Source organism: Rhinopithecus roxellana, chromosome 1, assembly GCF_007565055.1.
Source record: "Rhinopithecus roxellana isolate Shanxi Qingling chromosome 1, ASM756505v1, whole genome shotgun sequence".
NCBI classification, from domain to species: domain Eukaryota; kingdom Metazoa; phylum Chordata; class Mammalia; order Primates; family Cercopithecidae; genus Rhinopithecus; species Rhinopithecus roxellana.
Window position 1 is genome coordinate 73,257,429 of NC_044549.1, and position 523,987 is coordinate 73,781,415.

General features: G+C 42.0%; 2 protein-coding genes, 1 non-coding gene and 2 pseudogenes across 8 annotated transcripts; 2 read left to right on the forward strand and 3 right to left on the reverse strand.

Moving 5' to 3' along the window:
- The first annotated feature begins 174,941 nt into the window (after window positions 1-174,941).
- Window positions 174,942-340,237, forward strand: SLC25A26 (solute carrier family 25 member 26). 5 transcript variants are annotated; one of them, XM_030924503.1, is made up of 11 exons: window positions 174,997-175,338; window positions 190,893-191,049; window positions 197,570-197,679; window positions 217,199-217,303; window positions 218,500-218,547; window positions 303,824-303,868; window positions 323,026-323,095; window positions 329,694-329,758; window positions 330,750-330,823; window positions 331,422-331,629; window positions 337,950-340,237. In XM_030924503.1, the coding sequence occupies exons 1-10, from the start codon at window positions 175,306-175,308 to the stop codon at window positions 331,591-331,593; spliced, it is 879 nt and encodes a 292-aa protein (XP_030780363.1). In that variant the 5' UTR covers window positions 174,997-175,305; the 3' UTR covers window positions 331,594-331,629; window positions 337,950-340,237. The 5 variants fall into 5 exon arrangements, with proteins under 5 accessions (XP_030780571.1, XP_030780363.1, XP_010359139.1 ...); XM_030924711.1 differs by lacking the exon at window positions 331,422-331,629 and having other exon boundaries at window positions 174,942-175,069; window positions 337,950-339,184; XM_010360837.2 differs by lacking the exon at window positions 331,422-331,629 and having other exon boundaries at window positions 337,950-339,184.
- LOC104660504 lies at window positions 237,886-275,291 on the reverse strand (annotated as a pseudogene).
- Window positions 245,610-245,716, reverse strand: LOC115900823. Its single transcript, XR_004060473.1, has one exon. It is a non-coding gene; the product is annotated as a U6 spliceosomal RNA (small nuclear RNA).
- On the forward strand, window positions 282,466-283,927 carry LOC104660499 (annotated as a pseudogene).
- Window positions 339,050-464,786, reverse strand: LRIG1 (leucine rich repeats and immunoglobulin like domains 1). Of its 2 annotated transcripts, XM_010360827.2 has the most exons (19): window positions 463,937-464,786; window positions 427,384-427,455; window positions 417,724-417,801; window positions 382,227-382,364; window positions 379,988-380,131; window positions 377,808-377,951; window positions 375,105-375,248; window positions 372,359-372,502; window positions 370,202-370,282; window positions 363,950-364,021; window positions 363,087-363,158; window positions 359,074-359,237; window positions 346,704-347,024; window positions 344,390-344,671; window positions 343,454-343,873; window positions 342,782-342,907; window positions 341,693-341,839; window positions 340,803-341,078; window positions 339,050-340,704 (listed from the first exon to the last, which is right to left on the reverse strand). In XM_010360827.2, exons 1-19 carry the CDS (start codon window positions 464,152-464,154, stop codon window positions 340,478-340,480), a joined length of 3,270 nt encoding a protein of 1,089 aa, XP_010359129.1. In that variant the 5' UTR covers window positions 464,155-464,786; the 3' UTR covers window positions 339,050-340,477. The 2 variants fall into 2 exon arrangements, with proteins under 2 accessions (XP_010359129.1, XP_030780298.1); XM_030924438.1 differs by lacking the exon at window positions 427,384-427,455.
- Between the last annotated feature and the right edge of the window lie 59,201 nt (window positions 464,787-523,987).

The window sequence follows — 523,987 nt, forward strand, 5'->3', positions numbered from 1 at the left end:
CTCATTTTCTCAAGAACAGATGTGTGGCCGGGCGCGGTGGCTCAAGCCTGTAATCCCAGCACTTTGGGAGGCCGAGACGGGCGGATCACGAGGTCAGGAGATCGAGACCATCCTGGCTAACACTGTGAAACCTCGTCTCTACTAAAAAATACAAAAAACTAGCCGGGCGAGGTGGCGGGCGCCTGTAGTCCCAGCTACGGGAGGCTGAGGCAGGAGAATGGCGTAAACCCGGGAGGCGGAGCTTGCAGTGAGCTGAGATCCGGCCACTGCACTCCAGCCCCGGCGACGGAGCAAGACTCCGTCTCAAAAAAAAAAAAAAAAAAAAAAAAAAGAACAGATGTGTACCTCTTTTATATTGTCTCCCATCAACTCTGTCAAAATATGGTAATTAGAACATGGCTTACTCTATAATATTTCTTTTCTTCCTTTTTTTTTTTTTTTTTTTTTTTTTTGAGGCAGGATCTCATTCTGTTGCCCAGGCTGGAATGCAAGATCACAGCTCACTACAGCCTCCACCTCCCAGGCTCAAGTGATCCTCCCATCTCAGCCTCCTGAGTAGCTGGGACTACAAGTGTAAGCCACTGCACCCAACCTTCCTCTTCTTTATTGTGTATCTTTAGCAATTTGCTGTACCAAAATAGAACTGACAGGGAGAAAAAGGAAAATATATGTTGAAACTAAGGGTAAAATGCCCATATTTTTAAAAATACTATACTAATATAAATTTTTGCAAGAAATTTTAAAAACAGATAAGTAAATAGGCACATTAAGTTAAATCATCTGTAATCCTACCACCAATAATTAACCAGTTTGTATATTTGGGTGAATCTTGTACTGGACCTACATAAACCTGCATTTATTACTTTCAATAATTGAATAATATTTTATTCTCTGAATGTTTCCAAATTTATTTAATGAATAGTCCATTGACAATCATTCAGGATTCTGAAGAAAGCTAAAATAACAATTTGTATTAGAATGTTTTTGATTGTCAGGGACAGAAACCCAGTTTACCTTAAGCAAAACATGAAATATATTACTCCATGTAATTGGCAAGACCAGGGGTGAAACTAGTTTTCAATGTCGGGATGAACAGGTTCAACTGACATCCTCAGCTTTCTCTCTCTCTGTATGTGTCTTGATTCTCCTTTGCTGTCTGTTGCCCTCATCCTCTCCCACTATATACAGATGGGTCTTCTCCAGCCAGCCAGGAAAGATAGTTAGCTACAAGCAGCCTACATGATCCAGGTTTAGCAATCCCAGCCAAAAAGAGATTTTCACTAACAGGAGGGAAACGGAATAGAGAAACTTCGGTCTCTAATAAAGCAGTTTCAGTTGTTGAGGGTAGAGGTAGAGTCTGCCTACTTTGCAGTGGCTTTCACAATAACACAAGTGATTCAAACACCTCATCAGCTGCCTAATCAAGCCTGGCAGAGTGTGTGTAGACTCAGGGCTGCTTAGGGCAACTTCATCGCGGTGGGTTCCTCTGCAGACTCTTATCATGGTCTCCTTTTCTGCAGTTACCTAAAGGTTCCAAGAATTCAAGTATTGTGGGAGTTTGATTTCAATCAAAGCTGCAGTGGTTGGCCCATATTTTTATAGATGTTTTGAAGATATTCTAAAGCTGGCAACACTGCAGGATTGAACCCCTTACAATGGAAGCCAGTCAAGTATTTTACTTGTTGAATACAGATGGATCGTTAAGCTACATAACATTGATTTCAAATGTTCCAAAATGAGTCTTGAGTTTCTCTGAGGCTAAGCTGAAAATAACAATTAAACATCCCATGATGGCACATGACAGTTGGTAGATTGTTTTTATTCATTCATTCATTTAGCAATTTTTTTTTTCTTGAGACAGAGTCTGGCTCTGTCTGTCATCCAGACTGGAGTGCAGTGGCGCAATCTCAGCTCACTGCAACCTCCGCCTCTTAGGCTCAAACCGTCCTCCCACCTCAGCCTCCCTAGTAGCTGAGACTACAAGTACACACCACCACGCCTGGCTAGTTTTCATATTTTTTATAGAGACAGGGTTTTGCCATGTTGCCCAGTCTTGAATGGTCTTGAATTCCTGGGCTCCAGCAATCTGCCCATCTCCACCTCCCAAAGTCCTGGGATTACAGGCATGATCCACCGTGCCCAGCCCAGCAATTTTTGTTTGTTTTGAGATAGTGTCTCACTCTGTCACCCAGACCGGAGTGCAGTGACACAATCGTGGCTCACTACAGCCTCCAACTCCTGGGCTCAAACGATCCTCCTGCCTCAGCCTCCCACATAGCTCAACCACAGGCACTACCCAACCTGTCTAATTTTTTTATTTTTTGCAGAGACTGAGTCTTACTATGTTGTCCAGGCTGTTCTTGAACTCCTGGCTTCAAGCCATTCCCCCTGCCTCATCCTCCCAAAGTACTGAGATTACAGGTATGAGCCACCATATCTGGCTTTTTTTTTTTCTCCAAGCAATTCTCCTGCCTCCTGAGTAGCTGGGATTACAGGCGCCTGCCACCATGTCCAGCTAATTTTTTATATTTTTAGTAGGGACGGGGTTTCACCACGTTGGCCAGGCTGGTCTCGAATTCCTGACCTCAAGTGATCCACCCACTTCAGCCTCCCAAAGTACTGAGATTACAGGCGTGAGCCACCATGCCCGGCCACGGCTGGCTTTTTTATTGATTAAACACTTATTTTGTCAATTCCTTGTAGGGACTGATGGCGCACACTAAAAGACACTCCCCCCACCCCCCCTGCTGGAGGAAGCCTACCTTCTAATTTGATACTGAAACAAGAAAAAAGATCAGTATTTGGTAAGGTCAATGACAGGGAAACCCAGGTTACTGTGGAGGACATCTCATTAGGGAGGATGTTAATTTATAAACTTGGCATTAGAAATTAAAAGTGTCATTGTTAGAAGAATTTCTTGCCTCCTCCCCTCTAATTTATTTTAAAGGTATTTTGAGAAGTGAAAGACAAAGTCCAGCTTTATGATTACATTATGATACTCCAAGATATGTTTTATGGAGGCATTCACAGAGTTCTCAGGTGGTTCAAGTTGCCCACGGTGTGAATATATGATTCCATAAAGGACAATGCTATCTTGCCACAAAGCTGATCCAACAAACACTAGGTGGGGTTTTGAAAAATGACTCAGGATAATGAAGCAATCTGGAGTCTGAGCAACCTTGCTCCTTGAACTGTGCCATCTTTAGAAAATTGGCCCCCACTAAACTGTATAGCCAGATGAATGAGGACTCAAAAAGATAATGTATTACTCACTTTCCAGATTTAGCACGTTCCTAGAATTTTAAACTCATTTTTATGGACTGTTGCCTAACTGAGGGGAGGCTTAGACAAACCCAGAGTGGTTATGAGCAACATCCCCGAGGGAGTCAGTGCCCAAATTTGGAGTCCTTGTGTCCTGAACATTCCTGACACTGCTGGCTTGGAAATTCAGCCTGCCCGAGTTGGAGTACCCCAAGGATTTTAGATGCAGCTGAGAACTGCTGAATTAAGCCAAGTGTTGGAAGATCCTGCAATTTTAATTATTAAGTTAGCCCTCTGCTTTATTGAATGCATAAGCTGGCATATGCTTGGGAATGCTTCTGCTTCCAAACTCACAGCATCTACATTTTTCAGATGTTTGACCTTGATCTTGTGACCTTGCCTCTAGAACTCTGAGAGTGCTGGGAATACTCACAGCTGAGTGATGGGAGCAAAAACTAGACAGATAACAATCTTTTTTTTTTTCTTTTTTTCTTTTTTTCTTTTTTAACTCACTTAAAATACAGAGTCACCTGGATTGAGACTAGACTCTTTTAGAGTAGACTCACCTTCCTTAAGTTATTAATTTTATCATATAATCTCAGTATGACTTCACTTTTTGAATTGATACCACTAAAGCCTGAAACTATTAAAGCTATGCAATCTGCTTGCTAAGACAAGCTGGCATTTCCTGATACTACTATTCAGATAGCTGAGAACCTTCTCTAGTCATGTTTTTCAAACTTTTCTGATTGCTGTTTGCAATAGGAGATGTATTTTTATCAGTAGCACACACACACATACACATATACACATATGGTTGAAACAAACGTTTCATGAAACCATAATTATCCTTTCTGGGCCGGGCACGGTGGCTCACCTGTAATCCCAGCACTTTGGAAGGCTGAAGCAGGTGGATCACTTGAGGCCAAGAGTTGGAGATCAGCCTGGCTAACATGGTGAAACCCCATCTCTACTAAAAATATAAAAATTAGCCAGGCATGGTGGTGCATATCTGTAATCCCGTCTACTCAGGAGGCTGAGGCAGGAGAATCACTTGAACCCGGGAGGCAGAGGTTGTAGTGAACCTAGATAGTGCCACTGCACTCCAGCCTGGGCAACAGAGTGAGACTCTGTCTCAAAAAAAAAAAAAAAATTATCCTTTCTGCCTACAATGCCCTATGCCAAGGGTTACAACCCACAGTCAATCCATTCCTTAACCTATACCTGTCTGACTCATGAGCTAAGAAAGGCTTTACATTTTTAAATTGATGAAAAACAAATCAAAAGAAGAATAACTGGTATAGAGACACATTTACAACATAGCATGCACTGCTACAAATCTTTGCATTTACTGTCACATTAAATCTTTACAATAGTTTGTCTTTGTCTTAATAAAAATCATGACCACAATAGCAACAATGGCTAATGTTTTTTGAGGGAGTGGTCATAGTGCTGAGCATTTTGGTAAATGCATTATGTGATACATGTATTTAATCCTTTCCACCCTACAAGGCAGGGAGTATTAGCGTTCCCATTTTACAAGTGAGGAAACAGAGGCCTGATAAGACTATGTAACTTGCAGAGCAACACACACCTAGGAAATGGCAGTTGGGGTTTGAGTCTAGGTTTTTCTGCTTCCGGGTCAATGATTTCGACTACTATTTACCTCTGTAGCTCCTTGCCAACTTGACCCACAACACGGACTCGATGTATATTTGAAGAATGAATGTAGGCGTGAATGAATGAAGGACCTTAAGACAGAATGATGGTCTTCCATGGATCCTCACCAACTATGAGAACACAAACAAATGAGATGATTATTCTGTGCTTTCAAATGTAGGCTGAGCATGGTGGCTCATACCTGTAATCCCAGCACTTTGGGAGGCCGAGGCAGGAAGATCGCTTGAGCCCGGGAGGTTGAGGCTGCAGTGAGCCATGTTTGTGCCACTGCACTCCAGCCTGGGCAACAGAGCAAGTCTGTCTCAAAAATAAAATGAAATAAATGCAAGCAAACAAAGTAAACATCTCATTTATTGAGTGTTTACAATGTGCCCAACATTGCATGTAAGTGCTTTCTTTTTGTTTGTTTGTTTTTGGTTTTGTTTTTGTTTTTGAGATGGAGTCTTGCTCGTCACCCAGGCTGGAGTGCAGTGGCGTGATCTCGGCTCACTGCAAGCTCCGCCTTCCGGGTTCACGCCATTCTCCTGTCTCAGCCTCCCGAGTAGCTGGGACTACAGGCGCCTGCCAATGCGCCCGGCTAATTTTTTGTATTTTTAGCAGAGACGGGGGTTTCACCATCTTAGCCAGGATGGTCTCGATCTCCTGACCTTGTGATCCACCCGCCTCGGCCTCTCAAAGTGCTGAGATTACAGGCGTGAGCCACCGCGCCCGGCCAAAGTGCTTTCAATGCATTTTCTCACTTGATCCTTGTGACACTATACGGTAGATGCTATCCCTGTTTTGAAAATTTAGACTGAGGTTCAGAGAGATTAAGTACCTTGCCAAAGATGACATAACCAGTATTCAGATGTGGTGTCCCTGAGACTAGGACCAAGACCATGTTCTTAACCACTGTGCTATATACTTCCATTTATTAATTTCTAACATCCCTATAATATCTACCCTATGGTTTTAAAGACAAAATAAGCAATGTGCTAGAGCCTTCATTAGTAACTATAGTGTGAACCAGGTACAGTGGCTCATGCCTGTAATCCCAGCTACTCAGCAAGCCGAGGTGGGAGGATCCCTTGAGGCCAGGAGTTTGAGACCAGCCTGGGCAACAAAAGGAAACTCTGTCTCCACAAAAATAAAAATTAACCAAGCATGGTGGCATGTGCCTGTAGTACTAGTTACTCAAGAGGCTGCAGTTGGAAGATCCCTAGAGCCCAGGAGTTGAAGAATGCAGTGAGCTATGATCACACCACTGCATTCCAGCCTAGGTGACAGAGTAAGACACCATCTCTAAATAAATAAATAACTATAGTGTGCTCCAATGACATATTTCTCTATCAAAAAATTTAAAGCCTAAGACAGAAGAAGTGGAGGAAGCATAGAGATACCTTCCAGTACTTTTCATATGAGGATTGTGTTACTAACATACTGTTATATAATCTTTGCAGATTTTCCATAAATCTAAAGCTTTTCTAAAATTAAAATTTATCTTAAAACACTCTGAAGCCCATGAAAAATATGTTCAACATCATTAGTCACTATAGATATGCAAATCAAAACCACAAGGAGATACCACTATACATCCACTAGGATGAGTATTTTTTTTTTAAATGAGAATAACAAATGTTGGTGAGAATGCAAAGAAATTGAAACTCTCATACATTGCTGGGGAGACTGTAGAATGGTGTAGTTGCTGTGGAAAACAGTGGAGAGTTCCTCAATAAGTCAAACAGGATTACTGTATGACCTAGCCATTCCACTCCTAGGTATATATATACCCAACAGAACTGAAAACAGGTGTGTGAACAAACCACTTGTACACAAATGTTCATAGAAGTAACATTCACAACAGCCAAATTCAGAAACACCCAAATGTCCCTCAATGGATTAACGGATAAACACATGTGGTATAGCCATGCAATGGAATATTATTCAACCATAAAAAGAAAGAAAGTACTGATGCATGCTCAAACATAAAACAACCTTGGAAACATTGGTGAGTGGAAGAAGGAAAACACAAAAGACCACATACTGTATGATGTGAAATGTCCAGAATAGGCAAATCCATAGAAACAGGAAATACATTAGTAGTTGTCAAGAGCTGAGGACAGGAGGAGTGAGGACGGTGCTGCTTAAGGGTTATGGGATTTATTTTGGGAGGGGATGAAAAGGTTCTGGAACTAGACGGTGGTGATGATTGCACAACATTATGAATTTACTAAATGCTACTGAGTCATATACTTTACAATGGTTAAAACGGGGAACTTTATTTTATGTGAATTTTACCTAAATTTTTAAAAAAATGGCCAGTCACAGTGGCTCATGTCTGCAATCCCAGCACTTTGGGAGGCTGAGGCAGGAGGATTGCTTGAGTCCGGAAGTTCAAGACCAGCCTGGGCAATATAGTGAGACCTGTTTTTTTTAAAAATATATATATTATATATTTTTTATTATATAATATATATATATATATATATTTTTTTGAGATGGAGTCTTCCTCTGTTGCCCAGGCTGGAGTATAGTGGCACAATCTTGGTTCGCTGCTACCTCCGTATCCCAGATTCAAGTGATTCTCCTGCCTCAGCCTCCCAAGAAGCTGGGATTAAAGTTGCCCACCACCACGCCTGGCTAATTTTTGTAGTTTTTAGTAGAGACAGGGTTTCACCATGTTGGCCAGGCTGGTATCAAACTCCTGACCTCGAGTGATCCACCTGCTTCGGCCTCTCAAAGTGCTAGCCAAGAGAGCTAGATCTCAGAGAATCTATTGAACCTGGAAGGCAGAGGTTGCAGTGAGCCGAGATCACACCATTGCACTCTAGCCTGGGCAACAGAGCGAAACTATGTCTCAAAAAAAAAAAAAAAAAAAAAAAAAAAAAAAGACTTGCCTGAGGATGTCTAGACATTGTGTGAAAGCACAGGGCTTTGATTCTGCCAGTTATAAAAGCCAGGCACAGTGGCTCACGCCTGTAATCCCAGCACTTTGGGAGGCCAAGGCAGGTGGATCACCTGAGGTCAGGAGTTTAAGACCAGCCTGGCCAACGCGGTGAAAGTCTGTCTCTACTAAAAATACAAAAATAGCCAGGCATGGTGGCGGGCACCTGTAATCCCAGCTTCGTGGGAGGCTGAGGCAGGAGAGTCGCTTGAACCAGGAATTCCTGACCTCAGGTGATCTGCCCACTGCAGCCTCCCAAAGTGCTAGGATTACAGGCATGAGCCCAGCCCTCAGACAAGTCTTATAACCTCTATCAGCTCCACTGTCCTCAATCATAAAATGTGTATCATTGCTATTATTGCTATTATTATGAAGTACTTTTTACATGAGGTGTCATTTAGCCTAACAATAATTATGTTGATGGTTAGTATATAGTTTGTTCCTTTCTTTCTTTCTTTGTGTATGACTTGAGTGTTGCTAATCTTCTTAGTAATCACTACATTAAAAGCAAACTGATCTGGGTTTAGGGAGATAACAATCGTATTTTGAATGGCTTTTATCTTCTTGAGAGGATTCCTACATCCCAGAAAAGTATTGCGTGAATAGATCTGTAAAGTAGTTTCCAAAGGAGTGTAGCAATGCACTATAACTATTATATGGCATTATGCTGAAATTTAGGCTAAATTGCTGTTACTAAAATTTCTAGGCTGATTCCAACCTGTTTCCAAGAACAGCCATGGAATTCGGAGGTGATAGGAAAAACTTTATTAAGAAAAAAGATACCTACTTCTCCTTCCCTTCCCCTTGAGGATAACTAAGCTATCACCATGAATACCAAGACTGCTATTTCTTCTTGTATTTGCATATGGCATCCTCCCAGGTAATTTATGGAGCAAATCCTGACACAGCTCCAGGAGAAACCATATAGCTCCTTTAGTATCATTAGTAACTAAAAGACCAGAACATTTAAAGAGGGAGAGGAAATTCATCTCCCAAAAGATTCAGGCACAAGGGAATCTGTTCCATACCCTCTACAGTCCCTCCACCCACACAACTCAGACATCGTAAGAGAATGACACTTCTAACTTCTTCTAGAACCCTGCCCTCTAACCTCTGCTCCTTGTTTTTTTTTTTGTTGTTGTTGTTTTTGTTTTTTTGTTTTTTTGTTTTTTTGGTTTTTTTTTTGCTCTGATTCTCCTGGGAGTTGAGGAACGCTGGAAAATAGCTGCAGGGTTTGGCTTCCAGTTGGTTAACCCTGATGCTGATTTCTCTATGGGACATTTTCAATCTCTGTTCTTGGCAAGAAACTGCAGAACTACAAAAACTGCCAGCTGAATGAAAATATGTTGAAGAGTAAGGGGGATGGGAGAGATGGAAATTTGGGGAGTGAAGGGTTTAACACTGTTCCCATTCCTGTTTGTACATTCTAGTCTAACCACCAACTATAAGAAAGTTTGACTGACATTTGACCTACTGGATTTAACACCATCAAAAAGGCTGAAACCCTCTTTCTTTTTATTTTTTTACTTTTTATATTTTTCATTTTTGAAACAGGATCTTACTCTGTTTCCTAGGTTGGAGTGCAGTGGCATGATCTCAGCTCACTGCAACCTCCACCTCCTGGGCTCATGTGATACTCCCACTTCAGCCTCTGGAGTAGCTGGGTTTACAGGCACACACTACCATACCTGGCTAATTTTTGTATTTTTAGTGGAGATGGGGTTTCACCATGTTGGTCAGGCTGGTCTTGCACTCTTGGTCTCAAGTGATCCACCCGCCTCAGCCTCCCAAAGTGCTGGGATTATAGGCTTGAGCCACTGTGCCCAGCCCCGTCTTTCTTATTCCATTCTACCTTACGTGACTCCTCCAACTAGGTTAAATGCCTTGTATTTATTTTAGTAGCACCTGTACTTCCTCATGCAGGCATTCCCAAAATATTTACAAGTGCATATCATGTGCCAATTTGCTACACCTTAGGTAATGATTTGTCCTTTAATTCAATAAATATTTATCGAGCACCTAAGACATATCAGGCACTTTTGAACTAGTGGGGGAAAAGCCCTTAACTAGTTGGGCAAAGGCATTTTTCTCATGGAGCTTACATTCTACTGTGGCAATACACAAAGTAGAAAATAGGTAGGTGCTATGGAGGGGGAAAGGGGGACTTTTGATGCCCAAGGTTAGGATTGTTGTAATGTACAAGGTGACAAGGGGAAGCCTCGTGGCTAAGTTCAGATCTGAGCAGAGGTTTGAAGACAGTGAGAGTGTGGACTAAGTAGCTATCTGGGAGACAGTGTTCTGGGCAGTGGGATCAGCAAGGACCAAGGCCCTGAGATGGGAGTCTGCTTAGTGTGGCATGGAAAAGCAAAGTGGAAAACAATATGCAAATACTCTTACCCTCATGGGGCATAGAGTCTGGTTGGGGAGACAGATAGTAATCAAATATCTGTCTAATAAATGTCTAGTTCTAAAGGGACTATGTGCCAAGAGGAAAACACAGATAGGGCTGGAAGACGCTATAAAGACACCTGATCGAATCTGAGGGAAGGATTCCCTTATAAAATGTAGTTCCAACTGAAATCCAGAGAAGAAGAGGTTAATATGGTATTGGAAGAGGCCAGGACTTCCCATAGTGTTGGGATTACAGGCATAAACCACTGCACCCAGCTTCCTTTTTTTTCCCAATCATCCTCAATATTAAATATTATTTTTAGTATGTATTTCCTAAGAACAAGGATATCCTTTGTGTCTTGTGACAAGACACAAAATAATTGAGCAGGCATTGAAAGGCTTCATATTCTCAGAAAAGCAGGTTTTCCTAGCAGACATTAAACATACTCCTGCAGGCCAGGTGCAGTGGCTCATGCCTGTAATCCCAGCACTTTGGGAGGCTGAGGTAGGAGGAGCACTTGAGGCCAGGAGTTTGGGACCAGCCTGACAAACATGGTGAACCCCATCTCTACTAAAAATACAAAAATTAGCTGGACATGGGGTGTGCACCTGTAATCCTAGCTAGCAGGGAGGCTGAGGCATGAGAATCACCTAAACCCAGGAGGCAGAGGTTGCAGTCAGCCAAGATCCTACCACTGCACTCCCAACTGGTTGACAGAGCTAGACTGTCCCCCCCCGCCCAAAAAAAAAGAATATAGTACTGGAAGGGTGTTTCCCTTATAGAGGGAACAGTCTGTGTTCAAAGGGGTGAAAAGAAACAGCTCTAGCTTTAGGAAACAAAAGATCCAGCGTCTGGCTTGCAGAGAATGAGGGGGGAGGCATCCTTGAGGAGCTGAAAGGAGCAAGGGACAAATTACACAGGGTTTCTTGCAGTTTGTATGTAGCTGTTTAAATAAATATGTTTGCCGTCTGCCTTCCCTGTTGGACCAAGCTGGGCACGGGGTAGGGGGGCAGCTGGGACCCTGTCTTGTTAAATACTGCATGCTAAGTACCTACCCAGAATGTGGCACACAGAAAGGGCACAGTTTGTATTTATTGACTGACTGGCTGTCTAACAACTCAAACAATCTGACATAACCATCTGAAAGCCTCAATAGTGCAAATGCAGCTTGCGTTTTGGGAGTAGTTGGTTCTGCCAGATTCCAGGTTTAGAAAAGGCCAGCAGATTCGGCAGTATTCAAAGCTGTGATTTCTATTTCAAAACCACAGATAGAAGCTGACCATGACCATGGGGAGCTCCTTCCATGGGGGAAAGGAATTCAAATGATATTCATGATACTGAGTTGGGGCAGGGTTTCTATCTTGACTTGGTGATTGTGCATATCTTAGATGGGTGCTCCTTTGCTCATTTAATACTTTGTATTAATAAGTAAAATGACCACATAGGAAAACAGTATTCTTTTTTTTTTTTTTTTTTGAGACGGAGTCTCACTGTCACCCAGGCTGGAGTACAGTGGCATGATCTCGGCTCACTGCAACCTCCACCTTCCGGGTTCAAGAGATTCTTCTGCCTCAGCCTCCCAAGTAGCTGCGACTACAGGGAAATAGTCCCAGTACTTTGAGGGGCCAAGGCTGGTGGGTCCCTTGAGGGCAGGAGTTTGAGACCAGCTTGGCCAACATGATAAAATCCCATCTCTACAAAACTACGAAAATTAGCTGGGTGTGGTGGTGCATGCCTGTAGTCCTAGCTACTCAGGAGGCTGAGGCAGGAGAATCACTTCAATCCAGGAGGTGGAGGTTGCAGTGAGCTGAGGTCACACCACTGCACTCCAGCCTGGGCGTCAGAGTGAGACTGTCTCACAAAATAAAAATAAAAAATGAAAAATAAATAAAATACGATGGTTGGTGGTACTTGGAATGCAGAGATAGAGGCATCCTTCACTCTGCACAGTTTGGTGGTGATGGTGTAGATACAGGACCTGGAAATGGTCGGGGGGGTGACTTTTTTTTTTTTTTTTTTTTTTTGCTACCAAGAGGGGATCCAAGCCTGGGGACAGTGTTAATTTAGAGGAGGCCAGAATTGAGAGAATAGAAGAGAAACAATGGTTGAACCTGGAATCAAATCGCATGTGAAGCATACTCTGCTTCTAGACTTTTCTGCTATTAAAGGCCCTAGATTCTATTTATTGTTTAAATTGGAACTTCTGTAATTGGTAGCCAAATTGTCCTAGCTGGTAAGGGTGATAGAAATCCAGAAACAGTTTTGTACACTCTAAAAATACAGCAGCATGTATAGAAAATCAGAATGAGGGTGGAATTGCTCCAAGATCCATCTTCTTTTAAGTTGTTTTGTTTTTAAGTGAAATCTTCCAAGAGTTCATCCATTAAATATAAAAATGAAATTTTGAATAAGTAAAAATATGTGTTTTTTAAGAAAAATGCCAACCGTACAAAGAGGTATACAGTGAGAAGAGGGTATCCATCCTACTCATCTCAGTTCCTCTCTCCAAAGGCAACAGTTTAACTGTTGTTGCACTTTTCCTTGTGTATACTTTCTAAGATATTCTGTGTATAGATCTTCCCTTTAATTTACACAAATGATACCATATTACCGTTGCTGTTTTTGCTCAGAAATATACCTTAGAGGTTGTTCCACATCAGAAAATATTTAAGCTGCTTCTTAAATACGGCAACATGACTAGAAATTTTTCATTCTTCATCTTATTGCTATGAACCCTACCTGTAATTGGGAGGTGGGGAGAATTTGTTTGTTTAATCAGTGAAATGAAGCAACAGCAACAAATACCTTCACAGTTGTCTGAGGAAGTGTATTTAAAACTATTGAACAGCTGCAAACTATTTCATTTTTTGGTTCTGTGATTTATCTAACCAAGCTCCTACAGAGAGTCATTTAGGTTGTTAACTTATAATTATTATTATTATTTTTGAGATAGGGTCTTGCTCTATAACAGAGGCTGGAGTGCAGTGGTGCAATCACAGCTCACCAAGAGGAACTCCTGGGCTCAAGAGATCCTCCTGCCTCAGCCTACCAAGTAGCTAGGACTACAGACACGCACCAGCACACCCAGCTAATTTTGAAAATTTTTTATAGAGACGGGGTCTTGCTATGTTGCCCAGGCTGGTCTTGAACTCCTGGCCTCAAACAGTCCTCCCACTTGGGCCTCACAAAGTGCTGGGATTAAAGGCTGTAACCTTTAGCTACCATATACAGAGCTGCAACAAATGTTGTACATGCTGCTTTGTTTGAAAGCTGTATCAACTGTTCTAAACAATAGCCTATGTAAATACAGGCTGTTGAACCAAAAGTTTTAAATTTGAGATGCTGAGTAAAAGAATTCAAAAACTGGGTTTGGTTGCTTAGTTTTTGGCATATAATCCTCTTTTCTCCTACAAATAGAATTTTTTTTCTCATTCATTGATCCATCCATTCATTTATCAACAAATATTTTGGGGCACTCAGTATGTGCCAGGGAGTATTTTAAGTGCTGATCATTACCTTCAGGGCCTAATACCACATGCTCATTCAAGAAGCAGATGAGGATGGGCGTGGTGGTTCACGCCTGTAATCCCAGCACTTTGGGAGGCCGAGGCGGGCATATCACGAGGTCAGGAGATCGAGACCATCCTGGCCAACATGGTGAAGCCCCGTCTCTACTAAAAATACAAAAGAATTAGCCTGGCATGGCAGCGGGTACCTGTAGTCCCAGCTACTTGGGAGGCTGAGGTGGGAAAATGACGTGAACCTTGTAGGCATAGCTTGTAGTGAGCCGAGATCGTGCCACTGCACTCCAGCCTGGGTGACAGAGCAAGACTCCATCTCAAAAAAAAAAGAAGCAAGTGATAGGTCCAATGAATGTCTAGTCCTCTGTGGTTATTTAGACATATTAATGCAAGCTATGCAACACATAACAATGTTTCAGTCAGTGAAAAATCGCATATATAACATTGGTCCCATTCGATTTTAATACTGGATTTTTACTATACATTTTCTTTCTTTGTTTAGAGACAAGGTCTTACTGTTTCCTATACTGGAGTGCAGTGGTTTGATCATGGCTCACTGCAGCCTCCACTTCACGGGCTCAAGCAATCCTCCTACCTCAGCCTTCCAAGTAGCTGGAACCACAGGTGCGCACCTCCATGCCCAGCTAGTTTTTTTAAAAAAATTGTCAAGAATTTCATTATGTTGCTTAGTCTGGTCTCAAACTCTTGGGCTCAAGGGATCCTCCTCTCTTGGTCTCCCAAAGTACTGGGGTTACAGGCATGAGCTACCGGGCCTGGCCCTTTTTCTATATTTAGATATGTTTGGATACACAGATACTTACCATTCTGTTGCAATTGCCCAGAGCGTTCAGCACAGTAACATGGTGCACAGGTTCGCAGCCTGGGAACCTAGGTGTGTAGTAGGCTGTCCCATTTAGGTTTGTGTGCGTGTACTCTGTGATGTGCAAAAAATGAGGAAATCTGCTACCTACACATTTCTCAGAACATGATCCCCTCATTAAGCGATGTGTAACTGTACTTGAGGGACTACCTATAAGAGCTTTACAGTTATTTCAGTACAAACCAACCCAATCTTGGACCTGTACCAGAAGGGAGTCATTTCTATGCAAGATTATTCAATCCTTTTAAGTGAAAAAGGCTACAGTATGAGTCCAACAAATGTATCATTTATTGAGCCTTTGTAGAGATAGAAAGCATTTAATAACTAACTAGATGTTATCTCAGGAATGGCAATGAGTCCTACAGTTTGTTCCTTAATTCATTGCTACAATATTGTTTATTTTGTGCTTTAAAAAATATTTAATTTCCTCTTGATTTTTACCATCAAGTATGTAAGAACCAATTTTGGCTCAGTATTTGCCATTTTTTTCTACAGTTGCAATATTCCATTTCATCATGTAATCCTCAAAAATATTAAAACTCTGAGAAAACAAGATGCATCACTAAAAAAATAATGCTGAACTCTTCCTGTGGCCTAGATGCATGGTTTCTGACAAATTAATGTGTTGTTAAAGTAACTGACCTATGAGAAAAATCTGTGATCACATTCATTACAAGCAGAACTGAAAAGATCTATTAGACATTGATTTACATCAAGTGCATCTTTATAATTCCACGTCTCATTCTTTACTTTCTGTTTATGCCTTTGCCAAACTTAAAATGAAGTATTTGGCTGGGTGCAGTGGCTCACGCCTGTAATCCCAGCACTTTGGGAGGCCAAGGCAGGCAAATCACTTGAGGTCAGGAGTTCAAGACCAGTGTGGCTGTCATGGTGAAACCCCATCTCTACTAAAAATACAAAAAAATTAGCCAGGCATGGTGACACTCGCCTATAATCCCAGTTACTTGGGAGGCTGAGGTAGGAGAATAGTTTGAACTCAGGAGGTGGAGGTTGCAGTGAACTGAGATCGGGCCACTACACTCCAGCTTGGGCAAGAGAGCAAGACTCCATCTAAAAAAATTAAAAAATAAAAATAGAAAAATAAAATGAAATACTTAATCGTGTGATTGTTTCTCTTGTTTCTCCTCGACTGGACTCTGAGCTTCATGAGATCAGTGACTGAGTCTATTTGTCTATCTGTTTTCTCTCTGTGCGTAACACATGGTAGGTGCTGAATAACTATTGGTGGAATTTATTTGGCCATGTGCTTCTGATTCAAATGTACTAAGGTAAAAGTAGTTTGTTTAATGCAATTAAACTAAAACAATAACATGAAAAAAATTAAGTAAAACAAGCCAGGCATGTGGGTGCACCCCTGTAGACCCAGCTACTTGGGAGGCTGAGGCAGGAGGATCATTAGAACCCAAGAGTTCAAGGCTGTAGTGTGCCATGATTGTGCCTCTGAATAGCCACTGTGCACCAGCCTGGGAACACAGCAAGACCTCATCTCTTACAAAAAATAAAGCCAATCAACAATTGAAAATAAAATAGCTAGGGCCGGGCGCGGTGGCTCAAGCCTGTAATCCCAGCACTTTGGGAGGCCGAGACGGGTGGATCACGAGGTCAGGAGATCGAGACCATCCTGGCTAACACAGTGAAACCCCGTCTCTACTAAAAAATACAAAAAAAAAAAAAAATAGCCGGGCGAGGTGGCGGGCGCCTATAGTCCCAGCTACTCGGGAGGCTGGGGTAGGAGAATAGCGTGAACCTGGGAGGCGGAGCTTACAGTGAGCTGAGATCCGGCCACTGCACTCCAGCCTGGGTGACAGAGCGAGACTCCATCTCAAAAAAAAATAATAATAAAATAAAATAGCTAATTTAGTCAACCAGTCAAAATAAAGGAGAAGCAACATGGCTAGGCCTATGAGTTTCTTTACTTTTTATTTCATTGATAGGAACATTTCCTGCAGCCAAGGGAAAGTAAATTCATTTGTTTAATGGGCAAAATGAGGCAACCATCTTCATAGACTTCTGAGGAAACAGCCTAAAATGATTGTGCTCTATATAATATCAAAGGAATGTGAGAGAACCCATAATAAAAATGACAGTCTGATACACCCAAATGACCCCTTCCATCTTAAGACCTTGAGACATTTTGCAAATGATAATTGTCTCTTACATCATCTCCATGAGGTAAGGATTTTCTCTCCATTTATAACTAAGCCTACATAAAGTTATTTCTCTTAAAGTCCCAAGTCACAGCTGGTATTTGAATCCTTCACCTCCTGAGATATGTGTAAGTTAGCACATAAATCACATTGTTAAATGAGGAAAAAACTTTAAATCGGGGTAAAGTTATGTTTGGCCAATCAAGAGTCTAAGCTCATTAGGGACTTCAGATTACAAGTAACAGTTCCCCAATGATGAATAGAAATGGGAATGGACTGGGGGAATTTCAAGATAAAAATCTGTTCAGTTTTACCTTATATTTTAGTGACATTTTCAATATTTGGATGGCCTAAGAGATGAATTGACTTCAAAACACATTCTGGAATGGCGGGTGACCTGGTGCCAAAATAAAGAATATCTGACCAAGTATACATTCCCAGGGGAATGATAATAAAATCCTAGACAGGGAGAATGTTTCATTTTATTGCCCAAATCCATGGAAATTCACCATGGCGGATCAAACTTTTAATATTTGGTCACAACGGGACATCATTCTTAATGATACCCAGCTGCAGAGAGTGTGTGCTTGGAATTTTCATTCCTACCTTTGTGCTATTAGGAATGCTGTTTTTTATATGTACATAATTTTTAAACTTTTATTCATAAATCATTACAAGTGTCAAGAGAAATTATAAGACTAGTATTAAAAAACTCTCACATCCCTTCTTCCTAGATTCACAAACTGTTAACATTTGCCCATTTTCTTTGTCATTTGTCATATGCAAACTTTGTTTTTGAGATGGAGTTTCACTCTTGTCACCCAGGCTGGAGTGCAATGGCATAATCTTGGCTCACCACAACCTCCGCCTCCTGGGTTTAAGCAATTCTCCTGCCTCAGCCTCCTGAGTAGCTGGGATTACAGGCATATGCCACCATGCTCGCCTAACTTTTGTAGTTTTAGTAGAGCAGGGTTTCGCCATGTTGGCCAGGCTGGTCTCGAACGCCTGACCTCAGGTGATCTGCCTGCCTTGGCCTCCCAAAGTGCTGGGATTACAAGCATGAGCCACTGCGCCCTGCCTGTAAACATTTTTTAAAAACAGTTTGTGATTAAGTTGCATTCATCATTCTGCCTTATGCTTATATTCCTTAGTATGTATCTCCTAAGAACAAGGATACCCTCTTACGTAACCACACTGCCATTATCTCGTTCTGTCGCCAGGCTGGAGAACAGTGGCGTAATCTCGGCTCACTACAACTCCGATTCCTGGGTTCAAGCGATTCTCCTGCCTCGGCCTCCTGAAAAGCGGGGACTATAGGCATGTGCCACCACGCCCAACTAATTTTTGCTTTTTTCACCATGTTGGTCAGGATGGTCTCAATCTCTTGACCTCGTGATCCGCCTACCTAGGCCTCCCAAAGTGCTGGGATTACAGGCGTGAGCTACTGTGCCCGGCTGCAAGTAATTAAATATTGATCAATATTTTTATTGAATGTACTATCTATCATCCAATTTTGTCAATTGACCAAAAAGGACTTTTGTTGCATTTTTTCCTCCAGTACAGAATCCAGACCAAGTTTGCATGTTACATTTAATAATTATGCCTCCTTTGATTTTAATCAGTTCCTCAGCCTTTCTTTGTCTTTTTTTTGAGACGGAGTCTCGCTCTGTCGCCCAGGCTGGAGTGCAGTGGCCAGATCTCAGCTCACTGCAAGCTCCACCTCCCGGGTTTATGCCATTCTCCTGCCTCAGCCTCCTGAGTGGCTGGGACTACAGGCGCCCGCCACCTCGCCTGGCTAGTTTTTGTATTTTTTTAGTAGAGACGGGGTTTCACCGTGTTAGCCAGGATGGTCTCGATCTCCTGACCTCGTGATCCGCCCGTCTCGGCCTCCCAAAGTGCTGGGATTACAGGCTTGAGCCACCGCGCCCGGCCTCTTTGTCTTTTATGATAATGACATTTCTGAAGAACACATGCCTATTTTAAAATGGCTTACATAGACTTTCTTTCAAGAAACCTAAATTTTATGGTTGTTGCCATTTTTCAGTTAACAGTTTTCAATGGTAACTTTGTAAGAAAAGGAGAGATGAGAATTACATAGCTTTTGACTCAGTACTGTCACTGAAGTCCATAATAAATCCGTTTGTGTATATTAATGTTTTGTTTTTTTGTTTTTTTTTTTTTTTTTTTTTTTTGAGACGGAGTTTCGATCTTGTTGCCCAGGCTGGAGTGCAATGGTGCGTTCTTGGCTCACTACAACCTCCTCCTCCTGGGTTCAAGTGATTCTCCTGCCTCAGCCTTCCATGTAGCTGGGATTACAGGTACCCGCCACCACCACGCCTGGCTAATTTTTGTATTTTTAGTAGAGACAGGGTTTCACCATGTTGGCCAGGCTGGTCTTGAACTCCTGAGTTCAAGTGATCCACCTGCCTCGGCCTCCCAAAGTGCTGAGATTACAGGCATGAACCACCATGCCCGGCCACATATATAATGTTTTAAAGCAGTGCGTGGCATATAGGTACTACTCAATAAACGTCCTCAAGGGTATACATTTTCTCCCTCCTATCCCCAACTCTGTGTTCCCTGTGAGTGAGGGGCACGCATGAATCTTGGTTATTTTATCCTCAGTTTCTAATACAAAGGCTAACAGTAGATTGTTGAATGAATGACTACCACAGGGGTGAGGAAGTATCCCCAGATGTGTTAAATGACAGCATCTCTCTTTTTCCTTTCTTTTAGAGACAAGGTCCAATCTTTTTGAAATGGTTATTTACTTTTTGTGTATTTTCTAGTATTCATTAAGTCTTTGACATTTTCTTACTGGATTATTGTCTTTTGATTACTGATTTATAGGTTTTGTTTTTTTTTTTTTAAGAGATTTTCTCCCAGGCTGGAGTGCAGTGGCACCATCATAGCTTGCTGTAAGTCCTGGGCTCAAGCGATCCTCCTGCCTCAGCCTCCTGAGTGACTGGGACTATAGACACATGCACCACCATGCCTCCCTAATTTTTAAATTTTTTGGAAGCAACGGGGTCTTGCTATGTTGCTCAGGCTGGTCTCAAATTCCTGGGTCAATCATTCTTCCTGGAAGCTTGATCTCCCATAGTGTTGGGATTATAGGCATAAACCACTGCACCCAGGTTCCTTTTTTAAAAAAAATTCATCCTCATTATTAAATATTATTATTTTTACTATGTATTTCCTAAGAACAAGGATATCCTTTGTGTCTTGTGACAAGACATAAAATAATTGAGCAAATATTGAAAGCCTTCATATTCTCAGAAAAGCAGGTTTGCCCAGCAGACATTAAACATTCTCCTGCAGTCAGGGCATGGTGGCTCATGCCTGTAATCCCAGCACTTTGGGAGGCTGAAGCAGGCAGAGCACTTGAGGCCAGGAGTTTGAGACCAGCCTGGCCAACACAGTGAAACCCTGTCTCTAGCAAAAAATAACCCAAAATATTAGCTGGGCGTGGTAGCACACCTGTAATCCTAGCTTCTCGGGAAGCTGAGGCAGGAGAATCACTTGAACACGAGAGGTGGAGGTTACAGTGAACCGAGATTGCACCATTGCACTCCAGCCTGGCAACAGACCGAGACTCCGTCTCAAAATAAAATAAAATAAAATTAAATAAAATAAAATAAAATAAAATAAACATACTCCAGGAAATAACATTTTGTCTACTCCCCAAATGCTTAAAATCCTCTGATATCATATGTATTCTGTTATCTTTTTCCTTAGGTCATTTTAAATATAATTTTCTTCCCTTCTGTTTTCATTCCTTCTCTCTACATTTTAGGATACTGAAAACTCATTAACTTCGATTCTGCTAAATTAAAATTTGTGGAGTTTTGAACAATTCTTTGTCCTCTAAACATGCTAAGAGAATTTTGAAAAACTAAGCATTTGTAAGGGTGCTGGGCTAGTCTACTTAAGGAAATCCATAGTGCTTTGCTTAGGCTTTATTTACATGTAAGTGGTGGGTTAATGGCAAATCACTGTCTACTGTTATTTAGTTACCATTTAGGGGACACTTACTGTGTTTCTGTGTACCTGCTGTCATCTCCACACATCAATGTTTCAACAACAAACAAGGCAGTTGATGCTCAGAGAGAGTAACTAGCCCAAGGTCAGACAGCTGGTAAGTGGCTCAGCTGGGATTTGAACCCAGGCCTCTAAATTCCACTTTGGCTAGACCACTCTGTGCCAGACTAGTTTGATGTGCATATGCAGGTCCTTGTCCTTACAGTTCTGCATTCTTGGTAGGCACATTGAACATGTGCTTAGTTACCAGCAAAGCAATTTCACACACACACACACACACACTTTCCTGAAGGTACATCAGCAAAAAAAGAAAAAAAAAAAAAGAATTAAATATATGCTGTTTCAAGAAAATCAACGATGTAGTATTGGTGGGAAAACTACAACTTTGGCCTTCTTTTCAGGCAGTTTTTATTTTACTTTTACTTTGGTTTTTCTTTTTCTTTGAGACGGAGTCTTACTCATTCGGCCAGGCTGGAGTGCCGTGGTGCCATCTCAGCTCACTGCAACCTCCACCTACCAGGTTGAAGTGATTCTCCTGCCTCAGTCTCCCTAGTAGATGGGACTACTGGCATGCACCACCATGCCCAGCTAATATTTGTATTTTTAGTAGAGACGAGGGTTTCACCACGTTGGCCAGGCTGGTCTCGAACTCCTGACTTCAAGTGATCCGCACTTCTCGGTCTCCCAAAGTGCTGAGATTACAGGTGTGAGCCACTCATAATCCCACCAAGCCCGGCCATAAGGGGGATTTTATTTTGAAACACAGAGTAGTGTATGAGTGTGGCTATCAGAACCTCGTCGGTCTTCAGAGCCTCTTGAAGTTCTAACTCCAGCCCTGGGTCCTTTAAAAGTAAGGAAACAGCATTTCATTTAAAAATATTCTTTTCATTGCTTCAGAGAATGCTTCCCTCACATTGAGTTAATGAGCTTTTCCTGAAAAATTCAGTTGTGAGCGATTTTTCTTTTGAATTATCCAATGCAGAGTACATTCTGAGTGATTAGAGGGGCTCCTAAGATAAAAGGAATCATCTGATAGAAAACAGACTCTGGTGCTTAGGAAGAGTTGCAAATGGAGGAGATTTGGGGGCAGCATTACTTTCTGACTTTTCATGGTTTATATTTGGTCAGCTAAGGATTTAATTATTTCTTCATATTCAGATAAAGTGCCCTTCTGAATACTTAATAGCCCACTGTGGATACTTGATTTTTATTTCTTTAAAAATCCTTTTATTTATTTAATGTTTTGGCTGGGTGGGGTGGCTCACACCTGTAATCCCAGCCCTTTGGGAAGCTGAGATGGCTGGATCACCTGAGGTCAGGAGTTTGAGACCAGCCTGGCCAATATGGCAAAACCCAAACTCTACTAAAAATACAAAAATTAGCCGGGCATGGTGGCGGGTGCCTGTAATCCTAGCTGCTCAGGAAACTGAGGCAGGAAAATCACTTGAACCTAGGAGGCAGAGGTTGCACTGGGCCAAGATCATGCCACTGCACTCCAGCCTGGGCAACAGGGTGAGACTCTATCTGAAAAAAAAAAAAAAAAAAAAGTCTTTTTTTTGAGGGGGAGGGAGAAGAGACTGGGAAGAGCATGAAAGGAATTTTGTTAATTTATTTAAGGGGAGAACCATAAAACTGTCCATCTACCCATATATTATATATTCCTTTTATATAATATATATGATTTACTGTTCAGAAGTATGATTGGTTTCATTTAAATCATATGCATTTTCTAATTATGCTTGCCTCAAAGAAAAGTCCTGAGCTGTTTTGCATTTCACCTATATAAACAGATGAATGAGTGTTTTATAATAAACATGTGCATGTTTATAATAACGAGTGAGATTGTCCTGATAGGCTGGTGGCAGTAACCACAGCGAATATTTGCTGAGCAGTTGCTATCTGCAGGCACTATGAGAAGCACTTCACTCATGTAATCCTTACCTCAAACCTCAGAGGCAGTTACTGCTATTGATTATCTGGTTTTATAGATGAAGACAATGAGCCTCATTAAGATTACTTGTGAGCTAAAGCCCCCACAGCTAGCAATCCCATTCAGTCTGACTTCAGATGCTACACTTTGTTTGGGATCAGTCCCTGTTGTCAGGATGGAGGATTGGAAAGGCACTAGAAAGGATTCAGGAAACCAGAGAAGGACCTGTTGCAGTTGTCTAGCTAAGAGATGATGGAAGCTGGGACTAGAATTTCGAAGGTTAAAGTATAAGGAAATGGAGGGAAATGGTTAGGTCTCAGTGATGGCTTTGATACAGACATGAGGAAGGGGATGTTATTGAGAACTGGGTTTTCGTTTGACATGGTGGAAGAAAAACATCCATCAAAACTTAGCCTGATTTCCTTATCAGAGAACAGTCAGTCAGAATTAGTGGAAGGTAAGGAATGAAGACGCATTTTAAAGGAAACAGTTTCATGATTTTCAGGAAAAAGAACCGGGCTATAAAATGATTTCCAGGTCTGCCCTGAGTACTTGCGCAATAAAGAGCTAGAAATGGTGTGCAATTCAAATATCAGTTGGACAGTAAATGGTGCTTCTCAAGTGTTTGAAGGTGATTAAAAGCAGTTTGTTTTCTAAGCCGTTTAAATATTCCCTTTGGAAATCTTGTTAAACTCATTTGCTTCTCAAACTCTTTCTCTTTAAAAAGAGGAAAAGATAAACTTCAGCTGAGCCTCTGTCTCAATGAGGCTTCACTTGATTAGAAAACATTGACCAGCTGCATTAGCCCATGTCTTCATCTGTGGTCAATAGAATTACTTCCCACAGGCACTGAATCTGCAATCCACAAAGTCTTAGCTGGTGTTCATGATCGTTTCAATGACTGCTCCAGCCACTATTTTGCGTTTTGCCAAATAGGCTGATAGGAAGAGGGTGGGGATTAGGGGCAGAGTCTCATCCCATGCCTTGGGATGGACAACAAATCCCAGATCACGGAACCACATAGTGGTAAAGATATTTCCCCTAACACTTGAATACCTATTCATGCTAGGCTTCTGAATATATTACCTTTAGTCTTCACAACCATTAGACAAGGAATATTTTATATTGTCCATTTTGCAAATGACAGAATCAAAACTTCAGCCCTGCATATCCAAGTGTCTGCTGGCCCTCTTTACCTGTACATCATACAAGCTACCAACCAAACAACTAATTATATACATATATATATATTTTTTTTTTTTTTGAGATGGAGTCTCACTCTGTTACCCAGACTGGAGTGCAGTGGCACGATCTCAGCTCACTGCAACCTCCCCCTCCCAGTTTAAGTGATTCCCCTGCCTTAGCCTCCTGAGTAGCTGGGATTACAGGCATGCGCCACTACGCTGGCTAATTTTTGTATTTTTAGTAGAGACAGGGTTTCACCATGTTGGCCAGGCTGGTCTTGAACTCCGGGCTTCAAATGCTCTGCCCACCTCAGCCTCCCTAAGTGCTGGGATTACAGGTGTGAGCCACCACACCTGGCTAAACAACTAATTATATTCTTTACCTCCTCCTGTTATTGATATGACCACAGCCATCTATGATTAGAAATCTAGACTCATTCTAGATTCCTCCTCTCTCTCTCTTAACCTAAATAGATCCTATCAATTACTAAATTTTAATGGTTTTACTCCTGCTACCTCTGTCTTAGGTTTTTTGGTTTTCCCTTTAAATTAGTTTACTATGGCTGCTATAAAAAATAACCACAAACTTAGTGGTTTAACACAACACAAATGTATCCTCCTACAGTTTGGGTGACCAAAAATCTGAAATGAGTCTTACAGGCCTAACATCAAGGTGTCAGCAAAGCTGATTCCTTCTGGGGGCTCTAAGGGAGAATCCATTTCTGTGTCTTTTTTTTTTTCTTTTTTTGAGACCGAGTCCCACTCTGTTGCCAGGCTAGAGTGCAATGGCACGATTTCGGCCCACTGGAACTTCCGCCTCCTAGGTTCAAGCAATTCTCCTGCCTCAGCCTCCTGGGTAGCTGGGATTACAGGTGCGTGTACTACCATGCCCAGCTAATTTTTGTATTTTTAGTAGAGACGAGGTTTCACCACGTTGGTCAGACTGATGTCAAACTCCTGACCTTGTGATCCAACCGCCTCAGCCTCCCAAAGATCCACCCGCCTCAGCCTCCCAAAGCACTGGGATTACAGGCATGAGCCACTGCACCCGGCCCTCATATCTTTTCTAGTTCCTGGAAGTCACCTACATTCCTTGGCTTGTGGCCCCTTCCTTCCACCACATCACTTTTTCTATCCTTGCTTCCGTAGTCACATGACCTACTTCCTCTCTTATAGTTAAATCTCGCTCTACTTCCGTCTATATTATAAGGGCAATTGTAATTATATCTGGGACCCACCCAGATAATTCAGGATAATTTCCCCCTTTCAAGAGCCTTAACTTAATCACATCTGTAAAGTCCTTTCGCCATGTAAAGTAACATTCACAGCTTCAAGGGTTAAGACATGGCCATCCATGGGGGTTATTTTTCACCCTTCTACAACCTCCTAGCCTGGTTCACTGTGTCCTGATCTCTCACTTCCTAGCCAGCCTCCCTACCTTTAGTTTAATTCATCTTCCCTTCCTCACCCATCATTTACAGCAGTGATTCCCAAAAGCAGGTCTAGAAACTGAACTCATGGGAAGGTTGTTAAAAATATAGGTGCCAGGGGAGGGGGAGAAGGGGTAAGGGATTAAAAATTACCTCTTGGGTACAGTGTACCCAAGTGTACCTCACCTGGTGAGGGGTATACTGAAAGCTCGGACTTCACTGCTATACAGTTTATCCATGTAACCCAAAACCACTTGTACCCCTAAAGCTATTGAAAAAAAAAAAAAAAAAAGATCACCTAGCAGAAAAAACAAAACTAATCACATGATTTCTGTTCATTAATACCCCTTATAATCTTCTGTTTTGCTTCTGCATATGTGACCAATATAAACATATTTATGTTAAGAAAAAACAGGTGACTGGGCTGTACCCGTATAGATTCTGATTCAGAAAGTCTAGTGGATCTATGCTTTATAAATTACCATCTGGCCAGGCGCAGTGGCTCACGCCTGTAATCCCAGCACTTTGGGAGGCCAAGGTGGGAGCACTGCTTGAGGCCAGGAGTTTGAGACCACCCCGGGCAACACAGCGAAACTCTGTCTCTACAAAAAAATCAGCCAGGCGTAGTGGTGCACACCTGTAGTCCTAGCTACCCGGGAGGCTGAGGTGGGAGGATCACCTGTTGCCTAGCCTGGGCAACAGAGTCAGAGGCCATCTCAAAGAAATAAAGTAAATGAATAAGCAAAACTTTATAGCACGTTGAAAGCTACAGAATTTCCATAGAGAAAAAACTCAGGATAGGAATTTGAGAGAGTGATCCATAGGAGAATTACCATAAAATTGTCTGCATAACAAGCACACTGCTTTTACATTCCGTCTTACAGATCAATAAAAATAGCAAAGTTTTCCATTTCTAAGGTGTTTTTATTCATATATTACATAGTTTTAAAACAATTGTGTTTTAAATTAGAAGTAGCTTTCAGGGATCGATGCAGGTTAGTGAGAGGAGAGGGAGAAGGCTAAAACCTTCCTGCTCCACATCCCACCTTATTATCCTATTGTTTTTCTCATGCCCAGTTAGTTTTGGGGACCTCTGATTCTGACTATAAACTTATTAAGGACAGAGATTGTATCTCATTCTATATTTAATCCCCAGCACCTAGGACACTGTTTGGTACATCATTGGCGTTCAATTAATGTATATTCAATAAATGTTCAATTAATCGATGAACAAATGGAATAAATGCTAGTACAAAAGAGTTTGTTGGCTGGGTATGGTGGCTTACACCTGTAATCCCAGCACTTTGGAGACCAAAGTGGGTGGATTGCTTGAGGTCCGAAGTTTGAGACCAGCCTGGCCAGTATGGTGAAACCCTGTCTCTACTAAAATAAAAAAAATTAGCTGGGCATGGTGGCAGGTGCCTGTAATCCCAGCTACTTGAGAGGCTGAGGCAGGAGAATTGCTTGAACCCAGGAGGCGGAGGTTGCAGTGAGCCAAGATTACACCATTGCACTCCAGCCTGAGTGGCAGAGTGAGACCCTGTGAGCGTTTGCTGTTGAAGAGTGCCTATGATGCAAGCCTGAAGTGAACACAAACACTTCTAGGCAGTGAAAAGCCAAGCAGATGTACATTATTTTGTATCTGTCTACATATGGGGTATACAGATAGTAGCAAACACCTGAGAAGCACTTACTATGTGCCAGGCACATAAGCGCTGCACATGTATTAACATGTATCTGTATCATCTCACTTAATTTTTACAAGAACCTTAACATCTCTTGAAAATTCCATTTTCCAATGATGAAATAATGTAGTGAAATAATTTGCTCATGGTCACAAAGCTAGGGAGTGGATTCAAACTTGGGCAGCCTAGTTCTAAATTAGGTGACAAGAGAAAGTAAATATGCTGAGTTGTATAACTATCACCATAACAAACGAGAACACTGTCGTTACCCCAGTAAGAAGCCACATGCCTGATTAGGTTAATTCCTCTTCCCACCTCCAGTCATAGGACGTCACTAATCTACCTTCTGTCTCTATAGATGTGCTTTTCCAATACATTTCATGTAAATGGAATTATACAATATGTGCTCTTTTGTGTCAGTTTCTTTCATTTAGCATATTTTATAGACTCATTCATGTTGTAGCATGTATTTTTTTTTTTTTTTTGAGACAGGGTCTCACTCTGTTGCCCAGGCTGGAGTGCAGTGGCATGATCACAGCTCACTGCAACCTCCACCTTCTGGGATCCATTGATCCTTCCACCTCAGCCTCTTGAGTAGGTGGGACTACAGGTGCACACCACCATACCTAGATAATTTTTTTTTTTTTTTTTGTGGAGACGGGGTTTTGCCATGTTACCTAGTCTGGCCTTGAACTCCTGAGTTCAAGTAATCTGACGATATCGGCTCCCAAAGTGCTGGGATTACAGGCATGAGCCAGTATGTCTGGCCTTCTTTCCTCTTTATGGCTGAATAATATTCCATTGCGCAGCTCTACCACATTTTGTTTACCCATTCACCAGTTGATGATTATTTGGGTGGTTTCCACTTTTTGGCTATCATGAATAATGTTGCTATGAATATTCATGTACATGATTTTTTGTGGATATATATTTTTATTTCTCTTGGAATAGATTCTTAGAAATGGAATTGCTTGATGGTATGGTTATTTTGTTTACTTTTGTTTCTGTTTAATGTTTAAGAAACTATGGTCTGACATTTAAGCCAAGATCTGAAGGGTGAGAAAAGACAAGGGTAAAGGAAGGGAAAATGTTCCGAGCAGTGAGAAAACCGCTAGTTTCTGTGTTTCATATGTGGTATCTACAAAGAAATAATTATTGGATCTAAAACCCGAGGCAAAATAGTGTTATCAAAGGAAATCTGTCCATTTCTTATGATGACAAATGTGCCTACATCACAGCCAGGTAGCCTTTCCCCAATATGAAGTGAAATCGTCTATGAGAAATTGTTACAAAAACAAAATCCAAACTAATTTTAAAAACAAGACAAAGCAAGTAAACGAGCAAAACCCCAAACTCTGGCCCTGTTAGTCTTACATAGAGGGTTATATGCTAAAATGTCCATGACTGTTCCTTCTGTTCTGTCTTCTTCTGTGTTTCAGCAAGTTTATCACCTCAATGCAGAGCAGTAATATTTGCAATCTGAAAGCCTCAGCTCTGTTTGCGTTGCTTCCCAGAAGACAAATGGTGTTCAGTGAAATGGAGGAAAATCATCATACTCAAGCCATGGTTTTCCAATATGCTTTCCCCCTTTTTGTCAAACTGTGTTAAGGTTTTGTATGTATGTATGTGTTTTCCCTTTCTATGTGCTTTTCAGTGTGAGACAGAGCAAGTATTCATGACTCCGGCAGTTCAGCCCATCAGTTGAGTACACAATACATTGGTTAATCCAAGGTGACCTGCGGGTTGAAACTCCGTTTGCAAAGGCAGCTGCAGTACAACCACCAGGCAATTACCACATTATAAGCCATGAACGTAAAGTTAGAGAGATGATTCTAAAAGGCCCCAAAGAGAGTTTTTACTTCTTAGGCTTATGACCAGAAATTCATGGCACATTAAGTTTTCCATCTGAAAGCTAGGAGAATCCCTTGTCACAGCTTCTAACTTCTAAGAGATTGCAAAGAGAAAATGTCAGGATTTCTCTGGATGAAAAGTATTCTCCAAGTATAGTGATAAAATTCCAGCTTCTTCTCTATACTTTTAAGATCAAATAAGAGGAAGGGAGGCCAGGCGCAGTGGCTCATGCCTGTAATCCCAGCACTTTGGGAGGCTGAGGTGAATCACCTGAGGTCAGGAGTTGGAGACCAGCCTGGCCAACATGGTGAAACCCCATCTCTACAAAAATACAAAAATTAGCTGGGGGTGATGGTGGGCGCCTGTAATCCCAGCTACTCAGGAGTCTGAGGCAGAAGAATCCCTTGAACCCGGGAAGCAGAGGTTGCAGTGAGCTGAGATCACACCACTGCACTCCAACCTGGGCAAGAGAGCAAGACTCCGTCTCAAAAAAAGATACTAAATAAATAAATAAATGAGAGGGAGGGATTGGTGGTATATCTGGGGCTATGGTTTGGATGTGGTGTGTTTGTCTCCAACAAATTTCATGTTGAAGTTGGATCTCCAGTGAGGTAGTGTGGGGAGGTGGGGCCTCGTGGGAGGTGTTTAGATTGTGGAGACAGATATAACAGTTCTTGCTCCCTCAGGAATGGATTCGTTCTCACCAGAGTGGTTGTTATAAAGCCAGGATGCTTCCAGGTCTGATCCATCTTCACACATGTCTGGTGCCCATTTGACTTTCTCCACCATGTTTTGATGCAACTCAAAAGCCCTTACTAGGCCGGGAGCAGTGGCTCATGCCTGGAATCCCAGCACTTTGGGAGCTGAGGTGGGTGGATCACCTAAGGTCAGAAGTTCGAGAACAGCCTGGCCAACATGGTGAAACCCCAGCTCTACTAAAAATGCAAAAATGTTAGCCAGGCATGGTGGTGGGTGCCTGTAATCCCAGCTACTCCAGAGGTTGAGGCAGAAGAATCACTTGAACCTGAGAGGCGGAGGTTGCAGTGAGTGAGATCACACCACTGCACTCCAGCCTGGGCGGCAGAGACTCTGTCTCAAAAGACAAACCAAAACAAAAGCCCTTACTAGAAACTAGGCAGACACCAGCCCTGTGCTGCTTATGCAGCCTGCAGAACTGTGAGCTAAATAAACCTCATCTTTATAAATTACCCAACCTCAGGTATTCCTTTATAGCAACACAAAATGGACAAAGACATCTGCTTAGAGGACAATAGTGGCCATTGTTTTCATCATCTACTCAAAATTCTTGCCTCTGGCTTTTAGAAATGGCCTGTTGGTTTTCCTTTATGTAATAATGACATTCTCAAGTTTGTTTGATTTGGTTGATCTGACTCCACTACCATGCACCATGGGTAGGCACATGACACAGACGTGAATAATTAAAGAAAGGCATGTCCCTGTTCACAGTGATTGACTCAGAAATGGGCAGGTGGCCCAAGCTGGGATCATGAGAAGCCTGAGCTTTTGCTGAAAGAGTCAGGAGAGGTACCCTCTTTTCTGTGGGTTGTCAGGCTGCTACTAAACATCTTCTCAGGTGCAAGGGGGTGCCCTGTCTATAATGGGAGAGAATAGAGCCAACAGAGAGGAAAGCAGGACGCAGAGATGGAGAAAAATAGTAGCATCATCTCAGAATCAGGTGCCAGCTATGCTGACACCTATACAGTCCTTGAACCATTTGACTTTAAGCCAGTAATTTCTTCTGAGTTGTTTGGTTGGGAGGAAGTTCTGTTACATGCAACCAAAAAACTTCTGACCAATTTAGGGGCCACCCAAATCTCGGTTTAGTGCCAGAAGAGAATGGATTTTCTCCCTATTTTTAAGCCCCAACTTTATTTTTGTTTGTTTGCTTGTTTTTTGTTTTTTTCGGGATGGAGTCTCACTCTGTTGCCCAGTCCAGAGTGCAGGGATGTGATCTCCGCTCACTGCAACCTCTGCTGGCCATAACCCCCAACTTTTAATCAACATAGGAATTCCAAAATAATCTCATCACATGAAGTTGGTTTCAGGATGTTTTTGCTTTACCTATATACAGGTGCCATACGTAAAAACCTCAGCAGGATTTTTACTCACACCTATAATCCTAGCACTTTGGGAGGCCAAGACGAGAGGATCGCTTGAGCCCAGGAGTTTGAGATTAGCCTGGGCAACACAGCAAGACCCCATCTCTACAATCAAATTTAAAAAAAATTAGCCAGGCATGGTGGGGTGTGCCTCTTAGTCCTAGCTCCTCAGGAGGCTGAGGTGGGAGGATCACTTGAGCCCGGGAGTTTAAGGCAACAGTGGGCTATGATGATGACACTGCACTCCAGCTTGGGTGACAGAGGGAGACCTTGTCTCTAATAAATAAATAAATAAAAAATTTAGCAAGTTAAAAGTGAAAGAATCCCAGTGACTCGTGACCTAAAAAGGCAAAGTAACTGTCCCAGGGCCATATGTTGTATTATGATTGAAGTGTCGTGGTATCAGAGCCTTCTACTCTCTTTCATTATCTTTTAGTGAAATGGGTTTCAAAATCTAATATTCTACACAGAAGTGGGTTGTAAAATCAACATATCAATTACCAAATAATGATCAACTTAAAAAAAAGTAAAATAGGATCGATAGAATCAGAACACATCATGCATCACTTCTTGGCCTTTTGGCTAAGATCTAGTGCAGAATACATCACAAATAATAAGGATAAGTAATATTTTATAAAATTTGTTTCCGTGGTATATAAAAATAAATATATATGCACATATATGTAGATATCCATGGAATGAGTCTGATATGTATTCCATACTTTTTAACTGTGGTTCACTGGCTAAGCTTGAAAGCTTCTTTAGTGCATACTTGGATTTCCTTTATGAGGATGTTTTCATCTAAAAGGAAGAAAAAAATGTATATTTTTCATACCAATAAAGGGTCACCTGGCATTCCAGTCAGGCTAGCCCACGTGGATGGCCTGGATTCTAACAAAGTTTCTGTGCCTGAGTTATGAACACAACATTTTTCTGTTTGTCTTCCACATCACTGAGCTACCAGTAACTAGAGTGTGCTTTTGGAAGGCTTTTGGGATTCTTTGGGGGATGAAAGTGCTGCATAAAATCAAGTCTGGTCTGTTTATGGATGTAATTCCCTGTGCCCAGAGATCAGGATGTGCACTGTGGTCTGAATTACATTGCATCTGATTCTCATTAACTGCCTGTGATTTCCCCCCTGGATCCGGTTTCTCTGCCCTTTCTGAATTACTGTGCACATGGCTGGCTTCCGTAGATTGCTCAGCCCTGGTCATCTGCAATCGAGTCCACTGCTCTGTTATAACCCATGCTGCAATTTGAGTGGACCCATATCAGAAGTGTTTTAGGCATAAACATTCTGTCTAATGATTAAAGGGACTCCCTAAGCTAAATGCTGCTCTTTAGAGAGTTTATTACCAATCACTATGGAAAAGGGGTAGATTTGATTTCTTAAGCCTGAAGAAGGAAAACTGGACAATACGCATTTATTACAAAGCTTGTATGATGCTGTCGGCTGAATTTTTTCCTCCTCAAATGCATATATTGAAGCGCTAACCCCTAATATGATTGTACTTGGAGGGAAGGCTTTGAAGAGGCAATTAAGGTCATAGGAGGTCATAAGGGTGGGGTCCTAATGCAATAAAATTGGTGGCCTCCTAAGAACAGGAAAAGAGAAAGATCTTGCTCCTTTTCCACATGTGCAATGCTCGCACCTGAGGAAAGACCAGCACATAGTGATGTGGTCATCTGCAAGCCTGGGAGAGAGCCCTCACTATAACCTCATCTTCCAGCCTCTAGAACTGTGAGAAAATAGAGGTCTGTTGTTTAAGCCACCCGGTCTACAGCGTTTTGCTATGGCAGCCTGAGCTGAATGATAGCTAGCAAGCAAGGCCTATCTCAATCCTTTTTTAGTACCAGAAAAGGGTTGCAGATTTCGTATTAACCTAATAAATACATATATAGTGCCTACTATGTGCCAGGCATGTTCTAAATCCTTAACAATTATTAACTCATGCAATCTTCACATCAACTCTCTGTCAGGATAAGCTAAGTTATGCTGCAGTGACAACTCCTGGATTTCAATGTTTAGAATCAGATGTGTATATTTCTCCCTCACACTTGTCTCTTCCTTGGATCTGGTAGGGGAAGGTAGGATAGGGGACCCTTTTACCTGGAAATGACACTTCCCTTGTGCTCACTTTTCATTGGCTAAAGCAAGTCACAGTCTTCCTTTAACTTCGAAGATGGGGAAGTGCTATCCCACCATGTTTCTGGAAGGAAGAGAACCAGACATATCTGTTGAATAGCAAAAATGACTACTGAAACCATTTTATGAAGAATATGCTTTTACTATTTCTATTTTACAGATGAGAAAACAAACACACAGAGTTTATGTAACTTATCCTAGATCACAAAACTAGTAAACAGAGTCAGGTTACCAGGCTTAGCAAATCAAAACACAGGACACCCAGTTAAATTTGAATTTCAGATAAACAACAAATAAATTTTTAGCAGAAATGTGTCTTAAATCTGCATATGAGATACATTTATACTAAAAAGTATTTGTTGTTTATCTGAAATTCAAATTTAACTGGGTGTCCTGTATTTTATCTGGCAACCCTAAGCCAGGCAATCCTCAGCCAGGATTTGAACCCAAGTATTTTAGCTCCAGAGATGAATATTCTATTCAGTACTGTTCTTTTGCTTTTGCGACCTTCTTTTGTTCCTCTGCTGATGTTAATTTAATATTTGTTCCTGAACCATGAATAAGGCTGAAAGCAAATTTGAGGTTTTCTCTATGGGGATGGGGATAAAAAGCATTTTGGAAATGTTTTCCCACTGATAGTTTCATGTAGAGTCCTGGGAGCTGGGGTGTGGGGGCCTGGGGGCGTAGGAGGAAATGGAATATCTCCTGTAAAAGTGAACCTGTCCACTTTCAGATGTGTCTAGTGATCTGCCTCCTAATGTTTCTTAGCTAATGGAAGGGGAAATGTGGGGAAGATAATCAAAATGACAGTTAATCCCCAAAACTTTCCCCTGTGACTTTGAAGTGTGGCATGTTTGCCTTTTAAATTATGAAGCACTTAGGCTAATAATAAAATTAGTTTGCATTCTCTGACCACAGTAATTGAGGATTTAGGCTTGAAGAGTTGGCTCCACACCAGTGGTAGACAGTGGGCATATAATTATGTATGTGAAATGAAAAAGAAAATTATGTATGTGAATAGGGTGAGTCTGAGGGGAAGTGTAAAGCCAGCTTAAGACCACATTTTTCAGATATTTTCCCACAAGGTTGATAGTTGATATGCAAATAAGTAAGTGTTGACAGTGATAATAGTTGATACACGATTAACATTTAAGAAATACTTATTAATTGCCTGGCACAGAGCCTGGTTATAAAGTAGAAATTAAATATTTGTTAAATCAATGAATGATTGATACCCTATAATGTAGATGCTATCAGTTGCCTTATTACACAAACGAGGAATCAGAAGTTAGGCTCAGTGACCACCTGATTAAAATCAGGCTTCCTCTTCCTCCTCCTCTCCTTCCTCTCCTTCCCCTCCTTCCCCTTCTTCCCCTTCCTCCTCTCCTTCCTCTCCTTCCTCTTCTTCCTCTTCTTCCTCTTCTTCCTCTCCTTCCTCACTTTCCCTTCCTTCTCCTCCTCCTCTTCCTTCTCCTCCTTCTTCTTCTTTGAAACCAGGCCAACTGCTGAAGATCTTTGGGCCTAGGCAGTAACTTTGATTTATCTGAGAATTAGCCTGCAGAGTTCCTAGTTCTTGATTACTACTTCTCTTGATTTGAGTTGGCCTTCAAAGAGTTTGAATCAAGCAGCTGAAGCTTGTGACTCATTGCCTCTATTAGAAATAATGGCTAATAAGCAATTAGGAGGAATTGACTAACATGTCTGAGCCCTAGGATTAAAAAAATAACTAAGTACAGAAGATTAACATTTCATTGCTGCTATGTGGCCTGAGTTTCACTTAATTCCCTGCAAACGGACACAGAATCTTACCCTAGATGAGGTTTCAAAGCAAGGGCCAGTCGTCATTCAGTATTCGTGGGGGATTGGTTCTAAGACTCTGGTGGGGAGTAAAATGCAAGGATGCTCAGTCCCTTTAATTAAATGGAGTATTATTTGCATATAACTTATGCACATCCTCCTGTACACTTTTTTCTTTTATTTTTTATTTTTTAATGAGATGGAGTCTCTCTATGTTGCCCAGGCTGGGCATGAACTCTTGGGCTCAAGCAATCCTCTTGCCTCAGCCCCTGTAAAGTGTTGGGATTACAGGCACGAGACACCACACTCAGCCACATCCTCCTGTGTACTTTAAATTACCTTTATATTATTTACAATAGCTATCCAATGTAAATGCTATGTAAATAAGTCAAACATTGCTTTATAATGGGGATACCTTCTGAGAAATGCGTTAGAGTATTTCCTCATTGTTCAAACATCATAGGGAGTACTTATACAAACCTAGATTGTATAGTCTACTCCACACATAGGCTGGATGGTATAGCCTAATAGCCTGTTGCTCCTAGGCTCAAAGAAACCACCTTCTCAGTGAGGCCTAGGCAGACTAATTTCAGGTATTAACATTGGAGATCCCTCAGTACCCCCTTATTGTGTGCCTTGGTGCAAGGGCCAAGGAAAAGGAAAGTAAATGCAAGTCTGAAGAAACTGTTTTTGGACAAGAGGCCAAAATTGACATGTTCCTTTGGCTACTTAATAAATTTTGGTGCCCCACTAGGGATATATGAATAAGCGGGGTATACACACCCCATAGACTTTAACAGAGTAGCAGAAAATAACAGTTAGTATTAATTTCTATTGCAAATCCTTTTATTTAGTCATTACTATATTCCAGGTTCTGTCCTAAATTCTTTATCACGATTTCATCTTTTAACTGTCCAAACAGGCTTGTGGGCTGCTCTAACACCGCTGGTGGGGACGCAGCTTGGTAATGCCACTTTGGAAAGCTGTTTGGCAGTACCTTCCAAGCTGAGCGTATGCAAACCCTATGACCCAGCAATTCTATTCTTCCGTATATACTGAGCAGAAATGAATACATGATACATGTGTTCACCAAAAGACATGTTCTAGAATGTTCATAGCAGCACTGCTAGTAATAGCCCCAAAATAGGAGCTACCCAAATGCCCATCAACCTTGATTGATCGATATATAAATATATATATATATATATATATATATATATTTTGTGACAGAATCTTGTTCTGTCAACAGGCTGGAGTGCAGTGGTGCGATCTTGGTTCACTGCCAACTCCACCTCCTGGGTTCAAGGGATTCTCCTGCCATAGCCTCCCAAGTAACTGGGATTACAAGCCCGCACCACCACGCCCAGCTAATATTTGTATTTTTACTAGATACTGGGTTTCACCATGTTGGCTAGGATGGTCTTGATCTCCTGACCTTATGACCCACCTGCTTTGGGTGCTGGGATTACAGGCATGAGCCACTACACCTGGCCAATTGATTGATTTTAGTTGATTGTGAGTTAATTAAAAGGCACATTATTCTGAGTGTTCTGAGTGGGCCTAAATTCATCAGGCAGGATCCCTTTCAAAAGGGCCAGTAACTTCACATAGAGGGATTTCCCTGCTCCTCTGAAGTGGTGATGCAAACCGCCTATGGAGAGGAGCACTCAGCAAGGAACTGTGGGGCCCTTTAGCAGCCGAGAACAAACGTTGGCTGACAGTCAGCAAAGAAGTGGGAACCTCAGTCTTAGGAACACAAGGAATCAAATTCTGCAAGCATCTGTACAAGCTTGGAAGAAGACCCCAAGCTCCACATGAGGATGCAGCCTGGCTGACCCCTTGAATTTAGCCTTATGAGAACCCTGAGCAAAGAATCCAGGTAAGCCATGCCCAGACTTCGACCTGCTAAAACTGAGATGATCAATTAATGTTGGCTGGGTACAGTGGTTCACACCTGTAATCCCAGCACTTTGGAAAGCTGAGGTGGGTGGATCACCTAAGGTCAAGTGTTCGAGACCAGCCTAAGCAACATGGCGAAACCCTGTCTCTACAAAAATATAAAATTAAAAAGATACAAAAAATTAGGCCAGGCATGGTGGCTCACACTTGTAATCCTAGCACTTTGGGAGGGCAAGGCAGGCAGATCACCTGAGGTCAGGAGTTTGAGACCAGCCTGACCATTATGGTGAAACCCGTCTCTACTAAAAATACAAAAATTAGCTGGACGTAGTGGTGGGTGCCTCTAACTCCAGCTACTCAGGAGGCTGAGGCAGGAGAATTGCTTGAACCTGGGAGGCAGAGGTTGCAGTGAGCCAAGATCATGCCACTGCACTCTAGCTTGTGCGACAGAGTAAGACCCCATCTCAAAAAAAAAAAAAAAAAAAAAAAAAAAATTAGCCAATTACAGGCATGGTGGCAGGTGCCTGTAATCCCAGCTATTTGGGAGGTTGAGGGAGGAGAATTGCTTGAACCTGGGAGGTGGTGATTGCAGTGAGCCGAGATCATGCCATTGCACTCCAGCCTGGGTGACATAGCGAGACTCTGTCTCAAAACAAAAACAAAAACAAAAAAACTGAAAACTTAGCAAACACCACCTTTTTCTCTAAGACGATATGTAAAACTCTTTCATGTCTCAAATTCTTTGCATATGCTTAAAATGATTTTTATTCTGCAACTCCTAATTGAGAGGTAGTTATTTCCTTGTCTTTCCTACTCATTAAAAAAATCTGTACATTATGTTATAATTATTAGTTTAACTACCAACCTTTAAAAGGGTAAATTATGGTATTGTGGTATATTCACACAGTGGAACACTATGCAGCAATGCAAATGAATCCTCTGCAATTACATACAAAAGATGAGTGTATTTCACAAACATTCCATTTTTTATAAAGTTTGAAGACAGGTAAAAATACTGTTAGACATTGGATAGTGGTTAGTCTTAGGGGATGGTGAGGCAGGCAGAATTCTAAGGTGGGGGACATGATATCTGCCCCATAGGTTGTTCCCTCATATAATCCCTGCCCCTTGAGTACAGATACAACCTGTGACTTGGTGGGATATCACTCCTGTTATTAAGGTCCCTAATCACTGAGGAGACTGTCATGGGTTGGCCTGTCCTAATCAGGCAAGCTCTTAAAATGAGCAGTTAGAGGTCAGAGACAGAAGTCAGAGTGACAAGCTGCTTCTTGCCTGGAAGGGAGCCACAGTTGTGAGCTGTCTATGGGGGCAGGAACCCCATGGCAAGGAACTGGGCAGCCTGTAGGAGCTGAGAGTGGGCCCCTGCCAACAGTTAGCGAGGGAGCTGGACCTCTGTTTTACAGCCATCAGGAACTGATTCTGCCAGCAACTGCAACGAGCTCAAGTCCTGAATGAGAACCCAAGCCTTGGCCGACACCTTGATTACTAACTCGTGAGACCTGAGATCTATCTAAGCTGTGCCCGCACTCCTGACCCATGGAAACTGAGATAATAAATCTGTGTTGTTTTAAGCTACTCACTTTGTAGTAGCAGGTTACATTGCAGTAGAAACATAACACAGAGGGGTAGGGATGAGAAGGAGGCTACTGGGTATTTAGAGTGTTCTGTGTCTTGATCTAGATGATGGTCACACGAGTATATTTAATTTGTGAAGTTTGTATTTTACACTTAGGATGTGTACACTTTATGTATTATACACTTGATACGAAGTTGTTAAAAAATGAATCTTTTGAACTAGGTTGTGTATTATAATCTCTGCTCTATAGTTGAGGATATGGAAGCCCAGAGACACCCAAGCCCAGACCTGCCTGAACCCACCGTGCTCTGTGGTCTATATTGTAGCCTATCCCTCTTGTTGATGGTCAGATAATATAAATATCCCCTCGGTGGTGCTACTCTTGGTAAAATACTAAAACAAAAAAAGGGGGGGAGGGGAGTAACTCTTTACAATGAGTCAGACCTTTGATATATGTCGTTTTGATTATTCAGGGAGCCCTGATAATAATTGCAGTCATTTTCTAGTGGTGCAGTAAGGGACCTCTGATAAATGTGACCTTTTATTGCTGTACATTGCCCCTCCTCCTTCCAGGGACCGGCAATAAATACATCTACTAAAGATTCTGACTTTTGACCCTGCCCGTCAACAACTAAGAAGGAAAGGAGAGATAGAGAGATAAGAGTTCACCCAAGGTGTGTTTGTTCAGGAAAAAGTATTTATTACACCAGCACTGTCTTTAAAAAAATGCAACAAACCAAAAACCTAGCAACAGTCTTTCAAAGATTACCAAAATAATATTCATAAACAACCATTTAAGCAGATCAAACAACTTCAGAAATTAAGAACCTGAAAGTTTAAAAATCATCCTCCTTAAAAATAACAACTACTGCTGGGCACAGTGGCTCACGCCTGTAATCCCAGCAGTTTGGGAGGCCGAGGCAGGCAGATCAGCTGAAGTTGGGAGTTTGAGATCAGCCTGACCAACATGGAGAAACCCTGTATCTACTAAAAATACAAAATTAACCAGGCGTTGTGGTGCATGCCTGCAGTCCCAGCTACTCAGGAGGCTGAGGCAGAATTGCTTGAACCTGGGAGGCAGAGGTTGCCGTGAGGCAAGATGACACCATTGCACTCCAGTCTAGGCAACAAGAGTGAAACTCCATCTCAAAAAACAAACAAACAAACAAAAAACCCCACAAAAACAGAAAACTACTCTATCCCATACAATAGCCAAGTGTGGATATTGACCACTTGAAAGATGTTCTAAATTAAAATGTGCTATGTAAATACACAGAGGATTTCAAATACTTAGGAAAAAAAGAATGTAAGTATTTCAGTGGCATTATATTGATTATATGTTAAAATCATGATTTTTAGACATTGGGCTACATAAGATATATCATTAGGAACTAGACTATACAAAATTTCATCTGTGACTCATATTACATTTCCTTTTGAATGCATTAATCTAGTATATTGTAGGTTCTTCACAAAAGACATATATAAAGGAAAAAATCTAGGGCTTAATTTTTTTTTTTTTTTTTTTGAGACGGAGTTTTGCTCTTCTTGCCCAGGCTGGAGTGCAATGATGTGATCTCGCCTCACTGTAACCTCCGTCCCCCGGGTTGAAGCAATTCTCCTGCCTCAGTCTCCTGAGTAGCTGGGATTACAGACATGCACCACCATGCCCAGCTAATTTTGTATTTTTAGTAGAGATGGGATTTCACCATGTTGGCCATGCTGATCTCGAACTCTTGACCTCAGGTGATCCACCCACCTTGGCCTCCCAAAGTGCCAGGATTACAGGCATGAGCCACTGTGCCCAGCCTAGGGCTTTAATTTTACGGCATCATTATTAGTGTGGTTTTGTTTATGGTTGTTTTAAGAGATGGAGTCTCCCTATGTCACCCAGGCTGGAGTACAGTGGCACAGTCATAGCTCACTGCCACTTCAAACTCCAGGGCTCAAGCCATCCTCCCTTCTCCTCCTCCCAAAGGATTACAGATGTGAACCCCTGGACCTAGCCCGTTATTTGTTGGTTTATTGTTGATGTTTTCATTTGTTTGTTTTTGAGGCAGGGTCTTGCTTTTTCACCCAGGCAGGGGTGCAGTGGTGCCAGCATGGCTCACTGCAGCCTCAACCCCCAAGCTCAAGCAATCCTCCCACCTTAGGTCCCCATATAGCTGGAACTACAGGTGTAAGCCACCACACCAGGCTAATTTTTGTATTTTTTGTAGAGTCAGGGTTTCACCATGTTGCCCAGCTGGTCTCAAACTCCTGAGCTCAAGCAGTCCTCCCGTCTCAGCCTCCCAAAATGCTGGGATTATAGGCATGAGCTGCCATGCCCTGCCTCATTATTTATTTTTTAAATTATCTTTTTTCTGATTACAAATGTATCATAACATAGTAAAAAAAAAGATTGGAAACACAGAAAAGCATAAATTATAAAGCAAAATCTCTCCTTTAAGCTGAATCATTTTAATTAACATTATTGCCTATATTCTTATAAAAATATATATAACTACATACTGTATATGATTCATTATATAAACATTATTTTGGCTAAATCTATCATGGAGTTATTTCTAGGAATAATACATAGGTAGATAGTTCACTATATAAATGTATTTATTTACCCAAGCTCTTATTGATTTAGGTTGAGTTTTTTCTTTTTTATGAAAACTGCCACTGCTACTGATGATCCCATGCATACATCTTTTGGTACTTGTTCAGTTATTTCCTTAGAATACATTCCTAAAAGTAGCATTCTTGGCTCAAAAAACTGAGATGGCAAATTTTAGATTCCTACAGTGCCTTGTTTGTGAGTTTGTGTTTTACTCTTAACAATAAGCCCTCAGGCTTAGGGACCATTTATTTTTGGTGTATTGTGCCCTGCATGGTTGTGGGCAGGGATCATCTCTTATGGGTTCCCCTCTCACTCCTGGCTTCCATACCCTTTTCAGCTTTTGAACAAGTTGAGACTAAAAGATGGTTCAGGTTTTGATTCTTTTTTTTTTTTTTTTTTTTTTTCGAGCAGAGTTTCACTCTTTTTTCCCAGGCTGGAGTGCAATGGCACGATCTCAGCTCACCTGCAACTTCTGCCTCCCGGGTTCAAGTGATTCTCCTGCCTCGGCCTCCCGAGTGGCTAGGATTACAGGCATGAACCACTATGCCTGGCTAATTTTGTATGTTTAGTAGAGATAGGGTTTCTCCGTGTTGGCCAAGCTGGTCTCGAACTCCCGACCTCAGGTGATCCACCTGCCTTGGCCTCCCAAAGTGCTGGGATTACAGGCATGAGCCACCACGCCTGGTCCAGGTTTTGATTCTTTAGAAAAGAACTTGGTTGGTATCCTTAGGGAAGAATGTAATTGAAATGACCACGAACTTTTCTAATTCTTGGTACTCAACCATCATCTAGGGGACTGTTCAGCTTACAGGTGGCTACTGTGCGCTCAAGTGCTGCTGTCAGTTTCAATCAGTTTTGAGCTGAGTGGTGGAGTCCCACATGGCTCAAGAGTGCAACCTATGGCCAGGCGTGGTGGCTCATGCCTGTAATCCCAGTACTTTGGGAGACTGAGGTGGACGGATCACCTGAGGTCAAGAGTTTGAGACCAGCTTGGCCAACATGGTAAAACCCTGTTTCTACTAAAAATATAAAAATTAGCCTGGCGTGGTGGTGGGTGCCTATAATCCCAGCTACTCAGAAGACTGAGGCAGGAGAATTGCTTGAACCCTGGAGGCGGAGGTCGCAGTGAGCTGAGATTGCGCCATTGCACTCCAGCCTGGGTGACAGAGCAAGACTTCATCTCAAATAAAAAAGAGTGCAACCTAAGTGTAAGGACACCTTTAGAAGGGGGCTGCGGGCAAGGCAAGCACTGACACTAGCTTGTTTGGTTAAGTCCCTTTGATTAGGACCATATAAAGCAAATTATTAATGGGGTGCCATGATCATTTTCACTGTGGATGAATCTGTGAATGTTAATAAATGTTTGGTGCAAGAGATATCTCATTGCAACACAGATAGTTTCAACCTCCTTGCCAAGTGCTTGGGGCTTGGTGTCTACTCTAGAAATGTTACTATGTTGAATTGACTATGAAGAAATAATAAATATCAACTAGCCAGGCACAGTGGCTCATGTCTATAATTCCAGCACATTGGGAGGCTGAGGCGGGAGGATCCCTTTGAGCTCAGGAGGTTGAGACCAGCCTGGTGAAACCAGGTGACCAACATGGTGAAACCCCGGCTCTACAAAAAATACAAAAAATTAGCCAGGGGTGGTTACTCGCACCTTCAGTCTCAGCTACTCAGGAGGCCGAGGTTGGGAGATGCCTTGAACCCTGGAGGCAGAGGTTACAGTGGGCAGAGATTGCGCCACTGCACTCCAGCCTGGGAGGCACAGTGAGACCCTGTCTCAAAAAAAAAAAAAAAAAAAAAAAGGTCAACTAGCCCTAGCACTGGTAGGATCAGGAACCATCATGTAAGGATAGATAGTCATATCACATTCTAGAAATGTGCTTCAGTCCTACCATTGAACAATTCTAGGATTCAAAACCACAAGATTAATGGTCTATATGATATACTTTTTTCATGGGGAAAAATGAAAATGTCAGCTACCAGAGTTCTAATAGTACTTTTATCATCAATTCGTAGCAATCTTGCTGTGTTACTGCTTCAAGGAGTGCCTGGAAATTAGTACATGCTCAATTGCTCTAATTAACTGAAATGAATGCCATGTACCCAATTATTATGCTAGTAGAATGTGTCCATTTATTAAAAATATAAAGCTATTCTATATTCTGGAAACTTTTCTTGGATGACAGATATATATCTCTAGAAATTAAAACCCCATAGGTTAACATTCTGTACAGTTTTTCATGACTTTTTTTTTTTTTTTTTTTTTTTTTTGAGGCAGTCTTGCTCTGTCACCAGGCTGGAGTGCAGTGGTACCATCTCCACTCACTGCAATCTCTGCCTCCTGGGTTCAAGTGATTCTCCTGCTTCAGCCTCCCAAGTAGCTGAGAGTATAGGCGGCTACCACCATGCCCAGCTAATTTTTGTATTTTTCTGTTTTAGTAGAGACGGGGGGTCTCACCATGTTGGCCAGGCTGGTCTCGAACTCCTGAGCTTAAGTGATCTGCCTGCCTCAGTGTCCCAAAATGCTGGGATTACAGGCGTAAGCCACTATGCCTGGTCGAGATTTCTTTTTTAACTGGCAAAATGGCATCCACTAGAGCATAATGGAAATGTTCTTAGAAGGGCTTGAATAGTTTCTCCCAGACTCTGGAGGGCCCAGAACCTGACTTATACGGAAAAGCCTGAAGGTGAGAGGCTGATGGGACCATGGTGGTGGCAAAGCCTATAGGGTGGGCTTTGAACCAAGAGTGTGGTTGCCCTGTTGGCATGGTAGCCTTGTTTTAATCTCTTGAAAGAACCCCACTCTGCAGAAGAGTGTAGCAGAATGTGGCAGTATGGGCTGTACCATTAGAGCAGGCCAGGAAGGGCCACATAAGCAGTCAGCAAAATAATGCATTTACTAAGGAAATTGGGTGCCATAAGAAGTCCCTAATTTGGGCTGGGCACAGTGGCTCACGCCTGTAATCCCTGCACTTTGGGAGGCTGAGATAGGCTGATCACTTGAAGCCAGGAGTTCAAGACCAGTCTGGCCAACATGGTGAAACACCATCTCTACTAAAAATATAAAAATTAGCCGGGCACAGTGGTGCATGCCTGTAATTCCAGCTACTTGGGAGGCTGAGGCAGGAGATTGCTTGAACCTGGGAGGCAGAGGTTGCAGTGAGCCGAGATCGTGTCACTGCACTCCAGCCTGGGTGACACAGCAAGATTCTGTCTCAAAAAAAAAAAAAAAAAAGAAGTCCCTAGTTTAGGGGTGTGGGGAGTGGTGAGTCTCCAAAGAACTGATAAAACTGCCCCAGTAGGAAAAGAGGCAATGTTTGAGATACATCACCTATTCAGTGAGAACATACTGTTCCCTTTCATAAGTTCCTTTCCCACTCCCAATCCCAATCCTATGGGGTTCAGGAGTAGCAGAGAGTGGTTTAAAAAGAAGGCAAAAAGGCCAGGCACAGTGGGTCACACTTGTAATCTCAGCACTTTGGGAAGCTGAGGCAGGCAGATCACCTGAGGTCAGGAGTTCAAGACCAGCCTGGCCAAGAGGGCGAAACTCCATCTCTACTAAAATACAAAAATTAGCTGGGAGTGGTGGCGTACACGTGTAATCCCAACTACTTGGAAGGCTGAGGCAGGAGAATTGTTTGAACCTAGGAGGCAGAGGTTGCGGTGAGCCGAGATCACGCCAATGAACTCTAGCCTGGACGACAGAGCGAGACTCCGGCTAAAAAAAAAGAGAGAGAGAGAGAGAAGGCAGAACAAGGAAAGAACCAACAAATCCCTCTTGCTTTCTCATCTGGGGTTAGGTCTGAGTTGCTGGAGAGAAAAGCTTGACTTGGATGAGAAACTGAAGTTGTGCTATTATGCTACAATGGACATTTATAGTCCTGAAAATGGTTGTTACTACTTGAATGTTTTTGGAGACGCCAGGGAATCTGCCCTGGACATTCACTTGGGGTAGGGAAGGAAAACACGACAGAGAAAATTTGAAGATAGCAATGGGGGAGACGAATTTGCTTCCTTCTATACCTTATCAAACCCAACTCATGTAATTAGCCAGTTTCTCCCAGTAAACCCCCATTACCATGTAAACTGTGTTTCAGTTATATGCAACGTGAGATAACCTGATTGACAGTGATTGTGTGTGACTCATTAGTTAGAAATCCAATGAAGATTCTTTGCTAGAACCAGATGGTTCTCTTGGGACTAAACAGAACACTGGTCCATGGGTCTGCAGCATCAGTATCACCTGGGAGTTGTTAGAAATGCAGAATCCCAGGCCCTATCCCAGACTTACGTCATCTGTACCTTAACAAGATCCCCCAGGTGATCCATATGCACATTAGAGTTTGAAAAGCATTGATTCGAGAACTCAGTATGTTTTATATTATCTCCTAGACAGGAAAATCCTCATTTTGATCTCAGTATTTTAGGACCCTGAATTGGAAGGAGCTCAGAATCATGAGATCTGGGCCCTACCTGTGTTACACTGGTTGAATCATTTCTTGGACTCTCCTCCTACTTTTTTGTAGCTGTTTAATCAGATGAATTATAAGGTCCCATCTGGCTCTGACATTGTGTAATTCTAAGAAATTTTGGTTGAAGCGAAAGAAAAAATAAAGCCCAGCTAAAATTTAATAAACCTGGTAACAGTTTGATGAAAGAGCTGCTACAGTTTCACCCTGTCACTGTGCAACTGTGATGGAGGGTATTGTCCATGCATCCCTGCTCATCACATCGTCCTTTGTTAGCCCAAATGAACAGTCATTTCCTGTTTAATAACAATTATCCCTCCTGTATTGAGGAAGAAGCATATTTGATAAGAAAAGAAGATTACTGCTAAAACAAAATGATATTTAGAGTGGCGGGCTGCCAGCAGCTTCCAAATCATTTGTATTGGAATGATTAGTAAATTCTTTTTTTTTTTTTTTTTTTTTTTTGAGACAGAGTCTTGCTCTTTCACCCAGGCTGGAGTGCAATGGTGTGATCTCAGCTCACTGCAACCTCCACCTCCTGGGTTCAAGCAATTTTCCTGCCTCAGCCTCCCAAGTAGCTGGGATTACAGGCGCCCACCACCATGGCCAGCTAATTTTTTTGTATTTTTAGTAGAGACAGGGTTCTGCCATGTTGGCTAGGCTGGTCTCGAACTTCTGACCTCAGGTGATCCACCCACCTTGGCCTCCGAAAGTACTGGAATTGTAGGCTTGAGCCACTGTGCTCAGCCAAGTAAATTCTTTATTTGGAAAGCAGCATATGTTTTTTTGATGTGTAAGGAGTTTTTTTTTTTTTTTTTTTGAAAAGAAGAATTGCTTTGTCGTAAAACAAAAATCACACACAGACATAGAACAAACTCAGATTTGACCTCCAGAATGCAAGTCATGTGGTGGTGTAGACAAAGAAGAATGCTAGAGCCAGTACTTAAGAATATATTTCAGGTGCATCGCTGACTCACTGTGTGATGTTGGCAAAGTCCTTTACCTCTTCTATATTTCAGTTCTGCTACAATAAAAACCATTGAATTGGATTATTCCATCCTGCATATTAATTGCTGTTCCTGACAGAGGTTGCCTGGAACTTTGGGTTGAGGAGTACAGCAGGGCCTCAGCAAGCTCAGTGGGAAAGGATCAATGAATTAGTCATGTCTGCTATGGGCAAGGCAATAGGGAGTGACCCAGTAATTCCATTTGTTTGCAAATTTCTGGGTTAGGAGCTTTCTGAGGACATTGACTATTTTAAATGTTTTCATCCTGAAAATATTTTAAAAGGGTTTTATTATAGGATAAAAATAGAGATAGACTGATTTCTAGATTTACTATTGCTTCTTTGTTTTTGATACTGTTTTTGTTTTGAGTCAGGGTCTCACTCTCACCCAGGCTGTTGTGCAGTGGCGTGATCACAGCTCACTGCAACTCCCACCTCCCTGGCTCAAAGGATCCTCCTGCCTCAGCCTCCGAGTAGTTGAACTCTATAGGTGCGCACCACCATCTCCGGCTGATTTCTGTATTTTTTGTAGAGATGGGGTTTCACCATGTTGCCCAGGCTAGTCTTGAACTCCTGGGCTCAAGCAAGCTGTCTGCTTTGGCCTCCAAAAGTGCTGGCATTACAGGTGTGAGCCACCACGCTTCTTTGGAGTCTTGTAACAGCTTGAAGTCTGTGTGTGTTTTCCTGTTCTTGATAGCAACACACAGGACAAACTCTGAAGAGAAGGAAATCTGCTTGGATTCAAAAGAAATTCAGTGTGAGATACCAGATAGGCTGGAAGTGATTTATGAAATGAGTTCTCTGTTTTGTTAAAACATAAGATTGTTGTTCCATTTGGGGACCTTTATATGAAACAGATGCCTAATCTATAAATCAGCCACCCTGCAGTAAGGGAGATGACATTTTAAAATAAATTATTGTGGATCCAGGAAGGAAAAGTGTGGATGAACAAATTTTTGTTGTCTTCTGGGCACAGGAATCATCTTATCAATCATCTGTTTGGGACAATCTTCCCCCCAATGCTTATTAAGGGGATTGGTGATGAGGAAAGAGCTGAAACTTCTGTCTAGAAACTTGTTCTCTGACCTAACAAGGCCCTCCTCAGGTTTGACAGGAACCGGGGCAGAATTGTGGACTTTTCCAGCTTTGTCTAGAAAGCACTGCTGTTGCATTTGGGTTTCAGTTTCAAATGTAGTCCCCCAAAGGAAACTAGATTAGAGTAGTTTGTAGAGTTCAGAGAAGGAATGCATTTATAGTTGTTGGGTTTTTTCCTTTCCTGTCATTGAGCTCTTCAGTGGGTCTACTTTCTACTTCCTACTTCCCATTATAAAAATGAACATTTTGGCTGGGCATGGTGGTTCATGTCTCTAATTGCAGCACTTTGGGAGGCTGAGGAGGGAGGATCACTTGATACTAGGAGATTGAGACCAGCCCCAGCAACATAGCAAGACCCCGTCTCTACAAAGAAATAAACAATATTAGCCAGGTGCCTGGTGTGGTGGTGCACAGCCTATAGTCCAGCTACTCAGGAGGCCAAGGTAGGTGGATTGCTTGAGCCCAGGAGTTTGAGACCAGCCTGGGAATCATAGGGAGATACTGTCTCTATGAAAAATTAAAAAATTAGCTGGATGTGGTGGTACACACCTGTGGTCCCAGCTACTCAGGAGGCTGAGATAGGAGGATTGCTTGGATTTGCGAGTGGAGGCTGCAGTGAGCAGTGATTGTGCCACTGTAGTTCAGCCTGGGTGACAGAGCAAGACTCTGTCTTTTGTCAAAAAAAAAAAAAAAAAAGAAAGGAAGGAAGGGGAAGGGGAGGGGAGAAAGAAAGAAGGAAAGAGAGAGAGAAAGAAAGGAAGAAAGAGAGAGAGAGAAAGAAAGAAAGAAAGAAAAGAAAGAAAGAAAGAAAGAAAAAGAAAGAAAGAAGAAAGAAAGAAAGAAAGAAAGAAAGAAAGAAAGAAAGAAAGAAAGAAAGAAAATTTCATTGTTTTCATATCATTTCTTGACTGTTTGATAGTTTTCTGATAGTCAGCTAATGATCATTCTCTATGCACCTGAAAGCCCCAAATTCATTCATGTATTCATTGGTTTAGTGAAAAGTATTCATTTAACTCTGACGGAGAGGAAGACATGTGGCTGGCCACCCGGGTTATAGTGATGTTTATATAAGACATGCTCCATCTTCAAGGTTTACAACCCAGCAAGGGGCCATAAATACAGTATATCCAAAGTGACAGATAATTCAAATATGAGTTCTAACTGATTTTGGAAGTCTTTTTTCATTTTAGAAGACATTAATCATTTTCTTTAGTTTGATTTAATTTTTTGAGTTGATAATTTAGTCACATGGTTCAAAAATAAGAGTGAAATCAAAAGAAGTCTTACTGTAATTCCTGACCCAACCTGCCTAATTCCCTACCCTTTGGCCTCCTATATGCAACCACTCTTACTAATTTTCTGCATAGCCTTCTGGTATTTATTTTTGTGCAGATATAAATATATTCTTATTTTCCCTCCTTTTACATAGAAGTTCGGATCCTATATTACTGTTTTGCATGCTACCTTTTTCACTTAATTGTTTTCCTGTGACATTTCACGGGGCATAGAGAACGTCATTCTCTTTTTCATAGCTGTGAATATTGCGTAGAAGTACTGTGGCTTGTTCGCCCACTCACTTCTAGATGAATATTTGGGCATTCCCGGCCTCTGGCTCATGCACGACTCTACAATCGATACAAGGGTGTATCTGAAACTTCATGTAGTGCTGGTTTAGGTTTAGCTGTAAAACAAATTCCCAGGAGTGAAGTTGCTGAGTAAAAACGTAAATGCATTTGTAATTTTGATAGGGATTGCCAATCAGCTCCCCAAAGCGTTGTACCATTTTGGACTCTCACCAGCAATGGATGAGAGTGCTTAATTCTACTATTGATTATAAAATATGTTGTAAAACTTTTGGATTGGATTTTTGCCAATTTGATAGGGGAAAAAATGATATGCCTGCATAGCTTTGATGTGGATTTTTCTAATTAAAAGTGAGATTAGGCCAGGTGTGTTGGCTCCCGCCTGTAATCTCAGCACTTGGAAAGGCTGGGGTGGGTGCACTGCTTGAGCCAGGGAATTTGAGACCAACCTAGGCAACGTAGTGAAACCCTGTCTCTACAAAAAATAGAAAAAGTAACCAGGTGTGGTGGTATGTGCCTGTTGTCCCAGAAACTCAGGAGGCTAAGGTGGGAGGATCACCTGAGTCCAGGGAGGTTGAGGCTCCAGTGAGCCATGATTGTACCACACTGCACTCCAGCCTGGAGAACAAAGTGAGACCCTGTCTCAAAACAAAACAAAACAAAAATGAGATTAAATGTCTTTTTATATGGTTAAGAGACCCTTATATTTCTTTTTTTGTGAGCTATCAATATTCTTTGGTCATATTGCTATGGCTTTGTTGATTTTTTTTCATAATTTCTCAGAGGAAAATTAGTCTTCTTCGTGAACATTTATTCTAAAGATCTTCTTTTTTTCTTTTTTCTTTTTTTTGTGAGATGAGTCTTGCTATGTTGCCTAGGCTGAACTCACACTCCTGGGCTCAAGCAACCCTTCTCCTTCACCTCTCTAGTCTAAGCTAAATTCTCTTTATGTGTGTACTTGCTTAACCCTCAGCAAGCCTGGGAACTGAGTATTGCCAGACTATTTTAAAAATGAGGAAACAGAGGTTCAGAATAGTTAAGTGACTTCAGGCCATACAGCCAGGCAGAGGCAAAACTGATGTCTGGAATCAAGTTGGTCTTACTGCTAAATTCTATCCTCTTAATTGCCCAGCATTACTGTTTTTCTTAGATGGAGGCTGGAGTTAACTCATTCAAACTGGTTTTTGTTTTCCAAACACACAAGATGATGGAGGAGTGTGTTGCTGAGCTCATGTTGGGTGGTATGTGAGATTCCAGCTGGGATAAGAAACACGTCATGTATAATCCACCCGGTGAATAATCCCCAGGGAGATTGAGTGTACACTTCCCCCTACCCAGGAAAGCCTTATGATAGTGTGACTAAAGCCAAGAAGAAACAGAAATGACACATGGCTGAAATTACACAGGAAAAGGATCACATCGAGGCAACCGTCATAAGAGGCACATGGCCACTGTGAACCAAGCATGTCAATCAAACATCACCAAAAGTGGTTCCCATTAGGGGCCCAGAAAAATTTTAAATGTTGCAGTTATTTCTACTTCTCCTGCCTTAAAAGAGGTGTAATCACCGAATGAGCTCATCTTGCCCACTGTGCAGAAAAAACCAATTCACTGAGACAGTGGTATTATAATAGAGAAAGATTTTAATTAACCTAGAGCTAGCCAAACAGAAGGATGGGAAGTTTATTACTCAAATTAGTCTCTGAGAATTCAAAGGCTAAGGTTTTTATGAATGCTTTGGCTGGCGGGGGATAGGAAATGTGTGCTGCTGATTTATTGGGGATGAAATTATAGGAATGTGGAAAATGATCCTCTTGCACAGAATCGGCCTCTGGGTGGGGACCACAGGACCCCTATCATGAGTCATGGGTCCGAGTGAAGTCAGTTGGTCACTAGAATGCAGAAGTTTGGAAAACATCTCAAAAGACTGACTATAGATTCTACAATAGTGATGTTATCTGTAGAAGCATTTAGGAAAGTGTGACCTCCCGCACAGTAACCAATTATAGAAGGGCAAGCTACACTTACATTTTTAGCAAAATTCAAGTCACTCCTATAATTCTAATCTCGAGGCCTTTTGATTTGTTTTGTTTTGTTTGAGGCAGAGTCTTGCTCTGCCACCCAGGCTGGAGTGCAATGGTGGGATCATAGCTCACCGCAATCTCGAACTCCTGGGCACAAGTGATCCTCCTGCCTCAACCTCCTGACTAGTCAGGACTACAGGCGCTTACTACCATGCCCAGCTAGTTTTTAAATTTTTTGTAGAGGTGGAGTCTTGCTTTGTTGTCCAGGCTGGTCTTGAACTCCTGAGCTCAAGCAATCCTCCCACCTTGGCCTCACAAAGTGCTGGGATTACAGGCATGAGCCACTTTGCCCAGCCTTGTGGCTTTTCATTAGTCTTACAAAGGCAGTTCTGGTCCCTGAACAAGGAGGGTGTCAGTTTTAGGGAAGGACTTTTAACATTAAAGAAAGGATGATAATAGTCCTTCCCTAAATTCCTCCCACAGTTAGCTTGGCTTGTGCCTGGGAATAAGCAAGGACAGCCAGCCTGTGAGGCTAGAAGCAAGGAGTCAGCCATGGTAGACTTTCTCACTGTCATAATCTCTGCAAAGGCGGTTTCAGAGGCTTCTGGGAAACCTGGATTATAGGAGGTTTCTGAAGTCCATCGACAACTTCTTTCTCAAGCAGTTTGGCCAGCACCTGGAGATTTAGGAGTTCTTGGGAAAGATGCTTTCTCTTCCCAACTTTCTATGCTCATGCTGTGGATAAAAAATTGAACTGGCCCCAAAAGAGCAAAATAGATGAAATCGTGGTTCATTTATGGCATTTGACAAATCTGCAAGATTCGATGCAAGTGCATTACTAAATGATTAAAACCCCAGGTTCTGCCCTCTGGGAATGTGTGAGAGTATTATATTACTCCTGAATAATGTAATCACTGCAGTTTTCTGCCAGTTCAAAAATATAGCCAAGATGCCCTTTTTCACTGTATTTACCAATTATACATTCTAAAAGCCATCTTCCCTGTAGCAAGTTTTCCCATTTTCTTTTGGTTTAGTTTATTATGATTTAATAAAAATTGAATCAGTGGATTTAAGCTTAATTAAAGCTACTGTAATGTTTTAAAGCAAGGTAGCAGGTATATATGAAGGCATACGCTAACGAGATTCAGGAAGTGTCTCCTGATATAGTTTCAGAGATACTAGGAATTAAATGGATCACCCACACATAAGAGGGGAGTCAGAATGGATTTGGTTTTTCTGAGAATTTAATTAAAGTTTTCATTAGGATATAGAAGTTCAGCATTTCCCCTGAATAGTATATGTTCAAAAGTGGGAAAAGTAGAGGAAATAGATTGTCATTCCCAATGCTTCAGCTTGATGTGTTAGGAGAGCTTGCAATAGTATAACCAGGGAGATCTTTGGATTGCCAGCTATATCATCAATCAAGGGTTGGCAAACTTTTCCTGTGTCAGGCCAGATAGTAAATATTTAAGGCTTTGAGGTTCATAAGGTCTTTGTTGCAGTTATTCAACTCTGCCGTTATCGTGTGAAAGAGTCAAAGACAACACATAAATGAATGGGTATGGCTTTGTGTCAATACAACTTTATTTATAAAAGTAGACTGTAGGCAGATCTTGGCCTGGAAGCCATACCTTGCCATAGAACAAAGCTTGAGTGCTTTCTTTCCTAGGTAGGAAATCCTGCACTGGGTAGTATCCTTAGATTATAAGACAATGCTTTCATTTGTAACGTGTATGATTGTTTCCAGCCACACAATTTTAGAACAAGTCACCAGCGAGAGGACCATGGCCTTCACCATTTCTTTATTTTCCTCGTCCTTCTTGCTCTCGCCTCCTTTTATGCGTGTCATTTATTTGATACTTCCTTTATCCCTGTCATGTGCCTCTATCTTTTCAATTCATTTCTACTTTCCTGTTAACTCTAGAGACGATAGGAGGAAGGAGTTAGGCATTTGGACCCAAAGCTCACTCATACCTGAGTTCAAATCTTGGCTGAGTCACTTATTTAAGACGTTTTTGATTGCTGGGATTATGTTTGTCTGTCTTTCAAATGAAGCTCAAGGTAGATAATTCATAAAGTTACTGTGATGTCTAAAAGAATATGAATGATGCTTTACAAATTAGTCATCAATAAATGCTAATTGAAGATACTCACAAAATATACCTAAATTGTTACTACTATACTTTGTAATTTCTGACATTCTACTTCTATGAATCAAATTCTCAGTTTCTTCCAGACTTTCATATTTGTTTATGTTGGGAGCTGAAATGTCCTCAGAAGAAAGTAACTGTTTTGGTTATCATTAAGCTAGATGATGAGAGCCAAAACCACATAATAACAGTGGCTTAGACAAGAGAAGCTGGTGTAGAAAGAATGGTGCCCAGGATCAAAGCCCCTTCCATCTGTGTTTCCTACTTCCATTCCCATGTGTCTGCTCCAGCTCCTCAAGCAGTTAAGCAGTCAGAGAGGTCAGGGCAGAAAGGGCAGAAAATGAGAGGCTTCTATAGACAACCAGTGGCTCCCTCAGGCACTCTCCATCACATAAACCTGTTTTCCCTTCTCCATTGACTGCAATCATCTTGTGTTTTTGTTTACTTGTTTATTGTCTGTTTCTTCCCAATAGAATATAAGCATCAGGAGCTCGGGGACTTTGTCTTATTTACCACTGTTTCCCCCACACCTGATACAATGGCTGGTACATTGTAGACACACACTCAACATCTTTCCTTCTTTCCTTCCTCCTCTCCCCTCCCCTTCCCTTCTCTCTACTTTTATTTTAGATTCAGGGAGTATATGTGCAGGTTTGTTACTTGGGTATATTATGTGATCCTGAGGTTTGGGTTATGAATGATCCTGTCACTCAGGTACTAAGCACAGTACCCAACAGTTAGTTTTTCAGACCTTGCCCCCACTCCCTCCCTCCACCATCCAGTAGTCCCCAGTGCCTATTGTTGCCATCTTTATGTTGGTAAGTAGCCAGTGTTTAGCTCCCACTTACCAGTGAGAACATGCAATATTTGGTTTTCTGTTTCTGTGACATTCACCCTCTTTAGAATGAATTCCAGAGTAAAATTATTTTGCTTTGACATAATACGAGGATATCCTTCAAAGTGCTTTGTGCGTAGTAGGTCCTCAGTGAAATCACCTGGAGTGAGCAATTGAACAATGAACATAGTATCAGTCAGCTTGGATTAGTGTCAGATAATAATAATAGTTAACAATGATTACATGCCAAGAGATATGCAGTGTTTTACATGCTTTATCTCAATGACTCCTTCAGTAACCCAAGGACAGTAAGGAGTAATAGTTATCTCACCTTAATGATAAGAATATTAGATTTCAGGGAAGTTAAATAACTTGCCCAAGGTATCCAACTGGAAAAAAAAAAAAGAGAGCCAGGACTTGCACTAGGTATATCAAATTTTAAGGCCAGTGGTCTTAAACAATAGGCAGCCCACAGAGGAGACTGCTAAACCATGTGAATCCATTGAGATGATTTCAGGATTCCTGGACTAATTGCAATAAAAGATGTTTGAGGTGCAATAGACCAGTCTCTAATATGTGTGGCAAAGTAATACAAAGAAGCACTTTGCTAAGAAATTAGTCATTGTCTATTGACTTGACAACGAGTCTATCTGAACTTGTTCTATTATCTTGTTGTGATTAGTGATAGATGGTCAACTTAAATTCAAGGGAAAGTTAATGAAGTGAAACCCAAAAGTTAGCCAAAGGAGAAAAAAAAGTCAGGTTGATACTTAAAAGCTGGACTTGAAGTTTTTCTTCCAATATTTGAAGTCTCATTTTGTTTTTTAATAAAAAAAGACCTAAATGTCCAAAATTTTCTTTAATTAGGCATTTTTTTCTCTCAACTTTTATTTTAATTTCTCAGGTACATGGTCAGAATGTGCAGGTTTATTACATAGGTAAACATGTGCCATGGTGGTTTGCTGCACAGATCATCCTGTCACCTAGGTATTAAGCCCAGCATCCATTAGCTCTTCTTCCTGATGCACTCCCTCCCCACGGCCCCCTTCAGGCCTCAGTGTGTGTTGTTTCCCCTCATGTGTCCATGTATTCTCATCTTTCAGCTCCCACTTATAAGTGAGAACATGCATTATTTCAGTTTCTGTTCCTGGATTAGTTTGCTGAGGATCATGGCATCCAGCTCTATCCATGTTCCTGCAAAGGACATGATCTCGTTCCTTTGTATGCCTTTTTAAAAATAGCATGCAGCTAAATATGACCAGAGTTCAGGTTTTAACAATTACAGCTGTAGAAAATAACTCAGAATTCATTTAAAAAAAAAATTCAAAATCTTCCTGTTTGAGGCAGTGTGGGATGCAGGCAACATTCCGGACTTGGAAGTCAGACACAGCCAGCTTGGCAATGCTTGCTTTGCCAGTTTCTGGCTGGGTGGCCAATGTCTTCTCATTTCTCTGAGACTTGGTTTCCTCATCTTTTAAAAAAATTAGAATGATACTATAATTTCCTCTGCTATTATGTCATGAAGGATCAATACCACCACACCGGTCTAATTTTGTATGTTTAGTAGAAACGGGGTTTCACCATGTTGGCCAGGCTGGTCTCGAACTCCTGACCTCAAGTGATCTGCCCCCCCCCCCCCCCTTGGCCTCCCAACATGTTGGGATTACAGGCATGAGCTGCTGCATCCGGTTTTCTGGACTTTTATTAGCAGCCTAGCTAAATGTAAATCACTGAACTTACTCCTCAACCTTTTTTTTTTTTTTTTTTTTTTTTTGAGATACAGTCTCGCTCTGTCACCCAGGCTGGATGGGGTACAGTGGCGCAATCTCGGCTCACTGCAACCTCTGTCTCCTGGGTTCAAAGATTCTCCTGCCTCAACCTACTGAGTAGCTGGAATTACAGGCGCCCGCCACCATGCCCAGCTAATTTTTGTATTATTAGTTGAGACAGGGTTTCGCCATGTTGGCCAGGCTGGTCTCAAACTCCTGACCTCAGGTGATCTGCCCACCTTGGTCCCTCAAAGTGCTGGGATTACAGGCGTGAGTCATTGCTTCCGCCCTTATTCTTTAACTTTACTTGGCTGAAGTAAATCTGTGTAGGTTTTTTCCAACACTTAAAAAGAAATTCAGGAATACCGTACCTATAGCAAAGTGCATAAATCTTAAGTGTTCACTGCTCTGTGTAATTTAAATATGTACACAGGCAGTATGCAGTGGCTCATGCCTGTAATCCCAACACTCTGGGAGGCTGAGGCGGGAGGATTGCTTGAGCCCAGGAGTTTGAGACCAGCACCTGGGCAACATAATGAGACCTTGTTTCTCAAAAAAAAAAAAAAAAAAAAAAAAAAAAAAATTATTTGGGCATGGTGGCGTGTACTTGTATCCCCAGCTACGTAGGAGGCTGAGGTGGGAGGATCGCTTGAGCCTAGGAGGTGGACGCTGCAGGGAGCCATAACGGCACCATTGCACTCTAGCCTGGACGACAGATTGAGACTGTCTCAAAAAATAAGAATAAAAATATCGGTAAGTAAGTAAATTAAACAACCACGTACCTCCAACCCAGATCAAGATGGAGAATATTTCCAGTACCCAAGTTTCCTCATGCTCTTCCTAATTGGTACTTCCTCCAACGATAACTAACATTTAATTTTTTTGTAACTTTTCATTTTGAAGTAATTTCTGCCTTACAAAAAAATTGCAAAGTAGTATAAATTATCCCCTCCTACCCTTCACTTACCTTTCCCAGGTCATGAAATACTTATAAAAACCAGGAAATTAACATCAATAGAATTCTGTAGACCTTATTCACCTTTCACCAATTTTCCACGAATGTCTTTTTTTCTGGTCCAGGATTGATGCCAGGTTCACACATTGTATCCTGTTGTTATGTTTCTTTAGCCTGCTGCAATCTGGGACAGTTCCTCTGTCCTTCCTGTCTTTTATGATAGTTTAAAAGAGGCTGGTCAGTTATTTTATATAATATCCCTCAATTTAAGTTTGTGTGATGTTTCCTCATGATTAAATTCAGGCTTTGCATTTTTGGCAATGCTGTGACAGAGATCTTATGCCCTTCTTAGTGTTTACTATCTGGAAGTACATGATAATGTCTCACTAGTAGTGATATTAGCCTTGATCACATGATAAAGGCAGTATCTGCCAGATCTCTCAACTTTAAAGTTATTATTTCTGCTTTTCTAATTAATATCTTGTTGGGAGATATTTTGAAATGATGCAAATATATTGTTACTCATCATACATTTACCTGCTAAATTTAGCACCCATTATTGCTGTTTGCCAAATAGTGGTTCTCTACTTTGACCATTCCTTCTACATTTATGAATTGGAATTCTATTGTAAGAAAGAGGTATCCCTTCTCCCCATTTACTTTTTTTTTTTTTTTTAAGACTGAGTTTTGCTCTGTTGCCCAGGCTACAGTGCAGTGACGTGATCTTGGCTCACTGCAACCTTTGCCTCCCAGGTTCAAATGCTTCTCCTGCCTCAGTCTCCCGAGTAGCTGGGATTACAGGCACCCGCCACCACACCTGGGTAATTTTTGTATTTTTAGTGAAGACGGGGTTTCACTATGTTGGCCAGGGTGGTGCTGAACTCCTGACCTCAAGTGATCCAGCCGCATCCGCCTCCCAAGGTGTTGGGATTACAGGCGTGAGCACCGGGTCTACTTTTTTTTTTTTTTTTCCCCGAGGCAGTCTTGTTCTATCACCCAGACTGGAGTGCAGTGGCGCAATCTCAGCTCACTGCAACCCCTGCCTTTCAGGTTCAAGTGATTCTCGTCCCTCACTCTCCTGAGTAGCTGGGACTACAGGTATGCGCCATTACGCCTAGCTAATTTTTTGTATTTTTAGAATGGGGTTTTGCCATGTTGGCCAGGCTGGTCTTCAGCTCCTGACCTCAAATGATCTGCTCGCCTTGGCATCCTAGAGTGCTGGGATTACAGACATGACCCACCGCGCCCAGCCCCTATTTCCTTTTTTATTCAGTTATTTACTTATTTAAATGTATTAATTAAATTTTATATACTAAATAGAAAGTAATAAGTACATTTGAAATTGTTTTATAATTATATATCTTATATATGTATTTACCCGCTATTCATTTAGTGTCAGCCTGTACTCGTGTCTATTTTCTCTTATTTTTTGTGTTATAACCCATCACTGCAGTGTTTATTGCTCACATTGTCCCAGCTTTGGTCATTGGGATTGCCTTCATGCTTGCTCCTGTGTCTACTTTCTGGAATCATAAGATGTTCCAGGCTTATCTCATGCTTTTCCTGCCCCAGTGCTGGAATCAATCATTTCTTTAAGAAGCTCTTGCCGGGCGCGGTGGCTCACGCCTGTAATCCCAGCACTTTGGGAGGCCGAGGCGGGCGGATCACGAGGTCAGGAGATCCAGACCATCCTGGCTAACACGGTGAAACCCTGCCTCTACTAAAAATACAAAAAATTAGCTGGGCATGGTGGTGCATGCCTGTAGTCCCAGCTACTCGGAGGCTGAGGCAGGAGAATGGCGTGAACCCGGGAGGCGGAGCTTGTAGTGAGCCGAGATGGTGCCACTGCACTCCAGCCTGGGCGACAAAGCAAGACTCTGTCTCAAAAAAAAAAAAAAAAAAAAAAAAAAAGCTCTTATTCTTATTTATTTATTTATTTATTTATTTATTTTAATAAGAAAAGACTAGAGATGGGATCTTGCTAGACTGATCAGGCTGGTCTCAAACTTCGGGCCTCAAGCAATCCTCCCATCTCGGCCTCCCAAAGAGCTGGGATTACAGGCATGAGCCACTGTGCCCAGCCAAGAGACCCTTATTATTTTCACTGGGGAATGGCATAGAGACAGAGATCTGGGCTCATTGCTTCTGAGGTGTCATTGTTTTCATTGCTTCTAGGTCCTTTGAGCAGAAAGCACTTGGACACATACATGTATATACTAACATACACATGCATCTACTTCTATTTCTACATCTATCTGTATAGCTGTGTAGCTGTGTCTATAAAACTGTGGTTCTGGCTGGGCAGTGGTGGCTCATGACTGTGATCCTAGCACTTTGGGAGGATGAGGCAGGAGGATCGCTTGAGCTCAGAAGTTCAAGATCATCATGGGCAGCATGGTGAGATCTTGTCTCTACAAAAAATTTAATAATTAGCTGGGTGTGGTGGCACATGGGCATACATAACATAGCTTCAGAGTTGCTAATCCATGCACCTCTGAAGATAAAATTTAACTAGAATACAATATTTGTATACATTTTTTAGTCTTGTAATATGTAGCAAAAAAAAAATATTGTGTTCTAAATTTACTTAGGTTAGTTTGCTCAACCCCTACACCCAGTGATTATTGTCGGTAGTATCACAGTTTTATTTGTTAATGTTTGTATTCTGTTTGTTTTCTCCCTACATCCTGGTTGGTTTCAATTATGTATTTATTTCCTTAGGATGTAAAACATTACCATGATTCTTGAATCTAGAACTATACTCAGAAGTATGTCATTCTCCTTTCGTATGTTCCACCCCTTTCCTATTTCCCCATTCTTTCCACCCCATTTTCACTTTTCTGTTGTTAATCAGTCTCATTAGTTTCCAGGGTGTCCATCCTTTGTATATTTCCTTTCATCTCCTTCTTTCTTACACAGAGGTAGCCCACTACAGATACTCTGTTTTTTCACTTGAATCATGCTATTGGAAATTACTTTATACCAGTTCATTGAGAGCTTCCTCATTCTCTTTTTCTCTTTTTACAGCAACACAACACTCCATTGTGTGAGTGTGCTTCAGTTTATTCATCCAGTATCCCATCTGTGGGCATGTAGGTGGTTTCCAGTATTTTACAATGACAAACAATGCTATAATTATTTGTGTGTATTTTTGTAATGTTGGAAATGTGTCTCCACTATGAAGTCCTAGAAAGGGAATTGCTGGCTCAACAAGTTAGTGGGTAGTTTTGTCAGGTACTTCCAAATTCCCCTCTGTAGGGATTGTACCATCATGTATTTCCATCAGCAGTGTATGACAGCGCCTATTTCCCTGTGATCTTGCTATCAGAATGATTTGCCATACTTTATTTTTTTATTTTTTATTTTTTTATTTTTTGAGACAGGATCTCGCTCTGTCACCCCTGCTGGAGTGCAGTGGCTTGATCATGACTCACTGCAGCCTCGACCACCCAGGCCCAAGTGATCCTCCCACCTCAGCCTCCTGAGTAGCTGGGACTACAGGTGAATGCCACCATGCCTGGCTGATTTTTATATTGTTTATAGAGAGTGGGGTTTCACCATGTTGCCCAGGCTGCTCTCGAACTCCTGGGCTCAAGCGATCTGCTCACCCTGGCCTCCCAAAGTGCTAGGATTACCAGAGTAATCCACCACGCCCAGGCTGTCATACCTTTTGATTTTTACAAATCTAGCAGGTGGAGAATGGTATTTCAATATTGTTTTAATTTACATTTATCTAATTGGGGACAGTTTGCAAGTCTTGTCATAAGTTTAAGGACCATCTGTACATCTGTATTTTTTGTGCTGATTGTTTGTCTATGTGTCTTTCCCCTTCTTTTATTAGTTTAATCTAACTTTAAAATGTTCTCTCTCTCTTTTTTGGAAACAGAGTCTTGCTCTGTTGCCCAGGCTGGAGTGCAGTGGTGTGATCTCTGCTCACTACAACCTCCGCCTCCTGGGTTCAAGTGATTCTCGTGTCTCAGCCTCCTGAGTAGCTGGGACTACAGGTGTGCACCACCATGCTGGACTAATTTTTTTTATTATTATTTTATTTTCGTAGACACAGTGTTTCACCATGTTGCCCAGGCTGGTCTTGAACTTCTGAGCTCAGGCAATCTGTTGACCTCAGCCTCCCAAAGTGCTAGGATTACAGGCGTGAGCCACCACACCCAGCTAGAGGTATTAGTCTTTTTATATATATATATACGTATTGCAAATATTTTATTTAGGTTTATCCAATTGTCTTTTTGTCATACGCAATTGTTAATGTGTGTGACAAAATACACATTATGCAGTCAAATTTATCCCTCTTTTATTGCCTCAGGATTTTTGAGTCATTATAAAGTCTTTCCCTACATTAAGGTTAATGAGGAATTCACCCATGTTTTCTTTTAGTATGTGTACAGTTTTATTTATTTTTTCCTTTTTCATTTAGCTTCCTGGTCCATTTGGAGTTTATTCTTGTGTGTGATGGGAGATACACGTTTAATTTTATCTTTTACAAGTGGCTATTCATTTATCTCAGCCCTGTTTAGTAAAAATCTATCTTTGACCCAGTGATTTGAAGTGTCATCTTTATCTTATGCTAAATGTGTTCATTTCAACTTGAATCTATATTTGTGTGTTTTATTCCACAAGTCTGTTTGTCCTTTTTTTTTTTTTTGCACCTGTTACACTGCTTTGATTATAAAGTCTATTGGTCTGGTGAGGCAAGACCACCTTTGAAGTTTTTCTTTTTCAGTGTAGGTAACAACTATCCTGACTTCTATCCCCTTAGATTGAATTTGTCTGTTTTTGAACATCATGTAAATAGAATCATATGGTATCTGTTATTTTATGTCTGACTTCTTTCATTTGATCTTGTATCTGTGGGATACATTCATGCTGTTGGAAGTAGTGACACCTTGTTCATTTTCAGTGTTGTGTCGTATTTCTTTGTATGCCTCTACCACAACTTATCAATCGGTTCTTTTGTTGATACATATGTAAATTGTTTCCAGTTGGGTGCTGTTGTGAAGAGAGCTATTATGAACTTTTTTTTTTTTTTTTTGGCACACCCATGCACACATCTCTCGGAATTCCTAGGAATGAAATTGCTTGGTCATAGGATAAATGAATATTTAGCTTTGGCAGACAATACCAAGCAGTTGTTCAAAGTGCTTGTACCACTTTGTAGTCCCACCAGCCATGTATAAGGTTTTCAGGTGTTGCATAGCCTTGCTAGTACTTAGTATTGCCAGTCTGTTTTTTTTTTTTTTTTAAACTAAAAAGTAAACTTTGATGTCGAAAATGCAAACTTGGGGAAGGCAGAAAGATCACACACAAGGCTGTCACTTCACACTTGGAAGGTTGCACAGCGGCCCAGATGGTGATGGGGGCCGGGAGTATTATCAGTCTTTGAAGCTGCCTTAAAAGAAAAGAAAAGAAAGAAAACCTTGTATGACGTAATTCTTCTTCCTCTTGAAGCTCAAGAGTCATTTCCAAAACAGGAAATGGCTAGAAACAAAACAAAACAAACCCAGCAAGCCCCATTTTTTAAAACACACCTAACAAGTTACTTATGGCAGTCATCGATTTTATAGGAAAATGTAGAAAAGCTGTTTGAGCCTAGATCAAATGTAGCAGGCAGTTTGGTGTTTACCCCAAAGCCATTTTCAGGCTGGGACAGTGGCTCACAAGTGTAATCTCAGCGCTTTGGGAGGCCAAGGCAGGTGGATTAACTGAGGTCAGGAGCTCGAGACTAGCCTGACCAACATGGTGAAACCCTGTCTCCACTAAAAATAGAAAAATCAGGCAGGTATGATAGCACATGCCTGTAGTCCCTGCTACTTGGGAGGCTGAGGCAGGAGAATCGCTTGAACCTGAGAGGCAGAGGTTGCAGTAAGCCAAGATTGTGCCACTGCACTCCAGCCTGGGCAACAAGAGCGAAACTCTGTCTCAAAAAAAATAAAAAATAAATAAATAAGCCATTTTCTCCCTTTTCGTCTTTCTAGCAGTTTTGTTCAGCATGTTCAGCAGGGAAGGTGATCTTATCCCTAGCTTAGGAGAGAATCTTGATACATCTAAGCTAATCAAGGCTTTCTCTTTTTATTTTATTTATTTATTTATTTATTTATTTTTATTTTATTTTATTTATTTATTTTTTTTTTGAGAGGGAGTCTCGCTCTGCCGCCCAGGCTGGAGTGCTGTGGCCGGATCTCAGCTCACTGCAAGCTCCGCCTCCCGGGTTTACGCCATTCTCCTGCCTCAGCCTCCGAGTAGCTGGGACTACAGGCGCCCGCCACCTCGCCCGGCTAATTTTTTTGTATTTTTTAGTAGAGACGGGGTTTCACCGTGTTAGCCAGGATGGTCTCGATCTCCTGACCTCGTGATCCGCCCGTCTCGGCCTCCCAAAGTGCTGGGATTACAGGCTTGAGCCACCGCGCCCGGCCGGCTTTCTCTTTTTATTGAGACAGTCTCTCTCTGTCGCTCAGGCTGGACTGCAGTGGTGCGATCTCAGCTCACTGCAGCCTCCACCTCCTGGGCTCAAGTAATTCTCCTGCCTCAGCCTCCTGAGTAGCTGGGATTACAGGCATGAGCCACCACACCTGGCTAATTTTTGTATTTTTTAGTAGAGATGGGGTTTCACCATATTGGCCAGGCTAGTCTCAAACTCCTGACCTCAAGTGATCCTCCAGCCGCAACCTCCCAAAGTGCTGGGATTACAGGTGTGAACCGTGGTGCCCAGCCCTAACCAGGGCTTTCTTATTCCTCTCACCAGCAATTAGTTTAGGAATGAGCATGTGACCCAGCCTGGCTAATAAAATATGAGATATGAGGAACAGTGGCATAGCTCTGGAGAGGAGGGCTCCTGGGAAAGGCAGTTTTTTACTGCTAAAGAAACTCCAGCAGAGACGGCCCCTTTTTGCCTCCGGATGTGGTATGTCTGGATGTGATGCCTGGAACTGCAATAGCCATCTGGCTGCCAGCCGAAAATGAAGCAAATCCATGAAAGAATCAGAACAAATGGAGATGGAGCCTTAAATACAGGATCTGGAACCTGCCCCATCCAAGTTTATGTGAAGTAACAAATCCACCGATTGTTTAAGACCATTTGAGCTGGGATTTTCTATTACTGACCATTCCACCTAATACCGCTAGTACTGGGCTTTGTTAGAATAACATAGAATAACAAAGGGGAGACAAGGCTCTTTCTTATCCCCTGCAAATATGTTTTAGCAACCTCCCCTTTGTTGTAAACCAGTGGTTTTCAATCTTTAGCGTGCCTCAAAATCACCTGGAGAGTTGATTAAAACAGCTTGGTGGACTTAGCTGTCAGAGTTTCTGATTCAGTGGGTTTGAGATGAGGTCAAGAATTTGCATTTTTAGCAAGTTCCTAAGTGACTCTGAGGCCGCTGGTCCAGGGACCACACTTCAAGAATGATTATTCTAGAATACAGACACCATCTTACTGCATTTAGTAATATGTTTTTTTAAAAAGTCAGATAACATATATAATGGGCATGGGCTTCTTTTTCATGTTGAGAAATATATATATTATTTATTTATTTATTTTGAGACAGAGTCTCGCTCTGTCGTCTAGGCTGGAGTGCAGTGGTGCGATCTTGGCTCTCTGCCATCTCTGCCTCCTGAGTTCAAGCGATTCTCCTACCTCAGCCTCCTGAGTAGCTGGTATTACAAGCATGCACTACCAAACCCAGCTAATTTTTGTATTTTTAGTAGAGATGGGTTTTCACCATCTTGGCCAGGCTGGTCTCAAACTCCTGACCTCAGGTGATCCACCCACCTCGGCCTCCCAAAATGCTGGGATTACAGGCGTGAGCCACCGCGCCCAACCAAAAAACAGAAATCTTTATCATCATTTTGAATGACTACCTAGTATTGCATTATGTGGATATACTAGAATTTATATAACTGTTTCTAATAGCATATTCAGTTATTTTGTGGGGTTTTTTTTTTGTATTATTACATTAACATGAACAACTCTATCATAAGTGTCATTTTATATCAATCCTGATTAACTGTTTAATAATTTCTTTAAGGCAAATTCCTAGAAGTAGAATTACTGGATCAAAGGGAAATGTTTGGGGCTTTTTTTCCCCCTCATATCATCTTCATAATCCACCTAATTTCTACTTCCAGATATATTGCCCTTAGATTTAGATATTTTGCCAGGGGACTTCTGGTTGATCCTGCCTCAGTTGGCCAAGGCCTTGGCTATTTGCCCTGTAGGGGTCTTTCTTTCGTGTTGCAAGAGTTGAACAGTAAAGAACATAGCACTGCCAGGCCTGGGCTATCTCATTCCTAACAGTTAATTTAATAATTTTTACCAGGGAGTGAATGGAAACCTGGGAAGTTCTTAAGACTTCTGTCTTTCTCTACGTCATGAGAATTTGAGCATACTTTCTGTCTTTGTCATATTTCTATTTGAGAATAGAGGCAACCAACTGCTCAATACTCCAAAGAGAAAGAAAGAAGTTGCATTCGGATGTCATCTGTCCATCATCTCAGACATAAAAGAAAGTCACCCTGCAGAGGGAAAAGCTGGGTCCAAGTTATGTCTTTATGCTTGACCATAGAATAATTTATTTTCAGATGTACTTGCCCTCCTAAATCAGAGCAACACTTCTAGTTTAGCTGGGACTTCTAGTAGAATTCAAAAAAGTGTCCTCAGTTGAGTGAGTTGGTTCATGCCTACAATCCCAGCACTTTGAGAACCAAGGCGAGTGGATTGCTTGAGCCCAGGAGTTTGAGACCTGCCTGGGCAACATGGTGAGACCCCGTCCTTACCAAAAAATAAATAAAAACAAAAATTAGCTGGGTGCGGCAGTACACACCTGTAGTCCCAGCCTCTTGGAGGCTGAGATGGGAGGATCACTTGAGCCCATGAGGTTGAGGCTGCAGTGAGCCATGATAGTGCCACTGCACTCCAACCTGGGCAACAGAGGGAGACCCCCATCTCAACAAAAACCAAAAAACAAAAAACGAAAAGGTTTCCTCACCAGAAGAGAGCTGGCAAACAAAATGCCAATTATGACTGGCTTTGGCTTGAGTTCTTTAGAAAGTAGAGCCTGGGGCAAAGCTTAATGTGCCTAATGCAATTTTATTATTATTATTATTCATTTTGTTTTGTTTTTCTATAGAGATGGGGTCTTGCTGTGTTGCCCAGGCTAGTCTTGAACTCCTAGGCTTAAGCAATTCTCCTGCCTCAGCCTCCCAAAGTGCTGGGATTACAGTCATGAACTACTGCACCCAGCCCAATTTTATTTTAAATATAAAAGTCTGTGTCTCTTTCACTTAAAAACACAGTACTGACTGGTTCATTATGTCACTGATACGTAGCATCCAAGGTTGTTCCAACCGTTGCCAATTCTCAGCCATTGTGTGGGGTGGGGGTAGATGAAGAGAGAGAAAGAGAGAGGAAAGGAAGGAGGAAGATGATAGAGAGAGAAGGGGTGTTGAGGGAGAGGTGTAAACTTGCTTGTTTTCAGGGGCAATTTCTGGAATTTGCATATATCACTTCTGCTCACATCCCACAAGCAAGAACTTATTCAAATAGGCACTCAGTTCAAAGAGTTTGTTCTGTATCTATGCAGTCATGAGGAAGGCACTAAAATTTTGATCTGGGAGTTTCAAACCCAGGGAGACGGTGAGGGCAAAAGACAAACCAGGCAAGGAAAGATGTGAAGCAAGGTGATGCTTTATATCTGGAGCCAGTCGTGAGGAGACACGTGGGCTGCTCAGCAGGCTTGTTTGGTTTGCACACAGTTCTTTCTGCAAGGGTTGCAGAGGGGAACTATGACTGGAAATAATCCTTGGGAGAGGAAAAAGAGGGGAGATTCATCTGCTCCTATCTCGTATTTCCTGTTGGTTTGTTCCCGCTGGCCAAGGCTTACACCCATAAGGAGCGACACCTCCTCTCTTCCTGTTGTGTAACCCATCCCCTTGGCAACGGCTCAGGAAGCAGATTCCATGCCCTGGGAGTGGAAGGGTAACCCACATGAATGAGGGTCATGGACCAGAAGAGGGGAAGCACCTGAGAAGGTTTACTGGGTCTATGTTCCAATATATTACTTAATGGCATTTTGAGTTGAAAATAAAAAGGGCTTTGATGAAAACTTTTCTAATTGATGTCCATCTTTTGGAGTCCTGAGTTGGTTTCTCAGTACCTTGCAAAAAGAACTAATTGATCAGAGGCTGATAGGGAGAAGGGCGTCTCCCTTGATCGTTGGCCAAGAATTCTTCTAGCCTAGGAATGTTTTTGTCAGACCTTGCAGAAACCTAAAGGAGGGTTTCTTCTCCCTGCCCTCCCCAACCCATGGATGTCCATTAGGATGCTGCAGAAAGTGTTCCCTCCCTCCCTTCCTTTCTTCATTTTTTCTTCCTCTTCCCTTTCCTCTCTTCCTCTTTTCTCTCCTTTCCTTCTTTCCTTCCTTCCGAAAGGGAAATTTGACAGTGATTACCTTTGTTTTGTTAAGAAGCATGAACTCCTTATGGCATTTTTCCTAGAAAACAAGCAATGTGCAAAGTGGCCTTTCCATATGGCATAGAATATGGACTACAAGCCAACCAAATTAGAATATACTTTAGGCTGCCTTTGTCTGGGCCTGATAAATTTCTTTACTGTGAACCTGTGAACTTAGAAATGCAACTGAATCAGGTTGAGCGTGGTGCTCACACCTGCAATCCCAGCACATTGGGAGGCCGAGGTGAGAGGATAGCTTGAGGCCAGGAGTTCAAGATCAGCCTGGAAGACAAAATGAGAGCATGTCTCTACAAAAAAATTTAAAAGCCAGGCTTGGTGGGATGTGCCTGTAGCCCCCAGCTGTTTGAGGGACTGAGATGGGAGGACGGTTTAAATCCAGGAAGGTAGAAGGTAGAGGCTGCAGTGAGTTGTGATTATGCCACTGGGCAACAGATAAGCAAAAGACCCTCCACCCAAAATGAGAAGCGGCTTCAGTGGAAGCATCTGGCGTCTCTCCAGTGATCTTTAAAAACAGAAAATTGATCATATTGGCACAACTGCTGTTTGAGAGTCTGAATGCTTAGTGATTAAGCTCACATCCTCTAGATTCCAACGCATCTATTTCTAAATCTTCCTCTAAGTATCTCAGTGAACTTAGGGATGTAACTGAACACTTAGACTCAGTTTTATTTTCAGTGTAATGGGGATTATAATACCATGCAGTATTATAATAGTATCTGTTACATAAAATTAGCCGGGCGTGGTGGTGTGCGCCTATAATCCCAGCTACTCGGGAGGCCAAAGCAGAAAGGCAGGAGAATCACTTGAACTCGGGAGGCAGAGGTTGCAGTGAGCTGAGATCACGCCATTGCACTCCAGCCTGGGCAACAAAAGTGAAACCCCATCTCAAAAATCATAATAATAATATCTGTTATACTACTATCTACCTTACATGAGTGTTGTAAGGGCTAAATGAGATAAAACATGTCAGGTTCCTGGCACATAATACATGCTCAGTGAATGGCAGAAGCTATTGTTTTCATAGTAGTGTCGTCATCATCATCATCATCATCTTATTGTATGGCTTACTATTGTTCCATTGAGGATTGCAGAATAAAATGTTGACACTGGTCAAGGTATTTAACATTTGAGGGTCTTTAGTGACCCTTCATCTCAGTAAAGGGACACTAGCAATTATCGTCAAGCATGCAGACACATGAGGATGGTGCTTGCACAGTATCAACCCCTCAGTCCTTAGTTTATTACAGGTTATACTACCATCATGTTGAACTTTTCAAAAAAGTATCTTAGCCCTTCCATCAAAGGGCAAGGGTGATTAACTCCAATTTCTTTCCCAGTGTCTTGTTATGAAAACTTGTGCTGGGCACAGTGGCTCATGCCTGTAATCCTAGCACTTTGGAAGGCCATGGCGGGCAGATCACCTGAAGTCAGGAGTTCGAGACCAGCCTGGCCAACACGGTAAAACCCCATCTCTACTGAAAATACAAAACTTAGCCAGGTGTGGTGCCAGGTACCTGTAATCCCAGCAACTTGGGAGGCTGAGGTGGGAGAATCGCTTGAACACAGGAGACAGGGGTTGCAGTGAGCTGAGACTGCACCACTGCACTCCAGTCTGGGCAACAGAGCAAGACTCCATCTCAAAAAAAAGAAAACTTGTAAATGATGTTCAGGGTTTGTTGAAATCCCTGTGGAGGTTCCAGGTCTCACCTACACACTAAAAGATTCTTCTTGTCCATGGAAGCTCCCTGGTGCTGTAGCTTAAAAGGAGCACATCTAACTTTCTAATTCCAATATTTATCTTAATTAAAAACAAAAACAAAAACAAAAACACCCAAACACCTTCTGTTAAGTTTATTAGGGCAATAATGCTGTGGTATTGCTAATTGCTGGCAGACTCATCGATCCATTTGTTTAACCTCAGCCTAGAGTGATTTTACAGTTATCAATTCTAATAGTTTCTAATAGAAAGTCAGAGCTTATCCCATAAATTCTGCAGCTGTGGAACTAGGAACATTAGGACTCTTCCTTCCTATTTTGGAGCATATATCATTGCACTGGCTCCCTACCCCCAGGAGAGATGTATTACAGATGGAGTGTGTGCCCCATAAAATAAAGTGTCATATTTCCTTGACACAGCAATTCTTACCTGCAAAGACAATGATTCATCTGGTCAGTGCCAGCTTCTAAATGAGAAAAAGAGAAAGAAAGATGATTAGGAAGATTCATCCTTTGACTCTCTCTCTCCGTTTCTCTACCAAGCCTACTTTTATAAAACCACTAGGTTGCAGAATCTGCATCATGGGGTCTGACCTTTCTAGTTCTTTCTAGTTCTCCTTGAAGGAGATAAAAGTGAAAGCAGAGTGCATCTTCTGAAAAGCATCCTGGGGAAGGTGGACTTTGAGAAGTAACCAGTTGTGGACAAATGAACAAGCTGGCTCCTGCTTTCCTTTCTGACTTCTCCTCTGGCCTTGATTCCCCCCGCCACCTTCCTCCAGTCCAACCTCAGTGGACTCCTTAAAATGCTTCAAATACACAAGTCCTTCATGATGACCTGGAGCTGTTGCCCCGATCTCTCAGCTGACACTTTCTCAGCACAAATGACCACTTTCTTGGAGAAGCTTCCCCAGTAACCCGGCTGAGAGGAGCTCTCACCCTATCCTGACAGTACTCTTTTAAAACTTTGCCCTGTTGTATCTTTTCCTTAATGTACTAGCTGGAGTTATGGCTTTATTTACTTGCCCCAGTTTGTGCTTTTTAGTGTTTTTCTCATCTAAAACATAAATCCCATGAGAGCAAAAACCTCATTTGACTTTTTCTCTACTCCAAAGTACTGGAAAGGAATTCTAGAATTTATTTTTTTCTCCATTTTTAATATATTTTTAAATTTTAAAATATTAACTTAAGCCCTCTTTCTTTCTTTCTCTTTCTTTCTTTCTTTCGTTCGTTCATTCGTTCTTTCTTCCTTCCTTCTTCCTTCCTTCCTTCCTTCCTTCCTTCCTTCCTTCCTTCCTTCCTTCCTTCCTTCCTTCCTTCTTTTTTTTTCTGAGACAGAGTCCCCCACCCGTCGCCCAGCCTGGAGTGCAGTGGCACGATCTCGGCTCACTGCAACCTCCACCTCCTAGGCTCAAGCGATCGTCCCACCTCAACCTCCCACATAGCTGGGACTACAGGTGTGCACCACCATGCTGGGCTATTGCTTTGTATTTTTGGTAGAGACAGGTTTTTCTGATGTTTCCCAGGCTGGTGTCGAACTCCTGAGCTCAAGCAATCCACCTGCCTCAGCCTCCCAAAGTGCTGAGATTACAGGCGTGACGCTTGTCTGAGACTATAGAATTTAGTAAGTGCAAAGAGCTCTTGATATGGGCTCAGATGATTTGGGTGGCAGTTCCAGACCTGTGTAAATGTGATCCAGTTTCCTGTCTTCCTGAGTTTCATTTCCTCATCTGTAGAACAGGAGTAATAATACCTACCTCACAGAGTACTTGTGAAGATCATTGGAACAATGATCAAGAAAAAAATATATACACATATTTTTTGAGACAGGGTCTTCCTCTGTAGCCCAGGTTGGAGTGCAATGGCTTGATCATGGCTTGCTAGCCTCAAACTCCTGGGCTTAAGCAATCCACTTGCCTCAGCCTCCCAAAGTGCTAGGATTGCAGGCGTGAGCCACCACGCCTGGTTGATAAAATATTTTTTATCCTATTACTGGTTTTACACTTGGGAGAGATATGAGGGTTTCCTAAAGGACCTTGATAAATGAAAGAATGACAATGAAATCTCATGATACTGAAAGGGAAACTCACAATCTGAGACAGGTGGTAAAATTTAAGATGCTTATCCCCCCAAATAGAAAGTATGGAAATTGATACCCGCAAGAAATTACATCAATTGACTATACAGATTCTAGAATGTTAGAGCAGGAAGATTTGTTAAGATACAGTTGAGTGATTTTTAGACTTGGCTCTCTGGAGTACTGGAGTTTTGTTGGAGCCCCCTGGGATCTAGGATGTAGTGGGGAATAGCCAGGAAAGCGGAGGAGCTGAGCTGATAGAAATACATGCCCCATCTCCTCTAAGTCAATCAGATTAATTGCATTTTAATGCTTTTTTTTTTTTCACATTGTTTGAGAAGCTAGTTATTTATTGTTCAGAATCCCATCCCTCACTCATTCTTCCCGACTGTGATTTTGTGTGCAGGGAAATGGGCTCAACTTCAAGCCATGGAGTGTGATCAAGGTCATTCACGACAATCCTGTTCCTCAATTTCTCAGTCTCCCTGAAAGATATGGATTGGTGTATGACCCAGTTTTAGCCCATGAAATGCGAGAAGAAGCCAACTGCTGCTAAAGTTTTTAGGAAGCTTTTATTTTCTTACTAAAAAGGGACATATGTGGCTGATACGGTCCTTTCCTTTATTCCGCCTCCCTTCCATGCTAACATAATATCTGCCACTACAACAACAATCTTGTGACCATGTGGCTGTAAGCACAGGAACGCCTGGAATCTCAGAAACATTGGCTCTGACCTCCGTGAGTCACTGAACCAATTCCGGCAACCACCTGGCTCCAGACTTCTTGCCATGTGAGGAAGAAGCCATTATTGTCTAAACCAGTGTAAAGGTTTTCTGTCACTTGAGTCTCAAAAAGCATTCCTCACAGATACACGTATATTGTGCTTCCAGATAAGATTTTGTTTAGATCTAGGATTCTGAGGCTAAAAAGAATTTGAAATGTGATCTCATCCCATCTTTTCATTGTAGAGAGATAAGGTAACAGTTTCAGTTGTCTGTTGCTACATTACAAACTATCTCAAAACTCCCTGGCTTAAAACAACAGCTGTTTTGTTACTTCTTAGAATTCTGTGAGCTGACTGGGTTCAGCCGGGCAGTTCTTCTGCTCCTTGTGATGTCTGCATTGCCTACAGTTACCAGGAGGCTCAATGGGCTCATTTGTCTAATGCCTTGACAGGAATAGTCGGAAGGTTGGGCTCAGCTGGAACACAGGTCCTTTCTCTCTCCTCATGCAGTTTCAGAGCTTCTCCCTGTCTATGTAGCCTCTCCATGTGGACTTCCTACATGGCCACTTCACACCCCCAAAAGCAGAAGCCACCAGGCCTTCCTATGGCTTAGGCCCAGATCCAGTTTTGTGTAATATCTGCGACATCCCTTTGGTTAAAATGAGTCAGATTCAATGATATAGGACTATCTGAGGGCATAAATACAAGAGGTGTGTTTTATGGGAGGCAATCTTTGCTGATTAGCTCCTATAGAAACTGAGACCCAGACTGTGAAAAGTAGTTGTCTAAACTGATAAAGTCATAAATGTTTAAATTAGAATGTCATTGAAGGGATGAGAGCTCCAAAGCAGGTTGGAATGGGAGGGTGGAGGGGACAGGCAAGAGAAGGGACTTGTCCTCAGCCCAGGGTTTTTAAATCTCAGCACTGTTGACATTTGGGGCCAGATAATTGTCTGGATGGCTGCCCTGTGAATTGTAGAATGTTTAGCAGTATCCTTGGCCTCTACCTGGATGCCATTAGCATCTCCCCTCTGATTTTGATTTTTTATTTTATTTTTTTGAGACAGAATCTCACTTTGTCATCTGGACTCGAGTGCAGTGGCTTGATCTCGGCTCACTGCAACCTTTATATCCTGGGTTCAATCAATTCTCCTGCCTCAGCCTCCGGAGTAGCTGGGACTACATGCAGGCACCATCACACTCAGTTAATTTTTGTATTTTTAGTAGAGACAGGATTTTGCCACGTTGGCCAGGCTGGACTTGAACTCCTGACCTCAGGTGATCCACCCATGTTGGCCTCCCAAAGTGCTAGGATTACAGGCGTTAGCCCCCATGCCTGGCCCCCGTTTTCTTGTATGTCATGATTTTGCAGGTGCAGAGAGTGGGCTGGGCTGGGCTGGGTGATTCTTCTAATCTAGTTGGAGTAGCTGGAAGTCTGTTCATAGTATTCAACTGGTTGATAAATTAATCTACTCATGGAGGAGCAATGTGAACTGAATCATGCAGCCAAGCATGTAAGAACATATGAAAAGTAATTACACTATAGTGTGTAGGAAGAGAAGGTTGGATATTCCTGGGGAGAAGATTTCAGTCTTCTTCTCCTCCACGGCTATTACAGAAGTGGAGGAAAATGACCGGAAATTTGGTTAATTGCAGCCTAAAAAACAAGAGACAATTTTCTAGTGTGCAGAGAAAACAATGCCATTGAATCCTGGGCATTCTTCTAGTTCATCAGTCTCATCTCATCAAATGATTGAGCCTTGACCTTCTGAGCTGAGGATTCTTGTGTCAAAAGCCACAGTTTTACACATTTCTCCAGGAATACTTTCTAGGCTTTTCCAAGGAAGAAATATTTGTTTCTTCTGCTGTGTTTCTGCAGCGGTTTTCACTCACAGGAAGTCCTGATTATCTGAGGAAAACTACCACTAGATAAAAACATTTTAAAAGAGGAGCAAACTTCAGTACATAGCATAGGTGTGTGTTCAGGGTGCACACAGTTTCAATGGGAATTTTCCTTGAAAGGAAACAAAAATAAAATTATAAAAAGAAAGTTATTTTTCTTATTCAATAAAATGTTGTTTCTGATTGCAACTACATGCAAGAGGCAAAGAATGAAATAAGTATTGATTGTTTTGTTTTGAATAGAAGTTTAAAAAAGTTGTTTTTCAATATAGTGAGACCTTTTCTCTACAAAAAAATTTAAAAACTGTGTGTGGTAGCGTGCCCTTGTTGTCCCAGCTGCCTGGGAGGCTGAGGTGGGAGAATTGCTTTAACTTGGGAAGTAGAGCCAAGATCACACCACTGCACTCCAGTCTGGGCCACAGAGTGAGACTCTGTCTAAATAAAAAAATATATACATATATATTTTTTAGAGACACAATCTTGCTATGTTGCCCAGAATGGTCTTGAACTCCTGGCCTCAAGCAATCTTCCTGATTCAGCCTTCTGAGTATGTTTTACATAAAATTTCAATCAGCAAAATTTTATAAGATGTGACAAGTCATCCTTCACTCAAATGTCACTTTTTCACCCTAATAAAGATCAGTTTTGTATTTGTATACACTCATGTACACATATCTATGTATGTATATGTGTATGTATGTAGGTGTATATCTATATGTGTATATGTGTATATCTATACACACACATACACACATAAATATGTAAACACACTCTAGGTCTTCAATATTTTTAACTTTTTTGATCTGTAGTATACTTAGAGAAAAATGGCTAGGTGCAGTGGCTCACGCCTGTAATACTAGCACTTTGGAAGGCTGAGGCAGGAGAACTGCTTGGGGTATGGAGTTTGAGACCAGACTGGACAGCATAGCAAGACCCCATCTCTACAAAATATTTAAAAATTAGCCAAGTATGGTGTCACGTGTCTGAAGTCCCAGCTACTGAGAAAGCTGAGGGTTGCGGATTGCTTGAGCGCAGGAATCCAAGGCTACAGTGAGCTATGATTACACCACTGCACTCCAGCACCAGTGACAGAGTGAGACCCTGTTTCAAAAAAATGAAAATAACTTCAGAAAAAGTCGTAAGTTCACAACTCAGTGAATTGTAATTTTCATAAGTCATTCATACCCAGGTAGTCAGCACCTAGCTCCAGAAACAGAACATTATCAGCCTCTTAGATGCTCCTCTCTTATTCAAAAGCAGTCATTATTCAACTCCACCCCCACCCCAAGTAACAACTCTCTTGACTTCTAACAGCATAGATGAATTTTGATTGTTTTTGAACTTCATCGAAACGGAATTGTATTTTGCTATCTGGTTTTTTTTCCTCCATAATATATCTGTCAGGTTTACATGTGTTGTTGCTAATAGTTTTTTATTCATTCTCATTGCTGTGTATTTCATAGTATGCATATACCAACATTTCTCTATTCCACCATTGATGGATATTTGGGAAGTTTCCAGTTTGGGGCTTTTATGAATAGGGCTGCGAATGGGGTTCAGGACATGCTACGTCCCAAATATGGAACCTTGGCATTCGAGAAAACCACAGAAGCAAGAAGGTCTCTCTGACCTGTCTCACCCTTCTCCCCTAATGTAGTCCATAAAAACTAGCTGACCTTCCCCTGAAGGTAGGTGATTAGATTCTCCTTCCAGAGAGGTCCTCCCTATACCTGGAGGAAAGGAATGAAGACACAGAGATGCCAAGAAGAATCTGAAGAAATAGACCTTGTAAGTTCCCTCCAGCTTATTCTCATTAGATCCTACCTATTTGTCCTCCAATCATACTTCGACATGATTCTCCATAACAGATACACTTGTATCTGTTTCTTCGGGTCTTCTTTTCTGAAGGCTCCCATGTCATGTAAAACTTACATGAAATAAATCTGTATGCTTTTCTCTTGTTAGTTCGCCTTTTGTTACAGGGACCTCAGCCATGAACCTTGTGATGGGTGAGGAAAAGGTTTCACTTTTTCTCCCCTAGTGCTGCTAAGAACATCATAGTATGTGAGTTTTAGCACACATGTGTATCCGTTTCTGTTGGGTTGTGATGTAGTTGTTCTTGCTTATGAATCTGTTAATTTAGTCATATACATCAAACTTGTTGCTTCGATGACATTTTGCCCATGGTTGGAACCACACATGTTCAGTTTCATGGACATTTATATACTTTATGAAAGAATACACAGTGATTCAGCACTAAAAAGAAAAGTTATTATATCCATGGTTTTCACAGTTTTTGTGGCTACAGAAGTAAAGTAGCAGGGTGCAAATGATGTTACTGAAAAAAATATTTGTCAAAGGAGGAATGACATCAGTTCCTCCAAGTGTTTTGTGGAAGGAACCTAAGAAGACAGACACCCTTGAGGAGCTGAAGCTGCCAGTTATACTGAGTTCATGCTGTTTCTCAGATATATGCAAAAGCATTTCCCATGACACACCATGCAACTGAAGGCAGGAGAAATGGCCAAATTCCTTGGAATAAATGATACTTCAGCCGGGCGCAGTGGCTCACGCCTGTAATGCCAGCACTTTGGGAGGCCACGATGGACAGATCATGAGGTCAGGACTTTGAGACCAGCCTGGCCAACGTGGTGAAACCCCATCTCTACTAAAGATACAAAAATTAGCTGGACATGGTGGTGCATACCTGTAATCCCAGCTATTGAGGAGGCTGAGGCAGTAGAACGGCTTGAACCCAGGAGGCAAAGTTGCAGTGAACTGAGATCATGGCACTGCACTCCAGCCTTGGTGACAGAGCAAGACTCCATCTCAAAAAAAAAAAAAAAAAAAGGAAAAAAAGATACTTCAAAGCAGCGAAGAGCTGATGTGTCTCATTCACGTGTAATGCAGAACTGTTATTAAGACCTTGCGTCATATTTAAGTGGCCCCATTTTTATTCTTCCTTGGAGGTAGATAAATAACAAGGCATTTAGTAGCTATGATGTCTTATAACTGATGAAATATGATAATCAGAATGATCATATCCAAGCTGTAATTTATTGGTCCAGGCATTGTGCTCAGCAATTTACAAACATTCTCTCATTTAATTTAATTCTTCACAGCAGTCCTGTATGGTAGGTAATATATTTTAGCCCTAGAGACATTAGGCACCTTGTGCAAAGGTACATTGGTAGTAAGTGATGAAGCCAGGACTTAGACCTGAGTGTGTGATTTCGTGAATGCTGAATCTGCTCAGCATCTGGAAGCCTGGGGTTTTCCAGCTGCTCTACTGGAGGATGAATTCAACTGAGGTGACCAGGGACGGGAAGATCATGCTGGCATTGTGTCTAGGCAGTGTTCTTCACTCCAGCTTTGACAGCCACAAAGCTACCACTCCAGCCCTAGTTCTGATCATTTACCTGCACTAGTTGTAATAGGTTCCTTAATAGAAGTTTCCCTGCTTACAGGCCAGGTGTGGTGGCTCTTGCCTCTAATCGTAGCACTTCGTGGGGCTGAGGCAGGAGGATCGCTTGAGCTCAGGAGTTCAAAATCAGCCTGGGCAACATAGTGAGACCCTATCTCTATTAAAAAAAAAAGTTTCCCTGCTTCCAACATTGTCTCCTATCACCCATTCTCAGCACAACAGCTAGAGTGAGCATTTATTGATTGATTGATTGACTGATTGATTGAGACAGGGTTGCACTTTGTCACCCAGGCTGAAGTGCAGTGACACCATCTTGGCTCACTGCAGCCTTGACCTCCCAGGTTCAAGCGATCCTACTGCCTCAGTACCCCAAGTAGCTGGGACAACAGATGTGTGCCACTACACTGGGCTAATTTCTGTATTTTTAGTAGAGACAGAGTTTCATCATATTTCCCAGGCTGGCCTCAAACTCCTGGGCTCAAGCAATCCACCTACCTCGGCCTCCCCAAGTGCTAGGATTCCAGGTGTGAGCCACTGTGCCTAGTGTAAACATTTAAAACATAAGTTACGACCCTACCCCAAACCTTCCAAAGGCTTCCTATCTTGGCATAAAAGCTGGAGTGTGAGGGGTCCTACAAGACCTTGTGCCATGACTCTATGTTACTCTCCCCATTCCGTCCCTCAGGTACAGGAATCCCAGTCTCCTTACATAACCAAGTTCAGGGTCTGTCTCACTTTGTGTCCTCCACCAGGAACAGAGTTGGAGACAAGGATTTGAGTGTAAATTGTTTATTTGGAAAGTAAGGAAATTGGGAAAGGAGATGGAAATGAAAGGGTGTGCCACTCAGCCAGCTACCCCTGTGGGCAACTGATCTCAATTCCACTGGCAAGGTTTGGGAGCCGGTGCAGGGGTGAACAATGTTAGCCCTCCAGAGGGGCCTGTCTCAGGCCTGGGGTAAGGCAGGGTCCAGTGCCCAGAGAAGGCCTCCTTCAGGCAAAAGGGATGCTGATACTGGTAATTTGACATCAGGCTGGCACTAAAATGGGAAAATTTGAGGCATACAGTCAAGACCTTGAAAATGTCCACAGCAGGCCCACAGATTTACTGTACTGTCTGCCTACAATATTCTTCCCTCAGATCATATTCTCCTTTAGAACTTGCTCCTTTAGAACTATATTCAAATGACTCTTCAGGGAGGCCTTTTGTGATCTTCGTCTCCAAATTGTCCCCCAACTCCTAGCACACACATATATCTTGTTTATGGTCTTTCTTCTACCACTAAATAGAGGCACCACTGGGCAGGTATTTGGGTCTGTTACATCCGCTGCTTTATCCCCAATACTTGGTATAGTGTAGGTACATAATAGGAGTTCAATAAATATTGAATGAATGCATGAATGAAAGGTCATTTTTAAAAACCTCTATGTGTCTCCTGTGTCTATTGTCAATTGACTTGGAATCCTTAGGAATGAGGAATATGGTTAACTGACGTCTTCAAACTCCAATATATATCTATTATTTTGTATTAGGGCCTGATGGTGAATAGCCTTCAATCTCACCCCGCTCCACAAATGTTGAACATCTACCATGTGCCAGACACTGTTCAAAGTACTAGGAATACTGCGATATATCAACTGGGAATGACTTTTGGCAGGAAATGACAGAAACACCGACAGCAATGGCTTATACCAAATAAGGGTTTTACTTTTCTCCTGTAATTAGAAGTCTAGACACAGACAGTCCAGTGCCTGCGCAGTGGCTCCAAGGGGCCACTGGGGACCGTGCCTGCCTCTACCTTCTCTATGTGGTCCCAGCTTGCTGCTCTCCCTCCAGCAGTGTCTGCATTCCAATAAGGAAGGGGGAACGGAAGGGGAGAATGTGTGTGCCAGAGGATTCCTCCCTCCAGGATGCTTTCCTGAAAAGCTCTACCCAACAATTACTGGGCTATCTCTTTGCACATCTCATGGCTGCCCCTACCAGCAGGGGAGCTAAGAAATGTAGCATTTGTTTGCTTTTGTTTTCCTTGATGGGCTCCTTGTTTTCTGTAAACACAATTGGGAAGTAGGGTACAATTAAATGCATCTTGAGTAGGTGACTAGCAATACCTGCCATAAGACTAATGACCATGTTCTGTTGAAGCTGTCACTATAGTGCAGGCAAGCCGAAAACAAGGAAACAAACACACACCAACTTGTAAAAAATTCCAAATGTAATAGCCACAAGTGCTGTGGGGTCCTTAACAATAAGGGACAGTTAGAAGGTGACTCAGGTTCTATATCATACCTGGGAGTCAGAGGAACAGCTCTCCAAGGAAGTGACATGAGAGCTGAATTCTGAATGATGAGGCAGAGGCGACTTTGCCAAGATCAACTGTGGTTTTACCGATCCTTTGTTGGATATCATTTAATCCCAGACAAGAAAGAAGTATAATCATGTCTGCCTAATTCTATAAAACCCAGCCTTCAAGATGTGGGATAAATCATCCTTATTTTTCCTAAACATTCTCAGAGCTGTGATGAGGTTTTTTTCTCCTTCTGGTGCTTCTCTCTCCCCTTCCCTTCCCTTCCCTCCCTCTTCTCTCTCACAGATAGCAAAACTTGAGGTGGTTCCTTGACAATAATGGTAAATGATCACAGAATGGAGCATGAGAGGGAGTTTTTGTTTGTTGTTGTTGTTTTTGTTTGTTTGTTTGTTTTTGAGACAGAGTTTCTTCGCTCTTGCTGCCCAGGCTGGAGTGCAATGGCACGATCTCAGCTCATTGCAACCTCCACCTCCCAGATTCTTCTGCCTCAACCTCCTGAGTAGCTGGGATTATAGGTATGCACCACCACACCCAGCTAATTTTGTATTTTTAGTAGAGACAGTGATTCTCCATGTTGGCCAGGCTGATCTTGAACTCCCAACCTCTGGTGATCCACCTGCCTCGGCCTCCCAAAGTGCTGGGATTACAGGCGTGAGCCACTACACCCAGCCTTTTTGCTTTTAAAGCCTAACAAAGCTTAATGTGGCTGGGGTGAGGTGGCTCACGCCTGTAATCCCAGCACTTTGGGAGGCCAGGGTGGGCAGATCACTTGTGGCCAGGAGTTCGAGACCAGCCTGGCCAACATGGTGAAACCCCGTCTCTACTAAAACTAGAAAAATTAGCCGGGCGTGTTGGCTCACGCTTGTAATTCCAGTTACTCAGGAGGCTGAGGCAGGAGAATGTCTTGAACCTGGCAGGCAGGAGGTGGAGGCTGCAGCAAGCCAAGATCATGCCACTGCATTCCAGCCTGGGCGACAAAGCAAGATTCCATCTCAAAAAAAAAAAAAAAAAAAAAAAAAACAAAAAAAAAACTAAATGCCAGAAAAAAAATTTTTTTTCAGGGAAATAAGCCAGGCATGGGCAATTTATAAGAGAGGGAGTAATTCTAGGAAAATTCTGTTTAACCCATCAGCCAGTCCATCAAAGAAGAGGATCTCTGTAGCATTGGGTGAAACTCTTGATATGTCACATTCTAATCCACATAGCCACTGTGCCCGGCCACTTCTTTTTGAGACTGTTGCTGTACGGTTTCTTGCTGCCAGCTCTTTTCTCCCAATATTTTTATGCTATAGTTATCCTTTATCCTTTACCTAATACATGTTACAGATGCAAGCAAACCCCTTTGTGTGTGTTGAGAACTATAACTCCTATAAAATTCTGGCTAGACCCAACTCAGCAGGTGTGTTCAAGTCTACTTGCAAGAGACTCAACAGGGAGAAGGGCAGAAAAATGTCAGTGAACATTGTGGTTGTAATAGAACCTTACTTCACATTTCCCAGTGACTACGCTTCATACAGAAATGTTCAAAACATATCCCACTGCATTTCATTTTTAGATTGCGGCATGGTTGTATTGTTTTTCCCCGTGTACTTTAAAGACTAAGTACACTTTCATCCCAGACATTACCAAAATCATACAGATGATTCAGCACTTAGACAAAAACTGCCTGATAATTTTCCATCTTTATCTTTTTTCATTCTTGACTTAAATCTTTTGGTATTGTGTAAGTGCTGCCTAAATGGAAAGTTTTTCTTTTTAATTTTAAGAAATATGTGTTATAAAGGGCTCAGACGTGTTACTATCTTTATTATACTTTATTATACATAACTCTTTTTTTCTTTTTTGTGGAAGTCCCTGCTCTTTAGCCCATTGCACTGGCAACTGTTGATAAGAAAACCATAAAGTCTTTTTTTTTTTTTTTTTTTTTTTTTGAGACAAGGTCTTACTCTGTTGTCCAGGCTGGCGTGGAGTGGTACGATCTCTACTCACTGCAGCCTCGACCTCCCAGGCTCAAGCAGTCCTCCCACCTCAGCCTCCTATATAGTGAGGACTACAGGCATGCACCACCATGCCCAACTAAGTTTTATATTTTTTTGTAGAGGTGGGGTTTTGCCATGTTGCCCAGGCTGGAAACCCTATAGTCTTAATTTCTGATTTCTATAAGTTATTCAGGCAATAACTCCGCTTACAGAATAAACATCTAAGATGAAAGATTTAATGTTACTGAAATCATTTAAATAAATTAGTACATTAATATGAAGGAGTTATTTACAATGATTAGCAACCATGTTCTTAAAATATTTAATGAAAAAATGTACTGATATCCTGTTGAATGAAAATAAGGAAGCTATAGAATGTTATTACTAGATGATTTCGGTTTTGTAAGATGTATTTTAAAAACTGAAAAACAGCCAGGCATGGTGGCATGTGCCTGTAGTCCCAGCTACGTGGGAGGCTGAGGTGACAGAACTGTTTGAAGCCAGGAGCTTGAGGGTGCAGTGAGCTATGACTGCGCCACTGTACTCCAGCCTGGGTGACAGAGTGAGAACCCGTCTCAAAAACAAAAACAACAGCAATCAAAACAAACTTGGAAATAATATGTTTGAGTATTAACCACTGCATGGTGGGAATTGGAGTAGTTTTTACTTTCTTATTGTGTATTTTCTTACATAGTTGGAATTATTTTTATTTTTAAAATGAACATGTAAAGCCTTTTTTTTTTTTTTTTTTTTTTTTTGAGAAAGAATCTCGCTATGTCACCCAGGCTGGAGTACAGTGGTGCAATCGTGGCTCACTGCAACCTCCACCTCCTGGGTTCAAGCGATTCCCCCACCTCAGCCTCCTGAGTAGCTGGGATTACAGGTGTACATGACCACACCCAGCTAATTTTTGTATTTTTTAGTAGTGATAGGGTTTCGCCGTGTTGGCCAGGCTGGTCTCGAACTCCTGACCTCAGGTGATCTGCCTGTCTCAGTCTCCCAAAGTGCTGAGATTACAGGTGTGAGCCACTGCGCCTGACCGTAAAGTCAATTTAAAAAAAAAATACAAAGGATATGAACAGACATTTCTCAAAAGAAGACATTCATACAGCCAACAGACACATGAAAAAATGCTCATCATCACTGGCCATCAGAGAAATGCAAATCAAAACCACAATGAGATACCATCTCACACCAATTAGAATGGCAATCATTAAAAAGTCAGGAAACAACAGGTGCTGGAGAGGATGTGGAGAAATAGGAACACTTTTACACTGTTGGTGGGATTGTAAACTAGTTCAACCATTATGGAAAACAGTATGGCGATTCCTCAAGGATCTAGAACTAGATGTACCATATGACCCAGCCATCCCACTACTGGGTATATACCCAAAGGATTATAAATCATGCTGCTATAAAGATACATGCACACGTATGTTTATTGCGGCACTATTCACAATAGCAAAGACTTGGAATCAACCCAGATGTCCATCTGTGACAGAGTGGATTAAGAAAATGTGGCATATATACACCATGGAATATTATGCAGCCATAAAAAAGGATGAGTTTGCGTCCTTTGTAGGGACATGGATGCAGCTGGAAACCATCATTCTTAGTAAACTATCACAAGAACAGAAAACCAAACACCGCATGTTCTCACTCATAGGTGGGAACTGAACAATGAGATCACTTGGACTCGGGAAGGGAACATCACACATCGGGGCCTATCATGGGGAGAGGGGAGGGGGGAGGGATTGCATTGGGAGTTATACCTGATATAAATGACGAATTGATGGGTGCTGACGAGTTGATGGGTGCAGCACACCAACATGGCACAAGTATACATATGTAACAAACCTGCACGTTATGCACATGTACCCTAGAACTTAAAGTATAATAAAAAAAAAAAATACAAGCTTATTTTTCAATAAGGAGGTAATGCATGAGGAAGAAGGCATCAGCTTAGAAACTGAATAGATGTGGGTTTAAATCTAATTAAGCATTGATTATACGGTCATGAACCTCATAATGATGTTTTGATAAACGAAAGATAGCATATAAAACAGTGGTTCCGTAAAGATTATAAAGGAGGTGAAAAATTCCTATTGCCTAGTGACTAGCCTTTAACATCCATGGCACAATGCATTACTCCCAAGTTTATGGTAATGCTGGTGTAAACAAACCTACTGCACTGTTAGTTGTATAAAAGTTCAGTACATACAATTATGTAAAGTACATAATACTTGATAATAAACGACTACATTCCTGATTTAGATATTTACAGGATAGGATAAGTTTTTATTTTTTGGAGTCTTGCTCTGTCACCCAGGCAGGAATGTAGTGGTGTGATCTCGGTTCTCTGCAACCTTCTCCTCCTGGGTTCAGGCAATCCTTCTGCCTCAGCCTCCCAAGTAGCTGGGATTGTAAGCGTGCACCAACACTCCTGGCTAATTTTTGTATTTTTAGTAGAGACGGGTTTCACCATGTGGGCCAGGCTGGTCTCAAACTCCTGACCTCGAGTGCTCTGCCCACCTCAGCCTCCCAAAGTGCTGAGATTACAGGCATGAACCACTGTGCCCGCTTCATTCTTCTACTTATATATAAAAAATGTTGGCCTGGCGCAGTGGCTCATATCTGTTATCTCAGCACTTTGAGAGGCCAAGGCAGATGGATCACTTGAGGTCAGGAGTTTGAGACCAGCCTGGCTAACACGGTGAAACCCAGTCTCTACTAAAAATGCAAAAAAAAATTAGCTGGGTATTGTGGCGCATGCCTGTAGTCCCAGCAACTTGGGAGTCTGAGGCAGGAGAATCACTTGAACCCAGGAGGCAGGGGTTGCAGTGACCCTAGAGATTGTGCTACTGCACTCCAGCCTGGGCAATAGAGCAAGACTCCGTCTCAAAAAAAAAGTCAATTGTAAAACAGTCTCAGGCAGGTCCTTCAGGAAGTATTCCAGAGGAAAGCATTGTCCCTGTAGGAGGTGACAGTTCCATGCTTATTTTTGCTGCTGAAGATCTGCCACTGGGACAAGATGTGAAGGTGGAAGGCAGTGATACTGATGATCCTGACTGTGTAGACCTAGGCTAATGTGTGTGTTTGTCTTCGTTTTAAACAAAATTCAAAAAAAGAAAACATTTTAACATTTCAAAAATAGAAAAAAATACAGAGTAAAGATATAAAGAAAAAAGTTTGTATAGCTATACAATGTGTTTGTGTTTTAAGCTAAGTGTTTTTACAAGAGTCAAAAGTTTAAAAAATTAAAAAGTTTCAAAAGCGAAAAAGTTACAGTAAGCTAAGGTTAATTTATTATTGAAGAAAGAAAACAGAATAGGTTTTCTTTATACTCCTTTATCATCTTTATGGGACCACTGTTTTATATGCTATAATTGATCAAAACATCATTATGGGGTGCCTGACTGTATAATAAATGGTTAATCGGATTTAAACTCACATCTATTCAGTTCCTTTTTTTTCTTTCAAACTTTTAAATTCAGAAGGTATATGTGCAGGTTTGTTACATGGGTAAATTGCATGTCTCAGGAGTTCAGTATACAGTTTATTTTGTCACTTAGATAATGAGCATAGTACCTGATAGGTGGGTTTTTATCCTCACCCTCTTCTTATTCTCCACCCTGAAAATTTTTAAAGTGAATTTAGTGTAGCCTAAGTGTACAATGTTTATAAAGTCTACAGTAGTGTACAGTCACGTTCTAGGCCTTCACATTCACTCACCACTCACTCACTGACTCACCCAAAACAACTTCCAGTTCTGCAAGCTTTGTTCATGGTAAATACCCTATACAGGTGGACCATTTTGACCTTCCTTGCCATATTTTTACGTAGCTTTTCTGTTTTCATGTTTAGATCCATAAATATTTACCATAAATATTCGGGACAGTCACATGCTGTACAGGTTTGGTACCTAGGAGCAATAGGCTACACCATATAGCTTGGGCGTGTAGCAGGCTATACCAGCTATGTTTGTGTAACTTACACTCCGTGTTGCTTGCACAAGGATGAAATCACCTAATGATGCATTTCTCAGAAGGGTATCCAGGTGGTTAAGTAACACATGACTGTATATGTAACCTAAAGCTCTCAGAGCTTCCCTGTCTTCATCTATTGCCCAGGGAGAGGAATCAGTGGTTCTCCAAAAGCTGTACCTTTTTCCGTAAATATAAGGATGAAGGGCTGAGATGATAGTTGTTAGAATTATATTGAGAAATGGTAGAGGCATCTGAGAAAGCAAGACCATGAGATGAAAGCAGAGAGAAGGCGGTTCAAGTGGAGCCCTAATAAGGTTCATGCTCATGGTTGCCCAGCCATCAACACGGGGTCATCACGCCTGTTTCCAGATTGCTTCTAGAACTTAGCTACCCTCGTTCTATAAGATGGAATGAAAATGCGTACTACATACATATCATGAAAAGATGCAAAGAAAATGCATCTCCACATTGCAGTTACTCAATTATATTTATTTCTAATACGCACTACCACCCACAATTGGAAGGAAAAGAAGGGCTAGAACATTAAAGTTTCCATTTGTGCTGAGACTGCAACTTAGCTATTTAGAAGTTATTTTAGCAGACTTCCCTCCAGTGGAAAAACAAAACAGGGATAACTAGTTTGACTCGGTCTTTTTATCTCTTTCCATTTAAACACAGATATCCTGTTGTGATAACCTTTGACACTTTATTACTATGGCCACAGTAAATAATAACTGCCCTTATTTTGTAATGTTAGCCCTGGTTACGCAGCGCCATTAATTACTGAACATAAAAGTTGAAGTTTTTGTGAATAGAAGGAAATGTTATTTGAATTCCTTTGCTGGGTTCACTAAGTTTATCTGAGGGTTTGGGTGGTTTAAATGGCGAAGAGAGAATCATTGAGTTGTGTGTTTGTCACAGAGAAGTGCCCCCACACCAAAAATAAGAACCAGCCAATCTGGGGCCAGTGGGAAAATGTTAACAGACTTCCAGAACTTCATTGGAAATCTGAGTTTGAGTCACGATGAAATTAAGAAATCAACTTCCAAACACCCTCAAGTTACCTTAATTGCTTAGAGAATGTATCTTTAGTTACCTTTCTCACTATAAAACAGTACTTTTTGTTAATAGAAATAGTGTGTAAGGACTTGAAACGGAATGAATTAAAAATCACTAAAAATCATGTCCGTGTCTTTGGAAAAAGTCTTGGAAATGATTTGTCATCAATCTCCCTATTGATCAGGACACTGAGTTGGAGATTTTGTCACTTTCTTCTTTGACAGTTGTCATCATTTGTCAATATTTATTTTCTTTCCTCTTTTTTTTTTTTTTTTTTTTTTTTGAGATGGAGTTTCACTCTTGTTGCCCAGGCTGGAGTGCAATGTCGTGATCTCAACTCACTGCAACTTCTGCCTCCTGGGTTCAAGCGATTCTCCTGCCTCCTGCTTCAGCCTCCCCAGTAGCTGGGATTATAGGCACCTGCCACAACGCTGGGGTAATTTTTGTATTTTTAGTAGAGACGGTGTTTCACCATATTGGTCAGGCTGGTCTCAAACTCCTGGCCTCAGGTGATCCACCCACTTCGGCCTCCCAAAGAGCTGGGATTACAGGAATGAGCCACCATGCCCGGCCTGTCAATATTTCTTAAATAAGAAAAAGCCTGGCTTTATATAATTCAAATTTTACCGAAAATTGTTTTTAATTTTGTTTTTCTATTATCAACTTTTATTTTTAATTAACTTACATTTGAATTTCAGAAATATTTTTAACTTTGTTTCAGGGTGATTTTCAATTTGCTCCTAATCTTTCTGAAACAGCTTTAGTAAAATATAAACATTGTAATATGTTACATGATCAAATCCTACAACTGTAGAATTTGAAGAGGTCTTAAAGTTCATGTATTCCATCTCTCCAATTAGTTAATTATGGTACTACAGAATCATTAATGTTGGCAACATTTTAATGTGAACAATTGTCAATTATGAACAATTGGCCAGGTACAGGCCAGGTACAGTGGCTTATGCCTGTATTCTAAGCACTTTGAGAGGCCAAGGCAGGTGGATTGCTTGAGCTCAGGAGTTTGAGACCAGCCTGGGTGACAAAGTGAGACCTCTTCTCTACAAAAAAATAAAAAATTACGGGGGCATGGTGGCATGTGCTTGTAGTCCCAGCTACTTGGGAGGCTGAGGTGGGAGGATCTCTCTTGAGCCTGGGAAGTTGAGGCTGCAGTGAGCCCTGATGCACTACTGCACTCCAGCCTGGGTAACAGAGCAAAACCCTGTCTCAATTAAAAAAAAAAAAAAAGGTAACTTTTACAGATCCAATCTTAGCATAAGTATAAGGCAAAATTTAAGACTTTTGAATAAATAAAAGATATATTCTTTTGGAATATTCAAATTGGATATTCTTTCAATGAAATATCTGTCTTTAGAAACCATGTAATCCTACAGGGATATACATCTTGGTCTTGGGCTAAGCTATTTTACAAGGCAGTTGAGGTAAAAGTTAACTTGAAAAGTGTTTTACTATAGATTTCTGTATTGATCACAACAATTCAGAAATTGATGATAAAAATAGTAGTAATGCAAATGTTTCTCGTTCATAGTCATGCAAGAAAATTCTGTCCTATGGACGGCCAATTGATTTTCCTCTCTTATTGTGGAAATAAACAGTTTTGTGTCCACTTGCACATTTATTTCAGTATTCCCATCTATATATGTATCTGCTGTTGGACTTCTCCTTTGAATGAATGATAACATTTCACTGGTTCACTCATTAGTAATGAGTTAAATAAAATGTATTCCAGGTGTTCATTGTATGTCTATATGATAGTCATGATTTTACCTTTCTGGGAAAATTAACCTTTAACCTAAGATATACAAATGACCATTTTATAATTAAAAACTACTTATCGCTCTCCATTGGCCTGTAGATGAAAACATTGAAGCTTGGAGAAAAACAGGGTAAGCATGTAACAAATAACTTAGCTGGATTTGAATCCATGTCTATTTCATTTCTAATCTGGTATCTAACTCATTGCACTGCCTCCTCACTGAGAAATAACTTTTTTTTTTTTTTTTTTTTTTTGAGACGGCTGTGTCACCCAGGCTGGAGTGCAATGGCCAGATCTCAGCTCACTGCAAGCTCCGCCTCCCAGGTTCACGCCATTCTCCTGCCTCAGCCTCCCGAGTAGCTGGGACTACAGGCGCCGGCCACCTCGCCCAGCTAGTTTTTTTGTATTTTTTAGTAGAGACGGGGTTTCGCCGGGTTAGCCAGGATAGTCTCGATCTCCTGACCTCGTGATCCGCCCATCTTGGCCTCCCAAAGTGTTGGGATTACAGGCTTGAGCCACGGCGCCCGGCTGAGAAATAACATTTTTGTATTTTAAAAGATGGCTTTCAGTTTCATGTTCCAGTCGATGCTTATATTTCCAAAACAATCATGGTAGTGAAATTTGATTTATATATTCTTTCACCTAAGCCCTGGCTTTTAGCTGCTAGGTTTCTCTCTTCTGCTTTGACTGGGATATTTCTCTTGGCTTTACATCAAGTAGTACTGTGTTTTCAAAGCCTCCATGTCATTTACAGTATGCATTAAATTGTATACAAAGCTTTTCCCTTTCAGGACTTGTTAAGACCTTCTGTTTATTTCAAGAAGAAAGCCTCAGTGAGGTGATATGTCCCTTTCGTACTTGCTAGTCTCCCTTTCATAACAAAGAGAGCTTGAGCTTCCTCAACAATAGTATATAAATTTTTGTTTTTATTTTGCTTATTTTATGGCTATCTCTTATTTATGGAAAATAATTCTGATTTGCATTTATGATAGTAGCACAAAGCTTCCTTTAAAATAAATTTCAGTTAAAAATCAGTTGAGATAAAAGAAAGCATTAATTAAATAGCTTGACTAATAGATGTGAGCTCTTCCCTGCCACTTTTCCACCATGTGAGGATGCCATGAGAAATCACCATCTATGGAACAGACCTTCACAAAACACCAAATCTACCTACACTGTGATTTTCTTTTTTTTTTTTCAAGATGGAGTTTCGCTCTTGTCGCCCAGGCTGGAGTGCAATGGCATGATCTCGGCTCACTGCAACCTCTGCCTCCCAGGTTCAAGCAATTCTTCTGTCTCAGCCTCCCAAGTAACTGGGATTACAGGGGCCCTGCCACCACGCCAGCTAATTTTTTTGTATTTTTAGTAGAGACAGGGTTTCACCATGTTGGCCAGGATGGTCTCAAACTCCTGACCACAGGTGATCCGCCCTCCTCGGCCTCCCAAAGTGCTGGGATTACAGGCATGAACCAGCACACCCAGCCCCACACTATGATCTTGAATGTCCCAACCTGCAGAACTCTGAGAAATACATTTCTGAATTACCCAGTTGGTGGTATTTTGTGAGACCAGCAGGAATGGACTAAGACACTCACAGAGTCATTGTGAGAAGGGAATAAGATGCTCTGTGTGGCTGTGGGCTTCCTGAGGTCAGACTGTGTCTAACTCATCTTGTTATCCCCCAGCTGCTAATACAGTGCCTAGCACCTGGGATTCCGGAAGAGCTTGTTTTCTTCTTTCCCTTGCAAAGCTAATTAGTATGGTCACATGAACATTTTCTTTTTTCTTTTTCTTTCTTTCTTTTTCTTTTTCTTTTTCTTTTTTTTTGAGACAGAGTGTCGCTCTGTCACCCAGGCTGGAGTGCAGTAGCACAATCTTGGCTTGCTCCCACCTCTGCCTCCCAGATTCAAGTGATTCTCCCACCTCAGCCTCTGGAACAGCTAGGATTACAGGCGTGCATTACCACACCCAGCTAATTTTTGTATTTTTAGTAGAGACGGGGTTTCACTATGTTGGTCAGGCTGATCTTGAACTCCTGATCTTGAGTGATCCACCCACCTCGGCCTCCCAAAGTGCTGGGATTACACGCATGAGCCACCATGCTTGGCCCACATGAACATTTTCTATGGCATTATTAAACAGAGAGTTTTGCATGTGAACAAGTAAAATAAACATGAGCATTTATAATGTTTTATTTTTCTTATGGTGATCAAAGCTGTTCAATGTATACATCGTATACAATGTGTACATCTGAAGTATGGAAATATGCAATGAAGGAAGAAAAAAAATCATCCGCCAACTCTCAGCCCCCTTCAGACACATCACACTCCAGAGCAATCACTCTTAATTTGATAAATTTCTCTTTTTTCTATAATTAAAAAATATTATACACTCGAGATCCTAGTATATATGCAATTTTGCAACCTGTTATTTTCTCCTAACGTTAGATTTTGCTTGGCACTCAAAATTCATCCAGCATGATTTTTGTTGTTTGACCTACATTGGGGCCTTTCTTTCCCATCTGTCATGGGGTTGGCCAACAGAATGTCAACCTGTGAACTCTGGTAAAATGTTTCCAAATGACAAATCAGACAATTTGGGTGGGAGGATTGATGCCGGGGGAGGGTGGGTAGGGATGTATTGGGGTAGGGAAAGAGGGAGATGAAGGGAGGCAGGTAAGGAAGGAGGCATGGGAGAAAGCCAAATGTTCACCTTCACAAACCATATTGGGAAGTCCTGGATAAGGGCATCGGTTCCTTGGCAAAGCTTGGAACCCACCCATTAATCTTGTGCTCCCTCTGCTGGCTTTGATGAGCACAGCCGCCGTGTGATTAACGTGAATAGTAACTACAATGGACCATTGAAACCCCCGTGATGGACAGGGAAGACAGTCATTCTTTTTGAGATTTTTTTGATAAGATCCAAGTTCACATCAACAGGAGTAGATTGATTACTTATTCAGTTGAAACGACTTCAAATTCCTGCCCCACCCCTCCTGACCTCATCCCCTCCTGATCCTTTTTTCCTCTGCCCCAGGAGAATGAAATTCTGAAGTTCTCAGCTTTTCCTTTCAAGATTCTTACGATTCTCCTGATGATCTCACTTCTCTTTACTGTATTTTCCTGTTGTTTTTCTCTGTTTCACCTTCTGTGCCACCGCGCCCCCCTCCTTGCTGGTGCCATTTGTGAATAAAAAAGGAATGGTGAAACCCTGCTTTGCAAAGCTCCTCTAATTATGCAGCCTCTTATTTCTGCATTTTTGCTTAATTCAAAGTTGTAAAAAGCTTTTCAAAATAGGTGTATGCTCTACTTGACAGCTGTGATAAAACAATGCCTCCAATAAAAAGAAAGGAAGACACATTTACAATTTCCTTTTCCATAATTTATAGTGATTTAGCTCCCCCCATCAGGAGATAAAAATTTCTTTGGGAACAATTTTCTTTTAATAGCATCTTCTGAAGCAGCACACATTTCTTTTGCAGTCATTAGAGTGCCTAGCCTACAAAACAGTGACTGAAGATTGAATTAGATTTAGAGGAAGGCTGCCTGTATCACATAAATAAACAATGAGGGCCCTGGCCATTTCATTACAGAACTTAAATAAGCAGTACAGATGGTCCACTGCAGTGTTACACATGCATAACCTATTTAAAAGATGACATTATAGGGCCAGAAGCATTAATGTACTCACAGTGCCATTTGTTTACTCTACTTGAGTTACTTCTTTCACACTAAGCACTACAGCCATGGGTCAGGCAAATTATTGCAGGCAGTAATGCAGACAGATGAAAAGATAAGCGAATTATTGAATGATGAGAGCATAAACACTAAATTAGCTTAAGGATTTATGGCCTCAAACTTAACCTAATAGATGTTATTTGCTATTGATCCTTCTCATGGTGTTGTAAGTGACAGAAAAAACCAAAAAACTCATTTGTTTAAGCACATGAAGAAAGGTAATTAACTTACTAACTTATTAGCTCATGGAACTGAGAAGATCAGAGCTTCAGGTACGGCTGGTTCTAGGTGCTCAGAATGGCTGTCAGGTCTGTTCTCTTGCATGGTGGCTTCATTTGCAGCATGCTCTCATTACTGGTGTTCAGATGCTCCATGCTTGTGTATTAACACTTGCAAGTCCAATGGAAGGAGGTTCTTTGTTATTCTAGCAAAAGATCAGGAATTACATCTCTTGACCAGTTTTGGATATGTGCATTTTCTGAACCAATGATTACATGTGGAAGAGTGGAATGTGTATTCCATTGAGTCATGTGCCCATCCTGTGAACCCTGAGTGTGGGGCAGGGGTTGGTGGGGTTTGTGGGTAGCATCATCAAGACAGCTTGAATAGGAGAGAGTGGCTCCTCAAAGAAAAATCCACATGCTACTAACACAGGAAGGTGGCGTGGAAGCCAAGTAGGCAAAATGGGATTTCTAATCCTTCAACCAGCGCACTTTAGAAAGATCATTCACTAGAACCTTCGAATGAATTCTCCTAACATACAGGATGCACGCTGAGGTAAAAACTAGAAAATGTCCTTAAATCTATTCATTTACCTGAGGTTTCAGTTCCAAGTTAAATCTATTAGCAGGCAGAACTAGCAAGTATTCTTCATAAGTAAAACTACCTTATTGGCACCTGTCTTTTTAATGCTACCACTCTATGTTTACACTTTCATGTTTCCCAGTTTCTCAAATGGCAGAAGAAATTCTTACTGTATCACATCCCTCCATCTGTTGAATTAAACAAAATGCATGCCAGTCCTTTTAAGAATTGTGGCAGTAAAAGGGTCAAGTGAATGTCAAAGGCATGATTGAACTAACAGGTTCCGGACTGCCAAGTCCCTTGCAAGACTTTAGAAATGTTTCTTTCTTTTAACTTTTGCTCTGGGTCACTTACTTGTGGTTAATGTGGTGATGCCACCAGCTCTCTGAAATTTCTTACTAGTCAACAGACTACAATACTGAAAGGAGCTATTGTTACACTTCAGTATAGAAACAGGATACACACACACACACACACACACACACACACACACACACACAATGAGCACATGTAAAACAGTGAAATCCAAATGAGGTAGACAGATTGTATTTATGTCAATTTCTTTGTTGCCATAATATTCTATAGTGTTGCAAGTTGTTAGCATTGGGGGAAACTGGGTGAAGGACACACAAGATCTCTCTGTATAATTCTTTATAATTACATGTACATCTTCAATAATCACCAAATACTTTTTTTTTTTTTATTTTCTCGAGTTGGGGTCTTGCTGCATATGTAGTCTGGCCTTGAGGGCTCAAGGGATCTGTCTGCCTCAGCCTCCTGAATAGCTGAGACTACAGGCATGTACCATCACACTCAGCTCCTACCAAACAAAGTTTTCAAAAAATTGCATAAGACAAAAAATTAATAGAAGTAGGATTGTCATGAGGATGATAATGGTGTCCTGTGTCATCTTGATGAAAGCAAATCTTTGAAATTGTGTGAATTTTTTTTTTTTTTTTTTTTTTTTTTTTTTGAGACAGAGTCTCACTTTGTTGCCCAGGCTAGAATGCAGTGGCATGGTCTCGGCTCCCTGCAGACTCTATTTCCTGGGTTCAAGTGATTCTCCTACCTCAGCCACCCGAGTAGCTGGGATTACAGGCATGTGCCACCACACCCAGCTAATTTTTGTATTTTTAATAGAGATAGGGTTTCACCATGTTGGTCAGGCTGGTCTCAAACTCCTGACCTCAATTCAATCCGCCCACCTTGGCCTCCCAAAGTCCTGGGATTACAGGCATGAGCCACTGCGCCAGGCTTGAATGTGTTCTTATCTTTCTGCACACTCAAAGCTTTAGATGGAAGTTTTTGAAGCCCTAGGCTGGGTTAAGAATACTTTAGATTTAGTCATGGCAAAGAGTTCTGAAACAAGTTCTATCAATATATAGTTCAAGAAATACTTATTTATTTTTACTTTATTTAAATTGGGATGAAACTTGCATAACATAAATTAACCATTTAAAAGTGAACAAATCAGTGGCATTTAGTGCATTTACAATATTGTGCGACCACTGTCTTCAGTTCTGAAACATTTTCATCACTCCAAAATAAAACCCCATACCCATTTGGCAGTTACTCCCAATCCCACTCCAGCCTCTGGGTGATTCCCAATCTGCTTTCTGTTTCTCTAGATTTACCTGTTCTGCACACTTCATGTAAATAAAAATCATGAAAGATATGATATTTTGTGTCTGGCTTCTTTCACTTAGCATAATGTTTTTGAGGTTCATCCAGGCCATCACATATATCAGTATCAGTACTTCATTCTGATGGTGTTCAGGACCCACTACCCTAAAATATGGCACTTTAGCATTTGAGAACACTGGAGACGCAGGAAGTTCTCTCTGACCTTCCTCCCACCCTTCTCTTTTGAAGTAGACTAGTAAGAGAATTTTTTTTTTTTTTTTTTTTTTTTCTCTTCTCCTGAAGTAGGGCATAAGGCCTTCATTCCAGAGATGGCCACATTATACTCAGAGAAAAATGCCTTTGTCTCTAAGGACACAGAAACTCAGAGAAGAACCTGAACAAACAGGCTTTGCTAAATTCTCCCTGGTTTATTACCATCAGTTTTCACCCCTTTTGTCCAATCATACGGCTGCCTGACTATCATCAAACCTAAGCATAAAAATGCATAGGTTTCTCTGTTTTTTTGGTTTTCATTTAAAAAGGCTCCCATATCACATAAAATTTGTATGCTATTCTCTTGTTAAGCTGTTTTTTCTTTTTCTTTTTCTTCTTCTTCTTCTTTTTTTTTTTTTTTTTGACAGGGTCTGCCTGTGTCACCCAGGCTGGAGTACAGTGGTGAGATCTTAGGTCACTGTAACCTCAAACTCCTGGGCTCTAGCATCCCTCCCACCTCGGCCTACTGAGTAGCTGGGATTACAGGCAGCACCACTATGCCTGGCCAATCTTTCTTTTTATTTTTTGTAGAGATGGGCTCTCGCTATGTTGACCAGGCCAGTCATGAACTCCTGGCCTCAGGCGATCCTCCTGCCTCAGCCTCCCAAAGTGCTGGGATAAAGATGTGAGCCACGGTGCCCGGCCTAAGCTGTCTTTTATTGCAAGTGCCTCAGCTATGAACCTAGCAATGGGTTAGAAAATAAATCTCTCCTCTCCTACAATTTTCTTTTATGGCTGTATAATAAAAAAATTGCCATTATCCATTATATCCATTGTATGAATATAACACAATTTCTCTATCCATTCATTTGTTAATGGACATTTAAGTTGTTTCTACCTTTTGGCTATTGTGAATAGTGCTGGTATAACATTTGTGTACAGGTATGGGTTTGACCACCTGTTTCCAATTCTTTTGGGTATATACGTAGGAGCAAAATTGCTGGGTCATGTGACAATTCTGTTGAATTTAACAAATACTTACTGAGCAACTACAGTGTTCCCTGTAGTGCTCTACGTGCTGGCAACACAATATTGAGCCAAAAGGTCAGATCCCTGCTCTTCTGGAACTTAATTTCTAATAGCAAAGAGAAAGGCAATAAACAATAAAGAGGAATGGTACCTAATTTGTGATGCAAAATGCAAATGAGGTCCCTTGTTAAAAAAAAAAATTATTGGCTGGGCACAGTGGTTCACACCTGTAATCCCAGGACTTTGGGAGGCCAAGGTGGGCAGATTGCTTAAGACCAGGAGTTCAAGACCAGTCTGGACAACATAGCAAAACTTCATGTCTACAAAAAATGCAAAAATTGGCTGGGAGCGGTGGTACATACCTGTAGTCCCAGCTATTCAGGCTGATGTAGGAGGATTGCTTGAGTTTGGGAGGCAGAGGCTGCAGTGAGCTGAGATCGCGCCAGTGCACTCCAGCCTGGGTAACAGAGTAAGACCCTGTCTCAAAAACAAAATTAATAATTTTAAGATGAGAACAGCAAAGCCTTAAACCAAGTGGGGAGTCCTTCAAAGTAGGCACACTGTCCTGAGAGACTGTACACATTATTGGCCTGTCTAGCTAACACTGACAATAAGAAAATATAGTAATTTCAGATGTTAATCACGCACGAATACACTAAGTGGGATAATATGATAGAGAACAAATAGAAGTGGGTGAGCTACTTTCAATAGTTGGGAAAAGCCTCTCTGAGAAGCTTACATTCAAGCTGAGACCTGAATGATAACAAGGAACCAACTGTATTAAGATCTCGGGGCAGCATATCCAAGCAGAGGGAAGAGATTGAGCCAAGCCTGCAAGTTCAGGAACCAAAACAAGGTCACTGTGGCTGGAACCGGGTTATCTTTAGCCTGAGTGTAAGTACAATTTCTAATACGATAATCCTGGAGTAAGATTTCGGCCTCTTTTTTGTAATAAAGACAGTGAAAATCAGTCTTGGTAACATGAAACTCTAGACCTGTGGCTGTCAGTGAGCATGACATAGCACACTGGTGTTCCCCAAGCACTTCCCAGTTAGGGCCTAGGTTTTGCCCACTGGTTACAATTTATTTTGCATCAACTGAGAACACAGAGTATCGGTCAGAATGCTGAGCTGAGGATTAGTAGGATTAGTTGGATGTGGTGAGTGTGGAGTACAATTTGGCACTAACGAGTGGTAAGAAGCATACCATAATGCCAAAGGTTGTCTACTGGGATGTATGCAGAATGTGGGGTTTCTGAGAGCCAAGTCCTGGAAGAAAAGGAGGTTGCACTGAGGCTGAGAGAATAGAGTGATGATTGTGCACACTTTCATGGACCCCACCAGACGTTAGACTGACTGGAGTAGACAGTGCATTGCAATCATCACTGACTCGTTGAGTGTCTTTTCATCTTTTTTTTTTTTTTTTTTTTTTTTGAGGCGGAGTCTCGCTCTGTCGCCGGGACTGGAGTGCAGTGGCCAGATCTCAGCTCACTGCAAGCTCCGCCTCCCGGGTTTACGTCATTCTCCTGCCTCAGCCTCCCGAGTAGCTGGGACTACAGGCGCCCGCCACCTCGCCCGGCTCGTTTTTGTATTTTTAGTAGAGATGGGGTTTCACCGTGTTAGCCAGGATGGTCTCGATCTCCTGACCTCGTGATCCGCCCGTCTCGGCCTCCCAAAGTGCTGGGATTATAGGCTTGAGCCACCCCGCCCGGCCGTCTTTTCATCTTTTTAAGCATGCCTTCAAAAGCTCCAATAATCATAAAGTTCTGGGAAAACGTGGAGATCATGACTCTAGACAACATTTACAAGAACTGCATAGGTGAAAGAGTCAGATGTCTGGCTGACCCTGCAGTTCTCTTCGCAACTGAGGAAGGCCATGCCAAAGAAGTAAGGTTTACATCCAGGCCGAGACTTTTTCAGAGCCACGAGGGAGTGGTGGGTGAGTCAGAGAAATGATGCATGCCAGGAGAAATCCCTTAAGAATTACTGTAAAATCAATGGATTGGAAAACTGAATTAATGGGGCTGGGGACTGTTTGTTAACACTGAAAAAAAAATCTATATTCCCCCTGTCTTCTCTAAGCAATATTAGAAGCTATGAGAGAGGAGCAATGAATGTCATGTGAAAGGAGAAAGTGAAGACACCAGATCACATAAATGATTACATGGAGTCTGAACGGCTCATAAGGTTTGCATGAGTGAATGCTCCCAGTCATTTTGGTGGATAAACACTTTGTTATCCTAGATCACTCTAAGTAACTTGGGCCAATAAAGGCAGTCATACTTATTTCAAAGGACACTATATCAGGTTCTAAAGTGGCCTTCAAATTTATTGCATTTGTGGAACTACCAACAGGTGAGAATATCATTTGTGATTGGTTTCAACCATGCAAGGGAGTCTAGTTACAAGATAATTTTTGGTAGGAGACAGAGTCCCAAATCCTTCTGCCTTGTTTAAAAGGCATTGCTGAATCAGCATTTCATTCAGATTGTACAATATATAACTTTTGTGTTTTTTTAAAATACTAATCAGTATTGGCAAATTTTTAAATTTTTTAAAAGTGAAGTGCCTAGGAAAAATGTTGTATTCTCATTTAAAGCTAAATAAACAGATGGAAATATAAATTAGAATGTGTTCCAATTTTCTTTTTTCCCCACTATTATGGCAGTTAAATAAAATCACTGAAAATCACTGAAAACTAGTCAAATCCAAAAATATTCCTCACATTTATTTTTCCTGGCCTGAGGAAAATTTCAGAGTTGTTTGTTTACAAATGAAAACTTTAAAAATAATTATTTTTTAATTGTTTTGGAAAAAAGCAAATAACTAATAATAACGTTCTACACACATAAAGTTAACTTTTGTGTGATTAAAGTTTAATCTAAAAACATTAACTTTCTGTTACCTGTTTAACATGAAAGTAGACCATTTTTACACATTTTTTATTTTTGAGAAATTTCCATTTAAAAATCTAATAATTGGCCAGGCGCAGTGGCTCACGCCTGTGTAATCCCAGCACTTTGGGAGGCTGAGGCAGGTGGATCACCTGAGGTCAGGAGTTCGAGACCAGCCTGGTCAAAATAGTGAAACCTCGTCTTTACCAAAAATACAGAAATTAGCCAGGTATGGCAGTGGGCAACTGTAACTTCAGCTACTCAGGAGGCTGAGGCAGGAGAATTGCTTGAACCCCGGAGACAGAGGCTGCAGTGAGCCAAGGTTGCTCCACTGCACTCTGGGCGACAGAGTGAGATTCAGTCTCAAAAAAAAAAAAAAAAAAAAAGATAAAAATCTAATAATTATTCCACTTTTGTTAAAAAAAAAGACACCTGTGTGTACACCTGTGTGTATATGTATTTACACACAAAGAATATAATATGGAAGGTTATATCCCAAAATGTGAGTAATCATCAAATCTAGGTGGTAAGATTCTGCGTTTTGTATTTTCATATTTTTTCTATATGAATATGTATTATTTATACATATGGGGGGAAAAGAGAAAACTAATATAAGCAAAGCATTAGTTTTCTAATGTAACTCTAATTACATGATTTCACATTCTAATAAATTACATTAGTTCTGATTAATGGGTCAAAGTCTTGGCTATAAACCGATGGCACGCTCAGAATTTTTTTAAAAATTTCAATAGCTTTGGGGTTATAATGGTTTTTGGTTACATGAATGAATTTTACAGTGGCGAATTCTGAGATTTTAGTGCACTCATCACCCAAGCAGTGTACATTGTACTCAATATGTAGTCTTTTATCCCTCACTCACCTCCCACTCTCCCCACCACAGTCCATTACATCAGTCTTATGCCTTTGTGTCCTAGTAGCTTAGCTCCCACTTATAAGTGAGAACACACAGTATTTGGTTTTCCATTCCTGAGTTACTTCACTTAGAATAATGGCTTCCAGCTCCATCCAAGTTGCTGCAAATGACATTGTTTCATTCCTTTTTATGGCTGAGTAGTATTCTACAGTGTATCTTCCCTTCCCTTCCCTTCCCTCCCCTTCCCTTCCTTCCCCTTCCCTTCCCTCTTTTATTTTCTCTTTTCTTTTTCTTTTCTTTTTTTTTTTTTTCTTGAGACAGAGTCTCACTCTGTCTCCCAGGCTAGAGTACAGTGGCATGATCTCAGCTCATTGCAACCTCCACCTCCCAGGTTCAAGTGATCCTCCAGCCTCATCCTCCCAAGTAGCTGGGACTACAGGCACTCACCACCATGTCCAGATAATTTTTTATTTTGGTCTCCCTAAATCCCTAGCCTCCCAAAGTGCTGGGATTATGGGTGTGAGGCACCATGCTCAACCCACATTTTCTTTATTCATGCGTTGGTTGGTGGACACTTAGGTTGGTTTTATATCTTTGCACTTGTGGATTGTGCTGCTATAAACATGTATGTGCACGTGTCTTTTTTATATAATGATATCTTTTTCATTTGAGTAGATACCTAGTAGTGGGATTGCTGGACTGAGTGATAGATCTACTTTTAGTTCTTTGAGGAATCTCCATACTGTTTTCTATAGAGGTTATACTAATTTACATTCCTACCAGCAATGTAAAAGTATTCCTCTTTCACCACATCCACACCAACATCTACTGTTTTTTGACTTTTTTTTTTTTTTGAGATGGAGTTTTGCTCTGTCACCCAGGCTGGAATGCAGTGACACAAGCTCAGCTCACTGCAACTTCCGTCTCCTGGTTTCACGCCATTCTCCTGCCTCAGCCTCTCCAGTAGCTGGGATTACAGGTGTGCACCACCACGCCCAGCTAATTTTTGTATTTTTAGTAGAGATGGGGTTACACCATGTTGGCCAGGCTGGTCTGGAACTCCTGACCTCATGATCCGCCCGCCTCCGCCTCCCAAAGTGTTGGAATTACAAACGTGAGCCACCGCGCCCGGCTGTTTTTTGACTTTTAAATTATGGCCATTCTTGCAGGAGTGATGTGGTATGTTACTGTGGTTTTTTTTTTTTTTTTTTTTGAGACGGAGTCTCGCTCTGTCGCCCAGGCTGGAGTGCAGTGGCCGGATCTCAGCTCACTGCAAGCTCCGCCTCCCGGGTTTACGCCATTCTCCTGCCTCAGCCTCCCTAGTAGCTGGGACTACAGGCGCCCGCCACCTCGCCCGGCTAGCTTTTTGTATTTTTTAGTAGAGACGGGGTTTCACCGTGTTAGCCAGGATGGTCTCGAACTCCTGACCTCGTGATTCGCCCGTCTCGGCCTCCCAAAGTGCTGGGATTACAGGCTTGAGCCACCGCGCCCGGCCGTTACTGTGGTTTTAATCTCCATTTCTCTGATGATTCATGATGTTGAGCATTTTTTCATATGTTTGTTGTCCGTTTGTATATCTTCTTTTGAGAAATTTCTATTCATGTCCTTTGCCCACTTTTTGATGGGAACACTCAAGATTTTTAAAAAAAGGAGAGTCAAATCAAGTTTAACATTTGTGGAGAGAAGTGAGCAGGGTTAAGGAAGCATCAGGACATGATAAGGTACCCAAGACCTAGCAAACTGTGAAGCTGTTACCACCCTTAGACACAGAGGCAAAAGGGATGGGAACACGTTTCCAGAGCCTGGAGAAAGCTTGGGGCTGACAGGACAATGGTGAAGACGGAGGGCTGAGGACGGAGGGAAGCACCCTAGCCTTGCTTTCTCCCTCCTAATCTCAACCCAGTGGAAGCCAAATTAGGCCCTCCTAAAACGCTGGCCTTGAGTCACCAGGCATGGTGAAGAGCAGAGGACAGTAAATGTATTGGATAAATGGAGAATAAGCTGCACTGGCAGCACGTTGTGAAGATACATTCTCAGCTGTGGGTTACCTCTCATACCTTTCTACCATTTTCAAAAAGGAATTGGTTTCCTTTTATTATCCTTCATTTTCTTCTTCCTGGTTCTTCACAGAATTGATTTTTTAAAATGTAGAGATGTTGCCCAGGCTGGTCTCAAACTCCTGGGCTTAAGTGATCCTCCTGTGTCAGTCTCACAAAGTGTTAGGATTACAAGTGTGAAGCACTGTGCCTGGCCAAAATAAACTTTACATGTCTACCGGAGACCACTTTCTCAACATAGGAGCATTAGGGTTTGAATGCAGCTTAACAATCATTTGTTAAGGATAGACATGGTAGTCATCTGCTAGCTTTAAAAAATCTATCCTTTCTTCCTTCTGGGGAACCTTCTCTCCCCAACTCTGTAGGATGTAATCAAGGGCACCTGCTTCCTTTGCTTTGGGGCGGGGTGTGACTCAGACTGGACAATCAGCATGCCCCATCTCTGTGGGCATGGGGATAAGTGGGTCCATGACCCATTGGGGCCACTCAGAGTTTTTCTTTCCAAGGAGTGACATGGACTCTGGAAAATAAAGTGTCTTTTTATGTATCAGGAACTGTACGGATTATGTAAGTCTGGAGCTCTCAGGAGCTGGAGTTAGGCAGGTTAGGAGTGCCTAACTTATTCACCTTGGATAGCCTTTTGGTGAATGTTGCCAGCATGGAGGAAAAAAGAACTGAAAGATGGAAGAAGAACACAGATTTGGGATGACATAATTCAAGCACCTGACCCTAGCAGCCAGAAGCTAGCAAAACCCCTGGACATCTGTTTTATGTGCCAACAAATTTTCTTTGCCGCATATGTTACTTTGAGATATATTTCTCATAATTGAAACTGACAGTCCTGACTAATAGAGCCTCCCACGTGGAGGCTGAGGGTAATAGCAGCTACAGTTCATTGTGCTCTTACCTGTATTGTTTTCATTTATTCTTATAAAAACCCGTAGAAGAAAATAACATGATTATTGCCATTGTCCAGGTAAATAAACTGAGTTACAGAGAGGTCAAGTAATGACACTAAGGGACTAAATTGTCATTCAAATCAAACCTTTGCTCAACTGTAAAATGTATACTCCTAAAAAGATAACTATTTATCCTCTAGATTGGGACAATTTGATAATGACACCGTGATAATAGGCACAGTTTGGACTGTCTCAGGCACACTGCAAGTCACTTAGCTCTTCACCATTCCACCATGACTGTTGTGATCCCTGTTTTCCTGTTGAGGAAACTGAGATATGGACAGGTTAAATAATTTATCCAAGGACATATGACATTGTCCATGGATGGGGAAGAGAAAGATTAGGGAAGGTTCTGCTTGGCCAACCTATGTTTATTCTATGACCAAACATGGGGCTTTTCAAGGTTCATTGGCTCCTAATGCATGGATCAATACAAAGACACAGAAGATGGAAGTTCTCAAAATCCTGTCTCAAAGCTCCCAAACCAGAAGATCTCGAGGTACAAATGCGGCTTTATTAAAAGACAATGATTGAGCCACTAGAATAACAAAAGCATTAACTTTAAAAAATCTATAACATAGGCCAGGCACAGTGGCACACACCTTTAATCCCAGCACTTTGGAGCTGGGTGCGGTGGCTCACGCCTGTAATCCCAGCACTTTGGGAGGTCGAGGCAGGCAGATCACCTGAGGTCGGGAGTTCAAGACCAGCCTGACAAACATGGAGAAACCCTGTCTCTACTAAGAATACAAAATTAGCTGGGCATAGTGGTACATGCCTGTAATCCCAGCTACTCGGGAGGCTGAGTCAGGAGAATTGCTTGAACCTAGGAGGCGGAGGTTGTGGTGAGCAGAGGTCATGCCATTGCGCTCCAGCCTGGGCAACAAGAGCAAAACTCCATCTAAAAAAAAAAAGTCCCAGCACTTTGAGAGGCCAGGGAGGGCAGATCACTTGAGGTCAGGAGTTCAAGACCGGCCTGGCCAACATGATGAAATCCTGTCTCTACTAAAAATACAAAAATTAGCTGGGCATGCTAGCAGGTGCCTGTAATCCCAGCTACTCAGGAGGCTGAGGCACGAGAATGGTTTGAACCTGGGAGGCGGAGGTTGCAGTGAGCTGAGATTACCCCAATGCATTCCTGCCTGGGCAACAGAGCAAGACTCTATCTCAAAAAAAATCATATCTGTATCTATATATCTATACATATATAACATGGCACTTGGAGGAGCAGTAATTAACAGGATGAGTTTGAACTGTGTTAGAAACTATGAGATAGTAGTAAATGAAGTAGCTGGTCCCCTGGACCAGCTGGACATTAGAAGTATGAGAAGTAGTGAATGAAGACATCTCTTCATTCATTCACAAAATTATCTAGATTTTTCAGGACTTACATGGATATTTGATAGACCCTCTGTTTTAGATTGCAAAGGCTGGTAGTGGGAATCAAGCTGCTCCTACTGTCTTTCCTTTGGGATCCCTTTTGGGTGTGTGTGCATGTATGGAGTAGGGGACACATGGGGCATGTGCCTAGCACTGTGCTGTGTACTTACACAGTCACATGCTAATGACACCCCGGGAAGCTGGTACTGTCCTTATACTATTCTACAGACAAGGAAGCTGAGCCTCACTAAAGTTAAGGAAACTGGGCTAGGCTATTCATCCAACACATATTTTTCACATCTTCCTCTGGGCCAGGAAATGCTGTGGAGCGCTGAGTGCAGAGTGATGACGATGTTACACGTAATTCCTGCCGTTGTGGCACTCACACCGAAGAAGGTACTTGCCAAGTCAGCCTTACTGCACTGCTCCATTCCGCCTACCACCTCCGATAACAAGTGGGCTGTGGACATGCTAAGCAAAGCTGGTCTACTCTGCTGGGTTATGAGGGAAGCAGGGGACAGGGAGTGGGGGAAATAGAAACAAAAGGCATTGGGAGCCCAGCTCAGGTTGTGTCTCACTATCAAGCAACAAGCTGGGCCATGCTAGCAAGCATTGTATTTAAATGCATCACTTGCTTTCTATTAGCTTGCGGTTCAAGGGAAAAAATAAATCTGACTTGGGTTGTAATGTGTTACACAGCCTGACACTTAGCCACCCCTTTAAGTTCATCATGAAGTTCCATGCCCCTTTAAGCTCATCATGAAGTTCCATGCCCAACTCTCTGCACCCCATGCTTTCTGTTCTTGTGGCTCACTGGGTTCACCCTGCTCCTTCCTCCATGGAGGGGCTTACACATCATCCTCTCCTTCTGACTTGAGTGCTTTCCTCTTTACCACTCCCATCCTTCCAACACACCCTTCTGGTCTTCCTGGGGCAACTGTGCCTGACCACTGTGATCAGGCCGAATCTCCTACATGGCCTCGTGTACCTCTCCAGCATAGAACTTACATAATTGGCACTTAACATTTGTTTATGTGAATAAGTAATGACTGTCTCCTCAAATAGACAGTGAGCTTTTTAAGAGTAGGGCCTATTCCTGTCTCTCTTTTTTTGCTCACTTTTAAATATTTTAAATTTATAAATGTAGTGCTAAATATATCTTTGTAGAATGAGTGAAAGAAAGAATGGATGGATGAAATTGAGGTGTTACTGAGTACATAACAGGGCATCTAATCGAATTAGGGAAGCCAATAACCACGTCTGGCTTTTGCTTATCATTGTCTCCCTATCACCTATCCCAGTGCTTGAGAGATCCATTGTCTAAACAGGTACTTCTAAAATTTTGATGTTTGTACCAGTCCTCGAAAATCTTGTTACAATGCAGCTTCTGATTCAGTAGATCTGGAGGGGAGCCTGAGATTCTTCATTTTAAACTGCTACCAGGTGATTTTGAGGTTGCTGGCTCAAGGACTACACTTTGAGTAGCAAGACTCTTAGCAATGTAACACAGTTGCAAGAGGATATTAGCTTAGAGCAATACATCAGTGAGGATGCTTTTGGTTGCAAGTAAGAGAAATCCCAGATCAAAATGACTTACTTAAAAAATGAAGGTGATTTATTTTGCAACTGAAGAGGCCTGTGACAGATTGGAGTTCAGGCATAATTTCACCAAGGCTCCAGCTCTGTTTCTCTGTGATTCTTTTGGTGCTGCCCTCCTTGGAGTGTCCTTTTCATTTTTGGGCTGACTTCCTCGATGGTGGCAAAATGATGTCAGCTTTTTCAGCTGTTACATCTCCATATGGTATCATCTAGTAGAAAGAAAATTGTCTATTCCCCCAGCCATCAAGAAAAGGTCTAGTCTTAAATAGAATTTGACCAGCTGAGGTTATATCTGGGGTGGGTTGGGAGGGAATTTATAATTTACTTGGCTGACGTTGTCTATTTGCTAGCTTCAGAAGTGGTAGCTTGTATTGTACTAGCTGGGTCCTGATGGTACATCAGGTACATAGGTGCTCAGGGAATCCCATCTTGTGCCTTGGGTGTTTGTGCATTCCATGAAATCACAAACACATACATGGACCCTTGCCTTCAAGCGTCTACCTAGGACAGTGGTTCTCAACTCTGGCACATTAGAATTACCTGGGAAACTTTTACAAATATAGATGTCTAGATTTGTAAAATAAGTTTCCTGGGGCAGGACCCCAACAATCCAAGCTTTTAAAAGACGCTTGAGGGTTTCTAATGTGTAGTTAGGGTAGGAGTCATTTACCTAAAGCAGTACTTCTTACTGGGCAGGGTGTATAAGGGGAGGGGATTTTCTGTTCCCCAGGGGCATTTATCAATGCTTGGAGTTATTTTTGGTTGTCACCACCAAAAATTACTACTGATAACTTTTGGTGTTACTACTGATATCTAGTGGGATGGTGCTAAATATCTTATAATGCACAGAAAAATCTCTTTTCCCCTACACAAATAATTACTTGGCTTAAAATGTTGATAGCATTGAGATTGAGAACACTTGATCTAGAGGGACAAGATGTTAGAACCAGTTATTTATTTGCAATATATTCAGGCATACTGATAGGAAAACATGTAGTATAGAACCGTGGTTTTTGAGCTTTATTGTCCTTAAGAATTAACGGGAGTGCCTGTTTGAAATGAAGGTTCCTGAAGCTTGACTCCCTGAAGTATAGATTCTTCCAGTCTGGAGTGGGGTCCAGTCATCTAGATGTTTATTCTGATAAAGTCGCTGCTGATGCAGGTGGCTCCGCAGACCATGCTTTGAGAAACACAGCCGCAGAATGCGCAGAATTTCTTTCAATGTGTGCTTTCAGGTGTGAACCCAGGCAAAGTCCAGAAATAACATCATGAAAGGCAACATCTTGAGCCAGGAATGCAAGTCTCCTGGTGGAATTTCAGGCACCAGCAGTGGGTGTGGAGATATTTCGGGCTGCTAAAGCCCTGGCAGCTCTTCCCCTTGCTCCTTGCTGGGCTTGGTCTTGTAAAGCCAAATGAAAACCCCAGCTAGTTCACGATCTTGTCTTCTTCCGAGGAAAGATTTGTCTGAAGACAGTGTTACTGCTTCCAACAAAGCACCAAGGGAACTCTAGGGGTTTTATTGACATTTGTTTTCACAGCTCTGAGAAGGTTATTTCTATCCTTTCTGTCCATAATGTGAGATGATAGGGGAGAAAAATGAGATTCCATCAGGAGTGCATGGTTTAGCCGAGTCCTTTCATGTAATCGTGAGCTGTGATGAGCTTGGCCAAGTCTGGTCTGAGCCTCTGGGAAGCTCTGTGACCAGGCTGTTTATCTTTTCACTGCAGTGCCTGAATATAAAACTCCGGCACCAGACCCTGGCTGTCTGGGCAATTTGGGTATGGGACTGCGGACCTCACACACTTCAGCCATCCACCCTGTCTCCCTGCGAGACCCCGGGCATTTATACAGCACTGCAAATAGACCCGCTGAGACCCACACTGTGGCAGCTTCAGCAGAGGGAGCTGACTAAATGCCTCTTTCCTTTGCTGCTTGCATTGTTTTGGCAGAGATTATCCTAAAAATAGCACAGCCCAGTCCTGCCTGGATGCCTTCTGCCTCATTTCTGCAGGGTTGTATGATGTATATCATTCTTCCACACTTACTGTCTTATGGAAGAGGCAACATTTTGTGGAGGAGGAAAATGAAAAACCCTGGGCTTTGGAGAGAGAAGACTGCCTTTCAATTCTGGCTCTGCCTCTGTCCAACCTCATTTTCTTTTTTTTCTTTTTTCTTTTTTCTTTGGTGACAGAGTCTTACTCTGTCACCCAGACTGAGTGCAGTGGCACCATCACAGCTCACTGCACCCTCAACTTCCCAGGCTATAGCGTGATCCTCTCACCTCCGCTTCCAGAGTAGCTGGGACTACAGGTGCACACCACCATGCCTGGCTAATTTTTGTTATTTTTAGTAGAGATGGGGTTTAATCATGTTGCCCAGGCTGGTCTCAAACTCTTGCCTCAAGTGATCTGCCCACCACAGCCTCCCAAAGTGCTGGGATTACAGGCAAGAGCCACCGTGCCCAGCCAGCCTTATTTACTTTGGACAAGTCACTTACCCCTGGCGAGGCCTACTTTTACCAGTTTGCCTATAAAATGGGCATATTCTAAGACCAATCTCATGGAACCATTTTGAAGGTAAAATCAGATAAAGTATGTATCAGCTCTTCAGTAAACAATATTATGAGTATTCCCTATTCTGAGCAGACCATGCTGTCCTTCATCTTGATTATGGCTTAGGTGTCTTTGTTTAACCCAGTACCATTCCTGGAACACAGTAAGTAGCATGCACTACAAAGTTAAATTCATTATGTCTCTTCTTGTCTTTATTTGATTAATAGCTGTCTTTCCTGCTAGAATTCCACAAGGGCAGGACAGTGTCTACTTTTTGCATATCTGTTTGCCTTTACCTTTTAGCCCAGAGACCAGCTCAATAAATACTTGTTAAGTGAACAAATGAATGAAATATGTGGCCAGGCGTAGTGGCTCAGGCCTGTAATCCCAACACTTTGGAAGGCCAAAGCAGGAGGATCACTTGAGCCCAGGAGTTTGACACCAGCCTGAGCAATGTAGTGAGATCCTCTCTCTACATAAAAAAATGAAAAAATTAGCCAGATGTGGTGATGTGTGCCTGTAGTCCCAGCTACTCAGGAGGCTGAGGTGGGAGGATCACTTGAGCCCAGGAGGTTAAGACTACAGTGAGCCACTTTGATTTAGCCACTGCACTCCAGCCTGGATGACTGAGCAAGACCCTGTCTCCATAAAAAAAAAAAAAAAAAAAAAAAAAAAAGAAAAAGAAAAAAAGAAAAGAGAAGATAAAAAGAAAAATGCATTCAAGTCAACAAAGATTTTGAGGATGGCTCCTATGTGGTAGGATTTTGTGGTTAGAAATTATTTGTTTGCAAGAAATAGAAATCAACCAAACTAATGTGGACTGAAAGAAATAGCCAAGTCTGGAAGTACACACAGGTCTCCAGGGACTAGGTGAAAAACTGAAAAACCAGCGCACTCAAATCCTCAAGTTCACTTGCCCAGCCTCCCTCACTCTCTCCCTACTTCCCTCTTCTCTCATCTCCTCATATCCTCTCTGCAGTTAGTTTTATTCTTCTCTTCAGCTGCATACAGGTTCCTCTGCTTTGATCAGACATGACACCAGAACACTCCAGTCTCTCATTTTAAGCACTGACTTCTACTTAGGAACCAGAGTCTCTGAGTCCCAAACCCAGATTTCTAAAAAATGATGAATGTCTTAGCTTAGGGGAAGAGTCAATTCCAGGTACAAGTAGATGATGTTGGGGAGCTAGGGAGGTCCTCTGATCTGCCCCTCACTGTTCAGGGACTCCAGAAGCAGGGGCTCAGAGGTAAAGTTCCAAGAGGGAGGATTGGAGGCTGAGAGGTGATCATTGGCAAAGGCCCATCAACAGCACACGCACAGTGCTGAGCACTGGGGTACCATTCATTTGTTCCAGAAATGTTCACTGGATGCCTACTGTGTAACAGGCACTGCTCCAGATACTGGGGATACAGCAGTAACAAGGAAGATGACAAGGATCCTGCCCTCCTGGAGCCCTTATTCTACAATGCAAACAATTCCGCATTCCAACAAACAAGTATATGAGCAACAGAGCTTCATTTCTCCAAGGAAGATGTTCTTCAAAGCATGGAAATTAGCAATATGATATAGGGTGATAGCGCCATGGGTGGGAAGGGTAATTTTGATTGCCACTTAGTGTCCTGTTCTGTCCTACTGGCCAAAAGTACTAAAAACAGTGCCAAGATTTGGTTCTTCTGTTTATAAAGAAGGGACATAAGAGTAGAGTCCAGAATGTTCCTTGCCTGAAACTGAACTGAAAGAAATAGCCAAGTCTGGAAGTACAGCCAGGTCTCCAGGGACTCCAGTTCTTCTTATGTTTGTCATGATGTGGGGGATAATTGGAGGGAAAGTATCTATCTTGGTACTGGAGAAGAGACAACCAGGCTCTGGGGCCACCCTTTCTAACTCTTTTTTTTGGAACCTATCAAAAAAGCTCTGAGTGGCTCAGAACATGCCACACTCCAAGAGCCACCTGCCTCTGATTGGGTTGGGGCCTGCCTAACACAGGCTTTGGGGAAAGTAGAGGGAGTGCAGTGGGTGAAGAGAGCTCACCTGTTCACTTCAACTTTAGGCCTCTTAGACTTTTCCCAACAGGCTTCCATGGAAAGGATGCAACTAACTTCAGGGCAGTTCCATCACCATCCTCAGAAACAACAACTGGCCGGGCATAGTAGCTCACATCTGTAATCCCAGCACTTTGGGATGCTGAGGCAGGAAGGTTGCTTGAGCTCAGGAATTCAAGACCAGTCTGGGCAACATAGTGAGACTCCATCTCCACAAAAAATAAAGAAAAATTAGCCAAGTGTGGTGGCATACAACTGCAACCCCAGCTACTTGGGAACTGAGGTGGGAGGATCACTTGGGCCTGGGAGGTCGAGGCTGCAGTGAGCCATGATGGTGCCACTGCACTCCATTTTAGGTGACAGAGCGAGACCCTGTCTCAAAAGAAAAGAAAAAAGAAAAAAACAAAACAACAACAACTAATGCTTAACATATGCTAGGCAATGTTCTAAAAGCTTTGCTTGCAGACTGGGGGTAGTGGCTCATGTCTGTAATCCTAGCACTTTGGGAGGCCAATGCGAGAGGATCCCTTGAGCTCGAGAGTTCGAGACCAGTCTGCGCAACACAGTGAGACTCCATCTCTATTAAAAAAGAAAAAACAAAGCTTTGCATGCATTAATTCACTGAACTTCTACAATTATACTATGAAGTAGGTACTATTGTTATCCCCATTTTACAAGTGAAGAAATCACACATAAAACTTTTATAACTTGCTCAAAGTCATGTAGCAGAAGTGGACTTCAAATGTAGGCATTTCAGTTCCAAAATCCATTTTTTTTTCTTATCAATAATGCCTTTTCCTAGGTGACTCTGAGCCCTATCTCTTGTACATAGAGGCTTCTATCAAAGCAAGTATTGAACAATTAAATGACTACATCACACTTACAAGTTCCATTGAATTTTCTACTACATGCCATATGCATATCCGGTATCTTTCATTTTAAACATTTATTAAAAAAAAAATTTTGAGACAGGGTCTTGCTCTCTTGCCCAGGCTGGAGTGCAGTGGTGTAACATGTCTGATGTCTTTCAAACTTTCTATTCAAATTCAGAAAAGGAGAGTGAACAACCTCTGATTTCAGGTCAAATGCAAAATTTGTTTTTATTTTTGCAACTCTTCCATCAAATCATTATAGTCTGACACCTATTGAAGGGAGTATGTGTTGTGTTATACTAGTCTTCATTTAGAGACAAGATTAGTCCCAGAGAGTACCCCTTGAATGTGGAAGGTGAGAGTAAAAACTATTAAACGACTTAGCCAAAAATCCAACTCCACAGTGGAATTTCAGGCATCAGCAAGTGGGTGGGAAGTATTCGAGAGTACGGCAGGCTTGCTGAGACTTCAGTAATGTTTGATGCACAATATGTGACCTTTATGCCTGGCTTCTTTAACTTAGCATAATATGTTTAAGTTTCATCTATGTTGTAGCATGTATCATTCTTTTTTATAGCTTAATAATATTCTGTTGTATGCATATACACCACTTTATTTATCTGTTCATCAATTGATGGAAATTTGGGTTCTTTCATTTTTTGGCTATTATGAATAATACTGCTGTAAACATGTTGTACAAGTATTAGTATGGATGTTATGTTTTGAATTTTCTTGGGTACATATGCAGGAATTGAATTGCTGGGTTATACATTAACTCTATGTTGAATATTTTGAGAAACTGCCAATGTGTTTTCCAAAGTGGCTGCACCATTTTATATTTGCAGCAGTGTAGGAGACTTCCAATTTCTCTATAGCCTCGCCAACACTTGGTATTGTCCCTCTTTTTGGTTATGGGCTGGTAATTCATGCAGGCATTGAGTTCATAGGTTGTTATGCAAAGTGGCTTTCATTTTATTGGTTGAAGGAAAATAGGATTTATTAATCTATTTGTTTGTAGAGGGGCAGAGGGAAGAAGGGACATGTCCAACACTCATGAGGACAATCATGAGTGTTGTCGTCCAACCTTGTTTAAGGAATTGGTCTTGAGTCTCAGAGAAGAGAGGAGATGTAGTTAAGCCCAAGAAGTTCCTGAAGCCTGCTAAGACTCTGCACACCAGCAGGATGCACTGGGATCCAAGTGACCAGGTTTAACAACATAGGGGACCTTCCCCCATACTGTGGGACAGTATGCAGGGGGAGGTGCTAAGGGACATCAGAACCTCAGGGACAGCATTGCCATGTGCCCACAGAAGCATGGGGAGGACGTAGAGTCTGTGACCTCTAATCAAATAGCTACTAGGCAGTGGCTTCCAAGAAGAGGCCAGGATGCAAGAACATATGGTGACATGGTGAGGCCCATGTCCCACTTTAGGAGCTGGGTCAGTAGGCGAGTGGCATGAACCTCTGACTCACAGGCTGGCAAACACTGGGACGGTGTATATTAACCTTATCTCAAAGGCCCCGTGCAAACCAATGTTTTAATTTTATTTTTTCCTTCTAGGGGATGCTAGGCCTCACAATTACATGGAACTTTGACCCTGATGAAGTAAGGGGTGATATACTCATCCATGACCTTTTAAATCCTCATTTTTCCACCAAGCCTGGTGTTTTTCATTACTGTTTTACAGACTGGAAGAAAATAGATTTTGTGCCATGTAAATTATGTTAAGTTTATGGTTTCTGGTGGGAAAGTCAGGGCTGGTTCCTCAGAGGATGTTTTATGCCAGTCCATTAGCATGAGCTCCTTATTGATGAACCAATAAAGCATGCCCTGCCACAGTCATGGAATGGGACCTCCTAATTCATCATTAATTTTCAGGTAAAGCATCACTACATTCATCTGATTTTCCTCCCATCCTAATTGCTATTTAATTTCTATCTTATTAGCCAGATTAGTAAATCTTGGGAGATACTGGTTCCAGACATGTACTCAAAAAGCCTGATAGGTCTTTTGGTGTTTGTAAGGTAATGATAGCTTCCAGTGAACAGCAAAGCATATAGTAACATTTTGGTTTCATATAGAACCCTAAGAAAAGCCCTGCCACTATCTCATTCAGGTCCCATGGCAACCCTGAAAAGTAGGACTAGGCAGCTATCTCTCATGACACCCCACTGTAACTACATGAGGAAGCTGAAACTTGAGAAGGGTAGTAAGTGATGAAAAAATGGGTCTTGGCCCTGATTCGCTCAACTCTAAGCAAGACCTGTGCTGCATTCATAAAATATTAATAATGAATCTTTTTTTTTTTTTCTTTTTTGAGACAGTCTTGCTCTGTCACCCAGGCTGGAGTGCAGTGGTGCAATCTGGGCTCACTGCAACCTCTGCCTCTCAGGCTCAAGTGATTCTCATGCCTCAGCCTCCCAAGTAGCTGGGATTACAGTCACGTGCCACCATGCCTGTAATTGTTTTACGAGGTTTCACCATACTGGCCAGGCTGGTCTTGAGCACCTGACCTCAGGTGATCTGCCTGCCTCAGCGTGCCAAAGTGCTGGGATTAGGTGTGAGCCACCACGCCCAGCCTAATAATGAATCTTGTCAGATGGCTTTATTGACTTGATTCATCAAATCAGTTCTGTTCTCCGTTTCACCACCACTCCAAACAGCCAGTGGGTAAAAATACTGTTTCAGAAGCTGATGCTCAGAGCCAAAACACTGTCAAGATGACTGATCAATTCCGTTAAAATAAAGTTCTGCTCAAGGAAAGCAGTTTTAAAAGTCAGATGTGAATGCATGAAGGGGAGGCATCTATTCCCGATACACCTGGCCTTTCCTCCCCTACAATATTGCAAAATGAATTATTCTATGTGCACAATAATCTGTGACAAAACTTTAATTGACATATTGGCTTAATACACAATTATGAAAATTACTAGTAATTAAAGGGTCTGGGGACGATGGCTCATGCCTGTAATCTCAGCAGTTTTGGAGGCTGAGGCAGGTGGATCAATGAATGTCAGGAGATCGAGACCAGCCTGGCCAACATGATGAAACCCCATCTCTACTAAAAACACAAAAATTAGCTGAGTGTGGTGGTGCATGCCTGCAATCCCAGCTACTCAAGAGGCTGAGGCAGGAGAATTGCTTGAACCTGGTTGGTGGAAGTTGCAGTCAACTGAGATCATGCCACTGCATTCCAGCCTGGGCAACAGAGCAAGACTCTGTCTCAAAAAAAAAAAAAAAAAAAGTTATTAAAGGGAACACTTAGCTGACAGAGTTGACAAAACTGAATGTATTCAAGGGTTCTTCATTTTCTTTCCCCTCCTAATTGTTCCTTCTGACTGTCACAACTTTAATGGTTTGTTATCCATATATTAAATAAGCTGATTCAGTCTAGGTATTATTGGGTAGTTGCAATTACCAAAAGGATAGATAAGGATTCCATTTTCTTTGGTGGTTGTTGTTTAAAAAAAAAAAATATTCTTTAATCTTGGACTTGTTTCTTAAAACTGCGAATTTGCTCTATGACTGATGGTTGCCTGGAAAGTGGTGACCAACTTTTTCCCCATGGAATCAGCATAAATTGGATGTGAGCTATAGCAGGAGAGCCAAGGTTAGATATCTGAAATTTTTCTGATTGCAGACTGCTACCTTATATAAATAATCTTCTTCCTTTTTTTCTTCCTTCTTTCCCTCCTACCAATCTTGACCCTGAGTCCCCTGGGAAATGTGATCTAGAAATGGTGAGCCACAGAAGCAAGAAAAATAATGGGAAACCCACAAGAAATGTTTCTCTGACTACCAATGAATCTAGGGTCAAGTATGGGAAATGTTTGAATCTGTGACTGCATAGGTCTCGTGAGATGTAGATACTTTTATTAGAAGTTAGAGAGTTCAGGTCAACTAGGAAAATGTGACTCCAAATTCATGTCTTTTCTTCAGTGGGAGAGTTTTTGTTTGCCTGAATTATCTGGATGACTGACATAATATTTTTTCATTCATATCTATGCATTCATCTATGAGCAACATACATTTGCCTTTGATATCCCAGGTATTCAGGTAAATATTCATGGTGCAGAGAGACACACAATCCCTGACTTCAGGACCTTCCATTGTTTACCCCTCAAGCCAGCTCACCAATCCACACACTAAGATGAAGACAGACCCAAAAATGAGACGATTCCATATGATAGCTGTTTTGAAAAGAAAAATGAACGATGGTGTGAGAGTGTCACGGCTGGTGTTGGGGAATACATGGAAGACTTCCAGAACATGTTAGTATGCTTGGGCTGCCATAACAAAGTACTGCAGACTGGGTGGCTTCAACAACAGAATTGATTTTCTCACAGTTCTGGAGCCTAGAAGTCTGAGATCAAGACATCAGCAGGACTGGTTTCTCCTAAGGCCTCTCTCTTTGGCTTGCAGATGGCCGTCTTCTCCCTGTGTCTTCATGTGGTCTTCCCTCTGTGAATGTCTGTGTTTATCCAAATCTCCTCTTATTATCCTCTTATAATCACATGGGATTAGGACCACACATATGACCTCATTTTACCTTCCTTACCTCTTTAAAGTCCCTGTCTCCAAATAGAGTCACATTCTGAGGTCCTGGGGGAGAGGACTTCAACATCGATGTTTTTCCTTTTATTGTGGTTGGGCAGGGGGGTGCACAACTGAGCCAAAAACACACGAGAAGTGACTTCTATGCTGGGACATTGAAAAAAAGCAAAATTTAGTGTGCCAAAGGCACCCATGTATCAAGGCCTAGAAGTGAGAAAAAGTGGTCCATGCAGCAAACTGCAAGTATTTTGAAATGACTAGAGTCTAGATGTAATGCGGAAAGCAAGAAGACTTGAGACTAGAGCTCTGAGAAGAGCTGGCTCATGTAGGTCCTTGTCATCTGAGTTAAAGATGGGACAACAGGCACATGGAAGAATTTTAGGCAACAGGATCATACTTAAATTAACATAATATCTAAAGACCACTGCTGGGTGCATGAATGCTTAGCACGAGCCCTGCAGAAGCAGTCTCTTGGCTGTCATTACTCATAGAGGGACATGAATTGTGGAGGTGGTGAGGATAATAAGATTCACTGCACATGGAGGTGAAGTTATGAAAACTCTTTCGTATAGTTGCTCCCATTTCATCCTCACAAATTAACCCCAGTTCACAGCTGAGAAAGCTTAGGTTCAGAGAGCTAAAGGGACTTGCTTCATTAAGGCCACAGAGCCAGCAAAGGGTCAGCCTGCATTGGAACTCTGGCCTTTTTTCACCTTTCACCCTGGCTCTTTCTAGGAAATCAGCCCCCTTTCTGAGGAGTGAACCGCATCTCTAGCTTGTCTTCCAAGAAGTCCTGTAGTGCATATTTCTTTGTGGCATCCTCGACATCCTTGTTAAAATGTTCACTCTTTTAAAGAGGAAAAAAGTGCTATTTGAGAGGCATTTACTGCCATAATTACAGTCATCATTTGGTGAAGTTGAGTGAGAAAACCCCAATGACTTAAAAGACAAACCACCTTTCATATGCCACAATCTGTCAGGGGCCAGCATTTGACAGGAAACAGTTTGATGGAAATTTTTCTGTTGTCATTTCAAGAGATAGACATGTTGCAGGGAACCACTCTGAAACATTGATATATTTTTCTCATTATTGGGTTGTTTTTCCAACCACTTTCATGTGCTATCTTCTCATCTTTTCCCCCCGGTCCTTTGTCATAACCTTTCTCCCAAAGGGCTAGGAGCTGTCTGGACTCTGGATACCATTAGCAAGATCACATTTCTTTCATCTCTGTTGTCTGCACCTTTGTGGTCCCCAGAACTGTTTTGCCTAAGACAGATCAAGAAATCATTCTCATTATGCTCTCATGACCTCTACATGTCAACTAGGACCAGAAGAGGAGGTGGTAGTGATTCTCCCTAGGCCTGGCCAGCCTGAGACAGAGCTCAGATTGCTACAGTGCCTGCATCCTCTTCACTGTCTTTATAATTCTATCTCACTTCTCAACCCACTGTCTCCAAGTCCTCTCTGCCTTGACCAAAGTCTGATTGAGCCCCATGATGAATCTGAAATTTTGCATAAAAATTTATGGTAGAAATTAATATCCTAACAATCATTCATTTAGACCAGTGATTCTCACCTGCGGGTGATTTTGTGCCCCAGGGGATATTTGGAAATGCCTGGAAACATTTTGTTTGTTACACCTGTGGGAAAGAGATGTTAGTAACATCTAGTGGGTAGAGGCCAGGGATGCTGCTAAACATCCTTTAATGCACAGGGAAGCCCCCATAGTAAAAAAATTATCTGGCCCCAAATGTCAATAGTGTTGGGGTTGAGAAACCCCAATTTAAAGAACTAATACTTAAAACTTAATTGTATTCCAGTCCTTATCGTAGAAATAGAAGATTTTGTAATAAACAGGACCTTTGCTCTCTAAAACTTTATGATCTAGAGGGAGCATATATCATTTAGAAGTTTTCCAGCTGCAATTAACAAGGTACTCAAAGAATTTCCTAAAGATACCTGAAATTTTCTCATGTAACAAACATCTGGAAGTTATTTTAGGATTGTTTCATTGGACAACTCAACAAGGTCAGGTATCTGGGTGAGCTTCCCCAGAATATATTTTGCTTTTCCCTCATGGTTACAAAATAGCTGCCATAGCTCCATTCTCACAAATAACTCCCAAAGCAGGATGGATGAAAGGCATAAGGGATCTCTTCTGATATATTGATTTTTTTTTTTTAATGAGGGAGAAAAATCCTTTCCAGAAGCCCCTCAATGCCCAGTAGGCTTTCTCTTATATCCTATAGGCCAGACTTGGGATACCTGCCCATTCTTAAACCATTAAGGGCAAGTTTAGAGTAGGATTGCCATCAGTGACTTAGACTAGGGATCAGCAAACATTTTCTGTAAAGGGCCACATAGCAAATATTTTAGGCCTTGTATGCAATATATGATCTGTGTTGCACATTCTTCTTCTATCAATTTTTACAACCTTTAAAAATGTAAAAACTATTCTTAGCTAATGGGTTATATAAAAACAGATCATGGGCCATAGTTTGCTGACCCCTGGTGAAAGGGCTTTCTAGCACCTGCGCAAAATCAGGGTTCTCTTCGCAACCCAGTTATCATGGTGGTAACTGGATCTGCCACAGAAGGGTGCACAAGTGAAAGGTAATTATAATGCAGTGGGACAAGTATGATGACAAGGATGCATGGAAGAAGTTGTGGTAGCCAGCCTTCAAGATGCCCCCAGTGATCCATGCCTCTAGCATTCATGCCTTTGAATCAGGTTGGTTTCTTGGACCAATAGAAGTGACAGTATGTGACCTCAGAGACTATATCCTGAAAAACATTGCTACCTCTACCTCAGTCTTGTGGATTGCCCATTCTAGGGGAAGGTGGCCATCATATTGTGATGACACTTAAGTGGCCTCTCTACAGGCCACACAGTGAGAAACTAAGGCTTTTCACCAACACCCAGCTTCAACTTGCCAGTCGTGTGAGTAAGCCGCCCTGAAAGTAGATTCTCTAGCCGGAGGCAAGCTTTCAGTTGACTGCAATGCTGGCTGATATCTTGACTGCAACCTCATGAGAAACTTTGAGCCTGAACTACTCAGCTAAGCTGCTTTTGAATTCTTGACTCACAGGAACTATGAGATAATACATATCTATTATGTTAAGCTCCTTAGTTTTAAGGGTGATTTTTAATGCAGCCATAGATAATGAATACAGAGGTTTCTAAGAGGGTGGGAATGCCTTAGTCTCCAGGCTCTTAGAATGGCATCTTTAGATACTAGTGAGATGGTGAGGTGTAGGGGTGGGGGTGATGAGGGAAACAGCTGGCTAGGATTTGGGAAGCCTGGAACTTCTAGTTTATTCGTGAACATGAAACAAACTAACTCACTTCTTTGGACATCATAAGCAAATCCTGGGAATAAGAGGATAAATAACTGTCAGAAAAATGAAAACTATCAAGAGCATATGGAATAACCTATATACTGTGATATAAGGCTCAATTCTGTGTTCTCTGAAGTAGTATATAATTTGCCTTCCCCCCCATCAATCTTGAAAAGCAAAATACAGAAAAATCCATAGTGCCTGGAGAGATTAGACAGGAGTCCAAGTGTCCAACGTTAGGAAAAACAACGTGCAAGGAGTGGTAATTCAGGACCAAGGACAGCAGCCCAATTCCCTCCCCCAACCACTCCACCTCTCCCCACCAACCCCATCCCCACCCCATAGACAATTTTGGGCTTGGTATACACTTTCTGGTATCCAGAAGTATATTCTCTGATATATAAAATTAAAAGAGTTGAATTTTATTGTGTTTAAAACTCAGCTTTAATATTCTGTAAATTCATGATTCTGGGTCATTTGCTCTGCTCTCAAATCCCTATCAAATGCCTTCAGTTTCTGCAATGCGGAAGGTCAGTCCTGTCTATCAGATGAACATAGAATTGAAAGTGATATACTGATCTGACATCAGTTTACTAGGGAAACAAGACAAGCAAAGGGTGCTAATTTATTACTTTTTATTTGGCTCTCTTTACTGCTGTGTGCTACCATTTGCCAAGCCCTGCAGGAGATAAAGGAGAGGAAGTAGCAGATTTTTCCTTCAGAAAGTTTGCAGTCTACAGAAAGAATGACAAAGACTCGAACAACTCTCCTTGCTGCTTTTCTTTTTCCTCCTTTAGCTAGGCACTGTATTTGTCCCCTAAATAAGACAGACTCTCAGAGAAGGATCTTATAACAGACAGTTTTACTTTGATGTGAATTTAATTCATTGTGTTACTGTACAATTTACACCTTATCTGTCTTTTGGAATGGAAGTCTTAATCTTCTGATAGAGATTTGAGGCATTAACAGATTTTTTTTTTAATTTGGTCAAAGTTCACCATTAAAGTTTCTTCATCTGCAAAATAGGGCTAACAATATTAGCACTGCCTATTTGTAGCTTTTGTCAGCTTAGCACTCCCTTTTCCATTGCTGAATGAGTACCCCCCAACCCTAATTCCATATGGTTGTGGTTGGACTGTCAATCATATCCAGTGCCTGGCCACTGGAATGGCCATAGACCTGAGCCTGGTCAATGATGATACGGTTTGGCTGTGTCCTCACCCAAATCTCATCTTGAATGGTAGCTCCCACAATTCCCACGTATTATGAGAGGGACCTGGTAGGAGGTAATTAAATAATGGGGGCAGGAATTTCCTGTGCTGTTCTCATGATATTGAATAAGTCTCATGAGATCTGATGGTTTTATAAAGGAGAGTTTCCCTACACAAGTTCTCTTCTCTTGTCTGCCACCATGTGAGATGTGCCTTTCACTTTCTGCCATAATTGTGAGGCCTCCCCAGCCATGTGGAACTGTGAGTCCATTAAATCTCTTTTTCCTTATAAATTACTCAGGCTCAGGTATTAGTTTTCTTATCACCAGTGTGAAAATAGAGCAATACAGATGGCAAATGGTTCCATTGTTCATAGAGATTGGTTAGACGAAAGGGCACGTGACCAAACCAGGGCCACTTAGACTCTTTCCACATGATCTGATGTCCACTTCATCTGGACTTGCAATCTGCAAGGATGATGTAAGCTTTAGCTGCCTGTGGGAAGTAATCTGCAACAGGAGAAAGTGACACTAACATGTTAAATTGAACAGAAAAAGTGAGGCCAAGACACAGGGAAGGGAGCAAGGGAAAATGAGAGAGAATAATAAGAGAGAAGTAGTTTGGCTTCTGGATCTAGCCAGACCTGAATGCAGAACACTTTATATAAGCCAATAAATTCCCTTTTATGCTTATGCATGTTTAAGACATGCTTCTTTCACTTACAACCACAAAGACTAATATGATAACTATAAGAGTTATTATAAGGACCAAGTAAAATAAAATATTTGAAAGCTCTATACAAAAGCTGCAGTAATGTTCTCTGGGAGCTAACACTTTAGTCTTTCCACATGTCTCTAAGTGCTTAATAAATATTATTTCATTCGATTCTGTCCTGCAGCCTTAATGCCCTGATGGTGGGGAAAACCTTCAATTTTCTTTCCTTTGACATTAAACTAATGCATTTCATCTAGTAAATTTCTCAATAAACTAAATTATAAACTGAAAGATCTCTGTGTTATCTCAGTATAGGTTAAAAATATGTAGCTACTCTGGCCGGGTGCAATGGCTCATGCCTGTAATCCCAGCACTTTAGGAGGCTGAGGCAGGCGGATCACCTGAGGTCAGGAGTTCGAGACCAGCCTGACCAACATGTAGAAACCCTGTCTCTACTAAAAACACAAAATTAGCTGGGCATGGTGGCACATGCCTGTAATCCCAGCTACTCAGGAGGCTGATGCAGGAGAATCACTTGAACCCGGGAGGCGAAGGTTGCAGTGAGCCGAGATCGTGCCATTGCACTCCATCCTGGGCAACAAGAGTGAAACTCAGTCTCTCTCTCCCTCTCTCTCTCTCTCTCTCTCTCTCTCTCTCTCTCTCTCCCACACACACACACACATACACACACACACACACACACACACTCAAAGTTGAATGCCATCAGCTTTTTGCATTACTTTATAGGAAGAACCTTCGGGGAACCACTACTCTGGTGATGTTTTGTTAAATGGCAGTGAAATGGCTGCAGTTGTGGGTGATAGAAAACTCTATCACCGTCCTCAACTTCATCTGTGCTACGATGAATCCATTATAGCAACATTCCTGAAATTCTGAGGCAGGATAAAAACTTTTGCAGTTTTTAAATTAATGTTTTTCTTCTTTTTTGGTTCTTTAGAAAGTCTTGCCTTTGTAAGGCATTTTTAGAAAGTCTTGGAGGTTTGACTTATGGTCAGAACTGTAATTACTTTTATTTTTTTCCCCAAACTTGAAATATGCCTACTAGAAACATGAGACTTTGTCTTTCTTCCAAAAGTAAGCTTGTGTTTGGAATATAATGTAGAGATATTAAAGATTTACTGCTTTAAGTAAAAGCAGGGGCTGAGGCAGGATCTAAAAGTTGGGTGCATGTAAGCTTCCAGCTCATAGAGGTAGTTTGGGGCTATCCCTCAAGGAACCATTTAGTTCAGCAATTCCTAAAAATTGATCGATAGCCATGCAGGTTTTCCTGATAGGGTATTTAATAATTGAAAAAAAAATGGCCAGATATGGTGGCTTACGCCTGTAATCCCAGCCCTCTGGAAGGCCAAGGAGGGAGGATGGCTTGAGCCTAGGAGTTCAAGACCCGCTTGAGCAACATAGCAAGACCTGGTCTATACAAAACATTTTTTAAAAATTAGCTTGGCATGGTGGTGTGTGCCTGTAGTCCCAGCTACTTGGGAGGCTGAGGCAGGAGAATCCCTGGAGCCCAGGTGTTCGAGGCTGCAGTGAGCTATGATCGCATTACTGCTATCCAGTCTGGGTGACAGAGCAAGACCCTGTATCTAAAAGAAAAGAAAATCCTGGTTCTTTCTTGACATCTTACTTTCGGCTTCCTAGATTTTCATTATTATGCATGACCAGAGTGTTCTTAAAAATCTGTTAAGTACTTACTAAGTAGTAATTAGTACTTGCTCAAATTAAATATCCAGAAACTGAACTTAGTGCAGTATTAGATTTACTGAAGCCTTAAATTCAGTATTAATTTACTACACTGGTCCTGTCTCAGTTTCTCAGTTAAACCAATCCCTTACCTGTTAGGGCTTTGCACTTGCCATTTCCTCTGCCTTGAAGTGCCATTTCTGAGTGCTTCACACAGTTGACTCCGTCCCCTCACTTAGGTATCAGCTCAGCTGACTCCCCAGGGATGCCTTCCTTGCCCCACCCCATCTAAAATAGCCACCAGCCACTCTTGGTTACCTTACCCTGTTTTATTTTGTATGTTGCTTTTTCGTGTTTATTATTGGTTTCGCGCTTAGAATTTCAGCTCCATGAAAAGGGCCTGGTTTATCTTGTTCATATCTATGTCACCAGAGCCTAGAAACAATGTCAAATGTATACTAGGCACTCAATAAATATTTGTTGGATGAAAAAATCTGGCTTCTATGCAACTTCACATACTAGCATGCAGATATTAGTTTTTTTTACTGAACGTTAGGAACGTTACTGAACACTATGGTGTGATGCTGAACCAAAAAATGATTGCAGATTTAAAAAAACTATTTTAGAGTCACTAATCAAGAAGAGGGGTTATTCCCTGAGAATTTATAGATATCTTTAGATGTCCATGAACCCTCTGAAATTACATGTATATTTTTCTGGGGAGAAGAGCAATAATGTTCCTCATGCTTCCAATGGGATGGGTGGCACTGGCTAAGGCTAATCTAGACTGATTCTAACCCAAGATTCTGCTGCACAAAATCACACACTTGGGCAACCAGTATTTTTGCCTTGCAAGCTCAGGCACCCTGCATTCAGGTTCCAAGCAAGTTCCAAATTAAGCACTTGTATTGCCTTTGTGGTTTTACTAATAATCTATTAATAAATATTTGAAACTACTTAGGTGCCTAAGCAGTTTGTGTACGATATGCAAAAATGGAGCAGGAAATATATTTTGAAAACTGTGCTAAGTTCTCTCTTGTCCAAAACTGTTCATGGTTTTACATCTCAGGTATGACTGAGGCACTTCAGCATAATTTGCTTCTAATGTCAATCCTGTAGATGCCTAAGATTTCAGAGTCTGGAATCAGATAGATGTTTATTCAAATCTAGGACCAACCACTTTGTGTTACTATGCACAGGCCACTAATCCTCACTGGACCTTAGTTTCAGCATCATAAAATGTCACACCACACTTATAGAATTGTGATGAAGAGCACATGGTACTATATGCCAAGCACTGTTGTAGCTACTTTATATATACTAACTCAATTTTAATATAATCCTCCTGAGAATCTATGAGGTATGTCATCTAAGAATCATTGCCATTTTATAAATTGAGAAACTGAGGTACTGAGGAGTTCAGTCACTTGACTAAAGACACACAGCTGTTATATATCCCTGCAGAACTCTGCTGTTCCATCCATCTTTAATCCCACAGTGCCTGACACATGTAGTGCCTGAAGCTCACAACACAGCAAGCATTTAATAGATGTGATTATTTTTTCATTGAAAACATTACTTTGTGTTAGAATAGTTGGCAGCAGAGCTGTCCCCAACATGGTCTAATCCCTGAAGACATTATGAACATTTTACTTTTGTGGACCAGAATGTAGCATGGGTAAACTGAGATTGGAATGCAACATTTTTGTAAAAAATTTCTCTTAGTCCTTGGTGACAGTGACAAATGTGACTGGAGTCCTCACATCTGGTTTTGTGGCGTGATTTTGGTTATGATGCTGGCTGCTCATTGTACCTCATAGACTCTTAGGAGGATTATACTAAAATTGAGTTAGTATATATAAAGTGGCTACAACAGGTTCTCCAGCCATCCATAGCAGTTATTTGGTCTCTTCGACAATAACCTTTTAATAAACCTTCCCCTACATTTTTTTTTTTTTGTTTTCTTAAACATATTCTATTGCTTGCAATGAAGGACTCTGAGATTTTTCTTTCTTTTTTTCTTTCTTTTTTTGAGACAGAGTCTTGCTCTGTCGCCCAGAATGTGGTACAGTGGTGCGATCTTTGCTCACTGCAACCTCGGCCTCCCAGGCGTAAGCAATTCTCATGCCTCAACCTCCCAAGTAGCTGGGACTACAGGCACACACCACCATGACTGGCTACTTTCTGTATTTTTAGTAGAGACGGGGTTTCATCATGTTGCCCAGGCTGGTCTCGAACTCCTGGCCTAAAGTGATCTGCCTGCCTCAGCCTCCCAAAGTGCTGGGATTACAGGCATGAGCCACTGCGCCCGACCCTGAGATGTTCATTTAGATTGTTCTTTAAATGTTTGTAGAGCAGCTTACTATGTGCCAGGAACCAGAAATACAGCAAGGAATCACACAGAACACATGCCTTCTCTCATGGAGCCTATGTGAAGATAGTGCTACTCTTCCTTACCCCCTTTCCTGTAAGGTTGTCTTTTTTGCTGGTTAAATATTCCCAGCTCCCTCAACCTTTCCTAGGTGACACAGTCTTATTCCATCAACATCCTGTGCTCCCCTCCTCTGATTCTTGTAGGTTAATGGAGCGTTTGTGAGGAATCTTATGTAGCAAGTGCTAGAAACTCAATCAAATTGGATTAAGTTTTTAAAAAAATGTTGGGCACAGTGGTTCACACCTCTAATCTTATCACTTTGGGAGGTGGAGGCAGGAGGATCATTTGAGCCCAGAAGTTCGAGACCAGCCTGGGCAACATGACAAAACCCCGTCTCTACAAAAAACGCAAAGATTAGCCAGGTGTGATGTCATGCACCTATAGTCCCAGCTGTTCAAGAGGCTGAGGTGGAAGGCTTGCTTGGGCCCAAGAGGTTGAGGCTGCAGTGAGCCATGTTTGCACCACTGCACTCCAGCCTGGGCCACAGAGTGACACCTGTCAAGAACAACAACAGCAACAACAACAACAACAACAACAAAAAAAAAAAAAAAAAAAAAAAAAAAAAAAAGGGAAAAGAGAGAGACAGAAAGAGAGAGAGAAAGAAAAAACTAAATTATCAGTTCAGGAAACTAAAAATTCTAGGGTAAGCCTCCTTCAGGCAAGACTGGTCAGGGCTGTATATTAGTGTGCTGGGGCTACCATAGCAAAGTGCCATAGCCACAGCCTGGATGGCTTAAACAACAGAAATGTATTGTCTCAAAGTTCTAGAGTCCAGAGATCAAGTGTCACCAGGGTTGGTTTCTTTTGAAGCTGTAAGGGATAGTCTGTTTTTGCTTCTCGTCCTGGCTTCTAGTAGTTTGCTGACAATTTTTGTTCTGGTAGTTTGCTGGCAATTTTTGGTGTTCCCTCGCATGTAGCATCTTCTAAGTTCTGCCTTCATGTTCACATGGTGCTCTTCCTGGATGCATGGCTCTGTGTCCAAATTTCCCCTTTTTATGAGGACACCAGTCATAATGGATGAGAGGCCCACCCTAGGGACCTCATCTTAACTGATCACATCTACAAGGAACCGATTTCCAAATAAGGTCACATTCTGAGGAACAGAAGGTTAGGGTTTCAACATATGAATTTGGAGGCGGACACATTTCAACCCCAACAGGCTCCAACAGTGTTATCAGTAATCTTTCTCTCCATCTGTTGGCTCTGCTGTCTGTGTTTACTTCATTATTGTTCAGGCGCTCTCCAAATTGTGATAAGCTATCAGCAGCTCCACAATCGGAAAGATGCATTTTGTGTCCAGTTGTAAAAAAAAGTCTTAGAATTGTCTGTGACTGTCCTGACTTGGATCACATACCTGTCACCTACCTGATGCCCAGCCGGGGATTGGAAGATTCAGATTTGCCATTCCTGGGTGACGTGCTTTCCCCGGGAGCTAGAGTTTAGGTCAGCTCTAGTTGTATAATGCAGATTGACAGTAGAGGTAGGGTGGAGGTCCACAGAAGAAAAGTAGGGTACTGCTACCAGCAGAGGCCTCACATAAGTGGACAAGAGCTGACCACTACAGTCCTGCAGGTAATGCTGTTCTGCTAGCTTGGTGCCATCCAGGTTCATAAGCTGGGAGTGGATGTTTAAGATTGCTAGGCTTCTTTCTCTTCACTTACTTGAACTTACATCATCCATAAGGTGCCTTGCAGATGTGGAATTCTGCAATTCTCTTTGATGATATACTTAAACTTCCTTTCCCCTCCTTGAGTAGTATTTGATCCAAATAAAGACCAATTATATAAAAGAACATAATTTCCTTTGGATAAAATGGACTGAGTTTTACTGGGGTTTGGTTTGCATTCCTCATAGTGACACAGTGTCTGCCACCTGGCACTGTGTCTTGATAAAAATAGCACGAAAGCTGGCTGGGTGCAGTGGCTCACACCTGTAATCCCTGTACTTTGGGAGGCCAAGGTAGGTGGATCACAAGGTCAGGAATTCGAGACCAGCCTGGCCAATATGGTGAAATGCTGTCTCTACTAAAAACACACAAAAAATTAGCTGGGCGTGGTGGCGCACGCCTGTAATCCCAGCTACTTGGGAGGCTGAGGCAGGAGAATCACTTGAACCTGGGAGGCAGAGGTTGCAGTGAGTCGAGATTGCGCCGCTGCACTCCAGCCTAGGTGACTGAGCAAGATTCCGTCTCAAAAAAGAAAAAAAATAAAAATAACACGAAAGCCTAACAAAACCATTGGTAGAATGGGCTTGCTTAAAATATTAAGTAGCAGAAAACAGATAGGATGCTCCTGTTCAGTATTCCTCCAAATAAGACTTATTTAATTATTCTATGATGGACAGTTCCTGGCCGATGAACAGCTCCCTCCAGAAAATTCAGGGTTCCCTCCAACTCCTCATCAGAGATAAGCAGTAGCTTGGGAAGTTGTACCTAAGTTTACAGAGCTTAGCACACCCATATCTCCCCACTTTTGCATTTATATCCACATTTCCATTTTGCACCAAACTTTCTAGAAGCTCACTTACTCATGTGACAAGGCTCTCATGAGAAAAGAAACATTGTGCCTTGAGCACTTATTAATATTCATTATTATTTCTAAATGAAGGCCAAAATGAAATGATATCAGGCTTATGAAAATGTGCTATGAGGCCGGGCACAGTGGCTCATGCCTGTAATCCCAGCACTTTGGGAGGCCGAGGCAGGTGGATCACGAGGTCAGGAGATTGAGACCATCCTGGTTAACATGGTGAAACCCCGTCTCTACTAAAAACATACAAAAAAATTAGCTGGGCGTGGTGGCGGGTACCTGTAGTCCCAGCTACTTGGGAGGCTGAGGCAGGGGAATGGCGTGAACCAGGGAGGCAGAGCTTGCAGTGAGTTGAGATCGCGCCACTGCACTCCAGCCTGGGCAACAGAGCAAGACTGTCTCAAAAAAAAAAAAAAAAAATGTGCTATGAAAAGTCACAAAATACTGATATACAGAGGATGCCACTTGAAGCTCTAAAGATGTAGTCAGTACAGCTTGGTCTACCTGGCACCACACCTTCATTAATCCAGAAAATGAGTAGAATTGCATGTGGACTTACATGTTAAATGAAGCCCAACTGGTATACTGGGCATAATGGTGTTTTGCAAACCTGCCTTTTAGGTTCCTACTGTATTAGGGATTGGTCAGGATTCTCCGGAGATACAGAACCAACAGGACGTTATATGTATATGTGGGTGTATACATATATATACACATATATATGTATATATGTATACGTACACATTATATGTATATGTATATAGACACACATATATACACACACACAGGGAGACTTAATATATAAAGGTTTATTTATTTATTTACTTTTGAGATGGAGTCTTGCTCTGTCACCTAGGTTGAAGGGCTGTGGCGTGATCTTGGCTCACTGTAACCTCCATCTCCCAGGTTCAAGTGATTCTCCTGCCTCAGCCTCCCGAGTAGCTGGGATTACAAATGTGTGCCATCATGCCCTGCTAATTTTTGTATTTTTAGTAGAGACACAGTTTTGCCATGTTGCCTAGCTGGTCTCAAACTTCCGACCTCAGGTAATCCGCCCACCTCGGCCTCCCAAAGTGCTGGGATTGCAGGCATGAGCCACCACACTCGGCTATAAAGGTTTATTGTAAAAAAAAGGCACATGTGATTATGGAAACGGGAAGTCCAAAGATCTGCAGGGTATGTCAGCAAGCTGGAGAACCAGGAAAGACAATGTTGTAAGTCCTTGCCTGCAGGCTGGCAGGCTTGAGACCCAGGAAAAACTGACATTTTCACTGAAGTCCAAAGGCAGGGAAAAAGCTGATGTCTCAGATCAAGGCAGCCAGGCAGAAGGAATTCTGTCTTACTCTAGGGAGGGCTAACCTTCTGTTCTATTCAGGCCTTCAACTGATTGCATGAGGCCCACACACATTAGGGAGGACAATCTGTTTTACTCAGTGCACTGGTTTCAATGTTAACCTCATCCAAGAATACTGTTTGTCCCAATATCTGAGCATCCATGGCTCTGTCCAGTTGACACATAAAATTAATTATCACACATACAGACATGGCATAATACCTATCAACAGGAACCACTCAGCAAAACAGTAACGGTTGTTAAATTAAACAAATTTTTTTCCTTTAATAATTAGAAAACTATCAATACACTTGATGCTTTTGCTTGAACATGATGTTTGGAAAAACAGAATCTTTTAAAAAACACACCTGGCTAATGCTTTTAATGTTGAAAGTGGTACACTACCCAGTTGTTAGGGGAATGTTTCATTGTATGTTGGTATAGAGTACAAGAATGAGATACATCTCTAATTAATTGTTTTGAAAAGCCATCTATGCATATCTATAGCACAGAGTTCTTTAAGAACAAAACTGGAGCAAATATTCTGGTGTCTTCCATCGAAACTAAGAAAGTGTTGAGATGTTATATAAGCATGAAGAACTAGGAATGATGAACACTCTTGTAGCCAGAAGGGGGAAAACACAGAGGAAGTGTGTGGATGGTGGCATCCTTTACAAGTGACAGTCCTTGCTTCCTATAATACTCAGCTCTAATATAAATTCAGTGGATGCCTTGGAGCCTAGTAAATCAAAAATACATTTGAACCTTATTGATTAACTAAAAAAATCAAATCAGTCTTCTGAAACCTATTTGCAGTTACAGGATATTACCTAAAAATTGAGACTATTGAGGGAAAAAAATGGTAGCCAGAAAACAGGGTGTTACAGTTTAGAAAGTCTCAGACTTTTGTGTTTACTTGACTCACCGTTTGAAAGTCTAACATCAGATCATACCTAACCAATAACATAAATGGTATTATTTGTGGATGGGATGCAAAAGACACCTCATATTGTTATTTCTCCTAAGGGTCCTCTCCTGATTTTGTAGAATCTGATGAGGATTTCATTTTTGGTTGCCTTAACTGGGGAAGGGATGAAAGGTGGTGAGACAAAAGGGGAAGGCCCTGGGAAGCTGACCTTCTTCCCGGAGACAGCATGAAAGGGCAGAGGGATCTAGTCTCTATTTCTACCAGGTAATTGAGCCTATTATCCTAATGATAAATAACCTTCATAGGTTTCTTTCTGGCCCTATAAAGAATAAAGTCTCCCTCTAGCTACCAAGGCAGTTAAGGTAAAAAAAAATCATACTTAGGCAAAAGTGAGATTATGGCTGGAGTCTTCCAGAAAATAACTATCATCCTCTGTTTCCCTTTAGCATTGGAAGCCAGGTATGTTTAATCAAAAGAAAGTCCATCTGGGTTGAGGCAATGGGCAGTTAACTGGGTTCACTGAGAACTGCAAATATGCTGGGCACCACAGTGAGGTCCGCTGACATGTTCTCTGCCCTGCAGAATGTTGGCAATGTGGACATATTTGGACTGAACCCAATAGATTATCATATAAGTTTAGGCAATCTGAGTGACAATGACAAGTCACAAGAAGGCCCTGAACAAAGAAATTATTCCAGAGAGATGATTGGAAAGAATTGCCTTTTGCACATAAAGAGAATCACAGCAGACTTCTAGCAATTGTGAAGATACAGAAAGTTTTCATCAGCAACAACTCACAACACTTCCTAGTTTCTCCCACTCACCCTTTGAGCTACTGTCCTCTTCCTTACCAACTCCTTGTTCCCCCTCCACCTCACATTAAATCCCCACTGTTGTCTTTTGCCCTATGTAGAGCCTATGCTGTGGGTCCCTTTACTTCTCACAACACACCCATCGTCTGTCCTGTGACTGCCCTGGGGATGGGAAGGAGTGAGATAAATAAGTGACCTGGACACTGTATGAAACCACCTCAGGTTATGGACTCATCCTTTGAAGAGTAATGCTAAGTAAAGCTGACATTTTATGTATGAAGTAGGAGTCAACACTTTAACATACATTTACTGAGCATCTACTATGTGCTGGAATTTTAGAAATAGACGTGGCTCATTCTCTTTAACTGTAACCTAGTATAGGCCAGCCAGAAAGATGTTGAGTTTTTCACGCTGCTGGGCAGCTGCTCTTTTTTTCTATGTACACGAAAGAACACGGTAAGATGAATGGCCTAAATGGAATTGATTTTGTGCATGTGTTTGTTTGGGGCTGTAAGAGATGGGTGACATCAAAGACGGTGACTCCTTGTTTGGAATTTTCTAACCAAGACAGCTCATGGGAATTGGGAAACTTACTCTCCCCATCATTTGTTGAATTTCAGGAAGCAGGGCAGCTCTACTCCATGCAGTCAAGTCAGATTCATGTGTAAGGAAGACAGAGGCCTGCTACTAACTGTTGTCCAGCTTCAGTGGTCCTCGCTGCAGGCCAGGTTCAGATGGCCCAACAGTTCTGGGTGGGTGAATGAGCCCCACGGAAGTGTGCACTGTCTGTCTTTCCTGTTTTGCTTTAGGACCTTTTCTGATGCCTTCCTGGCTCAGGGAAGGAATAGCCTAAAGTATAGGGAAGTTAGTGCCCTGAGGCCATCTTCAACCAATGGGGAAGAGGAGCTTGCAGATGAACGTTCCATCTCCGCCTCCTGGGGCAGCGTTTCTGGGCAGCATTTGGTGTGCTTTCATGAGGTACTGATAGACTTCATCCCTTGTTGTCCTTGCTCAATAGCAGTTTCAGTAATGCACACTTGTATTGGCTTGCACTGCCCACCGCCCCACTTCCCTCACTCTTACTTTCTGGGTTCTCCTGATAGACTAAGAGCACACAGTCCTTATCTCAGGGAGTCCCAAGCTGAGACATCAAGGGAGTAGCATTCCCTGATAACATTCTGTGAAGTGTTGAGATTCTAGATGTCTCTCAATTACTTTGATTTGTTAACATTATGAATCATCTTATCCTGCTAATTAAACAGATGTAAATTGTTTTAAAAATTAAATATTTTTTAAATGTCAGCAAGTAACACAGAAAGAAAACCTTCAAGAAAGTATAATGCAGAGGGAAAAATTAAGCTGAAGAATGATACATTCAGGTATTTATATAATTATTTAAAGACACACAAAGCAATACCTTATGTTATCGATGGCTGCACACATTTGTGGCCCAAGGATATTTTCCAAATTCCTGGTGGTGGTGGCTTTGGGGAGGCAGACAGGAACATGAGGCTTGCAAGCAACATAGAGAGGATTTCAGCTTTATCTGTAAGCTTTGTTGCATATTTTAAAGCAAAGATCGAAAGGACAGCGGAAAAAATTGTTAACATTAGCTTCTTTTGGTTGGGATATACATAAACATTTGTCATATTTTTCTCTATTATGTGTTTTAAAGTTTTCCCAAATTAAATACAAAGTTAAAGCAGCTTTAAATGTTTTAAAATGAAATTTGGCAAGTTCAAAGCTTTGAAAAAAATTAAGATGACCTATAAACTCAGCATCAAGCCCCAGGCAAAACTGCCAATTTGATATAGATATATTCCTCCAGATGTTTTTTCTAATTTAATGTGTGTTGATTTGAAATGCAACTATGTGTTAGTCTTGCTGTATCTTCAAACACTCAGAAGTTTCATTGTTGACTATGGCAACATTACGAAATGTTTCCCCCTCAAATTTATAAGGCAATGTAAGTCCAGGTAACGGAGAAATTTAAAGAGTATATCTAATTTATTTTCTAGAAAATGTAAGATTAGCACTGTGAGAGTAAATATGGGATATGACTTAGTTCACAGTCACATAGATAAGGTTCTCAAAGTAAAGAATTTCTGTTCTTTCCAATGCAGAATTTTTACTGGAAATAAATCAAGTTTAACTACACGTCTGTATTTCCTCTATCATCCCTCTATAAAACTATAACATATAAGCTTTAGTCTATCTTCCATAAGAACTTCTTGTTACTGAACTTTTTTTTCTCTTTTTATGATTACAAATAGCCTTCAGTACATTTGCAAACTAAATCCAGAGTTTGGAATCTTGTGTATGGCTGCAACTTGGTGTTATTTAGTATTATTGTTATTAATATACGTGCTGGGAGACAAGAGAACATTTTGATAAATACTCATAAAATGTGCCAGATCAATGCATATTTAGAGTATCTATTTGCACAAAGCAATGCCATGAACATATGACTCACAAGTTCTGAAGTCTGATACTGTTAGATAGATTGATGCTGCTAATTTATCGTGTGCCGCTAGGAATAGGGAGATGAATTGCAAAAGCCTTTACTGGCTTCTGGCATCCAGGCAACAAACTCCTCTTGCCTTTCTCTCTTTGCCCTCAGATTCATCAGCGTCTCTGTGAAGTAGGATTCAAGGATGAAGTCAACCTAAAACTTTTTCTCTAGGTTTCCAGGAACAGACTGGGAGGGCTTAGTTACGGGCAGACCTAAATAGAAAACACTACAGGGATACAACCACAATTTATTTTCCTCTGAGGGTTTTAAAAAAAGAACCTACACTTTTGCATGCTGCAAATCTTTCTTTCTCTTTGTCTCTCTTTGACCCCAACCCCTACCACATGGGAACCAGAAATATTAAGTTTCGAACGGCCTAGGAGAAGCCGATGCAGGGGCAGGGAACATGCCACAGAACAACGGAAGTGATTTTAAAACTCTTGACTCTTTCAGACCCGCCAGCATCAGAAACTATAAATAGGAATGGCTGGCAAGAGGGAAAGATGGGACAAATCTTTCCACTTCTTCAGAATGCTCTTGAGCAGGAGGGAGAGAGCAGAAACATGTTCAATGTTTTGCACAAAACCTGCTTCGTTCCTTCACAGCAGAGCTGCTTGGCCTTATGGGATAGCAGTTATCTGGGCAGAACTCAGAGCTGAAAAATTTTGCTGCAGTGGCTGTTGTTGACCTGATGAGAGTTTAAAAAAAAAAAAAAACAAAAAATCCTTCAATGGGGGCTGGGAGTGGGGTGGGGAACGGAGAGGGGAAGCAGACAAACTTTTTGTTTTTTGGAGTATTTATCTATTGCTTGTCTGTTATGGAATGAAATGTGTCCCCCTCAAATTCATGTGTTGAAGCCCTAACTTCCAATGTGACTGTATTTGGAGATAGGGCCGTAGGGATATAATTAAGGTTTAATGAGCTTGCAAGAGTGGGGACCTAATCCAATAGGATTGGTGTCCTTATAAGAAGAGAAAGAGACACCAGGAGTGTACATACACAGGGAAAAGGCCACGGGAGGCCACAAGGAGAGAGCAGCTCTCTGCAAGCCAGGAAGAGGGACTTCACCAGAAACCAACCCTGCTGGCACCTTGATCTTGGACTTGCAGCCTTCAGAACTGTGAAAAGATAAATTTCTGTTGTTTAAGCTGCTTGGTCTGTGGTATTCTGTTATGGTAGTCCTAGGCAACTAATGCAATGTCTTTTAATACTGAAAGGCAGATTGAAGTTCACTTGTATGTGTGACAAGGCACTGGATACATATTAAGGCCTAGCAGGTAGTGGAGTGGTTGAAAGGATTGGCTGCTGCACTAAGGTAGGCCTGGTTCAAATCCTAGTTGATCACTTACTAGTAGTGTGACCTCCAGCAAATTACTCTGTGTCTTTATGTTTCCTCATCTGTAGGAGAATAATGATAACAGCTTACATCTGCAAGACTGTTGTGAGGTTAAATACTTCAATGTATGCAGAGCATGTCATAGTTGCTGGCAAACAGCACCCTAAAAAATGCTAGCTACGACACTGAGTACCTCATTTGTTTATAGTAGTTTCAGTTTACAAAGTACTTCCATAGCCATTATTTCATTTGATTTTTACAGCAATCTTATGAGATTAGTTGGGAAGGAAATCTTACACCCACTCAAGGGAGGAAGAAACCAAAATTCAGAGAGGAAAGGAACTTGTCCAAGCTCAAATTTCTAAGAAAAGTAGAGCCAGGCTTCAAATCCAGATCCCCTGACTCCAACTTCAGTGCTTTCCTTACTAAATTTGCAGTCCCTCTGAATTCCTCCCTCCCTGAAATCCCCTCCTCTTCTTTGTCTTTTTTTTTTTTTTTTTTTACCAAACATGTATTGAGTTTCTATCACATTATAGGCATTTCCTCTTCTTTCCCTGGACCTGTGTGTCTTTTCTCTTGTTCGTTTGGACCTGGATGTTGCATGTGCGTGCGTGTTTGAGCCTGCATGGGAGCGCCTGTGTGCCCACACTTGGGTATTGAGAGCTCTCATTCTCACTAAGGGTGACCTTGCCTTGTGTCTCCTCTCCTTACCTACCAGTGTTTTAGCTCAAAGATGGCACTTGACTTTCAAGGACATATTATAAATAGAGCCTTAACAGCACTCTCTTTTCTTATCTGAAAAGTGACACAAAGCACAGGCATCTAGGACAAAAAGAAAAAGAACAGGGTCCGTGGTGGAGCAGATAATCAATATCTTTAAATGATTCGAGAGCAGAAATTCCCAAAGGGGAGGTGAGAAGAGACCTGAAAATGACAGCCTGAGGAAGTTTGTTGGGCTCTCTTAGGGAGTGAGTGGTTGGGGGGTGTTTGAAAAAGCAGATTTCATATTGCGATTTTTTATTTAGAAAAATGTCCCCCAAAAGCTGTTGTTCTCATAGTACAAACTACCGAAATTAAAGCTCTCCAGAACTTTTTGACCTTTAGGGTTATGTAAGAGTTATGGCAATTCCCAATGAAACAGGAGGTGGCCTCTGAATTATGAGAGCTGAGATCATTACCACGTATTTTTGGCCATTAGGGACTTGAATCTAAAAAGCTGGAAAAAACTGTATTTCATAGAGTCTTCAGAAAAGAAGCAAGACCTAAAAGTTGCAAGGAGTTAATGCTTGAAAGGTTCCCACAGAGTTTGAAAAGGCCATAAAACCCAACTCCCCTATTTTACAGATGAGGCAACTGAGGCACAAAGATAAATCACTGGCACAAGATCTAATGCTTATAACAGGATTGGCTGAGCCCAGCATTGGCCTCAACCTGCAATGGGGGGATGTCAGTAGAAAAGACCAGGGAATCTCCCACAAGTCGTCCTCTACTCCTAATAAAGAGAATTAAAATGTGCCTTCAGGAGGCTGGGACCAACCCCAGGGTATTAGCTCAATAAGCCTGAAGGATGCAACTGGGGAGGCATTTGGAACAAAAAGCAGATACTCCTGCTATTCTAGATGGCTTCCTAAGAGCCAGGGTTCTTCAGGTCGGTCTTTCCAAAGACCTAAAGTAGTAGGTTGGACAGCAAGGGATGTGGAGGATCAGTGAAGCAGCTGTTGGCTTTTGGTGCATATAAATAATGCACTTCTAAGGGATAGGGTGTGTTTTGGTTATTCTGTACAACAAATACCCCAAAAGTGTTGGTGACCCTTGGCCTTGCATTTCCCCAGACTCTGACCCACACCCTGACCTTGACCTGACCCTCAGCCTGAAGCTGACCCTGAACCTAATCCTTTCTCTGACCCTGACCCTGATTTTGAGCCTCCGGTTGAACCATAGCCTCAGCCTGCCATTCACTCTGACACAGAACATGACCTTGTCCTTCACCCTGTTTCTCACACTACCATGACTCTCAGCTATGCTCACCCAGACTCTGACCCCAACATGGACTCTGATTCTCACCCTCACAATGAACTTGTCTATAGGCAGACTCTAACTCTGAGGATGACCCTACGCTCACCCTGAATCTGATCCTAATCTTGAACCTGACCCTCACCATGTCCCCTATGGCCCTCACACTGACTCTGACCCTCACACTTACTGTCTCAATTTAACCCCACCCCTCACCCTGATGCTGATGTTGACCTTTATCCTGATGTTGACCCTGGACATATACCTCACACTCCTTCTGAATCTGACCTTAATCCTCACCGTGACACTCAGTCAGATCCTGGACCTGACCTTCGTCATGATCTTGACCTTGACCTTGATCTAGATACATCACTCTCTTCCTGACTGAACTCTGACCCTTAACCTGAACCTCACACTGATTCTGACCATGACCTGAGCTTGACCCTGAACTTGGCTCTCATCCTGATTCTACCTTCATCCTCACCCTCACCCTGAGCTTTGTCTGACCCTTACCTTAATTTTTTCCCAAACCTTAATATGAACCTGACATTTACCTAATCTTGACTCTGACCCTTATCCATAACCTACTAGACACTCAGTCTGACACTACTTTTCATTCTCACACTGGTGTTGACCCATACTGTTACCCTCACCCTTTCACACTGACCTTGAACCTGACCATAAATCTGGCCCTGTCTCTGAACCCAACCCTAAACTTTATCCTTCACAAGACCCTGATCCACACCCTCCCCATGACTGAGACCCTGAATCTGCCACTGTCTCTGAATTTCTCATCCTCACTCTTACCACAGCTCTAATGCTTATTCTGACCCTTATCCTCACTCTGAATTTGTCCCTAATCCAAAACCTGTCTCTGACACTGAATTTCACCCTTAACCTCACCATAACTCTGACCCTTGGACTATCCCACCCTCATCATGACCCTGATGAAGCTATAACCCTGACTATAGCCCTGACCCTCACCCTGATATGAACACTGACTCCATCCCGACCCTGACCCAGACCATCACCCTATCATACTGGTCTTAAATTCATCCTCACCCCGAACCTGACCCAAATTCTGACGCTTATCCTTGTCCTCATCATGACTATGACCTTGAAAAGACCCTGACACTCACAGTGACCATCAAATGATTCTACTTTCCCATTACCCTAACACTTTAGCTGGGCCAGACACTTATCTTCATCAGGACCTTTACGTTCACCCGACTTTACTCACCTTGAATTTACTATGTACTACATGCTCAACCAAATCCTCACTCTAAACCTGACCCTGACCTTTATTCTGATGTTCATCCTAAAATTGGCCCTTATCTGGCCCTCCCTCTTGCTCTCATTTTGTGTCCATGATCCTGCCCCTAAAAGTATCTCTGACTCTGATATCATGCTGACATTGACTCTAACCATCCCACTCCTCTAAAGTTACCCTAAACTTAAATTTCAACCTGTCCCTGGTCAAAGAGAGGGTCAACAGTTCAACCTTGACCCTGACCCTGACTGTCAACCTGACACTGACTCCCATCAAGACTCTGACATTCACATTGATTATCAAACTGACTATATTGAGTCTGGCTTAAAAAAGTTGTGGTAAAATAAATGTAACATAAAATTTACCATCTTAAACATTTTAAAGTATACAGTTCCGTGGCACTAAGTACATTCACATTGTGGTGCGACCAATCTCCAGAACTCTTTTCATCTTGCAAAACTGAAACTCTGTACCCGTTAAACAACAACTCCCTCTTTTTTCCTTTCCCAGCCCCTGGCAACCATTATAGTTTCTGTCTCCATAATTTTGAGTAATCTAAGTATATAGGTGGAATCATACAGTATTTGTCCTTTGGTGACTGGATCATTTCACTTAGCATAATAACCTTGAGATTCATCCATGTTGTAGCATGTGTCAGAATTCCCTTCCTTTTTAAGGTGGAATAATATTCGCTATATACCACATTTTATTTATCCATTCATCTGTCCATAGACACTTGGGTTGCTTCTACATTTTGCCTGTTGTGAATAATGCTTCTATAAATGTGAGTGTTCAAGTATCTCTTTGAGACCCTACTTTCAATTCTTCTGTATATATACCTAGAAGTAGAATTGCTGGATCATGTAGTAATTTTTAATTTTTTGAGGAACCAACCATATCGTTTTCCATAGTGGCTGTGACCCTATCTTTTATGCTGAACTTTACCTGACCGTGTCCTATATCCTGACCTTAACAATGACCTTCTACCTCAACTTTAACCTGAACTTCACCCTGAATGTGACTGTCATGCTGACCCTAACCATGACACTATCTTGACTTTTACCATGTCCTTACACTGTGCTAGAGCCTGACCGTGGCCCATACTGTCAACCTCACACTGACCCTGACTCTGTATCTTACACATATACTTACATTCACCCTGACTTTCACCTCTCTTTGACCATGACTTAGACCCTGAAATTAACCCCTACCTTGTATCTAAATTTGAACTAGACTTTTACTTTGATCTTGTTCAGAACTTTACCCTGAACCTGACCTCAACTTAACTCTTACCTCACCATGATTTTACCCTCACATTCACCCTGACTTCAAGACTAAAGCTAACCCTTATCCTCCCACAGAACATGACCCTGACCCTCACCATGACCCTGTCCATGATTCTGACCCTGACCTTCATCCTGACACTGACTCTGATCCTCACTCTCACAATAAACCTGATACTAACCAAGACCCTGATGCATACCTGACCCTATTCTTCATTCTGCCATCTGATACTTACTCTGATCCTTAACCTAAACCCACATGATATTGGCCCTCTATCTTGTCCCTTATCCTAAACATGACCTTCACACTGATCCTGATTTCCACCCTTATGAAGACCCTGACCCTCAACCTTTCACACTGACTGTCGTCATCATGATACTATCTCACTCTGATCCTGACCCTAAACTGGACTCTGAATCTGATCCTTAACTTGTCCCTGACCATTGTCTTCACTTTCTCCATTGACCTTAAATGAAATCTGACCATGATGACACCTTGAAACTGACTCTGACCGCTCTGCTGCTGAACTTGACCTTTATCGTGTCCCTCTACCTCACCTTAATCATCACTCTGACCCTGACCAGCACTCTGACATTGATCCTGAACCTTACCTGACCCTAACCTTTACCCTGACACTGATGCTTAACCTGATCCTTATCCTAAACCTGACCATCAGTTTGAACTTGACCATCAATCTGACCCAGATCGTAAATATGAAAACACTTTTGACCCTTACATGTCCCTAAACCTGAGCTGACTGAACTTGATACTGACCATAACCCTGACCACCTTCACCCTTACTCTTACCCTGAGTCACATCATGACTCTCACTCTTACTCTGACCCTGACCTTCACACTGAACTGACACTCAACTTGACTTTGACCCTGACTGTCACCAGGTCCCTGAGCCTGACTTTGACTTTGTCCATGACACTCAGCAAGACTTTGATATTCGCTCTAACCTTAACCCTGACCTGACCATGTCCCTGAGCTAGCTTGTGAACTTTAACTTCTACCTGATCCTCACCCTCTACTTAGCCCTAACCCTATCATGATCCTGGCCCTGATTATCACCCTGACCTGACCAACATCCTGACCTGATTCTGACACTCAAGCTGACCATGATATGGATACTATTCTCACATCAGCCCTGATCCTCAACTTCACCCAGAACCTTGGCCGACTCTAAACTTAATCTTGACCCTGACCCCGATCCTCAGTCAGATGCTTTTCTGACCTTACCCTGAACTGTTTTGCATCTTGACCTTGACCCTGACCCTCACTGTGACACCATCCATGATCCTCATCATGTCCCTGAACCTGATCTTGAGTGTGATCCTCGCCTTCACCTTGACCTTCACACACAGCCTTATCCTTCCTCTGACCCTCACCTGAAAGTGATTCTGACTTTGGACCAAACCATATACTCACCCTGGCCTCATCCTGAATTGGACCTTTATGATGACTCTTATTCTCACTCTGAACCTGACCTGCATCTAACTCTTATCTTTACCCCAACTTGGATTTGGCCATCACCCTGCATATGACCCACATCTTGAAACTCACACTTCTCCTTACAGTAATCCTCATCCTGATAGTGACTCACACAAAGACCATATTCATGCTATCACCCTGACACCCTTGCCCTGGCCCTGAACTTTACCCTGAACCTTAACTGACCCTGACAGTCAGCCTAATCTTTCCTCTGAAACCCTCATGCCAACCTCGACCCTAACTGTACCAGTGATATTCTCTTTGATCCTTTTATTTCCATATAACTTGACCCTGACCATAACCCCCACACTCACACACACCCACACCCTGACCAACACCTTAACTATGAACTGGACCTTTACTTGTCCCTGAGACTCATCCTGATCATGGCCCTTACGCTGACCCTCACAATGACCCTGACCCTCACTTTGACCCTCAATCTAATATTAACCCTTACCTTGAGAATGAAAAGACTCTGACGCTGAAGCTTACCCTGAACATCATCATGACGCAACCCATACTCTAACTTTTATTCTCATCCTGAACCTATCCCTCACCACGTGCCTGGTATTGGCTGTCATGCTGACCATGACCCTCCTCACTATTACCATGTCTCTGGCCTTGACTTAGAACCCTATCCTCATGATCATCTTGACCCTGAGACTCAGCTAACACTGACCATCACTCTAATCCTATCACTCACCGTAATCTTGATACAAATGCTAACCTGCACCCTCAAACTTACCATGACCTTACCCATGTCCTTGATCCTGTACTTAACCTTGTCCCTACCCTCATCCTAACTTTACCTCTCACCATGATCCTGATACTGATCTTCACCTGCAACCCCAAACTTTCTCTGACCTAGACCCTTATATTTATCAAATTTCTGACTACAATGATTTGAAAGTTTGTCTCCAAACCTCATTTTGAAATTTGATCCCCAATGTTGGAGGTGGGGTCTCGTGTAGGTTGTTTTGATCATGGGGGTAAATCCCTCATGAATAGATTAATGCCCTCCCTGGAGTACGCAGAGAGAAGGAGGGGAGTCAGTGAGTTCTTGCTCTATTAGTTCACATGAGATCTGGTTGTTAAAAAGAGCCCAGTACTTCCCCTCTTACTCTCCTTCACTCCCTCTCTCTCCTTGTGATCTCTGCATATATGACTCCCCTTTGCCTTCTGCCATGAGTGGAAGCAGCCTGAGGCTCTTGCCAGAAGCAGATGCTAGTGCCATGTTTTTCATATAGTCTGCAGAACTGTGAGCCAATTAAACTCCTTTTCTTTATAAATTACCCAGCCCTCAGGTTTTCGTTTATAACAACACAAAATGGACTAGGACACTGACCTGGTACTTAGCCCCATCCCCACTATGATTAACACCCTGGCACTGTATCTGACTTCCTTACCCTTCAAACATTACTGTCCTTGATAATCAACTGGACCAGACCCTGTTCGTCACTCTGAAACTGACTGATGCCATAGCCTTGACATTTACACCATCCTCACCCTGAACCTGACCCTCACCCTATTGTGATGCCTGATCCTTACAATGACCCTAATCTTTAATTCTTACCCCACAATGATGCTGAACCTGATTGAATTCCTCATCCCAACTTGCATCTGGATACTCCTCATCTAGATACACACATCATTTCTCCCCTGAACAATGACTGTGCCTGTGCCTCATCTTCACTTTCACCTTGATCCTGATCCTAAACCTCACTTGGCCTTGAACTTCATTCATACACTGACCCTTATTTGACCTCACTCTTATTCTAACCCTCATACTGACCCTTATGTTGACCCTGACCTTAACCATCACCCTGACACTGACTCTGAAATATACACCGACTCTCACTCTGACCCTGTACCAGACCCCCTGCACCTCACCCTGTCATTAACCCCCTCACTGACCCTGACCCCCAACTTGATCCCCAAATACACCCTCAGATGCTGATCCTAATACTGATGGTGATACCGCTCCTGACACTTACCATGATCCTAAAGCTCACCGTCATTATGACCTTTACTCTCAACCTCACCCTGTCTGTGACCCCCTCTCTCTGACCCTCATTGTGACCCTGACCCTTATAATGATTCTGACTCTGATAATGAGCTAACCATCACCAAGTTTAGTTTGAACGTGAAATCTTATACACTCACACTGTAGTTTCTTTCGGATTTCTTACTGCTCTCATTAAGAATATGCTTTTGAGAACTAATTCTCAACTTGCTTACACATGTACTGTGTGCTTCCTTTTCTTTTCTTTTCAGACAGGATCTCGCTCTGTTGCCCAAGCTGGAGTGCAGTGGTATGATCGTGGCTCACTGCAGCCTCAAACTCCTGGGCTCAAGCGACTTTCCCTCCTCAGCCTCCTGAGTGGCTGCAACTATAGGCATGCACCACCACTCCTAGATAATTAATTTTTTTTTTTTTTAAATAGAGACAAGGTCTTACCATGTTGCCCAGACTGGTCTTGAACTCCTCAGTTCAAGTGATCCTCCCACCTCAGCTTCCCAAAGTACTAGGATTACAGGTGTGAGCCACTGCACCCAGCCTACTGTATTTTTCAAATATGCTGCTTTGATTTGTGGTTTACCTCAAAGTAAGAAACGACAGTTGAGGCTGGGTGCAGTGGCTCAGGCCTGCAATCCCGGAGCTTTGGGAGGCCAAGGCAGGTGGATTGCTTGAGTCCAGGAGTTTGAGACCAGGCTGGGCAACATGGTGAAAAGCCATCTACAAAAAATAATTTTAAAAAATTAGCCAAATATGGTGGCATAAACCTGTAGTTCCAGCTACTTGACAGGCTGAAGTGGGAGGAAAGCTTGAGCCTGGGAGGTAAAGGTTGCAGTGAACTGAGATTGCACCACTGCACTCTAGTCTGGGCAACAGAGTGAAACCCTGTCAAAAAAGAAAAGAAAAGAAAAGAAAAGGAAAGAAAGAAACTGCATTTGAGAAAAATGTGTGGTTCTCATTGATTTGCCTCAGATAAAGCATAGGTTAATTCTAACAGTTAAGAATTTTATTTATTTTATTTATTTTTTTGAGATGGAGTCTCACTCCATCGCCCAGGCTGGAGTGCAGTGGCACGATCTCAGCTCACTACAACCTCTGCCTCCTGGGTTCAAGTGATTTTCCTGCCTCAGCCTCCCGAGTAACTGGGATTACAGGTGCGCACACTCGCACCTGGTTAAATTTTTTTTTTTTTTTTTTTTGAGATGGAGTCTCACTTTGTCACCCAGGCTGGAGTGCAGTGGCCCAATCTCGGCTCACTGCAAGCTCCGCCTCCCGGGTTCACGCCATTCTCCTGCCTCAGCCTCTCGAGTAGCTGGGACTACAGGCGCCTGTCACCATGCCTGGCTAATTTTTTTGTATTTTTTTAGTAGAGATGGGGTTTCACCGTGTTAGCCAGGATGGTCTCAATCTCCTGACCTCATGATCCACCCACCTCAGCCTCCCAAAGTGCTGGGATTACAGGCGTGAGCCACCGTGCCCGGCTAATTTTTGTATTTTTAGTAGAGATGGGGTTTCATCATTTGGCCAGGCTGGTCTCAAACTCCTGGCCTTGGGTGATCGACCTGCCTCAGCCTCCCAAAATGCTGGGATTACAGGCATGAGCCATAGTGCCTGACCAGAATTTTCTTTAGAAACCACTGTCTGATTTTTTCTTTACTGTTCACATAAATACAATTTTCAATGATATTTGCTTTAACTCGCAAGAAATTACTGTTGAGGACAGTGTGTAAATGTGAACTCATTTTCACACATATAGCATAGGTTCCTCTTATCTTGTTCTGATTCACAGGAAGAAATTGTCGTTGAGATGAATATGAGTTTCTGAGTTTTTCGGGGTCAAATAAATCTTAAATACGTCTTGGTTTAGGCAAACAGAAGTAGCATTGAAAACAATCTGTATTAGGGCATATAAGCTCAGTTTCAGACATTCCTCTCAAAAGAAACTCTTCATTGCTTCTTAGAGTAAACTGAGATGAACATAAGCACATATGAGTATGTGTCATTCATTGCAAAGGCACAGCCCTACTATAAGGGACAACAGATGAGGATGAGTCTAAGCAGAAGTACTGAGAAGAATCCACCAGCTGGGGCAACGTGGCAAAACCCCGTCTCTACAAATATACAAAAAACTAGCCAGGTATGGTAGCACACACCTGTAGTTCCAGCTACTCAGGAGGCTGAGACAGGAGTATTGACTGAATCCAGGAGATCAAGGCTGCAGTGAGCTGTGACTGTACCACCGCACTCCAGCCTGGGTGACAGAATGAGTCCCTCACACACACACACACACACAAAGAATCCATGTTAGTATCAGCAAACTCAGTTCTATACATTCCTCTCAAAAATATCTCCTTATTGTTTCCTGCAGTAAACTAAGATGACTGTGAGAAGAAAAACACATATCCATCTAAAAGGCATATTCCTTTTTTCACGGTAGGCACTACAGATTGAATGTTTGTGTTCCCCCCAAATTCAGAAGTTAAGATCCTGGCCGGGTATGGTGGCTCATGCTTGTAATCCCAGTACTTTGGGAGGTTGAGGTGGGTGGATCATTTAAGGTCAGGAGTTGAAGACCAGACTGGCCAACATGGTGAAACTCCATCTCTACTAAAAATACAAAAATTAGCCAGGTAGTAGTGACACGCACCTGCAATCCTAGCTACTTGGGAGGCTGAGGCAAGATAATTGCTTGAGCATAGGAGGCGGAGGTTGCAGGTGAGCCAAGATCATGCTACTGCACTCCAGCCTGGGTGACAGAGCATGATTCTGTCTCAAATAATAATAAAAGAAGTTAAAATTCTAACCCCCAATCTGATGGTATTAGGAAATAGGGTCTTTAGATCCTGAAAGCGGAGCCTTCCTGAACGGATTTAGTCCCTTTATAAAAAGAGATTACAATAGGCCAGGTGCAGTGGCTCACGCCTGTAATCCCAGCACTTTGGGAGGCCAAGGCAGGCAGATCATGAGGTCAGGAGTTTGAGACCAGCATGTCCAAAGATGGTTAAACCCCCTCTGTGCTAAAAATACAAAAATTAGCTGGGTGTGGTGCCAGGTGCCTATAATCCCAGCTACTCAGAGGCTGAGGCAGGAGAATTGCTTGAACCTGGGAGGCGGAGGTTGCAGTGAACCGAGATCGTACCATTGCACTCCAGCCTAGGCAAAAGAGCAAGATTCCATCTCAAAAAAAAAAAAAAAAAAAAAAAAGAGATTCCAAAGCTTGCTCCCTCTCTCTACCCTCCAGCATGCGAGGGTATAGAAGACAGTTATACGGGATCTGCTGGCTCATTGATTTTGGACTTCCCAGCCTCCAGAACTGTGAGAAATAAATGTCCGTTGTTTCAGCCACTCAGTCTACGGTATTCTGTTATAGCAGCCTGAATTGACTAACACAACAGAGCAAATGAGAGTGAATCTAAGTAGCAATTTTAAAAAGAATTTGTAGTAGTACAATCAGGCTCGGCCTCAGGCATTCCTATCAAAAGTCCTTATTGCTTCTCAGAGTAAAGCGAGATAAACGTAAAGACAGCAAAATACATATCAAAGGCACATTCTTACCAGAAAGAAAAAAGATAAAAATACACTGCTTATTAAACCTAATTTTAATTGCCTCTTCATTCTTAAAATGTCAGTGGATTAACAAAATATGTAAACGCCTTTGGATAATAAGACATATTTGTGTGTATTTGCCTTCTCAAAGCTTTTAATTAATATGAGATAAATGCTCATGAAAAAATTACCTAGGCAATTTTTTACTTTCTATCCTCTAGATGTCTCCTATGTCTGGAGGAAAAAAAGAAAGAAAAGAATTATTCCTTTAATTAGAGATAGTAATTAACAAAGACAGTTCGTTATACTAAGTACAAGGATTGCAGAGAGATACAGGTATATATAAATAGGATGTGATTTTCTGTTTGTATATTTTTAAAAGTTGTGTAGTTCACTCATATAATAAATTTAATATAATACCTACTGCTTTATTTAGTATACTGACAATTATGCTTTAAAGCTATAGTTTAAAACTTTAAATTATTACCTATTTATATTTTTATGTCTTGATGCATACAAAAAGGGAATATATCCTTTACTACAATTTGTTATATAAATAATATACCAAAAGAATAAAATTAGAATTTAGGTCTTTTGTATGAAATGACTTATTTTATGCCCAGGTCAACAGATGTTCCTTTTCTTGTCAACAAATTGTTCTACTGCTTTTGTATTCTCTTCAACTATTCTCAGAGATTCCCTTGGATAACCTTGACCTAATTTTATTTGTTCAAAGTTAAAATGCTATCATGGAGTGAAATTCACCCTTAAAACATAGACAACTTCCAGAAATTAAATTAGTTCAGATAACTAACATCATGTCCTTACCTGGGCTTGACAGCTCACAAATAAATAAATAAATAAATAAATAAGCAAATATTTATGCTGATAGTAAATGTGTTTGGGGGGTAGTCCACAAATTCAGAATTGTTTAGAAATAGAGTTGTTTGTAACCTTGAAAAAAAAAACTTACACCAATTAAATGACAAATTAAAGAACTTTTAGATGTTTTACTCTTACCTGAGAAAACAGCTATCATAAAAACACAGTCACTGCAAAGACAAAACCTGGAAATTCATGGTAATGCTTTGGCTGGCCACTATGCTAAACAAACAATATTAACCTAGATAAACAGTCCTATCATCACACGGACAAGAAAAGTCTTGGAGAAGTTCAGAAAGGCTGTTCCTAACTGTCAGAAACAAGTCTCTAATTCAATTTAGGATGATTGTTAGATGATCATCAGGATGGCCAACTGAGTGTGCCTCAACACTTGAAAATGGAGCTTAACGAAAATTCTTCATGATATAACCATAAAGGAACAATAAGCTGACAACAATATTAGACCAACACTGGTGGCTTAATTTTAGACGTAGCTGCCAAGGATGTGTTTGAAAGCATGTCTTATCTACCAGTGACACTGGTAGATAAACTGCCAAGGTGGGGTCATGGACAGGAATCAAAGCCTCTATGTCCCTTTAAATACCTCCAAGTAGACTTCATACAAATACCTTTTACAATGAATTATAAATATGTTTTGCTCATTGTGCATTTATTCTCAGGATGGACTGAAGTTTTTCCTTGCTGGAGAGCTATTCCATGCTGGGTTGGGGATTGAAAAGGTTCAGGAGATGGCTTGGTTTTGTTTTCCCACATGGGGAATTCCCATTTATCTCTCCAATGACAGAGGTGCTCATTTTACTAGTACTGCACTTTAGTACTTTTACACAGAAACTTCTCTGTCCTTATCATCTGCAGTCCTCAAGACCAACAGAGAGAACGAATGGAATTTTAGAAGTAAGATTAACAAAGCTCTCAAAATCTCTTAAACTCCCATGGCAGAAAGCATTACTATTAGCTTTCATGTCTAAAATCAACCCTTTCTAGGGTCCTTATTCTACAAGGGTGAAAACTTTCTTTTTGTGAGACGGAGTTATGCTCTTGTCGCCCAGACTGGAGTGCAACGGCACGACCTCGGCCCACCGCAACCTCCGCGAGGGTTCAAGTGATTCTCCTGCCTCAGCCTCCCACATAGCTGGGGTTACAGGCATGCGACACCACGCCCAGCAAATTTTGAATTTTTAGTGGAGACACGGGGTTTCTCCATGTTGGTCAGGCTGGTCTCGGACTCCCGACCCCAGGTGATCCGCCCGCCTCGGCCTCCCAAAGTGGTGGCGTGAGCCACCAAGCCCGGCCCAAAACTTTCCTAAAGGAACGGGTGGTTGGACCCTGTGGTCTACCTGGGGTCCCCACCCTGCCACTCACCCACTCCTCCCCTTGGTGGGGAAGGGAGGGAAGTGCAACAGAGCTCTCTGCCCACCCCTATCCCACCTCCTTTACCAGTGACCCAGTCACGGATTTCAAGTTTTTAACGCACCCAGAATCCTGCAGTTTAGTTCTTTTGGCGTAAGTCACCTTCCCACTGCTCCCATCGCATGCTCGCAATTATGCAGTACTAATACTCTTGGCAAAGTTTTCAGAGAGTAGTCTCCGCCGCGTACACCCTACCCAGAATCTGCAGTGGGCAGGACTCACCGTTGCTAGGAAACGCCCGCTGTAATCCTTTTGACCCTGTCGTGTGCTGACGTGCTGACCTTTGGGGGAAAAGCCCCCTGCCCAACTATTGAGCATGCACTGACTATTGCAGGTGCAACTGCTGCCAAACTGCTGCTCTCCGGGAACCAGCCGTAGGGAGCCATCGGCAGCCCCAGGAGTGCCTGCTGCAGCGGCCTGACAAGGATTGGGGATTAACGGGGAGATCTGTTGCATCCTCTTCTTTCTTCGATAGGAAGATGATAAGGACACAGGAGGCAGGGTTGGAGGCTCAGCTAAAAACCAGATTCCCACCACCTGTTCATTTAAGCAAGTGCGCCTGCGCCGGGCAGGCCCTCGGGCGAGCTTCTGGCTGAAGGGTGGTGCTGCAGAGCCAGGAGCGCACGCGCTCGGCGTCTCCATCCGCTGGTTGTGTGGTCTGTATTTAACGGTTGGATTAAAGTAGGTGCCGGCATTTTAAAATATGAACAAATAAAATTAGGCCAACACTATCCAAAGGAGTCTCAAAAGAATGGTTGAAGAATATGCAAAAAGCATTGAGAATTAACAGAATAATTTGGTGACAAAAGGAACCTCTATTGATTTGGGGATAAAAATATTTGGTAAATTTACATGGAAGACCTAAATTCTAATTATTCATTTGGCACGTTATTTATGTAACAAATTGTAGTAAAGGAACTATTGATGTTGCTTCTCCGCCTTTTGGCTAAGATCAAGTGTAAGAACTATTGATATACATTTATTTGTATGAATTTAGGCAGGCACACATGTACAAACACAAAAATAGGTTTCTGACTATTGAAAATACATATATCCTCTGCATAGACTTTTATCTCTGCAATCTTTATACTCAGTTTAATCGACATCTACGTTAAATACGATTTTTAATTAAGTAATCAGCCTGTTTTTTTCTCTAGACATAAGGAACACCCAGGGGACAGAAAGTTTAAAACCTTCCAACTTATTTGTTCATACGAATTTATCTTCTAGTATTTTAAAATTTTAAAAAGGCAAAAACAAGGGATCCAGCCCTGGTCATGCTGACTTCACAGCTTCTGTGCCTATCTATGCACTCAACTTGTCAGCGTCCTTGCGTCAAAGACCCCTTAGGCACATACCTGAGATGAATAAATTGGTCTTATTACAGCTTGCATTGAGGGAGAATGCACACCACTGGGAACTACAGGGTGTCTCAGTAAAAAGGTGTCAGAAAGTACCTGTTATAGAATGTGATCTTTTGTTGGGTGACTTGGGGGAGGATCTAAGGAAGTGAGGGTTTTGCTCTAGACTGGGCGTTGTTAGAAAGTGAAGCTAATTCTAGATTAGCTATTTTGTGGATATACAACACATGATTAAATAATGAACTGTTTAACTATAGCCCTAAAATATAATTTATCAGTATATTAAACAAAACAATCTATATCAAATTAAATTATTACGTGAATTAACTGCAATAACTTTTAAAAAACTAATAAGAAATCAATTAGAAAGTCTCTCTGTAATTCTTACACCCTATATAATCAACTATCTACATTAATTATTATCTTGAATTAATCAGGCTTTTCTTTCTTTTTCTGTAGACATAAGTGACATCTAGAGGACAGAAAGTTAAAAACCATCTGCATCATTTTTTAATAAGCATTATCTTATATTAATTAAAAGTTTTGAGAAGGCAAATACAAGTATATATGTATTATCATCCAAGATATATTTTGTTAATTCACTGATATTTTAAGAAATAAGGGTCAGATATAATATGGCTTATATGTGGTCTTTTGTGTTTTTTTAAGAATGTGCCTTTGAAATTAGTATGTTTTACTGTCCTTATGTTTATGCCAGTTTCCTCTAAAAAGCACTAAGAAGTTTCATTTGAGAGTAATCTGTAAGAAGGCTGAGCTGGTTTGCCCCAATATGATTTTTTTTCAAAATTATTTCTGTTTTCCAACCTAAACTCATATATATATAGCAAATATATATATATACACACACACACACACACACACACACACATAGTAAAGCAAATATAGTTGAAAATTGTAGGTCTGTGTACAGACAAGCAGTAAAGAAGAAATCAAGCTGAGAACCAAACATTAGTCTCTAAAGACAATTTTTAATGAGTTAGAATTAACAGAGTTGAACCCATACTTTATCTGAGGCAAATCAATGAGAACTGCACATTATTCTTAACTGCAGCTTCTTACTTTGAGGTAGACCATATTAACGCAAGTCAAAGCAGCATGTTTGAAAACACGCAGTTCAAGTGTAAGCAAGTTCAGAATCACACATAGCTCTTAAAAGCACCTTCCTGTTTTGATGACAAGGGATCTAGATAAAACAAGAGTGTACATATACATTTCATTTTAACTTTATTCGGTGATGATGATACTCAGCATCAGGGCTGGGGTCATGGCAGGGTTCAGGGTCAGTATCGGGGTCAGTATCAGGGTCAGTATCAGGCTCTGGTCAGGGTCAGGCCAATTTCACGATGATAGGGAGTGTAAGGCTCAGAGGGAGGGTAGGATTCAGGTCAGGGTCAGCAGATCGATCAGGTCAGGGCCAAGCTTTGTGTCAGGGAGATGATCATGGACAGGGTGAGAGTCAATGTCTTGATGTGGGTGAGCTTCAGGGTCATACAAGGCTCAGGATTGGGGTCAGGATGTGACTCATGGTCAAAATAAGGGTGATGGTCAGTGAAGGGTTTATCGTTAGGGTGAGCGTCAGGATAGAGGTCAGAATCAGGGCAAGGGGGAGTGTACTGTTAGGGCCTGTGTCAGGGTGACATCAGGGTCAAGTTGAGGATCAGGGTTTTCCTTAGGGGCATTGTGAGAGTTGGGGTTGCAGTAAAGACCAAGTATGGGTCAAGAGATGGATGAGGCTTAGTATTAATTTTAGGAACAGGATGGGTGTTAGGATCAAGCGCGAGATGAGAATGTGGGGTCATGCTCAGGGTAAGGGTCGTTGTTTAGGGAAGAGTCAGGGTGAGGGGCAGAGTCAGGTTAAAGGTAAAGGTCAGTATCAGTGTAAGATAAGGGTCAAGGTATGATCAAGTTCAGGGTAAGTCAGGGTCATGATCAGAGTCAGGGTATAGTGAGGTCAAGTTCAGGTAGTATAGGCATCAGGGTCAAGATTTGGATATTGTTGAGGTTCAGGGGGATGGTCAGGGTAAAGGTCAGGTTGCATGCCAGGTAGGTATGAGGGTTAGAGATCTCAGAGACAGTGACAGGGCAATGTTAGGGTCAGAGTCAGGTTATGGATAAGGGTGTGGAGAGGGTGAAGATGAGAGTTAGGATTAGGGGAGGCTCAAGTCCAGGGTTTGATGCAGGATCATAGTTGGGGTGAAGGTCCAATCATGATAAGAGTGAAGATTAGGTTGGGGTCAGTGTCAAGTCAGCTCAGGGTCAGAATCAAGATCAGGGTGATAATCAGGTTCAGGGAGAGATGGTCAAAATGAACAAGAGAAACAGAGCAAGGCGAGAGTCAAGGTAGGAGTCTGTGCCAGGGTGTGCCATTGTGAAAGTAAGGACAGATGTTAGTGTCAGGGTCAAGTTCAGCTTCAGGGTTAGTGACAGCATAAAAGTGAGGCTGAAGTTCAGAGCAAAGGTCAGGGACAGGGACTAGGAGAGGTAAAGTGTTAAACTGAGAGTGAGGGTCAGATTCAATGTTAGGATGATCATCAGGGTCAGAGTCACAGTGAGGGTCGGGGTCAAATGCAAGGTAGAAGCGGTGAGGGTCAGTGTAATATTGAAGGTGTGGGTGACAGTCAGTGTCAGAGTAATGGTACAGAATAGGGTCTGGATGAGGGTGAGGGTTAGGGTCAGGTGAGGTGTAAGGTCAACTGTAAGGTCAGGATGAATATGGTAGCGATGCTCTAGATCAGGGTCTTGGTGTCATGGTAATGGTGAGGGTCACTGTAAGGTCAGGTACACAATGAGTATCAGTCAGATTCAGGGTGAAGGTCAGTGTCAGAGTCCGTATGAGGGTAGGCATTAGGGACATAGTGACAGATAAGTTCAGGGTAAGGGTGACTGTCAAGGTTGGGTCATGGTGAAATTCAGAGTAAGTTTCAATATAAGGATCAACATCAAGTTGAGTGTTACAACGAAAGGATCAGGATAAGTCTCAGGCTCAACTTCAAGGTTAGATCAATATCAGGTGAGGGTCAGTATCAACATTAGAAAAGATCAGTGTTGGGGTCAGGGTCAGGGTTAGGTTAAGGATGAGGGTTGAAATCATTGTCAGGCTAAGTAAGCAAGGGTCAAGGTCAATGTGAGAATAGGATGAGTGGTAATGTCAAATGCAGTGTGAACTTGAGTGTCTGGATTAGGGAAAGAGTAGGAATTAGGGGCCAGAGGTAGGTGAGTTTGCACGTCAGGTTCATGGTCAGAGGTGAGGTCAGTGTGAGACTGAAGATCAAGGTCAGAGTCAGGTGCAAGATAGGGTTATTGTGAGATGAAAGGGAGATTCTGAGTCAGTATATGTGTAAGAGTAAGGCTCACAGTTATAAAAATGGTGAATCTGACAACAAAATTCAGAGAGAAAATCAGGGTCAGATTCGGGGTAACGGTCAGCTCAGAGTCAGCATGAGGATCAGAGGAAGGGCCAAGGTCAAGTGATGGTCATAGACAGGATCAGGGTCAGAGAGCATCAGGATAAGCATAAGGATAAGGATAAGGTTGAGTGTATATGTCAGAGAAAGCGTCAGCTTGATAGTCAGGGTCAGTGTCAGGCTGAGGGTCAAGGTCAGCCAGCATCATGGTGAAGGTCAGAGTGAAGGTTAGGGTCAGGGAAAGTCCAGAGTCAAGTGCAGGATTAGGGTCAGTGTAAGGGTATTATCTGGGTCAGAGTTAGCTTCAGGATCACTGTCAAGGTCAGGGTGGTTTCAGAATAGGATAATAATCAAGGTTCTGGGCACAGTTAGGGTCAAGTTGACCCCTCAAACTTAACCTGACACTGAGCCTGACATTGAGCCTGAACTTCATCATGTCTGTTAACATGACTCTTGCCCTAATGGTAGCTCTCATCCTCACCAAGACACTGCAGTTCATGAACGGGGAGAATGTCAGGAACATAGTGGTCATATGTCCACTGACTCTTGACCCTCATGGGCATCTTACCTTCATAGTGACCCTCACTAGGACCTTGCCTTAACCTAGAATTTTGCCCTCCTGCTGTCCATCCTGACCCTGCACCTGTCCCTGATGCTCACCCACACCCAGACCCTATTCCTCGCCATGACCCTGACACTGACCCCACCCACACCCTCTATGTTACTCTCACCCAGACACTCACCCTCACCATGTCCCTGACACCTCACTTGACCCCAACCCACATCCTGACTCTGGCACTCACTGACACTCACCCTGACACTGAGTCCAACCCACATCTTCACCTTGACCTTAACCTGTCCTTTACCCTCATCCTTACCATCAGCCTAACCCTGATCCTCATCCTCACACTAAATCTTACCCTCACGTTCCCAGTGGCACACTTTGACCCTGACCCTTACCTTGACTCTCTTCTCACTCTGACCTTCACACTCGTTTTGACCATGATCCACTCCCTGACTGATATTGACCTTGATCTGTATCTTGACCCTTGCCCTGACCCTGATCTTGACCTTGACCTGACTTGGCACTGATCCTCCATGTGACCCTAACCCTAACCATGGCCATGGCTCTGACCTTTGTTCTGAGATCTTGAGCCTGACCCTTACTCTGATCTTGATACTCATCCTCCCTCTTCTCATGATCTTTACCCTCAAATCTGACTCAAACCTGATGTCACCCTGACACTGTCTCTCATTCCCCCCAATCCTTGTACCTTACTTGACCCTGCCCCTACCTCTGACCATCACCCTGACTTTGACCCTGATGCTGACTCTGACCCTGACACTACCCCTATCTCGAACTTGACTCTCACCCTACCTTTACCCTGACCATGACCCTGACTGTGATCTAAATCACGCATGGACTCTTACCTCATGTTGACACTGAAACTGACTCAGACCCTCATCCGGACTTGGACTCTCACCCCTACCCTTCCCTGAACAATGACCCTTATCCTAAACCTGACTCTCACTGTCATGTTGCCTATGATCCTAACCCTTATCCTGGCCCTGACACTGACTTTCAACCTCCTTTGAACCTTGACTCTTACTTGTCCCCGTTGACCTTGACCATGACCCTAACAGTGACCTCAGTCCTCGACCTGACCCTGTCCCTGGCACTGACCACGATACTAAAACTGACGCTGAAGTGTACACCGGCCTTCATCCTGACTCTGACTTTAACTCTCTGATACTGACCCTGAATCTCTACCTGACCCTTCTTTACCTTCATTGTGACACTAAACCCTTCACTGGCCTCAACTTCATTCTGACCCTCATCATGAAATTGAAGCTTACTCTCACCATGACATTGATCCTGACCCCCAACCTCACCCTGTCATGACCCTTTCCCTGACCCTCATTATGACCCTGAGTTGAATCTTACTTTCACCCTACACCTGACACCTGATCTTTATACAGAGTTGATCATAACCCTGACCAGAGCTGCACTGACTCTGATTGTGACCTTCAATACATCCTAACTGTGACATGCACCCTCATCACTAAACTGAGTTTGACCATGATGTATGCACACACATTCTAGTTTCATCTAGATCTTTTGTAACTTGCAATACAAAAGTAATTTTCAGAATTATGTATATTTACCAACTTGCCTAAACTTTTGCTGCTTATTTTCAAATATACTGCTTTGATTCATGTTAATACGGTCTAATACAATGAGGTAAAAAATATAAGCAAATATATAGTGGCTATTACTATTCTTATTTGTTACTATGGCAAATTACCCCTATGGCAGTCGATGAATTAGAGGGCTAAAAATGTACACTTTCCCAGGATTCCAAACTGATTCTAGCACCCTAAGAGGGCCTCTTGGCTGGCCAGGGAGACTGCTGTTGTGCTTGGCTCCACCCACTGCCCCTCGTCTTTACTACCTATTCCCTGGCAGGTGCTGGGTGGGATAAGCCAGCTGGTTGCACAATCCAGGCAGTGAAGAATGGTGGGTGGCACAGCGTATAGACCACAAGGACATGGCCACAGTTCTTGGCTTATGGCTCACAGATGTGGATCCAAGTGTCATGGCCATCATAATGGACCCTTTTGGCATCCTTTTCAGGATTAGCCACTATACCTGGCTAATTTTTTTATTTTTATTTTTATAGAGATGGGATTTCATCATGTTGTTCAGGCTGGTCTAAAACTCCTGGGCTCAACTGAGCTGTCCGCCTCAGCCTTTCAAAGTCCTGAGGTTACAGGTGTAATGATTTGCTTTTAAAAGGAAACTTTTCTAGATAGATAGACTGTTTTAAACTTGCCAAGTGAGTTAACAATTTTTAATCCTTCACTACACATACTGTACCTGCATGTTCCATATAAAGAACTGATGTTGCTGAGACATTTCTGAGTTGGTTTTAAGCTCCATCATCAACATGATAAATGACTATTTCTTTTGTAACCATAAGCACCATAGCTCTGAATGGGCAAGACAGATGGTGTCACTATTAAACTACCAAAACCTAAGAAAGACAGATGCAATATAGAGTACTTTACACTACATAGGACAGAAGAGTGAAAGCAGAAGTAAACGAAAACTGCTACAAAGCCATGAAATCAAGGAAGCTGCCAACAAAAGATCATTTAAGAAAGAAAAAATGGATATACTCAAAGGATTATAAATCATTCTACTATAAAGACACATGCACATGTATGTTTATCGCAGCACTATTTACAATAGCAAAGACTTGGAACCAATCCAAATGCCCATCAATGATAGACTGGATAAAGAAAATGTGGCACATATATACCATGGAATACTATGCAGCCATAGAAAAAAGAATGAGTTCATGTCCTTTGCAGGGATGTAGATGAAGCTGGAAGACATCATTCTCAGCAAACCAAACACCGCATGTTCTCACTCATAAGTGGGAGTTGAAGAATGAGAAGACATGAACACAGAGAGGGGAACATCACACACTGGGGCCTGTCAGGGGGTGGGGGCGCAAGGGGACGGATAGCATTAGGAGAAATACCTAATGCATGTGGGGCTTAAAACCTAGATGAAGGGTTGATGGGTGCAGCAAACCACCATGGCACATGTATACCTGTGTAACAAACCTGCATATTCTACACATGTATCCCAGAACTTAAAGTAAAATAAAATAAAAAGGAAAGAAAAAAATGTTTTGGCAAAGTTGACCTTAACAATGGTAGGTGTCCCAAGTTTGCTTCATTGTAAGAATTACTGGAGATACTTGTTCAACAGTAAGAACTCCAACACATCTTTGAATAATTCTAATTTCACTCCATAAGTGATCTACACACATCAGCAGCTCTAAGAACTCCCATTTAAAAAAGCCATTTTAAAATGAGAAAAGAGACAAACAAAAGAAGGAATTCTGCTAAGTTACACTGGGTTCGCCATTTAAATAACTGGTGGCAAGTATCTGAGTGGCAATCCTGAAGTTTGACTCATTCAGTCTCAAATAATTAGTTTACCATAACAAAGGGTTGACACCATTATTTTGCTTTGCTCAAGACCAGATTTAAAACATAAAATTATACATATATTACGTTGTTTCTAACTAAATGACGTGACAGTGGTTGTCTTCTTAAATGGTTAAGTTTTATAACACTTTATATTAATACAATTCATAAAGATTTAATATATTAAGTAAATTTTAATTTCTAGATTCTTAACTAACTTTTAAAACTTAGTCCTGGCTGGGTGCAGTGGCTAACACCTGTAATCCCAACACTTTGGGAGGCCGAGGTGGGAGGATCACTTGAGCCCAGGAGTTCCAGACCAGTCTCAGTAACATGGCAAAACCTTGTCTCTACAAATAATTAAAAAATTAGCCAGGCATGGTGGCATGTATCTGTAGTCCCAGCTACTTGGGAGGCTGAGGTGGGAGGATCACCTGAGCCCAGGAATTTGTGGCTGCAGTGAGTGGTGATCACGCCACTGAACTCCAGCCTGGGTGGTGAGAGTAAGACCCTGTCTCAAAAAAGGAAAAAAAACAAAAAAAACAAAAAACAAAAAAAACACTTAGGCCCAATTTAATTAATAAATTATCCTTAAATGCTTGTAATTTCTAAAAGAAAAAATACAAAAACTGCTGACTAAATATAATTTTAGCTTACCCTTATTAAAACATCAGTAGATTAATAAAATATAAAAATACCTTTGGGTGCTAATACATAGATGTTTGATTTTGTGTTTTTAAGTTTTTTAAATAATGAGAGATAAATGCTCATTAAAAATTACAACATGGTTTTTAACTTTTTGCCCTTTGGGTGTCCCTTGTGTCTAGAGAAAAAAAGAAAAGATTGCTTACTTTAAAGATGCTAATTATTTTGGTATAGTTCATAAAAGTAATCCATTACATCCAGAATATTTGCTGCAACAATTCTACAATGAATTGGTTACATTCTAGGGTCTGCTTGTTGAGCTGACACAGTGAGTTCAGGTCCTAGTACTCTATAGTGTTACTTTGAGTTCATCTGCTTATGTTTCTACCTACTTCCTTACACTATAAGCCTTACAATGGCAGAGAATGAAATTATCCTTGTATCCCCATTCCAAATTTAGCCCCGATACACAGTAGGCACTCCGTAATGTGTAATGGAAAGAGGCAAAGAGAAGAGTGGAAGATTCTGTGCAGTTTATTTATTTTCTTCCCCTAGGCCTGAAGTTTTTTTTTTTGAGACGGAGTCTCGCTCTGTCGCCCCGGCTGGAGTGCAGTGGCCGGATCTCAGCTCACTGCAAGCTCCGCCTCCCGGGTTTACGCCATTCTCCTGCCTCAGCCTCCCTAGTAGCTGGGACTACAGGCGCCCGCCACCACGCCTGGCTGGTTTTTTGTATTTTTTTAGTAGAGACAGGGTTTCACCGTGTTAGCCAGGATGGTCTCGATCTCCTGACCTCGTGATCCGCCCGTCTCGGCCTCCCAAAGTGCTGGGATTACAGGCTTGAGCCACCGCGCCCGGCCCCTGAAGTTTTATTAATAATGAGATAATTGACCTAATGATGCAATGCTAGAATTGCTGGACTTACAGAAGGAAACTTACATGAAAATAATGAGAATGGCTATTTGATAGAAGTATGAAGCCTAAAATACCAATAGCATCAACTCCTGGAGGTTTATCCTTTCGGATTTTCAGTTTTCTGTTTTAAAAGCATTAATTAGAATGCTAGTATCCCAGAAAAAGCAAGAACATTGTCTATGTTGTTCATATTCCTAGAGCCAGAACATTGACAGGAACGTAGTATAAGTTCAGCAAAGATTAGTTGAGAAATGACTTTGTGTCACCAATTCTGATTGCCGATGGAGGCTGGCAGCACTTTGCTAAGTACAATATCATTTCAGTGACAGATTATCAATGTCTGCCGTGTGTACAGTAGGCAAAGTTAGGGCGCCTGTAACATGTTTGCCTTGAATGTTAAACCACTCTTCTTGCCTTATCTATCAGCCAACATTTTAAACAGCTGACTGCAAAGAGGAAGACTATGGAACTAGCAGGTAGGGAAGGGCATTGACTGGGAGGGTTACTGGGGCTCTGAGATGGAAATGTGAATCTCGGAAAACAGATTCTGCTGGTTCCATGTTTGGCTAAGAACACTGACTTTCTTATTTGTTAGTTATTTGTTTTATTTGGGTTTTCCTGATGTTAAAAGGTTAGGCTGTGCAACACAACAGTGTTTTAACATTTCACTAATTGAATGAAGCTTGCAATGTGCAACAAAAAGATTTTTGTGTTTATTTATTGAGATCGTGCATGTACTGTGTTAATTTCACACTCCTTGAACATGTATTCTTCTTCCAATTAGAAAGAAAAAGGTGTAGTGAAGGCTCAGAGATAAAAGAATGATATTAAATAACAAAGAAATGAATTTAAAATTTCCTGTCCCCAGAGTCTTATATCTTTCTCTGGGTAGGAAGCAGATGCATTCATAGGTGTAGCTATTGTTCCAAAGCTAGATTATCTTAAGTTTTTGAGTCTAGGATTGGAATGGGGGTGCTTGCAGGTAATTTACTAAAATAATGAAGAGAATTTGAGATGTAGAGGGAGATATTTTGCAGCATAAATGCAAGGGTCTTGTGTCTACCCCCACTCAGAATTGCAATATAAACTATGCCAGTGCTATATAAAACAGGATTCATTCACATTCGGAATGATGCAGTACTTTATTGCATAGCTGGGAGACAGTCCAGTTTTCCGTCACTTTGTCATACATGCAGTTTGAAGTATGAGAACTCACAACTTAACTCTTTTTGCCTCTCCTCTTCCTCATAAGTGGAGGCAGCCCGTTAACCCTGTGGAAGAATTATTTGTTTATTCGATTAACAAATATCTAGCCATGGGCCACCATTCAAGCTTACATCCAACTAAGGCCATTTGTTCGTAGGACATCTGCTTAATTTGGATTTCGTCTACCACGGACCCTGAGACAAGGACTTGGGTGCAGGTAGCTTCTAGGGGGAAAAAATCCCTGGAAGCACAAATGAGAAAGTTAAAAAAGTGAGGCAGGAAAAGGGAAAAAATTGATAAAGTATGCATAATAGAGCAGGTTAGTGCTGTAGGCAACTATGTCTCAATCCTCCTGGAAACCTCTGAGAAACTATTGGAAACATACAAAATATCCCCATCAGAGGGAAGGCTGGGATATTTATGAGTATACACCCACATATCTCAATTGTGCCTGCAAACTTCCCATGGTGCAAGAGAGAGGGCTCAGGTAGAGAGAACAAGAGACACTAATTCCTAAGTTGGGATGTTTTCAGTGTGCCAGGGACTGTCTGCCATAACTGTACGTCAATGCAGGCAAGCTAAGCAGATACGGGGCAGTGTATCTGCAACATCTACTAAAAAATCCTTACTTTCTCTACCTCAAGGCAGGGTCCATTTTGGAACCAACAAACTTCAGACTGAGGTAGATCCAGGGCTGCTGTATATGGCTATTTAGGATTAGCCAGTTGTACACCATTTAACCCCAAAGACTGCCAAGTACATAGACTGTACTGTAATTATTATTGCCTGGAGCTGGGCAATGAAAAATCTGTAACACATTCACAGGGATGTCTGTATAATTGGCATCCCTTGGAGCCATGTAATGCACAATCTGCAAAGCTGTACATACTGTTTCTTTTACAAGAAAATCCTCTTATGAAGGGTAGGTATTATTTTTGGGACAGTAAATAAATTATTATAAAGCATTAGACAGGACATTTCAGAATAAAGGAGATTTCAGTTAACATATTTGCATCGCTCAGCAAGCAGTAGTTACAAGTTTTTTTTTTTTTTTAGGACAGAGTCTTGCTCTATTGCATAGGCTGGGGTGTAGTGGCATGTACTCCAGTAGTCACTGTAACCTCCACCTCCTCCCATCCTCCCACTTCAGCCTCTCGAGTAGCTGGAACTGCAGGCATGCACTACCACACCTGGCTTTTCTTTCTTTCTTTCTTTCTTTCTTTCTTTCTTTCTTTCTTTCTTTCTTTCTTTCTTTCTTTCTTTCTTTCTTTCTTTCTTTCTCTCTCTCTCTCTCTCTCTCTCTCTCTCTCTCTCTCTCTCTCTTTCTTTCTTTCTTTCTCTCTCTCCCTCTCTCTCTCTCTCTCTCTCTCTTTTGACACAGAGTTTTGCCATGTTGCCTAGGCTGGTCTTGAACTCCTGGGCTCAAGTCATCTGTCTGCCTTGGCCTCCTGAAGTGCTGGGATTACAGGTGTGAGTCACCTCACCTGGCCTAGTTACAGGTTCTATGTGGCAGTCAGACTCAAAAGACCCAGTAGGCTTTAAAACCTAATACCACATTTTCTTAGCTTTTTAGATGGATACAGGACCACATGTAGAATATCTGTGCCTTATTAGGAGACCAAATGTTACCTAAGTACCCTCCTCACCTACATAAGTCATGTCTAGCTGCCTCAAATACGAGGTACATGTGTGTCACCTTAACACAGAGAAGCTACAGCCTCAGTCTTCCCCCCAATCCTTTAGACCATACTAGTTCAGTTCATGGGTCTTCCACTCTTGGTGCAGTTCCAACAATTAGGGGTTTCACAGCAAACAAGCCAGGTATAACCATCCACATATATCTTAATTTTCATTTGATCATTGTATTGTATATTAAGATAATCTTAATTTCCAATGAGACAGTATTATGAGAAGACAGACTCCAAAATTGTTTTAAAGGCAAGTCTTTGTTCAGCCCAGGCCTGGTTGATTTTACCCACAAGATTCTACACAAATTTCGATGAAAAAGAATACAATGTGTATGAAACAATGGACCTCATCTCTAAATTCCTGCCCAAAGTAACTGACAAATGCTATAAACTTTAATGTAAACAAATGCATAGTTAAAACTGAATTATTTCTCATTACAAAGTAGTCTTATTGTTAATTGCAGAATACTTGAGAGAGAAGATAGGCACACAGTATATACTTTAGAAATGTATTTCTTAACTGTAAATCTTTATTGTGACACCTGTGCCAATATTCTTGCCCATCTAATCTTTCTTTTACAGGAAATTGAAGAAATTGAGAAATAGAGGTGGAAAAGAAAGGTGGTATAATAGATAATGTACTATTGCTATTAACCAATTGTTGAGACAGACTCAGTTTATCAGCAAGACAGAGGTAGCTTTCTCGTGGGTTAAATATCCATTATACAGTAGAATAAAGTAAACTGTGAGCACTTATGCAAGCACAATGCTGTCTAATTACTAACTGAGGGCAACTTACATATTGCATGGAAAAAGACTTTATATAGTTAAAACGCTGCAGTAAAATGACTCTGTTTCCAAGGGATTAGTCAATGGTATTCTCACGTTTTGGAAACTTATTCTTACTCATTCTTTCTTAAGCTTTACTAAAATAAAAATCTAGATTCTTTTTTTAAAAATCTTCCTATTTTACTTCTGCAAGCACCATAGAGTTTCATTGCTCATCATAATGACTTTTAAAAAGAGGGATGATTTTGTGCTCTTGTGAAGTGGCCAGTTTATTGCCAACTGGGTCACAACAGAACTGATTTCTCATTGCTCTAGTTGGAATCGGTTATGTCTCTGAGAGAACCTTTTTTTTTTTTTTAAAGGAAATAATGGCAGGCCAATGTCTGTGAAGTCGGGAAAAGGCCCTGATCAGGGAAATTAGGAAAGAGATTGCTACATGGATTTCACATGCTCTCTTGCCAGAAAAACATTCAAATTGACATTCTTTGTATTTTGTCTGTCAAAAATGTAGAAGCAAGGCAACCCATTTTTCTGGGACCCCCTCCCTGCAGCAGACAGCTATTCTTCTTTCGCCTTTTAAATTTCTGCTCTAAACCTCAAAAAGGTTTTATATGGGGGTGTGTGTATATGTATGTGTATATATATATATACACACATGTTTTATATAGGTGTATATATATATATACACACACACCTTATATAGAGAGGTATATATGTGCACACACACATATCTCTGTCTCTCTCCCTCTCTCTCTCTCTCTCTCTATATATATATATACACACACATACACACATACATATTGAAGAGTTTCCTGGGGGAAAGAATACCCTGAAGATGTCGATAGCAATACTAATCCCCTAGCATAGGCTTCTAGAAGTTTCGGATGCCTATTGGACCTTCTTGATGCACATCAGCTTTGTTATGGAGCTAAAGATGCAACTATGTATAGCCGCCTTCACTTCCTCCTTCCTCCCTCCTTCTCCCTTTTCTGTTCCAGCAATTGAGCCTATATGATGTATCTGGGACTAAGTATTCCGTGGTGAACTTGATAGACATTGTCTCTGTCTTCACACATTTTTATAATCAGGTGGTGGAGACAGATATTAATCACATCAGCCCACAAATCTAGAATTACAAATTGCAATAAGTTCTGGGGAAAAATATGATGCTATCGGAAAAAAGCTGGAGTGGGGTGATGTGAAGGAGAAGACAGTCTCCCTTAGGAAATCACATTAAGCTGAACTGTCAGTGAAGGATAAGGAGAAATGTGGGAGTGGGGGTTGGCATATGAAAATGTCCTGAGGCTGAAGGTATGGACAACTGTGACTCTTTTTTTTTTTTTTTTTTTTTTTTGAGATGGGGGTCTCACTCTGCCTCCCAGGCTGGAGTACGATGGTGTGATCTTTGCTCACTGCAGCCTCGACCTCCAGGGCTCAAACAATCCTCCCACCTCAGTTTCTTGAGTAGCTGGGGCTACAGGAGCACGCCAACACGTGAGGCTAATTTTTGTATTTATTTGTCGAGATGGACTTTTGCCATGTTACCCAGGCTGGTCTTGAACTCTCGGGCTCAAGCAACTCTCCCACCTCAGCCCCAAAATGCTGGGATTATAGGCGAAAGCTACTGCACCCGGCCTCGACTCATCTGAGTTAACAAAAAGCCGAGTATCGCCAAAGCTTTGTCAGCAAGGAAAGGTGACTGGTGAGCTATGAAGTTGAAGCAATGGTCAGGGGCCAGATCACTCAGACTAAAAGCAAACATGTGTCTACTGAGAAATAAAACATGTGAATAGCACAAAACTAAAACTTAATGGAGGCTGTGGGACTGCACCTGCATGACACATTACTGTACAGGTGGTAACATGTCCTCTTGTAATTATTTGGGGAATGGTGGCTATTTTGCTATGTCAACACCATTGGATCTGAGAAATGACAAAACAAAGGTATTTGCTCATCTTTTACAAGAGATCCTTGAACTCTCAGAGGGGATTCACCTGGGTGGGGACAGATCAAGAAGATTTATGTTCGACCTGTAGCATTAAGCGGACTGTGTTCCTTTAGGATACACAATAGTAGCTCAGAAGAATAGAGGATTGTGCCCTTTGGAGTGGAGGCCTGCTGTTTGTTTGACAGAAGGTAATAAATAAAAAGACCACAGTGCCCTGAAGCTCTTTGGAAGTTTTGCAATGAGGAAGCTAAAAAATGGCAAACAGCCTGAAAGTGGTACGTAATGGTGAGGGAGCCGGTGAATGGAAATTCACGTGCCTGTTATTCTTTTAAACTTTTCCGTACTGGGGAATTATCTGGGGTCTTGCAGCTCTTAATAGAGCTTGCACTTATTGCCACCTCCCCCTCTCTTTCCATCTAGAAACTCTGACTTAACGAAGCAAAATGGCATTGAATGGGGAGGAGAGAGCTTTGATTATTGGTTGATTAAAGAATGTTGCTGTGATGTGACCAGTTGATAGAAAAATTTAAAAATAGAAAAAAAGTAAGAACATTGCATATGTCAGCTTTTCTGTGAGACTGAGAAATTTCACAAATGTTTCACAAGCATTTCAAGAAAAAATGTCTTTTATTGTTGTAAAATATAACATAACATAAAAATGACCATTTTAGCCATTTTTAAACAGACAATTCAGTAGCGTTGAGTACATTTGCTGCTCAGTGTACATGGGCAACCATCACTACTATAGATTTCAAGAATTTTTTCATCTTCCCCAACTGATACACTGTAATCTCCCCTTATCTGCAATTTCACTTTCTGTGGTTTCAGTTACCCAGAGTGAACCAAACCGCAGTCCAAAAATGTTAGGATATTTTTAGAGAGTGAGCGAGTGAGAGACCACATTCACATAAATTTTATTGCAGTATATTGTTATGATTGTTCTACTTATTGCTATTATTTTTTGGAGACTGGGTGTCCTGTTGCCCAGGCTGGAGTGCACTGGTGCAATCATAGTTAACTGCAGCCTGAAACTCCTGGGTTCAAGTGATCCTCCCACCTCAGCCTCCTGAGTAGCTGGGACTACAGGTGCACACCACCATGTCTGGCTAATTAATTTTTTTTTTCATAGAGACAAGGTCTTGCTTTGTTGCCCAGGCTGGCCTCAGGCTCCTGGCTTCAAACAGTCTTCCCATTTTGGCCTTCCAAAGTGCTGGGATTACAAATGCAAGCCAATGTGCCCATTCATATTTTATTATTCATTATTGTTATGCCTAATTTTTAAATTAAGCTTCATAATCAGTATATATGTATAGGAAAAAACCTAGTATACATAGGGTTCTGTACTTTCTGAGGTTTCAGGCATAACCCACTGGGAATCTTGAAATGTATCCCCCATGGATAAGGGGGAAATACTGTATCCATTGAACAATTCAATGAACAATTCAATACTGTATTCATTGAATTCTCCATTTTCCCCTCCCCTAAGCTCCTGGCAACCACCATGCTACTTCTGTCTCTATAAATTTGACTACTCTGGACACTTCACCTAAATGGAATCATATAATATTGGTCTTTTTGTGACTGGCTTATTTTGCTTAGCATAATGGCTTTAAGTTTCATCCACACTGTAGCATGTGCCAGAATTTTCTTCCTTTGTAAGGGTAAATAATATTCCATCAAATGTATAAATGTACATTCCATATTTTGTGTGCCCATTCATTTGTCAATTGACGTTTGGGTTGTAGAAAAAGTATCTCTCCAACATGGCAGGGGGACACGATCTTTTCCTTTTCTTAAATCATCTTACTTTTATTTTTTTCCTTTCCCTGTCCTTTCCTTCTTTCCTTCTATTCTTTCCTTTCCTCCCTCTCTCCTCTCTGGATGAAAGGAGGATAAAATGTGACTAAGGAATGTTACCATTGTGAATTTCAAGAATTAGGCCCGGCGCAGTCCAGGCATGGTGGCTCACACTTGTAATCCCAGCATTGTGGGAGGCCAAGGCAGGCGGATCACCTGAGGTCAGGAGTTCAAGACCAGCCTGGCCAACATGGTGAAACCCCATCTCTACTAAAAATACAAAAATTAGCCAGGTGTGGTAGCCCACACCTATAATCCCAGCTACTAGGTAGGCTGAGACAGGAGAATTGCTTGCATCCAGGAGGGGGAGGTTGCAATGAGCCAATATCATGCCACTGCACTCCAGCCTGGGCAACAGAGCAAGACTCTGTCTCAAAAAAAAAAAAAAAAAAGCAATCATTAAAAAGTCAGGAAACAACAGGTGCTGGAGAGGATGTGGAGAAATAGGAACACTTTTACACTGTAGCTCAACCATTGTGGAAGACAGTGTGGCGATTCCTCAAGGATCTAGAACTAGAAATACCATTTGACCCAGCCATCCCATTACTGGGTATATACCCAAAGGATTATAAATCATGCTGCTATAAAGACACATGCACACGTATGTTTATTGCAGCACTGTTCACAATAGCAAAAACTTGCAACCAACCCAAATGTCCATCAGTGACAGACTGGATTAAGAAAATGTGGCACATATACACCAGGGAATACTATGCAGCCATAAAAAAGGATGAGTTCATTTCCTCTGTAGGGACATGGATGAAGCTGGAAACCATCATTCTCAGCAAACTATCGCAAGAACAGAAAACCAAACACTGCATGTTCTCACTCATAGGTGGGAATTGAACAATGAGAACTCTTGGACACAGGAAGTGGAACATCACACACCGGGGCCTCTTGTGGGGTGGGGGGAGGGGGAAGGGATAGCATTAGGAGATATACCTAATGTAAATGACAAGTTAATGGGTGCAGCACACCAACATGGCACATGTATACATATGTAACAAACCTGCACATTGTGCACATGTACCCTAGAACATAAAGTATAATAAAAAGAAAAGAAAAAAAACTAGTAAAATGACTTTCTTTTAAAAAATATATATTTAATGTAATTTTTTAAAGAGAAGTTTTAGAGTCACAGCAAAATTGAGCAGAAAGTATGGAGATTTCTCATACATCGTTTGCCACCATACATGCACAGCCTATGCCATTATCAATATTCTTTACCTGAGGGGTGTATTTGTTACAATCAATGGACCTGCATTGAAACATCATTACCCCAAATCCACAGTTTACATTAGGTTAATCACTCTTGGTGTTGTACTTTGTATGGATTTGGACAAATGTATAACCACATGTGTCCACCCTTATAGCATCGCACAAAATAGTTTAACTGCCTGAAAAATCCTCTGTGCTTCACCTGTTCATTGCTCCTACTCACAACATCTGGTAACCACCTATAGTCCCAACTACTTGGGAGGCTGAGGCAGGAGAATCACTTGAACCCAGGAGGTGGAGGTTGCAGTGAGCTGAGATTGTACCACTGCACTTCAATCTGGGTAACAGAGTGAGACTCCGTCTCAAAAAAAAAAAAAAAAGTAATTATTCATTTAAAATGATCATCCATCTAAAAAAAAGTAATTATTCATTAAAAATGATCAGTAATGCAAAAACCCTCAGAAATGTCAGGGTTTAGGGTTAGATATGGTCTGGATGTTTGTCCCTTCCCAATCTCATGTTGAAATGTGATCCCCAGTGTTGGAGCTTGAGCCTTGTGGGAGGTGTTTGGGTCGTGCGGGTGGATCCCTCTTGAATGACTTGGCCCCATCTCCACAGTAATGAGTTCACACGAGAGCTGGTTGTTAAAAAGAGCCTGGCAGCTCTCTTTCTACCTCTCCTACCATGTGACATGCCTGCCCCAACTCCACCTTCTGCCATGAATAAAAGCTTCCTGAGGCCTCACTAGAAGCCAAGCAGACGCTGGTGCCATACTTGTACAGCCTGCAGAACCATGAGCCAAATAAACCTCTTTTCTTCATATGTTATTCAGCCTAAGGTATTCCTTTATAACAATGCAAAACTGACTCAAATTAAGATTTTATTACATATGGCCATATTGCTCAACAGAAAAGTTGCTCCGACTCTCCCTCTAGAAAAAATCCTTGCCTATTTAAAATGTTAAAAAATATGCTTTGTTGTTGTTTTAATTTTCATTTCAGTGTTACTAATGGGTTGAAAAATATTTTTTAACTTGTTCGTTATCTATTTGTATTTCTACTTTTGTGATCTTTACTCATTTTTTTATATTGGTATTAGTGTTTTTCTATTGAGTTATGGGAACTATTTACACTTAAAAATTTAACGTGATTATATACATTGCACATATTTTCCCTGTCAAATTTATTTTAATTTTAGTTTTTAATAACAAAGCCATTAACTGAAAAATTTTTTTGAGACATAGAAGATATTTCTTTACCTCAAGAATAGAAAATTGTTTACCTTGGTCAGGCACAGTGGCTCATGCCTGTAATCCAAGCACTTTGGGAGGCTGAGGCAGGCGGATGGCTTAAGGCCAGGAGTTCCAGACCAACCTGGCCAAAGTGCTGAAATTCCATCTCTACTGAAAATACAAAAATTCAGGCATGGTGGCAGGTGCCTGTAATCCCAGCTACTTGGGAGGCTGAGGCAGGAGATCACTTGAATCTGGGAGGCAGAGGTTGCAGTGAACCTAGATAGTGCCACTGCACTTCAGTCTGGGTGAGAGATACTCTGCCTTAAAAAAAAAAAAAAAAAAGAAAAAAGAAAAAAAAGAAAAATGTAAACTGTTTACCTTTTTGTTCTATTATTATTATTAATTTTAAAATTTATTTTTATTTTTTGAGACAGGGTCTTGCTTTGTCACCCAGGCTGGGATGCAGTGTCATGAACATGGCTCACTACGGCCTTGACCTCTTATCTCAAATGCTTGTCCTGCTTCAGCCTCCTGAGTAGCTGGGACCACAGTCACGTGCCACTATGCATGACTAATTGTTTTATTTTTGGTAGAAACAAGGTCTCCCCATGTTGCCCAGGCTGGTCTTGAATTCCTGGACTCAGGTGATCCTCCCACCTCAGCCTCATGCAGTTCTGGGATTCAGTACTATTTTAATAGTTTAATTATATCACTGAAAAAAATATGGAACCGTTTTAGGAGGCAAAGCGTAAGATGGAGATCCAACATTATTTTCTTCTAAATGGTTAGCTGACAGTCCCAAAAGCATTTATTGAAAGAGTCATCTTTTTCTCTCACTAATTTTAAATGCAAACATAAAGCCATATGACAAGTATTCTGTTGATTCTATCACTTAAAGGAAAACCGACTTTTCAAACAGGCCTTTTAAAATTTTCATTTGACTTTCTTTCCATTATATATATTTACTACCCTTTGTAGATGGATTGAAATAGTTCCAGGAATATTTTTATTGAAAATGATTCTAACTGTTGTCTTAGTCCATTTGTGCTGCTATAACAACACACCACCGACTGGTTAATTTGTAAAGAACAGAAATGTATTGCTCAAAATTCGGGAGGCTGGGAAGTCCAAGATCAAGGTATTGGCAGATTCAGTGTCTGCGGAGGGCCCAGTTCCTGCTTCCAAGATGGCACTTTTGAACAGTATCCTCACATGGCAAAAGGTGGAAGGGAAAAAAGGCTGAATGAATACTTTGTGAAGCTTCTTTTATGAAGACTTTAATCATATCCACAAGGGAGAAGCCCTCATGACCTAATTGCCTCCTAAAAGCTCCACCTCTTATCACACTGGCGATTAAGTTTCAACATATGAATTTTGGGGGACACATTCAGATCTTAACAAATATTATCGTATTTTTCAATAAAAATCAGTAACATGGGGTGGGATGCCATGGTTCCCACTTGTAATTCTAGGCTGTCGTGGGTGGATTGCTTGAGCTCAGGAGTTCAAGACAAGCTTGGGCAACATGGTGAAACCCCATCTCTACTAAAAATACAAAAATTATCCGGGTGCATTGGCATGCTGTTGCAGTCCCAACTACTTGCAGAGCTGAGGCAGGAAGATTGCTTGAAACCGGAGGTTGAGGTTGCAATGAGCCAAGATGGTACCACTGTATTCCAGCCTGGGCAACAGGACAAGAACCTGTCTCAAAACAAACAGACAAACAAACAAAAGCTATGGGCAATGGTGCAAACCCCATCTACTAAAAAAAGAAAACCTCACAGAAAATTTATCCGGAATCAGCCCCAGAGTTCCAGACAACCTGCAAATGGAAATCCTCTCTCTGAAATACAAAATTCAGGTGGTGCAGTGCTGTCCAAGCTACTCTGCAGAGTGCTGAGGCAGTGAAGATATTGCTTGAAACTTTTTTCGAGAGGTGAGGTTGCTCACTACGCCTTGAGCTCTCACCCCGATGGTCCACCACTGTGTGCAGTCCCCCATGGGCAACAGTGATCTCCCCCACGCAACCGTCTCCAAAAGCATCCAAACAGACACAAAGCACATCTTTTCCTCACAAACAAACATAACAGTTAACACGGGCTTGGATTGGTATAACGCTAGTCCTGGTTTGTGAAGATCCAGGTCCTTTTTTGTGTGTGTGCTGGAGTAGCTTGAATCATGTCTATTTTTGAGGTATAGTCTTGGATTTGTTGCAATTTTAAAATAATTATCTATTAGATTTAGAGCTTGTTTAAAAGAAAACTTGGCTTACAGTGATAGATTTAAGTGAGAAAGACAGTATTATTATAATATCACATGTATAATGCAAATCAGTGCTTACCACGTTGCCTGTATCTTTTAAAATGAAAGATTTGAGAACATACGCTGCCTGCAATGTGGTGATAATGATGATGCATTGAAATACTCCATTTAAAAAGCATGCACAAGTAGTAATGAGTTTTTCTGCTAGCATTTCATGAAAAGGAAGCCCTAGGTCACGTTTGAAATATCTGTATTTCCTAAAGGGATTCCAGTGGTATCATGAAATACCTGGTAAAGACTTTACCTTGCATAAAAAGAGAGAATATGTACTTCTTCTTGATTTTGAAAGGTACCTGATAAATTACATTTCCCTCCAGGTTACCAGAAAATGACATCAACACAGTTTTTTTCTTGCAAAGTTAAAGACAATCATTGCATTGAAGAGGAAAATAGGTTTTTTTTCTTAATTTTACTTCAAAGGATGTATTAAATAAAAATTAAAATTTTAAGTCTAGGTTAAATTTTCTCTTAGGGAAAGAATGACATCAAAAACTTCCAGGAACATTAGTAGCTAGAAATAAGATTTATTTTCACTTAGGAAGCTGTAGTAGTATGTATCACAAAATACTTATGCACCTTGATAACTTATCAGTCTCTCATTCATAATATTCAGAATCTCTAACTTAAATAGGAAAATACAGAATAAACTCAATATTTTCTATATGCCAAGCACTGGACTAAAACTTTCTGTGCATGTATTATTTATTCCTCATCATCCCGTGAGATAGTAACACTTTAATCAACTTTATTGACCTATAGTTTACAATTTTTTTTTTTTTGAGATGGAGTCTCTCTCTGTCACCCAGGCTGGAGTGCAGTGGCCCAATCTCAGCTCACCGCAACCTCCGCCTCCTGGGTTCAAGAGATTCTCTTGCCTCAGCCTTCTGAGTAGTTGGGACTCCAGGCACGCGCCACCACCCTAGGCTAATTTTTTCTATTTTTAGTAGAGACAGGGTTTCAACGTGTTGGCCAGGCTGGTCTCAAACTTCTGACCTCAGGTAATCCACCCACCTTGGCCTTCCAAAGTGCTGACATTACAGGCGTGAGCCACAGTGCCCAGCCTTATAGTTTACATATATTAAGTACAGCCATTCTAATTGTGCAAGTCAGTGTGTTTTAGTAACTGTATACACCCATGCAACTACTACCACAATAATAACAGATAATATCTTCATCATCGCAAACTATTCTTTTGTGCCCACTTTGTAGTCAATCCTTTGCCTCTACCTCCACCGCCGGGAAACCACTTATATACTTTTTGTCACTATAATTTTGTCTTTTCTAGAATTTCACGTAAGTGGAATCACAATACATGTAGTCTTTTTTTTTTACATTGCATGATTTCAGATTAATCCATGTTGCTTCATGTATCAGTAATTCATGTCCTTTTATTGTTGAGTGATGCTCCATTATAAGGATGTATTGTAATATGTTTATACCACAAGTTGATAGACATTCAGGTTGTTTTCATTTTTTGACTATTATGGATAAAGCTGCTTTGAAATATAATGTAAAAGTATTTGTATAAATGTTGAGTTCTCTTGGGTAAATACCTAAGTGGGGCATTGGATTTTATAAAGGTTGTACCATATTAAATTCCAAACAGCAATGTATGAGATTTCCAGTTGCTCCTCATCCTTGTCAACACTTGGTCTTTTTAATTTTAACCACTCTAGTGAGTGTGTATTCATATCTCATTGTGGTGTTCACCGGCATTTCCCTGATGTGGTAACCAGTTTCCAAGACGGCACCCAGTGATCCTCATCTTCCAGTATTTACGCTTTTGGGTAGTCTAGCCCCATGATAAATGTGGATGACCTGTGTAACCAATAGACTATTGCTGGAATGACAACTGAGTAACTTATGCGGACAGGTCATAAAAGACTTTGTAGTTTCTGTCTTGTTCTCTTTCAGACCACTTACTCTAGGAAAAACCAGCTACTATATCATGAAGACACTCAAGCAGCACTGTGGAGAGATCTATGCCACGGGGAATTAAGGCTACCTGCCAATAGCTAGCACGAATTTGCCAGTTATGGGAGTGAGCCATCTTGGAATTGGATCCTCCAGTCTCAATCAAGTCTTATGATATGGCCTTGGCCACCATCTTGACTGTAGTGTCATGAGAATTTCTCAGTCTGAACCACTCAGCTAAATGACTCCTTGATTCTTGATACATGAAAACTGTGTGAGGTAATGTAAGTTTATCGTTGCTTTAGTCTGTTAAATTTTGGGGGTAATTTGTTATGCAGAAATAGACAAATAATATGGATTTTGGTACTTGGAGGTGGGTAGTACTGTAATTCCTAAACTGTGGGAGTGCCATTGGCACCAGGCGGTAGGTGAAAGGTGGGAAGACTGTGAGGGAAATGTCAGTGAAAGCTTATTGATAGAACCTTGATGGCCTTTGAGGAGGCTGCCAGTGAGGGTTTATAGGAATGTGAAGTAGGCAGGATTCTAAGGTTGCCCTCAAGATTCCTGGCCCCTAATGTGTTTTGCATAATTACCCCATTGAATGTGAGCAGGACCTGTGAGTATGATAGAACATTACCACCATGACAATATTATATGGCAAAAGGGATTTTGCAGATACAATTAAGGTCTCTAATCAGTTGACTTTGAGTTAATAAAAATGGAGATTATCCTGGGTAGGCCTGACCAAAACACATGAGACTTTGAAAGACACAAACAGCAGCAACAGAGATTTGTCTGCTGGCCTTGACAAAGTGAACTAGCATGTTTTGAGAGGGCCTACAGGCAGCATAGGGAAAGGTATTCTGGGTAGAGAGAACAACATGGGCAAAATTAGGAGGCTTGAAAGTGTATAGAGTGTTTGTGTGTAGTCCGGCTAGTGGGAAGAGTGACAGGAGACACCAGCTGAAAGGTGTATACCATTCTAAGGAGCTGGACTGTCTCCATTGGCAGCAGAGGTGCATTGTAAGCAGGGAAATGACATTACCATCATCTTTAGAGAGTACTTTCTGTGAGCCAGGAACTAGGCTAAGAACTTGAGTGCATTATCTCATTTAATCTATTAATAGTACCGCATGACAAAGTTACTATCATTATCGCCACTTTACAGGTGAGAAAACTTAATCTTGGAAAACTTATGCCCAAACCCAGCAGGTGATAGCTCAGAATTTGAATTTCATCTAACGCCTAAAGCTATTCTGCGAATCATTTCTAGATCATTTTATCTAGAAGAGAATAAGAATAATTATAAGAATAATTCTAGCAGTGTTATAGAATAGGGATTGAAGAAAGGCCAGGCAAGGAGCCTGTTCAGGTATTATAAGGGTTTTGAGGAAAGATGATGAGGGCATTAAGTATATTTTCAGTGTTTGCTCTGCTGTGTTCTCTGTAGCCACACTGAGTTGGTTACTTGTTGGAGCATCAGGAGCCTCTGCAAAATGAGGACAGTAGCTGTGCTGACATCATAGAGTTGGTGAAAGGATTCAATGAAAAAATGTCTGTCAATCACTTAGCACCACGTCTGAGATGTAGTTGGCCCTTAATATACACAGAAGTTTACAAGGTATTTGTTTAATAAAGACAGGTTCACTCCAAGAAATTTTATTAAGTACTTAATAACGTGTGCTTTGAGGTGTACATATGAGTACAACAGCGAACAACATGAGCAGGTAAATAACTGAATAAACTAATAATTTTAAGTACAATAATTGCCTGTAAAGAGAAATGGAGGATGCTAATTTTTAGCTCCGGTCAGGAAACTTTTTAAGTATTTTTCTATATCTTTATTTAATAACCTTCTGATAATGAGTTAATTTAATGTAAACTGAGATAAAATTTGTTGACAAAACTAAGAGATAAACCAAAAGAAATATCCGATTAGGATTCCGAACCGCGCCTCCAGAGGTTAGTAACGCCCCTCACGACTCCTCCGTCCGCCATAGCCACGCCTCTTTTGGGTTTATAGTTCAGAATCACCCCGGCCTCATTCTACGGCTGCTCTCTCCTGGATCCCAGCCGAGGATCTTTTGCTCGCGAGAGTTCCTCCGTCTAGGGGCACACAACGCTGCTGCTGGAAACAGAGGTAAGAGAATTGCCGAGACTTAGCTCTTCCACACTCCCCGAGGCCCCGCCCCTCCTCTCTGGCCCTCCGCTGGGCCCGGGTCTTGGGCGTTGCACGTGCGATTGTTGTGGTTCTGCGTCACGTGGTCCCGGAAGTGCACGATAGGCCCGCCTCAAAGATGGCGACGCCCACCGCGCGAGGACGTGATCCGCCTGTGCTCCGGCTTGCATTGTATCCTTGATGAGGTCTGAGCGACCATGGACCGGCCGGGGTTCATGGCATCGCTGGTGGTGAGTGCGGGGCGGCGGGGTGGGTCGCTCAGAGTGCCGGCGTCCGGCATTGGAGCCGGTGGGGGTTCTCAGCATTGGCTGTCTTCCGGTTTTGCGCGCTGGACTGTCCTCGGGTTACTGGCAGCCAGATCTGAGAAGGAGCGCGGGGCTCCCAGGCCACTGGCGGGCCTGGTATCAAGGCTGTGTCTGCACTGCCAGGTCGTAAGAGACAGGTGGGGGAAGGAAGGGGTACTTGACTCGTTGTCTTTTGCACACTCATTTACTTAAAAGAAAAAAAGCTTCTATTATACACTGTTAACTACTCTTTTGGGAATTAAAGAAACGTAACACAACAACAAAAACCTTACTCAAGTCTCTCAAAGCCCTTGTATTCGATACTGCCTTTCTTATTTTGCTGCATCTCTTTTAAGTCTTAGAAAATAGCATGACCATCTTTTCATTCAATACATAATTTGCTATTTCTGCCTAGGCTTTGGAGAAATATTGATGAGCACACATAGCTAGCTCATCAATAACTGCTGCGGAGTCAATAAACAGGCTTAGTATTTAATTCCGTAGCAGAAAACTACGAGCATCAACATGTCTTAACAGAAAAAAAACCAAAGAATACACTTTTACCAAATATTTTGGAGCTTCCAGTAGGGCATATTAGATACAGCAGTTAACAAGACAGAGTTTGGCTGCCTACGTTTTCATTGTGTGGAATGGGCAGTGACAGACAATAAATAATTTTAAAAATGATTTCACAGGGAAAATGGAGGCCCACAGTGATTTATTCACTGAATTATCAAATTTTGGTGTTGCAGGTGTTGAGGATAGCATGGTGAACAAGATATACCTGCTCCTAAGGGTCAGGTGTTAGAGACAAAATAGTAAAATGACTGTTGGGATAAATAACAGGTGGGCTAGGTTCAGCGTGTTAGGGGAATATATGGAAGTAGGGATGTTTTAGCCAGACTTGTAGGATGATAGCTTTAAATCTAGATTTGTTGAAACTTGTATAAGGTAGGTCTTAGAAATATAAAGAATAATGTTACCGCTTTTTTTTTGTTTTTTTTGAAACGGAGTCTCACTCTTCGCCCAGGCTGGGGTGCAGTGGCGCCCTCTTGGCTCACTGCAAGCTCCACCTCCCGGGTTCAGGCCATTCTCCTGCCTCAGCCTCTCGAGTAGCTGGGACTACAGGCGCCCGCCACCAAGCCCGGCTAATTTTTTTGTGTTTTTAGTGGAGATGGGGTTTCACCGTGTTAGCCAGGCTGGTCTCAATCTCCTGACCTCGTGATCCGCCCGCCTTGGCCTCCCAAAGTGCTGGGATTACAGGCATGAGCCACCGCGTCCGGCCAATGTTACCGATTTTTTTTTTTTTTTTTTTATTGAGACGGAGTCTCGCTCTGCCGCCCAGGCTGGAGTGCAGTGGCCAGATCTCAGCTCACTGCAAGCTCCGCCTCCTGGGTTTACGCCATTCTCCTGCCCCAGGCTCCCGAGTAGCTGGGACTTCAGGCGCCCGCCACCTCACCCGGCTAGTTTTTTGCATTTTTTAGTAGAGACGGGGTTTCACCGTGTTAGCCAGGATGGTCTCGATCTTCTGACCTCGTGATCCGCCCGTCTCGGCCTCCCAAAGTGCTGGGATTACAGGCTTGAGCCACCGCGCCCGGCCCAATGTTACCGCTTTTAAGGAGCTTTCCTGTCTAGCTGGTGAGACAGCAGTAGTAGTTTGTCAGCTAACATTCTTGTACCAGGAACTGGGGTAAGCGCTTTACATACATTATCCCGTTTAATTCTCGCAGTAATTGAAGTCTTATCCTAATTTTCCAAATGAGGAAACTGGGATACCAAGAGATTAGATAACTAGTTCAAAATCACGCAAGTGAGATCCATTTCGTGTGTATAAGTATTGGAGCTCATATTCCAACCCAGGTGATGTCACTTGGGAGTCGTGCCCTTATCTGCTTCTTGATACTCTCAAGTCAGCAAAGGTTGCAATTGCTAAAACACAGGTGAGTGCTGCAGTTAACAAAATAATGGATTTAGTATATACTTAATTAAAGTATGATACACATGCAGTAAAGTATGCTTTTTTTCCCAATGTATTTACAGAGGGTAAAATTAGGATCAATAGGTGGAAGTTTCAAGAAACTAGCTATCATTCCAGGTAAAGGAAAAACATTTTATTTATTCATTCAGCGCATGGTTGAGTTTCCATGTATTCTGCCCACTGGGTACTGTGGTAGGCTTTGTGGATACAGTGGCAGATAACCCCATTTCAAGTAGGAAAGAAAGGCCAACAGAACAGTTGCAGAGAGTAAGTGATAGGGAAAGAAGTGAACTGAAGATGTGACAGATAAGGGAAATACTGGTGACCGCTTAGATGGAGTGACCACGGAAAGCCATGAAGAGGTGACATTTCAGCTACGACCTAAAAGATGGGAAGGGGCTTGAATTTTTGATGATCAGAGTGGGAGGTTCAGTCATGGGGAATGGCTCAAGTGGAAAGAGCTTGGCATATTCAAGTGGTGAGGCCTAATGGGTAAGGATAACATGGCAGGGGATGGTATGGGAGGGGTAGGCAAAGCCAGCTGAAGTGGGGCTTTGTGGGCTGGGGAGAATAATTTGGATTTCATCTGAAGTGTAATGGAAGCTATTGAAATGTTTTGTTATCAGAGAAGTACAGAAATGGAGTGGCTACTTTTTAATGTCTTGGAGTGCCTTTGAGACAGAGTGAACACTCCTGAGGGAGTTTGGTTTTGCTTACTACTGTGTTACCAGTACCTGGCACTACGTAAGCACTCAGTACTACTTTGAAGGAATGAAAAGCTGAGATGATCGCTGAAGTCTTGAAACTTGGATTTGAAGAATTAGATGAGATAACATTACACATGCACAGCAGAGCCTGGCAAGTAGCAGACATTGAAATGCTGCCTTCCTAAAGCTTCATGAAGAGGACTGAATAAGTGGAAAGCCTTTGGGATGTTAGTTTTCATTTGGAGCACAGAGTGGGCTATCCAGAAGCAAAATCCTCAAAGAGTACATTGATCGGTGTATACTTTTAGGAAAGCAACTGGAGCTAAGTATTAGCAACCTAAAGATATTTATATTAATAACATTTAACTCAGTAAAGACAGTAAGAAGCTACTACAACATGGGACAGGGGGAAGAATTAGGCGAACAATGGGAAACCCTTTTCTTGGACTAGTCTGCAGCCATAAAAAATAGTGCTTGTGAAGAGAATGTACTATAATTACATGGAAAATGCTTATGAGATAAAATTAAGAGAAAAACATTGCATGTATGTACATTTGCTTGTACCAAATTAAAGCTATGTTAAAACCTATTCCATTCATTGGGGGAAAAAAGCCAGATTGAAATACCCCAAAATAACACTATTTTTGGTGGTAGGATTACATTGTGTAAGTCTGTTCTCGTGCTGCTAACAAAGACATACCCAAGACTGGGTAATTTATAAAGGAAAGAGTCTTAATTGACTCACAGTTCCACGCGGCTGGGGAGGCCTCATAATCGTGTGGAAGGCAAAGGAAGAGCAAAGTCACATCCTACCTGGTGGCAGACAGGAGAACATGTGCAGGGGAACTCCCTTTTATAAAACAATGAGATCTTGTGAGACTTATTCACTGTCACCAGAATAGCATGGGAAAGACCCACCCCCGTGATTCAGTTACCTCCCACCAGGTCCCTCCCACAACACATGGGAATTATAGAGTTACAATTCAAGATGAGATTTGGGTGGGGACACAGAGCCAAACCATATCATTCCACCCCTGGTCTCTCCCAAATCTCATGTCATCACATTTCAAAACCAATCATGCCTTCTCAACAGTCCCCAAAGTCTTAACTCATTTTAGCATTAACTCAGAAGTCCATAGTCCAAAGTCTCGTCTGAGACGAGGCAAGTCCCTTCTGCCTATGAGCCTGTAAAATCAAAAGCAAGTTTATTACTTTCTAGATACAGTGGGGTTACAGTATTGAATAAATACACCCATTGCAAATGGGAGAGATTGGCCAGAATGATGGGGCTGTAGGCCCCATGCAAGTCTGAAATCCAACAGGGCAGTCAAATCTTAAAGCTCTGAAATGATCTCCTTTGACTCCATGTCTTACATCCAGGTCATGCTGGTATAAGAGGTGGTTCCCATGGTTTTGGGCAGTTCTGCCCCTGTGGCTTTGCAGGGTACAGCTCCCCTCCTGGGTGCTTTCATGGGCTGGTATTCAGTGTCTGTGGCTTTTCCAGGCACAGGGTGCAAGCTGTCAGTGGATCTACCATTCTGGGGTCTGGAGGACAGTGGCCCTCTTCTCACAGCTCCACTAGGTGATGTCCTGGTGGGGACTCCCCTATTGGGGCAGCCACATTTCCCTTCCGCACTGCCCCAGTAGAGGTTCTCCAGGAGAGCCCCGCCCCTGCAGCACACCTCTGCGTGGACATCCTGACGTTTCTATACATCATCTGAAATCTAGGCAGAGGTTCCCAAACTTCAGTTCTTGTCTTCTGCACATCCACAGGACTAATACCATGTGGAAGCTGCCAAGGCATGGGGCTTGCATCCTTTGAAGCCATGACCTGAGCTCTACCTTAGCCACTTTTAGCCATGGCTGGGACACAGGGCACCAAGTCCTGAGGCTGCACACAGCAGGAGGGCCCTGGACCCAGCCCAGGAAACCATTTTTTCCCCTCCTAGGCCTCCGAGCCTTGATGGGAGGGGCTACCATGAAGGTCTCTGACTTGCCCTGAAGATGTTTTCCCCATTGTCTTGTCAGTTAACATTTGGCTCCTGGTTATTTATGCAAATTTCTGCAGCTAGCTTGAATTTTTCTCCAGAAAATGGGTTTTTCTTTTTTACCACTTCATCAGGCTGCAAATTTTCCAAACTTTTATGCTCTGTCACCTCTGGGATGCTTTGCCACTTAGAAATTTCTTCTGTCAGATATCCTAAATCATCTCTCTCAAGTTCAAAGTTTCACAGATCTCTAGGGCGGGGCAAAATGCTCCCAGTCTCTTTGCATAGCAAGAGTGACCTTTACTGCAGTTACCAACAAGTTCCTCATCTCCATCTGAGCCCACCTTAGCCTGGATTTTATTGTCCATGTCACTATCAGCATTTTGGTCAAAGCCGTTCAATTTTCTAGGAAGTTCCGAAGCTTTCCCACGTCTTCCTATCTTCTGAGCCCTCCAAACTGTCCCAGACCCTGCCTGTTACCCATTCCAAAGTCGCTCCCACATTTTCAGGTATCTTTATAGTAGCATCCTAGTCTGGGTACCAGTTTACTGTATTAGTCTGTTCTCACACTGCTGGTAAAGACATACCCAAGACTGGGTAATTTATGAAGGGAAGAGGTTTAATGGACTTCCAGTTCCACATGGCTGGTGGAGGGGCCTCACAATCATGGTAGAAGGCAAGGGAGGAGCAAAGTCATGCCTTACATGGCTTCAGATGGGAGCGTGTGCAGGGGAACTCCCCTTTATGAGATCATCAGTTCTTGTGAGACTTATTCACTATCACCAGAAAAGAATGGGAAAGACCTGCCACCATGATTCAGTTACCTCCCACCAGGTCCCTCCCACAACATGTGGGAATTATGGGAGCTACAATTCAAGATGAGATTTGGGTGGGGACCCAGAGCCAAACCATTTCATATGTGTTCCTTTGATTTTTTTGAGACAAGGTCTTGCTCTGTTGCCCAGGCTGGAGTGCAGTGGCGCTGTCTCAGCTAAAGTGATCCTCCCACCTCAACCTCCTGAGTAGCTGTGACTGGAGACATGCACCAACCACACCTGGCTAATTTTTTTAATTAAAAAGTTTCTTTTTTTGTAGAGACAGGGTCTTGCCGTGTTACCAGAGCTGGTCTTGAACTGCTGGCCTCAAGCAATCCTCCTGGCTCAGCTTAAAAGTGCTAGGATTACAGGCATGAGCCACTGAGCTCAGCCCATGTTGTTGTTATAATTTTTAGAACTTTTTTTTTGTCGAGAGAGATTTCACAGGTATGAGCCACCACACCTGGCTGACCCTAAGAATTTTTGTCAAAACATTAAAAACGCTTTGGTTGTAAATATATAGGGGAAAAGTTGCAAAGCTGATGTTTATTTAGTACACTGTAATTAAAAACATTAGAAACATTAATAACTTAATTTTTTGAACAAAACCTTATCAACAGTAGTTTGAACATTTGCTTGTGTTCTCATTATGTATTACAGATGAAGCATCTTTTTATGCCTTGGCAAGTTGTCATACTGCTTTCTCAGTTTGGATCAACTTCTAACATTTTATTTTTTGTGCTTTCCATGTTGTGAGTTTCTTTATTGTGAAGACTTGCTGGCATAACTTACTCTGGGACATTTTCATCCTTTTCATTGCAGCTACTTTCCTCATTTATGTTAAGTTTGCTCTCACTTATTTTTTCTAGTTACTTATCTAGATTAATGACAGCAGTGTGAGTATTTCCATGGCCAGCTGTTTCTTCTGTAACACCATTTATGTTTGATTTTCATTTAACTTTGTGTTACCACTTTGCATTTTGTTTTTGCATTTTCATCTTTGTTAATCAATTTTCTATCTATTTTTATAAAATATCCTGTGCATTTATTACTGGGAGATGAGGTAACACAACTATTTACTTTGCTGTCTGTGCATGAACTGAGTAATATGCAGTGACTTCTGTTAATTGCATTGTGATTTGTAGACTGAACAAGTGGTAACGTTTACACTTTATCCAGTTACTCATAGTTAATATGCTGTGGTAACTGAAATTTGCCCTGCGTTGTTGGGAGATTCATGTTATTTAAGTAAATCATGGTAACTGAAATTAATGTATATAGGTACCATGCAAAGTGAGGACCGCTTGTAGTTTTTTTTTTTTTTTTTTTCCTTTTCCTGTTTTTAGTAAGGTGATTTTTGGCTGTCATCTGGGGAGCTTTTTCATAATACTTGGGTGTCTTCTCACTGGACCTACACTTCTGCTGAGAACCACTGGCAGGCAGTAGGAGACGTGAGGAGAACAATATGGGTTATGATGGGAGGGGTTCTTGGGTGGAGTGAAGAAAGGTAATATGAATGAAGTATTGGGTATACTATTAAAAGAAGTTTTCTGTTTTTTTGTTGTTCTTGTTTTGCCTCATATCTTTTCTGGATAGTGGCCTCCTAGTTTTCAATTTGGAGTAAAGGGCATCTTTGAAGTAAAGATTATCTCCAAATTTATAAGAAATTGAGAATTACGCTTCTCTTTCTCAGGACTTGTGTGACTTGTTTCTTTTTGGCATTTATGTCAGAGTGAGCAAGTCTTCCCTTTTTGCTTGCTTTTGTGTTGAGCAGGAAATTATCTAAACACAAGTATATTCCAAATTTTGCTCAGCCCGTGGAGCATGCAAAGCACTGCTTGGAGACCACCAGTCATGCAAGAACCACAGTTGAGAACCACTGCTGTGATGGAGGCATTTTTTTGTGCATCTCTGGTACCCAGAGATGGGACTACCTTTTTTTCCTCATTTTTCTTCCTGTTTAAGAAAGGCGTACTTGGAAAGTTTTAGTATTTGATAACTTAGCTGTAAGTGACTTGTTAATGTGCTTTTGTTACCACTTCCAAACCCTACAACTACATGTTGAAAGTTGCTTTAAATATTAAATCTTTTGTAATACAGACAAAATTTGAGTAACATTAATTAAATTCCAAATAAAGGAAAGATAAAAGTTTCACCCACAATTATCTCACCCCCCACAAGTCAACTTTTACACGCCTAACCAGATACATTTGTTGGCCTTTGCTCTGTTATTTGGAGTTGAATTCCTCAAAAATATGGTCCCCCACCTTCATGGATTTAGAGTCTAGTAGGAGGCAGATGCTATATAAAACTTAATTATGTAATTCCACTTGGTGGTAAAACTTAACTGTTTACTGAGCACTTTAAAAGTGTGTATACAACTTTTTCATAGCTGAGGTCATATAGTTACAATTTTATAGTCTACTTAAAAAATTAACATATAAGTTTGAATACAAGAATCATAAAGCAATTTGAACACTAGTATTTCTCTTAAGTTTTTGAAGTTGATGGTGAATGTTCCTGTCATGCATTGCATGATTTGGTTTCTGTTGAGTCAGTTCACTGGGGATTCTTGTCCAGAGAGCAGAATTTGAAAAGAGCTTTTAATTCATTATTGCTAGTGAAAAGTTTGGATTCACAGATTTTAATATATGAATTTGTCAATTGAGTTGAATATAGGAATGTCATCTTCAGTCTTTGGTAAAGTACTCTTTAGGCTTTTGCATGGTTTTTAGTATTTGCATGTCAGTATTGGTAACAGCAAGCTTTGAAGGATGTTTATAGTAACATAATTCTAAAAATAATAGTTCCTGTTTATTGATACTTGATTAAGGGCCAGGCATTTTGCTAACCATATAACAGGTTCATCTAATCGTGTTTAGTTCTCATTTATTTAATTCTCAAAAACTCTGTGAAGTGTAAGTACTCTTTTCCCTGTTTCATGTGTCAAGAAACACAGGCTTGGAGAAGTTAAATAGTTCTGCTAAGAAGACTGATATGGTTTGGCTGTGTCCCCACCCAGAATTTCATCTTGAATTGTAATCCCCATAATCCCCATGTGTGAAGGACGAGACCAAAGGTGGAGGTAATTGGATCATGGGACGATTTCCCCTGTGATGTTGAGTGAGTCTCATGAGATCTGATGGTTTTATAAGTGTCTGGCATTTCCCCGCTTTCAGTCACTGTGTCCTGCTGCCCTGTGAAGAAGGTGCCTGCTTCTCCATTGCCTTCTGGCATGATTGTAAGTTTTCTGAGGTCTCCCCAGCAATGCGGAGCTGTGAGTCAACTAAACCTCTTTTCTTTATACATGACCCAGTCTCGGGTATTTCTTCATAGCTGTGTGAGAACAGACTAATACAAAGACCAAGTTGAAATTGAAGCTAGATCTGGTTGATGCCAAAGCTTTGTTCTTAGGCAGTACTTAATTTGAAATAATTCCTGGAGAAATGGAAGAATAATCAAGTCAGATTCTGGAACCATTATTATCGTATTCTTGAGAATACTCTCACTAAAACAAAACGAAACAAAACGAAACTGAACATACACAATTCTTTCCATTAGGCGGTAATAGTAAGCAGAGGTTTCTGGAGAAGTCCTCCTGAATATTCTACAAAGTGGTCAGGGTGGCTGGGGAATGCTGGGAAGAATAGCAGCAGATAGCTAACCCTGGCTTTTGGTTGTCACAGGTACTGTGGCAGACCAGAACAGGGACCACCGAGCAGTGCTTGACTGCAAGATTTCTTCTGAACATTTCATCTTTTTATAAAGTTTATCTCATCATCCCACATTTCTATTTTAGTAACCCTGCTACATAAGAGACACTGGGTTAGATATTTAGGAAGACAGAGGTGACTAACTGATTTGGTTTCTACTCTGAAGGATCTTCATGTCAGACATCATGGTTAGTACCAAAAGCGAAATATAAACAACGTTATATGCTAGAGTCAAGGACATAGCATTTAATTCTGACTGGAAAATTGGGAAAGGCTTTATGAGGAATGTGGCTTTGGGTTGCAGCTTAAGAACCAAGAGGATTTTGTCAGGGGCATGTGTGTGCATGTGTGTATGTATTGAGGTGGAGGCAATGGTGGTCTGCTGGCTGCAACAGGCAGGAGAAAGGATTAGAAGGGAATTTTAGGCCGGGCGCGGTGGCTTATGCCTGTAATCCCAGCACTTTGGGAGGCCAAGGCGGGCGGATCACCTGAGGTTGGAAGTTTGAGACTGGCCTGACCAACATGGAGAAACCACATCTCTACTAAAAATACAAAAAATTAGCCAGGCGTGGTGGCTTATGCCTGTAATCCCAGCTACTCAGGAGGCTGAGGCGGGAGAATCGCTTGAACCTGGGAGGTGGAGGTTGCGGTGAGCCAAGATCGTGCCATTGCATTCCAGCCTGGGCAACAAGCGCGAAACTCTGTCCCCCCCCAACCCCCCCAAAAAAAAGGAATTTTAGACTGAGAGAGAAACCTAAGCAAAAGCACAGGAATGAGAATTTTTAAGGAAACAACTGGGTGCAGTGGCTCATGCCTATAATCCCAGCACTTTGGGAGGCCAAGGCAGGTGGATCACCTGAGGTCAGGAGTTCAAGACCAGCCTGGCCAACAGGGTGAAACTCTGCTTCTACTAAAAATATAAAAATTAGCCAATCATGGTGGTGTGTGCCTGTAGTCTCAGCTACTCCAGAGGCTGAGTCAGGAGAATTGCTTGAACCTGGGAGGCAGAGGTTGCACTGAGCCGAGATCATGCCACTGCACTCCAGACTGGGTGACAGAGCGAGACTCCATCTCAAAGAGGTTGTTTCAGGACATGTTTGAGATGTTCGAGTAGTCAGATTGGTTGAAAACTCCAAGGTCTATAGAGGGTGAAGCTGCAGAGGAGGCAGCTTAGGGTCAGTGGGTTGAGGGTCTTAGTTACCATTTGCCGAGTGGCTTTTATATAGCAAGTACAACCAGTAAATTAGAGATTTTTTTTTTTTCCAGGGGAAGCATTAATTTTGAATGGCTTAACTTTTATGTATTTGTAATGTTCATTACAAAACTTGAGCAAATAAAAGATTAACAAGATAGTAATAATATTTCTCATCCTGAATCTCTTTCCACAGAGGCAATAACTTCTAGCAATTTACTGTTTATGCTTCCAGATTTCTAATTATGCATATACAAATAGTTACACTTTTTTCAAGATGGGATTATATAGCATATTTTGTTTTATAGTTAATTTGATTAATTTAAGAATATAGTGTATGTTTCTGTGCCAATAAGTATGGATTGACCAATTTTTTTTTTTTTAATTAGAGACAGGATCTTGCTCTGTTGCGCAAGCTGGAGAGCTGGGCAGTGGCGTGATCATAGCTTATTGCACCCTCACACTCCTGGGCCCCAGTGAGCATCCCATCTCAGCCTCCCAGCAGCTAGGACTGCAGACATGAGCCACTGCACCCAGCCTACCTTGTTGTTTTAAAGGCTATGTAGCAATTCATTATTTGTGTATAACTTACTTAACAAGACACCAGTGGATGGACTTTGAGGCTGTTTTCAATTTTTTTATTATTACAGAAATGCTGTAGTAGACATTCTTGTATATTTGTGCATTTATTTTTGTGGAAGAAATGCTTAGAAATAAAATAACTGGGTCAAAGGGTTTGATAATTTAAAATACTCATTTTGCCACATTGTCCTCCAGTAGATTATGGTAATGTTTTCATTAACAGTGCCCATACCCATTCTTCATATTTTAAATTTTTTCTAATTGGGAAAACATTTTGTTTTTATTTGATAATTAATGATGGAGAATCATATTTTCATATTTTTGTTAGTCATTTATATTTTTCTTTTGGGAATTGCCTGGTCCTGTCTTTTGCTATTTTTTGAAAAAGTTCAGTGTACCTTTTTAGTGCCTTCTAAAATATAGATAGTAGCCCTTTATTAGAGCCATTGAGTGCCTCCCATTAATATGTGCTGGTGCTGGGAACATATTAGTAAACAAAACAGATAAAGATCTTACGGTTTAATTGGACTGGTACTGAACAAATGGTCAGAGGCAAAACTATGTAATTAAAATTGTGTTCAGTGCTTGGCAAGAGGATCTAAACCTGAACTGGAGATTAGGGGGCATCTGTTCAAAGTCCTTGAAATGAGGAAGATCAGATGATTTAGAGGAAAAGATCCAGGTGGAAAGAAAGGACTGAGCAAAGGGCACATAGTGCAAGTTTTGGGAGCTGGAGGGGCTCCAGAATTTCCAGAGCCTCAAAGGCTGTGCTAGGGTTTTCTTCATCCTCGGGGCTGTTGGAAAGTTTGGAAGATTTATAGGCTGGAGAGTGGCAAGATGAAATTTGGATTTTATGAAAGTGATTAGTACAGAGAGGCAGCGAGCACTGCAGGGAGAATGAATGGGAAGTGGGGAAGGCAACAAGTATGTCAGAAAGCAGAAGTGGCAGTTCTGCAGTGAGGAAGATGGTGATTCAGGTCATGGGTGGCCACTTCATTGTGGAGGAAACCGAGACTGTCAGGGGAATGTATCCCTTGAGAAGCCATGTTAATATTATGGCTGGTTCTTCTTAGCTGTCATTTAGGCCCGTGACCTGTGTTGATTTTGCTTAGTTAAATTACGCAGATGATTCGGTTTTGTCCTAGAGGGACAGCGGTGATGCTGTTTTTATGGTGTGCCCTCCTCCTTTTGAGAAAAAAAGTTTTATGGCATGTAATTCTGACCTATCACTTCTCAGAGTAATTGCAGAGCACTAATTAGGCACTTCCTCACTACAGCCTGCCAAGACTTCATACATTTATTAACTTAAGGTAGAGACATGTATTTTATCTATAAGATATTGAGGTCTCAATACATTGTGATGCTCTAGCAAGATTTGCTGGTTATCTGGGTTATGTCCTATTTCTTTGGATTTTTTTCTAGTTAGAATTTTTCAGTATAAGCTATCATAAATTATGAAACAAATCACCCGATAACTTTCTGATAAATGATTATAACAAAATAAAAATTTCAGGCTAAAGAATAAGAGTTTGATAGAGTTCTTTATAATTAGGTTGTTACTGGCTTATATATTTTTTACTTATTTACATACAAAACAATATTGATATAGGCATTAAGGTTTTTGTTTAAATCTGAAATATGTGGTTGTGTGGCTAAATATATAGGTATTCTTCAGGTTCTCTGTTAGCTTTTTTTTTTTTTCAGTCTCATTTGAGTTAAATAGAAGTTTGAAATCGATAGAAGCGATTAGTAATCCTTGAGTCATGTTTTACCAGACAAGTAGATTGAATCTGGTCATTTTTTTCCTCAGAAGTTAAGAATTGTGATGAAAGAAAGGTTAGAGAATCAATACATGTAAAGTAGCCAACTGGATTAAAAGAGTAATTATTGATTAAAATTAGCAGTAGATAGTGTTTCTCTGAATCCTCTCCTAAGATTAAAGAGAAAGTGAGAGTGAAGTGCAGCATGTTTTTAAATAATCTAGTCACATGAGACATTTTCACCAGGATTCTATTCTCTCTGTATTTTGAGAAAACGAAGAGGCAGACAAAATGTTTACTTACCAAATTATTATTAGAGACAAGGTCTCCCTGTATTGCCCAGGCAAGCATAGTGGCTATTCATGGGCACAATCATAGCTCCCTGTAATCTCAAACTCCTGGGCTCAAGCAATCCTCCTGCCTCAGCCTCCCAGTTAGCTGCGATTACAGGTACGTACCACCATGCCTGGCTCTACTTACTGAATTTTATAAAAATCCTGAAACAAGAAGTAAGAAGAATTTTGACTGATTGGCCTTTTTGCTTTCCTGCATTACTTGTGAACTTTTTCCCATGACTTAGGGAAGGCCACCTTTATGTCCAGAAAGAAATCCCACATTATTGGATATTCTTTTGGTACTACTTGGTTTCTCTACTGGCACATCTCTGTGCCCTTTTGGGTGACGTCTTCTTAGGTAATTTGCAGAGTAGAACTTCAGGGTCTTTGGGCTTCTTTCATGTCTTTGGGCTGATCATGAAGTATAGTATTAGTATTTGTAGTAATGTACTTGTGTAGTGTAAATTAATTTTTAATAATTAACCTGTGCTAGTTAATTTGAAAATAGTTATTGGATTTATCATTAAAGTATTTCATTTTTCCAGTTAACTCCTGGGATGGTTTTATGGTGAGCGGTAAGTAAAGCAGATAGTATTTGCTAGGTACTAAGCTTTGTGGCATCTGCACATTTTGTAAACTTAAAGGATGGAAACAATTGGTTTGAACTTCGGTTGTATGTTTGAATAATACTGATTCTTTTTTTTCCTTTGTCATGAAATGTATAGTTTAAAAATGTATATTTTTACTTTCTGAATAGGTGATGTATTCACATGGTTCTGATTTCAAAATATAGCAAAAATTAGCAATTTAGTTAAAAAAATTATATAGGAAAGTTCCCTCTTTATAGTGCATTTGTCTGCCTACTGTAAACTGATTTTAACTCACATCTTTAAATGATACCTTTAGATATGGGTGATCTTTTCATATCAGAACAAATGTTATGTTTTTGTCTTTTTCACTAATAAGTAGTGCATGTGTATTGACTTTTTCGAGACCTACATTTTGAAACAACTAATGATCCTTGTGAATCTAGATCTGTATTTTAATAATCACACATGTAAGGATTCATATGTATTAGCCTTTCTTTGATGCTTTGTGTTCATATTTTTTCAATTTGTTTTCTTTGACTAAGGTGTAACGAGTTTAAACATTCTACATATGTGTCACTATAATCATAAGGTACAGAGTTAGTTCTTAATCAGTTTTTTTCCCCCCAAAATCCCTTTAGCAGGAATTAATCAGTTTTTAAAGTACAGCTTCCCCAAAGCAACATGGTATCTCTTGGGAGATGACTAGTTTGGGCCAGATTTTAATTTCCTTTAGAAATTAACTCTTTAAAAAAAATCAATTTATTCACTTGATTAAATTATCAAGGAATTTTCAAATACATTTAAAGCCGAAGAGAATACTATATGAGTTCTTAGATGTGTGATTCTTAAAATACAGATCCAGATTCACAGAGATCATAAGCTGTTTCAAAATTCCAGTCTGAAAGGAGTCAATTCGGATTCACTGCTTATTGGTTAAGACAACAGTATAACATTTGGTCCGATGTGAAAAGATAAAGATAAATTGTTAAAAAAAAAAAAAAAAGTACATGATAGTGCATATTGTATATCATCTTTTCTTTTTAAAGAAAATGAAACTATATGTTCATACATGCTTGTGTATGTTTAAAGTAACTTCAGAAGATACGGCAAGAAACCAATAAATGTGGTTTACCTGAGTTGTTAGGAACAAGGTTGGAAGGAGACTTTGAGCTATTGACCTTTCTTTGAAGTTTATTTGTTGTTGTTGTTGGCTATTTATTTGTTTTTAAGACACAGGGTCTTGCTGTCACCTATGCTGGAGTGCAGTGGCAGGATGATAGCTCACTGAACCCTTGAACTCCTAGGCTGAAGTGGTCCTTATTCTTCAGCCTCCCGAGTAGCTGGAACTACAGGCATGTGCCACCATCCCCAGCTTAAGTTTTTATTTTTTGTAGTGATGTTGTCTCACTGTGTTGCACAGGCTGGTCTCGAACTCCTGGCCTCAAGTAATCCTCCCAGTTCTGTCTCCCATACTGCTAGGAGGCATGAGCCATTACATCTGGCTTTTTTTTTTTTTTTTTTTTTCTTAGCTTTTTGAACCATGTGAGTACTGTATCAACAATTTAAATTTTGTTTAAAAAATTTTTTATTAAAATTTGATTTAAAAAGAAAATTTAATATAAAGTTTACAACTTAAAAATATAGCACAGTAATAGCTATTTTCTCAGGAAAACTTCTAGATTTAGACTGAAGGTCCTTTGTGCTGCAGAAGTTGTGGACTGAAAGGAATGAGAAATGTGCTTTAAAGACTGTCTTTTTCCTATCTTTGCCCCCAAGTGGCAGAGGGCTTATTTTGTTGTAACTTTTTTTTTTTCTTTTTCTTCCCTCTTTTTTTTCAAAGGCTGGCGGGGTAGCAGGTGTTTCTGTTGACTTGATATTATTTCCTCTGGATACCATTAAAACCAGGCTGCAGAGTCCCCAAGGATTTAATAAGGCTGGTGGTTTTCATGGAATATATGCTGGTGTTCCTTCTGCTGCTGTTGGATCCTTTCCTAATGGTAAAAAATTATATTCTCACTTCTGTAAAGCCATGATAAGATTGGATTTTCAGAATGGTGTGTGGTCTTACCCACATAGAATTCCTTGTGTGTTGAAGCTTATCTTCTGAATTTACTTCTTTAACCTGTTATTATTATTTTTTATTTATTTTATTCAGGGTCTCACCTTGTCACCCAGGTGGGAGTGTAGTGGTGAGATGATAGCTCACTGCAACCTTGACCTCCAGGCTCAAGCCATCCTCCTACCTCAGCCCCCTAAGTAGCTGGAACTACAGGCACCCACCACCATGCCCGGCTGATTTTTCTGTTTTTTTGTAGAGAATGGGTTTTGTCATGTTGTCTAGGCTGGTCTTGAACTCCTAGGCTCAAGCAATCTGTCCACCTTGGGCTCCCAAAGGCTGGGATTATGGTAGGCATGAGCCACTGTGCCGGGCCTAACCCATTATTTTTGACTCAGATAGTGTTATAGATTCTATTTTGATATATTTGTAATAGGAAAAAAAAGCAGTCTTTAAAAAATGGTTTTTGTTGTTAAAATTTCCAGCTAGAATCCTTAAAGTGTTATTTTAATGTTGTGATTCCTCAGAACAATCATTCTCAACTTTGCCTGCACATTAGAATCTACTGGGAAGCCTTAAAAAATGCTGATGTCCTGTGTCACCCTAGAAGTTTAATTGGTCTAGGCTTTGCCTGGGTATCAGGAGTTTTAATAACTTCCAAGGTGACTCCGGTGTGAAGTCAGGTTTGATGATAGCTGCTTTGGAGCATCTTAGAGAGCAGGTGAACCTAGGAGGCATTAAACATTTCTATCCTAATTAATTGCTCTTAGATGATGCAAGTGTTTCTCACTAATGATCTCCTGGATACTCTCCTTCCAGTGTCTTTTGTTTTGGTTCTGAAGTCATGTTATGTGACTTATGACGCTCTTACTCTTTAGTCAGTGTAATCTGTTTTGTTTAATCTGCTTCTTGGTATACTGTCTGCAGATACTTATTTTAATTGTTTACTGTTGGATGCCTCTAGTGGCATCCAAAAGTAAACTAAAGCAACAAAACAAAAAAATCACCACACATAAGACACACCCACAAAACCACAGCTCTAGAAGATTCTTAAATTCTAGGGTTTGCTTTCATTTTTCACAGGATGATTCATGAGAATTTTTTTCTCTTATGTTAACCTGATATTTAAATATTCAATCTGTGAGCATAGCGTTCATATAAAGATTTGTAGTGCAAAGAGAAAAATAGTATTTCTATTTCTTTTTTTCTCCTGCCCTTCCCCATCCCGCAGCCATCATTAGAATGGCAAACTGTTTTGGTCATCCTTGCATTTTTGTGTATGTTAATACTTTGAGTAACTGTAACAAGTTGTTAACTGAGCATCCATTCCATGCCAAGCGTAGTTTTAAGTATGTGAGAGGGGCATGGGTTCCCCAGTTTGTCCACTTTGGAATCACCTGATTACTGAAGAGCTTAAACAAATATAGTTGACCCTTGAACAATGTGGCGGTTAGGGGTGTCAACCCCCTGTGCAGTCAAAAATCGGAATATAACTTTTGATTTTCCCAAAACTTAACTACTAATAGCCTGCTGCTGCCTTAATGATAGCATAAACAGTTGAGTGGCACATACTTTGTATGTGTGTTAAGATATGTATTAATATATATTTATCTGTTTTTTTAAGTTTTTTATTTTTTTCGAGACGGAGTCTTGCTTTGTCACCCCCCAGGCTGGAGTGCAATGGCGTGATCTCAGATCACTGCAACCTCCAATTCCTGAGTTCAAGCAATTTTCCTGCTTCAGCCTCCTGAGTAGCTGGGATTACAGGCACACGCCCCCACACCCAGCTAATTTTTGTATTTTTAGTAGAGACAGGGTTTCACCATGTTATCCTGACCTCATCTGATCCGCCTGCCTTGACCTCTCAAAGTGCTGGGATTACAGGCGTGAGTCGCTGCGCCCGGCAAATATTTTATATACTGTATTCTTATAATCAGGTAAGCTAGAGAAAAAATACTAAGAAAATTGTAAGGAAGAGAAAACGTATATTCAGTAAGTGGAAGTGGATCATCATAAAGGTCTTCAGCTTGAGTAGGCTGAGGAGGAGGAGGAAAAAGTGGAGCTGGTCTTGGTGTCTCAGGGGTGGCAGAGGCAGAAGAACTAGAGGAGGTGGAAGGGGAGGCAAGAGAAGCAGGCTCACATGGTGTAATATTATGGAAATACAGTTTCTGTCTCACTTTTTTGCTGTTTGATTTCTCTGAAAATGATTCTATATGGTACCAATCCTTTCACCATTTGCTTTAGTTTCAGTGCCCATATTGTAGAAGCATCCTCATCATAAAAGAAGTCAAAAGCAGTCTTTAATAATCAGAACCTTTCTGCTAGATTGTCTGATGTCATTTTCTTTTCTGGCACTCCTTCTTCTACATCTTCTCCCTCGTCATTTGACACTGGTTTGGAAGCACTCATCTTCACCAAGTTGTCTTCTGTTAATTCCTCTGGTGTGGTGTCAGCTCTTGAATTTAAGATTTATATTTTGAAACCCTTCACCCCCAACTTTTTTTTTTTTTTTCTACATCCACAATCTCTTTTATGGTTTTCTTGATTGGCTCTGTCATCAATACTGTGAAGGATTTGCCTGCTTCTCTTCCTTACTAGTAAATGTCCTTTATTTTTCTTTTCTCGGAATAGGGCACTTTCATCTACATTAGAAACCTATTCAGGCAGATGTCCTTTCTCCTCAATAATTTACTTAATGGCAGCTGGGAACTTGTTTACTGACTCATGGATGGCAGAAGCTGCTTCTCCTGTTATCTTGACATTTTAAAGCCAAATCTTTTTCTCACGTTATCAAACCATCCTTGGCTGGCATTAACTTCTTCAGCTTTAGATTTTTCACCTTCCTTTTGTTTGATCTTGTCATGAAATGACTTTGTTTTTTCTCAAATGATTTTAGACATAATAAGTATGCCTTTATTATAGCAATCCTTTACCCAAATAAAAGCTGCATTTTCAAAACAAGAAAAAAGGTACTTTGCAGGAAATGCAAAGTTTTCATGCCTGCTGACATAGCTGCGGCAATGGGTTAATTAGTTTCATTTCTTTTCTTTTTTTTTTTAACAATGGGTTAAGCTGGATTCATTCCTTTTGAAATGGTTGGCAGCCACTGTTTCAGTCTGTGGTACGTAACAAGCAATTTGACTTTTTCTTGTAATGTCATGACTCCTTTCTGCTTCTTAGGAGCTTTCTTATAATGTCATCTCTTCCAGCATCACTAGTGGCACTTTGTATGGGTCCTATGGTGTTATTCGAAGTTTGTGGTATGGCACTAACCACAACAAAAAATACATAAGAACTGGGAGAGATCTTTTTGTACTGTGACAGGCAATTTATTGGGGCGATGAACTGCTCATGTGCAGATAATTAGTGTCACATGGCGTTTTAAGTGGCTGCTCGGCAACACCTGAACTCACTATAATAGCGAGAGGAGGTGACAAAGAGATTACTACATAGTACAGTATGTGCTGCAGTTAATTTTGTGCAGTTATGATTTAACACTACATCTTGTTTTTCCCCCTGCGACAGGTCTTACTCCGTTGCCCAGACTGGAATGCAGTGGCATGATCTTGGCCCACTGCAACCTCAACCTCCCAGGCTCAGGTGATCCTCCCACCTCAGTCTCCCAAGTAGCTGGGATTACAGGTGTGGGCGACCACACCTGGCTAATTATTTGTTGTTTTTGTAAAGATGGGGTTTCTCCATGTTGTCCAGGCTGGTCTTGAACTCCTGAGCTTAAGCTTCAGCCTCCCAAAGTGCCGGGATTACTGATATGGGCCACTGTGCCTGGCCCATCTTTACATTTGTTTACATTTCTCTCAACTATGAATGATGTGCTATATGATTTGTGTTTGTAAGTTTTGATGAATTTTAACTTTTTATGTTTTATGTTAGTAAGTGATAAAATAGGCTAGTATCTACATATATTTTACGTATTCATGGCACGGCTAGCCTTTTTTTTTTTTTTTTTTTGAGACAGGGTCTTGCTCTGTTGCCCAGGCTGGAGTACAGTGGCGCCATCTCGGCTCACTGCAAGCTGTGCCTCCTGAGTTCATGCCATTCTCCTGCCTCAGCCTCCCAAGTAGCTGGGGCTTCAGGTGTCCGCTGCCACACCCAGCTATTTTTTTTTTTGTATTTTTTAGTAGAGATGGGGTTTCACCATGTTAGCCAAGATGGTCTCGATCTCCTGATCTCATGATCCACCCGCCTGAGTCTCCCAAAGTGCTGGGATTGCAGGCATGAGCCATGGTGTCCAGCCATGTTTTCTTAATTTTTTGGTATTTCTAGGCTATGTGGTTCATGTATAAGTTTGTTCAAATTATCACGAATATCCAAAAATTTTTCCAATATATTTATTGAAAAAAAGCCATGTATAAGTGAACCTGTGCCTTTAAACCCCTGTTCAAGGATCACCTGTACTGGTGCTTGTCACCCAACCCCAGAGATTGTGACTTAATTGGTCTGAGGTGTGACCTGGGCATTGGATGTTTTAAAAGAATCCCTAGATGATTCCTACATTCAGACAAGTTTGAGAACCTCCGAACTAGGGAACTGCAAAAAACGTGTCACTAAGTCCCCATCTTTTGGTCACCATTTTTTATGATGTCTCCTTCATTTACACTCACTCTTCTAAAGATCATTTTCTCTTACATATTGCACATAAAGATTATTGTGGGGAGATGTATAATTAGCTGTAGCGTGTGGGTTACATAGTGCTGTCATTAAGATCACAGGTTTTACATTCTTCTTCCTTTAGGAGTTTACTTATAGAATGTGGTTTTGATTTTTTTTTTTTTTTTTTTTTTTTTTGTCCCATCCACCAGACTTTAGTGAATGGGAGATGCTAGGGAAAAGTGAGAGTACCAGGGTTTCAAAAATAGCCTTGTTTTACTGCAAATTTTGAATGAATTGGACTTTTGTGTTTGGTGTCTTTTTCTTTTGCTATTGGTTACGGTTTTAATCTGAGTACAGAACTTCACTGTAGTTGATCATCAGTGGCTGTGGATGTTTTTGTAAACCTATGCTGCAGGAGTAAGGGGTTGGGGTGGGGCTAGAGGGGACCAAAGATGGAAAGAGGTGAAGAGAACACCATGTTTAGGAGCCTTACTCCCTGTTTCGAAGGGAATGTAGAGAAAGCGTAGTTGTTGTTTTTTTTTATTTTGTTGTTGTTGTTTGTTTGTTAAGAGCCAGAAGAAACTATAGGCATCGGATAACCCAGCCCCTCTTCTTTGCTTTAACTCGTTCAGCCCCCAACTTGGAACCTGACTGTACTGACATTTCCAGTTAGTAGAGGCCTTCTTGGATGCCACCTGGAGGTTGGAGGGAGGTTTGGAACTTATATTCTTAAAGAACCTTGTAGATCACAAAAGAAGCCATAAAGTCAGACGAAGTTGAGGTGGTTAACCATGAAATGGAGGAAGTTTTACCACTGTCTTTCTCCCTTTTCTTAGGGGTTAGGAGGGTAGGAGGTAGAGTGGCAGAACTGAACAGCTGAATGCAATTAGAGGTATTATAGCTCCACATTTAGTGAGTGGGCTGAAGTGGGAAAAATCGTATGAAGAAACACAGATGGGTATAGACTTGTGTTAACCACGTAAAACTGCCTGAACTTGTCAATATTCATTCGTGGACAGAGTGCCTCTTCTTTTAGCCTAGTGTATATTTGTTAGCATGTGAAGATCCTTTACAATCTTTTTTTGCCTTTGGAGAACGGATTTTCACTATCAGGCTGTTTTCCTCAGTGTTTCAGACTTTGTGACATGTTCAAATGTCCTTCAGAAGATGAATTTGTCATTCCTTTATCTCTTGTGCCTTATCTTTTATCCAACTGATAAACATTTTTTGGTTAACAGTACATAGAAAGTTTTAAAGCCCTCATGTGCAGCTGCGATTAGTTTATGGTGATAGGGGTAGCTTTTTAGAGATTTTGATTTCCAGTTTCAATTAAATGGTTGATTGTTTTCTTGATGTGAAGGTGAATTCATGCAGTAAAAAATAGCCATGATTATTTTGAGTAACCAGCAATAAAGCATTATAGAATAGACATTTTCTTTCAAGTTAAAGTATGTTTGCAATTTTAACCTGTTTATTCATAATGTAGTTGATTGTTTTATGGCCATACATAATGATAGTTTGGACCACAGAAATTCATATCCTTTTCTAAAGTTGACTTTAAAAATGTTTAAGTAATTTGTCAGCACAACACGGTAAGTGCTAGATTAGCTCTTATGCTCCCTCAGGGTAAGCATTATATTATCTGCATTTCTGTAAGTCTAAGATCAGGCATATGACATGGCCTCAGTAGATTCCGAAAGAGTGAGGGTAGGAAAAAAAATACGTGCTTATCACCTTTTCTGTTATCTCATAATTTAATAATTATTGTCATACATTTTGAGAAACATGTTTCTTAACAGTTTGAATATATGTTTAAACTTTGTGAAAGACTGGCTTGTTTTAAATTTCAGCTGCTGCATTTTTTATCACCTATGAATATGTGAAGTGGTTTTTGCATACTGATTCATCTTCATATTTGACACCTATGAAACATATGTTGGCTGCCTCTGCTGGAGAAGTGGTAAGTAACAAGTTTTGTGTATAAAATACTTCAGAAATGCACATGATGCATATATTTTCAGTACGTATTTATTTCATTTTTTAAAAAATTATTTTTAAATTATGAAAGTTATAAATGTCAATAAATATAAATGGATTAAATATGACAGTTAGAAGATAGAGCCTGACAACTAAAAGATAGAGCCTGATGTAGGACAGAAGAAGAATTCTAGTTATGTGTAATTTACAAGAGACAGATCTAAAACATAATTAATGGAAAAAAGACAAAAGAGTGGAAGAAAATATCCATTCAAATTGTGACAGCTTTGTATTGTGTCAGCACACAACTGAGCTGGAACTACTTTTCCGAGAATTTCCTTTCCAAAGTAGTTTCTTTCAGTTTGGGTCAGCCACAAGAGAAATTTGCATGTTCTTTGTAAGGTAGAAGTGAAGAGCTATATTTATGCTCAGAAGGTTGGTATATGGTCAGGCAATGTTGCAGCTCACACACCTGACTTTGCTGTATCACCATGTTGGCATTTGACTTCCAGCTTCTCCAGCTCCCTCTGGTTCTTCTCCAGCTTCCTCTGGTTCTTCTCCAGCTTATCCAAATTCTAGGTCAGATTTGTGGGCTCTGTAATGAAGGGTGCCAGCTTATACTGCAAGTTCTCTGTCACAGGTTGGTGAGAAATAAATGTGACTTCCAGTCTGTCCTTGTTCTTCCCCCACTTCACATCCATCTTTCCTTTCCTGTTGCCTGCCCTTTGATTTCTGTCCCAACACTAGATGCAGAAGCAACAGCCCTATGCAAACTGCTTAATTAGCTCCCATAATTGCTGGTCAAATCTCTATAATCCTTATCCTTATCACTCATAGTGGTTTTGCTTCTGTGATGAAACCTTAACTGATAGAAAAATACTAATTGGAAAAGAGTTTGTGGAATAATATTAATATTAGGAAAAAATACGTAAGGCAAAAAACGAAGAGACTAGTGCATAATGATACAGGAACAGTTCTTTCAGGAGATATAACAAGCCTGAACCTGCACTGAATAACATAGTCTCAAAACATATAAAGCAAAAACTGGCAGAATTTTACGGAGAAATGAACAAAACCATAGTCTTAGTTGGAGATAGTCACGTCTCTCTCTCAAAGCAGGCATAAACTTACTGAGGCCATAGAAGATTTGAACAACACAATGGCAAGATTGGTCTGTTGATAATATGTTAAACTTTGCTGAATACTGCAGAGACAGTATCATTACAGATCAGTAGTTGTATCATTATAATGAAGTAAAATTGGAAACAATGACAAAAAATAGGCAGTCTGTTCCTACCATGTGTTTAAAAAACAAACGTTCTTTTGTAAATAATTTTAGTCAAAGTAGAACACAATACTGTAAGTGGTAAGTGTAAGTGATATTTATTTTTGTTTTTATTTTCAAAGAGATGGGGGTCTCATTATGTTTTCCAGATTGGTCTCAAGCTCCTGGCCTCATATAGTCCTCCTGACTCAGCCTTCCAAAGTACTGGGGTGATAGGCATGACCCACTGTGCCTGGCCAAAAGTGATATTTTAAACCAAAATCATAAACACAGTTATGATTAAAGAAAAAAAACCCCTCAAAACGAATGCAGAGGAGAAATGTATAATACAAATTAAAAGTTTCTTTATTCCCCTCATTAACTTACCTTTCTCCCTACCCCTTCTGCACAATACTGAGGGACAGCCTTGTCTGTTGCTTATTAGTGTTATTTTCAAATCGCACAGCCTGGTATTCATGCAGTCTTACTAAACTGCCAGTCTTGTGATGGGCATAACAGAAATGGACAACACAGTGAAGAAAAAGGTCTTAAGTTTGTAAGCCTTTTATCAAATCACACTTTTCTTTGTAATTAGAAAAGTAATGGCATATGTTTACATAGGAAACTTGGGAAATGAATTAACCTTTATAACATTTACATTAAAAAATTGTATTGTGAATTTGTTTTTGATGTACTTTTTTTTCTTTAGGAAGGTTGAACAAGAATCTACAAACTGCTTAGTAACCTAATATTCCTTGCTTAAGAATATAGTGAATTGGGGATATGGAAAAGAGAGTTTACAGAGAAGTAAAAATTAAAGAAGATTTTTTTTAAAGAAACCAGCTTTTTTGAGATATAATTCACATACCATGCAGTTCACCCATTTAAAGTGTACAATTCAGTGGTTTACACCGTATTCATAGAGTTGTACAACCATTGCCAGCGTCCATTTTAAAACATTCATCACTCCCCAAAGGAGGCCCTTACCCATTGCAGTCACAATCCCCATTTCACCCCAACCCTCCCCACACCTAGGCAACCACTGGTCTGCTTTCTGTCTCTATGAATTTGCCTATTTTGGACATTTGATATAAATGGAATCCTATGATATGTGATCTTTTGTTACCAACTTTTTTCAGCTACTGTAGTGTTTTCCAGGTTCATCCGTGTTGTAGCATCTGTTAGTACATCATTTCTTTTTAAAATTATTTTTAGTGATTATGTCCTGACACACAGTCTTATTACATGCATTTAGTTTGGAGTATATATACTTAGATTTGTTGATACGTTGTTTGAGAGCAAGCAACAAAAAAAGAACCTGGCCACTTCATTTCACCTGGGACCATCTTGCCTGAAAGCTAGTTTGCCATGTTGAAGGGTAGGCTTGCTTCAATTTGTAAACTTTCTTTTTTTTTTTTTTTTTTTTTTTTTTTTTTGAGACGGAGTCTCGCTCTGTCGCCCAGGCTGGAGTGCAGTGGCCGGATCTCAGCTCACTGCAAGTTCCGCCTCCTGGGTTGACGCCATTCTCCTGCCTCAACCTCCCGAGTAGCTGGGACTACAGATGCCCGCCACCACGCCCGGCTAGTTTTTTGTATTTTTTAGTAGAGACGGGGTTTCACCTTGTTAGCCAGGATGGTCTCGATCTCCTGACCTCGTGATCCGCCTGTCTTGGCCTCCCAAAGTGCTGGGATTACAGGCTTGAGCCACCGTGCCCGGCCAGTTTGTAAACTTTCTGTCCAAGAAAATAGAAAGTGATATAATAGGTAGGGCAAATAGTAGCTATTAGATTTCTCATGTTAATCATACAGCTTTTTGTTTGTAGAAAGTCTTGTATATTCTAATGCTCCTAGTATCTGTAACTAATATCTTAAAAAATTGGAGCCTTGGAAAAGGCTCCAAGTTTCTAAGATTTCCAAATATTATGTCATAACATTTGATATGTGGACTGTTAGGCTTGGGAGGTGGGGTAGATAGATTTTAGAATTAGGAAACAAGTATCCATGAGACTGGAGATAGAACAGATGAGGACATTCTACCTGCATTGTGTCTCTTGGGGGTTCTGTGGTCCCTGGGCTGGTAAGGCCAAGTATGAAACACCTGTTTATAGTTTCTATGGAGCTGAGCTGTTGGTAATTTGCCCATGTTGGCTTCAGACTCTTGGCCTCAAGGGATCCTCAGTAGCTGAGACTACAGGTGTGTGCCACTAGGCCTGGCAATTCCTAGAGAATCTTTTTTTTTTTTGGTTTGAGATGGAGTCTCGCTCCGTCACCCAGGCTGTAGTGCAGTGGCGCCATCTCGGCTCACTTCAAGCTCCGCCTCCTGGGTTCATGCCGTTCTCCTGCCTCAGCCTCCTGAGTAGCTGGGACTACAGGCGCCTGCCACCACGGCCGGCTAATTTTTTGTATTTTTAGTAGAGACAGAGTTTCACCATGTTAGCCAGGATGATCTTGATCTCCTGACCTCGTGATCCGCCCGCCTAGGCCTCCCAAAGTACTGAGATTACAGGTGTGAGCCACCGCGCCCGGCCCCTAGAGAATCTTAAGAGGACAGTTGGTCAGCAGTGGGTACATAGATTGAGGACTTTCCACATGAAATACTTCTTGATGTTGACTATTTAAATAAAAATAAAAATATATATACATATATGTGTGTGTGTGTGTGTATATGCACGTACACACACACACACACACTCTTACAAATGTATGAATGACGGTCTCACTCTGTCACCCAGGCTGGAATGCAGTGATGTGATCATAGCTTCTGTAGCCTGTAACTTCTAGGCTCACGTGATCCTCTCACTTTAGCCTCCTGAGTAGCTGGGACTGTAGGCAAGTGCCACTATGCCTGGCTAATTTTTTAAAACAGTTTTGTAAAGATGGGACCTTACCATGTTGCCCAGGCTAGTCTTGAACTCCTGGCTTCAAGCAGTTCTTCCACTGTGGCCTTCTAAAGTACTGTAATCCAGACACGAGCCACTGCACCCTGCCAATATTGACCTTAAATGGACTTTAAATTCAGTTACGGTTTAGTATGCTGAGAAGTTTGCCAAATTTATGAAGTTTGTGGAAATGTTGGTTCTGATGCTCTAATAATCTTTGAACTTAAAGAAAAAAACTTCGTGAAGCCTTTCAGTATCAATTTTCTCAATAAATGCTTATATACATATTACTCCTTTTTTTAGTAACCTGTTTTAGTCTCATAGAAGATAAACTTTGGATTTCAGATTCATGCAAGTGTGGTTGCTGAGGTTAAGAGAAACCAACAGGTGAATGTAGAGGAGATACATTTTCATTTGTAAAATAGGGCGCGGTGGCTCAAGCCTGTAATCCCAGCACTTTGGGAGGCCGAGACGGGCGGATCACGAGGTCAGGAGATCGAAACCATCCTGGCTAACACGGTGAAACCCCGTCTCTACTAAAAAATACAAAAAACTAGCCGGGCGACGTGGCGGCGCCTGTAGTCCCAGCTACCCGGGAGGCTGAGACAGGAGAATGGCGTGAACCCGGGAGGCGGAGCTTGCAGTGAGCTGAGATCCGGCCATAGCACTCCAGCCTGGGTGACAGAGCGAGACTCCGTCTCAAAAAAAAAAAAAAAAAAGGAATAGAAAGCATCAGAAAGGCATAGTAAGCTAGATAGAGATTATAAGAAATACTTTAGTGCAATCATTCTGTAACACATTTGCTTTGATAGAAGATTATTATGTTAGATTCCTTAGAAACAATAACATTTTGTTTGTATTGAATATAGCCACAGTTACTTTCTTGTAGCAACTATTAAAGAAACTTAGAAACAAAAGAACACTGCTAAAATAATAACCATTCCCTGTAGCAACAGCTTGATTAAAACTTAATGATGAATCAATAAAATTATAATTACAACCTTCTACCTTGTGTTTGTAATTTGGAATACAGTAAAATCAGTCCAATAAGATTTAACATGTAACAATAGCAAGAGGGGTCTCACTTGTGCCGTTTTTATTAGGAAGATTGCTGTGCCAAATCTCTAAATCCCTACCTCAATAATTTTACAGCTCAGTTTTCATCACACACAGAAAAAGCCCTTTGGGAAGTAGAATCTGTAATTAGATCAAAGGTTGGGGCAGGTTTACTTTAACGCTACATATGCTATAACGTTCTAGTGGTAATGACTTTCTTTTCTTAAAAGATTTGAAGATTTGACTTTTGTTGTATCTTATCCTACTTTTGTCTTCCTTCGTATTGTCAGAAATGAAAAAAATGTTGAAATTTCTTCACCCTTGAAAGCAGCAACACTGTGAATATAATACATGTGCATAGGTGACATGTACATGTCCTCATACACTTAGATGTTGGTAGAGTGTCCTTTTCAAGTGTCCTTTACAGTCCTGTTCTGACTTGGGATTGAGAAAGCTAGGAAATAAATGATATCATGTTTTGTAAATGTTTTTCTGACAGCCTCTAACAGTACTTCCCCAAGAAGGCCCGACGGGCATCTGGCCATACTGCACCATCAATTGCGTAGGTAGCTAGTTACAAATAGGGATTTTTGAAGATGACATCAGGGTTCCTGTATTTTAATCACAATTTCTAGGTGATTGTGCAACTCACCAATATTTAAATGCCACTGATCTAGGCACATAAAACATCTGAACTTACACCCCAGTAGTAAATATTTTTACTGAATTGGCTCAGTAGTTCCCTACATAATATTTTAGTAGGTGCACGACACTGGGTGTGGTGTACCACTTGTAGATCAAATGTGTTATTCTTTCTGTTCTCCTCAAAATGACATATTTTAGACCTAAAAAGGCTAGTTTAATAAACTGGTTATTTTTGAGTGTGACAGTGAACTCAGACATGTAGGTTTGGGTTTAACTGGAGTTAGAACCTCACTGAGGTTTTCTCGAAGGCCCATGCTGTCATAGAGCCTCGTAGGTGAAGGCAACTTGTTGTGCAGTTTAGCTCCTTTAGTAACTGACAAGGCCATTGGACCCCCTTTGTACCGCAATCCATTCCAGGGTCTTGTTTGGTATCAGCATATGAGGCAAACATGTTTTTATTCAGCTTTCCCACTGGTTAAAGGATGAGACGTGTAGATGCTGTGTGGTGTTTGTCAGCTCCATAGCATGGTGCACATGTTACTGAGTTTTTCCCTAGTAGGGGCTTAAGCTGTTTTGTTTATGTACTTAATATCATGTTTTAAAAATGAGTATGTAGTGTTTTTCATGATCTTCACTGGCCTTTACTAAGAAGAACCACTGAGCAAGATAATAGAAGAAAGGTTGACAACTTTTGAAATGTGTTTTGTCTTTTGAATTAATCATGCTTTTGAAATATTCATCAGTCAATACAGATTATCTCTCACTTGCAATTGGAATATTTTGCCACATCTCTGTACAGTTGTATAATTGAGTCATGGGGGATAGGTGGAGTAGAAGATAACATGGCCTGCCCTGGGCCACAGTGAAGTGTAGCTGACGATGGTAATAGCTTGTATATAAAGATGAATGAAGGTATGAGTGTATGACTACTACCAGGAAACGCAGAAGCTGAAACAGAACTGTTAGATACCTGAGTGCACTCAAACACTTTTTTTGTTTGATGTGTCTAAGCACATCCATGTATTATGGGGACCTTTCACCCTGTTTTCCTGTCTGTTGCCTTTTTCAGTTTGTCTGGGAGTCTTCCTTCAGGGCATTAAATACATAAGGCAGGCAGACTTTTAAATTCCTTCTTAGCAACCCTAAACCATCAGAATTACACGAAAAATTATCTCAACAGTATAAAAACAACCTGTTTTCCAGACTCCTTTTATTTTGTATTATTTCCTCACTTGTACGTCTTTGGTTCCTTTTTGTAATAGGTTGCTTTTGTTCAGCTCATCTTAGATTCCTTCACCACTTTTATTGTTCTTACCTAGTGGTGTGGATTTAGATCTGAAGTCCCTAATATGTTCCAGGCATTGAGGATGAAATGACAGGATAAGGTACTGCGTTTTAGAGGCTTGCTGTCTAGAAACGGAGATGGATATGTAAGTGCACTAAAGTGTTACAGGCATTTTAAGAAAAGGAACTATAGATGGTCCCTGACTTTCGATGGTTCTACTTAAATGACTTTACGATGGTGCAAGAATGAGATGCATTCGGTAGAAACTGTATTTCAGATTTTGCATTTTGATCTTTTCCCGGGCTAACAATAGATGATAATAGGTGATGAGATGCTCTCTGGCAGTGCTGGGCAGTGCACGTCCCAGTCAGCTGCGCTGGTGTAAGTATTCTGAGCAAGTTTTAGGGAGGCGAGGCTAAAGCAATGATATTCCATAGGTTAGGGGTATCACATGCAATTTCAACTTGAAATGTTTTCAGCTTGGGTTTATTGGGATATAACCCTGTCATAAATTGAGCATCTCTACAAGGTAGAGTGAGAGGCTGAAGGGAAGGAGTGGTTGGTTTTCTCTGGATTGGGGTAGATGGATGGGTATTAATTCAGAAAAAACCTCACAGAATAGCCAGCCTTTAAGCTGCATTTAATTTAATTCATTAAAAAAATGGTATATCTATTTAAGGTATACAACACGATGTGGGATACATATAGATAATAAAATAGTTGCCGCAGTGAAGTAAGTCAACATATCCATCATGTCATGTAATTACTCTTTTTGTTTTGTTTTTGTGGCAGGGCAGCAAAAATCTACTCATTTAGCAGGAGTCTCAGTTATAGTACAACTTTATTATCTTGCATTTAGAATAGGATGGTTTGTTAGGTGGGTGGGTGCAAGGAGGAGTATTGGGGTTCTGAAAAGCCCTTGTTAGGTAGTTTTAAGTTCCATATAGTTAGAGCACAGTGTGATGGGGTCACCCTGAGGTGAAGCAGGGGCTGAGAGCTATAGGGCCTTGCCTGCTATAGTAAGGAGTGGGGCTTTTATCTTTTGATCAGACTTGTAATTTTAAGAGAGTCCCCTGGCAGCTGTGTGGAGATAAGGGGCTACTAAAGGAATCCCCAGGAGAGAACCACAGCTTGGACAGAGGGATGCAGAGGGAGACAGTGAATTCAAGAGATGTTAAAGAGGTAGAGCTGGCGGAAAGATGATCATTCTTTCAGGAGCCCTTCCAGTGACATCCTTCAGTGCGTTTTTCATCATGGTTGCCTTTTAGTTTGTTTTGTCTCTATGTGTTGTGCACCTGCTTGAATTCTCCAATGGAGTCTACTGAGCTAAGTTGAATAAGCATGCCACATCCTGTCAGTGGGCCCAGCCATCTGACGCTGAGCTCACACACAGAGAGGGGAAGAAGATGGAAGAGAGAGAGGGTCAGGACAGGGAGGGTCAGGGCTTGCCCTGGCTTGGCATTATCTGCGTGTGGTGATGACCTTGCTTGTAGTTATTTGTCTATTGAATGTGCTGAAGAGATTTATCAGGGAGGCCTTTAGAAAGGAACATTGTACCCCATCTATGTCTCCACCCCCAGTTTCTCGATGACTTCCTTTTCTAACATATTTCAGATTGTTTTCTGTTGTATGGATTTTCTTTTTCTAATATAGTATGCAGTGTTAGTTCAGATGATACTGATTCATGATCTGGGAGAGAGTATTTCATTGATTGTTTTATTTAGTTAGTGGACAAAAGGGAAGGGAAACTGTTAACTTTTTATTTAAGAGCTGCATCAGTTTATAGAACACAATTAAGTTGAGCTTTATAGGCACAATGTGATTTTCATATAGGATGAGGCAGTTGAAGAAATGCTTCTGGGCCACAGGAGTGAAACTTGGTCAGTTATTGCCACTACATTGTAAATGGAAAAATTGAACACTGCTCTCAAAGGACCAAAATACCAGAGGAGGTTAGGATTAGCCACTTCCAAGCAAGCCTGAACTCTGTCAGTGACAAACCTTTATTTCCTAAAATATTGCCTTGTTAAGATGAGAATTCTTCAACAAAATGCCACTGTCACTTATTTGCTTTGGTTTGTGATTGTGTGCTTTTCAGTATTTGAGTGCCTGTTGTATATCTAATACTATTAGTAGGTGCTAAGAGACACCAGATAAGAAATTTGATCCCTGTTTTTGAGGAGCATAGGTTAGTTGGATCCATCTGTTAAATAACTAGGGAGTATTTGAGGATGTCTGTAGGAAGGTAGCATGGTATGGAAGGAACATGGGCCGTCAGGTTACACAGATCAGGGTCAGATTTGTGACCTGTCCATGTATTTGTCTGTAGGCCATTTACTTGCCTTCACTGAAATGCTGTTTTCTTCATCTTGGAAAAATAGGATTAATGCCATCCCAGTCACAGTTCTTACAAGGATGAAATTATACAGCACTTACAAAGTGTCCAGCCTAGCATCTGACACACAAAATGTTGAATAAAACATTGGGTCTAGCCCCATTTCACACAAGTTGCTGAATGTGGCACGTTTTTAGAATTTCCTGGTTTTGGAAAAGATGTCAATTCAGAAGAAGAGGAAACTGAAATTCAAAGAAGTTTAGTGACGTGCTCCTAGTTTCCCAGCTGTTATTATTCCCAGCTAATAATAAAACACCATTGCAGAATAAGTAATTAGATAAATATCTCTGTGTATACTTCCAGGAGCACCTCTGTTTCCTTTTTCATGTAGTATTTAAAAAATGGCAGAAGTAGCAATAAGTATACTACTTGTGCAGTGAGGATTCATATCACTGGTTTCTTAAAATGTTAGGTTCCAAAATTTGCCATTGATTACTGAGGTAGGCAAAATAATGCCCCCCCACCCAATAAATATGTCCTAGTCCCCAAATCTGTGAACGTGTTTCCATACATGGGAAAGAGATTTGGCAGATACAGTTAAGAATGTTGAGGTGGGGGCTGGGCATGGATTACAAAGTGCTGTAATCCTAGCACTTTGGGAGACTGAGGTGGGTGGATCATTAGGTCAGGAGATTGAGACCGTCCTGGCCAACACGGTGGAACCCCGTCTCTACTAAAAAAAAAACCACACAAAAAAATTAGCCAGGCGTGGTGGTGGGCGCCTGTTGTCCCAGCTACTCAGGAGGCTGAGAATGGCGTGAACCTGGGAGGCGGAGCTTGCAGGTCGTGCCACTGCATTCCAGCTTGGGTGACAGAGTGAGACTCCGTCTCAAAAAAAAAAAAAAAGAGAGGTAGAAAGAGTTTTCTGGATTATCCAGGTGGGCCCAGTCTAATCACTGGGGTCCTTAGGAGAGGGAAGTGGGGGTCAGAGAGCTGAAGATGCTATACTGCTGGTCTAAAGATAAAGCAAGGGGCCACAAACCAAGGAGTGCAGGGGAGCCCTAGAAAGCAGGAAGCCGATGCTCCCTTGCAGCTTCCAGAAGGCATACTGCCTGATTGACATCTCTTGATCTTAGCTCAGGAAGACCCATTTTGGAATTCATACCTTCAGAATTATAGACAATAAGCTTGTGTTTTAAGCCACTAAATGTGTGGTGATTTGTTAGAGCAACAGTAGGAAGCAAATACAGTCACCATTACCATCTCCTGCACGTTCAGATTTTTGTATTGGTGGGAATCTATAAATCCATCCATGAGACGTTTGTCACCTCCTGTGAAATCATGGCTCATTTAAAGGTACAAAAGCAAAAAAGCCATTTAAGGCTTATCTTTTGGGTTGTGTAAAATTCTGTGAACAAATTTTAGACACAGGGGCTAAGCACTGATAGAGTTATTTTCATTGAGAAGACTTCCCTATGTAGTCTGGATTATCCGCAACAGCAGTCTTGTCAGGCGAGGGAAGACTAATACGTACAATGATTGAACTTATTTGTGTGATTAGAAAGAGTCTTATAAGGGAGAAAGGTTTGATGAACATAGGTCCCAATGTAAGTAGGTAAAAATTAAAATCTAAGGAGTGTAAGTTAGGATTTGTAAATTGGTTTTGTCAACAGCTGTAATTCCATTTATCAGCAGAAGATGGCAGACTTGACACACAAATGGAACTGTTGTAGAGGTTTTTGATTTTTAAATGATGGTATAGAAAGAGATGTTAAATATTCTTAATTGGAAACCTTTCTAAAGAGAATTTTGGGAATTACAAAGAGAATGTGGAAATGAAATACAAGTAAGCAAATTGCATTTCAAAAATCTTTATAGTTTCCTGGGGTCTCTCCCTGACCCCCCGTCTTACTAATTTGCCACATTGAGTTTGCTCTGTAAAGTCCAAAGTAGCTTTTGCTTTGAATATGATGAAGGTTTGACTGGCTCTGTTCAGTGTATTGTTAAATTTCTATTGAATTGGTTATAGAGTTGCCTGTTGAAACATGAAGCATTAGCTGAAATTAAACCTTGAACCTTTAAGTGCATTAGATGTGTGTAAGTATGACATCTTTATTGAAAAATAATTCTGGAGATGATAATCAGAAGACTTGGGTTTCACCCATACTTCCTGTGCTAAGTAGCTAAGTAGCTCTCTGACCTTCAGCAACTTCTATGATCTCACATTGATTTATATGTAAAATGCTGACATAATTAGCTTCTAATATCAGAGGAATATTTGCAGGTAGTTGATGGAGTTTCTGGGAGAAAAATCTTAAATCAGAATTTTTTTGTGAACTATGTTGAAATAGTTGCGAAGAAGATGTAATGTTAATAAAAGGTATTGTTGGAGATACTCAGGGACTTTGAAGAGCATTTCCAGAGCGAGAGGACAGGGTGCAGTTGTAAAACCCCGGTGGTGATGTGCTGAAGGAAGGGAACTTGGCTATGGCAATGAAAGAACCAGAGATTTTAGCAGCATCCATTTCTCCCTCCCTCCACTCAATACCTAAAGTGAGGCCAAAGTTCACTGTAATTTTTTCCTTTTCAGACACTTAGTTTTATGATTTGTAGTGTTGCATCTCGGGTTTTTGTTTTTGTTTAAAGAGACAGGGTCTCATAGGTGGCCTAGGCTGGCTTCAAACTTGTGGCCTCAAGTGATCCTCCTGTCTTTACCTCCCTGAGTAGCAGGGACAGCATGCATGTGCACCTGGTTCTTGGTGTTTCATTTAATAAATACCAAAAGGAAACATTCAGTCCTTGGTTACAGCAGTCAGTTAAAAACAGCAGAAAAGGTTTTATTTATGTCAAAGGAAAAAAAAATCTTGGTAGCAGCATCATGATTTAAACAACATTTTAATCTAAGGTTTCATCATATTTTGGCATGTTGAAGGAGGCCAGCATTGCGTTTTGATTTTGATGAAGTATGGAGGGAGCGTGTTTTTTTTTTTTCTTTATGGAAAACCTTAGTAGTTCTTGTTTTTAGATAGAACTTTAACATATAAAACATTCTTGGGTTTAGTGAAAATGCCACCATTCCTGTGTCATGGTTTCATACTGAACCCCAGATTTATGAGGACAGTGCTCTGCAGAATGGATTTACCAAGAGACCCACAGATGACATTCCCTTTATTTCCTTTCATAGAACCATAATACTGTAACATGTTTTTGTTCTTGTGCAGTGAAATACTCTGTTGTAGCTCAAATTCAAATCTAAGAAGGATCAGAGTTAATAGAAAACCAAATGGAAGGCTCCGGAGGTACTGGAGGAAGCAGAAACGTTACTTTGTAGCGTGTCTCTTATGCTGCAGTTGTCACCCAGCAGAAGTCAGGAAGCCATGCTGGGTGCTTTGTACCCCTCGACTAGTTAGATTGATTTTTTTATCAGAGAGCCTTTTCAAGGTTTTTCTTCTGCATCTGTATTTTTAAGAACTAAAAACATAATAGTGAGAACATGGAGGGTTATGAAGCATGAAGTTCCATAAATATTTATACCAAGCCACAGAAGTAGACAATTCCTATTTTCTTGACATATTGGGGTCGGATTTCACTCTTGACCTCTTGAATTGAAAAATGCAAGGAGTTAGAATACCCTTTTCTTTCTCTTTTCTTATTTATTTATTTTCATTTCTTTAATGAGTTTTAGATGCTGGGAGCTGTCCTTTTAGGTTCATGTAGGTTTCATTGGACTTACACCCAATTTTAGGCCTTACTGTTAAGCAGTTTTAATCTTGTTTTTGTGGATTTATTGCTACTAAATTTATAATATGTAATTTTTATCAAGGCTAATATGTTGCCATCTAAAAGCATATTTTAAATTAGCCCTTTTATTTTATTTTTGTCTCTCACTTAAAATCTTTGGTCCGTAATAAATACTTTTTTTCCTTTGAAATTACGTTAAAAACTTATGAAATAATAATAAATGTGAATTGTAGAGAATTTAGAAAATATAGGTAGGTAGAAAAGAAACATCTGTAATTCTACTCTGTTTTTTCCCTACTCTTTACGTAAGTATATGTATAGACAATATATGTAGAGGCAAAAAAAAAAAAAAAAAAAAAAAATTAGGCTGGATGTGGTGGCTCCTGCCTGTAATTCCAGTGCTTTGGGAGGCTGAGGCAGGTGGATCACTTGAGGCTAGGAGTTTGGGACCATCCTTGGCAACATAGCAAGATCCTGTCTCTACCAAAAGATGAAAAAATTAGCAAGGAATGGTGGCACATCCATAGTCCCAGCTCCACAAGAGGCTGAGATGGGAGGATCACTTGGGCCCAGGACTGAGGCTTCAGTGAGCTATGACCATGCCACCTTACTCCAGTCTGGGTGACAGAACGACACCCTGTTTCTATGTATATTTATATGTAAATTCTAAAGTATGGAAAAGTCATTTCTGTGGAATTGATGTTTTTTTTTTCTGATTCCTTTCCTCCTGGCTAGTTTCATTTGCTTTCAACATAAAATAATACACCAGCTGATTAGTAAATTTGATGCATACTGTCTTCTTGCTCTCAGGGTGCTTACGGTTTAGTAGAAGAGGAAATATATTTTACAAACTATATGGTGTAAGTTAATAAGCAAAAAATGTCAGATAAGAAAGCTTATTTGGGAATTAAGAATTCAGAAGGGAGGGAATCTTTTGAGGTTAGATAAGATATAATTTTAGAACATTAAGAATTGTAGAAATGAGGACCTAAAAAGATACCATAAAGATTTCTGGTCCAAGTCAAGTAAGAAAAATTATACATATATGCATCTAATTGTATAAATATATGCATTATTATTTGTCAGTTTTCTTAATTTTGAAATGAATTAAAAAAAAAAAACTCTGGAAGGCCAGAGAAACACTCGGGAATTCACTTGCAGAACTGGGGACACAGTCTAGGGCTGCAGACCCTCAGCCAGACCACTGTTCATTCCTCCCTGGAGTTGAGCCCTGAACGAAAGATCCAGTTTTGATGCAGGAGTGGCCCCGAGGCTGAGGGGTGGGCCTGGTAAGGGGAGATAGTCACAGACGGAGAGGCATGGGCTCGGGCTTCTGACTCTACCTTTTTTCATTTCCTGTGGGGTCTTCGTGTATTATTTCACTTCTTTCCTAGATTATCAACCTTTGTCTTGCTGAGAGCACTTTCCCCCATCGTATGTGCAAATGTCGACTGTCTTAAATAAAACCACACTGTTCCTTAACCCTGTGGCCCTCTTAACTCTGAACCCATCTCCTAACACCTAGCCACCTTCTGCTGACGGTAGTCTGCACTTGCTCATCTCCCTCAATACCTTATGAATTGACCACAATGGATCTCCCACCCCAGCCACTCTATGGAAACAATACTGGTGAACACTGGAAACCCTCATATGTGTGCTGCTGAAGACTCTTGATGCTTTCCTCTGCTAATCTCCATTTGAGGCTTCTGGCCCCCTTGCACATCAAGTAGTGTGCTTGGTTGCTTGCCATCAACATTGATCCTGGCTAACTTATGGAATGAAGAATATTTTTTTTGAAGATTGGCAGACACTGTTGCCTTCCACTTCTCCTTTGCCCACAGAATGCTGATTTGGTTTGTGTCGCACGTTCCTAACGCTTTGCTAGATCTAGATATCCTCCACCTCCCTAACAAGGGGTGGCCACGTCATACAACTCTGGCTAACACATGCAAGGAAATGTCTGCTGGGGGGAATCTGAGAAAAGAGAGGAGGCCTGTTCTTCTTGCCTTGAACTCTGTTGTGTGATGAGGTGGTACTGGGGGACATAAGAGCTGTCTTTTATCTGAGAGTCAGGAGGCCTAAGGATGAGAAGCCAGGGAGCTGGGTGGCTGGGCAAAAGGATAGGAAGAGCCCGGCTTCTTGTTCACTTTGAGATTCTGGACTAAAAGTTGAACTGCCTGTCACCAAATCACTTAAGTGACAATTAAATGTCATTTATAGTCATGGTCGTGGTACTTGCATCTAAAAAAGCAGTTATTTCTGTAAATGAATGTTCAACTTTCCCAGTCGCTCCAAACAGCACTGTTCAATGGAGACATAATGTAAGATGCAGGTGAAATTTTATATTTTCTAATAGCCACATTAAAAAAGGTGAAAACATCTGCCGGGATGAACTTTAATAACATCTTTTATTAAACCAAACACATCCATGGTATTTAGATTTCACTGTAAAATTAATGTAAAATAATTATTAATTGGGAATGGTGGCACCACCTACTCAGGAGGCCAAGGTGGGAGAATCGCTTGAGCCCAGGAGTTCAAAGCCAGCCTGGGCAACATAGTGAGACCTCATCTCTCTTTTCTTTTTCTTTTTTTTAAAGAATTAGTAACAGGATATTTTACATTAATTTTTTATACCAAGTTTTCAAAATCTGTCATTTAACACTTATAGAACATCTTAATTGTACTAGCCACTTTTCAAGTGCTCCGTAGCCTCATGGGCTAGTGGCCTGCATATTTGCCAGCATAGCTCTAGAATCAGACCCCTGGACAGGAGTGTTCGATTAGTCGGACCTAACTCACCTGATTGTGGTCCTCCTGCCAGGGCAGGAGGGGAGAGACTGACTCCCTTTGTTTTTCCTGACTGGGAAGCCCCCAACACATGAGAGTCAGAAGCTGGGCAGCCAGAGAAGGCAGGTGTGCCTGGCAACACCATGTACCCGCTCCCACTGTTGCTTGCCCTTCAAAAATTGATGTTGCCAGGGTTCCATTATTGGCTTTTGATCTTCCTTTTTGCTCTCTCTTCGGGTGTTACTATCTGTTTTTGCAACTCTGTTATTTTCTAGTTCTATAACCATATATTCATTACTTGGCTGGACATAGCCCCTTACGTGTCCCCAGACTTCTACTCAACATTGCCCAGTCTGAACTTAACTCCCCTCTTCTTCCCTGGACTCCTCATCTCATGTTATGGGACCACCATATGCCCATTATCCAAACCAGAAACAGAAGCATCTTACTGTCTCCCTAATTCACTCCTTAACCTCCTGTTGGTCACCAGGTCCGGTGCATTTTACTCCTGAATTTTTCCTCAGATTTGACCTTCTCTGAGCCATATTCATTTCCAGACCTCTTATAGAACTGCTGTAGCAATCTCGTAACCCATCTCCTGCCTTCTGGCTCTTGGTCTGCGTTTGCTTCTTGCCTTCCTCCCCACTCCACCCTCCAGCTGTCCTGTGCACTGCGGCCAGAGGGATCTCCCTAAGCACACGCTGTCATTCCTCTGCTTCAGCTTTTTCAATGTTCCCACTGACTATGGAATGAAGTTCCAGCCCCTTAGCATGGTATACAGGGCCTTGTCTGTCCAGTCTTACTTGTCATTACTTCTGACCTTGCACTTGCTGCTTTGGTAATACGGAACCATGTGGGCGGCTGCCAGCTTTGGAATACTGTGTTGGTGGGGCTGCCACTGATGCCCCTGGACACACTACTTTTGTATTTATGTACTTTCTTTTTTTCTTTTGAGACAGAGTCTCGCTCAGTCGCCCAGGCTGGAGTGCAGTGGTGCAGTCTCTGCTCACTGCAAGCTCCGCCTCTTGGGTTCGTGCCATTTTCCTGCCTCAGCCTCCCGAGTAGCTGGAACTACAGGCACCCACCACCACACCCAGCTAGTTTTTTGTATTTTTAGTAGAGACAGGGTTTCACCGTGTTAGCCAGGATGGTCTCGATCTCTTGACCTCGTGATCCACCCGCCTCAGCCTCCCAAAGTGCTGGGATTACAGGCGTGAGCTACCATGCCCGGCCATTTATGTGCTTTCTTTCATTGTTTGCTCTTCCCACTGTGCCCTTCCCACCTTTCTTGCCAGCTCATTCTGGCTCATCTGGAAGGTTCTATAATGGTGTAATCTTGGGCAGTTTCTCTGAATGTGGGGATTGGACTAAATATCCCTCCTCCACATTTCCCATAATCTTTCACCCCCCCACCCGCTTTTTGGCCATATGTTATTGAAATTATTGATATGTATTTATGGGTTCTTTGAGGCCAGGTCATTGTCTTAGTCTTCTTTGTCATGGAGTGGCTTGTGTAGTATCTGGCTCCATATGTATTTCTTGAACAGAATTAGATAAGTTTAAAGGGAGACTGGGTGGAAAGATACGTTGGCCCAAGTTACAGACAGCTTTATGCATAAGAAGCGTTCAAATGTTCGGTGAATGAAGAAATGGAAATCAGATTATATTGTTTTGTAAATCTTGTCAGTTTTGGTAGAAAAATAACTTCAGGTAATGAATCCTTTGTTACCATAACCATACCCTTTGTTGTAATGCATCAGCATGAAGCATTGTTACTTACTAGCTTTAGAGGCGATATGCCCATGTTTACTGACTCCATGACATCTAAAATCACGTCACATGGCATCTTTGTCCCACTTGTCATGGGGTGCTGGGGCTTATATCTGTTCTGTGCCCAGTCTGCTCTTGCCAAGGCTAATTCCCTTAGCGTAGGGGTTGGCAAGCTGTCACCTGTTTTTGTAAATATCATTTTATTGGAACATAGCCAAACTATTAATTTATATATTAATATGTATAGCTGCTTTTGTGCTAAAACAGCATAGCTGAACAGTTGCGACAGAGACCATGTGGCTTGCAAACTGTAAAATATTTTCTGTTTGGTCTTTTTTTTTTTTTTTTTTTTTGAGACAGAGTCTCGCTCTGTTACCCAGGCTGGAGCACAGTGGCGCGATCTTGGCTCACTGCAAGCTCTGCCTCCTGGGTTCACGCCATTCTCCTGCCTCAGCCTCCCGAGTAGCTGGGACTACAGGCGCCCGCCACCGCGCCCGGCTAATTTTTTGTATTTTTAGTAGAGACAGGGTTTCACCATGTTAGCCAGGATGGTCTCGATCTCCTGACCTCGTGATCCACCCGCCTTGGCCTCCCAAAGTGCTGGGATTACAGGCTTGAGCCACCGCGCCCGGCCCTATTTGATCTTTTACATTATAAATTTGCTATAGAGCCTTGCTTTAGAACCATTTAATTTTGGACAGACAAAGCCTTATGTAATATCCTAACTGAGTACTGATCTCTGATTAGGAATCAGGAGAATACAGATCAAAAAGGACAAACCTCTTTGAGTTGTGTACTCTATTTGGTAGGACGGTTTTCTTATATTTCTTGCAGGCTAGTCTTGAACTCCTGGGCTCAAGCTACCTTCCTGTCTCAGCCTCCTGAGTGCCATAACTTTGGTGTTCAGGGTTACATATGTGAAATCTAAGTTGCAGAAAAAGTTTTTATCTTTGCAGACTGTTAGGTCCATAGAGGCTTACATACAGGACTTCCATTAAAATGTTTAAAATATGTTTGCACATCTCCCTCCCTGTACCTTGCCACCCTTTCTCCAGCCTTGCCTTCTTTCCTTTTGTGGGCAGAGTTCCTTTGGGTTTGACTAATTTTTTATTGTTTCTCTTTCTGAAAATAAGTAAATTACCTTTATATAGGGTAAGGTAAAATCCTGGCAGTGTGGATTTGAGGTGACATATACCCAGCCTCAGCATGTCAGCAAGGGTGATATTAGAATCGTATATTGGCCGGTAGCTGTGAGGATGACCCACAGTCTGCTGGAATGCTGGAGGAGAGTGTACAAGAGTGCTGGGAGTCCCTTTTCAGTTGCTGCATGATCGAGAGTTGTGGGGGCTGGAGTTGGTGAGGGATGGAAGGGTGGGTACCAGCTGATGGTCAGCTTGCCTCTACAGATGTGTGCATTACTTGCAGTAAAGCAGAGGTTCCTCTGGTTCATCTTTCATCACGCATGTTTGAAATGTCATGTGCCAGATGCAGTTCTGGGCGTTGGGGATTCGAAATGAGTAAATGTGCTTCTCGCCGTTGGGAGGCTTATAGAAAAATGTTCTTGGAACATCTGGCAGGAGGTGGGAGGATCTATATAGGACAAACCAGGAAAGGTTTTTTGACATCTTGCAGTAAGCCTACATATTATACCTTTTTACTATAATTTTTGCTTACCAAAAAATTTCAATTTTTATAGCAGTTATTTACTTTTTAGGATATAATTAAATTTGTCTTTTAGGTTGCCTGCCTGATTCGAGTTCCATCTGAAGTGGTTAAGCAGAGGGCACAGGTATCTGCTTCTACAAGAACATTTCAGATTTTCTCTAACATCTTATATGAAGAGGTGAGATGTGTTTTTTAAGCTCTTCTTTTCTTTATTAAGATTTTATAGTAGCTAATATGAGCACTGTGGACTTCATCCTGACAGCCTTAGAGAAAACTTTACAGCTAAATTTAATGTCCAGTTATAGTAATTTTTTGCTAAGATTATCTTTGCCTTTTATTGGTTTTTGAGTATTTTCATTTAAATGTTTTTCAAATTTCTAAGCATAACATTGAGTGTCTCTACAGTATATGTGTCCTGAATTGTAATCTTCCTGCAGTTTTCCTGGACTCAGATGTGAAACAAATTGTAAATATGTAAAATGAAGAAAGATACTATATTAAAACATCACTATAGTATTTTAGGTCCATGGAAGAGATATAGTACTGGACTGATGACAGTAACCAGTGTCAACGTTTATACCAAAATGTAGCTTCCTTTACTGATGCATTTGAAACTGTCAGTCAGAAATTGTTTTTCCTGGCCATGTGACTAGAGAGCATTTAGTTGCTTTCTTTTATAGTTTTTATAGAAGTCTTTTTTTTTTTTTTAAAAAAAAACATGAGAATCACATGGAAATTTTCAATGAGTGTTGATTTTAGAAAAGTTGTTTGTAATAGTCTGTTACCTAGGTGAGGAGACATTGAATATTAATTGTACAAATGAGATGAAGCTAGTATAGCTTCCTCATTGAACTATGTGGATGGTTAATACATGTTTGTCTGGAAATATTGACCACTACTTTGGGAGATTATGAATGAATTTCTGATGTTTGAAGCTATAAATATAATTCTGTTTATATACAAAAGGATAATTGGCATTTGTGTGCATTTGCGTTTGGAAATGTATTTAAAGCATCTCAAATTTTTTTTTTCCAAGAGAAGACATGTTATAGCAATTAAGTACTATATAATTAATATTTAGTAGAATAGCAGCAACTAAAACTAAGTAAATATGTAGTCAGTTTTATTGTTAGAGATGTTCCTATTTCAAAGGAAGCTAATCTGAGCTCCCTTAGGAGCTAGTTATAGAGGTATATAAACTATGTAAGGTATAAGTTATGTACCTTAGGCCAGTTTACAATCATTAACCTCTTATAGAACAGTGGCAATTGTGAATGTTCTAGAACTCAAGAGCAGGTAGATCTGCTGTATACAGAGCGTCCTTCAGAAATCTCTGCCATTCTTTCTGAGCTCTTGGCTGTTTGTTTGTTTCAGGGTATCCAAGGGTTGTATCGAGGCTATAAAAGCACAGTTTTAAGAGAGGTAAGTCACTTACTTTCCAATATTGAAGTACAAAAGAATGATGTGCTTTGTTCAGTAAATTTACACTACTTAACAGTTAGAAATATATTTGGAGAAACTTGGTTTAAAAAATCAAAAAGGGAAATTAATCGTCGCTTTTCTGTTAAGTTTTCTCAGTTTTTACATTTGAAAGAATGAGTAGAGCGGGTTTGCCGGAAGAGCAATTTCAGTGGTCAGAATGGCCCATGATGTAACTGACTTGTTATTCCAGGGTGGCTAAATGTCTCTTACAGTTGACGTATTAAGAAATAACTTCAGGCCGTGTGTGGTGGCTCACGCCTGTAACCCCAGCACTTTGGGAGGCCGAGGCAGAAGGATCACCTGAGGTGAGGAGTTCAAAACCAACCTGGCCAACATGGCGAAACCCCATCTCTACTAAAAATACAAAAATTAGCCAAGTGGCGGGCACCTGTAATCCCAGTTACTCAGGAGGCTGAGGCAGGAGAATTGCTTGAACTCGGGAAGCAGAGGTTACAGTGAGCCAAGATCGTGCCACTGGATTCCAGCCTGGGCAACAGGGCAACAAGAGCGAGACTCTGTCTCCCAAAAAAAAAAAAAAAAAAAAAAGAACTACTGAGGGTAAGATATCAAGTTAATTACTGAATTATGAGGAGCTAATGAAAAATTCGTAATGAAATAAGCATTCTAAGACAGGGACCCCAACCCCAGGGCTGTGAACTGGTACTGGTCCGTGGCCTGTTAGGAACTGAGCCACACAGCAGGAGGTGAGCAGCAGGTGAGTGATCGTTACCACCTGAGCTCTGCCTCCTGTCAGATCAGCAGCAGCGTTAGATTCTCATAGGAACACGAACCCTATTGTAACTGCGCATGCAAGGGATCTTGGTTGTGTTCTCCTTATGAGAATCTAAGGCATGATGATCAGAGGTGGAACATCTTAGGTGGAACAGTTTCATCCTGAAACCACCCACCCCACCGCTGCTCCATGGAAAAATTGTCTTCCACAAAACTTGTTCCTGGTGCCAAAAAGGTTGGGGACTGCTGGTCTAAGAGGTGGGTGTCTCAAAAGTCTGTATCAGGCAGTGAGCCCTTGGCTTCTTGATAACGAAATATGATGAGCTGGGAAGTTCAGTCTGGACTGGAGTCCTGGCACTGCAGGTGATTCACAGAGCAGTGTACCCCAGGGGAAGCCACTTCACCTCTCTTTGCCTTCTAACTCTAAATTTCTGTGATTCAGCACATGGGAAATTTTCTTTTGTTCTGTTTGGTTGAAAGAGCAAAAGTTTATGATCAGTAAGCAGTTTCAGTATATTACTGCAAGAGCGTGGTGTAGGCCAGGCATGGTGACTCAATCCTGTAATCCCAGCATTTTGTTAGGTGGAGGTGGGTGGGTTGTTTGAGCCCAGGAGTTTAAGAGACCCTGTCTCTATAACAAATATGAAAACTAGCTGGGCATGGTGGTGCCTGTAATCCCAGCTACTTGAGAGGCCAAGGTGGGAGGACTGCTTGAGCCTGGGGGGTCGAGGGGGTCGAGGCTGCAGTGAGCTGTAATTGTGCCACTGCACTCCAGCCTGGGTGACAGACAGACCCTGTCTCCAAAAAGAAAAAAAACAAGTGTGTTACAGTCTTTGCTTCACATAGAAGAGACTATCTTGAAGTTCAAAAGTTCGTTTTCAGATAGATGAGATATAAGAGAAGTCTGGTTTGGGACACGATTTTCTGTTAGAGAAAATGTAAGTGAGAACCTGCATACGTCTGCTCTGTGTCTGCGTTTTCTATTTGGAGGTTCTGGGATACTGAAACATAATAGTTAAATATTGCCGTATTTGACCGAATACTGAAATTCATTGAAATCCCTCATTTTATTCTCAGGTAGTTTTTTGTTTTTAACTAGAGATTGCAATCTTCTTTATGACATACCAACACTGTTACATGTGATTTAAAGCTTTGGTTTTCACAGGTTCACAATCTACTTGGTGTAGATCTTTGAAAAACTTCTTTTTAAGGCAAACAATGTTTCAAAATTAGTTAATTCTGTGGAGATGACTTGTGCCTTTGAGGAATAGCACCCACACTGTATATTCACTCTGTACTTAGTTTCTTTCTAAACGTGTTACTTACTCAGATTTCACCTGGGTGCAGGAAAAAGAGAGGCAATAAGCCTTTTTTATGTTTCTGAGAGATGCTGAATAAATGAATATATTTACATGCTGGAGAATACTGGTTTTGCATACAAACAGATAAATACATGGTTGCAGCTGTGCTCTGTTCTTTAAAAAATTTGTTTTGACATATGTCATGCTAGAATTTAATTTCTAGCCTGCAATCCTTGAAAGTAGTGTGACCTTACTGGGATGACTTTGTTTACTCAAAATGACAGCGTTTTGTTGGAAATTTAATTGAGGTCTTCTGCATTATGCGTATTTATAAAAGATCCTTCAGACTTGATTTTAGTTGAGGTGTTGCTTTTGTACAGATTCTCTGATAGAATGAGAGAATTATTGCTGAATGAAACATAGCTGCTTCTCAAAATGAGAAAAATAAGAAGTGATAACATCTGCTTTAAGCAGAAATCTTTTGCATTATAGTTTAGATTCTTACTTTATTCTGGCACCAATATAAAATCTTTTTGCCAAGAGCGTGTTTGTTGTTTCAATAAGAAAATACATAAAAACCGTAGTGAGAATCACCTGGAAACGTATACGTTTATTCTGTATGCAATTTTTTCTTTAAACTAGTTTTATCTCCCTAGCAGTTGCCCATTAGAATGAGATTGAAGTTTGAGTCCGTGCATTTATAAGATAGATTCTGTGTTTAGATTGTGTGAATGTTGTCACACTTTTTTTTTCCCCTGCATTTGATGTTTGTGGAGATTGCATGCTTATCCCTTACATTCTCTGAAATTATTTTAGTTACTATGAATTTTAGATGGAGTCTAAGCAAGGTCAGCAGATTACACTGTTTACCTCATCCTTTCACTGTTCATTTTTCTCATGATCTTTGCCAAATTAAATGTGCTCAAGCATGCTGGTGCAGTGTTATTACTGCAGTAAGATGAAAGTGGGGAGCAAAATCATAGCTGCTTTCATAACCGGGATGATTTCAGATGCACTTGGCCTGAAAATTTTATGGAGAGCAGCCTCATACTCTTGGACGTAAATTAGAAGGACTTTTTATAGAGGAAGAAAACAGAGTAAAGCAAATTGTTTCAAAAGAAGTGGGAATAAGTTAAACTTAGCAGATGTCTTTTGTCCACAAATTTCACTCAGCAGTCCTTTTTGGAGTGCCTACTGGGTCTTGGGGCACTACAAGGAGCACTTCTGCCCTGAAGGATTCACTTTCTGGCAGGGAAACAAAGAGGGAAGTAGACACTTTACAGTGCAGTGTCATAAGCACTGTAATGATAAGTATATACAAGATGCAGCTGGGGTTACAGAAGGAACAATGCTTGAGTGGTGCTCAATTAGCATAAAATGACTCTTAATTGTTGAAGGAGTGGCAGTTAGAAGTAGTTAAGGATATAGGCAGAACAGCAAGAGCAGAACCACAAGGGTGTGAAAGTACATGTGTGTAGCTTGCTTATTGAAGCAGAATTGGGGTTTTCATAACCATAGTGCAAGCCAAGTGAGGGCCTTCAAGAGAGCGTGAAGTGGGGTATTTGTCTGGGGGAGAAGTTGAACCTCTTGCTCTCAGCTGTTTGCCAGGGACTGGAGTGGAGAATTTGGGAAACGCCCTTAAAAGAGCTCGACATGTGTCCACTGGAGTCTGGAGGATAAATTGCTGGTGTCTGACTCCTGTCTGCAGAAACCTGAAGGTTAGAAGCTGGTTGGAGCTGTCCCAATGGCAAGATGTAGCCATTTTAATAACAAATAACTCCTGGCTTCCTTTTGGTAAAGATGCTCCTGAAGAGATTTGAGATAGGTGAGGGTTATTCTCCTCACCCTAGTTTTGCTGCAAGCAGTCAAGCACGCCAAACAAGTAATTCAATCTGTTCAGTAAGTTCATTGAAGCCCCCAGTCTTTAGGTGCAAAAATCATCACTCTTACTAGTTTACTCAAAAGTGGATATAGCAGCTTTTCAGACTTGTTTTCCCTTAATATCCATGCTAAGCAGCAGGGATTCCCCTAAATCCAGTGGCTGGAAACAGGAACCTTCAGGAATCAAGCTTCAAGGACTGTCCTCCAAAGTCTCCTTCCCGGTTCTGCTGTCTGCCTACTCAGTGCCTTTCCCCCAAACACTCATGTTATATAAATCTCCTTAGTGTTTTTCCAGAGCCACTCTATCCTAGATCTTCTGTATTTTTTGTTGCTGCTTTCTAACCTGCTTTATTTTGGAGGTGATTTATATCACTTCACAAAGAGCACCATCTTTTATAATGTTTGCATAGTAGTCCATTGTATAAACAAACCATAGTTTATTTAACATTTCCCTATTGGTGGACATTACAGACATGCTGCAGTGAGTGATACGGTTCCTGTGTCATGTTATATACATGGTTGACTGTTGCAGGTTACATACCAAAAGTAGAATTACTTCATGAAAGGTATGGGCATTTGTAATTTTGGTAGATAATGCCAAATTGCCCTTTAGGGAAGTACCAATTGACACTTGCCAACAACGTAGGAGCTGTTTTCCCCTGCCTCACCTATGGACTCGCAGTCTTAAAGATAAAAAAAAGATGTCATTGTAGTTCTAATTTTAATTACAAGTAAGAGTGGACATAGTAACATATATCTGAGAACAGTTTTATTTACTTTCCTGTGAACTGATGATTTGAAACTTCCCCAAATTCTTATGAGAATTAATTGAGGGGATCCAGGGGAAGTGCTTTCTACAGTGCCTGTCACATAGTATGTGCTCAGGAAATGTTAACTAGGATGATTAGTACTCTGGTAACTGAAAGAGCATTAACAGTGAAGGACACCTGATATGGTTTGGCTCTGTGTCCCCACCTATATCTCATCTTGAATTGTAATCCCCACGTGGCAGGGGAGGGACCTGATGGGAGGTGGTTGGATGGGTGGTTTCCCTCATACTCTTCTCATGATAGTGAGAGAGTTCTCACAAGAGCTGATGGTTTTAAAAGTGTTTGGCAGTTCCCCCTTTGTGCTCTCTCTCCTGCTGCCATGTAAGACGTGCCTTGCTTCCCCTTTGCCTTCTGCCATGATTGTAAGTTGCCTGAGGCTCCTCAGCCATGCAAACTGTGAGACAATCCTTTTTCCTTTATAAATTACTCAGTCTCAGGTAGTATCTTTATAGCATTATGAGAATGGACTGATAAAACACCTAAGTGTGGAATGCAGCTCTGTCCCTTACCAGCCATCTGCTCCTGACAAGTTTACTAATCTGAGTCCAGGTTTGCCCATTTGTGCTAGGAACTTTGCATAGACTGTTCTCATTGATACCTTTATACCTTTACAGCAGTTCTAGAAGGCGGCTGTGATAGCAGTATAGCCTGCTAGGAGATTCAGAAATTAAACCTGCCTTTAGGTTGTTAGGTTCTCCAACGGGGATGCAACCTTGATCTATCTGCATTCAGACGTGTTGATGACTAACAATTGCTGTGTTTGAATGAGAGGCCAGACAATTGTTACTGCTTGTAAAGCTTTTCAGCTATAATGAGAGTGTTGTATCCAAATGTCTTATTGAGAGGCATCTCTATAATTGTAACAAATTGCAACCTGCAGTTGATTTTATATTCACTGGCTACTTCTGTAGGAAAAACAGCATATTGGTATAATAAAGTAAAGTTATCCTAATTGATAATTGAGCTGATCAAGATTCCTAATGGAAATGTGTTGGGAAAATTCCATGATGGTTCATTTTTGGCTTATTCTTACGGAGATTGCATCACTTGGATGTTTTCCACTGAAAAATGTTACCAGCCATCGCCAGAACTTCTGTTGCATCTTTACTGTCCTTAAGGCTCTATATACTATTTCCTGCTTATCATGATTGTAAAAGAGGAAAAAAAAAAATAGTCCTATCTCATAAGGGAGAATTTTCCCCCTCCTTGTATCAGTGCTGTGTATCTGTCTCTGTGTATGTTTGTGTGAAATTGTTTTCTTTGATTTACCTCGTTCTCTTTCAGTTTGTCTTTAAAATTGGGTTGTGGCTTATCTTTCCAGATAGCATATTAGTCCTCTTGAAAACAGCCACTGGGTGTTTACCTCCTTGTAGGATACACAGACTCGAGGATAATACCTTCTACACAGTGAGCACTCAGTGAATACTTGTTGTTCTTCACTGCTTTAAGTTTGACTCATTTTTGTTCAGAAGCTGCCTGACATCATGATCATTTCAGAAAGGTGAGGGAGCTCTAAGAGGGCTTGGAGTTATGTAGAGTAGTGAATCAGGCTTTTGATATGCTACATTACTATGATCTTTGCATGAGACGGGTGATGAAATACCAAAGGGTATATACTTTTCTAAGATTCCAGTCTTCTTAAACCTTGAAAAAGTAGTTTTTATAAGTCTGATTTTTATTGGAAAAGCAGTAAGTGCTATAATTATTCATTTATTTTCTTCATCTTAGCACTTCTACTGAAAAGGAAAAAAAGTGTTTCAAAATCTTTCCAAACTTCTAATGTGAAATTGTTTTTCAGTTAAAATCCAATGCAAACATATTGAACCCTATGTTAATCCTACATAATTCATTTTATTAACTATGACCAAATAGAACATCTGTTAAAATTCCATAATGCTAGCTTCATGGGAAAAGAAAAAAGTCCCTGTTTGCTCTTGGAATTTGTCCATTGTTTTATTATTCAGGCTTTCAGTAAATGTGTAATGAGACATTCTTTTTGATGGAAATATTAAACAAATGAAAATGAAATTTCCTCTTTTATCATAGAGGTTTATAAAATGAGTCACTTAATTGCATTTACATTATTGTAACTTTACTGGAGAGATGTTCTATGAAGAATGAGTGCTGGTTCATTTGATTCATTCTTTAATTCAAGAACCTGAAATCATTACTCCTCAAACCTGGGCTTTAGCCTCTAGTGTTTCATCATCTCTTAAATAAGCAAACATTTTTAGGAAGAACAATTGAGTAAAATTATTTTAATGTGGAAGTATTACTCTAGCCATTCAGTGCATAGTTTCTCATGTTTCGTTTACATGAAACCAGCTGCTATTTACTTTTTTCATTCCTTGGACAGATTTCATTTACGCTGTGAAGTGACTTGAAAATGCTGCATATTTCCATTGTTGCATGTTGGCCATGTTGTCCTAAAGGGGCACCAGTTCCTGTGTATATGGTGTGTGGAATGTAAATGCAATAATATGATGCTTCACTGTAAACACATTGGAAGCTATTGGATACAGGTGGAAATTATCTCTTAATTCTTTATTTAAACGTTGTGATCATAAACCATAGTGTTGAGAAGTAGCTCTTTGTTGTTGTTCCTTTGTGGTTTTCATCCCATGTGAAATGTCCTCTTTCTTCATCTTCGTGAGTCCATTTGGATTGCATTTAGGCTGCAAATAACAGAAAATTTGACTACAGTAGTTTCACTAAAGAAGTTTTCTGTTTTTCCCTTTTCTAACAAATCTGAAGATAATCATTCTAAGGCTGGTGTACTGGTTAGATGAGGGCAAGGAGAATCCAGTCTTTTTCATTTTGCCTGGCTAACTTTAATGCTCTGGCTAATTGATTCATGGTCACAAAATGTCTGCTCTACTTTCAGGCATCATAGTTCCATTCCAGACATGAAGAAGGGGAAGGGCATGAGGCAGTACTAACTTTATCTGTCGTTTTGTTTATCTCGAAAACAAAAACTTTCCTGGGACAGACGGTATATCGGCCTTTCTGAGTTGTGTGGGGATTGGGAAGTTGAGTATGAGCTTTTCAGTGTAGTAGATGAAGTGAGGCAAAGGGTGGACTGGGGGCAGTGTGACTACCGTTACTGAGTCACCCCACAGGATCGGCCATATTCTGTCCCTTCAAACCCTTCCAGCTAAAGTTCCATCTCTTCAGAGAGAAGACCATTTCATATGTCTCTAGCTTCAGCCCACGTGGGCATCCGTGAGTACTTGTTTTTGGTCATTCTCTGTAAATGGAAATGTCTGTTCATTTTCTTTTTCTGCTGCCTTTGTTCTTTTGGGCACCAGTGTAGAAACTCATCTTTAAAAATCATTTGGTGGTCTCACTGAAATTATTTTGAAGACATGAATTTACTTCTGAGTTATTTGCTTTTTGTATATAGTTTTGATTTTAAAGTTAAAATCTCAGAATACCTCTTATATTGATATATTCATATGTAAACACCTCAAAAATGTGTGTCATTTTAGATGGAAATAAAATGTTTACATTTACCAAGTACTTAGACTATTCCAGTCACTGTGCTAAAGTTCTTTACATACATTATTTCACATAATCCTCACAGTCGCCCAAAACACGATCCCTACTTGACAGAAACTAAAGCTTGGTAAGTTTGTGGTTGACCCAGGGTCTCATACCGGTAAGGGAGAGATCAGAGGACTCCAGAATCCATGAACTTAACTTTTATGGTGAGCTGTGTATTTTACATTTTATTAACAGATATATTTTTCTGGGGAGGAAAATACATATTTAAAATGAATAATCCATATTTATATCTGTCTGTAGTCTTTAAGCCTTTAGATAGGCGTTAGTTCCAGGAGTTCAGGGAAACTGGAAGTCTACATGGTATTAAAAATAAATATATTAGAGGAAATAAGCAAGTGTAAGGAATCTGTGTTGATGGAAGTGTTCATGAAGAACTGTGGCTTGTAAGTGCATATTATCACATGTTTGCATGATTTTCCCTTATCTAGGTGTTAGTTCACGTGCCTCTTCTCTGAGGGACCTCCTGTGATCACTCCAGCTAAAATAGATCACTCACCTGTTACCCGATCACTCACCTGTTACCTTTACATGCACCGATGTTTGAAATTACTTTCATTTCTTGTTCAAAAATTAATTACTGCTGTCTTCCCTCCACTAGAATCTATGCATCAGGAGGGCAGATGCCTCCCGCTTTGTTTCCTACTCTTAATCTAACACGTAGAAGAGTGTCTGGCACATAGCACACTCAGAAAATATTTAACAAACCGATGACTTAATCATACTTGCTTCTCAAAAGCAGACCAGTTTTACGTACTTAGGTATTTAAGAACTCCAGATACATTTAGCAAGAATTGTGGAGTTCTCACTTAATTCCTATACAAGCTAATGGTTTTCTACCAGATACTGTCTGTACTTCCATTGAGATTAATTTTCTTTTCTTATCATATTTACTGCTGTCCACAAATAGCTCTTATTTTAATTTTGTCATTCTAGTTATAGTTACTCCTGTAACTGTTTCATATATTCGAAACAGGTTTTGAAATGATACATGAAAATAATAAAACAACTTATGAAGAAGATCCTTCATCAGGTGTGTGCAAATTGTCTCCGGTGAATACCGTGTGGGTCAGCAATTACCCTTGATGTTCTCATTACTGTATACTGTCTTATTGTCTGAAGAAACACCATGCTTATATGGAGTATTAAGAAACCATATATGTAAGAAGACTAAAAGTGAAGGTCAAATCTAGTTTTTTAGATTGTGTAATTCAAAAATAGTGATTGGAATCATTCAAAGGAAATTAAAATGTTTATCTGTGGGTTTGACTGCTTGTCTGCAGATTACTTTGGGATCACATAATGAAAATAGTTACAATTTGAATACTAATTGTGATCGTTTACTTTACATATATTTTCCTAATCCTTAAACTATAAGACATTAGCCTATTTGTACAGATCATAAGGGGAGGCTTAGAAAAATTAAGTAATACAACTAGGAGGTGGCAGGACTGGAATTGGAGGTCAAGTCTGCATAATTCCAAAGCCTGTGATTCTCGTTACACTTTGCCTCCTGTTTGTGTCTTACAGATAAATTCACTGATAGAATTTTTCAATAAATCCTAAGAAAATAACGTGATGGGAGATCTGCAAGACGTGAACCAAATCTTGACCTGAGTGAGAAGTGGAGCACAATTTCTGAGTGTTAGAGGATTCTAAAGGATAGAAATGGAACCGTTTGTATGGGCAGAACACACAATGAGAGGCTTCTAAATTAGCCATTAATGTTGATTTCCGCATCCTTTTTCATCTGGCCTTTATGAAGGGTGCTTAAAAATGTTTTGACTGGTTGTAGTCTTCTGTCCTTTTTTGTTCCCTGAGCTGCATGATATGTTCTGAGAAACAGTAGAGTAGGTGGAAAAACGTTGATAATCTTTGGACTTGAAGTGGTTTTGGTACATAGCCAAGTAACTAGCAGATAATTTATTGACTAGTGGAGAAGCAGAAATTTTTGTGAGAAGAGGATTTTTCCCCCTTTTTGAATATACTCTGCTTTTCGTTATTGAACTTCTCAGTGCAAAACTTACGTTACAGAAGACCACACTAGAGGGCGCACAATGCCTGTGTTTTAAATGTTGGTCGCAAAAACCTCAGCATGAACTTGGGAGTTGCTTCCTGGCACTGTTTGGGGGGGGGGGAAAAGGTTCAAATTAGAAAATGAAAATTTAAGCATAATAGTGTTTTCTGATCAAGATACCTGAATGGATAAATTTGTGTTATCTTTTGATACATGTGTACATGGAGTTGTATTTATTTGGGTTCTAATTTTTTAAAACTTTTACCATGGAAAAATTTAAAGACACACAGAAAAGATTAGTAAAATGAATCCCTGTAGTCTCATCAATTACCAGCTCTTGAGCAATATTGTTCCATCTGTACCAAAGCCTACTTCCCACACGTCTGTATGATATTGAAGCAAATACCAGATGTGATTTCATCCAGAAATATGTCACTATGCATCTCTCAAAGATAGCTGTAAATATAATGTATACAAATGAATGTCATAACAGAAAGACAAATATTGTATTATATGTGTAAACTAAGAAAGTCAAATTCATAGAAGCAGAGAGTAGAACCGTGGTTCCCTGGGGTTAGCGAGTGGGTAAATGGGGAGATGTTGGTCAAAGGGTACAAATTCTCAGTTATAGGATCAACAGATTCTGGGTATTTAAGGTACAGTGTGAAAAGGATGTGTTAATTAATTGGATTGTGGTAATCATTACACAATGTGTATTAAATGATCACATTGCTCACTTTAATATATATAATCTTTATTTGTCAATTATTTTAAAAAACGAGTATCATAGTTTAGAAGTATTTCCCCAAAGCTATTTATCACTTACAAAGGGGAAAATAGTAATTTTACATTTGAAAAGACTGGCAGTTGCTATTTTATCCAAGTGATGAAGATTAACATCACCAGTAATAAGATTATATTAACATCATACATCCCTAATATAATGCACCAAGGACACAATGTAACTCCTTTGATCTTCTTGCCAAAGATGCATAATCTCAGTGTGTTCATGAGAAAACATCAAACCCAAATTGAGAGACATTGTACAGAATTGTCAAAGTCATGATAAAGAAAGATGAAAGAACTGTCACAAATAAAGAGGAGACTAAGCAGACAAAACAAGTAAGTGCAGTGTAGAATCCTGGATTTGATCCTGGAACAGATAAGATTTTGGGAAAAACTAGTAACATTCAAAATCTGTAATTTAGCTCTTAGCATTGCAGCAAAATTGGTAGCTGGTTTTGATAAGGGTACTCTGGTTAAGTTATTAACATTAGAGAAGTCAGTGTATATGTGAACTCTGCTATTTATGCAACTTTTATGAAAGTTTGTTTTAAAAAAACAAAAAACTAAAATGCTAGATTTGGACATTGTATGAAATACATAATATTAAAGTCATCTTCTAAAATAATGACAAGTTAAATTTAAAATTTAATTTCTTTTATTGTTAACTTGTATCAAAATAATATATGCAATTAGTAACAACCCAAATAATGTAGAAAGACTTAGGATGAAAAACAACAGTCTCCTGCCCATCCCTCTCCATTCTGGTTCCACTCTCTAGAGGTAGCCTTTTTTTTTTTTTTTTAATTTTAACTTTTATTTTTAGTTCCTATTTCATCGGTACTTTCAGATAATATATTTAAACGTCTGTTTTAAAATTTGTCAATAAGTAAAATCTGTTGAGTCTTTGGGATGGAAGATGTGATTAAGCTCACATTATTTTCCTCCCCAACCCCGTTTCATTCTAGCATTCCAGTTACAAATTTCTTTCCTCTGGTCATTTTAGAAACTTTAAGTCATATATTTGTTTATTTCTTACCCTACAAACTTGCAGCATCTTACAGTTTTCTCTTGACATGATGAGGCTGTTGCTTTCTTTTTGCTGCCTTGTCCTCTTTAACCTGCAAATTTCACTTTCTGGAAAGACTTCTCTCAGCTGTACTTTCATTGTACATTGTCAAGAGGGTTGACAATTTCATCCTGTCTTTTACCCTCAATCACTTCTTTCATAGTTTTTCTGTATTGATTCCAAAAGTAGAGTACTGGTGAACTAGTGCTTGTATTATTGAGAAGACTTCATGAATGATCAGACCACGTAGTGTGCTAAGGCTGTATTTTTGTGTGTGTGTGGGACTTATCCCTTGAGAGATGGTATCAGCATCAGAATCAAATAGACCTTCTTTTCTTGCACTCTATCAGTTGCTAAAATTTAATTTACAACATTTGGGGCTTGAGCTTGTCTTTTTTCCTTGGAGTTTCTAATTGCCTTTTCTATGTGAAAAAGGCATTATTTGCATTATTTTTGAATATAATAACTTTGAAAACATACTGTCTTTTGTCCTGAGTCCCCTTTTCCCCTGGGAATCTTGGAATCCTTCATTCTCCTGTTCTAATCCTGTGTTACAATTCGCTGTGTCTGGGCTTCTATTCGTGGCCTTCTTGGGTCAGATTTGCTGTTTCCTGAAGGCCGCAGAGCATAGTGGTTCAGACTAGGGCTTTGTGGTCAGGCAGTCTAGGTTTTGCCGACAGCTCTGCTTCTGTTAACGTTATACCTGGTGCTATAGTGTCCTCATCGAATGAAAATGCTTTAAGATATGATAAATATAAGAATATAGTTCATTTGTTTGAAGGCTTTTATTTGATCCTGATTTTTTGGGGGGAGGTCAAGTAATTATCTTTCTCTAGTGTCTATTATTTTACAAATCTCTCATTAAAGACAGCCGATGATAACCATTCTAATGATTCTTTAGTCTCAAATGGGTTTCACTGATTTTTTTTTTAATAGTAGGAAGGAATTATGTTAATGTTATGATTCTTAGAAAAGCATTTTGATCTTATTAGTTTAGTGTGTATCCTAATTATGTTTTGGAAATAAGTGGTTAAATTGATCTGTGGGAGTCTTACAAATGGATTACCAAGTTTCTGATAAAGCTTGCCTATGTCTTGATCCACATATTTTAAGTCTTTCCTATTATCCGTGAATTTTTCCATACTTCTGTTTTAGAGAATGGAATGATGACTAAGTTAAAAATCACTTCGGGCCGGGTGCGGTGGCTCAAGCCTGTAATCCCAGCACTTTGGGAGGCCGAGGCGGGCGGATCACAAGGTCAGGAGATCGAGACCATCCTGGCTAACACGGTGAAACCCCGTCTCTACTAAAAAATACAAAAAACTAGCCGGGCGAGGTGGCGGGTGCCTGTAGTCCCAGCTACTCGGGAGGCTGAGGCAGGAGAATGGCGTGAACCCGGGAGGCGGAGCTTGCAGTGAGCTGAGATCTGGCCACTGCACTCCAGCTTGGGCGACAGAGCGAGACTCCGTCTCAAAAAAAAAAAAAAAAAAAATCACTTCGGGACAAAATTTATTATCCTTTTTAGGGTAAACGACAAACATGTCATTTGCCTGGTGGAAGATACCAGTAGTATCTGTGTTCAGTCATCTATGCTGTGTTTCATGTTGACTAACAAAGATCTTGTGATAATTAGACTCTCGGCTGATTTATCTTTTGGTTCACACAATTGTTTGCCAAGGTTTTCTCATCCTTATAGACATTTAATATGAGTTTGAAAAAGTAGTGAGAACAATCTTAATCTCAATCTTAATCTTAATCTCAATCATTACGTTTTGATGGAGTGAAAACACCAAAGGTCTGGTATACAGTTGCCTCTTGGTAACTGGTAAGTTCTTACCACATTATTTTTCTGTATTTGAAGGAGAAAGTACGTTGAATTTATCCAGCATCTGCCATATGCCAGACTAGGTACTTTTCATATATATTTTTTTCATTTAATCTTCACAATAATTCTCAATCATTATTGCCAACTGAGTAATTGGGAAGTACGTACTTCTTTAATACCTTGTCATGATTCCCACTCAATCTCTAATGTTCATCTACCTTGTAAACCGTTTTATATGCTAACAGACGTTTCTCTGTTTAATACCAGTGAGAAAACTGACCCTTGGTGCTGTAACTTGATCTACGTAAAGCAAGAAAGACTGTTAGTGGAAGGCAGAGTTGGGCTCTGAATTCTTTGAACTCTTAAAGCTCTTCTCGTAACAATGTATGTATTTCCTTTCTACTGTTTGAGGTATGAGTGAGGAAGTTTGAAATGAGTAGTAACACCACCTTTTTCTTTTTTCCTGCCTCTCCAGCTTTTTATTTTGAAAAATTACAATTTACAGAAAAGGTAAAACGTGTATTTTTTCCCCCAAGATTCACCAATTAACATTTTGCTTTGCTCTGCCCCTTTTTCTTCCTCTTTTTTTCTGAAATATTTTAAGTAAGTAGCAGACAATCTGATACTTACTCAGTATTTCAGCATGTCTCCTAAGAATGGAGTTATAACTTCTGATAACTACAATGCCATTATCACACCCAAGAAATTTAATATTAACTAACTAATATTATCTAATATGTGGTCAATTTCCCTGTTGTCCCAGTGATAAAAGCCTTATAACTTCTTTCTCTCCTCAGGATACCGTAAAGGATCATACATTGCATTTGGTTGTCAGGGTCCCCAACCTTTTTTATTTCCTCCATGTCATTGACTTTTGTGGAGTCCAAGATATTTGTCCTGTAAACGGTTCCATGATCTGGATTATCTGAGTTCCCTATTATTAGACTCAGGGTAATTGTTTTTTGTTTTGTTTTTGTTTTTTTTTTTACATGGATAAGTATTTTGGGGGTGTTTCTCATTGAATTATACCAGGAGGCACAAAAAGTCTTATACTTGGTGAGTTTAATCATTTGATTACGTTGTTTTCCAGTTTTTTATGTACTAAAGGTTCAATTATCCTTTGATGTTAAGAAGCAATCTATGGGGTAATATTTTGAGGACACATGATTATCCTGTTCCTCAATAATCTTTCACCTAATGTTTTTAACATCTGTGGATACTTCTTGTCTTAAGCATTTATTACATTGGTGATTGCAAAATAATGATTTTCCTAATACTGTCATTTTTCTGTGAATTTGTTAGCTGGCATTCTTCTGTAGGGAAGAGTTTCCTCCCTTGCCCTCCAGATCCTTTTAAAAAAACCCCCATGGACTCATGGATTTTAAAACATAGCCTAATTGAGATACAATTCATGTACCAGACAGTTTACTCATTTAAAGTGACAGTTCAAGGGATTTTAGTGTATTCATAAGTATGTGCAATCACCACCATAGTCATGGATTCTTTTTTGTTTGGGAATTATAGTCTATTACCATTATTATTATTATTACTCTTTTGATGCTTAAACTGTCCCAAATTTGGCCAGTGGGAGCCTCTTCAGCCTAATTCTGTGTTCACGTGACATTTCCCCATTAGTCTTTTTTTGAGATGGAGTCTCATTCTGTTGCCCAGTCTGCTGTACAGTGGCACGATCTCAGCTCACTGCAACCTCTGCCTCCCAGGTTCAAGTGATTTTCCTGCTTCAGTTTCCTGAGTATCTGGGATTACAGGTGCGCACCACCACACCCAACAAATTTTGCATTTTTAATGGAGATGGAGTTTCACCAAGTTGGCCAGGCTGGTCTCTTAACTCCTGACCTCAAGTGATCTGCCCACCTTGGCCTCCCAAAGTGCTGGAATTACAGGCATGAGCCACCGTGCCCAGTCCCCATTAGTCTTTGAGAACCTACTTGCTGGTGTAGCAAGGTATCTTAGTCTTACCTTGTACTCTCCCTGCCCCAGTCCTGTAGTCAGCCCCTCCCCAAGGGTCCTTGATTCCTTTTGGTGGGGAATGGTGTTTAGAAGCTATAGTTGTATCATTGCATCTAGCCTCTTTTACTGGGCAGAAAAAAAATGAAATTATGTCATCTTTCCCATTTCATATATTTACATCAGGCAAGAAGAACACAGAATTATGTTTTATTTTAAAAATTATACTGTAAACGTCTTTCCCGTGTACAGTGCTGTGAATTCAGTGCATGTACAGATTTATATAGCCGTCACCACAATCAAGATACAGAACATTTCCATCATCCTAACTCCCTTGTGCTACCCTTTGTAGTCATACTCATTTCCCTGCTTCTTACTGCTGGCAACTTTACTGATCTGTTCTCCATCACTGTAGTTTTTTCTTTTTGAGAATGTCATTTAAATGGCATTACAGAATATACAGCCTTTTCAGATTGCCGTCTGTCACTCAGCATAATGCCTTTGAGATTCATCCCGATCATTGCATGTATCAATAGTTTCTTTTTATTGCAGCGTGGTATTCCATTGTTAGGACGTATAGTGGAATACAAAAATTATGGTTTATCCTTTGATCTATTGAAGGACATTTGAGTTCTTTTGGGGTCATTATGAAGAGAATTGCTATAATAGTCAAGTACAAGTTTTTGTGTGAACATCATTTTCATTTTTCTAGGGTAGAAACTCAGGAATGGATTTGCTGGGCCGTATGTTGAGTGTATATTTAGCTTTATTAGAAACCGTGAACTCTTTTCTTTTTTTCTTGAGACAGGGTCTCACTGTGTTATCCAGGCTGAGTGCAGTGGCGCAGTCTTGGCTCACTGCAACCTCTGTCTCCCGGGCTCAAGCGATCCTCCTACCTCAGCATCCTGAGAAGCTGGGACTACAGGCATGTACCACCACACCTGGCTAATTTTTGTATTTTTTTGTAGGGGTGGGTTTTTACCATGTTGTCCAGGCTGTTCTCAAACTCCTGGGCTTAAGCAGTCTGTGTACCTTGGCATCCCAAAGTGCTGGTGTTATAGGTATGAGCCACTGCGCCTGGCCCAAACTGTTTTCTATAGTGGCTGTACAATTTTACATTCCCACCAGCAGTATAGGGTTAGCACTTCATACGGTCAGGATTTTTATTTTAGTCATTTTAGTAGGTGTGTAACGATACCCCATAATGGTTTTATTTATTTATTATTGTTTTAACCTTAGTTGACTCTTTAATCACAGAAGTTAAATAGTCCAGAAAATAAATTTATTTGCAAAAAAGAACCACACATATTTATGGGAGAGAAACTTTCTATAAGACTGAAAGTTTAGAATATTGATACCTCTATGTCTTGAACATGGTATCTCCATTTACTTTAATCTCTATTTTCTTTAATGTTTTGAAAATACTTTATAAATTTGTTGACTGTTATTGAGTATTTTTTGATTTATTCCTAGGTAATATTTTCTGATGCCACTGAAATGTTATCTGTGTCTTCACTTTTTTATGCTAAAATATTTTAAAGTAAATTGATATTACACACTTAAATATTTCAGTATAGGCTGGGCGTGATGGCTCATGCCTGTTATCCCAGCACTTCGGGAGGCTGAGGTGAGAGGATCACTTGAGCCCAGGAGTTTGAGACTAGCCTGGGCAACATAGTGAAACCACGTTTCTACAAAAAATTAAAAAAAAAAAAAAAAAAAAAAAAAGCTGCCTGTGATGGTGCACACCCGTAGTCCCAGCTACTTGAGAGGCTGAGGTGGGAGAATCTCTTGATCCCAGGAAGTAGAGGCTGCAGTGAGCTTAGATTATGCCACTGTACTCCAGTATGGGCAACAGAGCAATGTTAGAAATAACTGCTGAGTGCTGGGACTCTAATCTGCTATCAGAAAGGGAATAAAAGTCCTGAAAAAATAGTTTCATATGATAAAGTAAAACTGAAGATCCATAAAAGCTGATTTTCTCTGCCACTGGCAGGTATATATATACCTAACAGAAATGCACATGTGTACCAAGAGACACATGCAACAATGTTCATATCAGTATTGTTTATAACAGGAAAAATTTGAGATAAATATTAATATAAGAAAAATAAACTATGATATATAAGTGCATGGAATAATACACAGTAGTGTAAAAAGAACAAACTGCAGCTCTTGCAATAACATGGATTAGTCTCAACAAACTTCGTAACAAAAAAGAGATGCAAAGTAATATATAGTGTAAGTGTTCATACAGAACTCAGAAGCAGGGCTTGCCACATTTTCAAATGGTGCAGCAAATATATATCCATCTATTGAGATATCAAGAAAACATGGTTAAAGGTTAATTGAGAATTTGGGTGAAGAATATGCAAAAATTCATTGAACTATTTTGTTACCATTTTGTAGGTTTGAGATTTTTCAACATAAAAAGATAGGAAAGGGTTAAAAATCAGGTAAAGCTAATTTATGTGGTTTTGGAGTATAAACATGGGTAGTAAAATGATAAGAAAAGACTACAATTAAGAACAGTACCAACTCTGGGAAGAAGGATGAACTTTTGCTGAGGAAGAGCCTAGCAAGGGTCTTCTGGTGCTGGTCATTTCTTTACCTGGGTAAATGTGTGAGCTTTCCTTTATAATTATCTATTAAACGATCCATATGAATTCTATGCATTTTTGATACACATATTTCACAGGAGAAAAAAGGTAAAAACAATGTGATGAGGTATATAAAAATACTTTGAAAGAAAGATTGCTATACACTTGTTAAACATTATTATTATTTTTTTTAAACCTGCATTTGCTTTGTAACAAGTGAAGTGAGTAAGGGGATTTTTGCTATATGAGTCATTTACTTGAGATAAATTTATCAAAGGCACTTACTGAGGACCAATTTTTGAGGCTACCAATATAATGTCATCTTACTTTTACTAAGGTAGTTCTTACTCAGCCATCAATTCTGAATCTTGTTTAGTTTGGTAATACTAGGTAATAGATTCTTTTAAATAATCCCCATGAACTGCAGTATGATTGTTATAAGAAAAACTTGAGCCCAGGAGTTGGAGCCCTGGGTAACAGCGAGACCCTGTCTCAAAAAAACAAACATATCCAAAAACACAATGGATGAAAATTTTATAATTGTTGAAATATCATACATGATTTATATTGTTCATGTATAAATTTTGCCTATTTTCAATAGTGTTTTTCAAATTTTCTCATGATTTCACAGTATTTTTTGTGAAAATTAGAAGTCAAAAGTTGGTCAGAATTTCACATTCTCAAATTGACTTGTAGTATATTGATACTAATTCACTCTACTTTGTCATCTAAATCAGTATCAAAATCTAAATCATCACTTGATAACTTTTTCTGCAGCTTCTTCTGTGTTTAGAACTTAGATTATTTTCAGTAATTTTTGTTTTTTTCTGGTTCTTTATTAAACAGAATAATAGTGACTTCTTCATTTCTACATTTTGTACAGACTTCACATTCATAGACACATAGCCTACACATTATGTGATAAGAATCCTCCACTGACTTTTATAAACATTTAACACATTTTTTAGGTTTTGATAATGGTTTGTGTTTGTTATAGTTTATTAATGCATGCCATTCAGGAACTTCTTTACAGAGCTGACATATCCCATCATGAAATTTTGCATTTATTTTCTTGGTCTGAACACTCTTACCAAACTTGGTGTTTTTTTGTTTTGTTTTGTTTTTTGTTTTGAGACAGGATCTTGCTTGCTCTTTCACCCAGGCTGGAGTGTAGTGGCATGATCTCAGCTCATTGCAAACTCCTCCTGCCGAGTTCAAAACTTGGGGTTTTTTTTGTGCTTTTTTTTTTTTTGAGACAGAGTTTCACTTTGTCACCCAGGCTGGAGTACAGTGGTGCAATCTTGGCTCACTGCAACCTCTGCTTCCCGGGTTCAAGTGATTCTCCAGCCTCAGCCTCCTAAGTAGCTGGGACTACAGGCACCCACCAGCACTCCTGGCTAATTTTTGTGTTTTTAGTAAAGAAGGGGTTTCACCCTGTTAGCCAGGCTGGTCTCCAACTCCTGACCTCAAGTGGTCCGCCTGCCTTGGCCTCCCAAAGTGCTGGGATTACAGGCGTGAGCCACCATGCCTGGCCCAAAACTTGTTATTTTTGAAGCCAGATGTATTCTGGTGTTTCTGAGGCCTGGAACGAACCACATTGCGCTTCTGGGAGCTAACCACAGAAACAACCACCCTGCCCTTAGTAGAGGGGAAGTAATGCAGGGAAGACCAACAAACTACTCCCAGGAGTTGATGCTGCGTCTCATAGTGGTTTTACTTTTCAGTTCCCTAATGGCTAATGATGTTGAACATCTTTTCATATGCTTATTTGCCACCCTTGCATCTTTTTTTCGTGAAGTATCTGTTCAGTCTTTTGTTAATTTTTAATTGTATGGTTTCTTTTGGAGTTTCAAAAGTTCTTTATATATTTGGGATGCTTGTCCTTTACTCTTATGTGATTTGCAGTATTTTCTAATCTGTAACTCGTAATTTCTCTAAAACAGTATTACTTGCAAAGTTAAAGTTTTAAATTTTGGTAAAGTTCAATTCATTTTTTCTTTTATGAATTGTACTTTGGATGTCATCTCTAGGAACTCTGCCTGACTCTCAGTCATTAAGGTTTTCTCTCATATTTTCTTCTAAAAGTTTTATAGCTTTATGTTTTATATTTACATCTATGATCCATTTTGAGTTGATTTTTATTTAAGGGGTAAGGTTTAGCTCAAGGTTTGTTTTTTGCATATATAGATGTACAGTTGTTCTAACAGCATTTGTTAAAGAGATTATTTTTTTTTCCTCACTGAAATGCTTTTGCATCTTTTCAAAAAATCAGTTGGCCAGATTTGTATGAGTCTGTATCTGGAAGAAATATATATATTAAGGAACCTGTGTATATAGGTTCCAAGTAATGTCTTTGTTTTTTTTAGGTGTTTGTTTTCATATTTTTGAACATCGCAGTCTTGAAAGATGGTGTTTTGATTTTCTGAGACCTTTCCCTTCATTTTTTTATTTTATTTTTCTCGAGACAAGGGTGTTGCTCTGCCATCAAGGCTGGGGTGCAGTGGCACAGTTTCACTCACTGCAGCCTCCTTTCTGGATTCAAACGCCACCTGAATAGCTGGGATTACAGGCACGCACCACCATGCCCGGCTAATTTTTGTATTTTTAATAGAGGCAGGGTCTCACCATGTTGGCCAGTCTGGTCTTGAACCCCTGGCCTCATGTGATCTGCCCAGCTGAGCCTCCTGAAGTGCTGGGATTACAGGCATTAGCCACCGTACCTGGCTTGTTTTCTTAATTGATATGATGGCTATCTTAAAAAAATTTCAAAGGGGGCTGGGCGTGGTGGCTCATGCCTGTAATCCCAGCACTTTGGGAGGCTGAGCCTGGCGGATCACGAGGTCAGGAGATTGAGACCATCCTGCCTAACACAGAGAAACCCCATCTGTACTAAAAATACAAAAAATTAGCTGGCTGTGGTGGCGGGCGCCTGTAGTCCCAGCTCCTCAGGAGGCTGAGGCAGGAGAATGGCGTGAACCCAGGAGGCGGAGCTTGCAGTGAGCGGAGATTGTGCCACTGCACTCTAGCCTGGGCAACAGAGCGAGACTCCATCTCAAAAAAAAAAAAAAAAAAAATCTCAAAGTGTCATCTGTCTTTCTCTCCTGAAACATCTCTTTGTCCCATTTTTTTTTTTTAAGTGTTAGAAAGGACTGACTTTTTAGTCACTGTTTTTACATTTCAGTAATTGGGTATCTTTCACCTTTTTTCTGTCTCTATTTTTCTGAAAATGCCTATTTTCTCTTGCATTACTATACTGTTAATATGTAGACAGTGGTTTAGAAGCTCAGTTCTTCCTCTTTTTTGATTCATAGTATAGTTACTATTAATTCCTTATATAGATCGTGCCATTAGTTTTTAAAATTCTTGCTGTTGCATTATCATGTAGTAAAAATAGTCTCAACATTCACCTACTGGAAGGAGGAAAAGGCGCTGTGTATTTTGTTTTATCCAAGCACGAACCTTCTTTGCTTTGAGTTGTCTTCCTTACAATATCCTATAAAATACAAAATCTGAAGTGACTCACTAAGATTACTGTTTACTTTGTGCTAAAATAAACCTAGAACCTAAATTATTTACTTCTTACTGTAGCACTGCCTTCTTAGAATTGAAACTCTAAAAATCATGGAATTAATGTGAAGTTTTTAATGCAGACGACAGATTATAGAAATTTTCTTTGTACACTATCACTAAATGTTTACTGTAGTTTTGAGAATAATATTGTTACTGAAGTGGTGACCCAGTAATTTTTAGTTCACCAGAAAACATTTATAGAGGGTACAGAGTATATAATTAGCCATGTGTAGATGGGACAGAAGAGAGGGATTCTACCCCTAGACAGCCTCTCCTGTTTGTGTGTGGAAATGCATGGATATTTGTAAAGCAGTTCATTAGTAGTTGAACATGCAGTAGTTGGATATTAAAAGTGTTGGAGTGCTGGCAAGATAAGAACAGACACTCAAGGAGTGAATCCTTGAATGTCCCTGAATGAGTTGAATTTTGGACAGCCCTTTTAGACAACTTAGAAAAAGGAAGGGTAGAGTAATGGAATTGATATGTTGACATTGGAAAGCATTTTTTAAAAAAAAATTACACTTTAAGTTCTGCGATACATGTGTAGCAGGTTTGTTACATAGGTATACACGTGCTATGGTGGTTCGCTGCAACCATCAACCCGTCATCTACATTAGGTATTTCTCCTAATGCTATCCCTCCTCTACCCCCCACCCCCACCCCTCAACAGGCCCCAGTGTGTGATGTTCCCCCTCCCTGTGTCAATGTGTTCTCATTGTTCAACTCCCACTTATGAGTGGGAACATGCGGTGTTTGGTTTTCTGTTCCTGTGTTAGTTTGCTGAGATTGATGGGTTCCAAATTCATGTCCCTGCAAAGGACATGAACTCATCCATTTTTGTGGCTGCATAGTATTCCATGGTGTATATATGCCACGTTTTCTTTATCCAGTCTATCATTGATGGGCATTTAGGTTGGTTCCAAGTCTTTACTATTGTGAATAGTGCCGCAATAAACACACTTGTGCATGTGTCTTTATGGTGGAATGATTTATAATCCATTGGGTATGTACCCAGTAATAGGATTGCTGGGTACCATGGTATTTCTGGTTCTAGATCATTGAGGAATCGCCACACTGTCTTCCACAATGGTTGAACTAATTTACACTCCCACCAACAGTGTAAAAGTGTTCCTATTTCTCTACATCCTCTTCAGCATCTGTTGTTTCCTGACTTTTTAATGATCGTCATTCTAACTGGCATGAGATGGTATCTCATTGTGGTTTTGATTTGCATTTCTTTAATGACCAGTGATGATGAGCATTTTTTCATATGTTTGTTGGCCACGTAAATGTCTTCTTTTGAGAAGTGTCTGTTCATATCCTTCACCCAATTTGTGATGGGGTTGTTTTTTTCTTGTAAATTTAAGTTCCTTGTAGATTCTGGATATTAGCCCTTTGTCAGATGGATAGATTACAAAAATTTTCTCCCATTCTGTAGGTTGCCTGTTCACTCTGATGATAGTTTCTTTTGCTGTGCAGAAGGTCTTTAGTTTAATTAGATCCCATTTGTCAATTTTGGTTTTTGTTGCCATTGCTTTTGGTGTTTTAGTCATGAAGTCTTTGCCCATGCCTATGTCCTGAATGGTATTGCCTAGGTTTTCTTCCAGAGTTTTTATGGTTTTAGGTCTTATGTTTAAGTTTTTAATCCATCTTGAGTTAGTTTTTGTATAAAATGTAAAGAACGGGTCCAGTTTCAGTTTTCTGCATATGGCTAGCCAGTTTTCCCAACACCATTTACTAAATAGGGAATTCTTCCCCCATTGCTTTTTTGAGGTTTGTCAAAGATCAGATGGTTGTAGATGTGTGGCATTATTTCTGAGGCCTCTATTCAGTTCCATTGGTCTATATATCTGTTTTGGTATCAGTACCATGCTGTTTTGGTTTACTGTGCCTTGTCGTATAGTTTGAAGTCAGGTAGTGTGGTGCCTCCAGCTTTGTTCGTTTTGCTTAGGATTGACTAGGCTATGCAGGCTCTTTTTTGATTCCATATGAAATTTAAAGTAGTTTTTTTCTAATTCTGTGAAGAAAGTCAATCAATGGTAGCTTGATGGGAATAGCATTGAATCTATAAATTACTTTGAGCAGTATGGCCATTTTCATGATAATGATTCTTCCTATCCATGAGCATGGAATGTTTTTCCATTTATGTGTGTCCTCTCTTATTTCCTTGAGCAGTGGTTTGTAGTTCTCCTCGAAGAGGTCCTTCACATCCCTTGTAAGTTGTAGTCCTAGGTATTTTATTTCCTTTGTAGCAATTGTGAATGGGAGTTCAGTCATGATTTGGCTGTTTATCTGTTACTGGTGTATAGGAATGGTTGTGATTTTTGCACATTGATTTTGTATCCTGAGACTTTGCTGAAGTTGCTTATCAGCTTAAGGAGATTTTGGGCAGAGACAATGGGGTTTTCCAAATGTACATCATGTCATCTGCAAACAGAGACAATTTGACTTCCTCTCTTCCTATATGAATACCCTTTATTTCTTTCTCTTGCCTGATTGCCCTGGCCAGAACTTCCGATACTATGTTGAATAGGAGTGGTGAGAGAGGGCATCTTTGTCTTGTGCCAGTTTTCAAAGGGAATGCTTCCAGCTTTTGCTCATTCAGTATAATATGGGCTTTGGGTTTGTCATAAACAGCTCTTAATATTTTGAGGTACATCCCATCAATACCTAGTTTATTGAGAGTTTTCAGCATGAAGAGATGTTGAATTTTATTGAAAGCTTTTCTGCATCATTTGAGATAATCATGTGGTTTTTGTTATGGTTCTGTTTATGAGATGGATTACGTTTATTGATTTGCATATGTTGAACCAGCCTTGTATCTCAGGGATGAAGGTGACTTGATCATGGTGGATAAGCTTTTTGATGTGCTGCTGGATTTGTTTTGCCAGTATATTATTGAGGATTTTCACGTTCATGTTCATCAGGGATATTGTTCTGAAATTTTCTTTTTTTGTTGTGTCTCTGCCAGGTTTTGGTGTCAGGATGATGTTGGCCTAATAAAATGAGTTAGAGAGGAGCCCCTCTTTTCCTGTTTGGAATAGTTTCAGAAGGAATGGTACCAGCTCCTCTTTGTACCTCTGGTAGAATTCGTCTGTGAATCCGTCTGGTACTGGGCTTTTTTTTTTGGTTTGTAGGGTATTAATTACTGCCTCAATTTCAGAACTTGTTATTGGTCTATTCATGGATTCGACTTCTTCCTGGTTTAGTTTTAGGAGGGTGTATGTGTCCTGGAATTAATCCATTTCTTCTAGATTTTCTTGTTTATTTGCATAGAGGTGTTTATACTATTCTCTGATGGTAGTTTGTATTTCTGTGGGATCAGTGGTGATATCCCCTTTATCATTTTTTATTGTGTCTGTTTGATTCTTCTCTCTTTTCTTCTTTGTCTGGCTAGCAGTCTATTTTGTTAACCTTTTCAAAACATCAGCTCCCAAATTAATTGAGGAGTGTTTTACTTCCAATTATGTGGTCAGTATTAGAATAAGTGTGATGTGTTGCTCAGAAGAATGTATATTCTGTTGATTTGGGGTGGAGAGTTCTGTAGATGTCTATTAGGTCCTGTTGGTCCAGAGCTGAGTTCAGGTCCTGAATATCCTTGTTAGTTTTCTGTCTGTCTAATATTGACAGTGGGGTTTTAAAGTCTCCCACTGTTGTTTTGTGGCTGTCTCTTTGTAGATCTCTAAGAACTTGCTTTATGAATCTGGGTGCTCCTGTATTAGGTGCATATATATTAGGATACTTAGCTCTTCTTGTTGTGTTGATCCCTTTACCATTATATAATGCCTTTCTTTGTCTTTTTTTTATGTTTTATGTTTGTTGGTTTAAAGTCTGTTTCGTCAGAGACTAGGATTGCAATCCCTGCTTTTTTTTTTTTTTTTTTTTTTTTGCTTTCCATTTGCTTGGTAAATATTCCGCCATCCTTTTATTTTGAGCCTATGTGTGTCTTTGCACATGAGATGGGTCTCCTGAATACAGCACGCTGATGGGTCTTCACTCTTCATCCAATTCCCAGTCTGTGTCTTTTAATTGGGGGCATTTAGCCCATTTGCTTAAGATTAATATTGCTGTGTGTGAATTTGATCCTGTCGTTATGATGCTAGCTGGTTATTTTGCCTATTAATTGATTCAATTTTTTTCATAGTGGCTATGGTCTTTACAATTTGGTATGTTTTTGCAGTGGCTGGTACTGGTTGTTCTTTTTCATGTTTAGTGCTTCCTTCGGAGCTCCCGTAAGCCCGGCCTGGTAGTGGCAAAGTCTCTCAGCATTTGCTTGTCTATAAAGGATTTTATTTCTCTTTTCCTTATGAAGCGTAGTTTGGCTGGATTTTAAATTCTGGGTTGAAAATTATTTTAAAATGTTGAATATTGGCCTCCACTCTCTTCTGGCTTGTAGGGTTTCTGTAGAGAGACCTGCTGTTAGTCTGTTGGCTTCCGTTTGTGGGTAACCCGACCTTTCTCTCTGGCTGCCCTTAACAATTTTTTTTTCATTTCAACCTTTGTGAATTTTGATGACTATGTTGGTCTTCTCAAGGAGTATCTTAGTGGCATTCTCTGTATTTCCTGAATTTGAATGTTAGCCTGTCTTGATAGGTTGGGGAAGTTCTCCTGGATAATATCCTGAAGAGTGTTTTCCAACTTGGTTCCATTCTCCCCGTCACTTTCAGGTATGCCAATCAAATGTAGGTTTGGTCTTTTCACATAGTCCCATATTTTTTGGAGGCTTTGTTTGTTCCTTTTCATTCTTTTTTTCTCTAATCTTGTCTTCACACTTTATTTCATTAAGTTGATCTTCAGTCTCTGATAACCTTTCTTCGGCTTGATTTATGCAGCTATTGATATTTGTGTACACTTCATGAAGTTCTAAAAATATGGAAAGCTTCACGAATTTGCATTTCATTCTTGCTCAGGGCCCATGCTAATCTTCTCTGTATTGTTCCAATTTTAGTATATGTGCTGCCGAAGCGAGCATGGAAAGCCTTATTTTTAAAAAGCGTGCTTAACTGCCTTTAAGGAGTATTTTTTACTTGTACTTTGATTGGTACTGAAACATTGAGCTTGGACTTTCTTCATGAAATCACATGCACCAAACACCCCTTTGGGGTTGGGATTTTTGTTAATTCTTTTTTTTTAATTTAAATTACTTTAGGTTCAGGAGTACATGTACTGGTTTGTTACATAGGTAAACTTGTGTCATGGAGGTTTGTTGTACAGATTATTTTGTCACCCAGGTACTAAGTCTAGTGCCCATTAGTTTTTTTTTTCCTGTTCCTCTGCCTCCTCCCAGCCGCCACTGTCTGATAGGCTGCAGTGTCTGTTATTTCCCTCTGTGGATCTATGGTGTTCTCATCATTTAGCTCCCAATTGTAAATGAGAACATGTGGTATTTGGTTTTCTCTTTCTGCATTAGTTTGCTAAGGATAATGGCCTCTAGCATCATCCATATTCCTGCAAAGGAAGTGATGTCGTTTTTTCTTATGCCTCTATAGTATTCATGGTATGTATGTACCACATTTTCTTTGTTCAGTGTTTTATTGATGGATATTTAGGTTGATTCCATGTCTTTGCTATTATGAATAGTGCTGCAGTGAATGTATGTATGTACGTGTCTTTATGATAGAAGGATTAATATTCCTTTGGGTATGTACTCAGTAATGGAGTTGTTGGGTCAAATGGTAGTTCTGATTTTAGGCCTTTAAGGAATCACCATACTGTCTTCCACAATGGTTGAACCAATTTACATTCCGACCAACAGCGTGCGTGTTCCTTTTTCTCTCCAACCTCGCCAGCATCTGTTATTTTTTGACTTTTTAATAATAGCCATTCTGACAAGTGTGAGATGGCATGTCATTGTGGTTTTGATTTATTTACATTTCTCTAATGATCGGTGATATTGAGGGTTTTTCATATTTTGCAAAAGTTTTTTCCCATTCTGTAGGTTGTCTGTTTATTCCGTTGATAGTTTCTTTTGCTGTGCAGAAGCTCTTTAATTAGTTCCCATCAATTTTCGCTTTTGTTTCAGTTGCCTTTGGCATCCTCATCATGAAATCTTTGTGTGTTCCAATGTCCAGAATGGTATTGCCTAGGTGTCTTCCAGGGATTTTATATTTTTAGGTTTTATATTTTAAGTTTTTAATCATCTTAATTTTTATATATGGTATAAGGAAGGGGTCCAGTTTCAATCTTGTGCATGTGGCTAGCCAGTCATCCCATCACCATTTATTGAATAAGAAATCCTTTCTTTCTTTATTGCTTGTTTTTGTCAGCATTGCTGAAGAGCAGATGATTCTAGGTGTGTGGCCTTGCTTCTGGGCTTTCTGTTCTGTTGGTCTGTGTGTCTGTTTTTGTACCAGTACCATGCTGTGTTGGTTACTGTAGCCCTGTAATATAGCTTGAAGTCTGGTAGCATGATGCCTTTAACTTTGTTCTTTTTGCTTAGGATTATCTTGGCTATCTGGGCTCTTTTTGGATTCTGTATGAATTTTAAAATAGTTTTTTTTCTACTTCCATGAAGAATGTCAGTGGTAGTTTAATAGGCATAGGGTTGAATCTATTATATAAATTGCTTTGGTCTGTGTGGCCATTTTCACGATATTGATTCTTCTTGCCCATGAGCATGGAATGTTTTTTCGTTTGCTTGTGTCATTTCTGATACCTCTGAGCAGTGTTCTGTAGTTCTCCTTATAGTATCTGTCACCTCCTTGGTTAGCTGTAATTCTAGGTATTTTGTTTTTTTGTGTGGTAGTTGTGAATGGGAGTTCATTCCTGATAGGTCTCTTGGCTTGCCTGTTGATGTATAGGAATGCTAGTGATTTTCGTATGTTGATTTTGTATCCTGAGACTCTGCTGAAGTTATCAGCATAAGGAGCTTTTGGGCCGGGATTATGGGGTTTTCTAGATATACGATCATGTCATTTATTGAGTTTTTAACATGAAGTGGTGTTGGATTTTATCAAAAGCCTTTTCTGCATCTATTGAGATAATCATGTAGTATTTATTTATTTATTTTATGCATAACTCTTTCCTCAAGTTAGAGGGAGAAAATAAATTTGCAAGCCAAGGTGGAATTTGTTTGGAAGGCTCTGTGTGATGTTCTCATATAAATTACAGAAATGAGTAGTCCTAGAATATCAGAATAAAATAGAACTTTAAAAAATCCATGTAGTAGTAGGACCAAAAAAAGTGTAATTAGCTCGTTAACACTCTGTCTGCTATGTAGTAACCTATTTACTATGGGTCATTTATTGATTACCACACGAGATTGTTAGGAAAATCTTTGTAGCAAAAATGGCCATGATGTTTAAATGTGTGGACAGTAAATAATCCACTTTGCTTTTGGCTCCTAGTTCTAGGATTACATTTAAAAGATCTCAAATGAATTTACTCTCATTGCAGTTAAAAAGTATAAACTGTTAACCTCTTATCAAGAACACTTTACTGCTGTTCTTTATATTAAAGTTAGGCATATGCTGAATATCATAAAAACTGGTTGGATACAGAAAAAAAAGTTGATTTGTCTCGTGCAAATCAAAAACCCCAAACAATTTACAAGCTATTTTGTAGTTTAGAGGATATTAAATAGGCATCACTCATGTTTTGAATTATTCAATATATGTGATCTTGTCAACTTGGATGGCTTTTGCATTTTCTCAAATTTGCTTGTGTGTGTGTGTGTGTGTGTGTGTGTGTGTGTGTGTGTGTGTGTTTGAGACAGAGTCTCATACTGTTGGCTGGAGTGCAGTGATGCCATCTCAGCTCACTGCAAGCTCTGCCTCCCGGGTTCAAGCAATTCTCCTGCCTCAGACTCCCGAGTAGCTGGGATTACAGGTGCACACCACCACACCCATCTAATTGTGTGTGTGTGTGTGTGTGTGTGTGTGTGTGTGTTTTCTTTAGACGGAGTCTTGTTCTGTTGCCCAGGCTGGAGTGCAGTGGTGTGATCTCGACTCACTGCAAGTTCCGCCTCCTGGTTCACACCATTCTTCTGCCTCAGCCTCCTGAGTCGCTGGGACTACAGACACCCACCACCATGCCTGACTAGTTTTTTGTATTTTTAGTAGAGACGGGGTTTCACCATGTTAGCCAGGATGGTCTCAATCTCCTGACTTCGTGATCTGCCTGCCTTGGCCTCCCAAAGATTTTTTGTATTTTTAATAGAGACGAGGTTTCACCATGTTGGCCAGGCTGGTCTTGAGCTCTTGACCTCATGATCCACCTGCCTTGGCCTCCCAAAGTGCTGGGATTACAGGTGCGAGCCACCGCGCCGGGTCATGTGTGTGTTTTTAAAACTATTTTTTAAATTCCATTTCTTGGCCGGGCATAGTGGCTCATGCCTGTAATCCCAGCACTTTTGGAAGCTGAGGTGGGTGGATCATGAGGTTAGGAGTTTGAGACCAGCCTGACCAACGTGGTGAAACCTCATCTCTAATAAAAATAGAAAAATTAGCCAGGTGTGGTGGCAGGCACCTGTAATCCCAGCTACTCGGGAGGCTGAGGCAGGAGAATAGCTTGAACCCGGGAGGCGGAGGTTGCAATGAGCCACGATCATGCCATTGCACTCCAGCCTGGGTGACAGAGCAAGACCCTGTCTTGGAAAAAAAAAAAAAAATTCAATTTCTTAAAGAATTGGAACCATCAAAGTTGGCAAGCATTAAGCATGCTAATTAGTTCAACATACTGACCAGTTCTCTGAATTATTAGTTCAAAGAAGCATGTGGACAGAGATGAAATTAAATTTGGGAATTTTTCACTCTAGTTGTTTTAGGATACTTAGGTTTGCTTTGATCTGTAAATAACAGATGCTTTTTCATGCATGGTGTAGAGTATATGAAACATGTTCAAAACTTTATCTCAGATACTTAAAATCAAGTTATTTTCCTAATATGCATGCATTTGCTTTATTTTAAAAAATAAACTGGCATAAAATAGGTGTAAGGCCATACATAAAATTTGCTTTATTAATTGCTAAAATATATTGCTTATTTAAATAATCGGTTTTAAGAGTAAAAGCTTTGGCAACTGTGAAAGCATGGGGAGTATGTGTTCATATGTGTGTGTACTATATGTGTACACATAATACACTTTTAGGTATCTAAGTAGTGAAGATAAATGTCTGCTTTACTTTTATTAGCTAAATATTCTATTTAACTTAATAATTACTTAATCACTGGAATGAAAATAAAACTTTGTAGACTGAACATAAACATTGTTTTTAACTTAAGTATCATAGTTTACTACTTCTTTTGACTCTTAACCAAAATTTTAGTAGGGGGGGAGATGTCTTTTAATGAATGGCATAAAATGGATGGCAGATGGGATGAGAAAGGTGCGGGACCAAGAGGGTAAGAACTGAGAAGTCCTCGATTCTGTTTTCCATACTCCCTGATCAGAAGGCTTGATTGGCATAGGCCCTGCTCCAACCTAGTGTAAGCTGCAGGAAGCAATGTGACAAGAGTCCAGATTGTCGTCCAGTAGTGTAAGCCTTCCATTTATAAGTAATAATAGGAATAAGAATGTCTGGCATTGAGCCGGGTGCAGTGGCTCACGCCTGTAATCCCAGCACTTTGGGAGGCTGAGGCGGGTGGATCACCTGAGGTCAGAAGTTCAAACCAGCCTGGCCAACATGGTAAATCTCCCATCTCTACTAAAAATACAAAAAAATAGCTGGACATGGTGGTGGGCGCCTGTAATCCCAGCTAGTCAGGAGGCTGAGGCAGGAGAATTGCTTGAACCCGGGAGATGGAGGTTGCAGTGAACTGAGATCGTGCCATTGCACTCCAGCCTGGTCAACAAGAGTGAAACTCCTTCTCAAAAAAAAAAAAAAAAAAAAAAGAATGTCTGGCATTAATTCTAGAACTGAGATGCTCTTTTGCTTAGTAAAGTCATTTTTTCTTTTTGATCATTAAACTACATGAGGTTTTGTAATGCATTCCATTTGTGGCTGTTCTTTATCAAAATATTACTATAACAGTAGCTTCCTTAGTACATCAGACATCAGGACACTGAAGGTCTAGTTGCAATTTTGCCACTTACTATCTTGTGCCTTTTGAAGTTATTTAATCTCTCTGGGTATTGATTTCCTCTTTTTAAAAATAGTTGGTAAACTATGACCTGTGGGCCAAATCTAGATCACAGCCTGTTTTTGTAATAAAGCTTTATTGGCATGTGACCACTTTCTTTCATTTAGGTATTGTCTGTCTGCTTTCACACAACAATGGCAGAGTTGAGTCGTTGTAACAGAGACTGTATGGACCATAAAGCCTAAACTATTTATTGTCTGACTCTTTACAGAGAAAGTTTGCTGAATCCTAGACTAGATCATCTTTGAGGGCTGTGTGATGCCTTAGATTAGATTTCCTTTTTGTCAATTTCTCCTTAATTCTAAGCTCTCAAAGTCTGTCTGTCTTTAAAGGGTATAGCATATCATTTCCTTGTTATCAAATTTGCGAATTATGAAAAGAAGGAAAATACTGAGTAGATCATTGGTTCCCAAAGTACAGTCCCTCCACGAATAGCAGCTGCATTCCCTAGGAACTTGTTAGAAATGCAGACTCTAAGTTCCCACTTGAGACCTTCTGAATCAGAAACTTGGGGTGAGGCCCAGAATTTGTGTTACACACCCTCTGAATGATTCTGATGCATTCTGAAGTATGAGAACCACTGGACTAGGTGATACCAAGTTCAGTTAACAGATTTTCTTCTTCTGTTTTGAGAAAAAAGAAAAGCTTCAATACCAAAACCATTTGGTAGATATATCAGGAGGAAAATATATTGTTGGATATTATTACTAAACTGGTGGAATTAATATTTTCTCTAGTAAAACTGTTTGTCATAAATTGTGGATAATTTTTAATGAGAAATTTCTGAGAGGTATATCTGTGTCACCTTCAGCATATTTTTAATGGACAGAAAAGTAAATATGATTGGTTTCTTTGTGGGGTTTTCTTTTCTTGGTGGGAGATCACTTTGATTTATTTCAAAACTGATGATTTGTAATAAACAGTTTTTAGAATAAAAGAATTACATTAAGAATTAATTTGCTTGTGAAGAAATGTTTTCAGGAAAGAGCATTTAAGGGGCACAGCAGCCTCTCTGCTGTAGCTGGATTTCTTACCCATTTTTAGTGACATCAATGTTGAATTGACTTTCCTCAGTGCTAAAAGCTGCTAGAAATGAGCACCAATCACACTACTGATCTGTGTTAGGAAAGATCACAAACACAGTGCTTTGTAATAAATCTTAAAAAGAGGAATAGCAAAATTGTACATGTCAAGAAAGCATTACAGGATGACATTGTTATTTGGAGAATTGCTTTCATCTTTGAGATATCTCACACCTGCTTCATTTGGCATAGAATGTTTCCATTTCATGAAAAACAGTCTTTTCCCTCCCCCAGATCCCAAGTTATATAGAAACAGTATGCTAACAAGGGAAAAATTTTAACATAAAAACTCACTTGAAGGTGCCATTTAAAAACTCGGTGTATAAACTGAGTTAACTAACTTTGTTTTGTTGAAAAGGGACCCGTGGTTCATGTGTGTTTATGTGTACACATGAATATGTATGTATGCATTACTGTGTGTTTGTATATGTATGTTTATAGTTCATTTGATGTGCATGTGTATGCACCCATTTCCATGTATATATTTAAAAGAATACGTACAAGAGATTATTTTTTTGAGGCAAAGACTCCTTAGCTGGAGTGTAGTGGCACAGTCTCAACTCACTGCAACCTCCGCCTCCTGGGTTCCAAGCGATTCTCATGCCTCAGCCTCCTGAGTAGCTGGGACTACAGATGTGTTCCACCATGCCTGGCTAATTTTTGTGTTAGTAGAGACTGGGTTTTGCTTTGTTGGCCAGGCTGGTCATGAACTCCTGGCCTCAAGTGATCTGCTCACCCAGCCTCCCAAAATGCTGGGATTACAAGTGTGAGCCACTGTGCCCGGTGAACAAACTTTTGTATATGTAATCCTCTTATACTCATTTTTAACGACTTCTAAAATCTGTGTTAACCCTCAGTCACTAACACAGTTCCGTAGGCCATATTTATTACTGCTTCTTTCACTTTTCTCCTTTCTTAATGCATGAAAAATATAATATGATCCAAGGGAGGTATGTGTGCATGGGGTGTGTGTTTATAGAGTAACAGTTAAATGTCTCGAAATAAACTGATTTGGATTTTTAGGCTGTAGATGTTTTTGTTTTTTATTCAATGTCTTGATTGTTTGACTATCATCATGGTTGTTTGTATAACTCCTTGAGAAGCTTCCTCATGCGGGTAGTTTTTGAAAAGGGGAATATTTATTTGCTTCAGTTTTTCAGGGGATGGTATCATACTGCTTTTTCACATTTTGTGGATGACTTATTTGGCTATCTCTGGGCAAAATCCAGTTAAAAATAATAGTATTTAATATTTAATAAACTACCAGGCTTTTGAACCATCTGGAACTTTATTTTCTTTGCACGCAACATCTGAGTTTCAGCTGTTAGCGTTTCTCCTTTGCTCTGGGAAGGGTCAATTGCTTTTAAAGTCTTTGAAGCTTGCTGTGTCAGCCCTTTTCATATTTTCAAAATGCCCGTGTAAAAGGGCTTTTCATCCATTCATGCTGATAATTTTTTTGAACTTGAGGTTTGAACCAAGCTAATCAAATTTAATTATAGCTTAAATCCTGTTACAGTGAACTCCAGTGGACTTCTAGGCTAGGTTTTTTTTTTTGTTTTTTTGTTTTTGGTGTTAATTGGAATTTAGCCATTACCGATATTACTTGAAGTGAGCAGGCCATTGACTGCAGTTTGGGAGACCTTTTGTAATGGCCAGATTTTAGTTCTAGTGACATTGGCAATATAATTTGAACTTTATTCTTTTCCAAAGGAAATAATTGATTTAGCCACAAGTAAAATTTTTTGTTCTTTGCATATATTTCAAATTATCTTTTCCTATTCATCTTAAACAGTTTTGAACAATTAAAATCTTAAAACTACTTTTTAAAAGAGTCCTTTGGTGGTGGTGTCGCTGATGCTCGTTTTCTGTTTTTAAGATCCGTAACAGAATGAGGATTTATATACATCCTCCTAGGGATAATGTCATGGTTTCTGCATATTTGCATAGCATTGTGAGAGAGACTTTTTCATTTTTGCTTCATGTAAAAAAGTTTGAGCAGTATAATTTTCTAGAAAGAAGGAAATATAAATATTTTAGGCTGTAGCATATATTAAAGGGAGGTGGACTAGTACTGATATTTTTAGTGCTTTCTTCAAAATGATTGCTAACACGTGTATTACATTTTAGTATCTTGTTAAATTCACTTGTTAATCTGTATTTATGCTTCTGTATGTGCAAAGTTTTTTGGTTTTTCCAACACAATTTAAAATTCTACTTAAAGATTACATTTTGTTTGGATTTCTAAGCAGATTTGAGAATTATGGCATTGAAAATACTTTGTTGCTTTTTATGTCTAAATAAAGTCTGCATTTTTATAATATTGGACCAATGTTTGACCTGCTGGAATAAAATGATAGAACTCATTCTATCCTCAAAGAATTGGATCCTGAAATGGAAGACAGGGTTCATGAAGGAGAACAAATAGCAGAGCTCATACAAAGGTGAAAATTTGCATTTCTTTTTAATATTCAACTCAAAATTGCCAGTTTCCCTGAATTTGTTATAACAAGGTCTCTTGTTTTAAAATGAAGTGAAATGTGAAGTTAATTTACATACTAGCTGCTTTGAAGTGTAATTTTGCTTGCCAAGTTGTTATGGATTTTTATACAGACTTTTAAAAGAATTTTTGTAATAACGCTGCCACAGTGTGTAGGACGAGTTCATGCCTTACATCTTTGATGGGCTTTAGAATTGTTTGCCACAGTCCCCACTCTGGTTGGAGGATACAACCAATTCATCTATGCCTTTTGACTTACATGCCAGAGAGTATGACTTCTGCATCTGTTTGTTGGTATTTTCATGTAAGCAGAAGCCAAGAATATCATTAGAAACTAAAGCTTTAACAAGAAGGACTGAACCCTACTAGGCGAACATAATTTATAGAGAGCAGGGGCTGATATTTTCATTTGGGAAAAATGCTTCCATTTCTGTAAGTGTTTAGACAGAGTACCTTGAGCATTGTTTTAGTCTTTTCCTGTCTACATGTTACCATTAAGAACTCAGGTGGATGGAACATATTTTATGTGTAGTTACAGAGAGATACAGAGCTAAAAGGCTACAGATACAAGCATTAGAATTGTGATGGGGGTGATTAGAAACACGGACTCCGAAGGTTGCTGCCTGTCTGGGTTCAAATCTCAGCTCCAGTACTTAGCCATGTGGCTTTAGGCAAGTTATTTAAACTGTCTTATTTTCTACCTCTGTAAGATGAGAGTAACAGTAATACCAACCTCATAAGGTTGTCGGGAAAATTACATGTGTTCATACATATGAAGTGCTTAGGACAGTGCCTGATATATAGTTCTATATAAATGTTATGATTTATGATTATTGTTGTGATGATGATGATGGTAATATCACTAGCAGCTCTTCTGAAACTTGTTGGCCTCATCCAAGGCCTATCATTTAGCTTTATCCCATGTCTCTAATACTTCATCTGTTGTGCAGAGTATATCCTGAACTTTCCTCCCTCTGAATTTGCCCACTTGGCACCTCTTCATTTGCTCTTAAAATCTCTAGACCATAAATTTCAAAGAGGTGACCCAAAATGTTGGACTCAAGGTTTTTGAAAACTATAAGCTAACATGTTAAAATTGAGTGGTTTCATATACAACTTCAGATATCCAAGTTTTCTTGGACGATCTGGATTTCTGGTCATAGTGGGCCTACATTTCTGCATGGCAGTAATTGTCTAGAACAGAGCGGCTACCTGTTTTGACAGAAACTGTGCTCTCCATGTCATCAGAGTCCCTGCCACTTCCTGTTGTTTTGACACTTTTCTCATTCTCGTCATCGATATCATTTGGGCCATGTAATACTTATTTGCTGCCAGCAGTTTAGAGTAGGCAGTGGTTCTCCACTATGTGTTCTGCACACTCATACTCCAGTAGTCCTTTGCTGGTAGGTCACCAGATTTTGATCCATGTGTAAAACATAGATTTGTTAAAATCAAGTATGCATAATAGTGTCTTGGCGTTGTCTGTCAGAAGGAACATTGAGCTGGGCAGGTGTGCTTGTGTATTAGAGCTGGATACAACGTAGTGAAAAGTTTAGCCCATATTTAAGTTCAAACCAAAGATAAGTGATTAAAGCCCAAGCCAAAGAAAATTGGGATATGGGAGAGCTTTGCCTTCTGAGTGTGTAAGGGAGCACAGGTGGGGCATGCCACATGTTCAGTGTCCCAGTGCTAGGGGTTCAGCAGGGATAAAGAGAGAGAACTGATGCCTTAAAGCAGAGTTTAAGAGGACCGCCCCCCCCCCCATGCATTCCAGGCTGTGTAGCAGCATCCCTGGCCTCTACGCCAGGAACGGTGAGCAGTGACAATTTAAATGTCTCCTGGGAGGCAGAAAGACACAGAAGACATTATATAGTAGTTATCATGGTCTAGTCACTGTTGACATCTTTAATGTTGCTTTTAGTCTTTGAATCCTTTGAAATACTGGCTTTATTTGATACTCCACTTTATTTATTTAATACTCTACTTTTCTAAAGCATGCGGTATTTATTTTATGGCCATTTTACTACAGTATCAGAGAGGAGATATACTTCTCTCCCCCCTCTAGTCAAGCACAACTGCTTGTATCTTTAAGGAGCAGCCACCTTTAAGGAAAGATTTCTGAGGGAACAACTAATGGTGCTGGAGGAACTGGGCTGTGGCTCGTCCTCTGCTGCTCGTTAGCCCTGTGAACCTGGGGAGGCTAGCTTCCTGTCTTAGTCTTGGCTAGAAAGTGAGGTGGCTGGATCAGATAATCAGCAAGATGCCTTCCGGGTAAGATTAGGCTGTAAGTCAGAAAACACTGTAGGACTTCTGGAACTTTAACTGCCAGTCAAGATCGCTTAACTAGAATGTCCCACATTTTTCACTCCATTGAAATGAGTAACTTCAAGTGTCATGTAACATCAGGATCACACAGGGGAACATCTAGAGGTGCAGTAGATAATTGTTAGCTTTCTGTTGCTGTGTAATGAATTACCACAACTTTAGTGGTTTAAGGTAACATATATTGATGATCTCATGGGTCTCTAAAGCAGCAGTCTGAGGACCGCATGGCCAAGTACTCTGTTCAGTGTTTCACACAGCAGCAGTCAAGGTGTTGCAGGGACTGTGATCTCATCTGAGGCTGGAGTCCTCTTCCAAATGCACAGGGCGGTTGGCAGATGGCATTTCCTTGTGGCAGTATGACTGAGGGTCCTGTTTCTTGTTAGCGATTGGATGGTGAACACACTAGACTTCTAGAGGCTGCTCTCAGGTCCTTGCCGTGTGGCCCCCTCCATAGGCCCTTTTACAACATGAAATTTTGTTTCTTCAGATCCAGCAGGAGAATCTCTCACACTTCAGATCTTGTTAGGAAGGGGCTAGTTTTTCTAAGAACTCACCTTTGAAGTCAAGCCCATCCACGATAATCTCCCTTTTGATAAGCTCAGAACCAACTGATGGGGGACCTTAATTACATCTGCAGAATCCATTCATGTTTGTCATTGAATGTAATCTCGTCACAGGACTTTTTTTCATCCTGTTCACAGTCCCATCCACACTTGATGGGGGAGGATTATATAGGGCAGGTACACCAGGGAGTGGGAATCTTGGGGGCCTCCCACAATGCCTTTTGATTTAAAAAGATTCTGGAGCATAATTTTTCTTATGTCTCATATCTACGCTAACAACTTCCCTTTTCTGTTCAGTTTTGTGTTCAGATGTCCATTGTCATATTTTTTCTTCTATTTTTGCAGGAGGAGGGTTAGAGTCAAAGGTGTGGGATGGCTTCTGACATTCTGTGAGGTGTTGTGTGTGGCTTGTATATATGCTGTTGTACTGGTATACTCTGTAACAACCCCTGATTGCTGAACATTCTAACTGGGATATACATGATTCACTGGTGCTTTCAGGAAATCATTGAAGTGTCAGATATTCAGGATTTGTTCACTAATACATTCTTTAAAATGCTTTTAGAATCATTGTATCCAGTTTCCTTTCTCTCTGTACATGGAACTGATTAACCACCATGTGGGCGGAAATCTAATTTGTTGCTGGCTCAGAACTTTGCAGTTTTCAGTACTTTGCAGAATTCTCCTTTTACCAAATGAATTATGATAAAAATTGATAAATTAGTATTAAGAGGATGATTTATAGCATGTACTGTGATTTATAGGGCCAAAAAGACCTGTTAAACTCAGCACTTTTACCCCATAATGTTAAGAAACTCAAGAGATTTTGTCACCAAAAAGCATATCTTGTGTTTTTTTTTTTTGTTTTATTTTTTTATAACACGGTGATAGCGCTTGTTAGAGTTCTGAGATTCTTTATTAGCAACTGACAGTTTTCTAGGAACTGAACTTAGAGCTGCCAACAGCCAAAACCATTTCTAAATCATCTCCATTCCATTCCCCTCAAATAATAATGGACAAGCTCATTATAGTTTGTTAGTTTCTCATGCCTTTCTTTGGTGTTCTTATGGTTGTGAGAAGTTTGGAGAAGCAGTGTCTAAATTTAGGAAATGAATTTCTTTTCTGTTACTAAAGGCATTGCTATAATTTAAAGACAACAGGAGAACATGTCTTTTTTTCTCAAATGGATCTGCATATTTTTCTTCTAATGTGTTTCTCTAAGAGTAACATTATGTACTTGAATCAATGTTATAAAAAATGGAACTCCTGGTTAGGATTTTAAAAGGTGATGTTGGGCCGGGCGCGGTGGCTCAAGCCTGTAATCCTAGCACTTTGGGAGGCTGAGACGGGTGGATCACAAGGTCAGGAGATCGAGACCATCCTGGCTAACATGGTGAAATCCCGTCTCTACTAAAAAAATACAAAAAAAACTAGCCGGGCGTGGTGGCGGGCGCCTGTAGTCCCAGCTACTCGGGAGGCTGAGGCAGGAGAATGGCGTAAACCCGGGAGGCGGAGCTTGCAGTGAGTTGAGATCCGGCCACTGCACTCCAGCCTGGGCGACAGAGCGAGACTCCATCTCAAAAAAAAAAAAAAAAAAAAAAAAAAAAAAGGTGATGTTAACAGATACCAAATTTTTTGTATTAGGGATTGAAGGACTTTTATTTATTTATTTAATTTTAATTTTAAGCTCCCGGGTACATATGCAGGATGGGCAGCTTTGTTACATAGGTAAATATGTGCTATGGTGGTTTGCTGCACCTGTCAACCCACCACCTTGGTATTAAGCCCAGCATACATTAGCCATCTTTCCTAATGCTCCCCTCCCCGCAACCCCACTCTGTGAAAGGCCCCAGGGTGTGTTATTTCCCTCCCTGTGTCCATGCGTTCTCATTGTTCATTTATAAGTGAGAGCATGTGGTATTTGGTTTTCTGTTCCTGTGTTAGTTTGCTGAGGATAATGGCTTCCAGCACCATCCATTGATCATTGAGACATGATCTCATACCTTTTTATGGCTGCGTAGTGTTCCATGGTATATATGTGCCATATTTTATTTGTCCCATCTATCACTAATGGGCATTTGGGTTGATTCCTTGTCTTTGCTATTGTGAATAGTGCTGCAGTGAACATAGGCATGCATGTATCTTTATAATATAATGATTTATATTCCTTTGAGTATATACTGTATAATGGGATTGCTGGGTCAAATGGTATTTCTGGTTCTAGCTCTTTGAGGAATTGCCACCCTGTCTTCCACAATGGTTAAACTAATTTACATTTCCACCAACTGTATAAAAGCCTTCCTGTCTCTCCACAACCTCACCCTCACCAGCATCTGTTGTTTCTTTCTTTTCTTTTCTTTTCTTTTCTTTTCTCTTTCTTTTCTTTTCTTTTCTTTTCTTTTCTTTTCTTTTCTTTTCTTTTCTTTTCTTTTCTTTTCTTTTCTTTTCTTTTCTTTTCTTTTCTTTTCTTTCTTTCTTTTCTTTCTTTTCTTTTCTTTTCTTTTGAGATGGAGTCTCGCTCTGTTGCCTAGGCTGGAGTGCAATGGCACTAACTTGGCTCACTTTAACCGCCGCCTGCCGATTTCAAGCAATTCTCCTGTATCAACCTCCTGAGTAGCTAGAACCCCTGGTGTGCACCACCATGCCTGGCTAATTTTTTGTATTTTTAGTAAAGATGGGGTTTCACCATGCTGGCCAGGCTGGTCTCAAACTCCTGACCTCGTGATCCACTCACCTCGGCCTCCCAAAGTGCTGGGATTACAGGCATGAGCCACTGCGCCCTGGCCTGTTTCTTAACTTGGTAATAATTGCTATTGTGAATGGCGTGAGAGGGTATCTCTTTGTGGTTTTGATTTTCATTTCTCCAATGATCAGTGATGTTGAGCTTTTTTTCTTACGTTTGTTGGCTGCATGAATGTCTTTTGATAAGGGTCTTTTCATGTCCTTTGCCCACTTTTTAATGGGGTTGTTTTTCTTTTTCTTGTCTCTTTTTTTTTTTTTTTTTTAATACTTTAAGTTCTGGGGATACGTGTGCAGAACGTGCAGGTTTGTTACATAGGTATACATATGCCATGGTGGTTTGCTGCACGCATCAACCTGTCATCTAGATTTGAAGCCTCACATGCATTAGGTATTTCTCCTAATGCTATCCATCCCCTTGCCCCCCACCCAATGTGAGATGTTCCCCTCCCTGGGTCCGTGTGTTCTCATTGTTCAGCTCCCACTTATGAGCAAGAATATGTGGTGTTTGGTTTTCTGTTCCTGTGTTAGTTTGCTGAGAATGATGGTTTCTAGCTTCATCCATGTCCCGGCAAAGGACATGAACTCATACTTTTTTATGGTTGCATAGTATTCCGTGGTGTATATGTGCCACATTTTCTTTATCCAGCCTATCACTGATGGGCATTTGGGTTGGTTCCAAGTCTTTGGTATTGTAAATAGTGCTGTAGTAAACATACGTGTGCGTGTGCCTTTATAGTAGAATGATTTGTAATCCTTTGGGTATATACTCAGTAATGGGATTGCTGGATCAAATGGTATTTCTGGATCTAGATAGATCCTTGAGGAATTGCCACACTGTCTTCCACAGTGGTTGAACTAATTTACACTCCCAACAGTGTGGAAGTGTCTATTTCTCCACATCCTCTCCAGCATCTGTTGTTTCCTGACTTTTTAATGATTGTCATTCTAACTGGCGTGAGATGGTATCTCATTGTGGTTTTGATTTGCATTTCTCTGATGGCGAGTGATGATGAACTTTTTTTCGTATGTTTGTTGGCCACATAAATGTCTTCTTTTGAGAAGTCTCTGTTCATAGTTTTTGCCCACTTTGTGATGGGGTCATTTGTTTTTTCTTGTAAATTTATTTAAGTTCCTTGTAGATTCTGGATATTAGCCCTTTGTCAGATGGATAGATTGCAAAATTTTATCCCATTCTGTAGGTTGCCTGTTCACTCTGATGATAGTTTCTTTTGCTGTGCAGAAGGTCTTTAGTTTAATTAGATCCCATTTGTCAATTTTGGCTTTTGTTGCCATTGCTTTTGGTGTTTTAGTCATGAAGTCTTTGCCCATGCCTATGTCCTGAATGGTATTGCCTAGGTTTTCTTCTAGGGTTTTTATGGTTTTAGGTCTTAACATTTAAGTCTTCCATCTTGAGTTAATTTTTGTATAAGGTGTAAGGAAGGGGTCCGGTTTCAGTTTTCTGCATATGGCCAGCTAGTTTTCCCAACACCATTTATTAAATAGGGAATCCTTTCCTCTTTGCTTGTTTTTGTCTGGTTTGTCAAAGATCAGATGGTTGTAGATGTGTGGCATTATTTCTGAGGCCTCTGTTCTGTTCTATTGGTTTATGTATCTGTTCTGGTACCAGTACCCTGCTGTTTTGGGTTACTGTAGCCTTGTAGTATAGTTTGAAGTCAGGTAGTATGATGCCTCCAACTTTGTTCATTTTGCTTAGGATTGTCTTGGCTATACAGGTCTTTTTTGGTTCCATATGAACTTTAAAGTAGTTTTTTTCTAATTCTGTGAAGAAAGTCAATGGTAGCTTGATGGGTTTAGCATTGCATCTATAAATTACTTTGGGCAGTATGGCCATTTTCATGATATTGATTCTTCCTATCAGCATGGAATATTTTTCCATTTGTTTGAGTCCTTTCATTTTCTTGAGCAGTAATTTGTAGTTCTCCTTGAAGAGGTCCTTCACATCTCTTGTAAGTTGTATTCCTAGGTGTTTTATTATCTTTGTAGCAGTTGTGAAAGGGAGTTCACTCACGATTTGGTTCTCAGTTTGTCTGTTATTGGTATATAGGAATGCTTGTGATTTTTGCACATTGATTTTGTATCCTGAGACTTTGCTGAAGTTGTTTATCAGCTTAAGGAGATTTGGGGCTGAGACGATGGGGTTTTCCAAATATACACTCATGTCATCTGCAAACAGACAACTGGACTTCCTCTCTTCCTATTTGAATACCCTTTATTTCTTTCTGTTACCTGATTGCCCTGGCCAGAACTTCCAGTACTGTGTTGAGTAGGAGTGGTGAGAGAAGGCATCCTTGTGTTGTACCAGTTTTCAAAGTTAATGCTTCCAGCTTTTGCCTATTCAGTATGACACTGGCTATGGGTTAGTCATAAATAGCTCTTATTATTTTGAGATATATTCCATCAATACCTAGTTTATTGAGTGTTTTTAGCCTGAAGGGGTGTTGAATTTTATTGAAGGCCTTTTCTGCATCTATTGAGATAATCATGTGATTTTTGTCATTGGTTCTGTTTATGTGATGGATTATGTTTATTGATTTGCGTATGTTGAACCAACCTTGCATCCCAGGAATGAAGCCCACTTGATCATGATGGATAAGCTTTTTGATGTGCTGCTGGATTCAGTTTGCCAGAATTTTATTGAGGATTTTCGCATCCGTGTTCATCAGGGATCTTGGCCTGAAATTTTCTTTTTTTGTTGTGTCTCTGCTAGGTTTTGGTATCAGGAAGATGCTGGCCTCATAAAACGAGTTAGGGAGGAGTCCTTCTTTTTCTATTGTTTGGAATAGTTTCAGAAGGAATGGTACCTCTGGTAGAATTCGGCTGTGAGCCATCTGGCTCTTTTTGGTTGGTAGGCTATTAATTACTGCCTCAGTTTCAGAACTTGTTATTGGTCTATTCAGGGATTTGACTTCTTGGTTTAGTCCTGGGAGAGTGTATGTGTCCAGGAATCTATCCATTCCTTCTAGATTTTCTAGTTTATTTGCATAGAGGTATTTATAGTATTCTCTGATGGTAGTTTGTATTTCTGTGGGATCAGTGGTAATATACCGTTTATCATTTTTTATTGTGTCTATTTGATTCTTCTGTCTTTGCTTCTTTATTAGTCTGGTTAGCAGTCTATCTATTTTGTTAATCTTTTCAAAAAACCAGCTCCTGGATTGATTTTTTTTCTTTTGAAGGGTTTTTCATGTCTCTATCTCCTTCAGTTCTGCTCTGAGCTTAGTTATTTCTTGTCTTCTGCTAGCTTTCAAATTTGTTTGCTCTTATTTCTCTAGTTCTTTTAATTGCGATGTTAGGGTGTCGATTTTAGAACTGTCGTGCTTTCCCCTGTGTGCATTTAGTGCTATAAATTTCCTTGTAAACCCTGCTTTAAATGTGTCCCTAGAGATTCTGGTATGTTGTGCCTTTGTTCTCATTGGTTTCAAAGAGCTTACTTATTTCTGCCTTAATTTCATTATTTATGTAATAGTCATTCAGGAGCAGGTTGTTCAGTTTCCGGGTAGTTGTGCAGTTTTGAGTGTGTTTCTTAATCCTGAGTTCTAATTTGATTGCACTGTGGTCTGAGAGACTGTTTGTTATTATTTCTGTTTTTTTGCATTTGCTGAGGAATGTTTTACTTCCAATTGTGTGGTGGATTTTAGAATAAGTGCAATGTGGTGCTGAAAAGAATGTGTATTCTGTTGATTTGGGATGGAGAGTTCTGTAGATGTCTATTAGGTCCCCTTGGTCCAGAGCTGAGTTCAAGTCCTGAATATCCTTGTTAATTTTCTGTCTCGTTGATCTGTCTAATATTGACAGTGAGATGTTAAAGTCTCCTCCCACTATTATTGTGTGGGAAGTCTAAGTTTCTTTGTAGGTCTGTAAGAACTTGCTTTATGAATCTGGGTGCTCTGTATTGGGTCCATATATATTTAGGATAGTTAGCTCTTCCTGTTGAATTGATCTCTTTACCATTATGTAATGTATTTCTTTGTCTTTTTGATATTTTTTGGTTTAAAGTCTGTTTTGTCAGAGACTAGGATTGCAACGCCTGCTTTTTTTTGCTTTCCACTTCCTTGGTGAATATTCCTCCATCCTTTTATTTTGAACCTATGTGTGTCTTTGTATGTGAGATGCGTCTCCTGAGTACGGCACACTAGTGGTCTTGACTCTATCCAATTTGCCAGTCTGTGTCTTTTAATTGGGGCATCTAGCCCATTTACATTTAAGGTTAATATTGTTATGTGTATATTTGATCTGTCATAATTATGCTGGATGTTTATTTTGCACATTAGTTGATGTGGTTTCTTCATAGTGTTGTTGGTCTTTGTATTTTGGTATGTTTTTGTAGTGGCTGGTACCTGTTTTTCCTTTTCATATTTAGTGCTTCCTTCAGTAGCTCTTGTAAGGCAGGCCTGGTGGTGACAAAGTCTCTCTACATTTGCTTGTCTGTAAAGGATTTTATTTCTCCTTTGCTTATGAAGCTTAGTTTGACCGGATATGAAGTTCTGGACTGAAACTTATTTTCTTTAAGAATGTTGAATATTGGCCTTTACTCTCTTCTGGCTTGTAGCGTTTCTATGGAGAGATCTGCTGTTAGTCTGATGGGCTTCCCTTTGTAGGTAGCCTGACCTTTCTCTCTGGCTGCCATTAACATATTTTCCTTCATTTTAACCTTGGTAAATCTGATGATTATGTGTCTTGGGGTTGATCTTCTCAAAGAGTATCTTTTTGGTGTTCTCCGTATTTCCTGAATTTGAATGTTGGCCTTTCTTGCTAGGTTGGAGAAGTTCTCCTGGATAATATCCTCAAGTGTGTTTTCCAACTTGATTCCATTCTCCCTGTCAATTTCAGGTACACCAATCGTAGGTTTTCATAGTCTGATATTTCTTGGAGTCTCTGTTCGTTCCTTTTCATTATTTTTTCTTGTCTTGTCATCTTGCTTTATTTCATTAAGTTGATCTTCAGTCTCTGATATCCTTTCTTCTGCTTGCTCGATTTGGCTATTGATATTTGTGTATGCTTCATGGAGTTCTCATGCTGTGTTTTCCAGCTTCATCAGGTCATTTATATTCTTCTCTAAACTGGATATCCTAGTTAGCCATTCCTGTAACCTTTTATCAAGGTTCTTAGCTTCCTTTCATTGGGTTAGAATATGCTCCTTTAGATTGGAGGAGTTTGTTATTACCCTCCTTCTGAGGCCTTCTTCTGTCAGTTTGTCATACTCATTTTCTGTCCAGTTTTGTTCCCTTGCTGGTGAGGAGTTGTGATCCTTTGGAGAAGAGGTGTTCTGGTTTTTGGATATTTCAGCCTTTTTTTGGTGGTTTTTCCTCATCTTCATGGATTTATCTGTCTTTGATCTTTGATCTTTGATGCTGATGACTTTTGGATGGGGTTTTTGCCTGGGTGTCCTTTTTGTTTATGTTGATGTTATCGCTTTATGTTTGTTAGTTTTCCTTCTAACAATCAGGCCCCTTTGCTGCAGGTCTGCTGGAGTTTGCTGGAGGTCCGTTTCAGACCCTGTTTGCCTGGGTATCACCAGCGGAGCTGCAGAATAGCAAAACTTGCTACCTGCTCCTTCCTCTGGAAGCTTTGTCCCAGAGGGACACCTGCCAGATACCAGCCGGAGCTCTTTTTCATGAGGTGTCTGTTGAACCCTGCTGGGAGGTGTCTCCCCATCAGGAGGCATGGGGGTCAGGGACCCACTTGAGTAGGCAGGTGTCCCTGAGCAGAGCTTGAGTGCTGTGCTGGGAGATTTGCTCCTCTCTTCAGAACTGACAGACAGGAAGGTTTAAGTCTGCTGAAGCTGTGTCCACAGCTGCCCTTTCCCGCAGGTGCCCTGTCTTATGGAGATGGGAATTTTATCTATAAGCACCTGACTGGGGCTGCTGCCTTTCTTTCAGAGATGCCCTGCCCAGTGAGTAGGAATCTAGAGAGGCAGTCTGTCTACGGTGGCTTTGCAGTGGGTTCTGCCCAGTCCGAACTTTGCCACAGCTTTGTTTACGCTGTGAGGGAAAACCACCTACTCAAGCCTCCGTAATGGTGGACGCCCTTCCCTGCACCAAGCTCGATCACCCCAGGTCGACTTCAGACTGCTTTGCTGGCAGCAAGAATTTCAAGCCAGCGGATCATAGCTTGCTGGGCTCTGTGGGGGTGGGACCCACTGGGCAAGATGACTTGGCTTTCTGCCTTCAGCCCCCTTTCCATGGGAGTGAACAGTTCTGTCTCACTGGGGTTCCAGGCGTCAGTGGGGTACGAAAAAAAGAAAAAGAAAAACAAAAAACCTCGTGCACCTACTCTGTCTGCCCAAACGGCCACTCAGTTTTGGCTTGAAACCTAGGACCCTGGTGGCATAGGCACCGGAGGGAATCTCCTGGTCTGTGGGTTGTGAAGACTGTGGGAAAAGCATAGTATCTGGGCTGGAATGCACCATTCCTCATGACACAGTCTGTCAAGGCTTCCCTTGCTTAGCGGAGGGAGTTCCCTGGTACCCTAGTGCTTCTTGGGTGAGTCAGTGCCCCACCCTGCATCTGCTCACCCACTGTGGGCTGCACCCACTTTCTAACCAGTCCCAATGAGATGAACCAGATACCTCAGTTGGACATGCAGAAATCACTTGCCTTCTGTTTTGGCCTTGCTGGGAGCTACATACCAGAGCTGTTCCTATTCAGCCATCTTGTCATACCCCTGTTTTTTTGTTTTTTGTTTTTCTTGTAGATACAAGTTCCTTGTACACTCTAGATACTAGACCTTTGTCAGATGGATAGATTGCAAAAACTTTCTTCCAGTCTGTAGGTTGCCTTTTTGCTCTGATGATAGTTTCTTCCACTGTGCAGAAGCTCTTTAGTTTAATTAGATCCCATTTATCAATTTTTGCTTTTGTTACTATTGCTTTTGGCAATTTTGTCATGAAACTTTTGCCTGTGCCTACGTCCTCAATGGTATTGCCTAGATTTTCTTCTAGAGCTTTTATGGTTTGGGGTTTTACAGTTAAGTCTTCGATCCATCTTGAGTTAATTTTTATATAAGGAAGGGGTCCAGTTTCAGTTTTCTGCATATGGCTTGCCGGTTCTCCCAGCACCATTTATTAAATAGGGAATCATTTCCCCATTGCTTGTTTTTGTCAGGTTTGTCAAAGATCAGATGGTTGTAGATGGGCTGTCTTATTTCTGAGTTCTTTATTCTGTTCCATTGGTCTATGTGTCTGTTTCTGTAGCAGTACCATGCTGTTTGGGTTATTGTAGCTTTGTAGTATATTTTGAAGTCCAGTAGCATGTTGCCTCCAGCTTTGTTCTTTTTGCTTAGGATTGTCTTGGCTATATGAGCTTTTTTTTCATTCCATATGAATTTTAAAATAGTTTCTTCTGATTCTGTGAAGAATGTTAATGGTAGTTTAATGGGAATAGCATTCAATCTGTAAATTACTTTGGGTGGTATGCCCATTTTTGTGATATTAATTTTTTCTATCCATGAGCATGGAATGTTTTTCCATTTGTTTGTGTCCTCTCTGATTTCCTTGCACAGTGGTTTGTAGTTCTCCTTGAAGAGATCCTTCACGTCCCTTATTAGCTATATTCTTAGTTATTTTTTTTTCCTCTTTGTAGCAATTGTGAATGGGAGTTGATTCATGATTTGGCTCTCTGCTTGCCTGTTGTTGGTATATAGGAATGCTTGTGACTTTTGCTTGTTGATTTTGTATCCTGAGACGTTGCTGAAGTTGCTTAAAAGCTTAAGAAGCTTGTGGGCTGAGACAGTGGGGTTTTCTAGATATAGTATCATGTCATCTGAAAACAGAGACAATTTGACTTTCTCTGTTCCTGTTTGAATACTTGCTTTCTCTTGCCTGATTGTCCTGGCCAGAACTTCCAATACTATGTTGAATAGGAGTGATGAGAGAGGGCATCCTTGTCTTGTGCTGGTTTTCAAAAGGAATGCTTCCAGCTTTTGCCCAGTCAGTATGATTACTGGCTGTGGGTTTGTCCTATATATCTCCTATTATTTTGAGGGATGATCTATCAATACCTAGTTTATTGAGACATAACATGAAAGGATGTTGAGTTTTATTGAAGGCTTTTTCTGCGTCTGTTGAGATAATCATGTGGTTTTTGTTTTTGAATCTGTTTATGTGATGAATTACATTTATTGATTTGCATATGTTGACCCAGCCGTGCATCCTGGGGATGAAGCCAACTTGATCATGGTGGATAAGCTTTTTGATGTGCTGCTGTATTCAGTGTGCCTGTATTTTATTGAGAATTTTTGCACCAACGTTCTCCAGGGATGTTGGCCTGAAGTTTTCTTTTTTTGTTGTTGTTGTATCTCTGCCAGGTGTTGGTATCAAGATGATGCTGGCCTCATAGAATGAATTAGAGAGGAGCCCCTCCTTTTCAGTTGTTTGGACTAGTTTTAGAAGAAAGAGTATCGGCTCCTCTTTATATTTCTGGTAGAATTCAGCTGTAAATCCATCTGGTTCTGGGCCTTTTTTTTTTTTTTTTTTTTTGGTTGATAGGTTATTTATTACTGCCTCAATTTCAGAACAGATTATTGGTCTGGTCAGGGATTCGACTTCTTTTTGGTTCATTCTTGGGAGTGTTTATGTGTCCAGGAATATATCCATTTCTTAAAGATTTTCTAGTTTATTTGTATTGAGATGTTTATAGTATTCTCTGATTGTTTGTATTTCTGTGGGGTCACTGGTGATATCCCCTTTATCACTTTTTTATTGTGTCTATTTGATTCTTTTCTTCTTTATTAGTCTAGCTAGCAGTCTATTTTTATTAACTTTTTTAAAAAAACCAGCTCCTGGATTCTTTGATTTTTTTGTTTGTTTTTGAAGGGTTTTTCATGTTTATCTCCTTCAGTTCTGCTCTGATCTTGGTTTTTACTTGTCTTCTGCTAGCTTTGGGGTTTGTTTACTCTTGGTTCTCTAATGGTTTTAGTTGTGATGTTAGGTTGTTAGTTTGAGATCTTTCTAACTTTTTGATGTAGTCATTTATTGCTAAAAATTTCCCTCATGACATTGCTTTAGCTGTGTCCCAGAGATTCTGGTACATTGTTTCTTTGTTCTTATTGGTTTCAAATAACTTCTTGATTTCTGCCTTGATTTCATCATTTACCCAGTAGTCTCAGGAGCAGGTTGTTCCATTTCCATGTAGTTTTGTGGTTTTGGGTGGGTTTCTTCATCTTAAGTTCTAATTTGATTGCATTGTGGTCTGAGAGACTGTTTGTTATGATTTCAGTTCTTTTGCATTTGCTGAGAAGTGATTTTTTCCAATTGTGTGATCAGTTTTAGAGTTCCATGTGGCACTGAGAAGAATGCATATTCTGTTGTTTTGGGGTGGAGAGTTCCGTAGGTGTCTGTCAGGTCCACTCGATCCAGAGCTGAGTTCAAGTCCTGAATATCTTTGTTAATTTTCTGTCTCGATGATCTATCCTTGATAGTAGGGTATTAAAGTCTCCCACTATTATTGTGTGGGAGTCTAAATCTCTTTGTAGGTCTGTAAGAACTTGTTTTATGAATCTGGGTGCTCCTGTATTGGGTCCATATATATTTAGGATAGTTTGCTCTTCTTATTGATTTGACCCCTTTACCATTATGTAATGCCCTTCTTTGTCTTGTTTGATGTTTGTTGGTTTAACGTCTGTTTGGTCAGAGACTAGGATTGTAACCCCTGCTCTTTTCTGTTTTCCATTTGCTTGGTAAATTTTCCTCCATCCTTTTATTTTGAGTCTGTGTGTGACTTTGCATGTGAAGTGGGTCTCTTGAATACAGCACACTGATGGATCTTGACTGTTTATCCAGTTTGCCATTCTGTGCCTTTTAATTAGAGGCATTTGCCCATTTACATTTATGGTTATTATTGTTATGTGTGAATTTGATCCTGCCATCATGATGCTGGCTGATTATTTTGCAGACTTGTTTATGTTGTTTTTTCATAATGTCACTGGCCTGTGTACTTCCTTGTGGTTTCATAGTGGTTGGTAACGATTTTTCCTTTCCACATTTAATGCTTCCTTCAGGAACTCTTGCAAGGCAGGCTTGGTGCTGATGAATTCCCTCAGCATTTGCTTGTCTGATAAAGATTTTATTTCTCCTTTGCTTATGAGGCTTACTTTGGCCAGATATGAAATTCTAGGTTGGAAATTCTTTGGTTTAAGCATTTGAATATCGGCCCCCAATGTCTTCTGGCTTGTAGGGTTTCCACTGAGAGGTCTGCTCTTAGTCTGATGGGCCTCCCTATATAAAGATGACCTGGCCTTTATCTCTGGCTGCCCTTAACATTTTTTTTTATTTTTTCTTCATTTCAACCTTGAAGAATCTGATGATTATGTGTCTTGGGGTTGATATTTGCATGGAGTATCTTCCTGGGGTTCTCTGAATTTCCTGAATTTGAATGTTGGCTTGTCTTGCTAGGTTGGGAAGGTTCTTCTGGACGATATCCTGAAGTGTGTTTTCCAACTTGGTTTCATTCTCCTAGTCTCTTTCCAGTACCCCATCAGCTGTAGGTTTGGTTTTTTTAACATGGTCTCATAGTTCTTGGAGGTTTTGTTCATTCGTTTTCATTCTTTTTTTCTAATCTTGTCTGCCTGTCTTATTTCAGCAAGATGGTCTTCAAGTTCTGTTATCTTCTTTTCCACTTGGTCTCTTCAGCTGTTGATACTTGTGTTTGCATTGTGAAGTTCTCATGTTGTGGTTTTCAGCTCCATCAGGTCATTTATGTTCATCTCCTGTTTATTCTGGTTAACAGCTCCTGTAATGTTTTATCGTGATTCTTCACTTCTTTGCAATGAGTTAGAACATACTCCTTTATCTCAGCAAAGTTCGTTACTACCCATCTTCTGAAGCCTACTTCTGTCAATTCATCCATCTCAAGCGTCTGTTCAGTTCTGTGCCCTTGCTGGAAACATGCTGCGATTATTTGGAGGAGAAGAGGCCCTCTGGCTTTTTGAGTTTTCAGCATTTTTGCGTTGATTCTTTCTCATCTTCATGGGTTTATCTACCTTTGATCTTTGAGGCTGCTGACCTTTGGATGGGGTTTGTGTGGGGTCTTTTTTGTTGATGATGTTGTTGTTGTTGCTTTCAGTTTGTGTTTCTTTTAGCAGTCAGGCCCCTCTTCGGTAGGGCTACTGCAGTGTGCTGGGTGTCTACTACAGGGTCCTGGGCCCCTCCCACCCCTGGAGAAATCACTGGAGGCTGCAGAGCAGCAAAGATGGCAGCCTGCTCCTTTCTCTGGGAGCTCTGTCCCAGAGAGGCACCAACCTGATACCGGCTAGAATGCACTTGTATGAGGTGTTTGCAGGCTTTTGTCGGGAGGTCTCACCCAGTCAGGAGGAGTGGGATCAGGGACCCACTTAAATAAGCAGTCTGGCTGCCCGTTGGCAGAGTGGGTGTGCTGTGCTGGGGGGAGTCCCCCTCATCCAGGCTGCCCTGACTCTCCAGAGCCAGCAGGCATAAAAGACTAAAATTGCTTATCCATGATACCACAGCTGCCCCTCCTCTTAGGGGCTCCTCTCAGGGATGTCAGAGTTCTGTCCATAAGCCCCTGGCTGGGGATGCTGAAATTCCCACAGGGAGGCCCTACCCAGTGAGGAGGAGTGGATCAGGGTCCTACTTAAAGAAGCAGTCTGCCCAAGAACTGACCCAGCGACTGTACTGTGATGTGGGAAGTTGCTCCTGGTCCAGACCACCCAGTCTTGCTGGCACTGGTGGCAGGGGGAAACAGCCAACTGGAGCTGCAGTGATGGCTGCCCCTTTTCCCCAGGAACTGGGTTGTTTTAGGCAGTCTCAGGCCTGGTATGCTGGTTGGGGATTCCAGGCCAGTGGATTTTAGCTCTTGGGGTTCTGTGGGAGTGAGGTCACTTGGCTCCCTGGCTTCAGCCCCCTGCCCGTGGGAGTGGACAGATCTCCTGCCTCACTGGCCTTCCGAGAGCTGAAGTATGCAAATTCTCCTGTGTCTCAGTGCCTGCTCAAGAGGCCAGCCTCCTGAGCAGCTGCTGGGAGTCTGCACAGTTCTGTGCTTGGGACCCAAGGCCCTGGTGGCATGGGTTCACGAGGGGTACCTCCTGATCAGTGGGTTGCAAGGATCTGTGGGAAAAGCATGGCTTTCAGGGAGGAGTAGCACAATCCCTCACTGCCTGCCTTGACCGGGAGAGGGAGCTCCCTTGCCCCCTCCCCTCCCATGAAGCTCCCAGATGGGCCCTTGCTCCACCCTGCCTTTCCTTGCTCTCCATGGGTCATGCCAACCACCTAGTCAGTCCCAGTGAGAGAACCTTGGTACTTCAGTTGAAGATGCAGAATTCACTCACCATTTTCATCCTTCTCGGTGAAAGCCACAGAGCGGAGCTGTTTCTACTCAGCCTTCTTGGCTACTCCTGACTTTTTTTTTTGTTAAATATGTGTGTGTGTGTGTGTGTGTGTGTGTGTATTTTTTTTTTTTTTTTTTTTGAGACAGGGTGGGAGACTCTGTCACCCAAGCTGGAGTGCACTGTCTCATCATAGCTCACTACAGCCTCGAAATCCTGAGCTCAAGGGTTACTCATGCTTCAGTCTCCCATGTAGCTGGGACCATAGATATGCACCACCACATCTAGCTATTTAAGTTCTTTTTTTAGAGAGATGGGATATCTCTTTGTTGCCCAGGCTGGTGTCTAACTCTTGGCCTCCCAGAGTGCTGGGATTACAGACATGAACCACCACACCTAGCCTCAAAGGACTTTTAGATTCACAGATTTGAGTTACATTCCCTGTATTGTGACTTACGCTATACTTGCCAACTTTCACTGGACACCGATATTTTCTGAATGCTTAAGGCTATAGAACAAACACTAAAGGCAGTGTCACAGCCACCCTTGAGAAACTTAGTTTTGAGGTGAGAAATCAGGAGTTAGTATCACTTAAATCAGGTTAGAGTTTGTAGAACCAAAGTTACTGAAGTAGAGAAGTGTATATGATGGCATAGCTCATTACACATTTCCTGTATATTAGGAGCCTCATGATATAATTGTTTCTTTTCTGTGTTTTTAAGTACCCAAAGTATTGAAAGTTGAGGGTGTGTCAGAGACAAGTGAGATTATATTCATTGGGAAATTCATATTATGGCTAAGAAAATAGCTATAGGCAAAGATACCCTACCAGCATATAATGCATCCTGCTGGTCTGTTTTATCCCATTAAAAACCTTTGTGTGCTTTTATTAGGAGGTTTATTTTTCATATAACTGGGTAAAACAAAATTAGATAATTTACCTTTGAAACAGAGTTGCTTATCTAGCATTCTTATACCTTCCTAATCTGTTATTAGTGAGCTTGTTTACTGTGGCTATTTCTGCCTTTCAAAGTTGATTTGATTAAATTCGGTTAAAATTGTCTGATCTTCCATTAACAGTTTGTGAGCATATAAATACTGTAGACAAAACAAAACCAATATGATACAGCTGCATAACTTAAGGGGTCAGCTAAACTGAAATCAAAGTACTATGACAGCAATTAAATTATTATTATTTATTTATTTTTTTTTGAGATGGAGTTTCACTCTTGTTGCCCAGGCTGGAATACAGTGGTGCAATCTCAGCTCACTGCAATCTCCACTTCCCGGGTTCAAGCGATTCTCCTGCCTCAGCCTCCCGAGTAGCTGGGGTTACAGCCACTATGCCACCACGCCTGGCTAATTTTTTTGTATTTTTTTTTCAGTAGAGACGGGGTTTCTCCATGTTGGTCAGGCTGGCCTCAAACTCCCAACCTCAGGTGATCCGCTGCCTTGGCCTTCCAAAGTGCTGGACAGCAATTTAATCTTTAGTGGACTTTTAGACAAATAATTGAGACTAAACTTTGAATTAATTAAGCTTGAGCTTTTTATGGTGGTGGTTAATAAAAATATATAAGCTAAAATTTACCATTTTAACCATTTTTAAGTGCCTAACAGCATTGATTACATTCAGTGTTGTGCAACCATGATCACCATTTCTAAAATGTTTTCATCACTGCAAATACAAACTCTGTAACCATTAAGCAGTAACTCCCTACTCTCCCCTCACCCCAGCCCCTAGTAACTTCTAATCCACTTTCTGTCTCTCTGAATTTGCCTGTTCTAGTTATTTCATATCAGTGGACCACGTGATACTTGTCCTTTGCATTTGGCTTATTTCACTTAGCTCAGTATTTTTAAGGTTTATCCGTGTTGTAGTTTGTATCAGAACTCCTTTCCCTCTTTGAATAATATTACATGGCATGGATAAATTAATCTGTTGATGGTCACCCGGGTTGTTTCCACCTTTTGCTATTGTGAATAAGGCTGCTGTGAACAGTGGTATGCAAGGTTCTGTTTGAGTTCCTGCTTTTAATTCTTCTGGGTGTATACCTGTAAGTGGAGTTGCTGAGTCATATAGGAATTCTATTTTTAGCTGTTTGAGGAAGCCCCAAACTGTTAACAGGGACTGCACCATTTACACTCCCACCAGCAATGTTATTAGGGTTCCAGTGTCTTGTCACCACTTGTTATTTTGTTTGTTTTTAAATTATAGTCATACGAATAGGTGTGAAATGGTATAAACCAGTTGCGTTTTTAAAAGTAAATTTAAGATAATTTGTTTATGAAATACTTAAACTTTGCTTAAAAGTGCCCTGAGTTCAACAATTTAAAAAAATTGTTATATTTTAAAACATTTATATAATTGCTGTGGTCTGAATGTTTGTATTCCCCTAAAATTCTTATGTTGAAGTTCTAACTTTCAAGATGATGGTATTAGGAGGTGTGTGGCCTTTGGAAGGTGAATTAGATCATCGGGGTGGAGGCCCCACGATGGGATTAGCATCTTTATAAAAAACACGTGAGAGAGACCTCGCCCCCACCTCTTTGATCACATAATGTTACAGTGAAAAGACTGAGAGCATTATTAGCATAACCTGGGAACTTGATATTAATGCAAATTCTCAGGCCCTACCTAAATCGGAAGTCTGGGGCTAGGGCTTAGAATCTGTGTTTTGACAAGCCCTCCAAATGATTATGATGCATGCTAAAGTTTAAAGCATTCTCTATATTTAGAGTTCTTTTCTTGTCTTTTATAGCATGATGAGAGTCTGTGCATCTTGGCGCAGTTGCAGTGTTGTTCCTTCTGGAAAGGCTCCCCCTCCCCTAGTCACCTCCTGCGCTGGGCTCTCAGAGTGCGCTAGTATGGAGTGCTGATAGTTGGTCTGATGTTCCTTCCAGTTTGAGAAACCCTTCCGTGTAGGGATTTGTATCTCTTTACTTCTTTATAAACCGTCATGCTTAGCAAACTGTAGAGGTCCTTTAAAAGTTTGTTCAGTTGAATTGTGTGCCCAGCGGGTGGGGGACAGGGTACATAAAGTAATTATGGGGAAGTAGAGACGAAGCAGGTTGTTACTTGATTCATGGGGTTGTGAACACAATGGCAAAAGCCGAGTTTACTTTTTTGAAAAGTTTTCTTGGGGGTGGTATTATCCTTTCTTGTTATGTAGCTTTCTGCCTGCTTTTTTTCTTTCTTTCTGTCTTATTTTAAGAGTGGTGTATGCTAGTTAGAATTCAGAATTATAAGGAGGAACTTTATCTTAGTCTGTTTTGTGCTGCTGTAACAGAATATCACAGACTGGGTAATTTATAATGAACAGAAATTACCTGTTCATTGTTCTGGAGGCTAGGAAGTCCAAGATTAGGGGACCAAACTCTCCCTTTTATATGGGACTCTCTCCTGAGATAACGGCATTAAGCCATTCATGAGGGTGGTGCCCCCATGACCCAAGTACCTCTATTAGACCCTGCCTCTCAACACTGCCACATTGGGGATCAAATTTCCAACACATGGACTTTGGGGGGCACATTGAAATCATAGAAAATTTGTTTCAGAATGCTTATAAGGTATGAAATGAACTTTGAAAATGAGTGTGGGGAGATTCTGAGATGTTTCGGTTTTCACTTTTAGGATATAGGAAAGTGTCTTTTAAGGAAGGAATCCTTTGTTATTAATTCACTAGTTTGATACATGCTTTAGATTTTTAAAAAATAGGACACTTTTACCCTGTGAAGTTTAAATATGTGACTAAAGATATTATTTAAAGTTTTGGCACACAATTTCTCACTAAGCAATGACATTCATATTTTCTAGTTTATGGGATAAAAATAAAAATTCGATCAGTGGTTGCTACAGTTTCAATCTCATTACAGCTGCAGTGGAGTTTTCTTATTAAGATAAACCGCCTTTCAACCACAGATACACTTTTTAGCTTAGGCTTCACAAAGCCTCATAACAGGTTCCAATGGCATTGAGTATCTTGCCTTTAACAGACTTCTAGGGCTTTATTTGTTTCCCACAATTTTCTGCATGTTTGTCTCAAATGAACCATAAAATGATTCAGTGACAACATGTGGTTTTAATAACAAACAAGCATGGGCAAATGAATATGGACTTAGAATTTGAAGTTTTATACATATGCCATGACTTAAACTTCTAACTCAATTTATAGCTCAGCACTCAGTCAGTGGTAAATAATTTATCAGTTGCTAGATGGACTTTTTCATTCTAGACTTCAGTTATCTTGGGGGTCTGATATTGAAGACCACAGATCATTGATATAAACAATTTTCTGCAAGTTTTTAATAGAACATTTCTAGTTAGGTTTTGTGATCAAGTGGGAGCAAATTTTCCCCAATCTCTTTTTTACCTTCTTGGTTTTTAATTATTACGGTTTATGTCAGGCCTCATGAGCCCAAGCCAAGCCATTGCATCCCCTGTGACTTGCACATACACTGCCTAGATGGCCTGAAGTAACTGAAGAATCATGAAAGAAGTGCAAATGCCCTGCCTCGCCTTGACCAATGACATTCCACCACAAAAGAAGTGAAAATGGCCGGTCCTTGCCTTAAGCGAAGATATTATCTTGTGAAATTGTTTTTCCTGGCTCATCCTGGCTCAAAAAGCTCCTCCACTGAGCACCTTGTGACCCCCACTCCTGTCCGCCAGAGAACAACCCCTCTTTGACTGTAATTTTCCTTTACCTACCCAAATCGTATAAAACGGCCCCCACCCTTATCTCCCTTCGCTGACTCTCTTTTCGGACTCAGCCCGCCTGCACCCAGGTGAAATAAACAGCCATGTTGCTCACACAAAGCCTGTTTGGTGGTCTCTTCACACGGACATGCATGACAGTTTATATTGCATCAAAATGAAAATTTCAAGATAATCAAGTAAGGTATTATAAAACTCATTTCTTTACAAAGGTTGCTATTGTGGCTCAAGCCTGTAATCCCAGCACTTTGGGAGGCCGAGACGGGCGGATCACGAGGTCAGGAGATCAAGACCATCCTGGCTAACATGGTGAAACCCTGTCTCTACTAAAAAATACAAAAAAAAAAAAACTAGCTGGGCGAGGTGGCGGCCGCCTGTAGTCCCAGCTACTTGGGAGGCTGAGGCAGGAGAATGGCGTGAACCCAGGAGGCGGAGCTTGCAGTGAGCTGAGATCCGGCCACTGCACTCCAGCCCGGGTGACAGAGCGAGACTCCGTCTCTAAAAACAAACAAACAAACAAACAAACAAACAAACACACAAAAAAACCCAAAGGTTTCTATTGAAAATGAGTCTTTTTGAAGTAAGAATGTACTATAGTAGCTGCTCTGAGTGTTAGAAATAGGCATAGTGGAGATTCCTCTTTCGTCTCTGAGGTGGAACAGCATGAGGCTACTGGATGTGTGTAAATGTGGTCATTTCCTCAGATCAGGTGGGGCAATGGAAGGGCTGATGGAAGAGAGAGGGTTAGTAGATGCCATATTGGTATTTGAGTGTCTTGCCTGTAACAGGCTTTGACTGAACGAAAACCACATTTTCCAATCAACCTTATAGTGATAAAAATAATACTCTGGTCTTAAGTAATGTACTATGTCTAAAATAATGTTTTATATCAGTTACTGTAACCACCAGCAAGTTCTTGCCCGCTGCCGATACAAAGCCAATTTATCAAGATGAGGGAATTGCAATAGAGAAAGAGTTTAATACAAGTAGAGCTGGGTAAATGGGAGACTGGAGTTTTATTATTCCTTAGTCTCAGCAAAAATTCAGAGACTGGAATTTTTAAAGATAGTTTGGCCTGTAATCCCAGCACTTTGGGAGGCTGAGGCAGGCAGTTTATTCGAGCCTAGGAGTTCAAGACCAGCTTGGGCAACGTATTGAGATGCTCTCTCTACAAACCAAAAAAATTAGCCGGGCCTAATGGTGCATGCCTGTAGTCCCAGCCACTTGGAGGGCTCAGGTGAGGGATGGCTTGAGCCTGGTAGGTCAAGGCTGCAGTAAACCTTGTTTGTGCCACTGCACTGCAGCCTGGGTGACAAACTGAGACCCTGTCTCAAAAAATAAATTAATTAAAATAAAGATAGTTTGACATACTGGGTGTGGTGGTGTGTGCCCGTTGTCCCAGCTACTTGGGAGGCTGAGACGGGGGGATCTTCTGAGCCCAGGAGGTCTGGGCTGTAAAGCAGTATGTCAATTGGGTGTCCACACTAAGTTCAGCATCAGTATGATGACCTCTTCGAAGCAAGGACCACCATGTTGCCTAAGGAGGGGTGAATGGGCCCAGGTTGGAAACAGAGTAGGTCAAAACTCCCATGCTGATCAGTAGTGGGATAGAGCCTGTGAATAGCCGTTACACTCTGGCCTGGGCAATGAAAAAAATATGTGTATTTTTAAGAAGAGTTCCTGTTTGTTAAAAAAAAAATGTGTGTGTGTGTGTGTGTAGTTTGCCAGCAGGGGCCTAGGGAATGGGGAATGCTGGTTGGTTGAATCAGGAATGTAATCATAGTGGATTGAAGCTGTTTTTTCATGCCGTCTTCTGTTCCTGAGTGGGATTGCAAAACTAGCTGAACCAGATTTTATTGGTCTGAGTGAGGCCAGCTGGTCTATCAGAATGCAGAGTCTGAAAAATACCTCGAACACTTGTCTTAGGTCTTACAATAGTAATGTTATCCGTGGGAGCAACTGGGGAGGTTAGGCATCTTGTGGCCTCTGGCTGCATGATTCCTCCCAAAGTTAGTTTGGCCTACACCCAGGAATTAACAAGGGCAGCTTGGGAGGTTAGAAGCAAGATGGCATTGGTTAGGTCAGGTTTTTCTCACTGTCGTAATTTTTGCAAAGGTGGTTTCATTATTAGAGTTTATTTATAAGTACTTTTTTTTTTCTTTTGCCTTATATTCTCTGTCTTTTGGGAGAAGGAAAACTTTTTTCTTTACTCTCTTATATTTGGTAGCTGGGAGCCTACAAATTATAGTGACAAAAGACAGAGTAGCATGAGAAAAAATAGATTTGATTGTGTATGTATATATATATATACACACAGGAATTCACAAATAAATGTGACTCAAATAGGCAATTTGAATTTTGGGCTTATATACCATCTTATTAGGGGATGGAGAGGGTCCTTCTGAGAGAAATTCAGATTGGATTTTTCTTTATGTTGGAGGATTGACTTAACCCTTGCCTTATCTTGGTCTCCTTCAATGTTTCCACAATTCTAGTATAAGCATTTCCCTTAGAAGCGTTCATGCAGCTTCTGTTTATGGGAGATATAAGGCATATATTCAGTGAAAAGTAAAAGATAGCCAGAATAAAAATCAAATAAAAATTAAAGGTGAGGTGATGCACACCTATCTTGTTTATATAGTAACTTAATGAGGCTTTACAGATTGATTGATGGATGGATAGATGGTTAGCTCATGCATTCATTTACAAATGCATATTCAATCTTTCATATGTACCAGGTACTATGCATAGGGGAAACATCTGTTAACAAGATCAATATGGGCCTTGCTTTTGCCTCTTGCCTAGTTCACAGTCTGGTAAATGAAACCGACATTGTTTAATTAGAGTGTAAGGAGTGCTTTATAGGTGCTATGAGAGTGTCTAAGTAGGACACCTGATCTAGTCTGGACCAGTTAATGGCATTTTCCTGAGGGTATGCTGTTGGGTCTGAGTTCTGATTTATGAATAGTTAGTAACTAGGTGAAAAGGGGGTGCAGGGAAGGCCCAGCAGCCCAGCAGAGGAATCATATGTAAGAAGGCCCTGGGGATAAGGCCAGTGTAGCATAAAGCACGAAGGTGGGCCCAGTGGCTAGAAATGAGCCAGCACATGTAGGGCCTCGAAGACCTTGGAAGGACAGTTTCCTTTATCCTAAATGCAACAGAAAATCACTGAAGGTTTTCTAAACAGAAGGCGATCAGTTTGGTCTGTTTTCTTAATGTTGCCTCTGGCTCCTCTGGAGAATGGATCATAGTTGGGGAGTAAAAAGAGGTTCAACAGAGATGAGTCAGGGTGTTGTAGCTGTCCAGGTGAAAAGTAATAGTAGCTCAGACTAAGAATACATTGGGGAAAAACAGATTGAAGAAATATTTAGGAGAGAAAATTCACAAGATTGGATTGGCTGCTAGCTTGTGAAGAGAAAGGAGGTGCCAAGAAGGACCCACAGATTTCTGACACAACCACCTGATGCATAGTGACCACATTGACTGAGCTCGGGAACCCAGGAGAAGGCTAGGCTTTGGGGGCTGGGGCTCCAGCCTATGGGCTAGATTGCAGGCCATACAGAGTGCCTGTGAGATAGCTAAGTGGAGATACTGCGTGGAGACTGGAACATATGGATCAGGAGCTAGAGTACCTGTCTGGGTTGGAGAAATGTCTGATGGAATGGGGAGAAAACAAACAAAAAACCTGTTCGGGTTCAGCAGCTTTGTGAGTCTTAAAATTTTTATTGGAATGTCCAATAAACAGAAATCTTCAACCGCCGCAGATGATGCTAATAAATCCTTTTCTTCCTAAAGTTTTAAATAAAGTATCTTAGATGGCAGCAGCAGTGAAGGAAAGTGAGAGGATAAAAGCCTTAAAATGAGGGACTCTGCAGAGCCATCTCAAGAGAAGCTGCCAGCGAACACGAGTCCCAGCTCTTTCTTGTCTCTTCTTTTCCCAGTTGGTGCCTCTTTCATGGATTAAATACTGAGACTTAGGGAGTGTTGAGTAGCCTGCCCAAGGTCATTTGGTATATCTGGATTCTAAAGATAATCTGTTTGGCTTCATAGCTTTTGCTGTTTCCACTCATCCTGTTGCAGTCCAGAAAACAGTTAAACTAAAATAATAATCTGTAGTCAAAAATCATTTTTTAAGCATCTGTGGTCCCACACAAATGTGAAATATTCTTTATTTCATTATCATACCTCTGAACATCCCTGTCAGTGACTTGTACATAGTTCTGTCAGCCAACAAAACTTAAAGCCTTTGGAACCTTAGAATGGTAAAATGTTAAGGTTGGAAGGGACTTGAGAAATCTTCGTGTCTGATAACTTTCCTTTGTAGATAAGGAAATAAAGATATCAAGGTCAACTAGGCACAGTGGCGCACGCCTGTAATCCCAGCGCTTGGGGAGGCCGAGGTGGGTGGATCACCTGAGGTCAGGAGTTCGAGACCAGCCAAACATGGTGAAGCCCCGTCTCTACTAAATACAAAAAAATTAGCCAGGCCTGGTGGCGCATGCCTGTAATCCCAGCTACTCAGGAGGCTGAGGCAGGAGAATCGCTTGAACCTGGAAGATGGAGGTTGCAGTGAGCTGAGATCGCGCCATGCACTCCAGCCTGGGCAACAAGAGTGAAACTCTCTCAAAAAAAAAAAAAAAAAAAAAAGATATCAAGGTCACCGATCCCGTTAATAGGAAAAGCAAACTGTAGCCCAAATATCAAACTCTGTATCCTTCCCTGTAGCAATATATGCTGCTCTTCTCATGTTTGACTTCTCTTTTAGCCCTCACATTTAATTGCCAAAGCACTACCAGCTGTTCTTCTAAAATGCCTCACATGCTGATTCCTGTCTCCAAATCCTACTCCTACTAACCTATCTCAGTCTCCCATCTCCCATGCACTCAAACTCTGTGGCAGGAACCTCCTGACTGGTCTTTTCCTAAGCCACCACCATGCCTGTGCCCCTGTCCAGCTCATATGGGCTTTGACTTTTCCTTGGGCACCACAGAACTGGTTTCAGAATCTTCTGTTGAGTTGCTTCTGCAACTGTGGGTGGGGCCTGGAGGTCAGGGTGGAGTCCACAGAACTTCAGCATACATCTGATGGTTTTCTCAGCTTTGGAGTTTGAGAAGGATCAACTTTTAGGAGAGGGAAGGCAGTCAGCCTCTACTTGAGTGCTGTTGAACTTTTAGTGCCATTTCAATCTATGCTGTAATTAATTTCAGCTGTTTCAGCAGTTTCTTATTAAATGCCCACAGTGGGCCAGGCACTGTCATAGTCATGGGGATATAAAGGCATTAACTTCTATTTAGTAGAGAAACATGTTATTCTTAAAAAATTTAAAAAAGAGATTCCTTTAGATTGTAGGCTCTATGGGGCCAAATACCTTGTTTTAATCATTTTGTATCTCTGGAGTCTACCTTAGCATTGGGCGCTAATGGGCCTTCGGTTAATATTTGTGGTGTTAGTGGAGATTGAGTTAAACCAAGGTTTTCTTTTAACTTTCGTATTGTTTTACTTAGAGACTTTCCATAAAAGATTGATACTCTTTAAAGAGCTCTTAGGTTTTTTGGTTCATTCTGTTATGACTGTCCTTTCCATCCATTCATTTCTTTATTATCTAAGTTAATAATGGAAAGGTAAGTAATGATTTAGTCATCAAGAAAGAAAGGTATTCCTGGGTGTGGTGGTGTACCTGTTGCCCCACCTACTCAGGAGGCTGGAGTAAGAGGATCACTTGAGCCCAGGCGTTTGAGCCCAAAACATAACGAGACTCTTGAGAGAGAGAGAGAGAAATTAACATGTAACAATTTTTTCTTTTTTTTTGGAAAATCAAGTATTTACACAGTTATATTTTGATTTTGTGTCAAATTGAAAAATACGCATAATACAAATATGTGCCTTGATCTCTATCACTAAATGTACTGTGTTTTGTTCAGAATTAATATGCTTTGAAAGTATATTTTATGCTCTTACAGTATTTGGTCTTTCCTTGTTTCTGTTTAATACGTTTTAATTAGACAGAAATGTTGCACCAAGTATAGTTGCTCTGCCGGGAACATCAGTGAAGGGGACTAAATGAAAGAGATCTGTCAAAGGTGACCAAACGCTCTGTCCAAAGAAGAAGGCAGAGTGCAATGACAACCCAGAACCTCAGAAGACAATACCAATCCCTCCATTTCCCTCTAAACTGCCACCTGTCAATCAGATTCACTGGGACATTCTGTGGGCCTGGCACCACCAATTAAAGCTGAGCACAAAGACCAGAAATTAGATGCACGTAAGGGCCTGTATTCTTTTACCTACCCAAATCAAAAGGATATTCCTAGCACAGGAAAAAAGAGGCCAGAATCTGGAAGTCATTACGCAAAAAATCAAAGGTGGAAAAGAGGGAAACGTCCCTGCAAAGTTCTGAGAAGATGTGTCCTCCGGAAGTGGCTCTTATTCCTGAGGAGGGGTTGCCTCAAGGAGAGTCTGCTGCTCTCCTTGAAGGAGTTAATACAGTTGTGGTGACAACGTCTGCCCCAAAGGCTTCGCTGGCCTCCTGGGCCAGAATTGCAGCCAGGGCAGGGATGCCAGAGGCAGTGAATGGAATCTCCACAAGAGTGGTGTCAAGTGGCGTGTGGTCCATGGGAGAAGTCTCCCTGCAGACACAGATGGTTGGGTTCACCTCCAGTTTCATGCTGGACAAGCCTGGGTTCCCAAGAAGCAGGAAGGGAGAGTGAGTGCATGCACGCCTCTCGCTTCCTGCCTTCAATTTTCCACCCCCACACCTTGCAGACAATATGTTGAGCCCCAAATGTGTTCACAGGAGCAAGATCTTCAGAAGCCTTCAGCGGAAAAAGAATAGCAAGAAAAAGGGCACATATCTGGTAATGGCAGAAAGCCCGGACAGTTGAGTCCGTGGTGCTGCTGGCAGTTCAACTCTGGTCCTCTCCACACCTGCTTCTAGGCCATGCAGACTGGTGGGTTGTAGATGTTAGCCTAAGACCGTGGGAATGCCTACTGCCTTGTGGTTTCAGATAGAGACTCTCATGTTTAAAAATGGAAAAGCATTTTACAAATTACCATTTAATTCTAGTTAATACGTAGAAAAAGTCATTCACACTACCCCTCTAAAATAGAATAACTTCTGCTCTTTTAGGTGGGAACTTCTTCAGCTGAGCATTGGGAACGGGTTGAGTGAAGAAACAGTAGTTTGTGTCTGTGCTCAATTTCCCTCCTCAAAATACTGATTATTTTAGGAGTTGCTCCATTCCAATTGTATATTTCATAAATTGTAAAGTATTTTAAGGCAAAGAAAGGCTGTTAATTTTCTCCCTCCCCAAAATGCATGATTTTTAATATTCAAAATAATGTTTTTCAAAATTTTCTTAGTTACCTAAGATTTCTATGGTTTGACTCCAGGATAAAAACACAAGGCAGTTTGTATTATTTCCACTTATAATTGTTTTATATATTTCTGCTGTTAAAAATGTTTAAGGTTGCTTCCCACTCATAAATATATAATACATTGAACTTATATTTATTAACCAGTTCTCCAAAAATAAAAATGAAACGTGTATATAAAATAATTCATCTGTTATATTTAGGGAACCGTATTCATTGCAGTGCAAACAATTGTTAGTGATCTTTACTGAAAGGATTAATCCAAAAAGGATGATTCTCTTTTTCATGATTAATTTGCTTATTTTTTTCTTTATTAGTTGGTGGTATGGGTTGGATCATTTGTTTTAAAACCACTTTTTGTATAATTGACGTACAAAAAGCTACACATATTTAGTGTATCAAATTGAGTTTAATTTTTAATTTTTTGTGTACTTCCTAAATTTGTAGTCCTGTGAGTCTTAGGACAGATCTGTTTTTCACTTCTCCTGTGTTTTAATGTCCGTTTCCAACATTGTTTTATGATGACGAGTAGGGGATTTTTTTTTTTTTTTTTTTTTTTGCCACTTTAATGAAGATACAAAAAATAACGCGCTGAAAGGAGTGGTGGAATTGAAAAATTTGTAACCATCATGATATGGAATTAATAGGTTTGGGAAAGAATCCTCAAGAATGTTGAAGTGGAGGAGGAAAGTTTGTTAAGAAGCAAGATGGTTTTATAGTCTCAGTGTTACTCCCTCCCACTTGCCATTGGTTGTTGGTGGTCAGAATTAGTCAGTGTAATAAACAGTACACACATTTTTCCCTTTAAAAAGTTGTACAGATTGTTTTGTGTTTTGTTTAGTATTGTGATGATGATGCATTCTTTTGTAATAATATGAAAAGAGAATAAAAGTCCCATTAAGATGCAAATTCAAAGAACAGGTTATTTCATACGGAAGGTGTTTCTTTATAGTTAGACTTCAACCATTTTCCCCATATAACTTGATTTAATATGAAAGCTGGTTCTGTGAGGCACTCCTCACGTGAATCAGTGTTAGACTTTCATGGTCATAAACTCAGAGCATGTGGTGCTAACACATTACCTACTAATAAATAGGAGATCAGCTGTGGACTCTAGATTTCCCCGTCAGCTCACATATTTTTTAATGGTTTATTTTCATCCTCTTTCCTTTGAAGATGGGACTCTAAAAGGTCTGTCAGCTGATCCACTTCTGTTTCCTATTTAACAGTACCTCCATTCATCGACAGCTGCTAAAGTCATCTATATTAAAAGATCTTTTAACTTAAAAGTCTCTCAGCATTCGATAAATAACTTAGGCATCTTTATAGAAGTATTATACATTCTTTAATCAATAAAGCTTGTGTGTCTTGAACATTTCCTAGTTAGCAGTAAAACACTTAGTTTCTCTTTATAAGATTTTCTTTTATAATTACTTGCATTTAGACTTGCGCCCTTAATTTTCTATTTGTTGTCTAAATGGCACCATTTAAAGTGTTCTAAGAAATTTATTATTTCCTTATTGGATTAGGAGAACATACCTTTAAGGAAAAATTACCTTCTGAGCAGGTGATTTACAGTATTATTTTCTCCTGGCCAACCTTTTTAAAAATCCAAAATATGTGCCACCTAGCTTTTTAAAAGTTTCATTAGAATTAGTTATGTATTATGACATATTTGTGAAGTATGTAAAGTGCTTCGGACAGCACCTGGCACATTGTGAGCACTAAGGGTTTGCCATTATTATTCTTACCTTGATTTTAAAGACGTGAAATATGGAGATGTGACTTTTTGGTTTTTACATTGGAATTTGATATTAAGTTGGTGGCCCGTTCAGTAAAATAATAGCTTACTGTAAAGTTCTCTGCAAAAGATTTTCCATTTTCATATTTAATTTACATGCATATCATAATTTTTATTTCTCTCCTCTTAGAGTCTCTCTGTAGATTTCCTTTTAATGTTTCATACTTAAGGACCTCTTCATTTTCTTAAAATTCTGCATCCTTCTGTTAACCAAACACATTTAGAAAGTCATTCAAATTTTATGCATGTTAAGTGGTACTGAATTGTAAAAGCAAAGGATTGTTTACCCCAGGAGCAAGATGGAGTGTGTGCCTGCTTAATAATGAAAAACATTGTGATCAATTTGCTTTTAACTAGTTCTCCCTTTTTTCTCCCTATTTCCTTACCCCCAAGAATGAATATAAGTGTTAGACAAAGTTGGGGTGAATTTCCGTTAGGGTTTTAAAAGAAATTTTTCTATTATGAAGGAATTGGATATTTATTACATTTTTAAATGTAAGAAAATTGAAAGAAGAAAGGCACTAACAGACACTAAAAGACCATTAGTATTTTGTGGCAGATTGCTCCAGTTTTTTTTCCTCCTACTCTATTCAGTTTTACTTATTTGTTTGTTTATGAGCTAGAGCCTTGCTCCATCACTGTTACCTTGAACTCCTGGCCTCAATCCATCTTCCTGCCTCAAACTCCCAATGTGCTGGGATTATAGGCATCAGTTTCCCCAATTCATTTTAATACTGATGTAGGTAGAGATTATAAATTTACTTCTAGATTTAAAAGCTGTGGTATTTATCTTTATAACTGCTTTAGTATGTTTTTTCTAGGGATCTATTTCTTCATTCAGTAAATAATTATAGAGAACCTCCTATGTTCCAGATGCTGTTCTAGGGGCTTTGATTCATTAGGACATCCTACTCCTACCCCATTCTTAACTTTCTGCCTTCTGCTCATCTTTCAGTACACTCTTGACATCAGGAGCTTCCAGTAAGTTAGCCTGGCAGATAGGATGCGGTTTGTGTGAGGGAGCGAGCTGTCAAAATTGACTCCAGGGTCCGGTATGGCCTATACAACTGGGCCTATGTAGTCATCTTTAAGATGGAGAAACTGTAGGTAGAGCCAGTTTGGGAGGAAGGTTATGCAAGTTGAGTTTGGACATGTTTAATTTAAGATACCTATTAGACAACCTAATGGGAATGTTGAGTAGATAGGGAAAAACACTGATTTTCTAATCAGATGTGACAAGAGGTTGGCCAGAATTTTGCACAATTATCAAGATTATTTAAATGTGTGTGTTATATATATGTGTGTGTGTGTGTGTGTGTGTGTGTTAAATGTTAGTCTACAACAGGAGTAGGATATATATAAAATATATTTCATGTGTGTCTGTTCATATCTTCATCTACATATTTCTGTGTATTGTACCTCTATTGTAGGCTGTGTGCTTTATCCTGACTTGTGCCTTGAGATGCTAGCTAACAATGATAGTATCTATATAAGTGATCCTTAAATAAATAGATATATAGTGGGTAGGGGGAGTGGGTAGGCATTTTTTTTTTTTTTTGTTTGTCAGCAGAATACACAAAGTTTGTAAACTGCTGAAACATCCACACAAACTTTTGCCTGTTCAAAAAGTTAAATGAATGCCATGGATAATTCTGTCTATAAATTGTTTAAGCAACAATTCCTCAAATATGAAACTTTCTTATAGGAAAATTCTTTTGATACTGGAAGAACCAAACTCATTTGCAAGCAATCAGATCCAAGATAAACTACCAGCCTATAGCTGTTTGTCCTTCAAGAACAGAATCCATGGGAAAATCTTCTTGGTTACTCCTTTTCTTGGGTAGTGATTTGTGAGAGTTTATGTATCTCAGTCAATTTTTTAAACCTTAGATTTATTATTAATATATTATAATTTAGATATTATTTACATATATGGAAACAATATGTCTTAAGAGAGCCTTATTTAAAGTGCTTACTAATTATTGTTTAGTTTATATATCTATATATAACTCTGGTACTATGCTATATCTAAACTCTTGGGTTTTCTAGGGCAGAAGTCATTGTATGAGAGTAAGAAGTGTTTTCTTTCTCCCTTCCTCCCTTCCTTTTCCTGTGTTTCCACCAAGTTACTTTTTCTTTTACTGTATTCACCAGTACTTTTAAGGAATGTTGATTGATACTGCAAACAGTAGACATGCCTATCTAGTTTGAATTTGTATTTCATTTAACTACTGTATGTTAGTTTGAGTATTGGTTTGTGATCTACTTTTTTCATAAAACGTGGCTTTTGTCATTACTTAATACCCTTTCAAAAATCCCATTTTGTCACTTTAACCTTTTAAATCTCATTTCCATACGCATCCTTTTATTTCCAACATTTCTTTATTTTGTTTTATGTGTGTTTTTTTAAACAGAATATAGATGTCTTTTAATGGATAATTTACTTTATTCATGTGTCATATAAATAGTTTTTTCTTGCTTTCTTTGCTGCATATTTTAACTTGTAGTTTATTATGTCTGATTTTTGCTGGTTTGATCAATTTATTTTGAGTTTCTTTTTTTAAAAAAAATCTCTTGTTACTTTGGAAATTCTACTGTGTATTTCCATTCCATTAATGGCGACCTTTTCTTTCCTTGTACTCAGAAACATTTATATGCTGTTATTTAAAAATAAAACATGTGACTTTCCCCCACCAACTTGTCTTTGCTATAATAACTTCTGTCTCCTGCATACATCCCTCCTCTGTAAGGTGATAACTTTGGGATATTTTCACTTTCCTCTTGTTCTGCATTCCCCACACCCACACCGGGCCAAGAAGTTTTTTTTTGTTTTATTTTGTTTTTGTTTGTTTGTTTTTTTTGAGACAGAGTCTCGCTGTGTTGCCCAGGCTGGAGTGCAATGGCACGATCTTGGCTCACTGCAGCCCCTGTCTCCTGGGTCCAAGCAATTATCCTGCCTCAGGCTCTTGAGTAGCTGGGATTATAGGTACGCACCATCAAGCCTGGCTAATTTTTCTATTTTTGATAGAGATGGGGTTTCACCATGTTAGCCAGGCTGGTCTGGAACTCCTGACCTCAGGTGGTCCACCTGCTCTGCCTCGCAAAGTGCTGGGATTACAGGCGTGAGCCACCACGCCCTGCCTCCAGCCAAGAAGTTTAGCATGTGCCTACTCCTACTGTGTTTATCCCTTCTTCCAATGCTTTGATATTCCTGAGACAGTTACATACTTTCAGTTTAATCCTTAGCAGATAATACTTTGCCGAACATCTGTTTTGTTTCAAGTATTCTTAATTAGAATTTATTACATGTTGCCTGCCATACAATTAATATTACTCATTTAGATTGAATGTATACAACTACCATATTTCATAAAACTGAAACACTTTTTTTTTTTGCATTTTAGCACCTCTGGAATTGAGATGTGCCTTATAATTGATGATTTTCTAGAATTAGACTTACAATTGTAATTTGGCAGCACTTGGATTTTCTTTTTTATTTTTTTTGAGATGGGGTCTCATTGTGTTTCCCAGGCTGGTCTCAAACTCCTGAACTCAAGCTGTCCGCCTGCCTTGGCCTCCCAAAGTGCTAGGATTACAGGCATGAGCCACCGTGCCCAGCCAGGGCTTGAACTTTATTATGTATCTGGTGGAATAGATACAGATACATGAAACTGTATGTATAGAGAAAGCCGGTGCAGGCACAGACAGGGTTTATTTCCTACTTCTCTTGTCTCTCCTGTCCTTCCCCAGAGATCTTTAATTCATTTGTTCTTCAATCAGAGGTCGTTCTCAGGTATTTTTCTATATGACACATGTGGGTGGTATATTTTCTGAGCATCCATACTTTTTTTTCAGGACAAGTGACAGGTGTTGTGTTTGGGGATTGCTCATTTTCTCTCAGTAATTTGTTAGAGCCATTGCTATGGCTTCCATTGTCATGGGTGAGAAGTCTGATGCCTCTGTTTTTTTTCCGAAGTACTGTGTTCTACCTACCTGTAAGCTTGTAAAAATATTTTCTCAGAGTCAGGAATTTAGTAGGATGTGTCAAGATCTGTGTGTAGAATAACATGAGCTCTTTTAATCTGCAGACCACAGTCTTTCTTTGGCCCAAGCAAATTTTCTTCTGCTTTATTACTGCCTCTCCTCTATCTTTTCATCTTTCTTCAGCTGGTACTGCTGTTCATCTTATTAGATCTGTCCTCCAAGTCTCTTATCTTTTCTGTCATCATTTCTATTTTGTTGCTTTGAGCTGTTTTTTCCATTTGACCTTCCAGACCACAAATTTGGATCTTCCTCATGAGCCATTCTTTCCTTCATTTAATCTACTACATGGTTTATTTGGAAAATCATGTTTTTAGATGTGGGAAAGCTTCTGTCTGCTGTGGTTAAATCTCCCCAGTGTCCATTAATTTTTCTGACTTATATTGGCCTTTCTCTCTCCAAGCAGCTCTGTTTCATTTGGGGTTTATTCCCTTCATCTTGACCCCGTCTTTCTGGATGCTTAGCCTCTTTATGTGTTGTCGTGTTTTCTTGGTCAGCTCATTAGGGCCCAGGTGTGATTCTGGCCTCTAATGATTCAAGGAGATGTAGATGTGCTGCCTTCCCTGTTCCCCATCCAAGGGTCGTCAGATCTCTGTGGGCCAGGCTTTTCTTAGAACCGTTAGTTTATGGTCCTTGTTCTAGGATTCCAAGAGACTTGTCTCCAGATACTTGCCCAGAACCTAGAAAAAAAAAAAAAAAAAGCACACACTCCATTTCCATCCTCTGTATTACAGAGAGTGCAAGCCTTCACTTCCATTTAGCTGTCTGCAGGTCCCAGGCCTGTGTTCTGTTACAGCAGACAGATTGAAAATGGTAATGCAGGTCAAGGAAGGTGAGTTTGTGTCTGGCTCTTTCTGGAATCTTTTTGGGCCTGGATTTTTTGTTTTCATTCCCTTAACTGTTGTGGATCTTTTGTCTAGACTTAACAACAGTAGGTAAAACAGCATTTGGCATGGAAACTAGAAGACCTATAGGAGCAATATATTACTGTTCTCAGCTCTTTACTTCTTTCTCTCCGGGAAGATTGGTGATGCTTCCCTGTCTCTTGCAGTGTGATTGATTTGTTGTGTCTCCTGTCCCATAGTCAGGCTTGGTTTTATGACTTGGCCAATGGAGGATTTGTGGAAGTATACCAGTCCTGAACAGAAGCATTCTTTGTTTGTTTGTTTGTTTTGTTTTGGGACAGAGTCTTGCTCTGTCGCCCAGGCTGGAGTGCAGTGGCATGATCTTGGCTCAGTGCAACCTGTGTCTCCCGGGTTCCAGTGACTCTTGTGCCTCAGCCTCCCGAGTAGTTGGGATTACAGGTGTGCACCACCATACCTGGCTAATTTTTTTGTATTTTTAGTGGAGACAAGATTTTGCCATGTTGACCCAGGCTAGTCTCGAACTTCTGGCCTTAACTGATCCACTGGCCTCAGCCTCCCAAAGTGCTAGGATAATAGGTGTGAATCACCGTGTCTGGCCCTGAGCGGAAGCTTTAGGAGATGTAGCAGGTTTCTGTCATCCCTCTTGCTTCTGCCTTCTATGTTGAGAATAGCATGTCCCAAATATGATCTGTGCTTCTGGATTGGATTCGGGGTAAGAAGACACTCAGGGCAAAAGTCACAGCTTTGAGGGCAGCCATAGCTAACCCAGGGCTAACATATAATGTGACTGAGAAATACGCGTGTGATGTATGTCACTGAGATTTGAGGGTTGTGTTGTTACTGCAGCAAAGCTAACTGATAAAATCTGGTTTAATTTACTGTTTCTTCTTTTATTAGCTGATACTTATGTTTCCTACCAACTTTAGAAATCTGTATCAGATCCTACATTCTATTTTCTATCTCTCCTGATTTATCTCTTAATTGGCTGATATAAATGAACTATTGTAATTAGGGTCAAACACTGATTACTTGTGGTAGAGTGTTTATAAGTTATGTAGTAGGTTCCAACCTGTGTAACAACTGGGGAAAAAAGCAGTAAATTGGGGGCAGTGTCTTGTGGCTGTTAATTGCCTATTTATTGAATGCCCTAAATTCTGTTCCAAATTTTGGTTGTAGAAGCGTGGCTTTTCTCTAAATGTATAAAGCAGATTATTTGTAGATCTCAACATCTGGATGGTAGTGCCGTTTTCTGTTACCATAAATAAGAATTAATTGGGAAAGCATTTATGGAGTGATTTTCCAGAGTTGGGAATTCCTGGGATGTATATATGTGCATATTTATCTGGCCTGTTGGATTAACTGAAGAACAAATGTAAAGAATGGGATTTATTTTTGTGTTTTATCCTTTTTGTATATAATTGATACTCCCTTTTCTTTTGTCTTATTATTCTGCTCTCAAAACACTATTCTAACAAATATTGTAAATTAGCAGTAGATGAGTAGAAACAATAATATTATTCCTTGGACCATGAGCCAGAAGACCCGGGTTCTCCCCTAACTCTTTTAGCCTCATCCACTCCCTTCTCTTCGTCCCTTTCTTTGCCTTTCCTCCATTCATTGATGTAATAAATATATATCGACTGTCCTGTTAGGTGAGATGCTAGATGTGGTGAGAAGTAAGCTAGCCTCCCTTTTCAAGCTTACCGTCTTCTCTTCTGTTCCTTAGCCCCTTCTGTCTTCCAACCATACAGCAGTATAAATTGGTCCATGCTGCATTACTGATAAGCCTCCTGGTTGCCATCTTTTGTTAACAGGGCTGCTTTCAAAGGTGCTTTTAATACTGGATTGTTTTGGGAAAGTTGGGGTGGTGGGAAGGGAGGGAGGAAGGAAAGAAGGGGGGTAGATGAGTAGGCAAGTAGGAAAGGAGGAAGCTAGGGAGCTGTTCACAGGGCCTAACCACCCAACAAGCTGCTTTTTATTAATGTTTTTCATGATTCTTTTCTAATTGTAATTTTGCATAAATGCACAGAGGATGTATCTATACAAATGATTTGAATATTACATGAGAACCTTTCTTGTTCGTGGCTAGGTTTTAAAATTTTATTTTTTAGAATTTGGGAAACCATCAATTAAAACATTTTTAGTACCAGAAAAATTGCTCAGAAATAGGGAAAGCCTGGATAAATAAGCATATGTCTTTGTTAACAAGGACATTTGATAAAATAATAAGTAAAATAAAATCTACCTTTTATTGTTGTGTTTCTTGAGGCATTGGTCACTCATTTTTCCTCTCCCCTCTTTGTTGTTGTCTCAGTAAAGAGATGCTCAAATGTGCTGCTGAAAGGGAAGGAAAGTTGGGGGTGGGAAAGACAACGGAACTGTCATTCCATTTTTCCTGCAGTGATGTCATTCTCAGCTGCAGGAAAAAAATCTTAAGGCAACCGGATTATATTTGATAAAAGATTAAAGTTGCATGCAAATTCTAACTAAAAACAGCTGTTTCCTGATCCTGTGCAAGTTCTAACATTTTGATAGGAATTCTGGTTTTGAAATTTCTGAGTCTTAAGTTTACCTTCCTTAGCTACCGCCTGGCTGTTTTCTTAAAGGACTTAAGTCAATACTGCTTAACATACTGGAAATGACTGTGAAGAACCAAAAATGAACTTCTTTGATTGCTTCTTACAAGAAGCTTTCAGGTTTCATGAACAAGAATCATTGTGATTGCCGAGTGACAATTTTAAAAATTGTGGTGTGGGCCGGGCACGGTGGCTCAAGCCTGTAATCCCAACACTTTGGGAGGCCGAGACGGGCGGATCACGAGGTCAGGAGATCGAGACCATCCTGGCTAACACGGTGAAACTCCGTCTCTACTAAAAATACAAAAAACTAGCCGGGCGAGGTGGCGGGCGCCTGTAGTCCCAGCTACTCGGGAGGCTGAGGCAGGAGAATGGCGTGAACCCGGGAGGCGGAGCTTGCAGTGAGTTGAGATCTGGCCACTGCACTCCAGCCTGAGCGACAGAGCAAGACTCCGTCTCAAAAAAAAAAAAAAAAAAAAAAAATTGTGGTGTGATGCAGAGTTCATTCCAGGAAGCCAATGAAAATAAATGGAACATATGTATGTGTGTGTGTGTGTGTGTGTGTGTGTGTGTGTGTGTGTGTGTGTGTAATTAGTAATAGATTTTTAAAAACTTTTCAGGTGTTCCTGATTTTATTAAGAACCTCAACTAGCAAAAATTGTTCCTTTTTAAAACTTTATTTTTAGGTGAGGTACAACTTGTATCAACTGTGACATCATATTTTATATTTTGCTAAATCAGACATGTGTTGAAAAATCTTGATACCATAATTGCACTGCATCAGTAATGCTTACAGACTCCTGGAAGTAGGATGAAATCTAAAAGCAAATACTGAACATTAGCTAGGAGATCAGTTTATATTGAATTTTGCATTACAATCACTCACTTCAACTGTGAAAGCCAGTGTGATTTTGTGATTTTCATTTTGATTGATTTTTTAAACCTGATACCTGAAAGCAGATTTCATTGTGTTCTGATACACCCAGATGTTCACACTGGGCATTTTCTAAGGATGATTGTACTGTGGAAATGTTAACGCTGGGTCTTAGCCTACCATGTTAGTGTGAGGTATATTGAGGAATATTTGCAGTCTGTATGATACAGCTAGAATGTCCTACACATTAGAAATGATTGATTAAAATGAAATGATGGAATAAAGTTGTGTTTTATGGGAAGAAAAATGGAAATAACCCATCAACGAGGGATAGTTAAATATTATGAAATTCTGTGCATTAGAAAGAATGATAGATCTATTAATATATTAACATGGAAAGACCTAAGATAATGTTTCGGGGAAAAAATCAAATTTTGGAACACATACTAATGTTTAAAACAAACCCCCTGAAATTAGAATCTAAAACTAAATGCGTGGAAATAAATCAGAAGATTTATTCCAAATTGTTAATGACAGTTAACTTTGGTTGAACTTCTGTATATTAATTTTAATGCAAATGTAGTCATGCTTTACACATACACTTATTTTTTATTACGGAAAATTTCGGATGTACACAAAGTAAACAATTTATTATATAATGAACCATAAAGTACCCATCACCAACCTGCAAAAGCTATCAATATTCCGCCATTTTTATTTCATTTTTGTCTACACTCATTCTTTACCTTGGCTACTATTATATTTTTTACAGTACATTTTTAGGTAAAATTCATATATATTGAAATGCACAAATTATATATGTACACTTTTGACAAATGGATAGTTGTGTAATCCATATCCTTATGATATTGAGTATTTCCCTATTCACAGAAAGTTCTCTCATCTTCAGTCTCATTCTGCCTACCCAGTTTATTTTTGCCTTTTCTGGAATTTTATACGAATGGAATCATATAATGTGCACTCTTTTTGTTTCTTCTTTTGCTCAGTATAACCTGTGCAAGGGTTATCAATGTTACAGCAATGTATCAATAATTTTTTTCATTGTGTTACTAATATTCCTTTATATGAATACACCACAATTTGTTTAGCCCTCCTATTGATGGATGTTAGCTGTTCTGATTAAAGCTGTTATGATGTTCATATATAAATCTTTTTGTGGATGTATATTGTTGTTACTCTTGGATAAATACCTAGGAGTAAAATTTCTTGTTCAAATTAAAACCTGAGCAACCAGCTTTGAAAGTTTTAAGTTCCCACCAGCAAAGTATGAAAGCTGTGGTTGCTCCATATCCTTTCTGTTGTTTGATTTTCTCAGTCTTTTGATTTCAGCCATTTTGGTGGATAATGGCACCTCATTGCAGTTTCTAAAAAAAAAAAAAAATTAAAATCGTGGGAAAATTGCCACTACCATAATCATAAAATTTGCCATTTTAAACATTTAAAGTGTAAGATTCAGCATCATTAATTACATATTCACAGTGTTGTGTAACAGTCATCCCTATCTATTCCTAAAACCTTTTTATCACTTCAGACAGAAAGGTTGTATCATTAAGTACAGAGCTTCCTGCTTCCCCTTCCCCCAGCCAAACTACAGCTTCGAAGGCAGTTCCCCCACAAACAACTTCCAATATAGCTTCTATCTCTATGAATTTGCCTTTTCTAGATATTTCATATGATTATAATGATACATTATTCGTCCTTTTATTTTACCTGGCATGGTGTTTTCAGAGTTTATCCATATTGTGGCATGTACCAGAACTTTATAACTTTTTATGGCTGAATGATACTCCATCCCATTGTATGTATATACCATATTTTATTTATTCATTTGTGTGTTGATGTACTTAGATTGTTCAGCTATTGTGACTTATACTGCAGGCTGGGATACTAGTGTCTATTTAAGTCTGTTTTCAGTTATTTTGGCTGTATACCCAGGAGCAAAATTGCTGGATCATAAGGTCATTCTATGTTTAACTTTTTAAGGAACCATCAAATTGTTTTATCAGTGGATTTTATTCAGCATTTCCCTGATGACTAATGATGTTGAATCATGTGCTTATGTTATCGATCTTCCTTTGTGAAGTGCTTGTTCAAGTCTTGTGCACATTTTAAAAATCAAGCTTTCTCTTTTATTGTTGAGGTTTGAAAGTTATTTTTATATTCTGAATGCAAGTCCTTTGTTAAATATACATTTTGCAAATATTCCACTCTGTGGCTTGCCTTTTTATTAGGTGTATACCTAGAAATGGAATTGCTGGATTTTATGCTAATTCTACTACTTAATTTTTTTGAGGAAGAGCCATACTGTTTTCAAGTGACTGCAGCCTTGCATATCCTTTGTTCACCAACAGTGAACAAGGGTTTCATTTTTTTCATATCCTTGCCAGTAAGGATATTTGTTATTTTCTGTTTTTGTTGCTAGTAGCCCTCCTGAAGGGTGTGAGTTTATATCTCATCATGGTTTTTATTTGCGTTTCCCTAATGATAGTGATGATAAACATCTTTTTATATGCTTGTTGTCTATTTGTGTATCTTCTCTAGAGTGATGTCAATTTAAATCCTTTGCTCTTTTAAAATCTGGCTGTTTTGTTGAATTCTTTATATATTCTGGATATTAACCCCTTATCAAATACGTGATTTGCAAATGTTTTCTCTTATTCCGTAGGTTGTCTTTTGATGCTGTTAATTGCATTCACTGATGCACGTACGTTTTTAATTTTGATGTAGTCCCATTTATTTCTTTTTGCTTTTGTTGCCTTGTTTTTTGTGTCATATCCAAGAAATCATTGCCAAATCTAACGTTATGAAGATTTTCCCTGTGTTTTCTTCTAGGCATTTTGTAGTTTTAGGTCTTATGTTTAGTTCTTTCATCTACTTTAATTTTTATATAGGGTATGAGGTAAGGGTCCAGATACATTCTTTTTCATCTGGACATCCATTTTTCCCAGTGTCGTTTGTTGAAAAGATTGTCTTTTCGCTGTGGAATGGTCTTGGCACCCTTGTTGAAGATTATTTGACGATATATGCAAAGCCTTATTTCTGGGCTGTTTTATTTCACTGGTCTATATGTCTGTCTTGATGCCACTACAACACAGTTTTGTTCATTGTAGCTACTTTTGAAATCAGAAAGTATGAGACCACCAGCTTTCTTTGGGGTACCTTGAGGTCCATATGAATCTTGGTGGTGGATTTTGGATTTTTCTATTTGTGCAGAATATGCCATTGGGATTTTTCTTAACAGTACCTTTTGATGAGCAGAAGTTTTAAAATTTGAGGTAAATTAATTTTTCAAAAGTTTTTTTTCTTTTGTGGTTATTGGTTCTTGTGGTCCCAGAAATTTCCTCCTATCCACAGATCACCAGTTTGCACCTGTTTTCTTTTAAGAGCTTTATGGATTGAGCTTTTATCTTTAGGTCTGTGATCCAGCTCTCATTAATTTTTGTGTAGGGTTTTGAGGTTGGGGTCAAGGCTTATTTTTATCCTGTGGATATTCAGTTGTTTTAGTGCCATTTGTTGAAATCATTGTTTATGAACAGTCTCTTCTATTTCATTGTTTTGTCTATCCTTACGCCTGGTTACTCTGATCACTAACGATTATAGTGGTTTTAGAGTAAATCTTGAAATCAAATGTTGTCAGTACTCCACCTTTCTTACATCTTTCAGGATTGTTCTGGTTATTCTAGGTCCTTGGCATTCTTATGTAACTTTTAGAATTAGCTTTTGATACTATTGTAAATATAATTTTTTGTTAAAAAATGTTGTTTTTCATTTATTTGCTGCTAGTATTTAGAAGTTATGTTGGAGAGAGAGAGAGAGAGAGAGTATGTGTGTGTGTGTGTGTGTGTGTGTGTGTGTGTGTTGATTTCTTAAGATTCTCAGCAAAAACAATCATCATTTGTAAATGGGGACAGTTTTACTTCTTTTCAATCTTTGCTTTTTGTTTCTTTTATATATTTTTTTCTTTTTCTTGCCTGATTGCATTGACTAGGACCTTCAGCACAATGTTGAATAGAAGTGGTGAAAATAAACATCCTTACCTTATTCATGATCTTAAGGGGAAAGCATTTAGTCTGTCACCATTAAGAATGATATTAGCCATACATTGTTGGAGGTATATTTTATCAGATTGAGGAAGTTCCCTTCCATTCTTACTTTGATGAGCATTTTTGTCGTAAGTCAGTGTCAAATATTAAAATACTTCTTAAAAACAGTGAAACTTGTTTCCAGGGCTTCAGAAGTATACTGAATTACATACTAATTTGACATTGTCATTATCTTCATTACAAAATAGTGTTACATAACTGCCACTCTAACATGTAAATTGATACATTAGGAACCAGTTCCATCTGCACAAAATTACTCTGATGATTCTGTAGAATGTAGAAAAAGAAAATCTAATCATTACCTTCAGTGATAGCATTTATGACTAATGTACTGAGTTGTGTTTGGAGATACTCCTAATGCCCCTGGCCTTGAAATCTGAAAGATTTACTTAAGAATCAAACTGCTCACACTCCTCTCCTTTTCTCTATTAGATTCTGTTACTCGTGTGTTTATGTTTTCTTTGGAAAGATGCTTTAGTTTTTATTAACCTAAGGAGTAATTCACTTTCAATTTTCCCCCTTTTAGGTTAATTTCTTTTATTGGGTATATGCTCTTTTCCTTAGGTACAGTATAAATAAATGAACTGTAGTTGTTAAAAAAATCAGAATGTATTTACTATTGGAATTCTTTCCCACTATGTTGAATACTAGCAGACTAGCTTTGAATGGTTCTCACTTCTATTGTTGTTTTTATAAGAATAATTATCACTTTGGTACAAGGAATTTTTAGGTCTTCAACTTCATTTGTCCTTGGTTACCCCTGGGGTTGAATTGGAAAAGGTTCAGAGTATTTAAAAGAATGGTTTTGTTGTCGGTGGGACAGTAGAATGGAAAACTCTAAATTAACCACTAGAATTTGGAAATTGTCATGCAAGGAAAAGGAGACTCTTCTGTGAATCACTTGTAGATCTCTTGAAAATTGCAATGGGCCAGTCCTTGGATCCACTCTCCTATACATGGCAAGCCTACCAATTCCACGCTGTTCCTCAATTAGAGGTCTTGCACACGGTTTCTGTGTCTTTTAAATCTATCGCTAGAGAGTTTTTGGTTATTTCTGCCAATTACAAAAGCTTTTACAGCTTTTTAAATGGACTTTCTTGGTCCTTAGGCTTCCTAGATCACCCATGGTGGCATTATGTTCATTGTAGCTTACAGTCAAGTCTTATTTTTTAAAAATGTATTGGTATTGTAATGTAATTTTTTAATTGAATTAAAAACATTCTGTTAGGGCTAAATGATACCTTAGAAATCATATCTCCTATCTCTTCAGTTGTATTATAAATCACTTTGCTATTAAAGGACCATTAGGTTGCATTTATTTTAAGACCACAGGGTTAGAAGCATTGATTGGCTTCAAAGATAATTCTAGTCCCACACTTTGTGATAGGTGAAGTGTGCTCATAATATAATTTTGTCTTTATTTCATTAGTGATGCCTAACTTGCCCTTCCTGTTTACCACACCCAGATTTCATTTTATCCCTATTTCACCTGGAATCCTCACATGCACTCTTGTATAGAATTACTGCTCTGTTTGTTACTAAGTGGAATCCATGTTGAATTTTAGCAGGTTTCTTCCCCCTCCATCTGTGTCTTTGATGGTAGCTGGGTTTACTGCCGCTCACTTATTAGTGCCCTGGGTCTTAATAACCTTATTCAAACAAAACATCTTAAATGGAGGCATTAAACAGGTCACAACAATGAGCCATTTTGTAACTTTAGGTGCAATAACATGGGTATGTTGTGTTTTGGAATATAAGACCTCTGAGTATAGCTATTCATTTTCTTCATCTATAAAACATTTTAGAATAACAGCCTACATCTGTTTGGGGGTATAAAATTCCACGTTTTGAAGAAACATCACTGTTATGTAACTTCAAGCCAGACGTGGGGAGGGACCTTGCTTTCTGACGGGCCCGCGTTCTGGAGACGTTGGGAATAGTGTTTGTTTTAGCTATGGAGCTGTATTTGCTGGCAGCCCATCTTTCACATTTGTGGAACACATTTTCATGATTGTTTCTTCATATTGTAAATGACAACAAGTGTGTGATACAATTTTGACTTGAATATTTGAAAAATTTTCACACAGCAGGAATTTATGAGGGATATTTCACTACCAGAAGTCAGAGCAAATTTAATTATTTAGGCATTTATAGCATGTTTAATTACTTTAGACTGTCAATCTTGTTTTAGGGAGTAAAGCCGAGGTTTACTGTCGGCCCTCTTTTTAAAATAAATACCCAGTGGAATAGTGTGGCCAACCATTCCAAATGTGTGGTTTTAAAATTGTTTCTTTAAACTGAAGGAACAGCTCAATGAGTAACTTTCAGTAGAGGAAATGGGCAAAATGTTTAATGATAGAATTCAAAATCTAAAGTATTAAGTATCAAGTAAGTGCAGATAACATTCAATGCAATTTGTAGGTGATTTTAATTGAGAAGTGAATGATGCTAACGTGGACTGTTAGAGTAAATTTTAAAGCTTTTTTCGTCTTATAAATGTGAAATACTTACCTTCCTACTAATCCATAATCATACTACCTGTCTTTTGGGGCATATTTTATTACATATTATAGAGTTTAAAAAATTTAGAAAAGCTTTTAGAAACCTATTACACAGTCAAGTTACTGTTTTGATAATTAATTGGAAATATAACACTTGAGTTTCAGAATGGATAGTGTCAGATGCTTTTATGTTTTTGTGACAATAAAAAACTAAATTTAACTACTGTTAGGGAAATTCGACATTCAGGGTGGGCTGGCTGCCTGTTTATGATGATAACAAACTTCTTTGAGATTCTAGCTTGTCAAATTAGTCCAGGCTGTTGACATTGATCTTTTTTCTCATTGACATTTCCTTCCTGAATGGTAGACAGATTTTCTTTCTGTGGTCACTGTCTGTCAAATTTGGGGCCATCATTTGCTGTAGCTAAGTAAGACAGATGATGCTAATCTTTAAATTTCTGATTAAATATAAATATTTAAGAAATAACAATGCCAGGCCAAGGCGGGTGGATCACCTGAGGTCAGGAGTTCAAGACCAGCCTAGCCAACATGGTGAAACCCCGTCTCTACTAAAAATACAAAAATTAGCCAGGTGTGGTGGCACATACCTGTAATCCCAGCTACTTGGGAGGCTGAGGCAGGAGAATTGCTTGAGCCTGGGAGACTGGTTGCAGTGAGCCGAGATCGTGCCACTACGCTCTAGCCTGACCGACAGAGCAAGACTCTGTCTCAAAAAAACAAAAAAAGAAAGAAAGAATGCCCTCAATTCACGTGAAGGTAAATACCCATTAATTCCTCTGAAACTGGGACATTACAGCCACGCCTACCCACCCACATGTAGTGATAGTGATAATGTTCAAAGTCCACATTTACTTTTCCCTTGCAGCTGGGCTGCCTGTGCAATGCCAGTACTGGGCCCGTGGCGTGTGCGTGCCCATGGGCATCACCACCACCAGCACTGGTCCCCTGGGCTGTGACTGGACATTACTTCAGCTGCTGGGTGGGGTCCACTGGTGTTAAGACATTTTTATCTTAGGGAATATGACATGGGTGTCTTAAGTTTGAATTTTAGAAAATTAATAACAGATTGTACTGTGGGTGAATTTATATGCAGATAATTTAGATGTCTCCTGGGGATAGTAGTAGTTAGACAAGACTCTAGAGTCAGATTGTCTGGGCTTCTTACCTCCTAACTGCCTTTAGGCAAGTTACACAGCGTCTTTGAACCTCATTCTCATCAACTATAAAATGAAGGAAGTAATACTACCTAACTGTCTCAGCATGCGTTATGAGGATTCAGTGAAATGAAGCTTACAAAGTTCTTATTTGCAGATATCTGGCACATGAGAAGTGTTGGTGGTTCTAGCCCTTACTGTTAGACAGCTCATTGTAAATACCAACTCTAAGTGTGGCGATTCTCTTGACCGCTCATACTTCATTACTACAGATGACTCCCCTCCCCAGCTGTGCCTGGGACTTGATCAGTGCTCAGACCCACGTCCCCTGTGTTTTGTTAGAACCTCTCCAGTCCCCCAGCATTGACTGACTTGGTGATCCTTCCTTGAGGGGTGTGGGCTTCCCACTCCCACACTGGCTGCTCCGTTCCTGGAGTCCTGTTTCTCAGGTTTGACTCTTGTAGGTAGCTCTGTCTGCTTCCTCTTTCTTCCCTCCACCTACCCTTGCCCTCCAGCCCCCTCCCTCCTCTTTTCTCCCTCTCCTTTCCTTCTCTGCCCCTGTTTTCTGTCTTCTGTCCTCCTCCTCTCTGCCCCCCCCACCCTCTACTTCTTTGCTTTCATTCCCCTTTCCTGCTTCCTTTTTTACCGACCTCTTTTCCTCTCTCCACTTTTTCCTTTTCTTCCACTCCTCTCTCTCCCCTTCTCTTCCTGCTCCCTCTTTCCTCTCTGTTGTCTCCCCATTCCCCTAACACTTCTCCCCCTACCTTACCTTTCTTCTCTCTCCTCTGGGTTTCTCCTTTAAATCCGAACACTTTGCCTGCTAAGGAGTAGACAGCTTTGGCTCTTAAGCACAGAAATGTCAAGTCCTAAAGTGTTTTCATTATGCTGGGAAATATTTATTTTGTCATTTCAGTAGCCAGACTGTTGTGCTTCTCTTTCCATTTCAAAGGGGCTTCACAACATCATTTTATGTCCCTTGGGCTCAAAACTTAGAAGATCACCAGGCTCAGTGGCTCACGCCTGTAATCCCAGCACTTTTGGAGGCCAAGTCAGGTGGATTGCTTGAGCCCACGAGTTTGAGAACAACCTGGGAAACATGGTGAAACCCCATCTCTAAAGAAAACATACAAAAATTAGCTGAGTGTGGTGGCATGTGCTTGTAGTCCCAGCTACTCCAATGGCTGAGGTGGGAAAATCTCGTGAGCCTGGGAGGTCGAGGGTGGTATCTGTCAGCCTGAGTGACAGAGCGAGACTTATCTCAGCAAAAAATGAAAATCCACAGGCCACAGTTTAACTGTTTTTCTAAACGTTATGTCTACTATAACTGTGAATTTGTTTGATATTAGCTTTGTTGTAAAGTTGGAATAATAATTACAGGCTCGTATAGTCATACAGGCAAACTTGGCTCTTTTTTGCCTAATTTATTTGATTTTTTTTTTTCTCTTCAGATTCCTTTTTCTCTGGTCCAGTTTCCCTTATGGGAGTCCTTGAAAGTAAGTTTCTCAATCTTCACATAAAATTTATCTGTAATTATAACATACCTAATAGTTTGAGTGTGAGAGAGTAGAACATAATGTTGACTAGAAGTTCAGCAACTGAAACCTATTAGCAGTTGAAAATACATTTTATGTGTGATTTACATGCAATTTCAGCCTTTTAAACTTGTTCGGGTGGCTGTGCTCCTAGGAAATAGGCATAGCAGGTAGTACTGAAATCCATAGATAAGAAAAAAAACTTAGCTTTACTTTTTTCCATATTGCCATTCTTTCTCCACCGTTAAATTTCATTTTGCTTTGTGTGTGTGTGTGTGTGTGTGTGTGTTTAGAAGTCAAAGACTAACAGTGAGGGTAAATGGAAGAGGAAAAATGCAAAGCCTTGAATACTTAAAGACAGAAGGACCAGCTCCCCCAGCACCCTATGTAAGGACCACTCGGATGGGGAGCAGCAGGGTCTCAGGGCTCTGAGAGCTCTGACTGCCCCTTCCATCTTGGTTGCTCACTCCAGCCAGGACTAGGAGCCTCCAGAGGGAAAGAGCAGAGTGTGGTGAGTTGTGAGACAACCTTGGGGAAGGTCAGTGAGCTATTTATAAAAAATAACATGTTTTAACCATTAAGGACATGGACATGGGCAAGTATTTCATGACGAAAACATCAAAAGCGGTTGCAACAAAAGCCAAAATTGACAAATGGGATCTAATTAAACTGGAGAGCTTCTGCACAGTGAAAGAAACTATCATCAGAGCGTTCAGACTATCTACAGAACGGGAGGACATTTTTGCAACCTATTCATCTGACAAAGGTCTAATATCCAGAGTCCACAAGGAAATTAAACGAATTAAAAGAAAAAAACAATCCCATTAAAAAGTGAGCGAAGGACATGAATAGACACTTCTCAAGAGAAGACTTTCATGTAGTCAACAAATATATGAGAAAAAGCTCAACATCACTGATTATTAGAGAAATGCAAATCAAAACCGCAGTGAGATACCGTCTCACGCCAGTCACAATGGTGATTATTAAAAAGTCAAGAAACAGATGCTGATGAAGCTTTGGAGAAAAGGGAACACTTTTACTTTTGTTGGTGGGAATGTAAATTAGTTCAACCATTGTGGAAGACAGTGTGGTGATTTCTCAAAGACCTAGAACCCAGAAATACCATTTGACTCAGCAATCCCATTACTGGCTATATACCCAAAGGAATATAAATCATTATGTGATAAAGATACATACAAGCGTATGTTCATTTCCGCACTATTTATAATAACAAATACGTGGAATCAACCCAAATGGCCATCAATGATAGACTGCATAAAGAAAATGTGGTACATATACACCACGGAATACTATGCAGCCATAAAAAAGGAATGAGATCATGTCCTTCGCAGGGACATGGATGGAGCTGGAAGCCATTATCCTCAGCAAACTAATGCAGGAACAGAAAAGCAAACACTGCATCTTCTCACTTGTAAGTGGGAGCTGAACAAGGAGAACACATGGATACAGGGAGAACAACACACAATGACAGGGGCCTGTTGTGGGGTGCAGGGAGAAGGAGAGCATCAGGAAAAATAGCTAATGCATGCTGGGCTTAATACTTAGGTGATGGGTTGATACATGCAGCAAACCACCATGGGACTCATTTACCTGTGTAACAAACGTGCCCATCCTGCACACATACCCCAGAACTTGAAAAACAGCAGCAACAACAAAACACATTTTAAAAAGCCTACATTCAAAACATGCAGAGGCGTTGCATTGGTTTTTCACTTTCTGGTGCAGTGGTACTGAAAACTGTGGGCCATGATATGAATTGTGTGGGTCTTTGTCAGCATTTTAAAGACAATAATAAAGAAGAATATAGTAGAGGGCATCTTAAATGGTAAGAGTAAGTCTTACTTTGTAAGACCTCAATGTTGTGTATGCATGCACACACACATGTATCTGTACTAGGTTGCAATGTAAAATGTATTTCTTGCTGTGGATAATGGTCCAGAAACTTTGAAAGCCCTTGTTCTAGTGAAAATGGTTCATAAATGACCAGGCTATAAAATAATCTAGGTAGGCATTAGCTAATACAAAAAGAAATTACTCTCACAATTTTATAGATTTACTAGTCATGGAGTGCTCATACAAAATGCCTTTCGAGGAGTATCATAAAAATTATTTGGACTTGGAAGTAAATTGTTGAGGTTATATACTAAATGATACTAAATTGAGAAAAAACAGTCATTAACAGAGTAAATTATGGGATGTTAAGTATTGAGAAGTATTTCTTATAAGTGATCTGATTTTTAAGGAGGAGTATTGCTCATTTAATATAGTTTTTTGGCTCCTTTGTTGTTTTGTTTGTTTTACCGTTTCCTATGTGGTGCATGGTGAAAATAGAGTTCTCGGGCAGTGTTTCAGGTCATGATGTAACAGCTATCCAATGAGAAGGTCATATTCCATTAGCATAACAGCTCTCCTTTTTAGTGTGTGACAGAAGAACAATGAAACCAACAGCTGTCCAGCAAACAAGACTTACTTTATTAGTGTCTCAATAACCAGCATTCACACAGCTTCTGCACACTCTAACATCCTTATGCCCTGACTCTGCAAAGGAATGTTTCCAGGGCTAAAGAAGGAAAAAGCATAGTGTTTATTTCTTTTCAATATTAAGGACATTTGTAGAATTCTAGCTGGTTAAGAAATGTCCAGAATTTTTCAGAGTAATCATAGATGACAATGCTGTGATTTAAAAATTCTCTTTGAGCAAATGTTAAGATGCTGCAATTTTTTTTTTCTGTCAAGTCAGGTTTCTTGAGGAATACTTTACATATGATAAAATTCACCCTTTATACATGTACATTTTTATGAGTTTCAATAAATGTTTATAACCACCACCATAAACAAAATAGAGTATTTCCATCAACCCAGAAAGTTCCCTCATGCCGCGTTGTAGTCAGTGCCCTTCCTCTACCCACAGCCCCTGTGAGCCACTGTTCTGTAGTCTTCTGTTTTCCAGAACATCGTAGAAATAGATACAGGGTACTATTATACCATCTTATGCTTTGCTTTTTTTGCTTAATATAATATTTTTGAGATTCTTTCATGTTGTTGCTTGTACCGGTAGTTTGTTTTATTTTACTTTGTAGTGTTCCATATGTGTATAGATATGCTACAATTTATTCACTAGTTTATACACATTTGACTTGTTTTCCAGTTTTTGATGATTATAAATAAAGCTGTTGTAAATATTTGCATATAGTATTGGTATGGACATAGGTTTTTACTTCTCTAGGGTAAAAGGCCAGGAGTAGCATCCCTGGGTCATACAGAAGGTATGTGTTTAATTTTTTAAGAAACAAACTGTCAAGGTGTTTTCCAAAGTGGCTGTACCAGTTTGCATTCCTACCAACAGTGTATGAGAATTCTAGTTGCCCTACACCCATGTCATTTCTTGTTACTATTAGATTAAAAATTTTTTTCCAGCCATTCTAGTACTTGTGAATTGGTATCTCGCTGGGGTTTTAATTTCTAGTTCCCTCATGACTAAATAATGTTGAGCATCTTTTCATATAATACTGTTTTTTAAACATCTGAATGTACAATCACAATACTTTTGTAGAAGTAGACAATTTTTGGAGCTTTTTTATTTTTGTGTTTACAATTTTATCTATTTAAATTTGAGTTTGCAGTTATAGAAGGAGATTATATTATATGAAAGGATTTCTCCACTGTGTTTATTTGTGTTTATGTGGGAATACCATTCAGGGAAATTTTTCTTAGCCAAGACTAGCAGATTGCATACATATGGCACTGCAGGGAGTAAAGGGCTGGAGGTGGTGGTGGCCACTGTTATCTTAAATTCAACTCTGTCTAAAATAAAAGTCATCATCTTTCTTGTAAAATCATGTCTTCCTGCTGTCTCCCATTTCTATTAATCAGTATTCTCCTGGCCACCTATTCTCAAGTCTCTGATTAAAATTTGATTCCTATGTTTCTCTTTCTCCATATCACATTATTCAACAAGTTTTGTTGACTTGACTGTTGGGAATTTGTGGCCACATTTCACCTGATTCTTAGTGCCTTGTGCCTGCCCACATCCTGGTAGATTCTCTTCTTTCTCATCCATTCTGCATTTTGGATGTGTCTGGTCTTCCTTAAACTTCTCTTTCAGTAACACTTAGGTTCTCAGGAACATATAACTTTCTAAAACTCTAAAACATGAAGTTCTTGGCAGTCAGGGTTCTCCACACTATGTCCTTGACTGGTTTTTTGAACCTCTACCCTATACTGTGTGTGTGTGTGTGTACAAAATTCTTTCCCTCCATCCAGAATAGCCTCCTTACTGCCTCTAAATATGTTCTCCCCTTCCTTGTTCTCTGACTCCTTTCTGAAGTATGCTTCCAAGGATCCAAAAGAGATGCAGCATTCAAAGCTCAGTTCAGTGTTTGGATCTCCTGCTTGAAGTCTTCAAATCGAGGCCTTGAAGAGTTGCCCTTACCACAGATTTGTCTGTGTCACTGACTCATATTTAATCACCCACCATATTGTGTTTAAAACATCTTACAGTGTTCGGATAAGGCCTTAACCCCTTCAGTTTACAAATAAATGATACCTGCTGTCATTGCACCTCCAGTGCGTGTCTACTCTGTTCTGGACATGGTTGCATTTCACAAGAATGCAAAGATGAATAAGAAATGGCTTAATGCCCTTGAGGAGCTGAGAGCAGCACACAACTCGCTGATACCTTTCCTGTGTCTCTAAGTGCAGAATACTCGCTACCCAAATCCTGTTACTATGCTACATCATTTCCTTTGTTTTTCTTTTCTTTATTATACTTTATGCTTACAAAAACATATTTTAGATGAAAGAGGACAAGACGCCATAAAGAGATGGGGAAGCAAAAGCAGTAGTTTATCATATCCAAAGTCTTAGAGAAGATAATTTTCCTTGAAGATTGATACTTACTTTGGAACTTTCTGGCAGCCCAATAAGAAGAGAAGCATGATAGATTTCATGGTTTTTATTACCTGACAAAGACCTGTAGCTTGTTATTTTATCTTATCCCTCGGCTTTGGATACCATCTGTCTACCAACTTGCATGTTTATAGCCCCTTCCTCTGAGTGGCAGCCTCGGATGACCAGCTGCCTAGTTGACATCCTAACTCAGGATGTTTCTGTGTGGCTAGGTCAGAACAGAACTGTCAGTTTTCAGTTGCCTTCTTCCCAATCTGTTCCTTCCTAGTTGTCCGCTTCTCAGTAAATAGTACAGTTGTCTTATGCTTGCTCAAATAGAAACTTAAGAATGGTTCCAGAGTTCTGTCCTTTATCCCTTATCATCTAGCCCATCAACAAGTTCGCTGTTCTAGTTCAAGCCTCTGACACCCCTTGTTTAAATTGCTCCAGTGGTCTCTCCAATGGTCTCCTTCATTTCCCTCAGGCTTTCCCAAAATATCGTCTTCACACAGCAGCCAGAGTGATCTTTTAAAGAAATGAATTAGGTCAGGCCCAGTGGCTTATGGCCTGTAATCCCAGCCCTTTGAGAGGCTTAGGCTGGAAGATCACCTGAGCTCAGGAGTTTGAGACCAGCCTGGGCAACATAGACTCCATCTCTACAAAAATTAAAAAAAACAACAATTATCTGGGAGTGGTGGTGCACACCTGTAGTCTCAACTATGTGGGAGGCTGAGGTGGGAGACTCACTTGAGCTCACAACCTGGGTGACAGAGTGAGACCCTGTCTCTTAAAAAAATATAATAAGAAAAAGAAAGAAATTAGACCATACCATTCCTTGCTAAAACCTGTCAGTGGCATCTCTTTAAAAGAAAAATAAACCCAGAGCTTAAGCTCCGGCTGACAAGGCCCTGTGTAATCTGGCCTCTGTCTGCCTCAGCCTTATCCTGTGCCACTCACCCACTGTGCCCAGCCACACTGCGCTGACTGTGCTGCTGCCTAGCGCCTCCCCTCGGTTGGTTGGTTTATTTGTTGTTGAGATGCACCAGGGCCTTTACATCCGTAGATCTCCCTGCTAGAAATATTCTTTCTTCTTTCATTCTATATACATCATTTTTATGTGTGTGATAATTTTTTTAATTTTAATTTTTTTATATTTTTAAAAACTGACAAATAATATCTGTATATTTAAGGTGTGCAGCATGATGTTTTGAGATATATAAATAGTGTATATATCATTACGGAGTGTCTACTATGTGCCAGGCATTTTCCAGGGTCTGGGGATACAGTGATGAAGAGGACTGACACAAATAACTAACCCCATGGAGCATTCATTCCAGCTCTTTCCCTAGGCCTCTCTCCATCCCTCTTCCCCATTCCTCTCTCATGTCACCTCTTTCCCCATTCCTTAGGCTTTAGATCAAATGTCACCTCAGAGAGACATTCCCTGTCTACCCCTCTCTAAAGTAGGACTTTCCCCTCCTCCCTCCTCTGTAATCATAACACCTATTTATTTCCTTACTGGTATTTTAATAACTTAGTTTATTTAGTTGTGCACTTATATCATTGGAATGATTATTCACGACATCCGTGGTGTGATGAGCAGACACTGTGTGCCAGGCTCTGGGCTAAGCATGATGCATTCATTACTGTCATCTTCACACCACACACAACCCAGAGAGGTGGGCCTTGTTGTTATCCCCACCTTAAAACCAGGGAAGCAGGGCTGGAGGAGGTTGTCTTTCACCATTAGCCTGAGCACCTTTTACTGTGTGCTGCGTGGCAGACGGGGAACTCAGGTTAGCAGGTGATTTTTTAGTGATGGTAACAGCCATAATAAAAGCAAGAACAGCCACCATTTTTCAAAACTACAATGTGCCAAGCACTGTAGTAACACTTTCCACGCATCTTCTCCTGTTCATCTTCATGACAGTTCTGTGAGGTAGGTGCTGGTCTGGTCTTCGTTCTGTAGATGTGAAAATGGAGGGAGAGTTTGAATGCCTTGCCCAAGGCCATGGGAGTACTAAGGGGTACAGCCAGGATTTGAACTCAGGCTCAGATCTAACTCCAGACTTGATATTCTTAATCACTTTACGTGTAATTATACACACCACACATGATGTCTTCCATAATGTTTTTGCAGTTTTGTATACTCAAAAGTTGATAAAAAGTTTAGGTCATATTTAGTCCACTCATTGAAGGCATTTCTGTAAATTGCATTGATTCCTTAACTTGGTGACATGTAGCTTAGGAAAGTCTGGCCACCATATTTCTTAGACCACCTCTCCCAAGCATCCATTGCATCTGCTGAGCTTGGGCAGGGATTAAACTGTGCTCACTGAGTCAGTTCTCAGAGACCAACCACGGAGAGCACAGATAAGTTCACAGTTAATGAGTTCAGCCAGAACCGCATTTTCCACGTGCTTGTGTTTAACTCCCCACAGGACAGTGCTTACTGGAGGAAGGAACTATGTCTTCTGTTTATTCTTTATGGTTCTGTCTTTTACACAGCAGGTGTTTATGTAACTATTTGCTAATTGTTTGAAGGGTAGCATTCTTTTTCAAGTTGAATGCAAAGTTGGATAACTCTATCTAGATTAACTGTTTTATTTATATATTCTTTTAGAGGTATGTTCACAGCCATAAAAGAGTTTTCCCTTTTTAACCCTACAGATCTTTTCTTACCAAGCTTTAAGTCAAAAGTAAGCATATTATGAAAGGATATGATAAAATTTCCTGTGAGAATGCATTTTTTTTTTTCTATTTTCTTATTGTGAGACATCAGTTTATGTTGCAGTGTGGAGAACTGTTAAGAATACTGTCAGGTCCGAGTGATTTTGCTTACAGCTACAAGGTGTTACAAAGCAGTAGCTAGATGAGATGTAATCTTTAAGCAGTATTTAAAGCAAAATGAAAATAAAATCAGTTTGGTTTTGTAAGACAGCAATATTATGCTTGTGCTTTTCTAAGATGAAATCATAGCTTTGTAACAGAAATCAGGGATCAATGCATTATCACTTCACTTATATTGATAGTTCAATGTATATAATAGATCCCTCTTTTATGTTTTATAAGTATTTTAAACGTGCAGTACTACATAAAACCTATGTTTTCAAGTTTAAGAGTAAATAGCATTTTTTCTTGTTGATTCTTGTTTTAATAGTAGTTAAAATGTCTACCACCACCCAACCCACAACAAATTTCTCTCATACTTTTAGTTATATAAACAAGAATTAGAAGATGCTCAGTGCTCAGGGTCTGCAGTTATACCGTTTCATGAGACTGGGAGAATCTGGTGTCTTCATAGACATGTTTGCTCAGAACATAGCTTCCAGTAAAAGCATTGCAATGATTGAAAGGAGTGGCGACAGACTAAAAAAATACCTGTGTGTCTATGTGTCTGCGATTTTTACCTAGTATTAAAAATTAAATATAACATGTCAGTATGGAAGAAAACTGCCTGAAAATATGAACAAAGTACATTGTAAGCTGGGCATAGTAGCGCACGCCTGTAATCCCAGCACTTTGGGAGGCCAAGGTGGGCAGATTACTTGTGGTCAGGAGTTCGAGACCAGCCTGGCCAACATAGTGAAAACCCGTCTCTACAAAAAAGACAAAAACTGGCCAGGCGCGGTGGCTCAAGCCTGTAATCCTAGCACTTTGGGAGGCCGAGACGGGCAGATCACGAGGTCAGGAGATCGAGACCATCCTGGCTAACACGGTGAAACCCTGTCTCTACTAAAAATACAAAAACTAGCCGGGCGAGGTGGCGGGCGCCTGTAGTCCCAGCTACTTGGGAGGCTGAGGCAGGAGAATGGCGTGAACCCTGGAGGCGGAGCTTGCAGTGAGCTGAGATCCGGCCACTGCACTCCAGCCCGGGTGACAGAGCGAGACTCCGCCTAAAAAAAAAAAAAAGAAAAAAAGACAAAAACTAGCGGGGTGGGCGTGGTGGTGCGTGCCTACTTGGGAGGCTAAGGTGGGAGGATTGCTTGAACCCAGGAGACAGGTTACAGTGAGCCAAGATTGCACCACTGCACTGGGCAACAGAGCAAAGCCCTGTCTCAGAAAAAAAAAAAAAAAAGAACAAAGTACATTTTAAACTTTCAGATTAGCAGTCAAAGCAGAGTCTAAGTACTGTTTAAAATTTTAGCAAAAGCATGTGATGAAACAGGCATCTTTTAACATTTCAAAAACTATAAGAAAATTTGAATTCTTAATTTGCATCTTAGAAAGTATGGGACACTTAATAGAAAAAGAATGAGAATTCCCCAGCATCCTTGCATTCAAATTATAAAAGTAAGAAGCAAAATTTTCTGGTTTCTAGAGCAATTGAGAGAGAGCCGTATAAGGAATATAAGAATTGGAAAAGTAGTGAAACTCCTTGGGTTTTAGGTGAAATTCAGTGAGTAAACAAAATGTTTAGGAAATGCTTGTATTTCATAATTTAGCCAAGGAAGAGATAAATACAGATGGTTTAAACAAACAAACAAACAAAAACAGATGACTAAGAAGACCAAGTAGGGCAGGAAGAGTATCATGTATCTCAAAGGCCCAAGAAGATGGATGGCAGGAAAGGCTGTGGCTCCCGGAGCCCAGGCTCCCTCTCCCAGCTCCTCAGTTAGAGTTGGGTACCCAGCTGTCCAGGCATCCTGCTGTGGTTACGGTTCTGGAGCCAAACTAATAACACCCAGCACATTCCTTGCAGGTTCTCTTATTTTTAAACTGAGGGTGAGATTTAACCATGGCTTATGAGTGCCATAGCCTGGAGGTAGTGGGCTAGGTCCTTTGTCAGAAAACAATAAAAAGCACACCAGAATTCGTCATTTCTTTCTTTTAGGTATTTTTCTCTTATTTATGCAAGTCTGTGACTGAAATGAGATAAATAGAATCCATCAAGATAAAAGGTTCTTGGGATGAGTCATATCGACTTTTTTTTGCTGAGACAAAATATGAGAAAAGAGAATTTTCCACGCTTGAATTTAATCAGATTATGAAACATAAATATATATTTAGAAGCATTTAAAATGCCTATAATGATTCCTCATTCCTTTGGAAATAGAAGACCTTGACAGTATGATTTTCAACGGACTCATTTATACATTTACATGTAACCTTCTTTAACAAATGGGGGGAAGAAAAGAGAGCATTAGCTGTTTGTATTTGTTCTTGAGACCTGCTTACTTATTTGTGAGCATTTTGGAGGTTTGTTTAGTGTGTCTGGTTTAAATATGCTGTATGATATTGCATGTGCTGCCTCTAGGTCTTGCTCTGCCCCAGTAGGCTTTACCAGTTGATCATACCTTTCATTCCAAGTGAGCCTAAATAAACTTGGGAAACCATCTTTGCACAGCTCATCAGAAAGCCTTGTCCAGTCCGGTAAATGCCATTCCTGATTTATAGGGTTATTTATTGAACCAAGAATGAAATTTGGGATTGTGATGTTTGGCCCGTTCATGTTTTCTCCTGTTCCTTACACAAGGGTAAAATGGTGAAATACAACTTACATGGTAGGTATTCATGTAGGTACCAAACATTTACCTGCCTTCTTTATGTAAGGAACTGAGCAGGGCCCTGTGCGGACTCCAGAGATGAAGGTAATGACGTCCCTCTCCCTTAGAATCAAAGAAGAGATGAGCGAGCTTTTAAAGGGCAATGAAAAAAACAAGTGACTACTTTCTTTTAAAATACTTTTCTGGTGCTTTTTAGGATAAAGGCTTGTGAGTATATCTGTTTCCAATAAACAGGGCTTGTCAGTGTAAGTCCTTCAGCTCTTTTATGTTAACCATTTTTGATAAATCTTTTTAAAAAGATTGTCCCATACTTAAACACAGCAAACCAAGTGTTCTTTTGCAGGCAAAATTATTAAAAATAATCACACCTTTTCTTGGTGACTCATAATCAATGTCATGAGCATCAGTCAAATTGTTTTATTGTGACTATTACTCAATGGTATATTTAGATGTTGTCAACGGGTTTTACCCTACCCAAGACTAATGATAAGGCTTGGCTGTGTCCCCACCCAAATGGCATCTTGAATGGTAACTCCCACAATTCCCATGTGTTGGGGAGGAATGCAGTGGGAGGGGATTGACTTACAGGGGCAAGTCTTTCCTGCACTGTTCTCATGACAGTGAATGAGTCTCACAAGATTTGATAGCTTTAAAAAACAAGAGTTTGCCTGCACAAGCTCTCTCTCTGCCTGCCGCCATCCACGTAAGACGTGACTTGCTCCTCCTTGCCTTCTGCCATGATTGTGAGGCTTCCCCAGCCATGTGGAACTGTAAGTCCAATTAAACCTCTTTCTTTTGTACATTGCCCAGTCTCGAGTATGTCTTCATCAGCAGTGTGAAAATGGTCTAATACAACTAATAAGAACCACAAATAGAAAGCTCAGAGAATCCCCAGTCAGAATAAATATCCCCCACATATCTAAAATCTGGCCCACACATATCCAAAAATATTACTGTATAAATTCTGAAACCTAAATAGTAGTAAGCAAACTGAGCATTTTAGTCCATCTTGCTTTTACTTAAGAATAATCAATGTCTTTGCCTGTAATTACCAGCACAATCATTAGTTCAAGATTTTCTTATAAATTCTTATTATCTTTACTAACTTATCTAGAATGCAAATATCTAAATATCTCAACTAGCCAACATGTATTATTGCCAAAAACAAAGTACAGATCAACCCATATAAAAATGATGCTGCTTGCACATCCCAGAACAGTTTCAGTCTAGCTGCCATTACAACCCAAATCAGCCTGTATACTGTAAGGGATTCCTAATTATCTGTTAGGTATATCCATTTTTAATTATGAAAAGTAGTGCTAGATGAAAAATTTATTTTAGCCTTTTAGCCACTAGTTTGTATTGCAAGAGCTACGGTGTGGCCGAATGAAAGCCGAATTGTGGTTCCCATTATGTTTGATATTGTTTTCAGTTTCACAACTTGCTTTTAGAAATCTCTTTTGTAGCCATAGTAGTATGAGAGTACTTCACAGAGAGATGGTTCGTCTGATTGAATGATAAAATGATAGGCAGCTGTTGCTTTGTTTTTTAAAATGTATGTGCAAAAGCTATGCAATAGCTTGATCAACAACAGTATGGAAAGTATTTGCACGAAAATCATTGTCTGCTGTCTTTAATCTGTTATAAACTTCTGGTGGTAAACTCACAGCAGTGAGACCTACCCAGAGGATGATATCCAGAGCAAGGCTAGGTTTGAAAAAACTAAGCATTTTCCTTTCCATTGTCTTAAATTTTGTCATCTGATGTTGCTAATTTTGGAATTGAGTAGATGATTCTGTGCACATACCTATTTTGCTACATGCGTAAAATGCATATTGTCAATGGGTTTACTACATACATAAAAAGCATGTAGTAAAATATCATCATCTTGTAAGGTTGGAAGCGATATAACTGCTTTTGAATAGAGCAGCTAAAGAAGTCCTAAGTTGTAAGTTTTTGTTCACTGGAGCCAACACACTTATTTTCAATTTGTTATTCATAAGACAATAGTGCTTATTTGGGTGGGTCTTTTAAAAGTGAAAAACAAAGCCTTCTCTTCATGCTATACTTTAAATAGAAGACACCTGGTCTGGGGTTGGACTCCCAGCCACTTCATAGTGTTGTGCCTGGTGTTTGCTTTCTGGCCTATGACTACTGGTGCTAATAGTTATTATCTTGGGGTGGGGGTCAGGGAGCCAAACTACTTCATGCTTTTCTTCCTTTGATAGACCTTTAGCATTAAGTGAAGAATCACTTGAGAAATTACAACCTGGTTGTTTTTGTAGTGATATCACTGAGTATCCTGATGAATAATACAAATATTGTTAATTTAAAAAGTCATGCTGATGTTTAAAAATTGCTTACTTTTATATAATAGTTATTATGGTGAAACTCAACTAGGGTCTGTAGCTTAGTTAATAGTATTGTACCAATCTCAGTCTTGTGCTTTGATAATTATACTGTGGAAGCTGGGTGAAGGATATATGGGAACTATATTATTATTATTTTTTGAGATAGGGTCTTGCTCTGCTGCCTAGACTAGAGTGTAGTGGTGTGATCACCGATAACTGCAGCTTCAACCTCCCAGGCTCAAGCAATCCTCCTACCTCAGCCTCCTTAGTAGCTGGGACTCAGGCATGTGCCACCACATCTGGCTAATTGTTACATTTTTTTTTGTAGAGACAGGGTCTCCCTGTGTTGCTCAGGCTGGTCTCAAACTCCTGGGCTCAGGTGATCCTCCCACCTCAGACTCCCAAAGTGCTGGGATTATAGGCACGAGCTGCAGCACTCGGTGGACTGCTCCTATTTTTGTAACTCTTCTGTAAATCTAAAATTATTTCAAAATAAAAGTGTCATACAACCTATTAGAAATGGTTTATAATCAGCCTATATTAAGGAAGCTTTACTTAAGAAAAATTACCGAAGTGAAACTAAGAACATTTTTGACTTCTGTTCTCATTACTTAAACTTGATATTTCTCATTAATGTAACCATAGATTCATGTGAAAATTTTATTTATACTGTAATTCCAGCTACTTGGGAGGCTGGGGTGGGAGGATCACTTGAGACCAGGAGTTTGAGACCACCCTAGGCAAACATAGCAAGACGCTGCCTCAAAAAAATAAAATAAATTAGCCAGGCATGGTGGCACTTGCCCAGAGTCCCAGTTACTCAGGAGGCTGAGGTGGGAGGATGGCTTGAGTGCAGAAGTTGGAGGCTGCAGTGAGCTGTGATCACATCACTGCATTCCAGCCTGGGTAACAGAACAAGATTCAGTCTCTTAAGTTACTTACATTTGAACAGAAAAAGGAAATGGGACTTTGAATTGGGATAAATAAGCAAACATCAGGGAAAATGTGGCTCCTTGCTTTTTAAATTTCTTATTGTTATTTTGGTATACAACCTCCACCATGAGTTGAGCCTCCACTACTGCTTCTTCACATTTGGGCCCCTTAGTGCCTCTCTCCTCCTCCCCTGATTGTTTATCTGCCTTGACAGAAATGATCATTAGACCTCTGTGGCAATGAAATGACTTATTTAGGTTGAGAAATCATGGAAATTTTAAAAAATTTTGGCAGGTTCTTTAAAAAAAAAACTTTCATAAACCTACATTATTTTAATTCATTTTATTAACTTCAAAGTATTTAGTAATATGTGTATTATGATGTAGTTTGACTAGAAATTGAGCTGTATGTGATAGTGAGGAAACATAATGCTGTTTGCAGAATGAACCAGCCTCAATTTTCCCACTTACTGTCTATGTGACCTCAGGCAAGTTACTTAAAATCTCCTAGCACTTGCCCCTCACCTGTTTTTGTGGAGAATAATACACTTCTCAACATTGAATGAGATTATACATGTAAAATCTTTAGCATAGTGCCTAGAGCATTGTAGGTAGTCAGTAAATCCCAACTAATATTGTCAATAGTAATCATTTATATTGTTACCTACACTACATTTTTATTCCACATTCCAGTCTAAAGTTATGTGAATGTCATAATCAATATGTAGTCTTTCTGTGAGTAATGTCTTCCAGTTAGAGTATTTTGTTTATTATAATCCTGTTGTCCCTTCAAATAGATGAGCAAATGTGTAATTTCAAAGTATTTTCATAATTTTTGTATAGTATTTTTTAGCAGTCAGGTTCTGATGATTGTTGGTTTACGAATTTAAGGTTGCACTCAAATGAATAATTTGTAAATAACACTCACCTTTTTACACATGGTTTCAGTATTACATTTCTGAAGTTTTGTATTCAGACAATTCATCAATTAGAAAAATCATTACAAACTCATTTAAGCAAGTTGTTTCAGACATTTACATAATTTGTTCATTCACTTGGATATTTTAATCATTCCAGTAGAAATTGTGATTTGTGTGTGAAAGTAAAGTGTCTCATGAATGCTTATCTGTGTGTTACCTGGACAACAATATCCTATAGATCCAAACCCATGTGTTTTCTTGCCCACACCAGAGTGTCCCTTCCATATCCCAGCTTTCCTACTCACTGTATAATCTTTGAGTTACGTAACATCTTTGAGCCTCATCTTTAAACAATTTTTTCCTCAGAGATGGGATCTCACTATGTTAACCAGGCTCGTCTCAAACTCCTGGCCTCAAGTGATCCTCCCATCGTGGCCTCCCAAAGTGCTAGAATTACAGGCATGAGCCACAATGTTTTTGTCTATAAAATGACAAGATAATAAGAATTACATATACCTCAGAAGATTGTGGAGAGAATTACATGAGCTGATGTATGTAAAGCGCTTCACACCTGGAACATGGGAAGTTCTGTGTCTTCTGTGGAAGTGTGTATTGTGGTTGCTGTTACAGTCGTTCTTTACGTCATGCTTTGTGTTTGCCACTGAAGTTTCTCGCTTTACACGTTTTGAGTCTTCTAGAGATTTTTTGTTTGTTTTAAGGTATTTATTAGTATCCATTTCAAATACCAAATTATTTCTTTTGTTCAAATTATTTTTTTTGTAAGCTCATTATTCTGGCCAGGTGATAGTGGAAAGTTACACTTATCTGTGGAGATTCTATTTTTACATGTTGTCTTCAGCCATCTGAGTCTATTTTGATTGTGGCTTTTTTTCCCCCTGGCAACCAATTTTTTTTCTCCCTAGATTATAACAGGTGCCTCTGTGAAGCTTTCTCTGTCACCTCACTTCTCTCTTTTATAATCCTCTTCTGCCCCCACCATACCTTCCTCGAATATTAAACCTAGGGACTGTTACTTTTTCTCTCCTTGGCTATAATACCTGACACCTAGTAAATATTTGTTGAATTTATGACTTGCATAACATTTTTGATTTCTTATCACATTCACATCTTGTTGTTACTTACTTTTGCTTATAAACTCAGCATTATTACCAGTATTTCAAGTCTATCTGGAGTAGCCTTCTACTCTTTGGAACCTTTAAAGTTGTCAGTAGATTAACTGAAGGTGACCTTTAGTCATCAACAGAAATCTAGTTTATATTTTGCATTGCTTTTCTAATAAGTTGGTGAAGTAAGTGTTGGTGTTAAAACTGGCATTAACCTGATAAAATACACCCTTTGCCACCTTAAAAGTAAAGAAAAAGCGATTCCACTCTCGTTTCTTATTCTTTCTGCAATGCTTATAGGAGCTCTGGAGAAAATAATGCTTTCTATTAAAGCATACAGATTTATTTGCAAACATTAGAGCATTTTCTGAAAATATACCAGATACTCTGTTTAATGGCAATATTATCTTTAGAAACCTGTTTCTAATAAATCTTTTCTTTTTTAGCTTATCTGTTTTCACAAGTAAGATGACAAATATCTATTTGAGAGCTGCACTCTCAGTGCAGTAAATTGAATTAATACACTTTCAGAGAATCATTCATGTTAGTATGGATAGAGGGAAATGTTGGTCCTCAAACCACACACTGTCACATATTTAATTTGTTAGATAAGTTAACATAGCAGCTGTCTGACTTAAGAAAAGTTGTGAAAGTTGACAGAGTAAACAGTACCTATGATTCATTTCCATGGCATCTTCTTCCTCCCCTCAGTGACCTTCACAACCTTCCAGAGATAGTTGTCAGTGAGGAAGTATTCAGAGTAGGAAATTAAAACGAACTTTGCTGTTCTTCTTTTAGTTACTGTGTATTTGATTATCCCTAAAAATGTCACACCACTCTCAGAAAGTCATTATACTTTTCTAACCATTTAAATTAGTATAGTCAAGAGGACTTTTTTGTTAATATTTGTGGTCACTATTGCAATGCATACTATTATGCTGAAGGTCCTACTCAATTCAGTAAGGCAAAAATGAAAATAAACAATAAAAGTTACCTTAATTGGAGAGGAAAAAGTACAGCTGTCTTTATTCACAGATGATATGGTCATCTATGTTGAAAATTTAATGAGCTCTATAAAAAAATGCTATGAGGTTGGTAACTTTAGCAAGGCTGCAGAATACAAGATCAGTGTACAAAAATCAATTGTATTGATAACCAGTTTCTACATATTAGCAATGAACAATCAGAGATTGAAATTTTAAAAACGTATGATTTGCAGTAGCATCAAAACATGTGAAATACTTAAGGATAAATTTGACAAAACCAGTGTAAAACCTATATACTGAAAACTATAAGACAGTGTGGAGAGAATGTAAAGAAGGCCTTAGTCAAATGAAGAGGAATGTCATGCCTATGAGAAGAAAACCCCTCAACATTAACAGCTGGTTCTCTCCAAAATAATCCATGGATTTGGTGCATCCGTATCACAGTCTCAGCAGGTTATTTCATAGGAATTGATAATCAGATTGCAAAATTCATATGGAAATGCAAAATATTTAGAATAGGTAGAAGAACTTTGAAAAAGAATTTGAAAAACAAATACTACCTGATTTCAAGATTCATTATAAAGTTATAGTAGTGAAGAAAGTATGGGATTGATACCAAGATAGGCCGATAGAGGAGAACAGAATAGAGCATTCAGAAATAGACCCAACAGATGTGGACAATTGATTTTTGACAAAAGCAAGAGGGCAGTTCACTGGAGAAATTATTATCTTTCCCAGTCACTGGAACAACTGAATATCCACATGTGAAAACAAAACCAAATAACTTCAATCTGCATGTTGTACCATATATAAAAATTAACTCAAAATGGATGATGGATATACATGTAAAACCTGAAAGCATAAAATTTCTAGAAGAAAACACAGGATCAAAAAATCTTTGTGACTTTGAGTTAGGCAAAGATTTCTTAGATGTGACACCAAAAGCAAGATCTGTTAAAGGGTAATTTGAACTTCATCAAAATTAAAAACTTCTTTGGAAGACGCTGTTAAAAGAATGAAAAGACAAGGCTAGAAGAAAACGTGGAAATGAGCTATGTCTGGAATATGTAAAGAACTCTTAAAATTCAGTCATTGAGATACGGTAACCCAGTACAAATGTGCAACACATTTGAACAGACACTTCACCAAAGACAGTATGTTGTGGATGGCAAATAAGTACATGAAAAGCAGCTCAGCATCATTAGGGAAATACAAATTAAAACCACAATGAAGGCCAGGCGCGGTGGCTCACACCTGTAATCCCAGCACTTTGGGAGGCTGAGGCCGGTGGATCACTTGAGGTCAGGAGTTTGACACCAGCCTGGGCAACATGGTGAAACCCTGTCTCTACTAAAAATACAAAAATTAGCTGGGCGTGTTGGTGAGCGCCTACAGTCCCAGCTACTCAGGAGGCTGAGGCAGGAGCATCACATGAACCCAGGAGTTGGAGGTTGCAGTGAGCTGAGATTGCACCACTGTACTCCAGCACTCCAGCCTGGGTGACAGAGTGAGCCTATGTCTCAAAAAAAAAAAAAAAAAAAAATACTACAACACACTTAGTACAATGGTTAAAATGTTAAAGTGGTGATGATAACAAGTATTAGGAAGATGTGGAGAAACCGGAACTCATGGGAATGTCAAATGGTACGATCGCTTTGGAAAACAGTTTGGCAGTTCTTAAAAAGTTAAACATAACTCCCATGTGATCTAGCGATTTCACCGCTAGGTATTTCCCCAAGAGAAATGTAAGCATGTGTACATATAAAGACCTGTATACAAATGTTCGTGGTGGCTTTGTTTGTAATAGCCTCAAACTGAAAACATCCCAGATGTCCATCAACAGGTAAATGCATAAATCACGATATATACATACAACGGAATATTACTAATGAAGAAGAAGTCAAGCGTTGATATCTGCATGACATGGGTGAATCACAAAATAATTCTGAATAAAAGAAGTTGGATTTTAAAAATATGTGATGACAATGATATAATATTCTGAGAAAGGCATACTAATTGAGTGACAGATCAGATTGGGGGATAGTGAGGAAGGACAGGAAGGAGGGGTTACATAGGGAGACAAGAAAACGTGTGGGTCATGAGTAAGTTTGCTATCTCAATTGTGGCGATGATGTTTTTGTGTGCGCACACACACATATGTATACTCTGAAAATGGTTTCTTTTGAGCACTCTACTGTAGCTGTCACTCTCATTTCTTTGACTTATTTTAGAATGCAGTGAAGTCTTTGGGAAAGTCACTTATGTCATCAGTAAAGAATGCCACCAAAATAGCTTCTCATTTAAGTTCCCATCCCCAGAGCTAACCCACAGGAGGTTCCGATGAATTCAAATATTTAATAACTTGTATTTTTCTTTCTCCTTAAACACAGGCCCTCTGGTCCTGGAGGCAGGATCATGTGGTGGATTCTTGGCAGTCAGCAGTCTGTGGAGCTTTTGCAGGTGCAAAGGATTATATTATACTGGGAAAGACCTAAGAGGGGGAAAAATGTGAAAATATTAACTGTGCAAAAACAACATTCTTTAAAAATTCCAGGTTGTTTAGATGAAGAGTGCTTCATTGGTTGAGAAAAGAATGTGTCCTAGAGGGGGGAAAAAACTGCTAAAAAGGCGTCTGCCTGAAAGACAACCAATTTGTTTTTGACAAATTTTTCTTTTTCTTTTTATCTTGATTAAAGCCTTCATTCAGGCCCTAGAATGATCTTAAAGATGATTTAGAAAGTCGTCTGTGGGAAGAGACTTGCTGTGGGTGCAGGGCTCACCGTGCAGCTGTCTGCCTTGGGCAGTGCTTAGGGGGTTTAAGAGATTTCTGCAGAAGGCAATGATTCACGGTTCGTGTGACATGTTTGACAGCACTGTAGATTAACTAGTGTCAGGAGAGCAGAGGCTCCTCCGTAACTTACTGAAGGCTAAACTGTTCTGTGTAGGAAGTGTGGAGATCTACACATCTGGGCATTTTTCGAGACATTAAAGCAAGAGCGAGGTGACAATATGCAATATCATGTTATCCATCACTAAGTCATAGGAATTTTCCAGTGAGGCTTTAATGAGATCTCAAATGCTTTAAAGAGCTTAATAAGTGACGCATTTAAAAAACCTAAGAGAGAAGTATATTTTGTTGTTAAAAGTTAAATTAGAATTATAGTTGAAATAAAATGGAAATTTGCCAGAAAAGAAAACTTTTAGTTGAGATGTGAAGCCAGTAGGGGAGGTGTAGGGTGTTAACTTCATTGGAAAATAATTATTTTCCAGTTTGTTTAATGGTCATTTTGTTGTTGTTGTTGTTGTCGTGATTGGGAAAACAAAATGTTCATTTTATAGGACTCTTTATTAATAGACTCATTTGACTTGTAGAATTGGTAATCAACAATAAGAATTTTGCCTCTAGACAGTGAAACCAATCCAGATTGATTATGATGATGATTGTTTCCACATGACACATAGTCATTAGCTAGCTGTGTTAAATAAGTAGGTGGTCTTGATTCATTTTCCAGAGGTCAGGAGTCATTATTCCCCAGTCCCTAAGAGAGATGTGCATTTTTGTAGACACTCTCCTGGGCCCTGGGGACAAGGTGAGCACATAATGGAAATTTAGTCATCCTGGATAAGTAAAGCTACTTTTTAAAGTTAGCAATACTATAAAACTTCCATGTGTTGAAATAAGAAGAACGTATTCTCTGGTCCTATTCCTTAAATACCCAATTCAAAGATTTGCTTGCAGAGACATTGTTACTATTAAGGAAATTTGCATTAATTACAGTTTCCTTTTTGGAATAATACTCTGTAATAGATGCTAAGCACTTATATTGTCAGAAGGAGGGAGAGAAGGGAACTTCCTGTCAGACATCCTCTATCTTTGTGGTAGGATCCTACCATCCAGGCCCTTTCAGTGAAGGTGACTCGCCTGGGGAGTGTGGCAGCACAGCCGGTGCTCCAGTGATGCTGGGGTGTGGAGAAAGGGAGCGAGGTGCCCACAGCTATACATCTAGCACAGGCTGAGCTGTGTGACTTACAGGATTGTCAAGTCTCCTTGTGATCCCCAACTCAGGAATGAGACTTTGGGGCCCTCCTGAGTGCCAGTTTCCTTACCTGTAATGTAGAAGCAACAATTCCTACTTCAGGGCTTGAGATAATGTATGGTTAGTACTCTGTACTCTGCAAAACCGAGTCGATATAGGGAATTACCTACTATTTCAGTAAGAACAACCAACGTCCAGAAAATGAAAACCTACTTTCACAGTAATTCACCTTCTTGATTGAGTGAAGGAATGTCATATCAATGAAGTTACTGTACAGAACAATCTCCTCTAACAGCTCATACATTTTAAAATGCCTCCAATACAAGCATCCTATTTTTTTTCTGATGAAGTTCTGATAAGTGAAGGAGTTTGTCCAAGGCCTGCAAAAAATCCGTTGTTAGTAGATCCACATATATTTAGCAAAAGATAAATATATTTCTTATTTATATCTCTTACTGTTTTGAAATTGTATTTGGTACAAATGTTGATGCAGAGGAACAGGGTTACTATTTTAAAGCCTTTCTGAAGGATAAACATCACTTGAAAATATTCCAATTTGTGAAAAAGCGAGATTCTGTAAGAGTTGCAACATGGTGTCTTACAGAATATAGAAATGAATGATGTCTTGCGAAGTCCCTTTACACACTGCACTTGCAGACTTTACCCTTACATGGCCATAAAGGCAGTGATAAAACTTGCCCTCAAATCAGACATCAGATTTCTCATCCCCATGTGCTTTTCCAAATTTAAATTGGCTAAATCATTGCAGATGAACCATTCTGTGTGCCATCCTTGGCACTCTTTCTTGCTTATGCTTGTTTTATAAACTACTTGGCACAAATATCCAAAAATGTCCCATGAGATTGGAGGTGTTGATGGCTTGTCATGCACAGAAATTCCCTTGGCTTCTGGTCAACGGTGAAACTAGGGGAAAAAAAGGACTTGGCCAACTTCCTTGCTTCAAGTGAACTTCTAAACATAAACCATAATGCAGCCTAAGTATGACATTTGCTACCATAGTGATATTTGGTGATCTAGTATATTTTGATCAGTTTCTCATAATAAACACCTCTGTACATTCTCTAGGAGAAAAGGGGGTGGAGGAGAAAGAGGCGGGGAAAGAGATTGATTGCAGTCTCTCCATGGGTTAGAAATTCTAGGATAGGGTGAGGGATTATTTGGGTAACAAGTGAGAAGGCCTGACACAATCTCTATTAAAATACAAACAAAAACCACTTTCCTTCTTGTTGATGTGAAGTCTTCCGCATCTGTCTACTTCACTGGAGGTCACACATAAGAGGCGCGTGGTGATGCTCTTGTCCCTCCCAGACTAATCAGGAGCAGCGCAGGGTCTGGAGGAGAAATGAATCGCAGCAAGGTTGCCCAGGGGTGGGTCTGGGGACTTCCCCACTGCTGCCCCCACATTCTCAGCCGCTGCTCAGAGGTGACAGCTCCAGCCTTACTATAGGAAGGTGGCTACTTTGTCTTTATGGCGGGGAGGGGCGGTTAGGGAATCTGCATTTGTTCCCAAGGAAATAGATATAATTTTATCATAAAATTTTAGTTTCCCCTGAATCCTGTCCTCGACATCAGTTAGCCTGACATTCAGTAGAAACCTAACTCTAGTGGAGACCGTAGAAGACTGTTTCACGGATGCTTTGAACACAAAAGCAGCCTATAATTGCTGTACCAAATGATGATTTCCTGTGTCATATGTTAGAATGTTCTTTGTGTCTATTACCAGTAGCTTACAATGCCCTTAAATAAAACATAGAAAATAACTACATTTTAACTGAAAGTCCTGGCCTCCAGCCCTTCCCCGTTATGACCATTATTCTATTCTATTATCTTCCCAAGTCCTCCTTACAGCCTTACAAAAGCATTGTGAGATCCGCGAATCAGAGAAATCTTCGATATTTGAAGACGGGCAAATTGATTTATTAGTAACACATAAAATACAGCTTCTCTCTTGGTAGTAAAGTTAGGACCTATTGGAGCATACGTGTTTCTGTCTTAACTTTTCTTCGTATTACTTTCATGAAACCTAAATCTCCAAGAGAATATTGGCAGGCATCCACACTAAAGTAATGGTGGTAGACCTTTGCTAATGGCCAAAATAAGTTTGATTTGCAGTAACTAAATTTATTAGATGTTCCTTATCAACCTTTAGGTCTTTTTAATTGGTTTAGGATCGTTTGTGAACATTTTCACATATGAAAGTGAGTTTTCACCATTGGATAAATCTTAATTTGTCTTACATATCAAAGTCATTATGTAGTGGAACAAGTAATACTTTTGGAGTCATGATACATGTGACAGTCCCAGGTCCCGCACCAGCTGTGTGGCCCGGGCAAGTAAGTTGGGTGTAAAATGGGAATAGTAACACCTATGCAAATGAGATCAAATAATCAATGTGCCTAGTGCATTCCTGGCATGCCAGATACGAAGTAAGCAGTGCACATATTAGCTCCTACCTTTACTTTTCCCTGCCTTTTAGAGGATGAGTTGAAATTTTCAGTTTATAACTAGAAAATTTCACTAGAGAACAGCACTGTATATTCACTAGAGAATAGGACTATATATATTTTCAGTTTGTAACTACAAAATTTCACTAGAGAAAATTTAACTAGAGAACAGGATACCAATTAAGCGTTTTCGAGTGCCTGCTGTGTGTGTGCTGGTCTAGATACGAAGAAAAATCACTCATTAGCTCTGCCCACCCAGGAAAGAGTTATTTTTTGATTACTGCTGTGAGCCAGATGCTGTTTCAGACATGTTGCGTAGGCCCATTTAATTCCTGTGTCATACTACTGTCTGCATTTTACGGATGAGAAAACTGAGGCCACTAGGAGACCAGTGGCTGAGAGTCCCAGTTCCGGAGTTAAGATCCCGTCTCAGCTCTGCGCTAAGTAAAATCTTCAAGTTTTTAGCCTCCATAAGCCTCAGTTTCCCCACCTGTAGCATGGGGTAGTAGGAGTCCCTAGTTCATAAGGTGCTTCAGCTACAGAATAAGTAATTACCTAAGGCTAGACAACTGGTAGAGCAGGGATTTAAATGTCGGTCTTTCCACCTCCAAAAAAGGTTCTTTCAGGCTAGACCCTGCTGCTGGTAAGGGAAACAAAACCAAATACATTATTTCGGGGTATAGGAAGTTTGAGATCGTAAAGTTTGTTGCCTTTGTGTCTTGTGTCTTTTTCCTTTTTCTTCCTTTCTTGGGGGAGAGGGGGAGGGAGGGATGGATGGACGCATGGATGGACAGACGGACGGACGGACGGATGGATGGACGGATGGATGGATGGATGGATGTTCATGGATTCTGTTGTGTAACTAAAAGTATATTTACTTTTCCGGGGCAGAATATATGGTTACAAGAGTAGGATTTCAAGACCAAGTCCACAAAAATTTAAAAGACACACAACTTAGCAAGTCTCTGAATTTCAGACAGCCTCTGAATTTAAGACAAAGAGTTTTACATACTCATAATTGGAAATGGGTAAACCAAAGGGGATTCAAATACTCATGTCAGTTGATAGTACTTACCCCTAAAGTCTGTGACAGTCAGGGGTAACCAGAAGTGGACCATGAGAGCGTAAATAAGTACACCATTCAAAAAGTCAGTATCATAATAAATGTTACCATATAGAGGAGGCTTGGTATAATCTTATTTCAGCATCGTATTTAGAAAGAGGTCAAATGACCTTCTTGTCCACAAGCCACAAAGTGAGAAGGAAAGTAGTGCTGTTTCTCGAGTATCCTTCACATACGTATGTCCTGTTGCCCTTACAACACTGCCTCTTTCCCCCTAGCTCTTGGAAGCTGAATCTTTATAACACATTTTAGGGTTTATTATTTCTCTCTCTGTAGGGACTCTTGGGATTTAGAATATATCTTTGTACTGCACTAAATGAAATATTGACACCATAAACTTGGTTTATGTTAAAACAGAAAGTCCTTCAAAAAGTCCAATCTGTGTACAGTTCAGCCATCATGACATTCAGATAACGCAAACATGAGAGAGAAGGTAGGAAGGAAGCCATAACATGGAATGTGTGCTGAAGCAAGACTCAGGCTAAAAAGATGTAGAAGAGAGCTTAGAAATGTAGTAACTCTGACTAGCCTGCTCTCAGGAGCCTGTGAAACACAAAAAGCTTTGCTCCTTTAATTCCAAGAATCCAGCCATGTATACCAAAAATCCCCACAATGTTACATGTACTCTGTCCATTTTGCTATATGCAGACCAGAAATGATAGAAGCATTTTGAAGTAGTCACTTTAAAGAATGGTGGTCCAGGCTGGGCATGGTGGTTAACGCCTATAATCCCAACACTCTGGGAGGCCGAGGCAGGAGGAGTGCTTGATGCAAGGAGTTCAAGACCAGCCTAGGCAACACAGCAAGACCCTATCTCTGCAGAAAATTAAAAAAATTAGCCAAGCATGGTGGTGTGCAGCTGTAGTCCCAGCTACTCAGGAGGAGGCTAAGGCGGAAAGATCACTTGAGCCTAGGAGGGTGCGGCTGCAGTGAGCTATGATCACACCAATGTACTCCAGTCTTGGTGAGAGACAGTGAGACCCTATCTTAAAAAAAAAAAAAAAAAAAGACAGTGGCCCATAGAAAGTCATGAACCCTTTGAGAACCATTAGGAGCAGAGGGTCTCACATACTGAGAGTGGGCATCTGGCCATATTCATGTATGTCATATGTGTACACATTCATCATGTACGTACACATACACACTCATTAGTTTGCTAGTTAATGAGAGAGCAAGATAAATTGTGGAGCCTTGTGTTTTTCACCTGAGTGGGTAGAGCATCGTCTTCTCTCATGCAGTTCTGTATCACTGCAAAAGAAATGAAGCGTGTGGATAAAGATTGTGCATGTGTGCATTGTGTTCTTGAATCAGTGTACATAATCAGTGTACATAATGAAGTGATTTGGGCAGAGTCAGGAATTCTAAAAATTACAAAATTATCATGTAATACAGTAAACAGTATCTCACTTGGGTGTTGGGTATTATTCGCACAGGTGGATTTGCCGCTGCAGTCACCACACCTCTAGATGTGGCAAAGACAAGAATTATGCTGGCAAAGGTAAGTGGCAAAATAATGTAATGGAGACACCTCAGATGCTCATATCTGTTAGCACTAGGACTACACGTATATAAAGTAAACACAAACGGCTACCATTTACCTGTAATAGCATCTTATGCTGTCTGTGGAACCTCTAAGAAAACCGCCATTGATGGAACAATATCCCCAGTGTCTGTATAATATTGTACCATTTCACAGGCATTTTCCCCTGTGTTATGTAAGCACATAGGGCTGGTAAGGCCACTGCCTGGTAATACTATCTTCACATAGACTCTGTTTTTACTGCTGACAAACCTAAGGCTCAGAGAGGTTGATGAGCCTCCTGCCATGTGGCGGGCTTTGAACCTAGGGTCATGGTTGGCCTTAACTGGATGAGCTAAGACAGTTGTCAGAAATGTTGAAACCATTTTGTTTAAGAGAAAAATTGTTTTAAAAAACCCCGCTAGACAGAGAGTTGAAAGAATGCCATACATATAACATACCTGAACCAAACCAAAACAAAAAAAGTCCTATCTTTTTGGAAAAGTAGAACAAATATGGCCAGATTTTAGTATGGAGGTGGCAGGATCCAAACTAAGAATGTTGATCACGTTTTAAATGGAACATTTAAATGGCGCTCTATTAAATATGCTTATTAGCTGCTTAGGCAAGTTTCATAGTTGTACCATTTACACTAATGGTTCCCTGCCCTCTTCACATTGCTTCATGGTGCTTCTGTCTTTTTCCTGTTAAATAGTCCATCATTCATCTCGTGAGCTCTGATAAGCAGAGCCTCCCGTGTAGCATGGGCCACATCCCTGCTTGCCTGCATATCTGAGTGAAAACGCTTCTGGGCAAGTGAGCCAGGTCCTGATTGCCAAGAGACTCCCTGGTATCTGACAGTGTCCTAGATGAGGGTGATGGGGAGCTGTGTGTCTGAAGATACCTGAGAGGCAAGTGTGTGATTGGGAGCTTCAGAAGATAACAGGTTTCTCTTTGTCTGTTCACACAGGCTGGTTCCAGCACTGCTAATGGGAATGTGCTCTCTGCCCTGCATGGGGTCTGGCGGTCACAGGGGCTGGCAGGGTAAGATGAGGAATGCCCTTCTACCTTTCTTCCTCTCCACCACTCCTCCTCCTTTAGCCTGACTTTGGATGAACACCTCTCCTTCCCTTCTCCTTATGTTCTGCTTTGAGCTTCTATATATTGTGCAAAATATTCTAGTTGATGTTGTATATATGAGATAACGTAGCAAACCAAATTGACGGAGTATTCCAATCAGGCAGTTCTCAGCCTTGCCGATCTTGATGTTAGATGGAATTCACATGTGTGGCCCTCACCAGGGTCTGGGCTGCAGCAGTGATAAAATGGGCTTCTGGTTACACAGTGTAGTAATACAAGGGAGTGAAGGTAACATTGTTAGAAGAAAGCATTTGTGGTTTTGATGCTTTTAACTATTATTAGTAACAAATTACTTTCAACGTACCACAGTACAGGTGGGATGACTCCACAATTAGCATCAGTTGAGAACCATTGTACTACAGAAGTGCCTCAAACTTCTAGCTTCATGTCCTAAAAAGGTCTCTCTGCAAGATATTTCAACATTGCTTTGACACCATAAACTTGTAAAGCCACCTGAATGTTGGGATCTTCCAGGCATGTGAAATTATGATTTTTCTCTTAGGGACCATGTACCAGGAATTTTCTTGCAAGAGCAAAGCAGTGGCCTCCCTTTGGAGAGGGTCGGCAGCTGCCTGGACTTCAGGCGTCTCAGCTGGCACTGCCACCTCCTCATCCTGATGCCGAGTTGGATCACTTATTTGATTGTAGTGTTTGTGTACCTTTGGCAGTTTTAATCTCAGCTATTTGATGGTCTGGAGAACATGAAGTAGGTGAGTCAGGTCCCAGTTAAAGTTTTTGTAGGAGAGCAGCCCATCCTAGATTGAAATTTTCCAGTTGGAAGTTTGAAAAATAGGTGATATTGGATGGTTTTGTTGAATGTGACAACTCAGGGATTGATGTTGGGTGCCTGAAGGGTGTCACGGTTTTGAAACAAGAACTGGGGTGAAGCCAGAGGAATAATTGGCTGTTGACGTCTAGTGAGAGCGTGGGAAGGGCCGAGTGGGGACGTGTGTACTGGGAGCCTGCCACTTAGGGCTGCCATATCGTGAGTGCTGCTTGTATTTGTGGCACATTCATTCTGCTGCCAGTTCCACAGCAAACAAAGGAATGGTGTGAGAAAAAATGAGTCCTGAAGCCACTTAGCCAGTAGCAGGTAAACGGTCTTTATGGGCTGGGTGAGGCGCTCACACCTGTAATCTCAGCACTTTGGGAGGCTTTGAAGCAGGCGGGTTGCTTGCGGTTAGGAGTTTGAGACCATATGGCAAGACTCTGTCTCTAAAAAATAAATAAATAAATTAGCCTGGTGTGCTGGCACGCACCTGTAGTCCCAGCTACTCAGGAGGCTGAGCGATTGTTTGAGCCCGGGAAGTCGAGGTTGTAGTGAGTCACAACTGCGCCACTGCACTCCAGCCTGGGTGACAGCAAGACCCTGTCTCAGAAAACAACAAAAAAGTTCTGTGTTTCAAATAGCAATTGGGCTACATACACAAGAGAAGTCACATTCAGTGGCTTTTTTAGACTCTAAAGCCAAACTGCCAAATTTCACCGTCTCACAGATATCAGTGTGGTTCATGCTTGATTCTGTGGCAGCTGTTGGCCAAACCTCTTCTATCGACCTTAGCTTTGTGGAGCTGTGCAGAGCCGTAGCACCTCTGCCTTTCTGGAGACAGTGGTGGCAGGTGGGGATGGCATGATCGACTGGCAACCCCGTGGCCCCGAAAGCTGGTAGGAGTTGAGTAGATTGAAGATCATCTTCCCTGTGCTGGTTGTGGCATGTATTTTACTTGATGTTATAAAACTAAGCAGTGCCAGAAATACAGGCAGAAGAGGGGTGTCTTCCTCAGGCCAAGGGCCTGTCTCTGTCCCCATTGTCGGCTCTGTAAAGGTCATCTGGATTTTTTTGCATATCTATCTTCTGAAAGTGTCAGAAGTCATGGGCTCTAGTCAGTCTGTACAGTGTAGTCTCTTGAGAGCATTACAGACAGCAACGGTTGTCACTTAAGGGAGTTTTGATTAGCCCCTTATGAATGATTAAAGACAATAAATAATTTGACCAAAAAACAGTCACAGAAAAACCTGGGCTGTTGTGAACAGAGGTCCCAGGCATCCTCAGCCTGAAGGCGTCTCCGCCGGCTTCTTCTGTTGGGTCTCCAAGCACACAGCGCTGCTGCCACCTCCTGTCTCCTCCTCTGGGCGCGCACTAAGTTTACCAGTTAACTACTTGGGTTTTCCAGCAGACACCATCTCCTCACCTTGGGATGGAAAGGTGCTGCCCTCACCGGGTCAAGTAAGGTGGCGACCACTTTTATCTTTCTGTGTGGTCCACGCAGGTGAAGACTTTGTTCTGGCACATACTGGGAGTACACATATAAGTAGAAATGTATTACTAAACAAACACCGCGTGTTCATTCAGCCCAGTAGCCGAAGGCAGATGGGGAGCCTGCCCACCCTGGATGGCCCCTTTCTGGTTTTCTTCACTCATCAGCTGGCTTTCTGTTTTTGTTGACTGTGCCCTTTATGTAGTAGCTGCCACAGCCGCGAGCATCCCTTTCTGCCTGGCACTGTAAGTGCTTACGTTTGCTCTCATTTAATCTGTGGGCACTAGAACACACTCCTGTTGAACTCAAAAGTCTTCACCTGCGAGACTGGCTGGGACCTTCACTGTTCAAATTACTCCACGTTAAGGCCGTAATTACGTAAATAGATTCAGTGGTCATTTACTGAAACCATAAACTGCTTCCATCTGCCTCTTGCCAGGAGCAGCTGAACTTGTGAGTGGCAGAAGCTGAACAAGACACTGGCGTTTAGAAATAAGGTAGTAAAGGCGGAGAACTTCGTGGCCAGTGTGGTCTCCTGCAGCTCGGCATCTGCTGGCTGCCCATCTAGCACCCTTTCCTTCATAAGGTTGCAGGGAGGCTCAGCTGTTTTTCAGGCGGGAAGGACATAGTGGTAATTTATGAGTTTTTGTCCTCACCACCCACCCGATGCAAAAACAATATGCATGATGCTGAGCTTTTTTTTTTTTTTTTTAAACAAGTATAGTTTGGTTTTCAGTACAATTTTCATGGTTATTTTTGGACAAGTAATAGGGGTCCTTAATTTTATGTGCAGTATTTTAATGATTTAAACCCTTGGCTAGCTAACTAAAAAGGGCCTCACAAAACTCTTGAGTCTCCCATTTTCCTTAGAAGTGCTGAGTGCTGCAAACAGAGGGAGGCTGCTCAGCCTCCTCCAACAGCTCAAAGGTCTTGGGAGAAAGGAGGCAGCCAGGTGCTGGAAGCAGCCTGCAGGGACTGCCACGTTTCTCTCCAGGCCACCAGCTTGCTTGTCATGGAGGCTTTTCCTATGTCTTAAAGGACGCGTAACTCCTGCCGGTGTGACTTGACCATTTTCAGTTTTCTTCCATAGACCTGACGAGAAGTCTTTTCACTGGCATATGCACTAGGTTTGCCTTCATAACTTTTTCTGCTGACAGAAGTAATATAGGCATGTTTTGTTTAATTGCACTTCTCAGATAGTGCATTTTTTCCCACATTGAAGGTTTGTGGCACCCCTGCATTGAGCGAGTCTTTCAGCACCCTTTTCCAGTAGCACATGATCACTTTGTGTCACATTTTGGTAATTCTCGCCTTTCAAGTATTTTCATTATCATATCTGCTGTGGTGATCTGTGATTGGCCGTCTTTTATGTTACTGTCATTTTTTGAGGCATCACACACTGTCCACCGAAGACGGCAAACTTAATCGACAAATGCGGTGTGGGTTCGGGCGGGGTCACCAACCGGCCATTCCCTGTCTCTCTCCCTTTCCTCAGGCCTCTATTCTGTGAGAGACAATATTGCAGTTAGGCCAATTAATAATCCTCCAGTGGCCTCTAAGTGTTCAAGTGAAAGGAAGAATCACACCTTTCTCATTTTAAATAAAAAACTTGGGCCGGACATGGTGGCTCACACCTGTAATCCCAGCATTTTGGAGGCCAAGGTGGCAGATGGCTTGAGCCCAAGAGTCCAAGACCAGCCTAGGCAACATGTCAAACCCTGTCTCTACAAAAAATACAAAAATTAGCTGGGCATGGTGGTGTGTACCTGTGGTCCCAGCTACTTGGGAAGCTGAGGTAGGAGGGTCACCTGAGCTCAGCAGGCAGAGGTTGCTGTGGGCCATTATCGTGCCACTGCACTCCAGCCTGGGTAGCAGCAAGACCTTGTCTCAAAAAAAAAAAAAAAAAAAAAAAAAAAAAAAAAAAATTAAAAATAAAAGCTGGAAATGATTAAATTTAGTGAGGAAGGCATGTGGAAAGCTGAGATAGGCCAGAATCTAGGCCTCTTGTGACAGTTAACCAAGTTGTAAATGCAAAGGAAAAGCTCTTGAAGCAAATAAGAAGTGCTATCCGGTGAATACACTAAGTGATAAGTGTAACAGCCTCATTGCAGATATGAAGAAAGTTTGAGTGGTCTGGATAGAAGATCAGACCAGCCACATCCTCTTAAGCCAAAACCTAACCCAGAGCAAGGTGCTAACTCTCTTTCATGAAGGCTGAGAGAGGTGAGGAAGCTGCAGAGTTTGAAGCTAGGAGAGGTTGATTCATGAAGTTTAAGGAAAGAAGTCATCTCTGTAACACAGAAGTGTAAGGTGAAGTGGCAAGTGCTGATGGAGAAGCTGCAGCAAGTTATCCAGGAGATCTAGCTCAGATCATCGGTGAAGGCGCTAACACTAAACAACAGATTTTCAATGTAGATGAAACAGCCTTCTATTAGAAGATGTCATCTAGGACTTTCCGAGCTAGAGAGGAGACATCAATGCCTGGCCTCTAAGCTTCAAAGGACTGGCTGACTCTCGTTAGGGGCTAATGCAGCTGGTATCTTTAAGTTGAAGCCAATGCTCATTGACTCTTCTGAAAATCCTAGAGCCTTTAACAATGATGCTAAATCGACTCTGCCTCTGCCGTACTGATGGAACAACAAAGCCTGAGTGACAGCACATCTCTTTACAGCATGGTTTCTGGAATATTTTAAGCCCACTGCTGGGACCTAGTGCTCAGAGGAAAAGATTGCTTCTAAAATACTACTGCTCATTGACAGTGCACCTGGTCACCCTGGAGTTCTGCTGGAGATGAATGCTGTTCTCTTGCCTGCTAACAACATCCATTCCTTGGTCCGTGGAATAAGGCGTAATTTTAACTTTCAGGTTTTATTATTTAAGAAATCCATTTCATAAGGCTACAGCTGCATCAACAGTGATTCCTTTGCTGGATGTGGGCAAAGTAAATTTCTGGAAGCCTTCTAGAAAGGAGTCACCATTCTAGATACCAGTAAGAACATTAGTGGCTTCATAGGAGGAGGTCAAAATATTGACCATGCTAGGACTTTGGAAAAAGTTGATTCCCATCCTCATGGCTGACTTTGAGAGGTTCAAGACTTCAGTGGAGGGAAACACATACTAGATGTACTGGAAATGGCAAGACCACTATAGCTAAAGTGAAGCCTGAAGATGTGATGAATTGCCACCATCTCATGATCAAACTTGAATGGATGAAGAGTTGGTTCTTACGGATGAGGAAAGAAAGTGATCTATTGAGGTGAATCTACTTGTGGTGAAGATACGGTGAACGTTGTTGAAATGACAATAAAGAATTTAGAATATTTCATCAATTTAGTTGAGAAAACAGTGGCAGAGTTTCAGATGATTGACTCCAGTTTTGAAGGAGGTTCTACTGTGGGCAAAATGTATTGTGTGCTACAGAGAAATCTTTCATGAAAAGTAGAGTCCATCAATGCAACAATTACTATTTTTAGAAATTTCCACAGCCACTCCAACCTTCAGCAGCCACTGTCCTGGTCAGTTAGCAGCCATCAGTGAAAGCAAGACCTTCTACCAGCCAAAAGATTACAACTTACTGCAGGCTCAGATGCTCATGAGCATTTTTTAGCAATACAGCATTTTAAAATTAAGGTATGTATAATTTTTAGACATAATGCTACTGCATACTTAATAGACTACAGTATAGTGTAAACGTAACTTTTCGGTGCCCTAGGAAACCCAAAACTTTGAATGGCTTACTTTATTGCAATATTCACTTTATTAGGGTGGCCAAACTTCTCCTGGGACCAAACTTGAAATATCTGAGTCATGCCTATACTCTTGGTCAAAAGGTTCAAAGGTTATGGAAGCATGGGCCAGGAGCGTGTCCTGTAATCCTTGGGCAGCAGGCATTCAGTTTAGGGTTTAGGACACATCCCTGGCATGCCTTTTAGACATGGAATCATAGCCCCTGGACTGGGTTTTTTAACCTGTTTTGTAATTTTTTTATGTTGGCATCTGTGTATTTCCTCATCTTTATCAGCTACATGATCATCCATTGTATGTTTGTAGTGTGCGTAACTGGTATCAGCAGCGGTAATGCCACAGTGAAGATGTTTGCACAAATATCTGAGTAGGCACTAGGGGGGCAGTTTTAAAGAATGAATCCTCAATTTATATCCTCGTGGCATTGTAGTTTTACCTTGCATTTCTCTGATTAGTCTACATTGCTCCTTGGCTGGTGAGCAGCCTTCTGTGGTACCAAGGGACTGTGCAGGTGGAGGCGTGCTGCCCCCTTCATAGCCACAGCCCATTTGCCTTTCATGCCTTTAGACAGAAAAGGAACAGGGAATCCACGGAGGTTCGACTCATTGTTGTGATGTCAGGTTTTGGGGTCTCAAAGGACAAAATGCAACGGAGTCAGCGGGCAGAGCAGCAGCATAGCCCAAAAACCTCTGCACCGAGCGAACCCCTGGAGACCACTTTAGAGGTCTGGGCTGGGAAGTGCCTTCCAGCCTTACCTAGGATTCAGCTCTTTAATGCCTTAAAAAGTGAATTTCATCTTTCAAAGGGAAAAATGGCATGAAAGTTTTAGAGCTATTGTTGGGACAGGGCCACTACTTGCCTTATTTGGGAGGGTTCACAAGTGAGCTGTTTACAAGTGAGTGTTCACGAGTGAGTGGTAGCCACTAATGAGCATGGTGTACTGAGCTGAGCAAGCTGTGGGTATTGGAATTTAACCTTTTTTTTTTTTTTTTTAAATACAACATTAAAAATCCTGTGTTTTCCCCTAGATTATTTGCAGGTGTCTTCCCTCGAATGGCAGCCATCAGTCTGGGAGGTTTCATCTTTCTGGGGGCTTATGACCACACGCACAGCTTGCTGTTGGAAGTGGGCAGAAAGAGTCCTTGAAGCAGAGGCAGCCCCACCTCCACTTCTGTCAAGAGAGGGGCCTGCAGTGTAAACCCTCTTCCGCTGAGCAGCTGTCTGAACTAGAGGCCCCAGTGCTGAAGACCAGTTCTGCTAAGATGCCGGCATTGAGATTGTGCCATCCGTTGTATAGGCTGGCTGGTATGAAGTCATTGGCCTGTATGCCAGAGAGCTAAGAGATGAAAACGGGGTCTGTGGCGGTACTCTGAACAATTTCCTCAGAACCTCTTAATAAATAAGTCTGGTAATGCTGAGGCCAGGCCTTTCAGAGCTTTCATTTGATCTGTATCTGATCTTTCATTTCCTGCCACCTGATGGTGGATTCAGCAGAAGGCAAGATGGTTATAATTTTAAAAGAATAGCTTGTTTGGGAAAAGGAGACTTGGGGAAGAAGTTGTGTATGTGGGTGTTTCTCCCCCTAGTTAATTCCTGTTGCGTAAGGTTAGGCTCTGTTGAAAAAAGAATGAACTACACAGGTGCATAGCAAGCATTCTTTCTGGGTAACTAGGCTGCTGGTTTTAATTACCCTCAGATTTCACCCATAAAAACACACGCTGTATTATTTTACAGAGCTGTGTCCAGCGCCCCCTGTGGTGTGTGAGAGAAAGCAGTTGCAGCTCAAGTGACTAGGTGGGCCCAGCTGGCTTCGTGCAGGAGGACACGGTGGGTGAGCCATTCTCTTGTGTCAGGCTGAAAGGAAGGCCTGGGCCAGCTTTGAAAACAACGTTGCTAGAAGTAGGCAGGATGAAATGGAAAGGTCACCACACTATGGGATTTTAGAGCTTGACTAACAAGCTCCAGGCGTAGAAGAATTCAGAACGAAATTTCAGGAATCTAGCAGTGTTGTCTGCCCCCGAGCAAAGAGTATATAATTTTGCTTTGCCTATTTTTTTTTTTCTTTTTGGGGGAAAGATAATTAAAGGCAGAATGACTGCGTTTGTAAAAGAAGGACCACCAACTGTACTGACATTTATAAATGAACCTTTATTAAAGAAAGACACTTCAATGCCATCTGTTAGACACTTCAATATTTTACATGGTTTTCAATGTACACTGTACCAAAATTTCTATAAATAAATAACTTTGTACATAAAAGTAATACTTCCTCTTTCACATTGCCTCTCAGAAGCAGCAAATTCACATATTTTGTGGAAGTAAGATTAGTCAGTTAACTGTCAACAAAATTCTAAATGTGCTTACCTTTTGAACAGTGATGACACCTGACAGTAATTGTTAACTATTTTCTCAGTAACTAACTCCTTCAGCTTTTGGCCAAAGGAACATTTTAAGGACCTTGTTTCTATGTAAGTTAAGTTTTACTAAATTACACATTGGCACTCACAAGATGGTTAGCTACCAGTCTCAAAAGTGCAAATATACCCAGAACCCAAGTCAAGGTCTAAGTCTTTTCCAGTCCCAGCTCAGTTTCATCTGTGCGCGGGAATGGTATGGACAGGCCTGCTCTGGATCCTCAGTAGAAATAAGGTAGCCCTGAAAAGAAAGAACTTTCCTCCTTTCTATCCCCCAAGGCCAATGTAATACTCATTATATTGGCAGAACGAAAACATCACTATAGAAAAATCCACAGGTACCAACACCAGCAGCCTTTACCTTAATTAAAAGTCTCAACTAGCAATTGAATGATACTGAGAAGGCCACATTTGCTTTTATCATAAAATCTTAAGGAGGAAAGGCAGTGCTTAATTAACTGTTCTGACCATTTGCTTGTGATGGATTAACAACCCTCATTCTATGCCTTAAAGACAGGACTTAAACCTAAACGGAAAAGCCATTCACTACAAGTGTGGATGGCACCCTGCACCCCTGGCTCTACAGGGAGGCCTGTTCCAGGGGCATCCACACGACCAGTGCTCTTCTGAGAGTCTGACCAGGCAGCAGCCTAGGGGTCTGTCTACGAAGTGCAATACAGATCCAAGGCCTTCCCTCCTTCCCATCCCCACCAAAAACTCCTGCTAACAAATGTGGTTGTAGCCTCTATAAATTCCAGCCATGCGTTAAGGCACCAGCACTACTTCCCCACCCCCGTCCAAAATTAAACAGCAACCTGATATGAAAAATAACATTGTCAAAATTGTATAATTTTTTTCTGTTAACCATGCACTAAAGATTAAAATAGCCTCTGTAAAAGATATATATGAAATCTCTGAAAACTCTTATGTACAATGGTATCAAATACTTTTTCTGCCTTTTGTACACAAATCCCCTCTTGCGTTTCTGTGCTTCAGATGCAAGTCCTGTGAGTGACTGATACTCCACATGGAAGTTACAACTATGTACAGATGAGTGACGCTTGAACCCAAGCTTCCTCACAGCCTCTCCTACCTCTCTTTCCTGTAGAGACTGGCATAACAAGAGCTGAGGTAGACAAAACCTAGCTTTTTGGTGCCAACAGCAGTGGCACCCTCTGTTTCCCGGGGAGCTGTCCTGTCAGTGGCATGGACGCGGGACTGGAGTCACATGTTTTGGGGAGATGGCCATTGGAAACAAGCAAGTGCTGGGCTGCTGTGCGCTCTGGACTGCCTGAAGTTAACGAAGATGCAGGCTGTAGCTCTGCGCAGTCCGGGTCATACAACCTTGCTAAAGTCCAGGAAGAATCCCCTACAAGGAAAGAAAGGACCTGTCAGACCCCCACTTGACCATTTAAGCAGCTCCCAACCCACCTGGTAGTAACTCCTCAGAAGACAGTAAAAAGTTACCTTTCCCATCTAGAGATGCCGTTGGCTTTTTCTTCACAGCCGTCAGCATTCTATCGTGATTACTGGGGTAGAGCGACCCCTGGCACTCGGGGCAGGACCCAGCGGCAGTCCCGCTGCACTGGTGATGTGGAGAATGCTCTTGGTCACTCCCACCCGGCTCCGGGCCATTTGGCTGCATGCTGTCTCTGGACACAGGCTGGGGGTGGAAGTCTTGTTCCCTGGAGTCACAGTCTACTTGAGTGTTGCAGTCACTGCATACAACCCGGCCACCATGTTCTGAAGGACAGTGCCAAAGATGGGTTAGAGCCACTGCTGTGGGAGGCTTCATCCCCACACAGAGAACAGGCTGCTCAGCTCCACTGTGCAAGGTGAGAACCCGACTGCAAACACTGTGTGCATGCTTCCTCTTTCCCCCAACTATGTCCCCAGAAAAAGGACTGGGCAACACCAAACCACTCATCTACTGTGGGATCTTTCATGTTTACAGTGAATTTCATACTCAGAGAATACAGTCTTACTACGTCAGGGGGAAAAAAGCCATTAGCGTTAGGTACTATGCAGTGTTGGGTCTTTTCAACAATTAGAAATTAAGCCTCAAAATAGCCCTGGTGAAATGATGCCGACTGAAACGACATTTGTGCCTTGCCCCTTATTTAAGTTGCTTATAAGTCTAGAAAATTCACGCTCAGGCTTACCATGCCATAGATTTATTTAGGAGAAACTATTCTGGAATTAAGAGAGCCAGGCCCAAGCTTCCTATTTCTATACCGAATACCAAATTTGGAGACAGCTGTGGACTAAGAATGTGTCTCCCGCTTTGATGTACTGACTAGGTCAGCCCCAATGTCCACTTCAGAAAGAAACTGCTTCCGATGGGAAGCATCTCATACCCATCCTCTGCGGCCCAGGTGTCCCTTCCGCTTTCTCTGTCGCTTTCCACGGCTCTTTGTGATACCCAGTGCAGAGCTTTGGCTGCCTGCAGGCAACGCTGTGAGCATCGGCCTCTGGAAAGTGGCTTGCATCTCTTGGACAGACACCTGCAGTGAATTCCAACACGATTAGAAACTCTGGGCTTGGTCTTTCACAGCCTTATGAAAGGAATGAGCAAGGCCACTAGAATAATCATTTTTTAAAAAGTTCTTCAGACGGTGGCTCAAGCCTGTAATCCCAGCACTTTGGGAGGCTGAGACGGGTGGATCACAAGGTCAGGAGATCGAGACCATCCTGGCTAATCCAGTGAAACCCCGTCTCTACTAAAAAAAATTCAAAAAACTAGGCGTGGTGGCGGGCGCCTGTAGTCCCAGCTACTCGGGAGGCTGAGGCAGGAGAATGGTGTGAACCCGGGAGGCGGAGCTTGCAGTGAGCTGAGATCCAGCCACTGCACTCCAGCCTGGGCAACAGAGCGAGACTCTGCCTCAAAAAAAAAAAAAAAAAGTTCTTCAGAGCAGTGGGGCTGTTGGCATGGCAAGCAGCATGTTTTCTATCACTACTTCCAGGCAGGTACGCCGGCCTTGTGAAATGAGCAGCTCATTTCTCTACAAGGGGAGCCTCTACGGTCTTAGGCAAGTGCTCAGAGGCCCCCACCGTTGGAAGTGCCTTATCCTGGTGACAGCTTTCCAGTGTAAGACTGGCTCACAGAGCAGACCTGGGCACCTTCCCCATGTAAGGAATGGGCTGGTTGGGTCCATGCCCCATAACGCCCTTTCCAGCTGCTACTCCAGGCAAGCCTACTTTATCCTGCCAGGGAGGTACTAAGCCCAATCCAGTGGCTTCCTGGGGCGGGGGGACAGGACTTTAAAACCTTGCAGAACTCATAAAGACCGGTCCAAAATAGCAGCCCTTAGTCACACAGCCTTCTAGTTCACCAAGTGTGCCCCATCTGATGCCAGGTACCTGCCCTGCAAAGAGCTGGAGGCCACCTCCAGCACCCGGAGACAGAGTCACAGCAGAGCTCTGCTTCACGGTTACTGAGGCCTTACCGTTGCTCTCAATGTGTCCATTGGCCTGAGGGCCACCCTCGGTCCTGACCACGGTTTCTTGTCGGTCAGAAAGGGTCCCCTGAGAAGAAAGGTAGCTTGGAACATCTGGTGGCACGATGGTTTCATCTGCAAGAAGACAGGGCAAAACACCAGGGTCTCAGTGACAAGAAATGCAGACACACGTTGTCAGGCTCAGAAAGGGGATCCTCCCAGTGACGACCATCAGGGCTGTGCACAGAGATGGCATGGAGTCCATGTACGCAATAGGCCCTCCCAGAGCCTGCTCAGCCTTACTCTACACCCAGTGTGAAGAGCACAGCCGGCAGATGCCAGATGCCACAAGAGGTGGAGACCAGTGACGGGAAGGGAGCTGGGATTCATAGAAGCACCGCACTGGGAGATTGTTTCAGGAACAACCTACTACATGACAGCAGGGCCTGTGCACAGACGGCCTCTGAGGGAAAACTGCAGGGTGTGTCAGTTACTTACATTTGAGAGTATTCCTGTTTAAGGTTAAGTTACTCAAAGTTAAAATGGAATTAGTGGGACTAAAGCCTCAGGAGTTCTGAAGACACTGCGATTCTTTAAAAAGCCACTGGAACCCGGCCCAGTTCCCCAGCATCACTGCCATTCCTCCCTCCTTGAAAGTCAGCTCTGCTGGCAGCGCCTGACCTGTGTTGGTGACACTGTACTCTTCACTCTTCTTCCTGGTCTGGTAGATGATGCACACCCAGACCAGTGACGTCAGCACGATGCTGCTCACGACGGCAATGGTGAAGATGCCTACCGTGGTCCCATCCTTCCTGCAGCCTGCTGCGGGCAGGACACTCAGCTGGCTGTGAGCTCGCTCCGTGCCCAGGGTGTTGGACATCTCACAGGTGTATCGGCCCGCGTCCTCTGCCACCACGTTCTGAACCACAAGGAGCTGGTTGTCAGGGGTCAAGTGGTGCCGCTCAGTGAGGCTCAGTGGGCGGTCCCCCTTGAACCAGGTGATGCGGGGCGGAGGGTTCCCCGTCGCTTTGCATTGGAGGGCCACTGTTTCTCCTGCAGATACCACACGGTCTTCCAAGGGCACTGCCAAGGATGGGGTCTCTACAAGAGAGCAGCAGAGATCTTAGTCATTCTCAGGGCCGCGGTTGCTCTGGCGCTGTCCTGTCTTGTGGACAACGGACAATCCAACGTATCAGTGAGATGCAGCTGACATTTTGTATCAGAGTGGCAAGCTTTGGAGAAGACCCTTCGACCCACTAAGTCATCTCCGTTCTGGGGGGGTGCTTCCACAGGGACAGCGAACCTCTGCTGACAAAAGCCCCTGCTATTCCCTAACTGACAGTCCTGTGTTAGGCCTGTGTCCCTATTCTTGACCAAGCCCACATCCATCCTGTCCAATTCTTAGAATGTTCTATATCTATAAGCCTATGAAGACTCTTAATTCTCTTTTAAAGAGACAGAACTACTTAAGAAAAATTAATTCAAAAAGCAGCCCCAAATTTCAAACAGGGTCGAAAGGCCCACCACACATACCACCCCTGACCACACAGAGCATTTGAGAGTCTCACTCACACACACACACACACACCCCACACTCCCGTGGAGCAATAGCCAAACCTAAGACAGTCAGGGTGGCATTAGCTGAAATGGAGCCGGCCGAGTTCTGGGCAGTACAGCTGTAAACCCCTGCGTCATCTATTTTCACATCAGTGATGAAAAACACGTCATCATCTGGCATGACATGCATGCGTCGCTCACGGGCGGCGGGGAAATCCGTGCCTCCATCCTTCTGCCAGGCAATCTGAGGGTTTGGGTGACCTGTGGCAGCACATTCGAGGCGGGCCATGGTGGTGGTGCGGATGGTTATGTCGTGGGGCGTTTTGGTGAATGATGGCAACACTGGAAAACATATGTATACAGGGTCGGGTTATGGGACAGCTAGATGCAAAGCCAGGAAGTCTTCTGGCAAATACCTACCTGTCACTGTGCCCAGTGCCAGTTCACTTCCTTTCTCCCAATGTCTGCCCAGGACCACTCCTGCCACCTGTGAATCAGGAACCCCCAGCTTCTCCCACCACAGCTGGAACACTTCCATTAGCCTTGCCTTGTACAGCCTAGGCTGGCTATAGTCCCTTCAAAGCGAAGGCTTTTACTCTACATGGCAGTGTCTACACGGGGGTTGCCCATCCACGCAAGGTAGGGCCTGATGCTTGCCTGCCTTAATTACCCACCAGGAAAGACGCTGTGGAGATGGAATTACAGAGGGAAGGCGGGCATGCCTCCACCCTGGGAAAGCAATGGGATGGCTCATCCGTTTGGATGGGTATTCATGGGATGAATGGGATGGCTCATCCATTTGGACGGGTGTTTACCAGGGGTGTTCCTGCCCACTGCTGTATACCCAGGCAGGAAGCATTCAGCTTGCTAGCTTGCTCAGCCTAAAGATCGACGTCCCAACAGAGTGGGATGCATCCAGCTACATGTCAGGCACCACCACAGTTCCTGTCAATGTTAATTTGAGGTAGAGTCTGAGTCTTCCAGGAACTGTGAGGACTTGAAATAAGCCAAGACAACCCGACCACATGTGGTAAAGAAGGTGTTTCCCCATGATCTGTGGGGGCTTAAAAAGCACAGCAGATCCAGCATTCTGATGATTCTCAAACCAATTCTTTTTAACTAGAGGGTTAGTAATCAGGATAGCTCCATTAGGTTACTGGGGTGGGACAGTAAACTATTCAAGCTATCTACTTCCCACCCTTTGCTCCAAACACAAAATAACACATGGTCCCCTTGACAAGCTCTAAGGCTGGTTAATGAGTAAAAAACCTGTCAACTGCCAGGACACTGTCTCTTTCAGGCCAGGGTTCACACCAGCCTTGCACTCCACAGCCTCTGGAGCAGTAGCCAGCCTCTGACTCCAATGCTGTACTGTCTACTCAAACAGCAGCTTCCCCAGGATAAGGGGATGTTTGGAATTTGGAAACCAGATTATCTTGGCTTACAGAGGATAAGAAATGGACAAAAACACAAGGCTAAGCTCTCCACAATTTGACCTAATAAAGTAACTAGTTTTTTTTGTTTGTTTTTTGAGACAGAGTCTGGCTCTGACACCCAAGCTGGAATGCAGTGGAGTGATCTCAGCTCACTGCAACCTCCACCTCCTGGGTTCAAGCAATTCTCGTGCCTCAGCTTCCTGAGTAGCTGGGATTACAGGCATGTGCCACCACACCTGGCTAATTTTTGTATTTTCAGTAGAGATGGGGTTTCGCTATGTTGGCCAGGCTACTCTCAAACTCCTGGCTTCAAGTGATCTGCCCACCTCAGCCTCCCAAAGTGCTGGGATTATAAGCATGAGCCACAGTACCTGGCCAATAATGAGATTTTTATTTTTATTTTATTTATTTATTTATTTATTTTGAGACAGAGTCTTGCTCTGTCACCCAGGCTGGAGTGCAGTGGTGAGATCTCAGCTCACTGCAAGCTCCGCCCTCCAGGTTCATGCCATTCTCCTGCCTCAGCCTCCCGAGTAGCTGGGACTACAGGCGCCCAACACCTCGCCCGGCTAATTTTTTGTATTTTTAGTAGAGACAGGGTTTCACCGTGTTAGCCAGGATGGTCTCGATCTCCTGACGTCGTGATCCGCCCGCCTTGGCCTCCCAAAGTGCTGGGATTACAGGCGTGAGCCACCATGCCCAGCCAATAAGTAGATTTTTAAAAGTCAACAAAAACAAGTAACTCATTGAGAATAACCCTTGAAATCTGCAAAACTTGCTCTAGCACAAACCCAGGCAACAGTATGATTTAATAGTGTCCCAGAGAAGCATGTCTGTGTCCTGTCTCAGTCATCTCTACATGGAAAGCTGAAAGGGCAATCAGGAGTGTGGTATGTAGGATTCTGGCACCGTAACAAAGAAAGATGGTGTTCCCATACCATTCACGGTGAGCCTGGCCTTATGTGAATAAGTGGAGCCAAAGTGGTTGGTGATGACACATTGGTAGCGGCCCTCGTGCCCAAAAGTGACCTGGCGGAGGTGCAGGATGGTGGTGTACTCCATCACTTCCCCGTCCTGCGCGTGGACGTGGACAAAGTTCTCCATGTCTGCGTTGGTCAGGACTTCATTGTCCTTCTTCCAGGCAAAGGTCATGGGGGAGCTGCTGCTGCTGGCTGCTGAGCACGTGAACCGGATGTCCTTGCCCACCATAGCCATGGTTGTTTCTGGCTGGGTGATGATCTGTGGCTTCAGGAAGTCATCTGGGGAGAGAAGGGTCAACTGTAAGGCACCGGGTTCTTAGTACACACAGGAGCCAGCTGCTGTTCATGCTAACAAAAAACTGACTCAGACACCAATCCAGAACCAGAGCTAGAGGTCCCTGTGCATCCTCAGCCTCACCAGAGGCCATAAGAGTTGCACCATGGATATCTGACCTCATCTTAATTGTAAGTCTGTGAGTACTGATCACCTTTATGATCAAACTCCTTGATTGGAAATGAACCCACCACTTCTCAGTTCTCAAACCAGCCAGCTGGCAGTTTCCTTAAGACAACTGGCTCTGCCTGCTGACTTTCACAGAAAACAGAGTCAGGCATCACTGGTCATGGCTGCAGAGATCTTATCCACAAACCTGACTCCAAAAGGAGGGGGTATGAAACACTTCCAAAATGCCAGAATAAGGATCTTCAAAAATCTGCACCTCCATTAAAACAATGAAAACACCTGGAAAAATGGTCAAAAGCAACTTTTTCAGAATTCTGGAAAACCAAAGGCCTACAACAATCCATGGAGTGTCGATTCAAGAAAACAGCAACATCTCAGTAAGAAATGTGAGCTTTTTGGTGTTTTAACTTATCCTAAGCCCCACTGTCTTATCTCTCCAGCTCCATGGTAGCTTTGAAACTCAGCAGCCTAGCAACCACTGAAGGGCCAGAATGGGTTCCCCAAAAGCCCCATCCCCAGAACTGACACCATGTGACCTATCTGGCAGCAACCTGGAAAGCCCCATTCACAGGATTTGCATTTATTTGCCCTGATCTAGTTTGCCCAGCAGGAGAAGCCCTAGCCCCAGGGCACATGACCACAACAATCAGTAGCCACTGTTTAACAGTGCCGCTGTCTGAGGGGACAACACCCATGGGGCAAACAAGCAGCTGGCCAAAAAACTATAAAGGAAAATGTGGGGAATACAATGTTGATGGTGGGCTTTGAAAAGGTCCAATACGTTCCTGGGGATCTAGACAGACACATGCAGGTGCAAGGCCATGTGCATGCCCAGGAAAGACCTGAGGGGGTCCTCATTTCTTACCTGTGGCTGAGCATGACTGTCTACACAAATACAAAGTAGATGGCACACCCCAACACAAACACAAGCCGTCAGTAAAGGATAGGAGACTGGTTGTGGTGACAAGGACTTTTCTGTCCAACCATTAGCTAACCACTAAACTAAACAAGCAGGGACTTAGGGGGACAGACTTTACAGCTTTTGTCCAGGAAAAGTCACTAGGCAAGCTGTAACAATAAACAGCAACAGCAGCAAATCCTGGGGGAGAAGAAGGGGAATATCCAATTTCCAGAGTTGCCACATTATTTTATTTTAAATGCCCAATTTTCAACAAAATATTATGAAACACTCAAACAGGAAAAAAGCAGTCAACAGAAACTCTCCGAGGGAGCCCAGACTTAGACTCACTAAATAAACTTTTTAAATCTGCAATTACAGACATGTTCAAACACCTCAACGAAACCATGTCTGAAAAAAATCGAAGGATAGTGGCCAGGTGCGGTGACTCACACCTGTAATCCCAGTACTTTGGGAGGTTGAGGTGGGTAGATCATGAGGTCAGGAGATCAAGACCATCCTGGCTAACATGGTGAAACCCCATCTCTACTAAAAGTACCAAAAAAAAAAAAAAAATAGGTGTGGTGGTGGGCGCCTGTAGTCCCAGCTACTTGGGAGGCCAAAGCAGGAGAATGGCGTGAACCTGGGAGGTGGAGCTTGCAGTGAGCCAAGATCGCACCACTGCACTCCAGCCTGGGCAACAGAGCAAGACTCTGTCTCAAAAAAAAATAAAAATAAAAAATTAAAAAATAAAAAATTGAAGGGTAAAGTATGAGAAAATTTTATAGCAATAAAGAGATAAATTATAGATATGAACCAAGTAGAAATTCTGAAACTTAGAAGTACAATAACTGATATGAAGAATTCACTAGAGGGGCTGGACAGCAGAACTGAGCTGGCAGAAAGAAGGGACAGGGAACTTGAGACAGTCAACTGAGATTATCCAGTCTGAGAAACAAAACAGAATGAGGTAAAATGAACAGAACCACAGAGACTTGTGGGACAGCATCAAGCACAACATACAAATCATGGGAGTCCAAGAAGGAGAAGAAAAAGGAACAGAAAAAGTATTTGCAAAACAAAGGCCCCAAATTTGATGAAAAAATGTGCAGCCACACATCCAAGAATATTAATGAACTCCAAGTAGAATAAATTCAAAGATCCAAACCCAGATGCATCATAGTCAAGCTGTCAGGTGCCAAAAACAATCTTGAAAACACAAAAGAGGAGCAACTCATCACATTCAAGGGATCTTCAGTATTATTAACGGCTGATTTCTCACCAGAAACCACAGAGAACAGAAGGCAGTAGGAAGACATTCAAATTACTGAAAGAAAGATGTTCAACTACAAATTCTATGTATTAAAAACACCCATCCTTCAACAATGAAGGAGAAGTTAAAACATTCCCAAGTTTTTATTTTAAACACATACAAAGCAAGTTGACTGTTACCAGACCTGCCCCACAAGAAATCCAGGAGAGTATTTAGTATGGCTGAAATGAAAGGACATCAGAGAGCAACTCCAATCCACACCAAGAAATAAAAATCCCATTAAAGGTAACTACACAGGTAAATACAACACACAGGATACATGTATTTTTGTAACTCTCTTCTCCTGATTTAAAAGACAGCTACATAAAGCAGTAAGTGTAAAGCTGTGTTGATGGGCTTAATGAAAATGTAATGTGTACGACAATAGTAACATAAAGGAAGAAAACTGGATCTTAATAGGAACATAATTTTTGCATACTACTGAAGTTAATTTCATTATTTATTTGAACTAGATTGTTGTAAGACGTTAATTTTAATTCCTATGGGCAAAACTAAGAAAATAACTTAAAAAATACCTGTGTGTGTATTTAAAAAACAGGGAATTAAAATAGTACACCAGAAAACATCTATTCAATAAAAAACAAGTCAGTAATGGAAAAATATGGAAACAAAAAGATAGGACACATAGAACAAATAAGGGGCAAACTCTACCTTATCTGTAATTGCATTAAAAGAAAATGAATTAAACACTCCAATCAAAAGGCAAAGATTACCATAATGAATAAAAAACCATGATCCAGCTATAGCCTATAAGAGACACAGTTTGGATTCAAAGACACAAACAAGCAGTCACCAAAAGAGAACTAAAGTGTCCATACTACTAACAGACAAAATAGGCTTTAAGACAGGACTTTTTACTACAGAGACAGAATAATATTTTATAATGTAAAAGGGTCAATGCATCAGAAACACATAAAAATGATAAATACATATATACCTAATGGAGCACCACAAAACAAAATCTGACAGGATTAAAGAAATAGTGCAACAATAATAGTTTGTACACTTCAATACCCCACTTTTAACAATGGATAGACCTAGTCAGAAGATCAAGGAAAGAGAAGGCGTCAACAACACTATGAGGAGACTTGAAAAAGTTCATGGAAAATGGAATTATAAACTTTATTTCTCAACCTCCATCAAGTTTGAAACTCTCTGGAGTGATGTTACCAGCCATTTAGTCTATCCCAAAAAAACGGAGGGTCCTGGGAATTTAAACATATCAATGCAGTCTTTTTTATGTTATTAACTGAAGAAAATTGGGTGCCCTTTAAAGATTTTTAAAGATAATAACTAAAAAGAAGTTAGATGGAGCCAAAACAGGACTTTTAGGTGGATGTCTCATGATTTCCCACCAAAACTCTCACAAATTCACCCTTCTTTGATGAGAGGAATGAGCAGGAGCACTGTCATGGTGGAGAACTCTCTGGTGAAGCTTTCTCAGGCATTTATCTGCTAAAGCTCTGGCTTTTTCAAAACACTCTCATAATAAACAGATGTGGTCATTTTTTGATCCTCCATAAAGTCAACAAGCAAAATGCCTTGAGCATTCCAAAAAACCTGCCATGACCATTGCTCCTGACTGGTCTGCAAAATTTTGCTCTGACTGGACCACATCTGCTTCTTGGTAGCCATTGCTTTGATTGTGTTTTGTCTTCAGGATTGTACTATGGTAAAGGCATGTTTCATCTCCTGTTTCAATTCTTAGAAGAAATGCTTCAGGTCTTGCTCTCACTTCTTTAAAATGTCCATTCAAGGCTCTGCAGCTGATCCAAGTAATAATGGTTTTGGCACCTACTGAGTGAAAAATTTGCTCAACTTTTAATTTTTCAGTCAGAATTGGGTAAGCTAAACCCATTGAGATGTCTACGGTGTTGACTATTGTTTCTGCTGTTAATCATCACTCCCCTTAGGCACAAACAAGATCATCTTTTCCTTGCAAATTGATATGGGTGGTCTGCCACTGAGGGCTTCATCTTCAGCCTTCTTAATATGAGTTATCAATGTGTAAACTGCTGATTTCTTTGGGGCATTGTCTCCACAAACTTTTTGTAAAGAGTCAGTGATTTCACCATTCTTTCACCCAAGCTTCACCATAAATTTGATGTTTGTTCTTGCTTCAATGTTAGCAGAATTCATGTTGCTCTGATAGGGACTCATTTCAAATTGATGTCCTAGTGCCTCAAACTAGGTGCTATTCAAACATGCTATAACAGGTTAATAAACATTTATTTTGGTGCAAAAAAATCTGGGAATCTATGCATAGTGTTTTCATTATACGCATTTGCCATTAATTTTCTGAAGGCCCCTCATAAAAACCAAATAGAGGCTGGGCGCGGTGGCTCATGCTGCTTGTAATCCCAAAACTTTGGGAGGCTGAGTGGGCAGATCACATGAGGTCTGGAGTTCAAGACCAGCCTGGCCAACATGGCAAAACCCTGTCTCTACTAAAAATACAAAAATTAGCTGACTGTGGTAGGCAGGCATCTGTAATCCCAGCTACTCGGGAGGCTGAGGCACGAGAGTCGTTTGAACCCGGGAGGTGGAGGTTGCAGTGAGCTGAGATCGCACCACTACACTCGCACCACTACACTCCAGCCTGAGTGGACAGAGTGAGACTCCGTCTCAAAAAGAAAAAAAAAAAAAAAGCACAAACAGACCTAATAGCTGTCAATGGGATACTCCACTTAGCACCACCAGCATGATATTCTTTTGAAATACACATGGAGTATTATCCAGGAAAGACCACAATTTTTTAGGTCACAAACTAAGTCTCAATCAATTTAAAAAAGCTATCATACAAAGTATCCTCTCTGATGGCAATGGAATGAAACTCAAAATTAACAGTAGAAAGAATACTGGGAAACTAATTTGTGGAAGTTAAACAGTACACTCCTAAAAGGCAAACAAGAAATCACAGGAGAAATCAGAAAACACTTTGAGATGAATGAAAACAAAAACATAACATACCAAAACTTGGAAGCTGCAGCTGAAACAATGTTTATACATTTACAGCTGTAGATGCCTATATTAAAGAAGATCTCAAATTAATAATCTAACCTTTTAAGAAATTTTAAAGAGGAAGAGCAAACTGTACCCAAAGCAAGCAGAAAGAAGGAAATAATAAAGATCAGAACAGAAATAAATGAAAATAAATAGAAAAATAGAGATGATCATTGAAAACAAGTTGGTTCTTTGAAAATATCAACAAAACTGAAAAACCTTCAGAAAGACTTGTGGTAGGGGGGAAAAGGCTCAAATTACTAAACGCAGGAATGAAAGAGGGCACACTACTACCAACCTTACAGCAATGAAACAGGGAATACCATAAACAACTGTATGCCAATAAGATCATCTGGTAAAAATTCCTAGACAGACACAAACTACCAAAACTGGCTCAAGAAGAAACAGACATTCTGAAAAGACATTAATAAGTAACAAGACTCAATTAATAATTTTACAACTTCCCATAAAGAAAAGCCCATGTCAGGCACAGTGGCTCATGCCTGTAATCCCAGCAGTTTGGGAGGCTGAGGTGGGCAGATCACTTGAGGTCAGGAGTTCAAGACCAGCCTGGCTGACATGGTGAAACCCCATCTATACCGAATGAGAGGTGACAATGTGCTAGCAGCCCTCACTCTCAGCACCTCCTTGGCCTTGGCATCCACTCTGGCGACACCTGAGGAGCCCTTCAGCCTGCCACGGCACGGTGGGAACCCCTCTCTGGGCTGGCTGAGGCCAGAGCCTCCTTCATCTGCTTGAGGAGAGGTATGGAGGGAGAGGCGCGTGCAGGAACCAGGGCTGTGCTGGCAGGCCTGTGTGAGTTCCGGTGGGCCCAGGTGCGGGCTTGGGGGGCCCCGCACACACAGCAGCTGGCCGGCCCAGAGCAGTGAGGGGCTTAGCACCCGGGCTAGCAGCTGCGGAGGTTGTACCAGGTCCCCCAGCAGTGCCGGCCCGCCGGTGCCTCACTCAAATTCTTGCCAGGCCTTAGCTCCTTCCCCGCGGGGCAGGGCTCAGGACCTGCAGCCCCGTCATGTCTGAGCTCCCTCCCTGGGGTGTGAGCTCCCTCCCTGGGGTGTGAGCTCCCTCCCTGGGGTGTACTCCCAGACAGCCTGGGCCTCCCCAACCAGCCCCGTCCCCTGCTCCATAGCACCCAGTCCCATGGACAGCCCAAGAGCTGAGGAGTGCAGGCACAGTGTGGGACTGGTGGGCAGCTCTGCCTGCAGCCCTAGCACAGGATCCACTGGGTGAAGCCAGCTGGGCTCCTGACCTGGATGGGGACTTGGAGAACTTTTATATCTAGCTATGTGCACCAATCAGCACTCTGTATCTAGCTCAGGGTTTGTAAATACACCAATCAGTACTCTGTATCTAGCTCAAGGTTTGTGAATACACCAATTGGTACTCCGTATCTGGCTAACTAGCACTCTGTGACTCTGTATCTAGCTCAAGGATTGTAAACGCACCAATCAGCACTCTGTCAAAACGGACCAATCAGCTCTTTGTAAAATAGACCAATCAGCTCTCTGTAAAATGGACCAATCAGCAGGATGTGGGTGGGGCCAGATAAGGGAATAAAAGCGAGTTGCCCAAGTCAGCCAGCAGCAACCCACTGCGGTCCCCTTCCACCCTGTGGAAGCTTTGCTCTTTCACTTTTTGGGTCCACACTGCCTTTATCCACTGTAACACTCACCAAAAAGGCCTGCAGCTTCACTTCTGAAGCCAGCGAGACCACGAAACCACCAGGAAGAACGAACAACTCCAGATGCACTCCCTTTAAGAGCTGTAACACCGCGAAGGTCTGCAGCTTCACTCTTGACAGTGAGACCACGAACCCCCCAGAAGGAAGAAGCTCCAGGACACATCTGAACTTCTGAAGGAACAAACTCCGGACACACCATCTTTAAGAACTGTAACACTCACCACGAGGGTCCACGGCTTCATTCTTGAAGTCCGTGAGACCAAGAACCCACCAATTCCGGACACACACAGATATAAAAATTAGCTGGATGTGGTGGTGCACACCTGTAATCCCAGCTACTTGGGAGGCCGAGGCAGGAGAATCGCTTGAACCCTTGAGGCAGAGGTTGCAGTGAGCCAAGATCGTGCCACTGCACTCCAGCCTGGGTGACAGAACAAGACTCAGTCTCAAAAACAAAAGCCCAGACCCAAATGGCTACATTAGTGAGTTCTACCAAACATTTAAGGAATTATTACCAGCCATTCACAAACTCTTCTAAGAAAATCATTTGAGGGAGTATTTCCCAGTAAGACAAAACCATCACCACAGAAAAACTATAAAACAACATCCTTTATGAGTATAAACGCAAAAATCCTCAATAAAAACACTAGCAAACTGATTCCTACAACATAAAAAGATGATATATCACAACCAAGTTGGATTGATCCCAAAAAGGCAGGGTTAGCTTAAGATCCAAAAATTAATGTAATACACCGTATCAGTAAAATAAAGGGAAGAACTCGTATCACCTCAACAGATGCAGAAAAAAAAATCTGACAGAATCCAACACCCTTTCATGACAAACACAGAAGCCCTCAACAGATTCAGGATAAAAAGGAACTTGCTTCAATTTTGTAAAGGTTGTCTCTGAAAAATCTACAGCTAGCATCATACTTAATGGCGAAAGAAATGGTCAAATACTTTCCCACCAAGATTAGGAAAAAAGACAAAGATGTCTGCCCTTACTACTTTTATTCAACATTGTGTTAGAGCTTTTAGCCAGGGCACTTAGGCTACAGAAAGAAATGAAAACCATACAGACTGGAAAGGAAGAAGTGAAACTACCTTTTTGCAAATGACATGATGATCACATATAAAGAAAATCCTAAGAAATTTACTGAAAAACTTAGAATAAATGACGTCAACATAGGTGCAGGACACAAGAGCAAGACACAAAATTCAGTTGCATTTTTGTATACTTGCAATGCAAATTTCATTTTTGAAACTCCAAAAGTGAAATTAAGAATTTCATTTATAATAGCAAAAATAAAAACAGAAATACATTTAGCAATAGTTCAAGATGTGCACACTGAAAATGACAAAACATGATTGAAACAAATTTTTAGGAAGCTAAGAAAAAAAGAGTGAACAGACAGCCCATCTTTACAGATTGGGAAGACTGTTAAGATGGCAATAGTTCTCAAATTAGTCTATAGAGTCAATGCAACCCATATTCCACTTCACTGCAGAAACTGACAAGCTGATCAAAAAAATTATAGGCAAATGGCAAGGGATCCATAATAGTCAAAACAATTTTGAAAAAGAACAAAATCAGCGGGCTTTGTAACACAAAGGTTATAAAACTCTTAGAAGAAAATAAAGGAGGAAATCTTTGTGACCTTATCTCAGGCAAATAGTTTCTTAGATATGAAATCAAAAGCATACGTAATTAGAGAAAAAACAGAGATTATTGAACTTTATCAAAATTAAAAACTTTTGCACTTCAACTATCAAGAAAATGAAAAACAGCCCTCAAACTGGGAGAAAATATTGGCACAACATCTATCTTATGAAGGTCTAGTATCCAGAATACATAAAGCACTCTTACAATTAAACAATGGAAAGACAAATGAATACTGGCAAATGATTTAAATAGCTGTTTTTCCAAAGAAAATATATATATGTCCAATAAGCATGTGAAAACATGCCTAACATCATTAATCTTTAGGGAAATGCAAATCAAAACCACCATGAGACTCTATTTCACACTCACTAGTACATCCAAAATAAAAAAGACAGCTAATAACACATGCGAGCAAAAATGAGGAGAAATTGGAATTCTCATGCATTGGTGATGGGCATGTAAAATCACGAAGCCACTTTGGAAAACAGTTTGGCAGTCCCTCAAAAAAGTGAGCATAGAGTTAGCATATGACCCAGCAATTCCACTCCTGGGTTTGTACCCAGAAGAATCACACAAAACCTTGTATAGGAATTTTCATGGCAGCATTATTCATAATAGCCAAAAAGTGGGGACAATCTCATGTCCCTCATCTGATAAATGGATAAATAAAATGTAAACCCATTTATTCAGACGTTAAAAACAGTAATGAAGTACTGATACATGCTTAAAAATTATGCTAAGTGAGAAAAGCCAGTTACAAGAAACTATATAGTGTATGGTTCCATTTATATTAAATGCCCAGAACACACATGAGATTAGTGCTTATCAAGGGCCTGGGGGCAGAGAATAGGGAGTGATTACTAATGGTATGGGGATCCTTCTAGGGGTGACGAAAATGTTCTAAAATTAGATAATAGTGATGGTTACACAGTTGTGACTATTATAAAAACCATTTATACATTTAAGAACCAAAATATACATTTTAAAGGGGTAAATTTTTATGATATATACCGTATATTTCTTTCTAAAAGCTTTATTGAGAATAGTTCATCTACACTACAACTCACTCATCTAAAAGTATACAATTTAATGGTTTTTAGTATACTCACCAATATGGGCAACCATCACTAGTCAATTTTACAACATTTTCATCACCTCAAAAAGAAATGTTGTACATTTTAGCTATTACCCCTCTCTCTCCATCCCTCCCCATCCTTAAACTACTACTAACCTAATCTCTACCTCCAGAGATTTCCCCATTCTGAACATTTCTATGAATGTTATCATGTAATTTAGATTATTGGTCTTTTGTGGCTGACTTCTTCCATTCAGCATGACATTGTCAAAGTTCATTCATTTTGTAGGACTACTGATTCCTTTCACCGCCTAATGAATATTCCATTGTATGGCTACACCACCTTTTGTTTATCCAGTCATCCTCTGATACCTGGGTTGTGCCCATATTTTGGCTATTATGAATAATGCTGCTATGAACATTCATGTAGAAGTTTCTGTGTGAACATATACTTTCATTTCTCCTAGGTATACACCCAAGAGTGGAACTGCCAGGTCATGTCATAACTGTATGTTGAACTGAGGAACTGCCAAGACTGTTTTCCAAGGTGGCTGCCCAGTTTACACTCCCACCAGCAGTGTAGGAGGGTTCAGATTTCTCCCTATCCTCAGCAACACTTGTTATTATCTCAGTTTCAGATTCTAGCTATCCTGGTGAATGTGGAGTGGTTATGTTTTCGTTTTTAAAAGAGGAGTGGGAAACTCCCATTGAGCCTGAAACCTTGATCTTCTGCCAAGTGTTTTCATGATTCCCATTAACACCTGATGTTTTTAGAGTGGGGAAGCTTGAACTAAAGCGTGGGGGTGGGGATGACAGATGTGAAATAAACAACTCTTTCAATCCAGAATATGCGAGGGCCACAGGCTGGGGGCTAGGTGAGCTTACCAAAGTCCTACCTGGCTCACCCAGAGGGAAAGCCTGCCCTATGGCAGGAAAGTGGAGGGAGCGACAGAAAGCCTCATTTGAGGGAGGTCTATAAACAATTTAAGGGTCAAGGACTTGATGACAATGGGCCAATGAACAATGGATTATACAGCCATTTTGTGCCTGAAGAATGGAGCTGTGCGAGCATTCGATTCCACACAGAAGACTCCGTAAGACAGATGAAAAGCTCAGTCTGGAGAGCGGCTGCCATGTTCAGTGTGTTTAAGACGTGTCCCTGGTCTGGATCCAGAGGAAGTTCAGCAGGCCTGTTCTCAGAAGTGGTGATGGTGAAGGTAGGGGTGGATGCATGGAAGGAGGGTGCACGCCATCTTGCCTCCAGCGGGCACACTGGCTATTGCTATGGCCAGAAAGTAGGAGAGAGAAGTGGCCCACAAGGGTTCCCATATGGATGGGTGAGTTCCTGGTTAGGATCCTCACAGCAGGGATTTCAAGCCTCAAGGGAGACTGATGAGCACAAAAGGCAGGAGGGACTTTCATCTGCCCAGCAGTTCCAGTCAGGCCTGGGAATCCCACTCTTGCTCCCGCTTAGAGCAAAAAAAAAAAAAAACCGGAAAAACTCAAAATTCATCTCATTCTTTGATCATGTCTTCCTGACCGTGAGGCTGTGTCATTCCTGTCTGAGCTAGCCTGCGTGTGTGTTTTCAGCTGTTCAGCATTTTCCATGCTCTCTGCAACCAGACTTGGATTCCGACTCCCAGTCAAAAAGATGGCAAGAGCTATGTTCCGGCAATCAGAAGGCAAAAAGAATGTAAAGCTGCAAGTGCAGATTTCAGTGGTTTGGAGAAACAGCAAGAGTACAAGTCAACATCAAGGAATTATTTTTACTACAGCAACTGTTCTCCTGAGACTTGTTCTTCCTGTATTTAACCTTTCATTCTTGGGGTTGGAAAGAAACACACATTAAAACCCCAGCCTCGTACACTGAGTAAATTCACAGCTAAACCCAGGCACCAGAGCCCTTCTGAAACAACAGAACTATCCTTCCTGTAACTGATTATTCTGATTTGTAACTGAACCAACTTATACTCCCTTCTGATTAAATGCATGTCCTCCAAGAACCACATAATGAGGCAACTCTACGGTAAATACTGTGTGTGGTTTCAGTGAGAAATAAATTGCATCCAGCAGCTGATCTGTAACCACGGGCTGGGGTTTACTCTGATCACAGGAATGACTCCCATACTGAAGAGTACCTCCTGGCTTCCTTGCCCTTCATGAAGGAGAAAAAGAGTTACAAAGATAGTCTTACCACACACGAAACTCTCTGGTGGCACAGAGAAAATGCTCTGACCCTTCAGTGATTCTGGGTGGGCACAGGTGGCTGTCACAAAGGCCTGCAGCATCCTGCCCATCAGCCACGGGGGCAGCCACTTCAGCTGGCAGTCGCACAGGAAGCTGTCGCTGCTGATATGGCTGAAAGAAACGCAACAGTGGATGCCTCAGGTGCAGCCGCAAAGGAGGGATACTCCCTTCGCACACAGAATGATCAGTCACCTCCAGTCAGCTTCTCAAGTGAACACCAGCAAGCTGGAAGGGGAAATGGTTTTTCTCACAGTTCCGTGCATATAACCCACCTGGAGATTTTGAAAAACTGCAGTTGTTGACTGGGTCGGTCAGGAATGGAACCCATGACTGCACATCGAACAAGCTTGAACGTGAGGCTGGGGCTGCTGACCCAAGGACCACAACTGGAGTAGCAGCAGCACAGAACTCACCCATGTTCTGGGACAGACACTGTCCTGTGTGACCCTGGGCTGCCTTCTGACCTCTCCTGACCTCTGATGCATCCAGCAGTGCCACCACCCCCCTCTGGTTTTTCCCACTTTCCTGATACACTACTTGGAGCTTCCAGACTCAACCTAAGACTCTAATCCAAATTCTGCAACAAGTTTCGAGGAGGGCTCTTTTGCCTCATGGCTGTTCCCTTTTCATTGGCAAAGCTGCATGTTTTCTTACTTCCAAATGTAATTAGCCCCGTCCCTGTGCCGCCCTCTTGTTTGTGCCTTGATCTTTGCACCAGTATTCTTCAGGGGGCCAGCAGAATTCGGCTCTGCTCCCTAAATAGTGCTTGTTAGTTAATTGCCACTGCCCAGGGAGCATGAGAATGCACAACTTTAGTTTTGTGGGCTCCAACCAAAACAGAGAATATTTTCTTTTTCATTTCTCAGCAACTAAGGATAAGCTTTTTAAACAGAAATCGGAATCGCCATCTCAGCGGACATTCCTTCCTGAGGAGTCACTTGAAGATAAGTCAACCAAGAGTCCAGCGGTCTTGTTCCTGGAAGACCTCAGAGCTGTGAGCTAAAGAATGATGGCTGGTCCACGATAAGGGAAGACTGGGAAAGAGAACACACAGGCTTCCCTGCAATACGCTGTCTCTGGTACCTGGTGACAAACAGGGGCCACAGGTATGCTCAGAATTCCAAAAACATCATGCAGGCCAAGAGCATGACCTTGGCCGCCTTCTCCACCCACCACTGTCCTCAGACATCAGCAAAGCAACCAAATGGACTGGCCTTCCATTTTCTTCTATTTCTCTCCAGATTTCAAATGAGCGGAGAAACTGTCACAGCAAGGAAGAATGAAACGTAAGCAGATGACCCAAGTCTAAATGAAGTAAAATTCACTCTTCCTCATGTTCCCCATCACCCCTAGATGAGTTGGGCATCTTATTAAAATAATTATAATTTTGGAAAGTGCTTTTCCAAAAATGGAAATAACTTATCTTAAGGCCATCATAACTGGGATGCTGACCCATATAAGATCTTAAAATCAGAATTAGAGTTTGCATTTTTATTTCATAGGCAGGTAGCGTCCTGCTGAGAGTTATCTGGAGGGCTGTTCTACTGTGGAGTCACTGCAAGTGGCGGAAGGGCTGTCACGGCCATCCCTGATGAAATGGCCAATTCCCATGCAGCGCTTGGGGAGGGCAGCTCCCAGGAGTGTGCCCTGCATGGGGGTCGGGCTGGCTGCGCCAGGCATGGGAGAACTCAGCCTAGATGGAGAACTCGCCGCTGTCAGAAGCACCTCCAGCTCCCTTGCAAGAGGGCACTTCCATGCAGTCAGGCAGAACAGCCTGGGCACTGTTCATGAAAGCCTAGGAGGAGAGGCTGGGCCATCCCTGCACGACGTTAGGCATCTGTGCAGGACACAAGGGCATATTCCATTTGAACCACAGGAACAAACTGGAGAAGACAAATTTGACATTTATCTTTGATCAGACACATGTGGAAAGGGCTAAGCCTCATCTTACACACGCTCTGGACGTGTGGGGCTAATGCCTTTGAGGATTTCCTACTTCTTCCACAATGAAACCCACCTCAGACAGGAGGCCAGACTCCACAAAGACAGTGGGTACCCAGGGTGGAGACAGCATGTTCCTAAAAAGCAAGTTAGGACCGAGAGGACACATGGGGAGGGCCAGGCAGTAGTGAGGATTCCAACCCCTAGGCTCTGCAGGCTCCTGCCGCCCTTCCTCCACCCATGGAGAGCACAGCGCCATCGGCTCTACTGCCTTCTGCGACCATCCCAGGGCTTCGCTGGCTCACATGATGCATTTTCATGATTCCAACTCAAAGTGTGTTTCTAATCATCACTTGTGGAAATTTACCCAGAGGATGACTAAGTGCACAGTACAACCTGACTTGATCTGATGGAGAAGAAAACGACCAAGTGGAATTAACCGTTTCTCTCACCCGAAGACTGAGCACAGGGCCAGCCCCAGCTAGGTACGTGCAGCAATGATGGCAAAGCCAGGCAGGAGACCGAGGCTGAGCCTTCAGAACTACGCAGAAGCACACTGGGGGTCCGAGCTTCTGGAAGGGTCCAGTTCCTCCCAACTTCCCAAGGAAAATCTTATCCCCTTCCTCCTTCCTTCTCTCAAAATACCCTCTTCCTATTTAAATTTAATCAGGTCTTTTTCACTCCTGACATCGTATCTAAAAGTTTCAGAGACAGAAAAGGTGAAAGAATTCCACAGTGAATGCTCCTGTGCCCCACCACTTGTCTTCTACAACTAACGTTTCATTCCACTTGCTTTACTGCGAGTCCACCTCTGAATCCGGCCTTCCACAGTGGTCTGGAATTATCTCCTCCCCTGCTCTGGAAGGAGAGCCATGGAATCCCTTCTGTATGTTCTGTCTCATCCAACAGATGGAGGCAGAGCTGCTGAGGCTGGAAGAGGGAAGGCCCTGGGCACGCAACAGCTGTCTGCAGAGCCCTGAGCTCCATGTACCCATCACAGATGCCCGCTCCAAGATCCAACCCTTGCAAGGACGGTATCTATTCAGCAGGCCTGAGGCTCGCAGCACGCTGAACATCACAGGACAAGTGCCCAGGCCACCTTCCTCACTCAGAGCGGTGTCACCCGGCCTGCTTCAGTTCTCAGCTACGGGGAATGCACGCCATTTCCCACTCCCAGCCTCCCTGCCCCAACTGAGGGTCCATCATGAGTGGCCTCAGGGAATAGGGATGAGGCCAGGGCAAAAAGATGACTGTCCTTTGGCATCTGCCATTCTGTCAGCACTTCTAGGAACCAAAAGTTACCCCTTGAGGGAAATGATATCATGGCTAGAACTTACTGGCTACAGAATCAGATTCATGTCTAGAAAAAAAAAAAAGAAACGAAACTTGGGTGTTATACCTGAGGACCTAGACTAGCTCCCCTGCCAGGGAGTAGGATACAGGGAAGATTTTCCAACCTTGTCACCCAAGAGCCCATGGTCCAAGTCCACGGTGGAAGCACCACCGCCTGTGAACCGTGCCCAGAAAGCCTGGAAATGGTGCGGGCAGACACCACCGCACCCCTCAGCATCCCATCCCCTCCAGAACTCTGCCTTGCTCACAGCCCCCCAGGTTCTGAAGGAGCCTCTCTCAACACAGGCCTTCATTGTAAACAAGCCCAAAAGATGGAAACTCATCCCTGACATAATTAAAGGGGTGATTATCCACTTTATAAAGGACAGTATATTTCACATTGTCTAGAACAGTGGTTAGCAAGCTTCGGCCTGCAGCCCCACTGCCTGCTTCTGTCAATGTGACTTTATGGGCACACAGCCACACCCACCTGCTTATGTATTGTTTATGGCTGCCTTCTGCTGCAATGACACAATCGAGTGGTCATGACAGAGACCCTGTGGCCCACAAAATCCAAAATATATACCATGTGGCCTTTTAACAAGTGAGCATAATGCAACTGCAGAAGTTTCTTACTCTGAAAGTCTCCGTTCCCATCAGTCAGACCCAGGGAATCCAGACACTTACAGTTCTTTAAGATTCTTCATCTTCACAAAGGCATCAAACTGGACAGATCTGATCGCATTCCCTCCAAGGTTCCTGAAACAGAACATACATACTTATACAAAGAAACCCCTAGGTAAACCTGAGGGGTTTTCAGGACAGTCCTGGTTTCACAGATGACCCACAGGGACTAGCCAGACCTGTGTCCTAACTACTACAGGTGGCTGTTGTTTCCTGAATCGCAACACAAGCCCACAGAATGACTCAGGAGCTGAGCCAGCCTTAGGGCACCATCTAAGCTGGGCTGAGGCCTGCTAACAAGGCAGAACCTTCCCCAACAGAGGTAAGAGTCAACCTTGATTCAAAGAAGAAATAAACTAAGAATCACATACATGAGGCATCCGCCCCAGATGGCAACAGCATGAATGTCTCAGGGGTGGCTCTGTCCCCTTCCTCCCAGGGTCTCAGAAGCAACCACACCAAACTGGTTCAGCCCAGCACCTACTCTGCATTGTTAAGCTGCTTTAATGGAGGCAACAGGCTTGGCCAGGAGGAAGCACCTTGGTGGAAGAGGCAGTGAGGCCAGGGGTCCATGACGGAGCTGGTGCAGGGGTGAGGCTGCGCAGCAGGAGGGGGGAGGGTATTTATCCAAATACCAACTGAATTAACTGGGAGCACACCCACTGGCCATATGTTCTGTAACTGTTCCTGGCATAGGCAACATAAAGGCCAAAGTTGAAGCTGACTTATAATGAGAAGGAAGCAGCTGGTGTTTCCAAATAGCCTGTTTCTCAGTTTACAAAGATGCGATTAAATTGCTAGCAGAACTCCCCGGCAGCCACATTTGGCAGGCCTGTGCCTCAGGGCAGGGCTGGCGAGATACTCACAGATGCTCCAGGCCTTCCAGCCCCGAGAATGCTCTCTTAGCCACAGACTTGATCTTGTTTCCAAACAGAGTCCTGTAGTTTCCAAACATCCAGAAATGAAGGCCAGGGAAGGAGAGAGAAACAAGGAAGGGTTGAGAGAAAGAGAAAGAAAACACACAATTAAGGTCGTGCTACCTGAGAAGTCTGTCCAGTGAGGGGCAGGTGGGAAGCTGACCTGTGCTGAGATGACGGGTTTGAAGCACACAGGCCTTACCCTTTCTGAAATGAAAAGCTTTTATCTTTATTAGAATTTAATAGTGATGACAGGCTGGAACTGCATGCGCCGTCTGGCCTAAAGAAGGCCCCTTGCAGTGTCAGGTGGAAATCACCTTGTCTGGCCCGGTCTCTCTCCAAGGACCACCCACGCTTGGATGGTGAAGTTTAGTGATGGCCTTGCAGGAGAGATGAGACTGGTTATGGTTTCAGTGAGAGGAAGCTGAGTCAAAAAAGGAAAGAAAAATCTTCGGAATTAAAACTGCTGCCCATGACTGGGCGTGGCGGCTCACGCCTGTAATCCCAGTACTTTGGGAGGCTGAGGCAGGAGGCCTCAACTTGAGGAGGCTCAAGTGATCCCAGGAGTTTGAGACCCGGACAACATAAGGTGACCTTGTCTCTACAAAAAATAAAATCTTATCCAGGCGTGGAGGCACGCACCAGTAGTCCCAGCTACTTAGAAGGCTGAGGTGGGAGGATTGCTTGAGCCCAGGAGGTGGAGGCTACAGTGAGCCGTGATCACACCACTGCACTCCAGCCTGTGCAACATAATGGGAATTTGTCACAAACAAAAACCAAACAAACAAAAACCCCCAAACTGCCACCCACTTCTGAAAAGTGCATTCTAGGAACACAGTTTCCCAAAAGAGGCAAGAAGAGGACAGGAAAACAGGCATCCATCAAGCTGGCTCCACAGCTCTCTGCACCTGAGATGTCCTGGCAGCCAGCACACAGCCATGGTGAGCTGTATCCTTGCCTATGAGAGGGACCCCTCAGGGCCTGCAGGCAATGCCCCAGTGCTTTAGCTCCTCAGCCATACCCCAGACTTTATATGACGTCAGTGGGCCAGCCTCCAAGGTTATCACTAGTGCCTGTCCCCTGCCTGGACTGCCTGCCCACCAGAAGGGGTTCCTGCCTCCAGGCAGCTCCGATCCAAGCCTTAGCAATAACTGTGAAGAGCTTTCCCACAAACCAAAGTCTGTGCCCTGCACAACACACGGAAGAAATGCGTGCCTCCTCCACCGAAACTGTGTGATCTAAAGGCAAGCTTGTTTCCCTGCAGGGGAGCCCCTAGGGTGGACACTGGGAATGAAGAGAATTGAGTTTTCCCCTCCCTGTTATCATGTTCTCTGATGAGAACCCACCAAAGGCATTCCCTCTAATCCAGACGGCACAGGAGAATACCAGGGAACAACCGAAGGCAGTGCTGACCATGAGCTTCGTGGACTTGTCAATCTTAAGGTACACCAGGATCTAACAGGCTTGCTAAGAACACTGATTGGTGGGAGCCAACTCCTGGGGATTCTCAGCGTCAACAGGTCTGTCCAAGGCAATGGGGTTCAGGTGGGCAGGAGAGGAAGCCCCTGGAGAAAGCCCATCTGGCCCAGCCCCCTACTGGGAAGGGGACTCTTGGTCCAGGATCTCACCTAGCATTGGGGAAGAGACTGGACTAGAGGCCAGCTCCACCTTCAACCTGCATTAAGACTGGGACCCATAAGGGAAAACAAGAAGTCCCAGCCCCTTCCCGAACGGAGGAAAAATGTAAGCCCTGAAGCAAACCAAAGATGGCAAGGTAGCCTGGGATGTGCCCAACACACGGGCCGCTGCTTCTTCCTACCTGCAACAGGCCTCCTGGGAACCGCCTGGGCAGGTACCAGGAGGCTGCCTCCTGGCAACACAGGCTCACAGTAGAGCCAGAGGGAGGCACCACCAGCCTGCGTGGCCAGCTTCCAGGGCAACCACTCCACAGGGGCTGCCTGACCCTCTGTTTCATCAGAAACAGACTCCCTCCCTGGGGGCCACCATTCAGGCCGACCCCGGCGCTAACGGTGAGCTCAGCCCTCAGACAAAGCCAGCTCTGTTTCCTGCCTCTGGAGGGTGAAGGGGCAAACGGGCCAGAGACCCTCTGCCTTTTCTTTCTCTCAGACCGTGTGCATGGATGGGAAAACAATCGCATTCTGAAAACGTTTTCCACAACCCCTCTCAGTCTGAAACTTTTATTTTAAAACAAACAAACCAAACACACAGAAAAGCCGGTGGCCATGCTAACTTAGGCTCTTTAACCACAAAACTCGCCAGCAAGTAACAGCTCATGGGGCACTGCACCCCGAGCGCTTCAGAGAGCGCTGCCAACTTCTACACTTACTCAGATCCCCCGGCCCAGGCACTGCGTGCCCGAGGTCCCAGTAAAAACGCATTGAACTGTTTAGTGAAATCTCCTGTAAACGAGGTCCAGGAAAAAGCTGTGCTTTATTTCATCCATTAAATATTAGTCACATTGACCTGTTTTACAATGAGGGCAGGCTGTTATTTTTAATGGTGACAATAGCAATAAAACAAATTCTCAAATTCTCAATTATGCAGGGGCTAATCATCTTGTTGGTGGATTAGGCAGGGTCCTTACCTTCCCCCAGCAGACATATGGGGCTGGGATGGGGAGCTGCAGCCAGCAGACTGGGATGGCTCTAATAAAAGGCTGCTGTGAGGAGAAAGGAGAGGCGGGATTATGGGCTGGGAGGACACTATTTCTGTACCACAGCCAGGCTCCCAGAGAAGGCACAGCTGGCCTGACCTCCCCAGCACCAACCTGGAACAGAAAGCAACCTGCGGGAGTCACCTGTCAAACCTCCCATCCATCTCCTGGCCAACCCAGCTAACAGCTCCAAAGGCCTGGTTAGCACTTGCCAAATCAAGTGGCAGGTACAGGGGACAGTGCTCAGGTGGTCCTTGTACTCATGTCCTTGGGAGTAGCCGTGACATGTGCACTAGCCCCCACTCCCCAGCCACACACACAACGAGTTCCACTGCAGGCCCGGACCCCCCACAGGCAAGGATGGAGGCTGCACTCCCATCAGCTCTGCAAGTGCCCCCAGACATACCCCTTCCCATGTGCCCTGTGTGGGACTCTGCCCCTCCCTCTGAGGAATGCCATGGAGCCAGCTGGAACCACAGGGCAGGAAGTCACATACCCAGATCACTAACTGCTCCTCTCTGCCTGAGATTTGGCATCCAGAAATTCTCCCTTCCCTCCTGTGTACTGACTCTGTGCCACTGTGCAGGCCCCAGCCTGGGAACCGCACAACCATTTGGAAACAAACAGGCCCTGGGGTGGGTCTACAAAAGAATCCCAGACAAGCTAGGAAGAAAAGCATGTGCTGGGGTCTAGGAACATTCTCGCCCTGCTGGAAAGCTCCAGTGTAAGGAACTCTCCAACACAGCTGTGTGCATAAGCTGGAAAAATTAAGGGCAGGTCAGCATCCACCCCAAATTCACAGAGAGGCCATTTATGGCGCTGCTGCTCACATCTCCCTTTCTTGGAAAACATTTTAATTTAGGTCTGACCTCTTGCGTGGTGGGAAGGACCCAAGGTCCCTGAGTAATTCAGCGAAGGCAGGGGTCTCTACCTTCCCATCCTAGGGCAGATCCTGAACACGAGCTCCCTGAGCTCTCCAAAGACAAACCCACACCAAATGAAGGGACTCAGGGCACCGGCTGCACTCCCCGCAGGACGGATCAGCTGCTCTAGAGGGGCAGGTCTTCTCTGTGTTAACATGCACCCCACTTCTCAGTGGTTCCCAACAAGCCAGGCCTGGGCCTCTCCTACGGAGCAACATAGTGCTGTCTGTGGTCACTTCTCTCAGCCGGGGCCACAGCACAGAGCTTTCCTGGAATGTCCTGAGTAGACGGGTGGGGAGGGGACCAAAGAGGCACTGGGTTCTTCCTCTGTCCCTCCCTTCATTCATTCAACAAACATCGACTCAACACCTGCGATATGCCAAACACAGCAGTTTTTAAGTAGCCCTGTGTACCAGGATCACATGAGAAGCATTTACTTCTCTGGTTCCCTTTCAATGTGGAAATTTGCACACACTATGCTAGGTAGACGTGGTAGTATCCTGAACCCCAAGTGCCTGTCACACAGCTACAACCGTCCTCCGGTCGTGCCAATCTCGCCTCATCTCTACCTCTAGCCACTGCCCATTCTCGAACCCAGCAGGAGTTTATGGAATCCAAATCACAGGCATCATACCATTTTCTTCATCCAAGAAGAAAATGATCTGTTTCCTCTGCCACATAACCATGATAGCATCACACTTACATAAGTGATTGCACATACTTAATCATATCAAGGAATTCTTGTTTGTTTATTGTCCCAGCTTCCCCAACTGGATGCATGTCTTTCTCTCTCACCCTTTTTCAAACATACACAGAGTCTCCAGCCCCAAGAAGCTGACTCAGTGGCTGCGTGGGGTGAGGCTTAGATTTTAACAAGTTCCCAGGAGTCTCAGGACCAGCTCAGTGTGGAGCCCACCACAAACAACAAGCGAGGAAAGCAGGGGCTTGGGCTGACCTCTTGGGGCTCAGGTGGAAGTGCTGAGCCTGGTCCAGCAGGGGGACAAAGGAGAAAGCACCAGGGCACAGAGGGTGCGCACTCAGGAAGGCAGCGGCGGACTCATGCAGCACCGGAAGCCCAGGTGACCCGGGGCCAGGTACACCTCACAGGCCTTCTGTAGAGAGACAGTCTCCTGGAAGCCATGACACCCAGGAAACAGCTCCAGGTTCCTCCAGACGGACATGCCCCATGAGGGCTGGCAATGCCGCCCACTCTCCCCACCCTCACCCTTCAATAGTTATGGCCGAGGCCAGGGAGGCTTATGCTGAATGGCAGCCCCGGCGCTGAACACCTCAGCAGCCACGTCCCAGACCTGGAGCTCCTCTTGCTAAGAAGGCCTCTGCCTCACCCCACTTGGTACTTCTGGCTCTTCCCAGGTTTGCCCTATATGGGATAAAAAGGGGCCACATACGGGTTAAAGGCTGGGGAAAATCAGCATTGTTTTAGGGACAATAAGGACAAGAAACACTGACAAGCATCTCCGACGTGCTGCTGGAGTACAGGATGCTCAAGAAATACCTTCCTCAGACAGCCAACAGAGCGTATTCCTAATCAGGACCCTCGTATGTAAAAGGTGTGAAATGCCATGCTTTTCAAAACCAATCAGAAGCATCTACTATATAAAAAGACTCTCCCTACCACAGGCTCTCCTCTATCCTCGAGCTCCACTAGGGCTTTCCAAATATTTACTTGACACTCGCACTCTGCTGAGCTCCCCGTCACTGGGGACGGGATGGGAGAATCGAGTGGCGGCCGTCCGCTCTGTCTTGCCCTCCTCCAATCTTCCCTTCAAGCTGCTAGTCAACAGTAATAATTACCCCCGTCCTCCTCCTGCGTGGTCCTTGGGTGGCATCTACAGAAAGTGCTGGTGACACGCAGAGAAAACAGGGTGGGCCAAGCGGGAGGGAACGTGGGCTTTGGAGTCAAACAAGCAAATCCTGAGCCTGCCACTTGCCAGCTGTGTAGTTTTGGGCAAAATCCCATCACTTCTCTTTCCTCAACGAATAAAAAGGTTGCCTAATGGAGCCTGCCCTCATGAGATTATTAGGTACCACACAAACAGGTGCTTGGCAGATTAACTGGCAAAATCTGGGAGCTAGGAAAAAAAGAAAAAGACCCCAAACCACACATTAAAATAGCTGCTACCATGACCCTTGGAAATGATGTTTCCATTTGAGGTGATGGCTAATGATGAAAGTACTATCAGGAGCCTCACCGCCCTCACAGCTGACTGAGCTTTACACAGCTTTGAGAAACGGAGTAACGGGGCAAGACTCCTTTGTACAAAGGACAACAGCAAATTCAGCAGTTTTCACGTGAGTTGTCAGGGAAGCCTGAGAGAAGCTCCATCAGGCCGCCGAATGCCGGGTCACCAGCCCCCAAGAACCCAACACCCAGACCAACAAAGGAGACCCCTGCCCAGCGAGGAGTGGGGTGTCCCCCGCTCTCTTCTTCAAACTCTTCTCCCCAAACAAAAGCCTGCGTGGAGCCAGCTCTCTTCGGCCTGGGCCCAGAGCAGAGAGGCGCAGGGGGCACCACAGAAACGTCTCCCACAGAAGTGTCTTCCCGCGCATTTGCTGGCGGAGCTCCGTGCCGCGGATACTCACAGCTTGCTGAGGCTGTCGAGCCCTGAGAAGGCGCCACTCGTGTCCTCTATTGTGCCCGCAATCTCGTTATGGTCCAGATCCCTGGGGAGAGGACAGAAAGCAGCTCACCGAGCAGTCTGGGCATGAAGGGAAAGCAAACTCCCACCCAGCCTGCTGCTCAAAAGCTGAAGTCCCCTGGGTGCACCCTGGAGGCACAGCTGGGACGTAGGGTGGAGACACGTGGCCCTGGGAGGGAAGCCCTGTTTCTCAGCCTTCCAACCAAGATGACACACGCCTCAGACAAAAAGCTTCCCTGGGCTCCACCTGCCTCCCTGTCTGCGGAGGCCGCGCTCCGGGGGAGGCAGGTGGTGTAGACAGCCCAGTTTGTATTCAGCCCCAGAGAGCAGACATCAGGCCCTGGCACGGAGATCAGCCCAAAAGGTTCCTTAAGGCTCCTGTCTGCTCTCATACCAACCAGAGTCCCTTTGCTGGACGTGACCGAGAAACTACAGAAAGCACGTGGAAGAAAGAGACCTGGCACAGGGCCCACCCGTGGGCCCCTCCGTGCCAGCCAGTGGGTCTGGAGCCCAGAGCCCATCTCCTCCCAAGGCCTACAGGGCGCTGACTCTGAGCCAGGGAGGACATCTGGGTGCTGAGTCAGACTTGTGACCCACTCGCCAGGATTGGAGAGATGAGGCCAACTCCCCAGCCCAGGCCCCTCCAGCAATACAAATCCTATGGCTGATGACTCAGTGGCCTCCCAGCTTCCAGAAGCAGGTCACAGTGCCCAGGCGAGACATCACACCTGGCGACCAGGCTCCCATCCTGCACACATTCTGCCCTCTCCAACTTTCCACAAGGTTCTTGGTTCTTAAACATTCCCCTCCTGAGCCCTTGCAGACACAGGCCAGGGACAGAAAAGGAGCTCTTGTCTCCTGCGAGAAGCTGCAGCAGGAATCAATGCTGCCAGCAGGGAGGGCAGCTCTGACTGAAGAGTGAAATGCTGGCGGCCACCTTTCTTTTACAGCAGGAAGCTCAAAGAGTGAAGATTCTGCTGCTGGAAGGGACTTCTCCTCTCAATGGGTTCTTTCCTATCATCTGCATACTGAAAAAACCAGGGACCGGGGGCTGTGGCTTTGTATGCCTGTCTCCCGGCTCCTAGCCCTGGCTGCCAAAGTTTTTCTCTCCTTTCTGGCCAGCTCAGTCTGAATGTTCCCAGCCTTGTTATTTGGACCTTGTACGGGCTCACAGGCTGACCTGGCCTGAACAGCTTGGCTCCGGCCCCTTTCACACTCCCTGGCAATGGCTCCACATTAAAGCTGGCTTTGCCAGGTGCAAGTGCAAAGGCCTCCCTCCCTGTCACACTGGAACAGACCCCTCTCTGTGCAGTGAATTACGCCTGAGAAGGAGACCCTAGAACCCGCCACCACTATCCTCTGAAAACCGTATGTCCCTCTCTGGGGGTTTTATGCTGATAGCTGCTTGGAAGTTCTATGAAGCCAACCATGGAAAAGTTTTATACACAAGCCTCAGAAAAGCATCCTGCAGTCACTTTTGCCAACCCCATCTGATTAGGGACTTCAAGGGAAGTGGCATTAGCACCTCCACTTTGTTACCTGACCTCTGATGAGGTACAAGGAGAGACACAGGATTCCTTACGTGCTGCTTTTGGAAAGGAGGCATCTTGGTACAGGTTATGCTGAAGAAATTCAAATGTTAGGGCGAGAGATGCACAGAAATATTCCCATGGTTTAGAGAAAAAATACTCAGGACTTAAAAATGGAAGTTGCAACTGAAGACTCAAGATGGAAAAGACTGACCCACGGCTGCTGAACTGGAGGCCGCACCAGGCGCTTAGCGTGGGGAAGCTTTTTCCAACACTAGGAGCCAGCATCCTGTCCAGCACAACGTGGGCATCACTGCTTGAGAACAACTACTTTTTAGGAGTTGCCATCCCTCTCTAGGCACCATCCTAGGGGAATGAGAGGCTTTTCTGCTTAACCAGTTCTTTCTCAGTTGATTACATAAAAGTTTGAGACTCTGCACACAGAGCAAGCCAGCGTTGGATCCAATTCTGACTCGAAGCCAACGCAAATGGAGTTCAACAAGCAGATGGTTTGCTCTATTCTGCTCTCCCCACTGGGGACCCTTTTATCCTGTCAGGAGTGGGAGACGTACAAGACTCTCAGGCTCCTGAGTCCCTTGAAGGCGCCCTCCGCAATGTGGCTGATGGAATTGTGGCTGAGACGCAGGACGCTCAGGCTGCTCAGCTCGGCCAGGCTCTCCTCGTCCAGCCGTGTCAGGTTGTTGAAGGACAGGATCCTGAGGAAAGGCAGGGCAGTAATGTCACCATCTAGCGTGGTTGCCCCCCAACCCCACCCCACCGGAAATCAGGCCACAGTCGGCTAGGTTTCAGTGGGAAATGACACGGATGCACACACATGAGCGCACAGCGCCCCCCCGCCCACACACACAGAATTCTGGGGGTAAAAGTGGCCATGCAGCTAGAAACTCATCAGTGCCAACACACTAGTCTGACTCCTAGAATGGTTGCGTAGGTCACAGGGGCCGGGTAGCTGTTAAACTGTGAAGACTACGCACAAGGTCATGACACACAAGACCTCTCAAGCTCCAGTGCCTTCATGCTGCTGTCCAAGGCAGCTCCTGATTCAGCCTACAAAAGACCTCTCATAGCAGAAGCCTGGGATTCTGGAGATGACCGACAGCAAGCCAGGGAGCCCCGGTCATACTCCCTGCATCGGCCAGCAGAGGGCACCACCAGCCCCTGCGTGTGACGACCACACCTGTGCCTCACGCCATAGTGGGGCAACTCCCCCAGGGCAGGGGCCTCCTGCTCAGGCCTCCCTGCCCCCATCCACGTGGTCCTCAGAGCATGATCCCCTACTGCAGGTGGTAAAACCATACGCTTTGTCCAAGCCTCAGAATCAAAGCTTCCTCCCAGCACTCCTGCACCTCTGGGTTGGTTACATGACAGACTGGTCATCTATCGTTGAAAAATGAAAAATTGGGGCCGAGGCAGGAAGACGGAAAATAAACTCTGAGAAGATTAATGAGTTTTTAAAGGCAGCTGGGAGCAGCATTCTTTCCCTCCTGGACAAATAAGTCAGGGTGTCTGTCAGTTGCATAGACCTGGCAGGAGATCAAAATTATATCCTCACCTGCAATTAAAGAATGTAGCTTAAAGGAGAGGTGGGAAACACACGCTGGGAAGCAATCCCAAATCTGGCTCTGAGGTTACCTGGATATGGTGCTAACTGCTAGGACTGCTCAAGCGCACTTCTGTGATCTCTGCTGCCCCTTCTAGAGGGCACAGAAGAGGGCTTCATGCCTTCCACCAGCCAGAGAGGGGATCCCGCACCCCGCAGAAGACAGCATGCCTTCCCTGGGGCCGCAATATGCTGGTGAGTCAGAGGACAGCTCCTCACTTTAAGAACTGAACTAACTGGCTCAGATTTTGGGGACTTAAGAGACCTCTCTTGCTTCCCACAGCTCCTAGCCCTGACCAACAAAACCAGGAGTTCCCTGCTGGGGTCACAGCTTGACTACACAGCCTGAAAGGAGTCATCCAGCACGACATGGAAGGTACAACTGCAGGCCCTGAAGCATAGGAAGCTGAACCCAAAGGGTTAACACTCACAGAATCCAAGAAAAGTTAGGCAAGAGGCAGGACCACTGTGTTTTGCATTAGATAATGATGGAGTCACCAAAATATAAACTCCAAGGCTGTGTGTGTGTGTGTGTGTGTGTGTGTGTGTGTGTCAGAGGTGGGGGAAGGGAGGAAGAGGAAGAGGGAAGGAAGGACAGGGAGAGAGAGGAGAACACAGAAGACCAGACACAAACACCAGATGCAAGAATCCACATCAGATTCACACATTCCCTTGAGTGTGTCTGGTGAGGTCAAGAGAGACAAGACAGACTGAGGCCTGGCTCTCTTAACAATCATTCACTTCAGTGGGTGAATCTTTTTCAAACAGCCAAGCCTAGAAAAAGAAGAAAAAAACAAAAAAGAAAACCCACCCAACTCTTGTGAAAAATAAAGAAACCTAGTGGACTAAACTGGAGCATATAAAATGGAAAGAACAGTGAAAACACTATCTATTCGTGAAGATGTTCTCTGAGTCCTTAGGAATGCTGCGTTCACTGTCCAATAACCCCACCCTGACATGACAGGGTGGCCAGGGCCACTGCTCCTCGCTACGCAGGGGAGAGTCTGTCACTACTCATCTCAGAACTTTGGGCAAGACAAGCTCAGTTCTCAGTCTCAACTTGGGAGCCCTGTCTGGAAACCTCCAAAAGGAGCAAGAGGTCCACGCATCTCTGAACCTAGCACGCACACATGACTGCACGGGAGCCTCTGCCAGCAGGCCACTGCGGTGCAAATGGGGCCAAGAGCCTGGGCAACTCATCTACAGGAAGGAAGGTGGTGACTCCGAGGACACAAATTCATCCACAGTCAGGGTGTCACCGTCTCTGTTTGAGCCCAAATGACCCCCTCACTGAAGAAGCGCATGCTATTTGGTGTGGCCATTAACACACAGCCACTCTCGAAATGGCTCCTGTGAGCACTCTGTTGGAGCTGCCCTTCCCTAGGAACTCTCCACCCCTGGAACTGTCTCCAAACCCAACAGAGCCCTGGGGGCCAAGGCTCCCTGCAGGGACCTAGATGCTATTCCTGGAGCCCCTGCTAATCTAAATGCAGAGGAAGTGAAGGGGAGATAAGCGATTTGGGCTCAAATCGCTGAGGCTCCTACTCTGGGCCTGGCTGGTTTGGGGACAGGGCTACTGGCCTCCCTGTCTCTGAGTCCTCCCTGAGGCCACTGGGTGGTGGAATGAACTAGGCCTAGCACTTTCACCTCCAAGCAGTGTCTAAAAACTGCCACAGCCCAGAGCCGAGGACACTTACAACTCATGTAGCTTCTGGCAGAAGCTCCAGCCCTTGCGGTGAATGCGGGCGATGGAATTGTTGCTGAGGTGGAGCTGATGCAGGGCCGTGAGGCCGTAGAGCGAGCCGCTGTTCACTTCTACCAGGCTGTTGTACTCTAGGTGCCTGCAACGACAGCCATGCACAGGATGAAGACAAGCTTTCACTCCTTCACTGGACAGACAGCACATGAGCAGCCACGCTGTATCTGACCCTGCAGTCACACCAAGGCTAGAACAGTGCACGAGAGGACTGTGGAGTCTACTCGCACACATGTGCATGTGAGGAGGGGCTGGGAGAAGACAGGCAAATCTAAATGGATGATAGCACATGCCAAAGCCAACTCAGAGTGTTCAGAAGGCAAGAGGGAGCTTCCTAGAAGTGACTTTTTTGGCTGAGTAAAAGTGAACCAGGACCGGGTGTGGTGGCTCATGCCTGTAATCCCAGTACCTGGGGAGGCCAAAGCGGGAGGATCACTGAACTCGGGAGTTCGAGACCAGTGCAGGCAATACAGCGAAACCCCACCTCTACCAAAAACAAAACAAAAAATGACCCAGGCCAACAAACTGGCATAAGACTTCCAGGCAAGGGCAAAGCCCATTAAAAGAATAGAAAGGAGAGCGAATAGGAGGAGGCTCTTATTATCACCCCCATCTCACACATGAGGAACGTGCTGCTGAGAGAAGCCAGGTAACCTAAGACTTTACACAGCTTAGCCAGTAGGGAAGGGGCCAGAATTAATTCAAGCCCAGGTCTGGTGACCAACGGCTGGACTCTGTGCCACTGTGCTAGGAGACCCGCTTTAGCTCTGGCGTCAGACTATCTGGATTTAAATCCTAATTTTGCAGCTTGCTGGCTGAATAAACCTGCACATCTATAACATGAAGATATCCAAGAGCACTGACTCCATGGGGTCACTATAAGAAGGGAACAAGGGGACATCAGGATTCAGGGCAGCGCTGGGCCTGAGCTCTCAGGCCCACTGTGTAAGTGTGCTAGCACCCTGCTTCCCCACACAGCATGTGCTAGGAAAGACAGCGCAAGCCCAGGCGACCGCCTCTTCAACAGAAGTCCATAACTCGAATTTTGCTGCGTGTTCAATATTACAAGGGCTCTGGGCAACTAAGTTTTGCTTTTTTCCATATTTCTTTCTGCTACTGCTCAAAAGGTAAGCACTTAATGTATAAATAACCTCTAAGACAGCTCATCAGTCTCAATTTATATAAATCTGTTCAACATAAAAGCCAAATGGTAGGTGCTAACCCCATTTTCCTCTGAGAATTCTCTTTTAACTTCAGTCCATCCAGCACATGACCACCTTGGACTTCCAAGTCCAAAATGACATGCTGAAGGAGATCAAGCGAAATGTTTTTGAATATGTAAAACAAAGGGTGGAGAATGAGTAGAGCAAGAAGTCCAGCAGCAGGAAACACTGTCACTGCTCACAGGGTAGGGAGGGCTGGTCATGCAGAGACGCCGATCAGAGTGACACAGCACAACACGTGGATGGACCTGGGCCTAGTTGGTTTCCACTGCCAAGAAAACCAGTAAAGGACACACAAGTCATGATATAATTTGCCCAGACTGGAAGGGAGAAGGGGTGGTCATAAGCAAGTTAAATCATTGACTCTAAAGCAGGAAATCGCAAGTGGATAAGTAAAGACAGTGGTGTCAGTATATTAACTTGGAAGGAACAACCAGCAAAGCTAAAAACAGAAAAACGAGAAATAGAAAGGCTTAGAAGTGCCTGCCTCTTAGGAGAGGAACTGGGGTGAAGAGAGAATGAGGGGGAGGCGGCGGAGGAGGCTGGGGTGGGCAGTGACAGCTTTTCTTTACTATCTGATTTAACTATACAGATGAATTACTTTTGATTAAAAATAAATTTTAATGTTTAAAAAATGCTTTTAACGTTTAAAAAGCCTTTTCTGTATGCTGCCCTCCTGTTTCACGTCACTGCAGGCAAGCCTGTTGTGCTGTTGTACACATCTGGCTGAAGAGACTGCTCCCTTGATAAAAGTTAAACATCTGCACCCAGTGTCTTGATTAGCTCATAAGACAGAAATAAATCTCCTAGGATGAGCTCTACATTTTTGGCCCACCTGCACCTCAAGAAAGACTGTCAAACCCAGAAGGGGAGAGAAGGAACTTCCTGTGGTGTGGGAGTGGAGAGGATGTGAGGAGGGGTCCGTTCCGCAGTCCCACATTCACCGAGGAAGCAGGGGCGGGGGCGGTGGATGCAGGCTGCGGGGAGCAGGCCTGGCAGAATGGCCCATAACTCCATCTCCATCAACCAACTGATCTGAGTCAATCCACTGAAACTTCCCCCAAGTGGATTTCAGTGGATTTTCTGATCTGCTAGGAAAATACCCTCAGATTTGGCCCTGTCCCAAGACACTGAGTTGGGCCCAGGTGAAGATGCAAAGGGAAGGGGGCTGGGTCCAGCTGAAATCTTGAAGAATCCTTCAGGAGAAAGGGACTGGGCACTGGTGCCCCACTCCACGCCCAGTGCACAGGTGAACGCTGGTGCAGGCATGCACGTGCGCGCGCACACACACACGCAGACCACAACACACAGTAATGCTGGTGTGGGCGCGCATGTGCGCGCGCGCGCGCGCACACACACACACACACACACCACCCCACACAGCAATCCTTAGCAATGCCAGGACCCCAGTCCACACTTACAGCACGTGCATCTTGGACAGTCCCCAGAAGGCCCCGTCCGTCAGTTTGCTGATGTTGTTTCGCTGAAGCTTCAGCACCTCCAAGCTGTTGAGCCCCTGGAAGGTGAGGCCCTCTATCAGCCGAATCCGATTCCGATTGAGGTCCCTAAAGAGATGAAGCCAGCAGGGTCAGAGTGTCCTACATGCATATGCCACCCACAACCATTTCCAGGCAGTCCTGGCTAAGTTTCCAAGCCAGAGGAGAAATCCCAGCGCAGGGATCCCTGGGAAGCCAGGACGTGTAGGGGAGCCCACCACGTGTCTCGGCTGCCACGCAGGCACTGATGCCGCCACCTGACCACAGCTAGTGCAGGAAAGAGGGGTGAGTGAGGCCCAGCTCTCCACAGTCAGCTCCAAGGCTAGGCCCGTAGCTGCACGGAAGCGAACGCGTGTGTGCTCACGTCTCCTCCCCCAGTAGCACCAGTGCCATTTGTGACTCTGCAGTGAGGACATGGGTATGACTAAAGGGGCGAATGTCTTACGTGAGGTATCTCTGAGCTCAGCAACAGAAATCCACACCACATGCCTCAACCCAGGAAAAACCAAACCACTAGATATCAAATGGCAACAACACTTTCCACTGCAGGCATTTCATAGCATCTCCACTATAGAGAGAAGTGACTGCACATGGGGGCGGGGGGAGATGGGGGAGAGACACCCCACAAGTCATATACACTTGGCTTCTAGCCCCAGTATGACAAAGCCTCAGTTCACCAAAAGATGTCAGGAATCTGGGTGGGCCAGATCCATTAGCAGCCCTGCGGAAAGGGGAGACAGAGCAGCCAGAAAGCCCTTGGTTTTCCCCAAATATTTCTGCAGTGTCTCATGATGCTGCTTCACACAAACCTTCTCAGGATTCACTGAGACCTTCTCCACTGACTGAAAAGGGCAAAGTCTAGGACTCCCCACCAAGGGGAGGTAAAACCCAGGCAGGCTGAGAGCCAGGCACACCCCATCTTGCCGCCAACCTGGCCCTCGACAATTACTTTGTTTTGTTGAAACAAAATTTCCAAAACTCTCTTATTTTCCTGAAACACACTCTTCTGCTAAACAGAGGGTACAGAGAAAAAAAAGGGGGGGGGAAGTCCTTTGTCAGGCTCTGGTTAACAGAGCTTTTCTTGAATCTAAAACTCTGCCTTCTAGAAGGGTACTCAGCCTTCCATCAGTAAACTAAACAATTAAATTGTTCAAAAAAATAATAAATCGGCTGGGTATGGTGGCTCACGCCTGTAATCCCAGCACTTTGGGAGGCCAAGGCAGACGGATCACAAGGTCAGAAGATCAAGACCATCCTGGCTAACACGGTGAAACCCCATCTCTACTAAAAATACAAAAAAACTAGCCGGGCGTGGTGTCGGACGCCTGTAGTCCCAGCTACTTGGGAGACTGAGGCAGGAGAATGGCGTGAACCTGGGAGGCGGAGCTTGCAGTGAGCTGAGATCATGCCATTGCACTCCAGCCTGGGGGACAGAATGAGACTCTGTATCAAAAGAAAGAAAGAAAGACAGACAGAAAGAAAGAAAGAAAGACAGAAAGAAAGAAGAAAGACAGACAGAAAGAAAGACAGACAGAAAGAAGAAAGAAAGAAAGAAAGAAAGAAAGAAAGAAAGAAAGAAAGAAAGAAAGAAAGAAAGAAAGAAAGAGAAAGAAACAATAAATCAACTACCTTGTTAGATTTAGACAGATGAAAACAAAGGCCTGTCTTTTGCTTACTAACTCTGGCTACACTAACATCCTCTCAAACTGTTCGAGAAGTGTAGGATACCACCATGTCCAAGGTACAGATTTTATGGGTATCTTTTAAAAATACAGAAAAACATCTAAGATAAATAAGAACCCAAACCCATGCAGCCTCAGCATTAGCCAGCATCAGCTAGGCAGCAGGATTCCTGATTCCATTTTGGAAAACACGAGGGAAGACAAGCAAACTCAGTGGATCTCTTTCTCAGCAAGCTGAGGCAGCCACAGCACCAGACCCAGCTCTGAATTTGCTTTTATGAGGTGCTGCCATTAATGGTAATTTATGGAGAGCTTTACCAAAGGGAGCAAGGAAAGGGTGGCGTTTGGTACGAGGTCCTTGGGGAAATTTGGCCTCCATAAAGTTTGGCTAGCCTTAATTAAAATGTAGTTTTCTGTACTCACAGTTGTGTCAGCCTGGGTAGCTTGAATGCTCTTACAGGAAGCTGGGTGATCCTGTTTTTGCTCAGGCGAAGAGTTAGCAGCGACCGTGACAGACCATCAAATGCCCCCAACTCCAGGGTGCCAATCCGATTGCCCGCCAGGTTGCTGGAATGATTCAGAAAAGAAAATGTGGTGGTTGGTCAAAGGCCTTCCTCATTTCATTAGAGACACCAGATCACTCTGGGTCTGAGTTGGGAAGATAAGTTAAGACACCAGCGGGACAGGTTTCCAATAAGATGATTATCAGCCACAGGCTCTGGATGGGGAGCTAGAACGATGCAGGTGTTAGGACTGTGCACCTAAGCCCTGAGGGCAAGGCCGGTTTAGCTGAAAACGCACTGTCCTTGAAGCTGCTGGGCCACCCCAAGAGGGTGGGAGTGAAATTCAAACACCTCCATGTCTACTGACATACCAGCCCTGTGTCAGGAGCCACCTGCAGGACTCTTCTCACTACCCAGTGCCCAAGGTTGATGTGAAAAGTCCTAGAAAGCAGAAAATCAATCAAAAGGCAAGGTCAGTGTCGATTTAATAATTTAGGGAAATAGCCTTTAATTTTGAAATGGGTCTTGCTATATAAATTACATAACACACTATAAACACAAACTAATTCATTTCTGTAATTTTAAATGCCTCAAACACTCTAGCGCAGAGACCTGTGCAGAATCCCTTCAGAAAACAAGCAATACATCATGGTACCTACACTTACAGCGTGATTAAGTCAGGGCACCTCCTGTGACAATACAGAAAGGCAGACACTGCTTCTCAAAAGGCATAGAAGTCTGCAGCTCAGATCTGTGCATCTTGCTGTATGCAAATTATATCAAGCAATAAAAAAGAAAAGAAAGTACAAGAAGGAACAATACAGCATTCCTGTGAGAAGTGGTCTCCAACACCTCTCCTCTGCCTTCCCCAAACAAATGCTGCTTCTTCTGGCCTAAGTGAAAAGGAGAAAGACCAGAGCGGGTTTTCTACCACAGAGGGTGGAAGGGAGCAAGGCACTTTTTGTCTCTCCAGCAGGCAGTGGCCTAGCACAGGGCACAGAAGGATTCTTTGCAAATAGGCCTGAACTGTTTGTTCTCAACACCCCAGATTAAAGAACAGCCTGTGTGATGAAGATATATCACCCGATAGCTGCCAAAATAGAAAGTCCCTCCCGCTTTCGTGCAGGGAGAGGTCAGGGCAACTTACTGTAGCAGTTATGGTTTCTTTGTCCCAAGCAAAGTGATGTCACATGGACATCTTTTGAGGGCTCACACTGGAGGCTTCACAAAAGCCAACGCCTCCTGTTTCCAACTCTGGCACCCTGATGCAGGCTAAGAAAGAAATCACTCCTCTCCTTGCAGTCTTTACTTGGAAAATCCATGTGCCAAATCTCACCCTCCCTGAAAAGATGGGTCACAATGACCCCTAAACTAGCTTTGCAAATGATTTCCAAAGTTAATTCTGGAACAATAATGATACAGGGAATAAAAACTCACCTGGAATTAGAAAACGTCTCTTTAGCCTGGGGTTGCAGTTTCTTTCCCAGAGTAACACTTTTCCTACCAACAAGTAGTTGATTAAGTAGGTTTTAACTTTTTTTCCTTTTTCCTTCCTGTCTACCATCCATTGTGTGTGAGAGATGGGACATTAAAATGGGTAAAAGAGAAACAGATAAACCTAAAAGGTGCTAAAAACCCACAGAATAGAGTAACTTCCCTACCCCAAATAAACCCAATGACTTGTTTTACAGTGCATGACACTAGAAAGATAAGCACTGATAAGCTAAGCCTTGTCAAACAGGCTTCCAAAGTGAATCCTCTAACCATCCTCCCTGAATCTTCTCTGGAAGCATTTCTGAGAGGCAGCCAAGGAAATGGGAAAGAAAGCAGGCTTTGTGGTCAAGATCCACCTGTACCTGAGTCCTAGACTCTCATCTTGGAGCATTGAGTCCCCTGGACAGGCTAAGTAACCTCTTCCTGCCTCTGTCCCTTGTCTGCCTGTAATGTCAGGATAATGCTGCAGATCTGGACGTGCTCTATGCACAGGCCCCACCCCTGCCCTGCTCAGGGAAGGTCCACACCATCCCCACTGACTTGGCCCAGCCATGGCTGAGAAGGGAAGGAAGCATCCCTCCTGTGTCCAGAACTGGGTGCCGGTAAAGGTGTTAGCTGCCTGGACACAAAGGGCCAGCCACAGGTAGCTGAACAAAGGCACTTACAGCTCCTTTATAGGCGGTCCATGTGGAAAGCAGGTGTTCCGCACTTCCGTGATGTTGTTCGAACTCAGATCCAACACTTCCAAGGAAAGGTAGGCCTTCAGCTGGCTCCCCTCCACGCTGCGAATCTTATTGTGCTGCCTGAAACACACCAAGGGAGGTGACTTGAGCATCTCTTTTTGCAAAGTAACTACAAGAAACTAGTATTCCTGTTCCCCCCACCACTGCAATACAACTATAATGCAGTGACACTCTTAAAAATGAGATCTCCTATTTCTTTTCCCATCGAGTTATTACCTGCTGGCCAGGTGCTAGAAGAGTATCAGATTTTTAATCTGGGGCAAGTTTGTCAAAGTTCTATTTTCTAGCATTCTCTCTCCAAGGGCAACACAGCAGTGACACCAAACACCACGTGAGACCAGCATGACCTGACCAGAATCCATGGATGCACTCACCATAAAGGATGTGCCGTGTGTAGCCAGACAGCTCCAGTCCAACTCTCACCCATCACCTTCAGACCTAGTCCCGCCTCATAACTTACAAGAGCCATAGGCACCACAGCCCAGAGTTCACTTTAATCCAGTTTAACACATCATTACACACCTCACATTTTACCAACACCTACCATGTACCAGACACAGAGGATTTAAACCAAAAAAAAAAAAAAAAAAAAATTAAGATTATGACAAAATCCTGACAATCTAAAATGGGAAAGAGGAGCTCACTGCTGGGTCTAATTGAAATCGAGTCCCCTGAACCTCCTGACTCTACCATTAGTATTAAGCACTGTGCCTCCGTTTTCTCATTTGGAAGATGGGGCCACAATCCATCACTTCAGGGATAGGGACGATCCAGCCTAAAACCACATACAGCATGTGGCAAATGTGAAGGTAAATGTTTAGTGGTCACCACCTCCCAAGAGAGGAAATGTTCCACCATAACTTGTGTGTGGTGTTTTTTTTGAGACAGTCTCACTCTTATCGCCAGGCTGGAGTGCAGTGGCGCCATCTTGGCTCACCGCAATCTCCACTTCCCACGTTCAAGCGATTCTTCTGCCTCAGCCTGCCGGGTAGCTGGGATTACAGGCACGCACCACCACACCCAGCTAAATTTTTAAATTTTTTTTAGTAGAGATGGGGTTTCACCATGTTGGCCAGGATGGTCTCGATCTCCCGACCTCGTGATCCACCCGCCTTGGCCTCCCAAAATGTTGGGATTACAGGCGTGAGCCACCACAGTTGGCCTGTGTGCACTTTTAATCTACTTTCTGTCAAACTCACAATATAAAAAAGCAACAGTTATTAGTCAAGAGAAAGACAAATGCTAGCCAAGGCTAGAGGTAGCTAACTGCCCCGTGGTGGGTTTGGCGCTGCCCGGCAGAGTCAAACCACTGCAGCCCTCACTTCAATATTAGACACTTAGGAATCTGCTGGGTGGTGGCGTTGGGCCTCTAGGTTCCAGGCACTCACACTCGAGCCAGTTCTGAGTAAACAGTGTCAGCATCTCCGGCCAATCAAAGCATTCTTGAACGCAACACAAGTAAGCCAGGCGTCGCTTACCAAGTGGCATCTCCTTTAAACAAACACTTGACCAAATCAGTTCCAACAGGCATAAACAAGGACCTCTTTCCCAGAAGCTCTGGGGCTTCTCATGGACTCCTTTGTTTTTTTTTCATGAGTCTCCCAGGCCCTGAACTCAAAAGTCCATTTCCAAGGGTGCAACTCTGCCCACGGAACCTCCCCGGCATGAAAGTACCCTTCCCTTCCTCTCCCCTCTGGCCCCCAAAGTCACTCCCTTTGAATTCTTTATTAAGTTATTTAATAAAGATACTCTCTTCAGTTTTCTGATTCCAAAGGAAAAAAGAAAAGAAAACCTTTATTATGTAAAGTACAGGAAGAAAAAGAACAAGAAATAAAGGCGACATAGCTGAATCTTATCCAGGAACTGTGAATACGGTATCAGGGAGCCAGGAAAAGGGTCTGCGCTGGACAGAAGGGCCAGGCGCCACCAGCCCAGAAGGGCACAAAGACGGGGTGAGGCCTTACATTGCGAAGCTGTGGGACGGCTGCAGGCCCAACATCTCTCCCACGCCAGTTTTGTCCTCTCCCTCACCTCCTCCTCTGTCTCCTCAGTCTTTGTCTGTGGTCTGGTACCTTTTGCTTCTTTCTTGTCAGTCTTTTCATTCACTGAATCAAACAAAGTCCGAGCCCCACTCTGCATAAAGGATCCTGTGCAGAAGACAAGTCTCTTTCACCCCCTAGGAAAGTTCCCCACTTAGCAGAAGAGGCAGCCGTGGAGATGGGAGACAAGGGGGTATGGGAGTGAGGGCCGCAGCAGCAGGGTCTGTGAGAGGAGCAAGGGAGTGTCCAGCTCTGCCTGGCACAAGGTGCCGGGGCAAGTGTCTGAGGGTAGGAAGCTGAGGCCAGGAGGAGACAGGTTGGGGGAGGCCAGGAGCTTGGATCAGATTGCAGAGCTGGTAGGGTGGGCAGGACCACAACAGCAAATGCCTCGCAGGCCAAGCTAACAAGTTGGGAATGGATACCACAGTGGGTCAGAAGACAGATGGCGGCAATACAGAGAGACAGGCACAAGAGACCCTCTGATTAGGTCCTGCCCACCCTACTGGCTCCACCCTCTGAACCAAGCTGCTGGCCTCTCCCCACCTTTCTCCTCCCAACCTCAGCATCCTACCTTGAGATACCTGCCCTGGTGGGGGCTGGAGATGACAACTGGGGGCATCAATAATGATTCAAAATGTTCTAGTTTGGAAATGGAAGATAACCATGCTCATGGGCTACTGACTAGAACTTCCATCCTTGCCCACTTACAGTCTATTCCCAACCCAGCAGCCAAAGGGATCTGTTAAAAATAAGTCACTTCAGGCATCCCATGGAATAGGAGAAAACATGTGCAAATCACATCTCTGATAAGGGGCTAATATCCAAATACAAAGAACCCCTACAACTCAACAACAAAACACAACCAACCTGATTTTTAAAATGAGCCAAGAATTGAATAGACATTGTTCCAAAGAAAACACACAAATGGCCAACAAGCACATGAGAAGATGATCAACATCACTGTTCATTAGGGAAATGTAAATCACAACCACAATGAGAAGTCACCTCACACCCACTAGGATGGCTACTATTAAAACAAACAGAGAAAAAAACAAACAGAAAATAACAAGTGTGGGTGAGGATGTGGAAAGAGTGAAACCCTGTATGCCAGTGGTAGAAATGTAAAACGGTGATGCACCTGCAGAAGAAGACAGGATGCAGATTCCTCAAAAAATTAAACAGAGGAGCACCATATGATCCCACAATTCCACTTCTGTGTATCAAAAGAACTGAAAGCAGACCTCAAAGAGACATATGTATCTTTATGTTAATAGAAGCATTACTCACCACAGCCAAAGGTGGAACAGCCCAAATGTCCATCAATGTTGTATATACATGCAATGAGATATTACTCAGCCTTAAAAAGAAAAGAAATTCTAACACATGCTACTGAATGGATGAGCATTGAGGACATGATGCCAAGTGAAAGATGCCTGTCACAAAAAGACAAATGCTGTATGATTCCACTTATGTGAGGTAGCTAGAGTAGTCAGAGTCATTGAAACAGAAAGTAGAATGGTGGTTTCCAGGGCCCGGGGAGACTGCAGAAGGAAGATCTGTTGTTTAATGGTGTATTAGTCCATTTTCATGCTGCTGATAAAGACATACCTGAGACTGGGCAATTTATGAAAGAAAGAGGTTTAATTGGACTCACAGTTCCACATGGCTGGGGAGGCTTCACAATCATGACAGAAGGCAAAGAGGAGCACGTATGTCTTACATGGATGGCAGCAGGCAAAAAAAAAGAGCTTGTGCAGGAAAACTTCTGATTTTAAAACCATCAGATCTTATGAGACTCATTCACTATCATAAGAACAGCACAGGAAAGACCTGCCCCCATAACTCAATCACCTCCCACTGGGTCCCTCCCATGACACATAGGAATTGTGGGAGTCACAATTCAAAATGAGATTTGGGTGGGAACACAGCCAAACCATATCATTCTGCCTCGGCCCCTCCCAAATCTCACATCCTCACATTTCAAAACCGATCATGCCTTCCCAATAGTCCCCCAAAGTCTTGAAACTCATTTCAGAATTAACTCAAAAGTCCACAGTCCAAAGTCTCGTCTGAGACAAGGCAAGTCCCTCTGCCTATGAACCTGTAAAATCAAAAGCAAGCTAGTTACTTCACAAATACAATGGGGGTACTAGTATTGGGTAAATATAGCCATTCCAACTGGGAGAAATTGACCAAAACAAAGGGGCTACAGGTCCCATGCAAGTCCAAAATCCAGCAGGGCAGTCATGTCTCACATCCAGATCACACTGATGCAAGACGTGGGTTCCCATGGTCTTGGGGAAGCTCCAGCCCTGTGGCTTTGCAGGGTACAGCCTCCCTCTCAGCTGCTTTCACAGGCTGGCATCGAGTGTCTGAGGCTTTTCCAGGCATCCAGTGCAAACTGTCAGTGGATCTACCATTTGGGGGTTTGGAGGACAGTGACCCTCTTCTCACAGCTCCCCCAGGCAGTGCCCCAGTAGGGACTCTGTATGAGGGCTCCCACACTGCCCTAGCAGAGGTTCTTCATGAGGGCCACACCACATTTCCTTTCCACACTGCCCTAGCAGAGGTTCTTCACATTTCCTTTCCACACTGCCCTAGCAGAGGTTCTTCATGAGGGCCCCGCCCCTGCAGCAAACTTCTACCTGGGCATCCAGGTATTCCATACATGCTCTGAAATCTAAGCAGAGGTTACCAAACCTCAATTCTTGACTTCTGCGCACCTGCAGGCTCAGCACCATATGGAAGCTGCCAAGGCTTGGGGATTCCAGCCTCTGAAGCCATGGTCTGTACTCTATGTTGGCCCCTTTCAGCCATGGCTGGAGCAGCTGGAACACAGAGCACCATGTCCCTAGGCTGCACACAGCACAGGGACCCTGGGCCTGCCCCACAAAACTACTTTTTCCTCCTAGGCCTCCGGGTCTGTGATGGGAGGGGCTGCTGCAAACATCTCTGACATGCCCTGGAGACATATTCCCCATTGTCTTGGTGATTAACATTCAGTTCCTCATTACTTATGCAAATTTCTGCAGCCAGTTTGAATTTCTCCTCAGAAAATGGAATTTTCTTTTCTATTGCATTGTCAGGCTGCAAATTTTCCAAACTTTTAAGTCCTGTTTCCCTTTTGAAACGAATGCCTTTAACAGCACCCAAGTCACATCTTTAATGCTTTACTGCTTAGAAATTATTCCATCAGATACCCTAAATCATCTCTCTCAAGTTCAAACTTCCACAAATCTCTAGGGCAGGGGCAAAATGCTGCCAATCTCTTTGCTAAAGCATAGCCAGAGTCACCTTTGCTCTAGTTCCCAACAATTCCTCATTTCCATCTGAGACCACCTCAGTCTGGACATTATTGTTCATTATCACTATCAGCATTCTTATCAAAGCCATTCCACAAGTCTCTAGGAAGCTCCAAACTTTCCCACATTTTCCTGTCTTCTTCTGAGCCCTCCAAAGTGGTCCAACCTCTGCCTGTTACCCAGTTGCAGAGTCGCTTCCACATTTTCAGGTATGTTTTCAGCAGTGCCCCGCTCTACTGGTACCAATTTACTGTATTAGTTCGTTTTCATGCTGCTGATAAAGACACAAAGACTGGGCAATTTACAAAAGAAAGAAATTTAATTGGACTCACAGTTCTACATGGCTAGAGAGGCGTCACAGTCATGGTGGAAGGTGAGGAGGAACAAATCACATCTTACATGGATGGCAGCGGGCAAAAACAGAGTTTGTGTAGGGAAACTCCCGTTTTTAAAACCATCAGATCTCATGAGACTCATTCACTATTATGAGAACAGCACAGGAACGACCCTCCCTCATAATTCAACCAACTTACACTGGGTCCCTCCCATGATATATGGGAATTGTGGGAGCTACAGTTCAAGATGAGATCTGGGTAGAGACACAGCCAAACCATACCAAATGGGTATGCGGTTTTAGTTGTGCAAGATGGTAAAAAGTTCTGGAGACTGGTCGCACAACATAAATGCATTTAACACCACTGAACTCTACATTTTAAAAAATACTTCAGATGGTAACTTTTATGTTATGTGTATTTTACCACAATTCACAATTAAAACAAGGCCAGGCACGGTGGCTCACGCCTGTAATCCCAGCACTTTGGGAGGCTGAGCTGGGCGGACCACCTGAGGTCAGGAGTTCAAGACCAACCTGACCAACATGGAGCAACCCTGTCTCTACTAAAAATAAAAAATTGGCCGGGCGTGGTGGCGCATGCCAGTAATCCCAGCTACTCAGGAGGCTGAGGCGGGAGAATTGCTTGAATCTGGGAGGCAGAGGTTGTAGTGAGCCAAGATCATGCCACTGCACTCCAGCCTGGGCAACAAGAGCAAAACTCCGTCTCAAAAAAAAAAAAATTAAAACAAAATGCAAGTCAGTTCACAGCACTCCTCTGTCTAATCTCAAATGATGATTCTTGTGTCTCCCAAGTCCTGTTCATAGCCTCCAAGGCACATGTGATCTGCTACACACGCACTTCACCTCCTACTCCTCCACTTTGCATGCTCTGCCTCACACTGGTCTGGAGACGTGTCAGGCCTCACAACCTTCACACCTGCTGTTCCCACGACCTGGAATGCTGTTCCCCAGACACTTGTCTTATGCCCTCGCTTCCTTCTGTCTTCATTGAAATGTCACCTTCTCACCAAGGCATTCCCAGGCCACCTTCTCTAAAACCACAAACCCCTTCACACTCACACACACACACACACACACACACACCCTTTCCACACCCTTGCCTGCTTAATTTTTCTAAATTAGCCCTAATTATTTATCATCTAATAGCCTCAGTGTTTGCTTATTTCTAGTTTAACACTTTCTCTTCCACCAAGATGCAGCACCACAATGGAGAAAATGTTTGCTTTGTCCACTATTACCTTTCTAGCCACTGGAACAATGCAAGGCTCATAGTGGGTACTCAATACATATCTGTTGAAGGAACCACAAAGAGCACATGTTGAATTCAAAAGGGCTGAGGTTGAACACAGATTTCAGACTCACCGGCATTTAAGCAGAAGCAAACCACGCAAGCAGATGAGTTCAATCAGGACTCAGGATTGGGAGGAGAGAAGAGTTCATCAAGTGTCCTGCAAAAGTACTGAGTCCAGGGCAGCTCCAGAGGCTGAAGAACACACATCACCTTTTCTTTCTTTCTTATTTTACTTTTAAGACATGGGGGTCTTCTTATGCTGCCCAGGCTGGACTTGAACCTCTGGGCTCAAGAGATCCTCACACCTCAACCTCCCAAGTATCTGGGGCTCCGAGTGTGTGCCACCAGTTGCAGCCTTGCCACCTTTTCCTCTGGGATCTGTCTCTGCTCTAGACTGTAGCCCAGGACCCTGCCTATACCCTTCCTGAATGCCTCATGCTCAGGACAGCTGACTTTGAAGCTCTCCCCTCCTGCAGAACTCTGCATCCCCTCCCTGACAGGGCAAGAGCCTCACTCATTAGATGTGTCTGTGCACTCTGGCAATTCCATTCAAGGTCAACGAGTTCTTCCTGCTATGGAACATGGCACAGCACTGTGGAACAATATGCTTTGAGTGTCTCCCCGCCCAGGTTCAAATCCCAGCTATCCCACTCACAGGTGTGAGCCTCAGAAGAGCCCCCTCTGTAAAGTGGTGTGTGAAGTTCATATACCCCATAGGCTGATATGACCTGACATGTAACAACCGCTCAATAAAATGAGTTCTTGTTTTTAGTAGTCATGTTTGTGTCATCAGAGCCAGGCTAAGGATCTAGTCTGTAGGAGGTGCTCTGGAAGAAAGAATAAATAATATTAATGACTGGTTCTTGTCTACTCTTCTGACATACTTCAATGCAAACAGGCAGCTCTGGCTCCCCTCTCAGGAACCAAGGGCTGACTCAGAGCTCTCACTCTTAACTTCAAGCATAAAAGCAGCCTGCTCCAGCTGGAGAGCGTCAAACCCAGCCACTGGGAAGACCCCACGCTTCAAAGCAAATCCCAGACTGCAACTTCTGCAGGATTCAGGGTGGCTAGAGATCTGATAGATTCCCCAGCATCTGGATGACACCCCCCACCCCTACTCCCACAGCAAGTGGAACTGAGGCCACATCCCTGACCCAAGCCCACCAAACCCCACCAACCCCACCACTCCAGACGTAGCCTGCTGGTCTAAGATACCCTCTCTAGGTCTCCACTCCATGAAGGTTAGAGGAAACAGCTGGCATTCAAACCCCTGCAGGGAAGCCCTCCCACCTCCTGGTTGATAGTTGATGCCATGGAAACCTGTCTGCTGCCCTCGCTCAACCAGGCATTCCACCTTCGGGAACCTATCCATGTTTTCAATGCTACATGCAAACCCAAGTGGTCATGATTTTCACTCCTTTAATATAACTAACCGCACAGCTCCCAAAAAGATCCACACCTCTATTACCTCTGAACAGCTGACCAATTAATGAACACTTATCATGTATATAGCAGATCCCAGGCAAAGCATCAATGCCTTCGTACAGCAATGTAACAAGGTAGGTACTATCATTTCTATAGGCAGTCCCTGACTTACGATGGTTCGGCTTAACGATTTTCTGACTTCACAATGGTGCAAAAGCTATACACATTCGATAGAAATTGTACTTCAAGTACCCATAAAACCATTGTGTTTTCCACTCAGTATTCAATAAATTACACAAGATACTCACCACTTTATTATAAAATGGGCTTTGTGTTAGATGATTCTTCCCAACTGTGGGCTAATATGAGTGTTCTGAGCACATTTAAGGTAGACTACTCTAGGTTGTGGTATTCAGGAGGTTAGGGGTATTCAATGCATTTTTTGCTTAATGATATTTTGAACTTAGGATGGGTTTAACTGGACGTAACTCCATTGTCAGTTGAGAAGCAACTATACTTAGGCAATTGAAGAAATTGAGGCTCAGAGGTCCGCTGGAGCTTGTCCAAGGTCACACAGCTGGGAAGCAAGAGGAGCCGGGATGCAAGCCCAGGGAAGCGTGACCCTATCTAGCCCATCCGAGAGGCTCTCCTGGCAGAATTTTAAGGGCACTGGCCCAGATTCCACCCATGAACTTCCAAAGCTTGGCTAAATCTGAACGTTAGCGGGCCATTTCTTGGTCAGCTCAGACTGGTCTACGTAGCTGGCCTCAGCCAGGTGGCCCAGCTCTCACACTAGCTTCCCCTGTGTGAGGAGTCCTGTGTGAGGAAGCAAATGTGCACAGGACTTCATGTGACTGAATCTCAGCAAATAAGGCAGATGACGCTCAAGTTTTTACTTTGGATGTTCTGGATGGAAAGAACAGGGCAGTTTCTTTGAGATCTTGACAGATCTGCCATCAAGGGAGGAACAAGAATCTTTATTGTTAGGGAAGGTAAGCTGCAAAGGGATCCACTTAAGTTTACAGAAAAGGGTGAGGATGGTGCAAGGCAAGAGGACAGTGTTGTGCTAGGAATCGTTCTTACTGGCCTCATCGAAGGAAGAGCACCGCCTTTCTCTGCAACCAGACAAAACCAGTGATTGTGCACTTATGGGGAGCTGGGGAAGTGTGTGGTGGCCAGGTCATGTGGCATTTGCCTCCATCCACAGTGTCAGTTTACCCCTCGGGCTGCCCTCTGGAGTGAGGAGAACTTAATACAGCAGAAGTCTATTAAACCAACACCTGTTAAAGGCTTCAAAAATAAAACCAGTCTTCAAAGACAGAAAGCAGGCAAGATAAGCTCTCCCCACTTGGCTACATTTTCAGAGCTGATGTTAAATTAGACAATGAAACAGATGGAAGCATTTGAAACCAACATGTAAAACTTTTTCTCATAAGTGATTGTTCCACTACAGTTCTGTGAAAGCCTGGTTTACAAGGTATTCCCGCTAGTGGTGGAAAAGATCTCATGTCACAGATAACAGCCAGGAAAAAAGGGCACGGACATCAAAGGCAGTTCAGACAAGGTGGGTCGAGTGGGTAATTTCTGACCCCTGAAATTATGCACCTATTTTCTACACCAGGGGTTGGCAAACTTATTCTACTTTGGGCCAGATGGTAAATTTTTAGGCTTTGTGGGTCATATTGTCTCTGTCATGACCACTCAGCTCTGCTGTTATAATGTAAAAGCAGCCAGACAATATGTAAATGAATGAGTGTGGCTATGTTCCAATAAAACTTTATTTACAAAAACAAGCAATGGGCCAGGATTGGGACCACTGGCTGTAGTGTGCTGACCCTGTCAACACTATGGCAACCAGTTTGTGTTTCTTGGGGGGCAGAGACCCAGACTCTAATTCTTGCTCTTATGCAATTTGGGAACCATGTATAAATCACTCTTTCTCTATCTCGTTTAACCACCTGCAAAATGAGGAGATACCTCTTAACTGCAGAGAGAGAACTTTCCCACTGTCCCCCCAGTGCCCATGTCAGACATTCCTAATCACAGTCTTTTCTGCCAGTGTCTTTTCTACCTCTTCAGAAAGTGAAATGGAACATAAGTCTCTACCACTGTTATGTTCCTCAAGAGATCAACCAGGTTCCTTACTGGAGCCAGTGAAGATAGATGGGCAAACAGGGTTACCTTACAGAAGACAGAAATCCACACTGTATATCCTTCCTCATTTTAGTTCTGCCAATTAGTCTGAAACATACTGAAGCTGGCCAACTCCCCATCCCTAAGATCTAAGAAGCTGTGCCCTTCCACTCTTCCAGACAATTACTGTGATTCACAAAGCCCACCGTCAACTACTTGAGTGTGGACTCTCACCAAAAATGGCAAATCTACCATAATTTTACTTCAAGATCGAACTCAACACGTCTTACTTAATGAATTAGCAAAATCCACATTATAGCTCTTTGCTTCGCCTGAACCTCCAGCTAGAAAGTAAGTTTCACATAATCTAGCCCTGGACTGGGGGGGAAAAAAAAAAATCTAACACCCCCAGCCCCCATTATCCCAACAAAGTGATCCTGGCAGAAAGAATTAATCAGACTCCACACCCTGCAGCATTCTGCCCATCATGGTGCTGCAATGGAATTCTTACCAAGGCTCTGCACCACACACTCAGTGTCACTGTCCGCACACAGCAGGCATTCAAAGTAATCAAAATGAATGAAGGCATGCACACATTCACATATGCCTTCTGAGGCTACAATGTAGCTTAACAACATATCACACCTGGAATCCACACAATGTGAGACTATCTGAGACCCTCACATTATTGACCGAAGATGAAACTTAGTACAGGGCACACCAGCCCTGATGTCTACTTAAGGAGGTGTACTTTATGACTACAAATGCCAAAAATCATTAACCATTTCCAAAACACACGTGGAGGTGATGATTTCTCCTTTGTCAGAAGATACAGGCTAGGCACAGTGACTCAGGCCTGTAATCCCAACACTTTGGGAGACAATAGTAGAAGGACTGCTTGTGGCCAGGAGTTTGAGACCAGCCTGGGCAACACAGTGAGACCCTCATCTCTTAAAACAAAAACAAAAAAAAATGCAGCCTATCAGACGGGCCATATGGCCAAATGCTGACAGTTGTTTTGTTTGTAAACATTTTTATTGAAATATAAAGGATTTTTACAAAATGTAGAGAAAAATTTCAGCACCCCAGAAGCCTCCCTCCTCCTGTCTCCTGGTTGTTATTCCTCCCAAAAGAAACCTCTAATTTATACCACCCCCAATTAATTCTGCCTATTTCTGTGCTGTACAGACATAAAACTGTTCTGTAAGCACCATTTTTTATCTAGCTTTCACTCAACATTGTTATGAGATCCATCTGGGTTGCTGCTAATATTAGTAGTAGTAAATTCTTTTCTATCACTGTATGATATTTCTACTGATGGAACGAACATACAGCAATTTATTTTTTCTTTCTATTGTTGATGGACATTGAGTTATTTCCAATTCAGGCTATTGCAAAAATCACAGCTATGAACACAGACATGTCTTCTGCACGTGCTTTCTGGTGCATATCTGCATGCATTTTTGGCAGGCGTGCAAGGTCCAGGCATGGAATTGTTACTCAGGTCATTGAGCTTGCATATGTCTGGCCTTAGTAGACACTGGTAGTTTTCTTTTAAACCACGTCCCCCAGGGTTGAAATGAACCTGAAAACCATTAGCTCCAAGTGCCCTGTTTCATGCTGCTTCATTTGAACACATTCTCAGATGCCACTGCCCTCATGTGTGCCCTTTCTGACCCCTCCCCAAAAAACACATTAGTAATACAGCCTGGGGCCACCGAACATGGCCAAGCTCAATCTAATCTTGTTCAGGTGTCCAACAGAAATTTTTCAAATAAGCGAGGGCCTAATGATCACCGGGGAAAAAAAAAAAGAATAATTCTAAGTCTTAAATTGGCAAGAAATAATGTTGATGCTGAAGTGCACAGCTTACGATAATGCACGTGTGCCAGAACCAATGCCCGTATACAACTTGAAAATGAAGAGATATTTTTCAAGAACAAGTGAGTGCGGAAGAGTTTTCCTAAGCCAACTTGAATAAAAGTCTCTTTTCTCAGAATGACAGTTGAAACCATTTCCCTCTAGCCTGCTTTATATCCATCTTCTTAAAAATTAAAACCAAAATCATTTGTTCTATTGCAGAAATTGATCATTTACTCAAAGAACTGCTGTCTTGTAAGAAACAGCCCAGCCTGGGTTATTTGCTGGACAGGAAATGAGAATCAGAATAAGCAGGTCTCTCTCTCTTGCTTGCTCCCTCTCTCTTCCCCTGCTGCTGGTGAATCACCAGTTCCCTGGGGAATTTTGGCAGATTCTCAGCCTGGCTGCAGATGACGTTCCGGATCTGTTTATTCAGGTGGAGATTGGATAAAAAACAAGAGCAGCCCAGTGGCAGGATAAACAGCCTCCGCCAGGCAGGGTCAACCTCTCCAAAGGCAGGACTGGGCTGTGTCAACCAACCTCCCAACCCGTTCACTTCCTTTAAGGTCACCCTCCCCTTTGGGTCTTCAACAAACAGTTTCCATTAACTCCTTGCAAAGATGACCCAACGTCCCATCCCCATGAGACTACATAACCCCAGGGACCTTGCTACAGCAGATCCCATTTGGTTCTCCCACCCATCAGCTTACACCCATCGAACTGAAAGCCCCAGATCCCTGAAATGAAGAAATCTAGGTACGATCAAGAGCCAGCCACCACTGTTCTGTGAAGTCTAGAGTGACCCAACTCATGAACGACTGACTGCAGGTCACCAGGACCCAACCCAAACTATCAGAATGTTCTGCATATAAGATGTACAAATAAACAACAGCAGCAGCAAAACTCCCAAGGAAATATTGTTGAGTAAAAGATGCATATCTGAAAAAGACTACCAATTGTATGATTCCAAATATATGACATTCTGAGAAAGGCAAAACTATGGAGACAGTAAAAATATTTAACTGCCAGAGGCTGGGGAGAGAGAGATAAGCAGGTTCCGCATGGGGGATTTTCAGGTCAGTGAAGCTATTCTGTATGACGCTATCAGAACCAAGACTGAACTCTAATGTAAACTATAAACTTTAGTTAGTAATAATGGATCGATATTGACTCATCAGTTGTAACAAATGTACCACACTAATGCAAGATGTTAATAATAGGGGAAACAGGGTGGGTGAGGGGGAGAGAGAAGACATTGGAGGGGGTGTATGCGAACTCTCTGTGCTTTCCACTCGATTTTTCTGTAAACTTACAACTGTTATAAAAGTCCATTAATTAAAAACAAAACAAAACCTCCTAAAGTATTAAGTAGTCCTGCAGTCTCGACCGGGTAGAATGTAAACTGCACACCGGCTAGGGTTTTTTCAGTCTATTGTATTGACTGCTATAGCCTTAGCCCCCAGAATAACGCTTAGAACTTAAAAGTTACTCAATCAATACTTGTTGAATAAACAAACAAATTACAACTTTAGTTCAATGCCTTACATTCACCACAACAAACCTGAACCAAGGAACATTATTCAGGGAGGGAAAAAAAAAAAAAACCACTCTGAAGCAGGACCAACCATCCAATTAAAAACTTTTAAAAAGAAAAAAAATTAAGATACAACATGGGAGTCAACCTTTTTGAAAAAGGTAGGGAAGCTGACAGATCTATTTAAAAGCAGATGTCGAATAGGATGGATTTTCAAATAGCATGGGATGAGGGTTACTTACGCATTTCCCACATTCAACTGAACCCCAAACACTGGCCCTCACCAACTTACCAGGCTTGCAATATGGAGACAATTATGCTTGTCCAAGGCTGGCCAACAATTTCTCCCTCACCCACTTCTACGCCACAGTTCAGCCCTGCCTAAGGTCCCTATCTGCATGCCTGCCTTGGGAGCTCCCTGTGGACAATGCTGACCCAAGGAAGCTACACAAGCCACATCTGGATCACATTCCCCAGGGAGAAACGCTATGCCATCCTAACACGGGCAGGGGCTTCTAGGGGGCTTGAGGAGTTAGTTCCATGTCCACAAGGAGGTCAGCTGTCTTGGCATTTGGGCATGGCAAAGCAGTACCAGGTTGGGCCAAGAGATGAAAAATCAGGCCCAAGTAGGGCCAGAGATGAACAATGAGCCACTTCCACCAGAATTCCCAACCATATATGGGCACCTCTGGGTCAGAAGAGCCAAACATGTTTATCGCTTTTGCCCAGGGCCAACAGAGCCACTTGATTATCTCTCGGGGCTTTGTTTTCCCCTGAATGTGTCAGTACATCCCTATTTCCTTCCCCCTTTGTTTTCCTTTCCCTGGTGACCTGCTACCCTACACCCCAGCACACTGACTGTGTTCCCTCCACCACACGGAAACCCGCCACAAGATCTCAGCCCTCAGGGAGCACAGGCTCCAGCCTGAAAGCTGGCAGAGCACAGGGCTATCAAGCTGTCTCCTGTGGAGCCACCAACGCCAGCACAACCGTGGAGCCCGGGTTCGGCACAGCTGAACTGGACCCCCCCTGATTTCCCTTTGAGAATAAGGCTAAATGTACTTCATTACAATTGTCAAGGTACACGTGTCCCTGCTTGTTCAGCTCCGCCCCTCGAGGAAAGGAGGAAAGAAAACCAGGACACGGAACAAGAGACGTGGATTCACCCAGACTACAGGGGCTGAGTAACTGTTTCTGGCCAAGAAAAGAGGAAAAGGTGAGATGGCAACGATCAAGAATGAGGTGATGAGAGTGTCCCTTAAGGCCAGGGACTAATCTCAGAAATTTTAACCAAGGAGTGTCCGCACCACCCATGTAGGAGGGTGTCAAGAGGCTGCCATGCATGGTTTTCCTCCAAAGAAGGCTCCAACAGCTAGGGCGAGGTGGGAAGTCCCGAACCCAGGGGCGTGAAATGATAGAGATACTGCACTTCACAGAGCAAGGACCTCCTCTGCCCAAGGTCCATAGGGACTGGTCAGCAACTGCAGGAGGGGGTCACCCAGGAGTCCAAGACCAATGAGCTCTGACGAGCTATCGTGGTCTCTGTTCCTCCGACCTCACCAACCAGGACCTGAAAAAATGGAACCACCGATGAGAAACACGCTGACCTCACGCCAAATTCCCAAAGGGAGCAGAATGAACCTCCTGCTCACAGTCACCCTTCCATCTCAGCCTTGGGCAAAGCGGTCTGCAGCATTCACGCACCTGAAGACTGCCCATGCCACCATGCTAAACCAAAAGCAGGGCACACAGCCCACCAATTCGCATCACTGTCCCTCTCTAGAAGATACAGGCAGAAAAAAAGGTAGAGAATACAGTGTTGTTCTCACAGTACGATGATAACGGCATCTCCACACCATTTTGCATACTGCCTGTCAATTATGTGACATTAAATTTATATTTACAAAGCAGTTAATGAGAATGGAGACACTGAACTTTGGGACCTAAACCTTAAGTGCAGAGCAGACTAAGAAATGTGGTGGAGAGCTGTGTAGGGCTGGCACAGGCCAGGGTGGCCTGAGCAGTTCCACCACCGGTCCACCAGGCACAAACGAGGGTTTTCCACACAGAACCTCCTCCTGAGCCCCCAGTCCCCGACACTCTCATGGCACCCAAGCCTACTCCAGGTGGTGCAAACATCAAAGGGCCTTTGTAGCTGGAGTCTGGAAAGGAGCCCTAGTGCTTCTGCGGCCTTCAGGAAATGGTTCCGATGCTGCACAGGGCCATGGATGTCCAGGGAGCTTGCCCTTGACGCTTAGCTTTGGAGGAGGCACACTGCATCTTCTTTCTCAGTAGAAGGGGTAGCAGGAGTAGCTGTAATGATGGCAGGAACAGTGGGAACAAATCTAACATTTTGTCAGTGCTTACCAGTAGCTAGGCACTGGCTTCACTCTTAACATCATCCCTCATGTAATCTTCATTACCGTCCCCATTTTACAGATGGGAATGCTAAGGCATGGAAAGGTCAACTCACTTGCTGAAGGTTATACGGCAGGAAGCAGTGCAGCTGGGACTGGAGCCCAGAACAGGAATCCATATCCCACACTCCTATTTAGGATGTGGAACTGTCTCATAAGGGAAGTGGGCAGAAGAAAGTCCGAGGAAGACAGCTTCTCTGGATAGCAACCCATACCTCCCACCCCTTCTCGGCATCCACCAGGGAGGGGGATCCCCTACACTGGGGCCACATCATGTGACTGGGGCAGAGGCAGGACCTGACTCTGCAGATACAGAGGGAACAAGAAGGGGAATGTCCTGTCACAAGCCACTGTTCATCCCCAGTCCTGCCAGGGGCCCACACACCTCCACACCCACACGTGGGCTTCCAGGCCCTCAGCCCACAGCATGTCAACACACCATTGCCAGAGGGCCAAGCCAGACCGCCTCTATTTGTATTTAGGATGACTGGAGTGGTCAGTGGTCGTGCCCCCTTCCTAAACAGGTGGGTGAGAGTGGCTCTTATTTTCCTCAGGCAGTAAGTATAACGGCACAGAACTGAGCACTCTCCAGGAACAGAAGAAACTTGTTCACTCATTGCTTACCACCATGCCAGAGAAGGCACCACCTACTCCAGAATCAGAGAGGCTAAGACCCTGGTCTGAAGTCACCCAGCTAACCAGGATGCAAGGTATCCTCTGACTCCAGGCTATGCCGCTCTCTGGAGTGACAGTGGTACAATAAGCCAGATCAGACAGCCTGTGGCTATGAGGACAGAGAGGAACTGTGGGCGCCGCAGCGCTAAAGCTCCCTCTGAGGTCACACACCGGCCCCTCACCTCTACTGGCCACTGGCACATTCCCTGAGATTCACATGCCAGCTTCCTGACAGCTCTGCAGTTCCAGGCAAAGGAGGAAGCTGTTTCAGCACTTGGCTGCAGCCTCCAAGACAAGATCCTCTCCTCCTCCTGGGAGTGATACCACTGATGTGCCGTTAAAAATAAAACCAGGCCTACTTCCTGCCCCATCTGAAAGACTTTGATCTCCCGATCATATGATTTAGAATATCTCTTACCATGCAATTTGTCAAGCCTTCAGCATATGACCTGACGGTACTTCGGGAGGGTTAAGGATGGGTACTGGGTGGGATTAAGGAGTTGGCCCATTAACGCAGCCCTTCTTCACCCACCCCCAAAAATGATTTGTTACAACACCAAAATGGCACTGTCTGCTGCACCCCTTCTCTGTACCCCAGAACCATCTCACCCCTTGCCTTGTCCATGCTGGGGTCCTATGAGAAGCAATTCTTGCTGTTTCTTTTGTGGAACCACAAGCTTCAAGTTTCTTCCTGATTTCACGCTTTTTAAAACATGTCATCGTGAACTTACATGCAAAACATAAAATTACAGATCTTCTAAGAGAAAACACAGGAGAAAATCTTTGGGAATTAGAGTTAGGTAAAGTTCTTAGACCTGACGCTAAAAGTACAATCCATAAAAGGAAAATTTAACACATATTAGGCTTTATCAAAATTTAAAATGTTTGTTCTGTGAAAGACTCTGCTAAGATGAAAAGACAAGCTACAGATTGAGAGAAAGTATTTACAAATCACATATCTAACAAAGAACTAGTATCCAGTATATATATCCAGACTATATAAACATCTCACAAAACTTGAGAGAAAAACAACAATAACAAACAACCAAAAAACCCAATTAGAAAATGGGCAAAAGGCATGAATGGACATTTTACCAAAAAGAATCTACAAGTGGCAAACAAGCAAAAGAGAAGATGCTTAACATCATTGGTCACCATGGAAATACACATGAAAACCATAATGAGATATCGCTACACATCTATCAGGATGGCTAAAAAAACCACCACCACCACCACGGCCAGGTGCGGCGGCTCATACCTGTAATCTCAGCACTTTGGGAGGCCGAGGCTGGTGGATCACTTGAGGTCAGGAGTTCAAGACCAGCCTGGCCAACATGGCGAAACCCCGTCTCTACTAAAAGTACAAAAATTAGCTGGGCGTGGTGGCGCAAGCCTGTAATCCCAGCTACTCAGGAGGCTGAGGCATGAGAATCACTTAAACCCAGGAGGCTGAGGTTGTAGTGAGCAGAGACTGTGCCGCTGCACTCCAGCCTGAGCAACAGAGCAAGACTCTGTCTCAAAAATATAAAAATAAAAATAAAAATAAACACACCACCAAATGCTGGCCATAATGGTGCAGAAACTGAATTGCCTACACACTGCTGGTAAGAATGTCAAATGGTATGGCCATTCTGGAAGAATCTGACAGTTTCTTAAAAAAACTAAAAACGCAACTCCCATATGATCTGTCAATTGTACTCCTGGGTATTTATCCCAGAGAAGTGAAAATTTATGCTCACACAAACAAAAAAAAACCCAAACACAAATGTTCATAGCAAAATTTTTTAAAAACAGTCCCAAACGGGAAACATTCTAGATGTCCTTCATCGGGTGAATAGCTAAAGTATGACATATCCATATTATGGAATACAACCTGTGATTAAAAAGGAATGAAATGACACATACAATAACCTAGATGAACCTCCAGAGAATTATGCCAAGTGAAAAAAGCCAATCCCAAAAGGTTATCCATACTTTTATTCCATTATATAAAACTCTAAATGAAAAAACGACAAATTTGGAGAACACATTAGAAGTCAACCAAGGGGGCTGGGCATGGTGGTTCAAGCCTGTAATCTCAGCACTTTGGGAGGCCAGGCAGGCAGATCACTTGAGGTCAGGAGTTCAAGACCAGCCTGGCCAACACAGTGAAACCCCACCTCTACTGAAAAATAAAAATAAAAAAATGAAAAAAAAAATAGCCAGGTGTGGTGGTGCATACCTGTAATCCCAGGTATTCGGGAGGCTGAGGCAGGAGAATCGCGTAAACTTGGAAGACTGAGGTTGCAGTGAGTCAAGATCGCACCACTACGCTCTAGCCTAGACGACAGAACAAGACTGTCTTCTCAAAAAGAAAAAAAAAGACAACCAAGGGTGTGAGGGCAAGAAGTAAATGACTGTGGCCATAAAGGGGAGAGATCCTTGTGATGATACAAATATTCTGTATCCTGACTGCATTGATGTCAATATTCTGGTTATGAAAAGTTGTACAAGATGTCACCATTGGGAGAAACTGGGTTTAAGGGTATATGAGGGATCTCTCCATATTATTTCTTTTTACAACTGCACGTGAATCAACAATTATTCCAAAGTATAATTAAAACAACAATACGAAAGTGTCATGGCATTCACGGTGGAATCACAGAAAAGGTCTGGGTGAGTTTCCACTAGAATCAGCCTTCCTGCTACTTTACTCAGTCTCCAGCCATCCTTCAAACCAGCAGAAACTTATATAGTATGACTCAAGTCTCAGAGCTAAGCACCAATTACCACTGGGCTCTGTGTGATTTCTGAAATCTGGGGATATGCATGAACTGTTTAATTACTTCCCATCATTTAGGAAAGGGCTGAGGGCTGGGACTCCTACAGACAAGGGTGTTGCTGAGGACAGCTACAGTGGCCCTTGCCTGGCATCAGGGGTTGTCATCCACCCGTGTCTTCTCCCAGTACTACCTGGCCAAGGAAGAAGATGTGCCAGACGTGTCTACCCAGAAAGTGGCAGATGCAGGCTGCCAGACGCCAGACTCCCAAAGCATTATCCCTCGAACAATGGCCCTGAGAGGTGTTCCATGGAAAGGGTTCCGGGTACAGGCAAGTTCAGGAAGGGGCCTCTCCTCCACCGCCTCTTGCAGACCCCCTCAGCAGGTCAGCAAAGGAAAGCAGCTTAGAATCGACGATAAGGACACCTTTCACTCAGCTTGCTTTGGCATTTGCTAAACTTACATGACCACAAAATCCTTTTGCTCATGAAATGACCATTAACATCCCACAGAACAAGTATTCCAGGGGGCTCACTACTCACTATCTGTGGGAACCAAGTCTCTCCCCCTCATTAGAGGTCAAAAGACATACAACGCAGAGCCCAGGGGGTCTGGTGCCAGCCTCCAAATGAAGCCAAACTGTGACAAGCCTGCACAGGAAGAACTGAAGAGGAGGGGGGAATGTATGCCCATGGTAGCAAAGTCTAAACTTCACATGGATGTGCATTTAGAGACAGGGAAGCAGTGCTCTCCCCTGTCCAGGGGGACGTGAGGAGTGCAGTTTATCATTCTCTAGGTGAGTACCTCTCCTGCTCCTGAAATCTCCCTTCCTACCTCTGAAAGAAAATGAAAACATAATACAGCTATGATGAAATGATCTTAGGAAGACCTCCTCTGCTTGTCCTTGGAAACTCAAAGGGAACATCAAGCACTAAAGGCTCTGAAATGTCCTGCAGGAAAGAAAGGTGCTCACCTTCAACTCTGGGTTTTCTGAACTTTCTGACTACAGAGCACTCTTTATTCCCTGAATGCATCTGCTGGCACCCTCTAGAATCCAGGCTCTCCTTACTGTAATCTTTTACGCAGCCTGCTGCACCTCCCTCATTTTCCCTCCGTCTCTGCGGTGGGGAATAGGTAGCATCTCCCAGCATGGGCTGGACGCCTGCAGGGATCTGCAGTGACTCTCCACCTTCACTTCAGAGAAAGCCTTTCCCATACCACCTGCTGACCCCTCAAACAAGCGAGCAGAGACTGGGAGAGCCCTTCTCTGACACATCTGTGGCGGGGTAAGAGCAATCTCTCATCTAAGCAAACTGAGGCTTGGAAAGCTGCTGCTAGAACGTGGCAGAACCAGGACTCAAACCCCAATAATGAACCCTGGGGGCAAGCTCTGTCCACCTCTGGGCCAGGCGGCCTCTCACATGGCAGTTTCCACTAATACCTTTTCTCCCATGACACCCTGCCTGCCTCTTCAGTAAATCCAGGAAAGCAAGTCTTATCCCCTGGCTAGAGAGCCATGCCCTCCGGGACCCCCAGCAGGCCACTTCTATTCTTACGTGCCCCAACCTGCCTCTCCACCTTGAATAAATATCTAAAACAACCTAGTATCTGCCCCATACCCCACAATCACTTATCCTTGAGATGACCCTTCCACTTGGTCCCTCAGAGTCATTCATCCACACACGGATGGGATGCCTGCTAAAAGCAGCTGCTGCAAGGAAAAATGGATGCGGCTACTGTGCCATCGGCCCCTCACCCCAGCTCCCGAGGAGACAGAGAGATGTGATGGGTGCAGTGGCAGAGGGCAATGCAACGTCATCAGGGGAGGAGGTCAGGAGGGGGTGGCCATTCCAGATCAAGGTGGCAAAATGAACCAGGCACAGATCCAGAGACACACCCAGTATGGGCTTTCGTTATGCATAATTTAGAGGTGGGAGAACAGGAAGAAATGGAGTCAGGGCCAACTCTGAAAAAGCTGGGACTCTGTCCCATAGAGGATGGGACGCCACGAAGGGGCCCTTCATTCATGTCTTCGTCAAGTACTGATGACGGTACTTCACGGGTGGTTGGCGTGGAGTAGGGAGGAATGAGGGCTGCCTGAGAGTCACATCTGGATGCTTGGGAGCCGAGGCCTTGAGGACCCCCCGTAGAGATGAGTTGCATGGCCCAGATTTGGCACCGGACCCAAAGGGCCTGCTACGGTGCTACCCCCTGTCCCACTCCAAGCAGACGTCTCAACATAGAGCACAGCCGGCTCAGGTGGCCCTCTCCACAGAATTCACAAACATGTGAGCCTGCCAGGAACCTGGGGCCCCACAACTAGGGGGTCACCCACAACAGCAGTTCTCAACTAGGGATGTGAGTCTGTTCCAAAGAACATACAGCCCAGGCCTCTAGTAGGGAAGCAGCCATGTGCGTTTTCAACCCTGGTTGAATATGGCTGATACTGAACCAGCCCCTTTCTTTACAGATGAGGGAACAGAAACCACAAAGAGGTGTGTTTTGTGGAAGATCCTATAATGGATCCATAATGTCAGAGTAGGGACCACATGCAAAGTGTCCTGACACTCGTTTCTCTGAACACTACTGGTGCTAACAAGGGGGAAAAGGCCCTGTGCACTCCAGGAAGGGATGTTTCCTCCTAGTTCCCAAGAGGCAGAATGAGCCTTAGGTTATGTTCCCACAAGAGGACGGTGAGAGGGCTACCCCTGCGGCAGAGATACTATTGCAGACATTCTGGCACCCAGTTGGAGGTGAGCAAAAATGGGCCAATGCTCTCTATTGAAATGCCCACAAAGGGATGGCCCTATGAGAGGCCACCTGGTCCTCACCACTGTGCCAACAACTCACACCTTTTGGCTTTCTCTTCCTAGAGGTGACCCATGAGGCCACCAAGGCAGGAAATGCACATCTCTGCCACATCACCATTTCCTTTGATGACATATTGAATCTCTCAGGGGCTACAGCTCTTTTCCAGGGAATGGGGGAAAGTGAAGACAGGCACTGGGCTCTTACTTGGAACCACATAATTGCTATAGCATCACCAAATCAGGGTTCTCGTTAACACACACTAGAGGATAGGAAGACGGGGTAGGGGCCAGCCTAGCCCGTGAGGAAAAGGCAGGTGATGAAAGGGTTTATCACGGCTGTCGGCAAGGCCATGGGGAAGGGGAGCCCCTGGAAGGGCTATACCAAGGCCTCCCCAGGCCCAGCCCACGAAGCCCATGCTGGCTTTCTCAACATGCTAGCCCTCATTCCGATTATGAGGCAGAAAAACTTCACTATGCATGCTGATAACCACTGTTTTCCCCCTTATAAAAAGTACATTTGATTTGGAGAAAAGTCACATTCTAAAAAGTCCAAGGGGAATTTTTTTTCTCATTTCCAAAGTTCTACTCTTTGCAACTTATCCAGGCATCCAATTCCAAACATAACCTTCACAAAATCCCATTATACAATTATCCAACTCAATTTTAGCACCAGAACTTTGCTATATTACAATAAAGCTTTTGGGTGAGGTCCTTCAGTTTCTATATCATCTATTTACATTTTTTTTTTAAAGAGCCAAGTCTTACTTTTCAACTTATTTTTATTTTTTTTTTTAAAAAAGGTGTGTAAGGAGCTTAGAGTAAGTCAGTTTTGCCTCTTTTACTATAAAGGGAGTTTTTCCCACCATCATAATGGGACATTTCTGACAGATAGGCAGAATGCAAATGACAGATGGGTGGGCTGGCTATCAGCAGAAAGAATGACCCAGATAAGGGGCAAATCCACAGTTGAATTCTGTGATCTCCAAATAAGGTGGGCAGGTCTAATCAGACCAAACACCCTCACTCGTGCACCACCAAAGCAACTTCCTAACACGCTGTGGCTAACTGCACAGTATCTTCAACTTAAATCAATGGTGAAAGAGGTAACTAAAACCTCTACTAGGGATTCCCAGAGTCCTAAGTACTAAAATGAAGGCCAGACTCAATATTTATTTCCCCTTCATCTGGTGAGAAAGAAAGAGAAAAAAAGGAGTGGAGGGCAAGGAGGTGGGGGAGCCTGTGTATTTTAAATGATAGTTATGAGAGGGGAGGAGAAAAGAGGCGGAACAATGCCTTTCACTTGCAATTACCCAGCTGTGGGTTATTAAAGCTTTTGGCTGCACACTGAAACAACCTGGAGCACTTTTTAAAAAAACCACCACACCGCCTGGGCCCAATACTCGCCCCTACTCTGCTCCCCAGCCCGCTAACTCGAGGTTTTGATTTAACCGCCCTGAGACGCAGACACGTAGATTTGTTTAAGCTCCCCAGGTCATTCTACTATGAGAGCCACTGCTTAAACATTTGCCTAGCACTTTGCTGCACCTACCCCAGGTAGAGAAACAGAAGATGAGAAGAGAGGAGAGAAAAGAAACTCTGCTGCTGTCCTCAATAGCTCCCGTAAGAGGAATGAACAGATACACACAGGGGTTTTCTGTAAGCTTCAACTGGTTTATAGGAGGGTGAGCCATGATGGATATCTGCAAGTAAGATCCATTTTTACGGGGTGTACATAGACTCCTCTCCAATCTCCAGTACCAGGTGGCCTCCCGGGTTCAGTGTAGAGAGCAACAATGCCCCTCAGAGAACAGCAGCAAAAGCAGGCTTGCTTTTCCCACAGCCCCAAAGGTGCTCAGTACAAAGCTGTCAGAGATAGCAAGAGTGTCTAACACTCCATGCACGTTCAGTATATACTAGACACTATACTGAGGACACATGCTGTTTAGTTAATCCTAACCACCAACTTATCAGGAAGTATCATTTTATGAGTGAGAAAACTGAGGCCTGAGAGAACCTGCCCAGGTGACATAGCAAAGGTGATGCAGGCAGGACTCAAACCCAGATCCGATGCACATAGAGCCTTCTCTTCAGCGCTGTGCAAAACTGCCCCTCTCTATAAAGCCACATGATGCCTGAATCAGCGTAATGTGAAGATATCCATTTGTACCTACCTTTGTCCTATCACTAAGTGGAGAAGGAGCCCTGCTATTTACAAACTAGTTTCACAGCAGCTGTCCCTGAGGAAAAAATGTCTCAGAGCCCCCAAAGAGACTCTACAATAGGACAGCTAGTTGAGCAGAAGCCAGTGGCCCCTGAGTACCTCGGGGGCTACACACTTCACAGCACACATTTCATCTCCTGGTTGATGAAGCTGGGAAGAAAAAAAACCACAAACTGGCACCTTTATTTCAGCTGTTTGGGTTTGAAAGGCATCCAGGAAGTGAGGAAACTGCAGAGGAATTCGCCTTGAAGTGATGTCTTCGGGGGCAGATAGCCACTATCTGAGAATCTAATGGCACAATCAAACAAGTCTGGGCTCTGCCGAGACCTGATGACAAGAGTGTTTTTCCTCACTGTACCTTTCACAGATGGCCGGCATAATCAGCTCCGAACTGACATGACAGAGAGAGACAGGGAGAGACAGTGGGGGGAAGGACCTCCTGTTACTTCGCATCAATGAAAGAAAATCATACCAAGAGCTCCCCAAAGCATGTTCACCTCGAGCCAAAAAGAGGCTTTTAAAGCAAGGGCATTACAGAGGCACGCGGCACCACTTTGGGAGATGAGTGCTGCATTTGCAGGGTAGCAGCATCTCACTCCACACTCCAGAGTAACATCCGAGCCTTTGGGCCACAATACCAAGGCTTCCCACACCTAGTACAGTTTGAAATGTTAGCCCTTAAAATGACAAGACCTTTCTAACCTCCCAGACCACATACTTCCAAGTGTACAGTGAGCATAAGCCCCAGAGATGGAGAGAAATAACAGGATCCAACTTTGATGCCTCCTAGCTCTGTGACCTCGAGCAAGTTACCTGCCCTCTCTGTGCCTTAGGTGCCTCATCTGTAAATTGTGCTTAACAGATCCTGTGTCTCATAAGACTGCAGAGGTGACACAGTAAGACAGGTCCTGGGAGGTCCCATAGAGCAATGCCTACCAATATCAGTTTACCATACATGCTGACTGTCACTATTTTTTCTTCTCAAAAGGCTGAATACAAGACTGCTGATGTTTGACCATTACTGAACAAAACACAAACAGCAATTTCATAGGACTCAATATACTGAGTAACCTATTCTATATTTAAAAACTCTTGCCTTTAAACAAGCAGGGGGAATCCAATATTCCCTATGTATGGCCCAACAATGACAGGCCTTATGAAGGAAAGGCCCTGCATAAACACATATTTCTGCCACTTGGGCTACAAAAGCTGAAAATGGCTCCCAGGTGTGAGCAGACACAATAGGCCCTGCCTTCCCTGCAAGGTCAGCACACAGGTCAAAGTCAAGCCAGCCATTTTCGGATTAGGTGCATATGCACATGAGGCTTCCCAGTGGTAACTGGATTACAGAAGCCACCTGCAGGAAGTGAGGAGGGGGAGGAGGAGGAGGAGGAAATGGTCCCAGTTGGAATGAGACTGTTGATATGGGCTGGAGCCAACCCCTTTCACACGGGAGATTGTGCAATGACAGAGCAGCTCTGCTTCCCGGCTCCATTTCAAGCAGCCCTGGAGGGTTTTCAGCACTCACTGCTGGAAGGAGTGGCACTTTCCCTCCGAGACCATCCACTGATTCTCCAACATCGGGGAACAACCCGGGTCCCCACTGGATCTTGGGCTATATTTAAAGTTTACATGGTCATCAGGAAAAAGGAGAGAAAGAGGTGGGCGGGGTGGCAGAAAGGAAAAAAGCCCTACACTCAACAAAAGCTACTGAGTTTCCAAAAGAGGCAGTGATCTCTATAACCAAGCTCCTATTCCATGGGCTCTCCCCTTCCTCGGCTCCCCCAACCCCACAGCTGGTGTTCCCTTCACTTTCTCAGCAAATGACTTGCAGATGTACCTCTCATCTGGCTGGCTCACCACCCCCACTCTCAAAGAAAGGAGAAAAAAGGAAAGAAAAGAGAAGGAAAATGACAAGTCATGACTGTGTAATTTGGCAGGCTGGCTGCGGAGGCCACAGCGGCTCTTTTCCCAGCGAAAGGCTCGCTTAGACTGGGGGCAAGTGGCAGTCTGCACTACTGAATCCCTGGCAAGTTTCCGGGACAGAGCGCTGCTTTCTTTGTAAATTGGGTGTTTAATTTTCTATTTTGAGGCTCCTTGGTGGTATCCAGCATCTGATGAGGCTGCAGTTCTAAGAACCACGGGCCCTGCTCTTCCTTCCAACAGCAGCCTGCTGGCTCTTCATAAAAGCCTGCCTGTTGAAAAAGAAAAAAGGCGGGGAAGGGAGGGTGTGTGTTGGGGGTGGGGAGTGAGTGAGGGGGTGTATGTGTACACATATTGGCCTAAAAATGTAATTAGCCATGTCCTTTTCGTATTCCTCTGAATGCTCCTCCAAGCACCCAAAGTGTTGGCTGAACATTTAGGATGTTCCATTTAATGCCTGTAACTTACACCTCCATGTAGGGGAAGAGAAAGGAGGTTTGCAGAACCGGGAGCCTCAGCTAAAATGTCACTTCATCTGGGAACCTTCTTTGTCATATGCCCCATCAGTGACGGGCAGTGAGATGCCCCTTAGACATTCCCCAGCCCCTGTATGACAACGGTCTGTCCACCCATCTTCCTCTGCAGCTAGACTGCCAGTTCCTTGAGGGCAGTAAATCCAGGCCCATAGGACCTGACCTGTTTGCTCATGCCAGGCCTCATGTGGGGCATGTGCTGGCCAACTTCACAGCAGCCGTACAGACGAGCCCACGGTTTCCACCATGAACCAGCTGAGGCTTCCTCCACTTTTTCATCTATTTTGCCCACTGTTGACCTGGACCATAGTCCCCAGGCTGGGAAAATGGGAGGAGAGTAATCTGGTCATAAACAATGCAGTGCTACAAAGGGGCAACGGGGCAGGTGTGGACCCCAGTAGGGTGGGGGAAAAAATGCCCACCTTTCAGACACGCCTGTTAACTTCCATCTGGAAAAAGAGGTTCCATTCAAGTCTTAGCTGAGGATCAGATACGAGTAACTGATAATCAAAAGAAAGGTTAAGTGTGCTAAAACTGACTCCAGCTGGGGGAGAGGGGATGCTCAGCTGTAAGGGGAGCTGCCAGCACCCACCGGCTGAGAGAATAACAGGGCTCCTGCCACGCTGGGCTGCTCACGAAGCGCTCTCCATCTCTGCAGTAGCCAGTGAAGGTCTGCTGGGGAGACTTCAGTGGTCACCAACAAACAGCAAATTAAGCATAAGCAAATGTGTAACAGCCATGGGCCTCAAACCCTGAGCCACCCAGGTCTGTTCTGTCCGTGGTACTGGAGCTCACTCTGCCCACTGCCCCAGAGCCTTTCTCAGAAGCCATTACCAGGGCCATAGAGACCCACTGTCCCAAACAAATGCCTGCCACCACACTGGTGACATTAGGAGTGGATCTACATAATTTACTGTCCCCCAAGGCCTAAACAGCGTGGTCAGAACTGACACATGAGCCTTGGGGCTCCCCCCAGCCCCACATGAGCCCCAGCAGAGGTTCTCAAAGCCAGGTTCCCAGGCCAGCAGCAGTGGCAGCATCACCTGGGAACTGATTAGCAAAGCAAATTCTCTTGTCCCATCTCAGACCCGTTGAGCCAAGCCAGAAACGAGGCTGAGACCCAGTTACCTGTGTCTCAGCAAGCCCTACAGGTGGTCTACCAGTGAGGGGAAGCTGCCATCTCCCAAGGGAATCGGCATGAGGTTTTTATCCAGAAGAAACAATCAGTTCACATCAACAAAAATCTGGGCAAACAGGGCAGGAAGTGAATACATCTTTGAAAACTCAGAAGAGGAACAGAACTTTAGATAATTTTATTATATGTGTGTGTGTGTGTGTGTGTGTGTGTGTGTGTGTGTGTGTGTGTGTGTATTTCTCCCTGTTGTGCTGTTTTTTTGACTAGGGCTGTATCTTCCCTTCCCCCTTTAGCATCTGGGAACCAAAACAGCTTCGGACTACTCAAGGAACAAAAGGCATTCACTTCAACTCAACCTGGGCCTTTTAAAACACAGCTTTGCTCACAGTTGCTTCCTAAAGTAGCTGCAGTCATTCACTCTGAACTCCACACTCTTAATGAGCATTCATTTTATTGCCAGAGCAATAAAATGCCAATAGCCCAGGTAAGGTTTACTTTTACACTGACACCCAAATGGACTGGCCATCCTTCAACAGTAAGGCTAAATCAGGTTGCTATGTGGGGGAAGCCTATCCAAAGTAGCATGGGGACATATACTTGTTTTCATATTTTCTAACACCCTTGATTAGGTCCACTCTTAATCTGGTGACTGGTGGAGGGGCCAGCAGATAATTCCTCTAAAGGAAGAATGGGGTAACCCCTGGTCATGGGGAGCATCACCTCGACTGTACACACACCTATGGTGCCCACAGGTCCAGCTACGGATAAATGCACAAAGAGCTCCACCATCTGAGATTACTCAACTTTTAAAGACAAATTCTTATTTCATCCCTCCAAAGATAAACATCACATGCAAAAACGTTTCACATCAATTCTTTATTATGCCAGTGAAGGATGCCTTTCTTCAGGAGATGCAATATGGAGAAAGTTTTAAGGGCAGGCAGTGAAGAGAGGGGCAAGACGTCTCAACCCAGCTCCTTAGATGGAGAATATGTCCCTCCCATCCCCACACACACATGCAGTGGGAATGCCAGCTGCTGCCTGTTCCTCAGTATAATCTCACCTGTGCTTCAAGCCTGATTATTAATAACCTTAACTCAGGTCATGAGACTGAGACTAACTTTGCGACATTGCATTCCAGGTCGCTTCCAGCTTGGGCCCTCTGAGGGACTCTCATTATTCCCCCCAGCCCTGAGCTGCAGCAGATCACAGCTGCCTCTCTCTAAGGCTCACTCTTTAATTATGCTTTAATGCGAATTGATCTTTGCATTAACGAGCCTGTAAAGAAGATTGATTTCGCCCCTCTTCTTTTCCAGAGGGTTTGCTAGGTACCCTGAGAGTTAAGTATGCCTATTGATTTTACTTCACCAACAGATCCAGCCAAGAAGAGGGCTCAGGCCTTCGCTGCCTCAGATCCCTCCAACCCCAACCAGGGCTTCGTCTACTCTTCACTCGCTCCCAGGGAAGAGAGGAGGTGACCACCTCCCCTTGGTCACAGGTAGGACACCGCGTTTCTTTCCTTCCAAGTTTTATTCTCCAGAAATTACAATAGAGGGATGTTAAGTATCCTATCCTATCCTCCCTTCTGGCCTTTTTTTTTTTTTTTTTTTTTTTTTGAGACACTCTAGCCTTGTCTCCCCGGCTAGAGTGCAACGGCGTGATCTCAGCTCACTGCAACCTCCACCTCCCAGGTTCAAGTGATTCTCCTGCCACAGCCTCCCGAGTAGCTGGAATTACAGGCGCCTGCCACCACACCCGGCTAATTTTTGTATTTTTAGTAGAAATGGGGTTTCGTCATGTTGGCCAGGCTGGTCTCGAACTCCTGACCTCAGGTGATCCACCTGCCTCAGCCTCCCAAAGTGTTGGGATTACAGGCGTGAGCCACCATGCCCGGCCTTCCTATCCCTTTCATTTAATCACTTTTTCTTCAGCTAAGAGGTCACAGCAAAATATAAAGCCACCTCAGATATTTTTATTAAGTTATTTATATACTAAGTCTTGCAGGTTCATTTGTTAACAGGAGAGAAAAAACGCTTTCCTCAAAAAGTTTTCAAATAAGTGGTTACCAGTGACTAGGGTGAGGGATATGGGAAGTGACTGTTGAAGGAGTATGGGTTTTTCTTGGCGGGGGGTGGGGGGTGACGAAAATGTTCTAGCATTCTGTAGTGGTGATGGTTGTACAACACTGAGAATGTACTACAAGTGGCTTTTAAATGGTGAGTTAATGGTAAGTTTATCTTTTTAAATTTTCTGAATGTTTTTTGAGTACATAGTAGGTATATATATTTATAGGATACATGACATGTCTTGATACAGGCATGCAGTGCATAATAATCACATCATGGAGAACGGGGCATCCACGCCCTCAAGCATTTATCCTTTGTATTACAAACAATCTAATTACACTCTTAATCATTTTTAAATGTACAATTAAGTTACTGGCTATAGCCACCCTGTTGTGTTATCAAATAGGTCTTCATTCTTTTTTTTTTTTTTTTTTTTTTTTTTTGAGGCAGAGTGGCCCAGGCTGGAGTGCAGTGGTGTGATCTCGGCTCACTGCAAGCTCCGCCTCCCGGTTTCACACCATTCTCCTGCCTCAGTCTCCTGAGTAGCTGGGACTATAGGTGCCCGCCACCACGCCCGGCTAATTTTTTGTATTTTTAGTAGAGACAGGGTTTCACGGTGTTAGCCAGGATGGTCTCGATCTCCTAACCTTGTGATCTGCCCGCCTTGGCCTCCCAAAGCGCTGGGATTACAGGCGTGAGCTACTGCGCCTAGCCATTCTTTCTATTTTTTTGTACCGATTGACCAACCCCACACCGCCTCCTCATGCCCCTGGTACATTTATCTTATTAAAAAAAACAGTTTTCAAAAACATTTTTTCAAGATTAGAAGTAAAAGGTTTACTTTACAATGTGTTTTCAAATGCAACATAAACCTAATGAATTTTAATAGCAATATTACAAAGTCACAATTAATTGCGTGCCCCTAAATTTTGCCTAGGTCTTCCTGCTGGTCGAGGACACAGGCTGGGGGAGAGCAAATGACAAGGCACCATAAAGGAATGAGGTCTAGAACAAACCAGCTGGAGAAGTTGTTAGGTGGACAAGGCCAACCCTATGGGTAATACGCTACAGTCCATGCACAGGAGACAGAAGCTAAGGCCGACTATACCACATGCATTTTTACTCCCAGGACTGAAAAATTCAATGATTTCCACTGTCACCAATCTTCTCAACGGTACAAGTACAGCAACACCACAGGAAAAGGAGGGATTTTTCCTTAACAGAAATGTCATTTATGCATCAGACAAAATTACTGTTGCTGTGGGAATTGTAACATGAGTTTCCTGGATTTCAAACTAAAAAAAAAAAAATGTCAAACATAAAAATCTACTGCCCCCATTTAACAAAAGTCTGTTTCTTTTTCTCAGCACTATTTTATGAAATTAGCTCCCTCACCGGAACCCAGACTTATTAAGAGCTTTCCTTGCGTTCTATGCTTTCTGTTTATTAAGGACAAATGGCTCCGGCATTATCCTCAGAACAAGATGCAAATAAATCTGTTCCTTGACAAATATGTTAATTGAATTAGATTCCTTTAATCAGAAGGTATTAACCAATTGAAATTTTGCTGTATGACTCCAGTTCCCAAAACTATGGAAGTCTCTTTTGAAGCCCTGATAGAAAAAGCCAGGTGCAGAGCACTGCCTCTTCCCACGAGGCTCTCCCAACGGTGCCACCCAGCTCAGGAGGGCTCTAGTGTCTGGGAAGTCGGCTCACTCCTGCATAAGCAGAATGAAACTCAGAGAGAAAGGGCCAACTTTCAGAGGCAAAAGTCCATAATTGTAGGTGTCCGAGCTGAAATTAACAAACCTACTACTTCTGTGAAAAGATAGAAAGCAACAACAGTGGTTATTGGTCAGAGGGTAACTATGTCTTTTGTGACGTTATTGCCCCCACTCTCACCTTTCGGATCACAAAGAGAATACACAAGCTTCGACAGTACTTCTACCATCTGCTTCAACTTCCTCATTCAACGAATGAGAAAAAAAGCAATGTATGTATCCCATGTCACAACTACATTAGAGACGGCAGGACCCACACCTGGCCCCGACTTTTCTGTGATGCATCTACCTATAAACTTGTCCCAAGAAAGTTGTCTGGGCTCCTATCACTCACATGGCCTCAGCAGACATTTGCTCTATTCTCTCTGCACATTTTGATTATTTTTTTCTGATCCTCTGTCTGCCCACAAAAATGGAGTAAGAATTTGAGGATTAAGGACTATCAGCATCTAACTATTAACTACCACATTTTCAAACGATGTGCTGAGGCTTCCGCTTCTCCTTGGGACAGCCTCTGGGCCACAACTGCAGGGGCACAAAAAGTGCCTACCAAATATTTACAGAACACGTGACACCCTTCAGTTCACTAGTTCTGAAAAGTAACAGACACATCAGCAAAACCTGCTGTTCAAAGCCTGGATGACTGGAATCATCATGTGGATGGGGCTGCTAAGTCTTCTGCCTTCACTGGTTAGGATGAGGAAGGTGGTTCTTTGGGCTATAAAATGATGCTCATCCACTGCCTGCTCTGTTGTTTTCTCCCTTGTCCTGTGCACGGTCCACGTGGGAAATACAGAAAAGGCATGAAGGATTATCAATAATCCAGCCGCCCAGATGTCACACTGCTAACCTAACTTGCCAGCACTGAATCCAGGCATCCAATCTACGAACAGGGAACACAGGCATCTCAGAGAAAACCAAGATAAAGCCCCTTCAGTTTCTGTCATTTCAGAGAAATCACTGACCAAATCAGGTGGTGCCCAACTTCAGGCCAAAGAGCTGGCTGCCAGTGCTAACCTGCATTTTCCAAACGGAATCCAAACAGGGAATAAGTCTTTTTTTTCTCTCTCTCTTGCTTTACATATTTCAATGCTGTCTAATGGAATAGCAGGAACAAGGCCAAACAGCCCCACTTCTCTTGGCACTTGGGCCAAGGAACAGAAATGTATTTTTAGTCAGCAGAGCAAGGTGCAATTCGAACTGCCACAGGCCCATGGGGCGAGCTGGGGGCCCTGCCTGCCTCTGGCACAGCGTGGTTCAGAGTCACCTGCCATGCTCCTGCCCCGAGTGCATGGGGTTATACAAAGGAGTGATGCAAAGGCATTTGTATCCAGTTCCAATTCTCACTTTTGCAACTTAGAAGACCTCCAGGGAGGCTCAGTTTCTTCTCTGATAACACAGAGATATTCTCTGTGGCCCTAGCTTCCTCACCATGTGAGGAATAAGAGCAGTTACATCAGCATTTCTCAAACTTGAACTCGTGGACAAACGGCCAGGGCCCTTGTTAAATGGAGCTTCTGATCCAGTAGTGTTGGCATTAAGCCTGAGGTTCTGCATTTCTAACAAGCTCGAAGCTAACTCAATACTGATGGTCCATGACCTGTGTTTTAAGCGGCAAGGAGCTCCTAGCATCTTCAAGTGCTTTGCTTTATTGACACACAACAGGTTATCACATCCCTATTAGCCTCACATAAGACGAACTCATTGATTAAGCCAAAAATTAAACACCTTCCAGATGCTGGGCCCACAGACCAAGTGGGTACAAAATAAAGTCGGACCTTTACCCATCAAGGGAACAAAGGGCCACAAACCTTCCTTCCAGCACTTTACAGGAACAAGGACTGACTCTTAAATCCTGTGGCCTTAAAGGTGAGATCCTGCCATGATTCAAGGAGCTAGCTACCAGCCAACAACAGTATCCACCATTTGTCAAACATTCCCACACAATGCTGGGAGCTTCACATACATTCCACTCCCCCAGGTCTCACTTTCCTCATGTATAAAATGGGTCAAAAACCATTATGTAAATGAGGGAAACGAGGTTGAGAGAGACCAGGTCATCTGTCCAGGGCACACAGTGAATTGCAATTCTAACCCCCCACATTCTCCTGCAATCCCACAATGCCATGAAAAGGGTTAAGCCCAAGACCATGTTTCACAGGGACACAGCACCTCCTGAACACAGGGCGTGCTGCCAGCCAAAGATCTAAGATCTGTAAGCTACGCCAGCACTCTTATTAATAGCACCTTCCTGCAAAGTTTCTCTGCTCGGCCTGCCGAGCCTCAGTATTGAGGTAAGATTCATACAGGTGAGCAAACGAATTATAAAACCAGCAAAATCAGAATAAAATTAAACTATGCAAGCCTGGAGTGGAAACAGGAAATTCAGTGTGAAGAGGGAGGTGCTCTGCTGGGGAAGCTGCCAATAAAATCTGGCAGAGAAAATTGTTGGACTCATGGCTGGTTTATCTGGAAAGTCTTCTGGGTGAGTTTAAAACAAGCAAGCTCCTCCACCTGACTGCTGAAGAAACAGGGCTAGGACCGGTGCTCAGTTCTCTAGCAAAAGTCTGTAACAGCACAAATGATAGTATTCCCAATGAGTGCCTTCCTGTCTTTTTAGCTAAGGCCCTTCATTTGCTTTTGCATTTCCAGTGTGCTGTGTATAAAAAATAGACTGCATCTTATCCTTGACCATGACAACATACTTTTACATTGATCCCAGAGGCCTGGGGGTACTTTCTTTTTGTTAAAGCCATAAAGTAAACTGAGTCCCATTACCAAATTCACTGGCACAAAAACGAGCTTGCTGTCTTATAACTGACACAGCTTCCTTTAACTCCAGTTTTATTCGAAGTTGCAGCTTAACCACAGAAGCAAGAAATCTAGTTCCATACACCTCTGGGCATTAAAAAAAAAAAAAAAAAAAAAAGACCTACTTTCTTGCAAATTTAAGATGAGGTAAAACTTCCAGCTTTTAATTCTGCAAACCCCAAAAGCAGCAAGCAAAGCATTTGTCGTAATCACAGGGCCACATGAAGAAAGGTCTTTCTTCACCAGCGAGCACATGAACTCAAGTTATCCTGCCACAAGGTATCAGCAAGGCAACAAACACCATGGCCCCCACCACACAACCCAGAGTCCCCCAAACGGCACCACTTACAGAAAGAGAGAGATGACATGTGATGAAGCAGCAGTGCCCAGGGATGGTATGGCTGTCAACTCATTATTATTGAGGTACCTGTAACGACAACAAGAAATTAATCATGTAAAGCATTTAAATTTGTCTGAAATCATATGCATACGAGAGAAATAAACGAACGTTGCTGAGTCTGCCACAGTAAACCTATATTCTAAATTTGGAGAAAAGAGAAAGAATTTAGCAGTGGGTTTTCAAAGGGAAAGAAGTCACATGAGGTCACAAAAACTAGCTATTGATCACACCCATGGCTAGAAATAAACACTAAAGGGAAGCGTCTCCTATCTCCCATCAGCTTCCCACAGAACTCAGAAATCAAGACAAGGAACAATGAGAACAAGCCAAGAGGCAGGTTCGGGACAAAAGTGCCCCTAAGACCATCGGTGAGAACACTCCCCGTGGGCCAAAATTTGCCCTTGCAAAGGGCAACAAGTGTGGAACAAGAGCCAGAGACTCACACCCTGGCTCACATGGAGTTCTGAGGGGCTTGGGACACATGAGGCCAATTACTTCAGTGCCTCATCTGTGAAATAACAGGGGAACTGGACTCAGGGACTCTCTTCCATTTGAGGTTCCAGTTGGACTCTGATGAGCCTCTGGATGCATCCCCCAGAAAAATGAACATATATGCACACACTTTTGTGCATAAACACTTTGAAAATTCTCCCCAGACGAGATTTGCTCTCCAAGCTCCCTTCCTGCTCAAATAGTCCAAATCTGTATTTCCATAGTTAATATCTCTTAACGGAAGGGGAAACCCACGAACCAAAGCTCAGCTCGCCGAGTCTGCCCCCAGAGGCTGTGCAATCTGGCCTCCTTACATGGACATGTATTTCCAAATCTGGGAAGAGAATCCAAAATCAGACTTGCAAAGTGAGCCCAACAATCCTGAAGAAAACCAAAGCACAGTGTTCAGGCTTTCTGCCAGGTGATGGGCTAGAAATAAATTATTTGCGATGCAAAGTGAAGGGGATAAAACTTGGTTCTCTTATTCTCAGTTTTTTAAGGGAGGTACGTCTAACACAGAGCATCTTGTTTCTGTTTGAAGACAAGGCAACTGAAATGACAGCTGTACTCATACAAGTATACAGCTAGCATGTGCTTGAATAGAATAATCTGGTTGTCTGCCATCTTTTATAGAAATGAATAGAAGGGAAAAAAAAAAAGGAAAGGCCTTGAATTATCCCATTTGCTTTCTTCAGTGCCAAAGCCAGTTAGGGATGAAGCTTGGCAATTACTGGGCTGTGGGACACAGAATGCCTGTTTCAATAGCTTCATGGCTGAAGCATCTGGCAGAAAGAAGGCAGATCCGTATCATGTGGCAAATCCTTTCTCCACTTAAAGGGCCCTTGTTTGTGTGCTGAAATAGACAATTAATTACTTTAACAGTCTCTTATCTGACTGCCCCCTAAATCAGATTGTTTCTGCTTCACCTTTTATCTCTTCCAACCCTGCTGTGATCCATTTCCCATCCACATGCAGGGACACTGAAAACTCCCCATTAGTCTTAATCTCAGCTAATAAATTGTCATAGTACCCATCAACGCACCTATTATTACAAGAGACCCCCAGGTTTTATCAGAGCAAGAAAAAGTAAGGTCGGGGACCTGCTGCCAATCAGGCAGCTTGCCTAAGAACTTTCGTTGCTTGCAATTTATTCTGAAACACAGAGAATGGTGGTAACAAAAACAAACGCAGATAAATTAATGAAGGCTGACTATGTGCCAGGCACAGCTCTAAGAGCTTTTCAGTATATTCATGCATCTTTACAGCCCTCAGAAACAGGTCTCAGGAACATTTCCACTGCACCAATGAGGAAACTGAAACACAGATGTTAAGTAGTTTGACCAAGGTTGCCAGCAATAAGTGGTAGTGGCCCAGGGTGCGTAGCCACAAAGTCTAGGTTCTTCCTCATTACCTTCTAGTTCTTTATTTCAGCAAAAACTTGACATGCCTCGTGCACTTTCACCATCACAACAACTTTGAGTCAGGTACCAGGGTAACTACTACCGTTCTCTACATTACAGGTTAAGTTCTCTAGGCCAGTTTAAGTCTTCACTAGTCTAGGATCACACAACTAGAGAGGACCCGGCCAAGAGCTGAAAAAAGTATGACTACAAACCAGAGAGGAGAGCAACGTGCTCAAAGGCCAGCTGGAAAGCTCGTAATCCCTTAGGTAACAGCACAGTTGTTTTTCAGCCAGCTTAGGATCTCGCTTGATTTTAAACCTGAAACAAAGCGTATGAACTTCTCTGCAGGGGGCTACGCCTGATGAGCTTGGTCTCAGGCCAGGCCTACCGTATCTGTGACAAACTGCTCCACCCAATTTCACAGAAATAAATGAACAAGGGAAGGGGGCATCATGATATTTCGAAACGTGACAGAGCTGCTGGAAATGGAGCATAGAGGGGTGGTGGACCAGTGCTGGAGCTCAACTGGGCCTTGTATGTCTAGATGAGCAGCCCCGAGTCAACAGGATCAGTCAGAAACAGCAGGCTCTGGTGGCATCAGGGCTGCCTGACTTACAGGGAGGACACTCGGAGCCCCCAGGAGAGGCCCTGCCCAGTAAGCTTACTTCCAGATCATTTCTACTGAAAAAAAGAACCGCTATTCAGAATAAGTCTGTTAGCTCCACCACTGCTGGCCCCCTTTTTGTTCACTCTGTCCCCTGTTGAAACAATACTCTCCTCAGAAGGCAGCAAAGGCCCAGCTCACTCTGAGATGCAGTGAACTTCTTGCCAGACTGAAATAGAGACTGGTCAAAAATAGCACAGCTACAGCTTTGAGGGGAAAGGCACTCAGGAAGTTTAGCAGAGTCTCCATGAATAAGGAAATTTTAGGAATTAAAGATTGTGCCTGAGGAAATTTTTTAAATACCTAGGGTTGTACAGTCTTCTATCTCTCACCCCTTAGCCGCCATCCCTCCCCAATTTACTTCCCCCGCTGACTCCCATCTCCCCACAAAATTTACTTCCATCCAAGGCCCTAAAAATCTCTCTGAAACATCTGGCCTCTATTGCTAAACCTTTTCCTGATGATTCAGGATGAGGAAGTGCCTCAGATGCACACAGGTTTTGGAAGCAGGGCCACTTAATAACCGTATTCTGCTTTAGTTACTGGAGAATAATGTATACTAACTAATTGATTTGGTGAGACTTTATGATACACGGTTTCTACACAAGATAGCCAGATAAAATTATTTTAGCATAGGATATAATTACTTTAACAAAATAAACAATAATAAAGGTGAACATCTACTATGTGCCAGATTCTGTCCTAAGTTTTCTATGTGCAATATCTCACTGAACAATATGCCAACACTTGAGGAAAGTACTAAATTATCACCTCTCTTTAAGAAAGGAAACTGAGGCAGTCACAGAGCAGGGATTATTAGGATGGGATTATACAGCTCAGATATTTAAATCAGACAGATCTTGGTTCACTCAACTCCAGTTGTACCCTTTATCAATCCAATACTAAACATGTCACTCAGTCTGGCTTTCCCTTACTTCCCTCTTCTGAAGAATGTAAATAATATAAGTACCAGCTTTGTAGGGTTTTGGGAGGATCCAGCTGAAATCATTAAACCTAAGATCTTAGGATACAGCCAGATACACAGAATATGCTTAAGAGGTGGCAGTAGGGCCAGGCATGGTGGCTCACAACCGTATCCCAGCCCTTTGGGAGGCCAAGGCGGGAGGATCGTTTAAGCCTAGTAGTTCAAGACTAGCCTGGACAACATGACAAAACCCATCTCTACAAAAAATTAGCCAGGAGTGGTGGTGCACGCCTGTAGTCCCAGCTACTCAGAAGGCTGAGGTGGGAGGATCACTTGAGCCTGGGAATTTGAGGCTGCAGTCAGCTATGACCATACCACTGTACTCCAGCCTGGGCAACAGAGTGAGATCCTGTCTCCAAAACTACAACAAAAAAGTGATAGTAATTCACAGCCAAAAAGCAGTACCCCAAAATGACAACCCTCATTATTTCAACCTCTTCCTAAACATACTACCATCCCCCACACCCCTGCTCACACACACCCACTGTGGGGAGCAACAGCCTGACAGAAAGGGATGAGCCACAAATACCCAATGGCAGGGCCCACTTGAGGCTTCCTTACCAGGTCAGTGGCCCTGGCAAGCACACAGCAGCACCCACAGCAGGCACTCGTGGGCCAGGCAGCAGTAATGTGATCTGAGGGCAGTTTCTACAGAGGACTATATAAATAGCCCCTCTTATTAATAGAGGAGCCTGCTGGCCAGGACCCCAGCTGGAGGCACTCCCTGGTGGGCTTTCCTCAGGGCTGTGGGCAGTGAAGACCGTGTGGCTTGGACACAGCTGCACAAGTGTCCTCATGTCCTCCAGGGGCCTCGCCTTCTCTCTCCAGCCGGCCCACAATGTCATGTGGTTCTGAGGCCTCCAGAATAAAACCACTGCTAAACCACCGCCTGCTGTTTTGCCCGCCTGTGGCTCCATTCTCACTGAGGGCTACAGACTGAAGGCTCTGTAAGGTCTGGGAGAGTTGACAGCACCGGGGCAACACTGGAGACTGGTTAATTTTGAAGCAATAGCATGTCAGCTATGATTTTTTTTCTTTTTTGCAATATCCTTCCCCACCTCCCGACGCCTCACACCTAACAGCCACTTTCTGTCTCCACGACTTTTTAGAATTCCCTTAGGGAAAGGCCTGGGTCTTTATCAGTGAGAAGTTCTACTGTTCTAGGCACCAGGGAATTCATCTCATCCATCTCACAGAACAGGGAGTGACACCAGGGATAGGAAGCACAATGGTAAGACATTCAACCTATCAGCCTGCAAAGATTCATTTATAAACAATGCACCCAATTTGGAGGGCTGGGCAGTTCCAAAAGTAGCAGGAGGGAAGAGGGATAATATTCAGTGAGCCTGTCCCAGGTGCAAGGCCCTGTGCATCATCTTAATAACTACAATAACACCAACAATGTGTTATGATGTCAATGTTACAGAAGAAAGCAAGCAAATGCTGAGGCACTAAGTAAACTGTCTAGCATCTCAGGACCCTAGTAAGGGGCAGAACCAGAAATCAAACGTAAGTCTGCTTGCTACCAAAATGAGAGTTTTTCCCACCACATCATATTGAATCCCTAAGATATGACCTCTGTCTTAACATCCCCCATACCTGGAAGGTACTGTTGCCATAGAGCGTGTGGACCAGGATTATACTGGAGAACATAGGTCAAATTCTACCACTCACTAGCCATGCAGTTTCAGCCAAATCCCATGCCTCAGTAGCTCTTCAGCTTCAGTTGACTGTGAGGGTTAAGATGAAGGATGTAGGAAATTAGGGTAGTGTAGCCTCAAGGTTAGCACAGGTTTTGAACTCAACTCTCAAGCTTTACCAACCACGTGACACTGTGCAAGTTTCTTTAACTTTTCTAAGTATCTGTTTTTCCTCTTCTGCAAAGCAGAGAAACTCCTTTTATTTTTCTTACATTTTTTTCAGAGACAGGGTCTTGCTCTGTTGGGTGGAATGCAAGGCGCGAACACGGCATGCTGAAGTCTCAATCTCCCGGGCTTGAACAATCTTCAGGCTGTAACCTCCCAAGAACCTGGGACTACAGGCGTGGGCCACTATGTCCAGCTAATTTTCTATAGAGACAGGGCGCCACTTTGTTGCTCAGGCTCGTCTCAAATTCCTGGGCTCAAGTGATCCTTCTGCACCCAGATGAAAAAATGCTTACAAAGAAAATGTTTTAAGGGGCTGGGTGTGGGGCCTCACACCTGTAATCCCAGCACATTGGGAGGCGAAGGCGGGCAGATCACACGAGGCCAGAGTTCGAGACCAGCCTGGCCAACATGGCGAAATCCTTGGCGAAATCCCATCTCTACTAAAAATACAAAAATTAGCTGGGCATAATGGTACACATCTGTAATCCCAGTTACTTGGGAGGCTGAGGCATGAGAATCACTTGAACCCAGGAGGTGGAGGTTGCAGTGAGCTGAGATCACGCCACTGCACTCCAGCCTGGGTGACAGAGCAACACTCCATCTCAAAAAAAAAAAAGAAAGAAAATGTTTTGTATCAGGCAAGGTGTGGTGGCTCATGCCTGTAATCCTAGCATTTTGGGAGGCCGAGGCGGGCAGATCACCTAAGGTCAGGAGCTCAAGACCAGCCTGGCCAACATGGTGAAATCCCATCTCTACTTAAAATATAAAAAGTAACTGGGCACGGTTGCAGGCACCTGTAATCCCAGTTACTTGGGAGGCTGAGGCAGGAGAATCACTTGAACCGAGGAGGCAGAGGTTGCAGTGACCCAAGATTGCACCACTGCACTCCAGCCTGGGAGACAAAAGCCAAACTCCATCTCAAAAAAAGAAAAAAGAAAATGTTTTATATCACAGTTGGTGTTAGCGTTAAGTGATGTCATATTCCCCAAAGGTTTATTAGCACACTGCTACAATTACTGTGACTGTTCCTAAGTGAGAAATATATTTTTAAGACTCATAACCAGTATCTCCAAGGAAGGACAGGTGGGAGTGCTCAGTTCTAGAGCTGGGTGAGTTCTCAGTTCTAGAACTCTAAGAAGTGCTGAGTACAGGCTGCAGGTCACGCGAGCCAAACTGAATGAAAGTTGAAAGCCTGTCTAGGCAAGGAACAAGAGGAACAGGGAGTTAGAACAACACTGAAAAAGCTCACCAGAGCATGTCCCATGCCTGCCCCTGATAGACAGGGGTCAATGAGGGTTGAAACCATAAAAGGACCTAGCCTCTGGCCACATCCCCCTACCCTCTTGCATGCTAGGCACAGTGGCCCTCAGCCTGCTCCCTTCTTGAGGCTTTGTACTTGGAGTGCTCCCTGTCCTCATCATTCACACCTGCTCAGTCATTACCTTCCTGATCATACTGTTTCTGTTATCATGCCTCCAAAATTCTTCATACAAAAAATACTCCCACATTACTCTGTTCTATTTCCCCCATACCACTTATCTCCAGTAAGTCTTACGGGTTTCCTTATTCAGTCCATGGCTTCCCTCCACTTAATGTAAACTCAGTGAGAGGAGAGGTTTGTCTGCAGGGTTGGAATTGGGTAGGGAGGGGCACAAAATTTAAGAGACAGCCAAAAACTCAATCACCAGGACAAATAATATATTAATGTAATATTTTTAAATATGAAGATGAATGCAAAACAAAATTCATGATGAACAAAATATGAAAAGTTTAAATCAAGACAAAATCAGCAACAGCACCGTGTGAAGCCATCCTGGAACTGGAGGCAAAAGGATAGGAATTAGTAAATACTAATCTTATCTTGATCTAAGCTTTTTATATTTTACTCATTTTTCTTTTTACATTCATTTTGACTTTCAAAATACTCTATCAAAATATCCTTTATCTTGACTGCTGAGTCTCTGGTGTCCCCACAAATTATGCGCCTGTGTTGGGTGCCTCACTTGCCCCTCCCCAGTCCCAGCCCTATTTGTGTCTTGTTCACTCCTGTAGTCCCAGCACCCAGAATAGCGCCTGGACAGAGCAGATGCTCGAGTAAGTATTCAATGAAAGCTTGAATGATGCTAGAGGGAATTCCCCAATTTTGTCCAATCTTAAAAGAAAACACTAAGTTTGCAGATGTACACAGAATTTGAATATATTCTAACCACAAGCATTAAAGACAGCTTGGATCAGGGAAAGCACTGGGTTACAAACCTAACAAGCTCCATGATGGACTGAGTTTATCATCTTGGTGACTATGATGGGCTGAACTGTGTTCCCCTAGAGTTCATATGTTGAAGCTCTAACCCCTAGTACCTCAGAATGTGACTGCATTTGGAGATGGTGTCTTTAAAGAGGTGATGGACCCTGATCCAATAGGACTGATGTCTTTATAAGAGGAAATCCAGACACACACAGAGACACCATGCATGCACACAGAGGAGAGAGCATGTGAGGGCACAGTGCAAGGCCTCGGAAGAAACCAAACCTGCCAGTACCCTGATCTTGGACCTCCTGTGTCCAGACTGTGAGAAGATGAATTTCTGCTGTTTAAGGCACCCAGCCTGTGCTATTTGTTTGTTATGGCAGCAGCCTGAGCAAACTAACACAGTGACCCACTTCAAACTTCCTTTCCCCTGCCACGGGCTCACTGATCCTCTGGGAGAATGAGAGTCCTAGAGAAACCATTTCCAAGGCCCCTTCCTGTTCTGATGCTTCTTTAACTGTAGAAGCCTAAACCTTTTCTAAACAGAAGCAGAAATTATAAACGCCAATCTGGAGAATCTGGAGATGAGGGTACGGAATCCAAGTATTTTGCAAATTGTACTAGCTGATGAAATTCAAATTTATTTAGATATGTCATGAATAATGGAATCAAAGAGTAACAAGTAAGCCCGGGTGCAGTGGCTCACACCTATAACCCCAGCACTTTGGGAGGTCAAGGCAGGAGGATCACTTGAGGTCAGGAGTTCAAGACCAGCCTGACCAACAGGGCGGAACCCCATCTCTACTAAAAAAATTAGCTGGATGTGGTGGCACACACCTGTAGTCCCAGCTACTCAAGGAGGCTGAGGCGTGAAAATCACTTGAACCCAGGAGGCAGAGGTTGCGGTGAGCTGAGATCACGCCACTGCACTCTAGCCTGGGCAACAGAGCGAGACCCTGTCTCAAACAAACAAACAAAAAAAACAACAAATAAGACTTTTATCAGTTACTCATAACAAAAATGTGTAAAAAGCTTACTTAATAATGCCTAAAAAAATAATAATGGAAGTACTGGGTAGATAATATATGGAATATCCATGTATAGTAGTTTTACATAAAAACTAAAACAGGACATTCAAAAAATTTTAATTTACATGATAAAGATCTTATGCAAGGATAAGCAGGAAAGACTGATATAAAACCACATGTAATAGTTTTTACTAGGTGTTCACAATGGCTATGCCTGGGTGAGAATACTGGTGATTTTCATTCTTCACACATTTCTGTAGTTGCCAATTTTTCTACAGTATGCACACTACATACATGTGAAGGTTTCTATAAAGTCTCCATGGAATTAAAATTCCTGATAATGCTAACATCCATATCAAAAACAGAATACATTAAAAGGAAGAAAAGATTGCAGCCTGATTTACAAGACACTGCAAGGGACAGCAAGCGTAGAGCTCCAAAGGCAGTCATGCCTAGCTCTGCTTGGAGGTGGAGGGGAACAGGTAAGCCTCTATAGTCCATCCTTCTGTAACTTTACTTCCTGGGAAATACAGGTGGGCTGGCATCACATGCCACTGTTGAGTAGGCTGATCAGTTTTCCCGGGAACTGTGACAAAGTACCAGCCCAGGTTGTCTCACTCCAGTTACAAGGCTTCCCACAATGGAGGGACTCTGCTATACACCATGCGCCCAGGATTTCCAGGAGCTCTACGCCTACTGAGTTGTAACACACCCTTTATGGACAGCCTAGGAAGAACAGAGAGCCTAGGGAAAGGGAGAGATAAGAAGGAATAGAATTTGTCAACACAGCCCATACACAAATATTCCTTCCTACAAGTTTAGACTGCAGATCTAGGGGAGTGAACGATGCTGCAACACGAGAGGATTTTCCCAAAGAGCTCTCTATCCTTCCAACCACCAGAGGTTTAGGGGAAGACTCACACTTCCTGTAGATTTGGCAAGTCCTCAAAACCAGCAGGGTCAATCTCAGAGAGTTTGTTGTAACTCAGGTTTCTGGTAAAGACAGAGAGAGAAAAAAAACGGAATCAACACTTGGCATCATACCCAGGATTCAGAAATCTTCTCTTCTCCTGCTCCCCCAACCCTCAAAATCCGAGCCCCCACCCCAGGATCACGTGTTAAGTAACCGTATTGATACTGAGATTCACAGACATACTCCTCCCCACTACATCCATAAATAAGGGACTCCACGCAACTCTGTGAAAACCCAAATGACCTGAGATTGGCTAAACCCAAATGAATTTCAATCAGTATCATTTCACTATTAACAACTTGGAAAGAAATTTCAAGGTAAGCCAGTCCCTGGTCCAAACGCTTTGCACCATATCAAGTCCAAGGCTATTCTTAATGGCATTTTTAAAAAATTAATGTTTTACTAAGTATCAACATCAAGCAGCAGTAAAGGAGAAAAGGGGGGGAAAAAAACCCTTCATTGTCTAAACCAGTGGCTCTTAACCAGGGATGATTCTGTCACCCAGAGGACACTTGGCAATGTCTGGAGACATTTTTGGTTGTGGCAACTGGTGGCAGGGAGTGGGGGGTGTTACTGGCATCTGATGGATAAAAGCCAAAGATACTGTTAAATATCTTACAATACACAGGCAGCCCTGCACAACACAGAACTGCCCAGCCCTAAATATCAATCCTAGGATTCAGAGGTTGAGAAACCCTGGTCTACACAGGAGCTTAAGACTAAAAATTGCACAAATAGTCAAAGTTCAAGTGAGTGTTTGTGAACACTGTAAGATCCTGAATCATAAGGCTACTTATGAACACAGTATTCTCACCTTCACTGAATAAACCAGGAGGGACAGTCACACAGGAGAAAAGGGCCAGTTGCTGGAAATTCTTGTTTGTGTTAACCACAGGCAGGGAAAGCCTCAGGTGAGCAGCTTTCTCAAGATGATAGCATCTGTGTCAATGGTTCAGAATTACAACTCTCTCTGCTTCATAACCCAGCCATACCTTTAGAGGCGGACAAAGAGCAAGCTGGGCACTATTCTGTTAGGTGACCACAATCTCATCCAGATCAGCTTCATCTTTCAGGAACAGAAGCCACCAAGATGTGATCCAAATGGGCCCTAACTTTCTTTGCACAGAAAGTAATCCTTCCCTGCCTCCAAAGTCTACCCAGCCCTGTGTATGCCGAAGAGGTTAACATTTTTCATCTCAGCTATTAATTAGATTGACATTACTGCCAATTAACAGTACGACTAATTGTGAGTTTTAAGTTTGTCTCGGAAAGTGTCACCTATGTGGCAACAATCTTTTAAACTTACTCCAGAGACATTCAATCAATAGTAACCTAGAGCTGAGAGCCATTTTACTGTGAACTCAGAGACATTCATCTAAATAAAAGTCAAACTACACTTGAAACTAATGGTACTTCTGTATTCATGGTACAGTCTGAATTAAAAGCAATTTGTCCAGAGATTATGTTCCCATAAAGATTGAAGGTTATAATGCTTTAAACCGCATATTGAAGTCAAGCGTGAGCTTGTCTGTGCCTGGGGGTATTTATTAATGGGTACCCAGAAATCTCAACTTAGACTTGAGAAAGAAAATCTACAAATTGAGAGAATTCTCCCACATCAGAAAAAGGACTTAACAGACTGAGATTTTCTTCTGTTTTGAGCAGATTATCGTAAAAAGGGGAATGGAAATATTGTTTCTGGGTGTAAAGATATTGTGAGTTTACGAAGACTAACTTTTGTATTGTCATAGGTAACAGAAGTTGTGAAGCTGGAAGAGATATTAGAGAAAGACTCGGAAAACACAAAGGTAAGAGCTTAGAGGACAAGCAAGTAAGAGAGAGCTGGTGAGCCTGCCCCGCGTGTAACAAGGTTGACACGAAAGTGCCTGCTGCCCACCCTAAAGGGGCATTTGCTTCTTGTCCCCTGAAACAAGGGTCACTGGAGACCAATCTTCTCAGAGGCTCAGGATCTGAATTCATGTTTTGTTTGGCCCATCCAGGGCTGCCTTATTACTTTAAAAAAAAAAAAAAAAAAAAAAAACCCTGAAAAGATTTCACATATCTGCAGGCTACATTTGGCTTGAGGATCGCCAGTTTTTGCCTCTGATCTGGGCCACTGACTCTTGAGGCCATTAGGTTCAAAGGGAACTGTGTTTCTGGCTTACATGTGTGGCCTGGGCAGAGCTAGGGCTCACCAGGTCTTACACAATTAAACTGATGGCTCAGTTTGGGACTATCTGAAATGAGATAACTTCCCTCATTTCCCACCCAGCAAGTGTCCACAGTCTTCAGCAACTTGGTATAAAACCATTTAAGTCACAACACCCTTGGGTTTGTCTTTCCCTTAAAGAGCAGACAAAACGTATTTACATTTCAAAAATGTTACAAAAATTTTGCTTTTTAGATAAGGCTACTAGAGTGAAGGGTCTTCCATTCCAGTACTATCTAGAAGCCTAGCAGTATCAAGACTTAACACTGAAATGCCAACAAGCAGCAACAGAGATGAACACACTTAGAAGTGGAAACATAAGTTCTCATGGGGTCAGCTGGAATGTGGCGACTTTTAGAGTTTCAATTAACTAGAAAAGCAAGTGTTAGGGTGCTACCAGAAAGGGTACCTCTCCTCTCAGAGCACCTGTTGGCAAAAAAGAAGACAGCCGCCGAGGCTCATGTCCCTTTCTGCTGTGGACAAGCGGCTATTCCGGTTTTTAAGTCTGAGAAGTAAGTGGGCCTGAAGAGTGGAGTCAGCTGTGGATCTTCAATAGATTTACTAGGAAATGAGGAAAATATTTACTACAGTCTCCCCAGGAACTACAATATGAAATAAAATCCTCAGAGACACTTTTCTTGTTGGCCCAATTCAAGGAGACAAACTCTGGGTATAATTTTTTTTTTTTTTTTTTTTTTGAGATGAGTCTTGCTCTGTCGCCCAGGCTGGAGTTTAGTGGCACGATCTTGACTCACTGCAACCTCCATCGCCTGGGTTCAAGCAATTCTCCTGCCTCAGCTTCCAGAGTAGCTGGGATTACAGGTGCCCACCACCACACCCGGCTAATTTTTTTGCATTTTTAGTAGAGATTTGGTTTCACCATGTTGGCCAGGCTGGTTTCAAACTCCTGACCTCAGGTGATCCGCCTGCCTCGGACTCCCAAAGTGCTAGGATTACAGGAGTGAGCCACCGCGCCTGGCCTGAGCATAATTTCTTTAATATGGTAAAATACATATAACATAAAATTTGCCTTTGTAACCATTTTTAAGTGTACTATTCAATGGCACCGAGTATCTTCACACTGTTGTGCAACCATCACCACCGTCCATCTCCAGAAATTTAGAAGTTTCTCAACATCCCAACCTGAAAGTCTGTACTCATTAAACATCAGCTTCTCATTCCCTTCTGTCTTAACCCCTAGCAACCTCCATTCTACTTCTGTCTCTAAGAATCTGACTACTCTAAGTACCTCATGTTGGTAGATCACAGAATATTTGTCCTTTTGTGACTGGCTTAATTCACTTAACATAATGTCTTCAAGATTCATCCATGTTGTCACATGTGTCAGAATTTCATTTTAAGAGATAGGGTCTCACTCTGTCACCCAGGCTGGAGTGCAGTGGTGCGATCACAGCTCACTGCAGCCTCAAACTCTTGGGCTCGAGTGATCCTCCTATTGCAGCCTCCCAAGTAGCTGGGACTACAGGCACACATACCACCACACCTGACTAAATTTTATTTTTTTAGTAGACATGGGGGTCTTGCTATATTGCCCAGGCTAGTCTTGAACTCCTGGCCTGAAGCAATCCTCCCACCTCAGCCTCCTAAAGTGATGAGATTACCACAGTGAGCCACCACACGTGGCAGAATTTCATTTCTTTTTAAGGCTAATATGCCAATGTATGTATATGCCACATTGTGTGTACCCATTCATCACAGATGGCATTTGGGTTGTTCCTCCTTTTGGCTATCGTGAATGATGTTGCTATCAACACTGGCTTTTTTTTCTCCAAATTTTTAAAATTATTTAAACAAAGTTTTTTCAAGCCTTTTCACTGCTTACTGATAACACTCGTTTCTCAGTAATTAAGAAAATACACTTAGCCCAAGAGCTCTGCAGAAAGGAGCGTGAATTCCCATCTGAGATCCCAAGAACAATCAAAGAGTTAATCAGTGAAAACCTTTAATGAGGCCTTTTCTTTCAGGTGGCAGCTGACATGCACACACATCTAAAGCATCTCACTTATTTCTATGAACACGATCGCCCTGTACCAGGCCTGACATCTGAATGTGTCTTCGGTTGAAGGTTTCAGATTCTCCTGTCAAAACAATTCATCTGTCAGTAGGACAGATGCTGTCGAAAGCATTTCTGCACCTTTCAGTAGCAAAGAGGAGAGGAAAGAAATCTCAGAGAATTTAGTTACTGCCAATTGCAGCTTTAATTAAACATTTTGTCAGCCATTGTCATAACACAAATTTTCCCTGTTCTTGCACAAAGGGTGCGCAGATCTCTGAACAATTGAGCCCGGCGATAGATATTCTTTCAGCTAATCTGCTGAAAGATGACCGTTCGGCCCACCGTTCACAGAACACACAAGAGGCACCTCTGCGGGGAACAGCTCAAGTTTTATCCAGGCCTGTCTGAAAAGCAAACTGTTTAACAGTGCACAACGACAGTTGGCTCGCTGAGCATGTTTCCTGACAAGTCCCCTTGCCCCAACCCCAAGGAATCTGAAGAGCTAAAGTCTTTCAATAGCTGCAAAATCTCCACCATTATCTAAACCTGTGCTGTCCAATTTAGTAGCCACTAGTCATGTGGCTATTTACATTTATATTTAAAGGAAATTAAAATTACGTAAAATTAAGAATCCGGTTCCTTGGCCACACTAGCTATACTGCAACTGTTCCACAGTCCCAAGTGGCTAGTCGCTATCAAAATGCACAATGCAGACAGAGGTTATTTCTATCAGCACTGAAATTTCTATTAAACTGTGCTGTGTCTAAATTACAAAATAATCAACAAATATGTCTAAATCATGAAATAATCCACAAACATTTCAAGTAAAATGTCACCTACAGAAGAAACCTGAATCTAAAAAACAAATCTGAGTTACCCGAAAACTCAAGAATTATGTAAAAGGATGTGGTGGGGGATGGACACTGATATTAACACAAGTCCTTTCAGCACACAAAAAGTTCTGAACCATCTCAACAGCGGAAAGGGCCTTCAAAAACTGAAGTTATGAGGAAGACACTCTTAATAAAAACTGCCCTCAGAGGATACTTCTATAGGCTTAATCGGCATTTATATAATCTGACCAGCACCTTCCTGGATTACAACCAGAACCATATATTACAAACTTGGCAAATGTTATTCAAAGCTGGTGAACAGTAATTCATTGACTCCTTGGAAGTTGAGGGATAAAAAGTTGTTTACTTTTGAGTAAGCTGTGGTGAGGAAATAACCCCACTTCGTCAGACATCAGAATTATCACTTCATCCCCAAAAGCAAGCATGGCTCACAGACCACTGACGAATACTGACAGTATCTCTCACTGTGAAGAGTAGCGCAACCCACGGCTCCGTTTTTCAACATTAGCAGAATAATTCAAAGTGGAAGGAATCGGTTCGAAATCCGTGACAAGCATTCCCTGAAGAATGAGGTCTTCATACTTGGTTTGGTTTCCAGGCTAGCCTATTTCCCATTACTCAACTCTGTCTGGACTACTGAGCGCCACAGTATTTTGCATATTTTAAGCTTTCAGATGTTTGCTAAACTGCATTAATACAGCTGGAAAGAAAATGTGAGGCAATCCAATAACCCAACTTCTGAGCACCAGTGGGCACCCAGCTCTGGCCTGGATGCCGTGGGCTCTGGCCATTCATCTCTTTCTCAACCTCAGAACGTGCACTGTCAGCCACTTGTTAAAAAATTGCCTGCTTCAAACTAACCGGAAAAAGGTGATTCGTCCTTTCAAAATTTCAACGGGTGCGAATGAGGAAGAACATGCAACAATGTTTAAGTTATTTAATCCTTTAAGCTTTTAAGGCTGTTTCTGCTGCATTTTTACTTTCTGAGGAATTACACAGCACACATCAAGTTCCAATGAAATCACCACATTATGTTCCCATGTTGTAAGGTTTTATGAGAATAAGACTTTGTTCAAATCCCAGAATATTAGATGTTCTTATCGTTTTTTCTATTGTGATGCTTTCCCCTTGTTAACCAAAAACCACAACTGAACAAGCGGATAATACACATTAAAAGCTCATATTAAGATGACAAAATTGCATCTTGAACTGGAATCATTCCTCTAGTATCCTACCCAAGGATTTCCACTCAGGAGAAGGTTCTGTACTTGCTGCTACCTCTCTTCAGTAAGCTAAGCAGCCACATATTCCCTATGGCAAAAGAACAAACTCTGCAAATAATCAAATGAAAAAATCACTCAGATCTCAACATGATACAAACAGCTCATTTTGTAAGCTTTTGGGCAGTTGTATCTCACAAAGTCAGTAATGAGTCACAGTTATTTCCATTTGTGAAAATTTGACAGATCATTATCTATGCAAATGAGGGAAACCTACGGCGACTCAAAATAGGAGATACTATATACATACAGCTATATATGGACCCAGACTCACTGCCTATTTTTACTCCTTAAAAATCAGCTATAATAATCAGCCTGGGCCTCTGAAGTCTAGCGCCTATGATATTAACTGAGAGAAGAAACTCATGCCTGCCTCTGTGATCCCATAAGGTCTTACATGTGCTTCTCGACCTTACTAGTTCACACGTCATCCTGGTGTGTAGCTAATTTCAGTACAAGCCTATATCTTTTCCCTCTAGCACCCAACAAATGTCAAATTTGACAAATATTTATTGTCTACAAGGTATACTGCACTGTGATAAACTGATAACAAATTAGGATAAGATCTAGTCTGTGACCTGAAGTGGTTTACAACCCACTGGTCAAGTAAAGCTTCCTATGAAACCACCAATGCAAAATCCAGGGTGCTTTCTGAAAATGTGACACAGCTTTAAAATTCGCTAACTTCGGGCTGAGCGCGGTGGCTCACGCCTGTGATCCCAGCACTTTGGGAGGCCAAGGCAGGCAGATCATGACGTCAGGAGATCGAGACCATCCTGGCTAACATGGTGAAATCCCATCTCTAGTAAAAATACAAAATATTAGCCGGGCGTGGCGGCAGGCGCCTGTAGTCCCAGCTGCTGGGGAGGCTGAGGCAGGAGAACAGGAGAATGGCATGAACCCGGGAGGCGGAGCTTGCAGTGAGCAGAGATTACACCACTGCACTCCAGCCTGGGCGACAGAGCGAGACTGTCTGAAAATAAAAAATAAAAAATTCACTAACTTCGGACGGACATGGGAAAGATGCAAACCAGCAATGAAAGCTTCTTTGACCGCCATGTGCCACAGAGGAGAATTTAACTGTGTACACTGTGGCACAGTCGCCATCTGTAAGTGATGCCGTGATGAATCTCCCGTTCCAATACACTGAAATGATTCTCCACTTAATGGTGAGTGATTTGACACACTACACGCCCACACCTAAGTGCCCTGAGATGAACACTGCCATCAAAGAGCAAAATACCTATTTTAACACAGGCCCATAAAATTACTCCTGGTCATAAGAGCAGGGTGGCCAAATTCTAAGTCTGCCTTTCTGGCAGAAGGTAGAACCACGGATTTCACCGGGATAAAGTGATAAGAAAATTCTACAGCAGTGACTTTTGATTCTTTAAGAATGAAACCTCCAATAATATATTACTCCCTCTGGGTGCAACAAACACAGATTAAAACATCAAAACAAACAAAAAACCCCTTCCCTCCATCTGAGTCATTCATTACACACTATTCTAAACACTCTTGTCTAGCACTTTCCTAGGACCAAGAAAGGATAAGCCATTTTGGGCCTTTTTAACTCTCATTTTTGACAATTCACTCTCTAACCATAATCCAATCAGTGAAAATATTAGTACAAAAACCTCATGTTACAGAAATGTATGCCAAAAGATTAAAAAAAAACAACTAAAAACTCAGTGGTGACTCATTTCTGGACATGTAGTGATTAGGGGGTTTTGTTGTTTTTCTAAGAGATTGAGAAGGGCAATTTTAGGCAAATACCCTTCTGGGTTACAAAAGAGCAATGTATAAGTTGCCTATATGTCCTATTTGAAGAAGGAAATGAAAGTGGTTTGTTTCAAACAAATACATCTGTACAAACAACAGCTTACCTTCATGTTACTCGCATCTCCTTCGTTCCCCATCCACAAAAAATTTTAAGGGACAAATGACATAAGTGGGTGTAACTACCTTCCCAGGCTGGAGCTGCTGGTAAGGAAAACTCTTCCTGGGAAGCCACAAGTTCCCCAGAGTATGGGAGTCCTCTATCAGCCTCCACTGGAACTTACACGCGTCCTTTATTTTTCAACCGTGTGACATCACACCCACAGCTCACTAACATCTCTGTGAGGTCTCTTGGTGCCTGTGCGAAGCCCAAGCATCCAAAAATCTATAAAGCTAATATAAAAATCCATGTTTACTTACATTTGCCACAATGCTCGGCCTTACAAATGGTTCCTTCAAATATTATATTCTAGGTTTATCCTCTCTTCCTTTCTCGGCTGCCTCAAAACAATGTAGATCACACAAATACAGACAGCAGATCCCTGGTATTAAATCAGCCAAATTAGAAAAGCGAATTTACCCCAGAACTTTTCAAGAATACGTCCGCTGTATTACAGGGAGGCACGTGATTATCTCTAGCTAAGTATTTTAAAGAAAACACACAGTTTTAAAAGGTCAGCCGTCTGGCCCACAGTGAAGTCGCTGACTTTATTAGCTAGCTTATCGACTTGGGATCTTGTCCTGTTCACTTTTTCCATTGGGCTTCTTAAAAGTTTATGTGTGTCATGAAATGCTTAGCTAAAGCCAAAAGGCTAAGTTTTTCTTTCTGCAGTACTAAGACGTCGTGAAACACTTTAAATTTAAAGGACCATCTACCACATCATTTTCTCTGTTTAGAGGCGTGGGGCAGTGATGATTTCCCTGGTTCTAGGTTGTTGAAATGGCTGAGAAGATACGAAGTCAAGATTCAAAAACCACAAAGTATTTCAGCATGCATTATTGTACACAGACTATTCTGCTATTAAAACATGGAACTTCCTTTTCACTGAAATTACAAGCACAAAAAAGCAGATGATGCATGCGACCTCCATCCTTGAACATATTAAAATTTTACTATGTCAAATGGAAAACTGGCTGTGAAAATGACTAGGCCACAACACACTTTTCTTTCTTTTTTTTAAATAATTCACCAAAGTCCCTGAAAATGATGCCTCACCTCTTCCACAAGGTCCATCTACATTCTTTTTTTGGAAATGGAGTTTCACTCTTGTCACAAAGGCTGGAGTGCAATGGTGTGATCTCAGCTCACTGCAACCCCTGCCTCCCTGGTTCAAGTGATTCTCCTGTCTCAGCCTCCTGAATACCTGGGATTACAGGCACCCACCACTGCACCCAGCTAATTCCTGTATTTTTAGTAGAAATGGGGTGTCACCACATTGGCCAGGCTGGTCACGAACTCCTGACCTCAGGTGATCCGCCTGCCTCTCAAAGTGCTGGGATTACAGGCGTGAGCCACAGCACCCAGCCCCATCTACATTCAATGTGGCTGGGTGCATCACCCCCCCACACACCTGTCCCCTCCCCACCCACCCCACTCCCATTTGCAGGTCCAGGTCATTTACTCACAAAGGATGTGTCTTACAGGGTGGACCCTAGTGGTACATTCCACTTGCTAAACTATATCTTAACCAAATAATGAATACTGGTACCTGTGGAATATGAGTCCTTTCTTTTAAAGCCAATCACCAGCAAAGATGATTAAAAGCCTTGTCAAAAGTCAATCATCAGTAACTCCTTTTGGAGTTTCAGTTACGGGCAGAAATCTAAGAAACACCATGTGTACTTCTAGATACTCCATCACCTCTCTGTGCACTAGAGAGAGACAAGAGCCATTCAATTCACAGAGCATCTTCACATCCAAGCAGAAAATCCAAGCCCACTGGTCATACCAAATTGAGACATCCACAAGATCAGCTACATTGAGGCAGCTGCCTTATGAAAACAGCTAGGACTTAGCCTAACACTTGCTGCTATGTAACGAACACACAATCTCCCAGTTTCTACCAATCACTCGTTTGACAAATCGAGGTTTCTCAAAGTCTCTGCCTAGCCTGTCCTACATCAAGTGGACTCCATCATGACTTCCCTCCAATAAACATGCTATCTTTGGTAGGGAGGTAGAAGGGTGGAGAATGACTTGCGTCTGTATACCGCACACTAACAAAATTAAGCTGGTTTTGTTCTATGCCCTGAGATATAGGGAACCAAACAAAAGATAGTGGTTGCGGGTGAGAGCAGTTTGCTGGAAAAGGCAGGCACTCAGTTATCAGATGCAACCTGTACTCCAATTAAGTCTCCCCAAACTGGCTTTCCTTTCTCCTCACTCCCCCACACTCAGTCTTGATACACTATCAAAGTAAATAAAAGCTATTCCAATCCCAGGTCTAGTCCACATGGCCACACAAACATGACTCTGCAAAACTGTGCTGACAACTGCACTTACCTGTGGCAAAGTGAACCAGGATCGATAAGCCCAAGTGGGTTTAGATTTGGTTAGGTTTAAGCTCATGGAAGCACAAAGAGAAAACCACCCACTCTCAAACTCAAAGAACTAGTGCAGACAGCACCTGCACAAACTCGTCAGGATGGTTTATAAGGTCACAAGCACCTGAGAAAAGATCGTTTATTCCTAGGGGCATGAGACAAATGGTAGGCCTTTCACCCTACTAGTGTCAATATTTATCTAAGGCCTGGGTATTCACGATGGTATAAACCAGGCACCTTTTCAATTCAGTTATTCACGTAATCCACCACCACAAAGTCCCAAAACAGAGATTCTTTACAGCTTGAATTTCTTTTCTTTCATTTTCATACACAGGGGGCTGGCTGCAGGACCCATGGTCTCTGTCAGCAATAATCCCTGCATCCTGGGAATAAAGCATACAATGTATTTCAGAACTGCGTATATCAAATGACACTGCACCTGAGGACAATGAAGAGGTGGGGAAGGGAGACAGAGCACCTGTTTTCTTCCTTCCCATGGCAAGCATGTTTTCTTCACTCGAGATGAGCAGAGCTTAGACCCTGTAGTAAAGTAAATGAACCCCAAGAGTCACACCTAGGCATGTCTAAGTGTGACTTATACTGAAGGATTAATCCAGCAACCAATACCCAAAGGTATGTGAAGCTCAAATAGCCCTCTCTGGCCAGCTCCAATTCTCTCCAACCCCTTAATCCTTCACTCTTTCCCTCCCTTAGCCTCCCCGCTCCCCCAGATCAAGGCCTAATCACAATTCTCTTTCCCAGGTAAAGGTCAAAAGAAATAAGCAGTCCATTAGTATCAACTTTAAGAGGTCCAAGAGACCTCTGAAAAACAGCTGTGAAAACCAGGTTCACAAATGGATTTCTCCAAGTCTCTCCCTATCAAAGTCCTCAAAAATCCCCTTTTTCCAAGATGCCACACTACAGTTCCCTCAGTCAAATCTGCTGGCCTCTTCCTGCAAGATACACTGCTATGTAAATCAAAGCACTAGAAAAGATGGCTGTCTCTCCAGGGTCACATTAAAAAACCTGCCTCAAAACCCTCTTTAAAAGTTGCTGGCTAAGTGACATTAAATGGATTTCTCAAGCCAGCTTTCTACAATTCACTAAACCTAATTTTCGGATTCCATACACAGGATTCTTCCCAACTACACTGGGATCTTTACCAAAGTCCTCATGAGGACTCTGGATCCTCTGTGCAGCCTGGTAAGGATCATCCTACTGATATATCCCAGCAGGCTGCAAAACACTTCAGTTCCCTTCGAAGTGAAATTGTGATGGCAACTGATGCGCTGTGACGCATGACGCACATGTGGTCTGTGAGGAGCCAGCATTCCTATCTCTGCTTTAAATATGCCTGTTGAGTGAGAGCAGGCAGGAATGGAGCCCAAAATGGTAGCAGCTAAGGGTGTGGTCAGTTTTATTTTTTTCTCACATAAAAATATACTTAAGAGCCAGTATTTCCTCACACACACTGAAGTTAATAATTCACAAACCAACTAACATTCATCAAGGATCAGAAAATTTAAAGGTTGTTTGCACAAACACTCCTGTTCTTGCTCTTACTTAACAGCTGGTTTATTTAACTGATGGCTGCTGTTGCCACTTGGGCCAGGTGGCACTTCAAATTGTTATCTGTTGAGCCAGACACACCACGACCTGGGTCATTTGCCCTCTGGATTCCACGGTATCCAAACTCCTATGCTTAGTTTTGCCTCTTAGACGAAACAGATCATTCTGGCAAGGCAAAAATATAGGACAAGATGATCCTAGTTTGCTGGTAAAACATTACTGTAATCATGCTCTCCCTTTTCTAATCCAGCCCCTCCAAATGGACAAGCCCCAAAGATGCCAAGACACAATGGAGCAGCAGGTAGGGCTGGAATAACCTCAACCAAGAGGCAAACTGCCTGGACTTCAGACCAAGATGTCTTATTACAAGGAGAAGGTAAGTTTCTATACCTCCGTCATCCCTTAAAAAGGAGGGCCCAATCCCTCTCACCTCAAACCTCATCCTCTCCACCTTTCTTCCTTCATCTCACTTAAGTTCATTCTCTCATTTTTAAAGATGTTATCATCAGAGCCAGAAATGTAAAATCATGCATAGGTGTGCTGGGGACACACCTACGGGGGAAGAAGCAGGGAAAGGAGGGGAGGTGATCTAATAAACCCTTCTCCAGCAACTATTTGAGTGACGCACTACAGGATAGGAGTGGCCTGCTGTAGGACAGGCGGATTACCAAACAGATGTTGGTTGTTGTTTCGACCAAAGAAAATTAAACCTCGGGGGTATGAGTTAGCTGCAAAGCCATGGACTTGCTACAAACACACGACACACAGCCTGGGTTTGTAGGCCTGCAATGGCTTCAAGGCCACATCAATATCTACGTAAGTCTTGTTAAAGAGGTTACACATTAACCATGGCACAACTCAAGGAAAATCCTATCACCTCCACCATCTCCACACCTTTTATTTCCCGCCTTTGAAAGAACTTTCTGGAAGTTGCTACCATGGAATTGGAAATAAATGGAGACAAATCCAGTTTTTGGTTCTATGTTTTTGTTTTTAATACACAACTAATTTCAGTGCATGCAGGTGGTCCTGAAAAGGTAACCAGTTAACCCCAATGGGGCAGAAAATAACAGTTAACTCAAAAGCGCAGATGTGTAGGACAGCCAACCCATGATTATCTCGACAGGTGTGTGTGGGCAGGAGCTTCAGGGACATGAGAAAGCAGTGTCCCGGATAGATACTATCAAGGAAGAAAATCCAACGGTAACTCACAGTTAGTTTGGAAATAAGCACACAGGTGTTTATTATGCACTTGCTGTGTGCCAGGAGGGCCACACAGGTCAATAAGGTAGGCTCTGCCTTCAGGGAGTCTGCCCTCACATTTAAGACTCCACAGCAACTTCCTCCAACAGCTGTTCACAATGCAGATTCCCAGGTCCTGGCACCATAAACTCTGACTAGAGGACTAACAGAGACTACAATGTCATTATTATCTCACTTGTCCAGACAGTTCAGCCCGCTGACCATCCCCCTAACTCATGGATCTCCGAGGGTCTCCACTGTGGGGGTCAGCTTTTTTTTCACTATGTCCCCACAGGCCTTTTCTCAAGCTCACCACCACCCTCCTGTCAGTTCATCTAGAATGGGACTAAGGAGTAGGAAATTAAAAACAAAACTCAGAAAACCTGACCCTCTACACCAGGCCTGCAGAGATTTAGTACTAACTCCCTGAGTAGCTCAAAGAGCCATTTTCCTTCTGGTTTCTTGCTCTAAAGGAAACCACTACAGGCCTCGGCTCCCTTTCCCATTAAAAGCCACTAGGGCTATAGTTTTCAATTAGCTCTGTCAGCCCACCACCCTGCAGCCGCCCAAGTTCAATACGTCCTCCCTTCCCCCAGCTTCTGGTCTCTACCAAGCACTTCACACCTCCCTATTGTAAACCTGTCCAGAGCAATTACCCTGCCTGCACTTGGACAGCCTCAATACTGCACTTCTGTCTAATTTATAGCAGCAAAGCTCCATCGGCAAAGGCAGACCTGCCCTGGAACAGAGGAAATGCAGAGAAAACAGTCAGGCTCTTCCATAAATGCATATGCACAGTCAATTTCCTTAGGTTACAGGAGAGCAAATTCTCCCATTCTCCTAGGGACACTATGTAATAAGCTCCCCTAGAGTGTCTGTAGTCTGGATTCACTGCAAGGAAAACCACTGCTCTTTCCTGCCACATTTTCTTTTTCCCTTGAGATTTCAAAAAGAGGGGCGAGTTATCAGGCAAGTACTGTGCATTACACTTCTACCTGAAGATCTTAGAAGTCTTAAAGATAAAACCTCTTCTTGCCTGAGGAAGATAAAGAAAAGTGCACTACCAACCAGGGGAATACCCCAAGCTGTTTGAAATTGTTCTTTCTAAACATGCTCTGCTTACCACTGAGCAATAAAAAGACAAAGGACTCAATTAAAATACAGGTAAAGAAACTGAACAGACATTTCTCCAAAGAAGATATACAAATGGTCAATAAGCATATGAAAAGATGGTCGGTGTCATTAGTCATTAGGGAAACGCAAATCAAAACCACGAGATACCACAACACACCCACAAGGATGGCTAAAATTAAAAAAGACAGATAATGACAAGTGCTGGGGAGGTAGTGCAGAAATGGGAACCTTCATACCCTGCTGGTGGAAGTGCCATGTGGTGCACACAGCCTCTCCACAAAACAGTCTAGCAGTTCCTCAAAAAGTCAAACATAGAATTGCCACATGACCCAGTAATTCCACTCCTCGGTATATGCCCAAGGTATACACTCAAGTGAAAACATACATTCACCACAAAAACTTATGCACAAATGTTCACAGCAGCATTGTTCATTACAGCCAAAAAGTGGAAATAAACAAAGTGTCCACCAGCTAATGAACTGGTACAGAAAATACGGTCTCTCCTCATGATGGGAGCATTCTTCAGCCATAAAAATTAATTAAGTACTGATACCTGCTATAATATGGACGAATCACGAAAACACTGTGCTAAGTAATTAAGTAAAAGAAAAGGCCACATATTGCATGATTCTGTTTATGTGAATTGTCCAGAACAGACAAATCCATAGAGATAGAAAGTAGATGTTGTCAGGGGATGGGAGGAAGGAAGGATAGGCAGGGAGTGCTAATGGGTACAGAGTTCTATTCTGGGGTGATGAAAATGTTCTAGATTAGTAGTTGCACAACTCCATGAATGTACTAAAAACCCGGAATCCTATCATTTAAAAGGATGAGTTTTGTGGTATTTGAATCACATCTCAATAAAGCTATTTAAAAAAAATAAAGTCCTGTTGCCCACCTTAGCAGGCTGTCAGAATTCAGACTGAAAATGCCACCTAACTACTTCTATACCAAAGAAATGCAGAAATAACTGCTCCTCTATGTGCTGGGAGATAAATGAACACCCAAAAGAACACCTAGAAAGAACGTCAGCTTCTTTCTGCTTCCCAAATTGTCCTATACGCTCTCCCATGCTCTGTCCACTAATCCATCAGATGCAGAAAACCTCAACTAGAGTTTACCCTCCTGCAGAAAACAAATTCTTGGCATTTTGAAAGAGAATTTCTTTTCTTCCTTTGAGAAATTATTTAATAAGGCTGTGGAAAGCAGGGCTCCCAGTGGCCAGTCATTCAAAAATTAAGACCAAGCCAGAAGGCAGGAGGAAATGTCACCACAATTGGGAGAAAATAAATTAGTTAGATTAAGATTAAGATCTAACCCTTTTCTGTGGTTGGGGCAGGCGGATTTGAGAATAATAGCATGCTATTTCTGGAAAGTCCCTCCAGAGTAAAAGCTGGGAGGGTGGGGGTGTGAGACTATATGCTTGTGTTAGATTAATATTTGTTGAAGTTGATTGAAAACAGAATAAATGGCCAGCGGTCCCCCTGACCCAGCACAGGTATGCCAGTCCTCTGTGGCTGAGGTCCCTCTACATTTCAGACCACACCTCAGCACTGCCCTCGCCAGCAAAGATGCAGTTAAACGGGAAGGCCCAAAGTCTAATGGGGCCAGGATGCTACACAACATCAAAGAGATTCCAGTTGCTACCCTTGTGCCATAAACTCTTTCACCCAACATCATTCACACTTGCAGAGTGCAAAGTTCACTCTTGATATTGGTGGCTTTCTCACTTTGTAGCTTTTTTGGCAAGTGCCCCTTGGCCTGGTTGTTCATTAATATATAATCAGAACATTAAAAGCATTGTTTCACCTTCTAGGGAGGCTGTGCCCAATTTAATAAAGCCGACATTGTCCCTAGGGTGGGGGGAACCACCTGGAAATTGGCAGAGAATTCAAAGATGCACAGACCAGAGGGTGTATGTACACACACAAACACACACACACACACACACACGCATGCACAAAGAGTTAAGTATTTCACAAGATGTTTTTTATATTCCCCATGGCAAAGGGGCAAAATTAAAATGCTTCTGTCACCACAGAAACTGACCTGGCATTTCTTTCCCTTAATCCTTTCAATACCAAATTACTCCTTACCTTCAAAACCTTTACAGGAAGTAGTGATCTTTGTGGCAGGAAGACAAATAAATGAGAAGGAACGTCTAAAACTCTATCACAGTTATCTGTGAGAAAGTTAGTTCAGTGCCACTACTTTTACTTTTCAAATCACATGCACACAATGACAACTCACTTTCGAGACCATGTTTACTTTGCTGAAAGCCACATTCTAAACATGGGCTCGCTTGCAGAAGGGAAGCAGCTTATAATTCAACCTTGTTTATGCTCCAAGTAGGTTTGACAGAAAAACCACATCAATTTGTTTTAAAATAATTTCCATTTGCTGGAAGCTGTTCCTGAAAGGTTCTCAGCCATGCTAATCTGCGCTGATTCCTACCAGCTGCAGGTACCAGGCCACAGACAGGGCAGCCTGGGCACAGGCAGGCTGGCTCTGCAGTGGGCTGCAGCAGTACGGGATCCACAGAGCCACTGGCACAGTCCCCTCCAGAATATGCAGTCCACATCGATTTAAGAAGAACCCGGCCGGGCGCGGTGGCTCAAGCCTGTAATCCCAGCACTTTGGGAGGCCGAGACGGGCGGATCACGAGGTCAGGAGATCGAGACCATCCTGGCTAACATGGTGAAACCCTGTCTCTACTAAAAAAAATACAAAAAACTAGTCGGGCGAGGTGGCGGGCGCCTGTAGTCCCAGCTACTCGGGAGGCTGAGGCAGGAGAATGGCGTAAACCCGGGAGGCGGAGCTTGCAGTGAGCTGAGATCCGGCCACTGCACTCCAGCCTGGGCGACGGAGCGAGACTCCGTCTCAAAAAAAAAAAAAAAAAAGAAAAAAAAGAGGAACCCAAAAACATATCCTGGTTCAGAGTCAAAGCGTGTGACATGCTGTTGGGAGCACAGTTTTCTATCCAATCACACCTGTGCTCTCTCAGAAACACAGCTTCTCTAGTACCAGAGAGATGTACTGTGCTCAAGCCCGAAGTCCACAGTGGCGGACAGCAGATGATTCACTGGGCTGAGCATCCAAAAAGGAAGGAAACTCAAAAAGGAAATATCTGGGAAGGTCTTCAGCCTCACCATCCAAAGAAATGCAGATTAAAATAATCCAAGGCAATTTCCATCCATTAAACTGGTACATGATTACAGAAATAAACAGCATTTAACGTTTGTGAGGGTGTGGGACAAGCAAAAGTTTACACGTAAGTTGGAAGCCTCTTTCTTGGGGCGGTGGTACCTGAAATATTAAGAATCTGCATACCCAGGGCTATTTGAATTGGGTAACTTATCCTAAGGAAATAAATGGCTAGACATTTATGCATAAGGATGTCTATCAAAGCTTAGGAAAAAGCCTAAATGCCCAGTATCAGAGAAACTTTACGAGTTTCAAGTAAGTTTCGTAATAATTCATTACACAATAAATATTAAGGCACATTTTAAAAACTGTTTAAAGTCAGGGAAAATATTCAAGACATTGAGTCTTTAAAATATAACTGAAATAGATATTCAGCCTCAGACATTACTGGAAATTTATACACCAAAGTGATAATATTTATCACTGGATAATGAAATCAGTTGTTTTTCTTTTACACTATCTTCTTTATTCAATAAATGCCTAACATTTGTCACCAGAAAATCAAAAGTAATAAAGACATAGTAACTAGGCTAAGAGATCAATAGCACCCCCTCCAGCACCCCCCTGTATGGCCACGAAGAGAGTAATCTGCCTAGACTATTCCAGCTCACTGGGGACAAAAGGCATCACAGTCCAAGATCTCGATAGCCATTAAAAGAAACGTGTGAGGCCGAGTTCATCAGGCAGAACACAGCTTCCAATGCCCCTTGCTAGCACGCCTGGGAGACTGCCCAGAGAGGAGCTCCGCGAGCTATGTTAGCAGTGCTCTCTCTGCCATGGATGGAGACCATGCGTGTCTGAGGATGGGGTGGGGGCCAATGTCTCACATCTGAGATCCACGCTAAAAACGCCCAGATTTAGAAGTGTATCTGCCTGAAGTCTCCTGCCATAGAAGCTTCTATCAATTTACGTTGTTACTTGGGCTGGGTCCACAGAGGGCAGGGTAACCTGTCCTTAGTGTTCTTACAGCTCCCTCTGGTCAAGGAAGGCAGTCTTTCTCTCTGCCAGCAGCAAAGAGGGAGAAAAGCTACCTTGGCCTGGTCATCCTTTTTGTCAAAGCAGAGGCCTGAGCAAAGTAAGAGCTCAAGCAACCAAAACCAGCTGCCTGGCGAGGGCTCAGCATAAACTGAGCAGAATAACCACAAGGGGAAGGGTGTCTAGACAGCCTCGGTCTATGGAAGAAGCCACCCTCCCCTGCAGTGTCAACTCGGGAAAAGGAGGCTCTAAAACGTGGCTCCAGCAAAAGAGCAGATGAGAGACCATGTCAACAGCTGGGAAGGGCACCACGGGCTCCCTCGCCAAATGCAACACGGAGGAGAGTGGCTGAGCCTGGCCCACCTGCCAAGGACAGCCACCAGTGATCCAGCAGAGATGCAGCAACCGAGGACCCCATGTGGGTACAGTTCACGTGCACTGCTTAAACTACAACGCCACTTCAGTGACAATTCTTGCATATGGGACTTTTCCAAAATTCAGAAGGACCAAAAAGATCGCCTACTCTAAATGTGGCAGGTAAACAGCCTGTCGTCTTTTCAACTTCGGTTCTATTTGTTTCTTCTTCCTTTCCATTCTTCTAAGTTTCTCAACACTTAAGAGACTTTGGTAGAGGGTGGTGAGGGGTATAGGAAGCTACCAAACCAGCAAGGTATATTCAGGAAATACACAGATGAAGCCTGGGAGGTCTAAATTCTTCTATCTGGCAGAGGTATTTCCATAGGACGTATAGGACTCTATAAAATGAATGCCACTATCTATATCTACACTGATACCTGTCATGAGCATTTAATGTGTCACAGGCTTCATGCTAGATTCTGGGAATACAACAGTGGATTGGAAACAAAGCCAGTCCCTGCATTCAGGGAGCTTATAGACTAATGGGGGTGTCAGAAACGAATCAAACAGTCACACAAAACTTCTGTACATAGCACTGCAAAATCCTCACGATGGGAATCTAACTTAAAGGGAACGTCAGCCATGGTTTCTATGGGGAGAAACGTTTAAGACAAATGAATAGAAATCTGCAAGGCAAAGAGGGAAGAACCGTTCTCCAGACAGAGGAAATGATGGTTGAGGGACATGGGACATGGTGGTATTTAAAAAGTCTAAAAAAAAAAGCCCCACCTGGTGGCCGGGGCAGGTGGAGCCAGGTAAGAAGTGCGATGAAAGGCAGGTGGACAGTAACAGCTTTAAGCAGCGGGATTCACGTGCTCCAATTTGTGACGCTGCAAAGACCTCTACAGCTGGGGGCAAGGGGTTGCAAACAGATGTGAGTAAAAAGCTCTCTCCTCCTGCTAAAGTCTGCATAACAAAGTGAAATAGTAATGACAGAAAAAGTTTAACATAAAATTTATCCTACAGGCCAGGCGTGGTGGCTCACACCTATAATCCCAGCATTTTGGGAGGCCGAGGCCGGCAATTGCTTGAGCCCAGGTTCGAGACCAGCCTAGGCAACATGATGAAACCCTGTCTCTACCCACGAAAAATACAAAACTTGACCAGGCATGGTGATGCACACCTGTAGCCTCAGCTACTCAGGAGGCTGAGGTGGGAAAATTGCTTGAACCTGCGAGGCAAAGGTTGCAGTGAGTTGAGATAGCACCACTGTACTCCAGCCTGAGTGACAGATTGAGACACTGTCTTAAAAAAAAAAAAAGGAAAAATTATCATATGAAATAATTGATAAATTCCACTTTTCTCCTTCCATCTTGCTGCTACATTCCTTCTCTTTTGAACAAACGGTGGGGGCAGTGGGTCACTGGTGGCCACAGCACTCTCCCAGGACTACGTACATCTTACAGCACCACAAATCGAAGGCATGCCAAAGATTTCAGGCGGTGCATAAACTCCATCAGCAGGCTAAACCGTTTATATGTTCTTGAGTTAAAAATACACCACTCGGGTCCGCGTTAACACCAGGGCCTTATCACCAAGGCTCTCTGTGAGCTGGTTACACAAGGCTGGACCATGACTCGCCCATCTTTTAGATGTGTCTCAATCTGCAAATTATCTAACGATACATCAGTAAGATGATAATAAAGCCAACAAATATACATGCATTTGAGAAAAACACTTTCCAAACCCAAGGATACTTTACTGTTTATAAATAGTTTACTTTTTTTGATCCCCAAGCATATAATATTCACAGTTGCTCCAGAAACCAAAGCAACATGGAACAGGAACACAAACCACAACCTAACAGAAACAATAAACAACAGATGGCAAAACATATGTGCATGTTACCATCCCCTTTACCAAGGAGGCAAACCAAAAATGGATCTGACACACACGCCTACCAACAAAGAAACACACTCTTCCAGATCACATTCAAGACACCACGTATGGAGCACCAGCTGTACAGCCAGAACTACACTAGGTGCTTCAAGTCACCAAAGACCAATCGCTGGCCTCCAGCAATTCAGAGACGTCAAAGGGAGGCAAGAAAGAAGGCAGTCCTAGTCCTACCATATTTTCTTCTAAATATGTACATGCAGGTCTGAATTCTAACTCTGGCAACTGCTAGATGCTAAGCAAGTCATTCAACTACTCTCAGCCTCATGTATACAACAGAGACAATATTTTTCATCAAGTTAAGATGGTGGTGATTAGTTAACACAGATATATCCTGCTGCAGAAATGTACACAGCTATTATTGTGATAGTTATAATAATAATGTTATAGCTAACCTTCCTCAAGCTTCCGTTTGTATGGTAGGCCCTGTGTTAAATAATTTCTTTTTTTTCCCTCATAACAAGCTCAGGGAAGTCGGCACTGCAATTACTCCCATTTTACAGAAAAGGAAACTGAAGTGGAGTAAATTGCCAAGGTCACCCAGGCAGCCAGGCCCCAGAGCTGCCTCTTAACCACCACGCCTCATGAACAGCATGGCTGCTGCATCCCCACAATCATGGCCCCTCATAACTAGATGCCTGGAATGCAGGACTCTGAGAAGACAAGGACACAATATCATCTTCCCCTGAAGACCCTGAAATACTGCACTGCCCTGGGCTTTTCACTGGTGAGCAAGGCACCTGAACTTATTAAATGAGCTCAAGACAAATGCTTAAATAAATTCTGATTCTCATGTCACAGCTGACTCAACTAATGATCCTGAATAGCTGATGTTTATGACTTTTTTAAAATGTCTCAAAACAAAGGAAAAGGGTCCCAGTAAGTAAGTGTGGCTATCATATTGTTTTCCATGTATGGACATGTCTATTTTAGGTATCACAGACTCATGTCCAATCACTCTGCCAATTTCATCTCAATGCTAATATTTTAAACTCTGACTAGAATTTTCCAACTACACTGTAACTTTAAACTTTTGTGTTTCTTCTACGTTTAAAAAGAATGCCATTTCCCAATATATAACTCCCAGATGTAGAATTCACAGATGATTCATCTCACAGAACAAGTGTTCTGAGACATCAGCTCCAAATAGAGGAAAAACTTGGAATTCCCTTCACCCTCAAAGTAAGAACTCGCCTAGATCTGCTTTGCTCAACAAAGTTTGTTTTCAATTATATTTCCAAATTCTTCTAACAATAACTCCACGGCGTCTGGCACCAACACATCTGATTCTTTGAAGTGGTTCTCAAGCAGAAAGTAAAAAATAAGGAGAAATGGGAAAGGAAGAGAGGACTATCCATAATTTTTGTTTTAGGTCAAATATTCTCTCCAAAAATTCTGACATATAAAATCAGACAAACCACAAGCTATGACTTCTCATTGAGAGGCCACACTGCAAGAAGCAACAGCAATTCAAGAAAGCCTCTGCATTTAGCCGTTGGCTCCAGAGGGGAAAACAGACCCTTAGTACAAAGAAAATGGCCTTTTACTCCTTATATTTAAATTCCAAAAACACTCCTATGAAGTCCTCCACACAGGCTAATCAGGAACAATTACACTTCAGGGGTAAACCTCAGAACCCCTTAGAGAAACAATGAAACTGGGGGATCCGTTCTGCCCTGAAAGAATGTACCAAGCTCCAAGACAAAGTGGTAAGGCAATAAACAAATAATTATCAAGGGATTCCTAGGTACATGAAATTGAATGATCCCTGATGCTTTCAACTCTAAGTGGAGAGAAACACACACACACACACACACACACACACACACAGAGGGATGTGTGAAAAGTTACCTAATCAGATAGACTCAGAGATTCCTCCGGGAGAGGACAAGATGTAAACAATAAATTCACCAGAACGAGACCAAGTGAGTAACAGGGAGAGTGTGTGACACTGACACACGGGGCTCGAGGAAGGGTGGGAAGATAGATCATTTGGCCTGTTTTAAGCTCAGAAAGCACAATGGAAAAAGGTCATCTTTGGGTCTTAAAGGGAGAATTTTTTTTGTAAAGTCTAGTTTTTTGGACACTCTATTCCTAAAGTGGTCCCTAAATTGTTGTTAAACTTCTGTCAAGAATTTCCAAACCACTAATTGTTCCTCTAACTTCATTGCATTTTAGCTGTATCCCCAAACAAAACTCCAAATTCCAAGAATTTGTTCCGAAAAAAATAAAAATAAAAAAATTTTTAATCTGAAGTTTCATTTTATGAAGATTTATGGCCGGGCGCGGTGGCTCAGGCCGGGCGTGGTGGCTCAAGCCTGTAATCCCAGCACTTTGGGAGGCCGAGAAGGGCAGATCACGAGGTCAGGAGATCGAGACCATCCTGGCTAACATGGTGAAACCCCGTCTCTACTAAAAAAAAAAATACAAAAAAACTAGCAGGGCGAGGTGGCGGGCGCTTGTAGTCCCAGCTACTCGGGAGGCTGAGGGAGAAGAATGGTGTGAATCCGGGAGGCGGAGCTTGCAGTGAGCTGAGATCTGGCCACTGCACTCTAGCCTGGGCAACAGACGGAGACTCCGTCTCAAAAAAAAAAAGAAAAGAAAATTTACATGATAAAGAATGAGCGGAAGGAAGAGAAAAGCCCAAGAATTTCCACTGAAGGCACTAACAAATTCCACGTGGAGGAAAAGTGGACATCCAGAACAAAGAAAATAAAAGCTTCTAGATTCTCTGTAAATATTTTAAAGAGTCCAATTACTGTCATAATGGTCAAGATTTTCAAAAACTATGTGTAACTAAGAGGTAACCAATGCAAATTTAATATGAATTTGGCCAAAAACGGAGTCAGACTTCAAAATTAGAAAAAGAAGCCGCAGCCGGGTGCGGGGGCTCACGCCTGTAATCTTAGCACTTTGGGAGGCTGAGATGGGTGGATCACTTGAGGTCAGTCATGAGTTCAAAACCACCCTGGTCAACATGGTAAAACCCTGTCTCTACTAAAAATACAAACAAACAAAAAATTAGTCTGGCTTGGTGGCAGGCGCCTGTAATCCCAGCTATTTGGGAGGCTGAGGCAAGAGAATCACTTGAGCCGGGAAGGCCGAGGTTGCAGTGAGCTGAGATCACACCACTGCACTCCAACCTGGGCGATAGAGTGAGACTCCGTCTCAAAAAAAAAAAAAAAAAAAAAAGAAGCCACTAGGCTGTATACGTTAATTGGCTGAGTTTCCACCTTGAAAGGGATACACGAAAGATCTCCCCGGTAAAAGGGATGGCAAGCTGGCCCAGAAAGAACAGGCAGTGCAGTGAGTAGCTGCCCTTCCTGTGGCCGTGACTATAGAATGTGACAGGCGGCCCATCCAGTCCTTAAGGCAGTTTCTCAGCATCACTTACAACTTTACTTATCGCAAGTATTCATTGAAGGACTGCCTGAGAAAGATGCTGCCTGCAGTGGCCCTGAGAAAATCCCTTTGGGAAAACATGCCTGTAATTTATTTTCCTGTTTTTCTTTTTAAATTTTTATGTAAGTTCTTAAAAAGCTAAATCAAAGATCTAAAGTGGATCTGCACCAATCTCCATAGTTTTCTTTGGGCCAGAGGGAAAAAGGAGGTAAAAATGAAGGAAAGCACCCCTTTCTTTGTTGAGTATTCACTCCTCCTCAATAACATCTAAAGGCTCACAAAAGGGTCCCTCATTGAGACTGCATGCACACACCCTTTTTTCTCTTTGCTGCTTATGGTATCCATCTGAGAATTTCACTCAGAAGTAGCAAACACTGGCCCAGCATGGTAGCTCACGTCTGTAATCCCAGCACTTTGGGAGGCCAAGGCAGGATGATCGCTTGAGCCCAGGAGATCAAGACCAGTTTGGGCAACATAGCAAGACCCCATCTTTACAAAAAATAAAAACTAGCCAGGTATGGTCGGGTGCGGTGGCTCATGCCTGTAATCCCAGCACTTTGGGAGGCCGAAGCAGGCGGAGCACGAGGTCAGGAGATCGAGACCATCCTGGCTAACATGGTGAATCCCCATCTCTACTAAAAAAAAATACAAAAAATTAGCAAGGCGTGGTGGCGGATGCCTGTAGTCCCAGCTACTTGGGAGGCTGAGGCAAGAGAATGGCGTGAACCCGGGAGACAGAGCTTGCAGTGAGCCGAGATTGTGCCACTGTACTCCAGCCTGGGCAACAGAGCAAGACTCCGTCTCAGAAAAAAAAAAAAAAAAAAACTTGCCAGGTGTGGTGGCAAGTGCCTGTAGTCCTAGCTACTTGGTAGACTTAAGCGGGAGGATCGCCACTGCACTCCAACCTGGGTGACAGAATGGGACCCTGTGTGTATCTCTCTCTCTCTCACACACACATACACACAAAAACACACACACACAAAGAATGTTTAAGTAAGTATCCTAGACACAGATCAATTTACTAATTCTTACCATCCAATGAAAGTTTACTCCCTTTTTGCTTCAATTAGAATACAATCATGAACCTAAAAATGAGAGGTCTTAGAAGTTATACATCCCTTTACAGACAGGAAATTAAGTGACTAGCCCAAAGTTATGCTGCCAATCAGTGGCAGAGCTAGGACAAAACCCCGTCTCCTAAGGCCCCGCCATGAGCTAGTTTCCCATTCTACCACATCCCCACTTTTATGACTTTAAGAAAATTAATTTTTTCCTCTCAGGTAAATCATTTTTATGCCTCTTTGGTCAAGCACCCCTTTAAGAAACTCCGTGAAAACGTGGTCTCCTTTCTGTCCAGAAAGACGTTCTGAGCACCAAGACTTCTCATAAAGTTCCCCCCAAGTAAATAATAAGGTCAGCAATCTTTAAGATAGTAAGGAACTGAGTATAATTTACTCATTTCTAAGTATTGTTTCAAATGCCCTTGTGAAAAAATCCAAAAATCTCCATAGAAGACTCTGATTTTTCTAATGGGTAAAGCACAGCCCTGGATAAGGCCAAACCACCCAAAGCGAAGAGTCCTACACAGACTCCAAATCTGAGAAAACAATCAGAGGAATTTGGGATGAGGCAGACCTTAATAACTACAGGGCATGTCAGCTTGTTTTCTGGATCTCCCCTCCTCCAAGATGGAAGGAAACCCTGGTCCTTTCCAGGGGCAGCCTCTGCATCCATCACTTCATTGCATCAACAGTCCACTTCCTGGAAGCAACGAGCTCTTCTGACTGTTTATAAGTTTTGCAAGCTCTGAGCTTGTGTGCCAGAAACTCACACCAGCCCAGGTGGAGGGAGGAAACCACAGACACACAGAGAAGTTCTTCTTAATTAAAAATAAAACGAAAACTAAGGCGGAGGCATGATGCTGGGTCAAGGTACCAATACACTGCTAAAACCAGATGAAAGAACGGTGTTCTCCCAATTTGCAAAACAGCACTAAATTTCATCGTCTCTCTCAATACTAAGCTTTTCTGCCCCATAATTTAAAAACATGCACTGGAGTGTGCTTCCACTTTTCTAAACAGAGAACCCACTGTAAATGGTGTCTAATCGGATATCATATAAATTTAATTAAGCTTCATAGATCCACCAGTTTAACCTGACCATGTTGGACAGCTTTTAAAGCCACTGAACACTCCACAATCTACCTGGAATTTGATTTTCACAGATAGAAGATGGAAGTCACTCCAAAAACTAGGATAAAGTGAATGGAATTTGGAGGACTAGTAATTCCCATTCAGATTCCTAAATGAAGCTGCAGCTAGCACAAAATCCATTCTAAAGGAGCCCCCTCACCAACAAAGTACCAGACTGAGGAGAAATTAAACTATGGACTTTTATAAAATAAAACAAACCTTTCAGCAGCTATTTGGAGAAAGCATTTTCAAATCTGTGTGAAGTTTAAATCAAGCACAGAGGGTTCCAGGAACCTAGTTCTTTGCTTTTTGAGGATTTTCTTACAGGCTGCCTCTAAGTCTATTTAAAGCAGCCTCAAGTAGCCACAGCTGGAGGGTCAGGCCTTACGAAGTAAACAATAGTTAACTCAATTCAGACTCATGACTTAACTACAACCAATGGCTAATTATTCCTCTACTAAACAACAGTATCTGAGACATCACTTTTTAAATGATCTAGTCCATTTCTAATTATGTTTGTTCACTAATGGATTTTAATCAACAATTAATAGCCTGGTAGAAACCTCCCAAGTAAGAGCTATGTGGAGAAAGTGGAAGGTTAATCAGAATTGCACATTCTGGCAAACGACTAGCACAAAAGAGCTTGCTAAACACCTCCTACAAAAGAAAAAAAAATCTGTATTTTGAGAACATATAAACTAGGGTGCACATAGTATGTGCCCAATAAACATTCTGTAAATATATAGCTTACCAAAACGCCTTTTGGAAAAACACAGTTAAAATGAATGTCAATTTTTTCAAAACTTCCAATTTCTGAAAACCACCCTACAGTAAATAGTATGGTATATAAATTACACCTCAATAAAGCTGTTAATTAAAAAAAAAAAAACTACACATTTGCAGATAAAATGATACGCCTTTTTTTCCTTTCTTTTTTTCTTTTTATTATTATACTTTAAGTTCTAGGGTACATGTGCATAATGTGCAGGTTTGTTACATATGTATACTTGTGCCATGTTGGTGTGCTGCACCCATCAAATCGTCAGCACCTATCAACTCGTCATTTACATCAGGTATAACTCCCAATGCAATCCCTCCCCCTTCCCCCCTCCCCATAATAGGCCCCGGTGTGTGATGTTCCCCTTTCTGAGTCCAAGTGATCTCATTGTTCAGCTCCCACCTATGAGTGAGAACATGCGGTGTTTAGTTTTCTGTCCTTGCGATAGTTTGCTGAGAATGATGGTTTCCAGCTGCATCCATGTCCCTACAAAGGACACAAACTCATCCTTTTTTAAGGCTGCATAGTATTCCATGGTGTATATGAATGATATGCCTTTATTTCCAAAAAATAAATAACATGGAAGGGCAGAAGCATATTGGGAAATAGATTAAATAAGACAGTTGATGATTGTTGAAGGTGAGTGACAGGTACCTAGAGTTCATTACATTATTCTGTCCACTTGTGTAATATTTATGTTTCTCCATAATTATAAGAAAAAACACTCCATAGCAACAGAAGTGAGTTAGTTTATTTAAACTACCTGGCTGTGTATCAAATGTTCCCTTAATTCAAAATTTTTTCTAAAAACTATGTATTTAAGATCATCTCACAAGAAAAAGAAGCTGTATCTGCAACAGCCTGCTTCCTAATCAGTTGTAAGTTTTCACTAAGCAGAGCCCAGCCTGTTCATTTTTTGTTATCCAGCCCAAAGTGCTAATGCTTGAGAGACAAATGCTTTCAAACAAAAGCGCACTGGAACTACAAGATTTGAAACAACAGCAAGATTATCTATCCCCCAATTCAGAAGTGTTAAATCCTTCTCATTGTATCTAACAGGTTATCATCAGGTAGGTAATTCGGAAGAAAAGAATTTCAGTGCAAGGTATGTTTTGACTAAGATAAGCAGTAAATTATTTGAATGGCAAATTATAAATTGGTGGAAGGAGCAAAACAGGGAGGGGGAGCTGTTAAACGCTGCATAAAGGAGTCTTAGAAAATAAAGTTGTGAGTTGTTGTTTTTTCTAATCAGCTAAAAAAAAAAAGAAAACCCCTGCATTATGTTCATGTGTTTATCAAAGTCCAGCTAATCCTGCTTCTAAGAGAGACCTTCACTCATTTCCTTCATTTTCTTCCTAATGTGAGATCTTGAGAATGCAGATCATAAAAGATTAGAGATCCATGCACCATAAAAGTTCAAAAACTAATCAACTCAAAACACTTAAAAAGAGGCCATGCTTTCTTTAAATCCTGTAAACGTCACCTTTTGCCAAAACAAACTGAACAAGCAGTAATTAGAACCTGCATCCTGGTTCATAAGGCAACCAAAATGTATTAGGACTTGCAAAAATGAACAGATTGGTTGTTCGCACAATGGGTCTTACCGGTTATGCTAGATTAAATAGTAATAAAGACGCAAACAATCGTGGCCGTTCATGTGGGCAAGGCTGTGAATTATGGCCATTCACTGAGGAAGGAACTCAGGTACAGGTGCACAAGGAGTGATAGCAAACAGTAAACGGCTTTTCAGGTGGCATTCTTGCCAGATGCCTCAAATGACCCTGTGTTCCCCACCTGCGTCCCCTACAAAGTTCCTATGCAATTCCAAACAGACCAAAACAAATGAAAAATGTTCTCTGCATACAACTCCACAATTGTCTCCTGTCCTCCCTCCTCCTCCTCCCTCAAGGTTTTCCAACGAGAAGTGGATACAGTGAGGATTCAGCCAGCCCTCTGCAACTTAACCCTGTTTGGAAGAGCACACCTGCATTTTTCCAAGCTATTGACTGAGAGGTGCTACTTGCATCTTGGTAGGGTTCAGTTTCAATGAAACCCTGGGAAATAATAGGATAAAATGATTAGTTTAAGGGCCTCTCACTTCCCTGCCGCCTTCCCATACCTGCCTCCCTTCCAAAAGGATAGTGCTAAACAGACATAACTATTTGTACAACTGGAATAGATTTATAAAATACCTCAATAATTTTTGCTAATTATATAATCTGTTGCAACTGTTCACAGCTTCCTGCCTGTTTGGCTAAGGGTACGTGAAGTTCACTTGTGGCACTTCATACATATCACCAGAAACCCATGGGAGAAGGCTGCTTCATATGTATCACCAAAACTCACAGGAGAAGGCTGCCTTCTTCCCACCCCAAAAGACTTCTTCATAGCACAAAGGTAAACATTTTCCAGGAAAGCCTTTGTCACCAGCAATCTGGCTTGGAAGCTGAGTGTGGCAGCCTGAGCCTTGTAGTCTCAGTTACTCATGCAACTGAGATGGGAGGACTGCTTGAGCCCACGAGGCTGAGGCTGCAGTGAGTCTTAATTGCACCACTGCACTCCAGCCTGGGCAACAGAGTGAGGCCCCGTCGAAAGAAGAAAGGAAGAGAGAGAGGAAGAAAGAGAAAGAAAGGAAGAAAGAGGAAGAGAGGAAGGAAGGAAGGGAGGGAGGGAGGGGAAAAAAAGGAAAGAAATGGAGAAAGAGAAAAAGGAAAGAAAGAGAAAGAAAAGAAAAAAAGGAAAAGGAAAGGAAAGGAAAGGAAAGGGAAGGAAGGAAGGAAGGAAGGAAGGAAGGAAGGAAGGAAGGAAGGAAGGAAGGAAGGGAAGGAAGGAAGGAAGGAAGGAAGGAAGGAATCTATCTGGCTTGGAGAGACTGGCTGTGAGACAGGATAATAAATTGGAGCTACTGAGGTCTTTAACCTTCAAATTGGGCTCCAGCATCATCATAAAGTTGATGGATCCCTGTTGAGGAACCTAGCTAAATACAGGCATTATCTAACTTTGTCCTCACAACTTCTATAAGATAGAGTATTTTTCTGTCTTTTTAGACATGAAGAGGTTTGCCCAAAATCACACATGTAGCTGTAGACCGGAGGTGCCAGGGATGGACCACAGAATTAACTTTCAACCTCTTTACCACTCTTTAATGAAGAGTGTGAGCTGGGCGTGACCACTAGGGGCAAGGGTCCCTACATATTTAACATAGTAAAGGTGAGGAAAGCTTTATCCTCACCCATTCTCTCCCCTAATCAATGACCCAAATGGAGACCAGGGGACAGCTGGGTACCAAATGCCCACTTAGAAGATATAAAGAACTAAAAGCAGGAAATGAAAAGTATAAAACCCAGTGAAATGGAGAAACAGCTTAAAAAACTGAATGACTTCTATGAACAGATTGAAGTTATAACTTGTGTTTCAAAAGACTATGCATAAAGTGCTTGGGTAAAACCACTGATAACAAATACAAAATATATAAGAGTATAGGAATATTTAAAGCAAAAAGTCTTTGTGTAAGAAAAGTTCACAAACATACCCACCACCCCCTACAAAAAAAAAGACACACATTGCCAACTTTCAATTAGAAATTAGACCATCAATAAACTGCAAATTTTTTCTGCAATCTTTATTGATCTATTCATTCTGTTTAATAACAACGGTCATGTATCAAGTACTTCAGCAAAAAACTTCTCAGTCCTAGTCACAATTGGACAATTAATTGGTCAGTCAGGACTGCTCTTCTAAACTGTGCAGCTATATTAAATTATCTGAGCAAAACATAAATGCAAGTCCCAGAGGTAAACTACTATAAAAATTTTAACCACTGGTCTTCAAAGTCCTCTATTTCTTTGCAGAGGAGATAAGATCTGAGTTTCTTACCAATTTACACATTTTAACTTGAAACAAAAGCAAAAGATAACCACGTAATTGACATACAAAAACTGAAGCCATGAGGTGCACGGAATGAACCCCAGTGGCTCAGTGTCCTGCTTAAGTCATAAAAAATAACAGTAACGGTCCCTAAATTTCCCACAGGCTGGTAAACTTTGGAGATTTTTAGATATTTGCACTTCCCTGCCTGGGAATTTTTCCCCCACCCCTCCTCCCTCCTGTCTCAAGACAATGCCTTCAGCCTTTGAAACTGCATCCATTGTAAACAGCTCTGAATATTAACAAGGCCCAGAGTCCCCTTCGCTTTTAAAAGACCCCCAGGGTTTCAAATTGCAGTCACTGAGGAGGGGGAAAGTCCCCAGTGAGTAAATGTCACATAGCTCATTCAAAAGGAATTGAAAGTTAGGCTTGCTCCTGAAACTTAAAGTCCTTCTACCTATGGGGTAGGTCAGAGGAATCCCTTTTATGTTTTAAACAAACAAGGAAAAGAAGAAAAAAAAGACTCTGGTACAACCAACATTCTTTACTGCTTATAACAACTTTCAATTCAATGAATCCCTCTTCTACATTTCCCTCTCCTGTGGATGCCACTTTTTAAATAACCATAGGCTATTTTAAACAACCTCCACCCAGCTTTCCTATCTAACAGACCTTCAGGGCTTTAGCAGGTGCACAGCACTGGGCCAGGTGCATTGTTAAGTCACACAAAACCCCAGTGCTCTCTCCCGCATTCCTGTCCACCCTGAAAGAGAGGATGCTGAAAAGACTTTGCACCAAGGAGACACCCCTGCAGAAGCGGGAGAGGCCCTTTCATTGTGATCATGGTGTCTGAGGGAGAGAAAGGTCAGCCAGAGGCCGTCCCAATGGACTCAGGGAAGCTTCAGGGAGAACCCAGGCAAAGTAATTAACGCTGGAGGGAGGGAAGCTTTCAGCTCGGTGCAGAGCTGGGGAGATGGGACATGAGGACATCGACTAGCAACCAGCTCTCATCACACTACACTTAACGTTTCTTCATCTTTCTGAAGATGGTTCCAAGAATTACAGGTGATACATGCAGAAGTCCAAAGTTTGTAAAATCTAGTAACCAAATATAATTATGCAAAAAGACAACACACTACTTTTTAAAACAGTCCCTTGAAAAGCGGAGCAGGAACAGTTCTGACATGTCCTAAAGACAAGAGGGACATTGTGTGCCAATACAGAGTTAATTTACACTGGGTGCTGGGGATCTCTGGACACTTCCCACTTCAGCGGTACTCAAAAAGTAGATATTATGGCCACAATTTCATATCAGCAAGACTTAAACAGTGTGCCTTTTTCTCACGACAACCAGTATTATTTGCCAGAAACCTCACCTTACTCAAAGTTGTCAGACAGCTAGCAACAGACAAGTTCCCCCCCAAGAGGGAAGACACTTGTTGCAAGAGAAAAGGACTCAGCTCAAGTTAAAGCTCCCTGAAACTCCAAGAGCACTTGCACCTTTCAGACTGTATTCTTGGCAATTAACCTGTATTTAAAATGCTCCCTATTCCAAACAACTCTTTCCCTGTCCCACAAATCGGAAGATGTTCAAAGTCTGTTGAGTTTAAGTGATATGGAGAAGGAAATATTTCAGGACCATCCATACAACAATCAACTTAAAAAAAACATGACTCTCAGTTAGGTTCTGCAACAATTTGGTGATCTGCACTTTAAATTTAATTTGCATAAACAGGACGGGCAGTATTTTCCAAACCCTTAATTCACAACACCCTGCACACCTGGGCCTTCTAGCACAGCTGTAAAATTTGAAAGACAAAGGCCCTTTTTGCTTCACAAGTACAATGGCAACCACAGTTGGTGTTTATTGTCTAATGTAATCATAAGCACCACTTCTTTGCCAAAACTGGCAAGGTTAGATTTAAGCTAACTGATTTGGTATTGCAAACACATAGTACAAAGAGATCCAAATCAATAAACTCATCTTATGTGGCTTAGGACAACCACACTTGGTATACACTTTTGTGAATATCCTTGCATTTGAATGCTCTGTCATCTTTGCTCCACACTGAGAACAAAAATCAGGGTTTGTTCTTCCTCTGGGGCCTGCCGGCCTTCCTAATCCCAATCCCAATGGGCTACCATTCAGCTCTTAGAACACTGAAACTAGCAACATTTTGTGATTAAACACTGCTCAAATGTATGGCACAGGTAAGAGTCTAAGGCAAACTGTGTTTAATACTTTTTAAACAGCTCCTGAAGCCATGCTCTCAAAAATAATTTCAAAGAAAGCAAGTATCTGAGTTCTAAGAAGTTCAACTTCTTCTCAGGTTCTGGGAAGCTGGAATAAGGCTTGGCAGTGGCTTGGTGCTATTTATGAATGTGCTAGTTGGACCATGCCAATCTCACCTACGTAATGGGCTGGGAGACTCAAATTATGGCTTGACTACTACAACTATAAGCTATTGTGCTGAATAAGTTATCCTCAGGCCCCAGAAATTCACCGATTATCAGCTCCATTCTGTTTCTTCTATTCACACTGCATTGACATCCACTATTTAAAGTTTTCCTTTTCTTATAATAGGCCTAGAAGCAACTTCCACATTAGATGCACTGTTTACAAAAGAAAAAAAAAGAAGTCCCATAAAGCCACAGGTCCCCTGCTATCTCAAACCCACAGCCTGAAGTTGTTTGAATTAGCTGCAGTAAATCTAGTTCATGGGTTTATAAACTAGCTCAAAGCATTTTCTAGACACTGTGGGCTTAGAGCGTGTCAACTTGGTGAAACTATAAGATATTTCATTATATCATATACAGACACTTTCTCCCCTAAAGTTTTGCTGAATCTCAGCCAGGAATATAAACCATATAAATACTCTTATGGAAATTCCAGAATAAGACTCATGGAGACTAATGATTTAAATTCAGAAGTCTGAAGTCTAGAAAAAAAGAACACATTTGCTTGATTTGCCCTTAATCAGAAATAAGATAATTTCACAACTATTTTTCAAAGGATAGCCATTTTGTACTGCTCACTGTGTTGCTACATACTAACCAGAAATCACGCTGCTCGTATCTTAAAATCGAATCAGTCAACACCATAATCAGTATATTAAAGTCTACTGATGCTTAAAATACCCACTTTGGTATTTATCAATCATCAAATGTGTGAGTAAAAGAGAAGAACTTCAATTCTGAAGGTATTTATGCCATGTGAAATGTCACTCCTAGGCAACAGAAAGCCTAAAGAAATAACCAGTATGTTTGCTCCAAAAATTAAAGGGCAAGGCAAAGTGGATCTTGTGACCATAGGAAAGTGCAAATAAGAGGACACCCTGTCCTCTCTGGGAAGTTACTGCTGTGGAACTAAATGCCTTCCCCACAATGCCACTGACACATGGCATTGGGAGTCACTCTTCCAACAGGTGAACACTTAATAAGTTAATCTGATTCTGCCCACATGATTCAATTTAAAAAAAAACCTACCATATATAAGGGAAAAATCACAATACCCCAGACTAAATAAGATACTACCTAAGGACAATACTGGGCTCTATCTCCCAATACTTAACACAGCTCTGCCTCCACCCTACGATCACTGATTTTCACTAACTCAGTAAATTCCATAGAAGAAGTAGATATTGAAAATCTAACTGTAACTAAAGGGTCCTGGTCATCTTCAGAACTCTGTAGTACTTGTTGATGGAGCAGTGTCTGGGGCCAACTTAAAGATTCGTGCCCCATTTTGAGAGGTACAGGATCTTTACATTTAAAAGGAATTAACTTTTCTTCCCTTCAGAACCCCTTCAGAACCCAGTCCACATTTTCTTCAATCAAGCCACATTTAATAGGAATTAACTTTTTTTCTCTTCAGAACCCAGGCCACATTTTCTTCAATCAAGCCACAGGTGCTGGTTACAACTTGTGACACCAGTTTTCTCCTTTTAAAACAGCCATAGTCATGCCTGAGGTTACTACTGTGCCTTTCCTATGTTCTAGGAAAAATGTCCAATTATTCAACTGAAATGCGGACTATTTAAGCTAGGCCTTTTCTGGAAAGGTACTAATAGTTCTACAGAGATGCTAATTACCGATAACTGAACAGGATTTGACTCATGGACCAGATTTTTTTTAGAAGTAAAAGAGGGCTATTCTATTCTACCATGTTTACAGAAGTCTAATGCCTTTTTTTCCTGCCAAATCTCCTGTAAGAAGTGTCCCACTAAGTCCTAAATATGCCCACATCCTGACAGCACAGAAAAGAGCCTCTTTCGGGTGAAACAAATTGCTTAAATCAGCCAAGACTCCGGCACCCTCTCCTGAAGCAGCATTACTCCAAAACTCATTTGCACCATTTATGGAGGAGAGACTCATGAGGGTGGGCCCCACCCCACTGGATCAGCAAGCCCAATGGGGCCCCAGGGAACACACAGGAAGGGTCTGGAACAGAGTTTCGTATGCCAACCAGGCGGAAAAGGACAAACTCCCAGCACTCACAGGTCGCCAGGAACTGTCAAAGCCCTCTAACTCAGGGGTCCTCGGGGGAAGACTGCCTTCTGCCCCGCAGAAAGGCAAGTCAGGCCACCACGGTCTTTGGGGATCAGGAGACGGCTACACACACTATCAACTAATAAATAATGTAAACGAAAGATTGGAGCCAAGAGTCACCTTCATTCATTATCCACTGGAAAATCAAGGAGCTCAGACACCAAAGAGTTGGATTACAGCAGAGGAAAAGGAAACGCACCCACAGACCCCCACGCAGACTTCTTCACACTCTGCTCCAAACGTTTCCCACCCACTCATCCGCAAACACACTCAGCTCCAGATTCCCACTCGCTAACTCCCAGACGGCCCGCACGACGCGTGCTGGCTAACCCCCAAAACCTCTACGACCCACGCTCGCTCGTCTCCAGACCTCACCAGGCATGCTCTTCTCCTCCAGGCTCTCTCGCACGCCTACTCCCCCGGACCTCCACGCAGGGTCTCCCCTCCGCCAACCCAAGCTGACAGTCTTCCAGCACGCACAACTCCATACACACAACCCAGTCCACACCCCCTCCCTGAGTACGAACCCCCGCCGCCCCGTCCCCAAGTGACAGAGCCCCGTGGTGCAAGGAGAGCAGAAAGGGCGGCACTCACAGGCTCCGAGTCCAGGAGGGCAGGTCCCCGGGCAGCGCCGCCAGCCCGCGCCCACCGCAGTCCACCGAGTCCCCAGCGCAAGTGCAGGCGGCCGCGCAGGGAGCCCGTGGGCCGGCCGCGGCGGTCGCCGGCTCCAGCCGAAGCAGCAGCAGCCAGGGAAGGAGAAGGCAAGGCGAGCGGCGCGGGGCCCCGAGCGCTCCCCGGACCGGGCGCGCCATCTTGTCTGGAGCGCGCTGCGAACTCCGGGCGCGGGGACCGTGAGGACCCGAACGGCCGCAGACGCGGGCGGGCCCGCGGGGCGCTCCGCTCGGCTCTAGACTCCGCGCCGGGGCATGTCCCCGCCCCAAGTTCTCTCTGAGGCCGCGGCTCCGGCACTCAGCGGGCTCCCGATGCCCGGGCCACTCCGCAGCACCCGGCAGGGGCCGCAAACCCCGCGCCCATCCGGGTCGGCCGGCCCGCCCGCGCTCGCTGCGAACTCTGCCGATTCGGGCAGGGCGTACCCAGGCTGAGCTCCTCGTCGCCTGGCGCACGCCGAGTGCCGCTACAGACACCGGCCGAGGGCAGTGCTGCCGCTGCGCCTGGAAGGCAGGCGTTCAGCCCCGCAGCCCGAGCTCGTTGCCGGCGGGCATCTTCCTCTCGGTGCAGGGCGCAAAGCCGTAGACCCCGGGCTGGACGGCGCGGCCGGCCCCGCGCTAGGAGGTCCCCGTGCGCCTCGCTCTCCGCGCGCCGCGGGCAGAGGGCGAGCGCGCGCGCAGTCTTCGGTTTCGCACTGCTCCTCCGCGCAGCAAGAGTCCCGCCGACCTCGCGGCCGAACAATCAGCCGGTTGCTGCTTGCTTCCCCGCGGCCCAGCCCCGGCCAGTCCCCCAGACCCCGCCCCCGGCCGCTCTCCCGCACACACCCCCTGGGCTCCGCTCCCCGCGGCCGCCTGCCGGCCCACGTTGGACGCTTTGCAACAGCGCCCCGCCACGCCTCCCTGCCTGCTGCTCATTGGCTGCCGGAGTCCACCGTGGCCAGCCTCGAGGGCCATTGGAGCGCTCTTCGTGATCCTGCCCCTCCCGCTTTGCCGGCTACCCCGCCCCCACACTCTTTTCCCACCCAAGGTGTGAAGGGCGGGAGACTGGGAGGAGAACGGGAGGGATGCCCCCGCCTCTTAAAGGAGACATGCAGGTTGTTGTTGGAGAACAGCGACGTGGGCTGGGGAAAGGAGGCGTGAAGATATGCCCTCTGCGTCTAGAGGAGGAGAGAAAGTTAAGAGGGTAACGCCCCCATTTTGGAGCTGTCTGGCCCCGAGGCTTTTTACGTCCTCCTCAGGCTGCAAGCAGGACTGCAGATTAGAAGCAAACCCTCGTCCATTTTCCAGGTGCTTTTCAAGAGCGAAGACACAGGTTTAAAACTTAACACATTTCTTCCTGACTGGGACATCCTTGGTTATTTCATGAGGCGTGGTCCCCTTCCTCCTCGAACAGCCTGGAGCATCTGCTCCTGACTTGCTCTTCACGTTTTAAATCCAGCAATATGTCCTTGATTACCAAAATGAATGTGTGCTGCAGAAACCTAGTCTCAAAGGTGCACCCTCGGCTGGGAGTGGTGGCTCACGCCTGTAATCACAGCAGTTTGGGAGGCCAAGGCGGGCGGATCACCTGAGGTCAGGAATTCGAGACCAGCCTGGCCAACATAATAAAACCACGTCTGTACTAAAAAAGAAAAATACAAAAATTAGCCAGGTGTGGTGGTGCACGCCTGTAATCCCAGCTACGGGATGTTGAGACAGGAGAACCGCTTGAACCCCGGAGGCGGAGGCTGCAATATGCAGAAACTTGTCACTGAATTGTTACTGAATTCCAGCCTGGGTGACAGAGCGAAACTCTGTCTCCAAAAAAAAGAAAAAGAAAAAGAAAAAAAAAAAAAGGTGCACTCTCTTTCCCAGCCCCTAGTGAGTTGAAAGGTACTTCTAGAAAAGCTCCAGCATTTGATAAAGGGGTTGCTTTGTTGTTGTTGTTGTTGTTGTTGTTGTTGGGTTTTTGTTTTAATCAGTCTTTTTAAAATGATTTTCGAGAAGCCATAGTGTACTCGTAAGGGACGGGGTTAAAGGAGAAACAATAGTTACAAAGCTTCTAGTTTTGGCTCTTTTTTTTTTTTTTTTTTTTTTTTTTTTTTGAGACGGAGTCTCGCTCTGTCGCCCAGGCTGGAGTGCAGTGGCCGGATCTCAGCTCACTGCAAGCTCCGCCTCCTGGGTTCACGCCATTCTCCTGCCTCAGCCTCCCAAGTAGCTGGGACTACAGGCGCCCGCCACCACGCCCGGCTAGTTTTTTGTATTTTTTTAGTAGAGACGGGGTTTCACTGTGTTAGCCGGGATGGTCTCGATCTCCTGACCTCGTGATCCGCCCGTCTCGGCCTCCCAAAGTGCTGGGATTACAGGCTTGAGCCACCGCGCCCGGCCAGTTTTGGCTCTTAAAGATCAGACCATAGTAGTTGTGTGTTATGATAGTACATGGTAACGTTAAAGCAGACACACAGACATGGACACATTGAGAAAAAAGGAAAAAGATTACCACTGTGACATATAGCTGCCCTCTGAGCGTTTTGGTTTGCTGGTGTCTCATATCCCTTTCCAAGAGTATGCAAATTACTAACATAACTGCGCACATTGTCAGGAAGATTAAGCAGGTCAAGTCTGTTGAAAAACATTTGCTCCAGAACATTAAATCTGAGTTGTGTTTTATGGAAGTGGGGTGGGGTTGGAGGTAAAGAGAAGAAGATGCTCCTTAGGGGAAAAAAAGCAAAAAAAAAAAAAAAAAAGTAAAGGGTTTATTCCATTTTTGACACAATCTAAGAGGTTTGCTTTAATTGAGATACACTAAATGTATTAAACTTTCCCTTAGCCATAAGATCACCTCTTTTATTTAGCCAAAATGTAATCTTTCTATCCCTTCCTCCCCTTTTTCCTTCTTCCCTTTCTGATTCATTGTGCTCTCAGATAATGGTGCCTCATTTTTTTTTTTTTTTTTTTTTTGCATGATCTCAGCAGTGATGCCCCAAGCAGTACTCAAATATGTGGGTAAATCACTTCAAATCTAATTCCCAAGAAAGATTATCAGAAAAATGCTGCACCTGACCCATTCCACCCAGAGCTTTAACCAGCTTTTATGTTTTATATGTAATCCACATAAACATACATATACCTTCCATCTGGACGAGAAGAAATACGTCCTTTTGTTCTATCCCTTTTAGTAAAAATAATAATAAGCAGGGGGAATGGAATTAAAAAGACCTTAAATTTATGAAGTTCTCTAGGTCAGTGTTTAAGTTTTTCACGACCAAAGAACACAAAACAGTAATTTAATGCAGAATACCCACAGCCGTTTCCTGAAATGAAACTGTCAGATCCTCGGCGTCCCCACCCCACAATAAAACAGCATATGCAGCAAAAATGAATTGAAATGACTGAACCTCTTGAGATGCTGACCTAAAATTATCTTTCAGGTTTGTCTCATTTCTAGTACTATAAAAATGGGTAATTCTTGTAAAATGTTTTTTTCAAATGTGTATGGGTGTACTTGTGAGATGCTTTTTTGGAATCCTAGTGTTCTGGAGGATAGAATTCAAGAATATGCAAGGTGAGGGAATGCCCACAAATCTAAAGCATCCCTTGTGGTCTGGTTACCATGCAGCCAGAGAAAAGGATTCCAAAGCCAGGGCACACTTGGGGGGACAGGGCGCCTGAGCCTTGGCAGTTCCTCTCGTCTACAGCAAAGCATGAAGTCATGTCTGCTCCCCATACCATGTATGGAAGTTTGCCCACATACTAGCAACCTGCTTGTGATTGCAATGAGAGTGTGAACTTGGAGAGCAGTGATATCCAGCTCAGGGGGGAATTCATCTGCAGCCACCGCCTAAGATGAAGGAGATCTCAACAACAAGAATGGCCAATGTCTAGGGGAATCTATGTTCCTGCTCATAAAAGTGCAAGTCTTGGTCCATTCAGCACAGAGCAACAGTTGATTTGGGTATTGTAGGTCCTTATTTTCCTCACAGTGCAACTTTGATCATTTTAAATGCTTATTCCTTGAATGAGTCATCCAGGAATTTTAGATTTTCCAGTTCATTTTCATCTACCCCAGGGAGAGCATGGAATCAAATCCCCATTGAGAATCTCTGCAGGTCTCTCTTGACTACAGAAGCCCTAGCAGTTAATCATCCTAAACCCGCTGCTTGAGAGAGGAACCCAAAATCTAAATAGCCAGAAATCTATTGGGGAGAGAAGCAAATAACAAAATAACAGGAAAGAAGGTTAACCATAGGGATTTTTTTTTTTTTAAAAAAACACAGCTTCCTGGGGACTGAATTTGTGCCAGTTTGCTATAGTTCTAGGTGGTGTGGTCTTTAGTGGTTTTAAAGAATGCTGAGATTCAGAGGTGCTTTCTTAATGTTAGGTGAGATTTTACACTACGTTTAGTACATTAAAAAAGCACTAGGGCACCATTCAGGAGAGCTGGGTTCCAGCCAGGCCTTGTTATCCGTTAAACCTTTGGTCAGTCATTTTCTCTCTTGGAGCCTCAGTTTTCTCAAATAGAAAACACGGGTCCAGGCACGGTGGCTCACACCTGTAATCCCAGCACTTTGGGAGGCCGAGGTGGGTGGATCACCTGAGGTCAGGAGTTCAAGACCAGCCTGGCCAACATAGTGAAACCTCATCTCTACTAAAAATACAAAAATTAGCCAGGTGTGGTGGCACACACCTATAGTCCCAGCTACTTAGGAGGCTAAGGCAGGAGAATCGCTTGAACCTGGGAGGCAGAGGTTGCAGTGAGTCGACATCACACCATTGCACTCCAGCCTGGGAGACAAGAGCAAAACTCCATCTCAAAAAAATATATATATATAAAAGAAAAATAGAAAACAAGGATAGTGGTACTTGACCTGGGTGCTGAGTGAGTACAGAAGGATCATTTTGATAAAGGACACAAGGGGCATTATAAACTGTTTAGGTCTACATACATGTAATTGTTTTCAAGGTGTTATTGAATTGTTAACTCTGAAAAACTGAGAGCCCATATGTATAATATAGATGGAAAATCTTAGCAGGTTCTTTCAACAGGAAAGTTTCTTGTCCGGGAATGTGACAAAGGGTTAATAATTACCTATAAAACCCCTGAAGACTTGCAGGGTGATGACAGCCCTGCTTTGAGCCTGTTTTGTATCTCTCTTCCAAGGAAAATAAAACTGTGTACTCATTAACTCCTTCCTCGCAATAATCTTGTCAAGGAGATGGATGGGTGGAGAAGGTAAGAGAAGAGGCTAATGAGTCTGCGAATAGAATATAAAAAGAGAAAGATTTTGAGATCTCCCCATCCCCCATTCCAACATTTGCCTTTGATGGAGGTGGTTTTCTTGTGCAATCTCTGGCTACTGAAATATTGGTTAATGCCCAAACAGTGCCAAGCTGCAGCTGCTGCAGTTCCACAGCAAGAATGGTTGTTGCCTGCAGCTCAGCTGTGACCCTTCACAGGTTCTGCCCTCCTCCACAGAGCACCATCAACAGGGGCCAAAAACCTTTAGAGTCCACTTTCTACACAAAGTAGAACCTTGCCACTTGTCCTTGCCTTGTGAATGTGAAATGTTTACTGGTTCACTGAAAGGATGAAAAAAAATGTATCAAAGGTATGAGCATTTTAGAATTCTGAGACTGTGATTCTGGAGAGATGGTCATTGTAAGAGGCAGTCCCTTACCTTTGACGGTGATGATGATGGGATGGGCTAATTACATCATCACCAGAGACCACACCCCTCTCTCCCAATCTACTGCCTTTGCAAATGTCACTCCGGGAAGTACATGAGGTCGAGTGCAGGGAGGAATCAAAGTTTATGCCTCACTGCCAGCAACTCAGAACTAACACTTCAATGTATATAAAGAACAGCACATTGATCATAACTTATAATAATAATCTTTATGAAGTCATATACCTTACATTTTTCAAAGCACTGTCACATGATAACATCAGTTATCATTTACGGAGCACTTTTTATGTGTCTTTCACGTTGTTAAGTGCTTTATATACTTTTTTCAGTGAGGTAGGAGCTAAGAAAAATGTTTAAGGCCACACAAGCTAATAACTGACAGGGCCAAGATTCCAAACCAGTTCTGTGGACACCAAAGATCTATTTTGGGCTGGGCACAGTGGCTTAATGCCTGTAATCCTAGCACTTTGAAAGGCCAAGATGGGTGGATCGCTTGAGGTCAGGAGTTTGAGACCAGCCTGACCAACATGGTGAAATCCCTTCTCTACTAAAAATACAAAAATTAGCTGGGTGTGGTGGTGCGTGCCTGTAGTCCCAGCTACTCAGGAGGCTGAGACAGGAGGATCACCTGAGCCCAGGAGGCAGAGGTTGCACTGAACCCAGATCGAGCCACTGCATTCCAGCCTGGGTGACAGAGCAAGACCCTGTCTCAAAAACAAACAAAAAAACCCAAAGATCTATTTTCACATTTGAGCCTCCTAAACTTTGAATATGAAAATTGTTATTGTTCCCACCTTACAGATGAGAAAGCTGAAGTTCAGTGATTGTCCCAAGGTCACACAGCATCAGTAATAAATAGAATCTTAAAGCACAGGTTTCATCACAACCACCACCACACGTACTTTATATTCAGTGAATGTCTTGTGAAGTGTATCATGAAGCTTCTTTCTCAAGGATGTCATGAGAATGGATGTGATTTCTTTGCTTTTTCATATTTACTAACAGATTTCCAGAGTTTCCTCTATGATTAATACGTTAAAATTTTAAAGGATAAATATATTGACTTTTTTCTTCCCCATAAACAGCAGCACTTGTATAACAACAGTGGTTAATATTACTGAGCACTTACTTTCTGCTAGGCATTATTTACATCATGGCTTAATTTCACTGAAGAGTTCTATGAGATACCTTAGAGATCGTCATCTTACATGTGAAGTTACTGAAACTCTGAGGTCAATCCACTTGCCCACATTACACCCTAATTAGGTGCTGAGCAGGATGAGGCTCACAGCTAATCTACCCCAATCACACACCCTGTCTTAAATTATTCTCGCTTTTGATTATTTTTCCTGTTTATCTCCCCCTCCAGACTAGTAGCTCATTCAGTTAAACGTAAGTTAAAAGACTGAGTCTAAATCCCTTCTTGGTATTCCTGTTGTCTAGCACAATTCCAAGGCACATGGTAGGCACAGGGACAATATTTGCTGAGTGAGTCTTGCCTGCCCTACAAGGAGGGAGAATTATCAAGCCTCTTTCCTCCCCCATTTTATTTTATACATGCTTGCTATTCAAATCTGTGTGCTGGCCACATCAATATTACCTGGAGCTTCTCAGAAATGTGAATCTTAAGGCCAGGCACGGCGGCTCATGCCTGTAATCCCAGCATTTTGGGAGGCTGAGGTGGGCGGATCACCTGAGGTCAGGAGTTCAAGACCAGCCTGGCTAACATGGTGAAACTCTGTCTCTACTAAAAATACAAAAATTAGCCGGGCATGGTGGCATACACCTGTAGTCCCAGCTACTCGGAAGCCTGACGCAGGAGAATCACTTGAACCAGGGAGGCAGAGGTTGCAGTGAGCTAAAATCACACCACTACACTCCAGCCTTGGTGACAAAGTGAGATTCTGTCTCAAAAAAAAAAAAAAAAAAGCAATTTCAAAAATAAAGACAAGCATGTGGTTGGCATTATTGCACCTAAACTGAAGAGAGCATGCAAAACATCTGCTGCCCATGAGATTTTGGTAAAATCCTCTCGTGTCATTCAACTGTCTTTTCCTTCACCATGCATTCAGACTAATAAAAAGCATTTGCGAATTTTATAGCCTGTTATATTTGTTTCCAAAAGGACAGTTGTGTTTATGACACATTTCAAATTTATTATAAACATACAGACAGACACATATTATATGCTTTTCACTGTCATTCTTATCCATGAGCTACATTCTTTAGATAATCATTTAACTATCCTTATTTCCCTGGGGGAACTTGACACTATTCTTGGATTTAGATGCTATAAATCAAAGAAAAGTCTTTGTCTTTTCCACAACTCTTTCTTATTTGAAGTGCCTTGACTGGGTACTATTTGGAGAAGGCAGCTGTACAGAATAATTGTCTGCCGACGGCCACTAGCATTTCTCCCCTCAAGAGGCAAAGTCTATTTTCTCTCCCTCTTAAATCTGGATTGGCCTTGTGCCTTGCTCTCACTGATAGAATGCAGTAGGGTACCAGTTCTGGGCCTGGCAACTTTGTTTCTCACCCACTTCCTACCCAGAGCTGTCATGTAAGGACATGCCCTCCTAGAGATAGAGGCCCTGGAGGAGAAGAGACCATGGAGAGAGAGAGAAGTAACGTGGAAGAAAACTGGGTGGCCCAGCCAACAGCCAGCATCATAACCTCAGACATGAGAGTGAACTCCTTTTGGACCGTTTAGCACAGACCGGCTAAATGAAACTGCACAAATGAGCCTTGCCAACATCACATGAGCAGGGCTAAGCCATCCCCAAGAGTCTTGCCCAAATTCCTGACCCACAAAACCATGACCAATAAAGAAAGCTCTTGTTTTAAGCCACTGAATTTTGGGGTGACTTGTTATGCAGCCATAGATAACTGAGATAACAAGTGTGGCTAAGTGAGCATGCAATAAAACGTGAGTGGATTTTGGGGGGAGGAATAACGTCTAATCAAATAAACCTGTCATTAAGAGTGTCAAAAAAATTAGTTTTATCAGTTGACCTTCCTGACATGTTTGTCAGGGCCCTTGATTGAATGCAACACACTAACTGGCTGATGCCATCAAATAAAACTTCTTAGGTAATAAATATTCTGGTTCTTCAGCAGGTCACAAAACAGGTTCCCTTCCACTTCTCTTGGAAACAGGTATGAGAGAAATGCAGAGGATCTGCTTATTTATAAAAGGTGTGTTCTCTTATGTAACCCCATGGCATCCAGGTAAAATAACTGATTGAGAGGATGAAATAATTGAAGTTCTATTCTTCACAAAAAGATCAGATAAGGCTTAACGTGTTTACGGCATTTTTCATAAGGGACAAATAAATGAATATTTTAAAATGGAATTCCAGCCATAAAATTGACATTGAGATACAGAGTTTGTGGGCATGTTTTGGTAGGGGTGACAGTGGTGGGGATTATATCTCTTAGCTGTGTGCTAACCTTTAAGTTCTGCAAGGCATAGCTTACTGCCTCCTTATATATTTTCCAGCTCTCATTTCTTAGAAGCCATCATTGTGAAGCAGTGCTGCTTACAAAATCAAGTTAGCTAAGTCCCTGCCATCAGAGAGTTTATAATCTGATGGTATTGTTAACTGCTGGGTCCCCAGGATCTAGAACAGTGCCTGACAAATAGCAGGCATTCAGTACATATTACTGAACTAATACATGATCAAATGAACGAATGGTTTTCTGTATGCAAACCTCATTTTCCAGTCAAGGCTATAAGCAGGTCACAGGAAGCAGGCCACAGAGTCACAGACTATTGGAAGACAAAGGGATTTTGTGTCTTTGAGTGCAATGGGTCAGGGTGAAGCCTGCCGGATCAGATCTGCCAGGTCAGAAACTTCTGGTGACCAACCACCTAGGTTTGGAACTCAGGGGTTTCCCAGGTCATGGAACTTCAAGTGCTAAACTAGGAAAAGTTCTGGAAAAATCAGGACAAATTGGTCACCCTAATTGGAATCCTAGTTTCTAAATGCACATTTAGAAACTTTTGCATGCCATATAGCTAAGCTATATGAGAACCTACTACAGTATGCATCAGGAAATAACTTGAGTGCTTCAAATGCATCAACTCATTTGATCCTCCCTACAGCCCTATGAGGCAGAACTATTAAAATCTTTTCTTTCTGTAAAATAGAACACTGAGGTGAAGAAGGAAGTAATCTGCTAAAAGTCACACAGCTAGGAAATTAGACTCCAGAGCTCACACTTTATTATTATTATTATTATTATTATTGACACAGGGTCTTGCTGTGTAACCCAGGTTGAAGCACAGTGGTGCAATCTCAGCTCACTACATCCTCCATCTCCCAGGCTCAAGTGATCCTCGCATCTCAGCCTCCTGAGTAGCTGGGACTAAGGTGTGTGCCACCATGTCCAGTTACGTTTTTGTATTTTTAGTAGCGACACGGTGTCTCCTTATTAGCCAGGCTGGTCTCGAACTCCTGAGCTCAAGCGATCTTCCAGCCTCAGCCTCCCAAAGTGGTGAAATTACAGGCTTGAGCCACTGCACCCGGCCCAGAACTCACACTTTAAACCAGCACTCTCATATACTTTATTATAGTAGATTCCCAGCTCCTTCTCAAAAATTTTTTTAACCTTGTTCCTTTGTTTGTATTCACAATACCTTTTGCGGTTTCCAGTTATTTTTAGATTTGGTCAGCCCATTTTGTACCTGACTCTTTCCAACAGTAGAGCTAGAGCCTGAGGCCAGGGACCTCCACTCTACCCCGCCAGGGTCTCTCACAGCACCTGAGATGAGAAAGGCTCAGGACAGATGTGTGGAATGAATGCAGTAGACATGAAGCATCGTAGGTTGACTGAAGGACTGATTGAGGTAGATTTCTAGCTCAAAGGGAATCTAATATTAACCAACATCTGCCATGTTTCAGCCACCATCCAGGTAAAAATGCTGGCCAAACTTGGGCTTCACAGGGATTAATTTGGCCTGAAGTGTTTATTTTCAAAATTTGAATTTGACCTGCCTTTAGGAGGTAGGCATCTGCTGTCTTAATTTATATTTCCTGCCTGCCCACCCCATCAGGCATTTGAGTTTGCAATTATGATTCCAGCCTTTCTCTAACATTAATTTATCCTTTACAGCAAGCCTCTGTAGTAGGCATTTCCGTCGACAGTTTATAAATAGAAAACTAAAGCTTGGAAAGCATAGGTAACCCGGTCAAAGTCAAAAACTTACGAATTGGGGAATAGTACTCAACTCAGGGCTGACTCCTCTTGCTATATCCACCCCTTCACTCCTTAGCCACTAAGTTCCTCTAGGCATCACATGAACGGGAGAGTTATTACTTCTCAGTCTACATGTCTGTTTTTTTTTTTTTTTTGAGACGGAGTCTCGCTCTGTCGCCCAGGCTGGAGTGCAGTGGCCGGATCTCAGCTCACTGCAAGCTCCGCCTCCCGGGTTTACGCCATTCTCCTGCCTCAGCCTCCGGAGTAGCTGGGACTACAGGCGCCCGCCATCTCGCCCGGCTAATTTTTTGTATTTTTTTTTAGTAGAGACGGGGTTTCACCGTGTTAGCCAGGATGGTCTCGATCTCCTGACCTCGTGATCCGCCCATCTCGGCCTCCCAAAGTGCTGGGATTACAGGCTTGAGCCACCGCGCCCGGCCTACATGTCTGTTTTACAAGGGTGAGGCTTCTACACAAACAGTGAGACTCTGCCTGCATTCAATACAGTCAATCCAAATGTGTCCCAGGGTCTCCTAAATGCTTCTCTCCCATGATTCACCACCTCTCCTGTGCCCCCCAATAGAACATAGTGTTCTGGAAGCTAAGTAGGAGGGATAGTTCACTGTGGGAAATGCTTTTGGAAGATCTAGGTGAGAACTAAGAGCTGACCATTGGATTTAGCATCAGACTTTATTGTAACCTTGATGGTGGCTCTTTTGGTGAAGTAGAGAGAACAAAGGCAAGATTAGAGTATTAAAGAGAGAACTGAAGATAATCATAATTTGGCACAATGATGATAGCCCTTTTGAGGAGTTGTGCTATCAAAGCTAACAGAGAAATGGGATGATTGCTGGAGAGGAAAGTGGAATCAAGAGAGTTTGTTTTATTTTGAGATGAGAGAAATAACATGGCATTTTTAATGATGGAAATACATTTGTAGAGAATAGAAACAAATCAATAATGTACTAAGGGAAGGGAGAAACGTGAGAGCAATATTCTTGAGTAACCAAGAGTGGACAAAGGGAGAGGATGATTTTCCCTGGGACCAAAGAGTCTTAAAGAAGCTGGAAGGCAGATTACAAGCACACCTTGGAGATATTACAGGTTTGGTTCCATACCACTACATTAAAACAAATATTACAATAAAGAGAGTCACAACTATGTTGGCTTCCCAGTGCATACAAAAGTTATGTTTATACTGTTCCATAGTCTAGTAAGCATGCAATAGTGTATGTCTAAAATAAATTGTATATCTTACTTTTAAAATGTATTACTAAAAAATGCCAATGATCATCTGAACATTCAGCAAGTTGTAATCTTTTTGCTGGTGGTGGGTCTTGCCTCAGTGTTTATGAGGGTGGCGGTTGCTAAGGCTGAGATGATTGTGGCAATTTCTGAAAATAAGACAATACTGAAGTTTGCTGCATAGACTGATTCCTCCTTTCGCAAGATTTCTCTGTAGCGTGCCATGCTATTTGATAGCATTTTACCCATGGTAGAACCTTTAAAATTGGAGTCAATCCTCTCAAATCCTGCCTCTGCTTTATCAACTAGGTTGATGTGAAATTCTGAATTCTTGGGCATTTCAACAGTGTTTACAGCATCTTCACCAGAAGCACATACCATCTCAAGAAACCACTTTCTTTGCTCATGCATAAGAAGCAACTCTTCAACTGCCCACGTTTGAGCATGAGATTGCAGCAATTCGGTCACATCTTCAGGCTCCACTTCAAATTCCTGTTCTCTTACTATTTCCACTACATCTGCAATTCCTTCCTCCACTGAAGTCTTGAAACCCTCAAAGTCATCCATAAGGGTTGAAATAAACTTTTTCCAAATTCTTGTTAATTTTGAAGAACATTCATGGCTTCTAAAATGGTGAACCATTTCCAGAAGAGTTTAGATTTACTTTGCCCAGATCCGGCAGAGGAATCACTATCTATGGCAGCTGAAATACATTATGAAATATATTTCTTAAATAATAAGACTTGAAAGTTGAAATTACTCCTTGATCCATGGGCTGCAGAATGGATGTTGTGTTAGCAGGCATGAGAACAACATTCATCTCCTTGTACATCTTCATCTGAACTCTTGGGTGACCAGGAGCATTGTCAATAAGCAGTGATATTTTGAAAGAAATCCTTTCCTCTGAGAAGTAGGTCTTAACAGTGGACTTGAAATATTCAGGAAATCATGCTGTAAACAGATATACTATCATCCAGGTTTTGTTCCATTTCTAGAGCAGAGCATCATTATTAAAAACCCTAAGGTTATCAGAATGGTCAATGAGCAATGGTTTCAACTTGAAAAGTCATCAGCTGCATTGGCCCTAACCAAAGAATCATCCTGTCCTTCAAAGCTTTAAAGCCAGGCATTGATGTTTCTTCTCTAGCTAAGAAAGTCCTGGATGGCATCTTCTTCCAATAGAATGCTGTTTCATTTACACTGAAAATCTATTGTTTAGCATAGGCACTTTCAGCTACGATCTTACCTAGATCTTCTGGATAATCTGCTGCAGCTTCTCCATCAGCACTTGCTGTTTCACCTTGCACTTTTATGTCATAGAAATGGCTTTTTCGTTAAACCTCATGAACCAACCTCTTCTAGCTTCATAATTTTCTTCTGTAGCTTTATCACCTCTCTCAGCTTTCATAGAATTGAAGAGAGTTGGGGCCTTGCGCTGGATTGGTCTCTGGCTTAAGAGAATGTTGTGGCTGGTTTGATCTTCTGTCCAGACCACTTACACTTTCTTCATATCAGCAATAAGGTTGTTTAGCCTTTTTTTGGTTTTTTCTTTTTAAGCATTCCTGTGTTCACTGGGGTAGCACTTTTTCTTTCTTTCTTTCTTTTTTTTTTTTTTTTTTTTTTTTGAGAAGTGGTCTTACTCTGTCACCCAGGCTGGAATGCAGTGGCGTGATCTTGGCTCACCGCAGCCTCTGCCTCCCAGGCTCAAGTGATCCTCCCACCTCAGCTTGCTGAGTAGATGAAACCACAGGCGTGTCCCACCAAGCCCGAATAATTTTTTATATTTTTGGTAGAAACAGGGTTTCGCCATGTTCCCCAAGCTGGTCTTGAACTCCTGAGCTCAGGAAATCCACCCACCTCGGTCTCCCAAAGTGCTGGGATTACAGATGTGAGCCACTGCGCTTTTAATTTATTTCAAGAACTTTTCCTTTGCATTCACAACTTGGCTAACTGGTGCAAGAGGCCTGGCTTTCAGCCTATCTCAGCTTTCAACATGCCTTCCTCACTAAACTTAATTATTTCTAGCTTTTGATTTAAAGTGAGAGACGTGTGACTCTTCCTTTCACTTCAACACGTGGCGGCCAGTGGACAGTTATTTATTGGCCTAATTGCAATATTGTTGTGTCTCAGGAAATAGGAGGCCCAAGAAGAGGGAGAGAGACTGGGAAATGGTGGCTGCTGGAGCAGTCAGAACACGCACCACATTTATCTGTTAAGTTTGCCATCTTCTATGGCATGGTTTGTGGCGTCTCCCCAAAATAACAATAGTAATATCAAAGATCACTAATCACAGATCACTAAAACAGATATAATAACAACGAAACAGTTAAAAATATTGTAAGAATTACCAAAATGTAACAGAGACACAAAGTGAAGACACGCTATTGGAAAAATGGCCCTGATAAGCTTGCTTGATGCAGGATTGTCACGAACCTTCAATATATATTTTTTTAAAGCATTATCTGCACAGCATAATAAAATGAGGTGTGTCTCCTTATACAGAGCAGGTAGCCATGGTAGTAGGAGTTTCCAGCTATTCTCTCTCTCTTTTTTTTTTTTTTTTTTTTTTTTTGAGATGCAGTTTCACTCTTGTTCAGCCCAGGCTGGAGTGCAATGGCACGACCTTGGATCACTAAAACCTCCACCTCCCTGATTCAAGCGATTCTCATGCCTCAGCCTCGCGAGTGGCTGGGATGACAGACAACCACCACCATACCCAGCTAATTTTTTGTATTTTTTAGTAGAGACGGGGTTTCACCATGTTGGCCGAGCTGGTTTCGAACTCCTAATCTCAGGTGATCCTGCTGCCTCGGCCTCCCAAAGTGCTGGGATTACAGGTGTGAGCCACTGCGTTCAGCCTTCCTATTCTCTTCTGATTGTTTCTATTTTCTTAGTGAAATAGAAGGCAAGATCATTGGCTGAGAGGGATAATAAGGGTAGAGGTGATGGAGGTTTAAGGAATCATGAGAAGGCAAAATAGAAGATGTGGTTGTAAAGAGGGATGCTTGATTGTAAGGGGGTTGCTATTATTAACAAGGTAAGGTATGACTGTGGGAGGAAGCAGCTGAGAATAGAAGAGCAAGGTCAAGCACTCAATAAATATTTGTCAAATGATGAATGAAAACAAAATCACTGGAGATAATGTGATTCAAAATGTGGGAGGCCAGGAGAGTGAAAAGATCATTTGCATGGTTATGAAAATTACCAAGAATTATGATGGAAAGATTACTGTGAGAGTGAAAGTGGATCAGGAGTTAAAATCTTTTAAGGATCAGTAGATGACTGCTACAAGGTACCAGAGAGTTTGGGGAGGTGTGGATGAGTGAATCTGAAATCATAAGATTGAGCCAGGAACGGAGGCTCATGCCTGTAATCCCAGCACTTTGGGAGGCTGAGTCAGGAGAATCCTTTGAGCCAAGGAGTTAGAGACCAGCCTGGACTACTTAGTGAAACCGTGTCTCTACATTAAAAAAATAAATAAATAAAATTTTAAAAAAACTTAGTTGGGCATGGTGGTGCATGCCTATAGTCCCAGCTACTCAGGAGGCTGAGGTGGGGGGAATCACCTGAGCCTGGGAGGTCGAGGATGCAGTAAGCCGTGATCTCACCACTGCACTCTGGAGTCCGGGTGACAGGGTGAGACCCTTCTAAAAAAAAAAAAAAAAAAAAAAAAGGAAAAGAAAATATTATTTATTAAGAAAATTATAAAGAAGATAAAATATATTTACTATTTAAGTGCAAGTTGATCATCATAAGGTCTTTATTCTTGTTTTCATATTGAGTAGGCTAAGAAGGAAGATGGAGAGGAGGGGTTGGTCTTGCTGTCTCAGGGGCGGCAGAAGCAGAAGAAAACCCATGTGTAAGTTGACCTGCGCTGTTCAAACTCATATTATTCTGGGGTCAACTCCACTGTACTCCACCGTTGTATCACAAAAGCAGCCATAGACAATATGAATATGAACTTATTCATTCAGAATATGTGTAAATGCATTCCAATAAAACTTTATTTACAAAAACATACTGCAGGCCTGCAGGTGGAAATCTGCTAACTGCCGATCAATACTGCTGAAAAAGCCCAGCTAGGAGGTCTAATGAACAAAAACAGAACATGCTTATCTGAGGACCAAGAATAAAAAGGATATAAATTTAGGATTCTGGTTGCAAGCAGAGTGGCCATGTATAGTTGTGAAGGTTGTTCACTGCACAACCCCAGGGGGCACTAGTCACATAGATTCCTATGTCAGTGACTACCCTAGAAGCTGTGCAGGGCATAATCTGTATAGCCACATTTGACAGTCCTAGTTGCAAGCATAGTAACTTCAAGGATTTTACTATAATCAAAGAGTTGAGAGGAACCTCAAGCCTGAGAAGATATCTGTACTCTTTCTAGAAAAACAATCATTGCTTTTATTGAGCACCTGGCTTAGGAATATGTAAACATTATCTCATATAATACTCCTAGCATTGCTGTAAGGTATATTTTCCTCATTTTACTTTAAGGTTCAGAAACCTGAGCAATTTGCCAAATGTACCCAGCTAGTAAATATCTAAACCAAGGTTTGCCTGACTCCCAAGTCTGTATTCCTCCTATTCTCTTCTCCTTTCAAACTGGTTACAAGGTTCTCTAATGATGACCCAGTCAAACATATATTAAACATTTTCTTCTGAAAACCTAATTAAAGGTAATTACATACCTTAAAAGACACTAAAAATATGGCAGGCACGCCAACAAAGAAGACAGTTCTTATTATATCAATGTCTTTATGGATTTGGATTCTGTTCAGAAAAGCTCAGGCTCGAAAGGTAATTGCTGGCAGCATGCAAAAATCCATCAACCCATAACTAACATATGACAATTATTCTAATTGCCTCAAACAACATTTCTATGTTTTTAATTGTAGAGCAATTTGCCAATAGCATTGTTAATTGGCAATTTATATTTTAAACATGCGAAGGACAATGGGTCTTTATTTCCTCTGAAGCAACTGCATGCATTAATTGAATTTTAAAAATACGTTTTCTTCTTTTCTCTGACCCCAGGACCTCCTTCAGATGGTTCTCATTGCAGTTCCTTCTGGCCAAAGTGTGTTTTCTCTAGGTAACTTAATCTTCCTTTAGCACTTTAATACATTTTCCTAACAATTCACTTAGACCAGATCCTTGTTTCTCTCTAGACACCCTGAGCAGGGCTCCTGTTGACTTCAAAGGGAAAATAGTGGGTGCAGGGAAAACTAGGAATCTGGTTCCTGGTTCAAAAAACCTCCACACACTATAAAACCTCACTGGTGTCTTCCTGTGTGTTAAGGGCCAATTAATATATGTGAGTGAAGCCTTTGTACAAAACCACCCTGGCAACTCGTGAACTTGCTGGGAAGCACAGCAGCTAATACAAAACAATGTTTAGTGGACCCAGTTCCCATACAGACCCCCCATTTACTCATGGGGAGGGAATGAGAAGAGTAAGAATTGCCTCAAAAGGCAGAAAAGCCTAAAGACAGCCATTGACTCTCTCTTTCTCTGTCTCCTCCTCTATTTCTTCAACACACAATTATAGACCACTTTGAACCAAACACTTGGCTAAGTATCAAAGATTAAAAATAATTTGTCACCCAAGCATCAGCTCCCGGCCCCAACATTAACGGTCACTTTGCTCTGGTATGTTTGGGAACGAGGTGGTATGCCTTAAACCTACATGAGACAGCTCCTCAGGGTTACAGAATCTTCCCTTTGGCCTGCTGGCTGTCACCTGTAGCTTCCGAACTCGACCCTGCCATGGGATGCTGCTTCTTGATGTGGACATTAGTGGAGGGGAGCAGGAGGGGCAAGGTATCTTTAGCTTGTCCTTTCTTAACCCCACTGAAACCAGGACCAGGACCAAGATCTCTAGCTTGTAAAGTTCTTCTAGAATATGAAAATTTAGGGATGACCTAGAAGTGATTGTGATGGAAATTGAAAGACAAAACTTTTAATAATGTCAAATTCTTTTTAACTTAATATAACTGCTCTCCATAGACAAGGGGAAAGGAGAGAAAATCCAATACCTTGACAGAGATTTCTAGCCTGGCATTGCTTCTCAGACTTCTGGGCACCCTCGTCCCAAGACCATCTCCTGCAAATACAGTGGAGCTGAACTGTGAATACATATTAACTGAAGAACTCTACCTGGATCAATGAAATCAGAGTATCTGGATATGGGCCCTAGGTATCAATATATATTTTTCTTTCCCCAGGTGATTTTAATGTGCAGCTAGGATTGAGACTCCTTGCCCTTGGCTAGGTCCTGTCCCACCACCAGGCCATGGGGTAGAGTAGGGGTGCGGGTGTGGGTGGACAATGTCAGCATAGGTCCCAAAGCTGGAATTATTCAGTCTAGACTGAAGTTTGCAAATTGATGGCCCACCCACAGGCTGGATCCAGCCAGCAGATGTGTTTTGTTTGGCCCGCATGGGGTTTTAAAAAATGAATTACTTGCCAACATTTATTAATGAGAAATATATTGCACAAAAATCTGGATAACTGGCTTCTTTTGGAAAATAGGAATATCTGACTATTCTCGGTCTGATTTTCTGTGTGACAACAATTGGCTGAAGGGGAGGAGCCACCAGCCCTTTAGGTACAGCCTGTACTCTTGGGTTCACCATAGTCCTCACCACTCTCTATTATCTCACACTGGTCCCACCCCACTCATTACCTCCCTGGCCCCTGTAGCTCTACCTAATGGGGCACAGGGAAAGAAAGGAAGCCTTGTCTCCCTTTGTAATATCCTCCCCATGAAGTGCAATCCAAGGACTGACATCCACAGGATAAGAATGGAGATAAACACAAGAGATTCCTGAGAATTACAGAACAGAACTATTTTTCTATATACAACTGAAACAGGAGAGTTCCCTGATTTCCCTCACAGGACATGCAACAAGGGTGTGGCTCACCTGTTCAGTCACCCCCACAGCTCAAACCCCTAGGGGAAACACGAGGATAGGCAGGTACAGAGGCTGGGGTGAGTGCTTTGGGCTCTCAGCTCTGTGGTAGTGTCTAGGGTTGGGTGCCTGTATTCCAGTGTTACCAAGCTCTTTCAGCTTTGCCATCTGCAGACAGCTTTTGTATTAATCAGCTCAGTAGACCCTCTGCCTTACTGCAAGGGCAGAGGGCCAGTGTGACAGCCTTCTGTATCCCGAGCTCTTGCCCAGTGTCCCGAAAGAATCGGATCACATGTGGGCTAGAAGGATGAGTGCAAGGTTATACTGAGTGGTGGAGGTGGCTCTCAGCGAGATGGATGGGAAGCCAGAAGGGGGATGGAGTGGGAAGGTGGTCTTCCCCTGGAGTTGGGCCGCTCAACAGCTGGACCATTCTCCTACTGTCCCCAGCCAAACTCCCCTCAGCGTCTAGACGTCCCTCTTCTCTCTCTGCTGCCTCGTTCCTCTCTTTCTCTCTCGCATCGTTCTGCTGTCGCTGGTCTGTTGGTCTGCTGGTCTGCTGGTCTGCAGGTCTGCTCTGGAGTGTAGGGTTTGGGATTTACATGTGGGCAGGATAGCAGGTATGGGGGGCCAAAAGGCAGCTTTTTGGGCACAAAAACAGAAATGCCTGTTCTCATTTAGGGCTATGGGTATCCAGGCTTTAGGGTGGGGCCTTTGCCAGGGAACTACACTCTTGTACCCAGTATTTCCCTGTCTCTTGTCCGTATCACAACTTAATCCGCACAGGGCTCAGCCTACAATGGAGAGTACTTAATGTTATCATCACAGAGTGGGATTGATTCAAGGCCCAACCCATTTCTATCCTTACCTCCACCTCTGTTCTTTGCTCAACCTCAGGTTTGAGCTTGCATAGGAAAAAATCCCACCCCACACCCTTAGAGTATCTACCCATTCAATGATAGACAGTTACTGTTTATCAATGCCTTAGGCTAGGTCAGGTTGCCAGGCCAGATGGTCCCACACCTGTCTTCCTGGGGCAGTATTTCTCAATGTATGACTCCCACACCTCCTGGCAGATTTCTGTGCCCCATTCCAGATTTACTGAATCTAGATATGTAGAGGCGGGACCAGGTACCCACATTTAATGTGCCCAGTGAGTGTTCTGCTCAATAATAGCAATAGCAGCTGCACTTACTATGTGCTTTACATGTATTGCATCTGCACAGAATCCTTGATTTGGGTAGTAATAGCGCCACTTTGCAGGTGAGGAAAACTGCAGCACAGAGAAGTTAAGTAACTTGCCCAAGTTCACACTGCTGTAAGTAGCAGAGCTGAGATGAGGCTCATCTATTCCAGTTGGTAAACCTCTGCTCTAAGCAATAGGGTTGCAAGTGATGGATTCGTGAGCCCCCAGGCCAAGTTGTTCAAGGAAGATGGGGTAGAGTTTGTCAATTACAATAAAACATAGGCCTTGCTTTCTGTTACTAGAAATTGTTTTGAGGTACAGACTAGACAAAAGCATCTTACCCATAACGTATGGTAGCATGTGATGAGATGACAAAAAATATCCTGTGTCCCCTAGGATCTGCTCTCTGCTTGTCTCTCAGGGACCATCTTCCACCTTTAATTCCAGCCTCCCTGCTGTCCTCCTGGTCCTTGTGCTGGGACTTAGCATGTGTTGTTCCGTCTATCTGAATTGATGGTGTGTGGGATCTGGTTGGGGGTCGTCATTTGCCAAACCCTGCCTTGGATCTCATGGACAACTCTTTCCTGTGCCTCCAGCTCTGCTCAACTCAGCTCCGCTCTGGGCTTCTCAGAGAGACCTTTCCTGACTTCCCTGGCTAAAGTTGCCTCTTTCCTCCTCCTAGTCGTCTCTTTCTCATCAGCTTAAAAAATGAATAGCGCTTATTATCTTAAGATTTTCATATTCATACTTAGTTTCTTTGCATAGAGTGGGTCTTCCTGTGCTAGAGTATAAGTTCCATGAGAGCAAGGTGGTTGTCTGTGCTGCTCTTTGCTGTTTCTTCCATGTCTAAACAGTAAATGGCACATCATAGAGTGAGTAATTGTGTAAATGACTAGGCAAAGCTCTCCCATCTCCTGTAGTACAACTCACATTTCCTTACAATGCTAAGCTAAGGGACTATAAAGATAAAATATTACCCAACTACTGCCCACAGGAATTTTAAGTTGTAGGAAAAACACAAAACAAAGTCTGATTTCTCTTTTCTAGAATAGAATAGGTTCCTGTGTACAAAGGACATGAATAGGATATGAATTAGGATGGTGACAGGTGAATAATGTACATAATTCTTGGAGTTAGGCATCCTTTTTTTTTCAACGGAAGAAAAGAACAGATTCATTGAAAGGAAAATACATTTCACATAGTGGGAGTGGGTTCAAGCAAGTGACTCAACAGCTATTAGGCATACTCATTCTTCAGAAAGTGAAATTTTCATCTTAGACAAAACTAAGGGTTTCTACATTTCCTTACGAAAAGCTTAAACAATCATTTTGAGACAGGGTCTTGCTCCATCACCCAGACTGGAGTACAGTGGTGTGGTTATGGCTCACTACAGCCTCGACCTCCCATGCTCAAGCGATTCTCCCACCACAGCCTCTTGAGTAGCTGGGACTACAGGTGCATACCACCGTGCCCAGCTACTTTTAGTATTTTGGTTTTTTGCAGAGACAGGGCTTCACTATGTTGCCCAGGTTGGTCTCAAACTCCTGGCCTCAAGCAATCCTCCCTCCTCTGTCTCCCATGGTGTTGGGATTACAGGCTTGAGCCACTGCACCTGGCCATGATTTTTTTCTTATGTAAATAAATAAGACATTAAAACAGTTGTTAAATTGTGCCTAGTCAGAGTATGAAGAAAACAGTCTCCTTATACACGGGCAGTAGCATGTACATGAGAGAACAAACTTGGTAGGCTGTTAAAACTGTTGTGAGCAGGAGCCATGGGGGCCCCACGATGACAGAAGCAGCTTCTCCCAAGCCGCCAGGGTCAGCCAAGCAGCACAGATGCGACAAACCCTATGATGTTCATCTACCTGCTGGAAGTTTTCCGTAAACCATACTGAAAAGAGCGACTCTCTGTTTCATTCCCACCGAGGACTTTTAAGAGGGGACTGTATTGGTCTATTTTCATATTGCTATGAAGACATACCTGGGACTAGGTAATTTATAAAGGAAAGAGGTTTAATGGACTCACAGTTCCACATGGCTGGGGAGGCCTCACAGTCATGGCAGGAGGCGAAGGAGGACCAAAGGCACGTCTTACATAGCAGCAGGCAAGAGAGTGTGTGCAGTTTTTCCATTATCACTGAAATCTGCACTTTATGAAACCATCAGATCTCATGAGACTTATTCACTATCACGAGAACAGCATGGGAAAAAGCCGCCCCCATGATTCAATAATCTCTACCTGATCCCTCCACGACACGTGGGGATTATGGCAACTATAATTCAAGATGAAATTTGGGTGGGGACACAGCCAAACCATATCAGGGGCTTCATCCCCATTGCAGATGGCATGTGGAATGGGAGTGGATCTCAGCATTTCAGGGAGTGCAGCTCTGACACATGATTGACTCCCTAAATGTCCACTGGGTCCCAGGTGGTGGTAGTCCCATGTGGACTTTACTACATGAACTCTCAGGCTGAAGGGAGTTTTGTTTAAAAACAAAAAAATGACAGCAATGGTGCTTAGTGCCTAAGAGGCCTGTCACCTGAGGCCTGACGATGAATGCTGTGTCCTCTGTAAATCTATTTCAGCCAACAAAGTCCCTAAGGGTGCCTTGAGAATTAAGGCGAAAGCAGCAATGTCTAAGTGTAGGATTCCGAAGTGAAGATCTGCTTGTTTCTCTGGCAGACAGCCCTGTTTTCCTTAATGCATTAACAATGTTTCTCTTATTACATTAATTATAAGTCGTTAAAATGACTCAAGGATCACGTTCTTGTTCCCCAGCACCCGGAGTTTTAATTGAGCTTTGATCCACACTCACTCCATACAAAGTGACAGGCGGGCAGGCGGGGGGCACAGTGGAGAGGAGCACAAAGATGAAGACAAGAGGGTCTCCCATGCTGGGGCTCCCAATTGTCAGGAGGATGTGTGTGTTGGACAACATATTTAGAGACTAAGAAACTGAGAAGGTGGGATTTTAAAATTTAAGTTTTTCCATTATCACTGAAAAAATACCAAGTAAGCTGCTCTTACTGGCTACCAATGTTTACCACTCATTGGGTGCATAATTTGTGTCTTATCTAATTTAATTCTCAGAGGCAACCAGTGAAGTGGGTTCTATTATTGCCCTGTTTCATGGATGAGGCAACCAAGCACCAGAGATGTTAAAAGAAGCATGTGCTGGTTCACACAGCTGGTAAGCAGATAAGCTGAAAAACAGTTTGGAGCCTATTTAAAATGTATACACCTGGCCACTAAGCACTTTCTCTGATGATGCTCTTCTGGGCTGATCAACCCTTAGGTACAGGATGTGATTAGATCACTCTCTGTGATTAGAAGGGCCCTCCCATCCCTACTGCCTCACATGCTCTGCTTCTGAGAGCTGTGATTTTACTATTAGAGATTCATTCATCGGTGGTGGCGGGGGGTGGGGAGCGAATCTAGATCTCTTGGTAAATTACAAGTGCCCCTTCAGAGAACTAACACATTATACCTTCATCCTTTATAAACTGCTCAATGTCATATTGTAAAGAAGGACCATGGAAAGGATGGTCCAGGAGGTTGGCATAGTTTAGAGAGTGGTCCTCAGAGGAGTCTTTTGTGAAGCTTGCAGTTTGGGGGTCCTGGTACATCTGGCTATAGGGCAGCAGAGCATGGACAGAGGAGATGAGCCTTTCTCTTCTCCACAATTTGGCTTCAGACCACCACTGATATGTGACCTCTTCTCAGGCACCTGGCTATAATACATGTCCCTGCCTCCCTTGGAGCAGGTGTGGTCACACTGAGTTCAGGCTGGTGAACTATGAGTAGACGTGAAGTGAGTCATAAGAAAGAGAAGTAAGGATCCCTAAGTAGCCACTGCATGGAAATCCCACTCCTCCTCCACCCCACCCTCATCAATGAACTATGATCTGAGTGAGGAGTAGACTTGGTGCACAAAGCCTCCAAATTGTGGGGAGTGTTTATTATGGCAGTAGCTTACCCTGCTGCATCGCCTATGATTTCCCCACTATTCTGCCCCTTTGACTTGCCAACTCTCTGCCACTGTCCTCACAAACCATGTGGGAATACAGAACTGTTCATTTGGAGTTGGTTACAGCAAGGTGTACTGGGCTGGACAGTGTCCCCTCAAAATTCATGTCCTTCCCAGAATCTCCAAATGTGAATTTTCTTTGGAATCAGTGTTTTTGCAGATATAATTAGTGAAGATGAGATTATACTGGAGTAGGCTGGGCCCATAATAATCCATGGTGACTGGTGTCCTTATAAGATGGGATGGGACCCAGAGACAGAAGCCCACACGGAGAACATCATGTAATGATGGGGTGTGTATTGGAGCGATGCATCTACGAGCCAAGGAATGTTGATTGCCGGCAACACTACAAGTTAAGAGAAAGACAAGGAACAGATTGTCCCCTAGAGTCTTCAGAGAGAGTACAGTCCTGCTGACACCTTGACTTCAAACTTCTAGTCTCTAGAACTGTGAGAGAATAAAGTTCTGTTGTTTAAGCCACCAAACTTGTAACTTCTTATGGCAGCTCTGAGAAATGAATACATGAGGGAGTCAGCCACCATCGCTTGCATTTGGCAGAGACTCAAAGACTGCCAGGGGTGTCTTTATCAAAGACTTCAAGTGTGCTCTGATTGGAGGTTGTAGGCATGGGGCAGCTGGGGTCATGCCCACAAGAAGTGGGGCATTTTATGTGATTGGTTTGAAAGCATATTTGACTTTTTCCAGTTTTCTTTTTGAGACAGAGTTTTTGCTCTTGTTGCCCAGGCTGGAGTGCAATGGCATGAATCTTGGCTCACCGCAGCCTCTGCCTCCTGGGTTCAAGTGATTCTCCTGCCTCAGCCTCCTGAGTAGCTGGGATTCAAGCATGTGCCTCCATGCCCGGTTAATTTTGTATTTTTAGTACAGTTTCTCCATGTTGGTCAGGCTGGCTCTCAAACTCCCAACCTCAAGTGATCTGCCCGCCTCGGCCTCCCAAAGTGCTAGGATTACAGGCCGCCGCGCCCAGTTCTGGTTGGTCTTGAGTTGGAAGTGGGGACAAAAAAATAGAGACCTTGGTAGTCATTGACCAAGTCCTGATTGCATAGATTGTGGTTTGGTTTCCCGAAGTGGCTGCTGCAGAGGTTGTGGTTTGGCTTCCCAAGGCAGTTGCTACAAAGACTGTGGCTCAGGATTCTATTGTCGTGTATGGTCTCACCACTGCCTGTTTATATATTCCATTTCTCCATCAAACGCTTCAGGGCCAACATCCTTTGAGAAGACATCACTGATCCCCACCAATTCCCCCAGTGCATTTCCACATATGTCCCTTACCCCTCCTGACTCTTCTGTACCTGCCTTTCATAATTTTATGTATTCTTCCCCCTTATCCTCCCTCTCTCCTTCCTCCTCCTCCCCTTCTTTAGGGACAGTATCCTTAGTAAGTAACCATTAATCAATAAAAATGATAATAGCTAAGACTTACTGAATGCTCTCAACATGCTAGAAATGTACACTGTCCTTTTAATCATTTCAACAACCCTGTGAGTTAGATATTAGTAGCTCTGTTTTGCAGATGAGGAAAAAATAGCTCGGAGTAATTAGGCAATTTTCTAAGAAGTAGAAGATCTAGAATTTGAATTTAGGAGTCCTTTTTTTGAAGTTCATGCTTTTTCACTCTTCACATTACCTCGTAATCATCTTCTTTATATAAAACTAATAGTCTTATTATAATTATTATATTACTATTGTTAAGTGTATTTTTCATTTCTGCAAAACCTTTTCAATGTTCTTATTACCAGAAAGAAAGGTAGTTATTTTTTCCTGATATAATGCTGGTTAAAATTGGAAGAGCTGCTGCTAAAGGCATTTCAGAAGGAACATTATACTTAAACAAGAGTTTTAATTTCTAAAAAACTGATATTATGTAACCTCAGGGCAGAGAGCTGATAAAAACTAACTTAATGGCAAGTATTTTATTTTGTTATTACAGATTTAAATTTTGATTGACTCAGCAAAACAGACTATTAAGCAGCATTGAAAATCGATGTGAAAAGGGTTTCTGTGTAATATGCCCACTCATGAACTGAAGTTTGACAGAAAGCAGGTGCTTCATTGGAATCTAATTATAGAGATTGGTTCAATACAACTCCAAATTGATTATGCATAATTCACATTGTAAAGACTGTAGAATCATGCCTATAGTTTGCCCTCCAAAGAACATAGTCATCTATTTTCGAAATCTCCCCAGTGACCTCTAGCCCCCCAATTTCTTTTCCACTCTGCAGAATTTAAAGTTAGGTGTGATTGCCTTTGGCTAGAAGAATCTATTAAACACATTTGTTCATTAATATGACAAAAATTACTGCGCACCTGTAACAGGCAAAGCACTGCATTAGGCAACATGGGAGCTACAAAATAAATCATACACCAGAACTCACAGCCTTGGAGAAAAGATCAGGTATACATCTAAGTACCTAGACAATGATTTCTGTTCTTTAAGAGATGTCCTCAAATTATTTGATACCCTTCCTGTAGAATGGTGAGGGTCCACTTCTCCTTCCCTTGAAAGCTGTCATGTGACTGCTTTGGGAAGTAAAGTAAGGCAGAAATGATGCTATGTCAGCTCCAGGCTGCCTTTAAAGGGATTGGCAGCTTCCATTTTGGTCTGTTGGAGCCTGGAGCTACCATGTACAAATGCCCACTACCTTGAGGATACCATGCTATGCGGAAGTACATGCTAAGCATGTGGAGAAGCTCTGGAAAAAGAATGGACAAGAGGGATGCCCACGTCCACTCAGCTGAGGCTCCAGAAATCATGGAGCAATGATAAGCCAGCCCTGTTTTGTCCTGACCTAAGTTTTAACTCAGAATCATGAAATATAAAAATGATTAGTTATAGTTTTAAGCCACTACATGTTGGTGTAATCTGTTCTAACAGATAACCAAATGTGCTTAGTGTCGATAAAAATGGACAGATGAGGGCCCTGTGAAATTAGAAGAAAAATGTATTTCTAGCCTTTAAGGTGGTGGGAGAAAACAGGAAAGGTTTCAAAGCAGTGGTGACATTTGAGTTGAGTGTGGAAAACTTTAGGATTTGGAAATGCAGAGAAGAAGGGATAAGGTTGCTCCAGGCAGAGAAAATAATGCTGACAAAAATACAGAGGTGAGAAAGTGTCTGATGCATTTGGAGTGTTACTGAGCACTTGACTCATGGAGTGATGCACACAGAAGCCAATACTTATGGCTCACTGGGTGATGCACACAGAAGCCAATACTTACGGCACTGACTTTCAAGATAAGAAAAAGCTTTATTGAGAGTTGACGAGCAAGGAGACAGGAGGCAATGCTTAAGTGTGTCTCCTCTATATGGGGTAGGGTGGGGGTAGGGGGTCAAGCTTTTAAGGCATTGCTAAGTAGTCCCAGGTGATGCCAATGCAGCTGATCTGCCAGGCTGGTGGTGTTAACAATTAGTTTTCATTGCATGTGCCTGGGTGACATGACTTGCAATTTTGGCTCTGTGCCATCTGTAACAGCTTAAGCAATGTTAATTGGTTTGAGCTGGTCACACGGTTACAAGTGGTTCATTTTGACAAAAGAAAATAGTTTGCAAGAGTGAATTGTGATGATATGAGTGAAAGGAAGGCTGAAAGTATCATAAAAGGCCCCAAAACCTTGAAGGCCAGGGTGAGGAGTTACATTCAATTACGTGGATAAGGAAGAGCCACCCTGTATTTTGAAGAGAGAAGTGATATTGTTAATCTTGTGTTTTGGAGGAAGTTAATACACTTCCATTGAAAGGGGGAATTAAGGAAGGAAGGAGGCCAGTTATGACAGCTGAGTAGCTAGTTGGAGAGCTGGGAGCCCAACCTGTTTCCTCTTTGGGGTAGAGGCAGAGTCCTGGAGGGACTGGGTTGGCATGCAGAATAGTGACCCCTAGAGATGCCCACGTCCTAGTCCCTGGAACCCATGGGCATGTCATGGCAAAAGGGACTTTGCAGATGTGATCAAGGTTAAGGCTACTGAGACCAGAAGTTTATCCTGAATTACCCAGAGGGGCCCAATTTAATCACGTGTCCTTAAAAGGGAGAAAACTGGGAAGCTTTCAGAGGAAGCTAGGACTGTGGAAGAAAGGTGGGAGAGATGCAGAATGACGAGGACTTGATCTGCCATTCCTGGCTTTGAAGATAGAAGATGGGGCTAAAGGTCAAGGAACGCAATCGTCCCTAGAAGCTGGCAAGGGCTCTCAGTTTACAGCCAGGGAAAAAAGAAAAAGAAAAATTGAAACAAAACTAGGACCTCAGTTTTACAACTGTGAAGAACTGAAGTTTGCCAACAACCCAAATGAGCAAAGGCTCCTCTCCCAGAACCTCCAGAAAGAGCATAGCCCCACCAATACCTTGCTGTAGCCCAGTGAGACCCATGTCCAACATCCGAACTCCAGAACTGTAGGAGAATAAATATGTGTTGTTTAGCCACTACATCTGTGGTAATTTGTTAAGGCAACAGGAAACAAATACAGACCTCAATTAGCTAATGACATTTATTGGACACCACCGCACTAGAAACCAGGAGCTGACTGGCCTCTCTTGAGCTGCAGCTCCTTCTGGGCTATGGTTCTATTTTCATGCTACATAGGAACATTGACTTTTTGGCCCTGCGTGTGCTTGATTCAGCCAGGTGACCTTGATTAACTTACTTAAGCTCCCTGAGCTTCAGTTTCATCGTCTGTTCAATGAGGAGGTTGAGCAAAAACAGCTCCAAACTTTACTTTTTCTCACCATGACATGCTTGATAGAGAATGTTCCCATCTTCCACTCACTGACACGCATAATCTAGGTTTGGGGAAATTTCCAGCACTCTAGAGATAACATTATTTCCTCTCCCTTCAAAAAATCAAGCCAGTGCAGTGGCTCACACCTGTAATCTCAGCACTTTGGGAAGCTGGGATGGGTGGATAGCTTGAGCCCGGGAGACCAAACCAGCTTGGGCAACATAGGGAGACCTTGTATTTACTTTATATATATTTACCCGATATTTACTCTAATTTATTGAGCTTAGTTACAGGGTTTGGACATTTATGTATATGTATCATAATATTTTATAAAAGTGACACAGAATTACATTAATATAATGCACAAAAAGAAATCTATCATAGGCTGGGCATGGTGGCTCACACCTGGTATCCTAGCACATTGAGAGTCTGAGGTGGGAGAATCATTTGAACTCAGGAGTTTGAGATCAGCCTGGGTAACATAAGGAGACCTCATCTCTTAAAAAAAATCTTCCCTAGAAGCTACCAAAAACAAAAAAAAAAAAAAAGAAAAAGAAATTAGCCGAGTGTGTGGTAGCACACGCCTGTGGTCCCAGCTACTTAGAAGGCTAAGATGGGAGGATGGCTTGAGCCCAGGAGGATGAGGCAGCAGTGAGCCATGATTGTGCCACTGCACTCCACCCTGGTGACAGAGTGAGACCCTGTCTCAAAAAAACAAAGCAAACAAAAAAACCTCAACAACAACAAAACATTATACATCATAAATATAAGCAATGAAGCTTTACTATTAATATCACAATACTAATAGTAGATGTGAACACTGGGCTAGACATTGGTAATACTCCTCCTAGCACTGAAATGGAATAGTTTTAGGAATTGAAGAGTGGCCTGAATTAGTTGAGGGGGAACCACTTGCAGCTCAAAGGGTGAAAGAAGGTGAAGGGGGAAAAAAACATTTTCTAAATCATTAAAAGGAAAAAAAAGTTCCTCCCCCGAGTCTCCACCCCCAACCAAATTGAACAAACCTTTAATATAGCAATAGTATTAGACTTGTAGTTATATCATTAGGAAATGACACACAAAACTTCATTCTGAATTTGTGGAGGGAGCTAGGGCCAAGGGCCTTCTAGTAATTCCTAATAAACTTCCTATCGAATAAGAAAGAACTAAAACAGGGTAGCAAGGAAACCGATCAATATCGACAGCAGGCCTGCCTGAGCTGCAGTCTATTTAGTGGCCCTGGAGCTGTTTCATGTTGAGCATCTGTGCCAGGAATAGTTCTAAATCTTAATATTTCAATATTTTCAAGGCAGTTCAATTTGAGTTAGGCGCCCAGACACAAAGCACATGGATTTCTTGAAAAAGGGATGTGACACAGTGTTGGGAAAGGAGTCCTTTACATGGTGTGGCTAAGACCTGGGCTCTGGGGGTCAGACATCCCAGTGTATCAATCCCAGTTCTGCCACTAACTATGAGTATGACATTAGGCAAGTTACTTCACCTCTCTTCACCTCAGTAGCCTTTTCTGTAAAGTGAAGAGAATCATAGTGCCTTCTTCATGTACTGAGGGCCTAGACAGATGCCTGGTGGGAAGTGAAGACTCAGTGTCAGCTCTCACCATTATTAAGACCACAGATACCTCAAGGAAAAGCCTGCCAAGTGGACTGGATTGCTTTCTTGTCATGCATTATATTAATGAAGTTCCTTGCCTGCTTTGTAAAATATATGGGTGTTTATGCATAAAATTTCAAGTCCTGTATCTATGATCTTACGTACTTTTTGAGATCTTCTATAGTGTGACTTTCATGACATTTCCTTTAGATGCTAACTTTTTTTTTTTTTTTGAGACAGTCTTGCTTTGTTCCCCAGGCTAGAGTGCAGTGGTGCGATCTTGGCTCACTGCAGCCTCCGCCTCCTGGGTTCAAGTGATTCTTGTGCCTCAGCCTCCCAGGTAGCTGGGATTACGAGCGCGGCACCACCACAGCCGGTTAAGTTTTTTTTTAGTATTTTTAGTAGAGACGGGGTTCCACCATGTTGGTCCGGCTGGTCCCGAACCCCTGGCCTCAAGTGATCCAGCTGCCTTGGCCTCCCAAAGTGCTGAGATTCCAGGCATGAGCCACCGCACCCAGCCTAGATGCTGATCTTTTTAATGTATGAATTGAACTAGACGTTTGTTGAGAACAGGATTATACTTCTGTTTTCCTGGCCCAGTTCTCAGAGCAAGGGATGCATCGGTTACTGGAAATCTGAAATCCAGTTAGAAGACCTTCCTTCCCACTCCATAGTGACTTGCAGTAGAGAATGAAGAACACAGATAAACAACCAGAAGAGGTGCTTTTGTTTTTGTGCAAATGACACTGTTAGTTCTGAACAGATGACTGGACCATGAAATCATTAGAGTAGCACAGCAGGTCCCTGGTAAGAGTGACTCAAAGTGGTTGCTTTGCTTTTTGTTAACACCAATGAAATTTGAATTGCAACAGAGGAGAATATGCATTGGAATGGGGAATCAAGGGTAATGGATTCTAATCCGTCTTTTGCCAGAAATAGTTAGGTGACCCTGAGCAAGTCACTTGCCCTTTCTGGCTTTAAATATCTCTTCCATAAAATGAAGAAGTTGAACTATGCATCCCATTCTGGGACATGCAAAACATGGGTGCTGTGTGACACTATTTAGGTAATTTTGCTATGTACTTACTTTAATATGTACTTAGAAAATATATTAGGTAGCCGGGCGTGGTGCCTCAATGCCTGTAATCCCAGCACTTTGGGAGGCCGAGGTGGGTAGATCACTTGAGTCCAGAAGTTCGAGACCAGCCTGCCCAATATGGCGAAATCCTGTCTCTACTAAAAATACTAAAAATTAGCCTGGTGTGGTGGTGCCGCACCTGTAATCCCACCTATCTGGGAGACTGAGGCACAAGAATTGCTTGCACCCAGGAGGCGGAGGTTGCAGTGAATCAAAATCGTGCCACTGCACTCCAACCTGGGCGACAGAGTGAGACTCTGTCTCAATTTAAAAAAAAGGAAAATGTACTAAGTCTATCAGCCCTGTGATTTCATGGATCTTATTGCTCAAAATGAAGCTAAACATATTTAAGTTTAGAAAGAAGAAGCAAAAACAGATGAAAACATTCTGTATTAGTCACTGGTCTGATTTCCTGAGATATATATCCCGGCTGATGATGTTGGCTGTTGCGTATCAATCATGTTTTTTATTTTGCACATTTTATGGTGCTTTGATATCTGGAGACCTTTCCATTCCAGGAAGGGACTGCTTCTCTCAAGATTAGCTAATTCCTAGAGATAGCAAACAACTGCTTTAGAGCATGCCTTTGATATGCAAACCAACCAATCCTGTGTCCATACCTCCCACCCACCTTCTTTCATTACGCTCCTGCAGTTTGGGACACTAGCTTCCGGGCCTAAATCACACTGGGCCAGGTACAGGACAATTAGGGACCACCTCCTATCGTCTTGAGCTCACTGAAATTATTCAAACTATTCAGTTCTAAATCTGACTAACCTGCCTTGCCCATTTCTTCCTGTAAAAACCATAATAAAGGCTCTGGCCCATGCATTTTCTTCCCTCCTTCTCCCTCCTGATTGTCCCTGGTGCCTCTTGACCTGGCCCTGCATGACATACCCTGCCCCTCCTCTTGGGAACTGTGAATAACAAACTTTCTTTTCAGTGGCAGCCAGTCTTCTGATCTGATGGCCTCACCATCCCTGGATTTTAAAATGGGGAAAGAATACGTTTGAACTACTCTTATTAATTGTGAAGAACTTTTACCTCATCACCTTGCAGGCTTGTTTTTTCTCTGTTTTAAAAATTATCTTGTTACAGAAAGTAGATGATTAGTTGCCAGGGACTAGGAAGAGGAGAGCATGGGGAGTGACTTCTAATGCTATTGGGATTCTTTCTGGGGTGATGAATGCTCGTTGTGGAATTAGATAGTGATGATGGTTGCACAACTTTGTAAGTATACTAAAAACACTGAGCTATACACTTTAAAAGGGTGATGTTTATGGTATGTGAGTTATATGTCAATTAAGAAAAAATGGTCCTATTGGCCACGTTTCCTCTCCTCTAACTCATTTGTCCTGCAAGATTCAACTTAGATGTCATCTTGTCCCCCAAAGCCTTTGCATGCAATGCCTACGGTTATAATAGTTTTCCTTGCTGTGTTTTCAGGGTTTTGTTTTTGTTTTTATAGAGACAGGGTCTTTCTCTATCACCTAGGCTGCAGTGCAGTAGTATGATCACAGCTACTGCATAGCATAGTATGATACATAGTATGATCATGCAGTGCAGTAGTATGATCAGGGACTCAGTAGCTCAGTACTCAACTAGCTGGGACTACAGGTACACACCACCATGTTCGGCTAATTTTTTTTTTTTTTTTTGAGACAGGGTCTCACTTTGCCACCGAGGCTGGAGTGCAGTGGTGCAATCTTGGCTCACTTCAGCCTCAACCTCCCAGGTTCAAGCGATCTTCCCACCTCAGCCCTGCTAGTAGCTGGGACTACAGGGATGCATCACCATGCCTGGCTAATTTTTGTATTTTTGGTAGAGACAGAGTTTCACCACATTGCCCGGGCTGGTCTTGAACTCCTGACTTCAAGTAATCCACTAGCCTCAGCCTCCCGAAGTGCTACGATTACAGGTGTGAGCCACCATGCCTGGCCCCGACTAATTTTTTTTTTTTTTTTTTTTTTTTTTTTTTTTGAGACGGAGTCTCGCTCTATTGCCGCGGCTGGAGTGCAGTGGCCGGATCTCAGCTCACTGCAAGCTCCGCCTCCCGGGTTTACGCCATTCTCCTGCCTCAGCCTCCCGAGTAGCTGGGACTACAGGCGCCGCCACCTCGCCCGGCTAGCTTTTTGTATTTTTTAGTAGAGACGGGGTTTCACCGTGTTAGCCAGGATGATCTCGAACTCCTGACCTCGTGATCCGCCCGTCTCGGCCTCCCAAAGTGCTGGGATTACAGGCTTGAGCCACCGCGCCCGGCCAGCCCCGACTAATTTTTTTAAATTTTTATTTTTGGCCAGGTGCAGTGGCTTACGCCTGTAATCCCAGCACTTTGGGAGGCCGAGAGGCAGGCGGATCACAAGGTCAGGAGATCGAGACCATCCTGGCTAACACGGTGAAACCCCCGAATCTACTAAAAATACAAAAAAATTAGCTGGGTGTGGTGGCGGGCACCTGTAGTCCCAGCTACTCAGGAGGCAGAGGCAGGAGAATGGCGTGAACACGGGAGGTGGAGCTTGCAGTGAGCTGAGATTGTGCCTCTGCGCTCCAGCCTGGGAGACAGAGCGAGACTCCGTCTCAAAAAAAAAAAAAAAAGAAAGAAAGAAAGAAAGAAAAAACATATTTTTGTGAGGTCTCACCATCTGGCCCAGTCTGGTCTTGAACTCAAGATATCCTCCCACCTCAGCTGCCCAGAGGGCTAGGGATTACAAGCATGAGCCACTCCACCAGCCTCCTTGCTATGTTTTCAGCACTGGTTTATGAGGGGTGGGTGTCGTTAAGAAAAAGAAACACTTTCTCCTAGACCCTTCTGTTGTTGCTTGGGGAAGTTGCCATTTAACTCCATCCCCACCACCACCACCACCCCACCCTACCACTTCTTTGATCCAAGAAGTTCCTAGCAAATCTCAGTTTCTACTTCAGTCAAACAGAATCTCAGATGTGTGATTTTCCGGTGTAACTTTTCTCACACTTTTTCCTAGGGCTGCTAAATCAAAAAATGAGAGAAGGAACTTGTGTTTTCCATTTGGAGGCACTGCTTTTCAAAGATTTGGGGACAGATGAGTTAGCAGTCAAGCAAGGTCCAAGTCTTATACATTCTATTAATTCATACTGGAAAAGATGACTTTTTCTCAGGAAAAGCCTATGACTTTGGGAAGAGCTCCAATCCACAAATGCCCATCAGAAGGGCCACACTGCACTGAAGCAGTTTCAGCAGATGTTGACTCTAAAAGATTAACTGCAAGCTTTGATAGCTGGTTTTGTCAGCTTGTAATTGGCTTCTGGGGAGGGGAAAATCAAATCCTTCTACTTCTATGTATCTATCCATATCTTTTCTGTGCTAATTGTTTGCTGTCTTTTTCTTGAAAGAGTACAGCAAACCCGCTCATGACAGAGCCTCCTGATTAAATGCTGATGAACTGTAATAGTGCCCTCAGATAAGACAGGACTCTCCCTAGCTGCCTTTGCTCCCATAAAGGAAGCCACAAGCCAAAGCATGAGCTCCTTGAAGAACGTTAGCAGAATGAAGGGAGGGTTGTTTAGTACTCGAATGGTGGGAATGGTGGGTGGAGTTTAAGGAGGTAAAGGAGTAGGCCAGAGCGTTCACAACCTCTCCACCTACCACACTAGAGAGATTCCAGGGTTTCACCAGCTGGAATGTGCACACAAAAATCATCTGGACATCTTGTTAAAATGCAGGTGCTAGTTCAGTAAGGTGGATGGAGTCTGAAATTCTGCAGTTCTAACAAACTTTCAAGTGATGTTGGTGCTGCTGATCCTCAGACCACATTTTGAGTAGCAAGAAATATCTCTGACTTTCTACGTATCTTTTTTTCTTCCTTTTTTCTTTTTTTGAGACAGGTTCTCACTCTGTCACGGAGGCTGGAGTGCAGTGGCACAATCACGGCTCACTGCAACTTTGATCTCCTGGGCACAAGGGATCCTCCTGCTTCATCCTCTCAACTAGCTGGGACCACAGAGATGCGCCGCCGCTCCTCGCTAAGTTTTAAAAAAAAATTTTGTAGAGATGGAGGGGTCTCGCTATGTTGCCCAGGCTCGTCTTGAACTCCTGGGCTTCAGCCATTCTCCCACCTCGGTCCCCCAAAGTGCTGGGATTACAGACATGAGCTATGCATCTTTAAAATCTAGATTGAAGGCCAGGAGCAGTGGCTCACGCCTATAATCCCAGCACTTTGGGAGGCTGAGGCAGGCGGATCACGAGATCAGGAGATTGAGATCATCCTGGCTAACACGGGGAAACCCCATCTCTACTAAAAATTTAAAACAATTAGCCAGGCGTGGTTGTGGATGCCTATAATCCCAGCTACTGGGGAGGCTGAGGCAGGAGAATCGCTTGAACCCGGGAAGCAGAGGTTGCAGTGAGCCGAGATCATGCCACTGCCCTCCAACCTGGGCAATAAGAGTGAGACTCCATCTCAAAAAAATAAAAAAAAATCTAGATTGAAAAGAACTTTCTGAAAGCTGACAATTGAGAGTTCTTTCTTGCCTGTCTCAGTTATATATTAGTGACAGCAATAATAATTACAATAACAACAATGACTGACATTTATGGAAGGCATAGTATGTGCAGGGCTAGCCTAGCCTAACTATAACTGTTACCCGCCTATGAAAGGACTACGTGTGGTCTAGAGACAGTAAATAACTTGGCCAAGGTCTCATCGTCAGTAGTAAGTGGCAGAGCAGGAACTCAAAGACTATTTGACTTCACAAGTGAGCTCTAAATAGTACTGTCTTTCATCTCCCTTTGTCTTATTTTAGGTTCAGTGAGGCTGAACACGTCAAGTGTGATCTTTGCTTTCTAAATGGAGGATTTTCCTGTGCTAAGGACTAAGCCAGTGGTGCAAAGTTACCCATGAAGTCAGATGAAAGATGTGGACAGACAATGCATGATACACAGGCAAAAACTCAATGGAGAAACTCAATGACCTTGCACTTAGTCTGCACTGATAACAAAACGTTTTCCCCAGTGATTTATTTTTCCCTTGCAAAGCAGACACTAGATTAGGAGAAGAGTATTGTCACCTTAATGTGAAGCTTATTAAAAAATGGTGGAAAGGTAAGAAAACTGTATCTATTATATATTTTAAGGCAAAATTATGTTGTCTTCCTTGAACATAAATTAAAAAGCTTAGACAGGATACCAAAAGCACAGAAAAAAGCACATAAAGGAAAAAAATAGGATGAATTGGACTTTATCAAAATTAAAAATTTATACACTTCAAATGACACTGTAAAGTGAAAAGATGAGCCACACAGTGAAAGAAAATATTTGCAAATTATCTATCTGATAAAGGGGTTGTGTCCTTACAACTCAGTATTAACCCAATTAAATAATGACCAAAAGATCTGAATAGATATTTCACCAAAGAAAATATACTGATGAGCAATAAGCACATGAAAAGGTGGTAATATCATTAGACATTAGGAAAATGTAAATTAAGGTCACCATAAGATGCTACTTCATGCTCACTAGAGTGGCTGTAATAAAAAAGACACAATAACAAGTGCTGAGAAGGATGTAGAGAAACTGGAACACCCATGCATTGCCTATGGAAATATGAAATAGTTGGGTTACTTTGGAAAATTCCAATCATATAAAGGATTTTGTTTCCTTGATCTAATTTCCTTGCATATTGGAATGCCTTTTTTGTGGTGTGTTTCACATGTTGTTTTTTGTGACCTAAAATTTTTTTTTACATCAAAAATATTTTAAATCCTTTAAAAGATGAAGTAGCTAAACTTAGACCTTTCTGTTTTTGTTCTTGTTGTAACTTCTTTTAATTAAATTTATTGCAAGCAGCAGTTCATACCCAGAGCTGTGGATAATTAAATTTAAAATGCAGCTTTATTTAAATAATTTGATTTAAAATTTTGATAGTTGTCTGTTTTAATTTATATTTTGCCTTTTAAATTTAAGAGATAATTTAAAACATTTTAGAATAGAAACCATTTAAAATATTTTAATATTTTGTGTTTACTTATATATATATTTTAAATAGAATGCATGCATATTTATGTGTGTTTGTTGATTTCCCTTCTCCTTCTTTCTCAGACTATTTTTATATAGGGTGTGTTATTGTGGTTAAGTTTACAGTCAAGTCCACAGGGCTTATAATATTGAGATGGGATCCAAAAGAATTAGAAGAACGGCTCTCATGCAGAAATTCCGGACTTTGGGTTGGATACAGGAACCAAAGAGATTTTGTGTTGCCTTCTTCTGGGAAGTGGATGAAATGGAGATGAGATTTGGTGGCAAAATGTTAACTAGAAAGTTTAAAAAGCTATATACGTATGGAAAGGTATGCTGAGCAGCCAAAGGAACGAACTGTATTTATTTACCAGCTAACTCCTGTTCTAATTTGGGAGGAGTCACCGATTGCATATGGTCCCTCTTTTATTACAAAAGTCAGAGGGAGATGACAGGTTGTTCCTCTTCATTCTGTCTGGATGCCAGGGTGGGAGCACGTGAACCCGTGCTACTTCTGTGCAGAGCTTTGAATCTTGACTGAGTGACACAGAGGAACATTATCACAGTTCACTCCCGACCGCAGCCTGTTCTTGTCTTAGGACCTTGGTCATAGTACTGCTCCCTCTGCCTGGAGCTTTTTGCCCCAGATCTCCCGTGGCAGCTCCGTTACTTCTTTCAGGTCTCGGCTCCAACGTCACTCCCCTGGCCATCTAAAACAGCCACCTCCTCTTCTCATCATTCTCTGTTCTCTAACTAGGCTTTATTTTTGCATATGGCACGTATACAGAATTATATATTTATTTTAAATAGCTTTTTTTTCTTTTTTCTTTTCTTTTTTTTTTTTTTTTTTTTGGTACTACAATGTACTGTATTCTCCTCGAGGATACAAACGCTGTTTTGTTCACCACTTGATCTCCAGGGTGCAGAACAGTGCCTAGCACAAGTAACTGCTCAATACATTTTTGTGAAGTGAATCAATAAATGAAAGCTAGCCCAGTGCTTGGCAGGCCAATAAATACCTGTGAAACAGAACTGAATTAGTATTAGTTCTACATGAGGCTCACTTGGGTGGAAATTTAATCTAGTAAGTGACACAAAGATGAACACATGATTAGCTTTCACTTCCAGCAGCAACTTGTTTCTTTGTTAAGTTATGAAGCATGAAAACTTGGCCTAATTTAAAATGGCAACTGCTTGCAGGCCCTGACACAGTATCTGCCAACTTCCACTCAAATACTTATGAGAACTAAGAAAAATATAGAAACCAGCCCTGAAAGACAATCTGATGTAGAGCATCAGAAGAATTTTCACTAAGTCAAATGGTGCAGTAGTAGGAAAGCAAGTTGCAGTACTCATGAAACAGTGAAGCCTGCTCCCTCAAAAGAAATTAAAACACACTTTCTTTGCTAGTAACTGACACAAGTTGAAAGAAAAGAAACAAAATATAGCATGTTGGTTACAAAATGCCACCCCCCACTACCGCCGCCCGACCTACCGACCAAGGAAATTAACCAGAAAAGGTTAGACATAAAAGAATGAGTAAGATTTTTCTGGCAAATGCAAACGAAAAGAACACAGAGGTGGAAAAATTATTTTCTGACAGTGTAGAATCTGAGGCAAAAAAAGCATTAATGAGACAAAAGAGGAAATGTTATACTGATAAAAGCTAAAATTCACACCAAAGGTAGAATAGTCAGTAATGTACATGCATTGTTCATCAAAGAGCCAGATAAAAAGGAAGAATGGATCAAAGGTAATTGTGGGAGCTTCTGAAACATTTTTCATATACTTTTACAAATCTGGTAGTTAAAAAATACACATAGAGGAGAAAATTTGAATAATAAGATTTAATATGGATATTTTTTATCTAGAAACTATATCCTATTCTTGGGCACCCATTAATTTTTATAAAAATTGACTACATGTTAGCACAGTGAGAAAATAACTTCCCCAAATGAAAATACAGATCAAATGTCCTGAAGATAGTGCAATAAAATTAGAAGAGAATAACAAAAGTATAAGAAAGAAATTTTAGGCTGGGCACAGTGGCTTATGCCTGTAGTCCCAGCAGTTTAGGAGGCCAAGGTGGGAGAATTGCTTGAGCCCAGGAGTGTGAGACCAGCCTGAGCAACATAGTGAAACCCTAGCTCTAAATTAAAAAAAAAAAAAAAGAAACAAACAACAACTAGCCAGGGCTTGTGGTGTGTGCCTATAATCCCAGCTACTTGGGAGGCTGAGGTGGGAGGATTGCTTGAGTGCAAGAGGTCAAAGCTACAGTGAGCTGTGATCACACCACTGCATTCTAGCCTTCGTGACAGAGTGAGACCCTAACTCAAAAAAAAAAAAAAAAAAAAAAAAGAAAAGAAAGAGAAAAAGAAAGGAAGGAAGGAAGGAAGGAATAAATTTTAGAAATAAATAAATAAAAATAGGTCCAAGTGAAACAAAGAAAGAAAGAAAAAAAAAGAAAGAAAGAAGGAAGGAAGGAAGGAAGGAAGGAAGGAGAAAGAGAGAAAGGAGAAAGAGAGAAAGACAGAGAGAGAGAGCGGGAGGGAGAGAGGGAGGGAGGAAGGGAAGGAGGAAGGAAGGAAGAAAGAAAGGAAGGAAGGAAGAAATTTTAGAAATAAATAAAAGTAGGTCCAAGTGTGGTGGGGCTCATAACTGTAATCCCAGCACTTTGGGAGGACAAGCCAGTGGATCGCTTGAACTTAGGAGTTTGAGACCAGCATGGGGAACATGGTGAAACCCTGCCTCTACCAAAAACACAAAAAAATTAGCCAGGTATGGGTCTGCCTGTGGTCCCAGCTACTTGAGAGACTGAGGTGGGAGGATCGCTTGAGCCAGGGAGGTGGCGGTTGCAATGAGCCGAGATCGCATCACTGCACTCCAACCTCGGTGACAGAGTGAGATCTTATCTCAGAACAAACAAACAAACTTTCCCCAAAAATATTGAGTCAAAAGAGAAATAAAAAGTATGATTTCTGACGATTTAGAAATTAATGTAAAAATATTTTCAGAAAACCAGCAAAACCAAACTCTGAGCAAAATCATTGGCTTAAGGAAGTACAAAAATAAATGAAGTGAATGTTCAACACAGAACTTATCAAAGTGGTAAAACATAGGCATCGAAAACACAAGGAAAAATAATAAATATTGAGCAAAAGTTAGTGGATTTGAAAAGAACAATTTAATTGATAAATAATTAGATAAGTTTTAAAAGAAAAATAGTAAAATAGACAACTCTCACGATTTGTCAGGGTAAACCTGGGTAAAATTTTTACCCGGAAAAAGAGGGAAAACAGAATAAAAGAAATTTCAAATGAAAAACAGCAAGGAAAAACAGATGTCCTCTATTAATGCGTTTGAGGATTTGAAAGCAATGGATGATATTTTGTGAGAACATAAAACTACCCAATAATCATGGATGAAAATTCAACTATTTGTTAAAAAATTATCTCTAAAGTAGCTTCCAAGGCCAAACCAGTGAGGTCTCAGCCCATCACAAAATAAATAATTCCTATCTTTACTACAGAAGCTTTTCCAGAGTCAGATAAGGTCAGACATTATCAAATAAAATGTAATGTTATAATAATCATTTTTGATGACCAAGTACAGATTATGTTAGTATTTCAAACACTAACATTTCAAATAAGTTTTATACATGTGATACTTCAGAAGGTTTAATATAAAAATTAGTGTTTAATAAATGTAGAAAAGGCACCCAATACTATCAAGTTCATATCTAATAAAAATTTCTTAGAAAAAACATGAAGAGTAGTCTATTTCCTCAGTGTGTGAAGAACATTTATCTCATATCAACAGCAAACAATGTTGAATAGCAAAACATATTCCTATTAAAATTAGATTTAAGATTGTTCTGGATGCTCTGGCCAATGCCAATAATATATGAAATAAAAATATGAGAAATAGTATTGAAAGAATGAGACTAAGTTCTTACTAACCTATAAGATAGGTTAGTAAATTGCTGGGATATGATGTAAATAAAAATTGGTAGCATTTTGCATACCAGCAATAACTAGCTAGAAAATGCAGTGGATAAAGTAGATTTCATTCCAAATAAAAGTAACAACAACAAATAACGAACTAGAATCAATTTCAATAAGAAATGTATGTCATATATATATTATAAAACTACAAAAGGGCCTTTGAAATTATTTATGATGCAATGTTATTTTTAAATGGCAAGTCATATATATATTACAAGTTTAATGTTATATTACGCATCATATATATGCTTAGAAAAATATGAAAAGGAAATATAAGTAAATGTCAACAGCAATAAGATAATAGGTAAGAGCTTTGGCGTCAGCAGAACAGGGTTGAATCCTCTCCACCTCTTGCAGAGACCCGCTGAGGGTTAGCGCTTCAAACTATGAATTTTGGGGGAATACAATTGAGTCCACAACAGATATATTTGTGGAGGAAGGAGAAATCTGAAATTTATATTTATGTCTTTCAGAGTGTGCAGAAGTATGCTAATATCATTCATGGCAGTAACAATAAATATTCCTTAATATTTTGCAACTTATAAAGCCTGCTGACATATTTTTCTCAAATCATGGAAATGCCACCTAATCACTGAGGTCTTCTCTGAATAGCACCCCATGTATCATGTGGCATTATGTGTATATAATACTGTCCCCAGCCATTCTTCTCTCACCTCTTATCTAGCTTTACTTTTAATTTATCATCTTATCATCATCCAATATATTTGTTTTTCAGCTTTATTAAGGTATAAATGACAAAAATGGCATATATTCAAGGTATACAGTGTGATGATTTGATATACATATACATTGTGGAATGATTAGTCCAATCAAGTGAATTAACACATTCATTACCATGCAAGTTATCATCTTGTGTGTGTTTGTGTGTGATAAGGATACTTAAGATCTGCTCTCCCAGCAAATTTCAAGTAAATAATACAGTATTATAATACAGTATTATAAAACAGTATTATTAACTATAGTCAGCAAGCTATACATTAGATCCTCAGAACTTATTCATCTTATAACTGAAAGTTTGGACTCTTTGGCCAACATCTCCCCATTTTCATCCCCTTTCAGCCCCTGACAATCACAGTTCTATTCTCTACTTCTATGAGTTTGACTTTTTTTTTTTTTTTTTTTTTAAAGAGAGAGCATCTCATTCTGTCACCCAGGCTGGGTGGCATGATCATAGCTCACTGCAACCTTGAACTTCTGGGCCCAAGTGATCCTCCTGCCTCAGTCCCCTGAGTAGCTAGGACTGTAGGCATGCAGCACCATGGCCAGCTAATTTTAAAAAATAAAAAATGTAGAGATGAAGTCTTGCTATGTTACCCAGGCTGATCTTGAACTCTTGGCCTCAACCAATCCTTCCTCCTTGGCCTCCCAAAGTGCTGGGATTACAGACATGATCCACTGTGTCTGGCCTATGAGTTTGACTTTTTAACGATTCCACATATAAGTGAGATCATACAGTATTTGTCTTTCTGTGTCTTATTTCACTTAACAGAATGTCCTTCAAGTTCATCTACGGTGTTGCAAATGGCAAAGTTCATCTACGGTGTTGCAAATGGCAGGGTTTCCTTTTTTAAGGCTGAGTAATATTCCATTGTGTATATATACCACATTTTTATTATCCGTTCATCTTTCAGTGAATGCTTAGATTTTTTTTTCTGTATCTTGGCTACTATAAATAATGCTTCAAAAAACGCAAAGGTGCAGGCGTCTGTTTGATATATTGATTTCATTTCCTTTGGTTATATACCCAATAGTGAAATTGCTGGATCATATGGTAGTCCTGTTTTTAATATTTTGAGGAACTTCATACTGTTTTCCATAATGGCTGTATCAATTTACATTCCCACCAACAGTGTATAGAGTTCTCTTTTCTCCACACCTTTGCCAACACTTATTTTTTATTTTTGTTTGACAATAGTCACCCTAACAGGTATGATGTGATATTTCATTGTGGTTTTGATTTGCCTTTCCCTGATTATTAGTGATGTTGAACATTTTTTTCATATACCTATTGGCCATTTGTATGTCTTCCTTGAAAAAGTACCTATTCAATTGCCCACTGTTTAATTGGGTTGTAGGTTTTTTCTTTTTTTTTTTCTTCTTTTTTTTTTTTGCTATTGAGTTGTATACATTCCTGGATATATTTTGGATATTAATCCTGTATCTGATACATGGTTTGCAAATATCTTCTCTCACTTTGTAGGCTGCCTCTTCATTTCGTTGATTGCTTGCTTTGCTGTGTAGAAGCTTTTGGGTTTGATGTAGTCCCACTTGTTTATTTTCGCTTTTGTTGCCTGTGCTTTTGGTGTCATACCCAAAAGAATCATGGCAAGTATTGGTTTAGTTATTTTTTGACCATTGCCTATACTAGGAAAGACTTCCTGAGAGCATAATATACACTTGTTTTGTTCACAATCGTGTCCACATCGCAGCACCTAGAACAATGCCTAGTGCATAGTAGGTAACCAATACATTTTTACTTGAAAGATTAAGTTATTATGTGATCATACCAATTAACTGTGTGGTTAAGTAGGTAGTGTAGGTACTGTTTATAGATAAGGGACAAGTAGCTCATATGGTCATAGGGATTCTGAATTCCTGTCTCATAGGGTTTCTATTATCAAGTACATTCTGTTATCAGTCTTCATGACTCATGATCTTATCTTGGATTATTAAATGTGTGGGTTCTTTTTGAAAAGCTTTGTTCAGATATAATTCATGTATTATATAATTCACCCACTTAAAGAAAACAATCAAATGGTTTTTAGTATATTCACAGAGTTGTGCAATCATTATTACATGAGTTTTATAACAATATCATCACCTCCAAAAGAATTTCCCTATCCTTTAGGCAGCACTCCCCCAGTTCCTCCATCACTCTTAGCCCCAGATGATCATTAGTCTGTCTGAAGTCCACTGAAACCTTGAACTCTTGGGCTTAAGCCATCCTCCTGCCTCAGCCACCTGAGCACCTAGGACTACAGATGTGCACCACCAAGACTGGCTACTTTTTAAGAATTTTTTTTTGTAGAGATGGAGTCTCGCTATATTGCCCAGGCTGGTCTCGAACTCTGGTCTCATGCAATCCTCCCGTTTTAAATATATATATAGCTTCCATACATTGCTTGTTAGAATGATTTCTAGATGGTTTAGGTTTTTGTTATTATTTTGAATGAATTGAGTGTTCTAGAGCTATGCTGTACAATGTAGTAGTTGCTTGACATATGCAGCTATTGAGCACATGAAATATGCTGGTCCTGTTTCTTTTTAAAGTCACTACTAGCACATTTAAAATGACATATGTGACAAATTATATTTCTGTGGAATAGTCATGTTCCCGACAGAACAAATTTATCAGATGAATTTAAAATATGTATTTCACTTTGTATTTTGTAGACAAAATACTACAAGCTCTCAAGGAAAATTGAGATTTGCTGTGAGGGTAAAATACACACCACAATTTTTTTTTTTTTTTTTTTTGAGACGGAGTCTTGCTCTGTCGCCCAGGCTGGAGTATAGTGGCACAATCTTGGCTCACTGCAGCCTCTGCACCCTGGGTTCCAGTGATTCTCCTGGCTCAACCTCCTGGGTAGCTGGGATTACAGGCGCATGCCACCACGCCCAGCTAATTTTTGTGTTTTTAGTAGAGACAGGGTTCTGCCATGTTGGCCAGACTGGTCTTGAACTCCTGACCTCAGGTGATCCACCTGCCTCAGCCTCCCAAAGTGCTGGGATTACAGGCATGAGCCACCGCGCCTGGCTACATACCAGAATTTTAAAGCTCGGTATGAAAAAGAATGTAAAATATTTCACTACTAATTTTAAATGTTGATTACATATTGAAGTGATACTATATTGGGTCATATATTTAAGTAATATTTAGTGATAAAATATGTTATTAAAATTAATTTCACCTGTATCTTTTAACTTGTTTAATGTCATGATTAGAACATTTAAAGTTACATATGTGACTTGTGGTATATTACTATTGGATAGTGATAGTCTAGACATCAAATTTATCAGACAAGTTTAAAATGGGTGCAGCACACCAACATGGCACATGTATACATATGTAACAAACCTGCACGTTGTGCACATGTACCCTAGAACATAAAGTATAATAAAAAATAAATAAATAAATAAATAAAATAAAATGTGTATTTCACTTTGTATTTTGTAGCAAGAATCTTAAAATCCCTGAGAAAGAAACATATTTTGAAAGGTAGTAGAGGAAGATCCCATGATCAGAAAAGACTGAAGATACACCATGAAAGTAGTGTTTGGCTCTATATTCAAATATATAACAAATTTGATGACTAGGCATGGCCTGCCCACATCTATCCCAGCCTGGGCCTTCACAATAGCCTCTCAATGGGACGCCCTGTTTCTGTTCTTGCCCTCTCCCTGGGAATAATCCCCACACCAGTCAGAGGGCTGTTTCCACGATGCTGTTCAGGTTCCACCACTTCCTGGCTCAGCACCCATCAGTGGCTTCCCAAAGCCTTACGTGATCTGGGCTTCCTCTTCCATCTCTCTCTCCAATCTAGGATTCGCCCATCAGCTCTGGCTACACCATCCCCTCTCCTTGTTCCCTTTCTCTTGGGATACTCTCCTGGCCTGGTCTTGTCATGGCTGGCTCCTACCTGTCATTCATATCTCAGCTTCCTTCGCAGTGGGTTTTCAGAGTGTCTCATGAAGAGCAGAGACTATGAAGCTATCCTTCCTCAGTAGCCGTGTGACTCCGGGAGAGTTTACTTTTCTGTTCCAGTCTGCTCATCTGCAAAAGGGTATAATTATGGTGTCCTCAGAAGATTAAATGAGTTATTCCATGAAAAATGCTTACAACAGTGTCTGGCATATGGTAAGTACCATGTTTATATCAGCATCATCACTACCACCACCATCATCATTGTCACTATGAAATATTTGGTAATCCCAGCACTTTGGGAAGCTGAGGCAGGTGGATTGCTTGAGCTCAGGAGTTCAAAACCAGCCTAGGTAACACGGTAAAACCCCACATCTACTAAAAGTACAAAAAATTAGCCAGGTTAGTAGCATGTGACTGTTGTCCAAGCTACTCAGGAGGCTGAGGTGGGAGGTTGAGGCTGCAATGAGTCCTCATTGCACCACCATACTTGAGCCTGGGCAACAGAGTGAGACCTTGTCTCAAAAAAAACACAAAAAGCAAAAAACTTGGCAACATGTATCAGGGAACTTAAAAAAGGGTCTCACCACTGATTCAACAGTTCAGTTGAATGAATTTATCCCAAGTAAATATTTACTTAGACAAGAGTATATGGATTTGCATATCTCATGGGATTAAAAAAATTATTTTAAAACAATTATAATTTATCTATTATAAACTAATTATAATAATACATTTTAAAATAATAATTATTTTTAAAATTATTTTAAAATAGGAATGATAAATTGGAAATAGCGTATGTATTGATTGATTAAATAGCAACAACAGAGAAATAATAGACAGTCATGAAAAATTACCTAGATCGGAAATTCTTAACGTTTTCTTCTTCCATGGACCCTTTTGGTAATCTGGAGAAATGTAATCAATGTCTTCTCAGAATAATGTATTTAATAGTGTAAAACTGAATACACAGGATTATGAAGAAAACAGATACATGGAAATAAAATAATCAGAATAATAAAATTTTTTTGTATTAATAATTTTTTTTTTTTTTTTGAGACGGGATCCGCTGGAGTGCAGTGGTGCAATCACGGCTCACTACAGCCTCAACCTCCCAGGCTCAAGCCATCCTCCCACCTCAGTGTCCCAAGTAGCTGGGACTACAGGCATGCGTCACCACACCTGGCTAATTTTTGTATTTTTGGTAGAGATGAGGTTTCGCCATATTGCCCAGGCTGGTCTTGAACTCCTGGTCTCAGGTGATCCTCCTGCCTTGGCCTCCCAAAGTGTTGGGATTACAGTCGTGAGTCACGGTGCCCGGCTGATTCTTCTTTTTAAAGGCGTAACATAAAAAGATCTAGCAGCAGGTCTAATAATTATAATTTTCAAGTAGTGGTAAACATAAATGCATCAAGATACCTGTGACAAACTCTCTGTGGTATAAGAACAAGAAAAAGGAAATATAATATCTGCCCGCTCCCTGGACATAACCCTCCAGGAGTGAAATGACACAAGCTTAGTTTTTCACTGTAGTACTCTCAGAATTAAAAGGAAAATTCATATAAAGAATAAACCATACACTTACGAAGAAATAAACCATAATACTTATGATTTTTAGTGGAGACAAATTCACAGGTGCTGCTAACACAACTGTGATTTATTGTCTATACTAACAATTTGAAAGATATGTTAAATTTCAGCTAGAATTGCTAAAAATAAAGATGTAATCTCCCCCCAACCCAAATTCATAAACCCTCAGGTTTAAAATCCGTGATCTAGCTTGTAAGTCCCTAGACTTTTTCTATAAAGGGCCAGATAATAAAAATTTAGACTTGTGGGCCATACGGTCTCAGTCACAACTACTGAGTTCTCCTGTATGAAATATGAAAGCAGTCACAGACAATATGCAAATAAATGAGCATAGTCGTGTTCTGATAAAACTTTATTTACTAAAGCAGGCAGAGGACCTGATTTGGCTTATGGAGTATACTTTGCTGTCTCCAGTCTAGAATAAAAGTTTCTAACTCAGAAAAATGTTCCTGAACTGCTAAATGAAACAGAGAAGGTTACAAATAATTATGAAGTGTTCCATTTTGGTGAAAAAAGTATATCTCTATGTATGTCCCTGTGCATATGTATATATGTATAAAAATATGCAAGTTTGGAAGGGCTTACTAAAATGTCAATGGTGATTGTTTCTGGGTTTTGGGAATATGAACACTCTACACTTTTCTATATTCTCTCATTGTTTTTCAATCAGGGTACATTAATTTTATGGTTAGAAAAGTAAGAATTCGCTGGGCACAGTGGCTCACGCCTGTAATCCCAGCACTTTGGGAGGCTGAGGAGGGTGGATCGCTTGAGCTCAAGAGCTCCAGACCAGTCTGGGTGACATGGTGAAACCCCATCTCTACTAAAAATATTAATACAAAAAATTAGCTGGGTGTGGTGGTGCATTCCTGTGGTCCCAGCTACTTGGGAGGCTGAGGTGGGAGGATCACTTGAGCCTGGGAGGCAGAGGTTGCAGTGAGCCAAGATTGTGCCACTGCACTCCAGCCTGGGTGACGAAGTGAGGCCCTGTTTCAATTAAAAAAAAAAAAAAAAGGAAAGAAAAATGAGAATTAAAGCAAATAAACTGGAGGGTTTCTTTTTTTTTTTTTTTTTTTTTGAGACGGAGTCTCGCTCTGTCGCCCAGGCTGGAGTGCAGTGGCCGGATCTCAGCTCACTGCAAGCTCCGCCTCCCGGGTTTATGCCATTCTCCTGCCTCAGCCTCCCGAGTAGCTGGGACTACAGGCGCCAACCACCTCGCCCGGCTAGCTTTTTTTGTATTTTTTAGTAGAGACAGGGTTTCACCGTGTTAGCCAGGATGGTCTCGAACTCCTGACCTCGTGATCCGCCCGTCTCGGCCTCCCAAAGTGCTGGGATTACAGGCTTGAGCCACCGCGCCCGGCCTGGAGGGTTTCTTAAAGGTCCAAACTCATATGAAACAAACTCCCTCTTGAATCCCTCCAACCATTCTTCCTAAGTCCTTGGTGAGAAAAAACTCACCTGTATCCTTTCACTATACCAAAACAAGTACGAGTACTGATATTCTGTTTTATGCAGTTAAAACATTATTCTAATACGGGATCCAGCATACTTCTCCAGGCTACCAAAGGGGTCTATGGAACAAGAAAAGTGAATGTAGTATCTGCCTGCTCCCTGGACAAAAGCCTCCAGGAGTGAAATGATGCAAGCTTAGTTTTTCACTGTGGTAGTCTCAGAATTAAAAGCAAAATTCATATAAAGAATCCAGCAAAGGATGGGTAACTGGAGATCCTCAGCAAGTGTTCATTCTATTCTCCTTTCCTTCCGTAGGCTGGTGCCACCAACATTTGGAACTAGCTATCAGTTCTCTTATCTGAAATCATATTGCTTGAAGAATGGGTACCTCTAGTTGTTTTACCAGTTCTTCACTTGTATCACACAGAACCAAGTGTCACCTTCTCTGTTCCTCTCAAGCCCTCTGCTTTATTCCTTGCTGGCAGGACCCTAATGATGTCAGGTATTAATTTTGCTATGTGTTTTGGGAAGGTTATCCTTCTCCATCTCCAGGGAGGATTAAGTGCTGATTAGTATAAATTAGTGGCTTTCAACATGTAGCCTTTTAAAAATGTTAATGCTAGAGTTTATACAGAGTTCAACTGGGGCCATTCTGCCCTATCAGGGATACTAGACAATATCGGAGACTTTAAAATTATCATATTTTTTTATTATCAAAGGGGTTGCCACTGGCATCTAGTGGAAAGAGGCCGGGGATGCTTCATGTAATACATAAGGTACTCCCCACAATAAAGAATTACCTTATTTAAAATGTCAATAGTACCAAGTTTTAGACACCTTGGTCTAAACCAATCATGGTGATTCCATTTCTTTATCCAGGTGGTGAAACTGTGGCCAGTGAGCTCAAGAGAAATCCTGGAAGGAAAAAACCCTTTTATCCCTGATATAAAAAATGCATGAGGAGAAACTGCCCTTCCTTATGGCCTTTGGATATGCTTGGGGAAATGCATGATGGTTGCAGCTGTAGTTGCTTTTTGTCGTTAATACAAAAGATGGCAGAGATAAGACAGGAAACACCGACCTCCTCAGCAACATTGCTGAGTCTTGGAAACAATCCTGCAACCTCCTTACTGCTCTGGACTTCTTATTGGTAAAATAGTTTTGTTTGTTTGCTTTTTTCCCCTTTGAGACAGGGTCTTGTTCTGTCACCCAGGCTGGGGTGCAGTGGCATCTCAGCTCACTGCAACCTCTGCCTTCTGGGCTCAGATGATCCTCCCCTCTCAGCCTCCCGAGTAGCTAGGCCCACAGGCACATGCCATCATGCCCAGCTAACTTTTGTATTTTTTTTGTGGAGACAGGATTTTGCCATGTTACCCAGGCTGGTCTTGGATTCCTGGGCTCAAGTGATCCACCCACCGTGGCTTCCCCAAGTGCTGGGATTACAGGAGTGAGCTGCTGTGCCTGGCCTAAAATAGTTTCTTTTAAAAATTTACTATTGTCCTGGCGTGGTGGCTCACACCTATAATCCTAGCACTTTGGGAGGCTGAGATGGGTGAATCATGAGATCAGGAGTTCCAGACCAGCCTGGCCAACACGGTGAAACCCCATCTCTACTAAAAATACAAAAAATTTAGCTGGCATAGCGGCGGGCGCCTGTAATCTTAGCTACTTGAGAGGCTGAGGCAGGAGAATTGCTTAAACCTGGAAGATGGAGGTTGCAGTGAGCTGAGATCATGCCAATGCATTCCAGCCTGGGTGACAGAGTGAGACTTTGTCTCTAAATACATAAATAAATAAATAAACAAAATAAAATCAAACATAAAAAAATTACTATTCCTTTTCTGTTACATGTGGCCTTTTACAAATGTTAATGCTAGAGTTTATACAAGGTCCCTCCCCAATTCCATGGATGCAGAAATTGAGACCTCAATGATTTAGGGGACTTGCTTATGGTCACACAGCTTTTTTAGCAACACAGCTGAGACTAGAAAGTCAGCTGATATGATTGAGCCCTTAGTGTATTTACAATGTTGTGTCTGTGCCTGGGGAAGGTCCCAGAAAATTAAGTATGAATTAATTCATATACTCTTCGGATACAGATCTTACACTGGATCAACAATAATGACAATGAGCTGGACACCTACTATGTGACAGCCATTTTATATATTTATCTTGAATCTTCACAGTCACCCTGAGTGGTTGGTATTATTTTTCTCATTTTGTAGACAGCGAAAACTGCAACCTGGAGAGGTTCAATGGCTCACCCAAAGCTACACAGCGAGATGTTCATAAAATCAAACCTATGTCAGATCCTGGAGTCCACTCTAATTCCACTATATCACATGACCTCCCTTCTTAAGCATCAAAGCCTACCAGACTCATGACAGGGCTAGCTCCAAAGTGGGTGCATCTGAAGGAAGATTTTGTCTTAATATATTTTACCCAAATGGATGATGCTTCTTAACAGTGATTTCAAGAGCAAACTAAAGAGTAATATTGGGGAACAGAGTTCAGATAAAACAACCCTCACCTACAGTTAAGGAGCAGTGAGGTTTGCGTAGGGTTGAGGGGTACGGCATATGGATGAAGATCTTGCTTCAAGATCAGATTCCCTGGGGAGTTACTCAGTTCTTCTCCTCATTGTGCTGCCAACCTCTGGCAAGCCAGCCATCAACATTGTGATATTAAGAGCACAATAGCTATCAATGCTTATGTGGTTGCCAGTCAGTACTGTGCTGTTCGTCCTAATAAGGATGAATAAACTACGACTAACTGAGCACACATTGTTCCTTTAGTCCTCTCGAAACCTAGGGAAGGATTTACCTTTAAAACAACCAGAGAGTCAACAAGGTGGGGCCCTTTGCCCAAGGCAACACAGCCAGCAACTGAAAGGAGACTCAGTTCCCACTACACCACTGAGCCTCTATCTTGTGCATCTTCAACTCAGACCTACCTATTCCTCATTCCTTGTCTTTGCTCCAGCTGAGCCCCTGTTCGGAATGCTATCACCCTCCCCCTCTTTCCGGTCATCTGTCACAGCTCAGGTGAAATCCTGCATCCTTGGGGGAAATGTGTCTGTGACCACTTTAGTCCACAGAGCTTTTTCCCTTACTGATACCTCAGAAAAAGAAAAAATTCTCTGAACATTATTATGAACATCTTGCTGCACCTATCTTGATTTATTTCAGTTGATACTTAACATAAAAAAAGCACACATAGGATTTAAAAGTACTTCTCAAAATAGCCCTCTGGGTGAGGAAATAGAAAACCGCCATGTACTAGTTATGCCGCTTTGTTCAATCACTCTTGAAGCCTCAATTTCCTCAGTCCCTAAATGGCATAATCTTACTAGGCCCTGGAGGACCTGCAGGGTTCTTGTGAGGACTTGAGTATTGTATGGGAAAACGATTAAAAAATGTAATTCCCTAGACCGGGGACTAGAAAGCCAAATGCCCATAAGAATCAAGCAGCTAATGAGGGAAGGAGGCCAGGGTAAGGCAACAGGGATTGGTGCGGGTCTGGTGCCCTGGAGACCACATGTCCCATCTAAAGAGACAGCTGTTGCTCAGCTCCAGCCAATTACTGCCATTCAGGAATGAGGACCCAGTGTTGCCAGAGCTTAATTTTTCAAGAGACACAAAAAACACAGACTTTAAGTTACATCATTTGATTTTGAAATATCGTTGGGTGCAATGTTTCATGCCTGTAATCCCAGCACTTTGGGAGGGCAAGGGGGGTGAATTTCTTCAGCCCAGGAGTTTGAGACCAGCCTTAGCAAAATGGCAAAGCCCCGTCTCTACAAATGTAGAAAAATTAGTCAGGCATGGTGTCATGCGCCTATAGTTCCAGCTACCTGGGGAGGGGGCTGGGTGGGTGCTGCAGTGGATGGACAGCTTGAGCCTGGGAGGTTGAGGTTTCAGTGAGCTGTGATCGCTCTGCTGCACTCCAGCCTGGGTGACAGAGGAAGACCACTCTCAAACAAACAAACAAACAAACAACCACCATTATTTATGCCAAACTAAATGAAACATAATGAGTGTCTTTCCTATAGGAAGCTAATTTGCAACTTTGTTCTATATACGTGTATATTGTTCTAAACTAGAATATTTGGATTGGCTCTCTGAGTTATTTTGTATACAATGTTTTCTTCAATATATACTTAGTGAGTCTAAGTTTTGTTTTCTCAATAAGACTGTAAGGGTTTTGGGGACAAAATTTACATCTCCTGTATTGATGTGTAAGCCAAGCCTGACTAATAATCTGGTAAATGGTAACTTACTTGTTTGTCTATTTGTGTGGTCCTTAAATGTCAGCATGAGTCAGCATTTCCTGAGTTGCTTGTTAAAAATGATGATGTCCCCCCAGCAATTCCATCCCTAGAAATAGAACAGTGTACATATATTCATCAAAAGACAAGTACTAGGATGATCAAAGCAAGCACTATTTACAATAGCTGCAAACTGAAATCTATCCAATTGCCCATTAGCGTCTTAGGATAAATTTTAAAATTGCATTATATTCACAATAAAAAATCTATGCAGCACTGAAAAGAATAAACTGCAACTGTAGGCAGCAACATAGATGAATTTCACAATACAAGGTCAAGCAAAAGAAGTCAGACACCAAAGGATATATAATATGTATTTCTATTTCTATAAATACAGAAATTGGTAAAACCTAATGCATGGGTTATAAATTAGAATAATAGTAACTGTTGGGGCTGGGCACAGTGGCTCACGCCTGTAATCCCAGCACTTTGGAAGGCCAAGACGGGCGGATCATGATGGTCAGGAGATTGAGACCATCCTGACCAACATGGTGAACCCCGTCTCTACTAAAATACAAGTAGTAGCTGGGCATGGTGCACACACTGTAGTCCCACTTACTCGGGAGGCTGAGGCAGGAGAATCACTTGAACCAGGAGGTGGAGGTTGCCGTGAGTGGAGATCGAGATGCGCCACTGCACTCCAGACTGTGTGACAGAGTGAGGACTCCATCTCAAAAAACAAAACAAAACAACACAAAAAAACCCACACACAAACAAACAAAAACAAACAGTAACTGTTGGAGAGAATAAAGATAAAGGGATAAAAGAGGACTTCAGGGTGCTGGCAATGCTTGTTTCTGATCTGGGCTCTGGTTGCATGGGTGTGAAAATTGAGGTGTCTATTTTTGTACTTTTCTGTACATTAATATTGCAATGAAAAGTTAAATGCTAATTCCCGGGCCCTGCCAGACTGACAGACTCACCCTCTCTCGAGTGCCGGTGTGGGGTATGTCTGTGCATGTGTGTGGTCAACAGGGTCCCCAGACATTTCCATGCAGCTCATTAGGGTAACATCCTTTTGAAAATTACACTGCACTTGAATGACACCACATATTTCCTTCTTCAAGGGGTTTCTGCAAGCACTCTTGGCTAACTCAGTGTTCTGCCTTTCCTAGTTTTCCTTTGTTATATATGCCCATGTTTTAACCAGAAGCCAAGAGGTTTACACACATTAAGAGGTCTTATGGGTACCTTCAAACAGTGGCACTTGGGACAACAGAGAGAGACAGCTCTGATGATGTGCCAGCTTATAAAATATGGCTAAATAAAATTAAAGTTTATGGGGTGACTAATGCGCCATATCCCTAGGGGAATCAGTCAAGTGCTCACCGTTGCTGGAATTCCACTGAATCCTGGCTTCTCTAGAGAAGGATTGCTGGGTGGAGGCCAGAAGGATCTGGGGCTTTTCCTGGAAGGGAGAAAAGGGGAGACTGTGACTGGACAGGAACGGACCAGCGTATGCCCAGTATATGCCCAGTTTAGTGTCACAGGGCTCACTGGTGCCTCTACAGATGTTTGTTGCTATCTTTTCCACCTGAAGGGACTACAGAGATCATCTGGTTCAGAGGCTCTCACAGACCTCCCTAGAGAGCTGCAGCAGCATCTGCCTGAGATGAGGGAAATATACAGATTTCTTGGGTCAACAACAGACCCACTGAGTCCTAATTCCATTGCGTTGGAGTTTCATTTCAATTATTAACAATTTTAAAGTGAGTGTATCAAAAGAGCAGAATAGGCTGGGCGTGGTGGCTCATGCCTATAATCCCAGCACTTTAAGAGGCCCGAGGTGGGTGGATCACTTGAGGTCAGGAGTTTGAGACCAGTCTGGCCAACATGGTGAAATCCCACCTTTACTAAAAATACAGAAAAAAAAAATTAGCTAGGCATGGTGGTGCAATTCCAGCTACTTGGGAGGCTGAGGCAGGTGAAACACTTGAACCCGGGAGGCGGAGGCTGCAGTGAGCCAAGATTGTGCCATTGTATTCCAGCCTGGGCCACAGTGCACAACTCCATTAAAAAAAAAAAAAAAAAAAAAAGAGCACAGTAGCAGAGTTGACGGCAGCTCTGATACAATAATTGAGCAAGTTGCTTAACTGCCTCTGACCTCACTCTCCTCATCTGTGAAGTGAGAATAGTACTATCTACCATAGAGGGTTATGAGGAGGGTGCTACAAAGCCCTGCCAGCTCTACCTGGAACATCCCGAGCACTCCATTGATGTGGCTACTAAGAAAGGTACTTCAGATTACATTGTTTTTACTGAATTAACTCACAATAAAAAATAAAATTCAGCCAGGTTTGGTGACTCACGCCTGTAATCCCGTGCTTTGGGAGGCTAAGCAGGGAGGATTGCTTGAGGCTAGAAGTTTAAAGACCAGCCCAGGCAACATGGCAAGACCCTGTCTCTTAAAAAAAATAATAATAATAATAAAAATAACCATAAATAAATAAAATAAATAAAATAAAATAGAAAATTAGCTGGGTGTGGTGGCACGCACCTGTAGCTTCAGCTACTTGGGAGGCTGAGGTGGGGAGATCACTTGAACCCAGGAGGACGAGGCTGCAGTGAGCTATGATTGTGTCACTGCACTTCAGCCTGGGTAACAGAGCAAGATCTCATCTCTAAAAAGAAAAAAAAAAAAAAAAAGAAAGAAAACTCGTCTGTATCACTATAATTATTTTTTCACCTTTGAAAATCTGAAATGTAGTAAAAGGAACTTCATACTGAAAAGGTTATCTAAGTACCATCCAAAGTCCTCCTGCAGGCTCCACTCTTCAGGCCCACATGGATAACGGATTTGAGAAAAAGAAAAGAGGACAGGCCAATGGAAAGGAATGGTTTCAAGATCACATTTCTTACTAACATTTTTGTCAAGACTAGGGGAAGTGTGCAGTCTGTTGCCTGAGACTGAGAGGGTAGACAGGGAAAAGGGTTGGTTTCTTCCAGGAAGGGTGAAAATAGACATGTTGGTGCCAACCTCTTGAACATTTACACAAGACAGGACACCTCATTGCACATTGGACTACTTTTGCCTAGCGAGACTTGGACATTAAAGTGGTTGTCAAGCTGTCCGATGTGGAGTCTACAAAAAAGAACAGATCCACAGAGTTTAAGATTTATGCTCCAGGATGGTAGGAGCACCACTCCGAATACGAAACTCACGTAGGTTCTTGGCTGACTCTCTTCGGGTCTCTGTTGCTTTTTCCCTGCCTTCTTGGGTTTAAATATTACTCAGGTATTTATGAAAAGGGAGCATAAAATTTGGCTGAGGACTGGTGCAGTTCAATGCAATCCACTTGCACGAAGCCCTGAAATGTGCTGGAACACTGATTTTATTACTAAATAACTGAATAGGAATGGAAGAGAACCAGAGAGAATTTGATCCTGTAGGCTGGGTATGGTGGCTCATGGCTGTAATCTCAACACTTTGGGAGGCCAAGGTGGTCAGATCGCTTGAGTTCAGGAACCCCATCTCTACTAAAATATAAAAATTAGGCATGGTGGTGCATGCCTGTAATCCCAGCTACTCAGGAGGCTGAGGCAGGAGAACCACTTGAATCCGGGAGACAGAGGTTGCAGTGAGCCGAGATCATGACACTGCACTACAGCCTGGGTGACAGAGTAAGACTCCATCTCAAAAAAAAAAAAAAAAAAAGAATTTGATTCTATAAAAGGGACCCGCATTTTAAGGATGAGGAAATGTAGCGACATGAAGTAACTCACCTGGGTCCCACAGGCTATTTAGCTTCAGAAATCAACTCAGATTCCCAAATGCCTCATGTCAAAGCTGCATGCAGATGTTCAGACAACAGATGAGGTTTTAAAGACAAAAAGGAAGATAGCAGGCTCTGAGGAAGGCTTCCCTACCCAGTGAATATGTGTACACTGAGAACTTCATGGTATCTTTCCTGGTATTGGTTTAACAAAGTTAAGAACTAATGTGAAGCAGAGGCATACAGGATGCTAGACTGACCACCTGGATCCACACATAACCATGTGAAGAAATCATTAATACTGGAAGACAGGAGGCATGTTTCTTATGGAATTAGCTCCTCTACCAGTGACATACCTATAGTGGGTCTGCGGGCATCATGCCACTGTTTTTCGGGGAAAAATGAGTTCAAGCCACCTGGTTATGCCCTAAACAATGGTGGAATTTGGTAAGAATGGATATAAAGAATATTGCTAATTAATTCCTCTATTACTAGCTCACATAAAATGCCCACTCGGCTGTTGGTATCACCTTTGAAGGATGGTCAGGTGTTTGGGTAAAATTTAGATATTAAAATTGTTTGGCCAGGCATGGTGGCTCATGCCTGTAATCCTAGCACTTTAGGAAGCCAAGGCAGGAGGATCACTTGAGGCCATGAGTTCAAGAACAGCCTGGTCAACATGGCAAGGCCCCTATTTCTACAAAAAGATTTAAAAAAATTGTTCAGCAGACACTTGGCATTCTCAGATGTAATACTTAGTAATAACAATGACAATTATAATATGAACATAGCGCTTAATATGTGTGAGACGCTGTGTTAAGCATTTTTCATGTGACAACTCATTGACATCTGAGGACACCATTTGTATTAGTCCATTGTCACGCTGTTGATAAAGACATAACCAAGACTGGGAAGCAAAAGAGGTTTAACTGGACTTACAGTTCCGCATGGCTGGGGAGGCCTCAGAATCATGGCGGAAGGCAAAAGGCATTTCTTACATGACAGTGGCAAGAGAAAATGTTGGAGGAAGTAAAAGCAGAAACCCCTGACAAACCCATCAGATCTCGTGAGCCTTGTTCACTGTCAATCACAAGAACAGCATGGGAAAGACCGGACCCCATGATTCAATTACCTCCCTCTGGGTCCCTCCCACAACACGTGGGAATTCTGGGAGATACAATTCAAGTTGAGATTTGAATGGGGATACAGCCGAGCCATATCATTCTGCCCCCCCTCCAAATCTCATGTCCTCACATTTCAAAACCAATCATGCCTTCCTAACAGTCCCCCAAAGTCTTAACTCATTTCAGCATTAACCCAAAAGTCCACAGTCCAAAGTCTGATCTTAGATGAGGCAAGCCCCTCCTGCCTATGAGCCTGTAAAATCAAAAGCAAGCTAGTTACTTCCTAGATACAATGGGAGTACAGGTATTGGGTAACCACAGCCATTCCAAATGAGAGAAATTGGCCAAAACAAAGGAATTACGGGGCCCATGCAAGTCTGAAATCCAGCAGGGCAGTCAAATTTTAAAGCTCCAAAATGATCTTCTTTGATTCCAGGTCTCACACCCAGGTCACGCTGATGCAAGAGGTGGGTTCCCATGGTTGTGGGTCAGCTCTGCCCCTGTGACTTTGCAGTGCATAGCCTCCCTCCTGGCTGCTTTCACAGGCTGGTATTGAGTATCTGTGTCTTTTCCAGGCTCAGTGCAGGCTGTCAGTGGATCTACCATTCTGGAGTCTGGAGGACAGAGGTCCTCCTCTCACAGTTCCACTAGGCAGTGACCTAGCAGGGATTCTGTGTGGGGGCCCACCCTACATTTGCCTTCTGCACTGCCCTAGCAGAGGTTCTTCATGAGGGCCCTGCCCCTGCAGCAAACTTTTGCCTGAGCATCCAGGCATTTCCATACATCTTCTGAAATATAGGCAGAGGTTCCCAAACCTCAGTTCTTGACTTCTGTGCACCTGCAGGCTCAACATCTCGTGGAAGCTGACAAGGCCTGGGGCTTGCACCCTCTGAAGCCACAGCCTGAGCCTAGGGCTAGTGCTCTAGGCTGCCCACAGCACGGGGAGCTTGGGCTCAGCCCACGAAACCACTTTTTCCTTCTGGGCCTCCAGGCCTGTGATGGGAGGGGCTGCCATGAAGGTCTCTGACATGGCCTGGAGACATTTTCCCCATGGTCTTGGGGATTAACACTAGGCTCCTTGCTACTTATGCAAATTTCTGCAGCTGGCTTGAATTTCTCCCCAGAAATGGGTTTTTCTTTTCCACTACACGGGCAAGCTGCAAATTTTCTGAACTTTTATGCTTAGCTTCCCTTTTAAAAAGTAATGCTTTTAACAGCACCTAAGTCACATTTTGAATGCTTTGCTGCTTAGAAATTTCTTCCACCAGATAACCTAAATGATATTTCTCAAGTTCAAAGTTCCACAAATCTCTGGGGCAGGAGCAAAATCCCACCAGGCTCTTTGCTAAAACATAACAAGAGTCACCTTTGCTCCAGTTCCCAACAAGTTTCT

Excerpts from the sequence above, each read along its gene's own strand:
- LRIG1 (XM_010360827.2), bottom strand. The coding sequence starts at position 464,154 with ATGGCGCGCCCGGTCCGGGGAGCGCTCGGGGCCCCGCGCCGCTCGCCT. Across the intron at positions 375,249-377,807 it reads CTGTCCAAGATGCACGTGCT|GCACCTAGAGTACAACAGCC; the intron begins GTAAGTGTGGAC and ends CTGTCGTTGCAG. Across the intron at positions 344,672-346,703 it reads GGCCAGGCTCACCGTGAATG|TGTTGCCATCATTCACCAAA; the intron begins GTATGGGAACAC and ends TATGTTTTCCAG.
- SLC25A26 (XM_030924503.1), top strand. The coding sequence starts at position 175,306 with ATGGACCGGCCGGGGTTCATGGCATCGCTGGTG. Across the intron at positions 175,339-190,892 it reads GGTTCATGGCATCGCTGGTG|GCTGGCGGGGTAGCAGGTGT; the intron begins GTGAGTGCGGGG and ends TTTTTTTCAAAG. Across the intron at positions 197,680-217,198 it reads CTGCCTCTGCTGGAGAAGTG|GTTGCCTGCCTGATTCGAGT; the intron begins GTAAGTAACAAG and ends TTTGTCTTTTAG.